Genomic DNA, 576,716 nt, shown 5'->3' with positions numbered 1-576,716 from the left:
ACTATACACCTAGAACTAACAGGAACATACTATTTTCAATCAATGATACTTCACTTAAAAAAAAAAAACTTCCCACCATGGGTCCCAGGCTCTCTCTGAAGGGGAACTGGCCAGCCCATGAGCGAGAATTCTAGGGCATCCCACGCTCCCCCTGCAGCAGCTGCTGCTCTCCCGCCCCTGGGGCCGCCCTGCGCTGCAGGCTCCAACCAGGGACCCAAGCAGCCAGTGCAGCTAAGACCTCTGGCTTCCATCCCAGCACAGCCAGCACACCTCCCAGCTCCACCAGCTTGGCCCAGACGGGTATTCAGGAAAGTCCCGGACCAGCTGCTTGTCCCCACTCCACATCTCTACCCCTCCCCCTTCCCGTGGCCCTCTGGAGCAGAAAAGACAGACTTGCCACTTCCTCCTCCTCTCTGGAGGAAACTTCTTCTAAAGCCTATTCTCTTAGCTCCTGGGGCTCCAGCCCTCCTCTGGACTGTAATCTCTATCTTATCTCTTTTAAGCTTCTAAACAACTTTCCTGAGCACTGCTTCACAGATGTGGAAATGAAGCCTCTGAGAGGCAAAAGGGCTTGCCCAAGATCCCACATTTACTCAGCGGTGAGATGTATACCGACTCTGATACACATGTACCTCCCCAGGACGGCATATGGACTCAAGGACTTCAACATCACATGTGCAACACAAGATCCTGAACTCCCTGTCCCTATTCCTCTCCGAGATGTGAGGAAGAATACTGCCACAGCCCGCAAGCCCACATCTCCCGGGCCAGCCCGTATTCCCACCCTCCTTCTACAGGGCACACACCCTAGACCTACCCGAGCCCAAATTCTCTTCCCCTCCAACCTCCATCTTCCCGCAGTCACCTTCTAACCTCCAGCCATTGGCCCATCACTGAAGACTTCGGCTCCCGACTCACCGCTTCCCTCTCCACCTCAGCTGCTGCCGTCACAGGTGACGTCAAGTCCCTAAGGATGATCTACTCAGTACCCTCTTTGTCGATGTCCAACCTCACTAAGGACCGTTTCTGCCCCAGCAACCTCTCAGTCATGCTCATGACACGAGCACGTTCTGGGCTCTGTACACAAGGATGGCACCACCTCTGAACTCTTAACACCCACGGCCCCCAACCATCCACCATGTCCTCACCCCAGATCTGTGGTTCCAGCACTCCAGAGGGAGCACATTTCTTGCAGTGATAAGGCTGTCAAGCCTCTGACCATCCCCTGCTCCCACAGGCCATCTCTTCTCCCCATCTTGCTGCCTCTTTGTCACCCAGCTTTGCTTCTTTGGTCCTCCTTATAGTCAGTCCGTTGCCCACCCTTCCTCCCTCCATTGTAGCAAAACCCAGTCCTGGTGAAATACAACCATTTCCATTCTGCATGCCTACACCCAAGTTGCTCAACATTACTAAAGAAACCCCATGCAGTGAAACTTCAAGACCACAGATCTCCAGCTTAATACTGCAGTCTGCTGCATCTTCAACTCCTCCCTGTGCAACCCTTCCCTGCTCTCCTCAGACTGCCCAGAACCCCTCAACTCTCAGCAGGGGAGGCCACCAGAAAGTTTCAGCATCTCACTTCTTCCCTCCTGTTACAGCCCTGCTCTCATCCAAGGTGGAACTTTCATTTATACCCTGAGACAAGCCACCTTTCATCTTCCCGAGGACTTTCCTTCTCTGTAACCTCCCCTCTCCTTGGTTGCTCCCTCCAGTAATCACACGGGGCCTCCCATGTCTTGTCTCCAGCAAGGGGCAGAGAGCATCTGGATAAAGGGAACACAGGCCTGAACTGTATGATTGTTTCAACGTTTCTCTAACTCCACATCTTTCAAAATAAAAAGTAGACATGAAGGAGAACAAAAAAGTATGTTAAGAAAGTTGTTGTGGGTTTTAGGTTGGATCCCCTTTGATATTTGTGAAAGACTCCAGTACAGATTTAAATTGCTGAAAAAACAAAAACAAAAACAACTTCCCTTGACCCCTTCACAGCAGAACTCCTCGCCATGTCATTCATATTCATTGTTTCCATGTCCTAACTTCCATTCCTCTGAAAATGTTCTTTGTAGGATTCTAAAGATTTCCAAGGTGCCAAGTCCAATGGACCCACAGACCCAACCACTCACAGGGTCTCTGAAATTTAAAGGGTCCAAAACAAGAGTTAAGTGGGCTCCTCTCTGTCTTTTTAATTCACTTTCTCTGCCACCATCATCTTGCTAGTTCAACCCCAAACCCAGGAAATACTGTGGATTTCTCCTTTTCCTTTAAGCCTCACATCTAAACAATCAAAAATCCCTCTGGTTCTACCTCCAAAATAATTCCTAAGTCCACCCATTGCTCACAGTCTCCACTGCTCCTCCCTTGAGGCAAGCCTCCATCCACCCGATCCCCCGTCACCTCTCTGCTGTTCATCCTTCCCACAACGTCCCCTCTCCCCAACCCAGCTCCTTAAAAACCCCTCAGTGCCCTCCCCGTTCCTAAAATGAAATCCACCTCCTCACTGTGGTGTGGCCTCAGGAGGCCGAGTAATCTAATCTGATCTCCCTCTCCCTCCCTCCCTCTCACAAACCCCAGGACCCCTGTGTCCTCCACCTGGAAGCCTTTGCTTACACTTATCCCTCAGCCTGGAGAGCTTGCTTTCTTTTCTCCACCTCTCTAGAATTAAGCAGTCCCCCAGCAAGCTAGTCTCATGCCTCTGTATCATATTTCCCTTTTGAGCCTCTTACATCAAGCTTCCTGGATTGACAGATAACAGTTCTCCCCACTAGACGGTTGTAAAACCCTCACACGAAGCTAATGTTGTGAATAGCATAAGATTTGCCATGTGTCACCACACGTAAAGTCATGGCCGGGGCAGGACAGCTGAGACAGATGCCACAGTAAGGACTGTAAAGGATGGGCTGGAAAACAGTATAGGGAAGAAGGAAGAGCTGGATTTGGATTCAGGCAGACCAGAGTTCAAAGCCCATCTGACACTTCTTAACAAGGCAGGCTTAAGCCAGCTACGTCCCTTCATCCTTGAGCAAGACCACAATCCTGTGTCGCAGTTTCATGTGATTAAAGGAGATCTCGTTTGTATACTTAGCGCCCAAGCAGCGCAAGTAATTGTCAATCCCCTCTATCCTCCCCTCAACTCTGCTATAAGCCACCCCGATGTCTTGAGGCTTCTCTGCCTTCATCTCCTGCTCTTAGCTCTGCCTGAATGACGGATGCATTTGGATCTGGAGGCCAGGTTCCCTGAGCCTCCTCCCATCCTGAGGAAATAGACTTCACTGTCCCGGCTCTGCCCCACTCACCTACCCTGATGTTGGCAACGACAGGGGACTTCAAATCTCAGACACAAGTTCAAGTCCCAGTTCTGCTGCTCACACGTCACGTGATCACAGGCTCAGGAAAATACAGCTTCACATGGTGGATTCACCCCCTCCCCAGCCATGTGCTGAGCCCTCTGGCTGACGTGTGAATGTCCTCTGTAACCTGCAGACCCCATGCTCATCACTGGCATTCAGAAGTGGAGAAGGGCGTTTTCTCCACTGTTCCTCTCTTATCTGCGAAAATTAGAGTACTTGACTGAAACTACAGACCTCGTGCTGCTGTTATGACACCTCAGTGTAGTTGATCTACATGCCGGTGAGTCTCTGCCCTTGACTGTGGGTTTCTTGTGTGTGGTGATGGAGTTTTCCCTGTCTTCCCCTGTGGAGCCCAGTCTTCAGCACAGAGAAGATGCTCAGAATAAGTTTGTTGTTGGCGTCTATGACTCACTGACCGAATGACTTCAATTCAACCAAAGCTCTCTTCCAACATCTTTGGGCACATTTCTTCATCTGCGAGATGGAGGCCACGTTACCCCACGAGCCAAATGTAGTGAAGGTGGTTTTCTTCAACCCCCTCCTTCACACTTCCCTTCTGGAATTCTCCTCTGGACAGGGGCCCCACCTCCTGCCCCAGCGCCAGTGGTTCCCATACTCCTTGTAGTGCCACTGTCAGGAGGGAAGACTCTATGATGAACTACATGCTCATCGTGTGATCTTATAAAAGTATCAAAGTCTCACTGACCATCTCATCACATACTGTCTGTGACTCAGCTAACGGCTCACCTGTCCAGGAATATCCACACTCGCAGAGAAGACGAATCACTTGGGGTTGGGGGCTGAGGGGGATTAGAACCCAAAAGATTGCTGATGGTGAAAATTCAGACACTGCAACCACAGACAAGAAGCAGGGGTCCAGGCGACCTTCAATTCCACACCCCAAAGAAGCATGGCTGAGAGCAGGCTATGACAGCTTCTATCCATCCAAACACCTACTGGGGTATAATTCAAGCTCAGTCACTTCCCAACTCTGTGACCGAGGACAGGTTAATTTATCCTCTTGAGCCTCAGTTTCCTCATCTCTAAAATGGTGACAGTAATACCTATTTAAAGCATTTGTGATGATTAAAATAATTAAACAGATATATTAAATATGATAGAATAAATAGATATAACTAAATAAACAGAATTAGAAACAGAAATTCATTCTATAATGAGTATATTATTTGCCAACATAGTAAGTACTATGTACTATAAATAAATGAAATTAATTTTAGTATCTTGTATAGCTCTGGTCAGGATATTTATTTTCTACACCCTGGAGTCTTCATCTGGAAATTAGAAACAACTCCAACCCAGCAATCCCGTGGCGACTGTAATGCAACGTCTGTAGATGTGAAACCATCAAGCGTGCCATGTGGCAAAATGTAATTTCCTTCCATGGCTTATCTATTAGACAGGAGCTGAGAAGAGCAGGAGTCTGAGATCACGTGTCCCTCCCTGCAGCACCACAAGCCTAGGCGCTGCCCAAAACTGTTTCTGGGATTCTGCCTGGGCCCCAGAGCAATTTTAAGAAATGACCCAATGTGTGCTATTCATCACACCTACTATGTGCTAGGCTCTGAGGTAACTGCTTTCTGGCTCTGGCCCAGGAAAGCAGCTCCAGAAAGTAGAAGTTTTGTGAACGACAAACCTGTCAACAGGAGCTGGGGGTGCCTCTCACGGAAACAGATCACCCCTTCTCAGGCTGCAGGCATCCTTCCAGGGAACGCAGGGCACACAGCTGCAGCTGGAGGCCGGCCGGGCCAGCGCACACTTGCCCGATTGTGTCAGAAACCAGTGGGAGAAACAATATCCTCTCTGAGATGCACGAAGCTGCTGTCAGCCTCCCTCTCCAGGTGCTGCCCATGGGGAACCTTTCCAGGGGCCTTTCAGGGACAACCAAGAGCTGTTCCTTAATGCATTCACTGCAGGGCATCGGGACCTTCCCACAGGTCTCCTTTTCAGCTTTTGCTTCAATAAATTAGCAAATGGAACTCAGGTAACGGCAATAATAGATGATGCCTTGAAAGGAACTTACATGGCCTCCTATTTAGTTCCATTTTCATTGTGTGAGGTCGCTCTCCTGCCTGTCATCCTCCCAGATGTCATCGGCAATAGGTACAATCTGGCCTCTTCGTAGATAAGAGCAGGGAATCATAGACTATTTGAACCAGAAGGAAACTTAAAATTCACCTAACCAATGGTTCTCAAACTTCAAGTTATATTAGCATCACCTTCTTCCAAACGGCATGGTGAGCAGACTGCTGTGCCCCTTGCCCTGAATATCTGCTTCCAGAGGTCTGGGGTGGGGCCCAAGAACTTACATTTCTAATAAGTTCCCAGGTGATGCTGATGCTGCCGGCCCAGAGCCCGCACCTAGGGAACCAGGACTCCAGCCCCATCAATTAACCAGGGAAGTCTTAGCCCACCAACCCAGGGCCCTTCCAGCTTGTTTTTGCTGTGTATCTACCAGTGACGCTCGTGTCTCTATACGCTACCACCAGGAACTAGTAATAGAAGTAAGGGTAGGGAATGCCTTGGATCTGTCTCCTTCATTTTCAAAAAAAAGTCCCCAGATTTCTCAGTGGAGAAAAGAGCTAGGGTGATGGGGAGGGCCTGTGGCTCAGTGGGGCTGGGCTGGGGGCAGTGGGCAGTGAAGGGGTGATGAGGGAGATCCATTCCGCCTACTCCCGTCCCCTGCAGCCTACCCGGCCGGGTCCCCAGCCTTGTGAGAGAGTCACCATCCGTACCTGTTCCTCTGCTCGTTGGTCCCTCCGTTTACCACAGTCGAGCGTGTCTCAGGCAAGTCTGCCCAAAGGCAGGTCGGAGCCGGTGATGAGTTCCTCAGTCTCGGTGCAGAGAAACGCAGCCTTGCTTTGGCGCCAGCCTTGAGTTCCAGTTCAGATCCACCTTCGTTCCCCTCACCTCGAGGGTAGTTTTGAGCACGAGGTTATAATAAACAGGTAAGAAAGCAAGCTACGCGCAAACAACCCAGCCAAAACCGGCCGGGACCAAGATGGCGGAGCAGCTGCCCTGGGGCAGGCCCTGAGTCTCACTGACCGCTGGTCTGACTACATTAGCGTCCAAAGCAACGCACCCGCCAGCAGCCAGAACCCGATAGTAAGGACTGAAAAAGGATAAACAGGGGGTGGCACCCTACTTCCCTGAAAAGCCTCACCCTTTCCCCAGCAGAGCAAGGTATAAGCTGCTCCGTCATTAGCCTCAATAAGCCTCGCGTTGTCTTCCCGCCTTAAATCCCGCGAGAAGTTGATCCGTGAACTTCAAATCCCGCGAGAAGTTGATCCGTGAACTTCGTTTCCGCTTGTGCATCTTCTGACCCTTGACTAAAGATCGCGCGTCGCAGAGCTCAGCGTCAGTTTCATCATTGGGCTGCTGGAACCCTAACCAAGAGCCCGGCCAGGGCCCCAGCAGGGTCCGTAGGATTTAATTCAGTAACATCTTAGCCTGGGAAAGTAACACTGGAGGGAGAGAACCCGAGAGCACCGTAAAACCAACTGATTGCATGTGCGTGGTGCAGCAGTTCAGCCTGGCAACTGCTAAGGGATATATAAATCTTGTCTTATGATTCTTGTCTTTCCCTGATTTAGGTTTTTATGTAGAAACTACTCTTTGTTCAATCTATGCATACTAATTCATGAAATATATATACTGGAATAATACTCAGCCATAAAAAAAAAAGGATGAAATAATGCCATTTGCAGCAACATGGCTGGACATGGAGATCATCATACTAAGCAAAGGAAGTCAGAAAAAGAAAGAAAAATACCATAAGATATCACGTATATGTGGAATCTTAAACAAATGATACAAATGAACTTATTTACAAAATAGACAAAACATACAAAATAAATTTATGGTTATCAAAGGGGAAGGGGGTGGGGTAAATTAGGAGTTTGGGATTAACAGATATATACTGCTATATATATACAGAATTGATAAGCATTAAGTTCCTACTGTATGGCACAGGAAACTATATTCAATATGTTGTAATAATGTATAACAAAAAAGAATATATATATGTATAGCTGAATCACTATGCTGGACACCAAAAACTAACAACATTGTAAATCAACTATACTTCAATTAAAAAAATAGTAATAGCTAATATTTAGAATGCACCTACTGGGTGCCAGGAACTGCTCCAAATGTTCACAGACATTAACTTACTTATTCAGTCTACACAACAACCTACAAGTATCACTCCCATTTTAAAGGTGAAGATGCTGAGACGTAAAGAAGTTAAGTGACTTGGCCAAGGACACAGTTAATTAGCCCAGGCAGCGCAGCTCCTGAGCCGTTGCTCTGAACCACTACTTACATGCCCTGGGCTACCCTCCCTGGATTCCAGTTGTCCCTTAGCATGTCACACGAAATCATAATTACTGATGTACTCGTTGGTCTGTCTCTTCAGTACCCTCTGCCACCAGTCTACAAGGTCCTCACAGCCTGTGATTTACTCACTGTGTGGTTGTTAGCTGTGCGTGAGCTTGGCACGTGCCTGGTGTCATAGGCCTTCAGCAAATGTTGGCTGGACCAGGGCACAGATGGAGAGGTTGTGGGAGAGCGAACTTGCATGTTAGTTTGAAAAGAATACAGTGCAAGAAGATCTAACATTGATTGAAAGAAATACTCTGTCAGAAAATGTATATATATGTTAATCTGAAAAAAAAAATAAAAAAACCAGTGAAGAAATAACAGTCCTATTTCACAGATGAGGAATGGAGGGGTTAAATAACATGCCTAAAGCTAGTATTCCAGTATTCCCTAGAGCAAGAAAAAAAATATGAAAGTCTCTGAAATGGGAAAAAAAGCAGATTACTAGGTATTCTTTCTAAGAGCATCCTTTCAAGATATCTTTACCTTCTGTGCTTCTCTGTGCTATTTTACTACTCTGTAAACTGAAGAAAACTGATAGTAATGCAAATAATTCTTGTCCGTGGAAATACAAATGAATTTTGGTCCTTGGAGATGCACTTGATTATTGCCCTGTGGACATTGAATTGTTTTGCATCTATTTGCAAATTCATTTCCCAATTCCTGACTATCTGTATTTGTGGGCTCTTTGAATTTTCCATTGAAGCTGTTTCTACATTTTACTCATTTCCTCATTAATTAATGAGTTAAATAGAATTCTTGGCATGTATTCATTATATATTTCCATGAGAGTCTTAATTTCACCTTTATTTTAATTTTAGCACCAATTAGGATTCAAATCCATGTTTGTTGGTTCTTTCCAATTAATTACCCACACACACACACATCACTGCTGATTCCAAGTTCTTTACCATTAAGCTCTCTGTCAAAGGCAAACTAAGCTTGCTTAAAATATAAAAGCAACAGATATTTAAATAGGTCTTTAAAAATTTGTATTTTTCAGAGTTGTCTATTAAGGACTGAATTAGAAAGGTCTGATTTGAGTAATGTGGAATCGGAGACAGTCCTGCATTCCTACTGCCGTGTGTATCCTGATTCTCTTTGTTCTGTGCCTTTTTTTTTCCTGTGCTTGTCTGCCTCCATCTCCTGGTGGATTCACATGGAGTGAGCCATGTTATTATTTTCTGCTGTTTCTCCCACACTATACTGTGGCCCAGAGCAAACCGGCATGTGGTCAGGGCAAAATAATTCAGGTGGGATTGACTCGAACTGAGCTGAACAGGACCTGAGCTCAGCCTCCTACGTCTACGTAGGAATCCTTACCTTCCCACAAAGCCAGGTCCTGGAGGACCAGAAATACTATTCTGAGAAATCTGGGGAAATCTCAGGGTATTTTCCCTATAAAGGATCAGAAGATTTTTAAGGAGGAAAAACGGCTGCTACCCTGCGCAGACCCTGGACTCATAGTCCCAGTGCCTCTACGCCCCATCCCAACACACACACACACACACACACACACACACACACACACACACTCTCTCTCTAGATGACATGGTGTGGCTTTCTTTGATGGAACACATGCTGGAGTCAGCTCTCAACTCAAGTCCTAGCTACAGCATTCAGTGCTGCTCTGAGTTTCAGCTTTATCATCTGTGCTGGTTAATTTTATGCATCAGTTTGGCTAGACAATGCCTGGTGCCCAGCTGTTTGGTCAAACTCCTGTCTAGATGTTGCTGTGGAAGCATTTTTTAGACGTGATTAACATTTAAGTCCGTAGACTTTGAGTTAAGCAGACGACACTCAGTAAGGTGCAGGGTCCTCATCCAATCGATTGAAGACCTTAAAAGACTGAGGTCCCCTGAGGAAGAAAGACTTCTGCCTCCAGACCGCCTTAGAACTTGCATCAGCTCTTTCCTGGGTCTTTGGCATGCTGGCCTGCCCTGCACATTTCGGACTTGCAGCCCTCATGTGTGTGAACCAATTTCTTTCTTTCTCTCTCTCTTTCTCACTGCCTTTCTGTCCCCAGCTAAAAGAATATTAAATGGCAGTCCAGGGGTGAACTTGCAGAACTGGGTTTTCCTGGATGTCATAGAAAAATACAAAATTTACTTTCGTAGGCCCAGCAACATCCTGCAGATAAATAAAGGGCCAAAGGAGACTCTAATGCATCAGAGTGGATACTCTACTCTCTGTTCTGTGTGACCACCTCACTTCCATAGGTGTCTGCATCTTTGGCTAAATAAATAGAAAACTTAATCCAACTGGAGAGTAGATATTTGCCTGCAATGAGGTGATGTCAAATCCATGATCCACCTGAAATTTTGCACAACTGAAAAATGAAAGATGATTTACTAAAATGTGATCTCTTTTGAGGACAACTTTACCAACCCAAGAAAGGTCAGTGAGAGTGATTAGGTTGTTGGAATAGCATTTGGATATTTTACATCACCCACAGTCTGCAGGCTATTCAGTCTGGTCAAGTACAGCCCAAAACCAACAGGGCGGCTGCTGTCCCCAGACCCTGAGATGCATTAATGAAATTAACTCCAAGGCCATATTTTCCCCTATTTTGAAAATTCACCCACATTCTGTTTCACTTTGTCCATAAGTTCAGCCATATTGTCTAATGCAGCCCTGGAGAGAGCACGGTGAGCCCAAATGTACATTGAAGAATGCTCTCACATAGGGATACTGTAAATTGTTTCCCATTTTTAAATTTCCACATAGGAATTAAAGGCCAAAGACACCGAAGTCTAAAATAATTCTCCTTTCAAATTTCTCATTCTGCTCAGTGTTAGAGAAAGCAGCTCCTGATGGAAATAGATTTCAGGCGGATTTCTTCTGAAACTGTTGTTTCTCAAGCTCTTTCCAGTGGAAAGGGTGTAATTCCTTTAGCACCTGCCAAGGGGCAGGAATCCAATGCCAAGTCTCTCACATTTCCTGCTTTTCCAAAGATTCAGGAAGAACCCCAAGATTATCTCAGTACTACACCCACCCCCACCAATGTTAGAAAACCCCAGCAGATCCCAAAGCCCTGTGAACATTTTGGTGGCAAGACCAGTTCATTGCACAGTCCAGAGCTCAGCCCGACACCAGAACAGAGTTCAGGAATTTCTGTGAGAGGAAAATGAGTGCAAATATATATGAAAAAGCTAAATACGCTTGATTTCAGCCTCGGCAGAATCCCAGTGGGTCTGGCCAGTTGTTTGATGTGTGATTTTTTTTTTCCTATAAACACAACTTCAGCAGGAAGACCTCACCTTTGAGGAGGTTTGTGGTGATGGCTGTGAACGTCTCTTCAGAAAGCAACATTTGAGACACTTCCTGAAAACCTGAGAAATTCATCCTTACTAGAGGCTCCTCTCTGCCTCTTAAAACCTCTTCATTGCTGTTTCCCCAGATGTTCCTGGCACCCCAGTGCTGAACGGAGGATCAGCTCTGTCTCAGCTCCCTCCTGTCAGCAGAGCACACCACGTTTATTTTTAGCTTTTTGTTTCCTGATCGTTCCATTTTGGTTTTTTCTCTGCATTACCCAGGAAGATGGAATATCCCTCACTAAACAACTCCATCCCCCAGGTCACAAAGGTCCTTATTTTTACAGATAAAATCCGCCTTCACGCTGCTGTGGTTGAACCCACAGTCTGGGTCTTTCAAATCTACAACCATCAGAGTTTACAAGGCGAGCACTTCAGAGCAAGCTGACCCCCACCCCTTGGGGGGATGGAGATTCAGAGACTCAGATTCAGTTGGTCTAGGGTGGGACTTAGACCTCAGTGATTTTAAAATACACCCCCCTCCAATTAATTCTAATAGACAACCAAGGTTGAGAATCTCTGATGATAAGACCTAGAAGGTTCTCTGTTCTAATACCTCTCACCAGCGTCAGCCACAGCTGTAATTCTGGTGGGGGCACAAGGAGGCCCACAGACAGGGTCTACAGAAGCTCTGCCTCCCCACAAGAATCTCCTTCTCTTTATGTAAAACTCACAAGGTTTATTCTCAGAGATTCCCAGCCAAGAGGCACCAGAAAGTATCAGTTACTCCTTCTCCATTATGCATGAAGAACCACCAGGCACATAGGAACCAAACAGCAGTTTTATTAACCTGGACGAGGCGTCAACAGCACCCTCTCTCCTGGAAGGACTGGAGAAGTGCTGGGATGGGGATCACCTGGCTCTGAGGCCTGGCGAGGCCCCACCTACCTCTCTACAGGTGTGCCTGCTTGGGGAACATGGGGGATGGGGGCCCTCGTACGTTTTCAGAGCTGTTGGTGGCAGGGTGGCTCTGAGAGTGTCTGAGACTTGTTTGCCCTGAAGTGAGGCCCATCTGGCTCAGGGTGGGGGGGGGGGTGCCTCACTGAGCAGATCAGCCCTTCCTGCCTCTGCAGGTACCCTCCCCCTCCATGGAAAGGCAGCACCTGGGCATCCGTGCAGTGGGGTGGGGAGGGGAAGGGCGAGAAGTAGCTTTGAGGGAGCAGCCAGGACCTGAGTCTGAATCTCTTCTGTGCACTTCACTGGGGACAAACAAATGTGTCCAATGGGACATGTTACCTGCTGCTCGTGCCTCCAGGTGGCCGTTTCTCAGGGCTGGACCACACAACATGTCTTGGGCTGACTCTCCACCTCCCTGGCCCATGCCCTTTGCTGGTTCTCTTCCCCTGGGCTCTTAGACTCTGTGGTGGCTCCTGCTGGCACGCATGTTCGTGTTGGACACTTGGAAGTTATCCTGGATACCCCGTGGGGGTCCCTGGTTCCCTCTCCTTCACACCATGTTACTGCCTAGATTAGGGCCTCAGCACCTCCCCGCCGCAGCCCTGGTCATCTCCTATGACTCTCATTGGCCAGGCCCATCCTCTGGTCCGTGCTCACCTGAGTGACCTCCCACCAGGCCGCCCCTCCTTCACTTGACCCTCTGGCCTGGTCACACCGTGATGTCACCACCTCTCAACTGTTTCTCAACACACTTCAAACCCCTCCTCTCATCACATCAAGCTCGTAAAGCTGCTTCCACCCCCGTGCCCCTCCCTGCTTCCCAGGTGGAAAAGGCCGGTCATCACCTGAGACTGGGTCCAGGCTCCGCCCTCAGAGGTCGCCTTCCTCTGCCCTGACGCCCAGCGCCCCCACCCCAGATAAACTTGACTTCCCTCCAGGCTCCCCTCCCAGGACACTGACCTTCCTGTCGCTGCACTTACCCGGCTCCAGCACATCATTTCAATAAACGGCCGTTTCCTACTGGCCATGAGCTCCTCAGATCCCCTAGTACCTGGCATTTTGTCGGGCATATAGAAGTGTATCTTATTCCTTCAGATGCTAACCTTATTGTCTAGTGCTAAGGTCCAGGACACCACTCAGACAAAATGATTGTCCCAGAAACGCTCACTCCAGGCATAAAGCAACTTATAAATAAATGGATTGGTGCTCTGGGAATTTGGCCACCAGTTGGAATAAAAGGAATTGTCCTTGAAGAGTTTAGCATGTGAAGAAGCCTTGCCCCTTGGAAAGTGTGGAAGCGTGGAGGGGAGGGGAGGCGAGCACTTGGTCTAATCTCTGCGGGTCATTTCTCTCTCCTTCTGTTTCTTTTCCTCGTCTCCTTTTTGTTATTCTTTTTGTTTCTTCTTTACTTTATTTTGTTGGCATCCTTTTATAATTTTCATCCTACTGTTTTATTGAAACCAAAAAATAATGTATTCTCATAGTCCTGAAAGGCAAAGATATCACTAGAAGACACAGAGCAAAATCTAGCCCCACTCGCCGCATCACTCACACACACACACACACTCGCCCCATCACTCCACACACTCACACACACACGCACACACACTTCCTGCTCCCTGGACACCAGCCTTTCCAACTCTTTCAGCTCTTTATTCTGGCACCTACTCTTCTATTTCTAAATAATATGAACATACTATAGTATTTGGATTAACCAAATTTAGGTATGACTTACTGACTTTTTGCCATTGATGCAGATTTTATCTTCGATGTACTCTCTTTTCCCCTCCCTAAACCTCCTAGTATAAATGACATGATTTTAATTTCTATAATTTTTGAGTTTTTCTGGGGCAGAGAGTGGCTCCTTTTTTATTGCTCATCATTCTTTCAATGTATCACTAACCCCTCCCCACCCCCCCAAAAAAATGCTCTGGGAGAAGAAAGCTTCTCAGCAGGGTTTTTCACATTGCCAAATCTCTCTCTCCTTTTTTCTCCTTCTTTTACACACAGAAAAAGGAAAGAGAGAACTCTGGATGAAACATTACTTCTCCTAAAGCACAGTGGTGCTTGCCTCCCTCCTCTAGGCTGCTCTGCCACCAGGCTTCCCTCCAACCCTCATCTCTCCCCTCATCTGTTCCCTCGTTCTGTGGATCAGTTAGGTAATGCTAGATGCTGTCACAAATAAGCCTCTGAATCTCAGAGGTTATCACCATGGAAACTTAGTTCTTACTCTACAAAGTCCATTTTAGTATTTAGCAGGCCACCTGCCACACAGTGACTCAGGGATCCAGGTTCCTTCCATCTTGTGGCTCTGCCCTCGAGACTTTTGCTTCCCGTGATGGAGAAGCCAGGGAATGGGAAGAAGGTACCCCTAGTTTTTAACTGCTTTGGCCTAGAGGTGAGCCGATCACTGCTGCTTACATTTCCATTGCCAAGATGCAGTGACATGACCCCACTGAGATGTGGGGCTAGGGGTTGGGAAACTTAGCCCCTGGGAGGAGGCCGTTTTTCAGCAATGACTCTCCAGGACCATGGGATTCCTTAGAGGACAGCTAGCCACCTCTGCCACACCTAAAGCTCAGGGTCTCCAAATTCCCTGTCCCTGGCCCCCTTTCACAGGAAGCCCCAAATCAATTAACATTTCCACATAGATATTATATGGCAAGAATTCATCCACTGAACTTGAGTGTCATTCCTTTGTGTTGTTATACGGCTGTCATACATCTGAGGAAAACACAGAACAGAAGGCCGTGGAGGAGTACAAGTCACTCAGTCCTGTGCCCCAAATGCTGTTTCATCAGCTCACACCAGTGTGTCCAATCAGTAGGTTTCATGGTGCCTGGAAAGTCTTCCAGTCCAGCCTGGAGACGGCATCTCTGGCAGGAGCTTCAGTTACAGATGCTCCATTCTCCCCTCACCCCACCCGCTCCAAGAAGCATTGAGTCCTTGCAGAGATTTCTGAAGCAAAAGGTCAAGCTCTGCTTGATGAGAGGAATTGGGTCTGGTTTGCATTTGTTTCTGGTCAAAACAAGAAGTGCTTACCCCCTTTTTCGAAACACATTCGCTTTTTACAAAGCAAGGGCACTGAGGCACCCGCAATGATTCAGCCCTGAGTAATTTGGGGAAGATGCTTCACATCTTTCTCATGGCCTGTCCCCTGCTCTGTCTCCGTCAGCTCAGCCAGGGCAGATGTTGGTGCTTCTCTCGTGTGGAGAGTTCTGGAGGCTGGCTCGTGCTGTGAGCACGCGGTGTGGTTGCTCTGATTTTTGCCCTCTTCACCTCCATTGCCCCAGTGGCCACCCGTAGGACTGCCGGTCTCCGTGGGTGCATGGACAGAGCCTGTTAGCACATGAAATCATGCTGGATTTGGAGACCTGAGTTCCCAGTCCACCTTTTACTCATCAGAGGACCTTCAAAAATCACAGTCTCTCTTAACATGACTCTTCTCCTCCATAAAACGGAGCAAATGCAAAAAGTGATCTGAAACAGCAGTGATAATAAAACTTAGAGTTGAGCCATGTCCAAAGCACAGACATGCCCATTACCTTAATGCCGCTGTTTGCTTCATGGCCCCATGTGGAGCCAGCAGGGAAAACGATGCGCTCACACGTCGCAGATGCAGAAACTCATGCTCAGCTAGGAGCCTGGTGGCCACGAGGAGAGACTGCCAAGCTGAATAGGGGACAATCCGCATTGTTTCAGATCCACCCTTTTAAGGGTGGAGGTGCCAGGCACTGTGATAGTTGCTTTGGGAAAGAAATATAAGAGCATATCTTTCTATGGGGCTCAGAGTTGAACCAGGATGACGCAGGGAAATGGTGAACTCCCTGTTCCAGGTCTGGCTCGGTCTTGCTTTGCAAGTTGGGATGAACTGAATGATGGGCGTGGGGCAGCATCCAGAGAGCTCTGTGTGAGCCAGCGTGGCAGACACAAAAGGGAAGGCGAGGCTGCCACCAGGCCTTGAGAGATGCTTGAGCCTTGCAGACGGGGTGAGGAGGGCAAGCTGGAAAGCTAAGGATGGTGCGAGTACTCCGCCAGCCTGAGAGTGCTCTCAGGGTGCGTCACTGGAAAGGCAGTCTGCTGGCACGCCCTTAGAGGACTTGCTTCCATAAACACATTGTCAACGAAAATAGTCATAAACAATCTAAAATAAGACTAGAAAAGAGGTTTATTTGAGCCGAACTGAGGACTATAGCCCAGAAGCCAGCTTCTCAGATGATTCTGAGATATTGCTCCAGAGAAGCATGGTCTTCAGCACAGTTTTGTATTTTGTCAGAAGTATAAACATTAAACAAGTCAGGCAAGTCAGAGATACATTCCTTCAAGGTTTCAAAAAAACAAAAACAAAAAACAGACCAACATGGAAGTACAGAGTGAGCCTGTGTGGCCCTGGCACCCGGGAAGGCAGTCATCATCAGAGGAGGACCAGCATGGGTGCCCCAGAAAGGGAGGTACTTAATCTTTACTTTTAACATGGACTTTTTTTTTTAACCTCCGGTCAATGTGCCCTTTCCTTTAAAAATTAAAACAGGTGTACAATGTATGCTTGATAGGCCACAAACAGGCTGTTTTCGTTAGTGTCAAATGCAAGGTAACTCATGTATAAGCCGGGATGACTTCCCCAGACCTCCATAGGTGAAAATTTCTTTTATCAATATGAACAGCACATCAATTACATGCAAGCAGATGCCTTATCCACAGGCATGGGTGAGATCCTCCCATGGACACGCTCAGTTCTCATGTTTGCCCTTTTTATAAGCTTTTCATTGCACATCAACAGCCCTAAACTCCGCCTTGTGTCTGAATTTAAATTTTTGTACGTTAGCTGATGATTCTATACTGTTGTTAAAGGATGCTGATTGCCAGGTGCTGCTGCTGCTACTGGGAGAGAAAGCCAGGCCACCTTTGAAGCCCAAGTCAAGGCCACTGTCCTCTCTTCGCCCCTCCCCCACCCCGCCCCAGGAGGATGTCAAGGGTGGTATCTCAGGAACCCAGGCCTGGAGCTCTCTCACCAGCCGGTTGCTGCAGGGGTGAGGAGCCGGGGGCTCAGGTGAGAAAGACGCCATCCAAGGTCCCACTCATCTCCATGTGTCAAGGTTAGACCCTCTCCCCTATCTGTTCTCCAGGTGCCCCACGAATTGGAACAGACCTTGAGGATCTGGGGGCCACTCAGCTTCAGCACCCTGGGGAAATGTATGTGGGAAGTGGGGTGCCAGGCCTGTCTCCCCAGTCCCCAGGGAAAGCCATCCCAGGGTCTCCCAAATCCATGCAAAGTTTCTTACCTGAACACCCAGCAACTCTCTCTCAAAGCAAGCAAAACCATCATCGAAATTTCAACATAGCTTTGGCTCCCTAGAAACAGAGTTGCCCCCCTGCCCCCGCCTAGAGTGTGCAGGTGTGCAGTTAGCCTCCTGGGCCGTCCTCACTGCTCACTTGACAGCACAGGTGCGGGTCTGGGAGCAGCTGCCAGCAGGACCTCTCCTCTCTGTCCTCCCACAAGAGTGGCTTTGGCTCTGGCGGGTGGGACAGCTGAGCTTCTGCCACTTTGATGGGGGTGCAGGCTCCCTCCCTCTCCCAGTGCTCAGGCACCGTGTTAAGATGTGTTAACATGTGTTCCAAAGCACCTACCTCCGTGGAGCCGGAGACAATTTTCTAGTTTAGGGGGTGAAAAGAGATATTTGAAAGTTCCAATGTAACTTCAGGCAACGTCCACAACTCCTGTCACTTTGGGGAATAAAACCCACCTGTGAGAGTCCATTTGCTCAGCTGGGCTGCATCTGTCTGAATCCTGGAGGAGGGAAGGGTGATGGGCAGGCAGAACCCAACCCCCAGGTGTGCTGATGCTTTAAGTACCAAAGGACATCACATCATGGCCAAACAAAGGTTTTGTGGCACTTCGAACAGAGAAAATTAGGACAGTGGGGCCTTGGTAGGGTAATCCCTGGCTAAACACCAAGTCCCCATCTCCAAGTCGGTGCCACACTTGTCCTGTCAGTTTATTGAGGGGATCCCCTCTTGCTGGAAGAATCTGCAGCAGCTTACTTGCAGTCAGGATGGATGGACCTGGGTAATAGGAACTTTTTCATGACTGCATATTGTAGAAGTCAGTGTTAATGAGTTAGATGGTGACCCACCATGTTCAAAACTCAAAAGAATCAAGCTGATACGTGAAACATAAGACATGAAGACCTCAGCTGTAAACTCAAATCCAGCATCATCTCACTGGGTTTAATACATCAGCATTTTCCACCACATAACATGCACGTTCATTTGAATTTCATTGGTGCTATAGCTTTATCTGCACTTAATTTTAAATGCATTTTGGTTTTATGACTGTAAAGGGCTACTGCTTTCTGCTTATGTGTATTTAAATAAAATTACATAAAAATAATTCAGTGCAACACTGCAACATTTTGTATTATTGGAATCGAAGACAAAAATGCTGCATAGCATTTGTCCACTTAACACGCCCTCTCTAATCCTAAGAAACTCACCTATTCAGGTACCATTCACTGATTTCTGTGCAAAGTCCAGATGAAAACAATTTTACTGTATCAGCCATTATCTCCATTATCATCCTTTGTGTGCTGCATGAAAGCAAGAATGTGAACTTTGGTCCAGAACTAAATCTCCTTCAATAAATCAGAGGTTAACCACCTCCCTCAATCAACAGGCACTGTTTATTTTTAGGATCTCCCTGAAATATGAATCAAGAAGACAAAAGAATAAAAGCGAAACTATCAGGCCATTCTGGAAGGAAAAATATAAAGTTCCCAAATGAACGTTACTTGAAAACATAAACCGTTGCTCCTCAGCTTGGCTCTGTCATACGTCTCGGAAAAGGATGTTTTTACAATCAGAGCAGAAATATGACTGGCGTTCCTACATTTACATTTCTTTGTTGCAAAATGAATATAACTTGTTCGGATTCCAGCAGCGGAGAAAGCAGCAGAAGTCGTGGTTACTTTCCAAAGTGAAACTTAAAACCACAATCTCCGGTGCACAAAAGGCAGAATGAGTCACCGGAAGAGGCCACTTGCTTGCAAAACTCATTAAAAGCAATGCAGGGCTGAATGGACTTCCTGCACCAGTGAAAAAATCGCTGGCATCAGGACAGCACCTTGAGTCTCCCAGAATTTGGGGGAGGAAGAGAGCCCTCAGAAATCCGGGCACGGCCCCCGGTCTGCTGGTTCACACGCACTTGGCTGCCTGGCCGGGTCGAGGCGGACTCTCCTCCCAGCCGGGACCAGCGGACACTGAGATGCCCAAGAAGGAGGCTCAGGCTGGCCGCGGGGCATCAAAGGCTCAGGACACCTTGTGACTCAGTTGAGCCGCTGTATTGGGTTTCCAGGGGCCCCCCTCCTTCAGCAGATCCGCTCTGTCGGCCTGACCAGGCCGGGTTAAAGGTAGATGTCGGCGGCTGAAATACAGAAGTGGCTCCTTGAGAACAGGATCTGGGCCTCGAGTGTATCTTCTGGAACTTGACGGAGCACCAGAATCCTGGGGAGCACTTCTGAGGACAGGCTGTGGGCCCCGCGCCCACAGTCTGACCCAGCAGGCCAGGGGAGAGCCCAGGACCTGTATTTCTGCCGAGCTCTCTGATGCTGGAACGGCAGGCCCCGAGACGCTACTGTGAGAGCCACAAACCTAAATGGTTCTTAGACTAGAAGGACAGCCACAGACTGCTCCCTCCTCTGAGCCGGTCAGTGATGTTTGGCCTTGGGCTGTGCCAACTGAAGGCACTTTGGTACCTAAATGGTCCCCTAAGTGACTCCTTTCTCTCCCCGAGAGCCAGCAACATACCTGGCCAGTCTCCAAGGCAGGCACCACAGGCCTTTGTCAAGCCAGGACAAGGTTTTTAAGTTGTGCTGCCAAACCCAAACGGATTCTGCCCCCAGGTGGCCATCTGGGGCCCAGTGACTTCCAGAGCCAAAGTCTGTCTGCTCAAATTCTGGTTTCCTGCAGTCATCCAGCCCTTCTGGGACGGGAGTGACCCTCACCAGCGCCTTCCCTTGCAGCAGGTGTTGAAAAAGAGGGTCAGAAATAGGAAGGAGACACAATTGGTGCTTTTAACCACTTTTTCTTTGTTTAGGGCAGAGACGGGATGCCTCCTACCACTCCCAGCCCCGTAGAAACAGGGCACGGGCTTTATGCAGACATGCAAAGGGAGGCGGATGAGTAAGTGATGGGTGGTCTGACAGCCCCCTGAAACATCCGGTTAGGACCACACTCCTGCTGGAGTGAAGAAATCAGATTCCAGAGTTCATTTTTCAATTTTTTAAAATGAGGCCTGTGTAACTTTCCTCCCGGCCGGTTCTCCTGTCCCAGGGCTGCACGAGGGCTGCCTGCGTTACCTTTTACGGGAAAAGTCACTCTGAGGCCCAAAGCCGGTGGTCACTGACCCATCATCAATGTTCCTTGACGTCCGAGGACAGGGTTGGTGAGTCTGCTGGGGTGTGTCAGGGTTTGAAAACCAAGAAAGCATTTTAAATATTCAGGTGATTGCGGCTGAGACGCTGGGGAAACCCAGGCTCTGAACTGGTCACCCCTGCACGTGTGAGGGCTGCCTGCACAACCAAACGGAAACAGCGTGGCCTAGTGGCTCTGCAGGGAGAAGTGGTGATGGGCGGGCAGGTGGCCGCAGTTTACACTCATTTTTATTTTACAGATAAACGCGCCTACAATTTAAATCAGGGTTGGAAGACATCTGTACCGTTCAACTTAGTGAGAGTTTAAGATACCCACGCATGCTTTCTACAGACGTATGGAGATGAGGCATTCGGCCTGGGACCCTGTGCAGCTGTCTTTTAAGCATTTAGGGACCAGTATTCTTAAATTTATTCCAAAAACACTTATGCTGATGGAGGTAAATCAATAGGGTGTCTCAGACATGTTGTCAATGCACAGAATCGACAGGAATTACGATGGTTTACAAGTTATCTGGATGAACTCGTTGAGGGTTTCGATTGATTTGTTTGAAATGAGAAATGAATATACCCCAGAAAGAGTCCAAAAAACAGGGACACTGTGTGTGAGGCAAGGGAACCTCTATTGTCTCTACTTTTACTTTATGTACGTTCTAGTGCTTGGTGATCTTTGGCTGGGGAGACTGACTAGCCATCGGTTAGACAGCAGGCCTGGGACACGCAAACCCACCCATCCAGAGCCAGGACCCCGTCTGGCCTGCACACCCCACGAGGCACTACTCCTCTGCCTTCATCAGCCCAGGGCCAGGCACCGGGCAACTGAGGGCCACGCCGAGAGCTTAGAGGCCACTGGAGTTGCTCACACTCGCCTGCGCGGCCTTCCCTGCAGGGGCCCCGGGAGAGGCTGGGCCTGGGCTCCCTCCTCACGGCTTTCTTTTGTCTCCTGACCATGCTGGTGCTCTCCCACCGTGGCCCTGCTGGCCAGATGCCTCCCATTGTAAGGACCTGTGAGCATCATAAGCTTTGATTTCCTGAGCTGCTTCTGTGTTTTCTCTTGTGGCTACAGCTGACTGACTACCTCACACAAGAACGCAGGACAGCAGCATGGATGGACCTAGTGAAGTAAGCCAGAAAGAGAAAGAAAAATACCGTATGACATCACTCGTATGTATAATCTAAAACAAAAGAAAAAAAAAGAGGACACTAATTAACTGATCTACAAAACAGAAACAGTCTCCCAGACAGAGTAAACAATCTTATGGTTATGGGGGAAAGAGGGTGGGAAGGGATAAATTTGGGAGTTTGAGATTTGCAAATGTTAGCCACTATATATAAAAGCAGATTAAAAAAAAAACAAACAAATTTCTTCTGTATAGCATAGGGAGCTATATTCAATATCTTGTAATAACCCTTAATGAAAAAGAACATGAAAATGAATATACATGTATATATACATGCATGACTGGGACACTGTGCTGCACACCAGAAATTGACACATTGTAACTGACTATACTTCAATTAAAAAAAACACACACAGGACAGAACCTACTTGTGTAAAAGACCCCGTGTTAACACCGATTTCAGGCCAAGCCCTAGGGGGCACCTCACCTACAGCGCGAGCTGAACCCTCCCTGTGCCTGAGTCGTCCCGTCAAGGTGGGACGAGCCCCGGGTGCAGCCCCCTCCTTCCCTCCCAAGGGCACACAGAGGGTCGGAGTTTCACCAAAGGCGTCAGGAAAGACTGGCTCTTTTATTCCAAATACTGAACAGTTTATAGGCTCCAGGGTTTTGTTTTTGTTTTTTGAGTAGAAAATAAAATAATACGCTTGATATCACACAGTAGGAAATCAGCAAGTTAATAACTCACCAAGAAGGATTTAAAATTCACACGCCTCATTTTCAGGGAAGTCTTTCATTGGTCTCATTTATTACAATATTTTCTAGCTTTGCATCCAGCACAACACAAAAAGTATTACAGTGATTTTTATCATTGTAATAGCATGTACAAATACAGACCAAGTGTTGTAAATAAAATATAAAGTGGCAATCCAAACCTAAAATTGAAAAGGGAATTCTCTTTGAAGGTGTAATCATTTTCTCCAGCCAAAAGACCAGGCATACATTTTTCTTGATCACACGTGATGAACATTTGATGACTTGTCACTATGGAGTGATTCATGTCCACAGGGCGACTCTGAAATGTGTGATCCGAACACAGCACTCTGGTGTGTGGCTGCAGGGTCACCGAGTGATGGCTGTTTGAACAAGATAAACCAAATTCGCGTCTGTGCTGCCCATGCACAACTCTCGTTTCCTGAAGCCACGAGGCAGGAGTGAATGTTACAGCCTCTCCAGGGGTCACACTCTGAACCTGACACAGATCCTGGAGTGCTACTTTCTGTAAGGCATGCTCTGTTTCAGAGGGTGGTGGCATGGAAGCCTAAGGGACATCAAAATTAGGGGTCCAAGGTTGCACTCCTTCACGAGAGAGGACTGTGCTGGTCGTCCTCACGGAGGGCAAACGCCATGAGGGACACGCCACCCACTCTGGCAGCCAAATTCCTCCCAGTGCAAGGGAGAAACTGCTGGCCGCTGCAGGCCTGTGAGCTCACAGCAGTGACAATTCACCCCAGGACACCCTTGTGACAGAAGGAACGAAGGTCACTAAAGAGCAAGCGTGGAGCAGTTAAGGTGGGACTACTTTAAAGTATTTTTAATGCCTCCAAAAGGGCGTCTGCACATGCATCCTCCTGCTTCTACGCAAGTCCACGGTCAGCTACACCGGATGTCTGCGTTTCTCTGCAAGGCCACACAGACCACTTGACGAAGGCGTCCACGGCCAGCAGAGCCCGCCGACCACAAAGAAGGCGACCCCTCCGGATTTTCTTTCACAGAAAGAGTAAAATTGTATTCAACTGTTCCGTTGTTTGCCTCCTATGACTCTAACCATGCGATTTAAATAGGAGAGCATTTCAGTCATTGGAGGAGAGCGCTCTTTAAAAAAATAACACTTCGAGAAGTAAAGCAAAATCTTTTACCAAAATAATTCTTCCAGTTTTCAAATCATTCTCTCCGCCAGCCAATGTAATAAACATGTAACAGAATCATCTTCTACTGGCTTAAAGCAAGTCATTTGAGTTACTACTTATCCACTTGCCCTTAATTTGAGTGGGAAAAGCTAAGTAATGCATTACTCATAAATTCCCAAAGAAAGTCAGTGTTGTGAGAATTACAGAATAAGGCTCTTTGGATGGTCTAACAGGTAGATCTTTTTAATGTATTAATGGCAGTTGTAATAGAAAGACTATAGATAAAAGGCTTATAACAGTAACCCAATCAGAATAAAGAAATAAATAATACTATCCACAGAGAATATAATTTAACTTCTTCAAACTACTTTCTTAAAACCAACCAGTTTCAGTTGAGAGCTCCCAACAGAAGCTGTCATCATCACCATTTGGCACAAGCTCTGTTCACGTCCACAGTTTCAGCACCACCTTGCTGGACAGGCTGCTGGCCGAGTGTTGGACTGACTCGAGATACTGCCTTAGTAATATTTCCTATAATCTGAACTTAAGGCATCACAAAGTTACGAGGGGGTTGGACAAAGCACAGTCTAAATAAAACGTCTGCCACAGATGCATTAAGGCATATATATTCCAGCTTTCAGCCACAGAAAAATGAGGGAAAATATGCCGGTTACATAGGTTATCTTTAACCAAAGGAAATTAAGGAACTTACCACCTAAACATTAGACTGGTCGGCAAATACTGCATGGGAACGTCCACGAGGTCAAGGCCCAGAGCGGTGAGGTCTGGAGTCCCTCCTGACACGTCAGATTCAGGTCACAGGACCCTGCCCAGCCAGCCCTCCCGTCATGCACGGCGAGGTGGCACAGGCCACCATGTGCATTTGAGCCCCGACTCCGCTGAAAGTCGTGCACACCTGGCACCCCTGAGCAGATCCCATCATCTGGGGGACCCCGGCAGCCAGCTCTGCTTAGTGTCACAGCTCACAGTGCACACCAGCCACTACCGGACTGGAGCGGGCTGGGGAGGGCGGTGCTGCAGTGGGCTTGAAGCCACGAGGTGTGGCTTCCACACCAGGAATGCACCTGACCCCTCGCCTACGAAGGCCCCCTCTGTGTGTCACTTAGAAATGCCCACCCCGGCGAGGGGGATGGGGGAGAAGGGCTCCCCATTCTTTCTGCTCTTAAGCAAATGACTGCACGTCCCAAAACCTATCCTTTAATGTGGGCACCTGGTCCTCGCAGGGCTTCGAGAGATTGCTTGGAACACTTTATGCTGAGGCCGAATGAACGTCCTGGTTTTCAAAAGGTGGTGGTGGCTCTCTCCAAAAGGTGAAATTACTGAAAGTGTCTGAGCAGGGGAAGTCGGACGAATGGCTTCTTTTCAATAACGGGAAAACGTGGTCGACCACTTCGCACAGTCTCACGTACCTGTAAGGAAAACGGACGACATCACTGCCGGTGAGGGCCCCCCGGCCACGTGGGTAGGACACCTGCATGAACCCCGAGGGGGCCTGGAAGTCACAGCTCCTCCCACCTCGGGCACTGGGAAAGATCACAGAGAAAGCACATCTTGGGAGCGTCGCACAGAGGCTGCTTCACTGTGCAATGAAAGGACGCTGGGCCCTGGGGTTACGGAGCCTTGGACTTGACCGTCACTCTGCCATTTACAAGCTGTGTGATCTTAGGCAAGTGGCTTCATCTCCATAAGCTACACTCTCTCCAACTGAAAGGGAGAAATGAAAACCGGGCCCCGGTGCTCATGTGAGAGTTAAATTACATAATATATGCGCAGCAAAATAATGCGAGGTACATACGCCATAAATTTATTCAACAATAAGTCATTAACATCACAAAGTAACTAGCCCTGGTCTTAGGACAAAAAAGCCTCAGTTGGCATGAGGGTCAAGAGATCTGAGATCTACTCCTACCCTTCTGCTGTGGGGCCTTGGGCAGGTGTCTTGCCCTCTCTGGGCCACAGGTCCTTGTAGATTATGGAGCTGGACCTGATCAGTGTTTCTCACAATGCTCCCTACCATATTCTCTCACTCTATTTTCTGTGTATTCCCAAGAGGATGTTGCGTATTTGTTTCTGTGGCCTCTAACTACAAAAACAAATATACTGTATTGAACATGTATTTTCAGACTTCTGGGCGCCTCCAGCCAGAAATTCTGACAAGTCCAGGCCTCTCTGCACATCCCCAGAGTCCTCTCTGACAGTCACTGGGTCCCTCTCCGGTTCCAATTTGCTAAGAACCAAAAAGGGCGTTCTTTCGAAATCCAAACTCCAGGAATTAGCATGTTCTGAGGCATAAAATAACTTTTAAATAAGGGTGAGTGTGTGTATTTAATAAAGGACCACCAAAGAACTTATGAGAAACATCGTGCTTACACAAAACGGGAAAAAAAATCTCTCTTAATAAGCAAGAATTGTGTCTTTCCTGGGGACTAAAACACAATTTTAAAATACCCCCCAGCTTGAAGACCTGTTTGTTTGAGTTCTGTGGCTACAGGAGGCGGCCCTACCCTGCAGGGGGAAGTTCCCTGCTCATCGATGGCGCTGGGCAGCACTGGGTCCAAACTCGCTCCATCCGTGCCTCTCTTGGACTGACCCTCCATGCACCCGGCTCCTTCAAAACCAGCAGAGCTCACACGCTGACACAAATGCCAAGCAAGCAAGCACTGACGCCCCCCAGCCGGCGTGGGCCCTGACTTCTCAGACACAGTGTCCCAGGTTCCCAAGCGCCTCCTTGGCCTGGAAAGGGCTATACCCAGTTTAATGTGTTTTCTTGCAGAAGGAGAGTCTTTCTTCCACAGGAACAACCACACCTCCCAGCCTGGGTGAAGACGACACTATTCTTCCACAATACAAAAAGTTTTCTCCCGTAAGACGTGGGCAAAGCACGCATTTTCACCTGAGAGTCTCAGTGAACGGGATCACCTCAGAAGCCTCCTGGGGAAACCTTCTTAGATGCTGGAATCCCCTTTCCACGCCCCTGAGGACAAGACTTGCCATGTGGTTGCTGCCTGGGCAAGCAGTGTTTCCGGGCAGTGTCCCATTGGCAGTATCTTTTAAATGGAAATCCTATCTCCCCAGGACTGAGGGAACATGACATGCTGGGGACTGAGGGGGAATAGGGAACTGTGATGTCAGGGTGGCCACTTAGCACCGGGGAGGGAGAAATGGCTGGGAAAGGGGAAAGGAAGGAATCCAGTCCCTGCTGTCACTCTGCCCACCAGGCGGCACCGGGATGGAGGGGGTCCTGGCTCCCTCCTCCCCTCCCCGCCCCACGTATCTGAGAACTGCTTGGGTCCTGGCATGACTATGGGGGAGGGGGGCTTGTGGGGCAGGCCCCAGGGTTCCCTCCAGCCTGGAACAGTCCTATTTAGGTTAGGTTCGACTCCAACTGGTAAAAGAACCATCTTGAAAGTGAAAATCTGCTCTAGGGGGACCCAGATCTCTCATCTACCAAAAAGACTGATCCCTGGGAAGGCCCTTGACCCGAACTCCCTTGGTCCAACTCCTCCGAGTGAAGAGGGCTGCAGCCGGCCCCCAGGGGTCTCTCAGGCCAGGGGCTATTTTCCAGGTCTGCAGGGACCGGGCCAGCAGAGCTGTGGCCTCTGAAACAGACAAGGCGGGATGACACCAATCTGCCTGGCGTCCCAGTGGACAAAGCTCCCCAACACGTGGGCTGAGGAAACACTCTCCTCTCTAAGAAGTTAGGAGCCCAATGTGAGACACAGCCAAGTCAAGGGACATCGCCCACCAGCCAGGAGGCCTCACTGCAGGCGGTCACCCAGTTCAGCCCACGGCCCCTGCAAGAATGGGCTTCGACCAAAACTACGGGAGGAATTCCTACAGTTACACAGCGATGCTTCTGGTGAGACTGTTATTACAGGTCAGCGTGTGAAGGGATATAGAGTTTCTCATCTTTAAATATAGCTTCACATGACATTTTAATTTGGCTACATTTCTAATTCGTACTCTAGGCTTTCAAACCTAATTTGGAAAATCTAAACCAGTAGTTTTCAGATTCATTCCATTCCACTCTGCAGCAGAAGCTAACCACTGGTTTAAATTTTAAACCCAGAGGGGAACGGATTTAATTCAGGTTGTACAAAAATTAGGTTTTGTACAAAACAGGACGCGTTAAAAGGTTTTCCTTTTAGGAATTAAAGATTAAACAATAGGCAACAAAGGCTTAAAAAGGTACCAAGTTAACTGTAAATCACTCCCATGCGAAGGTGATGACAGGGTAATGACACTGTGCTCACACGGAAGGGGCACCATACTCACGAGGAGATGTTGGTCTTCGCGTGTTCTTGTACGAGTTCTCCTTTGGGATTGACGGTAAATATTCTGTTCAAAGACACTCCTACTTGCTTGTACGAATACACATCCTATATTTGGTAAAGTATCAATTAGAAAATAAAAATGTTCATTGTAAATATAAATACATGATATTTCAAATTTGATACAAATACAGGCAGACCTCAGAAATACTGGGGGTTTGGTTCCAGACCACCACAGCAAAGCAAATAAAGCAATTACGTGAATGTTTTGGTTTCTTTCCCAGTGCATATAAAAGTTATATTTACACTGTACCACAGTTTATTAAGGGTGCAAAAGCATTATGTCTAAAAACACAATGTGTGTACCTTAATTAAAAAAGGCTTTATTGCTGAAAAATGCTAACCATCATCTAAACCTTCAGCGGAGTCGTAGTAACATCAAAGAGCAAAGATCCCAGATAACATAAAAAATAACGAAGAAGTCTGAAATACTGCGAGAATTACCAACATGTGACACAGCGACAGGAAGTGAGCAAATGCTGTTGGAAAAATGGTGCCAACAGACTTGCCTGGTGCAGGGTTGCCACAAACCTTCACTTTGTAGAATAATGCAGGATCTGCGAGTATAATAAAGCGAGGTCTGCGCGTGTTACACAGTTTTCATTCAACCAGAACAATACCTCCAAGCAGTGCAGAGAAAGGACTCTCTCTGGATGCGAAACTAAGTCAGTTGTCCTCTCTGGGCCTCAGTTCACTCATACCGCCAAGAACTGAGTTAAAAAAATCAACACGCCACCACATCCCCTGCAATTCTAACAGTCCTAGAGGTCACTCTCTGACCTATTTTCTTAGGTGTGAGTTTCAAAAGCAGGAGGATTTTCTTACTGGGAAGTAAGCACCTGACTGTATTCTCCAGAATGCTGAACTTCCCAGCAAATCTGGGTGGTATGCCCCAAATCTCAAAGCATTACTCTTACCATCCAAAATAATACTCTTAAACCTTGAGACACTGAATTCACCTTTGTGCTGAGGCTTGGCTCTGCGGTTCCCTTCTGGTACAGAGTCTAATCCTGTTCAGTGTTCTTGTACTAATTTAGCGAGCAATTTGGAATTTAAAGTTTCAAGCTTCAAACTGAAACCTGCAAGCCCACCTTCAAAACAAACCAGAGGCCATGAATACTGACAATCCCCCGGGCTGCAGAGGCACCGAGCGGCTGGTCCCCAGCTCCTCCTGGCAGGAGGAGGATCTGGCTCCACACGGAGTCCAGGCCAGCCTCTCGGATGATTTGTCAGAACACACAGCAACTTCAACAGCTCGCGAAAGCCCGACTACTACTTACAGCCGGTCGGTTTCCAAAAGCGGCGTAGAAGGGTTCTGTGTTTGGGAAAAACAGGTTTTTGATGTCGGTCAAACACTGGACTTTGAACTTTTCTGGCTTCTTTTCAATCACTTCTCTGTTAAAACAAACAAATACCTAAGTAATGGATCGGCACGAGAGCATACGCCGCATTAGCATCAAGCTATTTTTAACTGTCAGAGATGCAGGGAAGCGAAGGGCGCTGTCATAGCTTCAGAAGTGAAACACGGGAAAGTCGTTCAGCTGTCCCAGAAAAGCCCTCGATGGACAGTGAATTCGAATTTCCAAGTCTCCCTGCAAGGAACAAGTGATTTCTCCAGAGACCTCCAAAGGACAAAGAATTCCAGGGCATAAAAAAAAGAGGGAACCTCTTCAAACTCATTTCATGAAGTGAGCATAACCTCAAAATAAACCGAGGGAAAGGATGAGGAAAGTGTGGGCCAAACTCATTCACGAATGTTGGTGCCAGAGTTCTAAGCTAGAAACTTTACTGCCACCAAGAAATTAGCACAACATTGTAAACTAACTATACTTCAACTTCAGAAAAAGAAAAACCTTTACTGCAGTATGTCAGGGAAGACCTAAATAAATGAAGAAATATACCATATAATTGAATTGGAAGAGTCACCATTACGAGCTCTTAATTCTCTCTAGATTGAGCAATAGATTCGCTGTCATTTCCATCAAATTCCCACCAGGTTTTCGGCTGTATGTTTTTCTGGAGCATGATTCTAACAGCTGCACAGAAGAGCAAAGGCCAGAAACAGAGGCGCACACTTACGGGCCCCTGATTTATGACCATGATGACAAGTCAAAGCAGAGGGAAAGGGAACGATTTTCAGCAAATGGTGCTGGGACAACTAAATCCCCATGTAAGGACAAAAAAAAAAAAGAAAATGGACCGACCCCTACCGCACTCTCCATACAAAAGTCAATTCCTGGTGGATTACAGACGTAAATGTGAACAGCAACACCTTTAGATAAAACACAGGAGACTTTCCTCATGCCCATAGTAGGGAAGGCTTTGTCAATACACAAAAAGTACAAACTGCAGAGGGGGACGGAAGAGAGCAAGCAGGACTTCAGATGCGGGGGTGTACACCCTTCTGCTTTCCCTGGGCCGTGGGCATGCTGCGTTCACTGTCTGATTACCGGATGGTCTCAAGGGTCCCTTTCAGCTTGCGTATATTTTAGAAATATGGCACACACACACACACACACACACATATATGTATATATACGTATGTATACACCCTGCATATATTTTAGAAATATTCTTCTGTACCTACCCAAAACGTAATTAGATGATGATGGTGGTGATAATGGAGAACCAAACTGAGTGTCAGTTTGGCTGGTCCTGGCTCTGCATGGACTTCTGTGGACTCCAGAACCAGCCTTAGCACTAAAAGGGACTCTCAGTCTATACACAGACACATGAGTGACCGTGTGACTAAAAGTCTCAAACCTTCAATCTACTTGAGGGAAATCAACCCCATTCAACTTCCTGTTTCAATCTCTCTCCCTCACACACACTCTCACAAACATATGCACGCGTATACGGGAGGAGGACGTGGCACGCATACGCAGGGGGTAAGTACGGCACAGTGAGAAAGCCCCTCCCCGGCCCCCTCCACCCAGTGCTTTGAAGGTGCCAAGGGTCCTTGTTTGGCCGTAAGGCCGCCCAAGGAGCAAGTCGTGGGGCTGCTGAGAACACAGTGTGGTGCAGATTGCTCCTTGGCGATCTGGTAGAGAGAGCCTAGCATTATGGGATCTGAATTTGCAAACAGTCACTGGTCACTCAACTCAGCCTGGAGGTAATTTGACTCCAGCAAATGACTGTCATTTATCCAAGTCTCACTAGCTCAGAAAACCCCAAGGGGAAATGCAGTTACTTGCAGAAGAATTTCTTCTTTCCTGGGGACAGAGGGCAGCCTCAGCTGTTGCCTAGCTCCAGAATTTCAAAACTGCCCAGTGACCCAGAGTCACGGGAATTAGCAAAGGCTAATTCACCCACGCATCAGTGGGACACCCCCCGCATGAGCCTGGGCCACGCTTGGTAGGAATGTCCGCTGTACTGACAGACAGCTTATGAAAATGACCTGAGTCACTGCGTCACCACAATAAGGCGGCAGGTAACTAAAAAGAATCCCATGGCTCAAAGCCAATTTCTACTTTAACAGGAGAAGCTCCTGAACAATGTGATGAGATGTGTCAAGCAGATTCTCTCAACTTCTTTCAGACAGATTTCCTAGAGCCCCAGCATTTCAGAGCTGAAGAGACCCTTGGGATCATCTGATCCCACCCTTTCATCTGGCATTTGAGGTAACAGACCCAGGACGGGGGACACCCACTAGTCACGCCATCAGTTAGTTGCCAAAGGGCATCAGAGCCCGGGGCTCCCGGTCCCTCTTCAGAACCCTCTGCCATCCTGTGCGGAGAGCTTGTCCTGGCCGACTGTGCCTACCTCTTCCCCAGTCACTTTCCTTCCCATTTAAACCCAGGCAGCACAATCAGAACTGGGCCCGGTTTAAGTGTCTTGCTAGGGAAGGCCATTCGTGCTCACAGCAGACTCACCCATCGGTTCTAGAAAAGCTGCAGGACAGCTGACACAGAGGATGGCTCTGGCAAGAACACAGGGCTACAAGGGCCAGGCTGCTGGCCGTGGCCATCAGGAGGACCTCCGTGTCCCCAGAGGGAATACAAGTTGTAGGGGTTAGTTAATTGGATTTTTTTAAATAGTTTTAAATATTTAAATAATATTTAAATAAAGAAAAAAATGAAAAGGATCACCTTAAATGTATTTTCAGTGGGAGGACGTCAGAGAAACATCAACTTTTTCCTCTCCCTGGCAAAGCCTCAGTACTTAACACATGCTAATGAGTAGCTTGTCACAAAGTGTCAACACAATGCAGTGACACCATTTCATTAAAATATCTGGACTTCTGTTGAGATTGGCACCACTGTGACAGCTCTCCGGACTTGAGATACACTGTGGCATCCACAGGTATGGCCCCAATTTCCTCCCTGGAATATGCAAGTTTCAAAGTAAGATCTCTTACTATGGGAAAAAAATTTACTACTCACACAAAACAAAGTTGTGATGGAAAAGGTATCTGTAGACCTCAAGAAAAATACTCAAGAGGAATCAACTTGGCGCTTTGGGCCCATCTGGATTCTTCCCTTGTTTGCACGGTTAGCAGCAGTAAACAGCTAATCTTGTCCTTAAACTGAGACAGAATCATGCTAAAGCCTCTCACTGGCTCTTGAAGACACAACTGTATGATACTTACAACCAGCCTCTGGCAGGACTGATGGCCTGTTACCACCACAACAGATTATGTGTTGGGAGCAGCAGCGGGACACTGCCCTGGGCCTCGAGCCCCAGGGAGGCCGCTGCTCTCCTGCCCCACCCAGGAGACCAGATGCAGTGTGGCTTGGCTGCCCTGAAGGCAAGCATGACGGGGAGGGGAGGAGGGTCACCAGGAATGGGCTGGTGGTCCATTAAAATCACCAGTGTGAGCAGCCCTCGCAGAGAGGATGTGTTCGTTATAGGAGTCCCGGGCCGGGGGGAGGAGGGGTGGCTGCCAGAGTGGCTGCTCAGCCCAGCCTAGGTCCAATCAGATGGGAGGCACGCTGATGCTCGGAGTTGTGAAGACTCAGGCCAGCGAAGCAGTGAGAGGGGCAGCTCCCCTGAAAAGGAGGGCAGTGCGTGCAAAGGCCCAGAGGAGAGACCATGTCTCTGGACAAGAGACAGCTCAGCACGACTGAGTCCTAGAAACTGGAGACAGTGAGACTGGGGAGGGGGACGAGGCAGGTGGTGAAGAGCCCGAGACGCCCAGCTCACAGGCGTGGACTGTCCCGAGAGCCGGGACCAGCCAGCGGAGGGTGCTGACGGGTGTCGAGGCCAGACCAGCACCCCAGGAGGGGTTTTCTGGTGCCCGCCATGGAGCGGGGGTGTTGGCTGGGAAGATGGGCACAGGGACTAGTCCCGCCACAGTTCCGGGGAGGAGGAGGGAGGGCCTGAGCCGGCCCCGGACCAGGCCGGGGAGCGCGCGCCCACCTGTGCAGGGCGGAGAAGAGGCTGCTGGGGCTCAGGAGCAGCGGTCCCTGCGGCAGCACCGTGCCCCGCTCGTTGACCCAGTGCAGGTAGCCCCTTGTCATGTCCGCCATCCCAATGGCCCGTGCTGAGCAGTAGAGAAACTTATACCCGTTTCTGAAAAAGAGACAAAACACTCCCGGTTACGGGCATCACGCCAGGGAACCGTTCTGCACGCCGGCCTCCGATCGGCTTCACGAAGGAAGGCGTCGCTGCGCGTTCCCTCCCCGGCCAAAGCCGCATTCTATCAAGTCTCATTTTCAATTGAGAAGGAAGCCTGCAAGCATCTCTCAGTCGTCTACTAAGCACCTTCATGGCCCTCACATTGCTTAATCCTCACAGGAACCCTGTTCACAGTAGGCATTCTCCTCCTGCTTTACTGATAGGGAACCTGAGGCTGGACGCATCAAACTGGCCAACCTACCTGCACCCGTCCTGTTCGTGCTCCTGGTCCCTACCCCTGGCCAAGGGCCACCCAGCCACCGGTGCACAGGGCACCCCCGCCACCTGCCGACGCACAGACCTGGTGCCAGCACTGAGCCCAGCACCACCCCACGAACAACACATGTGCCAGCAACTGGGCGACTCCTGTCAGCACATAAACACGCCCCAACTCCTCTCCCCGCATCCCAAAAACAAGCCAAGCCAAGCCAACAACAACCACAAAATAAAAATGAAAGAACTAAACCTGCTTAAGTTTTACTTCCCCAGGTCAAACCCCACGTCTCTGTTCCCTTTGCAGCAAAATTCTTTCCGAGAGCCGTGTACCTGCGTGGACTCCACTGCTACCCCACTTCCTCCCGTCAACCCGCTCCACGCAGACTCCCGGTCCCCGCCTCACTGCCCTTGTCCCCGGTGATGCCACCAGATTCAGGCATCACTTCTGACTCCTTCCTGGTAGCATCCAACACAGGTGACCACACCTTCTTCTAGAATGCCTTCTCCCTGCTTCCAGGACCACACAGTCTCTGGGTTTGCTCCTCCTCACTACCATTTCTTCCCAGACAAGTCTCCTCGGCTCAGTCTCCATCCAGCCTCTAAATGGACCTCACTTCTATCACTAATCTTCCATGCCAGCCCCTTATTTGACTGTGTCTCATTAATCCATAAGCCCCTGAGGGCGAGAACTCTGTGTCATTCCCTGCTGTAACCCCAGAGCCAGAAACCATGCTTGGCAAGGAGGAGACATTTAATAAACCTTTGCTGAAGGAGTAAATGCAAACGGCCCACCTCCTGCCCGACCTACTGTTCCACCATGAATATGTTATGCGGCCAAAGGGCTTGTCTTGAGACTTGCCTGATATGTTCTTTAAAACCAAGAAATAGGAAAGCGTTAAGATGAAGAGATTCTAGAAATATCAGCTTGCTTGGAATACAGGGATGCATCTGAAAATCAAGTCACTTTTTAAATGAAACATCTTTGTACTTGAGTTGTCTAATTAATGCAATCTTTTTTTTAAAATCACTATTTCTGTATATTGCTCTTCACATCAAAGTCCTAAAAGCTGCCGCCTTCAGGGGTCTGAGATGCTAATTTTATTCCAGGTTTGATTTGCAAATACATTTAACAGCTTGATCATGTCCGCAGTTGTTCTCACTATGCAAGTGTTCTGCTTCAAAGGCTGTGACTAAACTTAGCTGGAAAACCAGCTCGAGGATGAACCGACAAGAGGAATGCTGCTTGGCGGCAGCAGAGGTCACCTTTCCAGAGCCTCCACCCTGGGAAAGCTGTGTGAAACACCAGTGCTCCTGCCAACCGCCCAGGTGGCAGTGTGTCGCCAAAAGCTTACTCTCGGCAGTGCCCCTCGTTGGGGAGCCCCTCGCTCAGAAGGGCGGTCAGCAGCAGGACACACGGGGCACTGCCACCGGCTGCTCCGGGCCGGGCTGGGGGGCTGGGGTGCCACGGGGCCCAGCACAGCCCCACCCTGAGGGAGCAGCGAGTGCTGTGGGGACCCAACAACGACAGGAACAGGACCCCAGACAGAGCGAGGTGGCCACAAGGGATCCCGGGGGAGGAAGGACAACCCTGCCTGAGCAGGTGCCAGTGAACAGAGTGCAACACACATCGGGCCACACTCCAGAATCTCAGCAATGGGAATGGGGCTCTGGGGCAACAATGAGCCAAAAAGAAGGAGCATTCCAGGTCCAGGCTTGGTACAAATGATCTCCCCCTTTCGTCCCAATCTCTACATCCTTCTTAAAACACTCGGCCCAGAGAGACACTGAAATAGATTGGAAAGATTACCTTTGGGTAATTTGTTCCGTCTTTTACTTACTTTTCGCAGATAAGCTTCTTATTGGAGTTTCTCAATTACTAACATTTTGGACGACCTGATAAATAACTGCTGGTTGTTGGGGTGGCGGGGGGGGGGGTCCCTACGAGGCTGCCTTGTAGGATATTCAGCATCTCTGGCCTCCCCCTACTAGGTGCCAGGGCATGCCCCAGTCAGGACAATCGAAGATGTCCCCAGACATAGCTACGTGTCCCATGGGAGCAAAATCACCATTGAAAGCCACTGACATGGGGGAAAGGGGCCTCTGTAGCCCTGTTTGCAGTCCTGGAGGATGGACACTTGCCTGCTCCTTTAAGAATGGAAAACTCAGTGCCAAACCCAAACTCAGGCTTGTTCTCAGCCCGTCTTCAATGGCGCCCTGCCATCTGGTGCCAGCACACCCTCTGCACTGGGGCCTCCCTTTCTGGGAGCCCCACACACACCCAGCCATCTCTCAGCCCTCCTCCCACTCCTGTTTCCACCTGTGATGAGCTTTCCTCTCTTAAAACTCTGCTCATCGGATAAGGCTCAGCCCAAGTGCCACCTTCTTCAATTCCTCGTCCCGCCAATCAGAATTCATTCCTCCTTCACCTGTGTCTATAAAACATGCATCTCTCTTCACACCTCCCCCAGTACCTCATCCCAGGGAGTGCTGTACGCCTCCTTCTGCATGATCACAAGATCCCTGAAGGGAGGGACTGTCAGCACCCACTCCAGCACCCAGAGCAGCCCCGGCACCCAGAGGGGCTGCAGTCGGAGTCAGCTAAATCTTCGGGGTTCTCACGGAAGCCTGGCCTGGAATAGCGTGCTCGGCTGGAGGACACGCACACTTGTGACTTCAACCACACAACCCAGCAGCAGGGCACTTCTGGGCGAGCAGTGGCCTAAGGGGGCGTCTACTCCATCCTCATCTTAGAGATAGGGAAACCCAAGCTGGGAGTGGGGGACGGGGTCTGAGGGTCTACGGTGAACACAGGTCTCCTGACTCCCTCACGCACACTGCGAGGTGCTCTCCCTCATGGGCAGACGGCAATGATGCAGTAACTCGGAAGATCTGAGGTGAGTGAAACGAACAACCGCTGTGAGCAGGAGAAGCAGAAAGCTCCTAGCGAGTCTGCTGATGATCATTTCCCATTTTCTGCATCCCGGCTTCAGGTGATACATTCCTCAGGCCACGGATGAACTAATCTACCTATGGAGACACAGGAAGCTTTCATTCCTGCTAAGTCATGGATGCACTGGGTCCCGGTTACACGATTATAAAAATATTTATCAAGCAAAGTAGAAAATTAGAGCAATTATTGCCCATCCTTAGCCCCCCAAGTCCCCACTGGCCCAGTGGGCTAGACATTTTAGGAAACAGGCTTTCTTTACTTCCCTCCTACTTACTGAATACGTGCATGTGAAGATGAGGGAGTCTCATGTATCTTCCATTTATATCTGCTATAGTTCTGTTTAATCAATAACCAAGTCAGGTTTCTAAAATCAATAACGCAGCAAGCTTTATATCCTCTCTATGAACAAGGTAATAATCAGCCTGACAGATCATTTCTCACAGGCTGACTTATTCAAACAAGTAATTACATTTGGCAAAAAAATAAATAAAACTGCCCTCATTTTTCCGTTGTCTCCAAACAAGCGGCTCTCTGCAAGGCTGGTTTTTCCATTAGGAAAATACTGCAGTGCATAAAATTCAAGGAAAGCAGCGTCTGGTTAAGCGTGATCAGTCCCCAAATCCTAAGTTAAGTGGCATCTTCTTCCTGGTACTCAGTCATGCTAAACATTTCCCTCAATGTGTCTCCGGGTAATAAGAAATATGACATCAAGAGATATGACCTTTCACCAGTTCTCAATCCCTGCGCTTTTCCAGCCGCAACTGCCTAAGACCTGGGGGAGATGGCCGGTGAGATGGGTATTCGCTCTAAACAACAGTCAGCTACAAAAGCTAAGCTGTGTCCAGCCGGGGCTGGGACCCCACGAATGGCACAAAGGCCATCAAGCCAGGCCGAGCCCTTGGGTGAAAGGCAGCCCAGAGGAGGAGGACAAGAGAGCTGCCCGGGGCTCCACTTCTGGCCTGGAAAGGCTTCGTGGGGACCACAGTGTCTGAGCCAGGCACTTCAGGCTGAAAAAACACAAGAGGCAAAAATCAGAGGGAAATGCAGGCCAAGCAGAAGCCATCATGACGTACAAAGGCGGGAAGATGGGAAAACGGAGCCAGGGGTGGGGAACAGTCAGCCTGGATTCACACAAAAAGGTCTGGGGAGAAGCAGCAGAAAATAAGGAACCAGCAGAAGGCTGACCCGAAACTGCTAGGTTTTGAGAGCCACACCGAGGAGCCTTCCACCTCCCAGAGCCCCCGGAGGCCACGGCCGAGCTGCGTTGAGAGCCAGTGCCCTGAACACCATGGGGCTACCTGGCCAGGCGCCACCGAGGACACACACCAAACTCGGTGAACGAGTAAGCGTCAAGCTCCTTCCTTGCGGTAACTCAAGTGCCCTGTAATTCCCGGATCCTCACCCGCAGATCTGAACCATTCTAAATCAATTCAGCAAATGAAGGAATGATCCCTCAACTTTACTTTTCAAGAAGATACCTTTTCTGGGGAAACTCAAGAGAGACACAAATCAAAACTAAAAAAAATAGCAGCAGCAGTAATAGTGGCTTCTTTTTTCCCCTAATGTTATAGTAAGGACAGGAATAGACGTATGTTCCAAAAACCAAAATCAATCAGGCTGTGAACCACCACTTGGTATCCTGACCCCAGGGGTTTCTTTCAACTGAAAGTAGAGACAGGTTTCAGCGTCTGGCCACTGTGGCAGCTCATCAGTGGATTAATCCTTCGAAGTGAAGAGCTGGCCGTGGGGAGGCTGTGGGGAGGCTGTGGGAAGGCTCTGCACACACCGTCCACAGGAGCAGGACCAGCAGAAGCCCTCAGGGGGCAGTTCGGGAACATTCCGAACCCTCCCACGTGCCCAGCCTCTGACCGGCAACGCTGCTTCGGGGACTCCGCCCTGCAGCTCTTCCCTAAGTGCTGTACCCTCTCCACTTACTCACAAGCTCACTGGACATAACAAACCCTTTCTGTACACGCTGACTGCACCACTGTCAGACAGAGTGAAAAACTGGAAACTACCTGCCATGTTCATCAACGGACGACCAGTTGAATACAGTGCGGTTTATCTATAGCATACAATTTTGTACCGTGGTTAAGAAAAATGAGGTAAACCTCACACGTAATGAAACAGAAAAATACTATTATTAAATAATGTGGACACGCGGCAGGGGGTGGGGAGCACATAAGTGAATTTTAAATACAGACAGAACCAGGCTGTTCACAGTACTTCTCCTGGTGGAGAACGTACTTGTAGCTTGTAACATAGCTTGGTGATGGGGCAGGAGGAAGAAGATGTGACCTTTGTATTTTTACATTTCTCTAGTTTTTCTTATTCGTTTTATTTTTTTTAAAGAAGCACCTATTACTTTTATAACTTCTTAAAGATGAAACGTAGAAAAGTAAAGTCAAACCAAGCCGGGCATCTAAGAAACCAGAAGCTTTCAATCCCGCCAGGATGTGAGGGCCTCCCGGCGCCCGCCCCCACTGGAGTGCGAGGTCCGGAGGCCAGACTGGGTCTACTTCCTCATCATCCCAAACTCCTGTCCCAGGAACAGGCACACCACAGGCGCTCAATAAATGCTGGATACATGAATGGATGAGGAGCAGGGGAGTCTACTTCACTCATCTGTCCTCAAAGTACCGGCAAGAGCTTTGACTGCCTGTCCCCCATCGCCACTGTCACCACCACCGTGGGCCAGAGGTGAGCACGTCAGGGCGGGAACCCCGTCAGCCCAAGGCACCTCCCTGCCCTAACAAACTGGTGGACAGAGAGCCGTGCAAGGAGAGGTTTCACTTACATGAGAGACTCTAGTTCACAGAAAGATGGAGAAAAGGTGTGACAGAGCACAAGCCAGTGTCAGGGAGGCCCTGGGCTCTGAACCCTGGAGACGGACCAGAGCAGAAGCAATGGGCTGGGAGCTGGGTCCACGGGGGTTTCACTGAGCTATGCCTGTTAGCAGCTGCAGGAATCTGGACTAACTATTTTAACTCTCTGAGCTTAGGAATGATAACTTGCTTTTCAGGAGTACTATGAGAACTAAGTGAGGTGACACATGCCCGACACAAGAGAGCCACCGAACTGCTCTCCCACCCTGACGTCCCAGGCATGGGCCTGTCAGCAGGGGCTCCCCGGGCCAGGTGGGCAAGCCGCACGCTGCTGGCTGGCCCACAAAACCTGCTCAGAATCTGCACCTTTTTAGCCTAAAATAAATCACTCGGCATACATGAGACTCCCTTCCTCATCCGATCATCTGACACTCGGGGGCGTGAACGGAACCTCAATCTCTCCCCAACGCACCATCCTCCTTCTCCGCTCATTTTCAAATCCCCTATCACTTCCTTTCTTGCCCTTTGCAAGCTGAATTCAAACTTGGAGTTGGTGGGATTCACCGTGCGCTCAGGACCCTCCACCCCGCCCCCCGCAGACCCTCCCTCACAGAGGGGCACGCGTTTGTAAGCCAGCCCAGCGGGAAAGGCTCCGTGTGCAGAGGGCCACGCGCCGTGGCTGCGACTCACTGGCTCACTTTGTGGTACAGCTTGGCAATGCCCTGGTGCGTCCAGTCCTTCCCGAGGGTGGGCAGAATGTGGCCAAGAGTATCTGATCTAAACAAAACCAGAAACGAGAAAGGTAAAGTGAAGATAGCATCGGAAAAGGGAAAAAAAGTCTACCCCGATTCCTCGCACTGTACATGTATCACAAAAAAATGCAGGTGAGATCTGTTGCTTGCTCTCTGGATAGAAAACCAGAAACTGAAGTCATCGCACGAGAATGCTCGTGGAGGGATGTTAAGATCTGAGAGGGCACCTTCTCTGTGATCATCCGTCAAGTCCTTGACTTGCTAAACCAAAGTGAAAGGGCCACGCAGGAACGCGTGCTCCAGAAGCACCCACTCAAGCCACAAAAGCAGGGAACAGAGCCCAGAGGGAAGCGAGCCCCGAGTCCTCACTGCAGCTGTTTAATTCAAGGAGCTACGACTCCAGGAGCAGCACCGACCGCCCCAGAAACTGAGCTGCACCGGCCCCATGACGCCCCAGAAGGAGGATCTGAAACTCCAGCTCCAGGCCGCCGAGCCAGTGGGGCCCACCTGGTGATGGTTCCATCAATGTCAGAAATGATGACCTTGTCGTCCCAGTTCCACAGGTAGATGGTGCCCTCGCAGCGGCACGTGCCTTGGTACTGCGTGGTGACGCTGAAGACCACGTCGTTGGGGCCGTTCTTCAATTTCAGGCTTTTCTGAAAAACATGAACTCTGCGTCCGAGGGGAAGGCCCAGGGGGAGGGACATTTGGCTTCCGCTCCCTAAGAAGCTGGATCTGGATTTTTCTCAGTCACTGCCCTAGGCCACCGTACAATTCTTTCTTTCCCAGTCTTGTTCCAGACGAGGACGGGTCTTTCCAGGATTTGGGCAGCATTAGCCCCAGCTCCCCTCGCGGCCCACGGGTAACACCGCTCGCCCACGTCTCACAGGGCAAGTGACAGGCTCTGAGGCCACAGGACATCACGACTTCGGACAAGGACACACTTACTCGGGCATGACTGGGTATGAAGGGCCGTGACTGGGGAGACGGATCTAAGCCAAGCGTGGAAATATGTTGCCTGAAACGACCATGATTATTATTACACTGACACAAACTGGAAGAAAGCAAGTCTCCATCATCAGTGACACTTCACATCCAGAAGCATACAGTCTAGACCCAAGGAAAGCACACCAGGCTCAGACAGCAGAACCCCTTCCTGGCGGTTCTGAGTCTCCGCACTGGGACCCTCCAGTAGAAGCCAGTCCAGGTCGCCCCCCGCGTTGCTGGCTGGGTCACCTGCCGCAGCCACGCAGGGACTGCCAGGCTGCGGGGTGCCCGGCCCATCTGTCATCTTTTCCCATCAAACACCATCACAGCTGAGCCTGGCCCCCCAGAACTCTTAGGACAACAGCAAGAGCAGAGGCCCTTGCCCACCGTCTGCTTGTGGGAAACAGTCCAGGGAAGGAAGGGCCTGAGTAAAACTGGTGGTACATCCTCACAAAAGAGGATACTGGGACCAGGATGACCCCTTACTATTGGAAACTAAGTTCCCTCACAAGTGCTTGATCTCCCCCAATTCAGGGGATGTCTTTGGCTCAACAAGCAGCCCTCTAAAGTGGAAAGAGCCCTACGAGATTCTGGTCTATTGGCCTTTTACACCTCGGGAAAAATTCGCTCCCTCAGGTTGCCTTCCTCCAACATTTGGAAACAGGAGCCTCCAGCGCTTCATCCAGGAGACGAGGGGGCGAGATGCTGAGGGGGGGCCTGGATGGGAGTTGATGGTGGGTGAAGCCACGAGGCACCAAAAGGGGGATCTGAGGCTGCGGAAGGCGGCAGAGGGTACCAGGAGCCAGAGAGCGGGAAGGCGGCCGCGCCCCCCACAAACACGGCAGGGGAAGAACGGACACTCACCAGCTGCTCGGAAGTGAGCCGCAGGGTCTTCTTGTAGCTGACGCTGGACAAGAGAGGGAGGTGGCTCGTGCTTGATGGCTTGGCAGCTGCGTGCTCTTCATCACTGGACGATGATTCATGCTTGATTCTGGAACACACGGCGATGTAATCACCAATTAGGAAATGCATCTGGGTAGCCATTAAAAATGCATTAGGCCGGAATCAATGACGGAGTCAGTGGGGTCTCTCCTGAGTGCTGTCTCTTGGGTGGTCATTTACCATATGCCCCGACACTCATCAGTGAGCTGCCTCTAAACCCCCATTCACACGCCTCCTGCATTATTCATGGGGGCGCCTCTCCTCATTCACTTCCCTGTTCACTCATGGTCGCCACTCTATTGTAACTGAGAGGCTCCCCTTCCGGACAAGCAGGGTTAAACTCCCTTCCTGCCTGGGAGGACGCTTACACTCTCCTCTTCCCCTGTCCCAGGCTGCGGGCCAAGCACGAGGACTCCAAATTTTCCCCATGTCCAAACTGACCAGCTCCCTGGACGCACGTCTCCAAGCACACAATTCCAAACTTGGGGCCCCAGGACCTACAAGCAAGTGCCAGTGAAGCCACAGAAGACTGCCATCATCCTCCAGAATCCCTAAGCTGGCTGCCAGGAGCCAGGTCTGCACCTTATTCAGCTGCACAGAATCCACAAGCCACTTCTGTGCTCGTAGGGGGCTGGGAGGTGTGGGTGGGAAGCTGGCCCACTTCCCTTCAATAGCTCATATAAAGCATCTCAGGAATTAGCTGTTCCCTGGATTCATATCCTGCTGCTGCGTAACCCCCAGCCCAGCAGCACTAGATCTGCTCCCAGGACAATTCTCTTTAAAAATGCCCAAACACCATACCAAGTGCCTCATAAACGTGTATTAGGCTAAATGGAGAAAGCTGAGCGCCCCGAAGCAGGCACGTCGCAACTCCTCGGGTGCACGTTGTCCTGCAAAGCGTCCTGCTCAGCACAGCCCTTTACCCAAGGCTGATGCACGTGGGGGGGGTCCATCTTATCTTTTTATCTCAGTGGGCTTTTACCTTGCCCTCCTACTCCCTCATCTTCCCCTTACCTCCTCTTCCCTTCCACCAGAAAATGATCAGGTATTTCCTATGTAACCTGTTGCAATCTTACCCCACGTGTTCATTCCAGAAGCAGTTCCTGCAATCCAGTACTGCCCCAAACTGGGGCAGATGAGAGGGAGGACACCGTTACCCAGCAGCCCACTTCTCTGTTCCTTCTACTGGCTCTTTCCACATCCAGAATGAGTCCCCACCCCACCCCACCCCACCCCACCGAGCGCCTCACGGGCCTTGCAAGAGGCTGCTGTGGGCTGCAGGCTGGCGGACTGGGGGCTCACCCTGCCAATGCTTCTTGGCACTATGCCAGGCGTGGGGGCTCCAGCAAACAGCCTGGCCCCTGCTCTCCTAGGGGCTTTCTGTCTAAACACAACACAGCAGGACAAGTGCGATGCCAGGATGTCCAGAGCGGCTGGACCAGGGCCCCAGGAGCTGCTCAGAACAATGTGGGCTGGAGTCACAGACGTCAAGGGGACACAGCCCTTGGTGAAGGAGTGTGGGAACATGTCCACAGAGACAGAGCACATGGGCTCAGTTGGTCCATGGGGGTGCTAAGCTCCACGTGGATGAATCAACAACACTCATGGCCAAGTTCAAGGTGGACTGGGGCTGGCACAGCAGTGAGAACCTGAGAAGCCTGGGTCTGAACCCCAGGGACTTCAGGCTGTGTTATCTTGCTCAGATCACTTTTCTTTCAGATCTGATTTCCTCATCTTAAAATGCAGAGGAGCAAACAGCATTCTAGCCACCAAGAAATTCAGGATGCTGGCATATAACACACAGAAAGAACGGGACTGGGAGACATGGGTCCCAGGAAAGGCCTCAAGACCACAGGACCCCTCTCTGGGTCTCAGTGGCCCATCTGTAAAATGACACAAAAGTGCCTTCCGGTTCCAACCCCTGCGGATCCTATGAACGGTGCTGGTACTTCTGAACCAATAACCTAGAGGTTTTCCAAAGACAGGCAGGCATGGTCCTGGAGCCAGTCAGCCTGGGTGGGAACTCAGGAGAGGAGGCTGCGGGGCCCCTCATTGAACTGGAAAATGTTTATGCTCCACGCCAATAGTTTGGAGTGAAATGACATCCAAATGTGAACCAGAGCTCTTGGTGACAACAGATTGATGTGTGCCTCTGCTGGTGGGATGCGGAAGCAAGGCAGAATAGCTGTTATTTCCATCTGCTGCTTTGAAGGAAAAAACCAAAACCCTAAATCCGTGCAGCATGCATGCCACGTTTGAGGGAGCACAGAAAGGAAAACACAGATCCAGAAACTGAGATGGGAGTGGTCCAGTTGGCTGCGGGTGGTGCCAGGCGAGGGCAAGTACACTGTCATCTGCGAACTTGGCCACCCCAGCCCCCGCCCCTCACCCCTTGCTTTGCGGCGTCTACAAGAAGCAACAGCACAAAACAAAAGGGCTCATCCCACTCAAGTGTCTGTGTTCAGGAGCTGTGAACAGCATCTAAGTTAGCACTTGTCAGTGTACATTTTTCAGTGGTATTTTAATGACTTGCATGGTGACAAGCTGTTTGCTCAATTATGAGACTTCAGGGACTGTTCTGTCAATCACAAATCTGTCAATTAGCAGAGCACTCCAACACTTTTTTTTCAGTCAACTGCATGAATCTAATTAGGAGACTTAAAGTCTAGGACACCAGCAAAAATGAGAAGATTTACATTGCTCAAAAGAACTTTATATGAAGACTTTGCACAATCTTAAATCCTTTTCACAGAAGTCAAGTCTTCATTTTTCAAGTTTAATCAAGAAGCGTAGTGTGACCAGCGCAGAGTGCTCTGTAGTCGGGAGAAGCACTGTTGTCAACGTCTGAATAGGAGCGTATCAGACAGTAAGAAGATCCGAAAAGTTTCAAATAAACTGTGCAGGGTGATGCTCCCACTAGGGAAGAGCTGCCGAGGCGTCCTGCCCCCGCCCTTGGCCCACCCCGCGGCCTCCAGGAGCCGCCACGCCGCTGCCGGAAAGGAGAATACAGACCCTGCACCAGCCACCACCATGTTCTGGCCTGCCAGAGCTTCTCTGAGCCTCTGGCCTGACTTCCCCAGGCCTCAGGCTGGCAAACTGCAGGGTGGATTTGGCAAACACCCTGCATTTTGCCATATAGTGGAGTATAATTTTAAACCATTTGAAACTGCACGGTTAGGTTGAGCACGTGTCCTCTGGGTCACCACAGAGCCACCTTCCTGACCATCCTGATACCGTCGCCACAGGCACAGCCCGGGTGGCCGTCGGGTCTTCCATCCTGGATCTCCTTTCTCATGAAGCTGCTGGGAGGATTAAATGAGCCAGCGTCAGCGGTGTGGGTGTCACGCTCATCCCCACGTCACAGATGAAGGAGGAGACGCTGAAGGGCTGATGAATTTGTCAAAGATTACAGAGAAGGCCGAAAATGTCCCGGCTCGTGCCGCCTTTTGTGTTTGGAAGTTACCGCAGAATAGAGAGGTTCTCAAAAAGAGTCCCAGGAGAGCAGGGCACATCCAGGGCAGCGAACTGCTGGTTTCAATTCCTTGGAACAGAAAGGCTGGCATCTGCTTGTGGCCTCTCCTCGGCCGCTCTGGGCACGACCATCATGCTTATTCCTTCACTCAGATACGGAGAGAAGGACTCCAAGCCTGACTCCCAAGTCCGCTGTGTACAGCCTGCTGCTCCCCACGACTACGAGTCAACACCACTTGCTGAAAACCCACTGGCTCCCATCCTGGCTGCTCTCCACCCACTCGGGACTGCACAGCCTCAGCCCGAGCTCCACCTTGAACAAACCTGCCTTCTCCCTTCCAAGCTCACTCAAAGTACATTCAAGATTCCAGGTGTACTCAAGATGATACCCAGAGAGTTGTGCTTGAAAGCCCCTCCCCAGAGACTGAGCCAGGGATGGGGAGTGAAGAATAGGAAAGAAGCACACGAGCTCTTGGGCCCTGCTCCCGTCAGTGCAGACGACAGAGGGGCCAGTGGGAAGGAGCAGGGCCAGGGCGCCACCAGGGGAACAGAAGGGGTGTCTCCCAGTAACATCCCCGCCAAGAGCTGGGCCCGCCAGGCAGAGTCCTCTTCAAAAGCAGCTTTATCAGCTCCTGCACATGCTTCCCCACAGAGGATGATAAAGAAATCAGACTGTTTTCTCCTTGACACCTCCATGGCTTTCTATTTCCAAAAATAAATTCTAGAAATAAAATAATTTAAGATATAGAGCTATGGCCAGGAATGAATCCAAGGACTCGAAATCTAAGCCCGCGCCTCCGATGAATCAACAACGTGCTTGGGGAGATCTCATTATTTCAGTGACAGCAACAACACGTGAGAAATATCCGCTCTGTGTCAGGCTCTCGGCCTCCTAGGTGCAAACAGGATTAAGGGATGCACCCTGCCTTCAATGAATACGTGAGCATTTTCTGCCTGCCAAATAAGAAATGCAATCCTGGGTTTCTTAAGCATGGAAAGGCGACGTCTCATGTAAAAGGTGTTACACTGGCTGAGATCACTGTCAGTATGTAATCTCACAATCAAATCAGTGGCGATGGCACTGCCCTCAGAGAAGTTACCTCAAATTGCACATGACTAGGTTGCCTTGAAGACAAAACACTACTAATGTGGATCAGTATTATCAAAATCCAATGTTTCCTATTCAAGCTAATACGAACCCCTATCAATACTTAGAAAAGCATCACTGTAAGACCTGGTAAGTGTTTACTGTAGAAAAAAGGCAAGTTCCTTCAGAAGGGAAACTTGTTTTCATGTCACTGTTAACGCTGTGGTTCAGCCACATCATCAGCATCATTTACCACCGCGACCGCTACGGTTACTGCCTTCTGTGCATTGAGGGCTGTCGTGTGCCGAGACCACGACGGACGCTCTAGTTACAGTATCTCACTTAAGCCTCACACTCACTGCGGAAATTCGGTATCTAAGGGAGCAATTGCGTCCATCTGATTAACGGGGACATCAATTTAAGTAAACTGCTCCAGGTCAAGGAGTAAATGACGGAGCCAGGGCTGGAACCCAGGTCTGCAGCCCAGGTCTGTCTGGGTCCAGGGCCTGGGCTATTCAGGGAAACTTATCAGCATCTGCTGGGCATGTGCCGTGACCCTGGACACAGAATGGAGCCGCACCACCCTGAGATGACCGGCACGTACCTGGTGGCCATGCCGAGCTGCGGCGGCTGCTCCCCAGTACTGTGGCTCCTTCCCGCCAAACACTGCTCTGGCTTACTCTCCTAGAGAAGAAGACGGGAAAGAATCACGGACACACCAAAGGGAAACACCTACGCAGCAGCTGGTGCTCTGTGATGGGCCCCCCAAGCCCAGGGCGAGCCCCAGGGCCTTCCCCAGCGGAACACCCCTCAGGGATGGCAGGTCCTAGTCCCTCCTTCGTTTACAAGTCTACAATTAAGCCGAGAAATATTTTTGACAGAAATAAGTCTGTTTTCCATAAGTGTCTGTGGCACTAAACCAAGCTTCATAATCACTGTAGCTTATGCAAATGCTTTATCGAGGGCTGCTTGGATACGCGAGGGCTTTCAAAATATTTTCTTATAATTGCTGATAGAAATGCCTGAAAATATTTTCACACCATATTTTGCTTGAGAAAAACATGGATGCATTCTCTTTCTCAACACTGTATAGTCTTAATAGAAGATGCTCCGTTAATGAAAAGAGCTTTGGAATTCTAAGAGCTCTGGGCCCAGTCCTGCCTCTCTGGCTTAGGAACCTGGGGCAGTGATGGAACCTTTCAGAGCCTCGCTTCCTCACCAGCAACACAAGGGTGATAAGCTCCATCTCCTAACGCTGCCATGAGGACCCCAGAGATGCTGCAGGTGAATCAGAGCCTGGCCCCAGCAGGCAAGGGGGGAGGAAGACATCCACTAGCCCCACAGATGTCACAGGAAGTCAACCAGAGGCCAGAAAGAGGTATCAAAGGACAAAGGCTTTACAATCAAATCTCATCGTCTGTGGTCATTTGGTCAGGAAGTAAGTTAATGTTTTTAACGTTAATAAAGAAAATGAGTGACAGAAACAACATAACAGGGTGACCAACTTAACACATGATGGGTACAAGCTGTTTTCAAGTATTATTTAGCTTTTTATAAGCACACAAATAACTGATGTGCTGACAGGCCCAGGAATGTTTAATCTATTGAGGTGGGTAACTTAGCCACCACTATCAACAATTCTTCATTAGAATAAAGATATGTATTAGTTCAAAAATATGTATCTATCTGAAATAATGCATTTTAGTTTGTTAAGAGGTTTTTAATAGCTCTTCCTTATTCATGCAGGCATTCATTCCCCTCAGTTCAAACTAACGAGAATCTGGATACTCTGCAGTAAACAGGTCTCTGAAATGGCCTTCTGCCTAAATTCTAGAACATTCTGCTCTCTGTAAGAGACTCAGAAAGGCCCTTTATGCTTCAAGTCTCCTAAAGTAAAGCATATGATCACTCTAACATGTTTATGCCCCTTGGAGATAATGAACAATCATTAAAACTCAGGCACACTAACAGAAAATGCCAAAGAACAATTTTATTTTGATAAAGTCCTTCCAACAGACTCTTTCCTTTTGAACTAATGAAATAAACAAACTGAACCCCTGGAACACCTTTTACTTTTATAATAATCAACTTGACTGTTGTCCTTGGGGTTTCTTCACCCTATGGTCCAAAAGTATAATTAGCATTCCCTTAAATACCTGCCAAATCCCTGCTCTGGGTGCAACACAGGCACTGGGAACACCAAAGGATCAAAGCCACACACAATCTCTGCCTCCATGAGTTTAGTGTCTGGAGGGGAAAGGGATGTTAATCAAATAATCATACTAATAAATGTATAATAATAAACACAGACAAAGTTTGTGAAGGAAAAGTTCACAGGCAGGGCTATGAGAGCAGAGAACTGCAGACCAGACTAACCTGCCAAGAAAGGGCCCATTTGAGATGCTGGTTAATTAAGTTAAGAGGGGAGGGAGGGGTCCTAAGAACACTATACAGAGAAAGTAACACATGCAAAGGTCCTGGGGTAGAATGTACTTTCACCAGTGAGGCCAATGCACAGAGGGCAGAGGGAGAATGGCAAAAGGGAGGCGGGGCTAGGATACACAAGTTCTGTAGACCATGTTAAGGACATTGGTCTTAATTGTAAGAGCCCTGGGAACCCACTAAAACATTTTAAGCAGGAAGTAATATAAATTGGACCATTATCCTAAACAGACCAATGCAACTATAGACAATGAGGAAGAGAGGGTAAGAATGGATACAAATAGGCCATTTGGAAGCAGTCCTCGGAGAGAAGATGATAGCCTAGATTTGCGGGGCTGAAGATGGAGAGAAGTGGAAAATCCGAGCAATGTTTAGGATGGTAAATTGATAGGAGAAGTGAAGAGAAAAGGAAGTGTCCAGCTATGGATGGACAGGGATGCCATTCTCTGACTATGGTCCAAAAAAGGAAGAATTCACAAGAAGATCATTGGTTTGATTTTAGAAATGACGAGTTAGAAGTGCATGAAGGGGCAGGGAGAGTATAGCTCAAGGAGTAGAATGCATGCTTAGCACACACAAGGTCCTGGTCAGTCCCCAATACCTCTTCTAAAAATAAATAAATCAGTAAACCTAATTAGCTCCTCCCACCAAACAATTTAAAAAATAAAAAAATTTAAGGAAAAAAAAAGTACGTGAAGCATCCACATGGAGATGTCTACCTAAGTGGTTACATAAAGGGATGTAAGTACAAAACAATGTCTCCTCTGGAAATAAAAAGGGAGTCATGGCGTGGCTGTGGGTGAGGTTGCCAGGGGAGAAGTAGGCAGTCGAGGCAGAAGAGGAGGCCCTGAGACAGCCCTTGAGGACCCACTTCTAGAGGGGCCGAGCTGGGGGAGGAACAGCCCCTGGGGGAGGAAGCCCAGGTGACACACTGTCCTGGAAGCCAAGCAAACAAAGTGCTTCAAGAAACAGGTGGAGAGGCCGGCAAAGACCTGGAAAAACTTACAGGCATTTATAGAAACAGAAACCAAGGTCATGTATATTTCAATACGCCGCTGAAGGGAAAAGACTAGTGAGAACCAGTCCACTGCTGTAAGTCTACCTCAGTAAGACTGTCCCCACCGGCAACAGGAAGATATTGAACTTCAAGGAAAATGTGAACATCAGGTTGACTCTCTTCTTTCTGCAGATGAAATGTTGCAGAGCACGAGTGACCTGACCACGGCCTCCAAGCTCAGAGGCAGCAGAGCCAGGAGGTGAAACCAACTCTCTGCTCACTCCCTGGGTCTTTCTGTTCCGCCTCCCCTCATCCTGGGGCGCTTTTTCCTGCTTCAAGTGTGCCTCCTGCACACTCAGGGTGACACACGAGCATGAAAACGGACCCCGCTACACAAAACTCAAATTTGCTGAGCTACGTAGAAACGCTCCTGTTTTCCAGACTTACCTCTTTGATTGTGGTGTTTCTTCCCCGCCACGAAAACCACCATCTTCCTCCCTTCCTGGGCATCTTATCCCTCATGATAGATTCCACCGTGGCCTGTTTCAAATGGATGGTAACATAAATAATGGAACCAAAAAAAGATCAACTTAGCACGTTCAAACCAAAGGACACGCACATGCAAATTAAAGTAACATTTAAAAAAAATAATCAGAGAGAACACAACATACTATTTGTGGATTAAAAATTTTTGAGAAGCAAAACCTAATGGCGTCCAAAATTACATTAAGGTAACTTAAGCATGAAGACTTAAGAAGATGTTAAAGGAATAAACAAACAACAAATAAAATACAACACAACAACAACAGAAAAAGAAAGCATTGAAAAATCATTAGTGATTAGCCAGACCAGGAGTTTTCAAATTAAAGTGGTTTATTGATTTTAAGATATTGTTATTCTCAATATGATGATTATAAAATAAAAAATGAAATGATTAATAAGGGGTCTAGGTAAACAGTTTTAAACAAAAGGTAAAATGCGCAGCATCTTTTTAGTAAATGTAAACTTCCAAATTTTGGCAAACTGAACATTAATAGATGCATTTGGTTTAAAACCTCAAGAATTAAAAAGAAAATTCACACTCTTGCCCTAAATAAACGCAAGTTGAATAGGAGACAATTAAATATTAATTAATAATTTTTTCCCAAAGAACAAAATATATATCTTGAGGCTAACTCCAGTACCAGGGTTAATGTTATCTCATTTCCCTTCCTTGGTTTACAGAACTATCTGGTAGCTGATACCTCAACTGGTAATGAAAAAAAGATTAAAGTCTTTCAACCAAACAAGCTGCAGGTAAGTGACAAGATGAAATAATTCGCATATTTAGCCTGAAGTGTGCTTCTTTTTATCATTTAAAAATCCCTGACACAAACGAAAGCCTGAATACACTAAAAAGCAAATCATGAATAGAACAATTCATAAAGATGTCAATGACCCTACTCCTCCTATTTCATCCATAAAGGAAACAAGACTCCGATTTTTAAAAAACCTAACAAGATTATTTTCAGACCCAGATGAACTGATTCTAAAGTTCATTATAAAACAAACAAAAATCGCCAAGAAGACTCACAGATCGAAGAATAATAAATAGTCATAAGCCTTACTAGATATTAAAATATATTTAAAAGCTACAGTGACTAAGAGAATGCAGTGGGGCAGGAGTAAACATATTGATGGAACAGAAGACAAAGTCCGGAAACAAATCTAAACTCACAGAGGAACGTAGTAGATGATAAAGCTGTAACTGCCTATCAGTGGGGGAAAGTGTTACGTCACGAAAGGTACTGAGATGACCAGGGAGCCCTGCCAGACCCTATCAGTTGCCTCCCTGGGTGAATTATCCCCTTTTTTTCTTGCCAGCATATCCAAAACTCTGCTCAAGACTCAGACTGCACTACGTTCTGGGAAGGCAGGCCCAATTTCAGAGGAGGACCCTGACTGGTCTGCACCACGCATAACATCCCACTCCTGAGCCAAAAACTGGCTTGGAGGTGACTGTGTGACAAAGTTGTGGCCGATGAACTGTGAGCAGTCTGCCTCTATCCCTCCTACCTGGGACATGGCTGTCTGAGGCTATGGCGTGTAGAACAGTCTCTCGTGATCATAAAGGGAAAGCCAGGAGAAGCACAGGGAAGCTCACACAGACTCATCAAGACCCAAACAGCCAACCTCTAGGATTCTTATTATGTATGATAATAAACCCCTATTATTTAAGCCATTTGCAGTCACCCTGTTTCCTGCCACCAAAGCATCCTGATTCAATAACCAGCGGGAAAAAAAAATCAGTTCGGTTCCTGATACCTCACTCATTACTCTCAAAATAAAATCTAGATAAATCAAAGGTTTAAGAATGTACTAGAAGGAAAGACGGGGCGTATTTTCACAAGCTTTAGAAATGGGGACCAGGGCCATTCTAAGTGCGATACAAGACCCAGCAGCCACTAAAGATAAGACTGACAAATTCTACATACAGAAATAATTTCTATATTAGATAAACATCATAAACAGAGTCAAAAAATGATTGACAACCTATCAAAAGATTTAGAACGCCTACCACAAAGACCAATTTCTTTAAGTCCAAGAGTCCAGATAGTTCTTTCTCTGTGAACTATATCCTTTATAATCGTATTTCCATGGCACTGGTCTCTTTCCTCACTGATGCGTAAGAGCTGAGACGTGGAACATAAACATCTGTCCTGGGCCATGGACACTGTGAAGAGCCAGGCAGGGACAGATCAGAGCCACTCTGGAGAACACGACCTCAGCCGAAAGACCCAACGCTGCAGAACGGTCAATTCCAGGCAAGGCGCGGGAACCGTCGGAGGGAGAATGCGGGCACGGGGGTGAGGACAGCGGGGGCGGAGGGTGGCCTGCAGCAGCGCAGCTGCCGCTCCCCCTGCCTCTTCCTTGCAGCCACCCACCTGCTCTCACGTGCAGCGAGTGGCTGCCCAGGACCTGCACTCACTCCTCCTCGGCCAGTCGTCCCAGGGCTTGCTTCTGGGCTGAGCGATGCCTGACGCTGGCAATGGCACCTGGCACCTGGCATCCACATGGCACCTGCCTGCACCCAAGCCTGCCGTCTGCTCCCACCCTTCTCCCCTCACTGGCCTTGGGCTCTGACGGCCACACCCATCTGCTCTGCCCGCCTGTGTCCGTGGCACGGCAGATGCTGGGATAGGAATCCTGGAGGAGGCAGGACTTGGTCCAGCACTGCCGCAACTGGGAGGTTTTGCCTTGATAAGGAGGAGGGAGAAGGACACTCAAGGCGCCAGAGAGAGACTGGAGACCCCTGATGTTCATACTCATGAACTTCCAAAAAGCACAATGTCACTAACTTTCGGGTTTCTAAAATAAAAGTTCAATTCAATCACCCAGATTCATCTAACCATGATTTTTAGTGTCCCTTTTCCTTCTCGTGTTAAAGCTCACCTTTGGCAAAGGTTTCTGGAAGGCCTGCATCGCCAGGAGCAGAGGCGCTGCTGTGGTCCAGTTGTAGTACCTAACGGGAAACAGTGAAGAGACGTCAGAAGACCAAAGCTCAGACTGACGACCTTTCTCATGTCCTGAGAAGTGCTCGTGGGAGGCTCTGGAGCTCCAGCTGGGTCAGCCCTGCAGCCAACCCCTCTGGTGGTCCCCCACATGCCTGCCCTGGCAGGAGCCCCTCCTCCATCCGAACCCCCAGCAGCCACACTGAGGGGCCAAGCAGCCATCATGGCAGCAGCAGAGACGACGCGGCAGGTGACCCTGTGGCCAGCTGAGAGCAGCCCACGCCCTGCTGTGCATTGAGCCACCAACGTGGTGGGCATTTCCTGCCATGCTTCACGCCCTCAGTTAACACGTGAACACCTGGGACTTCCTCTTAGAGAAAAAAAGTTTGCCAACAGTCTGTAAAAACACGTGCACATTGCTTGACCTCAGAGAGCAAAGCTTTCAGGAGTGGAACCTCAGTCTATTGTGTGACACTGGTGTGGAGTACCGGGCACTACATAAGCCAAGAGCCACAGGCCGAGGCAGTGACGTCACACGTTCCATCGCAAAATCTAGTGCAGGTGAACTAAAAACCCACAGGGTCTGTGGTTACGTCAACGTGCTAACTCTGTAGCAGCGCAGTATCCAGCCAATGGTGAAGAGACAATAACACATTTTAACAGAGACTTAATCATATTCATTCCTGAAGGTTAACGTCTAGGTCTGTACAGCTGAAACCCTGAAGCTGAGACGTTATCCCACGAAGGCCAAAATTACTTTCGGGAGGAACTTACTTATTTCCGATCTTCACCACGAGATTGGGGTCATCGATGAGGGCTGGGTTGTCCACAAACTGTTGATATGATACAGCTTGTTCCAGAAATGCGTCTGTGAAAGCAATCGTGGGGAAAAGGGGGAAATGTAAGGAAAATCTGGTTCAAAAAACAGGCCTGTTTTTCGTGAGCTCATATTCATAGCTATCTTCTGAGAGTTCAAGCATTCCAACTGTGCAGACAATCCTATAAAATCTAGTTGTAAAGGGGGCTTCAGTTAGTCTTGGGGGTAGAGTCTGCAGAGCTGAGGGGAGGTGGGGGCAGTCGGAGGATATGGGGGAAGCCCACCCTTAATTAGGGCACATGTTTACGCGAGGAGCAGGTGTGTGGGAACCAGGACACACATGCACCTGCAGAAGCAGATGCATGCGGGGCAGGACTCGAGGTCAGGCTACCTGGGTTTAGATCAGTCATTGGTGTGAACTTGAGCAAGTGATTCATCAGCCCAGGCTCAGTCCCCTCAGCTGTAACGTGGGGACAGAGACCACGCCCACCTCCTAGGTGGTCGTGAGGATGGAGAAGGCTGTGAATGAAAGCACAGTGACCTGCCTAACCAGGTGGGGCAGAGGGGAGGGACACCCATCAGCTGGAACAGCTGAGTGAACCGACTGAGGTCTCAGGGCCACGTCACCATGTAACTGGGATGAGACGCTGAGAAACCACTTTTATAAATAGTGTGGGCACTATGCATTAATTCATTCCCTAAGCCAGCACCCTCCAGATCCAGCTGGGGAGCGTCCCAGGACTTGCTTGGATACCCTCCCCCGCCAGCACCCACACCATTTCCCCCCACACCTGCAGCGCACTGAGCTTTCCTAATGCTTAAGTTCCCACCCGCAGACGCACCTGCAGGACCAGCTCAGGGCCAAAAGGCAGCACTGTGCCCAGAAAACACACCTGACGGTGAGTGACCCCAGTGGCCTTGCTGTCGCCTGGAGCCACCTATGACCCACAGAACCCTGAGGGCAGCCAACTGCCAGCCAGCAGCTGTGAGTCAGGGGTTGTCACTAATCACACCAGAGAAAAGCGCCCTGTGGCCTGAATGGATCACAGGAGGCCGGGCTTCCAGACATTCTGACCAGCGGCCACCAGGGGGCGCTCTATGCTCGAGGACCAGCGCCACCGCCGGAGGTACCTTTGGTGATCTCCCTGTTGTCGCTGAGGCCCCCGCACAGGGAGATGGCGATGGACGGCAGGTCCCGCAGGCCGTCCGAGGTGCTCTCCACGCCACTGTCGATGCCTGAGCTGCCCACGGACTGCGGGGACTGGTTGGCTGACCGGGCTCCGTTGTCGCTGGTGTGTTTTGTGAGCCCTGAAGGATCTCCGCTGGGAAGAGCAAAAGCAGAAACTGAGTCCTTGTCTGGGGCCTGACAGGGACATCAAGTGACCCCAGCAATCAGAGGAGCAGATGACGTCCCCCACCAGACAGACTTTCATCAAAGCTCCAAGACAAAGACAGACAAGTTAAATGTGTTACCTTAGGAGAGAAAACAATCATTTTTAGCCTGTCCATCTCCCTGTATCCTGTCTAAACACACATGAAATGGACTGAGGAGGAAGAATCCTGTCCTAAGGGCCTCAGGCCTCTGTCTTCACCCTCAAAGGAGCAGGCCCTCCCTGCAAATCTTGGGGGAACTGAAGACGGGCCCCCAACGGCCACAGGAGACTCTCCCCTAGGGAGGGACAGGGTCTTTGCCACTGACTTGGGTTGTGGGCCACTGACCACTGTGACGTGACCTCAGTGCCACGGGGAGATTGCCACGGGGAGCTGGCCTCGTGCCTACATTCCTGCTCGGAAGCCGGCCCCGGGGCTACGTCCACACACCAACGTCTACAGAGTGCACTGCTCTTATGGCTGCTCCTCACAGTGAAACGTGAGCCACTTGCTAACTTTTCTTACTCACTTTCCAATCAAACATCAGGAAAAAAATGGACTTGCAGATTAACATACAGATTGCAGAAAATGCTACAAAGAATAGAAAGAAGTTTTACTTTTTGGGAAAATACAGGGCAGCGACTTCAGGATCCATGTCTGTGAGGTCATCCAAGTAGACGCCATCAGCACCAAGGTGTCTGCTTCGTTTGTCTGAAAGAGCGAACGGGTCAAATCAGAACACCATTCTCCCAGAAAAGACCCACAGACTTCTGGGTGTCTCTAGAAAGAGCACGTGAGCACGATGTGCGGATTGGCTCAGAAGCGCCCCAACTGGAGCACAGGAGCACAGCACCACCGCCAGGTCCCAGGCTCCACCGCTCGCAGCCCTGTGGCTGTGGCCACTCACTGATTCACTGAACTTCAGCTTCCCAACCGCGGAGGCCTAAGGGGTACTAAGCATCCAATCTACTGGCACAATTACCATTATTTTTATGATTATTATTATTGGTATCAATTTGGTTTTGATGTTATTATTACTGAATAATATCACTTTCACTAAGCATTTCTCCAACAATAATGAAGCACAGCATCCCCAACGATGCATCGTCAGCCCCTGGGCGCCGTGACTGCACACTTCCTGTTTCCTTCTGCCAGAGAATCATGTATCCATTTATACAAACCTAGAACCCTGTGCAAAGCCGCACAGCTACCAGACAGGCTTAACAACATTGCTCTGGACAAGCAACCAGGTGTGCATTAAACTGCATGAACGGAGCACCACTAAGTGCCAAGGACACAGGTGAGCCAGGCCAAGAAGATTCTTGACCTCACAGAGCCCGTGTGTTCCAGTAGGTAAGTTGGCCAAAAAACAAACGACCATTTAAAATAGTGACACACGGTACACAGAAATTAAAAGAAGGTCATGCACTACAGGGAAACTGGGGGCAAAGGGAGAGTGGTGCAGGTTAGCTTAATAATCAGTGTCTTGTGGAGTCCCAGAGGGGGCTGGACCCCGCACCCCTGATCTATACTGTGAGGGCCTCATAACACGATCTCCAAGGCCTCCCTTGGGTTGGACTTTCTACAGCTGAGTTCTGATAACTCAGGTAACCAGCAAAAGGGCACAGCCCAAACAGGAGCAACGGGCTGTTCCTACTTTGAAGTACTCTGAATTCTTGAGGGAAGGAGCTAGAGTTTGCAGGGCACCACGTGTGCCTGGTGGAGTTGGCGGGGAAGGGCCAGCTTTCTCACCCTTCTTCCTCGAAGGCGAGTCCACCTTGCTGGCGGCCGGGGCGGCACTGGCAGAGAGGGGTTTGGGTTCTTCGATCGTGGGCACAGGTGGGGCTGCTGCTCCCAGGGCCTCAATGTCCTCTTCGTTCACAAACTGCATCTCTGTCTGCGGCTTGCTATGCTCTAACGGTGGCTGCGTGGGAGGTCCCCCGGCCAGTGTCGGTGACTGGTCACTAAAGGCATCTGAAGACTCACTGTGAATGGCTTGAAAGTGCATCTTATCACAGATTTTTCTGCTGTTCAGTGGGCTGCACTCTTTCATCTTGTGTGGAGATGACTAGACCAAAGGGGCAGGGAGGGAGAGAGAGGGAAGGAGAAGGTCAGAGAAAAACTGAGTTAACCAAAGGACAACTGGGCAGTTGAAGATCTGCAGACCCGGCCCCACACTTTGCAGGAGACAAAGGAGCCTCAGGAGTCAGCTGGTGATCCCCCTACCTGTCGGAAGGTCTGGAAACCGAGAATAGCAGTTCCAAAGCAAATGAACTTTCATATAAAACATCGACTGCCAAGCAGAAGTGAGTGAGAGTAGTGATGGAACGCAAACGTCCATCAGGAGAACGGGAGATGTATTCACACAACAGGGTGCTGGTGGTACTGAAAATAATAAGTGAATTACAACTACACACAACAACATGATGAATCTTGTAAAACGAATCTCTGCCGTCAGAGGCTAGATCAGGCTTATCCTTGGGGGTGGTCAGCTGGAACAGAAACTGTGAAGGGTCAGGGGGCTTCCAGGCTCTGATTAAGGCCCATTTCTTGCCTGCGTGCAAGTCACCCAGTCACAGAGTGAAAATGTATTGATCTCTGCACTTGGGGTCTGGGCACTTCTCTACACGCGTGTTCTATTTCAGTAAAGTTTACCCCCACAACGTGAGCAAGTAGAGATTTGGTGGCTGGTTCATGGAGCGGGACCTCAGCATTTCTGACTTCTACCTCTCCAAGGAGTTTCCAGTGGTGGAAAAGGTTAATCCAAGCAAAAACCAAATGCAACTTGTGGGTTAGAAAGCAGGGAGAGAGATGCATTTCTGTATCTGATTTCACAGCTTTGAGCACAAATGAAAACAACGCCACACTGGATCTGTGGTCAGAACTGTTCTGCTGGAAGAAGTGATGGGTTTGCACTTCCATGCCGTCTCTCCAGCAACAAATGACATGAGTGTGTAGAGATGGTTGGCTAGGTCAGCACTGTGGCTCGTGGGCAGAGAAATCAGCATTTTCCATGAAAGCTAAATATAACCTAGAAAGGGAATGAATCCACAACTTTAACCTCAACAGATCTACTCTCCAAAGAGCTGCCCTTTCCTACAATATTTAAAAAAAAAGTTTGATATATAATAATATGATCCAATATTCTTGTACTATGTTGAAATATGAAATAAAATTTATTTAAAGAAAAGACTGTGTTCATTTCATGTTTTTAGAAACTACCTTCAGGGCACGGCAGAATTGAGAAGGGGAAAAAACTTACCTTTGCGGCTTGTGGCAGTTCTCCCCAAAGCCAGAGCATCTCTAAGTTACTCTTCTGCGCTGTCCTGTCCACAGACTTACTGACCAATTCTGAGTCACTTTTAGGTGTTGAAGGCCGGGAAACTGAAGGACTTAAGAAAACACAAATGCATGATTAGAGTGGGAAGAGAAACTTTTAAAATGTTTTTGGCCCAGAAATCTATAGTGCAAATAGCCCAGAAAATGCACCCACCAGCCACTGCCTTACGGGTGTGGCTTCATGACTATCCCCTCTGTGGCCACCAGGGGTCGACAGAACACACACCCGGGTGGAAGGTGCTTCCAATTTGGGTAACCCTGTCCCAACCTGCTGCTAAATTACAAGTAAGTAAAGCTGAGAAGTAGTAGCATATAGAAGGGGAAACAAAGGAAGGAAGATGAAAAGGGAGAGGGGGAAAAAAAGAGTTTGTTGCTACCTCAAAACCACCCACCTCTCCCTGCCTCACCCTGACCTCAACTCTCCAGCAATCCCAATTTCCAAATCAAGTCTCTCAACACTCAGACAGCTGCAAGAGTCTTGGCCATCTCGGACATCCACCAATTATATCTTATATTGAAAATATTTCCAAATCTGCACGAGCTTTGAAACAGGGAAATTATATCACTTGCCACAAACAAACTCGCTAACGTGCGGGAACCTCCAAGCTGAGATTTTGTCAAATACTGTATCTTCCAGGAATACTTCAAAGATTCCTACTTGTTCAGGCTCTTCCTGCAACAACATTCAAGACACCTAATTCTCAGACCAGCTTTTTAAGTGGTTGTTACTTGCATCTGAATCTCTACGTTTTCTATATTTTTACTCGAGACCTCAACAAACTCTTAACTTCTGTCCAACCACAGTTAAGCGTCAGCTTATCTGCTGAATTCTCACAGGATGCTAAACATCATACAGGTGAGAAAAAAGACCCATTTCATTATCTCTCGGCTTCAGTCTCCCGCACCATTTCTCCTAGAGCAAGGTGACAGTTATAAATAAAGCGGGAAAGCAAGCCCCGCGATTTTCCTGCACTTTTCTCACAGACCCTGTGTAGTCTCTTAAGTTGTCCCTCATCCCTGTGCTTGGTCTTGTTTACCTGCTGGAGTTAGATGTCAGCCCCAAAGGAGCACAACTCTGTCAGCATGTGGAGAGCTCGTGGGTGACACATAACTTGTCTCAAACCGGTACCCTTCATGGCTAAACTGACCCTGGTTCTCCTTGGTCCAGCCACTAAGACAAACAGAACCAACGCCTCTCTCCTTCATCTCACGTGAGGCGGATGGAGCCTGGCTCCTCCCTTGGTGCCCATGGCAACCATCCATCTAAATCGTTCGTTGCAGCCCTTGGGCTCTACTTGGCCAGTGTGTGGACAGGAGGATCTGGAGACAGTGTATTGTGGGGGTGCACACACGCGCGTGCGTGCACACACGCACACACACACACACACACACCAGGGGCACACAGTCCCATGAAAGGCATACCGGGCACCTCAAGTATCTGAGCAGTAAAATGCCTGTCACCTTCCCACCTCTCTTGCTTCCTCTAGTCTTATAATTATGCTTTTCTCCAAAGGGTCAATGCTTTTCTGGCACCAAAGTGCCCACAATTACATGTTTAACGTCAGTGAAATGCGCACAGGGAGTGAGGGCCTTTATGCTGACAGCTGTGACTTGGGTCGCCGTCTCCAGCGGCATCACAGAAGAGGTCCATCATTAAGGGCTCCCTACTCTCAACCGTGTTGCGCCCAAACAGTTTTAAAGCAACATAATTTTAAATTTACATTTTGTTATAAATTCTTTGGAACAATACACTGTCTTAGACACCGCACTAAATTAAGTAAAGCCCTTTAGACTGAGCCTGCTCTGCAGCCAGGGGTCAGCAGACTTTTTCCCTTGAAGGCCAGACAGCAAGCACTCCTGGCTTTGGGGAGGTTCTGCGATCTTTGCGGCAACTACTCAACTTTGCCATCAGAGCACAAAAGCGACCATGGACATCATGGGAACAGGTCGGCTGCAACCAGAAAACTTCACAGAGACAGAGGGTGGGTCGGATTGGGCCACAGGCTGTGGTTTGCCAACCCCCACTCTAGAAGAATGCAAACTCTGGACACAGTTCTCTGTCACACCACCCAACTCCAGAAGCCCTAAGATTCTGATCCTTTGATAAAAGCTACAAGCCATATGTTTCCACAGAGGCATTCAGGCGGGCAAATTCATATTCACAAAGAGCTTCAGTGGTAAAGCGCATGCTTAGCATGCACGAGGCCCTGGGTTCGATCCCCAGTCCCACCTCTCATACCCACTACGTCACAACAATAATTGCTGGCTGCTCAAGACGGACCAGCCTCGCTCAGGATTCTGCACCCGAGTACACGTGCACAGTCTGTGCCTGCTTGTTGAGGGACTTCAGACAGACGGAAGGTGAACTAGGGAAAAGACCCCCAGTGCTGAGTGTGACTGATGAGAAGGATGATTCCAAAATTCCCCGTTACCAAATTTTAGACTTTTAAGATCAAAGGTTGTTCAAAAAAGTAAGCTTCAAGGTCAATGACTGGTATTCACAAATAATGCATGTATTAGCCATGTAATAGTTTTCAGCACTTCTGTTGGTCCCAGTTAGGCACATCAGTTACAAACTGCTCACAACTTAGTTGATCTCATTTTAAAATGGCCTTTCTTCTACACATGTACCTGTGAGTGAAGCTATGTCCTGAGATTTGATTCTTTAGTCAAAAAGAAAAACAGTTTCCCATGTAGAAATTAATCATAGCTTCACCATTAAGGTTTGCAAAGTAAGGCGGGCCGCAGGACAGCCAACACTGAGGGAAAGGAGGCTGTGGTCTGAGACCTCTACATCACACCTACAATCCAAACCGTCAGATGCAGCCTAGGCGATTCTCCAAAATTCTATCCTACAAATGCTGTGGAAATACCTGGCTCCATTATTCAAAAAGTCTATACGCTACTTAAGGAGTTATAATAACTCTTCTGCTTCAGAGACATCACAATAAATGTCTTGTAAACTTATTTGTTGAACCTCAGACACAAAATAAAGATCATATGCCCAGTTTTCAATTCATTATTCTATTTTTTAAGAGCACGTCACAAAGTTAGGAAGAATGATATGCTTAACCCTGATTTTCAGAGTCAAATTTAGTACTTAAAAAAAAAATCTAATAATTTACAAATGCTTAACAGGAAAGGAAAAGAATAACCTATACGTATTTTCTTCGTAAGTAATCCGGTTAGTTGGTAAATCAGATTGGTAAGAGTTAGATCAAAATTTTCACTTCACAGAATCTCTATGTATTTTCCGCATAAGTAATTTGGTTAATGGTAAAACGTACTTGTGAGAGTTAGATCAAAATTTTTATAATCAAAGACACCCAGGATGGGGAAGCGCCCCCTCTACCTTTCCGAAGCGTGGAAGTGGGACGACTGCGGGGGGCAGGAGCTAGACAGGCCCCCCTCGGCCACAACCGCAAGATGAGGGGGGGGCCTCCTGCAATCTACCGGGCTACTGGATACCATGTGATCCACATTGAAAGGAAGAGAAATCATAGGTCAATTACATTCAACAAAGTGTCACGCCCATTATTTGACTACTCTCCCCATAACGTGTGTAAGAAGGTGAACGCGCTCGGGTGTCTGACAACAGCAGAGGACCCCATGTTGATGTCGCTACGAAATCAACACGAATCTTTGGAACCACAAAAACAGGAAATTGTCAAGGCACCCGTTTCACTTTCTGTTTCATCCATGTGCCCATAAAAAAATTGTTTTTCTCGGGGCAGAATTTAGTGCCTCAGCAAACTACATCCTCCAAAAGACAAGGTGATTTGTGCTGACAACTGTCTCTCTAAAGAAAATACATAAGCTAAAGTCTGGAAATGGATCTATTTCTCCTAATTTGTAATTACGTTTAACAGTGGTCAGATCACCTAATCTGACATGGTCATTATTCTGGTTTCACAGAGAAAACATCAGACAGGGAAACGTATTCAGGGTTGTATTTAAATTCTCAAAACTAACACAGAGTGTATGAACAGATTTTTCTAACTGTCAGTGGTTTCTAACTATTCCACATAATTTTCTTCCTAAAGTACTGTGGTTTTCCCTCCTTAGGGCTTAACTCCACAGACCTAGGGAGAGAACGTATGAGGTTCTAGAAGGGTCTTATACCTACACAGTGTAATAGGAAGACCATGGGCTGTGTGTGGCTATTGAGAACTTGAAACATGACGAGCCCGAATTGAGATGTTCCGCACATTTCAGATACACGATTGCAAAGACTTAGGAAAACGAGAATGTGAAATATCTCAACTTTTTTTTAAAAACTGATCACGTGAAATGAAAATACTTTGGATATATCAGGTCAATGAAACGGATCATCAAAGTTAATTTCACTGATTTCTTTTTACTTTTTAAGGATGGTTACTAGAAAATTTTAAATTACATATGTAGCTAGCATTCTGTTTCTACTGGACAGGGCGGGCCTAAGGACAGACAGACCCCTACGCGGGGACTCCACAGGCCCCCAGCCCCGCTCTGGTTGACAACATTCACCGTCACGGTCCTGGCTGGAAACCAGGCAGGTGACACGTGGACTTTTCTCCGACCCCAACTTCAGCACCCACCGCTGACCCTGCTGTCTCATTAACAAGATCAGTCTGGTCAAACTGGAACCAGGGGTGGTGTTCACAGGAGACTGGCTTTGGGCAGGAAGCCTTTGCAGCACATGCCGAGCTTCGAGGGGCTCTGACACCCCCATTTTAGACCAGAAGTAAATCCAACACATTAGGAGTAAGAACAGTCCAAGGGTGTCGCTGTCACTCAGATCAGGGCTCCTCAACCTCTTTTCCGTTACTGCCACGCCCTCGAGCATTTTGAGACCTTTTTTTCCCCAAAAGTCCTCCCTCCACCATGAAATTTAAATGCCAAGGATATACTATGCACCTGTTTATGTACAGCCCTTTGGAGGCTACACTCTATTATATTTTGCTGCCCAGGAACCAATTTTTGTCCTGATGGGGGTGATACTGTCCTTGCTGGGAACAAACTATTCAGACGTGTCCCCTCCCTAGTTCTTCTGAAAACTGCTCAGAAGGGCTCACAGATTCTCACAGGTCTCACTTAAAAGTCTCTAGCATCTTCTCCACACAGAGCAGCTCTGGTTCTCCAGGTTTACACCGGAAGCCTAGGGCCACCTGAGAGTCCATTTCAGGGAAATGAGAATTCTTGAATTCAGCAGCATGGACTCAACCTGGGAAGAAGGCATCACCCCAACAGGCAGAATGACCTCCGGGGCCCCTGAAGCAGCCTCTCTGTTCCTGAGCCTTACTTTAGGGCTAAGTACCCTGAAAGGCTCCGTCACCTGTTTTCCCCTGCTGACAATTGGCATTTATGTAACTTAACAAGTGGTTTCCCCTTCGACATCACCTTGGAAAGATAAGAGCCACGTCTGAGTTCAATTCTGATATCAGACAGAAGTTTATGATCTGCACATGTTCTGTTTTCAACTCTGATCTGTACCTCCTAGTCTAAACTGCAATTTTGGGGGTCCTAGTTATTTTGATGTTTTATTTCTATTTCACTATTTTATTAAACACCCTTCCTATCACTGACTTGGAACCCTCTGGACCAGGACAGGCGAACACACAGGCACAGACACCAGCACTCACCTGGCGCTGGGTGACCACTCTCTGTCGGAATTAGGGTATGATGCTGACTGAGGGTAGGTCAGGACTGGGGAAAGGTTTTCCTTAGGAACGTCTTCTTGGAATGGAGGTATATCATTAGAAAGAGTTCTGGAGGGAAAGAAAAAAAGAAAGATCAAAGTCAAAGAATGATTAGTGATCGATTTGTAATAAGGCAAGTCTCCATTTTCTCTTCTCTCTAATGCTGGTAGACTAATGTGAGCTCCTTCTAAATAAACCACCCAGGCATATTCTAAGAGGTGAAGAGGAAAAAGTGACTCAAGAGAAATGTGTACTGTGCGGTCGTGCTTTGGCTGAACTGCACGTGTGAACTGCCTTTGGTCCAGTATTAGACACGGACACCATGGCTGCACGCCTGATATTTACGCCGCAGTGCCCGATGCGCGATACGCTTGTCTTTCACGTTTCCTCCACAAAAAGCCTGCGAGGTAGTCGGGCCCAAGACTGGACCCAGAGGCTTATAAACTCTTGCCATGCCCGGGGGAGCTGCCAACCACTGAACACACAGACAGCAGCTTATCTAGCGCAATAAATAAATGTCACGACAAACTGTATCTTATAATTACAAAATGGTTGCAAATCTATCTGGCATCGGGTACAGCATGCTTGTTACAAGATACAAGTCACTCTTTCTCATGCAGAGGCCACCTGTCTGTATTTCTGATGTTCTCTGAAGCATCTAAGTCCAGAACTAAAAGCCACGCAGGGAAGGCAGCCGTAATAAGCCGACTGACCAGCTCCTGAGCCCACGGCACTTAGGAAAAGCGACATTGTTGGTGTGCCTTTATTTTTCAGCCAGAAAAAAAAATTCAGCTCTGAATAACGAAGCAGGGGGTTACTCCAGATGTTCCTTCTCCTGAACATCTCCTGATGTTCTTTATGCTAATAGGACACAAAAGCAATTACGAAAAATTCTGCTGAATTACATAAAAAATCTGAAACATCAAATAGTTCTTTACAAATGAGTTTTGACTTTTAAAACTGGCATTTTTCACCAAAATAGCACTACGCAGACACAGAATTTCACCACACTATAAAAAGCAAAGAAAAACACAATGAGTGTCCACCAAACTTTGACCCTGATCAACACTGAAAAGGACAGGTCTGCTTGTAGAGAAATGGGTCCACCTGTAGCCCTGAGTGGACCACAGATCGGCCCCTGAGTGTCAATCAGCCCAACGCCGTGCTCCAAGTTGGCGCTAAATGAGCATGTGTGGGTCTGAAACAGTGATTCATAAAGTGTTCGTCTGCTGAGTTCCTGCTCCTTGGTTCCGCCCTGGAAAGCTGGGGTTAACACCAGGGATGTCGGGTGTTACCAATTACCTCTCAGTTGCAAGCTCCGTCACGTCTTTATGCTACTTTAGAATTGGGCCTGCAGGATTCCAAAGTTCAGTCTAAAATCATTAATGGAAGAGTAAGAAATTCTGGGGTCAAGGGGGGAACATTTCATAAGGGGAAAGGGTATAGCTCAGTGGTAGAGCATGTGTTTAGCATGCACGAGGTCCTGGGTTCAATCCCCAGTGCCTCCACTTAAAAAAGAAATAAATAAATAAACCTAATTACCTCCCCCCCAACACAAAAAAAAAAAAAAAAGAGAGAGAGAGAGAGAGTTCTCCTAAAAAACGAAGCCACGCAGCTGGAGCTCAGCCCCCCCCTCGACACACACACATTTACCTACTGCTGTCCAGCGGCTCGGCCTCCTCGTCCGAGCTCATCTCGATGGGAAACATGTCTTCGTCCTCGGACGTGTTGGCATTGTCATCCCTTTTCATGCTGTCCAGCTGGGACTTCCTCCTCCTCTTCCTCCTCTTCTTCCCTAAAGAGCCACTTGAGGTGGTCTCGCTGGGAGCCAAGACCTGGGCTGAGGTGTTGGGGTCCAGGCCTCTCATCCGATCTACAGAGTTCCTCTTCAGCTGGGACTCCATCCGCGAGGCTCCTTCCGACAGGATCGGGGAGGTGGCCAGGTGCATGGGGATCACCTCCTGAAGGGCAGAAAAGATGTTCAAAAAGGAGCCTTGTTGACTGGGACGTAAGAAGCCGGGTGGTGCCGACGGCCCCCCAGTGTTCATTCAGGGGACAGGCACACATGCTGCTGACAGTTTGAGTGGCTTGGAGAACATCTAATGTCCTACATGTATGAAGTCCTCATCTGAGAGGTGAGGCGAGGCTGGGAGGGAAGTGACAGACCGCCTCACTCAGCTGAAGAAACGCACAGAGAGTGCTGACTGACACTGGGTCAAAAGGGAAGGGGGAGACGGCTCAATCTGGTGATGAAGGACACAGGCTCCCCAGCTTCCAGCTGCCTCTCAGGGGCAGGAGGGGCATCACATGGGACAGGACGTACTAGCCTTAGAGACCCAGCTCACCACGGCGGCCTGCAGCCTCCACGGCATCCCCACCCAAAATGCTTCCCCAGCTCTTACAGCGTGAAATCTGTCTACAGCCAAGGGGCAAACAGTGGTTCGTCTGTCAAAGCCTAAAATTCATTAGAAACCAGTGAATCATCCTCTGCTTCCCCTTTCAGTAGGGAGACAAAGAGCAGCCAGGCAGGGCTCCCTGAGGGCCACGGGGTGAGGACACTGGCCCTCCTCCTATGTCACACCTTCAGGGAGCCCGAGAGGAAGCAGAGCCTGGGATGGGATGGTTTTGTCCTGAAACTGAAACGACCGGCATTCGATTTAGAGCCTGGAGCTATTTAGAGCCGTTCCTTTTCAATCAGGCTGCCTTCCCACAAAGGAACTAATTCGAGTGGATTTTATTGAGGAATCACTACATCAGATCCCTTCAAAGTGGCTTTCTCAGTGAAAGGCCAAAAAAAAGTGGTCTGTCTTGGAAGGAAAAAGAGGGATGTAAATCTTCATGACTTCGGATTTGGCAAAGAATTCTGAGATATGACAACAAAAGGACGAGCAACAAAAATAAAACAGATAAATCGGATTTCATCAAAATTAAAAACTTTGTGTTTCAAAGCACAACATCAGAAAGTGAAGACCACTCACTCCCACAGTGGAAGAAGGCACTCACAGAGCACACACCTGACGAGGGGCTTGTGTCTAGAACAGGTCATGAACTCTTACAACTCAGTGGCAGAAAGACACATAACCCAACAAAAAATGAGCAAAGCGTCTGAACAGACATTTCTCCAAAGAACACATGGAGATGGCCAAGAAGCAAATGAAACAATGCTCAGCGTCATTAGTCACCAGGGAAACGCAAATCAGTATCAGGATGAGGAACGGCTTCACACCCACCAGGACGGCTAGAGTCGCAAAGCCGGAAAGCAAGAAATGACAAGGCTCTTCACAAACTGGAACTCCCGTGCACTGCCAGTAGGAGCGTAAAACAGAGCCGCTTTGGATAACAGTCTGGCAGTTGCTCGAATGTTAAACACAGAGTTTCCATGCGACCCAGCAATTCCGCTCCCAGGGACACACCCAAAACAAACGAAAACGTAAGTCTTCACAAAAACTTGCACACAGATGTTCATAGCAATGTTGCTGACAACAGCCAAAAGGTGGAAGCAAACCTAATTATCCACCAACACATGAAAAGATAAACTATAGATGGTGCATAGGTGGTCTATAGATACAGTGGAACACTGTTGCCCTACAGTGGGATGAATGCAGTACTGGCATAAGCCGTGACTCAGATGAATCTTGTAAAGTTGTGGTCCTGAAAGAAGTCAGGCACAAAAGGCCCCAGACCATGGAATTCCATTCAGATGAAAGCTCAGAATAAGGGAAATCCAGAGAGACAGAAAGTAGATTAATGGCTGTTTCGGGCTCAGGCAGTGAAAGGTTGGGGGTTTAGGGACAGGGGAGGTGATGGCTAAAGGGTACAGAGTCTCTTTCGGAGGTGATGAAAATGTTACAGAATTGACTGTGCTAATGGATACACGCATTTGTGAAAATACCAAAAACCACAGAATCGTACACATGAAACGGATAAATCGTATGGTACGAGAATTGTATTTTAATAGAGCTGTTAAAAAATTTAATAAAAATAAAAGTGATTTAGTCATTCAGTAAACAAATACTAGAACATTCATCTGTCCGAGATTTGACACATCAGTATCGTTTGTGTGCTTTGGACCACGGTTCAGCCCAATGTGATTCAGTTCCCTGCCTCCCTGGACACTGAGCCAAAGGGAGCAGGCCAGGACTGCTGAGTCCTGTGGACACAGCACACACCCACCTTGTCTGGCTCAAATTCCCAGTACGGGGTAAGAGGCCGCTTTTCTCTGCAGCCGTCACCCACACAGCCGGGCGCCAGCATCACTGCTCCACATGTGTCTCCTAGCGGAGCAGAGCTCAGAGCCCAAAACTCAGGGGTAACCCTCACACCCCGCCTTCCTTACCTGATCATTATCAGTCTCTTGAACAAAAAACGCCTCTCCGTTATCTCCCAATTTCATGTGCAAATCCACAGGTTCCCCGTTGATTTCAATGTCAACCTGAAGGAACAAGATACTTCACCACAACAGGAAACCTCCTGGGAGATGGCTCAGTCTCCACACACTTTAATCAAATCATCCCCCGAAATATCTCACAGTTCCCAATCTCAGCTGGTCAACCTGGTCCATTGAGAAGCGGAGTCTTTTCCCCCCACCTCCACCCCCTTGAGTCCCTGCAGGCTTGTGATTGCCCCAGCGAGTCTGCGAGCACAACCCAAGTGGTGCCACGTGACTCCCGAGGCTAGGCCAGCACAAGAAGGTGGCATCTGCCTGGCTCGCTCTCTTGGAAGACACTTGCCTTGCAGCCAGCTACCATGTTGTAAGAAGGCCACACAGAGGGGCCGTGTGGAGGCGCTGTGGCCAACAGCCTCAGCTAAGAGTCCAGCTGAGAGCCACCAGCCGCGGGAGCCAGGACATCTACAGGTGATTCCAGCCCCCGAGCCCCGAGTCTCCAGCTAAAGCCCCAGATGGCAAATGGCAGAGATGAACCAGCCTACTGCACTTGGCTGGAACCCTGACCCACAGAACCCAGGAGCTTCATAAATAGTTGTTTTATGCCACTGCATTTTGGAAAAATTTACACATCATAGTAACTGGAACTTGTCAACTCAGGGACCAGCCCTTTCCGACAGAGAACTAAAACTCTGGGTCTGCGAGGAGCTCTGGACATGTAAAGCCACAGAAACACAATGATTTTCTCTAAGGGGGGAACCTGTCCTCCAGGTTACTTACCACTTTCTCCCGGGAGCGCAGGACCCCCATTTTCCCAAAGCGGACGTGGAAGGGGGAGCACTGCAGGCTCCCATTGGGCTGGCGGACCACGATGATGTCGATGCATCCGGACAGGGTGGCGGGGTTCAGCCCCTTGTAGAGCTCCTTCACAGTGACAAACACCTGGCCTGCCAGCTGCCCCACGTAATTCATGGTTTGGGCCTAGGAAACAGAGACACAAGCAAGACACGTGAACAATTAACTTGGGGGAGGCTCCAGGGCCGGCGAAGTGAACTCCTCCTCATTTCAGACACATGTATCGCACGCCCCACTTCGCACCTGGCTCGGGTCGTCTTGTTCCACTGGAACGGGCTCCACGACCCCCACCCCTTCCCAGTGCCCCCCACCTCAAACCCTGGCCACCCCAGGAGGCCTAACCTCAGTTATCACCGGCTCTTCCCATCTGGGCCCACAGTACTTGTTTATATCACCTCGGGGCACCTGCCCTGTCATCCCGTGCAGGTTTTATAGACTAAATCTTCAGACTGTTGAGAAGAGAGAGACTGTGTCCACGCCAAACAGAGGAGATACTTAACAATATTAGTTGGAAAAAATTACTATTTTTACTTGAGAAATGAAAAAAAAAAGTGACATTTATTTTGAGCAATTTCCATCCTGGTCCTTGCCTGCCTGCCTCCCTGATGCGCTCACATTTCAAGGGATATCTGTGCTCAGCTTCGGTTTGTCTGCCCAGCTGATCGACTGAAGTCTGCTCTACAAAGGGCCCAGTGCTGGGAACGCAGATGAAAGAAGACACAGCTCAAACCCCCGGCTCATGACGGACACGCACCAGTGCTGTGTCGATCCTAAGTAAACACTAAAGGAGTCACACCCAAGGAAAGGGGAGAATCGTCCCAGAGGGGCTGGCAGCTGGCAGGCTTGGAGGAGGGCCTTCCGGGAGAGGAGGGTGCACCAGGGCACCGCGGAGGGAGAGGTGTGCGCACACGCAGGGGAAGGGCCACAGCGGATGCCATGCTAGGAGATTCGGATGGCACAGTGTAGCCAAGAGAAGCCACCAGAGACTCAGGAATTACAAAAATGATGATTCGATCCAGGATTTAGAAAGAGTATTGCGGTAAAAATGTAGAGAAGACTGACAAGAAAAGAAACTGAGGCAGGAAGACCAATCGGCGGCTGCTGCTGCTGGTGAAGACAAAAAAATGACGCTGGCCCGAGAGGCGGTGTGACCAACGAAATGAGGCAGAGGGATGACTGAGAAGTTCGGGTGCTGAGCAACGGGAGCCCCAGTCAGCAGTGCCCCGGCCTTCGCCTCACACCTCTGGCTCCGACGCCCACCTCGGTGCTGACCCACACCTGCCAGACTGCCCAGCCAGCAGAGCCTGCCCCCAGTTCCACGGCCCGGCCCTGTCACCCTGACGGGACTCACACATGCTCCCGCCCTGCAGCCTGCTCCGGCCACCCTCCTAGCTCTGCATCACTGGCCACCCCACCTACCACCCTCCCACCTCCCCGGAGGCCATGGCTCTGCTCAGGGATCCCCCTTTGTCAGGGTCCTCTCTTCTCCAGCTGCACCTCCACTTTAGGGCCGAGTCCGGACCTCTATCCCCTCCTCTCTATACACTTAACACTGAGGTGGACCCGTGAGGCCACATGGTTTCAGATACCCCGAGCACAGAGGGCTCGGCTCGCACATGTGACTTCTAATCAGTGGGTCCCCAGACCTGGTCCTGTGTGAGGTCCCCAAGACCTCAGGGCCACCTACCCTGGTAACCAGGGACACGTGGGACCACAGGGACACCACCCAGCCCCGGTCCCTTACAATGACTCCAGCAACTGCCGCAGCAGGTGCTCACGCCTGGCCCTGGCGGCCCTCCGTTGACACATCTTGGACTGTGAACTTTCCTGCTCTGACGTGTCTCTATTTTGTCATGTGGTTTTCTTGTCACTCAGTGAAGCCAGATTCTCCTTGAGGCCAAGGATCAAACCTTGTCCTTTCAAGTTAAAGACAACAACAACAACAACAAAGACAAAAAAGTACCTTTTATAAGCCTCACTTCAACCCCTATTACAAAAGCAGAAGAGTTGTGAAGCAACCCCACTTCACAGATAAAAAAAAACTAAGGCTCAGAAGGGGCTGGTCAAATGCCCTGCATGCAGACAAGAACTGCTGACTTAATTCTAACTTAGAACAAGCCAGAGACCTAAAAGCAGAGAACAAAACCTACAGAGAAAAGGAGACAGCCCTCTCCGGCTCTTTGTGCAATTCTAAACGACGCCCTCGAGATGGACAGCACACTTCCTCCCTCAAATGAGGGAGCACGTGGACCTTCAGGAAGCACGTTCAGAGACGCACAGACCTGCCTCCCTGGCTGTGTGGCCTCCACCACTAACAAGGGCCCACGTCCGCAGACACAGAAAATCCCCAAAGTTCTAAGTCAGTTTAGTGGTGTAGGTTAGCTAACTTCACGCAAAAGGGGACGAGGGGACAGTTCCTGAAAATATGAAATATAGAAAGAGAATTATCTGTAACCCTGACACTTCTTCTAGGGAGTCATTTTATAAAAGGAATCATTACCTCAATGGTCAACCTAGATTTAATGCACTGGGCACACCAAGAGAGGTAACCTCCAACTCCACGGCGGGGCTCACCATAGGAGTGACGTTTTTGTATCATTTCATTCACGTACATGACCTCATGCTCGCGTGACTCTCACAGTAACCGTGTAGGTATCAGGCCTTTCAGGTGGGAAAATGTATAACGAGGCAAATGCCCAAGATCACAGGCCTGGAATCTGACCATCTGACCTCGGCTTCGCTTCTGTCGGGCCCCCTCTCCCACCCCCCACAGCTTCCTCCAACTTCATCGCCCGCACACAGGGGCTGCGCTCACTGCTGGATAACACATGACCACCTCCCCAGAGCCAAGGACCCAAACCCACGCCAGCGCCCCTGCTCTGCCAGCACCGCTCCTGAGAAGGCCTCAGGACCCGCTGGCCACTATCCTTTATTCATAAGAAAGAGAAAGCTCTTAAGTGGATGGTGTTACCATCTCTGCGTCCCAACTGCTCATCTGTAAAATGAAGACTTCGGCCGAGGTGACCTGCAAGGTCCAATTCCAGCTCCAGCCATTAGAAGATAAAGGCTTTGTTCTTGTTCTCTTCAATCCTTAGCAACGAAAGGACATCTTTAATAATTTAAACTAAATGTTGCTCCGTGCTCTTGTTCTCAAGAACAAAACATCCCTCCCCACCTCTCCCCCTTCTTCGATGATTAAATCAAGGTCATCGTGCAGGATCTGAGACTTCCAAAGCTGGCAGGATCCTGACTGACCTGTTGTCCCAACACCCTCATTTTAAAGAAATAAGCCCAGAAATGGCAAGTGACTGAGGCTGCGCTCCTCCCACGGCAGAGACGGAGCCGGACTCAGGATCCCCGATTTCCAGTCCTGGGATCTTCCCTGTGCGCGTGCCTCAGGACTGGCTGGCATAGCTTTCCCTTCACAAATAATCGGAAGTAGCTAGTGATACTCCCTCTGTTGAATAACTTGTTTGCAAATCTGAAAACACCTCCATTTGGAAGCAGAAAAGGATCTGTTCCCTAATCCTTAACAAAGGACAAGGTCAGGGCCCCGCCTGGCAACAGCTCCTAGGACCCATCAGCGCCTGCGCCCTGGGGCTGCCCAGACTGAGCACTGAGGATGTTAACGGGGAGAACACTCCCACCTCACAGCTATTTGGATGGCTACTATCTAGAAAGCAGAAAAAAAAAAACATGCATTGGTGAGCATGTAAAGAAACTGGAACCCATGTGCACTGCTGGAGGGAATGCAAAATGGTAAAGCTGAAGAACACAGGATGGCGATTCCACTAAAAAATCAAAGACAGACCGATCATAGAATCCAGCAATCCCACTTCTGGGTACAGCCAAAAGAACTGAAATCAAGGTCTCAAAGAGACAGCTGCACTCCGTGTTCATAGCAGCATTACTCCCCATAGTCAAAAGATGGAAACAACCCAAGTGTCCATTGATGGATGAGTGGATAAACAAAACGCGGCATTATACACACCACGGAATATTATTCAGCCTTAAAAAGGAAGGAAATTCTGGCATATGCCACAACATGGATGAACCTTGAGGGCACTATGTTGAGTGAAATAAGCCAGAAACAAAAGGACAAATACTGTACGATCCTACTTATGTGAGCCACCTAAAGCAGACACACTCACAGAAACAGAAGGCAGAGCAGTGCCAACCAGGAGCGGGGACAAGGGGCAGGGGGAGCTAGTGTCTAGTGGGGACAGAGCGTCCCTTCTGCAAGGTGGAGAGCTCTGGGCTGGATGGCGGAGACCATCGCCGTGTGAATACACGACCATGTGAACATACGTATATTAAGTCTACTCAACTGCACACTTAAAGATGGTTAAAAGACTACATTTTATGTCATGTGTATTTCACCACAATTTAAAAACCTTTTTACAAGGTGAGGTGGGGTGAAGGAGAACACTGCCATTAACTAAAATTCATTTTGGGAAGATGAACATTATTTGGTTAAAAAGTTGCTCTGGGAGAGGGCTTGGGCCCAGGAGGAGAGGAGAGAGGGTGAGCCCAGGTCTCCTTGGGCGGCAGCCTAGCCAGAGGGCGAAGGCCACTCTCTCCTTTACCTGCTCCTCCTCCAGGATCTCTTGGGAGTACGTGCTGGCGAATACATACAGAGGACAGAAATACACAGCTGGGCACAAGTTCCCAAGTTTCACTTTTGTCAGTCCCATGTGTAGTGCAAGGATCAGGTAAGAAGCTAATCTGATTGACGTGAAGAAACCAGGCCAGCGGGCTCCCTCCCTCCTCCCTGCCAGCCCCCCTGCCATGGTGTTCAAGAAGACACGGTGGGGTGAGGGCGGCAGGCACCAAGGGGGAAACTAAAGAAAGTGCCTTTGTGACCCAAGAGTAACCAAAGACAAGTAAAGCCGTGCACAAGGAAACAAACGTTCACACATCCAGTCTAACAGCTCTGAGACACCTGTTCTCCACTCACCCCATTCCAAATTACGTCTAGATCTACTGGTTTTAATCTCAGAATGTGGCAGGAAATACCTACTTCACCTGACAAGGCTTCATTTACCACTGAAAACAGGATTCCACAACCCGAGTTCAGAAGGTTTTCCGGGAAAGCTGAGCCAAGACTCAAAAACCCTCCAACCAAACTAGGGTTCTCTGAGCTGGGCTGTGGATTTTCAGAGCATCTCCCAGGTTAAGAAAAAGGGAAATAAATTTTTAAACGTGACATCCTCTAGCTTGACGTCCTGGAATAGTATGAATTTTCTAAGGTTATTCCGTCCCAGTGGAACGCTGTCTCTCCGGATACCCTTCCCTAACTTAGAATCCACTTCAGTGCTTGTGTTAGACGCAAACAGATAATACACCACGGAACACAAAAACCCAAAAGCGTGTTCCCACCTGGATCCTATCTACAACATTAATGATAAACAGGGTGTTCAGCTTGAAGAGCAACAATTATTAAAGCTAAATACAGGTGTTTGAATTATTTTAGGCCAAGCCCCTTGTCAACTCAGGAATCACTGTCCCACTCATTTATCAAGCAAGCAGATAAAAGGGATTTTAATTCCCTTTCTAGTTCTCTCAAGGAGATTATTATCAAAGGCATGTTATCTAGGAAAAAACAGTTTCTCCATTTAATCTCGTGGGTGTGCTCCCCGGAAATGCAATGGTGATGCTCTGGCAGACAGCGTCCAGATCCAAGCTGCTCCCCTCCAAGGGGGCCAGCAGAGCAGGGCTCAGGGCTGAGAAGCCTCACCTTAGCAGAGGTCAAAAGAGTACAAACCTGTCTCAACAAACACAACTCTCAACGTCCCCATTTTTGTTAAACCTTTCTCACCTTTACTTTTCTTTCCACCTTCTTCTCTTTGAGAACTAAACGTCCCGCAAAGAGTTCTACCATCACTCCTTAATCTGTGTTCCCACTGCTGCCTTCATGTCTTCATCTGCATGTCAGGGTACCTCGTTCATCTAAACGCCCAAATAGCTCAGTTTTGAGAACTGGACTCCTCCTGGGCCCTCCGGTTCAGGGAATGCCTCTCATCCCGGACGGCAGCTTGATGAACGGACTGTCATTTGTCAAGTGACAAGGAGAGACCTTGTCCTCCAAGCTGCCTGCCCTCATTCAGGACAGGGAGGTGCCTCCTCACCTCTGGGCACCCGGCTCCTCGCGTGGCGCCTGTCCCGTCCCAGGGACCCAGGAAATGTTGCAGCCACATGTGGCCACGATTTCTTTAACTACTTCCCAGGCTGCCTTGGATGACATTCTCCAGCGTTTGCCAGGAGCCTAATCTCAAATATCCGTCTATTAAGTAAGCTAGGTACCTCTGAACGATTTAGTTGAATTAAATCTATACGTGACTATCTTCCAAAAAGTGAAAATGCTTTATTGGTTTGGAACACGTCTGCTTTGGTTTGATGGAAACAGAGGATGTGCCATCAAAGCAGCCCGCGTCCTACTCTCACATTGAAGCAAATGCACACCCAGAGCGAAGGCACTAGGGCTCCGGGGAAGCCTACTTACTCCTGGTGACCAGACGGGAGCGGTGGGAGGTGGGAGGATGCGGAGCCGTGTTGCAGGGGGGCTCCACTTACCCAGGACACAGATGGCCTCAGGGCTGTCAGACCACACGGGCGTGCACAATCGTCTGTTCTAATGAGGAATAAGCAGGCAGGTCGTCACATAAAGAGAAACGAGGAGACGTACTAGAAGCAAATGAAAGAGAACCTCACCGTACTCAAGTGTCAGCAAAGGCAAACCCGTGGTTCATCTTTGAAAGGACATCCAGAATGAAATAGAATTTCAGGCTCTCTGAGAAAACAAATTCTACTGCCGGGTGACATTAAATTGCTGTCCGTCGGCCCAGCCCCCCCGAGACTGATGCTTGTTTTCGTGAGGCTCCCTGGGGAGCTGCGGGTGCAGCCTAGATGAGCAAGCTTCTTACCTGACACAGCCACTGGGAACTCCAGGATAATTACTGGTGGCGAGAAGTTAAAATGATGATTATGAAGAAGATTTAGATGGGTTTGGAAAACCACAAAGGGTTCCCACCAACTTTAGAGAGAAAGGAATATTCCAAAGCATCAGACCCAAGGCCCATCCCAATTTTGCTGCAAATCCTTAACTTGTCGCTAATCACTAATATCACTTTTTCCTGAATCCCAGGCAAAAGGCCACACAGCCTCCACAACACATTTACTCAACACTTCGCAATACACTAGAACTCCTCTGCACAGGTGGGCTCATGTGACGCAAATCAAGCAGCCCTGTGCAGCACTCAGAACCAGCATTACCACCCCACTTCCAACGAGGAACGGGGGCGCCAGGCTTGTGTGATGCTCAGGATAGCACGACCGGTAAGCAGCGGTGAGGACAGGAACCCGGGTTGAACCCCCAGCCTCCCGTCCTCCTTGGCATGGAGCTGCCTCCCCATCTTGCTGGCTACAACTGATATAAATGGGTGAGGCCCAGTTAAAGAAAAATCAGTGTGGCTTTAGCAAGACAGATGGCAACCATCTAGTTCTAAAAGTCGGCTAACATTCAGCACGTGTTTACAGGGTATCCAGGGCTATACAGACGATCAGAGATCATAATTAAAGTTGGAATTGCTGAGAGACAGTCCCGGGGCCAGGGTGGAAGGCACAATTTATGAGACCAAGCTTCAAAGAGAATTGACTGACTTATCATAGGGAGTGAGCTCCCCATCAGTGGGAGTATTCACAGAATCTAAACCATGATTTGACAAAGAGGTTGTAAAGGGAATTCAAGAATGCGGCTCTAAGTTGATGCTTCTATGACCTGGTCATAGCAACATCATGAAATCTAGTCTTCACCCCAAGCAAGAAACAAGGGGTTTGGAGTTGGTTTTTTTGGTTTGGGCTTTTCTGGGGGGTGGGTATAGGGGAGAAGGGTTTGTTTTGGGGATTTTTTGGTCACATCACAAAAAATCCCAGACTTGCAGACACCGAGGCGCACCCACCACCTCCAAAGTAGCTTGGTAAGTCTGGTATGATGGGACAGCGCAAAAATTCAACAATTAGAAGAAATTAAGAAAATGGGAATGGTTCCCTCCCAGGAACATAAAACTCATGAAGACAATGCCCCAAACTAAATTCACTGCAAACAGTTCAGATAACAGGCTCATAATGCGCTTCTGGAAAACAAACAGGCCAGGAAAGATAAAGGGTCCGAGTCTTAAAAAAAATAGAAACTGCACAAAATTGGAGGTGTGGACCAAAAAAAATGTTGCCTGCCATTTGAGTAAACAACCAACACAGCCCGCCATCAAGCCATCAGCCAGGCAGCTGCCGGGGGCCCTGAGCGGGATTCAGGATGGAGGAAAACAGAAGAAGGGTTGTAGACAGTCAAGATGGATCAAAGGAATGATTCCAGCGAGCCCAGACTCTCGCACCTTCCCATACACAGAAAGCACTACAGTCATTCACTTGAGACGTCCGGTTTTTCATGATTAGCAGTAACCTTTTGATGTTCGACTACACTTTTTTCAACAAAAACTTATCTATATCCTGGCTTCTCCCTCATTTCTTTGGAAAGGTCCCCCAGAGCGATCTGAGAGGCAGTCTTCCCAGGCTACAATTCTCAGTAAGGACACCGAATAAATGTAATTCTCAACTGTTAGGTTGTGTGGCTTTGTTCTTTGTGTTTTCTTTTTCCAGTGGGCAGGAGTCAGGGGCCAGGATGTGCTTGTCTTCCTCCAGCTCTGTGCCTGGGGGCAAGGAGTTCACACAGCCTCTCAGATGAGGCCTCACCAGGAGTCATCGGCCATCGGTCATCGGTCATCGCAAGCCTTATACAAGATGATGACTTTGGAATAAGACATGCCCTTGGAAGGCACAGGCCGAAAGTGAATTATTATTATCATTTCTTCCCTGGGCAAGTGACGAGAGAAGTCAGACTCAGTCACTGGCTCTGGGTGTGACATTTTCACAAGTATTCACAACCTCCCTCAGCTATATCTCCTCAGGGCCTCTCAGAATTCTGCTAAATCCAAAACCATCCCCCACAGCCCACAAGGAGCCAAAGGTCAAAACCCCCTCCTTTGTTCGGTCTGTGATCTGAAGGCATCTTCGGCACTTTGTGCTCAGAATGAGTCATCACTTCCTGGAGCGAGCTGGCCCCATGCACCGCTCCTAGCGTCACCTCTGAACTCTCAGCAGGTGCCGAAGGGCCACTTGTGGAATCGTGGCTTAAGGCACATGCAGGGAGCTTCCTGATTGGAAAACCAACCCCACATCCCCTGGGGCGAGGCCTCCAGCTCCGTGTTCCTGTAAGCAGCAGGACTACACATCCAGACAGCCAACAGCCAGTGCTCTCCGGGGCAGGCAGACACCAGCCAATCACCGATCACTGTCCCAGCCTGCCAGCCACCTGGGTTAAAGGAGTCCATCTGAGACACTTCTAAACACCCACGGAGATTCCTGGCAACACCAGGTAAAAATAATCATGGCAGCAAACCCATGAGACACAACCTTGTAAATCCACTGTCCATTTTCACATACCATTAAGGCTGGTACACTGTCCTGATGGTGATGATAAAAAAAGTGTTTAAGTTTGCTTGCGCATTTACCATAATGATGCAAAGGATGTAATTCTCTCGTTTTGCAGAGAAAGAAGCTGAGCTTTAGAGTTTATATACTTTGAGCAGGATAGGGCATAAAAGCAATATTCAAATGCAGGTTAAGTCGATATCCAATAGTGTGACAATCCTGCAGACCTCCTGTGTGACCTGACAGATTGACCTACAGAGGGGACAACACACACACACTTTAAATTAAATATGCAGGAAGGTATAATGCACAGCATTTGAAAATATATTCACTTCTCCAACGGTGAGGCCAAAATTGTCTACTGTGGTACATTCCAATAGTTTTATTTCCTTTTCCTAAGCCAGAGTCTGGTATGGAAATTGGTCCGCTTGCTCCAGAGCCAGGCCTGCGCTGGCTAGTCAGTCCAGGAGCAGCAGGCCAGCCTCACTCTGACATCTCCAGGTGGCACACGTAGGCGAGCAGAAGGTGCTCGGGGCAGGTGCACAGACTTGGCTGAGTCCTGTCACCAGCTAATAGTCGGGGGCAAGCCCGAGGGACCCTGTAGCTCCGAAAAAGGTCTCAGTATTTTTGAGTTAACATAGAAAAAGGGCACAGAGATTTTACTAGTAAAATCTAAACTGAATATCCATGGATAAAATCTCCTCTTTATCCAGATCTACCTCAAATGTCTGAAAGTGGGCTCTGAGGACTGGTGAGTGACTGGCCAATACTCACCTGCACTTCCTACACACATCTACTCCTGCAGGCCGAAGATCACACAAATGCTCACCTGTGCCTGGCGATGGGCGTGGCCCCAGCCAAGACTAATTCCTGTCCCTGAGAGGCTGAAAGTCTTATATCTTAACTGGCCCAGTGACTGAACAGCCGAATATGGACGTCCATTTATAACCTTTCTGAAAACAAAAGGATGTGCCTTGGGAGAGCGAGCATTTTGTTCACTATTCAAGCCACTGGCTTTTAGTTACTTAGGACCGTTCTTCCTCAAGGGCAGGACAAAATCTTCCTCCCTGGGGCTCTCCCCGGAGCTCCTTGAAGCCTGGGGATGTCTCATTCTTCACTTTCCCAGTGGTCACCGGCCATCTGAGGATAGCTATGTGACTGCCCCTTGGGCCGAACACTCTAGGAAGGCACTGTCGGCCCCCCAGCTGGGCCTCAGAAGGACGGGTGGGGGGACCCCCGGCTGTTCTCTGAGCACATTCCAGACTGTGTCTCCATGTCTGGGGTTCAAATCTGAGGCCTGACCAGCCCTGAGTTAAAACACAAACATCGTGCTGCTCCAGGGCTGGCGAAGATCACATTCGCCCAGGAGGTTATGAGACAAACGCTGGTTTTCACACGAAGCATTATTAAAAAAAAAAAAAAAAGACAATTTCTAAGAAATCCCAAAAACAGACTAATCAGATTTACAGTGAAAGGAAATTGGTTTATAAATAATACAACTTTCTCTTGCTATTCATATAAACAGCAAAGAGGAAGTCTTTTTTTTTTTTTTGGAGTGTTGCACATTGATATTTATCAGCTGGCAAGGGTGATAAATTACATAAAAATGACCAAAAAGGAAGTATGACTTAGGTGCAGTGTGATGCAGGGAAAAGAACGCCGGACTGAAAGTCCGGGTGCCTAGGTGTCACCCCCAGCCCTGGTGCGCTGGCCGCACATGTGGGGGCAGGTCCCTCCCTCTCGGCGGGTCTGGACCGAGTGAGCCCATCAGCTGCTCCACACATTAGTCCGATCGCCCTGAACGAACACTAGGAGAGGCTGCCTACACAAAAGAGCAAACGCGTGTGTCCATCGATACCCTCGGGCATTCGGGGTCTTTATTGGTGCACCAGTGTTCTTCAGGAGATGCTCTGGTCCAAAGTAAGAAAACTCACTAGAAAAGCTCAAGATGCTTTTTAAAAGCTTGCAGGTGAGACATACTTCCTGACAAAAGTGATGAAGCAGCAAAACCAGCAGGCCCTGGAGTCCCTGCACCCAAGCCCTTTCTGAATAAAGCAGGTCAGAGAAATCCAGAGTTCCTGCCTGGTGCAGCTCAGCTTCAGGCCCAGACGAGGGGCGAGCTAGCTCCAGGCCGTTCGGCAGGAAGAGGGTTTGGCAGGAGGTGTGGGGAGTGACGTCTGGGATTGAGGGGTATGTCACCCCACAGAAGTGAGTCAGGAAAGTGGGTGCCCAGAACAACCCCAGACACGGAGGAAAAACTAAGAGTGGGCATGGGAGGTTTTCTCCTCCTTCAAGGCCCCCCGCACGGCAGGAGACCCCACACTGAGGCTAACCTGCACGACCGCCGGCACAGAGCCTTAGTCACCCCAGTCTCCTGTGCTTCCAGAGGGGCAGCGCTGCTAACACTTTATCAAGATAAGGTAATGGAGGTCTCACGACTTCTCACCACATTGTTTCATCAGAAAAATCAGCATTTCATCCAAAATTGGCATCTCCAGGGTTCACAAATTGCCAAGAAGCAGGTTTCTTGGAACTTCTGCCAAAATGCAAAACCCCAGCCATAGCTCCCATAACCCTGCCGTTTGACTAACACCATCCACCTCCAGAATATTTAAGGTCAATCTTAGATGGTCTCAGATCAACCCAATAGAAAAATGGGCAAAAAAGAGAGAGAGTTCAAAGAGAAAGAAGTCCATTTGGTCAATGATATATGAGAAAACATTCAATCCTATTCATAATTTAAGACACACAAATCAAAGGAGGCCTATCAGTTGGTCCAAAATCAAAGCATTTTATAAAAACCCAAGGGTTGGTAAGAAAGGGGGAAAAACAAATGCTCATCACTCATTGCTGGTGGGGTCACAAACAGGGTAAGCATTGCAGAAATATCTGTCACTTTTTTGCACAGACTGGCAAACCCCAGCAATTCTGCTATAAAATCCATGTATAAAATGGTAATCACCACGTTGATTATAACAGGGAAAATTAGAAACAAATGCCTGTAGGACTTTGGTAAGTAAATTATGGGCCAGCCACACCGTATAGCTGAGTATCATGAAGGTATTAAAACAAAAAAGGGAGAGGGAAATACTGTCCACAAATGCTGACATGAAAAGGTATATATGTTGCATGAAAAAAAGTACAAAAAATATTTCAATTATGAACCCAGTTTTAAGAATTACATTTATGTATATTCTGATATGCACAAAAAAATTCTGGTTAACACACCAAACAAGGTTCACAGGCTCACCCTAGAACCAGGTCTGGGGACGGGGAGGAGGACCCTTCACTTTTCATCATAAATATTTCCACAGTATTGGTTTCTGGGTTTTGTTTTTATACGTGCAGGTATGACTCTAGCATTAATTTTTAATGACCTCAGAGAACTGGGTAAGGGATGGAAAACTCTGGCCTGCTCAGTGTCGGGGTCTCCCTGTCACGGAGACAGGAGCATGTGATGGGGGAGGGAACTCCTGCTTTGGTCAGGAAGGTCAGATGGGTGACCGCTCCTCCAGTGCTGGGATTTTGCAACACTTGGATCTTATAATCCCATGTGATGAGTGTTCTCAGGCCCCTGCCAAGGAGCACAAAAGGCACTGGCAGTAGGGGATGAAGGTGTCTCAACTGCAATGTGGCCAATGTGCTGGGCAAAAGAGACCCCAATCCCCTGGCTCTTAACTGCGTAACTCATTACTCAGAGCACAGGGTGTTGCAGCCTCTCTTTACACACCTGCCAGGGCCCGCCCTCCAGGTGTGTGACTTGGTCAAAAAGAAAGCCCTGCTTTTGTGACTCCGACTTCTGCGGGACCCCTGCCCACTCCAACCAGCAACTCACGGCGGGACTAACTAGCACCTGGATGCTCAAGCGGTGCAGCCTACAGCTCAAGGGGTAAGGATGCGGGCTCTGGAGGCGGACGGCTGGTGTTCATCCCCCAGCTCCACCACCCACTAACCCATGACCATGAGCAAGTTACTAATCTCTGGGCATCTCGTTTCGTATCTATAAAACGGGTGGCAGATACCAACAGCGCCCACCTGGTAGGATCACCGTGAGGTGGCACACGTGTAAAGCACTTCTCCAAGTGCAGAGCTGGACTGTGAATTAAGGCTGCAGCCTGCCAGTGCTTTGTATATGCCAATTATTTAAACTGCACCTTCCCAAACAGACAAGGGCAAAGAATACCATTGGTTAAAATCAACACAGTAATATCAGATGGGTATGCTTAGATTCCAGTTGGCTGGGAATACATTTCCATTTTGTCCAAAAACCTGAGCCCAAAGGCAACCCCAAGACTGGGCCGCTTTGGGGATGATGCAGGGTTCACCGGCAGGAAATTCCCTAGCCAAAGCGGCCGTGGGGGGCTTCCCTTGCTGGTGCCCAGTTATCCCATGACCCTCGCTGCTTGTCTTGTCCTTTGTAAACCAGAGGTGTGTGCCTAGTGAGACCAGTGAATGCAGAGGAAGATTTCACCAAAAAGAAAGAACACGTGTGTGCAAGGAGACACCGGGCCTTCTGAGAACAAGGCACCTGGCGTCAGCACGCTGGTCTGCGCCCCCAGAGACCCGGGCCAGCCGTGTGTCTTGAATGCAGGGCCCGTAGTCGGCCTTGTGAGCAAACAGACAGTCGATGCATAGCCCTGACTCTGCTCTAACAGCCCACAGCTTTTTTCTGGAAAGCCCAGCATTCAAGCACTAGCAAAAAGTTCTAGGTGGTTGTGAGAATCGCAAACCTGATCAGTGGGTTGAGAGATGCAGTTATGATCACCAGTGTGGAAAAGCGCCTCTCCAGATGGAGCCCCATCCACTGGCTCCCACTGGGCCTCCAGCTGGACAATGGACATGGCACAACCACCCTGGGCCAACCCCTGCCCCACGCAGGCCCCCCCAACACACCAGGCACTCTGTCCCACACACCTCTCTGCCCCCCACCCCACCGAGCTCACTCACACACACACACAACACAGCTAAAACAAGTTTCACAAAACAAGACCTAACCTAAGATTAGTATGTCCTGGTCTGGTGTTTTCTTTTCTATTCTATTTCATTAAAAAATGACTATGGACCTACTACACTGATCTTCAGACCAGTGGGTCCCAAGCTGAGCGGTAAAAAACACAGACCCATGTCCAGACCCAGGGGTCCCCGCAGGCAGAAACTCAAATCCCTCAAAATATTCCAGCTGCTCATAACCCAGTCCCTACCCCAGCCCCAGATGCTGCTCACTTCTTGTTTGTTGAATAAAAGGGGGAGGGGGGAGACATGGGAAGAGGAAGAAGTAGGGGAGCACAGGAAAGTGGGGAGGACACAGGAAGGGGGGTCACATTCTCCCTGACAGCCCCCACCACGGGCAAGAGGCTCTCCCCGCCTCGTGGCTCAGGGCCCTGGTGCAGTCCCCACTCAGGAGCCCAGCCCAAGGCGTCCCCAAAGCTGGACCTGCTGCCACGAACAAAAGCAGGCATCGGGCCCCTGCTCTGTCTCTCGACCCTCCACTCACAGCTTAGAAAGCTCATATTTCAGGAAACAGCCATCAAATAGGCACTTGGAGTCATCTATACATTAAGAACGTGTCAAATCGTTGATGGGCTTGTTGCAGCTTTGCCCAAACTCTTTTCACAAATCCCATTCAGATTTTAAGTGAGTGGGCTTAGCCCGTAATGACCTGGGCCAGGGTTCAGTGAAATGTAACAGGTGGGACTCTGCCCCCGCCTCCCCAGGGAACTCGACCGACGCTGACACTGCCATCACTCAGTACGGCCTCATGCGTTCCTCATCACCCTGACAGCCCGGGGTGCTCACGCCTCGGTCACGCTGAGGAAGTTGGATGCAAACAGGTCAGACCACCAGCCTCAGTGTCCCAACCTGATCACCGTCTTCGAGGTGTTTCTCAAAATGCTCCAAGAGCCGCCCCAGCCAACAGGCCCACAGTCTTCGCCGATCCCCAGGGGCACACTTGCTAAATCAGTCCATCTCCTTCAGGGACACTTTAGACCTCAACCCCAGTAGAGAAAGGACCCAAGAGACGCCAACTCACAGTGTGAGAGGGGGTCCCACAGGGATGACTGACAGCCCAGAGACCAGTGTTAGGTAGGACTGTCCCAACCCTTTGAATAGCCCTCCTCACTGGCACCTAATGCTCCTCCCTTAAAGTAACAATGACCACAATGAGTCACTGACACCCCCTACTCTGTCCCGGGGCACTTGTAGATCTCAGCTAACTTTGACAATAACTTGTGAGTGGGTGTGATTATCTCTTCATTTCAGAGATGAAGAAACCAACACTCAAGAGAATTTGTCTTTGGCCCAAGTTACAGTAAGTGCCAACTCAAAGCCAAGTTCTCTGCACCAGCCTGGGTTCCCAGAAGGCCATGGTGGCCTCGGGCCCTTTTTTGAAATATCTTTCCACCTCTCTGGTCCTGGGCCCTGAGTGCACCTGACTGGACAGAGGGCTGTCCCACAGGCTTCCTTCTAGCTAGGCTGGCCACCGCATCCCCTCCAGGGCAGACCTCGCCTCAGCCTTTCCGAGGTCCCCCCAGGACCAGGAGATCCATCAGTCCCTCACCTGAACCCCCAAGTTCTCTCCCGTGGAACAAGACTCAGCAGGTCTGCCCCCTGCAGCTGTTCTTTTCCAGAGAGCTAAGATTTTTGATGACTGAGACCTGGGATGGTGAATGCACTAGGGGATGGCCCCACAGCAAGCTGAGGCAAAACTGAGAAGAGCCCGGGGCCTCCAGACCCACTAAGTTCCAGTCGGGGGCTCTGTCCAGGCCTGGACCCCCAACACCACACGACCCGACACACAATCAGGCATAAAAGCTCAGAAACACACACCCATACACAAAAACACTGCATAATAAAACAGATACTGGCAAACATAAAGCACTATCAAAATACAGAACAGTAAGGCAAACTCAGATCTCCCAACATTTCTAGGGGGGAAGAAGCGTAAGTGTGCATTCATTTCTAGATCACTATACATTCCTCAGCTGCTTACTTTAATTCTTAAGACCCATATTATAGGACAGGCAATCAACAGTAAAGTTCACAACCACCACCCAGCACCCCTCCCATAAAAACGTTTTTTGTAAGTTCATCTTTCCAAAACACTCCTACTCTCCTGGGGAAACTACCAGCTTCTAAAAACGCTCCAGATCAAGACCACCAGTTGTTTCAGTCAAGCTTCCTGTTCGGTGGTCACACACTGGGTTGACATCTGCTTTCTTCAGCAACCACCCTCCACACAAATTATCAGCCAGTCAATCTAGACACACTCTAGCTCCACGGCACTCAAAGTTATTTCCAAAAAACTGCATCCTACATTTGCCGAGCCCTCTTCAAAATAAGATTATTCGCAGGGGTATCTGATGGAAGGCCTCGCACCCGTTAGGCTGTAGGAAAGGTGCACGGAGGCTGGCAGAGGGGGACCAGACTGTAATCTGAGAACCGGGATTCCAACCCGGGCTCAGCCTGCAGCCCAGCAGCTGTGTGACCTTGGGCACGTAAGTCAACCTCCCTGAGCATCAGTTTCCTCAACAACAAAGCAGAAATTCTAAACCCCGCCAAGGGAACAGTTTCGTAAAAGTCCCTAGCACTAACCTGAGGCTGCTCCCTGCCCAGGTATTACCCACCCATCCTCCCGGGGTGGAGCTGGTCCCTCCGTCCCGGGGTCCCGCGGCCGCCCCTCGAGTCCGCCAGGCCGGTCAAGGTCAGCCTTGCGGGAGAAGGCCCGAGGGATGCTCACGAGGCCGCGGGGCTCCCAGGCCTGTTTTTCCGCCTCCTTCCCCGAACCACTAGCCCCGAAAGGGCTGCGGGGACAGACGGCGGCCCCCGGGTGTCGGGTCGGCCCGCGCCCCCCGGCCAGCTCCGGCCTGGCCGCGCCCCGCCCCTCCCCTCCCCGCCGGGCCCAGCTGAGGCGGCGGCCCCTACCTCGGTGTCCGCTGGGGCTCCGCCCGGGCTCTGCGGGAGTCGACACCGGAGGCGGGCGGCGCGCAGGCTGCTGCTCACCGTGCGGCGCCGCGCGCGTGGCCGCCTTTGTATGCAAACACCCAGCCCGCCGCGCGCTCCCTGTCAGCGCGGCCCCGCCCCTGGGGGCGGGGCGAGCGGGGCGGGCCGGGGTGGCGGGGCGGCGTGAAGGGCCTCATGAGATGCAGGCAACCCGGCCGCTTTCAGGGCCCGCCCGGCCCTAGGCGGCGGAGATCTGTCGCAGGAAGTTCGACTTAGTTTTCCTGTGGGCTTGGGACCTTAGGCCATGTTTCTGATTTTCCTCTCCAAAGTCTTATATTTAATTCAACAGTTTAGATTGATATTTCCCGAACCGAGTGCAGTGGGCAGCCTGGTAAACCGACTCTTCCTGAGCTGTGGGATCTGGGCACGTCCCCGAACCTTTCCGACCCTCCCTTCCTTTCTTCAGCCACACCGAGGCCGCGGCAGCTGTGTTGGCCCTACTGAGACTTACACTTAGCTTCTCACCACGGGTCCACCTTTATCCGAAAGACCAAGCACCCCTGCGGCGTTCACTCGTTAAGCAAATACTTGTCAGGCTCTGCCCCAGCACTGGGACATGTAGCTCTGAACAAGAGAGACAGGTCCCTGCCCGCTTGGAGCTTCCGTTCTCCAGCAGGGAGACATGGAAAGGGACAGATAAATAAGGAACAAAATAATCTCTTGTGGCGAAATAATTTAGGTCAGATGATCAGAGGTGGTCACACTTGAACTGAAATCCTGGAGAGAAGAAACACTCAAGTCCTACAAAGATGTGGGAGGAGCCAGGGCTTTCTCGAGAGCAGAAACAGCAAGTGTAAAGGTCCTGAGGCAGCTCTCTGAGTGGTTAGAGCCATGGGGCAGCTGAGGACGGCAACAGGACCAAAGCTTTAGGGTCCTGCAGACCAAGGCAAGGAGTTTAAATATTCCAAGAAGAGGCTGAAACCTGGGAATCATGTGATCTAATTCACATTTTAAAGTCACTTATCGGCTATGTGGAAAATGGCCTGTAGGGGGAAGGAGTGGAAGCGAGCAGACAGGCTGCTACTGCTGGAAACCACAGCAAATGACGGTGGTTCGCGCTGATAGGAGGGTGGGAAGGGTGGTTCGGCCAAGTGGAAAGACTTCAGATATATTTTGAAGGTAAAATCCATGGGTTGGCAGATGGATGGTTCGGGTGGAGGTAGCGTAGAGTGAAAGAGGAGATCAAGGGTGAAATCTCCATTTCCAGCTTCCAGCTTGAAGAACGGAGGGACGCAGTGCTCTTTACTGAGATGCACAAGGAAGAGGGAAAATGCAGGCTTGGAAGGAAATTCAGGAGTGCAGTTCGGCTACTCTAAGTTTGAGATGCTTTCCAGCCATCCCTGAGATGTTGGAAAGGCATCTGGTGCCCTTTGGAGAAGTCTGCTAGGTCTAGATAAAAGTTTGGTGTCCTTGGCGCTTTCCCTGGTATCCCCACTCCTGCCATAACATCTAAACAAGGCCAGATTGGCAGGGAGAATTTTTTCCAACAAGCCACTAGAGAGGAACCCACTAGATCACATTTCAGTATAAGCTGAGTTGGGTTCACCAAAGCTCTTGCCCTGCTGATCCTGCCCTCTCTGGAGTCCCCCTGGGAGGGCCCCTTGCTGCAAAGTCTGAAACCAGGCAGTCACCCAGCTGTGACTCAGCCAGGAGAGCTGAGGTGATCCCCTGAGCCAATCCCTGGACCTGCTGCTTTCAGCTCAACTCGGAAGAGAAGGAACCACAGTGATGAGTAAACTTGCTCCAGCCGCTGGAGGAGGAAGGAGGGAGGAGTGATGCTAGAGCAAAGCAACATAAGCATCCTCAAGTCTAAAGACTCAGTTTCACAATCTGGAAAATGGGAGGCAAATGCTTAACACACAGTTCCACTTTGAGGATGGAAAAAGTAATCATGTAAAATACGTGGCTTTTGCTAACTTTAAAGATTTTTAAATTCTAGAACCCAATACATTGAGTGGCAATTCCCCGAAGGATGTGTTCAGCGTGTAGCCCAGCATTGGTATGGGGTGACCTGCATGCCCAGCTTCAAGACCCAGCAGGCTGCTGACTCCCTCCTAGGAGGGACACCCAGAGATTGCTGACTAAACAATTACAACTCCTCAACGGTCAGAACTTCTCTCTGCATATAAAAGCAATGAAAGAGAATGATCTAAACGGCCCTATACTAGCTGGAAACCTCCTGCCTTCTAGGCAGTGACAATAACTCTATTATCCTGGGAATTCTGAAATTTTCCAGATTGGCTACCTACACAATTGAAAGGGCTCTGCAAGTGGGAGGGGAGGCAGAAAGGGTGACCGTCCCTCTTCACGGGAGCCCCATGAGACAATACAGGTAGGTGTGCAATTGACAGGTCTCCTGAAAGCCCTGGGCGGTGACATCAGTGGTGAGCTCTGTAGATGCCCTGAGCAGAAAGGATAGCAAAGAAAAAAAAAACAATGAATTATTCCCCCAGAGGGCTGCACTTTAATCTCATTGCCTGACTTGGGCTCCTTGGAAGGGAGGGTGCAAGGCCAGCCCTGGGCTGTAGACCTCATGACTTCAGCAGGATACTCCCTGGCTCAAGGCCTCAAGAGTGAGATGGGAACCAGGGACCACCTGGCCCTGCCTCACTCCCTCAGAGGGCAGAGCACAGAGCAGCGTGGAAATCTATCAGTGATGGAGTGCGTTCCCTGGGTGCTGGTGGGTAGGCTAACCAAAGCAAGTTTCTTGGGAGAAGAGGCAGGTATGAGACATTCTGGGTTCCACAGGAGGGGAGGAGGAGGAGAAGGGAAGGTAAACCAAGGGGAGCAAATGTCTGGAACCAAAGCACAGAGGGCCCACCCCCAAATTTGGGAGAGGGTCAGATTAGGGCTGAGGCATCCAAGAGGACCAAAGAAGTCGCAAGGGGATAAAGGAGAGTGGGTGACAGTTGGTCACAGCTGCATCTTGAAGGCCACACCACCCTAATTGACCCTAACAGATACATGAATTAGACGGCATTGTGCGCCCTCCCCTGGGCCACGTGCTGGGGGCAATCCAAGATTCCTGGGGCCCGTGCGCATGGTGCAGCCATGAAGCAAGGAAAACCTCCGGGTTCAGAGCAGAGAGGGATGTACCGCAGCCCCACTGGCCGGTGGGAGTAGCTGTCATTTAACTGCCTCTGGGCCTCAGAGAACCAAGCCTCCCTCCTCTAAGGTTTACTCAGAACAACAGAGAATTTCTCCCTCCGCCACCCTGCACATCTGAGCTAACAAGACCAACAGCAGGGTGACAAGAACAGCAGAGAGAGAGAACAAATAATATGCAAAGGGACCCTCTCACAGGTCCAGCGCAAAGGGAGGATCTAAAGCTGAGAGTCACGTAGGTCTTTCTCGGGCAAACTCATCTCTACCCTAAAACACAAGGTGTTCCCACAGGAGTCTGAAGGGTTTGGGGCACTGAGGGTAACCACAGCAATAATGAACCAGAAACCTGGCCAACTTCCACCCAGGTTAACTCACACCCCAACTCAGAAGGCCTGCCAGGGGGAAAAGGGGGTCCATGTCTAGAGATAAAAACAGTTTGTCTAAGTTTCTACAGTTCTACCAAGATGTCCAGCTTTCAAGAAGAAATTTGGAGGCAAATGAAGAGGCAAGATGACATCCTTGCAGGACAGCAATCACAAGAAACAGACTGAGATGTGACCCAGATGATGGAACTCTCTGACATGCATTTTTAAAAACCTGATTAATAGGTTAAAGTCTCTCATTGCATAAGGTACACAATACGCAAAATCCAATGAGTAATTTCACTGAGAAACAGAAACTAGAAGAATCCAAAGAAAATGCTAGAAATGGAATATATAGTAATGAATATCTCCAGCAGGCGCATCCATAGACTCAACATAAAGAATAAAGAAAGAATCAGGGAAGCTGAACCAAGGTAATTAGGAACCACCTAAACTAAAACACAAAGAGGGAAAAAGAATGAGGGAGGTGAAAAAAAGAACTGCGCATCTAAGAGCTGTGGGTTAATATCAAACAGTCTAGCATTCATGTAGTGGAATCCCAGAAGAAGAGCATGAGATAGCTGGGCAGAAGAAATATTTAAAGAAATAATGACCCAGAATTTTCCAAAATTAGTGACAGACACAAAACCACAGATCCAAGAGTCTCAAAGAACACCAAGCAATCAAGCAGGGTAAATATTCACACACACACACACACACACACACACACTCTGAGGCACACGCAGGTACACAGGCATATCACATCTCAGTTACTGAAAATAAAAGCAAAGAGGAAGTCTCAAAGTCAGCCCGAGAAAAGACAAATTACACAGAGGAACAAGATAAGAATTATAGCAGACTTCTCATCAGAAACCATGCAAGAGAGCCAGTGAGTAAATATTGTGGACTTTGTGAATGATGTGGTCTCTGTTGAAACTAATTTCTCCCATCAGAGCACAAAAACAGCTATGGACGACAGGTAAACAAATGGGCATGACTTTGTCAATAAAACTTTATTTATAAAAACAGGTGTTAGACCATATGACATAGTTTATCAGTCCTGGATCTAAACCAAAATCATGGCAATGCTCTGTGTGTCAGTAGCATATATGAAAATAAAATCACAAAAGATGGGAGGGGAGATAGGAGTGTACTGTTACAAGGTCCTTCCCCTACACATTGTATTATTTTTGAATAAATTCTAATTAAAGATGTAAATTGTAAGCATTTGAGAACTCACTAAAAAAATTAAGAACTATAAATAATAAGTCAATTAGGAAATAGAATGGAATCACAAAAAAGTATTCAAGTAAAGCCATTGAAGGCAGAAAATGAGGAGAAAAAACAAAGAACATATGGCACAAATAGAAAACAGCTAGTAAGATGGTAGATTTAAATCAGCCATATCAAAAAAAAAAAAAAATCCCATGAAGTAGACCAGTTAAACCCATACGGGTTTGTTGAGTGGTTAATATGGGAAAGCAGGCTGAGACCAACACATCACGGCCACTAATGGCAGCCTAGTGAGTTGATGCTTTAAACAGAAGGCCCTGATAGATAAATAAATAAACCTAATTACAAGGGGAGACGGTATATAGCTCAATGGTAGAGTGCGTGCTTAGCATGCACAAGGTCTGGGTTCAATCCCTACTACCTCCATTAAATAAATAGATAAATAGATAAATAAACGGAAGGCCCTCGAGAACCATTAAAAGCTTATAAGCAGGGAGTGAAAACCTATGAAATCTCCACTTTATGGAAGTGAATCTGGCCATGGTGGGCGGGCCATATAGGGTGGCGGGAAGGCTGGGCAGCAGACGACAACGGAGGTAGGCAGCTGCTGCAATGATCTAACTGTCCAGTTACAGGGTCAAGCGATGACCAGGTGTTGGTTGTCATGGAGAATGGATGAAGGAACATTGCCAAATTCATCAGTTTTTGAGTCAGTGAAAGTGCAAAGCTCCAGCGGTAACGCCGCGATCCCCACCCACACTCCAGGTGGGAAGTGGGCGGCACCTCTACAGGTGTGAAGTCCTGACCCCAAGCTGTGAAATGAGAGCCCTGGGAACGTCCCCGGAATCTAAGTCCTTCTTGGATGTAGAAAAACTGGTTTTTCTTTTGTTTCCACAGTCATCCATTAAAGAAGGCTAAAAAGACCCGGGAGAGAAGAAGTGCTTCAGGACCTGTGCTCCGGCTGGGGACTCAAGTGTAGACCCCTGTCTACACAAGCTGGCTATTCTGAGACATCTCTGACCACCACCCTATCCTGACTCAGAAACATAACAAAACCAAGGGGAAAACCCACCGTCTTAAAATCCCAATGAAATTGCGCTTGCTGTGAATATTTGTGTGCTGATTACCACTCGTGCCTCAGCTCTGTGGAATATACGAAGGGAAAGAGGGACCAGGACGGGGTTGGAGAGCAAAGGCAAACGTCCACCTATTTCACAGAGGTGCCGTGGGCTCTCCTGGGGTCCTGGTTTGGGAATCAAAGTTCCTGTCCCCACTGCCTCATTCTTCTAAAGGGAATTCGACCCTGGAGATTCCTGTTAGGCGCCAAATGCAGAACTCCCTGAAAATACGCTCAGTATCACATGCCGGCACATACATCGAAATGGCACTTCCCAGGTTAATAAGATAGAATATCGGAAAAATCATTTGGATACATTAGAATTTAACAAAAATGCCCCATCCTGTATCATTCTTAACTCCACAAGAAGGCAATCAATGACCTGGAACAGACAAGGAGACTGTCTAACAGCTCAGAGCAAACCCATTAACAGAAGGTAGAATCCAGACTCAGAGTTTTGTGACAGGGCTCTGGTGTCCCCAAATGTCAGTCACCGATTCCATTCTGCAGTGAGTTCGGTGCCTGAGAAGCCAGCACAGGAGACAGTTTGACGTACTGATGCGGGCGGCCAACGGTATGCTCCACCCTCCCTCCCGCCATTCACCTTTGCCACCGGAAGAAAGGCTCGTCTTCCCCATTTGGAGAGCATATTGGCAGAACCCCATCCAACTCCCACTGACTTCACAAGGAGGTTCCTGCTCCTGGGATCACTGGTCTCCTGGATGATTTTCTTCTTTCTCCTAGTTTTCTAGACCCCAGCAGGCTGGGCCACCACTTACTGGCTGTTGTTAAGACTAGCATGGCTACCCCCAACCCCACCCTGTCTTGCCCGTCTCTCTCTTTCCTCCTGATCTTGCCCCTCAACCCACCTCCTCCCCTCCCATTTACTCTCCTTCTCCCTCATCCTTTCATCTGCGCCCTCTGCAGACTCCGCTAAAAGCTCATTGTTGGGTGGCAGGATTGTGATGACCTCACAGAGGTTATGATGTCAGCGTCTAGGTGACGCGCAGAGGAGGAGGGAGAGAGAAGAGGTGAGCTAGGGCTAAGCAAGGCTTCTGCGTGAAGCTGGCTGGAGACCAGCGCTGGACTCAGGACAGAACCTGGTCCACGCTGGGGCTGAGCAGAAGCTGGGCGCACAGCATGACCAAATCCTATTCATGACATCGGATTTTGCCTTGCTGATTTCTGAATTCACAGCAAGCTACTGAGAAGGGACATTTAATTCAGAAAGCTGCACTCCAACAAACTGAGAAAGCACTGAGGGTGGAAATGGCCTTATCCATTTGTTACAGAGCACGGAAATTTGGTGTTATATACTAAGCGTGCCATTAAGAGATTTCTGAACTAGACATGGCTGCAGAAAGAGCTTCAGTTCCAAGGAATTTAAGCTCTACAAGACCTCTATAAAATGCTTAAGTCATAGACAAAAATGATGAATAATTATAAGATATGGTTGTTGAACTATTGTCCAATTAACTAAAAATAGTTTTTAAATGGTGATAAACTGGAAAGCTATTACACAGTCAGAATGGAATCCTTTAAAATATGACAATATTGCTACACGAGCATCAGACATCTTCAGGTGTGACCCTGTGAACCCAAACTTTTAGTTGACTATCTAGGACCATCTTGTGCCCCGCTCTGCCCAGGCTGTATGCAGAATGAGAGTTGGGCTGTTTTCTCATGCTGAAGCCATTTCCTTAGGCACGACCAGAGAGCCCACCACCGAATGTCACACACCAGAGTAGGAGGGAAAACTCAGGAATCCTGGTTCACAAACCATGGGCCTTCGTGTTCTTTGGGAAAATTGAGAGTTAGAGCCAGAGGCACACAACTGCTTCCCCCTTCCCACGTCTCCTTTGGATGGTGCTTTCAAATCTTGATGGAAAAGTCCTATTTGTAAGACAAGTTCTTACAGGGAAGAGACTTCTTCTTTCGTCTTTAGCTCCCTGTAGCTTGGATAGATTTGTGGTTACTGGAGAGCCCGAAAAAGGATGTTCTCATGTTAAAAGGCTGGGCAGTCGGTTCTGGTAACTGCATGGGATTTGTACGTTGCTCTGTTGACTTGTCATTTGGCCAACACGGCACCGTTCAGTAAATCATGTGCACATCTGGCACATTCTGTCCTGTATACGAGAATGCAATTGGAAGCAGCAGTACCGAAAATACCTGCAAGTCATTTCAACCAAATGCTATGCTCTTCTGTGGTTTCTCCAGATCATGCCGACCCTTCCTTACCAAAGTTTGGAGGCTAAAAAATATTAACTTGCTTCTTAAAGTGTGATTCTCATCTTTAAAATGCATGGTATTCTACTGAGTCATGAAGCCAGCACGTTTATGGCCACGAGATTGCAGCTGACGTGCCACTCTGCCAGTCTCGGGGGAGAAGACCCCATACCCTGTGGTGCTGGGCTGCACAGATGTGCATCTGCAAGCCCGAAACAAAGGCAGTAACTTTTCCTGGTTTTCTCTGCAGGTCACACTACACTCACAAAACCACTTGCAGGGCCGGCCTTCACACGGGAGAGCCATAAGGATGGCGGTGCACCTGTCTGGAGGGAATGACCCAGTATGAAAGGCGAGGCCACACCACTCTCTAAGTATAATAACTAAAGCTGTTTAACCTGCAGAAGAAAACCCAGTGGAGGGAACGGGAGGTGGAGAGATGGTGGCCTAGTGCGAGCACAGGGTCATACGTGCCTGTAGATTCCGAAGGATCTGAAGGATGAAAATCGGTGGATGTGTGATCACCATACAAAGGGCCTAAGGAGACAGGTCAGGCCTGTGCACAGACGATCTGGGAGCTCCCAGCTGGACCCCCGTTGGAACAGGGCTGTGGAGGGGTCTGAACAGCGGCAGCAAATTGAACCCTATTCTCTTACTGCTCCTCCCAGCCCTAACTCCACGAATAACTTCTCCCCTCCCCTTCTTTCTCTCTGCCTTCCAGAGGCAACTGATGTATCTTTTGCATAACTAATTTGAGAATTCTGGGCTCAGCTTTAGGGTGTCCCACCCGAGCAACCCGCAGAGGAGTGGAGGTCTGTGTAGAGGTGGGCAGGTTGGGCTCGGAATGCTGTCACCAGATTCCCTGGTGCCTGGATTGAATTAGCTGCTCCCCCAAACCCACCCTCTGCACCCCTCCTAGTGAGGATGACCTGGTTCTAGGGAAGTTCTATGTTGGGTGAAATGGAGAAGGTGATTGAGGCTTCTGTCCCAAAAGGAGAGAAGGGACAAAGGGCACACTGTCCAAAGGGACTGTAAGAGTAAGTTGGCTCCAAAAACTAATTCTGAGTTTCAGATCTGCCCCCGATCCAGCCCTCAGGTTCCATCCTTAAGGAAACCCAAGTCCCCAGAGGGAGAGTGCCCCTCCCCGATCTCCACACTAAGTGTGACCTGGGTCTCAGACACGCTCTGTGATTTTTCCTCCCAGAACAGTGAAGTCATAGGCTCAGTAAAAAAATCCCACAGATCTTTCTGGAATCTGAGGTGTCCTGGACAGGGTGTGGTTCTGGGGCACTGGAGACCTGGGTTCTGGTCTGTGTTCTGCCACTTACAGGACCCTGCATATGCCACCTCAGTCTCCACCTGGGAAAGAGAGGAAGTGGGGATAGAGATCATCAGCTCTGACCTGTCATTTACTTGTTTGTCACGTGACTTCGTGGGTACAGTCTTGCATCGTCAACCTGCCAGCACCCCCCCAACACACATGCAGTGTGGTAACTGTTAATTCTGGGTCCACAACACCCTGGGCATCTCTAATTATTTCAAAGGATATTCACATAGTTCCAGAAGAAGGAACTAATGTGAATTCAATTTAATTTAAAAATATAGCCTCTCACCAATATTCACCTCTCCTTCCTCCCTCCCCTGGGGACATATAAGTGAAGGTTTGGGCATCTCTGATCTAATTAGAGGGAATTCTGAGCAGAGTAGGACATAGTCAAGACAAAGAATCATGTGGGAGTTTCTTGAACTTCAAATGGGAGGCAGGGAGTGGAGATAGAGCAGACAAGGATTTATCCCAGTCCCAACACAGCTCAGTTTTATTATCTTCCATCACACCCTGCTTTGTAGCTTCGAATGCACCACAGTATGATCTTGCTCAGCCGATGCTCAGCTTAGCTGCAGTGTCCTCAGGAGACCCAGGGACAGCTGGATAAGCTCGAAAGCATCAGAATCAGGGAGTGGCTCTAAGAGACACACACACCCGCTTCTCCAACGTCAAACATCTGACTGCATGTCCAGTGTCACGGGTGCTCTGGCTCCATCTGCTATTTCTCCATGTAATCTAAGCTCCAGCTGCACTGGACCATTTTGATGTGTTTATGCTTGTCCTGTTCCCTCCTACCACAGGGCCTTTGTACATGCTGTTCTCTCTACATGGAATCCTCTCCCCTCTTCACCTGGTTAACCACTACTCATTCTTCAACCTTTGTTCAAGCATCACTAACCTCCCCAACTATATCAGTTCTCCCTGTTAAGACACTTGTACTGTTCTGCAAATCCTTTATTCAAAGTATTGATAATAGTCAAAATGTTCCACTTGCATGTGCAATTGTTGTAAAATCTTTCCTCAGCCAGTGGACTCTGCAGCATAGAAAAGACTATTTCTGTTTAAGTTCACAGTTCCTGGCACTTAGGAGGTGCTTGATAAATATTTTGAAGCCTATGCTTAGGTATCATATATGGGCCATAGTGCCTGGTTGCAAACATATTCATTCTATGAAAAATAAACTAACGAGTCATGCCTGGTGTTAAAGGTACTGGTACCCTCATGCATGAAGCAGGAGAGAAGTCACAAAGAATGCACCCACTTACGCAACAAGCCATTTCTGAGTGCTGACCATGTGCCAGCACAGTGGAGGTTAACGGCAAAGCGATGCCTCTGTCCTCAAGATCTGGTAGATACAGTGTGTCCAGCAAGAGAAAACAAGGCCACACGATTCAGAACAAGATGCCCACTGGAGTGGGAGAAGGAACTGCTAAGAGGGAGGATTGGGAATACAGGCTAAGATGAGACATTGATAGATTGTTTCTACTCACAAGTGAGAAAGGGACCCTGGGATGTCTCTATAAAACCTAAGAATTCACTGCACAGGAAATGATCATTCTCTGTAAGATTCTAATTAAATACATTACTGTTGGATCCAATCGTGCTAGTGCCTCTCACTAATCCATCCTGGACAAGGGCTGCAGAGTGAGGCTATGATGATTCAGGCTAAAAAAAAATGCAGTTGGCTGGAAGAGACGCGCAGCGTGTTTCTCGATGGGAACACAGTGAATGTTATCAAACACATGCAGAATGGCCACATTAACAATGCTAGACAAGGAGGAAAATCCTGGGGCAGGACAGCAGGTGGAGCAGAACAAACACAGATGCGTTTGTTTTCCCTTTACTTCCAGATATCTAATCTCATTAGATTTCAAGGAAACTGCAGAACTTGGAAACTTAAAACAGTGAAGAGAACGGGAGGGGCATCTTCAGTGGAAAAGATATTTAATCAAATTTGGAAGGCCAGTGCAAAGGGAAGGGCTGATTAAAGAAATAACAAGGAGCAAGTTATAACCTGGAAGACCTGCAAAGGGGCTGCAGCGGAGGGAGGGGCTACCTGCCCAGGAGAACCTCAAACAGGCACCGGAACCAGAACCACACGGGTCCCCGGGGAACAATCAGCTCCCTGACTGCTTATTCTAAAATGAGCTCCAGCAGTTGGAGCTCCCAGGCAACCTTCCTGTCCCATCCACGTTAAATAAAAACAGTCAACTGCAAATCAGCAGACCTCTGAGGAAACTCTGCAATGTGAAAGAGAAAGAATAACAAACAGGGGGAAACCTGACTCCAGAAGAAATACAAATAATTAAGGGAACAGCAGAGAATTTAATCGGAAGAAATCCCCAAATTAGAATGTCAGAAGATCCGGGGAGATATTTCATTCATAAAGCAAAAACAGGAGTATGCTGTGAAAGAGAAAAAAATGGAGCACTAAAAAGCATTTTTAAAAGTAAAAATTTGATTGCCAAAAATAAAGGCAAAGTAGAATGATGAAATTAAGGAAATCTGCCAAATCATGGATCAAAAAGTTGGGCAAGAGGAGATAAAAGGGAGGAGAACTTCATGGGTTCATCCCACTCTTTTATTTGTCTTCCAGTTTCCTTTAATTTGTTGCAATATCTCATCTGCTGATATATAATAGTTTAAGTGTGTGTTGTCTACCAGGACAGCACAGACTTGTGCTCCTAGTTCTGAGCAGAAAGAATGAGACATGATCCGCTGCTGAGCACATCACTGTGAAGCCTCAGGACACAAAGGATAAATAGAAGACCCTAAAAGCTTCCAGACAGAAAACAATAATAATAACAGGTCACACAGGAAGGGACAGAGTCAGACTGGCATATAGATAACATTGGTCATCAGAAGTCAATAAAACATACATTCAAAATTCTGTGAAAAATTAGTATCAACCTCAAATTCCAATTCCAACCAGACTATCAAATGTGAAGGCAGATTAAGAATGAGAGTCAGGCAAGGGCTCTAAAACATCTTCTCTTTCCCTTTTCTGGGAGGTCACATGAAAACAAACTTCAGTTGTGCTTATTTTTAACGAGTAAACTAAGAAAAGGAGAATACAAGAATCTAGGTGACCGTGGACGTATTGAGGGCTCCCAAGATGACAGCACTGGCGGAGGACTGAGAGCAGGAAGAGGGGCCTCCCGGAGAGAAAGGTGACGGCTGGGGAAAAGGGCACCTACAAAGATTGCCCGGAGTTTGGGAGAACCACACGACATCACAGAGGTGTTAAACGCAAGGAATAAATCAAAAGAACTAGAAACTAATGAACGAGAGAAAATTCTTATGAAGACAACATGTTATCATGCTTAGGAACAAAGTCTCTGGAGCCAGAAGGTGTGGGTCTGAATCCTAACCCTGCCATTTATCAGCTGTGTGACTGTGAGAAAGTAGCTGAACCTCTCTATGCTCATTTTCTCGCCTCTCAAATGGAGATAATAATAGGACCAAATTATAGGACTGTGGTAAGGAACTGGTAAGTTAATATTTGTAATGCTCTTAGAAAAGAACCTGTCACTTGGTAAGTACCACAAAAGATTTATTAAATAAGTAAGAAAACCAAAGCACTATATGAAAATCATGGTCATCCAAATAAGGTAAACAGATCTCAGTTAAAACAAGTTAATGGCCTTAAAAATAAAGAATGTGATCGTTTCCAGGTGACAGACCAAAGTAAAAGCTTAAGGACATTATGTGTGTGTTTTGGGCGGGAAGGGCAGGGGAGTCAGGATAGGCAGGGGATGAGAAGCATATATTTTTCTTCCAAACAGGGAAAAAGAAAGGCAAACACAACATTCAGGAAATACACCTCCCCCCAAGAAGAAGTCCATCTATGAGAAAGGCAGAGTATGAAAACAGAACAAACTAAAACAGGGTGAGATTACACATAAATGGCAGAGTACAGGAAAAGAGAATGTATTTGCGCGTGCCGCTCTGTGTGAATCAGCCAGATTCTCCTCTATCAGTAAGTCCACAGGATAACGTGCAAAGGAGATACATAAATAGATGGGGTAGGAACCTGGAACTGGGCTTTAGTTGTCAGCCAGCATCTCCTGGTTGATTTTCTGGAAACTAAGCACTTGGATAAAATTTTTCAAAAATCAATTTAAATCTAGACAAAGTTAACTTCCTCACCCCACAAAATGCACTCCCCATCCAAGAAGACATTTTAAATCCTGCCCTTTTTCAAACCTAAAGGCAAGAAAGTACCAGAATGAGCAAAATATGGTTCCAAGTAACTGTGCCGGGATAACCTAGAATTCTGGGAATTGGTGTTTGTGTTAGACACATGCAATCAAAGTACGGGTTGTCCAAGACGGAGGCTTCATGTCACAAATTGTACCACAATGTTCCCTGTTTGAGCTAGACAGACGGGTTAAGCGTTTTTGGCGAACATTTCATTGCTCAACTCTCCCTGCAGAATTCAGGGTCTTTCGCCTGGAAGGAACCGCTGCGTGTGTGCGGGGACGCAGGCGGGAGGTGTGCTGGTGTGCACTTTGGGGGTTTGTGCATTCCACAGCCAGATTCTCCAAACTGAGAGCTGGACCTCCCGGGGAAGCCTTCCCTCAGACATTCCTCATGTCCATGAGGAATTCATCACCGACTTCTCTGTACCAGTGAGCCCCCATGGAATTCCATCGTGGGCCACTTCACAAAGCCTCGTCACTATGTCATTTCATGCACCTCTACATCCCCTATGGTTGGTGAGCCCTTCAAGGAAAAGATCAACCATGACACACTCATCACTGCACCCTCAGTGCCTAGCACATTTATTTACACAATAACTAGGAGACAGAGACAGTCAAGGACAGAGACAGAGATGGACAGAGACAGAGATTTTGAGTCCCACTCTCTGCCCTGTTTTACTTCCCCTTCATTTTTGATTTTCTCATCACTAAGCATTTTTGGAATTTATGAACCTATTTTCTGAGGATAACAACATGAAAATTACCAAAAGCTGGAATGGTAGACATTGTGATGAGAAACCCACCTGTATGCCCTCACCCACCTCCCTTTGCCGTACAAACTCCCTGGGTAACTTTGTCCCCTTGGAGACTTCTGTGACTCTGTTCTCCAGCTGACCCACAGTTCAGTATCTCCAGGCTGCACCTTGCCTCTCAGCTCCAGACCGAACAGAAGGTTGAAGCAGAAAGTTCCTACTTCACACCTCCTGCCCCCTGCTGCCTATCTTGTTACCAGGCTGAGCTCTGGGAAGGGCCTGCACTGGGGCTGGCAGGAGAGGCTCAGTTGATTACTTTCCTTGACTGCCTCTCTTGTATGCCATGCACCTTGGGCCAGAGGCTGGGCCAGGAAACCTGGTGGCCATGGGCTCCAGCCCCCCCCCCCCCCCCCCCCCGGTCTGGAGAACGGGACTCAGCCATGGGAAGCAGCCTCGGACCACCTCCTGATTGCGGGCCTGCATCCTGCCCACAGGTGGAGCCGCTCACTCACCGGGACTTCCTGCGCCTTCTCTCCTCCGAAGCGGACGCTCCCCTCACTCCAGCCTCAACTGCCACCAACTGCCCGCTGCTCAGATTCCTGGTCTCTGATTGGGCCCCATCCCTGCCAATCCACTCAAGAGTTGAACTTCTGCTCCTCACAGCATCCCTGGGGCCAGGCCTTCCTCAGCAGCCCTCTTCATTCACTTAACTGGAGCCTCTGGATTCACCTCGAGGAAGACCCTCTCGCTCTGGCTGGCGCTGCACTCGGCCTCCTGGGCCCTCTGCAAACCCTCTTGGTCCACACTCCGACCAGAGTCTCTCTCCCGACTCAGCTCTTTGAGAGTGAGACCAAGTGTTATTTCTAGTCTACACCCCCAAGGCTTAGGACAGGCCACAGTCAGGACAAGTCAGTGTCCGGGCTTCACCACTTCTTCCCTGGATTATTCCAGAAACCTTCACTGTGAGCCTCCCACCCCTAGTCCCCACCTCAGTTGACTCCCTCAAGTCTCCTGGCCCCAGGAAAGGCTCTCAGGTTGAAAATCTACAGGGTAGAGTGAATTGGATGGAGTTGCTGAAGCTTCAAGTATAGTCCAGGGCCAGGTAGAGGTGAGATGAACACACCGTGAGGGAAGAACTGCATGGAGTGGGACCACGGCCAGGGGTGCTCAGCAAAGTATCTCCCCAAACCGGAGAGGCTCAGAGAGCCAGATTCATTAGCAGGGTCTGGAATCCGGGATGGACGGAAGGGGCAGGGGTGGTCCGGCCCTCGGGCTGTGTGTGGTAAGTGGGATCTAGGGAGACCCCAGAAGAGCAGAGAGCAAAGCACGAAGTAGAGTTGCAGAGAAAACCTAAAGGGCCCGGCTGAGGCTTGGGGACCAGGCCTAGGGCAGTGACACTGAGGCAGGAGGACAAAAGAACCAATGGAGGAAGGAAGCAGGAGGAAGAGGTAAAACCTGCAGAAGGGCTTTGACAGGTTCAAGGGCTTTTATTAAATACCTGTGACAGTCCGTCCAAAGCAAACAAACGGCATGAACTTAATATGAACCTTTTCCTGTTGGCACTAGGGAGCCATTGAATGTTTTTTCATTGGGCAGATGACAAAATCAGATCTATGCCTAGGAGACGATGGCTGCCAGGGAGAAGAGATTAGAAACTAGCCAAAACATTCTCAGCAACATTTGGGGCTCACGAAACCTTTATAAGGGCTACAGGCCGACTCTGAAAGCTTCAGTCGGATGGCGGGGTCCTGGTTTGGGGACTGCTTGTATCCACGGCAATAAACCAATTTGGCAAAGAGTATTTTCTCTCATTTTGAAATGTCAAAGTATAATTAGGACATTCACAGCAACATCACTCACATTAATGTTTGAAGACCATACATTTCGAATCCATCCAGGGTCTCTCATCATTGGAATCTGGAAAACAAAAGCATCAGAAATTAATTAATGGAAATGTTGTGGAATGAGAAAGCACCACCTCATGAATGTGCTGAAAACCACCGAACAGTGCACTTTAACATGGTGGGTTTTGTGGTATGTGAATTATAGCTCAATCAAAAAAGGAATTTGAATAAGAAGAGTGATGTTAGTAAGGTCTTTTTTTGATCGTGTTCAAGTAGAGCCTGAGGTCTTGGTCACAAAGAACACACAGTGATGTCATAAATCTCCCCGACTCCTCCTCTCCTCCTCCGTCTCCTCCTTCCCAGAGCACGTGGAACGCGCTGGGGAAACTTCAGGAGATAAGGCAACATGGAAAAAGATAGGACTGAGGGTCAGAAGACGTGCTTTCCAGGTTCTAGTGCATCTTAGCTGGGTGACTGTACAGGGCTAGTTTTCTTATCTGTAAAATGGGCGTAACAATAACCCTGGAGCTGACAGGTGTGTTGTGAGCATTAACTGAGTCCATTCTGGCTAAAGGGCGAAGCCCAAGTGCACGCAGGTGCTATTAAGACTGTGGGTGTGAAATTATCCAAGCAAGTAGGACCCGCACAGTCTGCTTTTCCCACAGGGGCCCCAGTTAGAGCTCCCAGCCTAAGGGATGTGTTGAGTTTTCGAAAGCCTTTAATTATACCTAAGTTATATTCAAAAACATATAAAGCAGCCCAGAATCAACAAGCCCTGAGCCCCTTTCTCCTGTTTCCTTCCTCTGGTCGTGCCCTCCTTGCCCTGTCACCTACCTGCTACTCGTCTAGTGCATTTAGCTTTTCCCGACCAGACTGTTGATTGGCTGATAATTAATGGTGTGGCTTTACCTCATTATTTATTGAGTTTCTCTCAGGGGTCAAGTACTTCGCTGGGTAGTGGGAAGGCAGAGAGACGAGTGAAATATAAATCTTGTCCTTGAGTTACCCATAATCAGGTGAGGGGTGGTGGGGAGGAAGACGTGAAGGGAAGTTTTCTGTGGCCAGGGCCACCATCAGCACATGCCCAGGGTCCGGGGGGAAGCACAGGAGGGGGCCAACGGTTGGCCTGAAGGAAATAGAAGGAAGGATCCAGGCCAGCCACAGAAGGTGACACCTGAGCTGCTTCTGAAGGACGGGTGGGGCTCTTGGAGAAGAAAGGAGGAAGAAATTCCATTCCAAGCAGAGAAGAGAGTGTGTTCAAAGAAACAAAGCATCACACATATGTTTGGGGGACAGTGAGGACCGCCTGTGACTGGAGAATGGTTCCAGCTCGAGCAGGCAGTACAGAGGAGCCTGGGGTGCTCCGTGGTCAGGAGGCATGAATAGAGTGGGGTCATTAAAGAAAATTATTTTAATGCTTTCCTTAAACAAAATCTTTTGAAAAAGCCCATATGTAAATAGAAGGCGAACGCTTTGGTCACATCAGGGAAGAGGCCTGGAGATCCCGGTCTTGGCAGCAGAACCCTGGCTTCAGAGACCACGATTTGAGAAAAATCTCTGTACCCAGTGGGGAGCTACCCAGAACTAGCATGATCAGATCTGTTTTATAGAATCGCTCTGACATCTGTGGGTTGGAGGCAGAAAGGCAAATTTAAAGGCTCTTCTAGCAAACAATCGGCCAGGTGTGAACAAAGGTGATGACAATGGGGAGGGAGACGGGTGACTGTGAGTGCCACCTAGTGGGAGGGTCCCCGGGCTGGCTGAGCAACTTGGATGGGTCGAATGGGTGAAGAAGAGGGAGATTTTGAGGATGACTGGTTTCTGGTCTGGGTGACTAGGTAGATGGTGGTATCAGTAACTAACTGAGGAAAACTGAAAGGAAAAGTTGGGGGAGGACTATGAATGTATCCTGGGACCACATCCGGAATAAAAAGCATAGATTTTCCTGGAAGACAGAACCTGGGAAAGGAGGCAGATGTGAGTCAAGGGATTCTACCCAAGTCTGGATCCTGGCTGGGAAAACAGAACAAGGCGACTGGCTTCTTCATCTATAACTTGCTTAATATGGTAATCAATTCAGTCCTGGTTTCAACTGAACACGGCATCTGAAACACTTCTGGAAAGGAACCCAGTTACTACCTCCTTTTCAGCTCCTCTGGAATATTACAGCATGCTGCAAAAAATCATGCCACTTGGATACAGACGTTCTGGACCATCCAACTCAAATTCCTCATGGGGCACAAACACAGTCACAAGCCCACCAGCGCTCTCCGGGGACAATAGTTGCACTGATTTTACACTCACGAGGTAGGCTAGGAAGGCAGGCGGCAGTTTAAATTCACAATGCTTGGATTTGGTCCCAGTTAGAAACGAAGTTTCAAATCAAATACCAAATACATGTTTTACTGCCATGGGAGCAATGACTCTGATCCCCCAAGAATTTGGTTTGATTTCAGAGATTAAATATAAACACAAGAACACCAAAAATGGTGATCCCATGTATTTCAGTAGTAATTTCTCTCAAGGGTAAGAAGGAAATAATCTCATTCCACCCCACGGCTAGCTGTCTGTTGTCATTCAAAATTCTTCCACAAAATTTGAAGCCCAGCCTTTGGACCCCGGGTACCCAGCAGTTAGGAATCATGGGGGAAGCCAAAAGTGAACTTGGGTTTGAACCCTCATTCTCCCACTAAGAGCTGGGTGGCCTTTAGCGAGGACTTTAACCTTTCTAAGCCTCAATCTTCTCATCTCTAAAGAGAGGTGAACGATGAAATAGTTCCAGTGCTGATGTAAGAATCAAAAGAGATAATGCTGTGCCAAACAATAATGGACAAATTTTAGTTGCGACTCCAGGATGATGATCACGATGTGGAAGACTCGGTGTGAGGAAGAAGTGAGCATCTTCTGAACAGTTGGTCTGCTTTCGCCCTATTTATACGATGAAGTGTGCATTTGCTCAGGTCCTTCCTTAGGCAATGGGGGCCAGAGCCACACGGCTGCTCCACTCCTTGTAAATGAGCTGGTCTCTATGAAATACATGTTTGTGTTAGCCTCAATCTTGCTCTGTTTTATGCCTTTACCTCTTTTTTCCTTTTATTCCTCATTTAATTTAAACATATGTAACTACTATGGACTGAATGTTTGCATCCTCCCAAAATTCATATTTGAAGCCCTAATTTCTATGATGGTATGTGGATGTGGGGCCTTTGGGAGGTAATAAGGTCATCAGGGTGGAGCGCTCATGAAGGAATTAGTGCCCCTCTAAGAAGAGACAGGAGAGAGATGAGCTCTTCCTCTGCCACGTAAGGATGCATCAAAAAGTTGGCCATCTACAGGCCAGAGGGAAGGCTCCCACCAGAACCAGACTATGCTGGCACCTAGATCTTGGACTTCAGCCTCCAGAAGTATGAAAAATAAATTTCTGCTGTCTAAGCCACCCAGTCTGTCGTATTTTTGTTATAACAGCCTGAGCTGATCAAGACAGAAATTCTGTTACGTTTTGAACCATCTTTTGTCCTTGGATATGTACAGATATGGAAAGAGAGATGATAATAGATGATAGATAGGTAGATAGATAGGTAGATAGATAGATAGATAGGTAGATAGATAGATAGATAAAAATGGAAAAATACTTGGAGAATGAGCATGGTAAATGTGGACAGATGAATAGATAGGAGATTGATGGACACTTTCTTGTTATGCTGTGTTGATTTGCTTGCTCACTGGACTACATTGATCATTATAGGGTAGAAGACACTTGAAATAGAACCACAAAGACTGTTCCTGGTCCAGACCTCTGTCACTTAGAAGTGGAATAATACCGAACCACTGACTCACCCTCTCTAATCCTCAGTTTCCACTTCTAAAGAACATATGTGGTACTACCTACCTCAGGGCTGTTGTGGGAGTTAAATGAGAGATGTACTTAAAAGTGACCAGCAATGTTCATAGCAGCACTGTATACAGTAGCTAAGATATGGAAACAACTTAAATGTCCATCGACAGATGACTGGACAAAGAAGTTGTGGTATATTTATACAGTGGAATACTACTCAGCCATAAAAAAGAATAAAATAATGCCATTTGCAGCAACACGGATGGACCTAGAGATCATCATTCTAAGTGAAGCCAGAAAGAGAAAGAAAAATACCATATACTATCACTCATATGTGGAATCAAAAAAAAAAGAAAAAAGAGGGCATTAATGAACTCACCTACAAAACTGGAAACAGACTCACAGTTATAGTAAACCAGGGGAAAGAGGGTGGGAAGGGATAAATTTGGGAGTTTGAGATTTGCAAATGTTAGCCATTACATATAAAAATAGATTTAAAAAAACAAATTTCTTCTGTATAGCACAGGGAACTATATTCAATATCTTGTAATAATCTTTCATGAAAAAGAATATGAAAACGAATATATGTACATATATGCATGACTGGGACATTGTGCTGTACACCAGAAATTGACACATTGTAACTGATTGTACTTCAATTAAAAAAAAAAGGGACCAGCACATGATAGGTACTCAGTGAAGCTGAACTTGAATCTCCACGTAGCCTTATGATGATCAAGGTCCAGGTCATAGTCTCCTGTGTTCCTGGTGGGGCCTTGCTCACTGCTACGCCTCTGCCCCTGACTTGCTGGAGGTCACATATATAGGGCCTAAGTCCAAATTCAAATTCAGGTCTGTGTGACTCTAAAGCTCTTGCTGCAGTTTCACAGATGGAGAAATATTTGGATGACAGAATTCCCACCAACACAGAAGGACAAAGAGGGAGACCTGGGATTACCAGGCCTCGAGCCCACAATGATGGGCCAGGCTGTTCCCAGTTTACAAGTGGGACATTCTGAAGTTCCTTTGTGAACATTTTTTTTTTTTAATAGAGTAACATTTTCACACAAAAAGAGCTCTACCAAAGTGAGTTCGCTTTTCCAGGGGGAGGGAGCCACAGTGCAAGCTGACCTAGCAATGCTGAACTGTACAACCAGGGACCTGCTGCATTGCGGCCCATTTATACAGCCACAGACAGGTGACATCCATCCAAATGTCAACTGGAGATTTCAGGAAGGGCCCCTGGAATGCGGTGGAAGGAGCACTGGTCTGGGGATGAGGCAACTCAGGTTTTAGTTCTGACCGTCTTGCTGGCTTGGAGGGGGCCTTGGGCAAGATACTTGTGCTCACTGCATTTCAGTTTTTCCACCTGTCCAAGGACAAAATTGCACTAGGTGATTCCTAAGGGCTTTTTAATCTCCAGAATTCTGTAAGCCTACATGCACGTGCCCTCCTAAATCAGATTCCAACGCAAGATCCCCAGCACCCTGCCAATACTGATTTGAAATAAGGGAAGAGGATAAGGAAGGGTTTGGTCTGTTTAGGAGGAGGTGGGGAGAAGAGGAGGACCCTACAGGTGGGTCTGGGATTTGACCCAGTCAGACTCTAACCTGGGTCTCCCAGGAGTTCCTTGGAATAGTGTAGAAATGGAAAGAGAATCTGTAGTCAAGAGCGTTGGATCTAAACCCTGGTTATAATGCTTAATAATGCTTGGTCTTGGGTAGGTCACAGCATGTCTTAGAAATTCAATTTCTTCAACTACAAAGTAAGGTTAATAATACTTCCTGCATCTTCAAAGTTAGCAAGGGCAGGTTAGGTGCTTCTGATGCCCCTGTCTCTCTGACCCATTCTCTGAGCTCATGGGATTACACAAGGCCAACCCCGATAATCCAGGATAATCTCCCTATTTTAAGGTCAGTGATGAGTAATACTAATTCCACCTCCAACCTTAATTTTTCTTTCTTCATATAATTAACGTATTCACAGGTTCTGAGGATCAGGACACGGACATATTTTGGGGGGCCACTATTCGCCTGGCACAGCTTCCTAATGGGATCACCCACAATTCCTTTTGTGATGCTACAGTTCAATCTCCATGCTGTAGCCAAGGTCATCTTTTTGAAACACAATCTGGTCATGTCACTCCAATGATTAAAGCCATTCAAGTGAATATATAAAATGTATACAATTTTTTAAACCCTTCCTTAGCTTGGTGAACAAAGTTTCCACCCACCTGTCCAGTCTCATCTCCCACCTGCACCCTTTGATCTCTCTGACCCAGTCATACTGGCCTTTCACTCCCCCCACCTGTTCAATTTATTCTCTCCAGCCACAGGACCTTTGCACGTGTTACTTCTGCCCATTTCAGCTGGTTAGCTGCTACTCGTCCCCCAGACCACAGCCAAGTGTCACCTCACAGAAGCTGTCCCTGGCATCCTTGACATGTCACATCGTGTTACACCCTCTGATAGCACCCTTATCACTCCTTCACAGCACTCAGCACAGAGGGCAAAGTTACATTTGTTTGCATAACTATTCAGCTAATGACAGCTTCCTCCATCAGGGACAGGATTGTTCTCACTGCATCCCCAGGAAGACAGTCAACGCATATCTGTTGAATGGAAGAATGAACATATGATTTTCTCAATATACAGATGAGGGCACCTGGAGCTCAGAAGGTCGAGGAACTTGGTCAAGGTCACACAATGAGCAAGTGGCGGGTGGGTGGATTTGACCGAGGTTTGACTGACCTCTTAGCCACAACATCACTCCTGCATTTCAGGCCACTGGTATGGGAGGGGCATGGTATGGATGGTCTTTTTTTTGTACTTTTCTTAAGGGAAGATGAAGGCAGTGTTGGGCCCTGCAACCACTGGAGATGTGACTCCCAGGATAGAAGCGACCCCAGTCCAGAATCTGACCCAAGCCTCGTATTTCATATGCGGTCCCTGGGAAGGCAATGAAAGGAGGCACCCCTACCCAGCTCTGCCCGAGGGCACGGCCCTCCCAGCTGCCACTCCCGGCCCAGAGGCAACTCCAGGGGTGTGCTTAATAGGAAGGCTTAAGCTTCACAGGGGCTAAATAGGCTTCGAGTGCATGTGTGGGGGTGGGAGGCGGGGCCGGGTATTAGATTACAGATGCCCTCAGATTCCTTGCAGCTCCTACCACAGACAGGTGAGAGAGCCCAGGGACTGCTTGCTCAGTGCTATGCAGGACAAGAGACGTTCTTCAACACCTGAGGCCCTAAGAAACCTTCCAGTGTTCCCTCCACGGTTTGCAGTGCTCTTTATGGGGGATGCCGGCTGCAACCTAAGAGGTTTGACTTCCCTGAGATGTCAGGTCTGAGAGGCCCTGGCGGCCCTCCTGTCAACAGTCTTGGCTGAGCCCAGCCTTCCGGCCACCTCCATTAAGCCCCCAGACACGTGAGGGACGCCCTTGTGGTCTGTCCAGACCAGCCCATCCAGCTATCAGTTTCCACTGAGTCATCTCCACAATACACCAGGAAGCAATGCATCACCCAGCCAAGTCCTGCCCAAATCCTGACCCGTGAAATCCAGAGGTAAATAAGATCACGGTTGTGTGAAGGCCCTGAGTTTTGAAGCAATTTGCTTTGGAGGAATAAAGAGCCAGAACAGAGGATGTGGTTGTGGGGAGGAGTCTGGCTTGCGTTTCCCTTTGTGTTTAGGTGTAAAATTACATCTGTGTCTCTGTTCACGGTGGAGAGTGACTGTGACTATTTTCCCAAGTGTGTCTGTGCGTCTGCTCGTGTCTGCTCCGTCTGTGCTTCTGTGTGTTTGAGATGTGTGGGTTCTTTTTTTCTGTGTGTATCTGGGTGTCTATTTACAGCAAAATGAGGACATTCCTGTGTGAAATCTCATCCCAGTGCTTACGTGCCTCCTTGTCTATTTTGAGAAGAATCCACACGGACCATAGACGTCTGCACATGTGTGTGTTTATACAAGGATAAGGTCTGATTGGAAAACAAGGACATAGCCCCTAACGAGCAGGTTCTAATGAATTCACTCAATACAAGCAGGCACTGAGCACCACTGTTTGCCGGGCACTATGCCAGGATCAGAGAGGAGCAAGGCCTGGTACTATGTTCCGGGCAAGGCCAGGAGCTCAGGGATCCAGGAAGCATCAGGCCAAGACGAGAGCCCAGGGTTCTCGGGGCAGATACACCAGGCTCCCAGGGCGCCTGCAGCCCTGTAAGCCTGGGCACCCGACTCCCACAGGTGAGCATCGCAAAGCTAAGCCACCCCTCTCTCCACCCAACAAGCAGAGCCGCAGTCCCCGAGGAGTTCTCATGGGGTGGTAATCAGTCTTATGTGAAAACCAGTTGTACAGTGGGGCAGATAGATTTGGAAACATTTGATAAAACAGAGATAAAGATGTATTTTCCTGTAGAGCTGCTCAGTGCCCTTACTACCTCATTGTACGCTGTCAATTTCCAAAAGGGACTATAAAATGTAGCATTTCCCCAAATAGCATAATCTCGAAATCCCTTTTCTGCTGAGCAAATGGTGGTATTTGTGTGTCAGGTAGCTTCCATGGGGGAAATTCTGATGCAGAAATAACAGGGGTAGTCTCCAACCCTGGGTGTCAGTCATGCACACCTCCCATCTCTTCCCTCGGGGAAAGATGAGAGAGTCATTTTAGGAAATTGAGGTCTGAATGGGGAGACTAGTGGAAGGAACACGGGAGGGTTGGGAGTGGGGGAGGGCGGGCAGCAAAAAATGAATGAAAACAGATGTTTACGCCATGGTGATGAGAGACGAGACTGAACTGAGGCCAGAGGAAGGGAGGTTGGCCCCAGCCTGCTCCGCTAACATCCCCACACCCTCTCCACGCAGCCCTTATCGCACCAAGAGCCCTGGGCACACACTTACACACTAAGATTTCCTCCTTCCCTAGCCAGGTTAGCCAAGGTTTGTCTCTCTCAAGCATCCATGTTACAGAGTGTATTAACCATGTCTTTTCATTTTCTATATTTAGTGCTTTAATATCTAAAGCTTTGCTGACCCTGGAGAGACAGCCCCTCTCAGAATGGCCGAAGAGAAAATTCAGTGTCGCTTCCAAACACCTGGTCTAGTGATTCAAAAGAAAAATCAGCACGATTTCTCTATTTTCTTCAGAATAAAAACCTCTTACAAGTGGCCCAGCTGAAGTCCAGCTCTCCATGACTGGTTTCTCCTTCAGGTCCCAGGCCTGATGACTTTCAGGGCACATCTGTCACTTGTAAACCAACCACTCCAAAGCCCTTAACTCAACCACCTCCTTGATCAAGCGTTCTCTGGGCCACTGTCCACCTGTCCTCATCAGCCCTGGAGGAGGGCCCAGACAATGAGGGACAGCCCCTGTCCCCCAGAGCCTGCTGAAACCATTCACACCGGCCAGCCCTAAGCCTGCTCACCCTGCCTGTCCATCCCTCCCCTTGGAAACCACAGTAGAGACGCGTGCCCACATTTTCCCGCTTCCTTCGACCTCCTGACTGACCCTGATGCTTCCTCGTGTGGCCCTGCAAGGAGTGCCTGCCTCCTGTTTGTAGGGATCTGTGAAAACCATAGACTTCTTCCTTCACGACAGTCATTTCTGGGTCTGCATGTCTCACCATACCTGAATTAAGCAAATCTCGGTTATCCTTAAAACACTTGGCATCCTGGAGCCTCAGGACAAGAAGGTGGGACTTGGCAGAGGCAGCCATGATCACATGGAGACATCGACATCCCCAGGAAGATTATACAAAATATTTAGGGACAGTTTTAGGAAGGCCACTGACCCTACCAAACAGACACCCAGAACCCGAAAGGGCACATCAACCTTGGACACAACAATTGGTAATTCACATAGCTTTTTATAGGGTGACTAAAATATAGATTCTAGAATCTGACTGGCTTGAGCTCAAATCCCTAGACCCGTCACAAACTATCTGTGTGATCTTGATCTAGTTACTTAACTTTTCTGTGCTTCAATTTTTCATCTGTAAAATGAGGGTGAGAATATATTGTTATGATGAGGATTGAATGGGAGTGAATTTAAAGCACTTAGCACAGAAACAGGCACATATGATGCATCAAATACATGTCATATCATCATCATCATCATTATTATTATTATTATTACCTCTACATATAACCAAATGACATACTAAAGGGATGGAACAGTTACTCATGGGTGTTGAGAGCCTGTTGTGTGAACCACCTCTGCCAGGTGCTGTGGACAAGCCTGACTGCTGTTGCAGTTCAGAGCAAAGAAACCAGCGAGGACTAGATCAGACAAGTCTAGTCACACATTAACTGAGTACGTCCTACGTGCCTTGCCCTGTGTTAAGTACTGAGTTCATCACTGGGGCAATTACAAAGATGACTAAGATATGATCACTTGAGTTATTTATTCCTAGACTAGTGTGGAAAAGTAACACACATCCATGGTGAGTTAGGTGCCATCCCAGGTGCTTCCCACATTTAATTTCTATCATTCTCCTCCAAGCATTGTGGGTATTACCATCCTGGTTTCTACTGGAGAAGCTGAGTTTCAGAAAGATTGAGTAAATTTCCCAAGGCCACACAGCCGACATGCTTTTTGTACCCTAAACCACTCCGCCCTCCTTTGTCCAGCTGACTCTTACTCACCTTCCATCTCCTTTGTGATATCTGGCCCAGCTCCTGTGGGTGCAATCAATCATTTCCATGTCAGCACCTGGTTTGTATCTTAATGCTAGCACTTGTCATAGGACCTGGCCTGCCTGTCTCCCCCGGACTCGGAGCTCCCCACAAGCAGCCACCAGCTTACTCTTCTTGCTCATTAGAGCCCAGTACACGGTGTCACTCGATGACCGTTAGCTGGATGTATGAATGAAAGGAGTGATGTCCTGCAGGTGCAGTCAGTGGTACCGAGACCACATTTACGGCACTTACAGTTTCTCAGCCTGTGAGACAGTGACTCCTCAAGGGCTTTGCATTTCAAGGAGTCAAAGCTTGAGAAGGAAAGAGGCAATCAGAACCCAATACCATTGGGCGGCAATGTGGAGGCTTGGTTTCTGTGTCCTCCCTCCTTTGTCCTCTTCTCCAGGGACTCACACCCCCTTCAGTCACGGAGATGGTCAAGCCTGAGGCGAGGTCCAACCCTGGCAGGGCTTCCCTGAAGGCTTGGAAACCACGAGGCCCATTAAGTCAAACTTTGTTAATTTGCACCAAGCCCGAGGCTCATGTCAACATACAACACACTTTATTTTTTCAATTACAAATAATGACTTGGCCTCAGCAACAAAGTGCCCCCTAGAAAGGTTTTGATGTGGATATATCTTTTTAAAAGAGATACAAATAACACAGCATTTTGCATATAAACGAGGGTTCTAAAATGCCTGAGGGCCACTTTTTGAGGAGAGTGATTTAAAGGAGGCCCGAAGCGCAAAAACCTGAACTTGGCTGATGGGCCTGAGCAACGGCCTCAGACCTGTAACTGACAACCCAAAAGTGGCAGCTCGTATATTGCATTTATGCTCTTAAGTTTCAGGACAAAGCTTCTGTTCACAAAATGGGCAAAGCCTCGTGTCCGAAATATCACAGATTCCAAGCGAGAAGGCTCCTAATAAACCAGGTTTACTCTGTTTAAAAAGAAGAGCCAGCAGCAACCTCCTGAAGGGCACCGTGCAATTCAGAACCCCGGGAGAAACGAATGCAGCCCATGTTCTCACGTTTGCATGCAATTTACAAGCCCAGCTTTTAAAAAGCAGGTGCTGGCAACCACCAGCCTGTTCTCTGCATCTGTGAGTTGCGTTTTGCTTTGTTTTAGATTGGTGGTTGCCAGAGGCAGGGGGTGGAGTTGGCGAAATGGGTGAAGGGGGTCCGAAGAGACAAACTTCCAGTTGTGAAACAGGTCTTGAGGATGTAACATCCCACGTGGTGGCCATAGTTAACAATACTGTATTGTATATTTGAAAATCACTAAGAGAGTAGATCTTAAAAGTTCTCATCGCAAGAGAAAAAAAAAAGTGTAACTCTGTATGGTGATGGATGTTAACCAGACTTACTGTGGTGATCGGTTCATGATATATCTATATATAGAATCACTATGCTGAAACTATTAAATGTTACATGTCAATTACATCTGTTTTTAAAAACAGCTTTTCTATGCCATCTACCAATTCAATATTGGTCTGGACTAATCAGCTCAACTTTTAAGTTTGTGGGGAGAACAAACAGAACAAACTTTTTACCTACAGCGTCCACAGATTTAATACACTCAGCAAATTCAGTTGCTCTGAGGAAAGAGTTTATGATGGGAGGGTGGGAATGCTGGAGAGATGAGAAGGCACGTTTAAAAAAAAAAAAAGAAATCAAGCCCCAATCCATTAGCTCAAAAGGGGATGGGGGATGGGTTTCTATGTAGAAACAACAACCACAAAGATGAAGAAATTGCTGCCTCTGAAGACACTAGGTCCACGTGACACTGTTCTAGCGTTTCTCAGAAGAGGCGGGTGAGGAGGGAGTCAGTCACGGCAGCCCTGATTCTGGGGAGGACTTTCGCATCAAGAACTCAGAGAGAGCCTCCTGACCCTGTGTACGTCCAGTTCTTTCTACGAAAGCACCTGGTCTCCTGAGACAGCTGCGGTCTAGCTGGCCCCCTGCCAGGCTGGAGAGCGGGCAGCGGAAGACTCAGCACACGATGTGCCCCACTCTCCGGGCTCTCCCCGGAGCACCATGAGCTGAGCTGACCCAGATGACAGACACCCACATCCCTGTGGAACTGGGACCTGCGGGGAGGGGCACTGGAGGGAAAGGTTGTCTGCTGATATGGAGAAAATCACAACGCAGTTTGTGCTGGACACAATGGTGCTCTCCGACCACCCCTGCCACCTACAGCCTGGCCATGACTGCATGCAAAGCCGGGTACTTCCAGGTTGGGACGGCACCCACATTTGAGGGAAGCATGACAAGCAGGGCCTGCCCTCTCCTTCTCAGGGGGTTGTTCCTGATCTGGGGGTGGGGCTGGCTCCCGGCCTGGGGAGATGGGAGGAGGTAGCTGTCATTGGGGTGGGACAGAGCAGGGACCTGGGAGCCAGGTGCCCACAGCCAACAGGCTGATTAGGCGTGAGTCAGGTGTTCAGCCACAAGATGGCCAACCAAGAGCTCCTCCATTCAGCTTACCCATGACAGTGGCCTCTCCTTGTCCCCGGGCTAAGCCTTGTCACTACCAGCGACAGGTAAGAAAGGAACAAGTAGGTCGCCAAGGCTCAGCAAACCGGGGAAGGCGGGCTGAATTCCTAAGTTGTGATGCAAAGACTTTCAGGCTAAAGCAGGGAGAGGCAGGAGTCAAAACCTGGTGTGGACAAAGTGGCTGAGGGGTGCTCCTTCCTGCACCCCATCCCCCAGACCCCAGCACTGGCCACCAGCCCCCAGGAGCCGCTGCTCCAGCCTGGAAGGCAGTCAGAGCTCAGGGCTGCCACAAACACATGAGCTGGGCTAGGCTTTTGGAATGTGCCGCAGGCTGGCCTGGGGGCACACACGGGGCCTCGGTTTTGGGGGCTGCCTGTATGATGACGGCTTCACTTGAAAACAAACAGAGAACAAACCAGAACTCCACAGGTGCATCCTTCTTAGGACTTGAGCTAGGGGACTACTCAGACTGTTCTCACGGGAACGGCTCAGCTCTTGGGAACAAACACCCTTTTCTGGGCGAAAGGCTGGGGATCCAGAGACAAGGTCGGGGGTGGGGGCGCAGTTCTGAAGAGGTCCCAGGCCCACGCCACGGATGCCTGCTGATCTGGAGAGCCATGAGAAAGAGAGCACGACGTAGCAGGTGTAGAGGGAGGGCCACAGGGGAGCGACAGCTGAGCTCGGCTGTGCAAGTGGACAGGGATTCTCAAGGCTGAAAGGGGAAAAGAATCCACAGAGGACGGAAAGGGGCACAAGGGCGTCAAAGCTCAGAGCAGCAGCCCCCGGTGGCCTGCAGCCTGATGTGGGGCAGGAGGACGCACCCGCAGGCCACGCAGGGCTGGCGGAGCGGTGGACGAAGCTGGCTTTGCTCCTGCCTCTCCCTGCTTTGGCCAGAAAGCCAGCAGCCAGCCTGAGCCTGTGTACATGACTTAGGGACCCGGTCCACTTGGTCCCCAAATGCTCCACCTTAGGGTCTCTACCAGGAGCATCTTTCCTCTCAAATCAGATGACCAACTCCCTCAACTCAGTCAAGTCTTTGCTCAGATGTCATCTGACCACAGTTCTGCCCTCCCACCCCAGAATCGCTGACCCTGGTACTGATTCATTTTTTCCCATTGCATTTTTGACCTCCAACACATTAGATAATTTACATATTTATTTCACTTATCATTTATGGATGGTCCAGATGTGAACCCCGTGAGAGCAAGGCTTTATTTTTAATTTGTTTTGTTTTCTTTCGGTCAGATTTGTTCACAGATGTGTCCCAAGTTTCTAGCACAGTTCTTGGCCTCCAAGGGGCTCTCGATAAATATTCTTGAGTGATGGAATTGAATGAATTATAGCCTCATGACTGCTTTGGGCCTTGGTTTTAAGATCCTTATCTGATGGGCAGCAACACTGAACAAATAAACCGTGTGGCGTCACAGACGATGGGTCGTCATGGAGATTCACAGATGCTGAGAAAATGACTGGAGAGCAGTACACGGAGCACTTCAACTATAATCATCTTTTTTTTTTCCAAAGTAGTAGTTCACAATGCAGATGCTCACAATATTATTCTCTATAACTGTTATATGTATGAAAGTGTTCATATTTTTAAAAAATTAATAGATACGCAAAAAGTTAGCCATGACTATTATGCGGCCAGTCCTGTGCTAGGTGTTGGGCTGGGAAGTGGGTGGGGGGTGGGTGGCGCATGAAGGACCCTGGTCCTGTCCTCCAAGGCCTTGGTACGTACAGTGAGACAACACAGCAACTTCCAGCACAACACACAACAAGGACAGAACACACGAGGAAGCCAGTCCAGGATTCACGGGCAGACGAGTGATACTGACACTCAGTGGCACAGAAGTTCAGAGGCATCGAGACGGCTGTGGTCAAAGGGGTTGGGGGACCCTCACAAGGACAGGGAGCTGAGCTCAGCTCTGAGGAGCCAAAGGAAGGAGAAAGGCTTCATGGAGAACAGGAGCTGTCACCCGGTGCTCTCGCAGGAAGCTCGTGGGACAATAACGGAGCGTCTGACCCTACAAACGTCTGTGAACCTCACTATAACCTCATCCGATCATGGAGTCGCTGGTTCTGTACAACCCACAGAGTCTTTTCTGTTTCGAGGATTCTATAATTCTGTGTGCCAAAATGACAAGTTCATTCAACTCTAGGCATTGGGCGTGCAGAATTTTTAAAATAGATGTCCCTTGCCTCAAAGAATTCACAATCTAATATAAGAAGACTCTTTGATTCCCTTAACAACCTTGAGAAGGAGACACAGTAAAGAGGAGGAAACTGATGCTCAGAGAGGTACCAAGCACAAAACACAAACTCGGCCTTGGGGAGCTCCATTCCAGGGGTGGGTTCCCAGGTAAACAAGAAGCAGCATTCTTGGTGATCTCCTGCACTTTGACACGCCTGTGAGTGGGCCAGAGGGCTCCTGTTAAGAATGCAGATTTGGATCCGGCAGGCCTGGGGTGGGTCTGAGAGTCTGCACTTCTGATTAGCGCCCAGGGGATGCTTCTGCTGCTGGTCTGAGGACCAGCACAGGGCTCTAGACTCAGACCAGCTCAGACTGCTGACCAGACCATTCAGCAGTGCCTGGATCACACTTAGATCATTCTAGATTCTCTAGATCAGTGCTTCCCAAAGTGGGCTTCACATCAGAGTCACATGGGCAACTTGCTGATGCCCACAATTTGCCTCCATAGGGATGGGATCTGGAATTCCATAGTCTTTTTCTTTTCTTTTTTTTTTAACAAGTTCATCAGGGCCTCTGGTGCACAGCCTTTGCCCCACCTGACCTTCCGGAGACCCTGACAATCTGCTCTGCCTTTTCAATTTCTCTGACTCTCCAGCTCCACCTGCTGGATCCATCTTGTCTGTCACAACAACCACAAAGCTTCCTTCCATTCACAACTGGACACAAGCCCAAGAAAGCCTCTGCGGTGTGATTTGACGTGTACAAGGAAGACAGGCCCCTGATCCCAAAGAAGAGGCCCCCACCACGTTAGCTGGTCTTGATGCCTTAAATTTCTCAGGCTGCAGTATAATACCAAGATCAGAGAGCGAGGACCCTGCTTATCTCTGTTTCCTGGGGCTTAGCAAAGGGTACAGAAGACAGACCTAGTAAATGGCAGTAAAATTTAAATAAAAACTTTGAACTAAGCTTTGCCCTTCTTTTCTATTTTTATCAAAAGAAAACATCTGGAGAGGAGTGATTTAAATGAGTTTCCTCCTGCGGTTTTCCTCTGGGACACAAAGTGGGGAACACCAGAGCACCATGTGCCTCAGAGGAAAGGAGAGGTGGAAATGTGCGAGAAGGAAGGGAGGCGGGGCCTCTGCAGAGCACTGACTGCTAAGCAGTTAACAACACTATGACTCGGGATCTACATCCGCTCGCTCATCAGAACTGGAGAATTCATGAATGTTCTCTATTGCAGGCCCCACTCTAACCCATTGAATCAAAATCTCTAGTGGGAGAACCCAGGAACTTTGTGAAGCTCCCAGGTCATTCAGGTATTTGGGAAGCACTGCATCACATCACTCGACCTTCACGGCAACCCATTTTACAGATGAGGCCACTCAAGTGCAAGGGGACTCACTGGAGTCCCACAGCCAGAGCCAAAGCAAAGAGAAGGAAGTGGGACCCACCTTTCGGGTGGCATTTTCACAGGAAGTAGAAACATTCAAAATCCTGGGGTGAGTAATAGGTGATGACTTTTTGCTCTGAATCTGCCAGTGTTCATTTAGGATACAGTGAGGCAATGCTCCCGTTTAAGACATGTTGCCCTTGTTGACTTCACCCTGCACGCCTCCAAGTGAGTCATCCTTAGTGTGAGCCAGGGACGTGGACGGCCTGTAAGAAAGTGGCAGCCACCAGAATTCACAGGGAACAAGCCTGGCAAAGAAAATGCTTTTTTTTTTTTCATAGAATAGTTAGGGTGGCAGAGCAGGGGCATGTCATACACACACACACACACACACACACACAGGGTATTACAGGTCTGAACAAGGCATCTGATAAAATCTTTCAGCATGCCCTAAAAGACGTGTTGCATCACTTGGGCTGGGTAATGTAGTAAGTACAGCTGGTTCAACTAACATTCCTGAAGGACAAGAAAATCAGCTTAGACGAGGCCTCAAATCTCATGCCTCTGGCTCTGTTCTTGTTCTCTCCTTCTTAAGCATTTTATTAACATCGACTTGGGGTAGAAAGCCCGTGTGTGACTTAGGGTCAAGATGCTGTAATGCATTTGTATTTTGAATGGCCCCCTCTAATCCAAACTCAGTATATAAAAGGACAAAACAAAATGCCATAGTGAGGCTCACAAACGAGGGAAATGTTTCATGAACCAGAGATAGATCAGACTTGTAAGGCCACGGTCCAAGAGGCTCTGGTCTAGAAGCAGAGGGTGTGACCAGCACCTGTGGGCAGGTGAGGTGGGGCACAGGGGCCAGGCTCCACACTGAAGCCTGTCTTGAGAAGGGGTTTCCATTGCCGGCCAAAAGAGACTCAAAACTTTCTCCAGCCCTACTGCTTGGGGATAAGGTTAGGTGAGGGAACAATGACACAACCTTTCAAACAGAAATCACACTGAGGCGCTGTCTCACTCAAGTCTGTGTCAAAAAATCCCCAGTATCTCTACAAGAAAGGAGCCCTGTGGTTGCCCTTTTAAGGCCTCGCTCTGGACCGTGCTCCAGGGACCTGGGGAGGCAACTAGACTTGGGTGCGTCTCTTAAATCTTTCAGCCTTAATGTTGGTGAACAAAGGACTGGAGGGGGAAGGGGAATGTGTATTAGAGTAAAGAAAAAACAACAACACACGTTCATTCAAAATGATCTCCAAAGCAAAATTTCTTACACGTATGAAGACATGCAATGCTAATAAAGACGGCAAGAGAAATAAACATTTGGAATATGAATTCACTTCAATGTCATTTCACTGAACAGCCTGACAATTATTCTAAAGAAATATAATTAAGATGCTTAAAAATATAGATTAAGGAATAACTTCCACTAAAAAGAGAAATTATGAAACAGAAAGATACAAAGTTTAAACAACAGCTAGCAACTGGGGAAAAGAACCAATTAGAAGCTTTGGAAATGAAATATATAGTCACTGAAACTAAAACAAAGATAAACTCAAGAGAGTGGATAAAATCTAACAAGATGCAATAGAAGAGAGAATGAACGAAGTGGAATGTAGTACGGAAGAGTTCAACCAGCACAGCAAGTCAAAGCGATGAAGAAAGACATAGAAGAGCAGGTAGGAGACCTGGAGGATGCCTGAGAAGCTAAATTTTATGTCTAATAACTGTTCCAGAAAAGAGAATTAAGGAAATCCCAGAGAAGAAGCTTTTGAAGAGCTGTCTGAAAATTTTCCAAAATTGATGTAAATCATGAGTGGTGAGAGTAGACCCTGAGCATTAAGAAGGGCAAATAAAAATAACTCTACACACATTGTGTAAGACTAGTTTTCTTTAAGTACAAAGGGAAAACAGCCATCAGCCTAGACTGGGCTAATGTCCGAGTGATGACTGGCAGGAGTATAGAAATTACAAATAATTTTACATTGCCTTAGACAACAGTTCAGTGGGTATGTCTAGAAATTAAGGAGAACCACTAAAAGAATGGGAATTCAACCTTGAGTCATGGAATCTGCTAAAGAAAAACAGAAAATCAGATGGAAAAAAATACTTTTTCAATTGTCAATCCAATAGAAGCCAGGAAAGGAACGCAAAGCAAGTCAGATTTTCAGATGCAACAAAATCAGTACATTGGATAACAGAATTAAAGCCCCAAAGGGCTCTGTCAGGCCTAAATCCAGTGAAATGACATGCAAGACAGATATACTAAGACTCAAAAAGTCAAGTGTGGGGACTACTAGTTGGCTTAGCCGTCAGCAGTTAACGCTGAGTGCTTCGGTCTTAGAAACTAGTAAGAGATCCACGAGACCTAGAACAAGGAAGCCAGGCGCCACTGTGCCCTGTGCTGGTCAGATAAAACTTCAAGAAGGACACTAAACAACTAGAGCCTTCCCAAAGAATATAAGCAGATGTCAGCAGAACCAGAAGTCCTGCCTCACAGCAAAGAGCTGGAGGAAGGAGCTGAGCATATTTAGTCTGGAGAAGAAAAGAAGTGGTAAGGTCATGAACACTGCCTGAATACCCTGGAAGGACACACTTTAAAAATATATATATAACATATATAAGTAATACATAAAATATTATACATAATATCTATAAATATTATATATCATATGTGTATGTATTTATTATACTTAAATCTATATATTTAATATGTAAATATATTAAATACATTCATAATTAAATAATGTATATATTTAATATTTTGATAAATATACTTTTATTTATCTTTATTAAATTTATTTATTTTATTAATACAGCTGAGCCTTGAACAAGGGGTTCAAGGGGTTAGGGGCACCGACTGCCCTGCAGTCAAAAATCCACATATAACTTTGTCGCTGGCTTTGCGCATCAGTGGTCCTGCATCCACAGAGTCACCCCTCGACGACGGTGTGGTACTGGAGTATGTACTCAGTGAAAAAAATGTTCGGATTAAGCGGACCCACAGAGTTCAAACCTGTCCTGTTCAAGGGTTAAAAATATATATTTTATTAAATATACATACAAGACTAATTCCGGGTGGCACCAGCGGGTCCAGCTAGGATCAGAGCTGACATCAGAAAAAAGTGAATTTTGTTTCCCAGCCTGCAGTTGGAGCTGTTCAACCTCCCACTTTTGTTCCCGGAGCTGCTTCTCTCTCCCAGATCCTGTCAGGCGCTAGGGAACCAAAGACGCACAGGGCACAGTTTCTGTCCTCAAGAAGTTCACCATCCAGCAGGGGAACAAGGCTGCAGAACAAATCAATGCAATGAAGGAAGCGCTAGACTGATGGTACCGAGGATGGCGGGCGCCAGAGGCAGGCGGAATTCATGTGCTCTCCAAGGGCAGACAAGACAGCTCACTAGGAAAGTGGCCCAGGAATTGGGCCTTGAAGAGCAAGCTGGAGCTTGCTGGACAAAGAGGTGGGGAGGGAGCTTCGTGAATAGGGGGGCAAGGGCATGGGAGTGGGGGTGGCTTTGGGGAAAACTTGAGAGCCCAGCATGACTAGAATTGCGTTTTCGTCCCTGAGCACAGACCACCAGTGAAGCTTCTAAGAAAACAGAGATGCGTGGGGCCCAAGCCCACAGACTCTGATTCTGTATTATCTGGAAGCTGTGTAAGTGAGTCTGATGTCCAGGACTGAGAGCGTCTATAGGACGCCACGAGGCCAGCTGTGAGTGGAGACTAGATCAGATAACCAGCCAGCAAGGCCCCTTCCCAGCCAACATTCGGGAAACCCATAGAGCATTAAGTGTTCTTTCATCCAAAGACTTTCCCAAGGGCAGGACCCATGGAGAATCAGTGTCTCTTCTGCTCCCCCCACCCCCTATCCCAACATGACCCCAGGAAGAGGTGCCGAGCACCAGGGTCAGCTGGAAAATGACCATCACTCAAGTAAAATAATCCCTGCTGGAGAACCAGATCTCTAACCCCAAGCATCAGGGCCAAGCAGAGACACGCTGCTGGGTGACTGGCTCCCATGAAAGTTAGAGCTCACTCCTGTAGATGCTTCCAGAGAAAAGCACAAAGGCAGCATTGCCAGGGGAGAGAGCAGACCTTTAGAAGCAGGAGGCCTGCACTGGAATTAGGGTTTCACTGCTAGTTATGAGACCTCAGGCCAGTTAAGTAATCGCTCTAAGCTCCTCTGTGTATCAACTGAGTGGCTGCTGAATGTTCAGCATGTCAGACTTTCTGTCCTTTCTCTTTCCATCTGGTGACCTCTCACCCGATGGGCATTTCTAACTGGATAAAACCCAGGAACTTGATCCCATCTTGCTCCACCTTTAACTGCGTGGCAAAGTGTCTATCAAATGGCTATTAATAAACTCAGCTTCTGCCCAGGTCACATCAGGGGAGGACACCAATGAGTCAAGTCCCTATTTCCTTTATTTTGAACTGCTTTGAAGTTCAAATCACCCTGAATAAAAATAATCTGCTCAAGAATTTCCACCTAACTCTAATCACTGGCTAAAACGTTTGACATATTAACTTATTTTTCTTTTGCCCTCCGCCCTTGCATGAAGCAGAGAGGCGTGGGCCCTGCCCAGGTGTGCCCTATCCTGGGTCCTGGTGTGACAGCGCCCTCTAGAGGGCATTTCTGGTCCAGGACACCAGGGCTGGAATGACAACAGATCCTCTCTGGGAAGGGCTGCACTTTTACGGAGTAAACCAGGGGCAAGCAGAGCCTGATGGATGTAACAGGGCATGGAAAAAGGGTCCTCCAGCCATGGCCACACAGAAAGCCTCATCCCACCAATCCCAAGTCTGGAGACTATTAGTCTGTTTTGCTTTAAAAAGAATTCCAGACTGTGATTCCAGAGTAGTTGACCTGGACAGCCCACAGGAGGTTACCTCCTCCACGGGGCCCAAACTATGCGGCCTGGAGCCCTGGGGTGACTTAGGAGAGAGAGATGGCAGGTTGATGAGGAGGTGGTGGATGTGGGAGCTTGAGAAGGGAGGGCACCGAATTCGCCATCTTTGCATGTCGAACGTTGTCCCATTTTGACTTCACCTATAGGGAGGGGTCTGCAGATATTTTCACTGATAGCAAGGGTTCTGCATTGGAAAATGCAGGTGCTGAAAACTGCGATCAGATGCAACTCCCTGGACCACAGCTGGACCCCTCTGGATGAACAGATTTCAAAAAGGTGCCCCTTCCTCCCCACTGTCCCAGCCACCCTCAGTCCCAGAGCCCGTAGGCTTGGTGAGCAGAGCGCAGGTTGGATTTCTGTCCCCAGGTGCCCCTGAGCCAGCACTCCATGGGGACCGCCACCTACAGACCCTACCCAGCAGCCCCACCGTGCCCTCATGTTGCAAAGGCGCCTGACAAGGCTTGTCTCAAGTGTCACATCCTCCAGGAGTAACAGTGAACTTAGCCATGTAGAGTGGGCACTTCCACACCTGTGGCTGCACAGACAGAGCCTCATGTGGTCTGCAGACAGGCCTGGAGGGGAGCGGTCACCCCTCCAAAGTGACAGCAGACCTGCTCAACACCACACCATGAGCCTAGAACCCAGACATCCAGATCATGCAACCTCGCTATGGTCCTCTCCTACTGAACACAAGTCTCCTCTCCAGAGCTCCTTCCCTTCACCTGATAACAATTCTTCAAAAGTTCAGAAGCATGTCCCCTGTCCCTCACTGCTGTCCCTGCTGCAGGAGAGGTCACATTCTTCAGCCCCTCCCTACAGACTACAGACTGAAACCAGGAACGTCACGTTCCCATAATGTCCTGCTTTCCTGTCAATCCTGCCTCAGTAAAGAGGACATTAGGTATTTTTATTCCCAACTTTTGATTATGATTTGCTTAGATCCTTTAATCAATCCCAAAAGGATCTTAAGCAGCTTAGAAAAAAAAAAAAGAGCCAAGTAATTGAACTGTTCAAAAAATAGATCAAAAGCCATGAAATGGAGCAGGAATTAGGGTGAGGGGAGGAAGTGGAGAGAACTATTCCTGCCATCAGGACTCAGGATAATCCAGCAGTTGGGCACTCAGCTAAGCCCAGCCCCCGGGGCAGCCAGGGCAGAGGGCGGAGACGAGGCACAGGGCTCTGGTCCGACAGAAGGACCTACATCGATTCATCACCATAGACCACATTCCAACCACACACCCTGCGAGGAATGTATTTACGGTTCCTCACACAGGGGAGACAAGAACAGGAGATAGTGTCCGACCCCACTGGAGTCTCAGGCACAGGCTTCCTCGAGATCACTCACGTGGGATGGGTGTGACCTTACTGGTGAGCATCCGCTCAGCTCACCATGCCAGATGGCCCATCCCGTGCCTTTAAACCAGCTCACCCACAGAACACACCACAGCTTCTGTCCCACAGCCAATACACACCAACCTCAGGCATTCCAGAGTAACTCACTCGGGCCGGATTCTCTGGCACCACCCTTTCCTACCAGCCGTCCCCTTCCCCAGAGTCTTTTTCCATCCTGGTATTCTGGTCTTTGTCTCCTGTTTCCCTCTTGAGCCTAACTACAGAGCCATCTCTAAATTGCTTCTGGGGCCAACCGACATTCTGGTTCCTCCCTCCTGGAGCACATCCCACGGACACTGGGCAGTGCTGCGGACGATCAGATGGTAAGTGCCAGGAGTGGGGTCGGGGAGCCCCAGTGAAGACCAGACCAGGCCAAAGCTCGTCCTCAAGTGATAAAGACCTGGGTGTGCTCCCTTTGTCACTTTGTTCATTTACCTGTTCTTTCAACAAAGGCCAAGCACGTGCTGTGTGCCAGGGACCAGCCTTGGAATAATAACCACAATAAAAGGCAGTGTGCTCCAAGTGTACTCCAAACCCAAATGCAAAGAGAAGTTTCAAGTGATATTGGAATTTACATGCATTTCCTGCATGAGAGGTCAGCAAACTAGAGCTTTAGTCCTAACTCCTTATACACATGCCTCCAAAACACGCCTAGTGCTCTCTGGGGGGCTCAGTCTCCCCATCTGTAAAATGAGGGGTTGCACCAGATCTGGGCTTCTGAAACCCTGTATTTCAGGGACTGAAGTCGCATTTTTAGTCTAGACCTCTCTCCAGATTCCAGCCTCAACTATCCAACTCCAGAAGTTTCTCAGCCCCTTCATTGCAACCACCCTGGTGCCAACTACCTTCATCTCCCAGTAGGATTATTGCAACCAACTCCCAGCTGGTCCCCCTGCTTCTGAACTGCCCCACACGCCCCCATGACTTCCTGTCTCCCTCAGAGTCAAAGCCAATGGCTAGGATGTTCGGCCAGTCTCCACCCCTGCCTTGCTCTCTGACATGAACTCCTACTCTTCCTCTTGTCTCAGCTCCAACCACACTCTGTGTCTTGCTGTTTCTCAAACTTGCTGAGAGCCTTCAGCTTCAGGGCCTGAACCCTGCTGAGCCCCCCGTGCACTCCCTCACCTCCTTCAAGTTTTTGCTCAAACGTCCCCTTCTCAGAGAGACCTGCGCTGACCTCTCCACTTAAAACCACATCATCCTCCCATCTTGTGCTCCCTTCACCCTCCCCTGGCTTTATTTTTCTCCGTCACCCACCCTCCACCGGGCACATGTTTTACTTTTTATTTGCTTATTCTTTCCTCCTCCAGGAATGTAAATTCCAGGAGGGCAGGGTTATTTGTCCGTGTTATCTGCTGCTTCATCTCCAGTGCCCAGAAGGATACCTGCCAAATGGTAGAAGCCTAATGAATATTTACTACTAGAATGAATAAATGCATAAAAGACAGTCATCTGTTATTATTTTTGTTCTGGGGAACGTGGGTGATGACTGACATAGAGTTGTCAACTTTTTATCTTAAAAAAGAAGCAAGGAAGCAAGGAAGGAAGGAAGGAAAGTATCATCTACTATAATAATCATCTCATAATGTAAAGTGAGGGGGTAGGGTATAGGTCAGTGGTAGAGTGTATGCTTAGCATGCACCAGGTCCTGAGTTCGATCCCCAGTACTTCCATTAAAAAACAAAACAAACAAACAAACAAAACCCCCAAAACTTAATTGCCTCCCCCCAACTAAACTAATACAAAAACTAACTAAATAAATAAATAAAAATTTTTTAAAAGTGGGAAATGCATTCTCTCAGGATAAATAGCAATCTTTCCCAAGAAAAGGTCACATCAACACCTACACCACACAACGCTGTCCTGTTCTGTTTTTTCACTGTGCATCAGTGAAACCTTTGGCACCATCACCTGCTCATCCGCAACACCTCCCGGCGCTCAAGCTCTGCGTCACGAGAGTTCTTCCTTGAAAAAAAAAGACAAGACAGCCACGTGCCCCTGGCTGGCCCTTGCTCCCCAGATGCACCTGCTCATGTCCAGATCACTCTTGGTGCTGGAAAATGGTGGGGTCCCAGCTCTAGAAGCCGGCTCGGATCCAGGCCACCTCTCGGGTTAGTGAAAGCCAGCGTGACACCTCCATGTGGTTCACAAACTTTACAGTTCATGCTGAATTTTCAGTGAATTTATACTTTTTCCACAGCTCCTTTGACTACATTTTCATGCAGCTGCTAAGAGAAAAACAAAATAAGACCCTATAAACGTCGCCTCACTTACCCTGACGATAAGCTGGCAAAGGCAATATATTAGTCCCCATTGGAAAGATGAAGAACCCGAGGATCAGAGAGGCCAAGAGTAACCTCATGGAGGTAGGGGGAGTGATGGGCAGCTCAGGTGCAGTGGACACCCTACCCCCTCCTTCTTCCCTCTGCAGGGGCGAGAGGGGCGGGGCGAGAGGGGCGGGGCGAGAGGCGGAAGTGCACGCCCTTGACTCTCCAAATCGAGAGCTGGTACAGACCTCTTGTTTTCTCCTTCCTCCTTCTCAGCCCCCTTGTCCCAGCCCTTAAGTTCAGCTCCAGGCCCATGGCCAACATAACTGATTTCCTGAGCAGCCTCACTCCAAGGGCTTCGACCTCTGGACCCAGCAGTGCGCAGGCCCAGACCTCACCGTCGGAAGCATAACTAGTCCGCCCAGCTCTCTGCCGCGTAATTTGGCATTTTAAAACAGGAGGACACCAAATTGGACACGATGCATGTTACTGGGTATATGTCGTCTCACGTAGCTCTTGGCTCGCTGGCTGTCGTTTCCATTCGGGACCGTGTGCAGCCCCACAGGGCCGCGAGCAGGCGGAGCGGATACCTGCAACTGTCCGGAGCCCCACAGTCTTCAAAGGGCTTCGACTCACAGAACTCATCTGAGCCTCTGAGCACCAGGCAGAGAAACTGAGTCTCTCAGAGAAGTGACCTTGTCCAAGGTTCAGACACCTAGTCATTTGAAAGCTCTGCCGGCAGCCCTGGTTTCGAGACCCTGGGTCTACATGTCTAGGGCACCTCAGCATTTTGCTTCTCAATAGCACATATACATGTGCAAAAAAAAAAAAAAATTTTGGCAAAGAGGGGAGCCCTCATTATATACATACTTTTAATTTAAATGCATTCAGTTATGTATATTCTTGGCAAAATACAGAGAGAGAGAACAAAAAATAATAATGGAGGGATAAATTAGGAGTTTGGTATTAACAGACACACACTACTAGATATAAAATAGATAAATAAGAAGGACCTGCTGTATAGCACGGGGAACTATATTCTATTTCTTGTAATAAGCTATAATGGAAAAGAATTTGAAAAAAAAATGTGTGTATATGTACAACTGAACCGCTTTGCTGTACACCTGAAAATAACATTGTAAATCAACTACATTTCAATAAAAAATAAAATTTTAAAAATAATAATAATTTCAGCCGTACATGGCAATTTCCTTTGCCGTTTTCCAGAGAGTAATCCCAGAGAGATCTGGGGAGACCAGCTGTATATCTGCTGTTTCGTCACTGCCTCACTTCCCAGGAGGACTTTTGAGGTGAACATCTCACATCACGTGAGTACAGTGTTCAAGGAGAGAGGTCACAACCTGCCAAAAAGGCCAGTCGTGCGAGGCTTAACAGGAGGAATGGAAATCCGCTCTAAGGCTGTGGGAAACCGAACCTATGTTGGGTTTAATAAGAGCCAACACTCGTTACATGCATACTAAGTGTTTTATGGCTTTAACTCATTGAGTCCTCACAAAATCCCTTTCGCAGACAAGGAAATGAGTCTACAAAAGGTCAATCACCAGCTAGCAAGCAGGAGAGCTGGGCCTTGAGCCCCAACAGAGAATCTATTTCATGTAGTCCCTTAGTGTTACTGCTAACGTGCCAAGGAATGGAGTCTGCAGGGACCAACATCCTCAGGGAATTTGACCACACACAATTTCTGCCTCTTGCACTAACGTTAGATTCTAATCTTTGCGTGAACACATGGCTACCATACAAAGCCCTGTACCCCTTCTCTAGCCCTGACTGGAAGGGTGGGGAGATGACTAGGATCTCTAAGTGGCAGTGAGAAAAGACCTTTGGGAACCAGCTGTGGGTGAGGGGATGGCTCCATAGCCTTACAGGTGTGTGCCAGGTAGAGGGACTGTCCCATTCCAGAGCAAAAGGGGGTGCTGCAAATAATTACATCAAGACAATAGGTGTAACCCTGACCGACCCAGGCAAATGCAGCTGTGTTGGGTGCTGCGGGCGACATCAAGATGGAGACAGCCTTGCAGCCCTTGGGAGCACACAGCTCAACGGGAGAGAAGAGGCTGTAAATAAGAACTAGAACAGGCAGTGAGGGAGGGTGCTATCTAGAGTCAAAATTTAAAAGTAGTGTCCCCCACACGTGAATTTCATAAAGGGAAACAAGATCAAAACACACAGAACATGAAGCAAAGAAAATTAAGATGTTACTTAACACGAGGATGGAGGCCCCCAACCTCAAACAGTAAGTGACATTTTACAGAGATGGTGGTGTTTGAACTGGCTCTTAAAGGATGAGTAGGACTGTGATTAGCTGAGAAAGAAGGAAGAGCATCTGCCTCTGTGCAAGATGCAAAATGTATTCCAACAACAGTTTGCTGCAAGGAGTTCAATCACAAACAAATGTAATGGCGAGAAATTCAAGCAGGACCGGGTAATCACTGACCTTGCACCATTGAGCCTCTGTGTTCATCTAACTCTTTGTCCCTTGTAGAAGTCCCACTGGGAACACGGTTATGTTCCGAGGGTGTGGTGGTTTTCCTATTTGTAGTGGCAGAGTGCCGTCTCTAGGGGGAGCTCCAGGCCTCCCTCAGACTTCCCCCGAGGTTGAGGCGGGGGCTGCGGTGGGGGAGTGGTACTGGATGGTTGGATGGGCCCACGAAGCTGAGAGGAGCAAAGAACCAAAAGCTCTGCTTCCCACAGAGGGAGGGCCTGTGGCGGTTGCTTCCTAGTTTTTCTCTCTGCCTCCCCCCTCCCCCCAGGGCTGTTGGTTTCAGGCCTACCCCAGGCAGTAGCCTCTTGGGAGCCCTCCCTGGACCAGATGAGCAAACAGGCATTTCAAGTCAGCTGTGGCTCTGGGGAAAATGGACCCTTTCCTTGAGGCTGTCCTTCTATGCCCCGACTATGGTCAGGGGTACGGGCCCCAGGGCTCCCTGAAGAAAAGTATCCAGGAGGGTGTCGTCTGGCTCCTGTCCAGGCCTCTGGTCAGCAATGCCAAAGGAGTTTAGGTGGCAAACATCTGTTCTGGGCAGTTGGGGCCCACATTGAAGCCCCTGCATGAGTCTACAGGGGCTGGAGGTGGCGGGATGAGTCTGGGGTCCAGATGGTCACCTCCCTGGAGACCCAGCTAACACGACAAGCTCAGTGCCTCTGAAGAAAGAGAACAGAGCCAAGCGAAGGAAGGTGAGGCCAGCTTTTGAGAGGCCTTGAATGCTGAGCCAAAATGTCTGGACAGCTCACTCAGAATTCTCTACATCAGGGGACACAGAGGTCTATATTTGTACATTTCCTCCTTACAGTGCTAAGACCAAAGGTCCAAGTGTGAGTGATTTAATTTCTCTTCACTATGATGTTTACAGTCCAACCTGTAACAAGCTATCTTTTTTTTTTCATGTTTAGTCCTATTATTAATAATAATTACCATTTACCAAGCACCTGTAAGTATTATATTATTACGCCCCATTTTACAGATGAGAAAACTAAGGCCCCAGTTCATCAGAACTTGTAACTGGTAAAACTAGGTCTTGAGCCCAGGCCCCACGGCCCCTGCCCTGCACCCTCAGATTCACATTGGGTCCCACATATTTGGCCCGTGACTGCTGGCTCTCAATTCACAGGCTGAGTGCGTGACCAAAATGAATGTCACCGAGCACGCCCAACTAAGGAGAAATAAAATCCCAAATGGCCCGAGGAACAAATCCTGCAGACTTAGCTTTGGGGAACGCCCTGTACTCTCAAAGCCCAGCCTTCTTTTAGGTTGAACCCTTGACCTAGAAGGTTCCGCCCCCATGTGCTCTGTTTATTGAAATCCTACCCTTCTCCAAGGCCTGGCTCCAATGCCAGCTTCTCAGAGACTCCCTCCCTGGCCTTGCCAGTAGGAATTCCTCCTCATCTATGTCCTGTGAACTTGGCACCTGGCTGGGTGCAGGCTCACCCACTCATATTCTGACGTGACCTCCTGCAGGTAGGAACCAAGTCTCACTGTCTCACCCATCTCTGCACCCCATGGGGCTCTGCACACACTCAGGGCCCGGGGACCAAGCTCACAGTCTCTGGGAATGGTGGTGGCCAATGCTGCAGGGAGCTGGTGCCAACTTAACAGGTGCCTCCAAGGGCTCACGATGTGCCAGCTGCCCTTTTCCAGCCCCAGGCGTGAAAGTCCCCCACGATGGCTGAGCCACTTTTACCCTTCCCAGAAGCAGCCGGCCCAGCCCGGGCTCCCAGCCACGGCAGCTGCAGTTCCTGCCTCTTCCGTCCTGCGTGGCCAGCTCCCTTGCAGCGTCCTCTTCAGCTTTCCTGCATGGCAGTCGGTCCATCTGGTCGTCCGCCTCAATTTCCTGCCTTGTGTTCCAGTCCTGCTTTGCAGATGCCCGACTCTGGACCTGGCCCTCCTCTGTTCTTCAAGGACTAGACTCAGCCCCCGGTAGCGGAAGGAGGCCAGCTCCCTCACTGGAGCCTGATTAGGCTCCCTGAATCCCTGCCCTGCAGCCACCCTTCAGCACAGCAGATCAGATTCTTCCAGACATGGGCACAAGCCTGAGTCAAGCCCAAGCTCCTGGGCCCCTTCAGACTCTGTGCCCGGGGGTGGACACCCAGCAAGAGCCAGCGTGGCAGCGCCAGAGTCCAGTAACCCCCCTCCCCACTGCCCGTCCCCTCTCCTGCCAGGGACCCTGCCTCCCGCAGGGAGGAGAGTCACAGGCGCCATGCAGTGGGGTATCCAGGCCACAGTGGGACAGCAGAGGGGCCTTTGAGGATTTTGGAATCAAGCACACAGGGCAGTGTAGGGGTTGAAATGAAAAGGGACCAGAGGATATGAAATTCTTTCTGTGGGGCTTGATTATAATGAGCCTTCAGGGAAATAAAGCATGATCTCTGTTTACAAAGTTCCCAGGCTCCCAAGCAGTGGGATGATTGGCGTTTTTCTATCTTATTTCCACTTTGCTGTACAATCTAGATCTTCCATAATAAACATGCTTTTATAATCAGGAAAAATAATGAATAATCCAAAAATATAAGCAGGAAACAGATATTGCCAGTGATTCCTCGGATGACAGCATCAGCAGGGTGCCTGGGGTGACAGACGGGCTGGCCTGGCATCCCGTCTCCAGATCCTCCACCGGCCTCCTGAGCCACGGTGGGCAAGTCCCAACTTCAAAGCCTCAGTTTCCTCAGCTGTCACATGGGAATGACAGTGTCACCTGGGCTGTACAAGAGAGATGCCACGAGGATAAGACGGGCATCCCAGGGCCACGGAGACTCAGTCCCTGTAGCGGACGTGGGAGAGCTTTAGGAGTGCCCAGCGCTGCCTACTCAGGAGAGGAGGAGCGTTTCTCAGTCAGCTCAGGGCTGCTCTGTTTAAGACAGTCCAGGAGTGGAAACAAGACACAGCTCTCTTAATCCCCAATAAACCACAAAACCATCTGTTTAATCAGGGTGGGGGTACCGTTGATTGGCACAGCACTGCTGAGGGAGGTCCCATTCCTGCCCTCAGCCTGTAGACAGAGGCTCATTGATGAGCCTCTTCTGCATCCGTCCACTCAGGAAATACCCACCCAAAGTGCCAAGCCGCCAATGATGGCAGAGGCGGGAGCAGAATCCAGACGCCCCTTCTCTCTCCTCCACTGCATTTCAGCCTGAGCCCCACCTGCATTTCAGCCTGAGCGCCAACAAGACAAACAACAGCAAGGTCTCTTGCCCCTGCAAGGAAAGGAGCCTGAGGGCGGACGTAACTGAAGTGATAGGTGACAGGTGCCTCAGGGAACCAGCAGCCAGGAGGCTGTGTCTGCCCCGTGTGTGCCACACCCTTCACCCTCTTCCTGAAGGATGCTCCCTCTCTCTGCTTCCGGGGCACATGGTCCCTCCAGTGCCAGCCCAGCCTCTGCAGCTGAGGACCAGAGGAGGAACATCAGATGTGTCCCAGACACCATCTGGGGTGGGGTTTAACACATTATCTTCACTGCAGCCGAACCCCAGCCTTTGGAAGAAAGAGTGAGCCTTGAATTCTAGCCCAGGCTCCATCCTCGGTACCCAATTCTACTTGGAATTATCTGAACACCTTCTACTCTTGCTTTGAGGCTTGAAGTGAAAATAACTACTATTGAACAAAGCCCTGGCATCCAGGATGAGACTTAAGAAAGAAAGGACGGTGTGGCCACTGGTTCTGGAGTCCAGTGGAGGCTGCAGCACACACATCACAGTCTCTGAGACAAATGACTGTGTTGATCCAGTAACTTCAACACTCGGAGCCTCCCCTCCTCACCCGCGTGCAGACACAAAAGAGCAAGGGTCCCCAGCACTGTGCCTGGCAAGCAGGCGCCCTCAAATAACCCTGCTCCCCGTCTTGAGGATTAAAGCAATCACCGTTACTTTCCATCCATGGCAAGGAAAAAAGCCTTACTTCCTGAGTAAGTCCTAAACCCTCTTCTATAAATGCAGTCTCCATAACCGGAGCCCCCAGGGAGCAGCTGGTTCCATCGCTTATTTGGAGAAGTGTGAAGGCACAAATCCTCAAGGACCTGAGGGACCTCAGCTGGGGTGGCGGTTTGCAAGTGGCCACAGCCTGACCCTTACCCATGACCAAGGTGAGTCCGGGCGGCTCTTGTCCTGTGGGGGTTCCCAGGTGGAGCCACAGGCATGGTCCTGTTCCTCCATAGCCAGCCAAGGGATGCCGGCCGCCTCCTCCCTGGCGCTGGGAGAGCAGGGTCCTACAGCGGTTAATTTCACCCTCACCGGCGCTGGGCCGGCGACACTGAGCCTGGAGCAGGCGGCTTCTCTTTACACCCAGGAGCCCAGCCAAGTCACAAGGCTCAGGCAAAGGGCAGAGTGTTGAATCGCAAATCCTCTCCCACCCGGGACTGGCTAACAAAACAACACCTCCTGTTCCCTGAAGGATGCAGAAATTTCCCCCAGGTGCCAGTCTCTCTAAACTTTGTGAGAGGGACACCCTGGTGAGGGGGCGTGACCCCGGCTGGCTGACAGCTGGCCATTCTGGTCTCACCAGCCCAGAGGAATTTGTAAGACTCAGAGACTGACTAACTGCCCCCAAGATCACAGAGCAACAAAGGACAGAACTGGGATTCAAATCCACCGAGGGCTGTCCCCAGAGGGGATTTGAGAGATTACAGAGTATGCTGGGTGCAGGGAACCTTGCAAAAAAGGCTGTGTGGATTGTGGTCAGTTCACTTTCTATTCCACCAGTGTTCCCACGAAAGCAATGGGAATCCTTTCTCTCTGTGCCTAGGCACCCCCCGGGGAGTCAAGAGGCTGGGTTCGGTGGCCTCCCTTCCCCAGGGAGCCACACCGTCCTCTCCGCAAGCTCAGCAGCATCATCGTGATGCCTCACTGGATCTGAATGCTGTCCACACACCGGGCAGCGAGGCATTCAAGCTGCTTTCTGGTACATATTCTGCCAGCAACCCTATAAGTTTACATAAGTACAGTAGGAGCTTGAAGAACTGGTCTTGGGTCATGAAGCGGGAAATGACCAAGCAGGGCCAGGCTGGCTCCAACACGGTGCTTGAAATGTGGTTCTCATCCTACCAGGAGCTGTGGATTCATGGCGATGGGGCCAGGCTCAGAGGAGGGCAGGTTTAGAGGGCCCTGCGTCAGGCGGGGAGGGAGGGCACATAACTGGGGTGGTTTCTGGGCGAGGCTGGGGGTCACAGGGCATGCTGCAGGGGTGGATGTAGAGGTTTCGCTCTAGTTTGACAGGGACCTAGGGAGACAGCTTCCCTGAAGCTTAGCACAGAGGAACCCGTCGCCTCCTCGATGCCCAGAGCTGCTGCTGCTCCTCGTGTCCTCCGGTGATGCTAAGACCAACTGCCTCCTGATGTCCCTCAACTCTACTCCACACCCTGAGACGTGCCCTCTCTGGCCCTCCAGCTTCCTCCCCAGCCAGGCCTGGCTGGTCCACCCTCTTCACTCCTCTTCCTCCTTCCCTCTGGAGGGGGGTCCCTGACCAGGAATCCATCAGGGGCTATGGTGGGAGTGAGGTGGACAAATACACGAAAGGCACCGGGTGTGTCCCGTCTAAACAATGGGTATAATGACTTTCCTTTAGAGGCTGGGGTCAGTGGCTTCCCAGGTGCTCCATCCAGTAAGGAGCTGGGAAGTATTCAACCCCAGTCCAGTTCCCAGGTCACCACGATCCTGGCCACACTGTGCTGCTGGCCTTCCTCACCCCAGAGGGGAGTGCAAAGTGCAGGGAGGGACCAAGACGCATTGTCCCAGAGCCAGGGCCCCCAACTTCCCCACTGGAATCGGGCCCTCTCTGAATGCCCCCAGATGTTCTAAACGTAAGGGAGGAAAATAACACTTTAAGACACTTCTACTGAGCTGGGTCCCCACCACTCTTCCTATTTTTAATTCATCCTCTCAAGATATTTTAAGAAACTCATGACCAAGGAGTGATAAGATTGTGAGTAATTCTACCTGGTCGTGTTGAGCATTAGGTGGCAGTCTGATAGGTGCACAGCGCCACACGGGAGAGGCTGCCCTGCACGCAGCACACCGGCCTCCTCGCATGACCCGGAGGTGCAGTCACGTGCAGCCTCGCAGCAAACAAGTGGGGAGGGCGTGGCCCCGGGTGCTCCGAGCCCAGGCAGGTTTCACAGCCCTGCTGGCCACGCGTGTTGGAGATGGGAGATCAGGCTGACGTGTGTCCCACTGCCGCGGACAGCCCGCACTGGTTTGGCTGGTGCACCTGGGAATGGGGACGTGAGTGTTGACGGGGCTCCCGGAAGCGCCAGGTGATGACTGAACCTCACCATCTGAGTCATGCAGACCTGGGCTCTGGGTCTGACTCGGCCCCTAGAAGCTGTTCTGACTCAGGCCTTTAAGAGCCTTTGTTTCCTTATCAGGGAAATGCGGATAAAAATAGTGTCTCTGTCATAGGGCTGCTGCGGGGATACTTGAGGCCATGCACAGACAGTCCCTGTCACAATGCCTGGCATGTATCAGACCCTCAAAAGCGGTGACAACTATTCATCCTCACATAACCTTGAGGTGGGCATTAACACTCCCACTTTACACACGAGGAAACGGAGGCTCTGTTTTACTTGGGACTTCCATGGGCTGTGCTCTGCAACTTGTCCTCCACGGGAGCTCCTGAGGACTGTCACTGACCCAAAGGACCACAGCCAGGACCACGCTGGATTTCCCCAGAAACATGGCCCCTGCGTGCTCCCAGCTGGGAGAAGCCACAGGGCGCCCCTTTCCCCCTGGCTGCCAGGTCCACAGTCTGGGAGTCTCCTGTGAGCTCCCCAGGAGCACTTTGGGTTTTCCCATTTCTAAGCCTTAGCTCATGCCATGACCCCTTCCTGGAAAGCCTGTCCCCTCCTCTCTTCCTTTTCAGATTTGCCCACTATCTAGGCCCAGGTCAAACCTCCCCCCATCCATGGAGCCCTCTCTGATCTCTTGACTCCATAAGGATGTTTCCATCCTTTGACTTTTGAGAAAAAGGATGCAGGGTTGGGGATAACATTTCTGAGCTTCTTCCAGGGGTCAAGTGCTTTTCTCACACATATAACCTCTAATTCCCAAGGTTAGGTGCTATCCTTTCCCAGATGAAACAGACTCAGAGGGGCTCACCTGGCCAGGAGGAGGTGGAGCTCAGAGTCCTCACCATCCACTCCTCTTATTCGACACTGAGATGTGCCAGGACAGGTGAGCTACCTGCCAGTTTACATCTTATTTGCTCACCGACCGTAGGGACAGGGTCCAGGCCTTACTCATCTTTAGCTCCAATAGTACCTCACACAGTAAGGGACACAGCATGTGAAAAAGTCACCTCGGCTTTTTAAAAATTAATAAACTATGTTTTAGAGCAGTTTAGGCTCACAGCAAAACTGAGCTGAAAGTACAGAGTTCCCTTAGAGTCCCTGTTCCCACACATGTACAACCTCCTCACTGTCAACAGCCCACACCATGGGGTACAGTTTATAATCAGTGACCCTAAATTGATTGATCATTATCCCTCAAAGTGCATAGTTTACATGAAGGTTCACTCCTGCTGTTTTACATTCTGTGGTTTTGACAGGTGTCTAAGGACGGGCATATCCCCCAGCGAGATCACACAGAGGAGTTCCACTGCCCTGAAAGTCCTCTGTGCTCTGCCCATCACCTCTCCCTCCCTCCATGTCTTTTCATGGCTGGATAGCCCATTTTAAAAAAATTTTAAGGTTTCTACATTATTCTTTTTTTTTAATGGAGATATTGGGATTGAATCCAGGACCTTGTGCGTGTTAAGCATACGCTCTACCACTGAGCTGTACCTCCACCCCGATAGTTCATTATTTTTTAATGCTGGATAATATTCCATTATCTGGATGTACCACAGTTTGTTTATCCATTCACCTTCTGAAGGTCATCTTGGTTACTTCTAAGTTTTGCAACTATAAATAAAGCTTCTATAAACATCTCTGTGTGGGCTTTTGTGGTGATGTAAATTTTCAGCTCCTTTGGATAAATACTAAGGAGCACAATTGCTGGCTCATACGGTAGGAGTACGTTTAGTTTTGTAAGAAGCCACCAAAACGTCTCCCAAAGTGGCTGTAACATTCTGTATTTCCCACCAGCAGTGGATGAGAGTTCCTGTTGCTCCACATCCTTGTTGGCATCTGGTGTTGTCAGTGTCCCCGATTTCAGCTATTCTAATAGGTGTCTGATGGTAGCTCTTGGTCCTTTTAATTTGCATTTCTTTGATGACACATGATGTGGAGTGTCTTTTAATATGTTTACTTGCCATCTGTATATCTTCTTTGGTGAGGTGTCTGTTCAGGTCTCTGGCGCATTTTAAAATCAAGTCAGTTTTCTTATTGTTGAGCATTTAGAGTTCTGTGTAGATTTAAATAACAGCCCTTTTTCATGCACATACGCTAGGTCCATTAAGGTTGTAGCAGAAAACAGATGGGATATTCTAGCTGGGTCCTTGACGATAATAAGGGAGCTGTTTGGAAGGATATGGGGAGGGGTGAAGGAGACCAGCAGAGAGTGGTGGTGAGACCTGAGCCAGCAAGGGGGGTGCTGAAGGCCACCCTTGGGTTGTGGGGGAAGGAGAGAAAGCAGCGACCTGAGGTGTTGGCATGCAGGATATTGGCCCCCAAAAGTGTCCACGTCCAAATCCCCAGAACGTGTGACTATGTTACGTTACACAGGTTGTGGTACATCTTCTGCCTCTCTCTCTCTCTTCCTCTCTCTCTCTCACACACACACACACACATAAACACACACAATGACTCTGTTGTTCCCATGAAGGCAAACTCCATTCCTCTGAGTCAGAAACCCTCACCATGACTCAATCCTGGAGTGAGGGAAACAGGGAATTAACTGTCTTTTTTCCCCCAAGGTTCAAGTAGCAAGTAATCTTTTCAGGTCATTCATTGGCATCAGGACCAAAAGCTGATCAGGGGTTGGAAGCTGCCTTAGTCTGCTCAGGCTGCCATAACAGAACACCATAGACAGGGGCTCAAACAACAGAAATGTATTTTCTCACAGTTCTGGAGGCTGGAAGTCCCAGATTAAGGTGCCGATAGCTTTGGCTGCTGGTGTGAGCTCTCTTCCTGGCTTGTAGACATTGTCCTTCTCACTGTGTCCTCATGTGGCAGAGAGAGAAAGTGGCGGGCAGAGGGTGGGGGAGGGGAGCTCTCTGCTGTCTCCTCTTATATGGATACTAATCACCTTCATGACCTCATTTAACCCTAATTACTTCCTTACTCCAAATACAGTCACACTAGGGCTTAGCTAAGGCTTCCACATGTGAACTGGGGAGGGGGAACACAATTCAATCCACAGCAGAAGCCCTTTTATGGGATCCTACAGGCAACAGGCAAGAAAGTCAAGAACCCAGGCACACAGAGCAAGCAGAAAACCCAGATTCCTGGCCACAGAGGCCCCTCCTGCCTGGCCAGGAAGCCTTGTCAGTGCTTTACACTGCTGCCTGGACAGCCCGAGGCAGAGCACCCCACACTTCTGGCATCCCTGGACTCCGAACTGCTGCCCTTCCGTAACTGCCCACATCCTGCAGCGCCCTCCAGCACCGCACAATCAGAGATCAAGGAACTTGGCCTGGTCTGTGGCTAAACAGGAAAGCCAAGATTTTGATTCTAATGTAGACAGTGGAGGATATCAAGGATCAGAGTCTTCCAGTACAGGCGGAAGCCAATCTTAACACAGTCATGGTTTTATTCAGAGGCAAAATTACACTCTCGTGGGCATTGAAGAAGCAAGCTCTAGGCCCAGAGCGTCTGTACATGGATATGCTCTCTAGGAAGAGTCTCAGGTTGGGGGACCATGTATGAGATTTACAATCAGAGGCACGTCCATCCTTCTCCTCTGGTCCCCTGGGTGAAGATAGAATTTCCAAGCCCCCTGCTACCCACTGGGTGTGTCACTGGCATTGAATCTTGCTCACTCCCTCATTAACTGTACTCTACCCTCCTCCTCTGACTTGGCTGGAGAGGCCCATCCACAGAAGACAGAAAGGAAACTTTCCTCTTTCTGCATGACAGAGGATGCTTGCTTAGAGCTGTCCTTCAGGGGCAACAACAATGCCTCTTCACAGCTCTGACACTCCATCCTGGAAAAACAGACTCAACCCCCAAAAGTACCACAAATGAAGAACCAGAGACTGTCCCCTTTTCCTTGGAGCATCCTTACCTTGTGGGAATTAAGGATTTCACTCCCTAAAGTGACAGCCTGAAAATGTCAGCCCCAATGATTCCTATCTGCTCAGTGCTCTAACCCAAAGAGGTAAGAAAAACAGATCATAGTATTTTCAGGTGAGCAAACTAGGCTAAGAGAGACTGGTGGCTTGTCCAAAACACACAACCAGTGATCAGCAGAGCTGAGACTTGTACTCATCTCTTCTGACTTCACCCCGGGGTCTCTCCACGCTTCCAGCCTAGACCTGGGGAGCCTAAGTACTTGGGGAATTCTTCCAAGGGGAGGGAAGCAGGGACTCGCCTCTTCCCGGCCTTACTGAGCTCCATGAAATCTAGTAAAAAGTTTAAAATGTATTAATACTGCTTATTTTCTTTAAAGAACATTTGTCTAAAACTCATATGTATGGAATCCTTGTTATGGACTGAACTGTGTCCCCTCAAAACTTCCATGTTGAAGCCCTAGTCCCCAAAGCCACTGTGTGGTTGTATATTCAGATGGAAGATGAAGCATCACTGGGCCATAACAACGTTGCTGAACACAGAAAGTCAGGAGACCTGGTTCTGCCCCTAAATGCCTCAAGATCTAAGGGTGAGATAAGACAGCCTCTGCAAGGGCCTTTCAGCTCTAAAGTTGTGGTGTTAGGAAAGAGACCAATGGAAGGTTTTTAAAACATGCTAAACCCACTTCTTTTCACTTCCTCCCACTGCTCCATGAGAATGACATTCTCGAGGGACTGGGGAAGCATCCACGATGAGGCATTGATGGTGACAGAGGAGCTCCTGGAGGATATTACTGTAGCACCGAACCAGCCTTCAGCAAGAAGATAAAAGAGCCCTTTAGCAAGAAGAGTAACAGCTGCAAAATGTTGACGTGCTGGCAAATTCTTGACCAGCTGTCCCTGGGGCTGTGCACACAGACGGCAGCATAGCACAAGGGCACACGGTACACGTGGGATGCCTATTTATGCTGCAGGTAATAAGTTTCACACAGATTCACTCAATCGTCACAAAGATGCTGCAAAGTAGATAATATTTTTTAAATGCAGAAACAGATTGAGCGAGGATAAAAATAACTTGCCCAAGGTCACACAGCTAGGAAGTGGAGGCGTCTGTCTGGCTCAACTCATGTCTGCAGGGTCCCCCAAAAGAGTCCACCGTCCACTCAGCACGTGTTTCCCTGCTTGGAAATGAACTGAGAAATGTGAGCGTGGCTAACCGGCTTACACTTGCGGTCCTGCGCTGGCTCTGGGGCACCCTTCGAGGGGCGTGTCCTCCCGTTCTGGAGGTTCCCAGAGAGGAGGCGGCGCTCCTTAACAGGGCAGTTTGCCCAGTCTCCGGGCAGTGAGAAGGAGGGAGCGGCGCCGCGGGAGCCGGATGGAGACCAGCAGCCCGCGGCCCCCGGGCCCCAGCCCGGGCCCCACCCTGAGCCTGGATGCCCGCCTGGGCGTGGACACGCGCCTCTGGGCCAAGGTGCTGTTCACCGCGCTGTACTCGCTCATCTTCGCGCTGGGCACGGCGGGCAATGCGCTGTCCGTGCACGTGGTGCTGAAGGCGCGGGCCGCGCCCCCGGGGCGCCTGCGCTACCACGTGCTCAGCCTGGCCCTCTCCGCCCTGCTGCTGCTGCTGCTGGTCGGCATGCCCATGGAGCTTTACAACTTCGTGTGGTTCCACTACCCCTGGGTCTTCGGCGACCTGGGCTGCCGCGCTTACTACTTCTTGCGCGAGCTGTGCACCTACGCCACGGTGCTCAGCGTGGCCTGCCTGAGCGCCGAGCGCTGCCTGGCCGTGTGCCAGCCCCTGCGCGCCCGCAGCCTGCTGACGTTGCGCAGGACTCGCCGCCTGCTGTCGCTCGTCTGGGCCGCCTCGTTCGGCCTGGCCCTGCCCATGGCAGTCATCATGGGGCAAAAGCACGAGCTGGAGACGGCGGGCGGGGAGCCAGAGCCCGCCTCGCGCGTGTGCACCGTGCTGGTGAGCCGCACCACGCTGCAGATCTTCATCCAGGTAAGGGGGAGAGGCGACCGGACGACCTGTGTTTCCATCTCTAATACTCGCGACCAGCCAGACAGTTGGGTCTCATTGCCCCATTTTACGGAGGATTTGGGGAGAGACTTGGCTAAAGTGAAGCGTTAAGAGAAGTCCAGAAAAGAATGACATGTTGCCATTTGCAGCAACATGGATGGACCTAGAGAGTATCATCCTCAGCCAGACAGAGAAAGACAGGTATTATATGATTTCACTCATATGTGGCATCTAAAAAATAATACAAATGAATTGACATACGAAACAGAAATAGACTCACAGACATAGAAAACAAATTTATGGTTACCAAAGAAGAAAGGGAGTGGGGAGGGATAAGTTGGGAGTATGAGATTAACAGATACAAATTACTGTATTAAAATAGATGAGCAACAAGGATATACTGTATAGCATAGGGAAATATTTCAGTATCTTGTAATAACCTATAATGGAAAATAATCTGAAAAGATATGTATACACATAACTGAATTACTTTGCTGTATACCTCAAACTAATACCATACTGTAAATTAACTATATAAGAAAGAAAGAAAGAAAGAAAGAAAGAAAGAAAGAAAGAAAGAAAGAAAGAAAGAAAGAAGAAGGAAGGAAGGAAGGAAGGAAGGATGGAAGAAAAAGGAGAGAGGGAAAAGTCCAGATTTGAATTCAAAATTAACTCTGAAAGTCTGTTCTTCCTACTCTTGCAGGAGTGGTGACCAAACATGACTGGGTCTAAAATTACCTCAGGAGCTGGTAAAAATATAGATTGCTTGACCCACCCCAGGCTTCTGCTTTTTTATTATTACCAAAACAAGTCATCTTTAGCCCCCTGACAAGCTGGGAAGAACAACTAGTTTAATGGGATTTTAAGCCTGAATAAAAGAGAGGCCTGAATATTCAACATTAATGAAGGATTAAAAAAATACATATACTGACTGCAACCTTAACAAGAACATGGGAAAATGTGAAGTTAAACCCAATAAGAAAACATTCCACTTGCTTCAGAAGTTGCTTACTATGGTCCCTACAGGAAGAATGACTCAGAACTGGCTAGGTAGGATCCCCAATTTTTTAAAATCCACTTCCTATACCAGACATTTTGGCAACTTGTCAAATTCCTTACCCCAATCTGGACCTGATGATAAAGGAAACCAAACCAAAACAAAACAAAAAATACCAAAACCCATCAGCAGTAACCACACTAATGGAACTGGTCGTGCAGGGAATCAAGACAGCAGTCAGAATAAGGGAGCCCACTGACAACAGTGGGAGCTGCTCCTCTGAGCACTGCATCCGGTGGACTAACCATGACCTCAGACCTCAGCAGTCCAGCCCACCTGCCGCCTGCCCCAGCGCTGGACCAAGCACATCACAGCCACAGAGCAGCACAGGATGCTCACCCACCTCCCAGCATCCCAGCAGCCTCCATGCAGGTTCTGAGCTGCAGTGGAACTGCCCAGCAGAAGAGTCAGTGCACTGCTGCTCCTGCCCCAGGCCTGACTCCCCAGCTCCCTGCTGCACCCTGGGGTGTCCCTGGCAAAGAACCGGCAACCACAGGCCCAAAAGGCCTGGTAGTCAAGTTCCACCACTCTTCACAGACTAGGGTAGTGGTTTCCAGACCATACTTATGTTGGAGTTAGGCTTGAGAGAGAAAAAAGTGTCAGGCAATGTTTGTGTTGCAAATATGCTACTTGCAGAGTTTCCATGGGGCAGATGGACCCATGCAATAAAACACGGGAAGTGTTCGAGGGGCAAGCTTTTGATGTTATATGTAGTGAATTCCTTCAGTGTAACAGCATTATTTGACAAATGGTATAGGTAAAAAATGTTTAACCTGAGACATACAGTCTATGTTAACACAGCAAAATAACCAGACTCAAATTAAGATTATTTTGGTCCACTTTTCTTCTTGGGTCTTATCAGTGAGTTGATTCATTATCCATATTAATCAGTGCTTTTTGACCAAGGAAATTGCTCAAGGAGTTTTTGAAAGTAGAAAAAGCTGTACAGACATACTTCGTTTCATTATCCTTCACATTGTGTTCGTTACAAATTGAAGATTTGTGGCAACCCAGAGTTGAGGAAGTCTATCAGCACCATTTTTCCAACAGCATTTGTTCACTTCATGTCTGTATGTCACATTTTGGTAATTCTCAAAATATTTCAAACCCTCCTCCAGCAAAAAGATTATGACACTGAAGGCTCAGGTGATGGTTAGCATTTTTTAGCAGTATGGTGTTTTTAATTAATTTCGTAAATATGGTTTTGGTTTGTAGGGTTTTTTTTTCCATTTTAATTTCTTCTCCTCTGTTTTCTCAATTCTTTTTCTTTCTAGAATATTATTATGTAGATGGTGACCATCCGAACCTTCCCAAATTTTCTTCTCTCTTCTATTTTCATTGCTCTCTCTCTCTACTTTCTGAGAGTTTTCTCAACTTCGTCTCGTAAACCTGCGATCGCCCCTTCCTGCTGCTGAGACCCCTGGCCCTTGGGCACAGCCCAGTGACTGGAGCGTCGCCGAGCCTTGGTGCTACCACTGTAACCCTTGGAATTACCTTTTCCAGGTGAACGTGCTGGTGTCCTTCGTGCTCCCCTTGGCATTAACTGCCTTCCTAAATGGGGTCACCGTGAGCCACCTGGCAGCCCTCTGCTCCCAGGTGCCACCCCCTCCTGCCACAGGCAGTTCTGCCCCCGGTCGCCTGGAGCTAATGAGAGAGGAGAGGAAGACACTGTCCCTGGGGGGCCAGGCCAGCCTGGTGAGACACAAGCACTCCAGCCGCATCCGTGGCCTCCAGTACAGCATCCAGGTTCTCAGTTAAGTGCCCGGTAACGCCACCCTGAGAGGAAGGGCTGACTCCACGGCTGCCTCCCCCAGCCCCTGGCCACATGACCTTGGGCAAGTTACTGCCTCCCTCTAGGTCTCATTTTTCTCTATGCACTGGGGAATCACAGACTCACCAACAGGCTTCTGTCAGGTGGAGTGCTGTAATTACAGGGAAGAGCAGGAATTATGTACGTGAATCCCCCATCTGCGCCCGGGAGCAGTACACAAAGACAAGCAGGTGCCGGGCTACTTTTCAGGGAGTCTGGTCGTACAGGTGGACGTGAACAGCAGATGTAGTTAATGGCCTGCCGACCCGGAACTGCAGACTCAGACCAGCTGGGTGTCCAAATCCAGTTCTCCACTAACTCTCCACTTTTCCCTGAAACAACATTGATCTGTTTGGCTGTTTGTCTTTTAAGTATCTGGGCAAACTTGCCTTTGGTTTTAAATGGTAACTTTAACAGGCACAGGAAAGCAAAGGTCTCTCCAAGCACCTGCGGTAATCTAGGCACTCACTAAGACCTGGGAGGACTGAGTAAAAGCCCGGGTCTCTGATGTCATCAACGCCACAGTCTTGTGCGCAGGCTAGAATGTGAGAGCTCAGTGGAATGGGATGAGACAAGCAGCAAAGGCAGCACACAGAGGGCCTGGACTTGCTGCCACAGGCAACGGGCTGTCACTGACAGAGTCGGTGTCCAGGACTGACGGGGGACTTTCTCTTGAGATACAGTGCTCAGCAGTCTTTGGAGGGTGGGCTGTCCAGTGCCTCTCAAACTTCCGTGTGCATTAGGCTGATGTGGAGGGTCCACTGGGCCCCAGCCCAGAGATTCTGTGTGCCTGAGATTCTACTGTCTAACATGCTCCCAGTTGATGTGGATGCTTCTGGTCCACAGGCCACAGTGGACTGGAGGATGGGCAAGAGTAGAAGGAGGGAAGGGAAGGTTAGGGACAATGGGGCCAGCTAGGGGACTGCTGTCATAGTTCAGTGGAGGGAAGACAGGGGCCCTTGTGGGGGGGCGCAGTGGAGGTGAGGGGTAAGGATCGGAGAGGAGAGATCCTAGGGAGGAGCTTTTCAATACACTGGACCTTGAGGGTAACAGAAAAAGAAGATGACGCTCTGGCTTATGACCTGAGTGTCAGATGGATGGTTGTGCCGTCAGTCTATCAGAAAACGGGACAGAAGAGGGAGAGGCTTTATAAGGCAGAAGGACATTTAAGTTCTGCTGTCTCTGCAGTTTGACAACCAAGTGAGAATATGTAGCCCTGAGTTGGGAGTATATTCTGGTGGCCAGGAGGATATAGATGTTATAGAAGCTTCTAGAAACATGTCAGTGTACAGGTCACGATTAAAGTGGACAGGTTTGGGCTTGGGGACAGATCCAGATAAGGATGTTTCAGATAACCTCAAAGTCGCCTTCCAACCCTTAGACTCTAGGAACCAGTTCCCGGGAAATGCTGCTGTCACTTCAGACAGCTCCCTCCCTGGAGAGGGTGTAACTGAGCCCATGTTTGCTCTCTGTCCTGTCTCTCCCGACCTGTCTGCAGGGGCCATTGTGGCCGTGTATGTCGTCTGCTGGATGCCGTACCACGCCCGCAGGCTCATGTACTGCTACATCCCTGACGACAGCTGGACTGAGTGAGTGTGGGGAGGAGCCCAGCATATGGGGAGTGGCCACCGGGTGGGGCCTGGGCCTCCTCTGCTGTCCAGGGGGACCCCCAGTTGCTGGGCTCTCTGGAACTCTGGCCTCCATTCTAGCTAGTCCTGTGCAGTCTGTTACCTCAAAAGCTCCAGGCTTGGAGTGGGGAACAGCACACTATCTAGAAACCGCTCTGGCCTGGTAAGGCCATGTGCACAGTGGTCAGGGCTATGGGCTTCCTGGCTTTGGGATGGAGAGCAGCTTGCAGGCCGGGGAGCAGGGCTGCAGCCCTGTTATTACAAGGAGAGAGGGTGGATACTCAGAGCTGGGATTCCAGGAGTTAACCAAGGCCCCTTAGACAGAGACCAGACCCTGCACACGCTTTCTACGACACAACTGGACAACAGCGGAGAATCCATTATCTTCCTTTTGGAAATCCCTATGCCCTGACCATAAGCAAAAATCAGATATCTGAGAGGAGAGGGATCCCATGTAGCCCCCAAGGAAACAGTCAACAGATGCCTCCTTCTGGAGAGCTACTGGTACTCGGCCCCCAACACGTGCATAACCCTTTCCATGGCAACAGGGGGCGTGGCCTCTCAGAAAGACTTTCTCCTGTAGTAAACCCACATTTCTTCAATCCCACCTGCAGCACGAGGTTCCCGGTGTTGCAGTGGGCTGGACAAGGACCCTGTCAATCAGCAGGTGTGCCTTTCACTGTGCAGGGGACTGGGCCTGGAGCCAGGAGCAGGGACTCATAGACGCTGGGTGGGGGCCCCACCGAGGGCAGTTGGTAACAATGGGGCATTTCTTGAATTTACACTGAGCTTCCCCGTAGCAGAAAACAGGCCTGCCTCACCCCTGGCCTGGGGAGGAGAGGGGCACTCCCCAGCAGAGAGGGGAGGAGGCTCACCAGGCCTTCTGGGTTTCTCTTGCAGCAAGCTCTACGATTTCTATCACTACTTCTACATGGTGACAAACACGCTTTTCTACGTCAGCTCAGCGGTGACCCCTGTCCTGTACAATGCTGTGTCTTCCTCCTTCAGAAAGCTCTTCCTGGAAGCCCTCGGCTCCCTGTGTCCAGAGCACCACCGCATGGAGCCATTCTCCCCGGAAAGCCCAGAGCCCCGCCCCAGCTTCCGGCTCTGGGGCTCCCCCAGGAACCCCGGCCTGGATGACATCGAAGAATAAGCAGAATAACAATGACAGCCCAGGCGTCTAGCACTCAGACAAGCCATCTCACCACTAATAATTCACGCTGTGCGGTCAGGCGGGTCTACACGGACCCGCAGCCCCGCCCCTTACAGCCGTGTAACTGCAGGCGAGTCACTTACACCTGTTGGCCTCCGTCCCCTCACCTGTATGTGGAGACGGTTAATGCCCATCTCCCAGCGTTGTCTGAAGACTGAATGCCTAGCACGGTGCCTGGTGTATAATATAGACTATGTTTCACTGGCATTATTTCTGTGGTTCTTGCTGCTATCATCATCATCATCATCATCATCATCATCATCATCATCATCATCATTATTATCATTATTGCTGTTTTCTGCTCTCCTGAAAGTCCACCACCTTCTTCGGTAGTTTTATGCTCAAAGTTTGTAGGCTCAGATGCCCTTTGGAATTTCTGCTGAAGACAAAGCAACAGTGCCCAGAAGCTGGCGGCACTGTTAGGTCACATGAGCTGTAGTAAAATCCTGCAGCCTGTCCCAACGAGGGGGTGGCTGATCACAGCGACAGGAGTGTTCTGCAGGCTCTGGAAAGCCTGGGGTCACAAGCTTCCCTCTCTGGCCTGTGGCCTGTAAGTCTGCCTGACGTGAGGCAGCGGGGCAGCCCCTGGGATGACGTCAGCGCTGCCGGCTCTGAAGAGAAGGCCCGCAGCTGGCTCTGGGCAGCACCGTGTTAGAAAGAGCCACACTTCCATCCTCCCTGTCACCGCAGGCCTCAGTCCCGCTGTTTCTGCCCGGGGCCACGTGCCCCTGGGTACTGCCAGCCTTGCTCCTGAAGTCTTGTGAAGCCTGAGCCCTGAGAGAAAGGGTGATTTTTCCTACAAGCATCTAGAAGCAGTTGAGGCCACAGGTCTGTGAAGGGGCAGGAAGAGAAAAGTGGGGAGCAGAACTGAAGGACCAAGAAGAGGTTCTTTCTGATTAACCTTGTTGACATTTCCCTGAACTGTGTCCATCACCCACCTGGTCCCCAGTCCTGGAACCAACACATGCACACACACCCCATGCACACAGACACACCACACATGCCACATATCACATGCACACGTATCCCACTACACACTCACACACACACACACACACACACACACACACACACACACACACACCCTGGATGGGTGTCCTATTTGAGGTGAGAAGCCAGAACAGGCAGAGGATGACAGGAAAGGTGGCCAGGAGGAGGAAGGGCCATCTGGGTATGCAGCCTGGGGTGTGGTGCAGTGGCTTCTGTGTGACTGGGAGGTGACTGTGTCAGGCCCCCAGCCCCAGAGCCCTTGAGAAAAAGCCAGAGGCGATGACCGCATACTTCAGAGACAGCCTCCACAGAGCCCACCCACCTTGTCAGGGGGAGAAGGGCCCTGGGAAAGGAGCTGCGCAGCGCTGGTCTCAGGGACCTCCTGGGCGGCTCTGAGGCTCGGCCTTGAGATGGCCCCATGGACGGAGGAGGACGGGCTCCAGACGGGCAGGGGGATGCGGGGTGCCCCTCTCTGCCCTGAGTGGCTGGACCCTGGAGGCACTGGCAGAAGGTGGATGTGGTCTGATGGTAAAATCCCACCTCTGGAGCTCCCGAGTCCAGGCGGGGATGGCGGCATCCCCACTTCATTCTGGCAGAAGCTCACAGAGAAGGCTCACCAGGAAGCAGCAAAGAGCAAGCAGCAGCTCAAAGCACAAACTCCAGTGAGGCTTCTGAGATGGCACAGGAAGCAATTAACCACGGGGCCCAGGTGGCCTCGGGCTCGGGCCCTGCCCTGGGGTAGACCTGGGTTGGTGTCACATCATCACTTAGATGAGGCCACATTGGTCCAGTGAATCTCCCCAAGTCTGTTTTTCATCTACAGAAGGCCTTAAATCCAGTTTTAAAACATAATTCAGATCAGCAAACACGGACTTGGATTTGAGGTGACTTATAGCCCTTAATTATCCTCCTTCATAGAAATATATGTACATTTTCCTCCAGAAATGTTAATGTCTTTGATCAAGGGATGCCCCAAGCTCCTGCGTGACAGCTCAGCTGCCATCACCAACAGCACACAAGGGGCAGCTTAAACAGCAGACATTATTTTCTCCCCGCTTTGGAGGCTGGGAAGGTCAAGGTGCCGACACGGACAGATTTCATCCTGAGGCTTCTCCTGGCTCATGGGCAGCCGCCGTCTCGCTGTGTGTCCACGTGAACTTTGTGCATGTGTCGGGGGACAGCAAGCCCTCTGGTGTCTCTTCTTAGAAGGCCATTAATCCTAATGGATCAGGGCCCCATCCCTATGATCTCATGATGATGAACTTACTCAACCAGTAATTAACCTTAATTACTCCCTTAGAGGTCCCACTTCCAGATGTGGCCACACTGCGGGTTGGGAATTCAACATAGGGACTTTGAGGGGACACCAACATTAAGTCCATAACATCCAGTTAAGGTTGTGGTAAGTGGCATATGAATCACATTACTTTTCAGAAAGTCCACCTACTCTGAACCGCAAAATAAGTCTGACCCTGAGGGTTTCAGAGTCCGGGACTGTGCATCTATGGTACCCAATAATCAATTTATAACAATGAATTGAGAAGGAATGCAAAGTCCCCATCACAGCGCCAGGCGTACAGAAAATGCTCAATAAATACTAGTTGTCACTATTGTCTCTGTCACCACCTAGACCCCAAACTTGGTAAAACCCAGTAGGTTCCCCTTACAGAAGGCTCGATGAATAGCGAAGAACACCAGAGCCAAAGTTTAAAGCAAACAGGTTGAGAAAACAATTTAAGAAAACATGAGCACTTAGATAAGGAGTTACTTTACATATTAGCCAAAGATCTCATGCAAATCATTATGGAAAATACCAAGACCTCAAAGGCCAAGAAACGTACCAGAGGGAATGTGTCTGGCCTCAAGAGTTCCCAAAGAAACGACGATCAAATAGCAATGCAATATTTTATAGCTAATCATTCATTTAAAATGTCAACAAGGGCAAATGCTGCCACCAGAAATCAGGTGTGACCGAAATGCTCCTGCAGCGGAAGGAGACCAAATAGGAGAACCTGCCTGGAAAGGAAATTGGCAAGAAATTTTGGAAGCTACAGAAGTGTTCACACACTTAGAGCGTATATTTCAATTGCTGGGATTTTCCTTTAAGGCGGTTTGCAGAGGCAGGAAAGCCTCTCTGGGGGCCCACAGGTGAGGTGCCCTGTCTTCAGGGGGCCTTCACCAGCAGGCTCTAGGACCAAGCACATAAATCACTCACAACACCGGCCCCTCACGCCTAGGCTGGAAACACTGCTGTGACCTCCGTCATGAAGCAAAGAGAGGTTAAGACAGGTCTTCTTCCACGACTGGGAAACTGGGAGGCTGAAGTCCAGGCCTGGGACTCTGGACCCGGCGCTCACTGGTTTTACCACACTGCTTCCCAGGAGCCTGATGACACAAGATGATAAAAGCTAACAGGCCCAACCTTAAGAAAGTAAATCATGACTATCCACTCAAACAGATCCTACGTGTTAGGCCACCATAAATGAATAAGACGACTTCTTTAGCAACATAAACATGTTGTGGTTATGCTATTAAGTAAAAAGGACCACAGAACACAAAATTCCATCATGCACAAATTATTCAGATACAGAGAAAGAAACACTTAGAAGATGGTGAGTTGGCTCTGGAGGCAAGTGACCCAAGAAGAGGGGTGGTTTCTCCCACCTTGGTCCCTGAGTTGAGCGCAGTGGCTGGCACGCAGCAGACCCTCAGAAATGTCTGGTGGAAAAGGACGGTGAAACCTGTTCTTTTGGTTTTTCCTAATTTGTTGGTATGATGTTTTTTTAAAAACATGTAATAAAGATTTACTGACTAGATGAACAGCTGTTTGAGGGAAAAACACTCCTGATCCAGGAAAGGGCACATCAGTTATTTTCTATGGGTGGCGTAGTCTTGCTGGTGTAGTAACATCTGAGTAACAAATTTCAAAGAGAAACCGAGTTCCCCGGCTGTGGTCCCAGGCGGAAGATGTGACTAACCGTCTGCAGCCTGGGCTCAGAGGGCCTGGAGGAAGGGACTGCCTGTGCCACTTACAAGCTAGTTCCTTCCCCTGCTTGGGCCTCCTGTCCACATTTGTGAACAGACAGTATAACAACCATCTTCTGGGTTTTGAGAATTAAATGACAGCGTAAATGTGAAGAAAAAAAACATGCTTGGAAAAGTGGAGTACGTAGCACCTAAAACAGCTCAATAGGCAGTAGCTGCCATTAATATAAAGGGAAGCTCTTGGCTCCTGAATGCAGACTGTCTGTATGATTCTGTATTTTTTTAAAAAATGAGCTATATCTATTTGTGTGGCGGGTTGGTCTATTTGCTTGGGCAAGATCAAGAGACCAAACAGTGCTCCTTTCCTAAATATTAATCTTATAGCCATGACTACATCATACCAGGGTCCTAGGAAGCCATCATCAGATTTTGAAAGATGAAAGTATGCATTGCTCACCTGTATTAATTTTCTAGGGCTGTGTAACAAAGTGCCATAAAGTGGAGAGGGGTGCCTTAAAACAACAGAAATTTATTCTCTCATGGTTCTAGAAGCTACGAGTTCGAAATTGAGGTGTCAGCAGGGCTGTGCTCTCCAAAGGCCCTGGGGGAGAGCCCTTCCTTGTTTCCTGCCCCTGGTGGTTCCCAGCAATCCTTGAGCCCCCTCTGCAGTCGGTTCATCACTCCAGTCGCTGTCTCCATGGCCCCGTGGCATTCTGCCTCTCTCTGTCTTCTTCTCATAAGGACACCTGTAATACTGGATTAGGGGCCCACTCTACTCCAGTATGACCTCATCTCAACTTATTACATCAGGAACAACCCTCTTTCCAATTAAAGTCACACTCTGAAGCACTGGGGGTTAGGGCTTCAATATTCCTTTGCAGGGGACAAATTCAAAACCCCCCAAAACCCACCTCTCTTGGTAGGGTGGATAGCACCCCTAGGAAGGGTCCTTTCATACAGCAAAAGATCCTAAGAGAGAAAAATGGGTGCTCGCCAGAGTTAGAAGAAAGCCAAAAGGAAACTGGGACAGTCTATTCGGAGAATGATAAATGCAGTTACAGAATTCCTGTTTCTTCTCGAGACCTGAAGGACTTTAAAACTCTGCACTGGCCTTTCCAACTGTTTTGTTAATTAAAATGCTAATTTCTTCTGAGCTGGAAGTCTGCCTGAGCAAGTGGACTGAAAAAGAAACAGCAGCGGTGGACCCTGGGCATGCCCTTGGTTCATGGTCTTCCCTTAAAGAGCTGTCTGCAGAATCTGAAGCCAGACCTGGGAGGCTTAATGCAAACTTCTTTGCTGAAAGTGGTTTCTAGACCTTAACGCTGAGATTGCCTAGACTGTGGATGGTACATGAGGTGGTGTAGCTGGGATATGCCTGAATCCAGCACCACCTCCAATAGGCAACCAAACACGCACCCAATAAGAAAACTTTGGATCGGTGTTTTTACTGTACACAGAGGCTTAGGAGCCAACACTGCCTTCTAATGTACAGCATTTAGTGGAAGCAAATTACTCAAGATGGAAAGCAGCTGTGATGTTAGTGAAACCATCCTTAACACTTGCAGGCATGAATCTAGCTTTGTTGTCGCTTGATAGCTGTGCGATCTTAGACAAGTCACTTAGCCTCTCAGAGCCCTAGTTTCTTATTCTGTAACATGGTCCCAATGACATCTACTGCAGAGTGTTATTGTGTTGATTAAATGAAATAATGGACAATTAGTCATCTAGGAAAATGCCTGGCACATTGTAGGTACTCAAAAAAGTATGCTACTCACTGTTGCTGACTTCATAGCTAACAGAGTATCCAGGGAGCTGGGTGACTTGGCAAAGGAACCAAGGTATGAACCCACGTCTCCTGACTTCAGATTCCACGCCCTCTCTGTCACATCCTGCGATGAGAACTCTGACATCCATATCAATGCAGTTTTTGCAGCATGATTTCTCGTCCTTTATTGCAAGAGCCTTAAATTGCTGAAAGTATTCAGGAAAGAAGAATCAGTTTCTTTTCCTGGTGCACACTTACTCTTTTTATCTGGTTTGGGGGTGACTGTTACCTGGCCTTGCAGAAGACCAGGCTTCCACATTTCCCAATGCTCTGGGATAGTTTATTTTATTGTGGTAAAATTCACATAAAATTTACCACTAGTGACATTTAGCACATTCACAATGTTATGCAACCATCACTACTATCTAGTTCCAGAACACTTTCTGGAATTTTTATTACACAAGAATTCTGCCTTTCAAAGGTTACTGTAGACCAGATATATTACTGTGTCAACCCAATTCTCATTTCTCTTGGTCTTCGTTCTCTATTTCTGAGAGAGATGTACGAGTCTGTGTTTATGACCGCACAAGTTACCCATTCTGCTCACATTTCTCACAGTTCTGGCTTTATATATCATAGCAGCGTTGGCATATCTGCAAAGCTTGGGTAGAACTTGGAAATTTCACTTAAAATACTTCATTGCCTATTTAACTTTTAAATATTAAGTCCTATTCTGATTAGCTTTCCTGGCCCAATCTGAGAAGCTCAGTCTGTTGTTAGGTGACTTTAATCCATTTATAATTATTTCTTCCTTCTAGCAGCTACTCTAAATGCTTTTAACATACTTAAATGTTCCTCTTCACTCATGTTCATCACTCCTGCCCTATTAAACCTCGAATTTCAGCTCAGCTGGACTCATTTTATCAGCTCCTCCATTACCGACCACTCCCACCCCCAGTTCCCATGCTGGGATCATCTAAGATAGATGGGCATTTCATAAGCACCTACTATTTGCTGGGTATAACCATGGCTCTGGGAACAGAGCAGTGAACATGTTCTATAAAATTTCTATTTTTGTGGAGAGAAACAAACAAAAAAGACAGCTAAACAAATAAACTGTGTTCTGTGAGCAGGGGCTCAATCAGGGATTACCTCACTGAGGAGGTGGCCTTTGAGGAGTGAGGGCCCAGTGGCCAAGTGAGGGAGGGATTCAAGCAGATGGGAAGAGGGAGACACCCCAGGCAGAGAAACGACAGGCCTGAGGTGGGTGCTGGCCTGCCCGTAGCCAAGCTGGTCCAGGAGGGCCAGGCAGCTGATGTGCAGTGAGCGAGGGCGAAGTGAAGGGTTCTCAGAGATCAGGGGAGCTCCTTTGTGCTGCCTTCTTACAGACTTTTTCAGCTGTGCCTTCCAGCTGTCTGTTTCACTCTTGACCTGGTCTATTTCAGCTGCCTAGTGAGGTTTTCGTCTTAATTTCTAAGATCTGGAATTAATCATTTTTTGTTCTGGATACAATAGAATCTCACTTTTCCCCTGACTTTAGTTACACTTGTTTTATAGGATTCTGTTTGCTTTATCGACTCTTTACTGAGGTCATCACCTCTCACTGTATAACGTTTCCTGCTTATTGTTACGAGTTTTCGTTGCGTGTTTATTTGTGGACTAGGGAGCTCCTGTTTGCTATTAACTGCCTTGAGAGACTGTGGGGACAGGACCATGCCTTGGAGGGGGTGGGTGCCAATGGCTTGTCTTCACAAAGGCCTGGGCCCTGTGCCCTCCCCCTGCCTGAGGCTCCACTCTCTGCCTGAGCCCAGGTTGGTGGGGGGTGGGGAGTGGGGCAGGAACAGCTGGGAGGGACCGAACAGCCAGGCTGCTCCAACTACTTCCCCTGTTCCTCACCCTGACAAACGCCCGGGCCCCCTTCCAGCTTCTTTCGTCTCTGTGACTCTCAGGGCGTCCCCAGAATCACCCTCCTGTGCGGCAGGCTTCTCTGCATGCTTTGAGCTACTGTTTCGTCCACTTCCATTTCTGTCCGCCTCTTCTCTTTCAGGGATTCCTCCACATGTTAATATACCCTCACTTTTACAGATTTGCTCTTTTTTCCTTTTCAAAACTGTCCTTTATTTCGTGTCATGAGATTTTAAGCAGACAGCCCCCGGAGACCACTGGCCATACTCTTTCCTCACAAAACAACACAATTCATTCCCACCAAAGCAGCAATAAATGCATCATAAATTTTATTTATAAGGCTGGAACAGACAAGAATATTGGTTCGGTTTTTTGTTTCAAGTTTAAATTAACTAATAAAATGGGAAGAGCAGCCCAGAAGCTGCTATTTACAAAAGACAAATAGAACTAAAGGAGGTAAGTTTTTATTCCAAAATAGGAATAAGGACATATACAAAGTGATCACTTTATAAACATTGATCTAAATCTTTTATACTCATGAGCTTTTCTTTTTTTTTCTTAGGGAAGAAAAGATCGATATGAATTCTTTGGCATCATCTTTTAAAGTAATTTCTTCTTGGATGGTGATCCATTAGAGTGCTTGTGAGATGGATGGATAAGAGTGCATTCTGCTGATTCATTTCTGAGTATCTTTAAACTTTTCCTTTGGTCACGGGCCATTCCACAGCAGTGCGGTGCAGGGGGCAGAGGGGCCCTGGAGTCCAGATCCAGGACTCTGCTTCTGCTTCTCTCCAGCTGTGTGATCTTGGTGAGGTGCACTCTCTGCATCTCAACCGTCTCATCTTTCAAACGGGGAGAATGAGTCCACCTACACAGGCTGTTGGAAGGGTGAAGCGAGAGCTTAACTGTGAAAGCACCTGGCCCGGCCTATAGGGGGCGCTCTAATACGCTGGCTTTGAAAAACATTCTGGAAAGCAAGTGAGAGTGTGAGCGTTAGGGAGCATCCCTGCTGCCCTGTCTGTCCCCCTGCCTCTCCAGTCAGGGACCAAGCATTCATAGGAGAAGACAAGCTATTTAAGGAACTGAAAACGGAGATTCAGTAAATTAGAGTCAGAAGTCTAATTCTTTTCAACTATTGTATATATCGCTTTGGTTGTTTTCACTGTTTGTTTCAAGTAAGCCATCTGGTCCTCTTTCCTTTGTAAGGCAAGTTCTGTATCTTAAGATCAACCTCTGCAACCCTAATTTCCTTCCTGAAACCCTTTTAGTTTAATAAAAAAAAGTTTCTTTTCACTTTTGCCCTTTCTAAGAGGCAGGGTATTTACCCTGTGCTGTTTTAATAGGATCGCGTTTGCTTTGAAGGGAAACTATTTGTTTTACTTTATTAAACTTGATGCCTTTGGGCTAGCTTCTAAAAGAGCAAACTTACATATTCTTATTAAATGACCTACTTCGTTTTTTCTTGTCTCCAGCCTTCACAGTTAAAATGTTCTTTTGGAATATTGCTTTGTAGGAGGGTATAGGGAAACATACGTAGCCAAAATCTATCCATCATCCGAAATGCTGGCACCTCTACAAGGTAATCCAAGAGTGACCCTTCAGAACTAAGAGCAAAGTCAAGTGTGTCCACGGAAGCGAATGGATGAGGTGATGGTAGGCAAAGCTTTGTTCTTGAGATGGACTTTGACGGAGCCCAGGGCAATGGGGTCTGGCCCAGAACCTAGGAGTCTTGGGTTTGAGTTCCCGTTGACCATCCACTTATCCCATCACTCTTGGTAAGTCTCCATCCATCTCTGGGCCCTGTTCCCCGTACCATGAGGGGGTTGCCAACAGTCTTGGGGGCCTGTCCCGGTCCAGACACCCCATGGTTCGAATTCTTCCTTTAGCCTCAGCAGGGTGAGGTTCTGAGGGCGCCGCTCTCAGGCGTGTCTCCCTCAGATGTGTCTCCCAGTCAGAAAAAAGAGCGGCCGGTCCTCCTTCGCATTGGCAGTCTGGAATTCGTCTCGCAGCCGGAACTGCCACTCATCCTCCAGCTCCAGGCGGACAACTGTCTGGCGGAGTGAGTTCCGGTCCTGACAGATCACACACAAGGTCGCACCTGTGTGGACAACGGCAGAGGTGTGTGAAGAAAAGCGGGGAGTTAAATCCAAAGGAAAGCTACTGCCTGGATTCTATCTGCAATCACAAAATACGATGCTGCTTGACAGGGAAGGACCAGGCATCTGAGTGGTGTCTTGTTTCCTTGGGGATGCTTCATAATCTTAGCAAGAAAGTGAGATTGTGGTTTGGCAGGTCTGGTAGATGAGACTACATGGAACCAAGACATGGTGACAAAGAAGTGAGCAGAGGAGGAGGACTGGAAGGAGACAGACTTGCAGGGTCACAAACCAACACCTGCAGCTCCAGCCCTTGGTGGGAAGGGCCCCGCCCAACCCCACCTCACAGCCTAACCCTCCCTCGACAGCCTTCCGAGCCGGCCACCCGCCCAGTCCCCCGCAGCTCTGACCTCTCCCATCTGCCGGCCCCGTGAATTCTCCCTCCTCTTGAGCCCTAGAAAACAGCCACACATCGTCATGTGTGTTCACTCCTTCTGTCTCCCTCCCTACTTACATGTCCTCGCCTCCCATTAGACAAAATGTTCCCCAAGAGCAGAGAATGTGGTGAAGACCTCCTACTATTTCCCCAAACCTCATGCAGGGCTGGTGCTCCCTGAACATCTGGGAGAGAGGAAGGTTCGAATAAAGACCAACGAAGGAGAAGTGAAGACTGATTAGGGATCCCGGCTGGACTGGAAATGTAATTTTCTGAAGTCACACAGAATGAATGTCTGTCACTCTCCACCACTCTAGCATGGAAACACCTGCAGAGGGAGGAAGACTAGACTAGAGGTAACGATGCAGGCGGCACCCCCAGACAGGGAAGAAGAACTCATCCACCAAGACGAAGAGACGCCTGAGCGGCTCTGCATGCTTATGCCAGGGATCCGGACTGAAAAGCAACACAAACGCTGAAAGTACCTGCTAATATCACCTAAAAGTGGGGGACGTGTCTTGTCTCTACCCAAATAGGTGGAGGCGAAAGAGGGCTGCCCTTGGATCCCACCGCAGCCCTCTCCTGCTTCCTGGACAGTCAGCGAAGTCACGATTCCTCTCTGAGCCTCAGTTTACCCGTCAGCAAAAAGGACTAGGACCAGACGTCACCTCGGGAGGGGTGCCTGGTGACGACAGTCACTTAAATCATGGTAAGAGGAGGGGAAGTTACCTTTCAGAAAATGAAACTTTTTCAAAAAGCTAGCTCCCACAAAAGAGTCACAGAGGTACAGCAGGAGTCCACTAAACTTGAGGTCAGAGCAGCTGACATTTAAAGAGTGGGGCCTGGAGCTCACATAACACACAGAGATCTGAAAGAGAAGCAATCCAAGAGACAATGTCATTTTCCATGAAATACTCAGCAACGTCACACCACGGCTCTGCATCTAACGAGAACTAACCGCTTGGCCACACTCAGGCTTTTGGGGGCCAGAAACAATATTTAATGTTATTTCCAAATCCATATCCTGAAAATCAATTCCAAGAGACTTATCCAGATTTATCTATTCATTAATTCACTTGAGAATCAGAAATGTTTTGGCATCAGAATTGGGTTTGATGCCCAACTTCTTATATTGGGGCAAAGCACTTCAAATCTCTCAGCCTTTATCTTACCAGCTGTAAAGTGGGGCAATACTGGAGCCCAAGCATTGAGTAGTTGTAATTCTGAATCCTGGATTCCAGCATGCCTGTTTTAGGCATTTCTTGGATTTATGGACTCAACAGCGCCCCCTCTGAAAGGTACCTGAGACCCCAGGTTAAGGTAGCAGTCAACGGACAGCACGGGGTGGCCGTGATTCTTGAGGGACAGCGGGAAAAAGCGGTGGCTGTGATGCTGGAGGAATTTCTCGAGCAGGAGCTGCGCGGGGGCCGCCAGGAATGTGTGCTTGCTGTCGGGGGCGCAGATGTACTGGGCAGGCATGATGGCCATGGGGTTGTCAGACACCTGCGTGGGGAAGGGTGGGCGTCAGCCTCTCCCCGCCACCTGAGCAGAGAAGTCCTTTCCGAGGCTTCCAGGCTGCAGGGACCCTGGGGTGGGTTGCCCCGTGGCCAAGGGCTGAGCCATGGGAGAGTGAACTGAGTTGAGAACACACACTTCCACAATAAAGTCTGCCATTAAGAAAAATTCAGTTTTACTGAAGTGGGGCATGTGTAAACTGACCATGTGATCAGTAAGAATTGTAGACAATGATCACTCCCTGCAGAAAGTTGACTGTCTGGTCTAGGAAAAAACAAGAGAATCCATGGACCTTGGGGATGTTCACCCAAATCTAGGGATGCAAACCTCTGGGAATGGTCAGCCTCCCCTTGACCTCCAGACCCCATTACCTCTGCCCAGCCCCACTGCTGCTCCTCTGCACAGCCCAGCCATCTGAGCCCACAGTCTCTCACCCCATCGCCAACATACTGCCCATGCTGCAGCCAGAGAGTCTGTGGGCGTAAATGATACTAATCAAATTCTTCTCTGGACACCCTTCAGTGGGTTCCCCTTTCTCCTAGAGAAAAGTCTAGGACGTTCCCATGGCGGATAAGGTCCTGGCTACTTCTCCAGCTCATCTCTGCCGCTCTCCCCCATGGATGGGAGGGACCTTCAAGGCAGGGGTGGGCCAGCCCCATATGGGTTCTGGGAAGACACAGATCTCGGAGGGCTTGCTGCGACTTCACATCGGAACTTCCCAGGCCTGCCCAGCCAGCACCGACACTATCAGATCAAGTCTCTCCCCACTCGGAGGCTGGCTCAGGGACACATGGCTCAGGGACAGAAGGCACAGCTATCAGGCTAGCCCATCAGTGCCATTCAGACAGTATTTGGCAGGTGCTGTCCCAGGGGCCCCAAGGAGAGCATGGCACCACACCTGCCCCCAGGAGCTCTGTCCAGCGAAGAAGCCAGACAATTGAGCAGTGAGGACAGTGATGGAGGTGTGTGTGTGGGTAAGGGCGCACAGGAAGGTCAGTGGTGCGTGTGCGCTGGTGAGACACCCAAGGAACTGGTTAGAATAGGAGATCGGCAGGAAGACCCGGTGGAGTCTTTCCCTTCTCAGGGCTCCCAACTGGAAACCTTTACTAACACCACCCCATGGTCAAGCCCACCCCCTGACTCAAAGGTGACAGGTGGCCCCCTCTCCAGTTTTCACCCTGCGCACCCACCTTGGACGTGATGTGGAAGGACCTGTGCCCGCCCACTGCGATCTGCTTCTTCATCACACTGAAGCGGTTGAACCGGCAGAGCAGGAGGCCGGCGCTGTGCACCCGCAGGTTGAAGTCCACGTCGTCACACGTGAACCTGCCAGGAACCAGGGGAGAGGGGGCAGGTCAGACTGGAGGCAGCTGACACCCGCAGCCATGCCCCCGCCAGACACGTGGAGTGTGCTCTCTAAGTACTGGGGGCTGGGACGGCGAAGCAGCCTGGTTTCTGCCCCAAAGATCTTCCTCTGGGGCCCAGAAGGCACACTAACAAGGGAAGCGGGACAGGATGAGCTGCCTGTGCCAGGAGAGCAGGGCGCACCTCAGGCTTACACCACAGAAGCACCACCACTTGTGGACCACACGCTACAGGCCAGGCACCCTGAGGGGGATTTAACGGACGCCACGTCATCTGCTTGTTCAGAAGAAAACAACAAAACTCCCAGAGTAAAAATATTCGCCGCTTTTTACATCTGAGGAAAACTAGATCAGAGATGGCAAGTCACCTGCCTTAATTGCAAAGGAGGCTGCCGGCAGGTCGGTCTGGCTCCAAAACCGACGCTCCTACGTGGGCCATCCCAGGGGTGTGCCCACCGCCTGGCTCGTGGACAGCTCGACAGACACTAGTGATTAGGTTCTTCGTGAGAGGTGACAGCTTCTGCGATTAGATCCGCAGAGAGTGACACGGATAAATGACAGCGTCCTTCAGCACTAATGCTCATAAAAAGTGACGTGTTCAGAGAAGGAGCCAAGAAAGCAAGAGAAATAACACCTATTCGAATGTAAGTCACTAAATAAGGTATCACGTGAACTGATGAAGGAAGTTGAATGATCTTATGCAAATCTCCCCTCCACAAAATTATACAACAAAGATACCAAAAAAAATCCATGAGGGCTGAAAGCAGGGCCAGGCCAGTGTTACAGGCAGGAAGGCCCTGGTTTCGTTGGCCCTGCAGGGCAAAGAGGGAGCAGCCACCCGCCAGGCGTGAGGCTGCCCCTCGCAGAGGGCCCTAGGACCACAGGGCTGAGCTGATGGCAGGGGTGGGGCTGGAGCTCACCGGTTCTGGTTGTACTGCACGTTCTGGGTCAAGTCCACGTTCAGGACGATGAAGTCGTGCACGTGGCAGCGGGAGAAGGGCTCTCGCACCTCACGGCTTCCGGTCTTGCTGGACCACTTCCGCATGCCGATAAGGGCGTAGTGGGTGATGTTGGGGGAAGCCTCGATGTGCTGCATGATGTGCTTCAGGGAGACGTTTCTTTCTGACCAGGAAAATTCCCTGCTCGAAGGAGGAAGACAGACATCCCTGGGTCAGCATGCAGACAACAGCAGGCCCTCTGGACCGGGCCGGCCAGGGCGCTGCTTTCCCTGAACCCTCCGCGTTGGGTGGGCTAGTGTGGACAGACCCCATCACAACCACCAGGCACGGTGCTAAGCCCTTCAAATTCATTATCACTGGTCCTCGCAGCAATCCTATGACATAGACACATCACCCCCACTTTACAGATAAGGAAAAAGAGGCTCTGGATACCCTGCCCAGTGTCACTCAGCAGAGCTTGGATTGAACGCTGCTGTCTGTCTCCAGAGCCCACATTCTCTGCATCCTGCAAACCACCTTGCATTTCTGGGGTGAATTCCAGGTCGGGGAGTGGAGGGAAGGAGGCCGCATGTAAACCTCCCACCCACACAGACGGTGTCTGAGGTCAGTGAAGACAGTGAGGGCGACTGAAGGGAGTGACCCCAGGCTGGGAGCCAGGGCGACAAGAGTGCTGTCTGTGAGAGCCCAGGCACGTGGCTCGACTTCTCTGCATCTCAGCTTCCTTTTCCCCAACGGAGGGGCTTACACTAAACTCTCTAAGGCCCTGACCAGCTTTGACGTTCCAGGACTTGAATTGCTGCTTCTGGATGAAATTCAGGAAAAGGCAAAGGGAAAAGCTCGGTTCTCTTTCCCATGACTGCCCCCAGCCCAGCTCTCGCCCTCGGAAGGTGATGGTGAGCACGGTGAAAACACGGCAGATCACTGTCCTCCCCCCGTGTAGCTCTGTCATACAGAAACCACCTTTTTCTAGAAGAACAGTGGTTATAACGGTCATTGCTACGTTAGGTTTCCCTGACACGGAAGAGGTGCCTAACCTCAAGTTGTCTCTCCAATAAACAAGCCAAAAATCCTCAGAGGTCATCAGGGGGCCCTAAGCTGAAACACTGAGGGCAAAACCACAAAAGGGACTATTTCACCCATGATGTTCAGATGCAGGTGTGTGTACTGAGCCTTCATCCACACCGCGCTGCTCCGTCGCCCACCTCCGGGTGCACCATTCCTAGCTTAATTATTCCCCACAACAAACCTGAGCACAAGTATCAGTGCCCCTGTGAAAGATGCGGAAACTAGAACCCAAAAAAGAGTCATTTCCCAAAGATCACACAGCAAATAAAAATACAGCTTCACATTAGGAGTGAGGCTGTGGGGAGGGGGAGGGAAGAGGGACGGGAAGGTTCTGGGGGCGGGTGATGGTCTGTTTCTTCACAGGGAAGCTTGTTAAATGGATGTGTTCAGTTCATGAAAATTTCTGGGTATCATACTTTGCTTTTTGTATGTATTTTATACCAAACCTATATTGCATTATTTTCTGTATGTATTATGCTTCAATAAACTCCTAAAAATTAAAAATACAAAACAAAGCTTGGAACGTGAGCTCATCGCATGCAGGGCTCCATCCACTGCTCACGACGCCTTCTAAAGTAAGATGCCCCCTGGGGTCCTCAAAGGGTGGAGGAGAACCCCCTAGTGAGCGTGTTCACTTGTCTCACTGGTGATGTGTGTGTGTGCTGGGGGTCCTCACCTGCTCCTCTCCCCACCACAGTCGATGTCCACCACGTTCCACATCACGCAGGAGTCGTCTGAAATCACGATGAAAGGCCAGATGTCCTGCGGCTTGACCCCCAGCTCCTCCTGCCGGTTCCGCTCCAGCTCCAGGTTGTGGTAAGACAGCTCCTTGATCAGGAAATGGGCGGCGCCTGAAATGGGCAAAGGTCCCCGACTCAGGTCAGTTGGACACCGACACCTGCCCAGGACAAAGCCCCAGGTAGAGTGAGACCTGCATGAAGACCTCGGCTACAGCCCCACCAGCTCCCGGGGGCCTGGTCTGCCTCCCTCGTCCACTCACTACAGGCTGTTGCCTTTGGAGAGGAAATTCGAGGGAAGAAAATTCCACTCTCCAATTTGCACACACATTTGTCTACCTCTCCTCGCTTTTCTAACAGCTGAGAACATGAATTAGATCAACCACCAAACATCGAAGGAAAGAGAATACTCAAAGAGATCAAAATAGCTTTACAAGCCAAAGAGCTTAATGAAAAATGTTTAACTCTTTCATCTCTACATGGACAAAAAACTGTCTCTCCTCCTGCCTCTGCAAGGCTTAAACCACGAGCCACTGCAGCCGCTGATCTTCAACACACCCTGAAAGGAGTTCAGGGCGGAGATCAGGAATGAGGTGCTCTGTGCTCTGGGAAAAACTGGCGAAACAGGCCTACAGATAGGTATTTTTCAGAAGATTTTATCAGCCCAATTTCTTGCATCATCTCATATCTAGAAAAGCACTAAAATCATTCATGGAGACACCTGCTCCTCGTGACTAGCACTAACCTGACAAAATGTGCCTGACTGCACGTATCCCCTCTTCCCCAAAACCACATATATACTAGCCTCCCCTTTTACCTCTTCGGAGCAGTTCCCCAGAGGCTGTCTCCCAGGCTAGCGTCCTCATTTTGCCCCAAATAAAACTTAACTCGCAACTCTCATGCTGTGTACTTTTTTCAGTCGACATCGAGAACATTCTCTCAAGTCTCCACTCATGGAAATTTTACCGAGGAGGGCATGTTAAAAAAGGCTTACCAACTCCGGCGCTGTTGAAGATACTGGGGAGCACCAGCATGATGTGGTTGGGCCAGTACTTCTTGTAAATGGCCATCTCATACTCCTTGACCACCAGCACATGCAAGTGGCTGGCGCCATCCATCGCGTGGTACAGGTTAAAGAGCCCGTGTTCATGTCGGCCGGTGGTTGGAGTGAACGTTGGACTTTTTATGTATTCGTGACTCTGGAAAGTGTGGACACAATGAAGTCAAAGGTTTGTAAATATGGCCATGGTTATTCCCTTCCCTTTGAAATGTGACTTTGCAGCCTGTTGCATCAAGAGATGGAGTCTATTTCCACACTCCTTGAATCTGGCTTAGTCTTGGGACTTGCTTTTATGGATAAAATGCAGTAAAAGTGACAGTGTGCCCATTCTGAGCCTGGCCTCCAGAGGACAGACACATTCTGCCCTCTCTCAGGGAGAAGCCCGAGCTAGCCGGCTGGAGGAGGAGAGGCCACAGGGAGCAGGCACAGGCATCCCACTGAGGCCACCGTCGCCCAGCCGGCACCCCTGCTGATGTGGTAATGAACTTCAGGCACAAGTGAGAGCAACCCAGCCCAGGATCACCATACCCAGCAGCACCGAGCCCAGGCTGCTGGCCCAGAGAATCAGAAACTAAATACTATATGTTTGTTTGGGAATGGTTTGTCAGGTAACAAAAACTAACTGGCATATATCAGTTACCCAAAGGCTTTACCTGCTCCTTAGCACCTAACACTGTGTTCTGAGTACACGTTATTCCTTACTTAAATGGACTTACATTCCTCCATCACTTTGCCCTGGAGCCTAGCTATGTAAACATTCAGGCTATGAATCTTTTATATAAATAACCAGGTTTCCTTTCTCTCTCTCCTCAACAACAGGTTCCGCTGGCCGAGCTAGGTCTCCCATTCTCCCTGAATTCCTCAAGGCACTTGCTACAAAGCTGTGCACGCAGCTGGTGCTCATAAACAGTCCTGATAGGGACTGGCTGCCAAAGTAGCAGGTAATGGATAAAGCCTGATAAACCAAGACGACAGCCGCACCCCGGCCACGGGTAGAAGACACCTTCTAGTAAAGGCCTCACTGCCACCTTACAAATGTTTCATTGCTTGATAATAGCCTGCTGGGTCAGAAGGGCTGGGTTCAGCTCTATGCATGTCTGGTCTCTGGAGAAAGAAGAGCAGAACTTTACACCAGGTGCGCAGAGACTGGGGCTGGGAAAGGGGCCCCAAGTTGACTCTGAGATCGTCAGGCTGGAACTGTCAAACCAAGAGCCCCTAAGAATGGCTGGCTGCAGCCAGAGACGGTGGGTCATTAAGAACAATCTCAAGATGGTGTGGAGAAAAGGGAACCCTCCTACACTGTTGGTGGGAATGTAATTTGGTGTAGCCACCATGGAAAACAGTATGGAGATTCCTTAAAAAACTAAAAATAGAGTTACCATATGACACAGCAATCCCATGCCTGGGCATATATCTGAAGAAAATCCTAATTCAAAAAGACACATGCACCCCAATGTTCATAGCAGCATTACTTACAATAGCTAAGACACAGAAGCAACCTAAATGTCCATCGATAGACGAATGGCTAAAGAAGATTTGGTGTATACATACAATGGAATATTACTCAGCCATTAAAAAGAGTGAAATAATGCCATTTTCAGCAACATGGATGGATCTAGAGGTTATCATACTAGGTGAAGTAAGTCAGAGAAAGACAAGTATCATATGATATCACTTATATGAAGAATCTAAAAAAATGACACAAATCAATTTATTTATAAAACAGAAATAGACTCATAGACATAGAAAACAAACTTATGGTTACCAAAGGGTAAAGGGAAAGGAGGGATAAATTAGGAGTTTGGGATTTGCAGATACTACTATATAGTATAGATAAATAATAAGGTTCTATTGTATAGCACAGGGAGTTCTATTCAATACCTTGTAATAGCTTATAATGAAAAAGAATGTGGGGGGCAGTGTATAGCTCAGTGGTAGAGCGCATGCTTAGCAATGCACAAGGTCCTGGGTTCAATTCCCAGTACCTTCAGTAAAAAAATAATTAAAAAATAAGTGAACCTAATTACCTCCCCAAAATTTAAAAAAAAATTTTAAAAAGAGAAATATGAAAAAGAACATATATGTATAACTGAATCACACTATACACCAGAAACTAACACAACATTGTAAATCAATTATACTTTGATAAAAAAAATAACCACCACCACAAAAGAGAGAAAATTCATCCTTGAGAGATATACGTTGGCATATTTACGAATGAAATGATTCAATGTCTGAGATTCAATTCCAAATGACACAGGGAGGCAGAGGAGGCAGGACGGCCAGATGAAGCAAGACTGGCCATGAGTTACTAGTGGTGGGAGTTGGTAACCAGCCCCGAGGGAGTCATTATCCTGTTCTGCTGCCTTAGCCTGTTTCCGGTGTTCCACATGAGAGAGCATGAAAGCAAAGACAGTGGGAGGGTGAACATCCACTCGGCCCCTGTTCCGTTCAGGCACTGTGCTGGTGCCTCACATTGGCTATTCCACATAAATCGCACAACAAGCTTTTGCAGGAGTTATCACTGCCCAAAGCTTACAGAAGAGGGAACGGAGGCTCAGCGGTATCAAGTGACAAGTTCAAATAACACAACTAGTGATCGATAGAGCGAGGCTCAGACCTGGCGCCGAGAGACCTCAAAGCCCATGGGCTCCTCATGAGTTCAGTCACCGTATCAGTCTCCCCACCTGCCCCGTGTGCCCTTCGCTCATCAGGAGTTACAGTCTCTGGGTCCCCAGCTCTGCGGTCACTTGCAGCCCTTGTGATTTGAATCCAGGGACCCCAAGCCAGTACCTTGTCGGTGACGAGGGGCAGCCGCATGCTCTCCAGCTGGCCTCCAGGTTGGCTGAAGACAAAGTGGTGCTCCTTGGACTTGGGGATGATGAAGTGGAGTTGGATCTCCTCTCCTAGCATGGAGTAAGAGAAGGCAAAGGCGTGCAGGGTGGACTCATAGAGCTGAGGTGCGAGGGGGAAAGGACAGAGCTTGTCATCAGAGTCTGGCCTGACTTCCCAGAAGAACCCGGGCCCGTCGTGGCCACGACTACACCGAGGTCCCTGCCACCTTTGCCCCAAGGCATCTCATGCACCATGTCCAGGCACCCTCCTAGCCCCTTGGCATGACACTGAACAGTCCTAGCAAGCAGGGACTGTCCTCATCCCCACTCGGTGGATGTGGAAACTGACATCGGGTCTTGGGCTCACTTGGATCCCCAAGTCCAGCCTCACTTCTCATCACTTCTCTAAAGAGGCCACCTCTCACTCTGTCTCTGGGCCCACACTGCCCTCCTGTGTGACCTCCCAGCCTGGCTCTGCCCAGACCCTGCTTATGCCTTCCAAAGCCTCAGTGCAGGCGTCCCCAGACCCCTTGTCCCTCCAGGCTTGTGGCCAGTCTGTGCTGTGTCCTCCTGGGAGTCACGGAGGATGGACATGGGCCAGGATACACGGGCTGTGATGCCCTAGTGTGGCTCTACTTTGAAAGAGCAGAGATGAGTGAGAAACAGATTCTGACCCAGGGAGGGAGCAAAGAGGGATGTAACCGAGGAAGTTTCATTAAGTCTTCCTCTCAGGGGAGCCTGGACAGAAGAAGGAAAAAGAACAGAACGGGTAGAGGCACGGAAATGCCAGCAGGGAGCTAGCGTGTGCTCCTCGGTGCTCCTCAGGGGCCTGGCTTCACGTCCCCTGCAAGGGTGGCCCAGACCCCGGCCGCCCGGACACAGACCCAGCCCGCCCCACTTCTCCAGGCTCTGTTCATTCATTCACTGCTGACCGTGAAGTGACCAGGGACTAAACCCTTCAAGTCTCTCCAGCTCTTTAACTTTCAAAATCAAGAAAATGTTTTCACTTCTATCTTTCTCTGCCTTGAAAGAAAAACTTCATGTCCAAGGGAGAAAAATGTTAGGAAAGTTTATCTGCGGCAAATGGGATTTCTGCTTATTTGTAATCCTGTAAAAAACCACTCATATGTATTTTTTAACTTTGTTGATGATAAAATTGCATCGTTACAAAAAATCTGTGCTATTAAAAAGAATACTGCCCACCTTCATCTCCTGGGACCACCCACCCTTCACTCTAAGCTCCAGCAACACGCACTAGAATCACTTCTAATTCCCCAGAGGCCCCTTGTCTCCCCTCTATTGCACGTGCTGTTTCCTTCCCCTTTCGTCTGCCTTGGCCCCATGGCAAACTCTTATTGATTCTAAAAAACCGTCCTCTGCTCCCTGCCCAAAATAGTATCTTCATTTATAAAATGAGGCTAATGATACTGCCTTGTGGGGTTTTAGTGAGAATTAAGTTAGAAGACTGACAGCATGGTTCCCTAACCAGTGCACCTTGTGCGGATCACAGGTGTAGCTTGAACACAAACCCTTTCCCGGGTCCAGCCGGAGCTTGGACGGCCAGAGTCCTGGGTCAGTGGCCTTATCCATTCACCCAGGGTTCAGGGACGGCAAACATCACTTTCTATCGTGAAAAAAGGTTGGGAAGTACTAGTATATAAGAAGTGCCTGGCATGTAGTAAGTGCTCAGTAAGTGCAAATTCCTCTCCTTCGCTACATAATTTCTACACTTCAACCACATTGCTTTGCCTGGCAGCTTTACACTGCTCTGAAGTGTTGCTTAAATGCACCTCTCCACCCCTAGACTGTGAGTCTTGAGGATGGGGACAAAGTTTCTTCATCTCCGAGTCAGGGTCTGGTACATAATAAGCACTCGGTAAATGTCTGTCGTACTGAACTTAATTGAAGTTGCTAAGATGTAAAGAAAATTCCGACATCTACAGTCAGTTAACTTTGCCACTAATAAGTGTGTAATCCCAGGGCAATTACTCTTCTGTAATGTCAGCAATCATTTCAGAGATGCTAGAAGGGAATGGAGGAGACAAGTGGGACCAGGAAGGAAGGGCTTCCAGAACTTTCCATCTCCCAACTTCGGAATGAAAATGTAGGGAGAACAGGGAAACCACAGAATTAGCCGAGGCGTGGCACGTGGCAGAGAGCCATGGGGGACACTGCTGGAGCCACGGGGCCTCGGTCCTACCTGGTAGCGGGGGTGGAATCCCATGTACTGGTGGCACTGCTCGCAGTGGTGGTATGTGTTGTACGCCGCATACTTGGACAGCCTCATCCGCGCCGTCTGACGCCGCACGTACAGGTCCTCCGGCTTCCGGTACATCCCTCTGTCTGCACAAAAGAGCAGCGCTGAAGGGCAGCAGGAGGCAGGACAAATGCTCCCTCCTGTGCCTATGCAAACTGAAACGCTGTGGCAGGATTTTGGGTGACCGCCTGTCACCCGTTTGCCCCGGGGCGACTCGGGGTCAGAGTCTCAGTGGGATAAACTAAGAGGCTACGTTCACATGGTGTCTTGACTCATGGACCTACGGATGTTTCATAAACACATGTTCTAGAATTTGCTCCATAACAACATATATCGATTGCCGACGTAAAATGCAAATACTGTAAAGCATGTGAATCTCCTGCCTGTTTTCAGGTGACTTAGCAGAATTAAGATTTTAACACTCAACCTCCATTAGAGAAGGTCTAGGTGAAGAATCCTTCTATGAAAGTGATCTATTCTGGGAGCAATGAAGATAAAATTGTTGGCTTGCAGTGGAGACTGGTGAGTATTTTCCTCTCACACCGCATTCAACCTAAATTTTCTAGTCAGTACTTAGACTCACACTGGCCACTCACATCCGATGATTGCTGCCGGCGACCCTGAAACCAGCAGGGTCACAACAGTGTGAAAGTCACCAGTCCCCGAAGGAGGGAGAAAATGAGAGACAAAGACAGAGAGGGAAACAGGTGCATTTTGTTACAACAAACCAAATTCACAGAGAAACATACATGTCTTTTTTGTCTAGTGACCAAAACCTCCAGAATATTCCAAGCAGGACAAACCATCCAGACTGTCCTCACCATTATTCCTGCCCCGACTGAGCAGCAGGTCTCCCTGTCCCATGAGGGGGCAACCTCAGCTCCTCACCAGGCTCTGCCAGTTCACCCACCACCACCAGATAAGTTCATCACTAACAAAATGCAGCTCATCCTTTTAAGAGACCACTCCCATGTCCTCTGGAAGAAGGTGGAAGCCAGAGATTGGAAAATCTGACCTTCGCTCTTTATGCTCTGATGGTGAGAACAAATCAGACTGGCGTCCTCGTACTTCGGGTCGTGGATGATGTAGTCAAAAGGCAGCTTCTTGAAGAGCTCCAGGTCTGGCCAGGGGTCACCGAGCTGGAGGTAATGCCACTCTGACTCTTCTGTGAGGTCTACGGGATGGGTAAGAACACAGACAGGTGGCAAGACAGGAATGTCAACTGTGCACGAGGATGACACTGGGAGTGGAGCTAACGTGGTGTCTACAGGTTCCCAGGGGCCCTCCACTGGGCCTCAGATGCTCCCGCACACGTCCCGTTTTCAGGATTGTTCTAACTTGGCAAGAAGCTGCATTCAGATCTATCTGTCCTGCAGAGGAACAATTGTATGCTGTTTCCTACGGGGTGGGTTTGCTCTTCTGTCTACACTAACTTCAGCTCCTCCCAATGTACCTGCCCCAGTGCTCTGTGCCCTGAATACATCACACTGGTTCCCACCACCAGTGGAACTTAACGTAGTTCTCTCTCTTGCACTTATATTTAAATGCTACCCATCCAGGAAGGCCCAACTCCTATCGCTCCACCTTGAGAAGGCCTCTTCTAAGTGCTCAGGCCCGTTGGTTTCCCCTGCTGAAGGCCAGCACTCCTCATGGCCCAACCACATTTTGCCGTTTGCTGTGTATTACCTTACATTCTAATTGGTATTGTCTATGACGCTCACCAAATGTTTATTGGCTAAAAGGTAAAAAAAAAAAAAATCTAGTTGGTCTAACTCAAACTTATGTGACATTGATTTTATAGATATGATATACATATTATATATATGACATTGATATATATCACTGTATATATCTGTATCTATCCTGCTATATTGTACACATGGGCAGAGTACACACCCAAAAGAAAGATAAAAAATAAGGATAGAAGAGGGAGAGGAATGTTTCTTGTGTATTTAATAGGTGCTCTGGGCTTCATATGTGTAACATCATTTAGTCTTCACGACAGCCTATAAAACAAGAATTATGCAATTTTACCAAAGGGAAGCCCAAGGAAATAAGAGAGAATTTGAGAAAATAGTCTTTGAAGTTTAACAGACTGGGTTTAAATCCTGTCTTTATCGCTGGTAAATCCAACAAAATGAGGAGATAGAAACTCAGCAGACCTGATAACTTCCATCTAAAATACAGTTCCGCACTATGGGAGAAATCGTGGAAAACTCGGTATTTAGATGAAGAGCCAAAAAGCCTCTTTCCCTTCTCCTTCAAAGGAAAGACGAAGGGCTGGATGGGCTTCCTTGGTTAAAGTCAAAACTCAGAGTCGGGAGCATCTAAAGAAGTTGTGTGTGTGGAAGTGGCAGGACTGCCTTCCTTGTCAAGGCTGAACACACTACATGGATAGACCACATCTTCCTTATCCACTCAACTGCAGACGGACGTTTATCCATCAGTGGACGACATATGGTTGTTCCTATGTCTTGGCTATTGTGAATAATGCTGCAATGAACATGGTAAGTATGTGAGGTGATGAGAATATTCATTAGAGTGACTGTGATGATTTCACAGCGTATATCAAATCACCAAGCTGTACACCTTAAACAGGCACAATAAAACAGAAGCGCTGTTAGGTGCCAGTGCAGCTTACTGGTACACTTCCTCTGCGACACACATGGGACTCCCCACACAAATCCTCATTCCCAGAGCAATAGGTTCATGTACCAGGCCAGGTTTCTGGGCCACTGGAGGGACAATGAAAGAGAAAAATGGAGATGTTTTACAATTAGCCTAAAACAGCTGTTCACCTTAATCAGGGTAAATTTTGTTCTGTGAGTGACGAGAAAAGGCTATTCCCCGCGTATCATGTATTTCCATTCTGCCCCCGGATATGGACCCAGGTGCTCAGTGGCCTGAGTGGGAACCCCACCGATGGACAAGTCCACCTTCCAGAGTCAGCACCCAAACCTAGTTTAGTTCCAACTCTGCCCCCTCCCTGCTGGGCTCCTGGACGTGTTACTTATCAGGAAAACGGAGTAACAATACCTATCTCTTGATGTGGTGCAGAAAACTAAATGTGGTCATTTATATAAAGCATCTAGCACAGTGTTTGACATTTGGAAGGTCCTCAGTAAACAGCAGTTATTTTTAGGGCGGTAATTTTATCCCCACCAAGGCCTCCCAGGCACTGTTCTCGTATTGAGCAAAATAACTACAAGGGAAAGATAAAAGCACTCCTACAAAGGCCCTCAGGACGAGTCTAACCAGGAACCTGAGAATTCCATCTTGAAAGTAAAAGCCATAACCAGAGTCACTTGAGAAATGGACTAAAGACCATTTCGAGCCCAAGCGCCACCAGCGGATAACTCACTGATATTGATCTCTTCTTCGTCGTAAACATCCACTTCCGTCAGCCGAATGAGCATTCTGGACAGGATGCTGAGGAACTGCAGGTAGGCGCCTGTTTTCCCAATCTGTAAAGACAGTAAGTTGGAGCCAACCGTCAGCACGCCGGCGCTGGCTGGGGCGCCTGCCACGCCTCCTGTCATCCATCTTTCTTAAAGATCTCACCTGATTAAGATGAGGGCCGGAGGGGAAACAAAGACTTGTGAGGGAAAACTGTGGCCTGAAGAAGCAGGCAGATAGGCAGACTCCCATGGGCAGGAGACCCACCCACCTACAAATCACTGCAAATGCCTTTTCAGTTTTAACTGGCCCCATTTTTTAAGCTGTTAGAAACCGGACTTCATCACAAGCTGAACAAAGGTTGCTTCAAAAAACAGACTGCCCATATAAAACATAATATCTTAAAAGAGTCTTGCATAATTGCACATTGCTATTCTTAAATTAAGCAATGTACCTGCAGAAAGATAACAAAATTCACTGTGGAAGACGTAAAAAGTTGGCATCACATTTCTTTCCTCCTAAGTCCAGGAAAATAAATAAAAGAATTTTCTCTTCTGCCTTCTCTTTCTTCTTGTATTAGAGAGGCCCCTGCTCCCTCAAGCCCAGCACTTGGCAAATCCAATATACCTGGTCTTAGTTCACTGAAGTTACAACTGGTTAAATAGGTACCCCTCCCCGACGTGCTACTCTCAGAATGTGCTTTCAAATTTCTTAGCTCAGTGCCTAGATCATGGTAAGTACTCAACAAATGTTGGTGAATGGAAAAAACTAACTTTAAGAAGAAAATATGAAACACAACCAGGGGGAGCTTCAGAGAAAATATTTGCAATACATACAATTGATCAAGATTTAAAATTTATCATCTAAACAGCTCCTACAAAGCCAAAGAAAAAGTCAAATGGACCAAAGGAAAAATAAACAAGAGAAACAAACCAGAAAGTCAGCAAAGACATGCCAATGACCAATAAACATACAAAAATAGATTCACCCTCACTAATAAAACTATGATACACTCTTTTCCAGTATCAAATAGGCAAAAATTTTAAAGATTAATGACATTCAGTAATGCAAGGGTATGGAGAAACCAGGACTCCTTTTTTAAAAACTTTTAATTTTTTCCTACTTTTTAAAAAATCACTAAAAGGAATATATGCCCATTTAAAAGGTCACGGGAAATATACACAAGATCTTATGGTAGCTCATAGAGAAAAAATGTGACAATGAACATATATATGTTCACGTATAACTGAAAAATTGTGCTCTACACTGGAATTTGACACAACATTGTAAAATGATTATAAATCAATAAAAAATGTTAAAAATAAATAAATCAATAAAAGGTCAAGAAATACAGATCCAAAATAAAGCAGAGTAAAGTCGCAAACCCCAGCCCCCTCCCCACGTAACTACTTCACACCCCTCCTGTCAGGGAGTTTTTAGACTTTTTCACACACGCAGACATGCGCATGCACTGGTATTTTTTTTTTGTAATTGATGTTACACTATGTATAGTTTATTCTGCAATTTGATCTTTAACATTTGACTATCTTAGAGAAATGTCCATGCCAGCACATAAAGACCCAGCTCAAACTTTCTGTGGTTGAACTGCACGATGCTGCTTAATCCAAATGGATTCAACCAAACGTGACCCATGGAACTTAAGTTGTCTCCAGTTTGGTTTTTTTTTTTTTTTTACTGCTGTCAACAATACAAAAATTAGCGTTCTTACACATCTTTGTGGGGGCTTGTGCTCCTTGGGATAGATTCCTGGAAAGGGAATGAACGTGCTAAGTGAAAAGCAAGCATGTCCTGAATTGAGACAGTGATGATGATGGTGACAATGACAATGCCTTCTAGGGGTCGGGCCATATTCCCGGTGCCCTACAATTATTCTCCTGTTTGAGGGCTCCATTTTTGTCATCAAGGTGCTATTAGTTTCCTCATTCTCAGATGAGGACCATAAGGCACAGAGAAGGCTGGAACCGGCCCAGGGTGTTAGGTGATGTTTTAGTCCAAATCTAAGCCCCAGCCGTTCCCTCAGGGCCCACCTTCCACTCCTGCACTGTCTGGCCAAGACCTGATACCCACCTCGTGTGCCCTCCTCACGTGGTCACGACACTCGACACTCACACCTCCCAGGTTCTGCCAGGCTGATGGGTGAAACAGTCTTTTGTTGTTGGAAAAATGCAAAGAGCTGGAGGATGGAGACAGGCCTCCTGCCACCCTGTCCTGTTTCACCAAAGTCTTGCAGGGCAGAACCAGGGGTTGGGCTCCACTTGCCAGAGTAGGAGTGAACTGTACACACTGGCTGTGAGGACTGAGTGCAATAACGTGGGAAATGCAGAACTGTAGTCTGAAGGAGCAGGAGGCACTCGCAGAGAACCCCTCCACCCACGCATGACACAAAGGAGAAAACTGGGGTCAGAGGATGGAGGTCACCCCGCCGTGGGGGACAGGGAGATCTGCCCACTCATCTACTTTGCGACATCAGAGATTCCGCTGCAGAAATAGCAGACACGAATAGGGGATGCTGTCGGCCCCAAACCTGCCTCTGGGCGGGAATACAAGCCCCCAGGCAGTCCGACCGCACAGGGCGGCACCCACCTGGGGGGGCCCGCTGAGCAGCAGGCGGCGCGGGTGGAAGCCGTCCACGCGGCCCTCGGCGCGGTTGCCGTAGTCCATGTGGCTGGGCCGGGGCACCGTCCACTGCCGGTAGTACAGGGACTGCTCTGTGGACGTCATCGTCTTGCTGAGCAGCGGCCGGAACGAGCTGGCCCACACGACCGAGTGCGAGGGCAGGAGCGAGGCGGCCTTGGGCAGGCCGCTGCTGTCGGTGGCCGTGACCATGTCGTACACCAGCTTGGGCAGGAAGACTATGGGCGGCTGCCGGCAGGCCTTGGTCATGGAGCACTGGGAGGCCTGCAGGACAAGCGGCCCGGCGGCAGGCACCATGGACGAGGAGGACGAGCCCGAGGAGGAGAGCTGGGAGGAGGACGAGGGGGCCGACCTCCGGATGCTCCGTCGGCAGGTCCTGAGGCCGGGGTCCGGCGGGGGGGCCAGCCCGGGGCTGTGCCGGCTGATGACGGCGGGCGGCTCCCACCCGGCCCGGAGCCTCTGTCTCTCACCGGGGGCCCTGCCCTCCTCTGTGGGGCCGCCGGGCGGCGGGGATCGGGCCTGCTCCCCCTGCGAGGGCCCCGCTGGGGGTGCTGAGGAATCACCGCAGAGCGCAGAGCCTGGGGAGAGACGGTCCGTCAGTCAAGGCCCTGAAACCGCAGCTCCTGCTTAGGCAGCGCTGACTACCTTCACTCGACAGTTACTGGGAATTTCGTCAATGAATCCCACCTCTGGTTAAACAGAGACTCTTCTGCCCTTCTGAGAAAGCCAGGAGGTGCTTCGGGGAGAGGGCCAGCACCACTCGCCTGGGCCCACGCACGCCGCAATGGCCTCTCCTCTGCACCCCTGCCCGGTCTGTCCCGGAACCCCTCACCTCCAGCACTCAGCCTACACGCCTACTCCACTTCTGTGCAGGTGGCTTCTGGAGCTCAAACCTCCCCTCTGCACAGCACAGTGATGTTTCTGGTTCAAACTGGCAGTGAAACTCACAGGACTGAAAAGGTTTGACTAAAGCTACAGTCACTCAGCTTCCAGAAGAGTTCAAGCAGCAGGACAGCAGCCACCCAAAGGCAGGGTTTCTTTTGCCCTCTCCCCGACGTGGACCATGCTGAGGGCCATGGTGAGTGTGAGTCCCTGGACACCCAGGAGCCACACGCTGGTCCCTGTCTTTTATAGTAAGCCAGCCACGTACGTCCAGGGCCTGCATGCCAGCTCCAAGCAGCCCCGCAGACCTCATCTCCACAGGAACCACATCTATGTCTCAGCTTTGCCATTTTCCAGGAGACGAGGGAGACTGTTTCCCAGGCAGGCCTGATATCCTTTTGCTACCCTCCTGGGAGAGGCCGAGCCCCTCCCCACGGCACTCGGTTCAGCCTGCACGCTGCTCACCACACGGCTCAGGCAACCTCCCCGCTGGATCTGAGCGCCCCAGGCTTACGCAGCCCCCAGCCTGCATCTGGCTCAGGTACAGACTGCTCATGGAAGGAGGAGCTGCGGCACCTGCCTGTCCCCTCGGCTGAAGGCCTGACCCCCGATAAACTGCCTCTCCTGTGGACAAGGGACCTGAGCTGATCAGCTCAGTCAGTGGAGGAGCCGAGGACCAGGGGTAGGGAGGATGGGCATCTGGCCTGGGGAAGGGGGACAAATGGGCCCAAAGGACATCAAAGTGGCCTGAGGTTCCAACAGTAGCTCATGGGGACCCTGAGGTCTTCACCCACTCCCCTAGGTTGTGAGGCCCAGACTGGAGGACCCAGAAGACAGAGATCCACACGGACATTTCTCTCCATCCACCCTCAGACCTCAATCGGCCTGCCCTGGTTGAGTCCAAGGGGGACTCTGTCAGTCTATGAAAAAGGGACCTAGGCCTGCCCAGGCTGACTCGTGTCACCCCCCCATCCTGACTCATGTGGCTGTGGCCAAGCCTCATTTCCCTGAGCCTCCTGAAATGTGGGGATTTCCTCATCCCTCAAATGTGGAGGGGGGTCACACCCAAGGCCACAAGAAGCATTTCATCAGAGACCCCCAAAATCTCAGGACTGTCTGGGGAATCCTAAGAAAGTCACCTCACCAGAGGAGAGAGGCTGGTTGACAGCTTAGACATGCTACTCCACCTGAAGATACTACACAGACCAGCATGTCCCAGCGTCTACCAGGAAGCTGTCAGGCTGGATGGGGCGGGGGACAAAGTACCACACCTCTCTACTCTCATGTACAGGTCATCCTTCTCGGCTCACCCCGTGGCACCCTGGGTTCCCTCTACTGTGTGGGGCAGAAGGACAGATGGCTGCGGCATTTGGCTTTTCTGACTGACTCTAGCCCGTGAATCTGATCTTTCTTCGCTCACAGAGTCCAGGCTTATGTTAAGGAGGCCTCGTTCGACTCCCTCTGTGAGGGAGACCCCGCCACCTGGCCCACTGTTATCCAAGGGCTGGTGAGGAGAGGAAAGAAGAGAGGAAATCAAAGCAGCCCCCAGGCCAAACCCCCTGATGTGCCCTGACTTTTGCAAGCAATGCCCTGACCGTGGCCAGGCCCACCGCACCCTGAGCTGTAGCCCTGGGACCACTCACTGTGCCCAAGCACCCCACGTACCTCCACACCCAGCGCCTCCTTTACCTGTGAAGTCTCCTGCACCTGGAATACCTTCCCCTGCAAGGCCCAAAGGCCAGCTGCTCTCCAAAACCTGCAGGGACCTCCCCTTCCCCTAAATCTGCCCTGCCCGAGACAAAATTAATTACTTCCTCCCACACGTAACCATAACATTTCACGTGTGTGAATGTGTGCAGAAAAAAACACGGCAGCCTGCTATTGCAACATCACCTGGTGCAAAGGAACAACGAGTTCCCTGAGAGCAGATCCACATCTAACTTGTCTCTCAATGCCCTCAGTCAGATAGAGAGTAGATTCTCAATAAACACCTGCATTGGGAAGACGTGATACTGTCTCAGGTGTGCGGGTCCCGACTGCTCCCAAGACCGAGGCCTCCCTTAGGGCAGAGACTAGGAGCATTTTATCCACAGGCCCCACGCCCTCCACCATAAAGCGGTCTGGGTCCAGGGCTCAGGGAACATTTGCTACCCAGCGAAGTCTTCTGTGACCAGTTCTCTTAGCCTTCAGACTCAACAAGAACGCTCCTCTCCCCAGATTCCCCAAACCAACAGCTGCCGGCAGAGCGCAGGGGGCTCACCCTCTGACACCGCCTGGCACCAGCCCTGCAGGGCCCCAGGCCACGGCCTCCTCCCGGGACAGGAGCCACTGCTCCATCTCCTCGTGTACCCAGACCCCAGCCCAGAAACAAAGTCCAGCTCTTCAAAGATTCCTTCTTCCAGTTCTAGTTGAAAATAAAAGGTCTCTTTCCATTCTCTGAAATCTCACCCCCCCAAAAACAAAGGTCCTATTGTGGGATCTTTAGCCCTTGGAGACTCACTAGACGCCTTAGAGGAGATGGATGAGGACACCGAGTCGTGGGAGCAGGACCGTTCTCTCTTCACGGGGCTCCTCTTCTCCAAGGCAGAGCCTGTTTCAAAACACACCCACTGAAGACACCTCGTGATCACTGTCCTTACGTTCCCCCAGCACTTCCCAGTTTACAAAGTGCATTCACAGGTGTCATCTCTCATCCATTCATCCATCCATCCATCCATCCATCGTTTCCAGGCACCATCCTCAAGGGAGTGCTAAGGAGACAGGAGCAAGACGCAGGGCAGGCCAGCAAGGCACTTGAGGCTCCGTGGGGCTCCTGCCCAGGGGCCAGGCTCCCACCCAGCACAGGGAGGCAGGACCAGGGAAACTCCTGGGAGAGGTGACCTTGAGCCAAGTCCTGACAGGCTGGCAGGAGTTTCCAGGCAGAGCACGGAGCAGAGGGAACTCGAGCAGTGGGGAGAGCACCTGTGTGGCCCAGAGGTGATAGAGCAGGGCACAGCCATGAGTTGAGTGCGGCCAAGAGCTGAGGGTGCGGCGTAGGGGCCAAAAGCCAAGAGGAGCAGATGGTGAGAGAACAGAGGTGGGTGGGAGATGCTGGGAGTGTGGATTCATCCCATAGGCAACAGGGAAGTGGAGGCAGTTTCATGTCAAGGTCAAGTCATGACTGTGAAAGGTTCCTACAGCAGCAGGGCATCTGTCGGGTGGGTCTTTCCATCCCCATTTTCCAGATGCACCATCTGAGGCTGGGAAGGGTGACATGACCCATCAAAGCCACACAGCCAGAGATGGAGAGGGGAGAGGAGTCCCGGTTTTCAATCTCTCTCTCTGCTACATCACAAACGCTTTGCGTGTTTGTAGTAGCAGCTTTTAATTTTTTCTCACTATGCTGTTGACTATAGCCAAATGCCGTGCACTGCTCTGATGTTTGTGTTCTATGCAAAATATGGTGTTGGATTTTGATGTCTGCAAATGAAACCGGCCAGTTTTCATAAATCCCAATAATGGACAGGTCCCGTTAATTCGCACAGAGGAAATAAGTGATGGAGTCTTCCACTTGGCAGTAACTTCACCAGCAATTCGAACAGAGCATGAACTTGAACCCTAAGAAGTCTCAATTCTTCTTCCTATTCTTTAAGAATTCTAGAGCTAGGAAGAAACGATAGGGATTTCCATTCTCTCACATCACCAAAAATTAGGGGAAAAAAGCAGGATATGAATTCATTGAGGGATTTGCCGTTTCCCTCAAAGACGATCTAGGTCATTCTCACCCGGAGCTGCAAGCAGCAGACAGTTCCCGGGTCACACCGAGCAGGGACGGCTGTCTAGACTCGCGCGGGGACATGCGGGGTGAGGGCTCGGCCACCCTCACCTTCGGTCACCAGCTCCTCGTCCTCGTCCGTGCCGCTCAGCTTCTCCGCGTCGCTCTCCAAGGCCTCGTTCCGGGCCCCCTTCTCCAGTGGAGCCTCGTTGCTCACAAAGTAGGCGGCCAGGCCCAGCTCCTGCTCCAGGGCTGTCCTCACCAGGCAGGAGGAGTTTATCAGCCGCAGGTCACAGTACCTCAGAGACCTAGAAGGACACAGAAGAAGGTGTCTATCCAGTGCCTTCCACAGAGGAGGCACCGCTCCATGCTGGGGGACCAGCACCCTAGGACTGGTGCACACTTTGTCACCGTGAGCCCTTAGCAGCCAAGTCTGTTTGATTGTGAGTCTCTGAGGGCACCTGCTGTGTGTTTAGCCTGGTTCTGCCTGGAATCAAAAGAGCACTGACTTTCAGGTCAGATGAAAATGAGGCTTGAGCCCCAGCTGTGCCACTTCGAGCAACAGAACCCTCAGTCAGCTGGGCAATTTCTTGGAGGCTCAGATTTTTTTCATCTGAACGATGGGAATAAATATTAATGACCAGCTGAGTGCACTATTGTGAGGATTATCTGTAATAAGTGGACATTTCATTATTCAATCAACATTTAAAATGTGCCCAGGACCATGCCTCAGGCAAGGGAGGGGACAGCAACCAAGGCATCGCCATATTGTATACGACTCTGTCTGGGAAGACGCCTCAAGGAGTAACGGAATTCACAGAGGAGTGGGCACGGTGGACAGGCCAGGGCAGGGCTCGGGGTTGTGGAGGAGAAACCGCAGAGGACTTGGCGGGGGGAGAGGCAGAAGTGGGTTCTAGTCGGGCTCTGCAACTTACTGCTCCTGTGACCTCAAGGCAAATGACCTTTCATTTGCTCACCTATAAAGCAGGACAGTAATACTACGGTTGCCAGGGGGGAACGCTAGGAGAGAAGTCTAGCCCAGTGCCTGATTCAAAGAAGGAACCCAATAAATCCTCGCTCAAATTTAAGATATTTTGTTTATTTATTTTGGTTTTTCATGGGAGGAGGTAATTAGGTTTATTTACTTATTTAATTTGCAGGAACATGGATGGACCTGGAGATTGTCATTCTAAGTGAAATAAGCCAGAAAGAGAAAGAAAGATACCACATATCACTCATATGTGGAATCTAAAAAAAGAGAAAAAGAGGACACAAATGAACTCATCTATGAAACAGAAACAGACTTGCAGACACAGTAAACAATCTTATGGTTACCTGGGGGAAAGGGGATGGGAAGGGATAAACTGGGAGTTTGAGATTTACAGATACTAACTACTATCTATAAAATAGATAAACAGCAAGTTCATACTGTACAGCACAGGGAACTATATTCAAGATCTTGTAGTAACTGACGGTGAAAAAGAATATGAAAACGAGTATCTGTGTGTTCACGTATGACTGAAGCATTATGCTGTGCACCAGAAACTGACACAACGTTGTAAACTGACTACAATATACCAAAAAAAAGATAGATTAAGACATTGTCTTAGTCCTTACGGAGCCGAGGAATGGAAGAATTCCTCCAAGTGAAGCAGCAACCACCCAGCTCAAACGTCCTGGGCCACCTCTGCCCGGCCTGTGGGCACGCAGCGTGCAGCGCCCTCGTGAAGCACGGCGTGCGGCCCAGTGGAAAGCAGCCAGCAGCCCTGGAGCCCGCCCACCGGCTTCGTCTCTGTAAACCTCAGTTTCTTCATCAGCTACAGGGTGTCCACCCACAGAGCCTGGCAACAGCCCCCGCGCCCCACCCCCCACGAGCCCCAGGGGTGCCCATCTGAGAATGAGGAAGAGCTGCCCGGTCTCAGACACACTTCACGGCATCTGCTGGAAAACCGTCACCATAAAGATGCAAATCTATGATGGTGATGATGGTGGTGATGTGAATGTGCCGCCTAGAGTTGGGCAGCGGAAGCGCGGCCTGGCAACCCCCCACCCCACCCCCGCTGTGGGCCAGGCAGCCGGCTCCTCAGGACCTGCCAGCACAGCCCCACTCACCTGGGCAAGGACTCCCCGTGTGGGTCCATCCCACTGAAGATGAGGATGCAAGGCAGGCCCTCCAGCTCCAAGTACGTCTGAGGCCTCCACTCCGCATCCTCAATTTTCTGCCACATCTGCAGATAATTAAAAAGAAATAAAGCTATAGGACGCCTGCCTTCCCAGCTAGCCCAGCTCAGGGGCCCCTGATGTCCTCCTCCTGACTTAAACCCCCGCAGTGCATCCTCTGATTTTTATCAAATTTATGCTGCAAATAAGCATATCGTCACTTCACCACGGGATTCCCAGCCACACAGGACACTGCCCGACACATATCAGCTGTTCTTTGAGAGAAAGTATACACTCCCGACTATCTAATATTCAGGCTGTGTTCCCTCCACTGTGGTGCTGGGCCTTCATGGTTTCTGCTCAATTATACTCTCAACACTCTTGCCCTAACTCTTTGGCATCTTCCATCCCTTGTAGGTTTAGTGAGAAACAACCAGGGCCAGGTACTGTGCTAGTTTGGGGGCTGAGGTGTGTGGGGGTGGTCCCTGCCCTTCAGGAGGAGGAGCCAGATGACAGGCAGGGAAAACCAAACCTGCCCCATGCTGGGGCTATGAGGCAAGTAGAGGGAAGGGAGGCTTCTTGAAAGAAAAGACACTGAGTTGAATTCTGCAGGCTGATGGGCTTTGGTTAAACAAAGGACAAGAATAAATGAACCCCCAGGAAGAAATAAAAGCGTGCCACAGCCCAGAAGTTTGAACCAGCAAGACAGTGCGTTTTGGGGGAGCAGTATTTATAAGTAAATGGGGTCCAGCTGGACCGAAAGATGTAGGCAGGGATATGGCCCGAGAGGTGGCTGGAGGGGTGGCTGGGTGGGCAGAGGCCACGTTAATGAGTCTGTCACCACCCCATCCTCCTCCCCTCCCCTTGGTTGCCATGCTCCACCCTCCAGGACTCCCAGGACCCTGTCACCCCGCCTGTCCCCACCTTGAGCTGCTTTAAGAAGTGCTTCCCGACAGTGATGCCAGAGCTGGGGTTGCCCAGGATGATCTCAAAGTGCTCCTCCAGGGCCAGACGCGCCCGCACGTGGGCCAGCCGCTCGTAGGCCACGGCGGCCAGCGGCGAGCAGGGCACCCGCAGCAGGACCATGAGCCCGTGGCCGCAGGGGCACTGCTTCGGGGAGTTGATGAGGTTCTGCGTGATCTCCAGCGTCTCCACTGACGTGTAGTTCTTCATCTGTGAGAGGCCGCGCACGGCCATCATAGCGGCCGCGTAGTGCTGCACGAGAACAAAGGTCCTGATCACCGCGCTGTGCAGGCGGGGAAACCTGCAACGAACAGAGAGACCACGCCGTGACCCGGGGCTGCGACCCCCAGAGACACCCGGGGCACTCCGCGGAGAGGGAGGCCTTCCCGGGGCAAACGAGTAACCAAGACATCTGCCATCTCGGGCACAGGCGACTCTCAGATTACAAACAACGGCGCTGCCTTTTGAAGCTGGTTGTTTGGAACCTGAAATAGAAGGTTTCCTTAGAAGTCAAGTCACAATCTGCTTTGTCATTTCCAGCTAGAAAACAGAAGCAAAGGTTTGTTGTTGTTGCCGTGCTTGCCAGCACCTGGCACATAGTAGCTGCTCACTAAAGATCTGTTCAATGACTAGATGAATGAGAAAAATAAGGGGGAGGGTGTAGGTCAGTGGGAGAGTGCATACCTAGCATGCACGAGGCCCTGGGTTCAATCCCCAGTACCTCCATTAAAAAAAGAGAAATAAATTAAAAAAAAAACCTAATTACTCCCCCCCCCAAAAAAAAGAAAAAGAAAAAATAATAAATGCCTATCATCAGCTTAATTTATAGTTCCTTGAGTTAGGTAATTTGCCCCAGGTTCCCAGTCGAAATAAGAGAGCCACCAGTAATCAGAATGTAAGTGCAGCTACCACACACCCCAGATTTGCGGGGACTATCCTAAAGGCATATCATTCATTTCAAGTATTATGAGTTGTTAGAAATGTAACTAAATGTGATTCTAATTTGACAGGTGAATTACAAATCCAAATGCATCCAGTAAGACCAAGAATCTTAGTTTTCAGAAACGGTGGTTACCATACGTCTCCACACAACTCCTAGGAGCTTGCATCATTCCCTACACCTCAGCATTCCAGAGTTTGACATTCTCTTCCCACTCAGTGAAATGTAAATTTCAATCTCTGTGCAATACTTACAGTTTAATAGAGGGGAGAGAGGAGAGGGAGGATGGTGGTGATGGTGACTCTTATGGTGGACTGGTGACAGTGATGGTGATGGAGATGGAGATGATGGTGATGGTGATGATGGTGGTGATGATAGTGATGGAGATGATGGTGATGGTGATGGAGATGATGTTGATGGTGATGATGGTGGTGATGGTGATGATGGTGGTGATGGTGATGATGGTGGTGATGGTGATGATAACAGTGGTGATAGTGATGGTGGTGGAGGTGATGGTGATGGTGGTGGTGATGGAGATGGTGGTGATGATGGTGATGGCAGTACCTAACATGAGCATGTAATGTGAGAGAGCAGAGCCAGGTGCTGCACTTAATGTTTCAGATGTGTTGATTGATTTAATTCTCCCAATATCCCTAGGAGGTAGGTATTGTCCCCACAGAGGACTGAGAAACTTTCCTAGTCTCATAGCCGATAACTGACAGACCCAGGACTCAAACGCAGGGGCGTGATCTTGGAGCCTGAGTGCTCAGTGCACAGCGGTTCCTGACCCAGCACGTGTTTATTTCATGAAACTCTCATAAGAAGCCACTAGGAAAGTGGGTTTGCTCTACAGATGAAGGTACAGAAGTTCAGACAGGTTCAACGATTTGCCTAAAGGTAAAACTAAGAAAGCAGAGCGCCAGGATGTAGGGTACTGTGGTCGGTCTGGCCCCCTGCCAGCTGTGAGGCCTGGCTCGGTACGGCTGAGTGGGTCTATTGTTTTGGAGTCAAGTGACCAGGATTTGGTCTGGCTTCACTGTAAACCCCCAACATGACTTTGGGCAAGTGACCTAACCCAAGTCTCTCTTTCTCTGCCAAATGGGGATAACAGTGTCTCCTATCTCACTGAGCCGTTCTGAGGATTTCAGGCAATAAATGTAGAGTCCAGGCCCAACGCCTGCAGCTCACAAAGCACTCAACACACGTCTGCTCCCTGGGGAGAAGCGAGGGAGCCGGGCAGGGAAGCAGAGACAGGGCCAAGGCCAGTTCTCACAGCCCCACTGTAAAACCATAGAGGGTGTCTCCCCTCAGTGAGCTCTGACGGCTCAGCTGCCGTGCATGAGGTGGAGAAGTACCCTGATTAACTCCATCAGCACCACAGAGCCAAGAGGGATTTAGTTTCTCAAAGGGTGCCGTGGGGAACACTGAGCCAGGTGCTGCATGCTGTAGCCGTCTCCTGGAGATTTACAGCACAGGAGGCACACAGGAGGCCCTGAGAACCCTCATGGGAAAAGAACTTTGTTAAATGTAAGGTTTCTCAAACACAGATGACCATGGAACCCCTGTTGGCATAACAGCTAATAGTATGTAGCAGTGCACACTGGAACACAGTTTGGGAAGCTCATGTCTACTTTGATCCCTTTTCCAGCCAGTGAGGAAAATGAGGTGCCACATGGGGAGAGCCTGTTCGACACCGCCAATGAGCAGCAGAGCCACCCATTTAGTTTTGTAACAGACAGGCTACCAAACTTGGCCCGGCTCTACAACGTATATAAACTACACACATGTCAGTGCTTAACCTCCCGGAGCCTCAGTTTCCCCATCTGTAAAATGGTGTCATTGTTAACTACCTCCCGGCTCTGCTGTGACAAGGTTAAAGAGGCAAGCTGTAGAGTCGCACAGACTCCGGGTTCACACTCAGGTCTGCCACCTGCTAGACGTGTGGCCTGAGAGAAAGCCATGGTGTCCCTCTGAGCCTCAGTTTATTTGCATAATGGGAATAATAGTAATAGTAAGTGGCTCGCAGAGGCCGTGAGGACTAAATACAACAACGAAAGTAAGGCTCTTGGAACGGGGATGGGCGCAAAATAAGCACTCGGCAGATTATTCCAAAGGACACGGACATGGACACGAAGCTGACTGTGACTGCCACCATCTCTTCCTTTACGCCTTTTGATATCTTGCCTCCCATTTTCTTGCCCTCCCTCGAGTCTCAGACATGCAATCCAACATTCCAGCATATTTCTGCCCATTCTTATCTCTAAAATTTTCTGTTGTTCTGCAATAGCACAACAGAGATGTCACCGTCACAAAATGCAGGTTGAGAAAGAAACCAGGGTCCCTTTAAGGGGGGGACTGAGTCACCCAAGAAGGGAGGAAGATGGACCCCTTCCCAGAACTCCCTGGCTACACATTCCTCACCTTGTACTTGACTACTGAGCATTGTCAGTAATTTCAAGAGAGAGGTGTACCTTTTTCCCAAGGCGGTGACCATGGCCTCAAAGGAGCTGTCGTATCTGAGCAAGGGGAGGCTATGTCCTGAGAGGGTGGACTCGATGAACTCGGACAGCCCGAAGTACCTCTTATTTCATGATACAGCTCTACTCCCTAAAACAGAGAAGCGCGTGGGTCATGGACACATTGTATTTGAGGGGACTGGGAGGGTCACATGCTAGGTGCACAGGAGAGCTGGAAGGGCATCTTGATCGAAACTGGGCTGACTCTGCAGTCCCTCTGATGACATTTTATAAATGTCTTTTCCTCTGCAGACCCAGAGCACAGAGCACTCCTTGTGTAAAGGCCGGTGCCTCCCCATTAGCTGAGACTTTTCGGTTCATTTGACCCCAGTACCTTTGTCAGTTTTGTCTTTTTTTTTTTTTTTAAACACACAACTTCCTTTGTTAAAATTGCTTCTTTCCAACAATTTTAGCTGGTTTTAGGAATAGGCAAATCAACTCTCTTGCATTCAGCTGCTGTTAAATCAGCAGAAAAAAATGCCTTTATCTAACCAGTTTTACTCACACTGACAAAATTCCCCCCAAACCCACATCAGAGATTATCAAACTTCAGAGCAAAGTTGGGGGAGGCCGTTAGAATTACAAAGGCACGAGCTTCACCCTCCAGCAGCACAGTGGCTAAGTGTGAGGACCATGGAATTGGCTGGACTGATTCACTTCCCGGGCTCCAGAACATTCTAGCTGCGTGGCTTTAGGCAAGTGACTTACCCATTTCCCTCTGCCTCATTGTCCCCGTTTGTAAGTCAGAAGTCACCCCTGGCACCTGCATCTTACATGAGCTCTTGTGATAAAGCACTTAGAACAGTGCCTGCCTGGCTCACGTAAGCACCACATACAAACTGCTGTTCCCACCTCTGACTCTGGATCGAAGCCACATATCAACACCTTCAGATGTTCCTCAGACGCCTCTGAGACACTCCAAAGAAGTCCAGAACTTGCTGTCTCTTTATTGTTTGTGTAATTAGCTAGAGTCCAACCACCCAGATTTCCCAAATTACCAGAATTACTGGTGTCTTCTATTTTGATGAGAAAATGGCAGGTGAAAAGCTGAAATAAAACTTGCCAGGTTTTGTGGATGTGGGTTCAGTTTGAGGAAGGAGATTTTGAACCTTGCTGCTTAAGGATGCAGAGGTAGGAAAAACAGGAACATTTCTAGGGCTTCTAGACAAACTTAGCGTCACCCTGCATGGAGCCTGAATCCCCACAGCTCTAGAGGGCTCTACGCCCAACACCGAGAGAGCAGGTGTTTAGAATGCTGTTCGGGGAGCTTCTGTCACCAGAGAAACAAACCAACCACATTGCATTTCATGTTCTAAGACAATCAGTGCACTGCAGGAAGGTTTCTAGAGACCAAGGAGGGTTTAAATCTAACTGTGGGGAGAATCAAAGATCCAAGGAGCTGGAACCCACTGACCCCCAACCAGGCTAGTCAGTCCAAGCTTTACTGAACAGAATCTTCCCGGCACCAGGTCGCGGCTCACCGGGCCCAGCAGCCCAGGGGCACTCACGTTACTGTAGGAGGCTGGCCAGTGGATCTCGTTGTAAGGGCTGATGAGGGTGTGCTGCGTCTGCAGCGCATAAGGGAAGGAAGTCACGTGGAGGGTGACGATGTTGGGGGCCTCCTTCACCTCCCTGCAGTTGAGCAATCTGTCCACCAGCCCCACGGACGGGTCACTTTGGGAATAGAGATTATGAACGGTGCTACTGAGGGGAGGAAAAGGGGGAGAAGAAATGGTAAGTGGAATAACGAGACCTGTTCCGGAATTTTATGAGGATCAAGCAGTTGGATAAACAGACAACAAGCCCCCCAAATTGCCAACAATTGAACGGCTCTCCCCGTGACTAGGAAAATAAAATTTAAAAAAAATGACTGGACTTCAGGGACTGATCAGGGACTCCCCCGATACTCATGACTTATTAAAAGCTTGACTGGGGGAACAGTATCTATAGCAACTGACTGCAAGGTACACAGTCCATCCAGTCCGCAGACAGGGATGCTCGCCCTGGAGCTGGCAGTGAGTCGCCTTTTCTCCCCTGGCCCAATCTGACCGTGCACCTGCCTCCTTAAATTTTAAGTCCTACTGACCTTGAAATGATCCAGGGAGGACATAAAATGATAAATTCTATACTAAATGTAAAAGTATAGGACCAGGAATGGGAAGCATTTTGGACAAGGGGCCTAGGAGACAAGCGCATCTCAGCCTTTCTCTGTGGGACAATGGCCTCAGCGTTCTCTTCTGTAAATCTAGGGGAATAGAAAAAAAATCAGTACTTCACCTTTTGGGTGGCAGGAAGCCACTCTGAGAAACCTACCCCCCAAATGAATCTGCACCATATAGCTCTCTACATAATTCAGAATGATCAAACTCCCCCATGCCCATACATGGACACTTGATTGTAAACCCTTTACCTAGGTGAAGCTTAACAGCCCTGGCCAGCCCTCAGCTTCTGACCCTGAGCTAAATCAAAGCCTTCCTCTAAGATCCGACCCATGATCTTCCTTCCATCCTCATCTGTGCCAGCAGCGGTGTCTAAACACACAACCCCAGGCCGGGCTCATGGAGATGACCCATCCTGGGAAACCACCAGGAATCCTGCCAGACTCCAAGCTTGACACCTGAAATTCATCTAGATTTACGTTCATTTGAATTGAGAAGTAAAATCACCCTGGGAAGGGCACCAGCTGTGACCCATGGTGTCCAGAGCCAGTGAGGCTCCACCAGGAAGGGGTCTGGGCCGAGCAAGTCCCGTCAGGAGCCCTTCCCGGCGCCAGTGTGGCACCCACTGCTCTGCCGCTCACCCCCTCCCACCTCCACGCCAGCCCCGTGATGCTGAGCAAGATGCTCCCCTTGCATAGTTTCCATGACGGCACCTTTCAGAGGCCGCACTAGATGATGCTTTAGGTAACTTCCAGACTCAAGGTCTAAAATACCTCCACAGCATCCTCCCACAGGTGCCAAGCCCCCAACGTCATTCATCTCTTTAAGTCTTGTGCCCACAGTCCCAAGGACTATCCATACAGATTAACCCAAAGAAGGGAGAGCTCAGTCCTGACACGTGCGAAGTCAGTCTAACCTCACAAGATCCCAGTGGGCGTGGTCGTGGATGAGGACGAAGAGCGTGTGTGGGTTCTGAAAGGAGTTTTGCAGAAAGGCCTTAAATTTTGTCTGCGCCTCGGCATCGAGCTTCAGAACGTACTGCTCGGCCCTCTGCTTGGTCATGTGCTCCTCTTCCAAGCCCAGCTCCAGTAAAACCCCTGTAACACAGTGAAAATCCATCACCCACCAGCAGACACAACAAGCACCTCCCATGTGGCAGGCGTGGTGCTGGGCCCGGAGGCTACGGGGATGCAGGAGACGCAGGTGAGTCAGGGAGGCTGACCCCCATGCCAACGACTGTCGTGCAGGAGAGGGGCCTGGAGGCGGGCCTGCTCCACAGTGTGGGGTGCACAGAGCAGCCCACGCGGGCACGACAAAGCTGGCTTCAGGAAGCAGCTGATCCCAGGCACGTGTGACTGAAGCAAAGGGAAAGGTCTCCCTCCCCATCACCCTAAGCAAAATCATCTCTGGCCCGAATGCCGGACCGTAGGTTAGAGGACTCCAAAGTGAATCCCCTGAGTGAAGACACTGACTCTCTGTGTGGTTGGTGTTTAATCCCTTTAAAGGCACAGGGAAAATACATTAAGTTGAAGCCAGATTATTGGGACATAGTTCACTGACTTGAGTGGGACAGAGGGAAAATTCAAGTCAACAGTTATTAAAATCATGGACAATTCACTTCCCCTGAGCATCCGTTTTGTGAGCTATGAAAAGGGGGTGTTACTACTTGCCTCGTCTACTTTAGAAGCAAAGATGGTGTTAAAATCCAAATTTGAAAGTAAACAGACACCACATTCATCCCAAAAAGTGCATACCTGAATGCCAGACATGGAGCAGAGTCTGCTGGTAGGTCACTTCGGAGGGCGGAATACAAATCAGAAAGTCCACCTTCTCGAAAGACCCCAAGTCCAGGTTTTGGGTGCTGGAATCCGCAATTGAACACACGTGGGAGAGGAGCTTCTGGGCCACGGCCAGCTGGAAGGGCCGGATGTGGTGAGGCTCCAGATGGTAACCTGGAACCAGAGTCCCCGTAAAGGTGAGACACACCTGCACGCAGATGGCTACAGCCCTGGACCTCTGCTAGGGAATCAGACAGTGGGCCCCCATCTAGTGCACCAGGTGAAGAGGAATGGGGAAAACACCAATATTTATTGAGGACCTGCTCTGGACTACACACCGTGATGGTCATTTCACACCCCTTTCCTAATTTAAAAATAAAAAGATAAACAGCGCTCGGGGAGCAGAGAGGCAGTGACCTGTTCTACCTGGAGGGGCAAGTTTGGCTTCCCAGGGGAGCTGATGCCGAGACTGGACTTTGAAAGAGGCTGCAGCTTCTCTGGAAGAGGAGGAGACCATAACAGCTCTTCAGGAACTTAGAGTGATTAAAATATTTTAACAATGCACATATAAACTGGAAATCAACCCAGAGAAATGTGCCATCTCAGGAAAAGTGTACAGACGTACATTTCAGGGTAAAATGAGACTGCTGTCCTTAAAGACGAAAATTAAAATTGGATGTTAAGTCTACTTTGATGCTGAGGTGACGCCTTGCCCACTGGATGTACCTCTAACTTTGCTCCCTTGCAGCTCCTGGGCCCCCTGGGGGCTGCCTCACCAGCTCAGACCTCGGCTGCCAGCTCCCTGGCATCACTCACTTGTGCACACTGGTGTCCCGGCAACATCCAGGGATGCTGATTTGGTGACAGAGGCGGCAGTAAGTGAGGAAGAAATGTGGCCTTGATTTTCCTGATGAAATTTGTCCAGCAAAATGTCAATGTCGCCCTCTGCCCAAAACAGAGAGAATAACAGATGTGGGTTTTGCATCACCTCCCATGTATCAGGCACCACCCAGGGCCTGGGGGACCAGAGACAGGATGGCCCATCCTGTCGAGGAGTCCACAGCCCAGGACGGCAGATGTGCTAAAGAAAATTACATTATGATGCAGTCGGTGTGAGGACAGAAGAAAGAGCAAGAGGCCACAGGCCGGGAGGTGGGGGTCTGAGCCCATCCTGGAGAAGGAGGGGCCAGGGAAGGTTTCTGGGAGGAAATGGGGTGAGTCCTGAAGGGTGAGTAGCCAGGAGGAGAAGGGAGATAGGCACTCAAGGCATACAATGCACAGAATGAGGCACGGAGAACACACTTCGCCAATGAGAAGCTTCAAGCTATGCAGATGGGAGGTAGGAGTGGTGGTGGACAGTGCCAGAGAGGTAGAGAACCAGGCACCGGCCCTCATGCGCCCCCAAAGGACAGAAACCACACAGCTCCCACTTAGAGAAGCCACAGCTGGAGCAGGAAGCTGGTCAGCCAGAGACCCACCAGCAATGCTAACACAGAGAGTGGAAGGGCAGCCTTCACGGGCTGCACGCGTCAATCAAGGCCAGGCTCAGCGGCTCACGGGGGTCGGCCTCCAAGATGTCCTCCCTCTTTGTGTCTTTGTTTACTTCTGTCTTGTCAATTTCTGAATTTGCACCTGTCTCACTACAAGCCTACCTGGACAGAGGGTGCTGAAAAAGGCTCCCAGTGAGTCCACTTTGCCCGTAACCAGCTCGTAATTGACTTCTTTCTGGTATTCGGCTGGGGTGAGAAGGCTCTCAGAGAGAATCCGGGCTTGGTATTTTCCTGGAAAACAAACAACTTTTACTTGGCCCCTCGCTTAGAATTAGCACATGAGCTCCCCTATGGCAGGGTCTGTGTCGGCATCTCTCTCTCTCTCCACCCCCAAGCCCAGCACCAGGCCTGGCTGAGGGCAGGGGCTCGTGCTGGTGACGTGAATAAAGGCACACACCACCCTGGCCCAGTTTAACAGCTGGGATAATAAGACGGACCACCCAGTACTGGCGTTGGAACCTGACTCTCTCCCCACTTAACCAGCTGTGTAACCTAGGACAGCCCAGCTTCCTTATCCGGAACACGTGGCCAACGGTACTATCTACTTCACAGTACTGTTGTGATGATAAAACAGGACAGCGTTTATAAAACGTTCAGCCCAATGCCCGACACAGCAGGGGCTCCAGGTTTATTACCGAATATACTTCTCAAATCAATGTAAAGAATTTATGAAAAATGCAGAAGACGTTTAGGATAAAAGAAGGCTGGGCAATAACTGGGACTCTGCAGAGGAACAACGTGAATTTTTAAAATAAATTTTAAAAGACACAAATATCTCAGATTTAAAATGTGTAATAGCTGTGGTATTTTTTTTTAAATAAGAGGCCAAAGAAGTGAGTGTACTGATTAGCCAAAACTCACCTGAAATTTACAAGCTGACCCATGAAGATCCACGAGTATTATGCAAACGTGTTAAGAATGACGTTTCAAAATCTTCACTAAGAGACTTATCTAAGTTGAGAAATCTGTTTGTACCCATGACTCTTTAATTAAGAAAGTGCCAGACTTAAGAATTTTCTTGTGTTCTTTTTCTCTAACAAAATGAAGTTGGAATTAGGCCTTCGCACTGCTCTGTCAGAATGAATTCATGGGTCATTATGCAGGGTAACGTGCTCACAGAGGATGATCTGGCACATAAAAGGTGCTCGGTACATCTGACCTCTTCCAAGGAGCTGTCCTCTTCTCCATGTCACCCACCTGCCAGCCCGGGCAAGGCCTGGACGTCCTGGTCATTGATAACCATGCTGCTTTTTATAACCTCCACTTCCAGCCACCCACTCTCCAACCATCTCTGACACCTGCCTGCTTCTAGGAATTCTCCCCAGTCTTCTCAAGTCCATGGAGGCTCCTGGACATTTCCCTGTCTTCACTCCCTTCCTATCCTCCTGCCCCTTCTTGGACTGGGATTCCCAGTTCATCAATAATCACTCCTTTGCATCCATCCCAACAGCCTTGCCCCAACTCTCACTGGCCAAACCCCCCTTCTGTTCCACACCTGTCCCCAAGCTGCCAGACATGGCTGGAGAAACCCCACTGTGCTGACTCATCCTCCGCACATTCAGAACCACCACGTGCCTATCTGGGGCCAACATGTCCACCTGTGCGCTGTAGCCCATCCCCTCCCCACCTCATGGACTCTGCCTTCTAACCACTGCCTCCTCTCTCCTGCACCATCCACTTCTCCCCTCAGTGCACATTCCCAGTGTCCAACATGCTCTTGCATTTCCCACCAACAAAACCCTGATCCCATTCCCTCTCCAATTATTGTCTCATTTCTCTATTCTTCTTAAGGTAAAACTTCTCAAAATAATTGTCTGTATTCGTTACTTCACCCACTCTCTCTAGAGCCCAACTCAGTGGTGCCTTTGTCCTTCATCAACCACCACCCCACAGAGACTGCGCTGCCAGCGTCATCAAGGACCGTCCCGTTGACAGACTCTCAGTCCTCAACTTAACTTGACCGAAGAAGGAGCATCTGATCTATTCATCATCTCTTCCTTCTTGACACATCCTTCCTTCTTGACACATCCTTCCCTTGACTTCCTAAACACCATTCTCTTCCTTTCACAGGACTAGTCCTCTGACCTCTTCTTTCACTCTCCACTTACTGGATGGCCAGAGCATCCATTTCTTGGCTTTCAAGTCCCATAAATGCTGACTATGCCCTTAATCTTTAGACCCAACCTGCCCTGAACTGCAGGTTTTATATCCAATTGCCTACTTACCATGGCCACTGGCTGGCTGAAGCCTAGCTGGCCAGAGAGAACACTTGGTTCCACTGCCACTTTACTGCCACGTCTTCCCACCACATATAAACAATGGAAAAGTTTTTTTAAAAACAAAACACACACTTTTCCTGCAGTTCTTCCCATCTCAACAGATGGCAATTGTGTTATTCCAGCCATACAGGCCAGAACCATCAGCATGGTCCTTGAGCCCTCGCTTCTCCCACATTCCACGCAGGACCCATGAGCAAACCCTGGTGGCACCAACGTCAAAACACACCCAAAATCAGGCCACATCTCCCCACCTCTACAAGCTCATCCAAGACAGTGCCTCATGGTCTTGAGGACCCCTGAAGCTGCCCCCAGTGTCAGCATAATTGGCTTCCTCATTTCTCTCAGGTCCCTGCTCTAATGTCACCTTGTGAGGGAGATCCTCCTGACCCCCTGAGAAGGCAGCCCCATTAACTGCAATCTTCCGTCCCTTCACCCTCCCACCAGGGACATTCTGCACTGTCTGCATCCCCACCAGAACGCACACTCCACGAAAGCAGGGACTTCCCTCCTATATCCCTAGGCCCCAGAACCGCGGCTGCACACAATAGGGCTTCAATAAGTGTTTGTATAATTAATTAGTTAACTGGCTCATGAACCCACACAACATCGTAAGGTCATTTTTTTTTTTAAAGACTATTTGCTTTGTTTTTGCTTTGCAAGGGTTGGGGGGAAGTAATCAGGTTTATTTATTTATTTTTAGAGGAGGTACTGGGGATTGAACCCAGGGCCTCATGCATGCTAAGCATGTGCTCTACCACTTGAGCTATACCTTCCTCCCAAGGTCATTATTTTTTTATCTCCATCAGGTAGTTGAAGGAACTGAGGGCCAGTGTCATTAAGCCACTGATCACCATGTGCACGTGGAACCCAGGTTTCCGCGCGTCTATCTAGACTCCACACTTGCCCCCAGTCTCTCTAGAGAAGTGGGAATTGCTCACCTTCCATGGGAGGAGGAATGGAATTTTCACTCAGCACACTACTCAGGGCACCAGCGGCTCACACCAAGGGCTACTGAGCGCTAATTGCAGTTACTAACCAACCTGCTGCGAGCCCTGGGCCACGAAAAGGGGCAACAACCAAGGAGGGCTTCGGGGGATCGACACAGCTGCTTTTCCTCCGGCTAAGCGGCGGGGCCCAGCCTCACCGGTGACAGCGATGCAGGAGTCGATGGTGGCGTTCCGGCAGGCGCAGATGATCACCACATAGTTGGTCTTGGCCAGCTTGCCCTCGACGAGCAGCCGGAACATCTCGGACAGGCCTTCGGCCAGGGAGTAGGTGCACTCGATGATGTGCACGCTGTCGTTGCAGGAGCTGGCGGCCAGGCCGGCCAGCCAGGGCAGCTGCGCCGAGGTGACCGGGGCCACGGCGCTGGGCGCCGGCGGGAAGGGCTGCGGCGGCGCCTGCTGGTACTGCCGGATCTCCGTCAGGTGCGACTCGCGCCAGGAGCGCAGGAAGATCTGCTCCAGGTCCTCCATCAGGGGCACCTGGTCGGCCGCTGCCAACGACAAGGCGGGCGGAAGAGGCTTCAGCGCGCGCCCCACGCGGCGGCATCGTACAGACACGGTGGGGCCATTCGGCGGAAATGCGTGTAAACGAATTTTAAAATAACACCATCTAAGTTATGAATGTTAAATTGCATTACAGACTGCTGGGAAATATAGCGGTGGCTACAAAAGCAGCCCTAATCTCACCAACCTAACAGAAGCACTACTATTTTTGTGTATTTGTCTTTTCTCCCCCCACATGCAGGTTATAAATAGCTGTAGTGATCGTGAGTATACGACTTCAGGGCTTGTCTGCTTTCCTCACCATCACACCATCGTCTTGTTTCTGGGACATTTACAGTCTTCACAAACAGCACTCCTAATGGGCACGTGACCTCCCACGACACGGAGGTGCCATCACTGGCTTAGCCATGTTGATCTACTGTTGACCCTTGGATTGCTTCCACATGAGCACCTTTATAAATACTTCCGCAATATACAGCTTTATGTCTAGGACCTAACTTCCTGAGCCTAAATGTGCAAAACAGAGCCGACTAACACATATCATCAAATAGACTGTTTCCAGGCGGTCTAAACGTGTCAACTTACCATGACGTTAACGACACATGACAAACATCGTTCCACGGCACCCTTAGCTCCACCGGATGCCATTGTTTGGGTTGCTATCATTAATTTAATAGAGAAAAACAGTGCCTGTTTGATTTATTAATTTTGTACCTCTTGGATAACTAGGGAGACTGGATACTTTCAACATTCGTTTCCTACAGGTATTTTCTGGTTTATATGTCCAAATTTTTTAATTGGATGAGCTGGAGGAAGGAGCACTATGCTTTGATTTAGAAGACGTGCTCCCATCCAGCCCCACCCAGCACCAGCTGTGGAGCCTTGGGCTCTCTTAAGATACAGTTTTCTGATCGGAAAAAATGGGGGTCATAACGCCTACTCATGGGGCTGTGCCAAAATTCGATTAGATAAGCTGTTCTATCTCCTGTCTTTAAAATCTTTCCCTGGAGCCCACATCCCCTTCCAGAACCACCACCACCCAGCGAAGCTCTGGAAGAGCTGTCTGCACTTGCCACCATTCTTGTTTCCTCACCTCCATGCTCTCTCATCCACATAACCCAATACGGTCTTGTCTCCAGCTTCCTCATACATCACCATCAAGGTTGCCAATGGCTTACACATGCCCAAAGCCAACGGTCAATAACCAGTCTGCACTCAACTCTTGGCTGCTACCTCAGTTGATTGGTCCCTCTCCCTGAAATGCTTTGCTTCACCAGCTTCTGATTCAATATTTATCTGTTCCTTCAACATCTCCTGGATGAGTGCCAGCTTTCTGCTACTGGACACACACAAGTGACTGAGATCAACATTCCTGATCTCACAGAGCTTCCATCCTAAATGGGGAGGTGGACTTAAACAGATACACAGTATAATTTCCAGGAGTGTAGTGCTCTGAGTGGATGGGTAAAAGGGAAGAGGGGACAGCACCCCAGGGGTCTGGGGAGGGGGCAATGCTGTCTTACCCACGATAATGATAAGGCCTCTCTGAGAAGGAGACATGAGGTGACATGTGAAGTGAAACTCGGATGACAGGAGGGAGTGAGTCACGCAAATGTCCTGGGGCAAGATCATTTCTCAGGGAAGGAACAGCAGGCACAAGATGCCTGCATGGGACCGAGATCGGTGGGCTAGGGAGGGACTGTGGGGCTGGAGCAGAGGAAGCAGAGGGGAGCAGGAGGTGGGGCCTGTCACTTGGGCCCTGGAACGTGTGCGGGTTGAGCATTTGATGGGAAACCACTGGAGAGCTCCGAGCAGAGAAAATATATGACTGGACTCACAATTTAACAGACATGGAGAATAGTGGGGAAGAGTGGTGCCCTGGGCAAGGAAGGCAGTGATGGAGAGGGTGGGCAAGGTTGGATTCAGGATGAGGCCCAGCCTACCAGTGGAATGGATGTGGATTGTGAGTGAGAGTGAGAAAGAGAACACATACACATTTTCCCAGATTCCTGACCTGGAGGTTTCCCCCTCTCCTGGCTCCCTCTGTCTCCTCCAGGTCTCTGAATGTTGCGTGTCCCAGAGCTCAAACCTCGGTGCCCTCCTCCATCCATCACCATTCCCAGGCTCTCCTCCAGTCTCACCACTGTCCCTGAGCCCACATATCCTAAATTTGTAGCTGCAACCTCTCCCTGAGGCTCAAGACCTGCCCACCCAAATCCTTGACTCAGCCCCTGTGGCCGTCCCACCAGCAGCTCACACTTGAAATTGCTGAAATGGGGCTTTTTGCTCATCCTTCAGCTCCATAGCTTACCTGGCTGCTCAGGCCAAAAGGCAAGTCCCCTCCTTCCCTGGCCCCCTCAGACAGACAGCCCACCATGCTCACCTTCAGAATATATCCAGCATCGCTCCCCTGTGCCCCTCAGTGGCCCAAGCCACCACCTGCCTTCACTGGGACGACGGCACCACCCCTGCACCATCTGCTGCACGTGGCAGCCCACGTGGTCTAGAAATGACAGTCAGATCACATCCGCCTACAGTGCTCCAGGGGAGCTATGGACTGAATTGTGTTCCCCCCAAACTCCTATGTTGAAGGCTTAGCCCCCAGTGTGATTGTATTTGGCAACAGGGCCTTTAAAGAAGTAGCTACGGTTAAGGGAGGTCAGGAGGGTGGGGCCCTAATCCAGTAGGACTGGTGGCCCTTTAAGAAGAGGAAGAGACACCGGAGCTCCCTCTCCATCCCCCACCACACACACACACCAAGGAAAGGCCACGGGATGACATGGCTCAAAGGTGGCCGTCTGCAAGCCAGGAAGAGAGGACCCCCAGAGCCCAACCAGCCTGCCACCAGGATCTCAGACTTCAGCCTATAGAATCAGGACAGAATTCATCGCTGCTGTTTAAGCCCCTCAGTCTGAGATATGTTGTTATGGCCACCTGAGCTGACTGATACAAGTTATTTCTCAGTGGGTCTCAAATATGAACTCCTAAATGACAAGGTCCTACTGCATAGCACAGGGAACAATAGCCAGTAGTGAAAAAGAATATAAAAAGGAGTGTGTGTGTGTGTATATATGTATACATGAATGAATCACTATGCTGTCCACCAGAAACTAACCCAATATTGTAAATCAACTATACTTCAATTAAAAAAAATATATATGAACTCCTGATCTTAGCCTGAGGCCCTGTCCCCTCTCTGACGGCACCCTTGCCCTCATGCTCTCACTCTGAAGCCACTCTGGCTCCCACTGACCTGGGGCTCCTCGTTCCCTCCTGCCCCGAGGCCCTCACCTCTCTCCCCTCTTCTGCCTGCCTCAGCTCCTCACAAGGCCAGCTCCTTTTCATCACTCACCACTCAAACGCCACCTCCTCACAGAGGCCTTTCCTGAATCAGCCCCACAGACATACACCCCATCTTCATTCAGTTTACTTTCCACTTGTCCATTGTTTCTCTCTCCCTCTAGAACACAGTCTCCTTGAGGGCAGAGCCTGTGTTTTATTCCTGCTCTACCTCTGCACCTAGAATGGCAGGGAAATCATTATTGAATCCTCACTGGAGATCCTGACCTTCAGACCCTCGGGGGTGGGTGGTGGAGGGGTGACCACCACAGGACCTGGTAACAGAGGCGGCTTCACAAGGGCTCTGAGTGATGGTCAGCGAGCAAGGCTTATGCAATTATTCTGCCAGTGGTTCCCACAAAATGGGAGGAGACTCACCCAGCTGGACAAGATAGTAGACGGTGAGCAGGAGCTGCATCTCCTCTGAGATGGGCTGGATGGTGGAGGCCCCGTGTTGTTCATATGCCCTGGAGATGGACTGGGAGTTCTGGTAGCACGTGTACAGGAGAGGGCTCACGACCACGTCATTCAGGTTCCCACAGAGGTACGGGAAGTTGCCGTGACCTGGGGGGAGAAGAAGCAGTGCCCGCCTGGCAATGGCCTTGGGCACAACGTGTGGCCCCCACATGTGGGGGTGGGGTCTCTGAATTGAAGAGAACAAAAGCATGCAGGCTAGCTGCACCTGGGGTAACTCAAGTGCTCCTGCTCGGGGAAATTTAGAACTCCCAGCCCTTGCTGACTTGTGCACCTGCTCTGATACCTGACGGGGCTGTACCATTTGCTTGTTCATTTAGTCCAATCCCTTACTTTATAGCTGAGCGAGCCAGGGCCCAGACAGAACCGCCAAAGCCAAACAGCCATCGCCTGGGCTGCTCCATTGGCTCTAACCCTAGAAACTCCACGTGGGCGGTACCTTCCAGCTCTCTGCCAGGCCTGTGCTGGCCCGGCCCTGCCCAGCTCCCACTGTTGGAGTCTGCCTCCCAGCCTCCCAGGACTCTCTGGCAAGCTGAGTTAGAAAAATACATCACTGAACAGACTAGAGACTCCAAATAACGACAGAATGTGACAAAAGCTTTAGCAACCATTACAAGATTAATTCTAATGGCAATTCTCAGAGGCTGGAGAGCCCAGGCCAGGTCCAAATCACTTCTGCACCATTTATTAACTATGTTACCCTAAGCAAGCAGCTTAACTTCCCTAAGCCTCGGTCTCCACATTTGTAAAATGGGGTGACGATATCAAATCCTCATGGGGTTGCGAAGATGATCAAATGTGCAGGTGTGTGTGTGGCATCCTGTACTCAGAAGATCTCCATGTATTCACCACGCACACACTTACTGGATGCCCGCTGTGGGCTGTGTGCAGGCATCATGCTCGGCTCTGTGGGAAAATCCAGTGATGGAGACATAGTTTACGTCCTCAAGGAAATTGCTTCCCAAACCTAAGGGTGCATGAGGGTCCCCTGACAGGCTTTCCTAAAACACAGATTGCTGGGCCCCATCACAGAGCTTCTGATTCAGGAAGAGGGCCTGACTCTGACTCTGGGATGGCCCCAGGAATTCACTCCTCTAAGAAGGTCCTGGGTGACGCTGGTCTTGCTCATCCAGGTACCACAATGTGGGCAGCACTGGTCAAGAATATTATGGTTTAAAAGAAGCAACATAAAGAATCACTATTAAAGGAAGAGTATGCTATTTGTCATAAAAGAAGCAAAAAGAAGCTACTAAGGGGCCCAGATTAAAGGGAATCTCAGGCGGCTTCCTGGAGGAGGCACAGGGTTGGGTCTTACAGCACAAGTGGGGTTTGATCAGATGGTACAGGGAAAGGAGCTCGGGAAGCACAGAAGTTACAAAGAGGAGGGCGGCTTAACCAAGGTGTGGGAAGTGCAGTGACGTGAGGAGCAGAGATGGTCTCAATCTGGGATCATCAGCTGTTGGACACAGGTCTGCCGGACCCCCACCCCAACTTCCCTGAGGCGCCTGGCTAGTCTTGCTTGTTCACCAGTCATATTATACCAAGTAGGGTTGTCCCCCAGTCCTGCCTTGCTGTTTTCTGTGTTCCTTGGCCTACCACAGACATACAGCAACCATGTAAAGAAAATATGTAATGGGAGGTGAAGGGAGAGGGTACAGCTCAGTGGTAGAGCACGTGCTTAGCATGCACAAGGTCCTAGGTTCAATCCCTTGTACCTCTATTAAAAAAAAAAAGAAAGTAATTGAATGTTGACCTTCATCGTAGCTACCCAATAGGGCCCAATGGGATTCCTGGCCCTGCCTGACGTCCAGTTTAAAACCCAGATTCACACCCTGCCCATTGTTTGGTTTTTTTAGGAAAAAAGAAAGGTTTGCTCTCTCTTATTTCTTAATTAATGGTAAGATACCTCTCCTAGTTTACTTCCACCCTCTCTTCTCTATTCCCCAAAATGTGATACCAAATACGGTGTTGACTTATTTAAGAAGGACCTGATTGTATGTGCACACGTGTATGTGTTTGTGGTTGTGTGTGTGTGTGTGACCCCATGCCAGCACACAGCACCGGCGAGCACTATCATCAAACAAGTCCACCGAACCCTCACATTCCAAGGGCTCTCACTTCATTAGAACAGGATTTCCTTAGCTGAGCCACAAATCTATCTCCGCCAGCAGCCATGAGCCCACTGACACAGAACAGAGATCCAATCTGGTCTTGTTTTATGCTTCTGCGTGGTGACCATGGCCACCTTTGCACAATCAAAGTCAGATTTCATAGTCAAAAAATACCACTGGCCACAGGACAACCCGCCAGCCCAGGGTCTGGTAAATCAGCAAGGGGCTGGTGCCCTTCTCCGTGGTGCTCAGCCCTGGGCCTGTTCCCGTCGCAGGGGCCTAGTGTGGCTGGGGGAGTGACTAATTGAAAGAACAAATGAACAAGCACTTGGGCATCACAGAACTGGACCACTTCACCCGGGCTTGTCATGGAAACCGTGACAAGCTCTGCCACTCTTGGCATCTGGTCAGGGGCCATCCCAGTGACTGGTCTGCTTAGCTCTTTCGTTGCTCTAGAAAGAGTTTTTGAGTTTTTCTAGGAGGACACCCTGGGCATGGAGTCAGACTGGAACGACGTGTCAGTGTTTCTCGAGTGTTCCTTGGGCTCCCTGACCTCCACCACTTGTCACACCACTGTACTTGCCTTTAAAGATCACCGGCTTGGCCTTGCATATTTTCAGCAAGTTGTCAGGAACAGACACTGGTTCTCCGGAGGCCACGACGGGAAAGGTGACTGAGGCCGGTCCCACCAAGCCAACCTGGGGCATGCAGGTCACGCCTGCATTCTCTAGAAACACGCCAAGAGCGTTAGGAAAATACATCAGACAAAGAATCTGCCTCTGGCAGATCTGATGTCAGACCAGCCAATAGATCTGCCTCAACTGGACCCTCTCCCCATTTTCAGGGGCACCCAGCCTGGGAATCACAGATTCCTACAGTCAAAAGCAGCATTAAGGTCCCTGGGTCCAACCTTCCCCACCAAACAACCTGTTTCCTCCTCTTTAATAGCCCTGCCAAGTGACAGGTAAGCTTTTTTTTAATTCCTCTAGGATCAGGGAATTCAATACTGTGTAGGGATCCTGGGCTTTGTTAAACAAGTCTAATATATAAGAAAGAGAGTCTTTTGTTATACCCAGCCCTGTCTCTGTAGAACTTTCTCGCCAATATACACAAAAGTGTTCACACACACACAGCCAGTGGCACCACCACCACTAGTACCCAAGCCTTGGATTTGGGGCAAGGCTATTGCCACTTACCATACTTAGCTCTGTTCCCACCACCCTGGGGGTAGCCGCCGTCTGCAGCTGATGGAGATTCTGGAGACCACCCTTTGTGGCGCTTTTTGGGGGGCCCAGAGTTGGATAAGATACCTAGACAACATTCAGAGTACAGATTAGGCTGTCACTAGGGCAAGCTTCCATAAAACGTTCCCTTGATTTGGAGAACACTCATTTGTTATTTTTTTTTTTAAATCACAATTTTACAAAGGGTTTTAGCATCTAGTAAAGTATCTGGGCTTAAGGAAGTATCCTGTCATCCTCTGTAAATATTTCATTCCAAAGTTGTGCAAATGTCCGAGTTTTAGCTCCCTAAGCCTTAATTACCTCTTTCACCTTTACAGCGGGGTAATAAAATCTACTCTGGAAGGTGGTTTGATCAGGACTAAAGAGAATATACGTAAAGTGCAGAATTTGGGTCCAATAAATGGTAGCCACCGAGACCCGCATCATCACCACCGTTATCTACACATTCCAATAGATGAACAGGGGTTTCTGGAGACAAGCTGCAGCTGCATTCGAGCCATCACCACTGTTTTACCACTTGGAGGCAGTACTGATCCACCTGTGCCCCTCTCCCCACCCCAGCCTTGAAAGCTAATTTCAGATTAAAAATCTCAAGGGGACCAGAAGCTGGTACCCACTGCTTGTCATGAGTCATCCCTGCCCACTCTAGAAAGCAGCATGAGCATGACTCATGATATGTTCTTGGAGTATTCAAAATATCAAGAATTCGTTACTATACTTTTTTTTGACACAAAATCGCCCCTACATTTAGAGCTACATGTTAAACCGTGACACATTAAAGAAATTGATACAACATTGTAAACTGACTATACATCAATCAATCAATCAATCAAATAAAAAATTTTAAATTTAAAACTCTATTCCCGGATGTAGCCCCATCCCCAGGAAACCAGAACCCCAGCTGGCGGGGGGAGGGAATGCATCCTGATGACGCCCCCCTACCTCCCCTGAGCTCCCGGTGATTCTAAACCACACCAGGGCTGACTAACGAGGGGTTTAGAGCAATGTTACTCTAGATCTGGCCTGAGAGAAAGCTGGAGAGAACCAGCAGGAGCTCGTGAAAATTGTCCACTCCTATGGAATCAAATCTCCAGAGATGAGAGGACACAGCACTCACAAGCATGCGGGTTATGCCTAGGCGAGCGCAGTGTGAGAATTACTGCTTTAGAGTCTCTTAAAAGTCATCCACAATTATTGCTACCTCTTCTTTAGACTGAGTAAAATCAAGTGGATCAAAAGTTAAAAAACGAGAAGTACTTTGTTTACAAAGAGCTTTCAAACAGGTGGGCTCCTCGGACCCCCGCAACCTCTCGGGCAGCTTCTGTTATCTTTGTTCCAGTTAGAACCACATCTTCGCCTCCCCAAACATCTGTCCTCAAGAGCCGGTGGAAGAGCTCCCACAAAGACTAAGGTGTCAGCTCCTCTAAAACCCCTATTAAACTATCAAAGCGGAGAAGGCAGTGGGGTTGGGCCTTGGTATTAAGGATGGATGATTTACAGATGTTTTCTCCCTTTGGGATGTGAACACCAACAGCCTCTAAGTGGACTCTAAGCTCAAGAACTCTCCCAGAATGACGTCACCAGGAGCTGTCCCGTGGACCAGCTATTTCTGGCCATGTGTCCTGGTAGTAGGGGGGCACTATTTGGCACTTCGGGCCCCAGCCCCTTACCTCCACAGGGACAGCACTTCTGCTGAGAACCCCTGAGTGACAGCCCCCAAGCCTTTATTAAACACTCCACAGAGCTTCAGAAGCAGCTTCTTAAAATTGATTCCAGCTCTCCACAGAGCAGGTGGGAGGCATAGAATCTCTGATGCTTCAGCTGTGCCTTTAATGATCCAACCCCCCTCGGCTCGGCCAGCATCTTTTAAGCCCTCCGTGCCAGGCTCCATGGAGCACCTGGGCTCCCAGAGCGAATGACGACCACCCTGCTCTCGGGCTGACACCTGAGGATCCCAGGGAGGGAGCCCTCCTGCAGGGAGGAGGGGACACCTGAGCTAAGCTCTGAACGGCAGGTATAGCAGGTGGGTGGGGAGAGCTCTCCAAGGGCACAGATATGTGACCAGGGTGTGGATGTCACAATGTGGAGACAGGAGGGGGAGACAGAACTGTCCAATATAGCTGGGGTGTGAGTTCTTAAGCAGAAACAGTGGGGACTGAGTGAGGTTCCAAAGGCTGGTTGGGGCCAGATTCCAGGGGGCTCCAGCACCACACTAGGGAATTGAGGGGTCTATTTCCCACATCCCTCCAAGGAAGCATGTCATTCACTGCAGGAGGAGCCTCAGATTGGCTCCCAGAGCCAATGTCACTGGGCCCAGGCTGAGGGAGGCCCTCGTTCCCTGCTGACTGGGGAGAAGGCTGGTTACGCCCAGACCTCAGTGCAGGGAGGGGAGGCACCAACAACACAGCCTCCCAGCACCACCCCAGCAACCCAGCACCTAGCGGAGAAGAAACAGTCACAGGAAGAAAAGTGGGTGCCTGCCTAGGGTTCCTCACATTGTGGTGTTGGGGAGGGGAGTTACAAAGACTTGACCTCAGACCACAGAATAGACACTCTGGTTAGGACTGGCAAGTATCAGATCCATTTCAGAAAAGACGTTGTTCCTTCAACTAAGAGGGAGACGATTCCTCCACCAGGGAAGTCCTCTGCCAGGCGTGTCAGAGAATCAGGGAGGCCTGGGATCCAGCCTGGCTGCCTCTTTGGGCTGCACTTTCCTCTGTAAAGGAGGTTGGACTAGATGTCTTCGAGGGGCTCGTCCTGTGACAGTCTGGGGTCCTAATATTCCATGTAGCTGTGTGCACGCAGGACGGAGGAGAGAGGTAAGACCTGCCTATGAAATGACTCCAGGTGAGTGCAGAGGGAGAGCAGGGTCCTGGGGCTGCTCTGCCTCTGACTCTTCCTTGACCCACAGCCTCAGCTCTAGCAGGAGGCCTGCTTAACCTCTTCACCCACCTTTCTCACTCAGACCCTCGCCTCCTCATCCCTCTTCCTCACTTCCTCGCATACCATCTCTAATCAGTGCTTCCCCAGCTGTAAGTTACAGCTCAGTTGTCACCTCCTCCAGGAAGCCCTCCCTGAAAAGACCAGTTAAATAATGGTGCCCCTTAGTGAGCTGCCAGATGTGCCCTGAACTCCCATGTAGCACCTCACTGAATCTTCTCAACTGCCCTCAGAGCAGAACTCTCATCTTTAGATCCTTAGCCAAAAGACTTGCCCAAGATTCCTCAACTAATAAGAGAGTTGGATTTGGAATTCTTACCTATCTGATTCTTCACTGCATCTTGGCACACACCCAGCACCAGGGCCTGGGCACAGCCCCACAGACTCAGGAGGCACCTGGTGACCCAGCCTGACTCTCATTCCAAGCCCCCCAATTCCAGGAGGCTCAGGGGCCCCAGCACAATGGCTCCTGTGTCCCCGACCCCCTCACCGCCTTGGTCCAGAGCAAAGCAGGGCTCCCAGATGGGACGGGCGAAGCTACCTAATGCCGAGGGGCGTGGCCCGGCAGACAGGTTGTTCTTCACCAGCGGCTGATGCTTCGGGGAATCTTTGCCGTTGAAAACAGCCAGACCCATTGCTGCGGTGAGTGAGGGGTGATCAGAGGCTGGTCCTGACAGCAGAGAGAAACAAGGAGGAGACAAGGACTTCTGTGAGCCCAGCAAGCAGGAAATTACTTCTCCCCCAGTTTTCACAAATTAGCTTTTCACTGACAAGTCCCCTCGGGAACCAGAGCTCCTGACAGAGTGATTCCACCCCACTGAGAAAGCAGACACACGGTGTGCACACACAGGCACACACACTTCTGCTTGTGCTCCAGTGAGCACTCCTGGTGAAAGAACGGCCAGGGGACGGGAGCGGCCAGCAGAGTCCCCTGGATTCCAGGAGCACCCCTGCATCTGCTCTCCATCCCCCGCTCCCTTCCACCCTCTCAAGTTCATGTTCGTGTCACACAGGCTCAGGAAAGCTGCCGGGTTTGCAGTCACCAAGTCCAGGCTGCCCACAGGGCTCTCCGAGTCCAAGGAGAAGTCTGGGGGCAAGTCTGGTCTTCTAAGTCACCCACACCAGCCAGAGGGCCTGGAAGGTGCTCCAGAGCCAGGAGCAGCACAGAACGTTTCCTGTGGGTGAGGTGGCATGTGGGGGGCTGGGGCGGGGGTTAAGGATGAGGTTCTGAAGCCAGGCGACCTGGGTCTGAATCCCAGCTCTGCTGCTGACTAGCTGAGTAACTCTGCTTAACTTCTGTAACCTCCCTACACGTCAACGTTCTCACCTAGGAGATGGGGGTAACGACAGAGCCGCTGTGAGGATGACATGGGTTAACAGACGTAAAGTGTGTCGTAAGCACTAAGTGTTTGTTACTACTACCATCGTACTGAATTCTTACGATCACCCTGCAAATTAGACAGAGAAGATTTTTCTCCAATTGTTCAGGAAATGGAGATTCAAAGAGTTAAAATGAGTTGCCCCAAATCACTCAGCTACGAGTTAGCAGCACTGGAACTCACACCCAGTTTTCCAACCGCAAAAACGCTGATCTCTCCATTTGCCACAGGGTGACAGGTCCGGGCACAGTGAGGACAACAGCAGACACCACGAAGAGCAGGGGGCACGTGCTTCTGGAGGAGAGTGTGCTCCCAGCCCAGGTGCACCCTTTTCATTATGGATGTGATGAGCCCAGTGGGGCAAGGGCCCTGGTCCCCTCTACTGACCCTGAGTGGGAGGAATGACAATAACCAACCCACCACGGTCATTGAGAAGGAGGCGGCTATCTATTTGATAACAGCCACCTGCTAATCAGGTCTGTTCAGCACAGTGAACTCCAAGCACATGAACCAGAAATGCCTGCTGTCAAATCCGACTACATGTGAGACCCGAGGCAAGCATCTCTGTGCCTCAGTTTACCCGCTGGTACAATGGGGAGACTAAAACCCACTCCTGGCACGTCTAGCGCAGCTCCATCGCCTCACCTGCCTGCGCTGCTCCCAGCGGGGCGCTCGGGTTGGTCCCAGGAACAGGCTCACTGGGGAAGGGAGCCGGGGGCCCGGAGCTCTCCAGCAGAGGGAACAAAGAGCTGGAACATGCTCCAGCGGATGTCTGCCGACTTCTGAAATCTACAGGGAAGATGCACACGTGAAAACCAACTCACTGCTCCTCCCCTGCATGTGAGATGACTTCCTAGACCAGAGTCTGTCCTGCAGGAGAGCCAGGAACAGAGATGACCACAATGGTGCCAACACCATCCTAGTCTGCCTTGGTGTAGCCAGGGGAGGAGGAGGTGCGACAACCTCCAGGCTTGGTGCCAAGGGCACAGGACCTCTCTGAGGGACAGCTCTGACTGCAGGGAGCAGGATCAATAATGACCACTTGGGAAAAAGAGAAAAACATGTGATACAGATAAGACCTCCAGCTGCCGCCCTTCAAGTCCGCGGGGCGAGCAGGGCATCACTGGAAGGCAAAGGAACAGCTGACACCTTCCTCCACTGCCTAAGCCACTCTCTGTTGGGAAGATTAACTCCCATGAGGTATCGAACCTGTGAGGTGCTTGTTCACTGCAAGTGACCAAGGTCTCTTATCTGGTCCCACAAGGGGAAGAAGCACTGCCTCCCCAGCACCTAGAAAATGTCAGGCACGTACATAGCAGGAGCTCAAGAAGTATTTATTGAGCAATGCAAGAAAAGGAGGAAGGAAAAGAGTGATGGGAGGGGACAGGGGAGGAACGCCCAGAGCCAGCCCCTCCTGAAGCACCTTCCTCCTACTCACAGAAGCTGGCTGGGAGACTCCGGGTGACCAGAGTGAACTAATGCAGACAAGGGAGGGGACAACAGGCTGGCTCTCCTGGTCATCTTGCTGAGAACCCTTTTAGGACATGTCCCTTCACAGTTTGTTTGAGTGGGGGTATCTCACTGAGTGCCTGGGCCTAGAAAATCCAGCCCCTCCTCTCTGCCCTCATAGCTGACTGCAGCCACGAGGGTACAGGGAGACACAGAAGGGCTTCAGGACGGGGAGTGGGGCCTATCTGAGCTGATCTTTCTCTAAGCCAAGGTTTCTCGGCTTTGGCACCACTGACACCGGACCGCCTAATTCTCCAGCAGGGCGGGGGTCGGGGGGCTGCCTGTGCACAGCAGTGTTTAGCTGCATCCCTGGCCTCCACCCACAAGGTGTCAGTAGCTCTCTCCCATCAAGGTGATCAAAGGTGTCTCCAGAAATTACCAAATGTCCCCTGGGGGACAAAACCACCCCTGGTTGAGAACCTTGCCCCAAATACTGGCCACTAGAAGGCACAGCATGGTATGGCACTCGGAATGGTCCCATACAGTTGGGCTGATCCTATAAACTAGACGCCCGTAGTGCAAAGGCAGGCTTTAATTTCACAGGGCTGACCTCCAGCCCACAGTCCTGCACCCCAGAGTCGTGTGGACAGGCCCTGGGCCCCTCTGAAGGAGCCTCCACCCGCTAGAGCCGAACTGCTCACCTGAGCCTTTCCAGCAAATGAGAGGCCCTTTGGTCAGAGCCCCCTGTGCATTGCGGATCAGGTAATACTTCAGGTGTTTCTGCTTCTTGGGCTGCGTGGTCACCTTCAGATTGATGTGATTGGAGAACTCCGTGAAGTAACAGAAGCCTTTCTTGCCGCAGCCAACACAATTCCCAGAGAAACCTGGAGGAGGAAACAGCATGCACGTCCCCACCTCACCTCCATGCATTCATGTCCTGCACCACCAACCAGAGACATCCACAGGGCAGAGGTCATCTTATGCTGGCCCCGAGTCAAGATGGCCTTGACTCAGATAGGAGAAGGACCAAGAGGACTCGGTCGTAGAGATGGGCCCGGTAAGCTTGGAAGGCTGCACTTGCCTAGGGGCATATGTGAAAGCCTCTGTGAAGAGCAAACCTTACAGGACAAGAACCGTCCCATTCAGCTGTTTACACTGACCAATGACCTGCAAGGCTTTGCTCTACCTGTTTCCTTCAGGGCTGGCCAGTCCCGGAATCTCAAAGCAATTAGAACCTTGAGACTGGATCCTTTGGGAGACCTCTTCAGAGTCCAGAATCCCCTCCATGAGCTGCTGAGAAGCAATCAAGAGGTCTGCCAGACACGGCCAGAATGGTGGCCAGTGACATCTGTGGGCCCAGCAGCCGCAGAGGGGAGACAAGCTACCGAGGGTGGCGCCTCGCTGTCAGCGTCCTGCTGTCTGAGGCCAGGGTGGGCCTTTCTGGGAGTGGACGGAGTTCAGCCGTGAGGCTCCGGGAAGGCCATCTGTGCAGTGGTGACGCCCAGACCACCTCCTGCGAACTATTAAAGTCCAGAAAACGTGCTTGAAAGACCTTTACAAACTGTAAAGTCTATTCAAACTGGACTCAACAGAGCTGCTGGTTAACACAAGAGAAAAGTGGTGACACAGTGTGACCGCGGGGAGGTGTGGATTGTGTCTGTGTGCATAAGTTCATGTGCTCAGACTAGCACCTGGCACAGGGGAGACAGTAACCATCAGAGGGAGGAGGGAGGAAACAGGTAACCATCTGAGTGAACACTTAGGACTTCTGCACACACTTCAAAATTTTTATGTTCTAATGTTGTAATATTTCTAACATTTTCTAATTTTGTACGCTAATGTTTTTATTTACTCCTTTGTCTCCAACCTGGGAACCTTGAGATAAACAGCCCCACTGCTATCTAAGAGCGAGGCCCTGAGAAACCTCCCAAGGTCCCTGGAAGGGATTCTGACCCCGAGTGTTGAAAAGATGGATGAACGTGAAAGAGAACTGCAAGACCAGGGATGCGAAGAGCACTTCGCCAAGGCCTGCGCTGCTGTCGCCTTCCAGGAGCAGCCAGACAGGATACAGGCCTTTGTCCAGTGAGACACGTGTGCATTCAAGCCCCGCCTTGCTGGTGAAGTGACTTCGGGCAGGTTAACTGACATCTCTCAGCTCTCAACTGTAAACAGGACGACAGCGAACATCTATCGCTCACCGACCACGTGCCAGGCCTGCGCCAGCACTTCACATTGTAAACATTCTCATCTTAACCTCATGAAGCCCTACAAAGAATTCACAGTAGGTCCCCCAGTTTACAGATGAGCAAGTCAAGGCCATGAGAAAGTAACTGGCCTGCGGCTGCAGGTAGGACGTATCCCAAGTTGGGACTGAACCAGTCTGCTGCGTTCTCTCCTCACAAAGTCTGTCTTGTGGGAGCAGTGCCCAGTACGTGTCTAGCCCTCAATAGGTGCTCAGGAAATGTCACTTCCCTTCCTCTCCCTCGGACAGGCAGGGCTGGATCAGAGAGCAGAGGGTAGCCAGGGTCAGGAGACTCAAGTCCAACCCTACACAGCCCCTCACGGTGCCATGAGATACGGGGGAAGTGGCTCAGTCTCTCCGGGTTCAGGTTTCCTAACCATAAGAGGGAAGGTGAGGACTAAATGGGCTCTAAGCATCCTTCCAGAACCAGATAGATGATTCTTTTTTGAAGCATCCACAGTGGCTTCCCTTGGATGCGGTGGGCAGCCTCTGAGTTCATGGCTTATGGCTGGGGGGGGGGGCCCCAGGTTTACTGCTAGAGCCCCTCCCTTTGCAGAGGGTCCCCTCCAACCAGGACGGCTCTGGGTGCCTAAGCCTTCCTTCTTGAATCACAGTCCAAGGAGGCCTCACTGCTGCCACTGCTCCAGGTACGAAGGGTCACAAACCACTCATCCAGGCCCACCCGCCCTCTGTGCCTCCCTGCCCCTTCGTCCGATGCCCAGGGAGGCCTGGGTCCAGGCTGCTGTCCCCAGGCAAGCGGTCACCTGGACCAAGCTGGCAACCCTTCATGAAGATGCAAATTTGACAACTATTTTTGAGCACACGGATGTTTTGAGCTCTCATTTAAAGAACACTTGCTGGGATGAAACCAGGTGCCCTGAGGAAGACCAATAAAAATATAGCCACTGACTGTCTGGAGGAAAGGACAAACACAAATCCTTAACTCCACAGGAGGAGGTGGTAAGCACTGACCAGAAGGAGCAGCGGCCACACCAGCAGCTCCTCCCGTTTGAGCAGCATCCCAGAGTCTGTGAGAGGCTTCACACTCAGGCTTGCTTAAATCTCCAAACAGCAGTCCTACAGCTAAATCCTTCTCTTCTCTCATAGAAGGGGAGCCTGCAGCTCCTCTCTGCTAAGCTGGGCCAGCGTGCATGGGAAGGACAGGTAAAGGGACAGGAGATGTTCAGGAAGACAGTTCCAGGAAGTCATCCTGAGGAGGCGGGACTTACACTGGACCTTGAAGATGAGGTTGGACCTTGAGTGGTGCCTCTGTGCTCCTTTCAAGGACGGAGCTGTCACAGGCAGGCACATGCTAACCTGGCAAGCTGAACGGCCACCCTCCTGTTCCCTGAATATAAACAGGAACTTAGGAGGAAACCAGGATGTCTCTGGTTCATTGTAGCATGTTAAGTAAAACAAACAAACAAACAAACAAACAAACCCAGAAACTGCCATTACATCTATGCTGTGAATATAAGCTGCAAACATCATTTTAAAGCCCCAACTGGATGGCAAATGGAAAAGAAAATGGGCAAAATAAAATAGGATGCTCAATTTGGGGTGGTAGGATTTGGGCAATTTTTTCCTTTTTCACTTTTTTTTGGATTTCTGTCTTTCCCATCTTGATCCTGTTTGTGGAAGTAAATGTAGCCTAATAACAAATCAGGCAAAATAGGTCTATAGCCCCCAGCTTTGATATTCCGGCCAAATTCCAATTCAAGTCTAGGAATGATCTACTTGGGTCTCTGGAGGTGGGGCTTCTCCTGCTTGGGGGCTTTCCACGTGCGCGTGGGGAGAGTAACCCGGACGAGCCGGCAGGGAGTGAGAGGCACACGGGTGCAAATGCCCACGCTCGGCAGGGAAAATACAGGAGCAGCATCAGGATTCCAGACAGGATGGGAATGGGACAGGGCTGATGGGTGGGGGAGGCAGGACAAAAGACGAGGGAAGCTGATGGTACGACGGTGGGAGGTTTGAAACATAACTCTCAGGATGCCGTAATCATCTGGCCCCCTGCCTCGGCATCTCCCTTTCAATAAACATCAATCATTCAGGCGACCTCCGAGAGATCTTTCCAAACCACAGATGAAAACATGGTCACCACCTTATTGGAGTATTTACAACGGTTCTTCAACATATAAACCATAAGAGAAAAATGAGGAAGGAAGGACGTGCAAATGAAGAGAGACAATAAGTAAGAGACTTCAGAACCATCTTAACCAAATGCCTTGGGAGGATCTTGCTTGGCTCTCGATTCAAAACACCAACTATGAGCATAATTACAAAACAAAATTTGAACACATTGGAGGATTTGATATCATGAAATTATTTTTAAATTTTTTAGATATGATAACAGTATTGGATTTTCAACAAAAAGCCCTTGTCATTGAGAGATACATGCTGAACTGTTTACAGATGAAATGACATGATGTCTGGGATTTGCTTCAAAATAATTTGGAAGGTCAAGAAGAAAGAAGAGTTATAAGTGAAACAATGTTGGCCACATGTTAGTAAGTGTTAAAGATGAAAGATAGATACCCTGACACAATCCGACTCATCACTCTAAGTTTGTAGTTTGAAACTGTTATCCTGGGTACCATAGCCTTTTCCAAATGGAACCCAATGACCCCCTCTCCTTGCAGCCCCTGCTGCAGCCTGGGCCCTGCGTCAAGTCCCAGCCACAGGGAGCTCTCGCCATTCCTCCAGGGCCAAGCTCCTTCATGCGGGAGATTCCTTCTGCCTCAGATGCCCTTCAACCCCCAGGGTATGAGCACCAGGGCCAGACATCTGGGTTTAAATTTAGGACCTGCCACTTAGTAGCTGGGTGACCCTGAGCAAGTCAGTTAACCTCTCTGTGCCTGTTTCTTCATATATAAATGCTAGGTAACAACGTACCCACCTCCCTGGGTTATTTTAACTGCAATGGTTTCCAGCACGATACGTGCTCAGTAACGTAGCTGCTGTTAGGCTCATTTGCTGCTGCTGCTCCTCTCCAAGGGACAAAATTCCATTCATTTTTCAGGGTCCAACTCCATCATTGCGTCCTCTGAGACAGTCTCCCATCACTGGGAGTCAGGACATCCTTCAGGGTCTTTGCAGCACCTGAAGCCCTCGGCTGGAGCCTGCTGCACAGGGACTTAGCAGAAACTCGATTTCTGTGGTTGCGGATACAGGCCTCCAAGCTGAGTCCTGGCTGGCCTGTGTCCTCCCAAAGGCACTGAGCTCCCAGGAAGGACAAGGTCCCACTTGGCTTTGGGGCCCCAGGCTGAACTTAGAGTCCACCTTCAGTTTGGAGTTATACGTTCCGTAAGGGCTTAGTTATCCGCCTGCTGGATGAACAAAGGACTCATTCACTCCCATCTCAGAAACGAACATTCTAGCTGGACGTTTTCTTCTCCTGTGTCTTAGCTAACAGCCAATTTTGATGAATTACCGTCAGAAAACTGAAACACACACCCTAGGTTTTAATCTTTCTGCTTTCTCAGACAAAAATCCCTCCACTGATTCAAAGTCACTAAAATGACACTCCCTTCATTATAAATTATGGGGGCGTTGGGGCCTAAAGCTGCCGTTTCCTCCAAGATACTCCACAGCCTCCATTTTATAAGGTCACTAAAATGCGCAGAGCCCTGGCCCCCAGAGGGCGGCGGGGCCACCTGTGCCCTGTACAGCCATCAGGGTTAATTGCAGGAAATCTAAACAGTGTTAAGTGTGCAGGCCAAGAGCATAAAGTTATTTTAAAAGAAGAAAGCATTGGTTATTACCAGCCGGCCCTTGTTACCCACCTCTGCTGGCTTTTTGGCAAGCAATTAACAAAGACCCCACTTCCTCTATGCTCCCCGCCTGAGGGGCTGAAGCTGTTCCGGGGCTGGTGGTGAATGAACTGAAAGATCCTTGTCTCCACATTTCAAGACACAGAGCCTTCTTGATTTATTACCCTCGCAATTCCTTTACAGTCACAAAGGGGAGGAATTCGGGCAAACCCCCGGCCACCGCCAGATCAAACACTAACCCACTCACCAGGCCGTCTTCCCAGCACACCCAGCACATTTCGTCCTGAGCGGCCTTGATAAGCAAATTAAACGTGAAAGAGAATGACTCCCTGAGCTTTCCTGGTAGAGTGAATTTTCTGGATTTTTCTGGTTTTCAAATACTAGTTACAATCAGCCCATGGACCTGCCTTAAGAAAGAATTGGCCAAAACTCTTTCTCCCCCTGGTCACTGTCCCAGAGCCATATCTGCCCCTCTAGTCAGCATTCTCCTGCGTGTTTCAGAGTTTACACCATCGTGTCCCCCCGGCCCTCACGGCCGGAACCGTTTCTCTTTCTTCTCTGGGTCAGTCCCCCTCTTCCCTTCACACAGAGCCTCCGACATAAAACGTCCTCAAAAATATCCACTAAAGTGCAGGTCCCTACCCAGCTTTGGGGGCTGTATCACGCATAAAAGCGAGGTTTAAATGTTTGTACACATGGAAAGTACAGAAGAAATAAGGTGGGGGAGGGGTGGTTCAACCTAGAAGTTTTTCTCATAAACTCTCATAATCAAGCTTGCTTCTGCCATGAAGATTATTCCTGACGCTATGTCTGAAGTAGACAGGTCATTACCCACCCTTCCGCTAGCCCAGCTCTCCTGAGAAGACGACACCAGGCCAGGTGAGGGGCCACATGGAAAGCACCTGCCCACTCTGCAGATGAGGACACTATGGCCCGGGGTCAGACACAGGACGGGAGCCAGCTCTCTGGGTTCTCAGCCCAAACTTCACATCTCCCGTGATTTTGCTCCACAAATGGGGTGCACACCGAGCACAGGGCCAGGTGCAGAGTAAAAGCTCGATAACCGTCTGAACAAACGGGAGCCAGGCTTGGTAAGGCTTGGCCTAGACTCTGCGCAGAAGCTGGGGCCTCCGCGTGGGCCAGCGGTGCTTCAAAAGATCAAGGCCATGGCTTCCCGACGCTGACCTTGACCAGACGCAGGACCGGGGGTGTGATGGTTAACAGGTACAGCCTAGAGCCAGGAAGACCTGAGTTTGAATCTTGGACCTGTTTTTTTACACCTGCACCCCTGGGCAAGTTCATTAGCAGGTCCAAGCCCACCCGTAAAGGCAGGATAAGAATGATCAGAGTGAGAGGTGAGAGGTGAAGTGAAGGAGAGAACGGTGGAGGGGCCTGGGCCATCACTCAGGACTTGACTGTCCCAGAAGCAGGGACACATGCTCAGACTTACTCTCCTCCTGCTTCGCGTCTGCTGGCCTCCGAGAGTGTCGAGGACAGGGTTTGGACCCTGTTCCTGACCCAGGTGGGGACTTAGGAAAGTGATGACTACAGGTACAAAAAAATTAGTACTAACTGATGAGCTTTCTAAGGAAGGTAGTCACATTTTTAAAATAACTCTCATTTGTGTTCCATTCCACAAAAAAATGAATAAGCGGGGCTGTGTGACAGGCGGATGTAGAGCCCCAAAGGCAGCCTGTCCCCCAAGGCAACCAATGGCCCTCCTTGTCCCCACCCCTAACAGGCCCAGAACTGTAGAGAGCACAGGAAGGACTTACCGAGAAGGGCGTTGTGCCCGTTGTCATCCGGCAAGAACCTCTTGTCGACGGCACACACCAGGAGATGGTCTGGCAGGCTGGGGGACTTGGCCCCCACGAGGAGGAAGCCCGCAGGGACGTCGATGGGCTCGTTGGAGATGGAGACGAGACGCAGGTCCCTTCCTGCCTGGCAGAACCCTAGGAGGGACACACAGGGCTCAAGTGCTGCCCAGCCAGCAGCCGCCACAGGACCCGGCTCCCCTCAGGCTGAGGGGTGAGAGTGTCCGGATCTCCCCCTTACCTCTGGACGCGGTTGAGTGAGAAGTAAATTATAAATTATTTAAGATTTATTCTGAGAGGTAAAATTATCATAACCATTGCCATTCAGAACCCTTCACCACATGCTGTTTTTAGGACTACCGGTGTCGCCATAGAATATCCACTACCAGACACGCGGGGTAAAAATGGAGACAAATGATGGTGAATTAGAATGTATACAAGATAAACCATAGGAAATGGTGAGTAATCTGATGTCTTTTACACCCTGTATTTTACGTGTGCGAGGCACAGGCACGTGTCACGAGTACGGACAGAGGACCTGGTAACACCGGTGGCCTTGGAAGAGACTCATTAGCATAGGGAAGCTTTCGCTCTGGACTCTTGCACTTTTTGTATTTTAGGGCTTTTAAATGTATTTCTTATTTAAAAATTAAGTGTCCAACAAATGGACTTACTCACGCAACAAAAACAGACTCACAGGCATAGAAAACAAACTGACGGTTACCAGGTTAAAAGAGGTAGGGTGGAGGGATAAATCGGGAGTTCAAGATCTGCAGATACACACTACTATGTATAAAACAGATCAATGACAAGGACCTCCTGTGCAGCACAGGGAATCATATCCACTATCTCGTAATAGCCTATAATGAAAAAGAATATGAAAACGGAACATATATATATGTATAACTGAGTCACTATGCTGCACACCAGAAATTAGCACAACACTGTAAATTGACTATACTGCAATTGAAAAAAAATTAAGTGTCCGAAATTAAGTGTCTGGGAAAAAGGGAAGAAGAGGGAAACAGCTGAGGTTTCCTTGGATGGGTCCTTTCTGGGACCTGAAGGCCCACTCGGCCCGATCTGCTGTGCCTTCCCATCTTTAATTACCTACAGGGATGAGGACGATGGACCCTGATGATCCCAGGGCCTCCCCTGCAAAACTCTTAGGCACTTTAGGAAGAATCTCCTCCTGTCTCTCTGCTTTACCATTCACAATGCACTGGCTCTGAGTTCTCCCATCTGGCCCTGGGCCAAGGCAGGACAAGGGAACCCTGCAGGGCAGGAGGCTGTGCCCACTGCGTGCCGCGCTCGGTCGGATAAAGCCGGCAAGGCTCTCATTTGATCACCCAGGGGGGAGTGTTCCTGCCCCCGATATGAAGTCATGGAAATGGAAGCTTGGAGATAATGTAGACCCGCTTTTTCAGCAGCAAAGGACCAACAGACTTGAACAGTTACTCCTGCTCATCAGTTCTGAGATAATACATGGTGCAAGCCCCACTGAGTTGGGACGTTCTAGTTTTCAAACAGTCAATGCAGAAAAATAAACTTTGGATCTGAATCCATTTGTAACATTGAGGGTGTCCAAGGAGGGACTGGGGACTGCTGGCCTGACAGAGCCCCACGCGCGATGTAGCCAACGCTGCAGGGACCGATGGGCATGCCTGGCCACGACCTGCTGGAGGTGCGGGCCCAGGTCACACCTCCAGGGCACAAGACGGGTGAGGGGTCCCTGTGGAACACAGCCCAGCTGGCATCTCACCATCTGTGATGCAGCATCCTTCGGGCGGGGGGTGCATCTGGTAGAGAGTCGGGGGACAGTTCTGCTCCGATCCCCCTTCTCCCTCCTCTTCCTCTTCCTCATTGTCCACTCGGCTACCACCTGGCGGGGAGGGGAGCAATGAGAAAGGCGGAAGTATGCAGGCAGCAAGTCTCGGCTAGTTAGTGATTAACCAGTCCTCACAAACACACTGTGAGCCGGGCATCATCACCCTTCTTTTCCCCCAGGATGAAAGCGGAGGCTCACTCCAGCTGGACGTCTTTCCCAAGGTCACAGACTCCGGCTCCAAGCCTGGCCTTGGGACTTCAAATCCAGGTCCACTTCCCTTCCCATCCACCACCACTGCACACGTCCACACAAGCAGCAGGGTCCAGTCCTCATACAGTTGTTGACAAGAGCATCAAGTTTGTACACAATAGGCACTCCAAGAATATCTTTGTGGGAGGTACCACAGTGTCGCATGTGGCCCATTTTACAGGTAAGGAAACTGAGGTTCAGAGACACCCAGTGATTGGCCCACAGCCCTTCAACAAACTGCTAAGCAGCACAGCCGGCATGTTCCCAGTCATGTATGAATTCCGAGCTGCTGTTCTTGCCACTAACTGCATAACAGAACACAAAATACAGTGTGAACTGTCTATACACAGAAAAAGAGAGGGGTTCAACTCTACACCATGATTTTTCCCCAAGGGGAAAATGGATGGTATCCATTACTAGAAATACAAACACACCCGAATTTGTCACACTCAGAAAAAGAGCCATTCCAGAACAGGGCCAGGCCCTCCCATGTGACTTTATGACTTTCAGAAACTTTTTTTAAGTGAAATAGTATTTTAGGAGTAATGAGAAATGTGGAATCGGCCAGGAGAGCCAGGAATTGACCATGGAAATCTCACCGCTCCGTCTCAGCAGTGAAAGAGCTTGCCTTCCTCATGGGCTTCAGGCCCTCGGGAGTGGGGCCCCTGCGCCTCATCATCTCTGTGATTGAGGCACCTGGCGGTACCACACCCCGAGATGGTGCTCGGAAAAATACCGCCCAACCTGTGCGAGCACAGTTATACCTTATTCACCCAGTGCTGCTAGAGAAAGAGGGCCCCACAGCAATGAGTTTTCAAGGCTACTGAGTACAGGGGAGTCCTTCTGACTTCTTTTAACACTTTGGGTAGAAATCTTTCTCAACGTGTCTATCTTTAGATGCCAGTTAATAAACAGCATCTTCATGTAATAGGACCGCCTGGAGCATCCTTCACTGCGCTAGGCCAGGAGACAGTTGCTTCCTCCTGTTTTGTTTCTCTGTCTCCTTCTTTAGGGCTGGTCTCCTTGCTGCCATTTCTTCTACTCTCATCTTCCCGGACTCTCACACCCTCCATCCAACCAGTGGGTTAAGGGGTTTTAGGTTAATGATGAAATCCTGTGCAGCAGGAAGAGCTCAGCTCTGGGAACTTGCGTTTTAGTACTTGGGTCTGTTGTTGTCTGTGTGGCCACGGGAAAGCTACTCAACCTCTCTGTGCATCAGATCCTGCATCTTTAAAATGAGAGGGCTATATAAGGTCACTCTGAGCTGTGACAGTCTATGTCGGGAGGCATGGCCCTCAGAGTTGCACAGAATATTCCCAAGGTGATTTAATCGGTACAGGGTACTAGGAACAGAACCTTGCTGTGGCCACCATTTTAAAAGTGCTGGTGGGCCAAGACAAAGCAGACACTGAACACTTCAGGCCAGCCCAGGCCCGTGACCTTGGGAAGGTCACAGCTGGAAGTGAGCAAGAATCCCTAGTGTTGCCATCGCTCTGGGACTAGAGGACACCGAGGTGGCAGGGAGACTGTAAAAAGATTACCCAGGAAGAGCACAAAGGGGGTTGAAGCGATGAACTCCAGAGCCTCCTTCAGGCGCTTCCTTCCTGCCCTTAACTGCAGGCACGGGGTGGTTTTAGCAGAAGGTATGGAGTCACACCCAGACCCCAGGCACAGGCTCAGGTCCCCACCGGGGGCTCAAACTGTCCTTTAGCTCCTAGGGAGTGGGTGGCTTAGAAGGCTCAGAGGCTAAATCAAGATTAGTCTGTGAGCCAGGGACTGACCTTCAGGGGCTCGGAGGGGCTGGCAAAGCACAGAGAATTAGAATGAAAAGGGGAGAGAGAAAGCCCTGAGGGCTCACAGGGGAATGTCAGCACATTATTCTGTTAAACCAAAGCGAATAGGAATTCAGACTCTCAGAATGAATGAAAGAGGAGGGTCTTAAGGCTCCAGAAGTCAAAGAAAGGGCTCGAAATCCAGTTGCTAAGAAAGCAGGATTAAAGGTCAAAGGTCTGCATCAGACATTCCAGGGCCTTAGATGGAATCAGTCAGCCAGCACCAAGCATGAGACTTTTCCTCTCAGACTAAACCAGCCTGTTTACCAAGGTCTCCCGGCAGGATGAGAGCGTTCATATGGCTTTAGAAAAAAACAACTGCATTGGAAGCTGAGGCCCTTAAAACTAAACCACAGGAATTGAGAGATTCACTCCATGGACTATGAGGGAACTTGTTTTGACATTTAGAGTGAATTTTGTTTTCTTTCCATGAGAAGAATGTATGACACTTTGGGTGGGATTACAGGAATTTATCTGCATCCTGTTTAATTAATAAATACTTATCTGTAAATGCTGGGGTTGTGTTTGTTTTGTTTGGTTGACCTCCCTTTAAAACAATAACATAATACGTACAAGGTTTTTCCCCTAGAAGGAGAGGGTAAAGCCCCTAACTCCGAGAACAAAGTAATAAGGCCCCACTGAATCACCCTTGCAAATACGGGAAATGTTAACAGATCAAGGGATGTTTGGCATCCCAGCACCCTGGTCATAAAAGTCATTCCTAATGTTATCGGCTGAGGAAGGACAGCAATAAGATAAGAGACCCTGACAGAGACACAGGCAGACAAAACAAGCCCTCTGCGCCCGGCTTTACGATGCCGAAACCAGGGCTCAAGTCGAGCGCTCGGCTGATGGTGACATTCAGCAAATCAACCTCTCTCCCCTTTTCCTCCTCCACCCTCCTCCCTCCACTAGAGACACAAAATTGCAGGGGATTTCTCTATTCTGTTTGCCAGACAAATGGGAACATCATAGAGAGGGCCTGCCCTGGTTTTCATACCAACACGAGGGCTGAACAAGCCCCCTGACAGCTGGCCAGGAGACTTCCGCACTCATCACTGGAGGCACGGGCAGCGCCAGCCTCCAAGCCATCCCTGGAAAGCTCCATGTGCCCTGCCGGCGGATGAGGGCATCAGCATTGGCATCCGGAGAAGTCAGAATGTTCGGATACAGCCTCCGGTTTAGAGGCCAGGGAAGGTCGTCTATGTAGAGCTTAGACGGGAGGAAAAGCTGATTGGGAACCTCCCAGGGCTTTCTCCCCGCCTCTCCCCTAGGGAACATCCTTAAACTTCAAACCCATTTTCCATCTTCCCAAATCACAGGATTGAGTCACTCTGGCTGGTGCAGATAAAAGCCCTTCGTAGATTTTAAAGTGCCATTCAAAGGTACTAAATTACTTATTCTTATCACCACTGTTAGTTCATCATTAGCAAAAAGTCCTTCGATAGTGTACGAAGTTAAGGATGACCATTTAATACATATTTCACAGAAGTCTATCAGCTAGCCAAAAACAGTCTATAAAATATCCCCCAGTTATTTCTCAAACTCCCCCAATGTCAGAGTAATTCTTCCTATGCCAGAAAAGATTGGTACCTCCGATGTGAATACCAGAGAATTCCTGGTTTTCCTAATTTGTGCTTTTGACCACATTCTTGTTTCTCTCAGACCCAGATCCAGTTCTTTTAGATCCTTAACTGTTGCTGCTTGCAAGGCTAATTTTGTAAGGACAGTTTAAAGATAGACACAAGGAATGCCTCCCCACTAGAATAAGGAACTATCACATATCACACACGTACCTCTGTGCTTCGTTTTCCTTTAAGTGCAGCCATCCCCAGCCCACCATCCCCACACCCACCCCACACACACACATTCACATATCACAGCCACCCCGATACAGGACCTGACATGCGGTATGCTTTATTAATTAGCTAATTTTATTTTAAACCACAGCCCTCTTTCCCTTCAAAAGTTAAGTGAAGTCTGCAGGTAACTTCAAGTGAGAGACAAACTGACAAAAAGAACTTCCTTAGCAATAACTCTCATACTTTGGATTGCTACTTTTGACATGAAAATACATGACTGAAAAAAACACAAGCTAAAGATTGAAAAAACACAATCAGCTTTTTCTCTGGATAAGTAAGTAAACCCTAAAGTTGTCCCCGCACCTGAAGATATTTACTTCTGGCACATGTTAAATTCATCAGGGTTTGCTCTTGGTTTTTAAATTTCCAGAGGGCTCTTGTAACTTCTATCACAATGAAAAGCTACCTGTACGACTTTGCAAAGATATGGCCACGAATCACAAAGAGAAAAAAATACAACTGAGGGTCAAAAGCATGTTAAAATGTCTTATTCATCCATCAAGTGAGACCATCAAACGTTTTAATAAGAGTATAAGTGGGGGGAGGTTATAATTCAGTGGTAGAGCACGTGCTTAGTTAGCATGCATGAGGTCCTGGGTTCCATCCTCAGTACCTCCATTAAAATAAATAGATTAAATAAAAACCTAATTACCTCCCCCTGCCAAACAAAAACAAAAAACAAAACCAACAAGAGTATAAGTAACAACCAATTTAGAACAGTCTAACACAGCCCTCTTTCTTTCTCTGATTAATTCAGTGGATAATTTTATTCCTTGCAACTTTATGGCTGAAACTTTTTTCAGTTTTAGCCAAGAAGGAATGCATGTGCAACTTTCTAAGAGTTCTGTCCTGCTAGACTCAACAGTTTCTACACGGAGCAGAAGAGGAAAGAGTTTCCATTGCTAACATTACTGCACAGTCTTTTCGTTTAAAGGCTTCTCCTACCTTCCAGAGCAGAGAGCTGCTGCTCCGCTTCCAGGTACAACTGGGAGAAGACGGGCCTGGGCACCAGGCTGTTGGAGCGCAAGGAGGCCTCGATGGAGTTGTGCAAGACCTCTTCAAACCGCGTCGTCTTCAGCTGTCCAGCGTAAGAGTTCCCCATCTCCAGAAGAGAAGAAGGAGCCTTCTGTTTAAAACGACATTTCAGTTTCGGTTAAGAAGCGCGACCCCGAGCATGAAGCCCCCAGGTAGAAAGTAGCCCTGCTGCCAGGAGGGGAGGGCCGTGTGTCCCCAGCTCAGCCCAGAGAAGGAGCGGGCGGCTCTCAGCTGCAGCTACTGCCGGGCAATTACAGGAAGTTATATAAGTAACAGCTTTCTCTGATTCAGCACTCAGAGCGGAGTCAGCACCTCTAAGGATGCTTCACTCAAAATTGGCCCTTCATCATCCGCAGGTTACACACACACACACACACACACACACACACACACCAGCTTTTCCCTTCAAGGTGATCCTGCTTTTGAGACCCCAGACCAACGATGCTTTCTTTTCCTTGACCCGCAGAAGAAGAGCCCTGCACCACTTTATGTGTGTGACAAGGCAACGATCCGTGACAACCAGTCCCCAGACTTCAGGATACAGGACTCGGCCTCCCCTCACCTTCTCAGTAGGAAGGCTGGCAGATTTCCCAACACCGCCTTTTCTGCTAAAAGGCCAATTATGAACCTTTCCCCGTTAAAGTCTGTTTTAGTTTATTCTGTTTCCTTTGTACAAGTAATGCAGAATTACTTCTGGAAATCTGGACATTGCAGAAGAGGGTGGAAAAACAGGAGGAGAATCACTATGTCCACCACCTGAGATAACCACTGTGATTTTTTTTTTTTGGTGGTAGCTTAAGATTTAATTCACATACCATCCCATTCACCAACTTAAAGGGTACAATTCAATGATTTCTTTTAGCAAATTCACAGTGCGGTGCAACCATTGCACAGTTGATTTTAGAACATTTTCATCACCCAAAAAGGAACCTTGTACCCTTCAGCCATCAGCCCTCAAGACCCGAGTCTTCCAGCCGCTGCTAACTGACTTTATGTCCCTAGACACATAATGATGGAATCATACAGCATGTGCTCTTTTGTGATGGCTGCCTTCCGTCAGCACCACGTTTCCACGGTTCCTCTGTGCTGAGCACGTGTCAGTACTTCCCGTGATACTTTGATGTATTCTTTCCAGACTCTTCTGAACTTGGGGACAGAAGGGAGATGGGAGACTGCACCCACCTGGTTATAATCACTCTATGATACAATTTTTGATTCTGCTCTTTTCACTTGACAAAAACATTTGACCCAATCTTCTCCCAAATGCTGTCAGAACCATTTCAATGGCTGCATCACAATCTGTCGAGTGAAAATTCAGATACTTGCTGAGACAGACAGTTAAATCTCTATACTTAGTCCTTCCCAATAACTGGCATTTAAATTTATATTCCTTCCTAATGTTTTCTGTTTATTTTCTATTTCATTTAGTTTTTTGTTTTATTTCCCTCTTTCTTCATTACTGTCTCACCAGCTGTGAGACTGACTTCACATGCCAGGCACCGCCTCACACATCACTTTGATTTCAGACGCACGTAAGAAAGTCCCCTCGTCCTTGTCCTGGAGGTGGTGTGGCAATTTCAAGATGGGACCGCTGGTGCCCTAAGGAACTCTGGTTTCCCTCCTGAAGGGAATACGGGCTGGTGTCATCCCGCTGATTTTCTGCCTCTTTTGTAAGGAAGGCCCAGCCTTCCTCCTTCCAACTAGAAGTAAATGGAAACCATTAAACACTTCCTGCTTGTGGCAGTAATTCCTGACCACAGGGCCCCCTTGGTCAGCCCCGGCTTACAGCCTGGGGAAATGAGCTCTTGGGAGGATTGCTTCAGGAATTAGCCCCAACAAAAAGAAAGAGCTCCTGAAAGGGAGAGGTCAGCGGCTGGAGCCACCTAACAGCCTCAGCCTGAGTCAGAGGAGGCTCCAGGACCCGCTCGTCTGCCTTTTTTCTTGACCTGCTGCCTACTTCAGAACGCAAAAGAGGGATTCCCAGCCACATCTGGGGACCCTTGCATGAGTTTCAATCCAGGGTGGTCCATGTAAAGCTGCCGCCAATTAATAACATCACAGATGCCTCCGATTTCTATAGATCTTTGAAGAGCTTAGCGCACTCAGAAAGAAGCTTGAAGCCCAGCTCCTTTCACATGGGGCCCCTGCAGAATCATGCTTGATGACTGGATGAAAAAAAAAAATGCTTGCTCAGGGCATCCAGACCCTCCTTCCCAAGGTCCTGTTCAGCTCACCCGGCAGCTGACTGGCACCCTGAGCCCACAGGACTCCACCAGTTAAGGGAGATCAATGCCTGAGGCCAACAGAGTGATAAAGAGGAAGAAAGAAAATGAACAGCTTCTAGCTCCCGTGTGCCAGGCACACTCCCTTGCTTAACACACTTAGCAGCCACGTAGGATATCATCATGAAGATGGAGAAGTCAAGTACTGGACAGGATAAGTAACCTGAAAGAATTCTTGTTGAAAGAATTGGGAGTTGTGGGGAGGAAGGAAGGGGAGGGGAGGGAAAGAGAAAAGGGGGGAGGGAAAGAGAAAAGGAAGGAGGGCGGGAGAAACACAAAAGGGACAACGGCACAGAAGAGTGTTCACACTCAAAAAAAGGAAATATGATTTTACAACCCTAAGCAAACATCCAAGCTTTAATAAGCAAATAGTGAGAGAGAAAACTACCTCCCTCTCGATCTAATGATGCATTTGAAATCATAAGGAAATGCTGGAAACTGAGGATGGGGCAGGAGTGCTGAGAACCATGGGAAAATGTTGTGGCCCTTTTTGTTAGTTCTGCTGGACCACAAGCCGGCGTTGTGGGAACTTCCGACCTGCACATGGCAGTACTCCTTCCTGCAGACAAGACCACTCGCCCGCCAGGTGAAGAGGATTTGGGATCAGAGGGCAGAGCAGGCTGAGATCCAGGCCCGGCAGGGGCTCCTTGCCGTGTTAGGATCCCACAGCTGTCAGATGCAGATCTAAAGAATTGGAGAGAGGAGAGCCTAACTCAGGGTCAAACACAAAAGCCTGACCCTTCCGAATGCCTAGTGGAGCCAAGGCAACATGTGTGACAGGCCTCCCAGGGCTGGGCTTTGACCACGCGGGCCCGGTGCACTGCCTCTCTGCTCAACTCCCACTGCAGCTCCTCAAGTCTGCACGCTGAGGGGACTCTTTTCACTTCCTAACACCTCCTTCCCTTCTGCCTGCAATGGTCAAACCACAGCCTTCACCTTCATGCACAAGAGCCTGGTGTCGTAGATGGGAGAGAGCATGTGTGACTCACAGGGCCTTGGCATTCTCATCTGTAAAGTGGGCACTTTGAAGGCCAGACTGCTCATGATGGAAAGTAAGAGACAGAGTGTGTCAAGGTGCCTAGCATAGCACCTGGTGGTCAGTGTATGATCAATAATTTCTAGCTAAATTGGAACATTCATGTGAAAAGATAAGAATTTCAGATCATATATGACAAAAAAGTGCTATGTTCCCTAAATGTTACAACGTAAGGTAGGGGCAGGGGGTGCTGGGGGAGTTAGTGAGAACCTGGGGAGTCAAAAGAAGCTGGTACTCAAAGTGGGGTGAAAAGAAAGCACAGGATATTTTGGGCCAAAAATTGGGAATAGCATTTGAGAAAGAAATGAGAGGGTACAAAGGCATGACAGCTCCACGGATACACACGTGCTCTAGAGAAGAAAACAAGTTCATTTGATGAGTAGTGAAGATGGTGTAAAAATGAAACTGAGGGTACAAATTAGTCACTGTTTAGTAGACAACAGCCCTGAAGCTTCAGAGCTAGGGATTTGTGGTGATAAAGGTGATGTTTTAAGCAGGCCAGTCGGACAGAAATGTTTGGAATAAAATTGGGGGAAAAACTTGGAGGCAAGAGGCCAGGTGGACACTTTCAATTGGCCTGTTTCTAAGAGTGAAGCACAAAAAGTTGCTTGGAAACCAGTCGGATGGCTGGTGAGCTTCAAAGAAGATAATCAGATGTGAGTCTGTTCCCACAAATCAACCTCAAATATAGCTCCATGTCAGCTCAAATTCCAGAATTAGTACTTAACTTCCACAGGCCCATCTAACCTTACAAATGCCTATGAACTTGACCAGACAAAGACTGACCCTAGGTGAGTCTGCAGACCAAGATGGGCTATCTCAGCATGCTCGTGATGGCTGAGACACCTAGCCCAAGCCATTCTCTTCCCTTGGCGCCCATAAATCAAGCTGTTTCATTTGGAGGAGTTGTCAAGAAAGAGAAGTAATCTCTAGGTCGAGTTGAAGTTCAATGAGACTAAATGCGGGACAGAAACTTCAAGGAAGATCACGGAAAATTACCAGTGCGGACAAAAGAAGGAAAGTAGGCTTCCGGGGAAACAGGACAGATGGAGTACACACATTATCTCTGCTCCCTCCAAAACCACGCTAAGATGACAGGAATATATAGGTATAAACAAAGACATGGAGGGGAGAGAAACCAACAGCAGACAAGATATGCCAACAAAACTTAGAAGATGCAAAGCAGGAAGTGGTGATACACTTTGAAAGAGTAAGAACTAAAGCCCAGCCCTGCATATATATCCTGAAAAGACAAAAACTCTCATTCAAAAAGATACAAGCACCATAATGTTCATAGCAGCACTATTTATTGCAAAGGCTCAGAGAGGTTTGGAGACCTATCTGATGACACACAGCTAGTGCCCCATCTGAAATTGAAAGCCCATCTCCAAGAATCTCTTCCATGAAAAGTAGTGATAAGAAGTTTAAACTAACAGAATTTAAAATCTCAGACATCCTCAGTTTAAGGATTACAAACCTGTACAGCCATTACCTTCTAGTGTTTTTTCTAGTCATAACAAGACATTTCCTAGTTTTACAGAGAGCTACCAGCATTCCTCTGAACTTCCAGAGGGAAGCACTGGGAAGTCAGCCTCACAAGACTAAAGCACACACACATCCCAAACCAGATGTCCTCCTAGGCTAAACACTCTCGTCAGAACTCTGGGAGCCCATAAAACCCTGAGATTATTCATAGGAGAAGGTTCTACCTGGACTCACAGAACCGCATGACCAACCCTTATTTAAAGTCCCTACCATAGAACTTATACACACAGTACAGCATTATATCCAAAGTGAAAAAAAAAAGAATATAAAAACCTCTGTTTATATCTATTTTATCTAAGCACTATGATTTTTCAGCCTATGTTTCATAATGTAAATTATACACAGTATAGACTGCGGTCCATGTATGCAATCTGTAAATCAATAGACAGATATTTACAAATATATGAGGAGGGACCTGAGTTTGAATGGAAGACAATTTGCTTAGTTTTTATTTTGTGCCAGCAGTATTGTGGCAAAAGTATTATTACCTTCACTTTGCAGATGAAGAGACTGAGTCTGGGATTTAAAAGCATTTTGTGTCTTCACATCTTTGGTATTTTTTTAGCAATAAAAACAAAAAAAGCAAGAACATTTTAAGTAATCATCAAAATAGTCATCATTTATTAGGGCTACTTTACGTGGACAGTTTTCTTGGTTTACGTTCGTCATTTATTTCATTTGCATCCTGGCTGTAAAATGCACCTAGCACGGTTCTCATTTTATACAGTAGGAAACTGAGGCAGATGAGATTAAGTGACTTGTCCAAGGTCTCACATCTGGGACAATTTTAGAATGTCCAATAACGACCCGAAGCAAGTGAATCTTCGCTATCAATGAAGCCAGTGACTTCAGAAAAGGGAGCGTTTTTTTTTAAGTTTGTTGGGTTTTTTTAATTTTAATGGTGTTCACTTGTCCAAAACTCTCGGTTCGAAGAGGCTCGCCTTAGGTTCTTTCTTTATCAAGGAGCTTTATCAAGGGGAGGCTGCCATGGCAAGAAAATACAGGCTCAGTAAATGAAAAGCCCCATTTGAAAAGACACATTTCTAGCCAGAAAAAGCAAACCAAAAGCATTCTAAGAATGCTACCTGAAGACAGGTCTCCTGGAGGGAGGAGAGGGGGAGGCTCACTGCTGCTTCAAGCAGGCAAAACAAACAAACAGTCTGCCGGCGGGTGGGCCAGGGCCTGGACAGTGTCCGCCTCTCCGACAGCCTGACTGACCCTTCCCTAGAGATTAAAGCAGGGATTAAATCAGACTCCAGCCCTTTCAAAGAAAAATACTCTAGCTCTCGCCTCTCCTTGAAATGACCTTTTCCCTTTTGCTTTCTTTCTTTCTTTTAAGAACAGACTATCAAAAGTTTTGCCCAAGAGGCAGAAAATCCATTTCACTTACAAGGCTCACCGACACCTCCTGGGGACTCTATGTCCAGCTCCACGCTGGGCCCACAAGGATTTCCCTTTCACTTCGCCTTTTATCAGTCAAGGAACAAGGTCCCTCTGCCTAAACCCAGAGTCCCCATCTGTCAATGACAGTTATTGAGTTTCTGCAACGGCTAGAGCTCACTTCCTAAGATAACACCCTAAGGTAGCTCTGTGCACCCCCAGCTGCTGCACATGGGTCATTTTGTTCAGAAAAGTAAAGCCATCCCCTCCTACTGCTGCTCACCCGTCAGATCCAGCTCTTCCCCATTCCCCACAGGGATCTCGGTTAATTCAGGACCAACCATCATCAACATCCCATTTCCTCCGGACATCCAGAAGCACACCTTGTTGGCTGGGTCCCTCTGTGTGCGGAGACTGAGGCCAGCCATGTGCTGGGGGCAAGCTCTTCAGTCCTCAGTCATGGTGTCCAGTTAGAGCAAGACCAGCAGGACTCTCAGAGAGGGCCTTACAGTCCCTTGGAGTTATAAGGTAATAAACTTCTCAGTAAAGTTACACTTTACCAACTTTATACAATTTTTCAAACTTGAGCTTTGCAAAGTGTTCATATTCTGCCTGCGAGGTGGTAAAAAGCATGTCCTTTTTGGAATAAAACCACCAGGGGCTTAGTTTATGGCTAGCTTATTTCAAGCTGTGTGGCCTTGGGTAAGTTACCTAACCTTTCTGAACCTCCATTTCCTCTTGTAAAATGAGGATAGTATGAGCTACCTTCCAGAGTTGTGATAAGGGCTAAATGAACTAACATACAGAGAGTTGTTGGCATATAGTAGATGTTAGTAAGTTCTAGCTCCTCTCTAAAGTTGGAATTGACTGCTCACAATTCTAATTTTTAGATCTTGACTTAATTTGATTCACTGCACTCCAGGAGCAATAATGAAACTGGCTTCCTTTGGGGGTACATCAGCTGCAGTGTGCCTACCCGGGAAGATGCCATGCCCACCCTTGTCATGCCCTGTCCTCTCCAGACTGGAAGCTCTCTGACAGCAGGAACTATTCTAGTCACCCCTTTATTTCCCATGGTGCCTGGGACACTGCAGGTCCCGGACAAGGACTCCTACGGGAGGCAGAGGGAGATGGAAAGGGACAGGGAGAAGACCTGTTTAAGGTCACAGTGAGGACTGCCAAGAAACAGCCAAGAAATGGAGCTCAGTCCTGCCTGAAAGCCTCACAGGCAGCCTTGGAAGCCCCAGGTGCACCCAGTGAACACATCCGAGGCTTCCATTTTGGCCCCCAGAATGTTCCCAGGATGCTGCTGCTGTCACAGTTCGGGGAAGTGTATTAGCCAGTGCCTCCCTGCCCCGGGTGTCACCTGAACTCACCTGATTGTTTTCCATTCCAAGCAGGGTCAGAAGGGAGCCCTTCCCGCGAGCATCAAAGTACAAGATGTGCGCGTCTGTTCTTTCCTCGGAAACACATCGCTGCCCCCTGGGCCCTGTACGTGCCTGTTCACCCTTCAGTTTCAGCCAATGTCCACAGCTCCCTCTTCCACCCCCACCCCCAGGACTTTGCTCGCACCTCACTGGGCTCCAGGTTTCTCCCCCTAAAGCCACACAGAGTGTGTCTGTGTCTCCCACCTCCTCGGGGGTTTGACCTTCTGGGTGTAGCAACCAAGCTCACTCATGCCCCACGGAGCCCAGGACAGTTTCTTTGGAGAGCACATCTGACAAAGGGTCAGGCTGCCGAAGACCCTGTGCCCCCGCATCCCTCAAGCCGCCCCAGCTCAAAGAGAAGGCGCAGCTGGGTGCCTTCAAGGTCTCAGACCAAGTTCAGACGGGAGGGTGTGTCCTGAGCCACAAATCGGCAACTCCAGGCCTGTTCTCTCCCTCCTCCATGACAAACGAACTTTCCTCTTCCAGATTCATCGCTTTGCCTTAAAATTAAATGCTTAAATAGTCTAATTGGAAGAAGTGACAGAAAGATTTCACTCCCACTTGGAGCTCAGGGTGAAAGTGAAATATACCAAGTCTGTGATCTGAAGAAACTCCCAGGCAGGTCAGGAGTGCAGGTAAGCAAGGCAGTGTAACCGCTGCCTTCGCAGGGATTTAGGCAAGAGGGCAGCTCCTAAGGATACAGGGAAGGGAGTGAAAGGTCCTCTCAGGTCAGTCTCAGGGCGCCTCCGAGAAGAGCTGAGTCGAGAAGGGTGAGTACAGGTTTCCAGCTGAAAAGAAGAAACTGCATTCGGGCAGAAGGGGGGCGATGCACCCACGTGTGATGGGGGACACAGGTCCTTGCAGATACTGGAGCACCGGGGTAGGAGGGCAGCGAGGGCCAGTCTAGACTAAGCCCTGCTAGTGTGGTCAGATTTAACCCTGTAGAGCCTGGCAAGGACCTTAAGCAGCCAGGATCAGACTATAGTGAGAGATTAATTAGGCTTTCTAAGGAGAAATAAAGGAGAATATTGCAATGTACTGCTACTCAATATACTGCACAGAGACTGGCTCTATGTGGAGGCTGAAGGAGGCGGGAGGTGGGGCTTTAGAAAGAGGAGGAAGTCAGTGGTGCCACCATCCCAATGCAGAAGACAGGGGCTGCGGGGGGTCTGAGGAGCCCCTCCAGCATGCCCTTGCTTGCTGTCTGCTCCCTCACAAGGAGCCCTCCCTCATGCAGAGCCCCGCGTGGTCTGGGATCCACTTGTCTTTGTCCTCTTTCTCCTCTCAGCCTCGCCTGGAGAGCTGACTGTGGCAAAGAAGAAAGTGGCCGTGCCTGGAGTCAAAGCTGGAGTTCAAGTCCACGAGAGAGAAAACCCGTCCACGGCGCCTGCCCGGCCTCTCTTCCCCTCCCTTTGCTATCTGCCTCCATTCTGAATCACATCCAAAACACACCTGTGATCCTCAGCCTTTCCAATCTGTCCCCTTCTAGAAGACAGCTTTCCCCCAGAATCCCTGCGGACCTCAGAGCCTCCCAGAAGGTAACCAGCATAGCCCCCACCCAGAGTCTGAACAGAACACCCCAAACTCCAGCTCGGATCTGCGTTGCCACTAGTCCCCATCCCTTCCTCCTCCAACGTCCCTACAGCAAAACTGAAGAATCTTTTGGCCAACACACAAGTATGGTGACTTATTTCTGATGAGCCCAAAGTTTTGGAAACAAAGCAAAGGCCTCTGAGGACCTCCAACCTTCCAAGCTCCTTCTGTAATTCCCTGCAGCATGGTGGACCCTCCCGTAAGAGCGATGGGAATGAGGCTCTGCTGGTGGAGGAGGAGTCAGCCCTGAATATATGATATGGCCATAAACACATTCAGACTGCAGGACGCTCTCCTATAAACTCTTTGACGGTCCCCCTGGCAGGAAACAGCATTCTAATGTAGATTTCTCCGATTTTCCTTGGAGGAACTCATAAACTCCACAGGTGTTGGTGAAGGAAGAAAAGCAGAGCTGAGGGCTTGACTTTTGTCTAATCTGCTGGTCTCTCCAATAGGGACTGTCCTGCCCACAGCCACCACCCAGACATCTGTCCACAGAAGGTCAGGTGGCACTTCCTCTGAGACCATCCTTAAGCTCTCTCGAATGGAACCACGGAACAAGCAGCAATGTCCCCACCCCCGGTTGCAGGGAGAACTGAACGGGAGAGAAGCACCTTCAGAATAAAGCCAGGCAAGAATTTCAGGGAAGAAGAAACTATTCAAAAACTTCCCTCCAGAACCCATCAGGCAGGATCCAAAGTGCTGTACATCTCCTTAGTGAATCATTTATAATTAGACTCGCTGCTGCTTTTGTGTCAAACTTGTGCAAAGCTAATTATTTCCTACCCCTTTTTCCAACAGCAAAAATTAGGAAACAAACTCATTAAGTGGATTCACTCAACTTACTGCTCCCCTGGGCTTAAGTGAAAAGGCAAAAAAAAAAAAAAAAAAAAAAAGCTCAGCATTATTTTGCTTAATCCAGGCCAATGCCATCTTTATAATAAGCAAAAGAGCCAAGACCAACCTCTCCAACCCCCAAAGCAGGTGCCGCTCCTGAAGTCGAACACACCATACCTTATGAGAAGCCGGTCATTTCAGGATTTCAGGCAGCCCAGGAATCAACCGGCCAGGAGCAGGCTGAGCCCAGCGGAGGGGGAGCGCTGGCTGAGGCTCCCGCCTCCGGGGCTGTGCCTTTGATCGCACGGGGAGCCCTTAATGCCCCAGAGAACAGTGCCAACTGCTCGGTCGACCTGACACCCTGGCTCCCCAGCCCCTGCCTGGGGAGGCAGAGGCAGCCAAGCCAGCCAGGGGAAAGGTTTCAAAGGCAGTATCTGCTCCCAGGGCTACAACAACAATCAGGGAAAAAAAAAAAAAAATCCCAGCAGCAGACTTTCCAAGTTGCGCTCCATCTGCCCCAGGCTCCCACTGGGTCAGATGGCAAATGCCACAGTTTTCCGTCTCCTTCGCACTGAAGTATTTTGCTGGGTCACAGTGCTCTTTATGCAGGTACATACCAGTCTGTCAGTCTAACCACCGGCAGTTAAACCGAGCCTTTTCAAACATGCGAGTTTTGTACTTGGCACGGAACCACGTCCTCTTGCGCAGAAAACAAAGGGTCAGGGAAGAGCACGGGCTTCGCCACGGGGACTGGGCAGCCCGGTGTGTCACCGGAGGGCAGAGCGCACAGGTGGCGCTGACCCGGGGAAGCACGTGCCCCTTCAAATAAACGCCTCCGTGAATAGCAAGGAACACACCCCAGCAAGGAGCACTCCCCCGAGAGTTGCAGAGGCTCGTTCTTAACCTTCTTGTATGTAAGTCATCAAACTTGTCCAGAGCTTCCGACATATCCTGTTGCAAGTAACGCTTGGAAATCCAGGAATCCTGCTCAAATCCTGATTGAAAAAGGAAAGAAAAGAAATAATGGGAGGCCCCTTCATGTGTGCTAAGTCCCTTTCATTTTGATTTTTATCTTCTTTCCGGGGTCTTTTATTTGCCTGCCAAGATGACTTGGATAGGACCCAGGGGGGTTCCACGTCACCTACCTTTTGTGACAAAGGCCAAAGAGCTAGATCATTCTTGTTGGCGTAATAGTCCGCAAAGATTCTTCTTGTTTCAAGGCCCAGTCCCCAAAATGCACCAAGCACTACAGGGTGGGAGAGCCCTGCGTTCTGGACCTGTTCCTTCCCCTGCTGAGCCCCAGCTCCCTGGCAAGGACCAGTGGAGACCCCACGGGTCCCCACACCTTCACAGATGGGCAGGGTGGCGCCCCCTGGTGGCTCTGCTTGAGCAAGGCTCTGGGAGTCAAAGTAAAGCCTGGCACTGTGGCTTCACTCATGTGGGCTGTGGGGAGCAAATCGGGTCTGCAAAGGACCCGTGGGGACCAGAGAGGAGGTGACAGTGGGTGCAGTGCCTACTGCCTGCTGCCACTCAGAGCACATCTGGAACGGTGGGAAAGTGGACACCACAGAGATGTCCAACAGGAAAGGAAGGCTTAATCAGCCTCCAATATCCCAGGCAAGGAAGTTATGTGCAAGTTTTTAAATGATACAGATATACTTAGGACTTAACATTCAGCAAGAAAAAGATTTTAAATTGTTATAGAATTACAAATACATGCATATACATATATGTAATATAATGTATATGATATTCTATTATATAGAGAGAGGGAGAGAGAGAAAACAGCAGAGTTTTTAAGAGGATGGGCTCTGGCCCAGGCTTGGGTTTGAATCCTGATTTACTGGGTTAGACTCTGAGCAACTGACTTAACCTTTATGTGCCTCGGTTTCCCCAGTCTGATAAAGGGGATCAAGTACCTGTTTCTTAGGGTTGGTGTGTGGATTCCATGAATGAATACGTAGAGGCTGCTTAGAACAGAGGATGGTATATATATTATAAATACCCATTACAGTGGCCATGCTAATAGTAACAATTATCATGACTAAGCCTTCAATCTATAAATAAATAAATAAAATGCTTAAAAGAGATTGAAACAAAATGTCTACAGTGGTTGCCTCTGAGTAAAAGAATTCGAGATTTTTTTAAATCCTTCTTTAATCCTTTCTATAATTTGCTAATTTTCCATTGACATAAATTGTAATCATCATGAGGAGAAAATTACAACACCTTTGAACTGTGCTTTCCCATTGCTGTCTACACAGGGTTTTGATGTAAAAATAACACTGAGATGCCCAAGAAGGAGAGAGCTCACCCCAGTGTCCACGCTGATGGGTGTTTATGGTGTAAGCCTTCCTTTTGAATTTACATCTGCAAGTCTAAGCTCAGTGCCAGGATATCTCCTTGCCATAAACCTCTCTCTTCTGATCCTTATCAAGTGCTGTCCTCCCCTGGCCAAGTCCCTTCCACCTTACACATGACAAGCATGGACAGAGTCACCATGCCAGCAGCCAACACAAGCATTTGAGACTGTGGCGTGCTGGCTTTATTTTCCTGGTGACCACAAATGCTAGAAGTGATGAACTTCAAGGAGCAAAAAGTCTCTACCGGTCCAACAAAGTGTCCTGGAGACCATGGTACCCACCATCAACACATAAACAGGCCTTGGCTTCTACAAAAAGTTCCCCTGTGAATTTTTCAGATCACTTTAGACCTGCTTTACTTGTACAAACGGTGAGGGGCTGGTACTGCCTCGGCTGCCAGACGCTGACTCCTCAGACCTCCAGTGCTTTGTGCATGATGTGTGTTCTCTCTGCCTGGGAAGCCCTTACCCCTCATTCGTGACATGAACTCCTACTCATCCTTCAAAACCTAGTCAAAGCATCTCTTCTGCTGTGTGATAGACCTGACCCCCCTAAAGAGACCTAAGCACTTCTGTTTTTCTTTAGGTTTAATGAACCTCCAGAAGCCGGACCAGAGGACGGACTTATGGCTGATGCAGGTAAGGACCTAGAGGAAGCTGGTTGGCCCTACAGAAACCTAGACTCGGGCCTCTGGCATGTGTTAGGTGGAAACAGGGGACTTTTTTGAACTAATAGATACAGAGCACTTGGCCCCTTCACCTCCCACCCCAGGGCCCACGTGGAGCTCCAGGACTCAGGCGTGTGCCCCTGTCAAAACACATCAATTAAATGGAATCAACTAAGGAGAGCTAGGACCACTCACATAGACATAGCCTGGCATTTAGAGGCCTCCAGAACACCAGCTCATGCTGTCCTGAGCACCCAAATAGCAACACCTGCCAGTCCACAAGCTCCACCGACAGACACAAAGTCGACTTCCTCTTTCTTAAACACACATATCCAGTGGTCACCTGGCATCTGAAGAAGGACTGAAGCATGAAAAGAACATCCAGGAGAAAAGATACTACAGCAACCAAAGGGAAAAGCAGGGATACATGAAGAATCAAAAAAAAATAAAAACTCTAATTACTATCCTCTAAGAGATTAGAGGGTCACACTTTCATTCAGCCTGAGAGACTCAAAAATCACAGAGGTGAGCCAGTCCCTCCTTCTGATTTAGACTGAGGGACAGTCTTAGTCCACTCAGGCTGCTGTAACAAAAACACCACAGACGAGTGGCTCAAACAACCCAGATTTGTTTCCCACAGTTCTGGAGGCTAGGAATCCAAGACCAGGGCGCCAGCCGATCTGATCTGATGAGAGCCTGTTTCTTGGCTCATAGACAGGCCATCTTCTCATCGTGTCCTCGAGTGGCAGAAGGGGCGAGGGAGCTCTCTAGGGGCTCTTTTAAAAGAGCTCTAATCCCATCCTGAAGGCTCCACCTTCATGACCTGGTCACCTCCCAAAGATCCCACCTCCTAATACCATCACATCAGAGGTGAGGTTTCAACATATGAATCTGGGGAGGACACAAACATTCAGTCCCTGGCAGGGACCCTGAGCTAACCAGAGAGCTGAGTGGAAAGGCTAAGGTATGGAATTTCGAAATGTAAGAGTTTGTGTATTCTGTTATGTTGTCCCCATATACAGTCAGTTCTGCTGACATTTGTTCTTAAACCACAGATTTGTACCAACAGACTGATATATCACAGAACAACTTGAACACTTTGTGAATTTTGTGTGCCCTTAAGGAGTGCTTTCCTCTGCAAGGAACACTAAGGTGAACGCAGAAAACACGGTGCCCGGCTGACTGAGCTCCTTAGCAATACGCAGAACACACACACCGCACACATCCACTGGCCACCTCCAATCACTGCATGTGTCACGAGCCACGCCCACCCACATCTGGTGTGAGAACTTTCTACACCTCCCTCCTTTCTCTGCTTCACAGTAACTCACAAGCTGCAATGCCAACAATGCCCACTTCCACGTGCAAAACTTCATTTCATTTATCTTGCACTTCTAGGTAAAGTTCCATATTGATTGCAGCATTTATGTATTCTCATGTGCAAAACTGCATTTCTCTTTTTTAATCAGGCGTTTGTCTTTTTTTCTTTCACTGTGTCGTTGATGAAGTTTTTGAGCGCGGTGCCTCTGACCCCATTTCCCCACAAACCCTGTGGTTTTTATTGTGCAATTCTGCATGATGCAGTGATATTTAGGAACACATCTTGTTATATCAGAACTGAGCATATGATTGTATTTCTGCACGTAAACTATACTTTCAGGAGTTCCTCTGATCCTTGGGGTGCGGGGAGGAACCAGAGTATGGCATGCTGATTCTGGTTTGGAAAATTTGGTCACCATCACTGAACTGCATACCAGTCACTCCAAGCACATTCTTCCTGGCTACCCCAAAACTTTCATCTCCAGTTTGGCCTTCTCCCTGCAATGACTGAGCTGGAAACCCCCTCCTGGGATAGGGCCAGTTGTTGGGTTTTGTCACTATAAAAGAAGTCTGTAGATGATCTGGGTTTTTTCCCCTCCATCAAATACAAAATAAAATCCAAGCATAAGTGATGAAATCTCCATTCGAGGTTTTTTTTTATGGGCAAGCAGCCAAGTCTCAGGGAAGCCAGGGAGCTGAGGTCTGGGTTTCCACCCCGGCCCCTTGCCTGCTGGTTGCTGTGTGACCTTGAACAGCCCCAGAACGCTCTCTGAGCTCGTTTCCTCCCCCATAAATGGAGACAACAAGGCTGACTTCAAAGGGGTTTTGTGAGGTTTTAAATAAGATAGTGTAGTAAAGTCAGCACAGTGGCTGAAACTTAAGTGTCTTTCCATTCTTCTTTCTTCTCATTCTTTTTTTTTTTTCCTGAGGACTAGTCAGGCTGATCTCTTTGCTGGTCACAAACCTAGTCCCTCACCCATGTCTTATGTTATTTGCCTACATTGAAATCCCCTCCCCTCACTGACTGCTACTCTAATTTGGAGCTTAAAACTTGTAAACATGAATAACTGGGAGGCATAAAACCTCTTAAGTTTTGGGACTGACTCTTTTGGTTCCTACGGCCGGGTTCTCCCCTCTGCCTCTCCCTTCCACGAGCTTGGAGTTATTCATTCACTCACCCAATGTTTTCTAGGTGCCTAATGTTCATACACTGGGTACTTGAGCAACAACTCCCCAGAGCCTCAGTTTTCTCAGCAAAATCATATAAGAATACTGAGAGCAGAAGGTTGCTGGAAGGCTGAAATGACACCAGGACTGGCCATAAAGCACCTTTTACACCACCTGGCATGTAGTCAGTGCTCAGAGAGGGTGGCTTTTGTCGGAATCATCGTGATGAAAATGATGAAGCCACAGCCCCGCTCCAAGAGAGCTTAAACCCCGGTAAAAGGGAAACCTCTCCCTGCTGCCCTCATGCAGATGAGCAGATCCTACACTGGGAAGATCTGCAAACGCCTCTCCTCCCACAGACCCAAACACTCTGGAGCAAATGTTCCCCTGGACACGAAACAATGCGTCTGATTATGAGTGCATCCAACTGAAAAGGCAGCAGGCTGGCTTAGGTATGATTCATCATTGTCTGCTGCAGTAATTAGAAGTATTTTGGTTGGTTCTAGGTCAGAATGACCCAGTTACTGCACTTTTTTTTTTTTCCGCTGCTAAAGTTTGTGTTGAAACTTAAAACAAAAACTAAAGGCTTAGGGAAAGATAGCTCCTTTGTGACTTTTGCTCGGAGTCAGGACGTTATCAGCTCTGCCCTTCAGAAGCAAGCCTCCATCACGGCAGCCATTAACGCTCCATCTTTCACTTTACTAGACACAAACATAATTTTCTCAGAGGCTTCAGACAGGGGCTGCTAAAAAACCTCCCCTGCCCTTCTGGTTCCCAAGCTCCTAGCACAAAATAACAACCATGAGAGTACTTACTGATAAAGTGCTTCTGTAAGCAGCAAGAAAAAAAGAGACTTCATGACCCAGATATCGGATGGTTTCTAACCTCTCCAGCAATAAATGAACATTTCCGACTTTATTCTGGCTAATGTTGACTCATTAGCAAGATAGTTTCTACATGTTTAATATGACATATTTAAATGACAAAAAGCATGAAATAATGATAGAAAGCAGAGAAAGTACACATAAGGCTAGAAAGTTACATTATATCCTTAGCACCTGCTACAGTAGTAATGTTGGGTTTTTTTTTTTCCCCAATGCATAGAAAAAAGACTGGAAGGAAATACACTAAAATGTTAGCCTTGGATGTTTGGGGAAATGAAACTATGGAGAAATATTTTTCTTCTTCTTCCTAATTTTCTGTATTTTCTAAATTTTTTACAAATGGTCACATGTGATTTGTGTAAACAACTAGGGGTGGCGGGTGGCGCGGATTACACTCATGAAATTCCATCAAGCTTGAGTTCATTTCGAGACAATACGATATGGAAAAGATGACAGGATCTGAGTGCTGGAGTCAGCCTGACCTGACTGCCACTCCCCAGGGGGCCAGTCATCTGACCTCCACCAATGAGTGGTCCTGGCTACATCATCTCTTCAGCAGCCCATAGCCCCAGCTCAACAGCTACTTGTGTATTTCAGCTGACATGACAACACTCACAGGGTAAACTATCCCTTCAGTTTATCTCACCAAACTAAAAAACCAAAAAACAAACAAACAAAACTTCTACAGATATTACTATTTCACTTTTACTTTATAGTTTCAGTCCCTGCCCTACAATGTATTCTGGTTTCTCTATTTACTGTTATGGGATCTATTTTCACTGGTGAAGGTAAGAGAACTCTTCCATCTTCACAGATTTAATACAGATTTGGCCATTTCATTATTTTCAATAGTTTTAGAATTTCTTCCCATTATTTTCAAATGAGGAAGATCCTCTGAATCCTGGCAAATGGAAACTTTCAAAGTCATTGTACAAAACAAACACATAAACTGGGAGGAAATAAAAATAATTAGAGCCTTCTGGTTAATTTTGAAGGTAATAACCATAGCGCAATACAATTCTGTACTCTGGCGACCAAAGTCACATTTTAATCATGTTCAGAATTGTCCAAGCCAGTTGAAAAAAATTGCCAAGGGCTAATTCTTCATCCAATCTAATTACTGAATGAATAGCTTCTGATCTAAAAAAGGCTATCTGATCATTCTTTTAGAATAAATATCTACAGGTAGCAAAGAAAAAAGTGAAATTTGGCGAACACGTATCATTTTATGTAAGTATCGGTACTAAGGATTTCTCCCAGGAAATACAGACTTAGTACCTTTTAATGCTTACAGACAGAGCATTGCTTGCCAAAGGGCTTTATTAAATATTCTATGCTCATAGGTTTTACAGTTGGAGGGGACTTAAAAACTATCACCCGGTCCAACCCTCTGGCTTATAATAAGAAACTTATATGATTTTAAAAATAAGGAATAGAACACTTACTCAAACAAATAATTCTGTTAACTTTCATCTAAAGTGTTTATACCTTATAAATTCTTGCCTTTCATGGATGAATTTGAAAGAGATGTCTGCCACTCATGAACTTTGATGTAAAGGTGAACTGGGAGTAGATGTAAAGTGATGTCTCCCCAACCCTGAAGAGTCATCATTCTTCTTGCTACTAGAATAGGGACCCCTGGATTTTTGTGATCTAATTCTCAGATGCAGCTGCAAGCTCATGAATTCAAGGTCCTTTTCCTGTGTGGACAGCCAGGGACAGGAGTGTCCAACCCAGTCTCTGCCACACTGTTTCCCTGAGCAAGTGTCTTATTTGATGGGGGGCTGATTTTATAGCCTTAGAAAGACTGATTCTGAGATTTTGTGGGCTTTCTCTACTCAACAGCTGTGTTAGTGTCGATGCAGAAAGGAGATAAGCCTTCAAAAAAAAGTTAAAGGAAAGGGAAATTAAGGGATTTGGGGAATCCTTATCAGCAAAACAATCAAGGTGGCAGACTTTGTTCCACTACTGATAGAACTGGGGTTAGGTGACAGATCCTGCCTTTGTCTCCCACAACATTCATCACACCAGCAACTTCCACTGCAGGGTCTGTCTTCCCACAAGACAATGAACTCTAGGAGGGCAAAGACCGCATCTGTTTTGTTGAGCCCAGCCCATGCCTGGCTGTCTCCCTAATGGAATGAATGCCTGCTTGTAGTCTTGCTATTTAGAGAGACTGACCAGCAGAAAAGACAGTGCAGGAGACACGCCGTCCGTCCAATCCACCAGGTACCCAAGTTTATTCCTGGATCAAGTTTCACCACAAGACATTTTCAACCCTATTGACTTGGTCCCTTGTGGAGCCACGTTCCCAGAGCTGCACTGTAATGTTGTAACTTTGGCTATTTTTCAACATCATCATGGAAAATGGCCATATGGAATTGGCTTTGGCATTGGCTAACACATGAAATCCACTGTGTCACAGTATCATTTATATGAGGTCCTACAATAGAAATTAATTTAAGAATTTAATATGTGGGGGTAGGGGGCAATGGAGGGAGTCCTTTCCCCTGAAGGACTGGCATGTCTCTTCTCATAATATGCCTTCCAGCTCTTATTGCTTCCTTATTTTGTGCTGATCACCAGATAAACAGTGATAAATACATATCAAAAAATAAGCAGTGACTAATTTTAGGGACAACAAAAGCTATGCAGGAAAAATAAAAAACTAATGGTACACACCTGGTTCAGCTGGCAAACTGTTGACATGGCCATGTTCATGCAAACATTGGGCCGAGATGTCAAACACTATAAATAGCTATACTGGGAGGACAGAGGGCAGGACTGTGTGGGGAAAATGGGGCTTATGTGAAGAGGGCAAAGGCCTTATCTTCCACAATGGGAGGTTAATAAATATTACCTGAAATTAAAAAAATCAAGAAGCAGCAAAATATGTTCTTTAAAAATGTCAAGAGAATTACTAAGAGTACCAGTTAAAAGGATTGAAAAGGTTATCATTAAAAAGTCTACAAACATAAATGCTGGAGAGGGTGTGGAGAAAAAGGAACCCTCCTACACTGTTGGTGGGAATGTAAATTGGTGCAGCCACCGTGGAGGACAGTATGGAGGTTCCTTAAAAAACTAAAAACAGACATACCATATAATCCAGCAATCCCATTCCTGGGCATATATCCAGAGAAAAATATAATTCAAAAAGACATATGCACCCCAGTGTTCATAGCAGTAGCATTTACAATAGCCAAGACATGGAAACAGCCCAAATGTCCATCAACAGATGACTAGAAAGCAGCTGTGTATATATTTATACAATGGAATACTACTCAGTCATAAAAAAAAGAATAAAATAATGCCATTTGCAGCGATGTAGGTGGACCCGGAGATCATCTTTCTAGGTGAAGTAAGCCAGAAAGAGAAAGAAAAATGCCAAATGATATTACTTATAAGTGGAATCTAAAAAAAAAGACACAAATGAACTTATCTACAAAACAGAAACAGACTCACAGACATGGAGCACAAACATATGGTTACCAGTGGGTGGGTAAAGGGGGTAGGTAGGGATAAATTGGGAATTCCAAAATTGCACCTGTTGGGAGTGATGGAAATGTTAGCTCTCTGGATTGTGGTAGTGGTTTCATTGGTGTAAACATCTATCAAAATTCATCAAATTGTACATTCGGAATAAGTGTAGTTTACTGTGCAGGAACCATACCACAATAGAGATGTTAAAAAAAAGGAGATTGAAAGGTGGTGCCTCCCAAGAACAAGACAAGAGAGGAACGAGCCGGCAGCTGCAGAGAGTAAGACGGCCATTAGTATTCAACATGTACTATCTTATTCAGTCTTCACTAAATTCTTTCCTTACGAATGAGAAAGTCAAGACTCATAGACATTAACCAAGATTGTACAGCTTAAGTAAAGCTAAGATTTTAATGCAGGTTTACTGCAATCCAAAACTTATGATCTTTCCACTACATTATGTTCCCTGTCTTATTCAAGGAACTTGTGACATAAAGGAAGAAAGCTTAACGTCATGTGGTCTCATAAAATGCCATATGATGTAAAGAAAGGGGAAAAAAAAGTGGCAAAGATGAGGAAGAGTGAAGGACAACACTGAAGCCCATTCAAAAAACTAGAGTTATACTAGTAATTAATCCACAGGAACTCCGGACTTCAGTGGATCTTTTTTTCCCTAGAACAAAGTTGGCATTTATAAAAGTGAGTCTTGATAAAATCCTGCCAAGTGTCTGATCCCTCCAGGCAACACTAAGACAAGCCTTTGGAAGCACCACCCATCACATGAGAGCAGTCACAGTCCTGGAGCCCAGGGCAGGCCACACTCAGAAAGGCATTTAACCCCATGCGGTGGGACGCTTTACAACCCAGGATTGGTCAGGAGGACCTTGGAGCACAGCGAAAGAAAGGAAACTGAGAGTCAAGGCAGAAGGGGAAAAAAGCAGCAAGACGGAGTCAGAGGTGGGAAGAATCCAGAGAGTTGTGACCGGGTGCCCGGCCTCCATCTCATGCCTCATCCAGTGGGGCTGGTCTGGGCCCGGATGGCCAGTTCTGACCTCGGAGAGGTGGCTGTACCCCCAGGTGCCCCCACCTCATCACTAGAGGCAGAATTTCTGTATGAACACAGCCTCCCGTGTCTTTGCCAAACACCTAATGAAAAAGGCCCAAGTAAACTACAGAGTATGTCATTCTGGAGGGATACTGCTGGAAGGACACACAAGGGACAAGCAAGAGGATGGGACCAAGAGCCCTTTTAGAAGGTGAAATGAAACACATTTCATTTGAGGGGTCATGTCCGTGTGCGCTCAGGGAAGCACCTCGCAGACCAATAATCAGACTTGGCTGCCGGTTACACACATCTGAGCACAGCCCGACAGGGACTCACTCTTCTTCTGGAACCAGGGGCCTGCAGGGAGCTAGTCCAGAGCCAGGGTGGCCTCCTGACAGTGACATCCGAGACCGAAACTCCTCCTGCCTCGGAAGTGGCCACTGTAGTCCACAATCCAGACTGGAAGGAGGGAGAAAGAAAAAGCTAAAAGGAGGGTGGCTCCTGTACCAGGAAAACAGCCGTTTCCCCAGAAGTCCCCACCCAGGAGATTTCTGCTTATAGAATGTTGGTGGGAACATGGCCTCGTGGCCACCTAGGTGCCAGGGGAGCCTCAGGAATGGGGTTTTTACCCAGGCACTTTGCTCGCCTGAACAAAATCAGGGTCCCACTCATCAAGAATCAGGAAGGGGATGGACAGAGCTGCCTGCTGCACAGAGCCCAGCGCCGGGTCAGCCAGCAACAAGAGGGCGTGTGATGTGCGTGGGAAAGCACAGTATGAAAAGTAACGATAAGACCAAAACAGACCAAGGCCAAATCTGTCCCAGACAACGGGGTCATGCTGACCTCGGGGAGAAGAGGATGTTCAGACAGGACATGGTACTGCAAGGCAAATGCAAAAATATCAAAGTGCTAGTTTACAATCCGGCAGAGGTGGCTATTTTAAGTATTTATCATCCACCTGATAAGGCTGGCACACGAGCTGCCCCCCCAGAGGCCCTTCTACTGGGCGTGTGACACATCCTTTCCCTGCACCCTCAGGATGGAAATCCATGGGAGAGGAAACGTGAGGGCCAGGGAGACGGGGGTCTTGCCTAAGGACACACACCAGTGAGAGGCAGAGATGGGACTTGAATGCGAATCAGTCATGCTCCCAAGCCTGTGGCCTCACCACCTTTCCTCTCGACCCGTTTATCTTCGGATACTGGACAGCAGCCGGAGGAGCCAGGTGAGATTGTGACGCTGTTCTGCTCAACACAGACACCTTGGGACCAAGCCAGACAGAGCTTCAGCTCACCTCTGAGTTCAGGGTGAGTGGTTTCCGAAGGTTTTTGCCTTGGTGAAATAAAGGATACCTGCGAATAAAGGCCAGACTGGATCTGATGATCTGCATTAATCAACCCCCCCACTCCCGCCTCAACTGCAGCTCAGAGCAAACCTCATCTGGCCTGACGCCTGACCCTGGACTTCTGACTCTCAATTCAGTGTCTGACACACAAATGAGCCCCAGAGAGAAAGATCAGAGACTTCTACCTACTGAAAAGAAAGGAAAATATTGTCAGTTACCCGGACCATCCAAACTTCCCTTTAAATGAGCGTGACTTTCTCCTACGCTGAATTTTTTTTTTTTCTTGAAGTGTTCATTTCCAACTTTCAATGATTGCGAGGTCGTAAGTTCCCACCTGAATGGATTCTCCCACTCCTGGTGACCTTGGCATTAGACCCCTATATGGAAAGAGGCCCCACCTCCCCCTCAGGTGGCCCACCCCTGACAGCAGAAGATGAAAGAGAGCTATTGCCAGTAATTAAATGTGCACGAACCGTTCTGTTAAGTCCCTGGTTCCTTTTTCTCCTTTGCTCTTGAAGAAAGAGCACTAACTCGCTTTCTCTAGTAAAATGCCCACAGGGTGGGGGTGGAGGTGGACAAAAAAAAAAAAAAAAAAAAAAAGAAAGGAAACCACTCCTAGGGGAACTCTCCCGGTCTTGTGAAGTTCCCAGCACCTTGTAATCACTCCTCAGTGTTTCACTACCAGTTGTTAAATGTAACAGAAACTAGGACTACATTAGCACATTAAAACCGGAGGATCATCTGCCCATGCTTGAGTCAGACCAACGCATAAAACAGGATGAGTGTGCGGGAAGGTCCCTTTGAACAAGGACTGTGTAAGGGGAGGAAACCAACTTACACCAACTTACAACATACCAAGCACCTTAGTCTTCAATAACTGCGTGGGTAAGGTAGCTTTTTTTTTTTTATTTTTTTTAACATTTTTCATTGAGTTATAATCATTTTACAATGTTGTGTCAAATTCCAGTGAAGAGCACAATTTTTCAGTTATACATGAACATATATACATTCATTGTCACATTTTTTTCTCTGTGAGCTACTATAAGATCTTGTATATATTTCCCTGTGCTACACAGCATAATCTTGTTTATCTATTCTACATTTTGAAATACCAATCTGTCCCTTCCCACACCCCGCCCCCTTGGCAACCACAAGTTTGTATTCTATGTCTATGAGTCTGTTTCTGATTTGTATTTATGGTTTTTTTTTTTTAGAGTCCACATATGAGCTATCTCATATGGTATTTTTCTTTCTCTTTCTGGCTTACTTCACTTAGAATGACATTCTCCAGGAGCATCCATGTTGCTGCAAATGGCGTTATGTTGTCGGTTTTTATGGCTGAATAGTATTCCATTGTATAAATATACCACATCTTCTTTATCCAGTCATCTGTTGATGGACATTTAGGCTGTCTCCATATCTTGGCTATTGTAAATAGTGCTGCTATAAACATTGGGGTGCAGGTGTCATTTTGAAGTAGGGTTCCTTCTGGATATATGCCCAGGAGTGGGATTCCTGGGTCATATGGTAAGTCTATTCCTAGTCTTTTGAGGAATCGCCATATTGTTTTTTTTTTTTCCGTCATTGTCAACTTTTTTTTTTTAACAGAGAAACTGAGCATGGCCACAACAGGACCACACAGGAAATGAGAGTAGAACCAAGGGTTTGACTCCATACATCTGCTCCACCATCAGCTTTAAAAAGAAATAAAATTCACAAAACAGGAATGTCAAGGAAAGTTCATTTAAAGTAGCCTATTTTCCAAATGCCTGAAAGTTTCCAGTAAAATGCTATGATCAGTATTTTGTAAGAGTTTTCAGGGGGAGCCATGGCCTTTTGGGGACTTCCAAAAGGAGAAGCAAGTAGGAAAATGTTTGCAAACAGAACAAGGAAGGGTTGGAAAAGCCACTCATCCACTGAAGCACGTCAGTCATGACCTATGCCAGAAAAAAATCATTCATGCATAGATTTTTGTTAATCAGATAATTTCTTGGAGAAAGAGCAGACTTTTTAAAATGGATGAGCGAACAATTATCAGAGAAATGCAAATCAAAGCTACAGTGAGGTTTATTACCTCACACCAGTCAGACTGGCCATCGTTAAAAAGTCCACAAATGATAAATGCTGGAAAAGATGTAAAGAAAAGGGAACCCTCCTACACTGTTGGTGGGAATGTCGTTTGGTGCAGCTGTCATGGAAAATGGTGTGGAGATTCCTCAAAAACTAAAAATAGAGTTACCATATGATCCAGGAATCCCACTCCTAGTAACATACCTGGAGGGAACTCTAATGTGAAAAGACACCTGCACCCCAATGTTCACAGCAGCACTATTTACAACAGCCAAGACATGGAAACAGCCTAAATGTCCACTGATGGATGACTGGATAAAGAAGTTGCTATAAAAAAGAATAAAATAGTGCCATTTGCAGCAACATAGATAGACCTGGAGATTGCCATTCTGAGTGAATTAAGCCAGAAAGAGAAAGAAAAAAATACCATATATCACTCATATGTAGAATCTAAAAAAAAAAGACACAAATGAACTTATTTACAAAACAGAAACGGGCTCACAGACATGGAAAACAAACTTATGGTTACCAGGGGGTAAAGTGGGGTGGGAAGGGATAAATTGGGAGTTCGAGATAGGCAGATACTAACTACTATATATAAAATAGATAAATAATAAGTTTATACCGTATAGCACAGGGAACTATATTCAGTATCTTGTAGTCACGTATCATGAAAAAGAATATGAAAACGAATACGGGTATGTAAACGCATGACTGAAACATTATGCTGTACACCAGAAATTGACACATTGTAAACTGACTATGCTTCAATAAAAAATCAAATAAAAAGGGACAAGTGAACACGGTGCAGTTCCTTACAATGTCTTAGTAAAGAGCTCCACGCTGTTCCAAAGCACATGTTGCCTTGGTGATGCTTATGACAGCAGCCTGGGCTCCCCAAGAGGACCGAGGGACCCCTGCCGGGAGTTGGAGAGGAACCACCTGAGCAAAGTGCCACAATGGGGATGATTCTACAGGTGAGGAACTGAAACTCTGCAATGTACAGGGCCCCCAAACGGTGGATCGACACTAGAACTGGGTTTGTTTGAGCCCAGAGTCAAGCCCATTTCACAGGGAAAACTGCCACGAGGAAGTTCTGGTGAACGGCCTTAAGGTGTGTCCATTCACCAGGGCAATAAAAGCAGGAAAAATGAGGTTGAGTGACTGACGTGTGACAGACCTAGGGTCCTGGGAAAAGAGCAGAAAGCTGTGGCCACAGGAGCCCAGGAGGATGGAAGAAGGCTGTGTCCAGGGCCACAGGTGTCCACTCTGAGGGCGGGGGGTGGGTGGGGCTCACCCTGTCTGTCCACAACCCACAATGAGTGAAGGACTCCAATCACCAACTCACTCTCTATTCAGGCAAACTCTCCCAAGTATGCCGACATCACTCCTAAAATATCTGCTCCCAGCAAAATAGGCATTTGATCGTATCTTCTTGGTTTGATCAATAGAGAGTCAATTCAGAACTGCAGAACCAATGCAAAATCCAAGTTGAAGCCAGGCATCTCCTGTCAGTGAGTGGGTCATCCAGTTACCACGTTCCCAATCCATTTGGACTGCCCAGATGCATAAGATCGAGGACGTCACTTGGGGAGGTCCTCAGGTCCACCTGGGGAGGAGGGGTGAAGTCTCATAAATCTGAAGTAATTTATGTAGTTAAGGTGCCCAAGTTTATTCCAGGAATGGGCTTCTCAGCAGGATGAAGTGAACCACAGATCCAATACAAGGTGGTTTTCTGCCTTGGGAGAAATAGCACAAGCCCACCAGCCTTCCCAGAAGAAGCCGCCCACCCGCCTCTGTGCTCTTGCCCCTGTCGTCCACCCACCACCCAGGAATGCCCTTCTTCTATGTCACTGCCTGTTAAAAGTCTTCAGCACCTTTCAAGTCAAGAAGGTAACTGTTTGGGTTGAACTGTGTCTTCTAAAATCCGTATGTTGAAGTCTTAGCCCCCAGCACCTCAAAAAGTGACCTTATTTGGAAACAAGGTCATTGCAGACGTAATTAGTGAAGATGAGGTCATCCTGGAGGAGGGCAGGCCCCTAATCTAATGACTGGTGTCCTTATAAAAGGGGACACGGGGGCTGCTGTCACGAGCCACGGAGTCACCCTAAGCTCGAGGTGGGGCCTGGGACAGGTCCTCCCCTAGTGCTTCAGACAGAGCTCAGCCACCTTGACCGTGGACTTCCAGAGAGACGGCGTTTCTGTGTTTTAAGCTACTCGGTTTGCAGTACCCTGTGCCGGCAGCCCAAGGAAGCTAGTACAGTGACCGTCTCAGGCCCCTCAGGCTCCCATAACAAGATACCTAGACTGGGTGGCTCATAAACAACGAATGTACTTCTCTCAGTTCTAGACGCTGGAAGTCCACGGTCAGGGTGCCAGCAGGGCTGGGCTCTGGTGAGAGCCCTCTTTCAAGTCGCAGACGGTCGTCTCCTCACTGTCTTCACACGGCAGGAGGGACGGGGTGCTCTCTGGAGACCCCTGTGCAAGCTCCACCTCATGACCAGATCATCTCCCAAAGGCCCCTCCACAAGGCCATCGTGCTGGGGGTTAGGCTTCAACCTATGAATTTGGGGAAACACAGGAATTCAGTCCATAGCCATGGCTCAAACCTTATCTTCACCAAGAGGATCTTTCAGATTCTACTGGCCAAGCTCCTCCAAGAACAGGGTCTCCGACTCTGCCTCTGTTGTCAGACCCCCTTTGAAACAAGAGACTCTGCCTCCCCTGCAGCGGGAGGAGGAGGAACCTGCGTGGAATGATTCTAAAGGAGTCACTGGGCCAAATCTCTCTGTTGTAAGTTTGACCCCCAAGAAATGAGCAGAACGGGAAGTGGTAGGCACGTGGTTTGCTGCCGGGTGACACTGGTGGCAGAGAAGGGGACAGAGACCCATGGGCTCCCACAGCCAGGCCCCAGAGCAGCCTTCAACCCAGACGCACCTACAGCTTGGCTGTGGCCCAGCCCCAGGATAGCCGCCGACCTAAATAACACAGACCCTCATGCTCCTCACGGCAAAATCTTTTACCCACAGTCATTTAGGGGCAGGAAAGGTTCTGTTAAGTGAAACACCTGGTCTCTCACCGCATCACAGGTCTCTCCAGGGAGCACCTAGTTGTCCTGCCAGCCAACCGGCAAGTTCCTGAGAATAAAGACCACGTCTGCTTCACCAGCCCGGTTCCAAGGTGGCTCACACAGAGCTTGGCACCTAAGCATGTTCGGCCAACACCGTCTAGAACTGTCTCAGTGCACTCATGCCAGGTAGGCATCTGCTGAGCTGACATCAATGGCTTTGGAAAGGGGTGGTGGCCTTCAGGGACTGGGGTGGCCCAGGTGTCACTGTCACAGGCACAAACACCTGTCTAGGAAAGGCACGCAGCTACCCTGGGGGGGTCACCATGCACTCATGACATACCAAGGGGCCAAGATTGGCATGTTTGGGGGACAAGACCAGACGGTAAACAGTTTAATGCCAAAATGGGAGGAATAGGCCAGGTTCTACAGGAATTTAGGGACAGCCACAAGAGTCAGAGAAGTCTGAAAGGCTGAGTTCTGCATCCCAGCTCTGCCCCCAGCACCGCCTCTAACTCGTCCTTTAACGCCTTCCTCCACCGTCTTCCCGGCTCACACATCTAAGAACTCACTCCTAATGGCTAACCTCAGTCCACCCTCAAATCAAGAGCATTTCTCTTTTAAATATGATATGTGATAAAAAGATATGTGATCCATTCATTTATTCAAAAATTTGCTCGGAGTCTTCTAAGTGCCAAGCACTGTATGAGGCACTGGAGTAGGGCGGTGGGAGAATGAATAAGATGTCACCTGCCCTTGAAGAATGCTGGCTCTCGTGGAAGACACACTGTAGGGACACGTCGTGAGTAACACAGGTAGAGCACGCAGCCCAGCCGGGAGCAGGGAGGCCACACAAAGCAGCAGGACGAGCTGGCGCCTGGGTTAGGGAGGAGGGAGCCCAGCGGAGAGATGCGGGGCAGCGAGAGCAAGAGGCCGGAGCACCACAGAGAAAGAGGGCGGGCTGATGCTGCTGCAAGGCAGGGGCGGGAGGTCCAGAGGGCAGAGGGGTCCAGGACACGACCCCTGCCATCCACCCACAACCTTAATCTTCCAGGTGTAACACTGCACGCGACAGAGAACCTTCTAGGCACATCAGCAGAGAAGGAAGCTGGAAAACTAAGCAGGCCCGGATCAGGAAAGCCCTGTGTTAAGGATCGCAGACTTGACTCCACAGGTGATGTTAGGAAAGCCCTGGGCTCTGTTTTTGGAGTCCCAGGTGGAAGGGCTTCCCCGGAGCAACACTCCCAGCCTCACAGCCCTCCCCGCGCTCCTCCCTCTGCAGGAGGGGACACCTGTCCCTTCAGGCGACAGCCCCCACTGCTCTCTCCTCCACAGGTAGAAATAACCCAGGGAAAGCCTGTCCACACTGGCGACTGTCCCCTTTGCTCTCCTGGTGACGCAGCTCCCTGGACACCATGGGTGTGAAGCTTTCCCTTATATGGACCCCCACCCACCCCAAGGTCTAGTGTGGGGTGGGGCAGGCAGGGGGAATCAGCCAGGCCTTTTAGCTCACCCCTTAAACCACACAGGCCAACAGCCTTGGCAGAAATAAAGGTGGGACCCTGGTCTCTGTCTGCCTGGCCCCTCTCCCCATTACAGCTGGAAGTCAGGTAAGAAGAGGTTCTTATCGCCCCTGTGTCCCAGCGGGAAAGCACAGCAGGGCTTGAAGCCCACGAGTGATGTGACCAGACTGGGGTTTTGGAAGCACCGCGGATGCAGCGGTGGGGATGTGACCAGCCAGCACAGGCCTGTCCAAAGAGAGAAACTGAGGACCTGCCCCCAAGCAGTCACAGGGAGAGAGAGAAGAGAACATAAGCATGGAGGATCACAGAGAATCTCCAGCACCCGATGATCACCAGGTGGTGGAGGAAGGAAAGAAGCCCAAGTTCCGGAGGATGGAATCAGCACATTCAGGAGAAGCTGGGACAGGGAGACGATGATGAGTTCATGGTGGACCGGACTCGTTCGGGGTCACCAGTGGGACAGCCAAATCTGAAAACAGCCAATGTTGGTCCTGCTGTTGATGTGAAATCCACCCAGTCCTGCAAGATAGGTCCTCCCCGCTTTTCTACTTCAAACACCCAGATTTGCTGGGACCCTTTGAAAATAACAGACCACTGAGCTTTGATGAGGCTTCCTTTGGGTTGTGCTCCAAAGCCTGCCCGGCGAGCTGTCCTGCGAGGCTAAGTCAGCCTCCCTAAGCATCTCCACGTGGCTTCTCCAATCACAATTGGAGAAGGTGAACGAATTTACTCCGCCCCTCAGGAGTCTGACGTGTTTCACCAAACGCTAGTCGGATGGATGAATCAAGAACAATGTCAGAGGATACAGCCTCCACTCGCAGATAAATGTGCTGTCACCTCCTGTTCCCAGAGGAGGGACTGGTGAGTGATCACTCTGCCCAGAGAACATCTGTTCTGTCCTTTCGGGCAGCATTCCTCTGGGGGAGACACAGGAGGGGATGGCGATACGGCCACCTTGAAGCCACCAGGTCAGTGCCCCCTGCCCGCCCCTCTGCAGGCAGCTCCTGCAGTGAGCCTCACGTCTCAAAGGGCTTCCCGCAGAGGAAGGAGCCAGATGGTGCCAGAGAAAACCTCACAGGGGCTGAGATACAAGGGAAGCGGGATGGAGAGGGAGAGGTTGCCTCGTTCATATCTACATCATTCAGGATAAAGAAATAACCCATCATCTTCTTGGAAAGTCCCAGGCTTAGTGATAATAGAGTCTTCATTCAGTCATTTCTTTTCTACTTACCACATTTTCTTCTCATTATCCTTAGACTCTGAGCTCTTTGAGAGTACGGTCTGTATCTGACTGAATCTCTGTTACCTCAGTATTGATCATAATGCCAGGCCATTGTACTGCTTGGAGAACACCTAATGAAGCACTGGGTAGATAGATGAGTGGATGGATGGATGGAGGGATGAGATGATGGATGGGCAGATGGATGAATGGATAAGTGAATGGGTGGGTAGATAAGTAACTGGCTGGCTGGATAGATGGATGAATGAATGGATGGTTGGACAGATCAATAGATGGGTGGGTGGGTAGACGGTTGAGTGGGTAGATGGATGGATCCAACAAGCAGCTCTTAAGTACCTTCTCTGGGCCAAGCACAGGGCTAGGCACTGGGTATACAGACATGGATGGCATCTGCTCTCAACTTCAAAGGAACTCACAACCTAACAGGGCAAAATGCTGTATTACAAAATCAATACATGAGAAGCGCTATCACAAAGGGAAGGAACAATGGTCCCAGCATGGAAAGAGGTTGTGCAGATCGAGTGCCTCTTGGTCTCTGTATTCAGTATGTGATTTCTCAGAATTTCAGTGACACTGCTTTGGCCCAACTGAAGTCTCCAAAGAGTTCATTCCAGTTCTTTCCCTCTAGTGAGACCCCTGTAATCAACACTGTTCCCCTTTTCCTCGACAAGCCTTTCCGTGGTCCAACCCTCTCCTGGAAAAAGCAGCCAAACAGCACATACATCTGAAGACACAACACTGACATTTGATAATAGAAATATGGAGGTGGTATGTCAGCAAAGAGGTGGACACCCACCGGACGGGGGCAGGATTTAGAATCAGAATCTCCAGTTGGTGAGTTAGAAGCTCAACAATGCAGTAGATACATTGGGAAAGCAACACATTTTCTCGAATTCTCAGGTCTCCCAAATGTAAAATAGGTCATATGGTAACACCTACACCTGCTTAGAGGGTTACAGGAGAACCATAGGGAACAAGCTTAGTGCAGCAGGTGGCACCTACACATCCGGCCTGCGATGTTAACCGCTTACCCTCTGCGTCCTAGGCCTTGGAAACATCATTTATTTCCCACTGTCTGTGCTGTGTAGACCCAGGCTCCCTCCACCCACCCCCACCCTCTCAAACTTACCCAGCTGAACTCCCCGGAGTTATTTTCCACTCCTCTTGGAAAGAGTAAGAAGGAGATCCGTCTTCCTCGCTCTAGTCTCTGAGCTCCTAAGGGCAGAGACCAGGGCCTGTCCAGCTCCTGGGCTCCTGGGCCCAGTTCAGTGCCCAGCCCAGGCTATTCTTTGGAAAATATTGGCTGAGTGAAACCACAAATTATGTGGCTGCCTCTAGTCCTGCTACAGCACACGTGAGTGCAGCCGGACACGCCAGACCAGGAGGCCCAGACCACACGTCACCCTCAGTATCCAGAAAAGCCAGGCCAAGGAAAGGACTTCATAAACATTGGTTTATTTCATAAAAACTAAGTAAGTGTGAAGTATTATAAAGAAGCCACTGTTCTTATTTTTTTAAAGCAAGACTGAGAACCCTCAATGAATTAGAATGCTTGGGAAATGGGATGTTCCTGCTAATTTGGGGGTTTGGGTGAGTCTCAATAAAACTCCAAGCCAGGGCTACAGAAGCTCAGGAAAGGGAGAAAATTCTCTCAGCTAAGATCAGGGAAGGCTTCCTGGAGGAAGTGGGCCTGGAAGGGTGACTAAGAGGTCCCCTCAGAGCCCCAGTACTGGGCTAGAGACTCAGAGAGTCCAATTTGTGGCAGAGATCTTGAATGTTGCTCCTGGACAAATTAATTTCAATGGCCGACCCGCTTAAAACTCCCTTCCCTGGGAAGCCCATCTTTCAGTTCTCAGACTGCAATCCTTCAAGGATGACACAGAGGCCCTCTTTCCGCACTGGGACCGAGTTAAAAATGCCCACCACTCTGCCAGGGAGGTGAGCTAACCGATCCCCAGAATGGGCAAAAAAACCTGTGCTTCCTTGGAAAATTAAAGAGAAAAGATTTGATGAATTTGTAGAGCTTTCTGGAACCATGCCCTGCCCACTTATATGATCTCATTTATGAATAACAAGCCTATTATTCTGCAACATTTTTTTCGGCTCCAGAACAAAGAAGCTCCGACTTTATCCAGCTGTCCCTTCCCGGGCAGACGGCGTGATGAAAGACTCCACAGCCATCTTCCCGCGGTTCCCAAGTTCCTTTGCCCAAGCGGCTCCAGCAACTGAAGGAGGGTCATTTTGACCTGATTATCTTTGTGCATAAACCTTAAATCATATTCACTTAAGTAAAGCATGAAACTAGCTGAGCTGCGTTAGACGCCTCGGGGGCTGCTGGGAAGCGGCCTTTCTCTCATTCTGTTCTAGGGAGGACCCCTTGGATCCAGCCTCGGGTCATCGATCACATGGGGAAAGAGGCTCAGGGGCTGACACCTCACCCCTCCGATGGTAGATGGGGCAGACAATCCGAATCCAGGTTATCGACTCCCAGCTCACCGCGCCCTTCCAGCAAACCGAGGTGCTTTTCAACAATCCTCGGCCTTAGACGCTCAAGATTAATTTTGTTCTAAAGCCTTATGAAACAAGCAAATCTCCCGGTGCCCCAATGCCGCCAAGAAAATCCTGGCAGGAGTCGTGTCTGTTTAATGCCTTACTAAATACCCAGGGCATAGCACATAGTATTCACTCAATAAATATTTGTTGAGTGGATTCACTTTTATTTATAGGAAGAGTTGCTCCTTTGATTTTTTAAAATTATTTTCTACCTTCATAAAAATGATCATTTCTTTCTTCGAGTGCTAATTAATTGAATGATGGTTCTAAGAAATGAGTTCCTCCATGGAAGCCAGGGCTTGACAGAGTGCCTGGGGGAAAGGGTGCATGGTCTGTGGGCCTCTTAATGTGGCCAGAATGCTATTTGTCCAAGCGGCTGCAAAGCAAGGGGTGGTCAGCCACCTGAGGTAGCAAAAAAAGGTGGGGAGAACAAATAAAAACAAGACAAAAGTTTAATTCTGAGCCATAGAAATGTAGTACTTGTGTCCCCTCCCAAAAGTTTTTCAAATGAAAATAAAAGAACTTAAAGACCGCCTTGCTAGAAGTGGCAGTGGCACAGAATTGGGAACGCACTAAATGCCGCTAAATCTTTCACTTTAAAATGGCCCATTTTATGTCATATAAATTTCATCTCAATTAAAAAAAAAAAAGCCTTTGGGTTTCTGGTACTGTTTTCAAGGATAACTCCATTGCCTTGTGCCCTGGAAATTCCAGCAGCTGCAGGCTAGAAACTCCCTGGTAACAGAGAGCAAGTGAGACAGAACCAAGTTTTTTCCCTAGGAACACAAACGCCAGAGCGACGGGCGGGGAAAAGTCTCACGAAGGGAGCAGTGGCCCCGTCTGTGGACGTCCTGACTCTGGGCCAGCACTGGGCTCTGCACCTGCGGTGTCATACCTCATCTGATCCCCACAACAATCCTAAGGGATGGGACTGTTGTTATTACCCCAGCTTAGAGCTGAGAACTTGTTTTAGACCAGATGTGGGCTCACTAATTAGGAAGGGTGCCTATTCCCGAGAGACTGGGATGGGAGGGTGCAGAGGAGGCAATGGACCAGGAGGAGCACTGCAGGGGGCGGTATCAGGAGCAAAGGTGACACTGAAGAGGAGGAGGGCGGCTCGCCGTGTGAACCCTTGGCTGCCCCTCCTCCATCCAAGTTGCTTTCAGATTTCATCTGATTCCTGGTCAGAAAGGCATCCAGGTTCTCCAAGGTCTACTTCCTCCTGCCTTCTACACTCCACACTCATTCTGCCCTGCTTCGAGCTGACCCTGCCCTGAATTCACCCTTCTGTCTTGTCTCCAGGCCTTTCCTCTCCACCTGGCATGCCATCACCTGCCCTGGTCTCACTCCTTCCTGGATTCTCAGGGTTGGAGTTCCAGCTCCCCTTGTACTGGCTATCATCTTGGGGAAAATTTAACTACTGTGAGTCTCAGCTCAGATGGAGATGATGGTATAACACCAAAAAAGCTCTGACCCTGGGAAAATGTGGGATGGAAAGCAGAGAGAGTGACCTTCTGCTGCCCCTTCATCAGAGTCTCGAGCCCCAAGGCCACTGCCCAGGGAGAAGCTTTGTTCTCAAAGAGACTGCTGGGCGGAGGTGAGCCCCACACCCGGGCCTCCCCTGGCCCAGCCTACAGGAGCCTGCTGGAAGGGCTCACATTGGCCAGAGGTGGGCAATTTGAGCACCAAAAAAATAATTACTTCAGGGAATTGAGCCCACTGAATAGGTTAAAAATTCATATGTTCATAATAATGCTAAAACACACACACACACACACACACACTCTCTCTCTCTCTTTCTCTCTCTCTCTCTCTCATTGGTTGGCTTTGGAAGATGCTAGGAACCAACTTATTGTCCTGAAAACTGGTGGGTGAAGAGCTGAGCCCTCCTCCTGCCCTCCCCATATAAATCGGACTACAGCCGAGTCATTGATATTGAAAAGTCCTTTATACAAGAATTCTAGCAAGTAAATGAAGAAGGCATTCTAAGTTAGCGCATCATCATTTGGGGAATTTTTTAATGGGTAGATCAGGCTGGTAAATCCCTGAACGCACTGGCAGATCCTAACATCCCAAAGGGGGACCATCAGAGATGTGATGTGCCTCCCGGTGTGATGCAATGTAAGGTTCACATCATCACTGACACCTCTGGCCAAATATTGAACCTGAATCTGATCAAGCCTCTCTTATCAAACTACCAATTACTGACTACACAGAGACAAAGGCACATACTACATAACAGCCCAGCGATGCAATCAGCAAAATCCAGAAAGTAGAGAACTGCAAGAGGCCAATGTCCTGGTGGTTTTAACAAATAAATGGCAAGGAAAAAAAAAATAAAGGGAAAACTTATCAATCAAAAGAGCCCTAAGAGATTTATCAATAAAATACAACACATAGAACTCATTTGGATTCTGATTCCCACAAACAAATCAACTGCAAACACCTGTCAATGAAGCATCAGGGAAAATCAAACACTAACTGGATATCTGGGATGATAAGGAATTACTGTTGATTTTTATGTTGATGTGATAATGATTTCTTGAAAAGAGAATACCTTTAGAGATACACACGAAAGTATTTTTGCATAAAATGATTTATCTGTGATTTGCTTTAAGATAATACAGCAGGGAAAATAAAACTGTTGGTGGGATAAACAAAACAAAATTGTCTATGTGTTGCTGATAAAAATTTTTAAGATGGAAAATGCATACAGTTGTCCCTTGGTATTCATAGAGTATTGGTTCCAGGACCCCCATCAGATACCAAAATCTACAGATGATCAAGTCCCTTGTGTAACATGGTGTAGAATTTGCATATAACCAGCGCACATCCTCCCATAGAGTTTAAATCATCTCTAGATCACTTATAATCCTAATACAACGGAAGTGCTATGGAAGCAGTGCCAGAGCAGCAGATTCAAGTTTTGCGTTTTGGAACTTTCTGGAATTCTTTTTCCCAAATGTTTTCAATCCGCAGCTGGTTGAATCCTAGGATGTGGAACCCACAGAAATGGAGGGCAGACTATATGTGGAGGCTCATGATAATATTCTCCTTTCTTTAATGTTTGTTTAGAATTTTCTATAATAAAAGGTTGAAGAAGCAAAAAAGCAGACTTGACCCTGGAACCTCTGGACTTAAGGGAAATGGTCATTTCTGGTCAACCAATGGTAAAGGGGAAAAGTCTGGGTTCACTTTTCAGGCAGAGAGTCTTGGTGTTCAGAAGACAACCTCAAAGGACACTCTGGGTGGGTCATGGTTAGTGGAGAGTCTCTCCCAGCAAACAGTGATGTGAAATGGTGTTGATCTAGAAAAAAACAATATGGTCTTCAATGTGTTGAAGCCAAATGTCTACAGTTTATGTTGGCTTTGAAAGGTTGTTTTGTTTTATCTGGTTTTGTTTTCTTCCATTCTAAATATGGGTCTAGTCTACACCATCCTGGGAAATGACTGTTTGTTCCTGGAAGAATTGAGTGTTCTTGCTCAGGCACATAAAAGTGGGAGTGGCCATGCAAAGATGTCAGGAAGGAGGGGAAAGCAAGCCTTCCCAAAACTAGGTGAAGGAAACGGGGGAGCCCATGCTCTAAAAGCCCCTTCCGTACAGAGCCCGTGGGGGCTGCTGTTTGTTGGAAAATAAAGACTGGGGAATAGTCCAGTGCACGGAGTGGGGAGGGGTGGCTGCAGGACAAGGCTGGGGGTGGGGTTCTCCCTCCCAGAGGAAACAGAAATTCCAACTGCCAAGAATCTCTGGAGAAGGAAGACTGAGGGGTGGAAAGTGGACTAGGAGAGCAGGCCTGGGGCATGGGACTGGGGACAGTGGGGACAGCCTCGGGGAGACTGCTCATGGCCATTCTCTCTGTTTCTCTCTCTCTCTCCCACTCTTGCTGGAGGATAAGAGGGCAGGCCTCCTCCACCACTGGAGAAATGGGCTAGAAGCTTTCTAGAGCCTCTGAAAATGTATCTCATGTATGGTTTTGTGTTTCCCAGACTATAAAGCCCTCCTAGGATAATTTCTTCAAGACGTTATTGAAAAGCAATATGAACAAGTTTCTACTATACAGCTCAGGGATCTTTATTCACTATCTTGCAGTAACCTAAAATGAAAAAGAATATGAAAACGAATATATGTATGTGTCTGTATGACTGAAACATTGTGCTGTACACCAGAAATTGACACAACATTGTAAACTGACTATACTTCAATAAATAGTAATTTAAAATACAGCAAAAAAGAAAACAGAAAAAGGAAGAGAGAGAGAGAGAGAAAGAAAGAACAAAAGAGAGAGAGAAAGAAAGAAACAAAGAAGCAATACAGCCCCAATTCTGATGAATTAATGGAAAGAATTAAGGGCCAGAATCCTCACTTAGGATAACTCAGTGAAGAAGGCAGACTTTCTCCCGCCCACTCCAAGGCCAGCGTGATGACAGAGGCGACAAGTCATGAGTTTCAAGCGGGGAGAAGGACAGGCTCTACCTGGCCCTCAGAGGGGAGGAGGGACTTTGGGAAGCAGGGGTCCAGTGGCTGTAGAACTGGGAGCTCCATGCCCGGGGATGCCTGTATCAGAAACCACGACACCAATTTCGCAGAACTGCAAGTTCTGGGCAACTTCTTAAAAATAGTAAAACATGGCATGCATGTTCACTATCATATGCACGTTTCTTGATTGATGTCAAATAAAAAGCACCTGATCTAGTGCCTAGACCAGAGTAGAGACTCACTGGAGGGTCATTGTTGCTGCAATTACTATTAGTTTCTGGTTATGATGGACTCCTCGTGAGGAAATGTCAATGCTTGTTACAGCACCTACTCAGCCAAGCTGGTACATATTTTTTAATTTCTTGATTAAATGAGTTATTAATTATTGTGCAATTTTGTATCAAAATCAGCATCATTGATCCATACAAAACATGCAAAGTGACAAATACTTTGCATTTAAGACAATGGCTACTGTGGGTGACTCTCTGATCTTGAAAGTCCTGAAAATCCAAGTGGTACAGCCCCCAGCACGTTCTGCCACAGGGCACAACACTGTGTCCGCCATCCTGGAGCAGTCCACACCGATATAAAGGATGGAGAGTCAGGGGCCCTGGATTCGAACCTGCTGCATATACTCTGTGTTCTCCAGAAGTTCCTTAACCTCTTCAGACTTCCCTTACCACTCCCCAGTAAGAGGGCTGATAATGGTCTGTGTGTCCCAAGTTTTTTGTTAGGAGTAGAAATGACAATGATCAGAAAGTGCGCAGAGCTATGCCTGGCCCACATCGAGAATGAAAGCGCCTTGTTTGTATGGAAAACCCCAGAGGACCTCATCACTGTTAACACTGGCTGTAAACTGAACCAAAGATACTCAGTTAATACCGAGTAATCTTAGAGAAACTTGTGCTTGTACTGTTCCCTCCGTCGGGAATGTCCTTTCCCCTTCACAGGTCCCAGAGTGCATCTCTTTAAAGTACTAGTTCAGGTGACCTTTCCCCACGAAGCTCTCCGAGACATTTCCACCCAGAAGGGCTCTCCCTCCCCCTGCACATTATCCCTTACGGTGCTTTACCCTCTTCTCCCAACCAAGCTGCAAGCCCCAGGCCACATACCTTCCTTCCCTCCAGCACATATCACAGCATTTAAGCATAACAAATTACTAAAGAATGAAGGAGAGAGGGAGGCTATACGATCATTTCTATCTACTTTGGGGAAAGCCACCTCCAATTCCTAACTGATTACAAAGTCATCTGGTCTGACAGAAAACTAATAAATACACCGTGCAACCCACTAATGTTCTCTGTTTGCCACAGCGGGTTTCTCATCCCCTAATTAACAAAATACCACAGATCTGGGGAGGACGTGGGGAAAGGCTGCCTTCGATTGTCAATCGTGGGAAGAGAAGCTTTGATTCATGGCCCAAGGGGCTGTCATCATTGGCCTTCCCGATGAGAAAACATGGCTGGTTCCCCTCAGGCCATTAACACAGGCGCGGTCCCCAGAGAAACCATCTGCACACAGCACGGTTCCACCCTGGCTCAGCTGCATGTTAACCGCCTGCTCACACAGCGTCTCCCTCCCAAACCACAATTCTCAAGGAAATCCCAACTATATTCAGTATCTTGCAGTAACCTATAATGAAAAAGAATATGAAAACAATTATATGTATGTAGAAGTATGACTGAAACATTATGCTGCACACCAGAAATTGACACATTGTAACTGACTGTACTTCAATTTAAAAAATAAATTAAAAAAACAAAGAAAAAACATCTCTTAAGGAAATCTCAGCAACCACACTCAAGCAAAGGCTGATGCAACAAAGTATCGTGGTTAGAAACAACCTCCCCAGGCCACAGGGGATGGCACTGCTGGACGGGACCTGGGCCATCCAGTCCCAACTCCTCGCTGCCCAGGTGAGGAAGTCCCGGTCCACGGAGCTTCCCTAGGGAGCCCGAGGAAGTCGGGGACTACATCCTGCCAGTGTGATTCCCATCCCTGCCACTTTAAGGAATCAAACAGAGAGGAATATCCACAGCGCACATGTTCGTGTTCTATTTTCAGAACAGGCTTTCTTCCATTTCTATGATGTACATGGTGCGTGTTCATGTGGACAAGGAAATTTTCTATTTATTTTTAAACAGACCACAGCCATCCCGCACTTGTGGAGAAAGTAGGGCCCTCACATGTGGGCACCCACACCTCTCCTACTTGACGTTTTCAGGATCAAATTAATTTAATCTACCAAATGACCCCAAAGGCGAGGGCACAGATGTGTATCTTCTAATGTCACATCCACTAGACAGTCTTGAGAAGATGTCTGTGCCCAGAGAACAAGGCCCTGAAACTCACCTGGGAACGGGATTCAGGAAGTGATATGAACCCCTGTTCCATTCACTTCTGCTCGTGGAAGGGAATGCCAGATGGCCCTCTTTGAGGCGCTATACAGATGCCCCCTCGCTTCCCCCACCCCACTACACACACACACACACACACACACACACACACACAACCAACAGAAGAAAGGAAGAAGACAGGGAAGAAAGAGGTCCCCTCTCTTTGCCTCTCTTTGCCTGGATGGAGAATCAGAAAATCTGAATTTAGTTGCAGCATCTATGAACATCAGACCCTCTGACCCTCTGATTTGGTTCCTTGACTCATCAAAGAAGCCGGAGTCAGGAGACCTGGAGCTGAGGAAAGCAAAGGAAGAAGCAGATGTTGGTTCCTCTCCAGCTGTGTGTGTAACACATCAGACACTCGCCAGGGGCTTTGGGCCACAGGTGTGCAAACCTGGGATGTGCAGGGTAAATCCTTTCCCTCCTGCCATCAAGGAGCCAGGGCTCACCTGTGTCAATGTTGTTACGTTTAATACTACCTTTCCCCCAAATTGGAGTGTGGACAATACGCTTCGGAGAGAGGAGAAAAGAGAGATCAGGCAAACATAGGGGAGGTTTCTTAGAAAACTGAGGCTCTGCTGGACTTTCAAACGGAGAGGATGTGGACAAGCAAGAGGAGGGGTCACCCCATTAACTGTCTTCAGTGCCTCAAATTCTCGCAGTGTAACAGGTCTTGCAATAAAGAAAAGGAACATTAGAACCACCCATCATGGCTACTGTCTGAAAAAGCTCGCAACTGACTCCCAGTCCACGTGGCTCTATCTCCACTGGAGGTTCCCAGGTAGACTACCTGACAGCAAGCTCAGAAAACTCAGAAGGCTAGGGCCCCCAGCCCCCTTCAGCTCCACTGCTGTTGCATTCAAAGGCCTGGAAGAAAGCTTTGCAGAAACATCAAGTTTTCACAGGCAGCTTGGAAAGCACCAGAGTCGGCGGGCTGCCCACTGACCTGGCCACCATGCCTCACTCCCGCCCCACCCCCTCAAGCCCCTGCAGCAGCTGCCTATTGCTCTGTGGTTAAGTTCTCTCATCTTTAACAAACCCCAAAGGTTGGCTGGGCAGGCCCCCACCTGCCTGCCTGGCTGCACATCTCTGCCCTCCAGACATCCCCCTCCCCTGCAGACACTTGTCACAGGGCTGAGCCCTTCAATGTTCACACCGCCTCCTGGGTCAGGACAACCCCCACCCCTAGCCCCGCCAGCACTGCAGTTACTGCTAAGTCATCTTCAGATCAAGTTCCAGTCTAGGTCAGGTTTCTTCCCTCTCTGCAACTTTCTTCTCATCTGAAGGCATCCCTCCTTGTTCATTTAGTGCTTGTGTGACAAAAACTGTCTCCCTGCTCCCCCAGCTGAATACCCAGGCACACAGGGGCCACAGGGGTGGGTTCATCAGTCTGCCCCTGGTGCCTGACACACAGCAGATGCTCAGTAAATACCCACTGTAGCAATAAGCAGACACGGCAGCTCTGATGCCAGCTTCATTGCAGAGCAGCAAGTGAACTGTTCTGTCTCTCTGCCCCCCTGCGCCCACCCTGAAGGCTGACCAACACTAAACTTTACCATTTCCCCCAATTTAATAGTTACTGCAGCATCCGTTACCACTGCTTGCCTTCCAATGTCTGTTTGCAAGTTTGATCACTTTCGTCATGTGTTATAACGTATTGATTTGTTATCGGATTTCCTCAAGGACAAAATCAATATCCTGCTGCGGTGTCCATTATGGATCATGATCTTGATGGCTGCATGCCTTTCTCTAAACTCAATACACATAACACAGAGATTTGGAAATGTTTTTGATTGAGCATCGCAGAAATAATACTGAAGTAAAATTAACAGTTGGGTGGAAATATTGTCCTTCTGCCAAAGTATATCAAGATTGAAAGAGAATTTTAAGATAATAAAGGGCAGCAGCTGCTGCACTGACTTTCCCTGGCTTGTTGGTGAGTCTCTGATTGTTCTACCACATCAGGAATTACTGAGGATAAGAAGCAGCCTTTTTTTTTTTTTAAATTCTTCTTTTTCCACAGAAATTGGTAATGAGAATTTCCAAGGAAACCAATAAAAGAGAACATGACATCTTCCAACGACCTCACAACTACAAGGCTGCTGGGGTTGGGGAGGTCCGCTCTGACCTCGCCACGCGTGACACTTCTATCCAAGCTAGGGACGGAGACGAGGCCCCCACAACCACAACGTGGCCTCCTAATCCCCTGGAAATCTTCTCTTGTTCCAGTGAGCACTCCTCCTGCTCCTTTCCCAGCACCACCTGTGAAGCCTGACTCCCCACCCCCACCCAGCCCCCGCCTGAAGCTGGATGGCTTGTTGGCACCAACACAGCCTTGAGGCCAGATTGACTTTGGTTTGAATACAATTTGACCCCTTCTGGCTGCATGACCCTGTCTTTGGGGCTTTCTCAGTCTCTGCTCCTCAACTGTGAAATGGAGACAATAAAACTTATCTCTGTAAAAAAAAAAAACTAAAATAATAATAATAAATAAAATTTTAAAAAGTAAAATACATAAACAAGAAAAAAGAAAAAATTTAAAATAAAAATTAAAAACAAACAAAACAGAACAAAACTTCCCTCTGTGGGCTCATTACAATCTTTTTTTTTTTTCCTGGTTGGGGGGAGGTAATTAGCTTTATTTATTTATTGTTTTTAGAGGAGGTGCTGGGGATTGAACCTGGGACCTTGTGCATGCTCTGCCACTTGAGCTATACCTCCCCCTCAGTCATTTAATTATGCATTCATTCCACTTCTGTGAGCCTTCACTACATGAAGTGCTACAGATCAAACGATACGTAAAGTAGATGGAGATACAGATGAAGTATCTGATACAACGTTTGTGGCCAATAAATATTTTCATCATATTCGTCACTATTGCCTTTATTCAGGTAAACTATTAAAGGAGCAAACAGATGAACTGAGGAAGTGCCAAGCTGCACTGGTTCTGTAAACTTAAATGGAAATCTAGGCTCTAATAAGTTTTAAAAAATAATCCATTCAGCCCAAACAGAAATAAAAAGGGAACCCTAAGAGTATGATTCCTGAAAACAAAACAAAGCAAATCTGGTACAACGTAGAAGTAGGTACTTCACATGTGTCTGCGGTTGGACACATCTCAGAATTATGTTTCTCTTTTGTAAAAGTATAATATAGGATAGAATCGAAAAGCACCTTCCCTTTGTAATGAACTGGCTTGGAGTAATTCAGGAAACATGTCTGAAATACTTTGCAACCCATCATGGAAAGAATTCCATCATGGAAACAAGACAGCCTGCCCTCAGTCTTTTGCCTCTCAGCTCCCACGACCACTGTGGCAGTTTACTCAGAAGAGCTCAGGACCTAAATGAATAACTGCAGAGTCACAGGGAGCACCATTGAATCACAGGGACTGAACATGGTCATTGGTCAGGAGGCCGCAGCGCTCGGTGGGTGTCCCATGGGTGCTCAGGGGATGGGGCTCTGGTTCCTGTCTTCAAAAACTGGGTAATCCAAGTGGGAAACGCTCAGGTAAACACACAATGATATGCAGTGTGGCCAGCGCAGAGACACAGCCTGTCACAGTGTGTGACTGAGGACTCCGAGATGGGACCACAACCTTAAGCCCTGAATCTCAGCCAAGTCACCTCATAGCTCAAAATGCAGAGTGAACTGGCATCTCATGATCTATTACATTTCTTACATCACAGGCTAACATTGAACTCAAACTAGTTTGCCAGGACTCTATACTTGCTCTCTTCATTGTTTCTTAGCCAAAAGTTGGCCTAGGAAAAGGCATTGGTGGAGGGGGCCGGAAGGTATAGCCTCAGTGGTAGTTTGTGCTTAGCATGCACGAAATCTTGCGTTCAATCCCCAGGACCTCCATGAAAAATAAATAAGTAAGTAAGTAAATAAATAAACAAACAAACAAACAAACAAACCTAATCACCCCCCCCAAAATACCCCAAACAAATTCAAAAAAAAAAAAAGAAGAAAAGAAAATGATCTGTTAAAAAAATTTTTTTTAAGAAAAATACACCAGGGACCCATCTACTGTATCCCTCATCAGACTTTCTCCCACAGAGGTGCCCCTGTGGTCAGAAGTCTGAGTAGGATGCAACCCTTGCTGTAAAGATGTCCAGTACCCACTATGTGTTCATGGAAACTGAGTCAGTCTCAGCGGTTACCATTTCCAAGCAGCTGGACCATTTTAACTAACAAAGTAACAATCTGTTACTTGAATGATAGTTTACAAAGTTCCTATAAGCAAAGCAGGTAATTTTATACACAAAGTTTTCCTTGCTACAATGGGAATTGTTTTCTAATCAGAAAAGGCAAGAATTGCCACCTTAATTTTTTTAAAGCAACAATTCTACAATGTGAAGAAATTATGCAAAAATGATACACAACAGAATGCTCTGCAGATACCAAAATATGTGTTGTAGAATATTTATAGTAATGAGAAGCTTAAAAGAGCCTAGCACACTGACAGGAACATTGTGTATATTCCATATACTACAATTACATGACATATGATAGCAGTTTTTGTAAAATTTCTGTTAGAGATGTCCATGAGAAAGACAGCAGGAATGTCCCAAAACGCCAACAACAATGGTTGTTTCTAGATAGAGGAATTAGTTCTATGTTTTGTATTTTTCTGTTTTGTAAAGTTTTTGGAAACTCACACATATAACAGTTGAAATTTGAAGAAAACAGTTTTTACTCTTTTAATCAGGTTAGTAAATAAATAAATTTTCCTCAGAAGAAGACAGAGATGGATATACATGGATAATGCAACTATTACTGACCAGCTCTTGCCTGGAATTACTAGCCGGATGGAAGCCGGGCGGGCGGGGGGCGGGATCTGCGCTCCAGGGCTCCCTGTGGGGAGACCTCTTCCACAGTCGGGGCAAAGGACAGAGCCAGATGACAGGGTTTAGACATGTCTTTGATGTCCTCAGCCATCATCCCGGACAGCTGAGCAGTGGAAACAAAAGATCATTCTGGCAGTACTGGCCCCAGCCTGCCTCTGGGCTCCCACCTTTTGGTGCTGACCTCTGCACTCACACACACAGGCCCCATCTGCAGTGTGGACAGCAGTGTCAAAACCTCTCCAGATTCAGCCAACGGGGGAACAATTTCTTCTCTTTTTTTTGTTTTCCCAAACTAGCTTTGTTATCTTCATAGCCCAGCTGGTAAAAGAAATGAGCAAAAAAAAAACAAAAAAAAAAACAAAAAAAAACACCCCAAAACCACCAAACCAAACAATCTTCCTTCCCAAATTAATAATTTTGTGTTTACAGGGATTATCTCGGGGTATGGGGATTACAGATAAATCCCCTTGAACTGTGCTAGCTACTTTTTCTCCAATGAGTATGTGTGCAGAACAATGCAAAACATTTAAAAATAATCACAACAATTTTTAAAGTGAAGTATAGTCAGTCTACAATGATTAATCACAACGATTTAAAAAATGTAATCTCACACTTCCATTGCACCTAGAGTTCTGCGTGTTCTAGACACAAGTTTGGAGACAGCCAGCTCCTGGAGGTCACCCTGGGTGTTGGGGTGGGGGAAACAGCACAGGAGCCAACAGCTGAAATCACAAGAGATCAGGCCGGGCTGCAGCTGACGGAAGAGACAAAGTGGGAACCTAACCCAGCCATGCCCATGCCTACCACAAGGTCAATTCCACCCGCAGGTCAGCGTGCCCCAGGTTGACCCAGAACACCCAGCGTCACTACCCGTGCCTAAAAGAGGAAGCTGCCCAGCTGCATAGCAGTGGCAAAACTCCAGAGGAATTCTGCCTCCCACCCAGAGCGTCCGAGCCCTGCCTCTCACTCCCTCCACTGCCAAGTCCTGACCCCCAGTATCCCTAAGCTGAAGTGTCCTTACAGATCTCTTGACTGTAATCAGCTCTACAAGCATCTCAAGTTTATTGTACAAATTGTAGGCACTTATGTGGCCCAGTATATTTGACATGACAATAAAAAGCACTGATTCTTAAAATCTTAAAAGAAAGGAGGAGGGATACATTGGGAGTTCGGGATTTGTAGATACTAACTACTGTATATAAAATAGATAAACAGCAAGGTCCCGCTGTAGAGCACAGGGAACTATATTCATTATCTTATAACAACCTTCAGTAAAAATTATGAAAATGAATATATGTATATATATGCATGACTGGGACATTATGCTGTACACCAGAAATTGACACATTGTAACTGACTATGTTCCAATAAAATAAGTAAATAAATAATGAAAATAGATTGAAAGTAAAAAAAAGGGGGGGGGGGCAAAAGACAGAGACATTTTACCAAAGAGGATAAACAGAAAGCACGTAAGTGAGGAAAAGATGCTCAGCTTCATTAGCCAACAAGAAAATACAAATTAAACTGACCATAAGATATCACTACACACCCATCAGAATGTCTAAAATAAAAAATAATGACAGTACCAAATGTCGTCAAGAATGCAGAGAAACTGGATCTTTATACATTGCTGGTGGGAATGTAAAATGGTACAGCCACTTTGGAAAACTGTTTTGCAGTTTCTTAGAAAATTGAACGTGCAGGTACCATGAGACCCAGTAGTTGCGCTCTTGAATATTCATCCTATAGAAATTAACTGTTATGTGTACACAGAAACCTGTACACAAACGTCAACACTAGTTTTATCTGTAACAGCTAAAACCTGGAAACAATTCAGGTTATCTTTCAACAGGTTAATGATTACACTGTAGTACATCCATAGGTTTAGGATACAATTCACCAATAAAAAGGAATGAACTATTAATACTCACAAGAACTGAGATGAATCTCCAGGGAATTATGCTCAGGCAGAGGGTGGGGGAAGCAATCTCAGGAGATCAAACACTAAATAATTCCATTTTCATAACATCCCTGAATCAACAAAATTACAGAACTAAAGAAGAGATGAGTGATTGCCAGGGGTCAGGGACAAGTGATTGGAAGAGTGAGAGGGAAACAGCTGTGGCCCCAAGAGAGACATGGTAATGGGACAATTCTGTATCTTGACTGTATCACTGTTGCAATATCGTACTATAGTTTTTCAAGATGTTACCATTGGGAGAAACTGAATAGAGGGTACAAAAGAGCTCTGGATTATTTCTTACAACTGTATGTTGTAAGAATCTAAAATTATCTCAAAATTAAAATGTTAATTTAAAATAAATATAAATCAGCATTTTAAAAAAGATACTCTTCTTGTGAGCAACTTGCCATGACGCTGCTACCTGGGCAGGAGAGAGAGCTCTTGTCCAGACGGCTTACTTTGTTAATCAGACACTGGAGTGTGGCCACAGGGCTGGGGAAGATGCTCCCTGCCCTTGTCGCTGCATCAGAAATCTCTCTGGGAATTTTTAAGCTTCATACAATATTAATGGGGATTAGAAGGGCACGTCCAATGGCCCCATCTGAACCTACTCCTTTCACCTGTGTAATTGACCTCAGATACATATAAACCAAGGGGGTTAAAATCCCAACAAAGCACTTTTGTTCTCTTCCACGATGATCAAATCACTGAAAGAAGACCCTGTTGGTGACCCCAGCCCCAACCTGAGAGGCAGCTGCGTCCCTGTGAGCTGAGAGCAGTCAGGGGCCAGTGCTGGGTCTCAACAGAGCAAGAGCTGGAGGTTGAGAAACTGGATTCTTGAGAATAACCATGGCAGCAACTCCACCAGAAGAGAAGTGAAAGGAAAGAGAAGAACCACCCGGGACAAGGACAGGCAGAGCTCTGCAGTCAGACAGCGGGAGGCTTGAAATTCAGCTGGTTTTCCTTATCTGTAAAACGGGGCGATCATTACATCACAAGGTTGCTGCTAAAAGTAGATGAAAGGGAACACAGATTCACGGAGGTGCTCAGGGAGGCTGGGCCCTTCCTTCCCCGGCTTGTCCAAATTCCACAGCAGCGAAAATCCTGCTTATTTGGGAAAAAGACCCTTATCCTGAGAGTCAGGAGACTGATGCACACGAGGCTTAGAGCTCAGTCTCTGCGCCCAGGAGGTTTGTGTCCACACTGTTTCTGCCAATTTCTGGCATGTGGTCTTGGACAAGCTCCTTAACGTCTCTGTGCCTCAGTTCCCCCTATAAATGAGGGTGACGATAATAGCACCCACCTCATAAGGTACATCGTGAAGTGCTTGGGAAAGTGCAGGACCCCAGTTTTTTCCATGTGTCCTTTTGGGTAATATTTTGATCAGAAGAAGCAAGAAAATATCCTTAGGACCATTTTTTTAAGTTCTTGAAAAATAATTACCTGGTATGATAAAAGTATTAGGCTAAACCATACAAAATTGCCATTACACCATTTTGATCTACAAAAATATCGATTTCATATGGTTCCACCCAGTAGGTGCATCTCTGGGCCTCAGATTCTGAGGCTGTGGTGAGGCTCAGGGATGATGTAAAACGCTCACGTGAAGCAGGGGCTTCGTGAATGACAGCGACCAATTGTGCAAAACCACCAACTTCTTCCCGCTTACGATGCTCAAAGAACACAACTCACAGGCAACATCTCTAAAGAAAAAGAGGTGAGACATGCAGATGATGGTAGAGGTCCGGTTCCCCATGCACACCAGCCCCCATCACACGAGGGGACCCGAGAGGTCACAGGGTGACCCAGTGCAAACACCACAGGGACTGAGCAAGAAGTGTGGGTGGCAGTGGAAAGTGAGCACCACTGTGTTCAGGCCCGAAGACAGGCTGTGGGCGATAATACAATAACACTAATAAAGAGGAGGAGGAAGAAGTAGTTTGGCCTCTTTCTACGTACGAGGCAGTGTTTCCAGCACCTGACATGTAACACACCGAATCCTTGCCGCTGCTCTACAAGGTGTTTACTACTACTGATCCCATTTTACAGATGAAGAAACACACCTAGAGGTGATTAGGTCACTTGCCCAAGTGTAGCCAAGTTCACACTTGATCTTGGGTCCACATGACTCCAGACAACCAGCTCTTAACTACACTCCATTAGCTTATGAATACCAGCAGGGTAAGGTCGATGGGAAGTCCTACAGCCACTCAGAGCACCCCCATTTAAACAAGTGTAGGATTATCATCGTCTAAAGGCAAGTCTGAGGAAGGAAGCTGGAAGTTAGCAGCTTTGTCTGGAATGGACTCCAGATTCCTAGACCAAAGATCCCTTCCAATGGCCTCTTGCCAGGGCAGCTCTAGAATAGCTTCTAGAATGGTCCTTCTCACCCTTCAGGATGCATGAGACTCACCAGGAGAACTTTTGAAAACCCAGATTTGTTACCGAGTCCCTGTGGGGACTTTCAGGGTCAGACCCCTCCCCCATAGCTTCTGAGGTAGCTCCTCTCTGAACTACCCAGATAATAGTATCTCATGCATATTTCCTGAGTTTTTCAGATGCTAAAAACCGTTACCAAAGGGAAGAAAATTAACTACTTGATGATTGAGAGCACATGGCCCCCAGACCTTCTGGTGCCTAGGGGTTGATAGTGTTCACTGCCTTGTTACCTCAGCATCAACTAGAGAATTGTGCAGGAGCTGAACACATACCCCGGGGCCCTCCTCCCTTACCTGGCCTTTATGCTTCGCTGAAACCCTTCAGGGAGTTTGGGGTTTTCTTGGGCGTGAGCCACCCTGTCCTCCTTGCTCCACCCTGCAATAAACCTTTCTCTGCTCCAAACGCCAACCTTTTAGTTTGTTTGGCTTCACGGTGCATCAGACACATGAACTTGCATTCGGTAACAGATTCATCAAAGATTCTAATTGATAAGGTCTGGGAGAGACGCAACAGTTTACGTTTCTAACAATTTCACAAGTGATGCTAACGTAGTTAGTCCATGGACCAAACTAGAGGATCCAGAAGATACCTTATAACTCTAACCTCTCATAAGTCTGTACATCAGGGGAAATGGTTTTAGTGTTGCGGGTGCCCTCAGACCCTCATAAGTCCATCTTCTCAGCCTGGCTCTATCCAGCCCTCACTCCCACTTTGGAGTCAGATAAAAATGGGTTTCCCACCACTTGCTGCCCACGTAATCTTGGGCAAGTCCACTGGCTTTCCTGCACCTCCATTTCCTCATCTCTACAATAGGTACAATACTCACCTCACTGAGTAAGGATTAGTGAGGTGGCCCATGTAAGGTACTTGAGCTTAGGACAAATTCTAACTGCTCCTTTCTCCTCTTACCTGTTCTCAATCAGATTCATTTCCTCTATGTTCCCAAACACCCCAGCCCAAATACTACTTCTTCTAAACTGTAGCCTTTAGTAAGGGTAGCAGCAATACTTTATATGCCCATAGTTGACAAACTGCCCCTGGAAGGCAGCTCACACCCTGCGTGTCCCCCCACCACACCTGATGCAACGCAACGTGCAACGGTACAGAGTGAGCATTTAATATGGATTTCTTGATCAAGCGCACTGACTGAATTTGCTCTCAAACCAACATTTTGAGAAGAAAATTTAACCTTCACTTACAGCACACAGGTTCACTGCCAATCTTACCACTAAAATGTAAGTTCCATGAGGGCAGGAATTGCCTGCTCTGTTCACTGCTGGATCTCCAGCACTTAGACTAGAAGCTGGCACACAGTACACACTCACTAAATATTTCTGTATTAAATAAACGATGGCATTTTGTTGCTAAAATATGTGTCACCTTTACAGCCCAACATATCTGCAGATTTTTAAATTTTGGAAACAATTTTCTAACTCTGTTTTTTATCTTTGCAAGTGAAGATATCAACAGGTTTTTAATTCATTTTGTTAAAATACAAAATTTCAGGATTTACCAATTAGTTCACATCGGAGAAAACATATTTATGCGATTCCCATAAAACACTTCCTACATGGTAGATGCCCAAGGATTGTGGTGGCTATGGTAATAATTATTTTATTCAGCCAACTCTTGTGCCTGAAAGCACTGGAATGCAAAGTAGTTGTGAGTCAATGAAATACTCTCATATGAGCTCCCTGTTTCACCTTTCTCTTGTATTGCCCTCCACACTTCTCCCAGAGTCCAAGACAGTGCTAAGCACATACCAGATACTTTTACTTGGCAAATATGAATCTAACCAACCTTCCAGCTCAAACTGTCCTACACTGAAGTCAAGACCTCAGAATAGAACCCTTAATTATTCCCTAATTGTTTCTGCCAGTATTAGGCTTGGCTCTCTCCAGAGTTCTGTAAGTTCCCTAAAGAACAAAAGTTCATTCTTCCTTCAAATATTTACTGAGCACGTACTCTGGGAGCCATTGTGCTGGTGCTGGGGCAAAACAGTGAGCAAAAGAGACCTGACCCTTCCCAGGACTCCCCATGTGCTTCAGGGGAGATAACACATCAAACAAATAAATACGTAATTGTAAATGAGGTGTGTCTCATGAAGTGGTTCTCAACCTTTCCTTTTTTTTTTTTTTTTTATGAAAATTGCCTACATATACCTCGTTCAGGAAGATTTTACCTAATAATTTCTTTCCCAAATCTTTTTGAGTCAAGAACTGTAACTGTCAATCAGAGATCCTGATCAACAAAAGATCTCACAGTCACTTCACCATTGACACCGTTCTGCATGAAAGGAAGAAGCTGACTTTGGAGTGACTTACTGAGCTTGCTGATGGGTGAATGCACAATTTCCAGCAGGCTTTTGTGTCTTTCTTTCGTCTTCTTCTTCTTTTAAGCTTATAGACCTCTTGGCTACCTTCACAGATTCGTGGTTCTCAAGCTTGGCTGTTCATCAGAATCACCCAGAGGGCCTGCTAAACTGCAGACTGCTGGGCAATCCCCCCCTTCCCAGAGCTTCTGAGGAGGGCTAGGTGCAGGGCCTGAGAATCTGCATCTTGAGCAAGCTCCCTGGTGATGCCAGAGCTGCTGGTCCAGCAACTACATTTGAGAACTACCACATTAGACTAAAAGTCAGACCTCAGCTTGAATAAAGTAAGATGGAAGGAAGCTTGTGGATTACCTCGCCAAGCTCCTCAGGTGACAGACAGGTGAGCCAGAGAGCCAACCTGCTAAGGGTCAAAGGCAAACCAGTTAGAGTCGCGTCTCAGATCACTGGCATGTCTGTCACACAGCCTCCCAGCAAACCCACCTCCTTCTGCTCAGCCTCCTGGAACATGCCCTTTTCAGTAAATTTGGAGGTCAATTCATCTTCCAAAACACAGGGGTATGAAATGCTTTAATGTCTGGGATGTACTTCAGGGTAATCCATGAGGATTGAAGTGAGGGGAGGGAAAAGATAGAAGAAACAAAATTAACAGTGTTCACAATTGTTGAAACTGGACAAGATCACATGGAAGTCTGTTACATGATTTTTCTACTTCCGTACATGTTTGAAGTTTTCCACAGTAAAAAGGTAAGAGGAGTCAGTTGGATCAAGATTTGTCATTTTACATCTCCCAGAGGACTTGGGTTCCCACGTGGCCCCTGAAATATACTCCCCCCAAAATAATACTTTGAACATCTTTGACATGCTGGCCATTAAAGGGATTCAAACAAAATTAAGACACACATTGTGATCCTCAAGAAGCCCGTACTTTGGTGGGGTAAATAAACTGCAAATTATTGTGTTACAGAGACAAGTAAATGGCATAAGAGATAATTAAGAGTGAGTTAAGAGACTGAAAGGACTGAGGCAGGACTGCATCCTTTCCTACTTTATATCCTTGAAGTTAGACTTTTTCTTGCCACTTTTGTTGTTGCGGGGGAGGTAATTAGGTTTCTTTCTTTCTTTATTTTTAGAGGAGGTACCGGGGATTGAACCCAGGACCTCATGCATGCCAAGCATGTACTCTACCACTTGAGCTGTACCCTCCCTGCTCTTGCCACTTTCTAAGAGCTAAGTTTCAGAAATATGTATTACCATCAATCAGTGGTGTTTTATCAAAATGGAAAGAACATCAAAAGCACAAATAAAAGGAAAAGCCCAAGAATCTGCCAGAGAAATAGTTAAATTATAATGTATCCACATAATAGAATATAAAATTGTCATTTAAAATGACAATATCAGTGAAATGATAGGTATATTCATAATGTAACCTTTATATGAAAAAGATACAAAATGACAGATTTACATGTATATATACATATGTGTGTATGTATGTATGTGTATATGTGTGTGTGTGTATATATATGTATATGTATAATTTTGGCCAATGTTTAGAAGCATATAGAATTTGGTTTTAATGCCAGGAAAAAATACACCAAAATATTAACAGTAATTATATGTGGATCGTAGATTTCCAGTTTTCTTTCTTTCTTTTTTTTAACTCTTCTGCATGTTTTTAAATTGTATGCCATAATAAAACTTCTACAATAGTCTTCCCCATCCTGTTGGTTTTTTTAAGCGTAATTAGCTTTAAAGTACCATGATTTATCTGTATATCCAGAAACTGAACCAAAAACACAAAAGCACCCATTAAGCAGCGTATGAGCTGCGAAGATTAAGTGACTGAAATCTTTGGAAGGGATTAGAGATCCATGGACTTTTGGAATGGCCAGGCCACAGTTCCGTGAGCTGCCCTCAGCCGGGTCAGTTACCCCACAAAAGCCCTCGAGGCTTCCTAGGGGAAGCAGAACAGACCCACTGGAGCATGCTGGACAGGGAAACGTGGATTATTAAAAGCAAGCTCCCTATACCCCCTTAATGCATGGAGGGTCCATACGACAGCCTTTGTTCCAATGCCCTGGTCCCGCTCAACTTGGATGACTATTCTTGGGCAGGGGGCCTGCCCTTCTCTTTAAGTTAGAGTCTATCTACTCTTCATTCTGAATTTTTTAAAATCTTTTCCTAGCTCTACTTTGAGATTGCCTCTGAACACTCTGGAATCTCTAAACAATTCAAATGTCGAATCCACAAACTGGACACGATTTGCTTAAAATGGGGGTTCCTCGTGTCAAATAAAATGGTAGTAATAGAATGAACATCTACAATGCCATAGGAGTTTAGTCAATTGCTTACTAAACGAAAGAGTGATCAACTTCGTATTAAGGACAGAAGCCTTTAGACAGGCTCCAGATTATAAAGTCTCCAGTTAAAAATGACAAGACAAAAATACAGATATTATAGTGTAGCTTTAAACTACACACCCAGTAAAAGTTTACAGGTATTGGTGAAACTGGTTATTGTCACTAATTAACATTTCCAACCACAAGTAAGCTATTTAACCATCTGCAAAAACAAGAAAGGCCAGGAGTTTCAATTTCAACCTGAACTTACTTCTTACCCATTAAAGAATACTTGTTTGAAAAGACACTAATTCCAAAAGATACATGCACCCCAATGTTCACAGCAATATTATTTACATTTGCCAAGATATGGAAGCTACCTAAGTGTCTATCAACAGATGAACAGATAAAGAAGATGTGATACACACACACACACACACACACACACACACACACACACACACACACAATGGAGTACTACTCAGCCATAAAAAAGACCAAAATTCTGCCATTTGCAGTAACAGATGGACTTGGAGGGTATTATGCTAAGTGAAACAACTCAGACAGAGAAAGACAAATACTATATATCACTTATATGTGGCATCTAAAAAATATAACAAACTAGTGAATATAACAAAAAGCAGCAGACTCACAGATATAGAGAACAAGCTAGTGGTTACCAGTGGGGAGAAGGAAGGGGAAGGGGTAACCTAAGGGTAAGAGGAACCAAATATTATGAACAAAATAAGCTACAAGGATATTTGTACAACCCAGAAAATATAGCCAATATTTAATAACTATAAATGGAGTATAACCTTTCAAAATTGTGAGTCACTACGTTGTATACCAGTAACTTAAATGACATTGTACATCAACTATACCTTACCTGAAAAATGGGGGAAAAAATACTTGTTACAAAATGAACAGCAGAACAGCTGTGGGGGATGGAAAATGTCACAGATTATAATGCAAACTTTAAATGAACCAGATTTTAGTATGAAAAGATTTGTAGAAAAAGCTCCTCACCTGTGCTTCATTTAAACCAAATTGTTAAATTTGGTTTTTGTTTTCTAGAAACAAACTTTTCTGAGCAAACCCAAAATCAGTGCTCTGGAACAATTCTTCAAATGTGCCCAGAAAGTTAAGAATTCTAAGGCAGAGGTAGGTGTCTAGTTGGCCTTTAAAACTTCCAATAACGTTCTTCTACAAAGTGCTGCAAACCAGGCGACATTAACACAACATTTATATAAGATGAAGGTCAGAACCCTCCCAGACAGCCACTTTTCCCCTAGTCTAACATACAGTGTTAACCACAGAAATTAAAATGCTCTCACCAGAAGTACAATTTTTTTATCAAGTTAAATTTACACATGTATTGTTTAGAAGAGATACAAAAATTTTAAAAACCCTTTCAAGTCCTGAAGTCATACTTACTTCTATTATAAAAGCTTATTAAAGAAAAGCTTCAGCCTACAGATTAAGTAGTTCCTCTTTTCTGCCTGTCTTCATGACCGGGGATCAAAAGATGCTTGACAGCAAAATGGCCCAAACATCCTTCTCCATGAATGGCGATCGTCCTGGCCTGCGCCCCGGCGGCCACACACACACACACACACACACACACACACACCCCTTCTTGGACTTCAGAGAAGCAGCCTTTGTTCCCAAGACCCAAAAATGAGGTCCAGCTACTAAGCCCCCACCTCCCCTGAACCAGCCTCTCCAAGGGTCGGGGCCCCTCCAAGGCGATCCCAGGGCGGTTCTGGAAAGAAGCCCCATTTTCTCCTGGGTCTCAAGTGCTGGGGAGTTGGGGCTGCCACCTTTGGCCCCTGCTTCTCTAAACACCTAGACACAGACAGGCACGCACGCGTGCACACCCTGAAAATAGTAATTATGGCCATCGTTGTCACTTGTATTAGCTCGCACCTACGGAGCGCTCACCATGTGCCAGGCGCTCAGCGTGCGCTCCAAGTCTGTCCAACTCATTCTGACGATCCTTCTCTTCCTCTGTCTTACACACACGCACACGCACACGCACACGCACACACACACACGAGGCAGCAGCACCCAGATCCCCACGCGCCCTCGAGGCTGAACCCCACGCCGTCCTCAGCTTCCCGGCGGGTCGCGACCAAGAAAGTGCCCACGTCGGCCCGCGCGCTCCCCCGGCGGCTCTTCCCGCGGTTCCACAGCCCCACGGCGCGGCTCCCGGCCCCGCGCGCCCCGTGCCCGCCCCCGCCCCGCGGCCGGTCGGCGGCCGCTCTTACCGCGGCCCTTTGTCCTCGCACCGCCGCGGCCCGGCTCCGCTGTGCCCGCCGCCGTCGGACGGCCAGCCCAGCCTCCCGCGCGGTCACTCCCTCAGCTCGCGGGCTCGGCCGGCCGAGGGGCGCGCGCCAAAGCCCGGATCTGCGGAGCGCGGCCCGCGCCGGGCACTGACCCCTGACCCCGGCCGCCCCCGGGAGTCCGCTGCTCCGGGTCTTCGGGCCGACCGCGGAGGAGGGCCGGCGGTGGGCTCGGCTGCCCCGGGAGCCGGCTGGGTAAGGGTCGCGGGGAGGGCGGCGCCGAGGCCGGACCTGTCGGCGTCGGGCGTGGGGAGGAGGTACGAGGGCCGGAGCCGAGCCCCCGCGCCCGCCCGCCCGTCTGGGGTCGTGCCCCAATTTTACCCCAGCTGCCCTCGCCCCGGCGCCCGCGCCCCGCGCCCCGTCCCCTCGCCCTCCTCCTGCGCCCTCCGCCTGCGCCCTCCGCGCCGAGCCCGACCTCCCCACCTGAGGGGCCCGGCACCGGGCTGGCGGCGCCGCCTGCTCTCGGGAGGTGTCGCTTTCTTCTCTGATCTCCCCGAGGGGTTCCTCCCCCAGCTGTCCCCGACCGGCCTCCGGGCACACACACTGCCCACCTTCCCGCGGGGCCACACTGGGAGCCCTCGGGTCACACCCTCGGAGAACAGAGGTCATTTCTATCGCTTGGACCCAGGCGCACAAAGGCAACAAGGCAACAAGAGCCGAGCCCAGGCCTTCCAAAGGCTCCGCTCCAAGGGCCCAGGTCCACCCACCGCCGGTCGCCGGGGCTGATCCCTGCGTGGGGTCACGTCGGTGGCGCGCCCCAGGCGCAGTCCCGGGCGCCCTCAGGACCCGGCTTCCCGCGCCCTTTTCCCGCCCCCAGCGGACCGGCTCAAGCAGCGGGGGTTAGGGCGACCCAGGGAGCCTGGCTGAGGCCAGCCGAGGAGAAAGAAGACTCTGGAACGGTGGGCACCTGCGGGTGGAACCCAGTCAACTTCCCCTGGCCCCAGTATCGGTTAGAAGAGTGAGCGCGGGAAGAAACGGAAGGAAGGAATGAACCAACGAACTTAAAATAAATCTTTGCTGACCTCGCCGGCGGCTGGTGCAGAGGTAACCCGGGGAAGTGAGCACAGGGCAGGGGTAGAACTCGAAATCTTTGTTTCTTTCTTTTTTATTTTTAAGCAAAAGACGAGCCCCTGTGGTTTCAGGAGCCTGCCTGAAAAGTGCAGAACTAGTCAGGCGAGCAGCCCTGGGCCCTCACCGCCGCCCACCCCGCGACTCGCGTTGTGGCCTTGGGCCTGTCTGACAGTGTCCTTGAGGACGGGGGAGACAGTCACAGTTCACTGAGCTGGGCGGTTAAATGAGGAAATGGGGAATGAGGGTCTGGCCCTCAGCAAGTGCCAGCACACAAGGGATCCTCTGTAAAAATGTTGCCTGGATCAATCTGGGCAGATTTCCCGTACTCTGATTGGCAGAACCATCCTTTTCCTTTTCTTATTATGGGATATTTCAAACGCTCACTAAACTAGAGAGAGTATCTTCAAGAGCCCTTCCCAGTGTGCCCAAGAACCAGCCAATCCTAACCTCATGCCATACTGACTTCAAATATTCATGTAAGAAATAAACGTCACCATACAGTTAAAGGCCCTGGGCAGCCCTCCCTGATCCCAATTCTTTCCTCCCCCGCAATGCCCAGTACTCTTCTAAAACATCCCATCAGTGTTCCCATGCTGTTACTACATATGCATGTGTTCACATATAGCATGTTTACCAGTTTATAATATTCTGTTTTGTTCCATAACCCAGTAGGTTTGTTTTATGTTGTTTTGCTCAATATCATGTCTGTAAGAGCCATCTAATGGTACGTATAGCCCTAGGTGGTTTGTTTTAACTGCGAAACACTGTTCCATTGTATGGACATGGCATAGTTGTATAGACATTCTTCTGTTGATGGACATCTGAGTTGATCAGCTTTTCATGATTATAGATAAGACTGCAGTGAACACTCTTGACTGTGCTTGTGTTTCTAGGGAATATACAATTTTGCCACCACTCCAATAAAAATATGTACAGAAGAACCATGTTGAATTAACATTAACCAATATGTTGGCTCTAAGGCTTAGATTAGTTACTGCAATTACTAAACTGATAATCAACTGTACTTAATTCTTTTTCCCCTTACATTTTGGCAGGTTACATTTTATCATGCAAAAAAAATTCTGCGGAACAAGGTCAACAAACTTTTTCCTGAAGGGTTAAAAGTAAATATTTTAGGCTTTGCCAGCCAAGAGGCAAAATCCACACTACTCTGTTACATAAGTACTATATAGCCTTTTTAACTTGCAGATTCTAACTACTGTAATAAAATAGATAAACAACAAGGTCCTACTGTACAGCACAGGGACCCATATTCAATAACTTGTAATAGCCTATAATGAAAAAGAATATGAAAAGGAATATATATATATATGTAAAACTGAGTCACTATGCTGTACACCAGAAATTAACACAACAGTGTAAACCAACTCTACTTCAATAATAAAATATATACATATTTAAAAAAGCTTTTAAAATGTAAAAAGCACTTTACCTCATGGGCCATAAAAAAGACCCCTCCCCCCGAAAAACTAGAAAGCTGAGCAAATTTGGCCCATGAGCAATAGTTAGTTTGCCTACTTATTCCCCATTATATCAAAGTCATTCCAAAAATTAATTCCTTTCCTTGAAACCCAACATTAAAAGGAATTCACTTTTAATAAAGACAAAAATATAATTTAGCTCACCAGCGGAATCAAAGTGAACATGAGGTTACTGCTTGGGAAAAATTCTTAGGAAAATGTCCCATGCCTTAGGTAATTGATACGATGACTTTGGGGAAACCAAATCCTATTTTTAAAATCTATATTAGAAGTGCATAGGCTCCTGTCAATTAGGAATTAATTAGACAAAAAAAGAAATTCAATGAAAAAGTTGTGTCTTATTTTCCTGCTTCAGGAATCACCTCTTTGCTCCTCATTCATTGATTTAAATACCAGCACACAAATACAAATGATTAGCATTTCTTTCCTGAAACTGAACCTGACCCACTTCTTTTATATATCTCTCTTGAACTTGAACCAAAACTTGAAAAAGTAATTTCGAGATATTTTCTTAAAAAACAAGGGGAATCAACCTAGTTTAAAATGTTGTTGACAAAAATGGGACCAAACTGAAAAAATTGTGGTGGCCAACCGAATACTTACAAAGGAGCTGTCAATCTCTGAGCTCCTTCAGTAAGCCGGGTTCACAGAGGCCATGGGGTCAGGAAGGCAATTAGACATGGCTTCTGGGCACATTCGTTTCTTTGACCAGCATCGTCCTAAAGAATCACACACACAGCCTTCCCCTCACACACACAGCCTTCCCGTCACACACACAGCCTTCCCGTCAGACACACAGCCTTCCCCTCACACACACAGCCTTCCCCTCACACACACAGCCTTCCCGTCACACACACAGCCTTCCCCTCACACACACAGCCTTCCCGTCACACACACAGCCTTCCCCTCACACACACAGCCTTCCCGTCACACATATAGCCTTCCCCTCACACACACAGCCTTCCCGTCACACACACAGCCTTCCCCTCACACACACAGCCTTCCCCTCACACACACAGCCTTCCCGTCAGACACACAGCCTTCCCCTCACACACACAGCCTTCCCCTCACACACACAGCCTTCCCGTCACACACACAGCCTTCCCCTCACACACACAGCCTTCCCGTCACACACACAGCCTTCCCCTCACACACACAGCCTTCCCGTCACACATATAGCCTTCCCCTCACACACACAGCCTTCCCCTCACACACACAGCCTTCCCGTCACAACACAGCCTTCCCCTCACACACACAGCCTTCCCCTCACACACAGCCTTCCCCTCACACACACGCCTTCCCGTCACACACACAGCCTTCCCGTCACACATACAGCCTTCCCGTCACACATATAGCCTTCCCCTCACACACACAGCCTTCTCACACACACAGCCTTCCCCTCACACACACAGCCTTCCCGTCACACATATAGCCTTCCCCTCACACACACAGCCTTCCCCTCACACACACAGCCTTCCCCTCACACACACAGCCTTCCCTCACACACACAGCCTTCCCGTCACACATACTAGCCTTCCCCCGCCTTCCCCACACACACAGCCTTCCCCTCACACACACAGCCTTCCCCTCACACACACAGCCTTCCCGTCACACACACAGCCTTCCCCTCACACACACAGCCTTCCCGTCACACATATAGCCTTCCCCTCACACACACAGCCTTCTCACACACACAGCCTTCCCCTCACACACACAGCCTTCCCCTCACACACACAGCCTTCCCCTCACACACACAGCCTTCCCGTCACACATATAGCCTTCCCCTCACACACACAGCCTTCTCACACACACAGCCTTCCCCTCACACACACAGCCTTCTCCTCACACACACAGCTTACACACATGCGTTCTTCTCTCCTTCACGCAGATACATCTCCACACACACATCCCCCCTTGCATGCACCTGCTACACACGTATTCCTTACACACACCATGGCTTCCTTAAATGCACACGGCACACACACTTCAGACATACACAAGGCTCTTCATACATGTACGTCTCACATGTGCGTTTCTTCCCCCGACACCAGATATTTCTCTCACACATACACACCTCATCACCTTGTTACAGAAACATTTCTCCCCTTGGTATATACATTCTCCATACACTCATGTTTCTGTTTCTCGAAAATCCAACTCTTCTCCTACGTTTTTCTTTCTAACATGCACAGCTTTTCACATGACTCCGCCCAGACACAAATTCCTTCTCTCACATGTTTTCAGACTTACGTGTATTTGTTTCTCTCATCACACATGCGGATAGATACTCCCTCCCCCTCCTCTCCCGCTGGAGCTCGGGTGGCTCCCTCTTACGCTGTCACAGGCGCCCAGTCAAATGCCGCAGAGCGGAGTTGAGGCAGCCTTTGGAAGCTCCCCTTCGGGGATGGCAGGCAGCATAGACTCATATGCTGTCCGCATACCGCTTGTTTAAAGGGGGCTTCTAACTGGCTTAAGGATCCCTAAAGTTTAGTAGCTTATAATAAATATCTCTAGACTATAACCCCGTTTATGTTGTTAATGATCACTTTCCAAGGAGAAAACGTTTCTCTAGCATCATAAATGCCTAAATCCAGCTTACTTAAATTCTCCCAAATGGGAATGGGTGGGGCTATTGGTTTGCTTGGGCTCCCATGACAAAGTCCCACAGACTGGGGACCTGAAACAACAGAAATGTATTGTGTCAGTTCTGGAGGCTGGAAGCCCAGAATCAAAGGTCCCGTGGGATTGGTTCCTTCTGAGGGCTGTGAGGGAGCGATCTGTTCCAGACCTTTCTTTTTGACTTGTAGGCTGTCTTCTTCCTGTCTCTTCACGTGGTTTTCCCTCTGTGTGTGTCTGTATCCAACGCTTCCTTCCTTATAAAGACACCAGGCATGTTGGAATAGGGCCCACCTTAATGACCTAATTTTAGTTTGACTGCCTCTGCAAAGACCCTCTCTCCAAATAAGGTCACATTCAGAGGTACCAGGGGTTAGGACTTCAACGTATGAATTTGGAAGGAGACAGGGATGTAAAACACAATTCAAATCCCTAGTAGGACTTGACTTGTTTCTACAAGTGGTCCAGCACAGGGGTACTAAACTTCACCTGGATCAGTAATACATCTTCCTCTTTTGAAACCTTAAATTCAAACCCAACTGCCTTGCACTCTACTTCACCCCACCTCCATTTCACCAGGGATAATGACCACCCCAAATTCAGAGGCCCTACTCAATGCACTCCCTAAGGTGAAACTGCTCCACCTGGTGGAGAGTCAAGGCACTACACTCCAGCAAATGGTAGGCCCCACTGCTGTTATCATATTGGCTGGTACAGGTAAACAAGGCAGAGTCAGAAAGGCAAAGCAAATTTGGTGCAACTGATGTGTTTCATAGGGGTAGTGCGTGGGAAGCGAACATTTAAGTAGGACACATTTAACAATCAATAGCACATTAGCAAACAAACTAAATTGTGCATATATAGAATTCAAGTGGAATAAAATGTAAAATTCAACTTTAGTGAGACTGTCTTTAAAAATCTGGTTGCAACTGGGACACAAACTAGCCGTTTAACATTGGCCCTTCATAACCAGACAAGATTACGTTATATGAAAGTTTGAGAAGTTGCTGTGTTCCGATCATAAAACATCTGCCAATTGTGTAGCAAGTTTCAAGGACCCCCTTCCTCATATCTAATGGTATTTACAGAACAAAACTACATAAGATTGAAAAAATGCATAGTAAAGGTTTTATTTTTTCAAATGCTAATTATTTATAATGTAACTAATGATTGTGAAGGTTACTGGGGCATCGGTCCAGGTTGTGGGACTCATTGGACCACATATGGGGAGGAGGCTGGGGTGTTCAAGAAGGCTTTCTGGAGGAGGAATGTATAAAATAAGGATGAGGGAGGGACTGGAATTTCAAAATGTAGAGGAGATAAACAAGATTGTACTGTGTAGCACCGGGAAATATATACAGAATCTTGTGGCTCACAGAGAAAGAGAATGTGACAATGAATGTATGTATGTTCATGTATAACTGAAAAATTGTGCTCTACACTGGAATTTGACACAACATTGTAAAATGACTGTAACTCAATAAAAAAAATGTTTATATATGTAAAAAAAAATAAGGAGGGGCTTACTAGGGGACGCATCAAAGGGGTAATGTTCTAGCAAAGAAAATATGTGAGCAGAGCCAGCAGTGAGGGGAAGCTTTTGAGGAAGATTCATGTGACGGGACCAGAGAAAGTGATGCAGCGAATGGCCCTGATCAGGTGGTGGGGGCTCCTGTGTGCCTGGGACCCTGCCCCTCCCCTCCCTCCAGAAGTATGTTGGGGAAGACAGCCAGACAGGCAAGTGACCGGTGCACAGGGAAAAATACTAACCTCGCACATAATACAAAGTGCACTAATAGATTTTAAGTAGAGGCACGATGAGATCAGATCCAATCTTTAGAAAGATTTTTTCCTGCAAAGTGAGGTCAACAGCTACCCCCCAAAAGGCAGTTGTTTAATTTGACAGTGATAGTATAGCGTCGCTTGTAGTTGGAAGGCAGGAATGAATTAGGAAGCAGTTCAAATAGTCCAGGAACAATGACAATGAGGGCAGTCGTGGGGCAGTGGGATCAGGAGGAGGGATCACCAAAACCCTTTTGGAGGCTAGAACTGACAAGTCTTCGTGCCCACCCTCCCTCCCCTTTGTTGCTTCCTCATTGGAGTTCACCGAGGCATACAGCAATAGCTCATCATTCCCACAGCTCTTTTTTGACAGGCTTCCTTTGGGATTTGTTCTTGTGGGTGTATTTAACTGCACGCTGACTTTTTTGTTTCCTTTCTGAAGTGGGAGGCAAATACTGTTGCTAAGTGGAGAGTCTGAATCCATGTGTCCTGGACCAATGAAACTCTAGGGGGCTGGCAACTTCTTGGGAGCTCTCCGTAAAGCTTGTCAAGTTCTGAACAAAACCTCAGAACAAAGAGTTAGCCCCCCGGCTCTTTGTTCCATTTGATGTCATTTTAGAACCACTTTTAGTCCCTGGAGTGGGGAGTTTGAGACTCGATTATTGGGAAAATTGTGAAGTTCGCTTTATCATCGAGGATCGATTGTGACCCCGGGACTTGATGCCCATTATCTCCAATGCAGCAGAATTGCAGGGATGTTTATCCTCAGTTTACAAATATAGAAACTGAGGATCCTAAAAGTTAAGATACTTGCCAGTGAGGCTAATAAGGGTAGATGCAGGACTCGCTCCAGCCCAGATTTGTCTGCCCCTCTTTCCAGGGCACCTCTCTTCTTTCAGCATCCTTGCATCTCTTCCACACTCCTCTCTGCCAAGTGTGTCCCAGCGCCTCATCACCTTCCTAAAAAGGCTACTGATCTGGAAAGGAAGAGACCAGGGTTTGAGTGGCAGCTCTGCTAGAAAACCATCTTTTAAAAAATTATTATTATTACTGAATGAAATTCTTTAAATTCTATAGCACTTCACAATTTTCAACAGTTTCACACAAATAATTTCATATAATCCCATAGTAACTCTTTTTTCCCCTCTACCCCATCTTGCCCCTCCCTCTCCCCCTCTTTCCACCAGTATCACTAATTTGTTCTCTGTATCTGTGAGTCTGCTTCTTTTTTGTTTTATCCATTAGTCTGTTGTAGTTTTTAGATTCCACATATGAGTGATAATGTACAGTATTTGTCTTTCTCCATCTCACTTATTTCACTTAGCATAGTGCCCTCCAAGTCCATCTGTGTTGCTGCAAATGGCAAAAATTTGCTCTCTTTTATGGCTGAGTAGTATTATACTGTATATAAATATATATATACATATATACCCCACATCTTTATCCATTCATCTGTTGATGGACACAACTTGCTTCCACACCTTGGCAATTGTAAATAATGCTGCTATAAACATTGGGATCCTTGTATCTTTTCAAATTAGTGTTTTTATTTTTTTCAGATATATACTCAGGAGTGGAATTATTGGGTGATATGGTAGTTCTATTTTTAGCTTTTTAAGTACACAGTTACTGTGTACTGTGGTACAGTACACAGCTGCTGTACCAATTTACATTCCCACCAACGGTGTACTACGGTTCCCTTTTCCCCACATCGTCGCTGACGTTTGTTATTTGTCTTCTTTTTGATGATGGCCATTCTGACAGGTGTGAGGTGATATCTCACTGTGGTTTTGATTTGCATTTCCCTGACGACTAGAGATGTTGAGTGTCTTTTCATGTGCCTGTGGGCCATCTGCATTTCTTCTTTGGAAAAATGTCTATTCAGTTCTTCTGCCCATTTTTTAATCGTGGAAACAATCTTTTTGATCTCAGGCAAGTCATTAACCTCTCTGTTTTCTGTTTCCTCCCCCTGAGATAAGGTTTTACTAAAGCATCCCCAAGACCTCTTTCTGTGCCTGAGGTCCTATGACCCAGGCTACCACATACAAAAAACTAATGGGGAATGGTCTTGCTGCCACCGTTTCTCCACAGCCATCTTTTACACATGCCTGTTCTATTTCCAGTTTTCATTTGAGGATATGTCATTAGAGCTGCTGTGAAATAGTCATGGATTGCAGAGGTCATCTCCAGCGGAATCCAAAATCTTATTCTGTTCCCCAAGTTATTCTATTCTACTGTTCATCATCCAGCCATCCTTCCATGACTATTCTCTGAGTGCCTGGCATGTCTCCCAAATCTCCAGTTCTGCCATCTCCGCTTACTCTCAGCAGATGACCTTGGCTTCACAGAGCATGAACCCCCTCAGCTTCCTGCTAAAAATACCTTATAAGCTTACCTGCCCCTGTCCTTACACTTGCCTCCGTCACTGTGGAGGCGGAGTCCTCGTCTTGCTCCCAGTTTCCCCTCCACTGGCTCTCTGCATCGCATCCCCGTCAGCATCCTCAGAGTCCTCCCCTTTCTCCATCATAGCGTCAACCTTTCCCTTTCCACTAGCGCCTTCTCATCAACATTAAAAAATTTAAGCCTCCTCCATCTTAAAAAAAAGGGGGGGTGTGATGGAGAGGAAGTGAGCAAAGTAGGAAAGAAAGAATAAAAGAAAGAGAAAAAAGGATGGAAGGAAGGAAGGAAAGAAGGAAGGAGGGAAGGAAGGAAGGAAGGGAGGGAGGAAGGAAGGAAAGGAAAGGAGGGAGGGAAGAAAGAGAGAAAACATCTTTTCTTTGAAGCTCTAAGGCACTCATAGTCCAAATCTACCTTCTATTTCCCTTGCTACTCCCTCCCAATTACCTTTGTTGCTGATTAGTTTAAAACAAAAGCAAAACCACTTACTGCAAACAACTGTGACAGTCTCTGCCAGCCCTCTCACTGTGGCTGCCCTCTGGCTCTAACCCCTGGCCCTGCGCCACCTTACCCTTACTCCTGCCCCTTGAACAAATCTCACCTATGCCTGAACTTCAAGTACTGGCCTGGACTTCAAGCCATCTGGGGTCCAAGCCTTCCCTTAAACTTGACCAGCCCTCAAGCTCTGTCCCTTCTGCATCTGTCCTGACTCTGTCTTTTCTCTCCACTTTCACCACCACTACCGCCCAGGTCGAGCCATCATCAGCTGTCCTTTAGGTGACTGACAGCCTCCTAAGCATCCTCCTTGCCTCCCACTGGACTCATCCTGTTGCTGAAGGTCTAAGAATGTCTAAATTGGAGTAGAAGGTATATGGAGAAAGTTGTAACATCTAGCGAATGCTAGGTTATAGTGGTGACCATTGGATTTGTTCCGCATCCTCAGTCCTGAAACACTGCATTAGAAAAGCTAACTTGGCTTCGATTTACCTAGGGTATCAGCACTTGGAGATGGGGTGGGGGTCTGTTTCCTCGTCTGGAAAAGAAGGGGTTAGGCTAGACTAGTCCTTGCAGAATACACCCAAATTCTCAGAGTTTCTGATTCTGCAGGGTCTGAGGTAGGGCCAGAAAATTTGCATTCCTAACAAGCTCCCAGGTGGTGGCAATGCTGAGGTCCACACACCACACTTAGAATCTTGCCAGACTAGAGGATAGCCACACTTTAGTGTCTCTACCTGTGCCATCCAATATGGTAGCCACTAGTTACCTGGCTACTAAAATTTAAATTAAATTAAGTTAAATTAAATTTCAGTTCCTGAGACACAAAAGCCACACTTCATGCGCTCAACAGGCACATGTGGCTAATGGCTACCATATTGGGCAGCACAAAACATTTCTGCCATCACAGAAATCCCCATGGGACGTGGCCATCTCCTCACAGACTTCGGGGGAGGAAATTTTACCATAAAAGGAAGGTAGACTATCCCTTGGCAGGTAAGGCAGCATTAGTCAGGCACACACGGGCACTGGGCCTATCCTGTTTTTCCCTAGTACCATTTTGTCCCAAGGAAAAAACACAAAAACAGGACTGGAAAGGGAAATACTAGAATGTCCGTGCTGGGAACTGTGTCTGTGCACCACAGTGGGACATGGTGGACAAAGCAAAGGATTTGGTGGCTAAAGTCCTGCGTTTCGGCCACCTGAGGATGTGGTCTTGAGCAAGTCACTTAACCTCTCTGATCCTCTGTATCCTCATCTGTATTCTAGAAATATCTATCTCATAGGGAGGTGTGTGAAAAAGCACCTGTCGTTTATATTAAATTCGGTATTTTTTCCTCCTTCCCTGTGCTCCCATAGGGTGTCTTACATATTCTGACTTAGTATTTATGTGCTCTGGTTTGTGTGGGGGCCGCTGGACCATAAGGTAAGGCCTCCCTCTGACTTAGTTCACTCCTCAGCACCTCCTCTTCTGCCAGGCACAGGCTCAAAAATGTGCCAATGATCAAGTCTCAGGGTAAAGCCAAGTCACAGGTAAGTGTCTGGAGGGGTCACGGCCCTGACTCTAGACAGCTGTGCTCAGCTCTGCCTTCAGCCTTCAGTGCCCCCCCATCCCAAACCACCCCACCTGCAGTCACAGACCCCACCTCTGACTGTAGGAAATCTAGTCACCCTTCAAGAATCTACCCAGGGATCTGCATACCAAATTAATCAAGCTATGAAGTCAGATCCTGTCTCTGCCTAGCCAGGACCTTTGGTAATTTTTGTAAATCTTACTCCTCTTCATTTTGCTTATCTGTAAATTGGGCAGAAAAGGACTCATCTTTCAATTTTAATGTAAGATTTACATAAGAAAATTTGTACAAAACATTTAGCAGAATGCTAAACATACAGCAAATGCTAGATTTATGTGGGGTTTTTGGAATTAAAAATAGTCATTTCTGTTCTCCAGAGCTTGCCTTCTCGGGGACTCTGGTTGGGAAAGGTGTCATATAAACACTCTGGGAAATTCTCTTGTGCAACAAAATCCAACCTTCTGGAGACTTCCCCTAGGTTATCCTTTATTTCACGTCATTCTAAATATTTAGCAAACATTTATGGGGCACTTACTATTTGCCAGGAACTGTGCTAGATGCCAGAGATATAAAGATTAAGGAATGCTTCTGACCTCAAGAAGTTTACAGTCTAGTGGGCATCCACCTTCTTCTGGGAGCCTTCCCTGCCTCACCTCGGGCTGCCTAGAAGCCCCTGGTTCTAACTATCACAGCTCAGTTGCTGCCTTCCACTCTGTACTTACCACATGGTATCGCTTTTTTATATCAAACGTGCTATTCCCGGTTCTAAGTAGTCTTCATTCATTCATTCATTCATTCATTCCTCACAACAACCTTATGAGGCAAGTACTGGCATTGATCCCATTTAACAGACGAGGAAACTGAAGCACAGAGCGATTAACTAGCTTGCTTAAGGTCTGGTAAACTTCCAAATAGGAGGAGCCAGGATCTGAAAACACACATTCTGGCTCCCGCTTTAAATGTTCCGTTGATTTATCTGTCTTTTCCACCGGAATTTGAGGTTGAGTCCGTGCCAAATTCAAACGAATATCTCCTGTCCCCGCCATGATATCTAACACAATAGGGAATCAATAATTTATTTCTCATATGAAAAGAGGAAGGAGAAAAAGGGAAAGAAAGAAAGATGCAGAGAACTAAAAAATTTCACGACGGTTTGGTTACCAGCATTTACTAAGCATCAACACTGGGCAAGTACCTGAGATGGGCCGAGGGAGCTCAAGAGTAAATTAACATCCCTGCAGGCTCAGAATTTTCAGTTATTAGTGTCGTTAGTGTCAAGAATTCCGAGGCGACTATTGCGTTGTCCGGGCTGCCTCTTTTCTCTCGCCCCGTTCCCTGTGCCTGGAATTTTGCTCCACGTCTTCCTTTTCCTTCGCCATCCTCTCCGTGAATTCCGTCCCCGGGATTTCCGGAGCTCCGGCCTCCAGGAGCCGATCAGTACGTGGGAGCGCGCCGGCCGCCGCGGGCATGCGCACTGGGGGCGGCGCACTGCGCATGCGGGAAGATGGCGGGCCTGGCGTCCTGTGGTCCGCGGGTCACCTAGCTCGCCTCCCGCCTGCGTTCTTGCTCCCGGGGTCGCGGGGGCAGCGGCGCGTCCCTCTGCAGGCCGGCCTAGCCAGGCGGCGCCTCCGATCAGGCCAGGGACCCGGTTCGTGCTTGGCCCCCGGGACCCGGTGTGTTGGGGGCGGCGCCCGACCCGAGCGGGAGAAGGCGGGAGAGCTCGCGGGGTGCGAGGGCGAGGGGCGGCCGGCTGGGCAGCATGAGTCAGCAGCGGCCGGTGCGGAAGCTGCCCAGCGTGCTCGTGGACCCGGCGGAGGAGACGGTTCGCCGCCGGTGCCGGGACCCCATCAACGTGGAGGGGCTGCTGGTAAGCTCCGGGGACGGCGTGTGTTCCAGCGCGGGGCCGTCGGGTGGAGGTGGAGGTACCCTGCCCGCGGAGAGGCTGGACTGGCAGTCGCCTCGGTCGTGACCTCCCCGGGGCTGGGCCCGGGGCTGCTCCTCGGTCTCCCCGGCTCTCGCACTGCCCCATCACGTCCTGTGAACCAGACCGGCCACCTGCTTAAACTCTTCTCGCTTAAACTCTTCTCCCTTCAGCATCTGCTTGCAAATATGTTGTCAGCCTCCCTGGCTTTTACCACGGCTACGGAGCAGTGTAGGAGAAAATTTCTCAACTTTGCCTGAGATAATCATGCTTTTCCATTTCTCACTATCTCTGCAAGCTATCTCTCAATTGTTCTTCTCTTCAGCCTCCTCTCCCGCTCTCCTACTTCAGCCACTTAAAACTTGTCCACACCTCACATTTCCCATCCAGAGCCTCCCCGTTCAGCAAATTATCTTCCATCCTGTTTGACAGAGAAAATGGTAGAGAGTTTGGACTCCCTGCAAAAAGGTTTAATTTTGTCTGTTGTTCTGGACAGTAGATTTTCCTTAATCCTCAGGACCCTCGATGAACCATCATTTTCCATTCTCCCGCCATTATCAATTTCTCTGCTGGTTTCTTTCTGATTACTAGTAACTAAACATTTCCTGGAGTCAGTGTGCCCAGACACCAAGAAGATTCGGTGCTCAAAAATAGTTTATGAGCATTATCTCCTTTAGTTCTGCAGGGCAGTCCTAGGGGGTTATTCTTGTTTTATAATTACCAAAATAGACTTGGAGATGTTAAGTGGCTTCCCTGTATTTAGCTAGTAAGTAGAAAAGCCTGGATTTAACCTCACAGGATCTGACTCCGGATGGTAAATTCTCGACTACTTAAACCACATCCTAAATCCTTTTCCATCTTGAAAGATCCCTCCCTTAATTCCTTCCGTATGCCCTTCCATCTATGGTATCGCTCCCCCTTCACAGCCAAACTTTTTGAAAAAATTGTTTGCACTCATGGGTCTACTTGCTCTCCTGTCGTTACCACCTTGCCCTGCTGCCGGTGGGCATCTGCCCTGAGCAGAGCTCTAAAACTTCCTACCAAGGTCACCAACAACCTTGTCACTTCCAGCGGATGTTTCACTATGTATCTTCTGTAGCTTTGACATGATTGGCCACTCACTTTTGTTGGAAACTCTCACCATGGAATAGCTCCTTGGACACCTAATCTCGGCTCTCCATCTGCTCATCTGGCTTCTTTTGTTCTCCTTTGCAGACTCCTCTTCCTTTCCCTTTCCTCCCATGTTGATGTTACTCAGATCTTCTACCTTCTTCACAGTTTCTTCACGTGAGATGTCATGCACCACTGTCATGACTTCTCTTACTATTTATATTGATGGTCTTAATCTTTGAGAACATGCTAAAAGTTCTAAACTCTTACTATGGAAAAAACTACTTAATTTTGTATTTAATATTAGAAGATACATATAGCCCTTGAAGTCTTAGAAATCCTTACCCACTCTGGTAGTTTTGGTTACCATGTCATAGTAAGTCCCAAACCTATAAATCCAGCTCATAGCTTTCTGACTGTCTACTGGGACATCTCTACTTAGATTTCAAACTCATATATCCAAAATCGAATTCATTATCTTCTTGCCTAAGCAAGCAACAGCTTGCTGTCTCCTCCTGCTGTAAATGGCACCACACCCACCACATTGCCCAAGCTAGTGTCCTGGGCATCAACCTTGCCTTTTCTCTTTTTCAAACTGACCCTCTCCATCCTCTCTGTCTAGTTAAAGTTAATCACCAGTACTTGCCACTTTTAGCCACAGTCTGTGTTTTGGATTGTTGCAGTGTGTTCTTAACCAGTTTTCCTGATACTTGGCTTGCCTCCAAGTTTTTATATTTGCCACATAGTGACTAACTGTAATCGTCTTTTTAAAGTGTATTTCTTGCAATTTGAGCCTCACAATAACAGATTTTATGCTCAGAGAATAAGATAAGAATTCAAGCTCCTCAGGTGTAATTCTTTAAGTACAGCCTTTCAAGTATGGTTCCTCCATATCTTTAGGTCTGTAATACTAAAAAGACAAGTTATCTGACCCCCCCCCCACACACACACACACCCAGCACGCAGCCACAGCATACACTAGTGGGGAAGACACAGAGGATAACTGCTGTAGACAGTCCTGTTCGTAAAGAGGAAATGGGAGGCACCGAGGAGTACCTGGCCCAGAGCAGTTCTGAAATCCAGCCTGGTGAGGGTGAGAAATTTCTTAATTAGGTCTCAAGGCTTGGGAACAGTTCTCCATGCTCCCACGTCTCCCCCTGGGCTCTTGGCGCCACCATCTGAGTCTGTCTTTTTCATGAAAGATAATATCTATTCATAGGTGAGTGCTTTTTTCAGCCTGTCAGCAGAATTTGGGGTGTCCAATGGCCTCTTCTCTGTTTGAACTGTCTTTGTCCCTTTTAGTCCAAGCTGGCAGTGGTTTTGCTGATGTAATTCTCTCAAAAACTACTGTTAAGCTTGTGGTTCACTCAGTAGATGGAAGTCCCACCCATAGATTTCTTCAAGATCAACTCTTCTCTACCCTGGACTTCTGCTGGGGTGGCCGAGGGACAGTGCCTGCAGCTCCCTGTGGCCCTGTAGCTCCCCGTGGCCCTGTCGTTAGAGCGAGAGATCTGCGAGGTCCATTCTTACTCTCCTTCTGGGGCCTTTTGTGTGACTGAGTAGTTCTCCAAGGGGCCATTTTGATCCCTGAGGGCTCCAGCAAAAACTGTAGTCACACCCACACCTTCATCTTTAGGTTGTGGTGTCTGCCTTTGATTTGGTCTTTCTGAGAAGTCATTTCTTAATTTTTAGCTTCTTGAGAGGCTGAGAATTTTTAAAGCCACTAAATCCTGGCTTCCTTTTGTTCAGCAGTTCTTTCCTCAGTCTCCCTCATCTTGTATGATGAGCTGCAAGGGCCGAGCTGCAAAGGCCCTCAGTGCTGCCTGGAAATCTCCTTGGTAGGATTACCCTGTTCATTAACATCGACTTTCCTCAGAACTGCAGTTGATACTGTTGCTAAGTGCTCTGTCTTAGCATAACAAGGATCCCCCTTCTTCAAGTTTCTGTAAGTTCCCCTGTCCTTTTGAACCCTTTACTGGCAGTGTCCTTGAAGTCCAGATTTCTTCTGACAGACTTTTTCAAGACTGCTTAGTCTTTTTTTTTTTTTTTTCCATTTTTGTGTACATGTATTTTATTGAAGTGTAGTCGGTTTACAATGTGTCAGTTTCTGGTGTATAGCACAATGCTTCAGTCATGTGTGAACATACATGTATTCGTTTTCAGATTCTTTTTCATTAGAAGTTACTGCAAGATATTGAATATAATTCCTTGTGCTATACAGTTATGAACTTGTTGTTTATCAAGGCTGCTTAGTCTTGAACAGACTTTTTGGTAGTTATACTGTGGTTGTGTCAGAGACTGTCCTTGAGATAAACACTGAATTATTTAGTGGTCTGCAGTTTACACTCGAATGATTCAGAGGAAAAAAAAAAGCACGTGTGTATAGAGAAAAAGATGATAAAGCAAATGCAAAACATTAACATTTGAGGGATTTGGGTGAAGGGTATGTGGTAATTGTTGGTACGGTTTCTGCACCTTTTCTGAAGGCTGAGATTATTTCAAAATTTTTAAAAAATGGATGTCCCTGAAAAGGGTTCACACAATCAGTCTCCCATTGGGTGGACCGTCGTCGTTCCTCACCTGAAGTGGGGGCCCCTCTTCTCACCTCCTCTCTGTGCCCTCAGAGGGAGAGCCTCATCGTCTCCCTCCAGCGCCAGGTACCGGGTTCTGTTCTGGCAGGCCATGTGCAGGGGTGGCATTTCATTTACTTTTTTTTTTTTTTTTTTGATCGCTCGCTAACTTTTGTATGAGGAAGCATTTATTCTGATTTTAAACCACTTCAAAAGGGAGGTCCTGCCTAGTCCCGTTTACTCCCCGAAAATCTCACCTGTTGAATGTGACTCACCAAAGTCAGAGAAGCTGGAAAGCCTTGCCAGGATTGTCAGACTGACTCTATCCAGATGGTGAATTTAGAAAACAGGCAGTGAGGCTTCATGGTCTCTCAGTGATCCTTATTAATGTACCCAGGAGGGTGTCTTCCCCCGTCCCTGTGTCTGTAAACACTCATTGTTATTTGTCAGTTGAAGTCATCTTCGATGAGGTCCTATTTCAGTCTCTGTTCATTAGTTTAACAAATATTTACCAAGTGCCTGAATGTGCCAGGCACTGTTCCAGTTCAAGAAGGAAAACAATAATAAATAGTCTCTTGTGCTTTCATAGGATTTTTACAGTTTACAAAATCTGTCATTTAATCTTTGCAATAGCTTGGAAAATGGGCAGTAAAAAGTTATATTCCTACACTGTGTTGCAGATACGGGCTGGGATCTCCCAGAGTTTAAGAAGTCCTAGTAGTCCTGAACCCAGTCTCTAGTCAAGAACAATTCTGAATATAAATGAGATGAACGTGTCATTGCTGTAAGCACTTTGGAAATCTCCAGGATTGTAGATCTGTAGGATTCAGATGATCTTCCTTTGGCATGTCTGCCCCGAGGGGCGTGACACTGTTATGATTCCTCCAAGATAAAGGCATAGTGTTTTTATATTCAAAGGGGGAAAAAATGAATGGATGCTGTTGGAATCTGTTCTCCCACAGATCTCAGTATAGCCAATATGTAGTTTATAGCAAAGAATGTGGGGGAAAGGAAGTCATACTTTCTCATGTTACTGTGCATGACTGAGGTCTTATTATCCTTGTGCCAAGCTGAATAGCAACGGTCTAGATAAGAGACCAGAAGGAGGAGTATTGAGCAGGAAAGCTGCCCTTCTAGAGTATGTGGAGAGCAGGTAGGGAGGCAGCCTGTTGGGAAACAGCTGAGTACTGTGAGTGTAGAACTTGGCTCTGCTGCTAAGAACAGAAGCCTGTTTGCAGTAAAGCGCTGTGGGCTCTGCTCTGTTAACCCTGTCTGTGTGCGTTGTCAGGACTGCACTGACGTGATGGCAAAATTTACTTTAACATTGTAGTAATTAAAATAGTATGTTGCAGATACATAAGTAACAGATCATGGACCGAATAGAAAACTCATGAACCGACCATAATATGTGTAACATTTACGGTATTTGTTTGTGTGTTCCAAACCAATGTGATGAAGGTGGATTTTTTGTCGTTTGAGAGTCTTGAGACAGTATTTCAACTCTGTCTCATACTGTGTTAGCAGAAGGGTTGAATGTAAAAGTAGCAGTGACAGTTGGTCATACTGGTCTGATGTTTGACTTTAATAGGACTGCCCTTCAGTGGCTGACTGTTGGATACTGTATTTGCAAGTCACTGTGGTCAGCCCTGTGCAAAAGAGAGCCAGGCAGAGCCCCTGCCCCCAAGACGGGCATTCTCAACTGGGGTTTTGCACCCAGGAAGCCTATATGTTGCTTTAAATTCTAACAACTCAGTTCACTTCACAGTGGAGCTCTGTTTCAGGGGAATTGTTCCCTATCAGGTTAACTTGCTGACAGGTGCTGTCATCTTGTCATAAATGATAAACGAATCCTTGTGTCAAGGATTTGTGTCACTGAAAAGCAAGGAGCTGCTCACCTCGCCTTCAGGCTTCCCCACCTCGCCTTCAGGCTTCCCCACCCTCCAGTCTCTTTGTCACATTGCTAACACACTTAGATCTCTAACCCACGAGCCTGAGTTCGTCATTCTCTTGTTCAGAAATCTGTGGTGGTTCTGCTCTGGTTACAGCGTAAAGTTCAGACTCCTTAGCGTTCCTTTCACGGTCTTCCGCGTTGGCAAGGTGCTAGCCTGCCCTTCAGCCTCAGTATCAAGTCGGTTTCGCACTGGCTCCTCAGGTGGGTTCTCAAAAGGTCCCAGGCTATTTCTGTTTTCACATCTTTGTTTATTTCACTTGCTGCCCCAGGAGCCCTGTTTTTTTCCTTCCCACCCCCCCAGGCTCCCGCAGGTTGGGGCAAAATCTGGCTTGTCTTTCAAGGCTCAGCTAGGGATCCCCCTTCCCTGTGAACCCTTTTGATTTCCTCGCTGGGCACATCCGTGGTACTGCTGATTCTTCTCTCAGGTGCCTTACGGCGTTCACATTCCCACTTCTGCTGCGGCCAGTTTGGGACCAGTTTTTTCACTTACATAAGAACTAAACCTGCACGGGGCTTGTCTGGAGGAACATGGCATCATTATCTTTTGTTCTACGCACGAGGCTAATATGGGTTTCTGTTTACACAGCTTCATCTAAAGATTTTATTGTTTGCAAAAACAATTTCTAAATGTATTGCAGATGTTACTACCAGTTTATATAAACTTTCCCAGCCTCGAAATAACTGGTAAAATGGTGAGCGTTGATAGTGGAGCTACTACTAATTTTCTGGTTGTCTGAAGGATTTAAGAGAGATTTTTAATTAATCTAATACCAAAGTTCCTAGTTACGTAGTGTGCGTTATTTTCTATTATTAAAAATGCTGATTTTACATTAATTATCATGGGAATGCAAGGCTGCCTGTGAAAGTTTATGAGCACATTTCTTGGAACCACTTACACTTAATTAGCAAGGGGTGACCATTTGTTAGTTTAGATGTATCTTAGACTTCTGCGCTTCCCAGAGTCAGGGACAGTGTCCTGATCGTCTTTGTATTTTTATCCTCAGTACCTGATGCAATCAATAAATTAGTGTCTGTTAGTAATAAATTCTCATATTCACCCCCCCATTCCTTTCTCCCCCACCCCTGTTTCTTTAACTACTGTTTTGTACTTATGGAGGACCGTGCAGTATTAGAAATTCAAATCTGTGAACCTTGTCAGATGTGATTACAGTTAGCATAAGTATTAGAAGAAGAACTGGTTTTCTTACACCCAAATTATTATCCCAGGGTGAGAAAAAAAACCTTTATTATTATCCGGTAAAATGCTGTTTGTTTGCATTTTTTTGCCTTTTGCTGTTCATTTGCATTTTAAATTACTAATTAATTTCTGTATCTTCTTTTTTTCAGCCATCAAAAATAAGGATTAATTTAGAAGATAATGTACAATATGTGTCCATGAGAAGTAAGTTGATTCCTGAATAGGTTTTAGGTTTTGTAGTTTGAACTTCATGTGATTTTAAATGTACATGAGTTGGTAAGTAACTTAAATAAAATATTATTTGTACACTGAAATGTAAGGCTTGAAATTTCAGTGAAAACTCCTGGGGTTGTGGGCTGTTAACATGCACAAATGCCAGTTTATTCTCTGTTGCTTTGGAAGTGTCGCTTTTGGAGTGGACTGGTCTGTGTTGGCGGATGTTTCCCAGAATTCTGTGAGAGCGCGTGTTGCCGTCAGCAGGGCTGAAGGCCCTCTCAGGCAGCAAGCGTGAGGACGCTCTTCTGCCCTCCTGGTTTCCTTTGATTTTTCCTTCTACTCCTGCCGTGGATCGGTGTTCAGAGCCCGTTACAGGAAATGGAATGTTAGTTGCTCTAGTTCCTTATCTTTCTGGAAATTGTCCCGATAAATGGCCCCACCCCAATTTCCTCTTAATGTGCTCCTAATCTCAGTGGGTAGATGGTGCATAGACGCCCACTGCACATCTTAACATGAGCCTTCACTTCTCTGCCCCGCCACAGCCCCACCCATATCTGGCCCCGACGTTTGGTCAGTTTTACTCTGGAAGCGTTTCCTTCGTCTGTCTCGTACCACCCACTCGCAGTCACGTCTGATGTTTATTGAGCTTGTTCAGGGCTTGGCCTTGTGTTAGGCTCTTTGCATGGATTATCACAACCTTCAAATACAGTAGGGATTATTAGTCCTGTTTTATAGATAAGCCTTAGTTTTAGGCTCAGAGAGGTTAAGTAACTTGCTCCATCAGGATTCAGCCCCGAGCCTCCAACTTCAGCCCACAGCCTCACCCACGTGTTTGGCTCCTGCCTCGGGCAGGCTCACTCCCTCCCAGACAGAAGAGATCGCAGAGCCAGGCACCCCTCACCTCTTAATTCTGCTGCCAGTGTAGTTTCTCTAACACAGATACGCGGTGATGACATCACTCAACCTAGAAGTCTTCAGTGATGCTCTGTTACATATAGGAAAAATCCTGATTCATTTGTTTGGTTTTATTTGTTTATATTAAATTCATAACCCACTTCATATCCTTAAAAGAAACAAGGCAAGAGAGAATGGACAGACAGAAGGACGAGGCCCTTGAAGGCTGTTTCTTGCTTCACTTTGCAGCCTTCCCCCCCAGCCCTCTGCACCCTCCCCATTACTAACGCTGTACACGCTGTGGGAGCCCTGAATACACTGTGTCCTCATGGGCTGCTGTGTTGTTTCCTCTCCTCGCTCAGCCCCTCGTCCCCGTGAGTGCTCGAGAACCCCACCCTGTCCAGTCTTTCTGTGCTCTGTTCCCAGCCACGCTTGCTAGGGGGCCTTCCCTGTTTCCACTCTCGTGAGTTTTATCTTCGCATGTAACTTTGAAGTCCTCTCTCACACTCATCTCTGGGCTTTGCGTAGGGTTCCTGCTAGACTATTGAATGTGGAGTTCCTTTAGTTTGAAGACTGTTTTATTCATGTTTTTATCCCTTTAGCAACTGTCATGTTATAGGTGTTCAGTTTATATCTGTTCTTTATAAAATGACTAACACAGGAATATGCTTATCCTGAACTTTTAGGACCATGCCTTGTTAGTAATTTAGTGTAATTATAGTTGATCTTTGAACAACACGAGTTTAAACTGCAGTCCACTTATATGTGGATTTTTCAGTGGTAAAGACTGCAGTACGAAGCAGTCCAGGGCTGGTTGAGTCCGCAGATTTGGAGGAACCGCAGGTGCAGGGGCTACTGTGAATCACACACAGGGTAACTCGTGCGTTATTCAGAGCTCACTTGTAAATGTTTTTTAAATCAGAATCGCTCATTTGTAGTCTTCCAAGATTTGTTGTACAATCGTGACTGTCTTCTACTTAGAATTTTTTAAAAAATTTAATTCCTATTTAATTCCATTTAATCTTAAGTGTAGGAGTGGTCTCCACAGAGAAGATGTTTATATTCTAAAATACGTACTTTCGTTTCTTGGAGCTATCCACGAGTGGTCTTTAAACTGAACATGGTGTTGCAGGGGTTGTGGGTAAGGGTGGGTATTTCTTCTGAAGCATACTGACTGCGGTGCGCTCTGAAAGTTGAATTAAGGAGTAATCACATGCTCCACCCCAAAAGGACAACTAAATTATCTGTAGAATTATTTCCTCTGCACACTAAACCATAAGACCTTTTTATTTAGTATCAAATTGGGAGAGATGAAAAGAATGATTATATTTAGTTTTGGCAAGGGCGTGAGATGAGGCCCTCACCCACTGCGTAAAATTGATAGAATCTTCATTCTGTCAGCAGGTGTAGCAGTACACTTCAAAAGACCCTTTTACTCAACAATTCCACATTTTGGAACTTATCTAAAGGGAACAGAGATGCATACCAAAATTTAGCTACTAGGAGATTCATTAAAGTATTGTGAAAAGTAGTAAAATTGGAGACACTCTGAATTTCCTATATTGGGGTAAATTTGCAGATAATCTATGCAGTTAAATATTATGCAGCCATAAAAAGTAGAGTGGAAATACATTTGTTATTTTATAGAAATCTATCTCGTAAAAATTAGCCATGATTTTAGTCATTGTGTAGAATTTCTGTAGGTGTCTATGCTTACTGATCAAGAAGAAATAAATGGGTTTTTTTCAATGAGTTGAGAAAGAAATGCTATTTAAAATTTTACAAGTTGTCTTTGTTTTGTTTCCCAGAAGCTCTAAAAGTGAAGAGACCTCGTTTTGATGTATCACTGGTTTATTTAACTCGAAAATTTATGGATCTTGTCAGATCTGCTCCTGGGGGTATTCTTGACTTAAACAAGGTTGCAACAAAACTGGGAGTACGGAAACGAAGAGTGTATGACATCACCAATGTCTTGGATGGAATCGATCTGGTTGAAAAAAAGTCTAAGAATCATATTCGATGGATGTAAGCTGATTTCAGACTTTCCGTGTTTTTTCCCCTTCTCATGAAGTGATGATACTATGCTTAAAACAAATTAGATACTAGCAGTGTTTTGACTATTAAAACAAAGATGCGAATTTTTGTTAGAGAAGGATTCTATAAAATTGTCTTACATTGTCCCACAAGGTATGTAAATAATTTTTTTCCTGCTTAGAATAGAATATCATTGGTACCATTCATTCTAATATTATGGAAAATCATTCTAATATTATGGAAAAGTTAAATGAAATCATGATTAGTTTTAAGAGTTTCACTTTTCAAGACAAGACGGGGGAATCTGACTGCACAGGAGTTTTTTGTTTTTGTTTTTAATATTTCCTTAGTTTCAATTGATTGTTGACATTGGGAAATAGTTAAGGCTGTAAAACAGTGGTTCTTGCACAGTGTGTAACAAACACTTGGAGGCCTCCCTCCCTCCCCAGAGGCTGTTACTCAGTGCTGGCAGAGGGCAGATGTCTCACTTCTTAACAACTACCCTCTGGTTACGACATTCGGAACACAGTGCCCTGGATGTGAAAAAAGAGAAGGAGTCTTAATGTCTACAAGGCAATTGCTAAAGACAGCGTATAGTTAGGAAGGCTCTCAGAGACCTTATGGTAGAGGTGTAGACATAGATACAGGTGTGTGCGTGTGCAGGCGTGCGCGTGCGCCTGGGGGCACGCACACAGGGAAAAGGCTGTTGTACTTACAATAGGCAAGTATTTTGGATCAGTAGGAAATAGTTCAGGGTATAATAGTTCCAGAGACCTTTCAGGCAAATGAAAACTCTACCAACAAAGATTGTAAAATGACTCTAAAATTAACTTAGCTGTTAGAGGAAAGGGGTTCATAAGGGAGGTTATTTTTTCAATGGTACGGAAATGCAAATTGAATTGTAATTTGAGAATGTTTGCAAAATAACATTAAACAGCACTTCAGGGGTTAATATCAGATTATGTTCTGAATCACTAATTTGGGAACTAGCAAGCGAAAGATAAAGTAGCAGCCTTTTCCCTCTGTATTTTCTGTAAAGATTGAAGAAAACAATAACAGTTGTTACTCAGGTCATGTCATATTGGGGTAGATAGTAATAAAGAAAATATATCTTTTAAAATTGTATAATCATATTCAGATAGAACTGGATAAAAAATACACAATAGGGAAAAATAAAGACTCAATTTTAGCAGAGGAACCATGATTTGGCCAATACTCCTTGTATTTCATCTGTAAAAACTAAGGGATTAAAAGATTGTAGCTTGTCAAGTCACGCTGTAAGAAGTAGAGCTGGGGATAAAACTGGGTGTTATTGACTCTTCGCCCAGTGCTCATTCAACTTCATTCAGCTTTGCCTGCTACTGCTAATTTCCATAGGATTATAGAGTTGGTTTTGTTTTTTAAAGTCCCTATGTAAGAGAATAGAACTGGAGACAAAAACCAGAAGGAACGACGGTCATCTAGAATAATGGGAGGACAGGAGTGGAGTTCAGTTCCTGATTTCTCTCTGTCATTGTGGGAAACACCTGCTGCAAATGTTTGAAGAAGCTCCAGTGAGTGACTTAACTGGTATTGTTTTGTGATCTCCTAGATGTTATTGATGGTGATCTTTTTCTTTTAAAGAGGATCTGATCTTAGCAATTTTGGAGCCATGCCCCAACAGAAGAAGCTGCAGGAGGAGCTTTCTGACTTGTCAGCGATGGAAGATGCTCTGGATGAGTTAATTAAGGATTGTGCTCAGCAGTTGTTTGAGTTGACAGATGACAAAGAAAATGAAAGATATCCTTTAACTCTGTGCCTTTTAAAAAAATTTCTCCTTCCATGGCAGGTTTCTTTGAATAGTAGGGTCAGCTTAGGGATTTAATTAATATATTGAAGATACAAAATTAGACCTTTAGAAGTGAATGAACTGCTGTAGAAATGGTACTTAAACTGCCATCCTAATTCACAAAGCCTGGTCGAATGTCGATGCTCTTCTTAAGCTCAGAGTCCCCGGGACTGGAGTGGGAGACTTGCCTTCGGTGCTGACCTCCTCCTGGGTCTCCTAGACTGTTTGGCTGCCCTGTTCCCCTGTGGCATCTTTCTGAGGTGTCACTGATTTTGAGCTGTTCCATGCTTCACATTTACATATTATCTCCACACCAGTCATAACTCCTGTTTCCACAGTACAGTTATTAGAAGGAAAATAAATGCTATTACTACACCCAATCAAAAGGTCTGTGGAGTCAAAAAAGAATGCTGGGGAAACCCAGTAAATCACGTAATTGGTGAAATTTCAGGCAACACAATAAAATAAGAGGAAAAAAATTCAGGTAGTGAGATGGAAAGTAATTTTGGGTGAGGAAAATCCCCTGAATACACGATGGTCCAGAAAACCTGATTCTCTAAGTTGTTTCTACTTTTTACAGATTCTTTCCACCTTACATTTTAGAAGATTCTCATCAGACTCTGAATATTTTTTCCCAAAGGTTCTCATAGTAAGCTCTAGCAGTGAATAGGGAAGAGAGTGGGGAGGTTTGAATACCTTCATGCATTATATTTATGGTTCAGACTTTATTAATATTTTTCTCCAGAAAGTGTCATCATACCCACAGTAGTACAGTTTAAAGAGATTCTTTGAGTTACAAATATTGTAAGAAACTTTATAAAATTTTAAGAATTGTTGATGAAATAATGAGGATTATACACGAAATTATTTTTTTTACTACTTTCCTTAATCGTGAGTTTGTATTCCATAAAAACTGAAGCTATTCTAAAATTACACACATTCATGTGTTATGAGATAAATTATCTCCCCACTCTGCCTGGAGATCCTTGACTGATTTTTACACTAGCTTATGTGACGTATCAAGATATTCATAGCATTCAAGCCTTCCATGAACAGATTGTTATCGCAGTTAAAGCTCCAGCAGAAACCAGATTGGATGTTCCAGCTCCCAGAGAAGTAGGTAGCCCTGCATTTTTAAGATTTAAGAGGGAAGCAGGCCAGCTGCTTAGGCTGTGCTTTATTGCAGGCATAGTAACCCGATAACCTCTCTGTCCACGTTAGCTGCATGCCTGATGCTGGTTGGGGCTTGTTACACATTTTAATTTGTTTTGAGTAGCACCACAAATGGAGTAGTAGTCATGATGATTATCCTCTTAAAGATGAGGAATCTGAAGCACAGAAAGATTGATAAACTCTCACAACGACACAGTAAGTGACCGAACCAGAATTCAAACCCAGATCGTTTGACTTCTGGGTTTGTTCTTAACCATTGTATTTCAGTGCCTCTTAGCGGGATCACCAAGAATTGGCGTCAGTGTTAGAGTTCCAAAAGTAAGATCTGGTGTCAGCCAGGGCTCTAGGGAATTAACTCGCTCACCCAACTCATAAAAGACTAATGAATAAAAGAGAATGCTGAGTCACACATTTAAAATGAAAAGTGAAATGGCTGTGTCAGTGAAAATATTGTTAGCTGCCAGCTGCTCAGCACACTTTTTCCTTGCAAGAAAGTTTGTATTGAAAGATAGTTGACATCAGAAGGGTTCCTGGTAAGGATAGAGCCAGAACCAAGTAATGTGGCCGTTCTTGGAGCAAGTCAAGTTCTGACAGCCCCTCGGTGCTAGGGTGATGTCCTCCTCATTGTGAGAGGGACTTAACCTCCCTCAGAGTAGAGCAATTTCTCACCATCCGCCTTTCCTCTCATCCCCAGCAGAGCACTGTCCATGTGAGACCCCGGTTGCTGTTTGTCAGTGTACTGTAGGTAAAGGAACGGCTTTCTTTTACTCCAGTCACACTCAAATTGTGTCTTCTTAGTGATACTTCCTAGTTGTTTTATTTAGATGTGGGTATATTCCAAGTCTCCTAGGTAACATGTATATTTAATATGGGACATTTCACATAGTCACATTCATCCGTAACTTATCACTAGTCTTTCAACACATCCTCACTTTGGGGCATGGTAGTCCATTTCTGCAGTGACTGATGAGTTTTTGTTTTCCCCTCTGTACTGTGAGCTGCTTCAGGTGTAATTGCCAAATCTTGCTGAGCCTTTGATCAGGCCCAAGATGTCTCTTAGAGTCCCATTTAAAAGCCGAGGAACGTGGGCCCTCTTGGCAGCCATTCTTAGCAGTAGGGAAAGTCAGTGGGAGCGATGGACAAAGAGTCCGATTCCACAGAGATGTGGGGAGAGGTCTGGGGATCTAGTGCTGGGGTGGATGGACTGGCCTTCAGGTCAAGTGCAGCCTGTTGGGCTTTTGTAAATAAATGCATCGGGACACAGCCACATGCCTGTTTGTTTAGATATTGTCGCTGGCTGCTTTCGCTCTGTAATGGCAAATGTGTGTAGTTGTGAGAGGGATGATGTGACCTGCAAAGTCAAAAATATTTACTACCTCGCCCTGCCCAGAAGACGTTGGCCAACCCCTGACTTAATGGACCCTGCGATCCTCAGCTGCCACTTCTGAGCAGCTTACTGGTTTCCTTGCTTCAGAAGTATTGAGTTGTGCAGGGTGTACCCCTCAAACCAGACCTGGCCTGGCCATCTAGGAGCTGAGCACAGGTATTCTTCAGCCCATCTGCCTGCTACCAGGAAGCTACGGGAAGGGTGATAACACTGGAGGTCCAGAGACCCTCTGCTGTGAGGTCACAGTGAGCAGGAAGGGCATGGGGTGCCAGGTACCCAGCCCAGGCCTAACCGTCTGGGAGGGAAGGAAATAGACTTGACTTTGCAGTTGAAGCCACTCCCAGTCAAAACAACAAAGGAGTCCTCTATAACTGAATGTTCCCTAAGAATTTTGCACAGTTCTCAGTAGAAGCAACTGATTACCTGGTATCTTTTGGATTTAACATTTTAAATTACAAGAGGTATATTTTGTCATGGCTTCATCCTCTTTTTCAAGTGGATGGAAGAATAATCCTTTCATTTAGCTCAGTACCTCTCCAGTGGTCTGAAATCTTAGCACACTTATCATTTGAGTTGACAGACTGTTTTAGATTTCTTTGTCATCAGAACACTGATTTTGGAGTCTCCAGTTCAGACTTCTTAAAGGGGTCAACTCCTTGAGGAGAGACAGATGAGCTCCTGCGTGCTGAGGTGGTCCCCTTTGGGCTCTGAAGCCTCCCCTGTATGACCAAGTAGCTGGTTTAACTGTGTGTGTTGGCCAGTGGTTTCATGTGACTAAAGCTAACTGAGTGTATGATTTTCTCAAATACGTGATGGAAAGGAAACTACCTAAATTAAAATTTCCAGAAGTGTTCCTTGAAATATTTGCAGTTCTAGTAAGTGAAAAACTATAATGAATGAATTTTCTCATTCGTCTCGGTGTTTCATGCGTCGTTTGCTAGGATTCCATCACAGTGCACATAAGGAGCACCAAGGGGCCCATTGATGTTTATTTATGTGAAGTGGAGCAGGGTCACTCAAGTAATAAACGGTCAGATGGTACCTTCTCATCTAAAAGCAAACATCCAGAACACCCTAATAAAGGTAAGTGCACCAGTTTTGTGACTAGGAAAATCTAGGATTCTAATGATTTTTAAAATATATATAGTTTTATAAATGACTGTTACGGCCTTATAGATATTTTTACTCTTCCTAGCTGTCTGTGTCCTCTGATGGTCCTTCCAGGTATATGTTTGAGTTCTGGTTTACTCTTGGGAGACTGAAAACTTGAGGCTTAGGCCATTAACATAAGATTATGGTTCCTGACTCAGGTCTTCCGGTTTCCTTAAGCACTTGGGCTGTGTGTTCTGTTACCTGCCTTTCAGACCTTCACATAGGAGGGTTTCTCTCGGGTTTATTTTTCAGAAGAAAATCCTCCACAGCAAAATGAAGAATTGCTTGAAGTGAGCAACTGATGGCGTCTGAGGATTGGTGTGCTGGGTCCTAGTTGGAACATTCTGCGTGGATGAATTCTACTTCAGATGTGATTCTCAGAGCAATAAATCATCCCTGACGTTTCTCATTCTCAGTAGCAGCAGTCAGGCCAGTAGTACCTTTGAATAGTTCACTACTTAGATTACTGGATGATTATGGTTTCTGCATTTGAAAACAACTCTTTTTATAATTATTCACTGCTTTTTGTCAGTGAAATAGACATCTTGCCTCCTGAAATTACTGAATCACAAAAAATTATCACTGAAAGACAGGCAGGCTGGATGGACAGTTCTTCGTGGACTCTGCCCTTTCCTGCACGGATCATGTGTTGTTATCTTGAGAGAAATTGCCTTACACGGGTTCATGTCTGCAATGGATGGTGTACACACACTCTGGACATGATGTCTTTGTATATATTTGTATAATGTTTAGATGACTTATGAAATATGTCTGAGTGAAACTTTTCACCCTTGTACAGCCGAAATAATGTATATATGGAAAGTAGCAGACATATTCTCTAACTTCTGTGGTATCTATAACTTATTAGAATCCTCTGAATGAGGGTTAGAGGCAAGTTTTTTCCTAACTTCTACATGTAGAAGTATCATAAATATGCTACACATTTGAAGTTCATGGATTTAATTAAAGCATTTCAGTGAGGTTCCCAGTGCTAAAATTGGACTTCAAGCTCCCTACAGAGCCATCGTGTCTGAGCAGACTGGTGGCACGCTCCAAGCTTTGGGGGCAAGTGTAGAAATGCCATCACGTCATGACTTAATTCCTTGCAAGACATGAATTCAATCATGGTAAAAACTGCAAAGTATTTTAACCTTTTTTGCAAGCAGATTTTGTGATGTGTTTCTGTAAGCAGCCTTGCCCTTCAGTCAGAGGGGTTTCCTCACGACGTGCTAGTTGTCCCCTACCCTCTCTCCCGCTCTTGTCCCACATTTCTGAGTACCTAGCTCTTTCTACCTCACGGGTAAGTCATTTACCACTGTGCCTCAGTAACTCAGTAGTTTACCATTAGACTGTGAGCTCCTTGGGGGATTGTCTTAATCATTGTTAAACCCAACGCCTTGCACCATCCCTGGCACATAAAAAGTGCTCAGTAAACGTTTGAACAAATCAGTGAGTGAGTGCTTGGGTGCGTGAGTGAATTGTAAAATTAATAATAATACTTGGCTTGTCTACCATACAAGGTTCTTGTGTCATTCAGATTCATATTTTAAACTTCTCTTGCTTTCAAAGAAAGAATTGAAGCAACTTGAAATTAAGACCACGTATAAAAAGAGTTAGCATGGGAATCAAAAATCAAAATATAGAAAAATAATGCTGAGAATTTAGGATTTGCATACCCTTGAGCTCCAGTGGCTTTCGCCAGGCCTATCCCTCCGCTGAGCACCAGCCTCCTCCCTCCTCACCGTCCCTGTCGGCTGCTTCTGTGAGCCGGGGACCGCCCGTCGTGCGCCTCATCTCAGGCACACGTGGTGAACGTCAGAGCTCAGGCAGAAGCTGTGTGACCGGACGTAGGTCAGGTGCTCCCCGGGCTGCCCCAGCTCCGCACCGCAGACTTGGCAGATGTTGGTTTATCTGCAGTGGCTGAAACCTGGGGGTCGATGAGGTCGCCTGATGAGAGGGTCCAGCAGGAGAACAGGAGAGGACCGATGACAAGTATTTTAAGGGGAAATACAGGAGAAAAGGCTTTCCTGAGAAGGAAGAGTGAGAGGAGGGGAGAAACGACTAGAGAAGGTAGTGCCTTTCCACAGGTGACAGCGGCGTCTCAGAGCAGCAGTTCCTCACTTGTGAAATGTGACAAATGTTCCACTTCGCAGATTGTTCTGAGAGTAACATGAGATCATGTAAGCGACAGTCCTTTGTAAACTGTAGACGTGTTCTATAAATGAAGATGCTCTCCATCGCTCCGACTTCTGGTGTCTGGTCTCTTCTTTGCACAACTGCTAGAGGAAGCATGGCCAGAACTCACTTCCAGGCTCTTCCTCCCACTCTGTCCTGAACCCTCTGCCCATCTCTCTGTGTACGTTTTTATACTGCTTCGCAGATACTGGTTTCTTTTTTAATTGAAAGTTTGTGGCCACCCTGTGTCCAGCAAGTCCACAGGCACTAGTTTTCCAGTAGCATTTGCTCATTTCACATCTCTGTATCAGGTTTTGGTAATTCTCGCAATATTTCAAACTTTTTCATTATCGTTTTATTTGTCATAAATATAAAACTTGAATGACCGGGGGGTTGTTTCTTACTAATGAGCAAAAGAAAGTGGTTTCTTTGAGTTGGAGTCTACTCATAAAGCTGCTGAAGTGACAGCACAAGGTGGAGAAGAAGACGTAAACCCAGTTGACAAGCAGCAGCAGAGCTCGAGAGGCTTGACGTCAGCTTTGAAAAGTTCTCCTGTGGGTGAAATGCCATCAAACTGCATTGCATGCCACAGAGGAAACACCTGTGAAAGAAAGTCAATCAGTGTGGCCGACTTCACCCTTGTCTTATTTTAAGAAATAAAATCGGCTTACTGCTCCAGCCTCCAGCAACCGAGGAAAGCACAGGTTCCAGCTGAAACATCCCCAGGATCCTGGAGCCTCCGTCAGCCTGGATCCCCCGCAGACTGCGTGGAATTGCCCTGCCAACCTGCGTGCGACATGGAATGTGTCAGATCACTGGGATCTGTTTGGAGTTAGTTTGTTACTGCAGCATCACCAAGCCGACGCTAACCAGTATGTTTGGGGACAACTAGCCGTCTCTGCCACAAGTCAGTGAATGACTCGAAACAGCCTCACAGCAAACCAGTGTCAGACCTTTGGCACATTCCCAGCTGTTGTCGGTTGCTTACGATCAGCAAAATGTGTTGATCCGTCTGTTGGCTGCTAGCGTGATGGGAGTCTGACGCGAATTTGCGTAGTGGTTGCCATCTAGTGGAGAACTAACAGTTTTCAGGTTCCTCCACTTGCTTCCAGTCAAGCAGATGCTGCTGGAGAACAGCATTGGCGTCAAAGATAAATTTGCAGATCCCATTCCTGTTGGTGAAATGAATTCATGCTAGTTTTTACATACCAAAATCTAAACGGAGTAACTTGGGAAGAAAGAAGTTCTGCCAGGGAGCCAGCAGTGTATTCTAGCCCTGAGCACTTTCCTGTGCTCGTCCTGGTCTAGTCTGCAGAGAGCGTGGTGGTCTTCACACCCCTCAGAACCTCACGCTGGTCCACGGCACTGGATCTGGGGAGCAGGAAGTAGCAGATGCATTAGATGTTTTCGTAAGACGTGTGTGTCAAAGGCAGTGTGAGGCAGTTACTCACTCAGTAACAAGTACTGTGTCAGACAGGGTCCAGTAGGAAAACCATGGTGGGTGTTACATCAGAGGTGAGTTAATACAAGCTGATTTAGCAAAAAGGGGCACTGAGGTAGCAGATCTCAGTAATTCAGGAAGCAGCTACCACCGCAGGATAAAGTAGGGTTACCATAACCTGCGAGCCCAGAGGAGAGGTCCTCACGTCTCCGGAGGAGACGCCGCACCAGTGCTCTGGTGGGGAAGGAGAGTGGTTGACTGGGGTGTAACATGCTGGCGTGCAGACCGCTAACAGGTTCCAGCCACTAGTGCTGGTATTTCTCAGGGGACACCATGGCTGGTGCTGGGGCTACCGAAGGAATCTGGAAACGAGCCCTGGTGGTCCTCTGTAGCCGCAGGGATGCTGACAGGAGCTAGAAAAAGGAAGAAAGTCTCTTCTCTCCTCCTGCCCCCCATTCTACCACGGCCTGCTTCTCAGAACCCAGCCAGCAGGGGAGTGCAGGCCGTGTAGTTTGCAGAGCCCAGCCCCAGTGGGACAGCATTGAATAGGAAGGTGGGCTTGGATCTGAGAGAGGAAACACTGGCACTGCTTTCCCTCAACAACAGCCCCATGATGTGGCGGCCCCCGCTCTGCTCTTGGCTCACTGTGACATTAGATGAATCACCCTAATTTCATATCCGTAGGCTAATTGTAAAACTCCGTTGTGCAACTGACCCTTGAATAACACAGGTTTGAACTGCGCGAGTCCAGTTATATGTGGATTTTTTCCAGTAAATGCTATAGGATCACACGATCAGAGATTGGTTGAGCCTGCAGATGCGGAACCCACAGGACGGAGGGTAGGCATGAGTAGGAGGGCAGATTATAAAATTACATGTGGATTTTCGCCTGCACCTGGTGGGCGCCTCCCAGCCCCACACTGTTCAGGGGTTCACTGTGGTTCTCATTGTCTGTGATTGATTCCTGAGTCCCAGAAGACCCCAAGTCCACATTGATGGCCGAGATACGGGTTGTTTCTTAGGACTTTGTGTTCAGACGGTGTGTGATATGAAACAGTTTGAACTGCATAAATGCAAACCAGCCTCCCTGGGAGCCGTCATCTTCCTCGTCTCCCCCTCCTTCCCTGTGACTGGGACAAGGATTTGCTGTAGTGATTGATGGCTCTCCTCCCCAAGGTTACCTTACCTTCTCTTTGGTCTTTTGCCAGGACACGAGCTGTGAGGAAAGCAGGTACCTAGTTCTCCCTGTGGAGCCTGAAACTCTAGTGGGAGAAGGGAGAACCTTACAGCCTTTTTAAAACCTGGAGAGTCCTATCTACAAAGGTGGCCACTTCAACTGTTTACACTGCCCTGAAATTTGGGGCCAAGAATGCAGCACACCGGTCTTCAAAATGAACGTGTTCCGACACGGAACCCCTCCGCTCACGAATCCAGTTATGCCGCTGGGCTGGAAAGCGCTCCCCAGCACTTCTGCAGCATTTGCATAATGAAGCGTAGGTGCTGTGTAGGCGGAAAGAAGAGAAACCCATCCATCCCTATGGCAGATGGGTGACCTGAGCTCCTCTGCACATTTCTTCCAGAACTTAATGTAACTGTCCCCAAAGGCAGCCATTGTAATGGAAAATAAAGAACGTAAGTGAAATTGATGGGGGAAACACTGCTTTCAGGTTTAACCAGAATTGTATGAGGCTTGTTTTTTCCTCATACTAGCTTTTGTTGCCCGTAATCAATTTATTTCTAAGAAGAGAAATTCTATTTGAATTCCGAAGTGTAAGTTTTACTCATCTTTTTTTTCTGCTTTATTCCTTCAGGCAGGGTCGATCAGCCTCTTTTCGATAAGTCATGGTTTCTTTCCTTTTTTAAAAATTTCCCTTCCCTATTTTCTTTTTCTTTAGCAGGGGTAGGCGGGATTAGGTTGGTTGGTTGGTTGGTTTTGATGGAGGTACTGGGTATTGAACCCAGGACCCAGTAGCATGCTAAGCGCACACTTTACCACTGAGCTCTACCCTCCCCCATCACAGTTTCTTTCCACTGGAAAGTGCATGGATTTTCTAAAATCTGCCCCTGATGGCTTTCTTGATTTAAGTGGGGTTGTGTCCGTACTGGGAGCAGGGAAAACAAAAAGCAGATGACATCACTAGTGTGTTACATGGGGCTCACCTCCTTCAAGACAAATCTAAGAGTCACACTCAGTGGATGTGAGTTGTCTTCAAACCTTTCATTATTTTTAAGCTTTCGTCATAGAGGAATTAGGTTGCTTTTAACAGCCGACTGTGGCAATATGGGAAATTACAAGACATTAAGTAATAAACTGATGCCCAGTGAAGATGGACTGCAGGCAGAGGTGCACAAGAGTGAGTGTTCCTGAGTCCTCTCTGTGGACAAGCTGCTACAGGCATCTGAAAGATGGAAACAAACATGGCACGTTCCCTGCCTTTACCCACAGCACTAGGAAGACCGGCGCACAAGGATGGCCAGAGGTCCCCACGCAGGGCAAGGAGAAGAATGTTCTAGATGAAGAAATAATACGTATAAAAGCAAAGAGAGGTCAAAGGGCTGTGAGGGACTCGGTGCTGCAAACGCGGCTTTCAAAGTTCGCCTACAACCTGTGGCGAGGACGACATTTTAAACATCCAGCATGCACACAAATGTTTCCCAGACAACACTCACCACCTTGCAATACACTCTTCTGTGGATTCCATTTCATTTTTTATTTTAAACAATGGTAAAGGCCTAATCACTCACAAGCTGCAGTTTGAAAAATGTTGTCATAGAGTTTCCAAGACTCTCCAGTTCCTGTGAGATACAGGGTGGTGGTCTTTATCAGTCAGCGGTAAGGTCAGATTCGTATTTGAGAGAGATTACTGCGGAGTTAGTCACCTAGTGAGAATCGGCACCAGGGATCGTTCATTCATTCAGCAAATGTACGTTACATATCGTGTAAGTACTGGGTATGCAAAGACAGACAAGCAAGGTCCCCGCCTTCAAAAAGAGGGACGAAGGGGGCTTGAATCCTGGATCTTCCACTTAATAGCAGAAGCCTAGAAGTCCTTGAATTAACCCCTCTGATCTCAGGGCTATTACCCACTAAAGTGGTCGGTGTGAGGGGGGAAACAGGGTATCTGGCTTAAAATGAGCATTCAGGTTTTTCCCTCCTGGTTGTGGAGGGGCCTTGAAGAGACAAGTTAGTGGCAAGGAAACAAGATTATTTTTATTTTCTGCTTCAGCCATTTTAGAAAGTGTATAGGTTACATTGAAGTTACTGACTAGGAGGTTTTGCTTTTACGCGCTTTGATTAAATTTCAAAGAGTGACTTGGAATTGCTCTGGAACACAAGTGTTTGTTTAGGCCGGGTTCATGGTTTGGCTCTAGTACTTGATGGGGACTGGCTTGGGAAGGTAAAAAGGAGATGCAACTACTCTGTGTCCGAAGAAGCAATCCAGTGCATAGGCTTGTTATACGAGGACTAAATGAGTTAATATTTCTAAGTACTTACCTTTGAAGTATTTTTAATATAAAAGGCTGGCACATGGTAAGTACTGTGTAAGTATTCGATAAATTTTAAAAATCTAATAGAAATGAGGCTAATCTGAATTCTGTTTTGAGGCTGTGCCTAAATGGGTATTTATTCTTTGAGCCTTTATCGATTCATTGGAGGTGGAGGGAGGGTATAGCTCAGTGGAAGCTCAGTGGAAGCTCAGTTCAATCCCCAGTACCTCCTCTAAAAGAGTAAATAAATCTAATTACCTCCCCCCCCCCAAAATAAAAATAAAGTAACATTTTAAAAAATCCATCAGAAGGACTCCTTACATGGTGGGGGTGGGGGGCACTTTGCTGCTTTTAAAGATGCTTGTCTGACCGTGTGCTAGCAAGTGATGGGTCAAGTTATCCATACCATTTGGCCATCTGTGAACAGATCGCTGTTGCAGCGAAAGCTCCAGCCGCAGCCAAATGAGTTCCTAGAGAAAGAGATACTGATTCACGGATTTTATGTTCCATTAAGAAAGTGAGAAATGGTAACACATTTGCTGTTAATTTCCTAATGTAGCCCCAGTGCTGTCCGTCTTCGGGACTAAGTGTCAGAAGAGCTTAGCTGTCCTTACCCCTGTATCAGTTCCGTTAAGCCCATTTCGTATGGAACATTATGCCCAAGAGGTGGATAGGTTGGAGCCGGTTTTGTGGTTAACGAACACACTCTGCGGTGACTGTTCCGTCCCCGAGGGCTTGTCTTTACTCTGTACGCTGAGCCCCTCCCGTGGCTATACTTGCAGTCCTGCCAGGGAGAGGCAGCAGCCTCATGGTGTGCAGACTTCTGAGCACCCCCAGGGCTTTCTCAGTCTTGTTTACAGTGTGCACATGGCCCTCCTGGCCCGGCCAGTCTCAGGAGCAGCCGCCGAGGGGAGTGCACTGGTTCAGTTGTCTTGATCCACAAAGTCTGGGAGGACCCAGCTGGGTGCAACGTCTTCAGTGAAACGGCTTCAGAAGTCTCCAGGAAAAACTGTGCTCCTCTGGGGAAGGAGAAGCATTGAGAGCAGACCCAGACCTGTTGTCAGGAAGGTGAGCTGAATGCGGATGTTCTTACATGTAAAAGAGAGCCCGTGAGTGGAATGACAAGCGGAGGTTTGAAGGTGTCACCCTTCATCTCACTGCAAGTGACTCGTGAAAGATGGCAGAGCTGGTGGGGTGGTGGTGAGTAGCGTCCGGTCTGCCAGGCTGGACACAAAGCAACAGGGGAGGGCATGGGGGCAGGGTTCATTTCCAAGTGCCATACGGCTGCTTGGAGCTTATAACATTTTCCTCGTGATAATGGCACAGAGCGAGCCTTCTCATAAAGCTGTTTCTGTGCCTGGAATGGAGAATAAGGCAGAAAACAGGAAGGAGCCATCAAATTTCATGAAGAAAGTGATGAAAGTAAACTTCCCATTAAGAAGAGATGGTGCAACTTGGAGCTCTGTGTCATTCTCAAAAGGCAAATGCCCCTTTCTCAATAATGTAAGGGGAAATACATCAAGTTTTAAAAGTAATTCCAAGGAAATGAACACCTGACACCAAAACACATGACACTCATCGCTAGTGATCGTGTTCAGGCCTCGTTAGGCTAATAACCACTTATGAATTACACAGGAGTTACAGCAGTGTGAATTACACTGAACTGGTCTCTTCCTTTTGCATCAGAAAAGGAATCTGTTCTCGGTTGGTCTGATGTGTCTGTAAATCACATGAAGAAGAAGTTAAGTGTCATTTCAGTTCTTTGGTTTCAGTAGGCCTCTTGTTTCTTGCAAAATGATAAATTTCAGTGATAGGCACTGAATTTCTAATTCATATAGGACAAAAAACTTTGTATAAAGTAGGAGCTGACTTATTTTGGTTTGAACCTTCCTCTTCAAAACTTCACAATCCATAGGAGTTGGGGATTAACAGACACACACTATATACAAAACAGATAAACAATAAGGACCTACTGTAGAGCACAGGGAACTATATTCAGTTTTCTGTAATAACATATAATGGAAAATCTGAAAAGAAAATATATGTATGTATGTATATGTGTATGTATGTACATATATGAAACTGAATCACTTTGCTGTGCTAACATAGTAAATCAACTACACTTCAATAAAAAAATTAAAAAAAAAATTCACCATGCAATACTGTAGCCACCAGTCACATGGGGCTATTTAAATCCAGGCTGTAATTAGTTTAAAATCAAATAAAAGATAAAATTCAATTCCTGAGTCACAGCAGCCGCATTTGAAGTGCTCAGTGGTTCTGTGTGGCTGGTCGCTCACAGTCGGCAGCACAGATGGAGACCATTTCTGTCCCACAGGAAGCTCAGTAAACAGTGCTGCTATAAACTTGTGTTACAGCACCTCCCCACCCCGAAAAAGGTTAACAGACTGCAACTCAGCTTAACCAATTATATTTTTATTATTTAAAATGTTCAATCAAGAAATGTTTCATTGTCAGATTACAGTGGTTCTGATAAGTAAAGCTTTTAAAGTAGTTAAGCTGATTTATCCAGTAGCATAGTTATCAATGAGGCATTTTTGCGTAATTTTATGGTATCAGCAAATGTGGAATGTATATAAATGAAATATAAACTCAACAACTAGCTTGCTGCTTAACTAAAGCCTGATTGGTCAGCAGCTGTGAGGGGTTTTGAATATTCATGACCAGGTAATTCCGGCACAGCACCTGTGTCCGGACCGTTTTGCTAAGAGGACGTTTTTAAAAGCTCAAGTCATTTCTCCTCATACAGAGGGGGAAAATGAAATTAGAGGATGACTGTGTATTATAAGCTGGAAAGTATCCATTAAAACTTGGAGAAACTGAACGTTGCCTATTCCTGTGAGTAAAACCAACCTGCTTAATACTTTCTTTTGTCTATAATGGTATCTTTCAGCTTCTCCCAGAACATGTCACAGTCCATATAAGGACACAGAGGGGCCAGTTAGTGTTTGTGTGAGAAGAAACCAGATAAGTCACGCAGCTCAAAGGCCATGGGGCCTCTTAAATGAAAACATTTCTCTGACACTTTGACCAAAGTAAATACAAAAGGATTCAGCATGATTATTTAAAAAATACATTTTTTACCCTTATGCTGTTGCTTTATTCTAAAAGCAGTTTGGTTGTAGCAAGAAGTTTGGAAAATGCAGAGACATGGAAAGGATCATCCTTATTTCTTCCTAGTTTTATTTCTGTCCATCTCTCTTTACACATCTAGTTGAAACACACAAAATAAAAGTTCCTATCAGAAAAACAACCTTTCAGACTCACAAAGTTCAAAACAAATATTTTATCACAATTAAAATTATCACACTCTTACAAGAATATGTTTTTTTAAATTTCATTAATAATTTATATCTTTTCATGTTTATAAAAATAAATATTTTTAACAAGGCCACAAATACTTTAACTGACATCAATATCTCACCCTTCCAACATAAATTGTTACAGATGGGTCACCATTATGTGGGACAATCTATCCTAAGATGATGTAAAATTCCATGAATTAAACTTTAGCCCTGGGGGAAAAAAATGAGAAAACGTTATGGGATAGGGGTGAGAATATGGGAATAGTAACAGATTGGAAAGGGGTAGAAGAGATGCTGGAAACTTTCTGCGGTGACAGAAATGCCCTCTCTGTTGTCTCAGTGAGTAGGGGCAGTGTATACAATTGCTAAAACTCACTGAACTGCACATTTACGATCTTTGCATTTTATTTTTTGTTATTAATAACTCGATTTTTAAAAATTCCTAGCCTTACCACCGTTTATGATTTACTCCAAAGAAAATGAAATACTTGGGTCATACACTTAACAAAACACGTACAGGATCTGTGGGCTGAAAATTACAAAATGCTGATGAAAAAAATCAAAGAAGATCTAAAGTAAATAAAGCTTCAAACATTCTTCGTAAATGGCAGATTTTGCACCTGGATTCTACCCAAGCCCAAACCAGGGATAAAGGCATATGAGTCAGCCACAGACCACGTAGGAGGAGAGAAACCAATCCTGGGAGACAGGCTTGTGGTGACATTCACAAAGAGTTTGGAATCCATGCATCGAACTGCTGTCCCATTTTGTACGATATTTTTACATTCGGCTATTTCATAAACAACTTCTGGGAGACTTAGGTTAGGCAGTGTTATGAATACATTAAAATGTAGTCATGATGGAAAAGTTCAGACTTAAAGGAAGTAGTGAAATGCTACTTAGTTAAAAGCCTTTAAAAATCTGTTTCCACTTAGTATATGGTAACTTGTTCAATCATATCATCTGGTGAATGAGAAAAGATCGTGACACTGGCTGCTATTTTTAAACAAGGCAATAAATATATTGCCTAGTACTTGTCAGCTTTCGAAGTAGCAGAACATCATGTCCAGTACTTTGCAAAATTCTTTCAGATCCTCTAATAACAGCTTCAGTAGAAACGTCATCACAAGCCTACTTGGTTGTCTGTAGACAGGCTCTCATTTCGTATTTCACTTTGAGAATATATTTACAATACTTTCAAAGAATCATGCTTCTAGCTGCACTGCAGGATTTAATTTGGTACAAAAGGAGAACTGGGCTGGAGGTGAACGTTGTTTCTTGCTGGGGCAGTGAACTGGAGCCATTTCAGTGACACCTAGAGCAGTTGTGCCTTTATGAATCATTTAACATTTTATGACTGTTGTAATTATTATCTATTCATAATAATGACTACTTTTATTGAGCACTTGTCATGTGCCAGTCGCTGGAGTAAGAGATATGAATAGTTTCATCTCCCCATTATCTTGCCAGATAGATGTCATTACCCTCAGTTTAGAAGTGAGAGAGCTGAGGCTTGAGAGGGTAAGTGACATGCCTGCCCGGGGCTACGCGGCTCGTTAACACAAGAGCCAAGAGTTGGACCCAAGACTGTGTGACTCACAGCCCAGACTCCCTTTAGAGACTGGGTGACCCCCTCACTAGGCTATGTGTTTTGAAGTTCTAGAATTCCTTTGGCTCACACTATAGCCATGAAAAAATGTCTTAATTTTGGGGCAACTCTTTAGAAGTTGGGGCAAACATTAACTATCAAATTGTGACGACTGCACTATTACCTAGTTTCATTTCTTCTGCCGCTGATCAATTCTGTCTTCCCTTGAGGTGTATGTATGGGTATGAATACGTACCGTGTAACGGCACCGGGTGAGGAGCAATCTGACTAACGCAGTGGGGCTGGTTTTGGAGTTCGTGTCGTAGTTCACTATTTAATAAAGCTATTTTAATTCCAACCCCTAGAATTGTAGTTGGAATTTCGTGTTATATATCTCACTACATATATATGTGTGTATATTTATATATATTTACACATATATATGTATTCTGGGGTAACTATATTCAGAAATCTAGAATATTTTTATATTCAATTAGGGGATTTAATTTGATGTGAGATATTTTAAGCAGACTCACCTAAAATAATCTGTCACAGCAAATCTAGAAGGTCCTTAACACTTTGAAATACGGCATTTTTACTTATTAACACTTCACATTGTATTGACATTCCAACATGTTATAAAAATACGCAATACAGTTTTGTTTTTTTTTTAAAAAGAGTTAAGGAAATTGGGGCAAAGGGCAAATAAGGATTGGAAAAGTAAAATGAAACCAGGGGAGAGGTCAGTACACAGAATGCATGCTGTAAAGTGTGTGTCATTCATGGCATCTCATTTTAAAAATAACACAGCACAGCCCACTTTCCTAAAAATGTGGCTCCTTGATCAAGAATCTCCATCTTTTTTTTTTTAACAGTGGGACTTCTTGTCCTTTTTTATACTTTGTTCTTTCTGCTCTGCCTTAGGAAATATTCCACTAGATTTTTTGCCTTTTGTTTTCTTTCCTTTCTTCTTCTTCTTCTTCTTTTTTTTTTTTTTTTGTATTAGGCAAGCTTCCACAGCAGTTGAGACAATGAAAAATTACTTGAGCTTTTTTAAACAAGTGATCACAAAGAGCATTTGAGGATTCATTTGTCAGCTTAGTTGGAACCTCATATGTGGGCAAGCTCATGTTTCCAATTTGGGACTGAGAGCAAGCGATCAGCTGTGTAGAATTCTCCTGTCCGCTTGACGTCAGCACCGAGACCGCGGTATCTTTAGCAGCTCGCTGTGCAGGATGACGCCAACTGGACGAGTCGTCCCCGTGGAAAACAGCTCACTCGGCATATGCTTATGAGCTACAATTTGGCAGTGGCATCAAGACCTTTCTTCTAGAAATCGCTGTTTCCAGTACACACAGTGAACAGAACTGAAAGGATTTAATATTTCCCACTCTCCTTTTCCCGTGAAGATTATGGGGTATGGCCTATGTAAAACCACGACTTGCAGAGTGAGAACACTGATAGCATTCTTCACATCAACATTTTATTTTTATTTATTTATTTTTGGTTCTGCTTTCATGTATTTTTTTTTTTTATTGAGGTATAGTCAGTTTACAATGTGTCACTCTCTGGAGTACAGCACAATTCTTCAGTCATACATGAATATATATACATTCATTTTCATATTCTTTTTCACCGATAAGCTACTACAAGATGCTGAATATATTTCCCTGTGCTATACAGTATGAAACAGGTCATTATTTTTTTATGTGTGGGTGTTGGGGGGTAATTCAGTTTATTTATTTATTTATTCTTAGAGCGGGTACTGGGGATTGAACCCAGGACCTCGTGCACCCTAAGCATGCACGCTATCACTTGACCTATACCTTCCCCCCTACATCAACATATTAAGTAGGCGAGCTGAATATGATAAAGTGAAATGTAAACACCTCTATGCAGAACTGCAAAACGTTTTAGAAAAAATGTGAAGGGTGCTTTATTTTCACTTTGTGCCATTATAAAAGGGGAAAAAAATCAAATACATTAGGCAGAATTGTGAAGGCACAAATAAATGAATTCTCTCACTTGTCCAATCTGGTATTTGCAGCAGCTACCCCTGGAGCAGTGTACTGGTCAAATACTGCCACAGTAATGCTCACAATTTCCCTACCCCTGAAAACTCAGTGGCTTAAAATGTTAATAACAGCCTCAAGTTCACAGGTCTGTGGACTGGACAGTCTCATTTAGGGGCCCAGGCTGGAGGGATGGTGCAAGCAGAAATAAGTGATGCCTCTTAAGGCCTCTACTGGGAACTGGAGCACTGTTCCTTCTGTCCGTATCTATTGGCCAAAGCAGGTCACATGGCCAACCAAGCCCAACATCAGTGGGGCAGGAAAACACACTTCTCCCACAGAGACAGAGGGAAAGGGAGTGAATCTTTGTTGGACAATTGTGTAAAGAACCACATAATAATTTGAGCCATTTAATATAAATAATATTATAAAAATTATTCAGTATAAAAGGAGATTGGAGTAACAAAGGATTGGCTAAAAAGAAGTGAAGAAAATGCTAAGGAATACAGGAATAGCAGATAAAAGGAGCAGTCATTACACACAGGACTGAGACAGAGAGTCCGAGGCACAGACCTCACCCACTCCCCAGGGCTGAGATCCAGATCTTATTGGAGGGACAGGGTTAGCCGCGGCCCACTGGATAGCACAGAAGTCACTGTGGTGCTGTGTCTGAGGAACTTGCTGGAAATCTGCACTCTGGAATTTGCCAGAAATCACTCTCTTAGCTACAGGGGAAAGCTGTTCACAGGAGGTGCCTCCCTCAAGGCTCTCTGCTGCAAAACTGGCCAAGAGGGGCTGCCAGGGAAAACTGCTAGCCACTGTGAACTGTAGGAGCCAGACTTTGGGAAAACCACACCTGCTGCAGGAGACATGTGCGTGAGAAGCTGTTAGTGCTGCAGGAGCTGGAGAGGAGCTGCAAACTGCAGGAAACTGCCCAGCAAGCAAAACCTTTATCCCTCCTACGAGCTCTCTCTAGCGCCCTCTACTGACAAAGCTTAATATTGTGCCAGCTGGCAATATGTAAAGGGCCCATATGTGTTTTCACAGAGCAGGCAAAAAGGGTTTCAATACTCGCTCACTGTACTGAACTGCTTGTTCTGGTAGACCCATGAGTCTCAAAGTGCCCTCCTCTGCTATACCAGAACCACCCACGGAGCTTGTTACAATGCAGATTCCTGGGCTCCAAATGGAAGTGACAAACTGAATTCAGATGGAGGAAGGGAGACAGGAATCTGTATTGTAAACTTCTACCCCAGCTAGCTTTATGTACACTAAAGTTTAAGATCCAACAGCTCCTTAAGAATGAAGATATTTTTGACTCAGTGTTGTTCCCTTAGCTCAGAATCTGCCACTTACTAGGTGTTGCTTTAGACAGGTTGGTTCCTGGGTTGGTTGGCTGGCTGGTTGAGAGGACTGATTCAAACCTGACCAGCTGTAATTGGCCATAAGCCATCTCCCCAGCCATACTTTAATGGTGTTTGGTTGAAAAGCATGTCCCTTCACTATTGGTAGACCTAAAGGCAATATATCCTCACTAGAACGGCAGGCAATGTTTTCCTGAAAGTGGCTGCAACAGTAACTTCCATTCTGCATGCTCTCCTACAGTGTGACCTTGCCGCCCCTCCATCAGGAGGTGGGGCTGTGTCCCTGCCCTTGAATCTAGATAGGCTTGTGACTTGCTTGTAACCAGCAGAATGTGAGAAAGTGAGGACTGCATGACTTCTGAGGCTAATTTCAAAAGGCAATGCAGCTTCTTCCTTGTTCCCTGGGACACTCACTTTTAGATTCCTGAGGTTCCACGTAAAGAGTCTCCATGCTGTGAGGAAGTCCAGGTCACATGGAAAGGCCACACGTGGATTCTCCCATCAACAGCCCCAGCTGAAGCTCCGCCCAGCAGCCAGATCAACCACCAGGCACGTTAGTGTCCAGCCCGATCTGCTGAGCCACCTCCAGCCATTATGCCTTCCCAGACTTCATGAGGCTCCAGGGCCATCCCTCTGGAGGAAATGCCTGACCACAGAGTCTGTGAGAGTAGTTAAGTGGTTACTGTAATCTTATTTGCGGGATAATTTGTTACACAGCAATAGTAACTGCAACAAATTATAAAGCTCTTCTGGGTCAGAATTACCTAGCCATCTCATTCTGCAACTCACATGCTCTGAAGTGCAGGAACTTATAATTAAGTCTTCCCTCTAACAGTCATATTGCTGTGATCTTCCTTCCCTTCTGCCAAATATCACTGTAGAAGAAAAAGCTCAATATCTCTAAACTTGCTTCCCTGCCTTATGGTTCTATCTGAAGAGCTTCAAAAAACCGATTTCAGAAGTGTGTCACAGGTCTTGTTACTTTAGCAATGTAAGGAGAACTTAATAGAGCAACATGAAAAATGAAACCAAGGTCATTTTAAATGACATTCCGATCTAAAAAGGAAAGCACTAAATAATCATGCCATAGCTGTATCAGGAATTTGTTCAGGTAATCTTGATCGTGCCTCTGAGCTTGGAAAGTGGAATGGAATAATAAGAGGAAAGAATTAGGGCTCCATAAAGCCTGAGGACAAAAATAAGTTTATCCCTATATTGTCTGTGGTCTTTCTTTACTTATTGATTAAACTGAAGTTTAGTCAGTTAAAATGTGTCAATTTCTGGTGTACAGCATCTTGTTTCAGTCATACATCTACATACATATATTCGTTTTCATATTCTTTTGTCTTTGTGGTCTTGAAGCATTACTTAATCTGTCTGACCTTCAGTTTCTTCATCTGTAAAACAGGATTAGATAATAACCTTCTGAGATAAACAAGATTATACTGCATAGCACAGGGAAATATATACAAGATCTTATGGTAGCTCAAAGTGAAAAAAATGTGACAATGAATATGTATTTGTTAATGTATAACTGAAAAATTGTGCTCTACACTGGAATTTGACACAACATTGTAAAATGACTATAACTCAATTAAAAAAATGTTAAAAAAAAAAAAAAAAGATAATAACCTTCTGAGCCCACGGTGCTGTTTTGCTGCTCAAGTGAGTGGGTAAGAGATGAGGGCACTTTGTAAAGCTGTAGGACAAAATACAAACCACCAAGCTTTCTTTCCACTAAGGACTCCTTCAGAAAAATGAGACAAAAAATAAACCGAAATCTTATCTAGGGCAATTTAGGACAGTATGAAAAAAAAGCAAAGCAAAAAACAAAACCGAAAGTCCTCTCGACATTTTCTTTATTGAATTGCAAAGCTCCTCACAGACACAGATGTCCATACGTATCAGTCATGGTGATAAGAGGAATGGGGTCCTGACAGCAGTGCCAACTCACTGCCCTTTTCCCCAGATCTTATTGACACTGAGTGTCACACTGCTTTGCTTTGAGCAAGTTCATCCTCTGCCCTGAAAGGGTTTCCTTCCCCTAAACCCTCTCTTCCGAAACAAGCAGTAGCGATGGTTGCTTTGCAAAGACTCATTTCCAATTCTGATTCCTAAGATAAGCTGTCAGTCTCTTTTGGGTCTTATACCTCTTTTGGGTTTAATGTCGCAACTGTAGCAGCCCAGCCATGCCTGTTGCTCCCTGAACTGAAGTGCTGAAGTTCTATTTCAGACTTGCCTGTCGGAAGAGACCCTTAGAGACCAGCCAATCCCACCATTTCACAAACAAGAAAATCAAGACACAGGAGTGGAGGCGGTTCCCAACCCAGTGTCACGACATCCTGCAGAACAGAGCTCCTCTTTCCAGAAATAGTTTCCTCTGGTTATTCCTGTGTCGAGCATGTGTTCCAGACTCACATACCCTGCTGCCAGCTCGACATCTTCAGATGGATGACTAATAAGTTTCTTCCACTTAACTTGTCCAAGCAGAACTCCTGATTCAACCCACCCACCCTAACTGGTGCCTCCCCTGAGCTGCCGATCTCAGGTAATTGCCCAGTTGCCCGGGCCAAACCCAGGAGTCATAATTAAAGTCTTTCTTCCTCTCACTTCCCCACTTCCCACACCTGATTCACCAGCAAGTCCTCCGGCTCTACCCTCAAAATATATCCAGAATGCATCCATTTCCTCCCGCTGCGATGACTCCCAGCAAGCCTCTGTCACCTCTCACTTGAGCTTCTGCAGTAGCCACCCAACGGGATTCTGTGGCTCCACATGTGTTCTTCCTGAATCTTCCCTCCAAACAGCAGCCAGAGTGAAGTTTTAAAAATCTAGACCAGATGAATGGATAAAGATGTGGTATACACATATGGTATACATACAATGGAACACTTCTTTGCCATAAAAAGAGAATGAAATAATTTGCAGCAAAATGGATGGACCTAGAGATGATATACTAAATGATGATATTACTTGTATGTGGAATCTAAAAAAATGATACAAATGAACTGATTTACAAAATCGAAACAGACTCACAGACGTAGAGAACAAATTTATGGTTACCAAAGAGGGAAGGGAGGAAGGATAAATTGGGAGTCTGGGATTAGCCGATACAAACTACTGTATATAGAATAGATAAACAACAAGGTCCTACTTCATAGCACAGGGAACTACATTCACTATCTTGTAATAAACTATAAAGGAAAAGAATCTGAAAAAGATATATATATATATTCATCACTTTGCTGTACCAGAAACTAACACAACATTGTAAATCAGCCCCACTTCAATAAATGAGTAAATAAATAAATAAAAGCATAAGTCAAAGTGTACCGCTCTACAATTCCGAGGGTTCCAATGGCTTCTCATCTCAAAATGGATCCTAACTCTTTACCATATTCTATAAGATCCTACATAATGGGTCCTGCCCACTTCCCTCCTTCTTGAACCTCATCTCCTAATAGGGTCCTCTTTAACTCTCTCTCTTCTAGTTGCATGGGCATTCCTGCTGTTTCTGGGACACACCAAGCTCATTCCTGCCCCAGGACATTTGCACTTGCTGTTTATACCCCTGAAATGCTCTCCACCCACATTCTGGCACAGATTGTTGTCTCACTTTATATCCAGGTTCTGATTGAACCAACCTTGACCACACTCCAGAAAAGAGTAAACCTCAGCAGTCACTCCAGCCCTTTATCCTGATTTACTTTTCTTTATAGCGCTCTCGCCACATGAAATTATGTTATGCATTTGTTCATGTTCTTGTATATTGTGTCTTCCACCTGGATACTTAAGCTCCCTGAGGATAGGACCTTAGTCTGTCTTGGTCCTCACTTTGTCCAGGGTGCCTAAAACAAGATCTGTCACATATCAGTCACCTGTAAGAATGCTTATCACAATATTTGTTGAATAAATGAATGAATGGATCAGGAAACTAGCAGATGAAGTTTGGGACAACCCAAATCTTCTTGAGAAATAATGTATGGACTTAACACACCACAGGCATGTGTGTCATGTCTTAGCACAAAGTTCTCACCAAGGCAATTTTAGTGTGACGAATCTACAAAAGGGTCATGGTGCTTACAAAGAAAGGAGACAAGAGGATATTTTAAAAACGCATTTTTTTTGCAAGGAACTCACTACCTGGGCCCGGGAGTTCCTGTTTGGCTCTGTGTTCTCCTGTGGCATATTTATATTCTTATAGTCTCAGACCGAGGTACTTTCCCAGGATGTGTAGCTCCTGGCAGAAAGATGGGTCAATTGCAATCGGTTGAAGCGGTGTTCCATCTTTGGGACACGACTGAATCTCTCCAGAATCCATTTTCCAAGTGGGCCTCCAGGGATTCCCTGGCAGGAATGACTCAGACCTGCAGGGGGTGCTGATGGCACATGTCCATTCTGGAAAGCCTTGGAAAACTGGGGTCCAGAAATATAACCAACTATTTCTTCAAGTGGAACAATTAAAGAGGTCATCAAATTTTATAAATATGCAAGATGTTCTCTTCCTCCTGCCAGAGTCTGAGAAATTGAAAGATTCTTTAGACTCAAAGTGTCTAACTGGTCCAGTTGGGCTCATATAGCCCATGTTATGCAGGATTTTACCTGAATTCTGGGACCACTTTCTCTTCATGCATAGGTTTGGATGTCCCTTATCAGCTTGTCTGCAAAGATGGACAAGGTGATGTCTCCAAATGATGGTTAAGAATGTCCAATAAATACACTATTGAAATTCTGCCTGGAAAAGCACAAAAAACCAGTTCTCATCATCATAGAGAAACTGCTGTAGGTTTATTGAGAGAACCTCCAGAACTTTGCTTCATGCAACTGGAGAGCAAAACAATGTGACCTTACTGTCAACCATCTAAAATCATTAAACAAAATGGAAATTATTCTATTAATAGTTTATTTATGACAATACCACTAGGTCAGAATTAAGTCTCAATTCTTGCTTCTGATTTCACAATGGCAACCTCACTTTCATTAAGCTAGTCCTTTCTGTGGATGGTAAAGCCTCTGCTTATTCTCAGACCACAATCCTTCAGGGCAACCCTTGAAAGTGGAAACGAGTCACATTCCCCTTCCGCCCTACCTCCCAACAAGGATCGTTGTACTCAGAAAGAAAAGTGGACACAGTTCATCTTGGTCTGGAGTTCCGTGTCAGGTTTGGGAAATGGTGTCCTCTCTTCTCCACGGGCAAGAGCTGGAGGAGATTTCTGCTCCAGAGTCATGGGTTATACCATCCTCCAAAGACAAGTCATTGAGTTTTCACTGTGTAGCCTCACCACTTCCTTCACGATTTTGTGGATTCCCAGACTACTCATTTGAGGTCTTAAAACCAAAACTACAGTCCATAAAAAAATGAATTTTTAAAGATCGTTTATCCCTCATCTCCCTCTCCATAGACATCACTGTATCTGACATGTCCTCAGATCCTAGCAAGCTGTGGCTGCAAACTAAGGACACATGTAAATTGTAATGACTGTGTCCCCATCTGCCCAAATTACAGAAAATCCAAGCTCCTTCCCTTGATTCCCCTCTTCAAGTTCCATATTTACCTAATATTTTCTTACACGATTAAGAATTATGAAAGATGTGTCCTACAGCTAACATCAAAAATGAAACGACAGCCCTCGGAGTGAGTATCTCCAGGGCCAGGTTGTGACTAGGGGTCTGATGGTCATCGCCCACCCACATGCAGGTTTAGTTCGTCGCAGAATGTGTGCAGTCATCCCATCTTCCCCACAGCTGAGCTCTTTGAATCGGTGCCACCACGCACTGCTGAGTCTTGACTTAAATGTGGATCTCTAACTCTCATCTAAATTTGTCTGCATCACGTTACACTGTACTGCAGCATTGAGACAAAATTTATTTATATGCCAAAGACTGCCTCTCATGTAGCAGTACATTAAAATGCAAACCAAATCACCAAATCTCTCAGAACATATCTTAGATTTTTCGAAGTTAAGCAAGGTTAATGTAGTCAGTTGTTAACGAAAAAGTCATTCCCCCCCCAAACTCCAGAACAACCATGAATCAAAAGCTCCTGGCTGATTTCCAAGAAAATTGGTTTAATTCCAGTAATAGGTGATTCAATTAAGCAGCGGGGGGCGGGGGTCAGAGACAATGAAACTAGGCATTTAGTTTCAAACAGGAAATGCCAATATATAATCTCAATATGCTGGTCAGTTCTGAAGGAGCTCATGAGACCAAGGTTACAAGTTCAGGTTATGAAGGTCACAGTCATCTGGGTGCTTGCACACCTGCCAACAGCAGAAGGGAATTCACAAGACTTTTCAGAGTCGGGATATGCTTAAATCAAATTTTTAACTGTACACTAAAAAAGAAAGTTACATTAATCAACGGTACAGGTAAAGTATGCTGCTTACTATCCATTAATTTTCCCCAAACTGTGGACATTAGCATATAGGCTCTGGGTTTTGATCACTGTAGTGGGTTGGATAGTGTCTCCTTTCAAAATTCATGCCATCCGAACCCTCAGAATGTGATTTCACTTGAAAAAAAAAGTCTTTGCAGATGTAACTATTTAAGTACCTCAAGATGAAATTATCCTGAATGTAGGGCGGGTCCCTAAATCCAATGACTGGTGTCTTTAGTCCTTAGAGGGAGAGGACACAGAGATGGAGGGAAGACAGCCACGGGAAGACAGAGCAGGGTTTAGAGTGATGGGACCACCAGAGGTCGGAAGGGGCTCGGAAGAACCCTTCCCTAGTGTCTTCTGAGGGAGTGTGACATTGTTGATTTGATTTAGGACTTCTAGCCTCCAGACTGTAAGAGTTAAATTTTTATTGTTTTAAGCCACCCAGTTTGTGGTGATTTGTTGTGACAGCACAAGGAAACTAACACAGTCACTCTCTGCTTTTTCGCTGGAACATTCTGGCTTTGTTGTACATTTGCTATATAGTTTGACCCATGATCATCTCAACAGCAAGTGCTAATGCACTTAATGAACTCCTGGTACCTGAGAGATTTGAGGAAGCATGGGACAGCCTCCCATGACACCCCCACAAACAGTGCCTACAAAATTAAGACCAAATTTCTTAGCGTATCCTTCACTACTTGCCATGATCTGACCCAGCCCAGTCTTTGCAGGGTCAGCTTACTAGCATATGGCTCATTCCATATCCAGCTGCATGCAACTGTTCAGCCACCAGGAACGTCCTTGCCTTTCCCATATCATTGGTCTGAATCCTACTCATCCTTAAGTTTTTGGTTATTGGCCACCGCCTCCAGGAAGTACACCCTATTTCATCCCGAATTGGTAAGGATGATTTTGGTTGGAAGTTTAAAAAAACTGCAAGTCAAATTAGTTAGCAATAAGGGAATTTACTGTCTCATGTGAGTGATACATTATGAATAAAAATGATGTTAGGTAAGGAATATTTTGGTGATTAAGGGACTAGTTTGTTTCTGTCTCTTATTCACCGTCTGCCGTCAACACCATCTGGAGGCTGACTCACCTCACAGGTAAGAAATAGCTTTCAGCAGCTCCTGGGGCTTCTTCCTTCACATCCAACAATGAAAAGTGGGCCCTCTTTGCAGCATTTCCAGCCAAAGGCTTGATCTTCATTCCGATTGGTCCAGCTTAGAGCACTTGGTCACCCCAAGCCAATCATGGTGCCCGGGAAGATGGGGTGCACTGATTGGTCAAGCCAAGTCATGTGTTCGACATCTGCAGCTGGGCGGGAGCATCTACTTCCCTGAAACCACGTGTCTCCCTAAAGGGAGCAGGAGGAATGACCGCGGGTGCTGGGAGTCAATCAAATGCCCATTACTTTCAGTTCACTCCCTCTTTTGTATGCCTAATACATTAGTCAGCAGTTCTATTAAGGCACTGATCGTCCTTTTCATGTGTTTTATTCCACTACCTATAACCCATCCCCTCACCCCCTGCCCAGCAAAAAAACAAAAAACAAAAAACAAAAAACAAAAAACTAAAAACAAAAAACAAAAAACCCCAACTTGGGACCAAAGACTGGCCTCCTCATATTTAGGTCTCAAGTAAGCCGTTCACGTGGTTGGTGCCTAATAAAGTTTTGTTGAAGTGAATTGCATTTCTAAAAAGGAAATTTTTAAAAGTTGTTTTCATACTTTCAAATTCCCAAAGGATCTTGTTACGTTGCTTCCTGCACATTGATTAATCCTTTCTCCAGTAAGGAAGTCTAATCGCAGCCTTTTAAAGGCTCTCACGTGCGGTAACCTGATACAGTTAGAACATTTTAGTCATTTAAAAACTAAGTCGGATGTCCATTGCATTTTTTGTGTGTGAATGTGTGGACAGTTATAAATAGACATGGAAAAACACTAAGGCTGTGTGAACTCAGTTGGCTGGGGCCCTGGATTTGGACCCCCAGATATAGCTTGCTGACAATTCACCACAGGCATTTTCTTCACACAGTTCATCATTTCAGACATTCTGAGCAACCATCCTGAGTATCTGTTCAACAGTACATTTTTTCCACTTGGTGTTTTGGCCAAATGTGTGGCTTTTTCTTAAAAAAAAAAAAAAGAGATGAGACTCTCAGGCACAGATAAATATATACCCTGGCACTTGGCTCTAATGCAACTCTCTATAGGCAATTCTGTCTCATCAATGGCATTGGTTTAAATCTGGAAGCTTCTGGAAGGCCTCAGTCTCACACTCCTGCTCCCACAGCTTCTCCTGAGAAGTCCCAGGAAGTGGGCCACAGACACCGTTTTCCATTAAATAGAGCCAGACAGAAAATGGACATGAGGAAGATGAGCTCTGGGGAGCCTCCCCTTTTGAGCTGTCTGGTGGCTGACACAGAATGTCACCATGCGCCCTGCAGCAACCCCCACCGCCTTTTCCCAGCGTTGCCACATTGTTGAGCCACCTGTATTTCTCTCCCTTCCTCTCTCCCTCTGCAAAGCCCACCCAGCTTTCCGTGGCCAGCCTCACTGCCGGGGTTGACATGTCTGACTACAGTTAATTCAGGGCATTTCCCATGTCCAAAAGGTCCGCTGGATGGCAGAGTTTGAGATCAGAACAGACTTTCCCATGGGTACCATGTAACTAACGAGGATTTAGGTTCCTAGGGTGGACCACAGAAGCCCGTGGAACCCTCATGTGCTAGTGGTATCAGGGGTGAGACTTTGGGGCCAGCTTTTGAAAGGAAACAGACCACTGATTCACTACTGTTCTTTTGGAAGCTCCAGGGGTATTGACTTCTGATTTCAAACAACGTGGGGCAGAGATCTCTTGATCACATGGAGGCCACTGATTAACCTTTCTAGGAGTTTTATAGTTTTGTGTTTTACAGTTAGGTCTATGATCCATTTTAAGTTAATATTTGCAAAGGGTGGAAGGTCTGTGTGCAGTCTTTTTTTTTAATTTTCTGCATGTGGATGTGGGGGATGGGTGATTAAGTTAATTTATTTATTTACATTTATTTATTTAATTTTATTTTTTAAATGGAGATACTGGGGATTGAAATCAGGACCTTGTGCATTTGCTAAGCACATGCTCTACCACTGAGCTCGACCCTCCCCCCACTAACCTTTCTAATCGTGGTGTCTCTCCCTTGTCAGGCGGGCCTGGTGGGGAGAATGGGCTGGGAGGAAGAGGCAGTGGAAGCACTTGATGGATTAACAGGCTGGAAGGAGGCGCAGGAGAGGCCCTCAGGGACATGCTCCTGTATTGAGATGGGCACAGAAAACTAATACTGTCCCCTGGAGGGCCACTGTCCTCACTCTCGACTTGGGGGCAGTTCCAGCCTTCCTGGTCATGCACATTTCCCTAGCAGTTTTCCTTCTGCTTGGAGCTTGGAGCAGCCTGAGTGCCACACTGGCTCTCACTGATCAGACACAACCCACCCTCTGCTACCCTGGGAGGGACGCTGGTGCTCATGTAACCAACCGGGGCCCTGGGCTCCGCTCTCAGCAAACAGCCCAGAGGCTGCCAGGGTGGGGTGGGGTCTGCTCCAGAGGGGGCTCCTTGGGGCTGCAGCACAGCTTTGAGTCCACTGCGGTCGTCTGTCAAAATGTGGTGGCAGCAGCTCTGAAAATTGTGTATCTCTGGTCACAGAGTTTCATCTTTCAGCAGCACAGAACTTTGCAACAAAGGACAACAGCTTTGCCAGAGACTGAAGGCTCAGTCACTGCTCCCGTGCCGGAGAGGAGAGAGAGGGATGGGAGGCAATCTCTGGGCAGGAACAATTTTATTACTATTATTGCCTTTAATAATTCTATTAATAGAGTTACTATTGTACTTTTTTTTCCCCTTGAGTGTTTTCACCTATATTGACTCATTTATTCCCACAATATCCCTCTGAAGGAGGAAAGCCTGGGGTATTATATTCTCATTTAACAGATGAGAAAACTGAGGCTCAGAAAGGACTGCTGACTCCCCAGGATCACACAGGAATTCAGAGGTGATTCTTAAACTGAAAGTGACAGTCAGAGCACCCCTCTCATCCAGGCTTCCGGCAGGAAACAGATGGCATCCTTCAAAGAGGTGATTCATGGGAGCGTAATAAAGGGACTATCAACAAAGGTGTAAGCAGGGTCGGGGAGAACAGGATGGGAAAGGCAAGCATCCCAGGACCAGCAGAGCAGGAAAGCCCCTGCCACCCATTGGCCTAGAGGGGCAGAGAGAGGGAGCGGTTACTGGAACTCAGTGAGAGCTGTCCCCGCAGCGGAGGGCCAGGACGCAGGAGCACTGCCAGACCCAAGAAATGAGCACCCCGTCACTCTGGCCTCCCACCCCCTCCCATTTCCCGTAGGTGCCTCCCATTGGCCAAACCCAGCTGGAAGCCAGCGGGCAACATGGCCCGTGGATGCAGTCGGTAAGGTCAGCTTCCCGCAGCTGAGAGGCAGGGAGAAGTGAGCAGAGCAGATCTGGGGGGAAAAGGAAAACACCCAGCTACGACCTGCTGGGAGCTTATTACGTGGCAGAAACTTTGTTAAGGGACTTGTGTGATGGTCTCATGCAGTCCTTGTTGTAATCCTGTGTGGGGGATATGAAACCTCGATTGCCAATTCACGTGGGTAGACACTGAAACTTTGTTTTTCTATACTTTAATTTTAAATAGAGCCTCCATTCTGATAGATGCAGATATTTGATCTCAGTCAGTTCATAGTTTCTTCAGCCAGTTATGAACCTGGCTCCATCAACTCCTAACACATTTTCCCCAGAGGCTCCATGTACATCTATGTGACTTCCAGAGCACCCACTCAACTTGCTTTATCCACGCCTCACACGGGCACCTTTCAAGGCATCCTTGTTCCCATCTGGTCTCTTGTAATTAGCTCAAATTCACAAGTGTCTGCCCCACTATGAGATGTCTCTAGGTCCTACTCTCTTTCAGCCCTCTAGGGAGCTCAGAAACATTTGGCTGTTGCCCATAACAGCCAGTGGTGGTGGTGGTGGTGGCAGTGATGGTGTCACTAGGGACTCTCAGTCCTGCCAGCATGCAGTCTTCTCTGTTTCACCTCTCTCATTTGGGGCAGTTCTCTGAGACTTGCCACCTCAGGGATCCACTTTGGAAGCAAGGCTAAAGTCCTCTTTGGAGCCAAATCCCCAAATGGATCTGGGGTTCCTTTTATGTGCATCCCCCTAAGGACTTGGCCCAGGATACTTTTCTCGGGGGTCACATGGAAATTTCCATCTAACCTTCTTGTTTCTCTTTCTTCTCTCCTCCCTTCTGCCTCCTCCCCACATCCTCTGCCACTGACTCCAGCTCGTGGAATCTTTAAGCAATTTGATGTGTTGGGAAAATGGCTCTGAGTAATCAGGTATGTGTCTATTTCCAAATCTACTATTCATGCATAAACTTGATCCCCTAAATCTTTCAAGGATTAGGGTTTTGAAGCTCAAAAGATGAGATTTTATAACTCAAAGCTCTTTCTCTTAAAAAAAATTATTTTTTTTTTATCTCTGCCATAGAGGTACTTAAAAACTCACGAACCAAAAATTGGCATCTTGGTTGCCTGCCTTTGCCTGTGACATCCCTTCCCAAGGATAGGAAGCCTCAGCTGCCATCTGAAAGAGACAGACCTCAAGTTACAGGAACCTCCCAGAATGAGAATGATAATAGTTAGTGCAGAGATGATTTACCACGACACTGGTGTGAAATTCAGGGCCCCCTCACTTGCAAGAGTCCTTTCCAAGATCTTGCAAGGGAGTCAAGCAATAGATTCATAAGCTTGTATTAAATATGCAAATTTTAGGATATCTGAACCACAATCAGTTAAGACCACTGTCTCCTTCCACTTGGATCTCCTTTCCACTACAATTCTCCTCACTTTGGGTGGTGCTGAGTGGTGTGGCTGTCCGGGGGCCTTAGGCAAGGGGAAATTGAGCTGGGTCTATGCAGTAACATCCTAGACCAGGGCAAGAGTGGAGTACACCCTACACTTAAGAGTGCCCCACTCCTGTCCCCCCCTGACATTCCTACCCCAAAGGCAAGGAGTCTACATGGTCAAGAAGACACGTGCACCAGAGCTTCCTCCACTTCTAGACCACACTCCAGGTGAGGCAGAAGTTGCCTCTCAGATGTCCCTTGGAGAAGAGTATGTTGGTCAGCTGCAAGGAGGGCAGTTAGCTGAGATCCTCCAGCCATGGTACCTTGAGGATCTGCCATGGGGTTTGAGCCGAGACCACACTCCTCCCAGGCACCTTCAGCTAACGAGGCAGCTAGCCATTTCTGCCCAATGGGGGACTCTTCCAATGGGCCATCTTCACATCCCTGCTGCCTGCTGGGCTTGGACAGGACTTCGTCAGATTGTCATTCTAGTCTGCGTCTCTGCATGCCTGTTCTGCTTCTTCTCTCTTTCCTTTCATGGGTTTCAGATTTGTATTATGGTATGAAGTGTCTTCCTGCACATTCCTGCTTCTTCTGCTGATCATTTTAACAGGCATCACCCCCAGTAAGCCTCCAGCACGCCTAACTCTGACTCAGCTCTGTGTACAGAACGACCCGAACTGACTGCGTTGATCCCCGCTGTGCTCTGAGAAAGCAGGCGATAAGAGATGGTCTGGGGACTTAATCAGTTGCCCTGAGGGCTCCGTCCCAGGTGGTATATGGGGCACAGAGGGACCCTGGAAGAAGGTGGCAACCAACAGCTATGAGTTTCACTGATAACTGGGGAGAACGCTCTATGGCAAGAAGACACAAGCAGTGCAATGATTCAGGCCTTCGAAAGGGGCCGAGGGGTGCAGGCAGAGGGGAGCAGAATGACTTGCATAAAGACAGTGGAACTGACTGGTGTCTCTGGATTGTACTGTCCTGCTAGAGGAGAGAATGGAAAATTGAGCACAGCTGACAAGCAATAGAAATCTAAATACGAAGGCCAAAAGGACACTTAGGGAGCTCCAGAAAGGCCCTTGTCTGTGATGGGAGAGGAGGAAAAGCCAAAGCTGAAACTCAGGACTAAGTGGTCTGAGTCGCCTGAGCTTCGCAGATGATTGACTACGCAGACAAAGCAGGTTTGTTATGCCGAAGTCAGGTCCCTGGTTGGAAACAACATGAGCGAAGTCATCTGGGTGGATGCTTTTGATAATTTCGGTTCCCAAGGCCCCTCTGACCCCTCAAAGCTGGCAAGGGTGGCCCACTTCTCCTATTAAGACCTCGTACTTTCTCGACCCTCCAAGACTACAGGGCCCCATTGGGGACCTGCCTCCACTTCCTTTCTGGTTGTCAAGCCTACAACTATGACTAAGTTGCTGCATAACCTTCGGGGCATCCTGGGCCTGATGAGGAGGGAAGAGGATGCCTGCCTCCCACCCCCAGCCAAAGATGCTGTGAGAATTAGTTGACACATACCAATGAGAGCTGGAGGAGAACAGATAGCTGGAAGTTGAGGTGCCTGATCAAAGGAGCTGGGACATAAGACTGGATAAAGGACAGATGACTGACTAGGAATCAGGATTTAATACATGGAAAGAACCCATGGGAACGATGTAACTCACTGGTAGCCTAGAGAAAGCCTGGACCAAGCTGGGCAAAGCTGAAGTGGCTGAACAACCACAGCAGACGGTAGAGAAAGTGATTAAAAGGTGTAGGGAAGTGGGATGCCAGAATGGACATATTCTGTGAGGCCAAAAAACCTGCCAGAGAATTATGTTCTATGGGAAGGCTCAGAGGACACCTCATTCACCAAGGCCATCTGGCATGTGATAGTGAGAGGAGGGCAGCCAGACTGAGCAAATAAAAATGTAGGACATCCAGTGAAATTTGAATTTCAGATACACAGTGAATACTTTCTTAGTATAAGTACGTCCCAAATATTGTACATAATATGGCAACCCCACTGCTATAAAATTTTCCCTGGTAGTGACTTGGAAGAATGTTCCAGCTGTGGGAAAATCCAAACAGTGCAGTGATTCAGGCTTTTGAAAAGTAGTAGCGGATGTGGGTAGTGGGGTGCAGAATAATGTGTACAAGCACAATGTGTGCAGGAGTACATTTTAAGTATGAGTATATCCCATGTAATGTTTGGGATATACTTATACTTGAAAATTATTTATTGTTTCTCTGAAATTCAAATTTTTGCTTGCTTCATGAGGGGGAGGTAATTAGGTTTATTTATTTATTTATATTTGGAGGAGGTACTGAGGATTGAGCCCAGGACCTCGTGCATGTTGAGCGTGCGCTCTATCACTTGAGTTATATCCTCCCCCCTGAAATTCCAATTTAACAGGACATCCTGTATTTATCTGGCAACCTAAGTATCACTAAGAGATTCGGTGATCATACTTCTCAGTAGGCCAGGGCTGATGGTAGGGGAGGCTGTCCCAGGGCTAAGAATGGCAGACAACGGACTCGGCTTGCAGAGAGTGGTGGACACAGCTAATAGCACACAGCTTCGGCTTGGAGGGCCTTGGGCGTCCCTGCAGCTGCCAAGGGCAGGGACACGGGTGTGGCTGGGATAGCCGCATGGGAACCGGGCCAAACAGCTTTAGCAGGAGGACAAAACAGGGGCAGTGAGAGACTCTGTGTCCCAGACCAGGCCTCTAGGACCTCAGTTAACTGCCGGTGCGGCTTAACCCTGACGTCACAGCAGAGATGGGGAGGAGGCTGGCGAGAGAGGCGCATCTGTGCTTCCTGGTTTCCTGAACAGTCCAGCCCCGCACAGAGAGGTCCTTGCTGTGTGGAGCCGGGCCCACCTTGGGATCAGGATGGCCACTAAAGGCACCTGATTTATCACTCACCTTTGGCTATGGGCCCCTGGACACTCCTGTGGCTAATCAGGGCTGTTAATAATTATAAAAGCATTGCCTCTTATAGCAGAAAGAACCTAAATACCACGGAATACAGGGATTCTCAGGTCCACCCTCATGGCCTGGAGTGTTATGAGGACAATAGAATGACTTTTCCCAAAAGCTAAATGTATCCTGTATAAGCACTGTCCTTTTGGCTTAGACTGGATTCTTTTTTATCTTTTGCTTTATTGGTGGTGAAAGTCTCCTTTACAAAATGATGGTGACAGTGATAATATTTGCTAGCATTTCTTGAGTATTGCCATTGTGCTGGGCATTGTGCTAAAAGCCCTGTGCAGTTTGTCTCAATCACCACAAGGACCTGAGGAGACAGATGGTATTATGAATCCAGTTTTACTTCCTAAGAACCTGAGACGTGGAGATCAAGTCAGCACACGTCCTGCAGGAGGATGTCGTGGAGTCAGGACCTGAGCTGGGTGGTCTGACTTCACTGCCCACACTTTGCCATCGCACCATCCTTCCTCTGGAGATAAAACACAGTTTTTAAAATTTTTATGTCCTTATCTTGCAAAATAAAAGCCTGGCAACCTAGGTTGGATCCTCATGTTTTTAAAAGAACTTGTTCTGGTCTGGAAATCAGGACGTCTTGAGAGCCACTGAGCTAGCCCATCCACTTCATTTGACAGGTACCAGGGAGAGGTAGCTGAGTAACCCAAAGTTACCCAACAGGTTGGAAGCAAAGTTAGACAAAGAGAAGACCTGGCCAGATAGATTTTCAGTGTTAGTGAGACATGAAAATTTGGGAATTTCCTTTGATCTGGACAATGGATGACAAAAGGAAAGGCAGCCTCTAGAAATAAATTCAGAAAACAATTCTTCTAACCTATGTTTCCCCAGGGACATCCTGGCTTTGACTTTGTATTTCTGCGCAACTCCAGGCATGCCTCCACACTCCTCAACAGAGTGGGAATTTCCAGTCCTGGGCTTCTACTGGATGCTGCCTCGCAGGCAACAAAGGAGTATCTGGAGACAAGCTCTCCCCTCTCCCTCTGTGGGGACCTCCTCCCACTCCAGGAGCTGTTTTCCAGGTTGGCTGTCTCCATGGTGAAGGTGAGAGAAAGAGAGAGCTTAGATGGTTTCCATGGCAACAGCAAGGGTGAGCTTGTTTCCTTGGTGATGATGGGGAAGGTAAAGCAGTTGGGCTCAAAGTATCTGTCCCCTCCCCTGCTCCCACCCTGCATGGATCACACCCCCGGCTTCCTGATTAGGGCCTTGCAGGGCAATAATGACAATGTGACAAGTGATAGACTACCCAGGCCAAGCTCTGGGTCCAGATAGACTTGGTTTGGGCACATTAGTTCATCCTTTGAGCTCTTAGTGGCCAAGTCTGTAAAATGGGGCTATTAATAGGATAGAGATCTTAGGGTTGCGAGGAAAGTAAACGGAAGTGCCAGTAAATTCTAGCCATTATTGTTCCGTGGTAACTGTGATTGTCACACACTAATAACTATTATTACTACAATGCACAGGGAGGCAGATCAGATTTAATAAGGCCATTTTAAAGATGAGGATGCTGGAGCTCAGGGACGGGGAGTGACTCTGCCTGAGTCCCAGCATTGTTAAGAATCAGTACTAGAGCAAAAAGCCAGCTATTTGGGCTCGAAATTCAGTGCCATTTCCACTTCCCCCACCCTATCTGGCCCAGGAGACACACCGACCACTGGTCAGGGCTTCCCTCCTTCGCTGCCTCAATCAGAGACCCTGAAAGCACAGTACCCAAGCCCTCCTCCTTCCCCGTGTCACTCCTGGTTTGCACCATAAGCCTGGACCAAGTCAACACAAGCATCTGGATGATGGTCAAGGAAATTAATCAGCACAAAACAGGAAGAGGGAATTAATTTAGTGAAGTCTTCCCGTCCCATAAATTACTGGGAATCAGTCTAGACTAAAGTCTGGGCTGCTGATGCCTGACAGACTGCTTCAGTGTTTCTTTGAATGGTTTTGGCATCACGTAGCCTCTAATGGCATTCCTGAATCATACAATTTATGAATTATTAAGGTTCTACTTGTGTAATCTGTGAGTTATATAGAAGGTGATACACGGTTCTGGGAAGACGACTGGCTTTGGAACTAACCAGATTTGGAATCAAATCCTAAATTTTGTTACTTACTACCAATGTGGTGATTTTGGATAAAGTAATTAACTTCCTGGAGCATCAATTTTCTGATGTTTAAAATGGGCATATAATAATATCTCCTGACAAATGTGTTCTGAAGTTTAGAGATTATATATAAAACACCTGGTATATAACAGTCATTCAATAACCGGTAGCCTTTCTTTTCGAACACAGAGTCTCATCATATTTCAGTTTGTTGTCTTCTGGCCTCTCTTGTTAATCCTCCATTAGGCTGTGTGCTCCATGAAGGCAAGACAGGGTTCTGCACTGAGATGAGCTCAGGAACGGTTTCCTTGGTTGCCTCATATGCAGTGCAGGGGAGGAGCAGCGCTTAATGATTTTAACCTGCAGTCTAACCGTCATTATCCAGATCAGACAGCAAAGCGAGCTGCTTAGCTAAAACTGGTTACAGCGTGATCTTCAAGGCTGGCTGGGAGCACCCATTTTTGGGGCTGTCGATCACATCCACAGGGTTGGGTCCGGGCAGCAGGTTTGCCCTTCATGATTCTCCCCGGTATCCATGCCTAATTGCAACAATTAGTTGCATCAGTTATAATAGAAGTTAGTATCTGATCAAAACTCACCAATAAAATTATATCTCCCAGGAATTCTGGATTGGGTCCAAGAAAGAGTTCAGTTAGTATCTTGATGTGGCTAAACTTCTCATATACAAAGCCTAGAGTGAACAGTTGGCAATTTGCCACTGTGAGGCACTTAATCCAGAGTGTGCACGTGTTGATACACGTGCAGAAACATGTGTGCACATGCACGTATGCCCACACACACATGCATGCACACTGATGTGCACATTCAGAGACAGAGGTCCCAGATCATGCATCTGAGCCCTTTTGGGGTCTTGGCAGCATTTCTGACCTTAGGTTTGGTGAAACACTTTAAAATAAACTTCCCCTTCTTGCTTCTGTTGTTGTTAAATTAGGTCATTATTTCTGTTACTTTCAACCAAAGAATTGTAAGTAATGTCCCCCTTTTCAGCAGGGGGGCACTGTAGGGTGGGCAGGGCATATACGGTGATACCCTGAAGGAATCCTCTGAACCCATGTTTATGAAGTACCTACATCTGCAGCCTGGGTCCTCATAGAGTGTAACCAGCAGGTCAAACATAGAAGCAGTATCTTACTGTGTGAAAGGCATTAACCCACAGAGGCGTAGGAGCTCAAAATTCAGCTGAACTAAGAAATAAATTTTTTTTCCTTTCCTTAGAAATAAAATTTTAACAAGTAGAACTGTCACCAAAATTGGGTAGGCAGCACTGAGGAAAGCAAAAGAAAAAGAATGCTGGTCTAGGAGTCAGAAAACCTGGATTTGAACCCAGGCTCCGCTGGCCGTGTGAGCTTGCTAAAGTCTCTGAGCCTCTCTGAGCTAAATCTGAAAACAACAATCATAACACCTGCTTTACAGAGCTGATGCAAGATTAAAAAGCTAACACATGTGGCTGGCACCACCCATGACAAATAGCCAGAGTGCAGACATGTTTAGTTGGCTGGCTTTCTCTCTAATAACCACTCAGGCACCATGAATATTGTAAAAATTATTGTTCAAACCAGAAGGGCTATAAACTGTTTTTTATGGCCTAATGAAGGCCAGATGCCAGGCAGGGAACCAGAGAATCAACATTCAGTTCTGAACCCTTTGGAACACACCAGTTGCTCAGCGTCTGATGATTTCCATTACCCATGGTCTAAGGATACAGAAGATTTATATACATTACTTGGGGCTCTGGTTCAAATCTGGCCAAACTCTTTCGGGACTTAGTCATTCTGACACTGGCCAGACAGCATCCTCGTGAAATCAGGCAAGCAGCTACTACAAGCAATTCCAAAACACACACACACACGTACAACACCCCCCACCCCCGCCAACACACACATACACAGACAGTCTTATAATAGACTGATTTTCACAGATAACCATCTGTAAAACCAGCAGAGGCTCAGATTATTAAAAAAAAAAAAACCGTCTTGAGGATGAGACAGAACCATCCATGACCAAGATAATTAGGAGAATTGAAATCATCTTTGCCACCCAAGTTTGCAGAGTGGGAGGCAGCAGAACATTTTTATTCCTGATGATCTAAAATGCTACGTTATAAGCAGAATAGTTGGAACATCCCAAGCCTAACAGCCTTATTTTTCCACCAATTTTTTTTAATACGTTAACATTTACATAACATAAAATTTGCCATCTTCTTCACCATGTTAAAGTTACAGATCCATGGTCTTAAATATACTCACCACCATCCATCTCTTTTCATCTTGTAAAACTAAAACTCTATACCCATTAAACAATGCCTCTCCATTCTCCCCTTCCCTTCAACCCCTGGCAACCCCCATTTAACAGCCTTATTTTAGAGCTGAGGAAACTAAAGTCTAGAGACGTTCACCAAATTGTCAAAGACACACAGGCCATCTGTGGCTGGTCGAGGACTCAACCCAGAGCCTGGGAGTCCTGGTGCATATCACGGCTCTGTACTTTCCTGTAATCGTAGGGCTGGAGGTAGAGGGTGTGACTGGCAGTGCTCTCCAGCAATGCCAGTCCTGAACACACCCACATGTCCTAACTACCACCCTGTGTTATTTCTGGCTTTGCAGACGAGAGATGGGGATGGAGGGTCAAAAGTGAAAAGCAGATGGAGGCTCTCAGTTTCTTAGGGCTGCCGTGACCAAGTACCACATGCTGGGGGCACTTGAACAACAGAAATGTATGGTCTCACAGTTCTGGAGGCTGGAAGCCCGAAATCACAGTGTTAGCAGGGCTGGTTCCTCTTCAGAGCTGTGAGGGAGCATCTGTTCCAGGTCTCTCTTGTTGTCTTGTAGATGGCCACCTTCCTTTCCATATGGCATCCTCCTGTGTGTATCTGTGTCCAAATTTCCCCCTTTTATAAGGACACCAGTCATATTGAATTAGGGGCCTCCCTATCCCAGTATGAACTCATCTTAATTAATTACATCTGCAATGACCCTACTTCCAAATTAGTTCACATTCTGAGGTACTAGAGAGTTAGGACTTCAACATATGAACTGGGGCCAGGGCGGAGGTCACAGAAGTCAGCCCGTAGCAGAGGCCCTTTCCTTCATGAATTGGTCCAGAGAGACCCACGGACCCCCAAGCTGATGAACTCAGACATAGACTCGTGTTTATTTGGCAAATTGACACATGGATCAACAAGAAAAGGATGGTCTAGTCAATAACTAACCCAAATAAACTCACTCCTAGGCATGCGCACCAATCTAGTTAGCAAATGTGACGCAGAGTTTTATATGAGAATATTCATTGCAGTATTGCTTATAATGCCAAAAAAAGTCTAGCCACAGGAGAATGAGCATGTGCCTGGTTGTGATGGGCTGCTTTGTGCCCTCTAAAGTTCATCTGTTTAAGTCTTAACCCCCAGCACCTCAGAATGTGACGGTATTTGGAGATAAAGACTTCAAAGAGGTAATTAATTTAAAATGAGATCTTGACAGTGGCCCGGGTCCAGTGTGGCTGGCGTCCTTATAAGAAGAGGAGATTGGAACATAGACAAGAACAGAGGGAAGACAGATCTCGACCTGACTGATGTCCTTATAAGAAGGGGGAATTTGGACACAGAGACACCAGGGATGCGCATGCTCAAAGGAAAGAGGACGCAGGGAGGAGATGGCGTCTACAAGCCAAGAAGAGAGGCCTCAGAACTCAGCCCTGCTGACGTCCTGATCTCGGACTTCTAGCCTCCAGAACCACGAGAGAATACGTTTCTGCTGTTTAAGATGGCCAGCCTGTGGTCCTTTGTTGTGGCAGCCCCAGCAAACTAACAGGGGTCAAAAACACGACTGGGAGTAATAAATACCAAGTTCAAGTCAGCAGTTACCGCTGTGAGGAAGGAAGTGGACGTGAGAGGCAGGAGGACCCAGAAGGCTAGGACTATCTTTGCAATGCTTTCTTTTTTAAGCCGTGTGGTAGACACCTGGATATTTGTTACATTATTCTCTGTATTTTTTTATTCATGCTCACAAGAATAGGTGAGTGTGACTGCTGGCTGAGGAATCCCTCATCTCTGGACAACCTGGCACGCAGGGGCTCTAACTAGAACTCGCTGTGTGACCCTGGGCTACTTACTTCTCCTCTCTGGTCTCAGTTTTTCTACCTGTAAAATTAGAAGAATGAACTAATTCAATGTTTTCCGAAGTATATGCCTTATGACACCAATTCTGTGAGATTTTAAACATATATTCTACATCAAAAAAGGGTTACTTGGGGAAGTGTCATAGCTCAGTGGTAGAGTGCCTGCTTAGCATGCACGAGGTCCTGGATTCAATCCCCAGTACTTACACTAAAAACAAACAAAAACAAAAAAACAAAAAAGGGTTACCTGATCATATAATTTTAAGAAGGATTACCAAAGATATAATCACATTGTTTTACTGCAAAAATCTCAAAAGCTTTTAATCATGAATAAGCAACAGAGCCGATGGTATGCACGCAACAGAGTATTCTTTTCAAAGAGTAGCGATCCACTGCTTTTCTGTTCTCTCACATGAGAGTTGATGTCCCCAGTGATTCTGAAGGAACATCAGTAATTTTCTGCATGGGTTACTTTGTGTAAACCCGTATTTAAAAAGTTTAAATGATGGAAAGACAAATCCAGTGGCCTTCTTGTGTGTAATAGACCTTACTGAGTGTGACATGGGGCCTCCTAAGATGCAAAATACTTTCCTAAAAAAATGTTGGTTACCGTGATTAGGAAAATCTATTATTTTATTTTTAAAATGTGAAGTTAAACATGAATTGAACAAAAACTAAACCATATCAGATTAACTGTGAGTTAAAATAAACTGTACTTTTTAAAAAAGTCCACTAAGGTTTTCTTTAAAAATTTTTACTGTGATAAATATACACAGGGAAAAAGGCACAAAATAAACATATAGCTTAGTCAATATCCATCACCCAGATCAAGACGTGGAACCTGGACAGAACCTCACTGCTTCCTTCCTCCTCCCCAAAGGTCAACACTTAACCTGATTCTATCATTCATTACTTAATTGCTTGAAGTTTAGTTGCTCCTGTTTTTAAAAACCTTTTTATAAGTAGAATCTAAAGTATATGTTCTTTTGTGTCCACTTCCTTTTGCTGCCCATTATGCTTGTGAGAATTCACACATTGTGCATTAGCTGTAGCTCTCTCATTTTCCTTGTTGCATTGTATTCCACTGTACAAATACAATAATTATTTTTATGTTCTGCTGTTGATGGGATTTGGGGTTGCTTCCAGTCTGGGTTATGGATAATGCTGCTATGAATATTCTGCATAGACCTCTGATGAGCATGCATTTCTGGTGGACGCATGTTCAGGAGTAAAATTGCTGATTGTAGGGTGTGACTGTCTTCAATTGTAGTTGATAAAGCCAAACTTTTTTTCCCAGATTGTTTTTATTCCTACTCACCAAGGGTGGATGAAACCTCCTGTTGCTCTATACCTTGTCAGCACTTGGAATTATCAGATTTTAAATTTTTAGTCATCCTGGTAAGTGTGATTTTAATTTGCATATCTCTAATAACGTATGAAGTTGATCACCTTTTCATACGTTTAATGACCAGTTGCATATTCCATTTTGAAGGGTCTGTTCCAGTCTCTTGCCCATGTTTCCAATGGTTTATTTGTCTTTTTCTTATTGGCTTGTGGGAGTTCTTTATATACGTCAGATCCTCTGGTGTATTAGTTTCCTATTGCTGCTGTGACAAACTTCCACAAACTAATCTAGTGGCTTAAAACAATGCAAATTAAAGAAAAATTCTCTGGAGGCAAGAAATTCAAAGTCAGTCTTACTGAGCTAAAATCAAGATGTTGGCAAGTCTGTGTTCTTTTGAAAGTTCTGAGGGGAGAATCTGTTCCCTTGTCTTTTCCAGCTTCTCCAAATCACCTTCATTCCTTGGCTTGTGGCCCCTTCCTCATACCACTCTAATGTCTTGCTTCTGTCATTACATCTTCCACTACTGTCCCCCACTCTGACATTCCTGCCTCCTTATAAGAATGCTTGTGAATTGGGAACCCTATATTGGACTACTAGGGTGGACCTTTAATGCTTCGGGCTCACCTCAACAGTCCAGGACAGTCTTCCCAATTCAAGATCCTAAACTTAATCACAGCTGCAAAGCACTTTTTTCCATGGAAGGTAACATAACCACAGGTTTGGGGGATTAGGACATGGGTATCTTTGGGATTGTTCTGTGGACCACACCTGGTAAACAAGGCAAACAAAAAATAAGATTTAAAAAAAACCAAGATACCACTTTTTGCCTTTCAAGCTTGCGATTTCTAAAAACAATAGTGGTACCCAGTGGGAAGTAGAAATTGCTAGGCTCTGGCACTATGGTGTACTCCCATATACTCAATGAACACAATCTCCTTGGATGGCAATTTCGCAGCATGTATAAGAATCTTAAAAAGGCTTATTCCTTTCAACCCACTGATTTCGCATCTAGGACCTCAGAATAGTCATGCACCGGTAAAGTACACAGCCATTAAAATCCGACACTTGAAATATAGTTAATGGCTGACACTTGTACAAGGTACACCGTGATACGTTAAGTGCTTTTACCTACGTGTGCTTTTCAGAACACAAGTTCTATATAATGCCTTCAAGAAAATGTTCCAGAGTTAACTATTGCACCCATATCTTTGTTTTGGAAATGTATGATAATGTTAGAACATGAAAGCTCCAACAAGCCCTGCCAGAAGGAGAAAATAACTGTTTAACTCAGCATTTCCCAAGCTTATTTGACTACACTTCTCTTACTTCCTGGAATACTTATTCCTGCAAAACTGGTATTCTAAGTAATGTATTTAAAGAAAGCTTGTTAAATAAAAAAGCTTAAGAGAAACAAAAAAGACAGAGGATGACCCAAGGGGTCAGATATATACACATGGGGGTGTAACTCACGTAGGTAGGTGACTAGAGGAACGTATAGCAAGGTCTAACTAAGGTTACTGGCATCTTTTTTAAAATTTTTTTCCATGCTTTTCTGCATTTCAAAATTTTCTACAATGAACACAGTACTATTTTTATAATCATAAAAACACATATACATATAAAAGTACATACATGTAGTGTGTGTGTGTGTGTGTGTGTGTGTGTGTGTTTACTTAAAATAAAATTCAGCCATCCACAGTCCACAAATGGAGACACTGGGTCCTTGCAGGAAAGTCACACCAAGGACTCTGCTCTGGTTCTGAGATGTAGGTGAGGCAACATTTTCATCAGGTCCTTCCTGTCCTTGTCCTAAGAGTACAGGGCCATCAAAGGCAGAAATGCCTTCCTTGAGTTACGATGTTCCAGGTGACCTCTGCCCTTTTGGAAATGCCCTACAAGCATCATCTGTTTGAACAGCATCCGTAGGTCTTGTGTAATATTGTGGTGGAAGCCACCGGCCATTCAATAACCCCATGTCTCATTTACAGGGACGCTCAGAGGAAGTTTAGGCAGGAGCTTCATTCCAGGGGAATGTCGGGCTCTTGCAAATCAATTTCCATGCATTCTTCTGTCAGAAAAAGAAAACTGTGTAACTCAATATGTTCCTTCATTTTAGCTGCCAGGAAATTTAGTCCCAAGCTTGGGACCCCTTTATAGTAATCAACTTTTAGGACTGCTGGCTCTAGGGCTGCTGATGTCAGAGCCAGGAGATCCCTTAGAGACCACGTGGTCCCACGCATACATATGGGGAAATCAAGGCTCCCTGCATGTCACTGGGCTTCTCTCGGGTGACCAGTCACCCTGCTTCACTGGTAGAGTTTATTCCTAAGTGTGTCACTTTGCATCATTGATGTTGGAAAGCTCCTTTGAACTGGGGTGGAAGCACAGAGCTAGCACATATTAGAGCTGAACAAAACAGGAGCACAAAGGCGGTCTTCCAACCACACAAGCTGTGGCGGAGACTTCGCGAGAAGATAAACACTTCCACTAAGTGCATCGGGCCCAGTGGGCTTTTTGGACACGTTTGGAGAGGTGAGCCATGGTTTAGTGAGGGACTTGGGTGTGGGAGGGAGGGCTACGGCCTCACTCATTGAGCCTCTGCATCTCTGTGGATTTAGCCCAGGGAGACAGTTTGAGGGAGAAGCAAGGTATATACCAGCAAGTTTGGTTCCTAGGATGTAAATTTTGTGTCTCCCCTGACAACTTGAAAATTTATCTGATCCTCTAAGCTTTGCCTCCCAAATGCTAGTCTTGGAGTTAGGGTCAGGGCATAAAAATGGTGTTTTTGGTCTGAAGCACCATAAGAAGAATACAGATGATGCAGTGAGTTCTTCAAGAAATTAAACTCATTCACTTTTTTGGTTTTAAAAATACCTTTTATTTTATGAAATGATGACACTGGAAATTGTTTTACTGCTCTTTCGAGGCAAAATAAGATGTTGTCAACCCTATGTCAGACATACCCCCCGTCCAGTTTTTTAAAATAAGTTTTCGTCGTATGTGAAATTCACAAGCCTGATGGCCCCTGACCAGGACCCCCCAGGCCAGCGGGTGAAGAGCAGCAGGTGAACCACAGGCCAGAGCTTCGCCCCAAGGCCCTTGTTGAGCTGCCATTTCCCACTTTACCTCACGCCCTTCCCACAAAACAGCCTGTGTAGTAACTCTCACTACATTGGATTACTGGCCGCTCCTTCCCCACCGCTAGCTTTGGGGCCTCTTAATGCTTTTGAGATGGAGATCTTCCTGCAGCAGAAGATCACTCTTTCCTCTACTTTCGAGGTCCAGCTTCATGAGAGCCCTTGGCACAGTCAAATGAGCTACAAACGTTTGCAAACTGGCTGTGAGCGCAGTAACCCCACACCCTCTGGGGAGCTTGACAGCCAGGCTTTCCTTACATGAAGTCTTTCCAGAAGCTTCTGGTGGATGTCAGCCTCTCTCCCTCCAGCCCATGGCATTTTGTACTCACAAATGTGTTAGGGTCTCATGCGTCCTGTGAAGATCTGTGCACTTGAGGGCAGCGACCACGTTTCACTTGTCTTCACATCCTCTGTGGCCTGGCACAGCCTTGTGGGCAGAGTTTACACCCATTTCATGTCTACGGGACAAAAGAATGAGCAAAGGAGTGAGTGACTCAGTGAGCCCCGCTCTGGAAGCAGGCACAGGGCAGGAGGCGGGGTGGCTGACCTACGTCTCTGACCCCGCTGCCCAGCGCTCAGCCAGGATGCAGGGGAGCAGGCACCTGTGGGGGAAAGGGGGAGGCCAACGGGACAGGTGAGAACCCCATCCTGCCCCGGTGAGAAAGGAGGCAAGTAATAATGGATTGTCATTTAATAATGGTCAAGTCTCAATAGAATAAAGTTAGAAACCTGGGGCTCAGAGGGTTGAAATAACTTGCCCAGGGTGCTATGGTTAATGAGTGGCTTCATGGAGGGGCTACAGACTGAATGTGTGTGTCCCCCAAATCTCACATGTTGAAAACCCAACTCCCAGGGTGATGGGATTTGGAGGTAGGGTGGTCTTTGGAGGGTGATTAGGTCATGAGCCCTTAGGAATGGGGTTGGTGCCCTTATAAAAGAGACCCCAGAGAGCACTGTCACCCTTCTGCCACATAAGGGCACAGCGAGAAGACAGCCTTCTAAGGAAGTGGCTCTTTCCACACACCGATTGTGCCAGCGCCTTGATCTTGGGCTCCTCAGCTTCCGGAACCGTAACAAACAAGTGTTTGCTGCTCAAGCCCCTCGGCCCTGTGACGTTTTTGTTACAGCAGCCCAAGTGAACTAAGTCACAGAGGCTCAGTCTGGCTCTAAAACCTGTTCTCACTCCCCTTTTAAGGAAGAGGAGCCAGCCTGGGGCCACAGGCCCACCCCGGACTCTCCTTCCCCTGCACCGAGGAGAAAGTTCCAGCGTCACCACCTGCTGCTACAACAAGCAAGGTTATTTCAGACACCGCAAGGCTTGAAAAAGCAAAGGGAGGAAGAGAAGCTTAGTTTAGCCTGGGTCTATTTTTGTGAACAGGAGAGTGACAGCCATAGAAGTATGACAGAGAGTTCAGAGAGTCTTGGAAAGGGAAATATTTGTGCTTTATCGTTCGACCCAGAAACTCCGGCCGAGTGCTAATCTCAGATGGATTCTGCCTGCTTCGTAGGCAAACTAATAATAAAAGTGATGGGGGTGGGGAGCATTTCCACACATGACACATCAAACACCCCACCCCTGAGCTGACGCCCAGGCCTGCACAAGCCTCTTCCGGGTGGCTTCGTACACTGAGCGCGGTGGGATGGGGCATCAGCGTTTGTAGCCCAGCAGCAGAGGAGGGGAACGTACAGTTCTCCAGGGAAGCTGGTGGCCGGGAGCCTCATAATCAGAGAGTGAGTGTGGCTTCCAACAGGTCCTGGTTCCATACCAGACTAAATTTTCTCATTTCCTTAAATGTCCTTTTTCTAATAAACTTGGGCAACAATTGTGCATTCAATAAATGTTACTGAGCATCTACCAGGGGAGTCTGGGGGCAGACGTCAACCTGGGTGGGGGCAGCCAGAGGACTTGTTGCTGTCCTTCTCTCACACTGGTTTTGGCTAAGACATTCTAGATTAGCTATTGAACAGGAACCCTCCTTGTCTCCGAATATCAGGAAGAAGGGGCCCTGTCCCCTGCCGAAGGTTCCCGGGTCACACTTGGAATGGGCCCCGCCTTTGGCAGCGCTCTGCAGACCACCTGGCCAGGCTGGCTCTGCCAGGTCAGAGCCTGCCTGCTGTTCGCTGTACAAGCCAGCCCGCTCAGGACCCACCCCACACTGACCTTTGGTCTTTGTCTCTGCAGATAGCAGCTGGCAGATTTTTCCACTAAAAAAAAATTTTTTTTTAAATTCTAACAGGTCATTGTGTTACATAAATTTAAGCCTTCACAGAACATCCTGTTACAGGAAAATAGAAGGATCTTTCAGGGAACCAAAGGGTCTCAAGAGTGACTGGAACCAGGAACAGGGGAGCTGTCGGAACGGTCTCCCAGGTGCTGGGGTCACCACAGGACAGTTCCATCGTGGGCTCTGTGGTCAAGCTCCCTCGGCTTGTCTTGGCACACGGCCAGCATGGCTGCCCCAGGCCTGGCGTGGCCGGTCTCCCACTCAAGGGCCCATCAAAAGCAGAGCAGCATTTCCCAGTCAAGAGTCAAAACCTGGAAAGAGAAGCTCCGACTGGCCCTGCTTGGGTCCTTGTCCGTCTCTAGTCCAATTAACCAAAGCTTGTGTGAGGGCAGGGGTCACACTGCATGAACGGGGTTAGTTCTCAAAGCAAAGGGGGTTGGCACTGAGGATGACACGCTAAAGCTTGTCCAGAACAGTCTGTTACTTTAGACAAAACGGACATGTTGGAGTTATGGCTGCTCTGTTTTAAAATATGCTTCGTAACACCCTCCTCTCTGAGTTTTTGTGAGAAAATGGGTTGCACACTCAAGGACTTGGTCAAGTCTAAGGGGCTGGGTGGAGGCTGGTGACATTCTCCTTAGGGAAGTTGCCACGAGCAGCCTGGCACTGACTCCACAGAGCCAGCTATGAGCATCTCAGGGCCCTGCGTGTGGGGGCACGGAGCAGGGAGCCCGCAGCTTGGTCCATGCGCCCCCATGCTGGCAGGCAGCACCTGCCCCGCCCCAGCCAAGTGCAGGCGGTGCCATCTCCGCATCCACTCCCTCGGAGAGGCGCCAGGCAGCGCCCAGGTCGTCTTCAGTGCTCAGCAATGAGATGTGCTCCGCGGAAGCCCAGAACAGTATAAATAGGCCTCTTTATTTCCCTGCCTTCACGCTAAGAAAAAAGAACAGCAGCCCTGGGGAAGAAGGACATTCCAGAAATGCCACAGAGAGACCTCTGTGAGCGCTGTGCTGTGTCTGCTACAGGAAGCACTTCATGAGAGAGACAGGCCCTGCAGGAGGAGATGGGGCCACCAGCCAGCCCGGAAGAGGAGACTGACTTCCCAGCTCACAGGGGGAGCCCTGACAGCAAGAGGCCCAGCCCTCGGGGCCCAGGCCAGTTTGCTTCCCCCCATGTCATGCTTTCTCTCCTTGAAGCCGGGGGACTGTTGCCCTAGTCTGTCATTCTGAATCGACCCCCCAGATCTCTGATGGCCCAAAGATCTGGGGGTGGAGGGGGGAGAAGTGGGAGGGGAATGGCTGGTAATAGTTTTAAACAAAACCATTTTCAAACAAAGACTCCATCCAAGTACATCAAGAATAAAGTCCTGCTTCTAACTGGAGACTTATTTACTCAATGGGGAAAATAGAACCTTTTCGGTTCTACAGCTCCTGATGTGTGCACTGGGGACACCAAGCTGTAAAAAGGAAAAGAAAGGTTTCTCCTTCAGGGCCCCACCCTCGGCTGGGCGACTGGCAAGCCCTCCGGATGGACTGGCATCTCCATGTGATGATCTCTTTTGCTTTGAGAAAATAAAGGTGAAACCTCTGCAGATAAATTTTTTTCCCTATACGGACAAACAAAATACACACACACGCATACACACAGCCCCACCATCTACTGTCTTACTGAGTTACATTTTTCCAACTTGTTTCTCAATACTCAGCTCCTGATTTGTGCCTGCTGACATAATTTGGGTACAAGGTTCAGGTTGGGAACAGCTGTTCCCACACCGTTTCTTTTCAGTCACAGAAAACAGGGTCTCAAGTTTGGGTTTATTGTGAAGACTTTGAAGAAGGGAACATACAGCTCGTGTGGGCCTGTGTTGCCTATTTCGGGATCGGGACTTCTGAGTCATGGACTAAATTAGACACAGGTGTTCTCAGCAGCCCGGACGGCTGAGTGACGTGCGGAGAGCCCCGTCCCACGGGCTCTGCTCTTTGAGGGTCCTAGGGCAGAGGAGGACTCAGGACAGTCAGGACGGGAAGAAAAGCACTCAGGCACTCTTAACATTAGGCCCCCAAAGTGGCCTCTGGGTAAGGACTAAGTTGTGGTTACTCCTTGGTAAGGTCTGGTTTCAAATCCTGGTCACAGTGGCTTCTACTCTCAGATATATAAGGCGGCTCGCTCACTTATTTCAATTCTGTAGCCTATCAGGTGGTACTAATTCATAAATTACAAGGTCATTCTAGAAATCAAGTGCAGTGACTAGTAACTGCCCCACACATAGTAGATGCTTAACACATAGCACATACCATTACTGGTTTCATTCCTGAACTGCCCTTTGTTAGTTCTGTCTTCCACTCCCAGACCCTCAAGCTAAGCTGTTGGAGGGCAAGGACTGAATTATTCATCTTTGTAATCCCTGAAGGACAGGAAGGGATGCAGGTGGTCATCAGCAAACCCTCCTGGGTTAACCTATCAGCAGCTGGGAACCCCCACCGCCATCCTAACCCTATCTTGACATACTGATGGAACGGACATACCACGGAGCGTGCTTCTAAACGCCCCTTCACGCATCATGGTGTTGATTAGCAGGGTGAGAAACAGACAGGAAGCAAGCGGTAGAAACCTGGAAATACACAGCTTACTTTGGTCGAAGCGTCAAGTGCATTAAGGGGAGGACAGAAGTCCTGTGGACAGAAGACTTTCCAGGGAGGGGTCAGAGGTGAGAGCTGCCCAGGCTCTGGTTCTGATTCAGCAGGCAGACCCCCGGTGCAAGGGCCAGGGAGGGCTGCGGAGTTCTGCAAATGTGGCTGAGGGTGTGGACGTTTGGGTGACTGTCATTTATTCATCAAGTGCTATGAGGACCCGCTACATGCCAAGCACTGGGCAAGGGGCTGCAGATGCAGTGGAGAAGGAGACATAGTCCGGTGGGCATTTAGACAAAGCAGAGCTGATTACAAAATTCTGGGGCACGAGGAGTCAGTACTCAGAGGTGAGGGAAAGGTGCTGGGGAGGGGTCAGCCCAGCTGGGATCAGAAGGTCAAGTTGGAGTAGGACTGGCCGGAGGAGGAAGAGCATTCCAAACAGAGAACAGCACTTGAAAGGCCACAGGACGCTTGGCTTGAAAGTCGGACAGGGAGCTTACAGAAGCCATTAGAGGGACTGGTGCTGGGATCCACCCACCGGATCCAGTGGTGGGGACCCTGAGACAGTCTCCTGGGTGAGAGGCTGGACATTTTAGGGAGCATCCTTCCTGGGGGTTACAGATGCTCCGCATCCAGCCAGGAATGGAGGAGGTGAGTGAGAAATGCCCTGAGGCTGAGAGCAGGGAAACCTGAAGGGACAGCTTCATCCACGACCGGGAGTGCTTGGAAATCCCCTCACTCCTCTGTGACGTCTCTCCGCCATCCCAAGCCTTAAAACCCCACCGTCTAAGAGGTCGCTGCCTCCATGGGGCTCAGCACAGGACAACATGCAACAGGTGTCTGCGCTTGCGAAAGTGGAAGGGAGCAGAGTACAAGCACGCACCGCTCCACCTCGTCCTCCCCCTGGGCAGACAACACAGGGTACCATGGAGGAGAGAGAACGGGACTGGCCGCAGGAGTCCCAGGTCTGGGCCACTAGCTATCTGCGTGACCCTCAGCAAGTCACTTTCCCTCCCGAGTCTGTTTCATCTGCAGAATAGCGTGGTTTTGTATCTGCCTGTTGGGCTCATGAAGTTACACGTGATGGTCAGCTACTATATGATAATGCATATGTATCTTGAAACTGTAAAGGTCAGACTGGCTCTATTTAAGGACCTCCAGATGTCTGCTGTCTCAGGTTCAGGACTGTGGTTACTGTCATCAGCATGGCCTAATGGGAAAGAGCCGGCACTTTTCTTCCCAGAGAGCAGCAGAGCATGTTCCCTCTGCCCGCTGAGGAAGCTGACTTCAGACATCAACGAGCATCGCCAGGAAGTCATGGTCGTTTCGTGGTCGTGGGTCCCCGAAGGGTCCTGCTCCCAGCTCTTCCCTGCTTATGCAGGAAGCCAGAGAGGCCACATCAGGCCTCGACACAAGGGTGGGGTTCCCTGGGGTCAAAGTCAGAGAGAAACTCGGAACCCTGGAATGCTCGGGCTGGGAGGGACCTTTGGACAGATCCAGTAAACAGTTGTTCAGTGCCTTCAATATGCACCAGGCACCGGGCCAGGTGACTTATAGACATTAAATAGCCTCCATGACAACCTGGGCTGACGCATCATTGTTATCTCGGTTTTGTGAGTTCACATGGGTGACAGGGCTAGCCCAAGGGCACGTGCCGCCCATCTGGATCCGGATCCTCTCATTGCTTGGGTTTCTTCTCAGCTCTTCAGAGATACCTTCCATGTTCCTTCTCTCCCATGGCACCTGGATATGTTACATAACGCCTTTGCAATCGCATACATCTTTGTGTGTTGCCTTTTTTAACGTCTATGTTTCCAGCTGGACTGTACACACAGGAACCAGAACTCTATTTTGTTCACTACTGTTGTTCTAGTGCTTTGGAAGCATTCAAGAAAACATCTGTTATATCAGAATAAATAAAGGTATTAAAAACTTAAACATCCACTGGGTCCACAATCACCCCTGCCCATCTCATAGTTTACACAGTCCCCAAAGCCTTGCAGGCGCTCAAAGAATTCATCATGACTGTGGAGTAGCCACTTAAACTTGCTCCTTACCTGTTGAGTATATGCAGATCGTGGCTGCTTCTACCCTGGCAGAGAATCATGGTTTGTCTAGACAAACATCCAACTTGAATAGACTCAGCCAGAGCTCAGCTCAGATCATGCTGTCATTAACATCATTCATGTGCATTCATGTTAACTGCACCATTTCCTTGCTGGAAAGGCCCTCTTCCCTCTTCTCTTCCAACCCCAATCCTGGGAAATTACTGGAAATTACCAGCAAAGCTTTTACACTAACGTGGACACATAGTAGGTGCTTTTTAACTGCTGGCTCCCTTCCTTTCTCCACCTGGCAAGGGTGGGCCCTGGCCCTAGTCCTTGCCACCCCAGCCCCCAGGTGTGTCCCATCCTCTGAACTCTCACACCGCTAGCTCATCCCTCTGTATTTGGCTGGTAACTCAGCAAACTCAGAACTGAAGACATTTCTTTGCTCAGCACATGGGTCTTTCAGTCCAGACTGTGAGCATCTTGAAGGAAGGGACTCAGCCTCATGCTTCACAGTCTCACCCTTCTTGTTCCCAAACAGCATTGATTTCAGGCCTGGCCTTGCACACAGCAGGTGCTCTGTAAATAAGGACCAGGTCTTAGAGCCTTCTAAAGACCAAGGTGTAATGGGTGTAGAACAAGCTAGGAAAGCATTTAAGTGTGAATCAGTTTTCCCTCCTTCCAGTTCTGAATTGGGTTCTGCGACCCCATCGCTGTAACGCACCCAGTCCCCCTTCCAAGGGGACAGCCGGGCCTGAGAGGAGACACACAGAGCTTTAGGACTGGAGCTGGATCACAGTGGGAAAGTGGATAGCATGTAAACAAAAGCTGAGTTAGTGTGTGACAAGGGGTCGAAGCAGAAGGGCAGAATCCTGTCCAAAGGGTTATCCTGAAGCCAAAACTGTTTTCAAAAGCCAGAAAGTCAGGGGGAGGGCATAGCTCAAGTGGTAGAGCAAATGCTTAGCATGCGTGATGTCTTGGGTTCAATCCCCACTACTTCCTCTAAGAATAAATAAATACTAAATAAACCTAATTACCTCCTCCACCAATAAATAAATAAATTAAATAAATACACTTAGAAAAAAAGCCAGAAAATCAGAATCAGTCACTCACTGAAATTAGCCAAGCTAGGGGATGAGAGGGCGGTGGGAGCAGGGAGATGGCAGAGACAGACCATGAGCCTGAAGCTCGTTTTTGTGGTTGTGGACTTGGGACACGGAGGCTCAGACCAGTTTGATGGCTTCGAGTCCCAGGGATGCCCACACAGGCCTCCCCAGCTTCCCTTGGCTCCCTGGTGTCCAGACAGAAAAAGAACAAAGCCGTAGACAGACCGAGGGACCCATTTCCTGTTTCGTTAAAGCTGTGAGAGTGCCTTTTCCCTCCCGGGATCTCTCTCACATTCTGGGCTCAGGCTGTGTCCAGGGCCCAGCCCCTGGCTTCAGGCCAACCTGCAAGATTCCATTTCAGTCTGGAGTTTGAAATTTGTCACGCGTTGACGTTTTGGTCAAATGGCTTAGGAGCGCGCATGTCCGGAATCCGGCAAGTCTGCATTTTGCACAACCGCCCTCTTTTCACAAGGTGCTGTCTCAATTGCCGTGGAGAGCGGCAGAATATAGCAAGAACCTCCAAAGTGGATGTTGCCTAGTTTTCCCCTGCGAGCTTCTGCCGGGGGAGGGCAGGGGTGAGGCTGCAGACACAGGAATTTATTCATTAATCTCATTGACAGGCTACAAATTGGTTCCTTATCCACAACAGGCAAAAAGCTTTAATGAGCCCTCTTTTTGTTTTTCAAATCAGATATACAAATAAGCTGATGACAATTACAAAAAATACAAAACAAGAATCTCCAGTTATGGGAGCAAAGCCCTTGGCTTCTGAGTTTCTGCCTCACTGAGGAAATGGATTTGAAATGGCAACGAGGAAATGAGGAGGTCAACTTTCATGTCTATTTTAGTTTTCCAGTGAGGTCCCATTTCCTTTTGCCTTTGTGTAAACAAAGAGAAGCCAGTTGTTAGTTTGCTTATTACAGATAACCCATGTAAACTAAACGTAGTTTATCTAAATGGGGATCTAATAAAGGACTAAACTTTTCCAAAATAAAACTTCTCAAGAAGCTAATAATGAGAATAATAGCAGGTATCACTTTATTGAGCAATTACTATGTAACAGGTCCTTAGCGTACATTAGGAATATTGTTGACTGGCTACGCTATATCTTTTTCACCAGAAATCCTATTCCTCAAAGTCGATTGCAAAGTAATAAAATCATTTTTGCAACAGAGCAGGGTGTGTGTGTGTGTGTGTGTGTGTGTGTGTGTGTGTGTTTGTGTATGTATGTGTTGCAGCTGAAACAATGTGAATACTAATAAACATGGGAACAGATGAACAAAGTGTGTTATTTCCAAAGCATGAAAAATTATGCAGCTATTAAAATCAGAACTTCACCAGATGCCTAGGATGGATTTCAGAACGTATTGTTGAGTGAGAAAAGTAGGGTGCATAACATTGTGTGTAATGCGATCTCTCTTTACAAATGACCAAAACACCTTTTATGTGGTTGTGTATATTTGCCTAAGCATATATATCTATATGCTTTAGTTACTGTATTACCACGGAGAAAATTATGGAAGGTGCTTTCTGGGTTGTCACCATGATTATGTGTGATGTGCTGTTGGCCTGGGTTTGGCAAAGAGCTGTGTATGATTTGAGTAGAGCAGACTGGAGGCGGAGGGAGGAGTCAAAACAAATGAAAACGAAGAAAAGAGCTCCAGGAAAATCCACTGTATATATAATATAATCGTGTCTATATATTCATGTAAAATTGTCTACATAAGTTATAAGTAATGAAAATACTAGAAAAATAGAAATAGTACTGAATTTTTGTCAACAATCTTCTGAAATATTGCTTTTCACATTTTATAGATGAGGAAACTGATGATCTGATTTGCCAAGGGCTATCTGATAGGCCAAGGCTCTCTGATTCCAAAGCCTAAATTCTTTTCCCGAAAATAGGATGTAGTCACCATGAAAAAGAAATTCAAATATGATACTAAAGTAAAACGAAGATGGTAAAAATCACTAAAATCCAGAGATACTGCTGTTAGAATTTGAGGAAACAGCCCTCCAGAAACTTCTGTGAGCATATATACCCTTTTAACATAGCCCACAAAATATGCCGACGTCAGCCTCTGTTAAGGTTATAGGGGAATCACCGCATCCCTGAAAGAAATGCATGTTTCCACTGTCACTCATTCTAAAAGTGGATAACCCTGGGCAGGAAATAAGGCTGGTCTTAGGGCTCACGGAGGAGGTGACAGGTGCAGGACCCGCCTTGGGAGGCTCAAAGTGGTCCCTGTGGTGGGAGTGAGCTGCCCTGACTGGCAGGCAGCCAGCCCACCAAAACGTGCATGGGGAATGAGTGAGGTGTATGGTGACCTCCATCCTCCAGAAGATCTGTTCCCCCTGGACAGCAGTCAGAGAAATTAGGAATGACCCTTTGGACAGGAGGAGGATGGTGTCCCCGCCCTATGGTCAGATAGGAATGCTGTTTCTGGGCAAAACACGTAGCTGACCTCAGAGCTGCTCCTGACACAGCCCCACCAGTCCTTGGTCACACCTTCTGATAAACCGTCTCCTGCTTATGTGCATAGAAGGGGCAGATCCACAAGGGCTGTCACAACTGTTGCCTCGTTGCTGCAGGAGGCCTCTTCTGAAAGAGACGTGGGCTGGAGGGTCCTCCCTTTTCTCCTGAGGAGACACTGAGGTGCAACAGCCACCATGGAGGCCACCACAGACGCAGCAAGCGGGGTCCAGAAGATGTACACGTGGCTGCAGAAGGGACCCTGTTATTCCCTCTGGCTGCCCAGGCGGTCACTGTTCTGGAAAGACACTGACCCTCTGCTTTAGTGACTGCAGAGAGGCCATCCTGGAGGCAGTGGGCAGAGGCTGGTTGTTCACAGAGGGAGGCAGCCTCAAAGGACACAGCCAAGTTCATGTTCTCTGGGAGGTGGCAGCAAGGATGTCCTGTGAGGACTGATTCACAGACAGGGACATGTCTGGAGAAATATTTGGGTCACTTATATGTGGAATCTAAAAGAAGCTGAACTCGTAGAATCAGAGAGTAGAATGGTGGTTACCAGGGGCTGGGGGAGGGGAGGCAGAATTGGGGAGATGTTGGTCAAAGGTAGAAACTTGGACTTAAGAGGATGAATAAATTCTGGGGATCCAACGCACAGCATGGTGATTATTAACTACACTGCATTATGTACTTGAAAGTTACTAGCAGACTAGATCTTAAATGTTCTTATCACAAAAAAGAAGTGATAATTATGTGATGTGATGGAGGTGCTAGTTAACTCTAGGGTGGGAATCATATTACATTAATTAGTATATCAACTCAAGATGTTGTACCTTAAAACCTACACAGTATTATACGTCAATTTTATCTCAACTGAAAAGAAGAAATATTTGGGGAAGAGAATCACAAAGATAGACTCTTTCGTCTAATCTGGGTGGGTGGGGGCTCCTGGCCATTAAGATTTGAATATTCAGAATTGGCAACGTTTTTGTATCCCAAGCTGGTGAAGTGGAAAATGTCAGTTACGTGGAAAATGTCAATTACATGGAAAATGTCAATTACATGGAAAATATCAATTACATTGCTGTACATATACATATCCAAAATACAGATCTTACCATGTCACTCACCTGCTTAAAATCCACCAGTGGTCTCCCTTGAGACGAAGCCCAAACTCTGCAGCACAGAGCCCAGGCCACATCCCTCCTGTGGACTCTACCGCAGGCACACCGACGTCTTCCAGGTCCTTCCTCGAGTCTCCAGGCCTTCACGCATGCTTCTGCTTCTGCTTGGAACACTTCCCATTCCAGTCACCTAGATAGTTTCTATTCACCCTTTGACGTTCAGCTTAAACTGTCACCTCCCCTCGGAAGTCTTCCTTTGGCCATCCCTCCTCCCAGGTTAGATTCAGTCCTCCTGTTCAGCACTCCTGTGATCACTGCATTTATTCACCCTTTATGGACGTGTTTTGCTTAGATAAGGATTCAGTCCTATTTGTTACTGCAGCCAAGTGTTTCATATACTATGGTTAGCATTTAATATCTGTTGAATGTTTGAATGATGAAAGTAAATAGTTTTACACAAAGGGATCATGTTCTGTAATCTCCCTGTTGGTATTCAACAATGCTGTAAGGCTGTCCTGCGCATGGAAGCCCTTTACAATCCAGCCTTCGTCAGCTTTATCTTGTCTGCTTTCTAGTCCCTGAATATACTTTCCTTTTCCCCTGCAGTCTTTAGCACACAATAAGTGCTTATTAAATCGCCCAAGTGAAACATTCTTGAATCTTTCCACATTCTTTCCTTTCTTAATGACATGCCTTTCTCCAGCCTCTGCCTAGCTACCTCCCACTGGTCCTCTGAGGTCCCACCACCGAAATACATCTCTGTATGAAGCTGTCTCTGTCTCTTCCAGAGTAAGTCAGGCCTCGCTCTGTGGTCCCTGCACCTTGCTCCTGTCTCCTCGGGCTCTGAGTGTGGACAACAATGTTGTGTTTATGAAGCTGGTTCTCCAGCACAGCTCGGATCATTGATGGGGCTGGCACTGTGTCTTCTTCCGTTTCTTGTCTCCAGCATCTGATTCTCAGCCACATAACTGATGTTCAGCAAGTATCTGTTGAAGGAATGAATGAACAAGTGAATGAATGAAGAAAGTTTACACTTTCACACTTAGAAACTGCTAGGTTAGGCGGCAAGATTGATTGGAAGCCATCCCAATTCACTGCTGCAGACCGACAGTCCCTGTCAGTTGTGATCAGAGTCAGTGAAAGCATCCCAGCGTGCGGGAATTGGGTAGAATCCTTTTTTGTACATGATGAAAATGAGGCTGCTGATGTGAAGGTCACACAACAAATTACATAATAGTGAAGTTGGCCAAGATATTGAGATTGATACCCATGCATTTCAAGGGTTGTTAGTCAGCAGGATCTGATGTCACCTCTATTTCTGGTGACATATGGTGCACTTTTTACTTCTTGACAAAATAATGATGATTTCTTAAAATTGTATAGCACTTTGGAGCTTACAAAACCCTGCACACAAAAAAAACTCTGAGTGAGGTATTTGTGGTTAAGTAACTTGCCAAGATCATCCAGTTCTTAAACGATGGATTCAGGGCTCGCACTTGAGTTTTTTGGCTCTACGTCCAGGGCACTTTCCAGGATACAATCTCTGCCTCCAGCATCACAGCAAACGGTGGTTAAATATTGATTCTAGAGTCATATGTGGGAACCACCAGTGTTTCTAATCAATATCATCACTTCCTACTTCTAAGAATTTTCTGAAGGAGACATGGACCGGACTTGTCAAACCTTTACACAAGAAAGCCGATAAAATCTAAGGTAGGCTACCGGAGGAGCCAGAACGCGGCTTGTGTGTCGTGTTTGTTTCAAGCGTGTCAGTGAATCTGCAAGCGGAATTCTTGGTGTTTTAGGGCACTCAAAGTTATAAATGTGAACAAAACAAGCAACCCCCCGAAGCATAATGTCTGCACAGAGTATGACCTTAATAAATATTTGCCAGTGAATTAATGTGCCTGTGTTTAGAAACTCTCATATAGTTTTTCAGCATTTAGCCAATATTTCCATAGAATGACTTTTAAAAATTTAAATGTGTTTTCCAAATAGCTAAATCTATTTGTTTATACTATCATTCAGTGAAGAATGAACATGTAGCAGGTGCCGGACACGTGGTTCCCCCACAACACAGCAGGGGACAAAACAAACCCCCACCCTCATGGAGTCTGCATTCTTTTGAGGTAAGAGAAAAGGCTCATAACCAAACACTAAGTTATGTCTTATGTTAGGTGATAACTGCTGTGAAGGAAACTCTGGCAAGAAAAGGAGCTAAGGGTGAGAGGGGCTGCAGTTTAAATCAAGGATCAGGAAAGTGACATTTGAACAAAGCCTTGAGAACAAGAGGAATAAACTGGGGATTATCTTGGGGGAAAATCTTAACCTTTTGAACAAACATGTAGAGTTAAAAAAAAATTTTTTTTCCCCTAATAGCTTATATACACTTCACTGCCTTCTAAGAGAGGCAAATGTTGGTCGTCTAATGTTTTTTTGATAACACGGGCACTTTGGTGACTATCGTGTAGTAATGTCCACAGAGGCTGGGACTGCTGATGTTCTGAGGACTATTTGCCCCTCCGCCCAGTGGCCCCAAATCTGTTTCTCTTTTGCTCTGATTCCATGTCACCCAGTCAGCTATTACATCCTGCTGACTCAGGCAGTGTCTCTCTCACCACCCCCAAGCTTTCATCTGCTGTTCCTATATGTTGTTGGCTTGTTCGGGTTGGTTCTAGAGGAAAAAGCCTAACATTTAACGCCAGGGCTTTATGACACCTGCTCTGTCTGTTCTGATAAGAACGGCCTTGCCTGTTTCCTTGTTCTCAATTTCCTTTCTGACTGTCTGAATGCCAAATCATTAAGCCTCCTAATTTGGGAAATATTGCTAATTAAGTCCTCATTTTCTTTCTTTTTAGAGCTCAGAACCATTTTCTTTCTGATTTCAACAGATTATCTTAATATGAGGGAAGCTGATGCCTAAATTCCACCCATGTGGCCAGGACAGACTCAGAGAAAGCTGTATCTAGTAGAGGGGGGATTTCAGGAAGTCATCTAAGGGGAGGGGACCCAGCATGGAGGCACTGTCTCTATTTCTTGTTTTGTTTTATTTTTTTTAATGAGGGGGAGGTAATTTGGTTTATTTATTTATATTTGGAGGAGGTACTGGGTATTTAACTCAGGGCCTTGTACACGCCAACCATGAGCTCTACCGCTTGAGCTACACTATCCCTCCTCTATTTTTTTCCTTAACCAGTATTCCTCTTGGACACAACCCAATACTGGCACAGAGGGGTGCCAATAAATGATTGCTCTTCTACATAACTGTCAAGAAAAGTACTTTAACAGAAGCTCATGAAAAGCACTGTGAGAACACAGGGTAATGAGTAACAAATTCTTAGTATGGAATTTGGGGAAGGTTCACAGAAGAGGTGGTGTTTGAAGAAAGCTTTGAAAGATGAAAAGGCTTTGCATAAGTAAATAAGGGGGGAAAGTTTTCCAGATTGAAGGGACAGCACGTGCAAAGGCCTGGAGGCGGGCAATGCATAGTTTATGGATCAAAATATGAGAGAATAATTAGTATGATTTAACTTTTCAAGTGCTTTTGAACTGAAATCTAGGACCCTTTAGGTTAAGGATCCTGGTTGAGATCCTTACAATTCTTTCCTTTCTTTAAGTTTATATTTTTGCAACATTCACATACAAGAATGGTCAACTATCAATTAATAATTCAATGGCATTGGACTTTAGGGTGGAAAGAGGCATCATGGGGCTGAAGTTACCTGGGACCAGACTGGGTGTGATGTGCCTGAACGGATCTCTTTCCTTGGGGACTTCTTGGTGTGCTGGGACCCTGCAGGAGGAAGTGAGACACAGCAGGCTGTGTTCTCCAGACTCAAGTGCTACAGCCTGGGTTTCCAAGGAGCATCTTGCAGGACCAGGATGGGTGCCTCTTGGGGACATGCTGCTGCAGCTCAATTAAAGGGTGTCGCCAATGTTTATGGGCTGGAGAATTTCATCAGCCACTGAGGAGCATTTTGCAAGTGAGTCCTGTGGGGGTGGACAGTGGTCAGGGGGCAATCCTGGGGAGCATCACCGGAGGTGACAGTCCCTCCCCAGCACTGGCAGTGAGGCTGGCTCATGTTTAGATGACCCATTCAGAGAGGCCCAGCCTGACTGCAAGCTCACACTGACTCCTCTTTATCTCTGGCCAAAGCCACACAAGGTCCTGGGCACCTGCCTTAGTCCCGCATCTCCTGTGCCCTGAGGGGCCACACAGCAGTTGGCGATCAGATAGGCTGAAACCAAAGCAGTGCCAGTTCCCTTGTGCCCTCCCAGGAACGCTGCTCTCAATAGAGGGGAAGGAGAGCTGGGAGCCAGGGCAGGAGAAGCTTCTAGAGCCCATCTTTGGGTCTACTTGACCTACAGGGAGACCGATGACCCGAGAATGAAGGGAACGTGCCTGAAGTTCCACAGCTAGATGCGTTTTCAACTAACTCCATGTATCTTACAGTAGTTTTGGATTCTTCTTCTTGTTAATTTTTATAATTTTTTCCAAATGTTTTGAGTTAATGTCTAGGACCCTTTAAGATAATATTCTTGCTCAAGGGCCATTACTTTTTTTTCTGGACTGATATTTTTGCAATCATTTTTGAAAATCACTTTCTTCTGATTATTGTGCTTTTGACTTTTCTGCAAACTAACAGATTTGAAAATGCAAGTAGGATAATGACAGGAACAAGTCTTTTGCCAAGGTTTGAACAGGGCCAGAAATAATCCCTTACCAAATGGTTTCCTAGCCCAGTACATTTTTTCTCAAAGAAAGGAATCAGGGAAAGGCAGCTCTCATCAGGAGATGAAGACAGGGACCCTGATGGCAATTCACAAGGGCTGAGCAGAGGAAACTAGAATCGTAGTTCCCCTCTGGCTTCCGGGGCCTTGAGGAAGTCAGACTCCTTCCTTTTAGAGTGTTAGTTCCTCCCTCTGACGCCCAAGGCTCCTGAAGATCCCATGAGCAACATCTGTTCGGGCCAGATGTTTATTCTCGGTCACCAGAATTGACAGACATCTCTCCCCTTAATCCCTCCAGTCTCTGCTCCCCGGAATGGCCTTCTGCTGGTCTCATTCTCACTCTATTTCAAGTCCCTGCCTCTGCCCTGAGCACTTCCCAAACTTCTCCAATTCTAACTACTGCGCGTTTCTCTGGAATGCTTAGGCTGTCCAAACTAGATGGCCCATAGAGGCTGTTAACTCAACTTTTTCGTTTTTAGAAGAGGAAATAGAGGCACAGCATGGGAAAAGAATTGGCCTGTGATCACACAGCTAACAAATGGAAAAACTGAGACTCCGTTCTTCTGATTCTTGACTCATGCCCATTTTATGATATCAAGAGAGTTAATGCTATCTATTATGTTTGTTCATGTAACAAGAATTATAATCAATATTTTCATACCTAATACATTAACATTATTTCTCATAGGTATTCATCCATCCGTTCAACCGTCTATCTGTCCATCTGTCTTTCATTTATTCAAGCAGCCAGTATTTACTGAGGGCTCGTGTTTGAGCATGGAGCTAGATACTAAATATTGTTATTATTTCCATTTTGAAATGGAAGAACCTGGCACTCTAAGCTCCCCTTGCCCATATCTTGTTCTAATTTACTGAATGAATTGGGTCTCAACAGGAAACAGAATTGATTCAGGTGGTTTCTAGGAAGGAATTCTTTCCAGAGGTGTAGACAGGATGAAAGGAAGGCAAGGTATGTTGAGGCTCCCAGGCATCAGCAACAGTGAGAATTCAGGGCCACAGGGGTGAGGGGAGGATCCAGGGTTCCTGGATCCCTGTGAAAAGGGAATGTAGTGAGTGTTGGAGCTGCAGGAGTCAGGTGCAGAGCTGCTGCTGGAGGACAACCCAGGAGGGGAAGAAACCCTGTTTTCCCTCCCAATCTCTTTCCAGGGATGCCCTTTGGCCAAGCCCAGCCAGAAGACAGGCAAGGTGGGGAGCTCAGGGGAAGTGATCCATAGAAGTCAGCCCCTGGGACATAGAGCAGGGTGGACAATGAATTTGAAACAAGTAGAAGTGTCCAGGCTAATGCCTAGCTGGAATGTGGGTGAGCTGGAATGTCAACTCTGACTTCAGGCTCCAAATCCTGTGCTGTCTTCTGTACCATATGCTTGGTTTGCATTTATGGCCTTATGTTTATTCACTCATTCAGTCAACCCTTTGTCCAGGTAATAAACAAGCTGAGCACTAACCCTTCGACAAGCCCTGTGTACGTGTCTCATTTCCCTCCCCAAATCATGAGGTCAATGACCTTGCCTTACTCATCTCCAAGTTCCACAGTCCTAGTCTGTGATGCATAATAGGCATTCCAGGCATTTTGTTGATAAATCAAGAGCTCCCCTAAGGACCACTATGAATTGCGTTAAAGGATACGGCCCCTGAGTAAGCCTCAGAGGCCCCCTTCTCATTCTCTGAGGCACTGGGAGGGAGCGTTGATGCACCCAGCCCTAAGTCACCTTCACATCATCCTGGAACGAGAGTGTGGCTTATATTTGAGGGCTGATGCTTCTGATGCTCTGGGAATTCAACACCACTTCTGACAACAGAAAGCTATGATGCCCGTGTCTCGCTCCCAGAGCATCTCCGCTCTGCTGAACTCCTCCCAGCTCTCAGCTCTCAGTCCTCCGCTCTGGCTGTGAAACTCAGCACTGCTTCTTTGAGGGCTGTGGTGGAGCAGTTGAAAGCAGAGCTTGCCCCTTCCTTCAGACTTGTGGCTAACGCCTCTTCATTGGGATGACCGGGTGACATATGTCAAAGTTTGAACAGCTCTCTCTTACAGGTCCTGCTGGGCTACGGTGAGCAATGAACGTGTGTAAACAGCCCAGCCCTGTTTAAACACCGTCAGTGAGAATGTCAACAAGAGATGGAAAGATCTGAAAACTGTGGTCATTGGTATTCAGCTTCTGGTAGTTGCCACAATAAATTTTTTTCTTTCTTTTTTTTCCTGGAAAAGTGCAAAAGAATCACAAATGACTATACTATCACTTGCTTTGGTTTTGTTTGTTTGTTTTGTTTTGTTTTTTGTAAACTCATCTATGTTTATGTACCTTAAAATAAATTTACAGTATTTAGATGCAATAGTCAATCTTTGTCACTTCCTTGGGGAAGCCTAGCAAAACCACCTAGAGGTCACCCTTTCTCTCCTCTTCCACACCCAGAACACAAGCTGGGAATATGGCAGGATATAAGAAGATAGACTTCAGATGTGGGCTGAGATCATATTTATATATCCCCCTCCCCTATTGTTTTAACACCAGAATCCACTCTGCAGAGTAGCTTGCACAGATGAGGAAGTGGAGTTCAGCAAGGTTAAGTGACTTGCCCAAGGTCACATAGCCCACAGACAATGGTGCTGAACCCTGAACCCAGGTCTCATGTGTCCAAATTCTGCTTCTCCCAACAGGCTCCACTGCTTCAGATAAGGGAGAAAAATGGGCCCCCTCTTCAGTGGTGATCCGAACAAGGATCTATCCAACTAGGTGCTTTTAGCTTCACCTGCTTCCAAGAGTTACTACCAAAAGTACTTAGAAAAATGGCCCCAAAGAATGCTGCAAACATCAAGTGTGTGGTCAGGTAGAATAAAACTCTTGAAACCCGAGAGGACTCAATGTCAGGGTTCTGCGAGAACAAGGGCTTGCCCTCCACCAGTTGTGGGCCTGTAACTCTCCTGGGTGGTGTCATTCTTAATAAACCACAGGGCAGGAGGTACAACTGTGGGCCTGTCTGTTATGAAATGCCTTTATTGGTTAAATAAAAAAAGGCTTTCCTCCTTGACCTCAGCCTGGGCCACCCTCTTCTCCTCAGCCCAGTTTCCCCAGCTCTTTTTCATTCTATTAGATTTCATCAGAATTGTTACTTTCTCGTGAACTTTCCCAGATCATCATCTGGACTAACTTCCTGTTAGAATTCTCTTCACATCTTAACAGTTTTTCCTCTGTACCACTTACTACACTTGCAATTACTTACTCATTTTTATGGTTACTTGTGTCCTATCTGTCCCTTCCATTAGATCGTAAGCCTAATAAGGGCCCACAGGGATTATTTCTCCACTGTTCACTACTGTGTGACCAGCACAGAAATACCTTCTTTGAATGAGTCAATCAACTGATGAAAGAAATGATTCCTGGCATCCCGTCAGCTTCTGACAGGTGAGGAGGAATCAGCCCTTCTAGACAACCTGTTAAGGATGCTGGATGCTGCGTGAGACTTCTCCTGCTTGTTCCTCACCAGGGAGAAGCTGAAGCTCAAGGAGGTAAGTTAATTTGTCTGAGGTCACACAGCTAGAAAGGGACAGAGCTTGGCCTGGAATGAGGTTTCTGTGACTCTGGAATGAAGTTACTGCAAGTCCCCATCACTCAGTGCCTGTCCAAAATGTGGCCTTGACAAATCTATGCTCCTGGCCACACAGTTCTGACTCCTGGGGGACCCACCTCCTCTGTGTTCACTTCGTGAAGGCCTCAACTTCATTCAGAGGCCAAAGCAGCAAATGGAATGTTATAAAGGCAACTTAGCTATCAAAGTGCCACTCTAAAGGCCAGGGAGTTTAAAGTGGTTCCTTATTTCACAATCAAGCTGGCTTTTATGAATGCTAAGTGTTACCCCTGTATTCTAATGACTGCCTGCTTTAACTACAGATTTTTTCTTTGTGAGCTTTGTACAGTTTTAATTACTCAGGCTCATAAACTACTTAATTACAAATGGTGGCCCGTAGATGACGAAACATCTCCCAAACTGGCCTCTTTCCACTTTGCTTGATCATACTGCTGCTGACTTCCTGGTCCCACCCCCATCACGCCCATAATTGTTGAGAAGTCCCCTAATGCCCACCACAAAGGATGACGGAATCTGAGGATGGTGCCCTCTGCCAGTATCTTCAATCACACTGAGTCCTGGAGGACAGCAGTGGCTTATGTGACATCACTCAGCACGTTAGTTCAGACCCAACTTACCTCCACTCTCTTTCTAACCACTCATGCCTCTACTCTTCAGTCCTTACTTATTTTTTCTTTTATTTACCTCATTCTTTATCACTTGTGGTATTGTTTTGCTTGGACAAATGTTCTCTCTTTCCATTTACAAACCCAACCAAATCCCGAGGACCCAGGTCCCATACCACCTCCATTTCCTAACCCCGTTGCTAGACGCTATCTCTTGCTCCAAGATCCTTTGAGTTCTCTTAGCATCTTATCTGTGAATTTCTCTGGGTACTAACCTTTCCTGAATTACAATTATTTGTATTTCTTCATGGATACATTCATTCAGTCATTTGGTCATTAAACACTAAGTACCTGTTAAAACAATCACCAACTCTTGATGGCAAACTCTATATAGGCAGAATTTATACTCAGCTCCTTTTTGTATCTGCCAAGAACCAGCACAACATTCACATTAAATGTAGAAGGAAAGCAGGACATAGGAAACTTGGAGTAGGAGGAGAGTGACTTCCAGGGTGTGCAGTGATGGAAGGACTGGGAGGCAGAGGATATGGGAGGTGGCATGGCAGCAGCAAAGCTCAGAGGTGGGGATGGCACGGTCTGTTCTGTGAACAATACATCCTATATGGTTTTTGGTTGGCTGGACCAAAGTATTTGGAGCGTGGAACAGTATGAAAGTACTCTTCACATACTGGTTGGGAAACGGTGGGAAATTGCCAATTTATTCTGGACACATAACAGACCCATTTTGGGGGGTGTTAAAAGCACTGAAAGAGAAAGATACTGCTCTTTTCATATATGTAAAACAAGCACTTGCTAAATATTTTGTTAAAAGCTACAGAGGATCCAGAGCTTAGGAAAAGTCAAGCCTTTCATTCAAGGACAGAAGGTCTTCGTGGAACGATGATTAGAAGCTTGGTGGGTGGAGAGGGGAAGGAAGAATGACATTCCATCTAGGTGGAAACTGGCTTAACCAAAGAGAGAAGAGAAGAGTCAGTGTGTTCAGTTTGAGAAAAAGTAGAGGAGCTGTGGAAGAGAAATCTGGAAAGGGAGGCTGTGAACACCTTGTAGAAAAGCCCTGGATTCTAGACTGAGGATTTCATGCAAAATCACAGAGGATCCAATGAAGGTTTTTGAGCAGGGAAATCATATAGAGCATCCTGGGGCCATTTAAATCTCAATAATGCGGAAAATAAGATCGCCAGATGTAACATCAAAGTCTCCTGCCAAACTGGCAGGACCAGAATCGAAGCTGAGCTTTCCAGGATCCCAGAGATTTCTTGGAATCACTCTTCTCAAACGTATACATTTATGTATTTTTGGAGTGACTTACCACTTACTTTCAAGTACACTTTTGAGCTGGGATTAGCTCTTTCACCTCCGAAAAATTTTCAGTTTCCTGGTGAACAATTAGTCTTGGATGCATCCAGTATCTTTCGTCTGGTGATCTTAAGGAGACTTAATGACAACCAAGCTTCATTATTTCTGTTTTGTATATGAGGAAACTGACTCACAGAGGGGTAGAGCAATTTTCTCATTCACACTGGGAGTTATGATCAGAACTATGAATGAAACTTAGGCTGAAACTCTATTTCACAAACCATTAACGCCTGCATCCATTATAGTAGCGGACTTTACAAACATAATGACGCCTTTGTATTGAGAGTTCATCCCTTTATTTTGTTATTAAATCTTGGCTTATGTGGGGCGGAAGTATCTTGCTACAATGCCAGCTTGAGTTGGTCTGAGATGTGAAACAAGATGGGAAAAGTTATGCGTTTTGGTAATGCCTAGAAGATTGAGAGTTCATTGTTTTCACCTATCTACCCATTCATTAATTCATTTATTCATTCTATTATCATATATCTGAGTCCTTATTACATCATCTGGAAAATAGGCATAGTAATATAACCATTAGCAAAAGACTGTTTTGAGAAGTAAGTTAATTTCTCTGAAGCACATTGCCTAGCACATAGTAAGCCCTTATACATAATAATAATTACTATCATTAAACAAGTAATTGCAAGTGCCACATGGAAAGACAAAAAAATGGTCCTTTTACAGTCCTATTTTTGGGTGGAGAGGGTGAGGTTGCATCGGAAGGGTGGTTTAATTCTTGGGGAAGAGGTCGATCCCACAAATTAAAAACTAGAACAGAATAGATGGGGCTCAGGTAGACCAAAGAGAGAGCCCTGTTCTCTCAGTTTGGATTGTGAAGTGTCAGGAGAGCTAGGAAGGTGTTGCTGGGTGGCGGATGTTCAATTCTAAGTGTTAAACCAACCACTTAGAAATGGGCGAGGAATGAAGAGACAGAGAAAAGAAACAGACGGAGTGCACATGAAATGGGAGTGGAACTTCTAAGTCCCAAAGATCAAGCTAGGAATATGGTAGAAACAAAGCCTTATATACTGACAGGCCGGTCTGTTTAAATGCCCTAGAGCCTCCGTGTTTATTTCTCCATTATTCTTCCTTAATACTGAACAAAGTTTTTGTGCCACCTGTCCCACCTGTGCTCAGGACACATCAGAGACAGGTTTTAAAAAGGAAGCAGCCAACCTGGGACAGGGTTAGAGAGCAGCAAAAATCCCTCCGAGAAGAGTGAGCACAGGGAGAGCCTCTTTCAATGGGTCATTGGAGAGGTAGTGAGTTTGCTATTATGAGGAAACTGCCATTTCCTTAGAGCCTACTGCAATTTCAGTCCTCTGTGTGCCCTAAAAATTGGATTTAAAATCTTTCCCAGTGGTGGAAGAGAGGGTACGGCTCAAGTGGTAGAGAGCATGCTTAGCATGCATGAGGTCCTGGGATCAATCCCCAGTACTTCCTCTAAAAACAAAGAAATAAACCTAATTACCTGTCCCCAATCCCCCCAGAAAAAAACAGACGAAAAAATTTTTTTAAGTCTTCAAAAAAAAACTTTCCCAATCTAGACACAAAACCCAGAATCTGTAGGGAAAATATTGGTAGATTTGACTTCATAAAAGGTAAAACTTTTGTGTGTGGCAAAGATACCAAAACCAATACTGAATATTAAGCAAAGACTGGAAGAAAAGAATTGCAAATCATAACACCTGTTTTAATGTTGTATTATAACAAGGAGGAGTATCGGTAATGAATAAAAGCTGCTAAAAATCAGTAAGAAAAAGGCAAATCCAATGGACAAAAGACATAAACAGGTAATTTCAGAAGAAATAGAAACACAAAATGCTCATCTTCAGTAGTAATTTAGAGAATGCAAATTAAAATATGATGCCATTTTGTTTGCCAGTCAAATTGGAAAAAATTAAAAATATTTATAATATTTAGTATCAGCAAAGGTAAAGGGAATTTGGCAGTTTCTTCTATTGATGATGAGACTGAAAACTGGTATAGTCTTTTTTTTTTTTTTTCTGCTTTATGAGGGGGAGGTAATTAGGCTTATCTATTTACTTATTTTTAGAGGAGGTACTGGGGGTTGAACCCAGGACCTCAGGCATGCACTCTACCACTTGAGCTATACCCTCCTCCCTAAATTGGTACAGTCTTTTTAAGGGACAGTTTGGCAGTATCGATCACTATTTAAAGTATGCCTACTCTTTGATACAATAATTTCACTTTTAGGAATCTATACTATTTAAATATGTCCACATGAAGGCAAAAACAGAAGGATGTCAATGGTAACAATGTTTGTGACAGTGAGAAAATACTAATAACGTCCAACATTTACTGGGGCCAGCACTCTTCTAAGCTCTTTATAACAAACATGAGGAAAGAGCTAGTGTGTGGTAGTGGCAGGATTTTAGCCCAATCCGTTTCTAGAGTCCGTTCTTAACCACTATGCTCTCTAACAGAGAGTAAATGAAAGTATGATACACCCACACTAGGGGGTATAGCACAACAGTTAAAAAGAATGAGGTAGATTTCTGTGTACAGACATGGAGATGTTTCTGAGACATATTATTAAAGCGGTAAAAATCAGTTGCAAAACCCTGTGACACTGTATAATTCATGTATGTGGGAAAAAGATACATACGTGTATGTGTATGAGAATGGACAAGGGCCTTGAATGGTAACAGAATGCGTGTGTAGGGAGATTTGGGAGAGTAATTTTTCAAGGTTATGTTTTATACATTTCTGGCTTGTTTGAACTTTTATAAGATTATATTTGTGCTCTACTTTGGAAAAATAAGAATTATTGTACTGACCAAAAAGAAATAAAAAAGGTTTAATTCCTATCAAGAGATTAGTCTTTTTTTCTTCCACATAGACAATGGTATAGTCTTGGATAAAAATCTTCTACACTGTGGCTTATTCTAGTCTATGTGAATAACCATACATACAAGGTGCCCACTATCTGTATCTAGTTGAGTATTATTATTATTATTATTATTATTATTATTATTATTATTATTATTATTTTAAGTAAAGCTTCCATGTCTGGTATTTGGGAACTTGGCTTCCTGTTAGTCCACCAAGCTCCATAAAAATATACAACCAGTCATTGAAAAATTAATTTGGAAACAGAGGACCACATGGTGTCCCTTTTGCTTTGCATATTATATTGTCATCAGGGAAAAGGATTGGTAATAACAGATTCTCTCATTATTTTGCTCCAGTGCAGAAGCAGGTGGAGTGTTGAGCTCATTCTGTCCTCTTGGTGTGGTCTGTGGAGGTATGAATGAGTCACTCAACATTCAGACTTACAAGACTGACCTTTGATCAGGAGTCAGTGTTATTATCCAAGAGGAAAAAGCTGTATTGGTCCTCCAGGACCTCTTCTTGCCTAGTCCCAGTGAAGGTGGCTTTAACAAAAAAACAAAAGATGAGGTTCCTGGAAAACTGACTGAATTAAAATGCTAGTTCTGTGAGGTTAGGCCTTTAAAACTAGGCTGCCCTTCTATGGGCTTATCTCTGATATGCCAGCAGGAAAGTTTCTTAAGATTTTTACTACTTAATGCATATCAGATTGTAGCTTTTTGGAATGGACCATCTATTTTTCCTATTTTTCAAATTTTAATGTTTTCAAGCATCTTTAAGGAGAAAACAAATCTCATATACTTAAAAACAACTATATTCTCCTCCTGTCCTTACAGCTGCTCATTTTACATAGTTTTAGATTCTGTGTACAAAGTATTTTTTTACTTAACCTTATTTCCAATACATCTTTTCATGTACTTGCCAAAATTTGACATGCTTGACATGAATCCTGCATACCTGCCAGGATTCCTTCTGTTAATGTGACAGGGCTTGTTTGGATTATTCCCCAATTGTTGGACAATTGGGTCCATTCCCAGGTTTTGGTCATTATGAACATTCTGAATAGCCCTGCTATAAACATCTTTATGCAAGTCCTTCCCCCGCTCCCTTCCCCCTTTGGATCATTTCCTTAGAAATGTATTTCCTTAAATGGGTTTACTGGGTCATAGGGGCTCAATGAACAGTTTTACAGCTCTTTGCACATATTTTTCAGATTGCGCCCTGCGTGGATCCGACCAATGGCTTGGCGAGAGGCAGGAATGCGGACGAGTAGACCCTGTAACAGCCCCTCTTCTGCCCCCCAAAAGGCAAAGACCTTGAGAAGGCCTGCGGAGAGAGAGCACTTTTTCTATCGCCTTCCTGTTCTCTTCATGGTTGGTGCTGTAACCCAGCTAGGAAATTGTTAGGGATGAGCAGAAAGGTTTCCGGGAGTCCAGGACTTCTGCCTCGGAGGCAGAACCAGCTCTTCCAGGCCCTCTTGCCCCAGGACTAGGATTCCAACCTCCTGTCCTATTCCAGCATTTCCGACTCCCACGGCACACCCTTCCAGTCTATCCACTAAAATCTTCGAGGCCCAGGCAGGCCCTTTGCAAGCGCAGAGTTCTGCAGCCAAGGGCAGCGACTGGCGGTCGCTATTATTTCGGCGCGGGTGATGCAAAGCCCGCATAGCTGCGCGCTGAGTCAGCGGGGGCCGGACGGAGGACGGGGGGCGGGGGGCGCGAACCGACCCATCCCCCCCAAGCTCCCCCCTCCCGCCCCAGCCAGCCGGGCGCGGCCGCGTCCGGATGGGGCGGTGGGGGTGGACCTCCGAGTCGGCGGGGTCGTCAGCCCCGGCAGGGTCAGGCGGGAGCGGAGCCGCCGGGCGACTGGAGCCCCAGGCGCGCCCTCCCCTCCCCGAGCTGGATGGTGCTCGCGGGTCAAGTGAGGAGGTGACCGCGCGCCCGACCATTTACCCTCTGAGAACTCAAAAAGAGGGAGGAGGGAGCGGGGAAAGAAGGAGGCTCAAAAAGGAGAAATGCGAAGCTGAGCAGACAGGAGGAAGCAAAAAATAAAAAGGAGGAAAGGGGCGAGGGGAGGCGGAGGCCCACTGGCGGGGGCGGTGGCGCGCGCGGGGCGGGGCGAGCAGGGGCGCGCACGGGGCGGGGCGAGCGGGGGCGCGCCGGCGGCTGCGGGCCGAGGGGCTTGTGGGTAGCGGCTGCGCGCGGCCGGAGACGGGCGCCGCGCGGGAGTGTGTGAGGGGTTCGGGCTTGTCGGACTGAGGCGGCGGTCGGTGATCATGGGAGCGAGCTGGCGGCGGCTGTAGTTGTCCGCGCCTGGGCTTCAGCTTCCCGAAGCCCCAGAGGAGGGGGCAGCCCGGGCCCGGCGGTGGCGGCGCCACTTCCCCGCTCCCACCCTCGGAGTCCTGAGGGAGCCCGCGGCGGACGAGCGGACCGGGCGGCGCGAATCTGACTGAGGGGCGGGGACGCCGTCTGCTTCTCGCCGCTCCAGGCCAGCCTCTCAGACAGCCCGAGGCCCTGGACCGGCGCTGAGACCCGAAGCCGGAGCTCGAGGCGGGCGGTGGGCCCGGGCGGAGTCCCGGCCGGAGCCGGCGGTTCGGGGGCGGCGCTAGGCCCCGAGGCGGCCGTGCCGGAGCGCGGGGAGCTAGAGTGCGGGCCCGGCGGCAACGGCATGAGCCGGCCCCCGCCGACGGGGAAAATGCCCGGCGCCCCCGCGGCAGTGTCGGGGGACGGCTCGGGCACGAGCCGCCAGAGGAAGCTGGAGGCGCTGATCCGAGACCCTCGCTCACCCATCAACGTGGAGAGCTTGCTGGTAGGTGGCCGGGCCCGGGAGCCGTCCTTGCAAACCGCTCACACCGCAGATCCCGCGTCTGCCCACCCATCCGTAGGGGGAGGCCTCGCCCCACCCCGCCCAGCTTCCGGCAGCCGGGCCCGGGTCGGAGACCAAACATTTCTGCGACTAAGTTCCAGGAGTAGAGACCCACCTTTGAGTCTTCCCTTCTCCCTCCTGGAGCTGGTGTTATCCCCAGCTGCCCTTTCTTGGAGCGCGGGGAGGAAGCACCCCTCTTCTCCTTCCCTCCTGCCGTCTCGGTTTGGGGAGTAGGGATCTGCTGTCTTTCATACACCAGGCTAGCCCACTTGAAAGAGTGTCATGCTGCGTCTGGACGTGGGTCCAAGCAAGAGAGAAACTTGATGCAGTCCCTCTGGGGAGTACTCACCTGGGTACCTGACAAAGAATTGCCCTCCCTCTCTCCGTTTAGTCTGAAATGTTGGAACATGGCTAAGGCGTTCCTGTTTTCAATCGTCTTTGAACATTAATAGTTGCAATTTAGTGCGTTTTAATTTCTGAAAATTTAATTTCCGAGGTTATTGCGTCAGAGCTAAAGAATCAGTCTGAATTGTAGAGTGGAATCAGCCTCTTCTTTTCATTGTATCTTTTTCCTGAAATGGCCTTTGAAATCCAGATTAATAGCCATGTAAAGTCTGCTAGTTGGTTTTGATTAAGAAAGGAACATGATTTACAAATTAGAAATGCATTGTAGTGTGCTTGTTTATTTCTTATTTTTGTTAGCATAGACTTGTATTTCACAGGCACTTTGATTAGTATGCAGTAGAGATGCATTTATGGGAAAAGGGGGTGTGGGTTTTTACCCTGGGCAGGAGGAGAAAGAGAAAAAGAAGCCCTGGATATAAAGTTAATTCTGGAACGATTAGAATTCGGTAGTTGATTCTTGGATCCACCCCACCAAAACTCCTGTTCAGTTTGCTCCCTTCTGGGAGAAACCTAGTGACCGACTTGACTACATGATGAGAAAGACTGTGTCTCCTCTCTTTCCAGTGAACTGACTGACTTTTCTTCAGGAGCCGTTGGTTATCCTTTGAGGTTTCTGGAATCATTTGCAGAGTGACTCAGTGCTGTTTGGCCAAAGTACAGGAACTGACTGAAGAGTGTCTTTCTGTATGATGCACAGAATGTAGTGATGTACTGTAGATGTGTCTGACATCTTCCTACACTGATTTTCACATTAGTGTGTTGTTTGTATGTTTTCACGGGAGCATGACACCCAGGACAGTGTTTAGAAGTCTTCAATTGGGGGTAGGATGGGTTGCATGAAGGGCATAGCTTTTCCTAGGCCAGAGCAGAGACTCTGGGCTTCACTCCCAGCATTTTCACTTTGGTATTTTGCTAGCAAAACTTTGACCTAAGGCCAGAAAGTTCAGTTAAAAATAGTACAGCAAATCTCAAGTATTTATCAGGTTTATATTGAATCTCAGATAGAAATTTTTTACACTTCACTTTCATCTCTTGTGTCTTTACTGATGTTAATCATAATTATTAGAGTTATTATGAGCTTGAGCCTAAGCTATTTATGCATGGTAATGATCATGCATTCTTTCTTGTTGAAGTATTTTCTAAATTATTAAAATGAAGATTTTTGAAAAGGAAGCATTACACATGCTCAGTCTGGTCCATTCATTTATTGAGTGCCTAATACAGCCAAGACAGTTTACACTTTCATCAAGGTGACATATTACTGATATGAAAATTGACATCAGATGCTGCTGACTGAAGATTTTGCTTTTGCTGTTTTTTGCTGATTAACTATTACAATTCTGAGTTGCAGTAAATCTTATCGGGCCAAAAGTTGCCCTTTACTCTTTGAGATTGCTGGTGCTTCTGTTGCAAATTGACAAGCTGAAATTTTTTTTAAACCATGTTATAGTAAGTTAACGTTAAATCATGCCTATTTCATTGTATGAAGTAGTAGAATGAATTAATTTTTTAAATTGTGGTAACATAAACATAAAGTTTACCATTTAAAATTGTATACTGCCTAAGATGACAAAAGTAAGAAGATTAAGTATACCAGAAGTTGCTGTATAATAGTTACTGTAGGCTAGACCTAGAAGTTAAAAAGTATTTGTAGGAAAAAAATGTTATGTGAGATAACATGTAAAGTACTTAACTCGGTTCTTGGTACATGGTAGTGCTCATTAAATTTAGCTTGCTTCTGTGTGCATTTAGCATATTTTTAGGTAATTGCTTTAAATTTCCTTTGAAAAGGAAAATGGTTTTATTGGCAACTATTTCTTGCTATGAAATTTTGAATGAATAGCATTATCTTTTGATTTGCCATCAGAAAAGTGCTGGCAGTCATCAGGCATAGATAGAGCTGGATTCCAAGACTGTCAGTATAGAGACTAAATTGTCTTTTTTGTCTGCAGAGGCTCATTGCTTTATGTGGGGCCTTAAAATTAATCTGAAGAGAATATATCCTTTTAGTGGTTGGAGATTGTGAGTTGTCTAGTATTATTTAAAAACAGAGTTTTGCTTCTATAATATCTTTTTTTTTTTTTTTTTTTTTTTTTGGGGAAAGGGTCTTCAGTAGTATGCTTTTGCAGTGTTTAAAACATTTGGGTAAATACCCCTGTTTTGTTGTCAAGACTTAGCTTCTCGTACTCCTTACCCAACTCTTACGGTAAGGAGAATTGTCCTTTAGTGTTAAGTTGGAGAAATGTTTTTCTAAAGGTCTATGCTTTTGCATTTTGATTTGTTTTATTTTTTGAAAGAGTAAATGGTTGTAATAACCTGAGGGGCTCAGGCTTGGATAAACCTTTCTATTGTAAGACTGATATCAATTGGGGAAAGGTGATTAAAAATTTAAGATTTTCAGTGACTTAGAATATAAATGCATTATTTGATTGATTTAATTATGCCTGTAAACTATATGAAAATATTTCTTATCATAGTACTTAGACTTTCAGTTTGGTGCTGGTTATTTGCCTAATTAAAATAAAATTGTATGTGCATTTTTTCCCCACTATGTAACGGGCATGAATATTATAAAGATACAGAAGTGAAGCAGAATAAAAATTGAGTTAAAGAAGTTTTATATGTGTTTTTCTTTTGTGAAATAAAGGTTGAGTATTTGTAGCATAAATGGGATTACATTACTTTAAAACTTCCATTTTGATGGTCAGAATATCTTTAAAGAAAATTAATTAGCTAGAGAGGTTAAAAAAAGTAATGAATGGAACTTACTATTTAGGTGAAGTTAACCCCTTTGAAAGTACAGGTCCACAGTCCCTCAACCATAGTTCTGATACATACAGTTCTGAAAACCGAGTTTTGGGTAAAACTTACTTGATGTAACATCTGACCTGATCTGATGTTACAATATTATAGTCAGTTTATCTCTTTTGGTGTAAGTAATAATAGCTTTCCCTGGAAAAATATGTGTTTGATTTCAGGGTGCTACCCTAGACTCCCAAGAGGGTTTTTGGGACTACACTGTATATAGCATTGTACTTTATTTCTATTCTAAAATCCAAAACAGTTCTGAATTTGGAAACATCTTGCCCCAAGGTAAGGCCAACATAGACTAAGTAAAGAAATGTAGATTTATGTACACCTTAAATACTTGTAAAGAAATAGTGGATAATTATCTTGAAGCCTGAGTTGTCGTTTTGGTTGTGTGCTGATCTGGTAGATCTTTTCCCAGTTTGAATTATGAAATATTTGAAATATACTAAGAGAGTATAGCATGTGAATATGAATTATGGAGCATAAGAAAACAAACATTCATGAAATCACTGCTCAGGTTAATGAATAGATCACTAGCTTGTTCAAGTTACCTGTTCTGCTGCTGCTGCTGAATTCTTTATCACTGCATCCTCTCCCATCTGCTACCTGGAACATTTTGTTTTTTAAATCATTTCCTTGCTTTATTTCATAAATTACCACATTTGTATGTATCCCTAAACAATGTTGTTTTAGTTTTGTATTTTTTAACTCTAGAAGGTTAACATTTCTATATATTCTTTTGTGACATGTTTTTTCACTCAAAGTTATGTTTCTAAGATTCACCCACATTGTGCTTTATTAATATTTGCTGCTACTGTAAACTACAATATATTGCTCCAGTCTACTTGATGGATATTTAGATTCTTTTTCTTTTTTTTTTTTTGCTGTCTTGGGAAGTGTTGTGATCATTCTTGGAGCCCATGTGAAGTTTCTGGAGGCTGGGATGTATATCTAGGAGTGGAACTGATGGGCTTTAAGAAATGCTGTGTTCAGCTTAACAGAGTACTAAATAAAGTTTAAAATTTTCCACACCCCATTCTCTTGGAGTCAGTTATGCTTTAAAAAAAATTTTTTTTTATGCTAAAGATTACTTTTGCCTCTTCTAGAATTTCATATAAATGGAATCTTATGTAGCATAAATTCTTTTGTATCTGGGTTCTTTAGTTCAGCATAAGTTTTGAGATTGATCCATGTTATTGTGTGTGTATCAGCAGTTTGTTCCCTTTTTTAACTGCTAAGTTGTATTCCATTATATGTATAAACCACAATTTGTGAGCCATCTTTTGTTAATGGATGCCTGAGCTGTTTTCAGTTTTTGGCTATTAAGTATTATATACTTTGGCTCTTAATAAAGCTTTCTGTGAACAATCTTATAATAAGTCTTTGTGAGGACATGTTTTCATTTCTCTTCAGTAAATACCTAGTAGTGGAATTATTAGATCATAGGGTAGGTATATGCTTAGTTTTTAAAAAACTGTCAGATCTTTTCACAAAGTGGTCATTTTACATTCCCACAGCAGTGTATGAGAGTTCCAGTTCCTCCCCAACACCGAGTCTTTTAAATTTTAGCTGTTCTGTGGGTGAGTAGTGGTATCTCGTGATTTTAGTTTGCATCTCCCTGATGACTAATGATGTACTTTTTTGTGCACTTCACTGGCAATTTATATATCTTCTTTTATGAAGCATCTGTTCAGATTTCTTTCCCGTTTGAAAAGTGCATTGTTTTTGAGTTGTATAAAAAAACTTGTCTAAAAAATTAAAATGTAAAAAGTGAAATTACACTGTATATGTGCTTTATCATTTTTTTTTACACTTAATGAATAATAGAAGCTTTTATTTAGTCAAATTTATTAGTCTTCTCACTGTAGAGTGATTTCTGGCTTAGATGTCATGCTTAGGACATTTTCCATTATCAAGATTATGACATAGACCTGAATTTTCTTTTAGTACTCTAATGGTTTTATTTTTAATGTTATTTTTATTCCATTTGGAATTCTGATGGAAAGTACGAAGTAGGGGTACAAAGTATGAAGTAGGAGATTTGTCTAAGTGTTAAAATTATTGGAGTATTTGGGAGCCTCTGTTTATATCTTCATATTGTCATGTAACTTCCTATTTGGAGAGTGGTGCTTAGGCGAAAAGAGAGGGTAATGATTATGGATTTGCTCTTCATTTGGGCTTCTTGAATTTCTTCATGGAAATTATAACTCAGATCTATACTTAAAATCCTGTTCTGTGCTTATGCCTCCACCCCCAATTTATATATGTGTATATATAGACACACACACACACACACACACACACACACACACACACACACATATATGAGCTGCTAGTGATAAGGGTTACTGGTGAAGAGAATGTCGATGACTCAGAGCGACTTACTATATAGCTTTTGAGGAAAAAAACACAAAATAACATTTTCCATTGGTAGGCAACTTTTTATATAAAGCTTAATATTTAAACTGATGGGAAATCATGGGTGGCATTTGGGACTCTACCAAACTGTCTTTTCTCACTTTATCCTTGATTGGAGTCATTTTCCTTTCCTCTTATCTGTTATCTGTACTTTTTTATTTTCCTTTAAAGTATGACTAAATTATAGAGATATATTTGTAAATTCTGCAGCTGAGTGTCCCAAATGACCCTCACTTACCTTTTTTGGAAAACATTTGGATCAGTATAGTTAGCATTTCTCTGTGTGTTGTATATATGAGAGAGACAAAGACGGACAGAAAGGAAGTATTGAGGTTCATTTTGGTTGATCATTTGGTAATCTTTTTGGGAAAATTTCTAAGTCCAAGAATGATTATATGGTTTGTTGCTTCACTTTGGTAAGGTATGAGTTGTTTAGGTATCTGATATCTCAAGTGCTTTATAATTTTTTCTTTTTTTGGTTATAGTTAACTGATCACTTAATACTTGTTGTCTAATTTCCTTTATTCTCTAAAAGAGTTTCAGACTCTTTTAGTTATAAAGCATCTGATAGAAATTTTCTTTATTTTCAAGAGATTACAGACTTGGAATTAATTTCTAACACATCATAATTGGGATTGTTTTTTATGCCATGAAAATGAATAGCAGGGCCTCCTAATACTTTATTTAAGGTAGAAACAGAGCAGAGAAGGATTGGCATTATCTTAATCACCTGGATGATTGTGATGAGGAATTCTTAAGATACTAAGTGTTGTCTTGTGTACTTCTTGGTCTTTTAGTTTATTTAGTAGACAGAATACAAGCTCTTTTAGGACTTGGGTCTTTTTTTGTCTTTCTCTTATGTCCTGTAAATGTTTGCTGAATGAATTAACAATTCTTTTTTAAGTAACAGGAGTGATAACCTGTATAACTATATCCCTGCTTGAAGAGATACTAATATATTCCCTATGTAAACATTTTGATATGTGTTCTTGTCACTTATTTCTTGTCTGTCTATAGGAAGGAAGATAAATAAACATCTGTATAAGCAGAGGATGGGTTTGGGTGGTAAAATTAATTGGAAGTCAAGCAGGAAAAGTGAATTGTGGTTTGAATATTTATGGATTGTGCTGAATCAGTTTGTCTTGGAAAAGATTTAAGCTAGTTTTATTTAGTGTTTTAGGTGAAGTAAAAATACCTCTTGTGGGCTGAACAGCCTTTATCATTTATAATGTGTCTTCTGTTCCACATACCCCCTAACTTTTCCTCTCGTTAAACATATCCAGTTCCTTCTTATGTACCTAGGTGATGCCTGTGTTGAAACAGTGCTACATGAGTAAGATCAGGTGAAATGTTTGCAGGGTTAAATTCCTTAAAATGGCACATTGACTGTTCTTCATAGTAAGGCAATATTTGTTAACAAAATTAAAAACAGAGCCAAAGGGCGTGAAGACTTTGATCAGGAATCAGGGGTGTTTCTTATTACAAGTCACTATGAATGACTGTTTTGAAAACTTTTCAGATGTTGTGAAGCATTCTGATTACTAGCCCTAGCGCCAGCCCCAGCCAACCACTCATTCTGTTTTGGTTTTATAATTTTTTCTTTTTTGAAAATTCCATACAAATAGAATCATATACGGTCGTTTGTTCTGTCTTCTTACCCTTAGCATAATGTTTTTGAGGTTCATCTGTATTGTAGCATATATCAATATCTTGTTCTTTTTAATTGCTGAATAATATTCCATTGTATAGATGTACCACATTTTGTTTATGAATTCATTGTAATGTTTTTATTTCTCTTGGCTAGATTTCAAGGAGTGGGATTGCTGGGTCATATGGTAAGCTTATGCTTAACTTTTAAGAAGTGAACAAAGTCTTTTCCAAAGAGGCTGTACCATTTTACATTCCAGCCAGTAGTGTATGAGGGTTCAATTGTCCCCCCATCCTCAGAGAACACTCGATATGGCCTGTCTTTGTGATTATAGCTATTGTAGTGCGTTTTACTAATGACAGATGATGCTGAGCACTATTTCATGTGCTTGTTAATTTTGCTTGTTCTTTCGATTTTTACTAATGTACCATGAGTGTGATCTAGTAAAAGTAGTTTCATTTTGTATGCCAATAACAATGTTTAAAAATAGAATACAGATAAATACAGATCACAGCCCCGTTGTAAGTGGAATTATCCTACTGACTAGCATCTCCACCTGAAAGCCCTGTTTATTACTAGGCTTTTTAAATTTTAAACCTTGTTATGGTACCTTTTTCTTCCACGTAACGACTGAGCATTGGTGAGCTGTATATTCCCTGTAATGGCAGTGGAGTCACTACTAGTTGGATTATTTCTAAGCTCTAGATAAAGTTGAAGTACTTCTGATTTAAACAACGGCCTTTAAACGTTTCTCCATTCTGCCTGTGCTCATCTTTCTTTTTTTGATTATTTTGAGCATGCTAAGTAAGCTTATAAACTTATTTCTCTCTTCTTGACCCGTCGTTTATCTTTATACTTCTCTGCTCTAATGGATTAGGAAACAAGTCTTAGTATTAATTTAGTAACTTGGTTCCTATGAGGGTAGATCAGTAACTTCTGGTGTTTAAAACACTATGTATTACACTTGGCTTTTGGTTTATACTTTTGAGTACCCATCTGAATTTAGCATATAGATACAAATGTTGCCTCTTCTTGTTCACAGGTGCCATTAGATATTGTCTTGTGGGAATTACATTGTGTGCAAAGTTCTGGAACTTAACCAAAATACAGTGTTCTTTTCAGATGCTGCCTTATTTGTACTTTCTGTATCAGGATATGACCCTCTGTTTTGCCTTGTATTTCAGTATGATTCCTTTAGAAATCATGCTAAAAGTATGTTTATTAAAACTGAAGTTTTTCCTTTAGCTTTAGTTTAGATGATTGTATTTTTTTGAGTTTTTATTAAAGATAACCACATGTGACTGTTTTGAGCAGTGAAGGAAAAATTTAGGAAATAATTCTTTTACTGTTTAAGACGTTTTACTAAATTAAAGATGAATTTAAAAAATTTGGAGTTGTAGTGGTACCTATTTTTCTAAAAGGAAAGTACACTAGCACAGTTGTCATGAACTTTGAGGCCTGCAAGATGTAGTGAATTGTGTTTTTTTACATTGAAACTGCAAAAATATTTTAAGTATTGAATGTCTAAACATTAGTACGATTTTTCAAAATGCTTCATCTTTTTGGGATAACTTATTGAGTTACAGTTTTTGGCACTTCAGCCTTTTTTATACATCGAATAACTATGACTATATTTTATTGTGTTACATAGTGGATAAAAATCAGATTGAAGTTGAATGTTAAAAATGGTGTGTTATGGTTGACTAGTTTGCCTTTGATGAAGGAATCAAGATTTAAAATTTTCTTCTTTGTGGACCATTAGATTTCATCAAGTGCTGTTAACAGGTCACATAACCAGCGTCCATGGGAATTAGTAAAGAATAGAGAAAAAGATACCAAAATTATGATTTTCTTTTGGGGAAATAAGAGTACCAAGTCAGAAATTGGGGAAAGAGATAATGCAAAATGTAATGTTAATATTAATAACAATATTCTAACTATTCTAAATTTAGAAAAATTTGTTTGGAGTTAACAGAATATTTGGAGTTTCTTTTTTTTCCCTTCCTTTCCCCTTAACGGAGGCACTGGAGAGTGAACCCAGGACCTGTGCACGCCAAACATGTGCTCTACTACTGAGATATACTCCCCACCCCCTTGGAGTTGTTTTTAAATATCTAATACATGAAGTCTGAACTTTTGTATTGGCTTCTCCACAATTATATTTCCCAAAATATAATGACTGAAATTAATGTGCAAGTGAAATGATGAATTTTTTCCCTGGATTTTAGATACATGATATGATCCCATACAGGTTGCATTCAACATGAAACAATTTTTGTGTGTGTGTTATGTTCTTTGAAAAAGGTAACCTTAAACTTTAATATAGTAAATGCACTGAAAAAATTTCTCTACTGGATTAAAATAAAAAGGAAAATAATATATATATCTGGAAATTTAAAAACTTAATACCGATATAACTTATGTTTTGCCTCTCAGAGGTCATTTGAGTTAAGATTTATCTAATCTGTATCTGCTGAAGTCAATAGTTAAGGCAGTGGTTTCCAAACCTTGCTATACATAGGGCTCAACTGGAGATTTTTAGAAATATCGATGGCTGGATTCCACTCTCAGACATTCTAATATAATTGGTTTGGGGTGTGACCTGGGAAATCAGGAGTTTTAGACATTCTGCAGCTGATTCTCAAGTGCAGGAAGGTGTGGGAACCAGAGCTGAGAGGTGCAATATTGTAATTCAAGATTGGCAGAGGGACCGTTGAGTCCAAAATGTATCTGAGAAAAGGATAATTTTTTTCCCTTCCTTTATTTTTGTGGTTTGCAGGGGCTCAGATGAAGCCAGCAAGTTAGATTATCTGATGGAAGCCAGAATCACATCTGGGGTGCTTGGTGGAAATGGTGTCAGATCTTCTGATTCAGATGGTCTGTAGTGGAGCCATAAATTTGCATTTAAATAAGCACCTCAGGTCAATCTGCAGGTTGAAGTTTGAGAAACACTGTAGGTGTTGTTTCTTACACTGACTAACTGGAAAAACCAAAAATAAATAATTGAGATCTTTGGCAACCAGAATTGTATATGTGGAAAAGTCTGGCATATGGAGAGATGCCAGATTTTCTGAAATAGCAAGAGTCATCACATTTTATATCTTTTTTTAACGCTCCATAGGAATTAGACCAAGGCTGTTCTTTTTCTTATTTTAGAAGAAAATTTAGTTTGCTGAGCTTTTCTGATGAGAGAATCAGACAAGATACACCAAATAGAAATGAAAAAAAAATTGTGATACAGGATACATAATATAAAATTGCAGTGTAGAAGTTTTTTATTGCATCTTACCCTTCTGTGGGAAATATAGTCTACAGAGACTTACTGTCCTAGAAATATATAATTTTGATATTTCACATTTAACAATTTACAATGGGAGAATAGTGAGTTTTTCAGTTACTGACAGTTGGTTTAATTCAGGAAGAAACATTTCATTAGAAATATATGGCTCTTCAGAGAATAGCAGCTAAAGCAGGTTGGTGTTTGTGATTTTATCTGTGTTATAAATAAATAAATAAAGACATTAAAGAATTATTTTGTGGTCTCTTTACAAGCAAGCAAAAAATATTGTAAGATATTTAAAATCCTGTTATTAAACTATTTTGAGATTTTACTTTCAAAGCAGCCTTCAAGTTATTGGCTACATTGATAGTCATCTTATTAACATGTTACTGTCTAGATTTTTAAAAAATACGCATTCTTTGCAATTATTTCTCTTCACATCCTTTTTGATTAGAGAAAACCAGATGATTCGTGGACAGTGGATAAGATGTCCATATTTTTCATTCACTAAAATTTGTATATCAGATCTCCCGCTCTTTGGCCATTTTAATTTTGGTGGTTAAGGAATGTGTGCATATTTAAGAAATTTGAAAATTAAAATTTGCTTTTATTGATTCTTGTGATAATACAGCTTTTAGAGGAATAGCGATTGTGATTTTTTGTTTTTTTTTGTGATTAGAATCCCTATTCCATAAAGCCTCAGTATTGCACAAGATGCTCCAGTGTTTGTAAATATTTGACAAAATGCAATTTAATTTGAGGCTTCATGATTCCTTATGCTATATCCATGCTAAAAAGAATTCTAAGGCATTATTTCTGACTAGCTTAAGTGGAATGTATAATTCATTATTGCAAAATTTAAAATTAGAGTATGAATGTGTTTTGCTAATGTTATATTCAGGCTAGTGAAAAATTTAGTCGCAAAAGCAAGATATTACATTATAAAAGAATGAGAAAACTCAGCTAAAGGATTTTGCTGGTAGTTCTGAAAAACAATTTCTGCTGCATGCATATTTTTGTATAAAAGAGAAGCTGTAAAATTACAACTTTTGATGGCATTACTGAAAACAGATTTGTTTTCCACATTTAAGACATTTCCATAATAGGAGAACAAGGGATGATACAAATAAAACTAAATTTAGAACTAATAAAAGGAAACTCCAGTACAAAATTGGCTTATGAAATTTCCTTCAGAGGGAAGTCATAAAGTAAAACACTGAATAAACTTTTAAGAAGTTAATTAACTGATTTTTTTGGTGGGCGGAGCTGTAGATAGAGGGCCGGTTATAAGTTTTAGCATAAGGAACTTTTGTCTTTCAAGGTGATATGGAGAATGTAAGTTCCTGGCATAGTGTTTTACTGTGTTTTTTTTCCTTACTTACTATAAACAGAATTTTACAGTTTGGTTCAAGTTACAACAAATCTGTGAAATAAAAGTTTTTAAAAACCTGAATGATGGCCTGCTTATTTCAAATCATTTTCTAGAGTTAAATTCTATTAAAATAAGCCCATAAAAGGGATCCTGTTTAACCTGTATTAGAAGTCTGTATATATGCATGATTGTTTTAAGTTGCTGATCTCTTCATTTCAAATGCATTTTAGATACCCTGCATTTGTACCCTTCTCCCTCATGATTACTTTTCTTGTTTCTAGTTGTGGCCCTTTCTTTTTTTACCTAGAGAAATTCCTTTAACATTTGTTGTAAAGCTGGTTTGGTGGTGCTGAATTTTCTAGCCTTTGTTTATCTAACCTATATTAATATATGAAAATACAAATGAATTTTTTTCTTAGGATTTTTTTTTTGTCTAAAGTAATTAAGATGGAAAAAATGAAATGGCTTGATTATTTTCAAGAGAAGCAGAGAAGTGTAATGGAAAGATTATTGGATTTAGAGTCAGAAGCCTGGTATTAATTAATTAGATGTTTTATTAATTATCTTCTTGATCTTGAGTGATAATTTACAAGACTGTATCTGTCTACCTCAAGGGGATTTGAAGATTAAATTCAGTGAGAAACTACCTATATGTGCTAGTGTTCTGTAAACTATACAGAACTTTAGCTTTTTTATAAGCAGTTGAAGAACTAACGGTAAAACAGCCTATGTTGTGTATGTCTCTGTCTTCCAAAAGAAATTTGCATACAGGATCAGTCTCCTGATGTTAGCCTGTTTTTTTCCCAAAAAGGTAGCACATTACTTTGCACATACTTGGTTCTCTAAAATATTGAATCAATGAATGAAAACTAGTTGGCATTTTTATTTTATTTTATTTTTTTGGGCATTTTTATTTTTTAATTTACTGAGGTTAATTAGTTGCATTGGGTTAATATTTGCTTATATTCAGTTTTTGGATTATTTTATTGCACTGCAAATAAACTTTTCCCCAGCTGATATTTATTTTTTCGGTAGGTAGGATATTGAACTACCAAAACAGTCTAGGGTTCTTATGTAATGTAAAATTTCAGAAATCCTGACATAACTATGAGGAAAAGTCATGACAGAACTTTTAAATCTGCATTATACACTTGCAAAAATATTAATTAGGCTTTGTATAAGGTTTAAAGGAGCATTTGGGTTGCACCAACAGTTTTTATCTATGTCTTGAATTTAGCAACTTTTAGCTTACATTTACTAGCAAGGGTAAGTTTAGGAACAACTATGAAGAATAGTTTGGAAAATGCAAACTTCAGATGTTATGCTGTATTACCTCTGATACAGATTCTGGTCTTTTGGCACATCAGGGTGATTATAATTTTATCATGTAGAGAAATATATACATGTAGCATAATAGTATATGATGTGGTCATTCTGCATTGATGGCCACTATAATCAGTAACTGATTTTCTTGGGTCATGTAATTTCAAAGCTGATTTTGGGGTTTAGGATCTGGTAACTTGCATAAGTCCACCGTTTAACAACCTCATGAAATTAGAATTTGTGTTTCTACAGGCTAGGACAACGGGTTGGTATTCAGGCATAATTTAAAATAAGTATGAGGAGAGTCCTGATGGTAGCCGCTGTTATGGTGATACATGATACACTTTCCTTGTTGTGGCATTTATGAATTAGAAAATAAATTGTCTATTTTTATTTAATTTTTAAACATTTATTGGTTTTTCACTGAAAAACTTCAGTCAAGAGACTTTAGCATAGACTGTTTTCTATCTTGTGTTTCATCTCTATGCTTAGGTGCCTATATCTCTGTCTTCCTAATAGCAGGACAGAGTCTTGGTGGGGTTTATGGCTCACAGATGATTGGCTTTGGGGGACAGAGCCTTATCTTCAGAGATGTGAAAAGGAAGAGAATGAGCAGGACCAGTCATTCTTTCACTGATAAGTGAATACAGCATGTTCTTTTATACTCTTAACTTTTGCCTCTACCTGGAATGCTCCCTCTCCTTCTCTGCTTTGTCAACCTGCAAAACAAAAAACAAACTTCATTTTTTAAATTATAAAGGTAATGTCTATCTAAAAATTAAAAATTACAGAAGGAAATGTAAGTTCTCTTAGCGCTCTCTTTGATCCTACTCTTCTGAGATAACTACTTTATAACACATTAGTATATCACTTTCCCTTTTTCTGTGTATATAACAGTGTATTGGTGTATCATTTTCCTTTTTTTCCTGGCACATTAAAAAAACCATAAATACTTGTTTTTTTTTTTTTTTAAACCAAAACACAACTATACCATATCTGTATTTGCTTTTTCCATTTGTGTTGGAGGTGGTTCAGTCAGAATCTGTAGTGCACCCTGTTCCTTCGTAGATTAACATAATCACTTGCATCTTCAAATTCTTTATTGAATGTTACTTTTATATTTGTTTAATTAACATCTATCTTTCTCTGGAGGGAAAGCCCTCTTTTCTGGAACTTGCACATTCTTTTACTTTACGTATCTTAATGTAGGAATAGGTGGGAGGAGGTTTCCTTTGTTGCACTGCAGTGCCTGTAAGACCTTGGTAAAATTCCTATTGTTGAATCTTGTGTAGTTGTCTCATATACCTTCTCTTGATCATTGAAGACAGGCTTCTGGCTTATAGTCTTTCTTTCCCTGCAAGGCTGTACCACTCTTTCAGGTGAATTCGGTATTTATGGGAACAGAGTACTTGGGACGCTGGCTTCACAGAGTTTCCTTATCTCTAGTGGTCTGTGTCTTCACTTAATTCATTTACTTAATCCCATGAAGCTCTTCTGGACCTCACCATTACTGAAATCACCTTCACCTTTGAGTCATTAATTTAAACATCCTGTTCCCGACACTAAGCCTTTATCCTTTTACTAAACCCATTTATTGATATTCTTGAGATCTGCAGTTCCTTGACACCTCTGTCCACCAAATGCTTCCTTTATAAGCAGGCAATAATCCATTGTCCATCACTTCAAAACTCTTGCCAGAATTTTTGATTTCCTTGTTCTGTTGAATTTCTATCATATACAACTGGCAAAACCTAGTTTCTGGGTTATTTTGTCTCTGTGGCCTACACAGAGGTGTTTATTGAGCACTGATGGAGAAAAATCAAACTGCCCCAGTTAGTGGTACTGCAAATTCATGGCCTCCCGTCTCTGCAGGAGCTGTCAGGGCTACAGAACAGTTCTCTTATTCTCCATAGAGGCTATTTTAAACCTTTTTTCTTTTTTTCTTTAAACTTAAGAAACAAAGTATTCTCCACAGATGGTCTTCCTACTTCATGAGAAAATAGAAGCCATCAAAAGGAGATCCCTTAAATTTCCTGTTACTTGACTCACCAGTTTATCTCCTCTGTACCATTTGTTCTTCCTTTTCCTTCTGTTTCAGTGCATGAGATGTCCAGCATCTGTCTCAGCCTGATTCTCCAGTTGTGCTTTGGATCTCATTCTCTCCTTACTGCTGATTAGCCTTCTTTGTTTTTCAATCTTTCTCTTAATTCTGATTCTTTTTCATCTTGCTAAACTTGTTCAAATACCTTACCTAAAACAAAGCAAGTCACCAAATTACTCCTAGAAGGAAATCTCAATTCTGCCATTTGCCACCTTCCCTTCCTGTCAAAACAGCCCCAAACTTCTTTTCTGTTCACACAATACACTATAATTTATCCTCTCCCATCACTTAGCTAACACTGCTCGCTTCAAGGTCATGCTGACTTTCTTGCTGCTAAAACTATCATTTTATTCAATGTTGAGAAGTACTTAACATTTCTCACATTGCTGTCTTCTCTTGGCTTCTGTGACAGTACTCAGAGCATTTCTAGTTATTTCTTCCCAGACTCCTTTGCTGCCTCTTCTTCCTCTCTAAATGGGAACCCCTTCCCTCTTTTTAATGCATTCTTTGCCTTCTTCTTAAGTTTGTATCTGATTCCAGGACTTACTTTATCACTTGTATATTGATGATTTCCATTTTTCCCTATGAAAACTTGCCTCTGAGCTTCAGGCTTATGCATCCAGCCACCTACTAGGCATCTCCACTTGGATATGCCATAGTCACTTCAAGATCAACGTATCTGCAGCTGTGTTCTTTTTTCCCCCTTTGCTCTCATATCTTCGTATCTTGTGATCTTAGACTCAGTGTTGTTTCCACTGTCCTAGCTTGGATCAAGCCAGACATCTAGGATTCTGCATTCTTGATCTCACATTTAGTCAGTCACCAGATCCTGTCAGTGTTACCTCCTAAAAATGATTCACTTCTGCCCCATCCTGCTGCTACTTTCCTACTTCAACTGACTATTTTTTTCTAGATTGTTACAATATTCTCTCCCCTGATGTTCTTTCCTCTAGTGTTTCCAGCCTTCTTTTTTTACTCTCCAGCCAAACTGATTATAAGATGCAAATCTAATCATGCTATTCCCAAACTTAAAGTACTTAAATGACTAATTTCCCATTCATTCAGGGTAAACTTCAAAATGCTAATTATTTCTCACAGGGCTGTTAATGATGTGACTTCTGCTAACCCCTCCATCCCTATCTCTTGTCACTCCTTCCCTTATTCTCAAATTCTGCCCATATTAAATAGCTTCGTTTGAAACTGCTTTCTTCCTATCTCCAAGGTTTATTTAATGTGCAGATCCCTTTGCTTAGAATAAAAATGTTAACTCCTCAAATATCACTGATATGCAGTATGTGGAAATACTTCTGCCTCATTGTGCTTCGTTTGGTTTGAACTCAGATTCTGAAAGGAGAAGACAAATTTGTATTTACAGTGATATTTTTTAGAAAGTGACCTAGTTATGTATTTAATTATAATGGACAGTCTATAATGGTTTATAGAACTCAGAAGAGTAATTCCTTAGAGAAGTGTTCCAGGTGAACTCATGCTTCTTGTGAGCATTTCTGTTGGGAGAAGTGTGTATTAAATGTGGCTAATGGAAAATGATAGTATAAATGCTGGACATAAAAATTCCTTTAAACTATAGAAAATAGATAAATGTGTTCTTAATAATAAGTACTTGAAACTTAGCATATTGAGTGAAGCTTTTAAAAATCATGTAGCATTAAAGTTATTGTCAATAATAATGATAATGATAATCATAGTAATAATAATTTTAGCAAGACACGTAGTTCTTAACTGTGTGCCAGGCACTGTATTGAAGTGCTTCAGTAATTTGTTAGAGTTCTGTTTCATTTTTCCAGTAGCTTCAAAATGACATATTCTTTAAAAACGTCTGTAGAAATACTTATAAATTCAAATATGGTTAAATATTTCTAAAATTATAATTCCTCTAGGTAGAACTGTTAGTTGCCCACTTTTTGCAAATATAATGAAAAACAATGAAATCTGTTATCTATATTAAAGTCATTAAAGTGAAAAATTCTGAGTGGCATGTTATCTATTAGTATAATCTCACAAATTCTTTCAGTAAAAGTTTTACTTACTCTGTAGCTAAAAGATTTAGTAGTTTTTAGATTTAATATCTTACTGAGCACTTTTGTATGATGTCTCATTTGATATAACAATCTGTGAAATATGTAGGGCAGATGTTATTCATATTATCCTGAATGAGGAGGAAACTGAGGTTTGGAGAGGTTTAACTAATTTGTTCAAAGAAATGCAGCTAATAAATGTCAGAACTGGAAAAGAATCTATGTCTTTAGAGTTCTAAGATAGTGTCCTTAAGTAAAACTTCAAGCTCTGCATAAGGAGTTGGTAGCTTCTACTTTTAAATAAGCTGGATGGATATCTTAGAAAAATAATATTAAATGTTTTAACATTAAAAGGATTTCAAATTTCAGAATATTTTTAAAATCAGTGGTTGTTAACTTTTTTACCCCAAGTCCCCTTAGGTTCAGGTTGATCGTTTCCAAAAGAGAGTAGTGAGTTTTGTTTGTTTTCTTTTGTTTTGTTTTAATGTCTGTAAGTGGAGAGAGCATTTAACTCTGTATGATCTACGCTTACTAGAGGCTGCAGTGTGATAAACAGTTCAAGAATAGTAAATTATTTGATGATCGCTTTTTATTTATAAGTGTTTTAAGGATTTTTGTGGAATACTTGAAATGGATATGTGTGGAATTCTGCAGATCAAATAATTCTTAAGATCATGAAGCTGCGACCTAAATTCTGAACTTTGATCTATCTAGTTTTCTCTTGTTGGCATTGACCTTTTTTTCATTGCTGGTGCTGAGTAGCACTATCTCCCACATTTTTGCAAAGGATTACTATAAGGAGAACTTCTGTTACTCTTTCTCTGGTTTGCTGTCAGACAGGAGAGTAGCTAAATGGTATATTTAAATTGAGATATCCTTAAATCATCTTGCTGATTTGGCTGGGGTACAAACAAAAATGGTAATGATGTCTTTTAAAATAAAGGAGGTGATGGAAGCTTCTATCTTTTATTTAGTTTGAATAGCAAAATTATGAAGAGGCTGAGGTTATAACGATTAAGAAATTACAACCTGCTAGTATTAGTGTGGATAGGTATTTTTCACTGACCGTTTGACTAAGTGAGGGAGGAAATGGAATGCGTAACTCAGGAAAGGGGAAAGGAGCTCTTCACAACTGTGCTATACTATAATGATAAAATTAACAATTTAAAAGATTTTTTTTTAATTTTTAAAATATTTTTTGGCCATTATTTTTATTGCTCATTCTATGTAATGGTTTTTTTACATGTATGTAACTTTTCATTTTGAAATAACTCTTGACATAGAAAAAAGTTGCCAAAATACTACACTGAATTTCACATACCCTTTACATAGCTTCCCCAAATATTAATTTTCTACCACATATAAGATAATATTTGAGACATAGTCTGGATACTTCTTAAGAAGTTATAGTTTATTTGGGAAGGTAAAGCTATTGTCAACAGAAAGTTAAATGATGAATTGAAGAGGAGTAAATGTAATAATATGAAATAGTTCCTTACTTGCTATTTGAGTAGCCAACGGTGAACACCATGAATTAAGAAAAGGTAGCAGTGTCCGGACTTTGGAAATAGTAGAAAAGCATTATGAAGGAGGAAGGATTGATTTGCAGGTTGAAAGATGATAATGGCAGCAAACATTTACATATATATTATCTCTGGCAGTTTTATATATATTGACTCATTTGGTCCTCCCTGCAGCTCTGTGAAATACATACTGTTATTTTCTAGATCTTACTGATAAGGAAACTGAAGGGAGGAGGTGTGAAATAACTTCTCCAAGGTCAAACTGCTTATAAGGAGGGAAGCTGGGATTCTGCAGTATGGTTCCACATTAAGCGCTTTATCCAGGCCACAAGCTTCCATTCTAATAAGTTTTGATTAAAGTCTTTTCTTCTAAGATAAAATGTGATTTTAGTAAGGAAAATTTAAAAAGCCAAAATAGCAGCTTTTTTTTTAAGTTAAAATACACGTTTTAGCCTTTTTTGAGTGGATTTTTTTTAACCTATGTCATTTTCCTTATATTGTGTTAAGACATTTGCATAAAACCGTCATTGAGAACAAATGTGTAACTATTTTGCATATGAATAGAATCGGTACTGTGTAATTATTTAGAAAATTAAAATTTTTTGAAGATAAGGTTATTGAAAATTATTGAAAAACAGTGACATTGGATTAAAACAAATCAAAGAACCTGGTCATACCCTTGTGTATGTATGTGCATGTAAAATTTTATAGGGCCACCAAAAAGAGTGCCCCTTTATAAGGATGACTAAAAAATATTGGTGATATGTATTATAGAGGTATTGTATAACAGCCAACATATAGTGAAATACTTAACATTGGAATTGTTCCATTGTATATGGAATTTTAAAAGTATTATCCTGTATCATCAAAACACATAGACTACTTTAACCAGGAACTCTTCCCCCTATATTTATTATGAACATTTCTTTTGATAATGCTTCCTTCATAAAAGTAATAGCTATTTATCAAAAGCAACATAACATAGTATTTAAGGACTCAGGCTCTGGAGTCTTATTTGGGTTTATTTCTTTTCTTTATTGTATCATCTTATGTGTTACTTAATCTTTGAACTTACCAGTTTCCTCTCAGTAAAATGGGGGATAACTAATAATACTTCTTTTATAAAGTTGTTAAGTTTAAATGAAGTAACCAGAAGCACTTAGTGACAGATATGTTGTAAGCCTTCAACAAATTCCATGTTAGTTTGTTTATTAATTTATTATTGTGGTAAAAAACACATAACATCCAATTTACCATCTTAACCATTTCTGAGTATGCAGTTCAGTAGTGTTAAGCACATTTGTGTTGATTTGCAACCAAGATCCAGAAATGTTTTCCGTCTTGCAAAACTGAAACTCTGTACCCATTAAAAAACAACTCCCCATTTCCTCCTCCCCCTAGCCACTGGCAGCCACCCTTCTACTTTCTGTCTCTATGAATTTGAGTACTCTAGGTACCTTATATAAGTAGAGCTGTACTTTCTATGCTTGGTTTATTTTACTTAGCATAATGCCCTCAAAGTTCATTAATGCTGTAACATATGCTAGAATTTGTATCTTTTTTCGAAGCTGAATAATATTCCATTGTATGGATATACCACGTTTTGTTTATCTATTTATTTGTAGATGTACACTTGTGTTACTCTTGTGAATAATGCTGCTATGAGCAGGAGTGTACAGATATCTCTTGGAGACCTTGCTTTCAGTTCTTTTCAGTATATACCCAGAAGTAGAATTGCTGGATCATGTAGTGATTCTATTTTCAATTTTTTGAGAAACCACTGTACTGTTTTCCATAGTGGCTGCACCACTTTACACTCCCACCAATAGTGAACAAGGGTTCCAGTTTCTCCATATCCTTGCCAACACTTGCTGTTTTGTGGTGTTTTTTTTTTTTTTTTTTTTTTTTTTTATGATAGTAGCCATCCTAATGAATGTAAAGTTCTTCTCTAATTTTCTGCTTGTAGGCTTAAATTGTTCTCTAGTTTTTCTCTGGAAGCTTAAGTTATTGAATTTAGCTATTTTCTTTACCTAAATTTGCATTTATTGGTATAAATTTCTCTTTAAATGCTGCTTTTGCTGCCATCCATTAATTTTGATAAATTGTATTTTCATTTTTATTTGGCGACCTCTTTATTTTTGAAAGATATTTTTATTGTATATAGTATTCTAAGTTGTTAGATTTTTGTTTTCTGGGGGTTTTTCGGTTTTTGTTTTTGGTACTTTAGAAATGTGCTGCTCTCTTTTGACTTACATTATTCCTCTGTTCATAATGTGTTGGATTTTTTTTTTTTCCTTCTGAAAAGAGTTTTAGTCCATTTGATTATGATATGCTTTGTTGTAGTTTTCTTTGTTTCTTGTTTTTGTCTTTGGCTGAGCTTGATATGTACAGTTTTTGGTTTTCATCAAATGTGGAGACCTTTATTTTATCACGTATTTTTTTCATTCCTCTCCCTTTTCACTCTGGTGATTCCGATTATGTGTATAGTAAGGTTGCTTCGTGTTGACACACAATTTACTGATAGTCTCTCTCTTTTTTTGTTTTTTCCTTTCTGTGTTCCATTTTGGATAATTTCTATTGCAATGTCCTCAGGTTCTCTTGTCTTCTGCAATTTTGAGGCTCCTGTTAGTTCTGTTTAAAGTACTTTTCATCTCATGCACAGTATTTTTTAATCTCTAGATTTTTGATTTGTGCCCTTTTTATGTATTACATGTCTCTACTTAATATTTTCAGTGTCTCCTGAACCTTTTTTTTTCTGCTTATTGTGGTAATATATATATAACATGAAGTGTACCATTCTAACCATTTTCAAGTGTACAATTCAGTGTCACTAAATACATTCATAGAATTGTGCAACTATCACCACAATCTGTTTCCAAAACATCTCTGTCACCTGAAACAGAAACCTTTAACCATTAGGCAATAGTAGCTCCCCATCCCTTCTTACCACCAGCCCCTGGTAACCTCTATTATATTATCTGTCTCCATGGATCTACCCATTCTAGATACCTCATGTAAGTGGACTCATATAGTATTTGGTTTTTTTTGTATGTATGGCTTATTTCACTTATAATGTTTTCAGGGTTCATTCACGGTGTAGTGTCTATCAGTACTTCATTTCTTTTTTATATTCTGTAGCTTTTTTAATATAATGAATACAACTATCATAACTATTTAATTCTCTTGTTTGTTACTTATATCATCTGTGTCATTTCCCAATCAATTTTAATTTTTTTTGAGTTTTATTGATATAATTGACATATATCACTGTATAAGTTTAAGGTGTACAGCATAATGGTTTGACCTACATATACTGTGAAATGACTGGAGTAAGTTTAGTTAAGCAGTCGACTTTTTTCTACTTATTATGTTTTGAATTTTCCTGCTACTTGGTTTCATGGTAACGTTTCATTTGTTTGTCAGACATTACTGATTTTACCTTTTTGAGTGCTATATATTCCTGTGTTATTATAAACGGTCTTCAACTTGTTCTAGGATGTTTTTGTATTTCTTGAAAACAGTTTGATTCTTTTGTGTCTTGCTTTGTTGTGCAGGTAAAGAACAGTGGTTAGTCTAGGGCTAATTTTTCCATGCTACTGAGTAACCTATGCTAAGCCCCATGAATTACAGGGTTTTACACTCTGGCTAGTAAGGTAGTAGTATGGTGGGACCTGTTTTTACCCTCTGTCATCTCTCTTGTCTCTGGTACTCTGCCCTTTAGGCTGCCTTGGTCTCCCTGGGTTCTGGCTCTCATTTCAATCCATGGTGACTGCTAGACTCAGCCTCTGTTCTCTTTCCAGGATTGCGCGCCTGGAAACGACCTCTAGGTGGTAAACTCCAACCATCTTAGGGCTCAGTTTATTTCTTCCCTCTCAGGGATCATTGTCCTTCATTTTTATCCAGTCTTGAAAATTGTTGTTTCACTGTTTTTTCTGGTTGTTAAGTTGTTTAAGTTGGGAGGTGGGGCAAGTGGTTAAATCCATTCCCTCTTATTCCATCTTGAAGGTAATAGGTATTTTAACTTTATCCCTTAAATGTTAAATAAAAACCCATTATCATACTAGAGTAAGACCTCTATGAAATAATTTTATTGTATGCCATAATTTATGTAAAGTGTTTATCACAGCACTGGCTTGTAGCAGAACTGTTTCTATTGTTATCTTTATAATCTCATCAAAGGGTCTAATGTTGGTGTTTTTCTTAAATTTAAATGTTAATTGGAATTAATTACAACTGCACCATGATACAATGTTATTGAAGGAACTTGGTAGTGGTAAAGAACATAAAAAAGTAGATCAGTTATGGCAGAGATTCCTACTGGCTCAAATATCTACTTCTGTAGTGGTAGAACACCCAAGATTTAGTTGGTTTGAAGTGAATGGAATAAAGACTGTATATGTAAATACACCTTATATACACATATATGTATATTTTAACATATATATGTGTTTAAAAAGATGTATTTTTAGTGGTTGTTGTGTGTGTGATTTGGCCACATGAGTAAGTTAAGGCTTAGAGAATGTGGACATAAGTTTTGTAAGTAGAACTGAGGAAGAATCCTTATAGGGAGCTTATGTATCCTTTTCTTGTCATTTATTTAATGGTTCACGTTGGTGCTTGCTATCCCACACCACGATGTGTCACAGCCGATCAAGGGTGATGGTATCAAAGCTGAGAAACCAGGGTCCCTGATGATCATTGAAACTACTATATTGACCCTTAACTGTTTTGAGACAGACATAAAGACACTGAGGGGCATTTTCTATCTCTTGCAACTGAACCTTGTTCACACTGGTAAGATACTTAAAAATTACCAGTATTTCTTTAATATTGCCAAGGAAATAAGGTGTTTAGAAATGTGTAGCAAAGGGCAACTTGTTTTTTTAATAGCTTTAAAAATTAATACTTATTCTTTATTAACATTCCTTTTATGTATGTGTCTTGTGTTTTACGGACATCATTCATTTCCTTCGTGTCTTTTTCACAACAATCCTGCAGTGTTGTATTATTATCTTTGTTTACTGATGCTGTTGAGGTTTAGAGAAGTTACGTAACTTGGTAGTAGTGGTAGAGTTCATATTTCCGTTTCAGGGCTAACTCAAAAAAAAAATCTCACTTTTTTTTAGTAAGCCATGTCTTTTCTAACACCTTTGTTGTAAATCTTTATTTTTGAGACAATTTCTGGTTGGTAAATTAATTTCTGTTCTTCGGGGATGCCCCCTGCACAAGTGACTAATTGTTTTAGGCCACTATTTCTTTCGTTTATTAGTGAAGAATGAGAAGTTACTTTTCCTGAATCTGCAAAGTTGAAGACTCCTATAAACCCTAGACTAGTGGTAATTTAACATTAAGGTCTATATCATAGATGATGATGATTCTGAAGGTCTCAACCTAGCCTTTGCCTTAAGTCATTTAACTGTGCTAATGTTCTTTGTCAGTTAAAGGGTTAGTTTTGGGCATGGTTGGCTTTAAATTATTGTACTTAAGATCTGATGAATACACCTTGACTCTTGTAGTTTATTCTTAGTCTGTTAAATTTGTTGAGAAATTTTGATACTTTTTTTTGTTTTCATTCTCTTACTTTGTTTTAGCCTCATCTTATGTTCGGTAGTGACATAATAGTAATCACAGGACAAACACATCACATCCTAGGATCTTAAGCATTACTTAAAACACATGATCATGTAGAACATTTACTTAAAGAAATTTAATTTTTGTAATCTGTTATGAAAAATATTTTTAAAACCTGAGTGTTCTAGAATCTGGCTTACTTGTTATCTCTTAAGTGAAATGACAGCTGATTGCATACCTGAAGGAGAAATTCACTAGTGGAAGAGACATATTCCAGAACTATTGAGAATAAGTCCTTGTTTGTATAACCTTTTAGTTTGTTGAATCTTTCCTTTTTTGGAGTACAGGAAATTAAATACTATGGAAGAATTTGCCATTCCTAGCTGATCACACATTCATTATGCTGTAGAAGTTCCTAATGCTACTTTTATTATTTTATAAACCTGGCATGATTTTTCTTTTTAGTAGTGGACAAAGTATAGATGTAAATTTAACAAGAAAAATTGTTTAAAATGAATAATGTTATATATATAAATGTAAACTCTGGATTTTTTGGGGCCTATCCATTGCCTCCTTTCACCAACCTCTGATACTGGATATATGTAGGGGTTTTTTCCCCCACCCCTTTGTTTTACTTTTACAGTACTTAACCTATTTTTCCAGCTTTTCAAGTTTGAGGCCTGTCAGTTGAGGGTGGTTGTATTGAGTAGTTCTTTTTAACTGCCTTAGAATTGTACCCATATATGCCTCTGCCCAGTATGGTTAGCCACCAGCCACGTGGCTAAGTTAATTAAATTAATTAAAATAGTTCAGTTCCTCAGTTGCATCAGTCTTATATCAAGTGCTCAGTGGTTCCATGAGGCTAGGGACTACCATATTGGACAGCACAGAAGTAGAACATCTATTGAGTATCTGAAATGCCAATAATCAGATTGCGACCTGAACAAGGTACCTAGTATGATTCTTCTTATTTATTATTTTAGGTATGTATCATTTAATAATGTAATTATTGGTTTTAAATTTTGGCACAGGTTGTTTAGAAAAATGAGGTGTTTCATCTCTACATATATGCCTCCTTAACACTTTCATGTATATTTTATATACAAATGTATATTTTGAGGAAATTTTCAGAAGTTATTATATAGTGTTGCCTAGTTAACAGACAGATAAGACTTCGTTTTTTGTTAAATGGCTTGCCAGAAAAAAACTATGGATATCTTTTTAGATGTTTATTACATTCCTGATTATAAGAATAATATGTGGTTTTTATAGAAAACTGGAAAATATAAAGAATAAAACATAAAAACTTTTAACTACTTAGAGGTAATTACTCTTACTGTGTTTTGGGTTTTTTTCCCTTTGCTGTTTTTCTAATTTGCTAATTCAGTCTTAATTTTCAAAAAAATAAACTATTGGGAATGTAGCTCAGATATAGTTTATCCTTAGCATGGTAGTATAAGGATTTCCCTATGGTGGTGTTAGTTTTTTCTTAAACTTCGAAGCAAATATACCACAATATTGAATATAATTTGGATATAGTGTTCTGTGTAATGGTGCTTTTTGTTTTGTAACACTGATTACAGGGGTATGTCTATAACTTGAATATAATCCTTTTAACAAATTTTCACCTTTTATGGTAATTATTTGCTTTAAGTTTTTGATTTCTACTAGTGTATAAGCCACTTGAGTTTAAGGACTATGCCTCGATTATCTTAGATCTTTTTTGCAATAAGACAAGATTTAAGTAAAGTTATTTTGCTTACATTTACATCCCCAATGTATAGCACTTGGCCTGGCCTATGGATGAAAATATACATGAAATTTAATGAAAGAATAATTCAGTTTTTTGGATGTATTCCTTGCCTTTAAGGACTATAGTCTCATTTGTAATATACATTTTTTCCCCCTTTTTCTGAAGCTCTTTTCTTGGGAAGAAGTTTTGGGATATGCCATTTAAGGAGATGAATATGTTTTCAAGGACATCCATATTTAAGCATCATATTTGCCGTGCTTTATCACATGCCACAATATGGTTTAGCTATTTGCAGAACGTCTTTAGTGGCAAACACAAAATGGTGAATCATAGGTGTTGGGATACTGGCCAAATATAGTTATAATATGGCTTTTGTAACTCTTAAAAGTTACAACTTTTTAATACACAGCACCATGAAAAGCAGAATTAATGATATGTATAGTTAATATTTTGTTTTCTAAACTTACTAGATTTGATGGTTTGTAAAATGTGGAAAATATGAAACCTTATTTTATTCATGAAATGTAGTGTGTTATATGTTGTAAATTATTTTGGTGCCAGCAAATGTAGTCCTAAACTATTCAAATGATATTTTAAATGTACTTAACAGTACTATGTTTCAATGAATAATAGTAACTAAAAAGCCAGTATATGTATACAAAGTCTGAATCAGTTCGTTTATAGAACATGTAGACAAAGCAGATAGGTCAATCAAAACTGTTAAAAAGGAGAGCAGCAAATTGAAACACATTGTAGTGAATCACGTTTTTAATTAGCTATGTTGGACTATGAGGAGAGCATTATTGTTTCTCTGAAATGCAAATTATTGACTGAATAATTTTTCTTATTCATTTTAAAATGTTTTATTCATTGAACAATATACCTTTTTCATATTTCTGTAGTTACATTTAAATCTACTTCATTCTTCTTAATAGCTATGTAGTATTCCATTGGATATATATTATAAATTACCCATTACTCCCACTAAAGGACTTTTAAATCATTTTAATAACTTATATCTAGGCATCAAAGGATATTCTTTCAAATGCATATTTATATATTTATACAGGTTCTAGGAAAAGGGTGGAATTTATTTTTTGTTATTTCTGACATTTCAATTAGTGTTACATATTTTTATAGTAAGAACAAAATATGTTTATAATTATAATGAAAAACTTTCCTTAAAAAGTTGGTTAAATATTTGAAGGAAAAAATGAGGTAATTTTCTCATTTTAAAACATGCATCAAAATAAATTCCAAATAGTTGGGGGTGGGGATAAAGATAAAATGAAAAACCATAAACAAAATGAAGCTATGTGAAATGTCTGTCTGATCCAGACATAATTGATATGAAAGCAGTCATAAAGAATTTTAGTTCTTATTTGCTGAAAGTGAACAAAACTAAAAGAGAAAGAAAGTTAAAAGATAACAAACTTGGAAAACCATATGCCCCAAAAGACAGATAATGCAATAATATTCTTAATTTAAAACCTTGTGTAAATTTACCATACAACCTCAGATATCAATAGAAATATATTTTAAAGGTTTTAGACAATTCACTGAAGGGCATAGTTGTGTCTAATCTGTCTATTGAAATCTAAATTTCACCTATTTTAAGTTGTAGAAGTTTCATTTGGTCATTTGATAAAATTTCAGGTTCTCTGCTGAAATTCTCCATCTTATCTTGAATGTATTTATAGTGGTGATTTTGAATTTTGTGTTATATTTCTGGGTCTGTTGTGAGTCTGCTTTTTTTTTTAATTTCTCTAGTTTTATGATAGTTTTATCTTCTGGTATGATTCCTAATGCTTGACTGACTGTTGGACATTGTATATGAAATCTGCTTAAATTAATTAGGTAATGTTATCTTTGAAATTTTCAGAGATGATTTATATGTTTTTTTCTGTTAAAGGATTGAGGCAGATCACTTTAATCTGTTTAGGGATTGAACTGATTTGAGGCAGATTTTCAGTCTTTTGAGGGTTAGCCTATTTCTGTTTTTTTCTTATTTATTCCTAGGGTGTAGCCCTTTCATGCTTGGGCTTTCCTTCTTTGTGAGTCTACAACTCTGAATTTCTGTGTTCCCAACCCCATGAGAGTGCTGGAAGCTCTCTTCAGCTTCTCAACTTCTGAGCTGCAGCTTTGTAGTAAAATTTAGGCACACTTCCTTGTACCTTCTTCCCTTCTCTCCAGTTTTAGTCTCAGTCTTTAGGATTGGCTTGTAACATTAAGCCTATGATTGGTAGAGGTAGAAATCTCCCTGTTACACTGTCCATAAATTATGTATTTCTTTTTTCAGAGTCTCAGTTCAGTGTACCGATACGGAATTTTAGAGGTCTGATATATCACAATTATTCTTATGCTGAATTCATTGCCAGTTGAGAGTTGGAGGAGTAAGTTAGATAGAGATCTAAATGAATTTTTGGTAAAATCTAGGATACAGGCTCAGAAATGGAACAAGATAGGCTCATTGTTCTGAGTAGAGTTGGACTCTTCCAAAAGATAGCTCTCTCTCACAGAGGTGGAATCTTCCTTACTGGAGTATCACAAAAATGTGAGTAGGTGAAAATTAGTGTATATCAGTTATATGGATCAAAATTCTAGAAAATTAAGTAATTTAGTGTAACTTAAAATAATTGTCAAGCAGTCAATCACTGTTTGTTATATACAACTGATGATTATTCCTTCAATAGAACTTACGTTTTTATAAGTTTTGGCCCTAAAGGATGGATTCATAGTAAGTTGTAATGTTGAATATGCTAAGATATAAAACATTGTTTTGTATTCTCAAGAATAATTACAGAATGGAATGTTTTGTGATAATTATGTTTGCAATATTATGGCCTTTATATAATCTGGTTATTTGCCTTTTAAATTGAGACTTTATCTAAGAGGCAGTGACTTGTGTGCCCTCAGAATTCTCTCAGTGTTGCATATATTTTGTTGGCAATTATGAAGTCTGAACCATATGACTAAGCACGGTAAGTACAGGAATTTCCTTCCCATTTACAGTTTGCTTGACTTTTGATACCAACTCCAACTTTAACCTTAAAAAAATTTTTTTTCTTATTGTAAGAAAGACTTTACAGTAATGGTCAAACTCATGTTTAGAATTTCCTGAAGGGTACAGTCAATAGTCATACCAGGTAACACAAATATAGTTAAGCTACTTCCCTTAAAAAAATTCACCACATTTTGGGATCAGAATACCATAACATGGACTAAAATGGAAGGAGAAATAAAATATGCTAATACTTGTTACAGGGAAATTTACCAGGAAAAGAAAGTATCTTTAGCCATTTTAGTTTGACTTTTATTTTACATTGTTAGTTCAGAGCATTCATAAAATCCCTCAAAGAAAAAATGTTGACATGGCTTTTATATTAAATGATTGGTTTCACACTTAGGAATATTAAACTACATATTTGTGTTTTATTTTTTTTAATTTTTTGTTATTATTTTTTGGCAGCTGATGAATAGAGGGACTGAAATAAGGTTTCTGGGTAAATAACCCTAATTTGTATGCTATTTCTGTTGAAAATTAGAATTGGATTTAATACATTTGGATTTCATTCACTGTTAGGTTGTACGATGGATGGGGGTCATGTATGTAGCTCAATTAATGATTATCAAACCATGTTTATTAATACATATGTACACATGCACATGAATATAGTTCTTGTGTGTGTATGTGTTTCATTTTTAGAAGTATTGGATTAGGATCAGGTATGTTTGTTATTTAGAAATTTCTTTAAGATATTATTATCTGTCATTATGGTAATGATTATTCAAGAAAGCAAGGTCAAATGTATTACCTGGTGGCACAGGAAGAAACCATTTATAAAATAAGATGCTACCAACTTAACCACTTTATACATAGAAACCATAAGATCATTCTGCAGATTTTTGAATTTCACTTTTTTCCTAAGTACAAATGATTCAGTATGTTTTATAATACTGTAAACTAATTGAGATCATTGTGGTTAGCTTAATTATGGTCTTGGTAGTTTTTCAAGGAAATGTAGTAATAAATATCAGAGGCCTCTAGGAATGTCTCTTGGTTTACACCATTGACTTAATTTAAATATGAGTTTGCTGTCATTTTTCCCCAGAGAAAATTTGATTTCTCTGTATATCTATTTTTCAGTCAAGTCTGGTACAGTTAATTCGTGTCTGTCGGCATTTGTATTGTTTATACTGTACGTTCTGCATGCTGTTGGTAGATATTTTCTTACTGTTTTAGCTGGCTGCCATAGTACCACTTTGCTTTCTGATGGAAATAGGTTTACTCACTAAGCTCCTTAGAGCAGGGACATTATCTCATTCATTTATGCTACAAACATACTTGTTGAAATGATATCCCAGAACTATCAAATTAACAGTGGAATTCTTTTTACCTATTTTAGTATTCCCTTGCTGTGATTGAGAAACTGAACTTATTTTGTAATTGTATCTTAAGTTGTTTGTGTTCCAAGGACTTGTGTACGTTCGGTCACTTAATAAATATTTATTTAGCAAATACCACATGTCAAGCCTTGGTTTAGGCCTGATTTAGGCCTGAATTAGGCCTTGGGAATGTAACAGTGAACAAAATAGATAAAAATTCCTTGCCATCAGTTTACATTTTAATAGGGAGCCAGATAATAATAAGTAATTAAGTTAATTGTAGGTAAGATATTGATTTATGGTAAGGAGGAAAAAGTAAAACAAGGAGGAAGATATGAATAAGTAGAGTATTGACAGTTTAGATAGTAAGATCTCCCTGAAAAGATGACTTTTAAGTAAAGACTTGGTATAAGTAGGAGAGCTAGCCGTGCACAGACATGGATGGGCGCATTCCAGATAGAAGGAAATAGCAAATCTAAAGGCCATGAGTCAGGAACATGCCTAGGTGTGATTTTTTTTTTTTAAGTTACTATTTGGAAACAATTTAAAACTATAGAAAAGTTCAGAAAATGTCTGCGTACATATTGCTTAGTGACCTCATTCTGGTTTTGTTAATTGCCCACATAATGTTCCTGAGACGAAAAGGATCTAAACCAGGATCATGCATTGCATCTAGCTTTCATGTTTCTTTAATCTCCTTCAATTTGGAACAGCTCCTCGGTCTTTCTTGATTTTCATGCTGTTCACATATTGAAGATTACAAGGCACTCATTTTGTGGAATATCCCTCAATTTGGTTTCTCTAATGTTTCCTGATGACTGGACCCAAGATATGTATTTTTGGCTGCAGTTTCACAGGAGTGATGTTGTTTTCTTCTTAATGAATCCTTTTTGGTGGCATATAGTTTATCCCATTAGGTAGTGTTAACTTTGATCACTTGATTAAAGATGATGTCTGTCAAGTTTCTAGTTACCTCCTCCGCTTTGTAATTAGTTAGTATTTCATGGGGAGGTATTTTGAGACTATGTAAAATCATGTTTCTATTCCCACTTTAATCCACTAGTTTTAGCATTCATTGATGTTTTTCACCTGAATTAATTTTTACCATGGTGGTTGCCAAACGGTGATATACTAATTCAAGTATTCCTTTTATATTCTTTAGTTGGCATTTTACTGTAGGAAAGATAATTAATTAATTAATATCAATTTATTTATATCAGGAATTCGTATTTCATTCAGTGGGTTATACCCCATTAGTATTGTTTATCATTGAACTCAAATTCTCCCAGATTTACCACTGGGAGCTCTTTCAAGCTGGCTTGTATGTTTTATTTGACATGTTCCCATCAATCTCTAAGTACTGATTTACTTTTTGAAAAAAAACTTTTTATCTTGAAATAATTATAAATACACAGGAAGTTGCAAAAATAATACAGAATGGTCCAGTGTACCCTTCACCCAATTTCCTCCAGTGTTGATACCTTTCATAGCTATAGAACATAATCAAAATTTGGATATTGGCATTGTTACAGTGCATATGTATAGTTCTGTGTAATTTTATCACCTGTGCACCTCCTTGCTTTTGGCACAAGGTGCTACAAGCTCATCTGTAAATGGGTAAGACACAGTTTTGGAAATTGTTACTTGAAATATTTATTAGACACTCAGATTAGCTGCATATCAAATAGGCAAGTGGAGATAATGCGTGTGGAATTTAGGATTTTAGGCATCTTGAATAGAGATAATGAATTTGAAAGCCATTAGTACTTAAAGATAGCCTACAAGATGAAATCTCCTATGGAGTGAGTGGATTTAAAAGAGAAGAGGCCTAAGTCAAGTTTAGCTCTGGGGGTGCAAGTAAGTACTGAGTAGAGAGAGAGTTGGATTTAACCAATGATGTAGTTTTTCCATGATAGTATGCTTAAGTGAGAGGAGCATGAGGGTAAGCACAGGACAGTGATTATGATGGTTGACTAGAATTTAAATTAAATAAAGAGTAAACATAGGGGTGGGGAGGATGAAGGACAGTAGAAAATGATAGGATCTGGATTCACGGTCCTTGTTGAGTCAAAAGATTGTTGGAGTTGAAATATTAGAGTGAGCTGGAAAGATAGGTGGTAGTCAATGAGCAGGATATTTAAAATTGAGATTATGAAGGTGTTATAATTATTGGTAACAATAAGTTTAAGGAAACCACAGGAATGACTATTAAGGGTTTAGGAGGATATCTGAGAGTATAATGACATCCCAAGAACTATGACAGGATTAGTACTTGAGAGCGTGACTGTGAGCAAGAAAAGAAAATCTTAAGAGACTGAGGGTTAGTGATGGTTGGAGGTGGAGGGCAGGTCATTAGAAGGGGTGGTAGATGGCTGATGGTGTGTTTCAAAGCTCAGGGTTTGCGGGAAGGAAGGATGAAGAGTGGTCTAAGAGTGACTATAGGAGCAAAGAAACACCTATCCCACCTTCAGTTTCCACCATTTGAGAGGGTTGTAATGTAAGATATAGTATCATCAAGGGAAAAAATAAGGTTTTAGCTAGAGCAACAAGGTGAAAGGGATGGTCATAAAAGTTCAAGATAATGCTTGAATTGCGTATCTATGTAAATAATACTAGCATAAATACCTGCTTTCTTACTTTAGTAAGTGTAACTTACTTCTATTTTAGATGATTGTATCACCAGTCTTTTTGTTGGTATCTGATTTAATATTTGAGAACAGACTCTGTGTAAGGTATTATGGCAGAAACATTAGAAAAATCAAATTAAATTAGAAGAATTCTGCACTTAAGGGATTTATAGCTAATAGATGTGATACATTTTGTACAGAAATAACTAGTATAAGTAGAATGTGACATTTTCCTTGAAGAACATGTAGTATGTCAAAGTTCAGAAGATGGGAAATTTTTATCCTGGAGTGTCAAGGAAGGTTTCATGGAAATAAGTTGCATTTGAGCTGGTCTTGAAGCAGAGATAATATTTGGTGAGTAGAGATAATCATGAAGAACATTTTCTTAGTTTAGCACTTAGTCACGGTACGTGGTTACACCTCGACAAATGATGAGTAAGTGTTGAATGTTCTGTGATATGAAAGACTGATGTGAGCGAAGTTATGAAGGTAGAAGAATCAGTGTGAAAGGTTAAAGTTTTGTTGGTCTAGACAGTTCTATCAGCTAGATATAATGTGAGCCAAGTATAAATTCTTAATTTTTCTAGTAGTTGTATTTTTAAAAACAGAAAGCTGAAATTAATTTTAATAATATATTTAATTTAATATAACCAAAATGTTATTTTAACATATAGTCAATATTAAAAATTATTAATGAGATAGTTTACATTCTTATTTTGGCACTAAATCTTTGAAATGTAGTGTGTATTTGCATTTACAGCGTATCTAATTTTTGGCTAGCACATTTCAAGTGCTCAATGGCCCCATATAGCCAGTGGTTTCTATATGGGGCAGTACAAATCAAGAGCAAATATGAATGAAGAGTAGTAGAATAGTGGGAAATAAGATTGGAGAAGGTTGATAGGGCCTTCTACAAAGAATTTTGATTGCTGGTTAAGGATTTTAAACTTTATTCTCTAAGCATTTGTGGGCTGTTGAATAATTTTAAGGAAAACAGATTTAAATGTCAAGAAGATTGACTAGTCAGTAGTAGACTGGAGATGGGCTGGAGCAGAGAGTGATTAAAAGCAGGCTAACTAGTTAGTAGGTAAGAAATAATGAGAATCTGAGCAAAACATGATAGGGAATGGAATGGAAAAGGGAGCTGCTGCAAGACTTTAGAGGAAGTATCTGCAGTACAGAGGGGATGACTTGATATAAAGAACAATGAGAAGGATTTCTGAATCTGACTTACGTAAGATGGCACTGCTTATTAGATATAGACTAGGTAAGATTTGAATGAGAAAATATGAATTGTTTTGGAAATGTTGATATTAAGATGCTGGCTAAATATTTATTTACACTAGTTTACTTGGATTATAAAAAATAAAAAATGTTTACCTTTAAGGATAATAAAAAAAATCCCTTAGTTTAAGGAATTTGTGATCTCCAAACTTCTAATCTTGTATTTCATCAATAATAGAGTTTTGAAATATCTTGAAATAGATGTGTCATTACTTATAATTTGTGTACATGTGCCACTATATTAAAATATTATGTACATTATATAATACACATAAAATAGGAGTTCAAAAGTATAAACTAAATCTATAAACTATTTTTTGAGATAATTTTATAATGATAGAAAAATTTTCTCACTAAATATGCTGAATTGCTTTCCAAAAATTTTGGCTTAATGTTGTCACAGTGAATTGAAGATCAGGTTCGAAGTTCAGTGTATTTTGCTACTGGGCTTTAAGGTCTATTACAGAATTTTTTTCTTTTTTTTTTTTTTTTAAATTTCACAAAGATGTATGGATACAAGTGGAAGAAGCACAATAAATGTATCAGTAGCTGCAGTTATTAAATCACAGTGCTCATTTTCCCATTCTGCCCACCAGTTATACACCTTTTTTGTGTGGTTACTGAGATTCAGTTAGTTTTCCTTGATGGCCAAATCAGAAATAATTGTATTTTTATGTTTTAACACATGAGTTTAAAACCCACTGAACATCTTTAACTGGGTCAGAAAATTATGTTTTCAAGTTTTTAAAACATGGATATGAACGTTAAAAAGCAATTTTAATAGGCAAAGCATGTTGTTATCTGTTAAAATTCACATATGGATGGAAACATCCCCTTTTAAAATAATTTTTCCACAGCAGGAATTTCTTCCAAAAAGAAAACTTTTCTTCACTTTTCTCATTAATTGTTAAAATATTACTTTTACTTAATTAAAAAAAAATTCTATTAATTTTCTCCCCAAATATCTGCCAGTGTATTGTTAATAAGTACTTGTTATCATAGGCAAGCTCAACAAATTTGGAGCATTTACCTTTTTATAGAAGAAAAATAGTAATTCATCTGTAAGTTCGATGACTTTTAAAAGTTCATTGTGACAAGATAGCTAGAAAACTTTCATGTGAAATTAATTTTTTTATGGACATTCTTCATCTCATTACAAAGAACAGAAAATTCTGTTATACTTTTAACAATCCTATTTTTATAAATTTTAACAGTGTAGATGACATAGCACTTCATCCTCTTAAGGATTAAATTTCTTCATTGTAAAAGCTATTCTGTGAATGATGCAGTGAATGAATTTCATATATAGTACTATATGTAGTGTAGTTCCAGAGGCAGTTTTGTATTTCAGTTAAATATCAGCTCTATCAGTGGTTACTGTTACAAAGGTTTTCCTTAAAATATAGTTTTCATTAAGGAAGTAAATTACTGTTGAGAATACAGTATATTTTCTTCAGTTATTTCTTCACTGTTGCAGTATCCATCCATATTTTAACTAATCAGGTTAGAAAAAGTGTGTACTTTTCTTCCAATTGTACAGTAAACCTTTCTTATGGTACAATTTATCTTGTTACTTATTACTTCAACTTTTCAATTATATTTTCTATGTGCCTTCTAAAGATACTCGAGAAAATACACTTTAGTTTTTTTAAATCATATTTTTTGTATATTTCAGCCATTTGAAAAATCCAGTGTTTCCCAGTGGTATCTGAATTCAAAACAAAACAAAACAAAAAATCTGTTTTTGATGTTAAAGAAACTAACAAAATAAAAAAACTGAAACAGGGAAGAGGCTTTCAAACATTTGTCATTAAATTAATGAAAATTGGTAAAGTGCTGGGTAGAACACAGGCATTAAATATTATGCAAATAATTATAGATACATGTTTTCATAAGCAGACTTCAAAACTTATAATTCAAATTCTAACCAGAACACTAACAAAAACAGTAATTCAAATAAAAATATCAACCTGGTTAAATCTCTATTGGCATTTGTACCCAGCATCATAGACTTTTGAATGTCTGCAACCTTAAACCCTGAGGCTTGAGCTTTTTTCTTCGAGATTTAGGCCCATGAAGGCCTTCACCTTTTTTTTAAACAAAGGAGAAATACCTTCTTAGCTTTTTCATCTGCACTTGTAACCTTACTAGATAGCTTCATGTCATGAACAGTGTAGGGGTGTTTGAAGCTACTATTTGTACTTTAGTAAGGCATTTCTGCATGATAAGGCATTTCTGCATAATTTTTGGCTTTTTTCTTAATGTCATCCTGTGTTGCTAAGGCTTTCTCTTTAATTTGAGAAAGCTTGCCCATCATTTAAAAACATTAACAAGTTGGAAAAAATAATATATTTTACTTAGTATTTGAATTATTCCCTTATTTTCCAATTGCATATGAGATAATTTGTGTTATAGAAAGTCAGGTTATAGCAGAATATATTACACATCATTAATGATTATGGATATAATATCATGTTTCAGAAGGCTTCAGGTAATTTTTAGTTGGGGGGTAATGTGATTAGCTTGTCATTGTTTTCAGTCTCATAATTTGGGCAATAAGAACTTATATAAGGAGTAGGTGAAACGTTAACAATGCTGTTTTCTTTGTATTGCTTGCATTTTGGTATTGTCTTAAATCCATGGTTATATATATTACATTCACTTTAAAAATAGCTTTATTGAAGTATAATTGACATACAATAAATTGTACATGATTAAATTGTATAATTTGGTAAACTTTGGCATATGTCTGTACTCCAAAAAGGAATGCTTTTGATCTGCTTGGTAGTCTTTCTGTTAGTAAATTTTTAAAAATCTTTACGTGTAAGCTGTAGTATGTCACAATTCAGTGAAAGCTAATAGCAGTGAGTTGTTGCTGAAAATATGTTAAACTAAAAATTTTTTTAAGTTAAATGTGCATTATTATAATATTTTCTTCTTGTACCTCAGTGGATTATTTTATGCATTACCATTGAGTACATTTACTCAACTTGGGAGATTTTTGAGGTCTGCTGGCTATTTGGTGGATACTTGGAAGTAGGATACTGGATCCCAGGGTAGAAGCAGATGAGAGTTATCAGTCATAGGAGATGACTCTCAGAATAAAGTTCAGATATGTGTTTGTTTTGTTACCTTCTCTCTTTGAATGTGGAAGAAATGATGGCCGTTTGTGAGTTCCAGTTCAGGGTGATTTTATTATGTTCAGTGTTTTTAAGTAATTTTCTTTTAAACCACTGATACTAATGTGTCTCTAAATTGATTGACAAGAAGTTCTTATTCTTACTTGAAGTACTGTTATTGCCAGAAATTGAGCAATAAACTGAAGAGTTATTATGAAATGGTAGTTGGTAATCAGCCTTTAGAAACTAGATTTGCCAAAACTATTAGTTTTCAAATTGTTTTAGCAACCTTTTCTCTGCCAAATAATTTATAGATTACCAAAATGTAAAACAGACTGAAATATAGTGCAACAGATTCCCTTACCAACACTTGCTCACTTTTATTTGTAGGGGGTGCACATACAGTGGACAAAAGGGAGATGGGGCAGATATTTGATTTAAAAGGTTTTAAATGTTTTCTAATTTTAAAAAGTGTTACTAAAAATTCCCTCAGATGTGTAGAAGAAATATTGCTTCCTAGGTAAGGATGAGGTACACCTTGCTTCTGTAGTTCTGTTGAGAAGAATATTTTGTTTTTTCATTAAAAGTAGGTGGGCCATTGAGTCTGTACAGTTACATATACAGTTAGAAGAAGAAAAGAGCACGTGCTTTAAAAAAACAACCAACAACTTTTTCTTTTTGCTGAAATGTTCTTCGCTGTTCCTAGTGGTAGTTGTATGAGTAGCAGAAGGAGCTGCTTCTGGTTACAGCTTCTGCTTTTGCTATGTACCTAAATGGCTCTGTCCAAAAACACTTCTGCATTTCCTACATTTCTTTTCCAGTGGGGATTTTTATGAGAATTAAATGAGAAAGTGATTCTGTTCTCTCTCGCACAAAGTAGGTGCTTAGTAAATGTTGATCTCATAATGTGATTTGTGGGTATTCATGTTTGCCCTTTGATTTTCCTGAACAAGTTCATTGTTTAGATTTGATTACTGTTTGACTAGAAAACTGAGGATATTATGTCTGTAAGTATGATGATGTGTTCTTGGAATATTTTCAGTGATTGTTTTTATGTGGGATATGAAATGAAAGGTTTAAATCTCCATAGTTTTAAAAAATATCAATAAGAACTATACTGACATATAATAGTGACATATCTAAAAATAGGGAAGGATAGGTTTGTGTTTGAAATTCCTTTAATTCCATCTCAGATTCACCTAGCAGTGCAGTTGTGCACATCTCCTTAAAAATTGCTGAATTGGTTTTATTAGAAACATACTTTACTTGGAAGATGGGATACAGAGTATAAGGTTGTATAATTCCACATTACTCATTCCCTCCCAGCACTTCAAACACAAATAAGGATTTAAGGATTTAAGAGTGTTTGGAAGATAAGTCTCTATAATAGAAAACCTTCTTCAAAATATAGCAAGCTTAAGGAGGAGTTTTTGACTAATTTTTATCTCATACTTCCTCTCTGATTAAGTAGACAGTATATTAGATAAAGTATATGAAAATGCCTGAGCACAGTGATGTCATACAGATTTTAAAATGTTTTACTCTTTATTTGATGGAGTAGTGAAATACTGTATATTCCTTGAGGAGGAAAACTGTTTTTAAAGGACAAAATATAATCGTTAGTTTATAAACCAAAGTCCAATAATACAAATATAATTGAACTTAATTTTATTCATTTGTTTCTGAACCATATACTACATTATGAAGAGTACTTTGATACGTATCTTCCCATTGACTTAATATTTTTAGAAGAAAAAATTTAGAACCTTAAAATGCTAGAAATACTAATAATTACTTGAGCTAGCATTGGGCCCAATCCAGACCCTTCTATTAGCTGTGTAATTCTGGAAAATTTTTTAAGTTCTCCAAGCTTAATTTCTTCAATAGAAAAATGATAATAACATCTGCTTGGAAAATCTAGTGAATTAAGTGACATGATGTTACATTAAATGTTTGGCATAGTGTCTGGTACCCATGCACTCTAGATAGCAGCTGCTTTATTACTATCATTTTACCAGCATTATCACCATTAGTACTGTTCCTAACTTTACACTTAATTCTTTGACTAGTTATCCTTCTAAAACTTTGATCAAATCAACAATGTGATTCCTTTCCCATTGTTTTAACATTAAAATGCACTATAGTTAATATTGTCTAATTGTAGAGATTTCAGTCTCTTGGGCCAGGATGGGGTCTAGGGTGAGGCCAGTGAGGCACTTGCTTTGGGCACAAAACTTAAGGGGGGTGCCCGGTGGGGGTGCCAAAAATCACCATAATTAAGATAAATAATATTTTATCACAGTACTTTAAAAATTGCAGAAATCCATGATGAACAAAATATGAAAATGAAAAATTTAGGTAAAGGCAAGATCTGGAAGATTTACTGTGCTGAACCATATTGGTGTGTGAGGCAAAAAGGGAAAACAAGTAATGTTGATCCTGTCTTGTCCTTCCTGAGCCATTTTGGAGCCTGAGGCAAAAGGAAAAATCACAACACCACTCCTGTGGTCCAGAGGAAGGGACTTCACCCTGCTCCACACCTTGCCTTACTGTTTAAATAGTCGATTTTATAAGAGAGAACAGCTCACCAGAATGATTTTATAGACTGTTACCTCCGTTTTACAAAAAGTGCACAAGAAATCAGGAGCCTATTCAAATGCACAGAGACTTTAGAAAGGCTTAAGATCAGTGGAAACTGTATTCTTCTTAAGGAGGTTCCCCTTCCTCACAATTCAGAGTTCAGGTTTTAAGCAAGTTTTTGTTATAATATTCCTTTAAGTGTTCTAAATATGAATGTTACTCGATTAGATATCTATTACTTCATTAATGTACCACCTATATTGTTTTGTGGCAGTAGGGAGCTTTAAGAGTGGATTTTACAATAGCTATAAATAGTTAAAGATTTATATAAGCAAACAAGAAAACTGTTCTTGTGTTTCAAGTTAGCGACTCAAGATTATAATGAAGTTGATCTATATGACACAAAATATGTGCAAGAACTTTCACCCAATACTCTTTAAATTTCTTATTTTCCTAGGTAACCTTTTTTCTTTTGAATGTTTGTTTCTGTTAGGTGACAGTAAATTTAGTTTGTTTTTTAATTTGGCTGTCAGAGTTTTTAGACTAATTTTTCAAAGCTATATTGTAAAATAAGCATTAAGTATTTTATTCAACTGTTGTTGATAAATGATAGCAGATTAATTAATATAACAGACTTTCTAGGTGAAATAGTGTACTATAAAAAACAATATAGAGTATACTTAAAATTCTGCAGTTTCTCTATGTGCATTTTAGGATGGCTTTAAACTTTTACTTTGTTTGCTAATGATGGATTTGTTTGGATCCACTATTTTTAGTTTTGTATTTGTATTTGGAGTTGTAATAACATAAGGAGGAAATGTATTACAAATTCATTTGAATAACACTTCCTGTTCACTTATCTGTACAGCAGATACACAGAAATATGTTTCCTATTTTGTTGTCTTAACTTTAAAACCTGGATATTCTTCAGGATTCTGTTGGAGGAGTAACTTTATTAACTTTAAGTTGAGTAATAAAGTATAAATAGAAGATTCTGATTCTGTCACTTATAAACTGTGTTGGCTGGGGCAAGTTTTTTAACCTTTCTGAACTTCAGTTTCTGTGCCTACTAAATGTGAGTATAATAATAGTACCTAGTTTATACATTGTTATGAGGATTAAAATGTTGACTGCATATATCATATATAATGCTTTGCACAGCACATGGCACAAAGTAGTCAAGCAAAGTTCCTATAATGACTAATAAATACCATATTGACCTGTATAATTTAGTTACAATTTTTGGTAGATAGACTTTGAAGTATAAGGTATCACATAATTTATGGTCAGGTTGAATGCTAGGTATTATTTAGGGTCTGTGAATGTGGACTCACAGTGACATTTTAAAGGAAGCTTTTATTTTTTTAGAAGTGCAGTAATTATAGAAAAACAAATACTAAGAAAGTGGTGAACAGTGATTTGGAAATCACAAATTTATAATCTAAATAGCTTTTATAAAAGTCACAGATGACCTCTCTGTTGCTAAAGCCTCTGTCTTGATTTACTTATCAGTCATAATGACTTTGTGGATCACTCTCTCCCTGGCTTCCAAGATACTATAGCAGTCTTGATTTTCTTCCTTCTTTACTGTGTGCTTCTTAGTCTCCAGTTCACCACAGTCTCGCAATAGTGGTGTCTTCCAAGACTCCTTGGTCCTTTTTTATTTGTTTGCACTTATTCCTTTAGTCATGTTACCCAGTTTCATGGCTTTAAATACCACCCGTATGCTGACAACTCATGACTTTATGAAATTTTCAGCTGGAGGATAATTTGTGCCACATTTAACAATTGAAATTCCCAAAAAGATGTCTCCATCATTTTGCTTATCACTTTAGACATTATATACATGTTTTTTCCACCATAATAATTGTAATGGGAAAAATTGGGTGTTGTCTTGTACCTATTTATTTAGAGAGACAGAAGGATAAATCACTCTCTCTGCCTTCCTCTGATGCTAACTTTTTATATACAGAAAGCCCATGTCAATTCCAGTATTGGAGCTGATTCATGTACTTTCAGCCAGTACTATTAGAGATGCAGGAGATCTGGTAACTGGCCAAGCTCTGGGGGCTTAGTTTAAGATTTTTGAAAGCTGTGTCTGACCTATCTTGTTAGGCAGTTTCGTATAAAACTTGGGCAATATAATTTTTTTTCCAGTGTTTTTTTTTTGTTTGTTTGTTTTTTTTTTTGGGTAGCTGGAATTTTCACTCCAGCTGTTTTCCCAGTAATCAGTCTGGTTTTGGTTCATTAGCACATTTAGGTCTTTCTAATTCGCAGTCATTGGTCTTACTGCTTTCTGCCCTAAATCCAGTAGATCTTTGTGAGCTTAGCTGCTACTCATTGCTTGGTGCTTTTCTTTCTTGTTCTTGAATATTTTATGGTGGTGATGGTTTTTTTTTTTCCCCTTTCAGTGGGTCTATGACTTTTAAATGTTCCCCTGTCATTTCTGTGCATTTGGAAGTGTCTTATACCTATTTATTCAGAAATAGGGACAAAAGTGTTAATTTTCTTCATTGCTATAAAGTTTTGGTTGTAGACTTTTCTTTAATGTAAGTTTATTCTTTTAAAAATTTCTTTATCTCAGTTTTAGTATCACTTTCTAAAAAAAGAATCGCAGTTGGAATCACAGACACTGAAAAAAATCTCAACTGTGTAAGGTTTATATGAAACTACTTAATGAGGATATTCATAGACAGAGGCTTTCAGTCAAGTCTTGAGCTAACCTAGCAACTGAATCTCAGCATCAATTTCAAATATTGAAAATACTGATATCTTTTAAAAATTCAGAATTTGTTTCTTACTACACAGAATAAATTTCAAATGTAAAAATTTATAAACTTAGAACCTCAAGTATAAATGTAATTATATAAATATAGATTACCTCTGTATTATCTTCTAATGTAAATTATTAGTGAATTAAAGTATTAGCATTATTCAAAAACAAATACTACAAAAAAGCTTAATGCATAAATGAAATAGTATTTGATCTTTAAAGAATGGCTTAAAAAAAGCAAAATGGTATTGTTGAGTTGAGCAGCTGCTCAGATATTCCAGCTGCTAAAAATGCTCTCTGACTTGTACACTGGTGGGGGATAAACTATTTCCAGATTTTTTCCTGTTTATTTAATCTTTACATAACCACCTCTCTGATAACTTTTAGGGAGACTGTGGGGTAAGCAAGAATCCTTTTACTGATATCAAGATGTAGTTTTGTTTCAAAGAAAGATTTCTTTTATCTTTGTTATGTGTAGACTGGAGATTTATCATTTCAGTATCAAGTATTCATATTCCACTTTTTTGAGAAAGTCTCTGAACTAGAAGAGAGTATTTATTCTTGTTAATAGAGGCTTCTGCCATGTCAATTTAAATTTTTTCTTCTTGTGGAGGTTAATGGAGGTACTACAGAAGAGGGCTTTCCAAATGAATGCACCTTTTTTGATTTGAAATTTTAATACAGAGTGTAAATCTGGATATATTTAAAAATATAAGTGATTCAAATTTTGCATTTTAAATTTATTAAAATACCAAAATTGTACCAGTAAGGATATATTGGTATTTTGGTACTTAAAAATAGCCTAGCATGCTCAAATGCTAGTGTGAAAAGCAGTTTAGCTGTCCTAGAGAGGGGTCTTGTGGGTTGGGGTAAGGTTGCAGGGAGTTATCAAAATGTGAATTTAACAATGTCAACAGTTGTATATTGCTTTTTTAATGTATTTTTTTCTTTCAGTTGAGGAAAATCAATATTGTTTTAATGTGTCTGCATTAATGTTATCAGTGGAATATACATAATTTTGTGATTAAATATATTTACAATTTACTGGACATTTGAAGAGTGAAAAGACATCTGACTAGCAAAAATAATAGTGGATGCATATTTTAAAATGACATTTTTCTATTGGCTAAAAGTACAATGGAAAACATGAAAGGATTAATCCTAATATTTCTGGCAGAACATTTATTCAATGAGAACAGCATGATGAAATGTAAAGACTTTTTATCTTGAGTGCTTGAAAATTATAACAACTTTTCCCCCCTTCTTTTTATGTTTTGTTATACAGGATGGATTAAATTCCTTGGTCCTTGATTTGGATTTTCCTGCTTTGAGGAAAAACAAGAATATAGATAATTTCTTAAATAGATGTAAGTATATGTAAACTTAATATTTGGCCACATAACTACTTTTGATAAGAGATTTATGTTTAATGTCATTACAGTCCACAAACTTGTAACTTATTAAACTTAAGTATTTTTTTAGTTTGCCATTTTATTTATTTGAATACTTAATATTCTTTATTTTCAAAGCAAACCTGCAGAACCAATTAAATTATGTAAAATAGATAAAGTTCAAGATTTTGTATTAATTAAGACTATTTGGCAATTTCAGGATAGGTCATTTATGGCAGTCCCAGGAGAAGTTTTAAATTAATATTAACAACTCTACAACTTCACTTTACATTACCCAGGAGATTTAAAAGCTTTATATTTGGATAAATGTGGACATTTCAGTCTAGTCAGTGAAAGATAATGTGATAAGAATATTGCCGTAAATGTAGTAACTCTTAATATTTGCCAATATTGATGTTGCAGTGAAGTTGCAAATGAAGTTGAAATTCTAAGAATAAGAAATTCTCAAAATAATATATACTTTATGTGAACACAGTAAATTCTTTAATTTGGCCAGAGACGGGGCTATTTTCCTAATTAAAAATCTTATCTGTAGTTACCAAATCTACTATATGCGATTACTATTTTTCAAAGAAGTAGGTTACCAAAATTCATTATGAAGATTAGGCTTGCGAGTAATTTCATAGCCGGTTTCTGCCAGATTTAGAGTGCACTCCAAAATTGCTTGGGTCATCACTGTTTCAGCTGTCATCTCACTTGTTAAGCAACAGAGTCAGAAAGAGAATAGCTTGACTACTACTTTTTGTTTGCAGGTTGTGTTTGTTTATGTGTATTAACCATAGAGTTTTCATTCTTTGATGTAAAGTTAATGTGTATCTTAGATTTTTAAACAGCAAACTTTTTTTTAAAACACCTTTATTGTGGTATGGTTACTTACAGTAAACTACACATATTTCAAATGTACAATTTGATGAATTTTATTAGATGTACATACCAATGAAACCACTACCACAATCAAGATAGCTAACATTTCCATCACTCCCCGGGAGGTACAGTTTTCAAATTCCCACTTTATCCCTTCCCACCCCCTTTCCCCTGGTAACCGTAAGTTTCTTCTCTATGCCTTTGATTCTGTTTCTTTTTTGTAGATAAGTTCATTTGTGTCCTTTTTTTTTAAGATTGCACTTAAACAACAACCTTTAAAAACTGACAGATTTAGCTGAAAACTAAGCCCAGTTTCTTGAAATAAGAATTTCAAGTGATCAAAATATTATTTATAAAAATGGTGATTAATACTACAAATGGCAATCTTTTTACTGTAGATGAGAAAATTGTGAAAAAGATCAGAGGTCTACAGATGAAGGCAGAAGACTATGATGTTGTAAAAGTTATTGGAAGAGGTGCTTTTGGTGAAGTCCAGTTGGTAAGAAAGAATTTTTGTTCTTAATTTTTGTTCTTTTTATTTTTCTTTTGATGACATGGTTTTGTGAAACATTGTCAGTGACCCTTGAGTAGATCTAATTTCTGTGCCCAACCATGCCAGAAGACTAGCTTTATGAGCTTGGTCAGATCGTTCCATCTGAGAGCCTCAGTGTCTTCATCTGTAAAAGAAGGCAGTGGTGTTCTAAACACCTGGTCTTCTCCAGCTCTGAAACACTGAGGTTTAGAATAAGGCCAGCTTGGCTTCAAACATGGTCTGCCTACATCTACTTTGTTTTTATTTAGTATATTCAGATTAATAAATCTCTGCTTAATTAATGGGGATTTATTTAGATATATGAGAAACCCAAAAAAGACATTTTAGCAACTGAAAGTAAATATAAAATTTACCTTTGTAGGCTGAAATGATAGCACTAGAAATATTTTGCAAATATTTCAAATATTTTATTGATATTATTATATGAAGAACTATAATATTCCTATGTTCGTCACCTGAATATGAAACCCCTTTTTTTGTCCTTCTGGTTATACTACGGAGTCAAATTATGTAGTGTTCTCTGAGTGTTAATCATTATTATTGCCTGTTTGATATAGAGATTCTTATTACATGTGTTTGAAACAGGTACATTGTTTCTTCATACTTATGATTTGGTGTAATTGTGGAAGAGAGACTAGAATTTGAAGTTGTATTTTTGGAAGGAAAGATGACAGACCTTGACTTGTCATGTTTTTATGGCAGGGTAGTTATTGTTCTGTGTTAGGTTAACTTGATCATTAAAATTCAATATTAAAGAAGGGAAAAGAAAACAGAAACAGGAAGCTTTTATTTTTGTTGTTAATTTTCCATCCCATATTTCATTTTGGCTGTAAAGCATGAAGAAACAAAGTCATATGTTTTTAAAAATGAAAAATATTTAACATTCCATTAATCTGATGACCTGACCAGGGAGATTGTATATGTCTGTTTTGGGTTTAGTTCTTGGTTCTGTTACCTTAGGCAGGGACTCTTAAAAAGAAGCATGAGACTGAAAAGGAAAAGTCCAAATGCTTCTTTCATAACCTTTTAAAGTTGATTTGTTATTTGGTAGATAAATTTGTTAGGCAGATATGTAGGGAATGTTCCATGTTTGGCACATCTTTATGATTATGTTTTTTTAGTCATTTGAAGAAAGTTTTACAATAGCAGGTGCAAATGTGTCTTTACTTTTGAAAGTTAAAAATACATCACAGACGACCTACCAATCAATTTCTACAAAGAAAAGTCTCATTGTAAAAGTAACTTTGGTATGTCACAGCAGCTATACCATAGTATAGGATCTAAAGTTGGACTACTTACAGTTGAATTCTGGCTCTTTCATTACTAGCTGTGACTTCAGACAAGGTGCTTCATCTCTCTGTGCCTCAGTTTCTTCTCTGTACAAAGTGAAGATTACAAGTGACAATAGCATTTATACCTCATAGGGTTACTGGAAGAATTAAATGTGACAATATATAGAAAGCATTTGGAACAGTTCATGGAATAGAGTAAATGACCAGTAAATGTTAGCAATTAATTGTCAGACATAAAATGTTTCATTTATTCATCCGTCAGTGAAATATTTTAATCAGGATTTGTTATGTTCCAGGGGCTGTGCTAGCCTCTAAAGGGACAAGAGCGTAGCCTCTATCTTGCTGAAAGTGGTAGTTTTTGTGGAGGAGATGAAGAATTTTATTTTAAATAAGTAAAATATTTTCAGATTACGATAAATGCTGTGAAGGAAAAGATCTGGATGCTGTGAGAGAATAATGGAGGGAATGTGCCTGCTTCAGACTGAGGAGTTAGAAAAGATCTTGCTGTGAGAAAGTGACATTTGAGTTGAGGTGAAGTACTTGGCCACATGAAGAAGTGGGATTGGGATGGGAGTCAAAACACAGAAGGAATACATATGAAAATGTCGTGAATCAGGGAAGTGACAAGTCATTTAATTTATTTGTAGATTTTCCAATCAGGAAAGACGTTTCTTGAGGATTGAAGTTCTGTAATTCTAGGAGGACAAAATATGTTCAGCCTGTTGTCTTTTATCTTTCTCTCCTATTTGCAGAGGAGATGTATATTTGTGTTTTTATGTCATGAAAGGTCTGCAACAATGGATGATTCTATCTAATATTACTATTGTTTTTGGATTCTACTCTTTTGGGATATTTTGTCAGGTCTCATTTTTATGGACATAATATGATTCAGTATAATATGATTATGATCATGTACTCTAGACTAGGCTTTTCAGCTACCTAACTTCTTTGTGACTCAGTGTCCTCATTGTAAAATGAAGATAATAATAGTTCATTATTCATAGGTGGCTATAAGTGTGAAATGAGCTAATATATGGGAAATACCTAGAAGAGCACCTGACACGTAGTGCAAAAGTAGTAAACTGTAGGCCAGAATTAGAGCTTGGAAAAGCAGTTAAGCTTCTTTTAGACTCATATTTTCATATTGGCTTAAAGAAACATGTTTTTATATTTAAGGTAATAATGTTCAACTTTTAATAGACATTTTTGCATAAAGTACACAGGTACTGTGGAAAAAGAATCAACGTCAACTACTTTTCCTTCCATTCTATGGTATATAGATTTCCTGTCATCAAAGCTTTAATTTCTTTATCTTGGAGTGGCACTAATAATAGAATTACTTTATAAGATTTTTTTGAGGACTATATTAGATTATACATATGTGCTACTTATCATGGACCTGGCATATTGTAGGTATCACGTAATATTAGCTGTTGTCACTGTTGTCAGTTTCTGTGGATTTATGACATTAAATGAGTTTTAATTTTGAGTAAATAATCAGAAGTCTTGTTCTAATTTTCATATGTATTTATGTATGTAAATTCATTAGGGCTGCCATAACAAAATATCACAGACTGTGTGCTTAAACAACAGAAATTAATTTTTCTAAATTTCTGGAGGCTAGAAGTTCAAGAGCAAGATGTGAGCAGGTTTGGTTTCTTCCGAGGCCTCTCCTTGGCTTACAGATGCTGCCATCTCACTGTGTCCTCACATGATCTTCCCTCTGTGCATGCACGTCCCTGGTGGATTAGGGCACCCTAACAGCCCCTTTTAACTTAACCATGTCTTTAAAGTCCCTGTCTCCAAATAGAGTCACATTCTGAGGTACTGGAGGTTAAGGCTTCAAAATGTTAATTGAGGGTGAGGGGGACACACGATTCACCTCATAACGGTATGTATGTACGTTGGGATGAATTTTTCAGTGAGTTAACCTTTTTGGCTATAGTATGCATGCTTGCATATTAGCTGTAGAAAATACAAGTAAACAAATATAATGTAAATAAAAATTACCCAGAATTCCATCAGCTGAGATAAAACTGTTAACTCTTTTTGACCCTTAATATATTGTCTTTTTTTTTTTCATATACATAGAGTCAATTAGATGATGTTTTTGTACTCATCCACTTTTAAATTAGAAATGAGGAATACAGCATTCTTTCCTCTAACAAATAGAAGCACTGGAAGAGAAGCACTATTTTTGTCCTTTAGGTAATCAGAGACTAGTGATGTAGGGGACACACATGTTCAGCTTCATAATAGAGTAAACTGAGTTCCATTTGTTTATAGTAGAGGTAACTAACATTTTCACTGAGTGTATTCTGTGTGCTAAGTATTTATATTCATTGTTTCATTTTATCTTTGCAGTAGTTTTATGAGATTCTTAAGTAGATGAAGTCTTTGAAATTTAGAGGGATTAAGTAAATTGGCCTCATAGTTCACAAATAGATAGCTAGGACTTTTGCCTAGGTTTGTTGACATCTAAATTCATATTAAATTCAGTACTCTCTGTCTAGTGTGATAATGAATAGCTACTATATTTGATTGTTTTTCCATCCATATTGAATAAAGGAGAAGGAGCCAGAGAACAAAGGGGAAAGTACAGAGATGCTGAGGGAGATTATAATAGACTCATTTAGAAAGAGCTATCCTCAGAGGGAAGGTCAAAGGAAACCAGCTTTCCTAAGGTAACAACACTTTATTGTAGTACTTTGTAATACTGGTACTAACGTATTTTAAAGGTGTGAGGTAGACGTGTGGCATCAATACAACTGTTGCCTCTTAATGTTTGTTCTGTAGATCAAGTCGAAGACTACAAGCTGGTGATTCTTGATTCTTGTGTTATGAGTCAAGTCAGCTAAGTGTTCTACCACGGTAATTTAAATGAAATTCAGGCCTTATTAACTAGAGCAACTAACCAAAGTACTCTTTATTTATTAAAAGTTCTATAGATTCATATAGAGATAGCTATAATTTTGTTGAATTTGTTGAATTGGATAATTCAGCATTGTGCCAACCACTAGGCAGCCCCACAAATCAAAGTTTGTGTTCTATTCCTAAAGGAGCTTATGAGGCAGACATCTACACAACTAAGTATAATATTAGATTATTGCAAGCGCTTGGGAAGCACAGAGAGGGAAGCAATTTTGCATTTAAAAATTACCAAAAGTAAAGTCAATAAGGATTTTTCTCCTGTTCAGAAAATCATCTTACGCATGTTTTTTTTTTTGAATGAATGACCCTTTCCTTCTAGATTTGTTTTTGTTTAGTTAATTCATATATAAAAGGTTAAACATAAATATTTAACTGTTTTCTACCAGCTAACAAATATCTTTTAGTTCCTGTTCATAGCTGTTCTTTATATAAGAATTCTTAAAACTCTTGTCTTGATCTGAGTCAAGCATAAATAATATTAAGTATAAATTAATTGATTGGCTTAATGTTATATGATTGCTTTTTCTAATGAAGTTAGGGAACATTCAAAATCTAATTTGTTCTTAGAATAGATGAATGTTTGAAGAATGGGATAAATACAGAAGAGAGTACTTTAGCTATCTTTTAAAAATAACAGTTTAAACTTTTTTAAAAAAAATATTTAACAGTATTGGTGGAATGAGCATTTGCTTTGACATAATTTGCTAAGTAAAAATCTACTGTGGAGGGGATTTCTAGTTTTAAAATTAGTATCCTTTATCCCCTAAACCTCCACTGTTTCCATATTGCTTTCTCATGCATTTATTTTCAGCATTCTAGAAATGGTATAACACCATGCAAATCAAAGGAATTGTTATTCCAATTTAGTAATTTAATATATAAGTTGGATATAATCTGTGACTCTCATCGTAACTTATTTGGCCCTTTGCATATAGGATTCTTTTCATGTGAGGTTGTAGTATATCATATCAAAATAATTTAAATTTCAAAATATTTTAAAATGAGAAGTGATATAACCTATCGGTATAATAACTTTTGTAATTATAATTTGACCAGGCAGTTTTCATTCTGAGTTGTATTTTCTTCATATTCATATTGGTGTTTTATTTATTTGTTGTATCAAGTACTGAGAAAGGATGTTAGAATTACAAGCTAGAAACACAGGCTTGCCTTCTTCTTTCTTTATTTCTGTCAGTTTTTGCTCATGAATTTTCAAGGTGCAATTTTAAGATGCAAATATATTTAGAATTTTTATGCCTGCCTGATGAATTATACTCCTTTTATCTGAATTACCCTCTTTTTCTCTTTACCTTGAAGTCTACTTTGTCTATTCTTTTAATTTTTTTATTAAAGTATAGTCAGTTTATAATATTGTGTTAATTTCTGGTGTATGGCATAGTTTCAGTTATATGTGTGTGTGTATATATATATATATATATATATATATATATATATTCATTTTCATATTCTTTTTCATTATAGGTTATTACAGGATATTGAATATAGTTCCCTGTGCTAAACAATAGGATCTTGTTGTTCATCTATTTTATATATAGTAGTTAGTATCTGCAAATCCTGAACTCCCAGTTTATCCCTCCACCCTCAACCCCCTTTCCCCATTGGTAACCATAAGTTTGTTTTCTATGTCTGTGAGTCTGTTTCTGTTTTGTAATAAGTTCATTTGTGTCATTTTCTTAAGATTCCACATAAGAGTGATATCATATGGTATTTTTCTTTCTCTTTCTGGCTTACTTCACTTAGTATGACAATCTCCATGTCCATCCATGTTGCTGCAAAAGGCATTATTTCATTCTTTCTTTATGGCTGAGTAATACTCCATTGTATATGTATATTGCAACTTCTTTATCCAGTCATTGGTTGATGGACATTTAGGTTGCTTCCATGTGTTGGCTATTGTGAATAGTGTTACTATGAACATTGAGGTGCATGTATCTTTTCAAATTAGAGTTTTCTCTGGATATATGCCCAGGAGTGGAGTTGCTGGATTATTTGATGCATCTGTTTTTAGTTTTTAAAGAGATACTCCATACTTTTCCATAATGGCTGCACCAGACTACTTTCCCACTAGTAGTGTAGGAGGGTCCCCTTTTCTTCACACCCTCTCTAGCATTTATTGTTTGTAGACTTTTAATGATGGCCACTCTGACTGGTGTAAGCTGATATCTCATTGTGCTTTTGATTTGTGTTTCTCTGATAATTAGAGATAGTGAGCATTTTTCATGTGCCTATTGGCCATTTGTATGTCCTCACTGGAGAAACGCTTGTTTAGGTTTTCTTCCCATTTTGGGATTAGGTTGTTAGTTTTTTGTTATTGCGTTGTATGAGCTATTTGAATATTCTGGAAATTAAGCCTTTGTCAACAAAGTCGCATCATTTGCAAATACGTTCTCCTGTTCCATAGGTTGTCTGTTTTGTTTATAGTTTCCTTTGCTGGGCAGAAGCTTGTAAGTTTAATTAGGTTCTACTTTGTCTATTATTAATATTACTCTGTTAACTTTTTTATCCTTGCTCTTTGTCTGGTATGTCTTTTTCTGTCTTTTAATTTTTTACAATATTTGGTCTTATATTTAAAAATTATGAGGTTAGGTTTTGCTTTTTAATTCTTATAATCTCTGCCTATGAATTGCATGTTAAGTTCATTTATATTTACACATATTTTAGACTGTTTAAAATTGTCTTATTGGTCATTAAGTCTCTGTTCATTTTCGTTTATTCATTTTTCTCTTTACTCTTCAGATTGATTGTGTTCAGGTTTGCCTTCTATCTCCATTCTCTGATAAGCCATTCTAAAGATTTTTCCATTTTAGTTATTTTTTCAGTTGTAGAGTTTCCAATTAGTTCTTTTTTTTTATAGTTTCCATTTCTCTGCTGATATTTCCTTCTTTCCATTTCTTTTTTTTTTCTTTAACATACTCTCTTTTAGGTTTTTGCTCATATTTATAAAAGATCTTTTAAAGTATTTGTTAGCGAAATCCAACATTGTTTGTGGTTGTTTTCTGTTGACTGCTTTTTTCTTGATGATGAGTCACATTTTCCTTTCTACCTATCAAGTAATTTTTAAATTATATACTGGTCTTTGTGGATATATGATAGAAATTCTGGATGTTATTATTTTCCTTTGACAAGTGTTGCTTTTCATTCTAGCTGTCCAGTTACTTGCTGATCACCCTTAACTTGTGGAGCCTTAGTTTTATACTTTGTAAATGAAAATGTGTTTAAACACCAAATTGTTTCCCAAGTCCTTTTAACTGTCAGAACTGCACCTCCAAATTCTGTTCCCCTTTTGATCTTTTAGGGTTTGGTATTCGTAGGCTTCGTTACGTAGTGCTAGAGTAGGCCTTGTTTTAGAACATGGTTCTTTCTCCTAAGATGTCACACCGGGATACTCAGGAAATTATCAAGGTTTCTCCACTCTTTTCTTGATTGGAAATTGAATATCCCTGAAATGATATTTAATATCTAGTATCTCTGTTTTATTATCAACCTCATAGCAGTTGCTCTTTGGTATACCTTTGGTATTTTCCCCTTTGCTGGTCTGGCCCTTAGCCAAGGACTCATATGGACTTTTAGGAGCCTCCCTTTGCATAGCTCCTTACTTTTCTGTTTCCTGTCCAGCATAATCCAGCCGCCTCCTCAACTCATCAGGACCACTGTGCTTAGCTTAGATGATCGCTTGTTGTATACTATTTGGGATATTGCCTTCAGAATGTCTGGGCAATTATGAGATTGACTTGATGAGTTTCTCTTCTTTCAGGGATTATGGTTTTTTGCTACCTATTTTACAAAACTTGAAAATAATTGCTTCATATATTTTGCCATTTTGACGATTGTTTACAGTGAGAGGGCTAACTGGTACCAGTTATTCTGTCATAGCCAGAAGTGCATGATTCTGAGTGGTAAATATTTGTATTACTTATTTTCATGTTAGGACTTGACTTTATTTTCTGTTACTGATGTTTTCAAGCCTATTCAACAAATAAAATTTCTTGCCTGGGTTTTGTTAGCGGGAAGAAAACTTTCTCTATGAAAGAAGTACCTTCCCTAGGGAAGACAAAAACATTCCTTTGGTTTACCTTATTTTCATCAGTATAAATATTGATTCTAAATATGAACAGTCATTGGTGAAAATGACTAGAAATATTACTTGTTAAATTTTTCTTAAAACTGAAAATTCATAGTGCGGCCAGTTATCAAATAAAACTTTTTTCTCAGACATTAATTCATTTATCAAATATTTAGTGAGTGTTTTAATGACCAGTGCTGGCATTTTACCTGGCACTGAGGGTATAATCGAGAATAAAACAGGCCTGGGAAATCTTTGCCATTGTTGAGCTTACATTCTAATATGGCAGACAGACAATACAAGGAAGCAAAAATTACAAGTTATGGTATCTTCTAGGAAGAAAACAAATTGAGTTCTAGGGTAGAGAACAATGAGACTCCTTCTACCACATTTGCAGTTACTTCCCTTCACTGAAAGCTTGAACCCCTCAGAGTCATCTGTGAGGACTGAAATCAACTTTTTCCAAACTCCTGTTAATGTTAATAAATCGACCTCTTCCCATGGATCATGTATGTTCTTCATGGTATCTAGAATGGTGAATCCTTTCCAGAAGATTTTTAGTTGACTTTTTCCAGATCCATCAGAGGAATTACTATCTATGGAGCTATAGCCTTACAAAATGTATTTCTTATTATTTAAGACTTGAAAGTCGAAATGACTCTTTGATCCATGGGCTGCAGAATGAATGTTGTGTTAGCAGGCATGAAACAACATTGATATCATCATACATCTCCATCAGAGCTCTTGGGTGACCAGATGCATTGTCAATGAGCAGTAATTAGAAAGGAATCTTTTTTTTTTTTTTTTCTGAGCATAGGTCTCAACAGTGGGCTTAAAATATTTAGTAAACCATGTTGTCAACAGATGTGCTGTTATCTAGGCTTTGTTGTTCCATTTATAGAGCACAGATGGAAGGTTTAGCATAATTCTTAAGGGCCCTAGGATTTTTGGAATGGTAAAGGAGCACTGACTTCAACTTAAAATCACCAACTGTGTTAGCCCCTAACATGAGAGTCAGCCTGTACTTTGAAGCTTTGAAACCAGGTTATTGACTTCTCCTTTCTAACTATGAAAGTCCTAGATGGCATCTTCTTCCAATATAAGGCTATTTCATCTACACTGAAGATCTGTTATTCAGTGTAAGCGCCTACATCAGCACTTGCTGCTTCACCTGCTCTTTCATGTTATGGAGAAAGTTCATGAGGGACCAGCTTTTTCTCCCAGCTTCAGACTCCTGCAGCTTCCTCACCTTTCTCAGCCTTCATAGAATTGAAGAGAGTTAGAGCCTTGCTCTGGATTAGCCTGTGGCTTGTGGGAACTTAGTGACTGTTTTGACCTATTCAGACCACTAAAACTTTCTCCATATTAGCAGTAAGGTGGTTTTACTTTCTTATCATTTGTATGTTCACTGGAGTAGCACTTAATTTCCTCCGAAAACTTTTCTTTGAATTCACAACTTGGCTGTTTGACTCAAGAGCCCTCACTTTTGGCCTTTCTTGGCTTTTATCATGCCTTTCTCACTAAGCTTAATCATTTCTAGCTTTTGCTTTAAAATGAGAGATGTGCAACTCTTCCTTTCACCTGAACACTTACAGGCCATTGTAGGGTTATTAATTGGCCTAATTTTGATATTGTTGTGTCTCAGGGAATAGAGAGGCCCGAAGTGGGGGAGACAGGGGACAGCTGGTCAGTGGAATAGCTGGAACACACACAGCATTTATTGATTGAGTTTGCTGTCTTATATGGGCATGGTTTGTGGTGCTTGAAAACAATTACTGATTATAGATCACTGTAGCATAAATACTAATACTAATACTAATAAATAAAGTGTGAAATATGCAAGAATTACCAAAATGTGACAATAGACATGAAATAAGCAAATGCTGCTGGAAAAATGGCACCAATAGACTTGCTTGACAAAGTGTCGCCACAAACCTTCAATTTGTAAAAATGTCGTTTCTGCAAATTGCAATAAATCTAAGCACAATAAAACAAGTTATGCCTGTAAAAAATGTTTTTTTACAGGGTAGTTTAGTGGTGGTAGTTGGAAATGGCTGGATTCTGAAACTGTCAGTAGGACTGATGTGATTTGCTGATTAGTTTTATGAGCTGTATGAAAAAAAGAGGAGCCAGAGGTTTTTAGCCAGAGCAGTTGGAAGAATGAAGATGCCATTTACTGAAATAGAGACGATTACAGGAGGAATAAATTTAGGGGGAAGATCTAGAGTTTAGTTTTGGACATCCTATTAGATACCTAATTATAAATGTTGTTATTTATTACCAGTAGATATTAACGATTATAATCATTCATTAGATATTTATTGGCTCTATGGTAGAGTTTGCTATTCTATATTCTAGGATTAAATGATGGTCAAAAACAGACACTGTCCTTGCCCTTACAGAATTAACAATCTAACGAAGAACATTAAGAATTGATCAAATAATCATATTATTGGTAGTTTTTCCCCTTAAAAAAACCCTTTTAAATAGATTACCTAAAAAGAAATAAGGATGACTTAACAAAATCACAAATATCCCTTGATACGTAAATTTATTAGGTTCTTATGTTCAGATTGTGAGGGATACAAGTACATACCTTACAGTTTTCTCACTTAATGACATTCTTAAAATTGGCTAGCTTAATTACATGAGGGAATGAAGCTTCATGAATTTAATTTTATTTAGATGAAATGAGGTAGCTGTGTATTGAATCTAGCATTTAAAGGTGTTGTTTCTTTCATGAAATGTTTAGGCTATTGGGAATGTTCTCTGTTTCTTTCATTAAAAATGTTTTTACTTTTTCTTAGTTAGCTAAGGATCATTTTTGTTTTGTAACTAAAGTCTTTAAGAATAGCATTATAGTATAATCTGTTCATCTTTTTCTCATAAAATTAAAGTATTAATTTTTCTGTTTTAAAAAATCAACAGGTTCGTCATAAGGCATCACAGAAAGTTTATGCTATGAAGCTTCTTAGTAAATTTGAAATGATAAAAAGATCAGATTCTGCTTTTTTCTGGGAAGAAAGAGATATTATGGCCTTTGCCAACAGTCCCTGGGTGGTTCAGGTAAGCATACTAATAACTATTATAATTTTATTTCCCTTCTTTGTAAGTGCTTATTACTGATTTTACATGCTAGAAATCCTGTCTCATTCACAAAATGACAATGCAGTTATTTTTAGTAAGATCTGATTTATTACACTTAATGTTCCAAAATATGATGTCATAAAAATTGGTGTATAGTAGCAAGAATTACTAGAAGCTTTCTCTTTTTTAATTCTTTTATAAAGAATTAGATTACCAGTATGCCATTGTTTCCTGCTTACTCTTGTGATTTATATAATAGGAGCAATAATAAGCCTATCTTGAAAAGGGGAAAAAAAACTTTAAAACTACATTAAAAATTTTGAAAATTATCCTGTAGTCCTTTATATATTATTACCTATGATGTAATAGGACAGTATTGAGATTCCTAATTCAAATAATTAAACAAACAGACAAATAAACAATCTCTTATTTGACTGTGAAGTTAGGAATTTATGGTTCTGTTTTGCCTCCATTTCAATTCTATTCCTCACTAGCTTTGCATCTCAAAAGTTTTTTTTGTACTGTTAGCTAATTCTGCAAACATTTTTGATCAAGTGTCATGAGTAAGACTGGATATATACCAAAGCATGTTCAGAACGCTTCAGTGATCCAGGAGTTTGTTACCATGTTTGAAGAAGATGATTTGTAGGTAAAAGATGTACCACATTGATGACTATGTTGCTTTTTTTATGTTGAGCATTAACCATCCTCCTCCTCCTTACCTTATTTTTTAAATGTAGCCAGTGAGTAGAAATTCTGATATGTGCAGCTAACGTTAAAATTTTTGTAGCAAATTATGTATCATGGTAATTTACCTGATTAAGAAATGATGGTAATTAATTAAATTATTAGTCCATTTTTAGCTTTAAATTGCTTTTGTAGTAACAGATTAATTGCCAATTCTAGTTTATCATTTTGTAGATTGGTGTTTTTAATCTTTAATTCTGCAGAGTGGACCTTTATAAAATGTTTATTTAGATAGAGTTAATGGGTTTATGGAAGCAAATCAACAGTGACACATTGTACACTTGAAAAAGTAACAGACTATAATCCGGGTTTTCATTTGTTTATCTCTGGTAAAGAAAATTCGATTCACCACTGTATTTATATGTATGAAATGTGTAACTTTTGGGGAAAACTTGTCAAAATAACTGACCTATTTCTATTTATTTATTTTATTATTCAGTGATTTTTGGCATATTTATAGAATTGTGCTGTCATCACTACTTCCTAATTATAGAACATTTTTATCACAAAAAGAGCCCCTGAACCAATTAGCAGTTATTCCCTAATCTTTCCTGCCCAGCGGCAACCACTAATCTGCTTTCTGTATCTGTGAATTTCCCTATTCTGGACGTTTCATTAAAATGAGATTGTACAATACGTGGTCTTTTGTGACATCTTCTTTTAGTTAGCATAATGTTTTCAACATTACTTTGTGTTATAGTATGTATCAATACTTCATTCCTTATTATGGCTGAATAATCTATTGTATGGACATACTACATTTAATGTATTTATCACTTAATGGACACTTGGGTTGTTTCTGCTTTTTGACTGTTGTAAATAATGTTGCTGTCAATTTTCTTTCATATGGATTTTGGCACATATGTTCACACATTTCTGCTAGGGATCTCTCTTGTAGTGACATTAATAGGTCACAGGAGATGCCTATAATCAATTTTAGAAGATTATTTTGAACAGTATTTCAAATCTCAGTTCTTATTTTTTTATTTTTTTATTGAGTTATAGTCAGTTTACAATGCTGTATCAATTTCTGGTGTACAGCACAATCAGTCCTTATTTTTTAATGGCTGTTTAATATTTAATTGTATGACAGCCCCTGTAATTTGTTACTATACTGTTGTTGAAAATAATTATTTCACTTTTCTTATATAAATTATGGTGTAGTATAAATCTTTGACCCATCTGTATTTTTAGATATATAGTCTTAGTGTGATTTGAATTCAATAGATGAATATTGGCACATTTTAAAAACTTCTTTAACTGATGGCAGGTTTGCTTTTATAAGCCGTCTATATATCAAGTTTGCTGTGTGTACTTTGCCTGTTTATAGTGTCCTTTTATGATAAACACTTCCCTGCTTTCTGTATAGTTTCATACATCCATTAAGTGTATTCTTAAATACTTTTAGTTTACTTTTAGCTTTTATAATATTTGAATTTAGATAATTTCTTTTAAGCCTCTCAATCTAGAGTCTCCATCTTCTGTTTTGTTTTTTTTTTCCTTTTGTCCCATTAGTTTATTTAAGAAATCTGTTTTTTTGGTTGATTTCATCCAGTAGTGTAGTTTTAACATGTTCTGCTCTCATTTATATTTTTCTAAGTTGGTGATTGAATATAGAGGCTCTGTCAAAATTGGACGTGATGATGGAGGGATGGCAGGACAACTTCATGGATAATGTTTTGTTCTATTAGGAGGCTCATGTCTGGCTGTTATTCTGTTATTTTACTAGCTATTTGTGCTCAATGTCTAAATCATTCATTTTTTAAGGATTGCAAAGTGGTGACATTCCAGTTCAATTATTTCTTCTTGATTATAGTGACTGGAATACTTCTATAAGGAGAAATATTCCCCCATTTACTAATTGGTTGTCCAGAGTAGTACAGGTCGCAGAGGAAGGACAGCTTTATTCGTTCCTTGTATTTACGAGTTTTCAAAATAAGGGATTAGTTACCTTTTATCCTCCAAAGGTGACCAGTTTGGGAGAAGTATCAGTTTGAACTCATGGACTTAAAACCTATTTGATGTGTTTCAGCCCTCTGAACATCTTACTGATGCTCAAATTGTGACACCTTTGGAAAGTGATCATGTTTAGGTTGGCTCTGAGTCCTTTTGATGTAGTCTTTGATAGCTAGCTTGCTCTCTGATACATGACAGTGTTCCAGACCTGTCTTGTACATTTTCTGTCCTTCACATGGAGTTAACTGACTTGTAGGTCCATCTTTTGTGCATCTGTGAATATTTCTTTAGAATAGATTCCTAGTACTGAAATTGTTGGGTCATATGGTATGCACATTGGACATTTTGAATGATAGTGCCAAATTGCTTTGTAAAAAAGGTTTTTACAAGTTCATGTTATGCTAATTGTCAAATAGATGTCTTAGTTTCAGCAAATACTGCAATTTTAAAATAAAAATTTTAAATTTTTATTAGTTGCATCCTTGAGAAATAAAATGTTATTGTGTTACATTTTTTATTATGGAGTTCATAATATTTTGCATGCTTATTAATAATTTGTATTCCTTGTCCATTGCTTATTCCATTTTCTAATACATTGTTTTGCTTTTATAAAAATTGGCTTGTTAGAATGCTAGTACATCCTGGATATTAATCCTTTGTTATATATGTTAGAAGTATATTCTCTTGGACTATTACTTGTCTGTCGTTTATTGAATTTTTAAATTTGGGTGTAGTCAAATCTATAGATTTTGTATTTTAATTTTCGTTGGGGGACATCTTCCCTATACCTAAGATTATTTAAGAAAATGATTATATTTTAACTTTTTTATATTTTTATTTTGGGAGTGGAGTTTTATTTCTAAATCACTAGGATTTTTTTTTTAATGAAGTAGGATTTGTTTTTCGCAAATGGGTAGCCAGTTTCCCCAATACCATTTGTAGAAAAACCCATTTTTTCCCCATGAAGTAAATGAAGAGTACTGCATATCATAGACTAAATTACCATATACACATGAATTTCTCTTTTCACTGTGTCCCGTTACTTTGATTTGTTATTGGTTTCTGCACTAAAATCATTGTTTAAATTTCTGTAGTTTTTCATTTATTTTGGTATCTGGTTGGACAAGTCTCCTCTCATTGGTCTCCTTTTATTTTTTTTGTGGCAACTCTTAAAATTTTTCTTTATGTGATTGGAATTAGCCTTTCATTCTTTTAAAAAATACAGTTAAAATTTTGAGTTGCATTGCTTTAATTGGTAGGGTTGTTTTGATTATTTCGGAATCTTAGGTCTTTCCATAACAGTGTTGTATAAAGCCTGTTCTTCAGAAAAAGCCACATTAATTTTTCTTCCAAAATAGGATGAGAAGAAACTTAGGCATAACAGTTTTTAAAATATGTAGATATTGCAAAATATAAAAAAATAGCATAGGCTTAGTCTTTCAGTATAACATTGAATAGTAGAAGGTTTTTGTTATTTTGCTTATCTTTTTCATTATTGTGTTAAACTTCATTGGGTGGAGCTCTAATATTTAACTGTTAAATGTGATGTTTGCTGAAGCTTTCTGGTTAAGACAGTAAAGAATTTTCCCTGCCCATCTATTCTTAGCTTACCAAATACTTTTTTAATCAGGAATGATCTTAAAGTATTGGGAATGTTTCCTTCAGCATCTTTTAAGGTGGTTTTCTTGTTTAATCTGTTACTATAGTACACTAAAAAAATAAATTGCAAGGTATTGTAAAATCTAAAGTAAATGATATTTCTGTGAAATTTTCAATAGAATACCAAATTTGATTTCCTTATATTTTAATTAATTATCCATCTATTTGCATAAATGACATTTGACTGACTATCTATCTCTCTAGTGGAGGTACTGAGGATTAAACCCAGGACCTCATGCATACTAAGCATGTGCTCTACCACTGAGCTTTCCGCTCCCCCAAACTTAATTTTTTTTAACATGGACTCTTCTGGTTGGTTTTCATCTCATGATGAGACCACCCTAACATACGTGGTTGAAAAGCACACCACCTTTTTTCTGAGCTTTGGTACATTTTATATAAAATAGAAACTATTCGTTCCATGAGGCTTCATTGAACTTGCTTGCAAATCTTTCAAGAAAAATTTCAATATATTTAATGATATACTTTTTAGTTTTTAAAATTTATCATGATAAATCTCACAGTAGAAAGAATGTTGGAATTCCCATGTATTGTTCACTCAGCTTCTACAGTTACCAACCATAACCAATCTTCTTTCAAGCACACCAGAAATTGGCAGACCTTTTTTGTAAAGAGTTAGATAGTAAATATTTTAGGCTTTTTGGTCCAAGAGGTGAAATCAAAGATATTATGTAGGTACTTATATAACAAATTCCTACAAAAATTTTATTGATGAAATTCAAAATATGATAATACAGTTTTGTTTTTTTTTTTAATACAGGTCTATTAGGGAGAAGAATGAACTTATTTTCTGGGACAGTAACATTTTGCTTAATTGAGGTTCACAATTAGTGTTTCCTATCAAAATTGATTGCCAATATTCTGTTAATATTGATGTGTAATAAGATTTTACATATTTATTTATCTTATCAGAAAATATCTTTTCACCCATCTAAGTACTGCCAAATACTATATCCAGCAGCAGATGATTTATTTTTTATCAATAGACTTTATTTTTAAAAACAGTTTAAAAAATTTACAGAAGAATTGAGCAGAGAGCAGGGAGCTCCCATATACCTGCTGTACAGTGTCCCATATTACTAACGTCTCACTTTAGTGAGGTACATCTGTTACAAGGATTGAAGCAATAGTGATACATTATTATTAACTAAAGTCCATGATTTATTCAGATTTTTTAGTTTTTACCTAATGTTCTTTTTCTGTTCCAGGATCCCATCAAAGATAGTATGTTACATTTAGTTACCATTGCTTCTTAGGCTCCTCTATGACAGTTTCTCAGACTTTCCTTTTTTTGATGACCTTTACAGCTTTGAGGATTACTTGCCAGTTATAGGATATGTAATCCTCTGCTATTGGAGTATGTCTGATGTTTTTCTCATTATTTAGACTAGGGTTATAGGTTTTTGAGAGAAAGACTACAGAGGTAAAGTGCCATTTTCATCACATCATATCAAGGGTATATACTAATATATCATTTGGGACTATTGATGTTGACCTTGAGTGTATAATTTTGATTGAGCATATTTATCAGTTGGAAGGTGTTTGAAGAATTCTGGTAAATTCTTCTCTTGATATTTGCCTTTTTAGCACTGTCATTACATTGCTGGTTATTCAGTTCCAATTGAAGGTTAGGTAGAAGCTTCTCAGTTGCAAAGTTTAAATTGATTTTTTTTATGGATATTTCCTTTGCACTTACATTTTTGTCCAAAAAATGCTGCTGGAACTGTGGGACTGTGGTTTGAGATCAGAAAATATATGCACTGCAAATCTGTGTAGGAATGGAGATCTCACTTATTTTGATTTTGATAGTGTGGGAACAAAAGTATATAAAGTAGCTTGATGTTAGTCATCATAAAGATGATTGTGTCATAGAGTAAGTTTTGCATTTAATGCTATTTTCCCTTGTCATTTTAGGTTGTTTAAGAAACATTATGATGTCTGCAGCTAAAGCTGATTTCCAGAGCTATTCAGTGTTCTGTCATAGTGGTTGAGGGTGGTTCTTCTTGATCAGACAAATTTCAGTCTCAGCTCTGAACTCAAGTAGTTGCAGTAAAACTTTACCACTGCTAAGCTATTGAACTACTATGTAGTAGAGTTAGTCAAGATATTCCACTTCTTTTTCTGACAGAAGTTCACAGAACTGATGGTGATGGTGAAGTCCACAAGAGCAGATAACACCATCAGTACTATTTATTTATTAACACATTAAATTCAGGTATATTTTCCATAGTGTACCTATTGATCAATATTCAGAGACTAACCATAGACTTTAAACATCATACATTTTCACAAGCTTTGGAAATTTGTCCAACTAAACCTTTTTCTGTTCCACATATATTTTTACTACAATCTGCTGTAAACACACTTTAGCAGATTCTACTTCAGATTGCACTGAATTAATGTTTGCTTAACTTCTTTTGAAATATTTTTGTCTGTAGTTGATCTATGTGAACTGTTTGTAGAGGCTAATTCTTTATTCATCATCAAATTTGGCACTGACTCCTCCCACAACCTAACTACTGCATAATATTAATAACATCTGCTGACTCAAGAGTCAAGGAAAACCACTTGAAATCGTTTGCCTTGCTTTAAAATTGACTGTTAAAAATATTGCTTCCAAATTTTCTGTAGACACACTTTTTCAGCTGATGCAAACCAAACAATTTAATTACTCACCATTGGTAAATGGCTTTTCTTGCTTGCCTAACAAATAAGCCATCTGGAAACTTTCTTTGGTTTCAGTCTTATACACATTTAGTAAATTTTAATATTTTACCACACTTAATTTTAATGTTTTAATTTTGAAGTACTAAAACATTTTTTTCTCCTATCCAATCTTTTCTATCTCCTTCTCTTCCTTCTGAGAGATAACTGCTATCCTAAAATTAATGTGCCCTTCTTGTGCTTAAATCTCTCCTTCCTTCCTCCCCAACTAGATTGTCTACCAATCTTTTAATTTTTCATGTGATTGTTGACTGATTCAAGTTTTCATTTATTTCTTGAGTCAGTTATACTTTCTGTGACTGTATCTGTCTTCTCTTTCACTTTTCTGTTAGAGTATTTGTAAACATTTTGGTCTTAACATGTCTTCTGTTTTATTTACAAAATATACCTTTTTTTAACTTTCTTTTTGTTTTGTGTTATAAAAAATTCCCAACTCCTGTTTCCTTTGGTTTTATTTTGTTCTTTTCCAGTTTCTTTATCTGTCTTTTATTGTCAGTCCTTATTTTCCAATACACATATCTCTATTTGAATATTGGATAATGAGAGGATAAGGAGAGATACCTGTAAATGCATTTGAATTTATAAATTTTCCTTTGAGTTTTGCTTTAATGTTCTTAAATGGTTTTATTTGTGGCCTACACAGAAAAGTATATAAACAAGCTGCAGAATGATTTATTGCAAAGCAAACACCTGTGTATTCACAACTCAGGTCAAAAAACAAACACTGCTAGTATGTACTCTGTCAGTTTCCTTGTGCCCTTTCCCAATCACTACCTCCATGTGTTCCCCCAAAGTAACCATTCTTTTGACTTTATTAGTAATTATTTCCTTGCTTTTCTTTCTTGTTTACCACCTAAACAAGCACTCAGAAACAATAGTTTTCCTGTTTGTTGAACTTTATATAAGTGAAATAATTGAATATCTCTTCTTTTGTATCTGGCTTTTTTGTTCAGCCTTATGTTGGCATGATTCAGGTTGCTACAGTTTATTAATTTTATTGCTGTATTTTGTTCTATTGTATGTACATACCACAATTTATGTTTTCAAATTTTTGTTTGTTATAACTAATGTTGTAAATATTCTTGTACTTATTTCTGTTGGGTATATTCCTAGAAGTGGCATTTTTGGATACTTATAATCAGTATTAGGAGGTGGTTTTCCCCCCGTTTTCCCGTGTGGTAATAGAGTTTAGTTTATAAGTTCCATTTGTCTCACAGCCTTACCAACCCTTGGTATTGTCAGTTTTTAAATTTTTGGTAATTTTTGCGTATGCGAAGTAGTGCCTCACAGTGGTTTAAATTTACCTTTCTCTAATGAGATTTAATACCTTTTCATATTTGAATATCCTCTTTTGTGAAATGCCTGTTTAAGTCTCTTGTTCATTTTCCCATTAGGCTGTCAGTTGAAAAACATGATTTGTAGGAATTGTTTTTATTTTGAATATGAACCTTGACTGGCTATATGTGTTATAAATATCTTCTAAACTGTGACTTTCCCCTTTTTGTTTTCACATTTGAAACAATCACAAACTTACAGGAAATTTGGAGATAAAGTACAAAGGACTGTCTCTGAACCATTTGAGAGTGAGTTGTTGAACTGATGCCTTATAACCCTCCCAATATTAAGTGTGTATTTCCTATAAGCATTCTCCTTCATAGCCACAACATTCTTCAAAATGAGGAAGTAAACATTGATACATTGCTGATTAATCCTCATGTCCCATCCAGGCTTCATTGGTTATCCCAGTAATGTCTTTTATATCAGGAGGATCCAGTTTCAAGTCATATTGCATTTGTTATATCTATTTTCTTTCCATTTTGGGCATTTTCTCAATCTTCCCTTGACTTTCATGACCATGACACTTTTGAAGCTTATAGGCCAGTTATTTTGTAGAATATCCCCCAGTTGAGATTGTCATGTTTCCTTATGATTAGATTCAATTTATATATCTTTATTAGTAACACAGAAAAGTGATGCTGGATTTTCACTGAATTCTCTCAGGTAGCTCAGTTAACTATACTGGGTCTCATTACAGATCATATTCACATTGATCACATGTTAAAGGTGGGAAATTCTTCTTCTACCCTGCTGTGATTTTGTGAGGAGGTAACTTTGAAACTATGTAAATATCCCATTCTTCATCAGATGTTATAGTTATGTTTATCTGTATAAACTAATGATTTCCTGTTTTATTCAAACAATATAATCTATTATTATCATTATTTATTTGGATACTCAAAATGCCCTGATTTAGCCATTGAGACCTTGTTCAGATTTGCTTCTTTGTCCTTTTGGCTTGCTGTGATTATGCTTTGAGCATTCTAGCACACCAGCGTGTTCTGAGTTTACTTTTTACTTGTTCTGCCCTCTCCATGGAATCCAGCCTTTCTGTAAGGGGCACTGGTTCCTTTTGGTTGAACACAATATTTAGCAGCCAAGAGCTTGTTGTTAAGGGTGTTCATGGCTGTTGGGATGTCATTGCTCCCAGGTATTCTCAGTGGATTGAGCCTCTGTATAGACACACACAGACATTTATAGCTGTATTTTTTCCTATGTCTAATACATATTGAAAACCACAAGTTTGCACTGATACTTCACCGTCTAATTCCATAGGGTTCACTCTAGTTTTATTTCTGTCTGTATTTGTCACTTTTTCCTCCCAACTGTGGGAAACTAGGCTTCTAGTATCTTTAATATATTTAAATAATTGATCAGCCCACTTGGGTGCAGCTTGCATAACCAATCTTTATCTTTGCTGCCCCTGTCTCCTCCCTCTATGACCCACCCTCCTTTCTGTGCTTGGGCTCTGATTCTCCATCCTTGGATGTCTCTCCCCTCCTTGTCCCTTTTGGGCTCTGATATCCCATGCCAGACTTCCCCTCTGCCTGGATGTCCTTATCACCTTTCCTGGGCCTTGAACTCCATGACAGCCGTTCTCAGGCATGAGTATTCTTCTTTACTCTTTTAAACTCCAATACCCTGGGTGAGACTTGTCTCTTGACTCCTTTAATAATGTGTTTTGATGAATAGAAATTCATAATTCTAATGTAGTACATTTTTATCAAACTTTTATGATTAATGCCTTTTTGTGTTCATCTAAGAAATTTTTTCCTAACTTGATCTTGATGAAGATATTCCATTGTTATCTTTTTGACTTTTTATTTTTTGCCTATGATGAACACAGAATTGACTTTTTTAAAATGGAGTCTTACTTAAGGATTTTGTTTTGTTTCCATGTGAATATCCAGATGTTCCAACATTACATATTGAAAAAAACTTTCCTTTCCCCACCGGTATAATTTGCTTCTTTTTGTTGTAATACCGTTTTCCATGTGTGCATGGGTCTGTTTGGAGGTTTTCTATTCTGTTTAGTTGTTTTGTCTCCTGTTGCCACTAGAACCACAGTGTTTTAATTAGCTCTGCTCTGTTTAACTTGCTTAATAGTGATTGAGCTACTTACAGCTATGGGCTTATAGATTTTATCAAGTTTGGGAAAATTTTGGCCATTATTTTCGCAAATATTTTTTCTGTCTCACTTCCTATCCCTTTACCCCCCAACCGCTTTCTCAGACTCAAGTTACACATATGTAATTTACTTGATGTTGTCCCAGAGGTAACTGGTATTCTATTTGTTTTTTCCCCCAGTCTGTTTTTGCTTTTGTTTTTCAGGTGTGCCTCATTTTGTATAGTTTTTATGCTATGTCTTTAAGTTCACTGACCTTTTTTTCTATACTGTTCTGTCTAACTTTAATCCCATCCTATCTGGCTTCCTTCTACAAAATTGTTTTGAGATTTATCCATGATGCATTCCTTCTTATTGCTGAATAGTATTCCATTGTATGGATATATGACAGTTTATCTGTTCATCTGTTCATGGACATTTGGTTTGTTTTCAATTTTTGTCTGTTACAACTAAAGCTGCATTATTAAATTATTTGCCATCAATTTGTATAATTCAGTGATTTTTTTAAAGGAAACTTACAGAGTTGTGGAACCATCACTAAAATCTGATTTTTGAAACATTTTCATCATCCTGAAATGATCACTTACACCCACTTACAGTCATTTCCCATTCCCCTGCCAGCCCAGGCAACCACTGCTGTGCTTTCTGTCTCTATTGATTTGCCTTTTCTGGACATTTCAGGTAAATGGAATCATAAGTATGTTGACTTTTGGATCTGATCTCCTTCCCTTAGCATATTGTTTTTAAACTTTATGCACATTGTACATGTTTAGTACTTCATTTCTTTTTAGTGCTGAAGAGCATAGCATATTATATGGTGTGATTTAAACAGGAATATATTTGGTCTTTGCCCCCAGTTCTTAGCACAGAGCTTCAAAAGCTCTAGAATTTCCTGAGTAATAAGGTTGTCTTTGTTACGCTAATAAGGCAACTCCTGGCAGCCTTTTGATAACTGTGGGAGGGGGACTGATCACCAGAAAGAATGAACACATGATTAGAGGATTGGGGCTTTCATGCTTCCAACCTTCAGGGACTGGAAGGGGACTGGAAATTGAATTTAATCATATGGCCAATGATTTAATTAATCATGCCTATGTAATGAGACCCTAATAAAAACTGGAGGTTGACACTGAGTGGAGCTTCTTGGTTGGTGAACACTTGATGTACTGGGAGGGTCATGCACCTTGATTCCACAAGAAGGTGCAGAAGCTCTCTTTCCTCCCAGACCTCACCCTGTCTGTATCCTTTACAATAAAACTGTGATCATATGTGTAGTGCTTTCCTGAGTTCTATGGATCATCCTAGTGAATTATTGAGACCAAGTGGGTCATGGGAACTCCTAAATTTGTAGTTAGTTAATCAGAAATGCTGGTGGCATGGGGACTCCCAAAGTGCCAAAGTGAGGGCAGTCTTGGGGGATCTGATGCTAACTCTAGGTGCTTAACATTAGAATTATATTGTAGTATCCCCAGTTGGGGTGGAAACAGAGAATATGGATATACCTCATTTTGTTTGCCCACTTACCTACCAATTGGTGGACATTTGAATTGTTTACACTGGGGCTGCTATAAATAATGAATAATGTTGCTATGAACACTTGCACACAAGTCTTTTGTGGGCATACTTCATTTCTCTTGGGTAGATACCTGGGAGTGGAATCCTTAGTTATTTGTTAAATTTATGTTTAACTTTTTAAGAAATTGCCAAATGTTTCCCAAAGTATCTGTGCCATTTTACGTTCTCATCAGTGTATATGAGGTTCTAGTTTCTCCACATTCTTGCCGACACTTGATAGTTTCTGTCCTTTTTATTATAGCCATTCTGGTGGGTATCAAATAGTGTCTCATTGTGGTTTTAATTTGCATTTTCTTAATGTCTAGTGATAGTGAGGGTCTTTTCATGTTCTTATTGACCACTCATATATCTTGTTTGGTGAAATGTCTGTTCAGATTTTTGCCCTTTAAAAAAATGTTATTCATCTTATTGAGTTGTAGGGGTCCTTTATATAGTCTAGATACTTTATCACATATACCGCTTGTTAATATTTCTTCCCAATCTGTGATTTGTCTTTTAATTTTTTAATAGTCTCTTTTAAAGCCAGAAAATTTTTATTCTGATGAAATTTTTTGTGTCAGTTTAATTTTTGAGTATGCTGTGAAGTAAAGGTATAAAAATGTTCATTTTTTTGCCTGTGAATATCCAGTTGTTCAAGCACCATTGGTTGAAAAGATTTTTCTTTCTCCCAGTAAATTGCTCTGGCACCATTGTTTTCAGAAAAAAATCTATTGGCTGTAAATATAAGGGTTATTTCTCGGCTTCAATTCTGTTCCATTGATCTGTATGTCTATCCCTATAGTATACCAATACTGCCTTGGTAACAGCTGTTTTGTAGTGGGTTTTGAAATTGGGAAATATCCTGCTTTGTTCCATTTCAAGATTGTTTTGGCTTTTTTGGATTCTTTGCATTTCCATGTAAATTTTTGGATTAGTTTGTTGATTTCTGGGAAAAACTTGCTAGGATTTAGTTTGCATTGATTCTACTGATCAATTGGAGAATTGCAGTCTTTGTAACAATTGTCTTTCTGTCTAGGAACATGGGTGTCTCCATTTATAAATACTTTTTCTTTTATCATTTATTGTTGGTAGCATTACACACACACACACACACACACACACACACACACACTTTCTCAATTTGGTAACCAGCTTTATATTACATTTTCATCCCTTCTTTGCGTGTCACTACTTTCCATTTTAAAATTATTCTGATTTTGGCTTGCCTCTCCAAGTATTTAATTTTGTGTCAGTAATTGTATTTAATAAGTTTTTCTAGATTCTTTGCCTCTTTTTCAGTGTCTCACATAATCCTCTTACTTGATTTGTTTATTTTTGTCTTAACTGTATACTTAAACAATTCTTACAGAAGTGGTTTGTTACAAGATTTCTAAGAATTTGCATGATGTAATACATATTTATTTTAGCCATATTACTAGTTTTTTAGACTGCTATATTCTAGGATCAAAATTATTTTCCCTCAAAACTTTGAAGATATAACTCTGCTGTTTTGTTGTGTTGGTTGAGAAGTTTGTTGACAATGTGATTTATTTTATGTTTTTGTACATAAAATAGCTTTTGTCTTTGGAAACTTTAGGATTTTTCTGTTGGATTTCTGAGAGTTTAGAACTGACTGTCTTAGTTTCCCTCTGTTTCATTTGAGATCCTTTCAATCTTAGATTTTTTTTTTTACTTCATTCATTTGTAGAATTTTTAATTTACTATTTCTTTCATTTTTTTTTTCCTTCTGCTTTATGTTTTCTTCCAGACTGCTTTCGATAGATGTTGGAGCTTTGCTAATTTTGCTGTTTTTCATCTCTGAATCCTCTAATATGTTCAAGGAAAGTTAGTTTGCTCAATTTTCTAGCTCAGTGATTGTTTGTCTCTTATCAGTCGTATTTAATTACAAAGCTTCAGATTTTTTCCGTATCAGCCTGTTGTTTAATTGATGTGACTTGTTACTGTTTTGAGGGTATTGATTCATATATGTAAACCTGTTCTTGCTTTGTCCTATTTAAGCATTTCCTTGGCTGTTAATTTTCTGTTTCTTGAATTGCTTTGCCTCTATTTCATGGTACTGATTTTTCTGAAATGTTGATTCTTGGTTTTCTATCTCTTTCTTGTTTGTTTGTGGAAATCTTTTCTGTTGGCATTGTTTCCTTTTAGGAGGGGTGGGTCATGTTGTTGGGTGAAATGTACAGATACCTTTCCTTCTGAATTTGTGGTTTCTCTGGTCTCTCAGGCGTCAGTAGCAACCTAGCTTGCTGTCTTATTTCTCTGGTCCCAATGGCATTGCTTTAGTCTGGGTGCAGGTAACACTGCCACTTACTGCTTATTATAAGCAGGATGGTGGGGAAGGGAAGAGAGAAGGCCCCGTTCCTGACCTATTGATGCTGGTATCTTAGTTGCCTCCTCAGTTCTCTTCTGTGAGAGTTGTGTGCAATAATTTGTTATGTTTTCAGAAAGTTGGGCTTTTTTTTTTTATTATGGACTCTTTTGTCATTCTTGTACCTTTTATGTTCCTCATTCAATTTCTCTTTTAAAATATTTCTACTTAAGTAGATTCCTATATTCTCCAAGAGGGGAAATGATTCATTTTATGTATATTTTGTTACTAAGCATGAAGAAGATACCCTGTATAAAAGTTTTGCCTGATAACTGGTTTTCCACTAACGATGTCCAAATCTAAAAATCAAAGATTTCATAAAGTTCAACTCTGTTTTGGTTAGACAATAATTTGTCTTTTTCAATAGTAACAATTTTTGGGTTTTGCTCTATTTATGATTTTGACTTTCTTTCTTCTTTTTAAATTTTTTTCTTCTTGTTTTGTTTTCCAGCTCTTTTGTGCCTTTCAGGATGATAAATATCTGTACATGGTAATGGAGTACATGCCTGGTGGAGACCTTGTAAACCTTATGAGTAACTATGATGTACCTGAAAAGTGGGCCAAATTTTATACTGCTGAAGTGGTTCTTGCTTTGGATGCCATACACTCCATGGGTTTAATTCACAGAGATGTGAAGCCTGACAATATGCTCTTGGATAAACACGGACATCTAAAATTAGCAGATTTTGGCACATGTATGAAGATGGATGAAGTAAGTAACAAGCAAGTAAAAAAGAATGCTAGTGTTTTGAGGGACAAAAATAAAAGGAACACTTCCAATCTGGACTTTATAGTTTTAAACAAAGATAAATTTAGTTTTGCTAACTGTAATGACTCAAACAAGTAGTAAAATATCCAAATTAAAACATTTCCTTTAGTAATCATTCATCTACTGTAGACTGCTTTATTTGTAGATTTGTTAAATCCAAGAGAAATAAGAAAGAACTCAGATAACTTAAATAGTTATCTTCCTCATCTTGACAAGCATTTGCTACCAATCAAAACTAGTTTATGATTATAATGATCTAGGTGAAGAAGTAGGACACGAAATATAAATTAAGGTCCATGGGTATTTCCATTACCATTATCATTTCTGTATTTTTCCTTTGAAAAGAGAGATAAGGTATAAATTTCCCAACTCCTACCAACCCCATCTGCATCAGCCATATAGAATAAATTTGAAGGCATTATCTGTTGTGGTGTTTTTACCTGTTGAACAATTCATGCTATGATTAATAGATTCAGTAGCATTAACCTCTTAGCTAATTATGATGTTGATTTTGTTACAAAATTTTTATCTCTTGTCTTTTCCTCTGTACGTGTACTTAATTCCTGGCAGTAATTCCTGATGGAGATGGCTCATGTTTTATTTCCTATGTATTCTTATTAGTTATCCTGTTAAGATGTTTATTTTGAATTAAACTGATTTTCTTTTCTCTGTACTTCTTAATTTATGCCATCTGTATGATGCTCACTTTCATTGATTGTCCTGCCATCATCAGCGATCTGTATGCTTACAAGCTCAGCTCAGATTTTTACCTCATATGGAAAGTTCTCCCTGATAATCTAACTTGACCAATCACTCTTCTGTCACAGTGTCTGCAATGGCCTTAGTTATCTAGAATTTGTGCTGTACTTACAAGCCGCTTTCATCTGTCTGGGTTTGTGTGTCCCGTCCGCCCAGCTAAAACTTAGCGTCCTTTTGGTTCTTTGGCCTTTTTCACAGGGTGTTATTATGTCTGTTCTTCATACATTAATCAATGTTTAGTAGTTGGAGTATCTGTACTCAAAGCTCCCTCTTGTGGTATTTATCATAATATGAAGTGATTAATTTGAAGATAAATATGAAATTATCTTTAATAAGTATGAAATATGAGGTAATTTTCTAATACAATGCTAAACTTTTTTATCTCTGTTGTACATAATCAATGATGTTTATATGCTCACTTCCATGAGTGTATTCTAATTTTAATCAAACCAGAAACCTTTAGGAGGGTGCAGAGAAATCATACCACTTGTTTTTAAGGTGAGTAAAAGTGATTTATGGAAAGAAAGGTGTAGAGTGTGAGAGCAGAAGAGTAGGTTAGAATATGGGATTTACAGAATAGTTCTACAAGCACATAAGCGAATACTAAATTAAGCTATTTAAATATCTGAAATTGTCTCTTAATAAGGCAAAATAAAATGTAGCATACATAATTTTGTTTACTATTTTTAATTCAAGTACACATGGTTGAGTTAATTATGCTCTTTGGCTCATAGCTTATTGTCATTAGTAGTTTACACAAAGGCCCCAATTTTTTCAAAATTATATTTTCTCCCTTTCAGTTTCTGTCTTAATCTCTGTCCCTAATACACAGCTACTGTAATGTGGTTACTGTAAGCTCTTGCAGACTGTTAGTATAGTTTACATATGTATAAATAATATAGTGGATGGTTGTCACTTTGTTTACCTTTTTGACTCAACGCTGTTTTATAGCTCTTCCTGATATATGTAAAAGTAGCTTACTGCTGTTTAGTGTTCTATAGTATCTATTAATTTTATTTATTATTTTTCCTTGTCTTGGATCCCTAAGTCACACTCATCTCTCTGTTACCAGCAAGTACCATGCTGAACATCTTCATACGTGTCTCGTGTCTATTCTTTTTTTTCCTCTCATGCCTATTCTGACAAGGGTTTCCTCTGAATATAAACCCTAGAAGTGAAAATGTTGATTTAACTTTTGCTAATAGTGCATGAGAGATCCTGTCTCCCCCTGTCCTCACTCACCCTTCCTTTTATTCACTCTCTAAATCTTACCAGTTTCATTGGTGTAAGTTAGTAGCTTTTAAACTTTGTAGTCATCCTGATAGTTGATGTTAAACCTTTCTCCATATGCTTGTTGGTCTTTTTTGTGAACTTACCTGTGTTGTGTATCTTTTGACCTTTTTAAAATTGGCTTCTTGTTGATGTGCAGGGATTCCTTATATAATCTGGGTGGTGATTCCACAGATAATCACTGATAATCATCTTCCAGTCTGCTACCCATCAGTGTCTTTGAACAGAAATCCTTAATTTTGATAGTAAAATATGTATTTTAAATACGGAACTTTAAAAATGTTTTACCTCAAACCTCCATTCTTCAAGTAATATTAATAATGAGAGCAGTTACATAATGTTGAAGAACAGGGGAGTTTTTTTTTATTAAAACTGTAGTATGTAATTTATAATTTTGTTATGTTGTTAATGTGAATAGTGTTATTGCAAGTTTCAGGTTCATCACTTTGTTTGCCTTTGTTTGATAATTATGGCCTCAATGCCATTAGAAACGTTCATAGTTTCATTCTTACTCATCTTTGTATCTGTAGAAGGGATTGGCAAACTGGAGCACAGGGCCAAATCTGGCCTGTGGCTTGGTATTATATGCTTCCTGTGCTAAAAATCTTTTTTCCATTTTTAAAAGACTGTTTAAAAAAAAAGAAAATATGCAGCAGACACCCTATGTGTCCCACAAAACCTAAAATATTTACTGCCTAGCTCTTTACAGAAAAAAATTTGCTAACCCTTTATCTATAATAAAGACAAAAATGCTTCGATTATTTTTTAGCTCTTCTGGCTTCCTATAAAACATTATGTCATGGATAAAAGCAAAAATGAAATGTAGCTATAAAACTATAACCTATAAGGACTGAAATGGTTACTATCACAAATAAGAGTAGTGTTTCATTAAGTTCTATCATGGATAGATTGTAGATTACACAGTTTTCTGGATACTGTTATTTTTTCTCTCCCTGAAAAAAATATCTGGATGTGAGTGAAAGTCACAGTATATTTACATGTAGATTACCTCAGTGACAGCCTTTAAATTACTTGCATTAATTACGCAAGTTGACTTCCCACTTTGCCAACCATTATGCATTTCATAGCAACCTTTACCACCTTTTAAGGGATGTTTTATGTTAGTATTTTAAATTACTGAAAATAGTATACGATTTTATCCATTAATATTCTGGTGTATACCATTTGATTAAATAGTGGCTGTAAATTTTTAAAAGCTAGTAGGTAAAATGTTACTGTTCTTAACCTTTCTACAAGTGACATCAGTTTTTAAAATATAGGTGTTTCTGCTGATGTCTCTGAAAAACCCTATTTTCTGCAAAATAATACATTTAAAAGAGCATGTTTATGGGAGCAGTAGAGACAGATCATTCAAAAGCTATGCAGCTTTGTAACCAGAGCTCTGATGAAAATAATAATTGGTACCCAGGGAATTGTTGGAATAACAGGCAGTTTTGTGCCTGTTGGTACCACAAAATGCCAGTGGAAATGGGTTTCTAAGCCAGTTGGGCTGTCTTTTTAGATAGAACACAAAAAGCAGAACCTTCCACTAGCCAGGAATCTTACAAAGCAAGGAGGGAATGTGCCTCTCTGAGAAAGGGCCCCCTGGTACAGGTGCTCATTTTTAGTTGTTAAAATGGGTTGAACAGGCTCCTGCCTGTATAGCAGTCAAGCTGAAGCTTTCAGTGCTTCTGATAATTAAGAATTCCATTTACAGTTTTTCTTTTCCACCCTCACAAGAGGCATTTTGAATAGTTTCTTAGATCAACTCCAAGATTTATGATTGACCAATTTTGTGTTTTCAGTATATCTTTTGATATATGATATTTTATCAGTTATTAAACACTGGCTATACTTAGCAAGCACACATTATCTGATCCATTTAAGATAAAGTACTTTTGAGGAAGCTTTTGAAAATGCATACCCGTTTATGTTGCTTTCCAGATTAAAACCCTTCAGTAGATTTCTGTCACCTACTGAATAAAGTTCAAACTCCTTAGCTAGTCTTATGAAGTTTCTTATGACCCCTACCTACTTCTCAACCTCATTCTATCATTTGACCATTTGTTCAGAGGTCTTAAGTTACATATGGTTCTTTTTATATCATGGTATTTCATGATTCCTAGCCTTCATATATGCTGTCAAATATAGTCTGATTAGCAAATTCCTACTCACACTCTGAAACTCAGCCTGAAGTTTGCTTATCTTGTGAAATCTTTTTAGGTTGGCTCCTATCCTTTTGACATGTATCTTTTTTGGAGCCTGCCTGCTTGCCTGCCTGCCTTCCATTCTGCCTTCCTCCCCTTCCTCCCTGCCTGCCTGCCTTCCATTCTGCCTTCCTCCCTTCCCTCCTTTCTCTCTCTTTGTCACCATGAGTTGTTGAACACTTACATTTTCTCTCTCCCAGCCTGGAATCAAGCACTTCTGCAAGAAGCTCTAATTCCTTTTATTCAAGAGTGGTATTTAAAAAAATCAATATTTGCTCCCATTTACCATCACATTAAAAAGAATAAAATATCTAGGAATAAACCTACCTAGGGAAGTAAAAGACTTGTACTCCAAAAACTGTAAGACATTGATGAAAGAAATCGAAAGCAACACAAACAGATGGAAAGATATACCATGTTTTCAGATTGGAAGAATCAATGTTGTTAAAATGGCCATACTACCCAAGGCAATCTACAGATTCAGTATAATCCCTATCAAATTACCAGTGGCATTTTTTCACAGAATTGGAACAAAAAAATTTAAAATTTTAAAGACCCTGAATAGCCAAAGCAATCTTGAGAAAAAACAGCTGGAAGAATCAGGCTCCCTGACTTCAGACTATACCACAAAGCTATAGTAATCAAAACAGTATGGCACTGGCACAATAACAGACACATAGATCAATGGAACAGGATAGAAAGTCCAGAAGTAAACCCACACACTTATGGTCAATTAATGTATGACAAAGCAGGCAAGAATATACAGTGGAGGAAAAGACAGTCTCTTCAATAAGTGGTGCTGGAAAAACTGGACAGCTACATGTAAAAGAATGAAATTAGAACATTCTCTAACACCATATACAAAAATAAACTCAAAATGGATTAAAGACCTAAAAGTAAAGACCAAATACTATAAAACTCCTAGAGGAGAACATAGAACACTCTGACATAAATTGCAGCAGTGTTTTTTTGGATCTGTCACCTGGAGTAATGGAAATAAAAACAAAAATAAACAAATAGGATCTAATTAAATTTAAAAGCTTTTGCACAGCAAAGGGAACCATAAGTAAAACAAAAAGACAATCTAAGGAATAGGATAAAATATTTGCAAACAATGCAACCAACAAAGGATTAATTTCTAAAATATACAAGTGGTTCACACAGCTCAATAGCAAAAAAAAAGCAACCCAATCAAAAAATGGGTAGAAGATCTAAATAGGCACTTCTGCAAAGAAGACACACAGACAACAGGCACATGAAAAAAATGCTCAACATCACTAATTATTCAAGAAACGCAAATCAGAGCTACAAGGTACCACCTCACGCTGATCAGAATGGCCATCATTAAAAAGTCTACAAATAATAAGTACTGGAGAAGTTATGGTGAAAAAGAACCCTCCCACACTGTTGGTGGGAATGCAAATTGGTGTAGCCATTATGGAGAACAGTATGGATATTCCTTAAAAAACTAAAAACAGACTTACTGTATGATCCTGCCATGTGATTCCTGGGTGTATATCTGGCGAAAACTCTTAATTCAAAAAGATACATGCAGCCCAGTATTCTTAGCATCACTTTTTACAATAGCCAAAACATAGAAGCAACTTAAATGTCCATTGACAGATGACTGGGTATAGAACATGTGAGATACACACACACACACACACACACACACCCCACACAGGAATACTATTCAGCCATAAAAAGGAATGAAATAATGTCATTGGCAGCATGGATGATTCTAGAGATTATCATACTAAGTGAAGTCAGTCAGTCAGAGAAAGACAAATATCATATGATATCACTTATATGTGGAATCTAAAAAATGCTACAAACAAACTTACTTACAAAACAGAAACTTCTCAGACATAGAAAACAAACTTGTGGTTCCCAGCAGGGGAAGGGGGAGGGAGGGATAAATTGGGAGTTTGGGATTGGCAGATATAAACTACTGTGTACAGAATAGTTAAACAAGGTCCTACTGTATTCGGTGAAATATAGGGAACTATATTCAATGGCTTGTAGTAACTTGTAATGAAAAAGAATGTGTGTGTATAAAAATATAACTGAATCACCACACCATATACCAGAAACTAATACAGCATTGTAAATCTACTATACTTCAATAAAAATAAATAAATAAATGTCAGTCAATACTTGGGTACCAGATACACCCATTGCTCCTAGAATGTTATTACTTCTAGGCACTATCAGTGGACATATGTATATTGTATACACTATATTTACTAACCCACATACACACACATGTTCATATTTAATTCTGTACTTATCTGTTTGTATATAAACTATATTAAAAATTAAAGAGTTCATATTGATACTTCAGATTGTAGTCCTGCACCACAGGGTTCATTTTAGTCTTCCTCCTTTCTTTTTTGCACTTTTCCTTTTTTGGACAATGAGAAACCTGTTGTTATCTACACTTGTTCAACCCTAGTATACACATAAAATTTGTTTCAAATTGCCAGTCTCTTACCCCTGTGACAGACAATTTACTAACTAGGATGCATTATGTGCAGATATTTTTGTGTTTAGCAGTATAGCATTCATTTAAAGTAACTGTTTTCCAGAGTTACCTAGGTCAGTTCTTTTCTTCCCTACCCTCTTTGGTGTGATTGTGTTGTTTAATTTATGAAACAGGTTCATTTCTTACCATTGGTATTCCATTTAGAGTTACCCCATATCCAGTTGATTTTAATTGTTTAATTTTTGGATATGTGAAGCATTTCTCTGGTTTAAGGGTCAGAACTAAACAAATTGCATTCTTAGAGACGGATCACTGCCTCCTTGTCCTACTTCTCTTTTCCTATATTGGCTTCTTTCTACCCCTTTTCCACTCACCCTCTGTAGATAAATCAATCTTTTTAGTTTCTGGTTTAGCCTTCCTGTATTTCTTTAGAATAGGATGAGAAATTTATCATAAATGTAGATTATATATTCATCAAATTTGAGAATTTCCCAATGAGACAGTGTTTAAATATCCTTTCCAAACATTTACTTAAAAAAGTTTTAACCGTCAATATGCTTGCCAGAAATTGTGGTTAGAATATTAATTTTTTAAAAGCAGAGTACCAGTGACATAGTTTACCTAGTGAAAATTTCTCAGTCCTACCAAAATACTTACTCTGTAAGTGATTGGTTATTCAGACTGATCTCCATCTTACCTTTGCCGTTTTCATCATTGTGAAACTTTACGTTTAGTCATTTGGACTTCACTGCATTTCTTGAACTTGGTTTATATAAGATAATTTTTGTTCCTTTGTTTTTGCCCTTTTTTCTAAGTTTCCATACCAACTTTCTTTCCTTTGAAGCCTAACTTGTCTATCCTTTACAGCCTAACTTTATACCAATTCTTTTTTGTGTCTTACCCTTTTCTCGTCTTCCTCTGAACCTTTGAATGCTAAATAATTTTTCTTTCAGTGGCATTGTTGAGTGTGTGTGTCTGTGTGTGTGTCCAGTTACGTTTTGGCTCTTAAGTCTCGCAAGATCCATTTTTTTGAAGTCTAATTTCTGTGGATACGTGTGAAATGAGATTTTGTTTACCCTGTAAGTCTCTATGTAAAATTTTCCTCCAGTAGAAGTCTAAAATATAGGATAGTTCATGATAAAAATTAACTGTATACCCTGCCTTTTGTAGTCAGGCACTGTCTTCTTCATTTTTTATCCTAAGTAGTAACCCATATAAACCATTACCCTCATAATTTGCTCAATTATTTGCAAAATGTTAATTTTATTAATTAATGTTCAGTCTAAAAATGACCTCTACTTGCTGTATACTTGGAAAAATAAAATCATTGAGTTATTCCTGTTGATTTGAGGAATATAAAGGTTGCTTTTGAAGTGAATTTCCCATATTTAACATATTTTATTACACTTAAAAGTATTTACACAAATCATGTTTATAAATACATTAAACTTCCTTTTACCAAGGTGGTCATAATACTTAGTGTTTTGGTAGTTTGTATAGATTCCTTAGAAGGAATGTAGGTGACACATTCTTTACTGGGCAGGTAAAGGAAATGAAGGGCATTTAGACTAATATGTAAAATCTTTGCAAGTTTGAACAGAGCTGGAGATGAACAAGTGTTACTCAGCACTGTACTGCTGTATCCTATAGTGGTTTAATCTTGCAAAATATACAGATAATGCAAATATATATAATACACATGCTACAAAATACACACATAGTTCATATCTACAATGGTTCTTACCCTTGTCAAAAAGACATCAGATAGGGATTATCTTATTATTCACTGAAACTAAACATAGAAAGGGGTGTTTTTATCATTTTGCCAAATATCTTGATGCTGCAGCTCTGTATTCTAAATATACAACCTGGAGGTGTGGCTCTCAAACTATTAAGATCTTGATTTAAACATTTGATCTGTTTCCTCCAGTTTTTTCTTGGTCTAAGAAGAACCATTTTCTTTTATCCATCCTCTAGAGGCCTTAATCTTAATTACTGCAGTTTCTTCGGAAATATCAAAGCTTCCTTTCTCTAATGATTCTTTTCTTTTCCCCAGATTAGGTGCCTTAAGACCACATTTTGTACTTCCCTTGTAACTTACAGTGTAAGAAAAAGAAACAAAAAAACGTAGATTTACATGGAATTCCCATGGAGTTGACCACCTTTGATGAAGCCTCCTGTATCTCAGAGTTCGAAAATTATCCCTGATCTCCCATAATCCAGACATTTGTATGCATTTTATAATGTATTTATCCCCTGTCCTCCCAAAGCCATGTCAACAATGAAGGTCTGTTGGTAGCAATGTATAGTCAGTGTATCTGTAGGAATAAATGAATTAGTTTTGCTTATGCGTATATGTGTTTACACACATTTTATATACATCTTTTTTTCTTTTTGTACTTTACCCAGACAGGCATGGTGCATTGTGATACAGCAGTTGGAACACCTGATTATATATCACCTGAAGTTCTGAAATCACAAGGGGGTGATGGTTACTATGGGAGAGAATGTGATTGGTGGTCTGTGGGTGTTTTCCTTTTTGAGATGCTGGTGGGTAAGTAAATATTTTAACTTGTTCTCTTTTCAAAACCCATCTTATAATACTGTATTTCTAAGTCAAGAATTTGAGACTGTAAGGATAATGATTAATTGCCTCTGTCCTAGGGAAGAAGTGGAATTTCTAGAAACTTTGAATTAATGGTTTTTGGTATGACTGATTATTGTAAAATTAAAACCAAGCTTCATCCTGCCACAGTGATTGTGCAGAATTTGAAAGGACTTAAAATTATACTGCTGGAAAGTAGTCCTCCAATAGACGTTTTTGTATTAACAAAATATTAGAACAAGAAGCAAGTTTACAGCTACAGTGGGCCTTCCTTCTAAGATTTTCTTAATCAGTAGTATTTATTGTAAATATTTGAAATTATAAGGCTGTTAGTACTTGTTTCAATAATAATAGAGAACTGAAAGTACTTTGTTTATGTAATTATGTAATTTTTGTAAGCTGTATTTCTTATATTTATTACTTATATATATATTCAGTGATTCCAGTAAAACAAATCATAAATATAATTATTGACCATTTGACTATCAAGATTAATGTATTTTATAATGTTTCGATCTCAGAAAACTCAGAGGCAAGTTTAATAATTTCTTTCACTTTGACCAAATCAAAATTTGAAAGGCTCATGTATTTCAAAACTTTTATTATATCATAGATTTCATTTTTTAAATTCCTAAGTACTAGAGTCACAGAAATATCTTCTGACCAAGGTAGCCAGTGACTGAATTACCTGGCTTAGGGATGAGGCGAGATGTAGCTAAGTCTTCTTTTCTGAAGCAAATGTGTTAAGGCTAATATCATTATATGAAATGACTTTAGAATTGAAAATGTAATTTTAGAAGTTGGGGAATTTATTCTCTAGGAGATGACTCTAAAAGAAATTGGTAATGTAAATCTATAAAATCTGTATAATAACTGAGTATGCTTGTTGCTTTAAAAAATCAGAAGAAATTTAAGTAACAATTAGTCATGGAACTTTTTGTGACATAAAGTGCCTTCTCTTGATGACCATCTGTGTATGTGTAGCATTTATGTTGCTGTGCCTAGTCTCATGTCATGCTGTGACCTACTTTGTTTTCGACCTTTGTCTTTGTTGTGGGTCTCTTCAAACACACCACATATTCTCAGCTAGCTGTCTCTTCTCCGCACCCCTGGGTCCTAGCTGATGGTGCATGAGATATGTCTTACAATCTTTTGAAAGTAGAATATATTCCTTCATTTGCCTAGAGTCTCCTAGGGATTTAAAAAATACTGTACTTTGGAGGAAGTCCCATGACTCATTTGAAGAGACCAATTAAACCTCCTACTACTGTTTTTAACTTAGAGCTGAATTTAATGAGTTTGAATGGCACTGATTTGCAGTATTCTTTGCCTGCTCTGGTGCTTGCTCAGGTTGGTTGGCACTGGACTTCATTTAAAGGAATCCACTGCAGTTAAAATCTTGAATTCAAAGCTCTCCTCTACCACCCTTTGCAAACAATAACTACCGAGTACCGCTTTTTGGCTGATTTAGGAAAGTCTGGTTTGTATTAAGGGGACTTGTAGTTAAGGCATTCTGGCAAGGCCTTTAACCCTTGTGGCTTTAGATGAATACTGGCCAAAATGATGCCTTGAACTTTTTCTGTCTTTACACTTGCCTCTTTATCACAGTCATTAGTTAGCAGGAACACTGTATTGGAAGACTTTCTGCCATTTTCAACTCTAGGTGTGTCAATTTAGGCAAATTACACATCATCTATCTGGGCCTAGCTACCTCATGTAAAGTGACAGGGCTGATCTAACTCTTAGAGCTGCACTGTCTAGTCTGTCACGATGAAAATGGTTTATCTCTACACTGTTCAGTATAGTAGGCACCTGCCACATCAAGCGCTTGAAATGTGGCTGGTATGACTAGGGAACTAAATTTTTCATTTTATTTAATTTTAATTAATTTTAACTTTAAATTGCCACATGTGGCTAGTGACTACTGTATTATACAACACAACTCTGGAGAGTAATCTCAAAAGGCTGATTCAGCTGAAGCATTAGAAGACTCACTGATCTGACCCCACCTAGTAATCTTTTAAATTATTCAGTAAATTGGTTTTTTTTCCTATTATACATTAAAAAATCCAACAAATTCTAACTAGAGCTAGTATTGATTTTATTTTGCTCTTAAAGTTCAGTGGTTAATCGGTATGGTTAAAATTTAAATATATTCTTGATGTGTGGCTGAGATTCCCCATAGACCTTTTGTTCTTCCATGAATGTGAAAATTTTAAATTTAACATATTAAATATTAGGTAAAAAATTTTAGTTTGTATTCTATATTACATTCTGTGTCTTCTTTCTTGGAATTTTAGGAGACACTCCATTTTACGCAGATTCACTTGTAGGGACGTACAGCAAAATCATGGATCATAAAAACTCACTATGTTTCCCTGAAGATGCAGAAATTTCTAAACATGCGAAGAATCTCATCTGTGCCTTCTTAACAGATAGGTAATATGCATTTGATTTCTTTGTAGAAAATCCTTTAACTTTTGGATTTATAGAAATGAAAGCATACCTAACTCTTATTTACATACGAAATCAATCTTTCTCTTTATCCAAATTGCATTTAATTCTGGCTTATCCTTTTCCTACTTCTGAGCCTGGTGTTGGGTTACCCCTGTCATTTTGTATGTGCAGCTCAATGGTAATCTAACTCTAATCTTAACCCTCATGTCCAAAAAGAGAAAAATAGAACTTTGTAAAATAAATGCATTTGAGAGAAATAAAACTGTTTTTTTCATATTTTAGCCTCTAAGGTGATTAAGCTATATTGCTCTTGATTGTATAACTTTTGAGAGAAGAACATTTTGTGTAGATAAATACTCAAAAACTAATAATCTTAAAAAATACCTGTGGTTGACTTGGGAGTGCCTCCTTCCCAGTCCTTTTAATTTGGATTTGAATGTGAGCAGCTCTGTCCTGGAAAGTCTATATTTCTCAAAACAAAACAGATGAACATTGTTGTGAAAACCTACCTCAAAAAGAGAAGCTAGAAAGCTTTTCAGAGTTTCTTCCTTGCCCTCTCTAGTCAGTTCTTTCCTGGTTTCCCATTTCATATTTGTGATAGGAGCCAAAGGACCAGGACATACCAGTGGATGCTTGCACCTCAGTCTAGACTTAACTCACTAGCTTTATGATTTTAGGAAAATTATTTTAACTTTGAGGGGAATAATTTTACTCATTCTTCAAATGATGAGATCAGATTAGATGATAGCTAAAGGCATTTCTAGCTCTAAGGTGCTATGACTCCTCCGCACACCTTGTTGTTTGTTAGCCAGTTGCTGTTACAAGCAGTCCTGCAGTGACTGTCCTCATACATTTATATTTGCATACTTTCTGTAGGATAAAAATCTTAAAGGTGGATTTCTGGGATGCACATTTTAAAATCTACCTACTTGAGTTGCAGATTTGACCCCCGTTATTAATAATTGTGTCCCTAATTGTCATCAAACTAAGTGTTACGAATTTTTCCTTTTTCCACACAAAGCAAGGAAAATTACTTATATTTTTCTTCATGAGAGAGCTTAATCATTTTTATATGTTTATCAATGATTTGTAAAAGAAAACTTTAAGATTATTAATTACCTGATTAATAAACAATTTATGCTGATAAACTCAAATTCTGTATAATGTTTTATTTGAGGACTGGACGATGGGCTTGATGGGGGATGACCATAATTTGTGTTGAAACGTAAAATATATAACAGTTTGATATAGTGTACGTTAATAAACAGAATTTAGTGGCATTAGTGTGGCTAGGAGCACTTCCCTCTAAAGTTCATAGGTTTTCATGTTTATATTAAACATAACTCCAGGGGCATATTAAGAAAACAGATAGTTTTTATTTCCATACAGTTTTCATTGAAAACTCGAAAGGTCAGAGAATAAAATTATTAGTAACATTTTTCTTATGTTGACAATGATAATTTTAATATAAGTGTAATGTATATTTATATTTAATAATTTATATTTAATATAAGTATAGAGATATCCAGAGCAAATATGGATAGCTTCAAACATAATATATGAGTTCTTTTTAAGAAGGGGAGAGAATTTTTTAAATAACATTTTATTAGAGAGATTTTGAAAAACTCTTCTGTGTCAAAAGTTACACCTCCATCCATTTTACATCCTGAAGTTGGTCTTGTGGTTTTGGCACACACTGGTGATTTTTTTTAATTAAAAGTCTCATATGTACTTTTGACACAAAGTATAGATGGAAACATGTTTTCTTTTCCGTAGCATTTACTATCATATACTATAAAATTGAGATTGCTTATTTTTGAGAAACATTTAAGCTGAAGCTTTTAATCTCAAACTCATTTGTGATCCTTATTTCATTTCGATTCTTGTTGAGATGAGTTGTATTTATAATATCTTACTCTTTATAATACAATTTTTAACTGCGTTGTTTAGGGAGGTACGACTTGGGAGAAATGGGGTAGAAGAAATCAAGCAACATCCTTTCTTTAAGAATGATCAGTGGAATTGGGATAACATAAGAGAGAGTAAGTCAATAAATTTAAATATTTTAAATATTTCCATTCCAGCGCATTTTAAATCTCAAAAATTGATCCCTCTTTTGAATTAACAAATATGTCTGGAACACTTAATGCTAATTTTTAAATTGAGAGGTTTCATTTCAGTTTGTTCTGAAGCAATATTTATAACTAAATTAATATTACCTCAGTATCTTAACAAACTAGTATGTATTTATTTCCTGCTGCTTCTATAATAAATATTATAGGTTTCTTAATTTGTCAAGCTAAGTTTTATGGCCCTTAATAATTTTCAGATTGGGGAAAATATAATTCTTTAATTCAAATATTTGAATTAATGAATCAGTAATTATTTATGGAAACCGTACTTTGGTGAATACTAGGATAAACATAGTAATTCATTTTAAATTTATGTGTACTTGATACTAATTCATCTTAAGAGTAAGAAGTATTTCTGCTTAAAGAATGTAGAAAACTGAAGGCTAAAGAATGTTTACCAAGTTATTACTGCTTGTAATTTTAATACCTAGAATAATATATGCTTTCCTTATTTAATTGATTTACCTATGTTTAAAACTGATCTAATATAATCATAAAACACCTACAAAATTTTAAATCTTTGAAATGATAAAATAGTCTATTACTAAAATTTTTTATAGTAAATCATAGTATTGTTAATTAATCACATATCTCTATATGTTAATATTAATATATTAATAATACAAAATGAGTAATACAAAACAAGATGAGGGTGGTTTATATTTTTTCATCATATATATTATTATTAAATAATTTGGTTTTTTTTCCTTTTAATAGCGGCAGCTCCTGTGGTACCTGAACTCAGCAGTGACATAGACAGCAGCAATTTTGATGATATTGAAGATGACAAAGGAGATGTGGAAACCTTTCCAATTCCTAAAGCTTTTGTGGGGAATCAGCTGCCTTTTATAGGATTTACCTATTATAGAGAAAATTTGTATGTGATTTGTTTTGTTACACTTTTATTGTTTTTTAGCATCTAGCTATAAAGAATTATCTTAACTTTGAGACTCTGAATTATGGAAGATAAAGTGTTAATTTGTTTTAAACTGAATTTTTTCAATGACTATTATGATATTCATTTACAAATGAATGTAAGGCAGTGTTCTGTATTCTTTGGGGGATATAGATTAAGACCAAATACCTGCTTTTGAAGGAGCTTGTCAACTAATGAAGGATATAAGGGAATTACATAGTCATAATGAAGGGTAGAATGTGATACTTGCCTTAAGAAAGGTACCAAAAAGATCTGAGATGGTTCAGACAAAAAATAAAAGTCACATCTCTTTGGGATGAGGGTAGGGGGAAGTCAGGTAAGACTTCAGGGAAGAGGTGGTATTTTAGTCTAAAGATAAGAAAAGGTTTTGAGTGGCCAAGACATAGGGAGGTTAGGTAAGTGTGTTGGGGAAATTAACAGTGGGAGCAAAAGCTTGTCATGTAAGCATAGGTTGGGAGCAGAGTAGTCTAGTCCAGCAGGGCTCAAATACAGGGTGTGTATCACTGTTGTATGACCACTTGGAGGACTCAGACTGTGGTTTTCTTGCCTGTAATCCCTCCATCTAGTGCAGAGCTTGGCACAGGATCAGTCCATAAATATTGGTCAGTGAGTATTGGGTATAAGATTAGAAATAGATAGGAATTGGAATTTAGGGAAAGACAGGGCAAGAATAGTAAACAGTTGATTGTTATATGCTGTGGGAAGAGACTTTTGACTTTGACAGGCAGTGAGGAGCCACTGAAAACTGTTAAATAGTTGGGTGAAGCACTAAAGACATTTGAGAAACATATTTATGAAATTTTTGATACTAACATGTATGTAATGGTTGAGGAGATCAACCATTACAGTTTGCCCAGGACTGAGGGGTTTCCTAGGATGTAGTGTGGGACTTTAATGCTAAAATCGAGAAAATCCCAGGCAAACAAGGATGAGTTGTTCATCTGCTAAAGACAGTATTCTGAAAACTATTGTAATACTAACTAAAATGAGAATATCAGTGCCAGGAGAAACCCAAGCATGTTTTATAAGCAGCGAGTAAGGACCCAGTTAAGAGAAACTGACAGTTAAATAGAAGTGATGATTTATGTATTATGACCTGGAGATCAAGAGATGTTATCTTTGAAAAGGAGGAGAGACATCCCTTTCTAGAAAATTTCTAGAAAAGAAGAATAAAATACTTACTCAAAATGAGAGGAAGTGGGGAAGTGATTCCAGCCTCAACAATGTTAAGACTAGAACATCTGAAAGAATGAGAGGGAAATATAGCTTCATTTAATAATATATATTGAAGTGAAAAGAAAAAGTCTTCGTGGTTGGAATTTAATTCTGAGAATAACTCAGTATTAGAAAATGAATTAAAATGACATGCAAAAGAATTTATTTCCTGCCTTTCCTTCTAGGTTATTAAGTGACTCTCCTCCCTCTTGTAGAGAAAATGATTCAATACAGTCAAGGAAGAATGAAGTATGTATAAAATTTTACTACTCTGTTTTAATCACATGTTCAAGTATTTTAGTAGTATCTATGCATTTTAGAAGTTCACTGATGCTACTTTTAGATAGCATTTTTTGTTGCAGTCCAGTTCAGCATAACATTGAAATGATTCATATTTGACAAGAATCATTGTGTGAGATCCAAGGGCTAGTAAAAAGATAATTAATTATACGTGGGTTTAGGCTTAGTTTTAGTAGCAAAAGTGATGGAATAGGTTTACAGGCAGCTGTATTTTCTATTAGTTAGGAAATACTTTAAGTATTATAAAAGAATATAGATAATTAGCTGTAAGAATACAGAAATAGTGGAGAGATTTAAATTTTGAATATTTATCAATCAATTCATATGAAGGATAGTTTTATCAAACTCTTACAATTTTTTAAAAAAAGTTTTATGTACTGTTATTTTGTGACATCTATAATTTGTAACTGCATACAGAGCTAAATCATACACACATATATACACATAAATGAGGATGCTAAACATATTTCTCTTCAAAACTTATAAAAACTAAAAAGAATTGGTAAGATAATTTTGGTATGATTTGTGTTTTAGGCATTTTACAGAGCATAACAAGCATTTTTATTTTTGTTTTGTTTTGTTTTAAATAGGAAAGTCAAGAGGTATGTTGAAGTCAAATATGTTGAAAAACAGAAACACTCACCGCTCTGGCGCTGTTTTGATATAATCATGTTCTACCTAGCTTTGGAGTACTTCATCTACCCAAGAGAGAATTTCCCAACCTTTTTTCTACCAAGTATTCCTTTCATAATTGCTCTTATGTCTCTGTTGTTTAAAATATGTATTATGTAATTTTCTTCTTTTTATTTATTAAGGATATATAACTAGCAGCAAGAACTTTTGATTAGCTTGTGATAACTGTTGTGATCAAATTATACTAATGCAGTAGCAGCCAAAAGCTGTTAAACTTGACTAGTTTACTGGCCTATATTTTCTTACTAGGGAAATAAACAATTTTGCTTAAGATACATGAAATATTTAAGAAATCATGGAGAACCTAATAAAGCATAGTGGAAAGAACATTGGCCTTGGAATCTAACAGACTTGGGTCTATTTTGGGCACTGCCACTTACTAGCTGTTAACCTTTTTCGGATTTCTTTATTCAATAGGCATAACACTACCCATCTTTTTAGTTTTTGTTAAAACTAATGGGACAATATTTGTAAAGTGCCTCCTGCTATTATACTTAAAACACAAAAGGAACTCAAAAATTTTATTCTTTATAAAGGCAATAATGCTCCAAAAATGGATTATTTACTATTTTCTGTACTTTACTACTACTAAAGTTAGTTTAAAGATTAACGTATCAGGCTGATAAGAAGAGTTAAGTATGGCAAGATGACTTGTAATTAATTAGCTCTCATTTATCCAAAAGAGTTATTGATGACAACTTTTTGCCATGTTGTGCCTGGCACAGTGTAGGAAGATATAAAGAAGAGCTTATATTCTTTTTCTTTTCTTTTCTTTCCTTTTTTTCTTTTTTTGAGATAAAATTAGTGTGTAACATTATATAAGTTTCAGGTGTACAGCATTATGATTCTGCATCTGTGTCCTTTGCAATGTGATCATCACCAAAAGTCTAGTAATCATCCATCACCATACGTTAGACCCCCTTCACTCATTTTGTTCACCCCCAACCCCCTTTCCCTCTGGTAACAACCAGTCTGTTCTCTGTCTTTGAGTTTTTTTCTGTTTTTTTCTTTCCTTTTTAAAAATTTGTTTCCACATAGATGATACCATACAGTTTTTGTCTTTCACCTTCTGACTTCTTTCACTTAATGTAATACCCACAAAGTTCATCCATGTTGCAGATGGCAAGATTTCATTCTTTCATATGGCTAACTAGTATTCCAGTGTTTACATGTACCACACTGTCTTTATCCATTCATCCATCGATGGATACTTAGGTTGTTTCCATCATATCTTTGCTATTGTAAATAATGCTGCTGTGGACATTAGGGACATATATCTTTTCGAATTAGTGTTTTCATATTCTTCAGATAAATTCCCAGAAGTGGAATAGCTGGATTGTATGGTATTTCTGTCCTTATTTTTTTGAAGAATCTACATATATTTTCTGTAGTGGCTGTACCAATTTATGTTCTCATCATCAGGGCACAGGGTTCCCTTTTCTCCACATGCTCCCCACCTTTTGTTATTTCTTGTCTTTTTGATGATAGCCATTCTAACAGGTGTGAGGTAATTAATATTTTATTGTGTATTTCATTTCATTTGCATTTCCCTAATAATTAGTTATTTTGGGCATCTTTTCATGTCTGATGGCTATCTGTATGTCTTCTCTGGAAAATGGGAAGATCTTACATTCTTATTTTTTAATAAATTTTTACTGAAGTATAGTCAGTTTACAATGTTATATCAATTTCTGGTGTACAGTATAATACTTCAGTCATATAGGAACATACATATATTTGTCTTCATATTTTTAACCATAAGTTACAAGATATTGAATATAGTTCCCTGTGCTATACGGTATAAACTTGTTTATCTATTTTATATATAGTAGTTAGTATCTGCAAATCTCAAACTCCCAATTTATCCCTTCCCACCCCATTTTAAGAATATATTAATATATTTTTAGCATGTTCAAATATTCCAAATACTTGTTTCAAATATAGACCTTTTATCTATTACCTTATAAGCACAAATGTTGACAGTGTTTTTAAATAAATAATCTAAAAAAGAACAATGAAGGATATCAGAGGATATCCTTTATTCATAATGAATAAGAAACTTGACATCATAGAAGAATTCTGCAATTAAAGCATCTCGTTTTCATGTTTACATAGTGTGTTTATACATACACTTGTACTAAGATAGTCAGAAAGAAGAGATGGAGGATTTTTTTCCCTCTGTCAATAAAAATCACATTAAGAAGGTGCAACTACTATACCTTATTAAGTTGAAAGAAAAGAGAAGATTCTCATTGTTTTAAGCCTCTCATCTTTTAAATGTGATCAAACTTTATAATTACAGTTTCTTACTTTCTGACAGATTCAGAAAAAACTGTACACATTAGAAGAACACCTTAGCACTGAGATACAAGCCAAAGAGGAACTAGAGCAGAAGTGCAAGTATGTTGTGTAGATAATTAAATGTTATATTTTAAAATATAAGTTTAAACATTTTACTAAAAAAGGAGAGCTACAAAGTAATTATATAATTATTTTACAATTTATGGTAAAGTCTTTATTGTAAGTTAGAGAGTTATTTACTGTTTCCTTTGAAACTTTTTAGATCTGTTAATACTCGTCTAGAGAAAGTAGCAAAGGAGCTAGAAGAAGAGGTAAAGTTGCTCTACACTTTTATTAACATTTTTGTTCATAAAAAGCTTTGATGCCTAACTTATCTGCAGAGTTCTCTTGGTACCATATTAATACATGTCTTGATATATAGTAAAATCTGCCTTGTATCATTGGTGGACAGAGCTCAGATTAGAGGGTAACCTTAATAATAGCCTACTTTTGTTGTGTTTTTACAAATGAGTTAATTTAGCATACATAGATATTTCAAGTTAAAAAATTGTATTCATGTTAATGATATGGCTTAAAATAGAAATTGACGGTTGTTTCTTTTTTTATTTAGACTCATAGTTTGTATTAAGTAAAGATGGTTCAGTGGTGATGGAATGTTATGGAAATTTTGACTTTTAATAGTAAACAGAACACTTATGGTCTTGCTTATTTAAGAATAGTATACTATTTTAAAAACATAGAAAATGTAGTTTTGACAAAATAGCAGTTAATAGCTTTTTTAAAGGTCTTTTTATAATCTATTTGCTGTAACTGGAATATTTTTGTTTCTATTTGATTTTTATACATATTTTCCTTTGACAATAACCTCAAGCATTATTTCAGATTAACTTACGGAAAAATGTGGAATCAGCATTAAGACAATTAGAAAGAGAAAAGGCGCTTCTTCAGCACAAAAATGCAGAATACCAGCGGAAAGCTGATCATGAAGCAGACAAGAAACGAAATTTGGAAAATGATGGTTTGTGGTGTAGATTATTAAATACTTACTAAGTGTTTGTGTATGTGTGTGTGTTGAAGCTTGCCACTAAAATGCTTTTTATCATAGTTAACAGTTTAAAAGATCAACTTGAAGATTTGAAAAAAAGAAATCAGAACTCTCAGATATCTACTGAGAAAGTGAATCAACTCCAGAGACAAGTAGGTTGATCCCAATGTATAATAAGTATATTGAATTTTATTTATGACTGTCTGTTAACATTTATTTTAATTCGCAGTATTCTAAAAGGGAAATCATTAGGAAAGTATTTTTAAGTTTTTGTCTATTTTAAATAGTTTGTAATGGGATAATAAATTGTAGTATTTTCATCATATATACCTGTATTTGTTGTTGTTTTGTTTGATTTTGAATGGAATAACAGCTGGATGAAACCAATGCTTTGCTGCGAACAGAATCGGATACTGCAGCCCGGTTAAGAAAAACCCAGGCAGAATGTTCAAAACAGATTCAGCAGCTGGAATCTAACAATAGAGATCTACAAGATAAAAACTGCCTGCTGGAGACTGCCAAGTTAAAACTTGAAAAGGAATTTATTAATCTCCAGTCAGTTCTCGAATCTGAAAGGAGGGACCGAACCCATGGATCAGAGATTATTAATGATTTACAAGGTATTAAAGAAGAGCTTGCACTTGAATTCATCTTAATGATTTGTGTTTTTAGATGATGGATAATGTGCTGAATATACTACTGAATATACTACTCTGTTATGTAAAGTTAGGATTTAGAAAGAAATACATTGATAACAAAATTTTATGAATGAAAGATTTACCTTCAAATAGTATGAAGTATTTTTAGTAATATACCACTTCTGAAAGTGGTAGATTTGATTCCAGTTGGATTAACTAAAGCACCCTACTAACAATCATAAAAGTTCTGCTTAAAAATAACACTGTTAAAATATATGAATTCTTAATTTTTTATTCTTAATATGTACACTATATGAGTTTACTGTTTTTAAAAATGTTACAATTTTAGGTAGAATATCTGGCCTAGAAGAAGATTTAAAGAATGGCAAAATCTTATTAGCAAAAGTAGAGGTGGAGAAGAGACAACTACAGGAGAGATTTACTGATTTGGAAAAGGTAAAACATGTTAAGTTTTGTATTTGTGTAAGAAAATGACTAGAGTTTCGGGTTGAAAAACTCATTCTAAAATAAGGGAAATTAGTAACTAAAATATTTCTGAATACTCATGGACTTTTTAATATTTACACTTGGTTATGTAGACTAGGGATATATATTTTAAGGTTTACTATAACACTGTACAAGCAGCCCTTAGTATGTTAGATACTTCGGAAGGGAAGGATTCTCCTGGAGTATATATAACGAAGATGCTTCTCTCTAGGCATCCAAAGGAAACGCGGATTTTTGACTTACACCATTTCTTTAAAATAGCATAAAGTTATCATGGCTTTTCATTCAGAAGTTTAAAAAAAATACTGTAAGCCAGGAATAATTTCTAGGCTCTATGCAGTTAATATTTTATTTTCATGCATTTTTTTATTTGTTCATTTAAGTATTTAGTGTATCATATGTATTAGAAATATGAGGATGCGGTCCTTGCCCTTAACAATCTCACAGTCTAATGAGTAATTTGTAAAGTAATGTAAAGCACACAGATAATTCTAGTACAATGTGGTGAGTAGAATGATGGAGGTATGGGCAGGGTATATTGGGTGCACAGAATGAGTCCCTAATCTGACAGGGCAGGATTGGTTGCCAGGATAAAGGCACATTCTGAGTTGGGGAGTACAGTGTGAACATAAGAGGATAGAAAATTAAAAAGTCATAGTAGGTTTATTTAAGTACAAACTGTTCAATATTTCTGGCGTATTAGCACAGGGGTCAACAAATTTTAATCTTTTAAGGGAAAAGCAGTAAATATTTTAGGCTTTGCAGGCCATATGGTCTCTGCTCCAAGTATGTGAAAAAATGGGCATGGCTATGATCTAATGAAATTTTATAAAACTAGACATCAGGCTGAAACTGCCCTGAGGACCACAGTATGTTCCTCTTGTTGAGTGTGAGGAATTCACTGGCCAGAGTGAGGTTTCAGAGGTAGGCATGAACTAGATCATGCAAGATAATTGAATACTCTGTTAAAAAACTTAGTTGCTCTAAGTAATAGACTAGCCACTGAACGGTTTTAAATTACATGATTTTTATTAGAGGTACTTTTAAGATAGATCACTGTGTGCCATGTGGACAGCAGGTTTGAGGAGGACAAAATGAAGTAGTTAGACTAGTCAGAGGCTTTTTCAGTAAATCAGATAATGGAGACTTAACTGTAACTAGTACAGTAGTTCAAAGGGTGGAAAATAGGGATGAATCTGAGAAATATTTGGCAGCATTTAGTGATTCGTTAGATGTATTGTGTGAATAGTACTCAAGGGTGAGTTCCAGGTTCCTAGTTTGTGATGAAACCTATATTCGTGCCATTAATTAATAACGAATAAAGGAGAAATAGCTCTTTTATTAGAGCTATTTAAAATATATTTAGAGCTGTATAAAATATATTGATAAATATATTTTAGTCCCAAGTTTGAGGTACCGAGGTACCTGGGAGACAGCCAAGTTAGCATGTCTGCAAAGCAGTAAGCTCTGGTAGTAGCAGCAGCTAGGAATAGAAGTAGCTCAAACCAAGCGAATGGAAGAGCCCATCTGGAAAGAGACTGCTTAGAACAGCAGTTTTTCAGGGCAGAGCAGATTACTCTGTTGGTGGATAGTGTAGTTTGAAAAAAATCATTTTCATTATTGAAAAACAAAAGAAATACCTGTATTTATAATATAATCGACAGAAAACAAAGAATTAGAAAATCTTTGGGGGTATGCAGAAAATAGACTGACTTCTGTTAAAGATTCTCAACTTGAAACAAGTCCCCTTTGTGGAAAATAAGGGTGAATAGTGGAGGATCCTAAGGGTTTTGCTGTTTTTTTGTTTTTTGGGGGGTTGTTTTTGCTTTTTGTTTTTTGTTTTAAGACAGAACAAAGAGAAATTAGGTATGTTTTAAAAGTTTGAGAAATAATGATACAGGAAGAGGAGAAGCATATGGCTAAGGAACACTACCTCCAGAGAACACTAGCCTTTAAAGGGCAGCTGGGAGAAAACTTCACACTAGACAAAATGGATGAGAGCAGGATGGGGAGAGCCAAGTGGGTTCAGGGTGTGTCGAGGAAGTAGTTTTAAGTATAGCAGTGAGTTCAGAAGAGATAAAGACTGAAAAATGTCTGTTGAATTTGATACTTAGATATCATTGGTCACTTTATTTAGATCAAGCAATCTCAACAAGGATCTCACAACAGAGTGGAGGTGTGGGAGATGGGTACAGTGGGGAGCGAACAGGTAGAGTACGTAGATTACTTTTACAAGAAGTTTGAATGAAGAGTGGAGGGAACATACTGAACATTATCAGTAAGCTTGTAAAAAAACCTTTGTAAGTTTTGAAATTTTGAGCCAGTCTTTTCTGTTGATAGCTACCATTTAAAATCTTTAATAGGAGAAGAACAACATGGAAATAGATATGACATACCAACTCAAAGTTATACAGCAGAGCTTAGAACAGGAAGAAGCGGAACATAAGGCTACAAAAGCACGGCTGGCAGATAAAAATAAGATTTATGAATCCATTGAAGAGGCTAAGTCAGAAGCCATGAAAGGTATGCATTTTCATAAGTGGGTTCTCAGCAGCATTTTTATTAAGAATTAATTCTGTATTCAACTCTGATTTTGAAAAATGTTTTTAAAAACTGTTAGGGAAGCTTTTGTTTATTTATTTATTTGTTTGTTTGTTTGTTTATTTAATTTATTTTTTTCCCCCCGTGAGGCAATAACCATTGATGCTCACATTTGGTTGATTATTTTTTAAAATTAGTTCATTTGTTTATAGGATATTCTCTGAACTGATGAAGATAAACCAATTCAACATAGTAATAGCTATTATTTTTTCAAATTCCTTTTTACAACACTAACATAAGATGTAGATGACTTTCATATTTTGCATGACTACACAAAACTTAAATTTTATAGGCAGTATTCAAGTCTGATATAACACCTTTGGTCTTTCCATTGTGTATTATTGCCTCCTTTGATTAAGAATGTGACTTACCAGTGAATTACTAGTTATTTGACCATGTCTAGTTACTTAACCTTTTTGTACCTTGAGTCTTGTAAAGGGACAATTACTGTATTAGGTTGTTGTGTAAACCAAATGCAATGATACATGAAAAGTGCTTAGAAATTTGGGCTATTTTTAGTAGTGTGTGAAGAATGGTTTCATTTTTTCACACTTTTGAAGACACTTCATTAAAAACTGAAAATTCATAGGTTTAATTTTTACCTAGTATAACTATATAATAAATGATAATTAGATGCTGAGTGTTAGGTATGAAGGAAAACGTAATTGAATTTGAATAGATTTTCTAATCAGTGTATCAAAAGGTAATCCTTTAACTGTGGTAACTTACAGTTCATATGAAATCACTTGACATTAGACATAAACTTTGCTTTTCACTTTGAAATTGAAAAAAGCTTTTAAAACCCTTTTCTGATTAATAAAACAAATTAAAATTTGTTGCAAATAATTTAGAAAATATAGGAAAGTGTAAAAGAGTAAGTAAAACTAATCACAGTCCTGCTAATCAGGGTATTTTGTGTGTTTTCTCAATTTTCTATACTGTTTTGCTTTTTTTCTTTTAAAAAATATTGTGAACATTTTGTTAGGTAATTGAAAATTTTCCTTAAGTAGTGAGCACTTATGAAGTGCTTGCCATATGCCAGGCAGCATTTAAGTACCACACCTGTGTTAACTCAAAATCTTTGCAAAATCCCTATGGGTGTATGTACTACTATCACCATTCTAGAGATAAGGAAACTGAGCCTCAGAGCAGTTAATTAAGTTCCTAGTCAAATAATTAGGAAGTGTCAGAGCCAGGGTTTGATTCCAGAGTCCTGGTTTTTTGCCAACTCCCTAAAGCATCATTTTCATCCTCTGCATAGTAATATGCTAACATGGAAAGAGGGCATAGGATCTACCTGGAATGTTTTTAGGTAAGAAGAGTAAAACTGAGAGGCACAGAGTAGCAGAAAAATAAAAGAAATATGTATGTAATAAGGTGTCTTTTAGAACCATATATAAAGGCAAAATTACTTTACTTTCATTAGAATGGATGTAATATTGCAGAATGTGGTAGATTTTTATACCCTGCAAATGAAACACCTAATTTTCAAACATGAAATTGTTGACATCTCAAGTACATTAATTAATTACGAATAGTGCTAAAAATATTAAATTTGAAATTCTAAAAATTGTTTTTAAGGTAGCATCATTTACTACAATTTTTATTAGCAATGTGTCATGTATTTGCTATACTTCTTTTGTTTGCAAAACCATAATTATGTCCATTTTTCTGTCAATAGAAATGGAGAAAAAGCTCTTGGAGGAAAGAACTTTAAAACAGAAAGTGGAGAACTTGTTGCTGGAGGCTGAGAAAAGATGTTCTATATTAGACTGTGACCTCAAACAGTCACAGCAGAAAATAAATGAACTCCTCAAACAAAAAGATGTGCTAAATGAGGATGTAAGTGTGAAGTTTACTAATAAATAATAATAAACTATTTAATGAATTATAGTAAACTAGGTTTATTTATAAAGGCTCAATGATGGTTTTATAATTAAGTTTTCTTGTATAGTAATATTCTATAATGTTTTAATTTTACTGAATCTGGATTATATACCAAATTAATCATAATTAAAAATTTTTAAATACCGTATTTTATTTTAAAAATATATCATGGAAAATCCCAAAAATATTTTACTGTGAAAAGAATTAACTGCATAAGGGCAAAAATCTGTTTTATATCATCACATTTACTGCCAGCTTCATGATAAGAAAAATAAAAAAAATTTACTTACGTACCAAGTACACACTTTATTTTTTAGGTTAGAAACTTGACATTAAAAATAGAGCAGGAAACTCAGAAGCGCTGCCTTACACAAAATGACTTGAAGATGCAAACACAGCAAGTTAACACACTAAAAATGTCAGAAAAGCAGTTAAAACAAGAAAATAATCATCTCATGGAAATGAAAATGAGTTTGGAAAAACAGAATGCTGAACTTCGAAAGTAAGTTAATTGCTTCAGACAAAGAATTCTAATGTGCATAACTATCCACATGTAAATTATGTTAACTTTAATTTATCTGGGGATTTTCTTCTTATCATTTTATTTTCTTGACCACGTTTTCTCTTTCTATACAAGTAATGTGTTGAGTGGCCCTGTTGTCCTTCAAAAAGATTTTATTTGCTTCCCCAACAATTGTTTTCCTATTGCCACCTATTACGATTTAAGCGATAGAGTGTTGATGTTAGAGCAGAAGAAAACGTCCCGGATTTGCACTCTGTGTTCTTAAGATTCCGCCTCAGGACTGTCCTTCAAGCATATGTGCTTTTTGTTTATTCTTTCATTTCTGATACTTGGAAATGTTTGACTATTAAGCAAACACCATATAAATTGTTAAACTATTTTTTCAGGATATGCTCTAGTGCTCCATTTAACTGACTTAGAAAGTAGAAAACCCTACCACCTTTCCTTGCAGTTTCTTCTGTGTCTGTATTATTTCATTGTAACCATGTGCACATTACATGGTTACTTTCTGAAAAATAGTTTTCTTAAATACCTAAAAAATATTAAGTTTTTAAAGTTTCATATAATGAATGATGGCTCTTCAAGAAGATGATACTAAAATTACACTGGGGTTTGCTGCAAGTGTACTTAGCTGGTGATGATGAGACAATTTTAAAACTTATCTTTCATGTGTCATTATCACCTTTCTTTCACATTTTTGGCTCTGAGAAATAAGAATTATCATTCCTTAATAGTATACTCATCAATAATAAAATACAGAATTAACACAGATAAGTGACATTGAGTGATAATTTCCTTTTTATCCAGAAGTTGAAGGGCCAATGAGTAAACAAAACAATCAAATTATATTAAGTGAAAATAAGGTTAAAAGTCCTAGGTAATATAGAAACTGAAGATGATGTGATTAAATCATTTAATCTCTCTGAGTCTTTCTTGCTGTATACATTTTTTGAATATCCAAATAGTAGTAAAATATTTTCTCACTGTGAAATACTCTCACTGCAAAAATAAAGAGAAAAGACTATGAACTTTCCTTTATGAATGCAGATATATCTAGTCCCTCCAAAGGTACCATATCTTAATTTATTTATCCTCCCTCACCTTCTTCTGTGCCTATCATACATCTATATGACATATATAGGGTTGAGTTTTTAATAGATTTTATTTTGGTTTTTAGTTGTGTATGTTACATTGTTCTCCAACTTGCTTTTTTCTCCCTTAGCTTTGACTTGGAATAACTATAATATTTGTTTAAATAAGCCTAGACTTTATTTCAGCCCAACCTCTTAAATGAGTTGTTAGGCTCATTTTTTGTTTTATTTTTTCTTTTTTCTTTATTAAAGATGAAAATATGTTTAAAAAGTATACAAATGATGAGTGTAGAGCTCAGTGAAGTTTTACAAAGTATTCAAGTCTGAGCAGTTACTATTCGTATTTATGTATAAAAACCTACACTCCTTACCTCCCCACAGGCTCCCTCCTGGTCATTTCCTCTCTCATTCTAAGGTAACCCATTTTCAGGTGCTCTTCTAATTCTCTTACTCGGTTGGCATAAATGGCTGATCACAATGAATGTCTGAGAATACATAATTTAGTGTTATTGGTTTAATATAGCACTATTTGGTCTCAGAACATCTTTATACTCTTAAAAATTATCAAGGGCTCCAAAGAATTTTTGTGTATGTGAGTTATATCTAATGATATTTTTTGTGTTAGAAATTAAAACTGAGAAAATTTTAAAACACAAGCTCATATGAGCACACATTTCATTAGCTGTTGGAGTGATGACAGCATCATATGTCATGCAGCCCCATGAGACATCCATATACACTGAGAGAACTAAAGTTTTTTCAAAAAGCAATGATTCTTAGTATTATAAAGAAAATTTAACTTCATGGATTCTGAAAAAGGGTCTCAGGTACTTTCAGGGGTTTCCTAGACCCCATTTCAAGAGTTACTGGCTTAATAGGTGTATAACTTATTTAAAGCCCTTTGATTCTATGTCCTCCCTACAGAGAACGCCAAGATGCAGATGGGCAAATGAAAGAGCTCCAAGACCAGCTTGAAGCAGAGCAGTATTTCTCAGTAAGTTCCAGACACATCACTTTGAAAATTGTTTTATTTGTACAATTTAAAAAATTTTGTTGCTTCAGAAAGAGGAGGCTGATTCTTGTCTTTAGAATATATTCTTATAGCAAACCCCATACAGAATTTTGGATGGAATGTTTTGTAAAACACACATAAAAAGAACATCTGGACAAAAGACTGTGGATAGTTTAATAGAAATCCATTATCATTGCTAGAAAAATAGTTCTAAGCACATACTCATACCTTATGAAGTTTATTAAAAGCATTGATTTTTGAAGGGAGAATATATTTTCATAATGAAAGAAATAAAATTGTCATTTTAATACTTGTACTTTTTGAGTTTTAAAATACAAAGTTGTAACTGCCGCTTCTGTTTTACTGATTTTAAGCCAACAAAATTTTCTTGTCTAAATTAGTAATATTTTTCTGTGCCTCTTCATTCATCCTACCAGCCTGTCATTTAATGAGAAATCTCACTGTGATATCCTATTGAAAATCATGGCCCTAACTTGTTAGCTGAACTTCTATTAGTTAATTGATTGATTATCAAAAATAGAAAAGCTCATTAAACTATTAATTTGTTAATGGGCTCAACATTACTTATATTATAAACATATTTGTATGTGCTCAGTTGGGCTTTTTGTCTGGATAGGTTTTGAAAACAGAAGTAATAGTTATGATGATGATGATGATGGTTATGATGATACTTGTTTCTATTATATTTTGCTCTGTAGACCCTCTATAAAACACAGGTTAGGGAACTTAAAGAAGAATGTGAAGAAAAGACCAAACTTTGTAAAGAATTACAGCAGAAGAAACAGGAATTACAGGATGAAAGGTAAGAACAAAACCCTTGTCTCTTTTGTTCACAGCCATGTTCCCTACTCCTCAAACAGCGCCTGCTGTACTGCAAATAAAAATTTGTTGATGAGGTACACTAGGAAAAACATTGACTCTGTAATGAAAATTGAACATTTAAATTTTATATTAACTCTGAAATATAGGGATTCCTTGGCTGCTCAGCTGGAGATCACCTTGACCAAAGCAGATTCTGAACAACTGGCTCGCTCAATTGCTGAAGAGCAGTATTCTGATTTGGAAAAAGAGAAGATCATGAAAGAGCTGGAGATCAAGGAGATGATGGCTAGACACAAACAGGAGCTCACTGAAAAAGATGCTACAATTGCATCTGTAAGTACAATTCTTGGTTCTTTTTTGTTGTAATTAAATTACTATATCATAAATCTTCCTTAGAAGTAGCAGGAAAGTAACATGGATCTAAGTGAAAAGCTTGTCTGTGCAGGGTACCAGGTGTTTGACTGAGTTAATAACCTCAGTGTTGTTTGGCAGCGAGAGGCTCAGAAAAGAACTTATAATGGCTTCATCTGTTGGTAAATTCATAGTTAAAGGACTATAGTGAGAGGAAAATATCAAAAGTAGAAAACAATTTAAATCATTTTTTTCTTGTTAAATCAGCCTTAGTTTGAAAGAATCTTGAAACTACATGAAGATAGTCATATGTAGGTTGAAAAAAAACTGCAACAAAAATTTCAAAGAGAAGTAAAATATCACGTAGTTGAGTTTGCCTTGTCAGTTAATCCAGATCTATTGAAATGCTACAGTAATTAAAAAGTTTGGTATTAGAACAGGGATATTTAGTCCTGTTCAGTGGAAATGAGTAGGGAGTCCAGAAGTAGATTTGTGCACATACAGGAACCTGGTGTATGATGGAAGTGGCAATATACAAATCAGTGGGAAAGGATACAAATTTTGGAATAATTGTATCTTTATGAGGTAAGGAATGAAATTAGATTCTCAGTATCTTTTACCACATACAAAAGTGAATTCTAGCTATCTTAAGAACCTAATATGAAAAATAAAAACTTTATTAGAATGGAATCCAAAATTTACTCATAACAGATGATAACAAGTAAATTACAGGGCAAGGTATTTGTAATATACTTATTAAACAAGGGATTAGTACCCAGAATGTATGTGGAATCCTGCAATTCAACAAGAAAAAAAGTTAAACAATCCAAAAGAAAATTGGCCAAAAGAGAAAACCTGAAAATATGAGCAGATGCTTAACTTCACTGCTCTTAAGAAAAGGTTGGATAAAATAACTTTGAAATATTATTTCATATCCATCACATTGGCAAAAATTCAGTATCTGACCACTTTCAAATGTTTGAAGGATGTCTAGAAAATGACATTTTCTACTGTCAGGAGTGTAAATATAGTATGGCATAGTATAGTAATAGTATGGCAATTTTCAGTAAATTTTAAATATTCATATAATCCAAAGAAAGTCCACATTAAGATAAATGTGCTAGAGAAATTCAGGCACATTATTCCTAGCAGCATAAATGTTTGTAATAGCAAAAATTCAAATGTTATATTAATAGATGAATGAATGGATAAATGAAATGTAATAGAAGATAAAACTGTCAATTAAAATGAGTCAGTTGGGTCTTTATATATATCAGCAGTTTACTTCTTAATATAATGTTGAGTGAAAGCAACTACAGAAAGATGAATACAATATGATGCTGTTTATGAGAAGTTTAAAATCACATAAAACTGCATTGTATTGTTTCATGCGTGTTTAATAAAAGTACACAGTCATGGATGGGAAGGATGAACACATAATTCACAATAAAATTTCCTTCAGGAAGGACAAAGAGGAATAGAATTTGGAGAGAATACCAGGGAATGTCAACTTTCTTAGTAAAATTTTATTTTCTGTGTGAAATGTTCTGAAAGAAAATTACAGTTTTAAAATTTGTTTATTCTGCATGATGGAACGCAGAGCTTTGTTATAGTATTTGCCTTTTTTAGTTTATTAAATGTTTTTCTCATTTAAAATACTGCTAAGGATTTGTGAGAGAAGGGCAGTGTTTTTGGCTTTCTGGGGTGCATATGAAGTAAGCCTGTTAGGTTAGCAAAATTTTCATCAAGGGTGAAGTTTGGGAAGGTAGCACAAAGGCGAGAAGTATAAAGGTAGATGTACTTAGGAAAACAGGATTCTTAACGTTCTAGGATATTTTCATTTTGAATAATTGCTTTATAACCTAAAAATCTGTAAATTAGGATATGATTATTTTTCCACTTTCATTTCCTAGCTTGAAGAAACTAATAGGACACTAACTAGTGATGTTGCCAATCTTGCAAATGAGAAAGAAGAGTTAAATAACAAATTGAAAGATGCCCAAGAGCGTATGTATTAACAAAGAATGAAGTTTATTTTCAATGTACTAGTGCTTGTCAGTTGCTGAACTCAGTATAATTTTTATATTTTTCTGTGTTTCAGAACTGTCAAGGTTGAAGGATGAAGAAATAAGTGCAGCAGCTATTAAAGCACAATTTGAGAAGCAGCTGTTAACAGAGAGAACACTCAAAACTCAAGTGTGTATAATATAAGCTCTGAATATGATTTTGAACTTTTTTTCGGTTTACCTCTTTTACATTTGTAGTGTTACAGGTTGGCTGTAGCAGTCACGGATTGCATCAGTATTTGTCAGTATTAATCAGATAGAATTATCTGAGCTTTACTGGGTGGGGAGAAGCTAAATTTGATTAACACTGTTGAGTTCAGTGTTTATTGAAGTTCTTAATTTTTTCATATGGAATCACATTCTTTCCTCATTTTTTATTATAATGTGGTAAGTTTTTCTGCTTTTAAGAGACTAGAGAATGACCATTTGCTGAGGGCCTGAAAAAGGATCACTCTGAAAAGGCACCTGTGATTACTGACCATCTCTCTTTCAGCCCTCATGACTTTATACACAGAGTGAATACTTGTGGGTCCAAGATGCTCTGCTTTGTGGTTGGACATGTTGCATTTTATTAAGGTGATGCCAGTGTAAAGCTCTCTTCTTCTAGGATAAAAGATCTACCTAGTAAAAGTCTCTTGTAACTACACATGCATAGTGGTAGCAAGTGACATTAGAGTGAACCTGTAAATGTTTTAAATTACAGTTCTCAGAAAAACTGAGAACTAAAAGCTAAGAGTATTGGTTGGAAAAGAATAATGAGTAGTGAAGAAGGTGTATTTTTTAACATAGAAAATGTTTCTTTGTGGCACTGTGTGTAGGGAAGGAGGTTTTATAACTTGCTGTTGGTGAGTTATCAAGAAACCATCAACATAATTAATTTTATTTATTTACGTACTTATTTTTATGTCTTTAAGGCTGTGAATAAGTTGGCTGAGATCATGAATCGGAAAGAACCTGTCAAACGTGGTAGTGACACAGATGTGCGGAGAAAAGAGAAGGAGAATAGAAAGCTACATATGGAGCTTAAATCTGAACGTGAGAAGCTGACGCAGCAGATGATCAAGTATCAGAAAGAACTGAATGAAATGCAGGCTGTAAGAATACTTTTTGGACTCTAGGTTAAAGACTTCTTTTTAAAGAAGTAGAATCATTTTCATGTCTCTATGTATTTTATTGATTATGAAAGTTTCTATTAATAATTATAGTAACCTTTCCTTATCCAAGGGAGATATGTTCCAGGACCCCGAGTGGATGCCTGAAACCACGGATAATACTGAACCCTATACTTACTACGTTTTTCCTGTGCCGAGGGGTGGGTAGCATATACAATGTGGAAAAGCTGGACAAAGGGATGATTAACATTCTAGACAGGGTCAGAACTGGGCAACGTGAGCTTTCATCACACTACTCAGAATGACGTGCAATTTAAAAGTTATGAATTATTTATTTCTAGAATTTTCCATTTAATATTTTCAGACTACGGTTGACCTCGGATAACTGAAACTGTGGAAAGTGAAACCTTGGATAAGGGAGGGACTACCGTATTACTGAACTAAGAAACAAAATTGAGATGTATGGCATCCAGTTAATTTAACATAATTCAATTTGTTGTAGCAAATAGCTGAAGAGAGCCAGATTCGAATTGAACTGCAGATGACCCTGGACAGTAAAGACAGTGACATTGAGCAGCTGCGGTCCCAGCTCCAAGCCTTGCATATTGGTCTGGATAGTTCCAGTATAGGCAGTGGACCAGGGGATGCTGAAGCAGATGATGGGTTCCCAGGTACAGATTTATTTTCAGCCCTTATGTTGACGTTTATTAAAGGTCTTTTGTCTAAAATATAAATCAGTTGATTGTTTTAAGCCCTGTGACTGACTTTGCTCTTGAGGAAAAATGTTTGTCATTTCTTTAAGGGAAACCTACTCCTTAGAGTAGAGATTCAAATGACAAGTTTAAACTTACTTTATTTATTGATTTTTTCATGAAAGTTTTCATAAAAATGCAAAAATAACTTCTACATATTTAGTTATTTAAATTAGCTCTGTATATTATAGGCATCTCTCTTTTTAAGCTTTCATTTATTTTTTCTTAACTTCTTTCTGCATTCTTACTTCCTTTTATGTTGGGTGTTCAGTTCATATCACTCAGTCACACACTATGGAATCCATGTCATTCACCTACCAACGTTCCTCTACTTCTCTCAATATTGCCACTAAGCCTTCCAGTTCTCATATGCTTCTTGACTCTGATTCTGACTCAGAAGAAGAATCTGTGCATTATTTACCTATTTCATCGGAACCTAATGGTACAGGTGATAGTCTGAAAATCTTTCCACCTCTGGGGTTTTTTTCCCACTACCCTTAATTTCAGTCCTTTGGAAAAATTTTTGTAATATTAACTAATATTCACTAACTCTAACAAGTTGCTCAGATAACAAGTCCCAGTTAAAAAGAAACTGCTGCATGAACAAAGAATTTGATTTTTAAGGTATTTTGTTTCACATGGCACTGCTATTGCAATTGATTTATTTTGTCAACTTACAAGAAAAATGGAGCGGTACTTTATATCATTTAAGAATGTATGATTTCACTGCTTGTCTCGCCCATTTTTAACCAAGAAGAAATTCTTTCTAAAGTTTCATGTAAAGAGTGACAGAAAAAGCACGTAGACTGTTTTAGAGGATGTGTTTAGGTTCTCACTGAGTGCTTACCTAGTCAACATTGTGCTAAGCTTAAAAAAAAAGTACTTGATCCTTGTCCTGAAAGGACTTATAGTTTAAATGAAAAAAACCAGATGGAAGACCCATAAAATTATTAGGTTTAACACAAAGTTACTGTGAGTACGAAAAAAAGTTTAAGGTATATGCTACAGGAAATTGGTGTATAAGCAGTTGAATGTAAAGTAAAATTTAGTCTATTGGTTGAATTCAAAGTAACTATTTATTTACACTGTTGTCACATTTCCCAGTTATAGATCAGTATAAATCCCAGGTATAAATCATAAGTGATTGTATTTAAGTTGTTTTAGAGCTTAGCAATAAAATTACTTCACTCATACCCATATTGTTAGAGGTCATCTGATTAGTCCCTTAAACTGGTTTAGGACCGTGTCCAGACAGTTTTGAGTATGAGTCTGTTTTTAATGACAGCATTTCTGTTCATAGAGTCTGGAAGGTTACTGATGTGAGAGTATAGGCCCTGGAGTCAGAGACCTGTCCCTGTGTGAGCTTTCTGTGGGGTTGCTGTGAAGATTAAAGAAAGCTCATGTAAAGCATCTAGCTCTGTTCAGACACATAGCGTATGTTAAATAAGTGATAACTACTTTTTTTATTAGAATAACTTCTAAAATGCTATTTCACTTAATTACTTCATAAAAATATACTGATCAAATACCACTAGAACAAATTCTAAGGATTGAGTTTCCTCTGTTGAACTAGAATTTTATGGCTTCTAATATTTTGGAATTTAGGAATCTTTTGGTTATATTGCTGCTTATTAGCCAGATTTGATCTGCAATTTATACAATTTTATTTTGTTTTATTATAGCCATTCTAAAAGTATATTTTCTCTGAACACATAAGTACTCACTTGCAATGTTTCCTCTTCAAAGAAGATGTGCACTGTATCTGTAGTTAGACCTTCTTCCAAAGGGAAAAATAAAGGATTCTAACACAGGTGTGCAAATGAGAATAGAGAGCTGCTTCTCTTCTTTGCAACTTTTCTGCAGAATTTTGCAAATGCATGAATTTAATCAATGGGGCATTTGACTTTGTAAACTACAGAATATGTATTTCCAATGTGATATAACTTGGATTTTGTTTGCATTGCATAACTTGCTTGATTCTGCATTATTACTATATTTTAGATAATGTGTACAATGATAAATTCTGAAGGGCATATTTGTTTTGTGACTTTAATATTAAATTTTTATTAAATTCCTCTTTTTTAAGGAACCTTACTATATTTATCCTCATATCTTGTGCTTATTCATAGAATCAAGACTAGAAGGTTGGCTTTCATTGCCTGTGCGAAACAACACTAAGAAATTTGGATGGGTTAAAAAGGTAATTGGTACTTCTGAAAATGGTTTTGCTTTTGGCTTAACTACAGCCATATCACTTTTGTAATTATAAGATAGATATATATGTATAACTAGAACTTTTAAGCACGTAAAACTTGTTTGTACTTTCTGATTTGGCATGACATAATTTTATGTATCTTTGTAAAAAAAAACAAACTTTCATCATTAACATGTTATTAATAATAAAGCAGGTTTTGTTGTTAGGAAAATAGAAGCCTGTTGATCTGGGTGCCTTTGCTGTTTCAGTGGGAAAACAACTTTGGCTCTAATGGAAAGACCCACTTACTTCTTTTCCTGTTACTATGATTAGTGGTATTATGATGTTTACTTTTTGGATAAGGGTCTTTAGGTTGCCGTAACAAAATGCCACAGACTGAGTAACTTATGAACAACAGAAATTTATTTCTCACAGTTCTGGAGGCTAAAAGTCCAAGATCATGGTGCCAGCTTGTTGGGGTTCTGGTGAAGGCCTTCCAGGTTGCAGACTTCTTGCTCTGTCCTCATGGTGGAAAGAGGGGGGATTTCTCTGGAACCTCTTATTCAAGCTATAGCAACAAGGCTCTATGCCATTGGATCCTGAAGCTAAATCAGTCCAAAAAATGCTTGAATTTTATTTCTTCCCCAGTTTGCTTATTTAAAATATATATGGGAGTGGAGAGTATAGCTCAGTGGTAGAATGCATGCTTAGCATACACAAGGTCCTGGTTCAATCCCCAGCACCTCCAAAAAAAGTAAAATACATACAAACAAAATTTACTGTTATTTTGAGGAAGAGTTTTTTACAAATACATTAAGATAACTTTTTAGGTATTTAAGTATTTTAAATGATTTTTATTGCTAATATAGACTTTATTTTCAAAGGAAATAAGATATATATTAACTTTAATCATTGCTTAATTCCTTTCCTCCCTCTTTTTAACAGTATGTGATTGTAAGTAGTAAGAAGATCCTTTTCTATGACAGTGAACAAGATAAAGAACAATCTAATCCTTACATGGTTTTAGATATAGAGTAAGTATTTTTATTAGAATATTTAGGAACTTCATCTTTTAAAGTGTAAGGTAGCACTGTGACCTTTTTGTCAAATTAGTGTAATTTATTAGTCATATGGTATATGGATATACTCACGTAGTATGCTCCCATACTGTACATACAGTATCTCCTATACGATCATTACATTTTCTTACATTTGCTTAATACAGATGAAAGTCTGGGATATAGAGTTGGCTAAAATATCTTTATTTCATGGGTCTTCACTGTGTTGGTTTCTGAAACTAATTAGAAAATTTCTGACTTACTGGAAATTCCTCAAAATCTCAAGAAGTGATTAAATTTATAGAGCAAGATATTCTCTGACTTTCTAACAAGGGCCAAAGTAGTCAATTTTAATTTCTGACGTAAGTATAGGGTAACTAATATAATTTGATCCTTTGTAATATTTTATTCCTTTCTTAAAAATCTTTTATAGCAAATTATTTCATGTACGACCAGTTACACAGACAGATGTATATAGAGCAGATGCTAAAGAAATTCCAAGGATATTCCAGGTAAACACAGTTTGTCTTGCGATTGGTTTGCTTTGTTGTTTTTTTCACCTTTATATAGTCTCAGCATGACATGACATAACAAATTTCTTTATTCTTGGGCCTTTTTAAGATTATCTTTCAATTTTAGTCCCATGTAAAATGGTTCGTTCTTTTGCGACTTTCCTGTTTGAATGCATCTTAATTCTTCTCCACGTTTTACTTGTTAAATTAAAGTCTGTAGTGTGTTTATATCATATTTCTAGCCTTTGCTATCCTTTTGCTCAAGATTGGTTATAACGTTTTTTAAGCATGAACTTTGGTTTTATGCTTAACTCTCTAGAAAGTTAAAAAAGTTGCTTTGTAAAGTTAAATATTGCACCCAGTATCCCTTTTACTTCCAATTTTAAAGTGAAGCCAAATTCTTCCCATTATTACTTCCATTTTAAAATCAGTCAAACCAACAATTAGTTATTGGATTCCTTCTGCGTAAAAGCCATTGTGTTTGGTGTACTGTGGGGAAGTTGGCTGCTTATTTTCTGGATGCTTATACTGTTTATTTGGAGTGAATTAAACATCCTTTCCTCTTTTCTTTCTTCCTCAATTCTCCAAATACAAATCTTTTCAATTAAAGCTGTATTTGCAGTTATCTCCCAGTTCTGTTTTGAGAATCATAAAATACCCATTCATAAAATTGCTGTATCTCTTCAGTTTTATTTTGAACACTCCTGCCCAGAAAAACTTTTTGACCCTCGTCAAGTACAGATTTACCTTATGCTGGCCTATTGTGATAAAATTGCTAAAACAGAGGAAGATAGCATGGAGAAAATAAGGAAGCTCTGTTTGAACAGGATCAGTTCTTTTGAAATGTGAACCAAAGTGACTAATGACTTTTCTCATATGTGCTCTTGATTAGGACCTACTAACATTTTGAATGCCAGATGCATTTTCTTCTCATTGAATAGCTTAGGCTAATTCCTTTTTTTTTTTTAAGATACATTATTGGTTTAATTATTTGCCAGAATTTCCCCATATCTATTATTTACTTCTGTGTTAAAATGTTAGGCACTGTGTGATTAATTTTGGTTTAGTTCATTTTTTTTTTAAATTGAGTTATAGTCAGTTTACAATGTTGTGCCAGTTTTTGGTGTACAGCATAGTTTTTCGGTCATAAATGAATGTACATATATTCGTTTTCATATTCTTTTTCACCATGAGCTACTACAAGATCTTGACTATATTTTCATGTGCTATACAGTATAAACTTGTTCATCTATTCTATATATACCTGTCAGTATCTATAAATCTCGAACTCCCAGTCTGTCCTTACCCGCGTCCCCCCACCACTAGGCTAATTTCATTTATACTATAAGAATTATTACATACAAAATAACTTATGTTTGAAAATCGTTGATTGTTCTTTTTGGTGTTTCTAGATTTTGTATGCCAATGAAGGAGAAAGTAAGAAGGAACAAGAATTTCCAGTGGAGCCAGTGGGAGAAAAGTCAAATTACATTTGCCACAAAGGACATGAATTTATTCCCACTCTCTATCATTTCCCAACCAACTGTGAGGCATGTATGAAGCCATTATGGCATATGTTTAAACCTCCTCCTGCTTTAGAGTGCCGTCGCTGCCATATTAAATGTCATAAAGATCACATGGATAAAAAGGAGGAAATTATAGCACCTTGCAAAGGTAAATAGTAAATTACCTGCTCCATCAATATGATTTATGTTCAGATCATTTTAAACATACTAATTTTTTTCAAATATTTCTTTATAGTGTATTATGATATTTCATCGGCAAAGAACCTATTGTTACTAGCAAATTCTACAGAAGAGCAGCAAAAGTGGGTTAGTCGGCTAGTGAAAAAAATACCTAAAAAGCCTCCAGCTCCAGACCCTTTTGCACGGTCCTCTCCTAGAACTTCAATGAAGATACAACAAAACCAGTCTATTAGACGGCCAAGTCGACAGCTTGCCCCGAACAAACCAAGGTAATAAATGCAAACGTTAAAAATTAAAGTGTTTTTAAAAATATTTTGCTACTTATGCTCAAATTACAAACTTTCCTAGCTACAGTTGTCCTTTGCTTGGTATTTTCATGATCTCTGGAATACCAGATGTTTGAAACTATTTCAGTGTTCATGTCTCGTTCATTGATACAGATGGATGTAATAGAAATTTTTTTTTTAAAGTAGTTTAATTTATTTATTTTAGGGTTTTTTTGTGTGGGGGGGGAGGGAGGTAATTATGTTTATTTATTTATTTACTTTTTTAAGAGGAGGTATGGGGGATTGAACCCAGGACCTTGTTCATGTTAAGCATGCGCTCTACCCTTTTGAGCTATGACCTCCTCCCTAATAGAAATTTACTTACTCAATCACACACATATATAAAAATCAACCAAAAATATATAAAGGGCTCATTTTGTCATGTTTATATATATAATTACAATATTTTAGGATTTTATAAGCACATTGACTTAATTGATTATAGTAGATAGGATGCACACACAGGCCTTTAAGTGTCAGGTACACGCATTGTTTTCCAATATTGCAAGCCTCTTAAACCTCTTATGTTAGATGACTTGAGGTCAGGACTGAAATCTTAAGTCTTAATTCAAATCTGTAAGTTTAAAATAATACCTTGTCTAGGATTTAAAGAGCAATGTAGATAAGCTTTAAAAATTCAAATGTTAATTAATGGGTATCATGGGCATTTCTTGCAATTGAAGTGGTGTTGGAAATATGGAGTAAGTTTAGAGATGATTATTATTGCACAAAAACATTTTGGTGGAGCCATTTTCAAATAACTACATTATAATAATTTTTTATTCAGAATAACCATTTCATGGCTTACTAGCTAATGCAGTATTTATAAATACATATTGGTATTCATTGAAATGAGCGTGAAGATTTGGTTAGCTAAAGAGTAAAGTATACACTTAGATCCAGGATCTAATTTCAGGTGTCCTTTTTGTTCCCTAACATAGGATGTTCAGTATATGAGTAACAATGTGCATTGGCTGTATTACCAGAAATCTTTGCATTCTAACCACATCTTATATGAAACTTTTCTTGAAACTAATATCTCAAGGAAATAATCTAAAATGACAAAGGTAGAATTAGTGTTTCAACAGTGAAAATGTTTTGAGTTTTCGTGTGAGGTATGATAAAATTAAATACTATAGAATTAGCGATTATATGAGAGTAATTCAACTGAAGAAACTCAAAGAATTCAGAGATGCCAAAGGTCCTTCCATGTACCTTATGCAAGACATCTAAAAGTTAAATTTTATATTATTAATATTGTAGAACAATTAATGCAAAACTGCCAAGCTCACTTACAGATAATTTTCTTGCCCCCCCCCCCCCCCCAATTCAGCATTATGGTCTATTTGAAAGCACATTTATTTTTGATTTTTGTTACTTTTTTTTTTTTTTTTTAGTTCTGGGCCTGCCCTTCGAATCATTCTTCATTGATTTTTTTAATACATTTTGCATAGCAACAGTAAGTAATAGGGATTTTTTTCCACAACTATGCATGAAGATAAAACTAATATCAAAACTGACTGTAAAATGTATAGGGAATTGGTTTGAAATTTTTTAACCTAATATGCTTTTTGAAGTTTTAAATGTAAAGATAGGCACATTTGAAATATGATTTGGTATTTTATTATGCCTCTGTAACATTACTTCCATGGCTTTTAACATCTGTGCCTCCATTGCTTCATTAACTCATAAAATTGTATCTGTGTCTGTCCTCATATGAATAACCCTACAGTTTGCATTCCATTTTGGTTGTCACATTTTAAGAGTAGCATACACAAATTAGAGGTTATTTAGAAGAGAATTATGGAGGAAGTAGTGGGTCATTTGAACATTTGAAGATGTTTACACATGTGGCAAGTGAAGGAACTAGATATTTTGGTCTTCTGAGGAAATGATTTGAAAGGACAGGCGATCATCAGTAACAATGAAGATTTAAAGGATTTTTCCTCGGAAGAACTAAGCAGGAGAGGCACATTTTAAACTCAGCAGGAAAAAATTATCAAGCAATCAGATTTCCAAAACTGGAAGAATTGGCTTGCTCTGGAACAGTGATTGCCCTGTGTCCACAGGTTTACACCTGACTCAGGTGACTGCTTGGCAGAATGGTTGAGGGGCAGTGCTCCTCAGTGTGTCAGTGTGTGTGCAATCTAAAGTGGAGGAGCTTGGTTCTAGAGGAGGCTCGAGCATTGGACTGTGGGTGACCTTTATTATCCTACTCATTTATAACATACTTCTGTAGACAAATGGGTAGAGCTTTAAAGAATTGTCCAAGAAAACCTAGAAACAGAATTTCTGGTGTGTATCACCAGTAATTTAATATCTGGCTCTTCATTTGTGTTTATTTAGTTTTAGTCTTAGCACTAGTTTATCTAGCTTTAGTTGAATTAGTTCACATAGTGTCTTTCTTAGAACAAATGCTTGGGTTTATTAGGCATCATCAAATATATGTATTTCTATACACACTAAAACATAGTACCCATAAATAGTCACCTAATCTTTCTTTTTTTTTATTTTTTAATTTTGCCTTAGTGTCTTTCTTTGTTAACAACTGCATCATTACATTTTTTCCTTTAGCTTCTGTGACATTCTTGGTTTTGATTCTCCTCTTAACTCTGCTTCCCTTTTTCTGTAATGAAGTGTTTTAAAGGAATAATTAAGTAAGTGTTAGCTATTATTATATAAAAGCATTTTTGAGGGCATATTATAAAATGCCAGGCACTCCTCTGAGCGCTTTAACTGTACTAACTTATTTATCCTCATAACCACCCAGTGGTTTAGCTATTCATGTCTCTATTTAGCAGATGAGGAAATTAAGGCACAGGAACATTGTGTGCCAAGGTCACATAGCTAGTAAGAAGCACAGCTGTGAGTTCAGACCCAGGTAGCATAATCCAGGTCCTGCATTCTCAGCTGTAATACTCCCCTGCCTCACAGTGATTCAAGTAGATGTTAATGAATTGACAGTCTATAAAATGTAATACGTAGAAATGGTATTCCAGAGGAATGTTTTCTTGGTAATTTTGAATAAAATACTCTGCTAGAAAGTAAGAAATTTGTGAGTAAAATGCTGACTTTTGATGACAGTTTGGAGAGATCCTAATTTGTTCCAATTAAAGACCCAAAATACTGGTCCCTGCTGAGGGCATTTCTTTTTAATTATTCTCCTTTAAAAGATCTTTTTTTTAACGTAATATTTAAGCCATGTAGAAAAATATAAAGCAGAAATGCAACAAATACTCATTTATCCAGTTTTAAAAAACAAAGTGTTGTCAACACAGTTAACTTAAGGATAGGAGAAGCTATTATTTTATCATTATCTCATCTTTATTCTTTTCCAGTTCTAAATATTAGAAAGTAAATAATAATGTTATATACAAGTTAAAGTGTCAAAAATAAATCCATAAATGAAGTAGAATAGGTGAATATGTATCTGACCTTGGATTGGAGAAGAATTTCCTAAGAATAAAAGCAAAGAAAGAAAATAAAGTCAAAGATTAACTAACCAAAAATTAAAGCCTTGTAAATTTTAAAAACAGCACATATTTTACCATATATATGAGGAAGATGGGTTAGTATCTTTGTGCATATAGTTCTTATATAAATCATTAATAAAAAGATTGACTCTTCCCAGCATAAAAATTAGTGTGGAACATGCAAGCATTACCATAAATACGAAAAAATGATCAACCTGATTATGAAGCAAAGAAATTAAAATTAAATTAAAACTATATTGTAAAACCATTTTTATCTGCCAAACTGGTAAGGATTACGAAACTTAGTATTGGTGAGATGTAAAGAAACGGGTGTGCTCATGTGCTGCTGGTAACTCAAAAGTTAAATGCTCCCCTTCTGATGCAGTCTTTGGCGATAAGTTTCAGCAGCCTGAAGGGTATACCCATTGATCAATTAATGAAGGAGACAGACAATCAAGCAGATAATTACAGTACTGTTTAACAATGTTATGGGGGAACAAAGGAAAGCATGGAGAATTCTGCTATTAAAGCATCAAGAAAGTTCTCCAAAAAATGGAGGATCAGTAATTTCCTAGGCAAAGAAATAAGGGAAAAGACAATTTTAGGCAAGATGTTATGTACCAAGGCCCTGGTTGTCAGAATTACTTATGTGTTTGTAATGTTGTATTGGGTTAGGGTGGGGAGAGGGTATTGACATGAAGTGGTAGAAGGTGACACTGGAGAGAAAGCTCTGAGCCAGAATGAAAAGGAGCGTGTTCACTGTGCTATAGGAGTTTTGATTTTGTTCTAACAGAAGTCTTTCAACAAGAGATTGGTTTGTTATACTTAATGAGATCCTGAACTGAAGTACTGACAGTGAAAATGGGGAGAAGGAACCAAGTTGAAGAAAGATTTCTCAAATTGAAATGACAAGAATTAGACGACTGGAAGGGATGAGGGAGAGGTTTTAGGGAAGTCTGGCGTGCATTACACTCACAGTCCAGTGATAAGATTTTTAAAATTTGAAGATTGTGATGTGGGCACACACACATGCTTCGAAGGTTTTGGAAGGATATGCAGATTCTTCATAAAGTGTGCTAAAACTGGGGCTTGGACACCCAGGAAGGCCTGCTGATCTCAGTCTCCCAAGTAGTAGAGTTGACACCATAGCTAAAAGGTACTTTCTATGTAAGCCTAAGAAAGTGAGTGTGTACTAGGCTGATGTGTGTTAAGTGGATAAATAATTATATCCGAATTTGTATGTTTAGTCAAATATTCTGTATTTAGCACAGTTTGAAATAGAGTAATTTGAGTTGTTTTTCTTTTACTTTTAAATTAAGGTAATCATCCATCAACCTATTCTTTCAGTGATTCTCAAAGCCAAGCAGCTACATCAGAATTCATCTCAGGTTTTTTATTTTAAAATACAAATACCTTCCCGCCTGCCGCCCCCTGTTTAAGTATATCAGACTCTTTTGGGGTGAGGCCTGGGAGTGTGCGTTATGTATAGCATTGGATACATCATATACACTACATTTTAGGAACCCCTGACACAGTGATCACAGATGAGATTTGGGAACCAGGTAAGTTCCTTGGCACAAATGTATTCATGAACATCACAGTTATAAATAATTTTAAAAATTACTCCTGTTTTTAATGGGAACTTATAAGAGTGGAAGTAATTGAAAACAGTCATTCTAGAGTGGACCACCAGGAGTCCACAGAGACCATTCCCTGGACCAGGGAAAGGCTGATGTCACCAAGAATCACCCAGGGAGGTGGTCAGACAGAAAGATCCGCCGCCCCATCCTCAGGAATGCTGATTCAATAAGTCCAGAATGAAACTGGAGGATCAATTTTTAACAGGCATTCCAGGGGATCTCTATGAGTAGCTAAATCTGGAAGCCACTAGACAGGGATCCCCAAGGTACAAATAAAAGAATTCCAAACAGTATCAAAGGCACCAGTTGAGACCAAAATGTAATAATTTGCAGTGAGACATATCTGTGATGTCTTGTTATTTCTTCACAACAATGGAAGAGAGAGAAAGTAGAATTATAAGGGTTAATGATCTACACAGTAACTGGGAATGATAGTGGCATTGAGTTGCTGACCAAATCTCACCTTCTGATTCCATGGTTTAAAAACAATGATTAAAACTAAAACACACAACACATAAAAAAATTACTCCTATTTTTTAAAATGAAAATGACTGTATTACTAGAGGATTGGATTTGAAAGGAAAGACCATATATACTCTGCTCTAAGTCCAATTTATTTGGCCAAGATCAGTTGCTAATGCTGCTTATCTACCTGTGGTTTTTCCCTTGTCTGTGGTTTTTCATGGAAGGCGGAACTTTTGGTGGCCCACTGAGCAGGTAGAGTCCTGCTGGAATTGAGAAAGCTATGTTCTTAGTATGACTCTCCTTTCAGACTGGGATTTATAGTTATGTTCTGGGAAGATACGAGCTGACAGTCTGGACACTTTTGTGAAGGGAATGTTGAACTTTTATAGTTCTTAAATCAAACTGGGCATCAGGATGGTTATTACATCTTCACTGGGACCCAGTGGGAAGAAGATTGTGTCTTATCCCTAAATATTATCTCTGTCCTCTGTTCTCTGGTATTCTGGAAAGTGTACCTGGCCAACATGATTATATGTATTCGTGTATAAAGAGAAAGATTTCCCTGTGTGAATCCATCTTGATTTTAATTATGCTGTTATCAATGAAGGGAAAGTTAAAATGCTTACTTACAGCACATTTGAAGTGTAATGTCTAGATCATAGCATATCAAACTGCTGTTTTGCAAGGGTATTAGTGTATAAATTTGCAAACCTCCTATTTCAGATTGCTTGATTTGGCATTTAAAGACTGGGATTGGTCATTTGATGATATTGATGGTGGTGATGATGATGGCGATGTTTTTGATTTCTGAAGAAGTAAATGGGGTAAATCAAAAAATGAAAAATGAGTTGTTTTAGTATTTCCAAGTAGTGCATGTGGTTTGCACTTTGGGTTTTCATACCTTTGACCAGTTTGAGATTTTATTAAGTTGTATTTGAGAGTATATATTTGAAAAGTGGTTTTCAAAAAAGTTTCTAACTAAAATTTCCATGTTAAGTATAAAAGTAAAATGCTATGTTCAGATTCTTTATTGGCTATATATTTTCAATACAGTTGGGATTATAATTTTTTATCTTAGGAATGAAACATATAAAAATAACAAAAGGAGCTAATTCTGGTACTTTCTGTTCATTCCAAAGAAGCCATATTCAGAGAAGTAAAATTTACAGTGTTTTCAAGTTCCTACAGCTGTGTTAGTTTGTGAACATAGCATGGGGTTCCTTTCTCCCTCCTTCCCTCCCTCCCCCCCCCTCCTCTTTCCTTCTTTCTAACTTGTAATAATTGAAACCATAAAAACTTTGTAAGTCTAATAAGTGCTGTGAAATAGCTGTTTCTGATTTGGCTTTTTTTTGTGATGTGAATGAAATGTTTACTTTTTGAAAATTTAATGTTACTCTTGCTGGAGGATGCTAACAGTATGCTGTGAAAGCTCTTGTGCTTTTAGAAAATGTAAATAGGTTAATAGTGGCTAAAGGAGATTTGAATGAAAATTGAACCTCATGAGTTAAACCTTTTACATGGAATGGATTTAAAAGAAGTAATGTCTATCTTAACTTAAGTAACACGTTGCAAAATATATACTTAAATCATGTCATAATAGAATCTGTTTACAACCAGGATTTAGAGTATTTACATATATTTACTACAACAGTGTGTTTGTTCCCATTTCATATATTTAAAAAATGTGGCATAGTGTCAGACAGACAGTCAAGTAGAACCCGGCCCATAAGTCCACTCTTCTTTCAGCTGCATGGAGTAACTGGCAGTTAAAGCCCAAGTCAGACTTACATTCACATGAGTTAGTCAGTGACATATTATCTAACCCTAATAGCCAGTTAACTGTATAAAACTTGTGTGTCGTGTTTGTGACCAATATGAGAAAATATGAGCAAAAATATAATTGCATGTACCTAAAACTAAGAAAAGTAATGCAGTAATATATCTCATGCATGATTTAGGTGTTAAAAGTATAGTAGTTGGAAGACTATATAGTTTAATGACGTAAATGGAATGCCTTTTCAAAGAACTGATAACAATCTCTTAAATTATTTCACTATAACAACTACCTTTATTTTCCTTTTCTTTCTAGCTAACTGCCTTCTGTGAATGCAGTCATTATTCAAGGTGATCATATTCTTCCAGTTGAAACAAGACTGAAATATGATGGCCCCAAAGTTATTAAAAAGCTATATTTTCCTGAGAGACTGATACACATACACACACATACATATATATATATATATGTGTGTGTGTGTGTGTGTATATATTCCCTGTATTCCTGCAATATAAATTATAAATCTTGGATAGATTTGTTGGGCTCCTTTGGAGCAGCAAGTTGAACCAACAGTGATTGGTTAGTAGAATAAGAATATCATGTGCAACTCTTCCCAACTTGCTCCATGAAGCTCTCTTGGCAGTCACTCACACTACACGGACTGAGAAGAGTTAAAGTTGAAGAAATCATCCTTGCAGCTTCAACAGAGAGATTTCACCAGCACACCTGCCAGAAGAATCTGGGAATGGATTCCACTACACTGATAGAGACTGCATCTTCAAGAAGTGACCATTATACTGTGTGTGTGTGCGCACGTGTGTGATATGTATATCCTCTCACACACAAGCACACACGCACACATATGTATAGTACTGTAATACTGCAAGAGGGTTTTTTTTTTAACTTCCCACTTTATTTTTTTATAAACATTAATCAGATATCATTACTTACTGCAGTTGCAACTATGCACTTGTATAAAGCCATACTGTTGGAGTTTGTATCACTCATTTGTGTGTACCTGATGGAAGCTGCATGTTCATATTTAAGCAATTACTGTAACAAGAAGTTTGAAGTTAATTATATCAGTTTCCTAATGCGTCATAATAGGCAACTCTACCCATTTTGAATGCCTTAATTTAATTTTTTTCAAAATCTCAACCCTTTTCTGTATTTAAAAAAAGAACAAGTGTTTACCAGCTCTTAGGATGCAAATTTGCTTTGCAGAAGAAAAATAGTGCACTATTTTTACACGTAATAGTTATCAATGTCAGCCTATTTTGATTGTATAACAATTTTTTTTAAGTATTGGTGATAGAAACAGTAATAGATAGTATTGGAACTAATATATCTTTTATGTATATCTATTATTCATCCAGCCTTTTTTACAGACCTCAGTATTAGTGTGTGACTATGAAACATTTTCTTTGCTTTTAATTTACTGGCTACCCTAGGTGTGTTTTTATTTCTGATAAAGACATTTGTGACTATTTTTACATTTTCACATTCAAGATTCAAAAAATTATCTCGAATTTAAAAAAATGAAGACATACTGTAGATATATTTTAAATATTTAAATGTGATCCATTAAACACACAGCTGTGTATGGCAATATTTCAGTACTGGGTTAAGAAAACTGGTGACTGGGAAGAAGTGGCCTTAGAGGCACTTAACTTGATTTTTATTTTTTTAAATGCTGTTAAAGTTACAGTTTATGCAGGACTATTCCTGCTATATTTCTCATTCCAGAAAAGTATATGTTTTATACTGCTACAGTATGCATCGGTGATAAGAATTAAGTAAAAAATGATGTAGTGTTTTATCAGTCTCTCTTTATACACATTCACCTACAGAGTTTGGTGTGATAATGAAATATATCTTCTAATATTTCAATGAAGGAAGTGGACATTTTTCATTGATTCCTTCTGGGGTCAGTGCAGAAGTGTTTTAAGAGTTGGATCCCCAATTACAGATACTGTTGTGGAAATTGAAGAGTGGCCTTTGGCTACAGATGTACTGAAACTGAATCTTGTTACTACATTTTCCAGTCTGCACTCTTTCATGCTGTCTGTGCTGAAACTAGATATGCATGCCATTTCTCTCGCAGGTATGTTCTGGTTTTGGGGGCACAGCTATTTTTTTTTTAAGTGAAATTAAAAAGTGAAAAATATATAAAATTTATATAGAATAAATATTTCCATTCATTAGACTTGTTAAAAGGAGACTGAATTAATATTTTATATAAAGATTTTGTTACACTATGGGAGGTTCTATCATATTATTCTGAATTGGAGAGTATATATATATATATATATTTTAATAAACTTTATTAAGGTGAAATAATTTGAAGTTTACACATGAGTAATTGAAACATTTGAGTAAACATGGCAAAAGTTTAAATTCTGAATGCTGTATATATTAGGGAATATGGAGAATCATGGTGTGATGCAACTATACAGGGAAAATTAATGTGAAGTTTTTTTATGGAAAAAAATTACTCTAAGGGGCAAAAAAAAAATCTCTCCATGGAGATTCTTCACATTATATGGTTTGAAATAAGGATTTATAAGGTTGTTTGTCCAACTAATGGAAATGCGCTTAATAAAAAATTCTGACCTTGGGTAAGAATTTGCTTTATACTCTGTTGCTGGTTTCATATACGTACACGAGTGCATGCACCATCCAAATGCTCTCTTCCCACCGCTCACTAAAGATGATGTTGACTTGGTTGAAAAACCTGATTTTGTGCCAGCTTCTCTTTTTCTTGAGGCTCCAAAGCTTCCAAGATAAATGTAAGACCAAAAGTTGCTAATGTCCTCACACCTGATTTCTCCTAGAGCCATAAATACCTCCTTTTGAGAACTAAGTAGTGATACTGGGATTTTCTCAGTTGGATTTTTTACTTTTGTGGGAATAATGAGAGTAGAGGGAAAACCGGTGCCAGGATTACTGTTAAGAATTAATGTACAGTGCATTTTTGAAAAGTATTAATTAAAGAAATTCTATCTAGAAGCAAGATTTTTTAAAAAAATCTATCTGAAAGTTTAAAATGCTCTCACTAAAGGATAAGTATACCAATAAATCTAAAGTAAAGGTTATTGTTTTTAAAACTAACCAATGCTAGAGTTACACCATTCTGTTGCTGACGGGTCTCCTTTATACCAGTTTATCTGTAGATCCTCAAGAAGAAACTCTAGGTTGCCAAATGACAATTTCAGAAGTTATGCTGCTGCTGTTAATCTATTCTTCCAGGATTCGGGTGGTAAATGGAGAAACTTAGACACTATATTACCTTATTGAAACATGCTTTAAATAACATGTTTCTAAAATCTGACGTGGGCAAGTCACTTCGGAGTTTCTCAGCCTGTGTCGTCACTGCTACTGACTCAGCTCTCCTCCCGTGGAGTAAGACTTCAGTTTCCCTGTGTTGTGAAGATACCATAGTTGGTTTGTAAAGCACTTTGAAGATAAGCACTGTATGACAGTGCTGAATATTATGCTTGGGGGGCCTCTCCGTGATTCCCTTCCCCATAATAATGAATTTTGTTTGGAACTGTAATAACTTATGAACTGCATGGTTTAGATAATCATAAATATTTGATCAGCTGTCCCCTTGAACGAAAATCGTACCCCCCTGGTTTTTTAAAAATTTTGTTGCATCTTTGTAGTAATGTAATTGTATTTTATGCCTGCTTTTTATATTAAAAATAAATAAAAGAAATTGAGACAAGCATTTTCATACTTTTGCTGTTAAATAGTCCTGGAGTGCTGCAGCCTTCTAAAATTTACTTCCAAAATTTGCCTTCCCTAAGATGGGTATCGCAAATAAGTCTTAACTAAGGGTACAGACTTGTAGAATCTTCAGCCCTATCATTTAGTCCATGGAGAAACAGGAAATCGAATTTCAGCTAGGAGTCTGTCTCTGATTTAATGTCGGTATTTAAGGGCCATGCAAACCTGAGAATCTCATTTGAGTGTCGAGGATAAGGAAGAGGGGCAGGGTGCCTATTTTGTTAGGAATATTATGCTGACGTGGTTTTCTGGAAAGCATTTCTTTGGTAATGTGGGTTCTTTTCTAGTATACTTACTGGCTGGCTGATCTGGGACAGGTTATTCAATCTGAGCGTCAATGTTTACATCTGTAAAATGGAGAATTGTTTACTTTATAGGATTGTTGGGGGATTAAATATGATAATATGTATAGAGTATCTGGAGTAGCTCAAATGTTCCCTCTCAAAGGGGAAAAATGGAGAACTTTTCATCTAAGATAGTATATTCTTAAAGGAGCTGCTTAAAGCAGTAATAAAGTATATCTAAATAAAATATTTCTTGGACTAAAAATTACACAACTTGTATTTATACTAATGGTCAGATTATAATTGCATATGAGAAAGGATTCACTTGGATTTTTTTAAATGACTAATTTTTAAAACTACAGAATGAACGATTTTTAGATACTATGTTTATACTGGTCCCAAGCAGAAGTTCTAAAAGGATTAACTGGTTTATATTTTTTAAAACTACCGTTTACATAACTTAAAACTAATTCCATTAAAACAGTTGAGTTTTAAGAGACTCAGCAGAGTTCAAAATATGAAAGTTTATTTTACATAAGAAACAAACATTTTATAATAAACATTATTTACTGCATTTAATAATGCCATTCAATTATTAGGGGAAAGAGAGGTTTTAAATGTTAGGGTTTATAAGTCTTTACAGGAAAATACAGTGTACAATAATCTTAACATTATGCTTAGAGTATGATACTTTGAGAATAAAATCCATGAGAACTTGGCAGAACCCAGCAATATCCTTTACTGCACATATTTTCAATAGACAAAACTTGGTAGAGGTCAGCTATATTTTGTACCAGATTCCAGTAACGTAATTGTATAGGTGTGGCCCTTTTAAAAATGGCAGCATCGTGCTGGAATCAAAGTATATTAGGATTGCCTCATCAATAGACTGTAAGTACCTTTTGTTAGGAATTACGTAAAGGCACAGTATGACGTTAAAGGACTCCTTTGGTGTATGAAGGCAAGCCAGTAACATTTTCACTTGCCTTGGTATGCTTGCTAGAGCCTAAGGGGGTATGATACAGTATTATGATACAGTAAGGCCTTCCTGTTATATCTGTATTACAATTAAACATTAGTACCAGAAAGTGAACCCTGGTAATTTATTACAATTCCACTCTGGGCAAAATCCCACTCCATTCGTGTTCATTTGTGTTGTGGAGAGAATTGATTTCTTAAAAGATTCTGAAAGCTGAAAAGGAGATGTAGTTAGCTCTTTGGAGAAACTTAATCATGACTGAGAATGAGAGTCATAGCAATCTCCTCAAAATGGGCTTCTTGGAAGACTTCCACCAATCACCAGCCTTCTCCAAACTGCAGATGTCTGAGCCCCACCTTAACCTAATGAAATGGGGAAGGGGAGGGGAACTGACACTTTCAAACAAGTGTTTTAAGTGGGCTCTTTCAAGTCTAAAATACCTTTGGCATGCATGATTGGCTAAATTTATAAAAGACCTTGATTTAGCAATGAGCTTTTTTTCCTTTGGTTCAGTTATTTGAAATCCACTTCGTGTAGGAATAATGTATCCATCATTCAGCCTTGACAGCGGTCTTCCGGTAGCGAAGTACTGTAGCTGTTACCCACATATTTAAAGCCAGCATGATCAAAAAACGTAGAAGAACTGAGATCAGTCAAAAACAAAGAGAAAGTGTGTGTTAAGAAATACTGTTGTCACAAACAAAATCAGCTCCTGCTCTAAGTAGAAGCCAAAACAAAGCTTCCCTCCACAAATGAAACAACTATGGACCATGTGAACTGTTGAGAAACTGTTCAATGTATCTTTGTAGTTATAAAACACTTTTAAGATAGCTAAACTGGTTTTTAACGGTTATTCCCAGATACACTGATCACTTTCAGGAACCTCTGTCACCTTAGATACAAAACAAATCAATTAGAACAGTCTCGACTTTCCAATTTTTAACACACAGATTTGTTGTGTTGTTTAATTATGGTTGACTCTTCTTTCTAAACAGAGAATTCTTCAAGTCCTGTGGGGAAGACTCTGGCCTCTTTTCCCTTTCCTACTTGACCTAAGTTCATGCTTTGACCAGAACACTAATCAAAATGCTTTCTGTTCTCTCAGAGCAGACAGAAAGCATTTGAGCCAAAGATAAAACGTCCGGGAAGGGACTAGCAAATGCTTTGTGCTGTTCTGTAGCAATATTTCTCAAATAACAATTAACGTATTTGAAGGGTCTACACATGAGGGACATAGTTCTAGTCTTCATAGAATAGGTGACACCATCTATTTGAATCACTTTTCCAAAATGTATATGCCTGATTTAGGAGTTGAAAACCCAGCCTAAGGAATTAGAAAACTCTTTTTAGGTTAGCCCAAGTATATTTTATTTTCTCCTCTGTCACAGTATCCCTTTAAAAGTAACAGAACAAGGACATGGAGTCAAATGATTATGCCACGCCCCTGCATGCAAAAGCCTTCCTGCTGCCTGTGCGCAATTCTGAGGCTCTGGACAATTTGGCCGCTACCACTTCCTTCCCCCTCGTTAGACTCACCCCCACACTCTCACTCCAGCCCGACTGGTACTCTCTCCAAGGCTGAGCCCACGCAGCCTTCACACATGCTGCTCCTTGTAGCAGTCTCTCCCCTCTTGCAGGTCTCACTCTTATTCCAATTAATCTTCCCAGCTCCCTCCAAACAGGTCACGTTCCCCTGTTAGGTGCTCATCCTGTCCTGTTCTTTCAAAATACATTTCCCAATGTTTTTCAGTAGTTAATCGTGTGATTATGTCAGTGTTCATTTCCACTGCTGGAGTGGAAGCTTTATGAAGAAAGGAATCTACTATCTTGTGCATATTCTATCCCAGGCACCGCAAATCGATGCTTAATACTATAAATGGTGACTGATAAAGACCAGTAAGATATTGTTGCTGGCCTCCAGTGGGGCCAAGTGGATCTGTTAAGCCCTAAGACGAGTTACAAATGAAGGAGGCACAAATGGCATAGAATTCGAAAAGGAAGTGGGCAGAAAAATATTTTGCTTACTTGTAAGATCATTGGTGGTCATTAAAGTTGTTATTATTCTGGCTGTAAAAGAAAATTTTCAGCAATCAGTATCAACTTGCATCTCAGACATTTTGGTATTTAGCTAATATCTATTTTAAATCCCAGAATATATGCTAACTGTTTTTAAAAGGTTCGGGTAGAAGAGGATCCTGGATGGAGAAACTGGTCCTTTAAAATATAGAAAAAACTTGAAGAAGTGTAACTCAAATATCTAAATTAATAAAGCTAATCAACATGATAGCTCTACTTTTTTTAATGTTCCTACCTAAATATAGCATATGCATTTAAGATAGTTCCTGCAAGAATCCAAATGAACAGAGGAAATTCTAAACTTGAGGCTAAACATTGTGGCTCCAGAAAAACTCCACTGCTGCAAACTATGTTTATTCTCAAAAGCCAATGTATGATTCTCATCTCTTTAGTCTGTTACATCATAAACATTCGTATTTTTTAAACAAGTTAGTGGCTTCAATATAATCATGCTTTTCAAACAAGAGAGGACTTAATATTACGCCAGATTTTTGGAGAAAAGTGTGCTTTCACTTTTTTTTTTAGCAACTGGAATACAGATCTTGCATAAAACGCAGAGTGGTATGCATTAAATCAGCCTTGTGAATGTGGATATACTAGGAAGTTCTATCTGAATAGCTATTTGCAACAGATTAAAGCTCAAGGGACTACGACACTTAGACACCAAGTTAATGCACTCCTGGGTAGACACCCCACGCTGGCAAAGGGCACCCCCCCATTAGAGCCACGGTCTTACTCGCAGAGGTGTACGAAGCTAGGCCCCACGTCAGCGCGCTCACGGCCCCCGAGTCCCTGGCCTTCCACAGGTATTGGAGCTGAGCAAACTTACTGGCCGCACTGATGAAAGTACATAAATTCTGTTTGCAGATAAAACAGGGGAAAGTTAGGAGTCCCTTAGTTTCAAAAGCAAAAGAGCACCAGATACTGAAAGCGCTTTTGAAGCTCAATTTTCATGTCAAGTAATAAGCAACTAGTACAAGGGCAAAAATCAAGTTTAGTGATGGAGACTGGTGCCACAGTGGGGCGTTTATGGACACCCTACCAATGCCACTGCTCAGTGTGCAACTTAACTGGCGGGCTGCAGCTGGTTTGAAGCTGAGAGAAAAAAGAACCCGCACGGCCACAAAGGCTTATCTGTCCCCACCTGCCAATAACAAAGGGACATACAGATATTATTGTGTTTTTAGAACCTGGAGAGAAACTACGCTGCTGTGAACTGACAGACTCATAAACTCAAAGGAGCGAGCTGAGCTATCCTAATGGGCCCACCGGTGAGGCTGGGGGCCTCTGCTCCCCCAGGGGTAAGGGACCTCCACGTTGCCGCTGCACCACACAGCACCCTCCACCCTGAGCAGGGCCCAGGCTGCCATTTGCCAGTCTCTCCATCAGCTGAAACACCCCCTTCAGCTGCCAGGTTGAATGGAGCCCGAAGGGAGACAAGGTGGAAGCGGGAGACTGGCTAGCAAGAGCTGCAGTCATCCAGGTCTGCAAAGGGCGGTGGAAACAGAGCAGGTGAGGGGTGTTCTGATTCCGGGTATATTTTGAAGGTAAAGCTGATAGGATTTGCTGAGGGATTAGCTATGGGATGTGAGGAAAAGAGAAATCAAGGGTGATTCCAAGCTCCAATGTTTCTGGTCTTCGTAAGTGGAAGAATGGAGCCGCCATTAAGGGACTTGAAGCTGCAGGAGGCACAGACCTGCGGGAGGGGCGCAGGCCGGAGACCAGAAGCTCGGTGCTGCCAGGTGACCTCAGAGAGTCCTGCACCTGAGCTTGGGGGAGCTGGCCCAGAGTGTGCTGGGGCCTGGGGCCTCTCACTGAAGAAGCGGGGAGATGAGGCGGAACAGCAGAGACACCAGGGAGGAGCAGGCAGAAGGAGCACCAGGACGGAGATGCCCTAGAAGCCACGTGAACAAAGTGGTTCAGGGAGAAATCGATCTACAGAGTCCAATGCTACAGGGATGAGGGATGAGAAGGCCGCTGGCTTCAGCATGAAGTGGCTGGTGTCCCTGACCATCTCCCGTCTGCCCAGAAGGACAGCTCCATGGAGGGGGCACCAGGTCCCCTGCACCTGGGTCAGTGCTGGCAGGTGGCTGGCACCGATAAGCCCTTGTTGAGTGACTAAATCCTTAACAGCAATGCAGCCTGGCAAATGCAATGATGTAAGTGAACGCGGGAGTTGGGGAGGAGAGATAACGGGAAGAATGGCAGAGAAGGTGACAGCAGGGCATGCTCCCTGGCAGATGATGGGTGAGGGCCCGGGTTACACTGGGAGCTGATGGCTCAGAGGGCTGAGCCCAAGCGGGGGGACCTGTAAGGAAAGAGGCTCCTGTGCAATTTGGGTGACCTGAATGGACAGAGGAGGGGAAGAGTGAGAGGCAAGGTGGGGACACAGGACTGACACGTGCAGGTGAGGGGGCGGGAGGTCTGCATCTGTGGACTTAAGAAGGACGCTGTTCACTCGCATCGGGGGGAAGGACCACGTGATGGTAGATCAGTGACAGACAGCCCAACAGCGCCTGCTACACACTCTACCAGATGTGCCTTCCAGGAGAAAACACCATCTTTACAATCATGAAGCAGCTTCCTTTGGGGAGAAAAACAAGGCCTGGACAGTCTTATTATACACGTTCAAGTGCAGATTACCAGGTTTTCCCACAGCACAGAGTCTCGCAGAGAACAGGCCTGGAAAGGAGAAGCATGCTTAGGCTGCTGTGCACATAACTACTTTAATCATACCGTTCTGTGAATAACGCTGTGAATGTGAATTATCCATTGATCTGATGGTGAAAGCACAGTTTAGGACTTCCGTGGAAACCACGTGTTGGTCCAAGTTGGGACTTGCTTTAGAAAGCAGTAGAACTGTAACTTCTATAACTTGGGTTTTTCACGAATTCAAACAGCATCCCTCCCCTGCAGGATCCTAGGGTTTTCTGCCCCGTGTGAGCTCTGAAACCTGATCTCTTTCTCCTCCAAAACCCTCAAGCCACCACCTTGTCGCGAGGCCCCAGAGTAGGTGCCCGGAACAGTGTTGTGGACAGCGGCGGCTCAGGGCCGAGTGTGCAGCCCGTGCCTGAAGTGTGAACCAGTGGAGCATCAACGTGTGGTCAGGACACAGCATCCACTGAGAATGGAACAGAAGAAACGAAAACCCTAAGCCTTGGACCTTTGGACCTGATCCCTGACGAGCCTATACTATGATATTCCCGAATGTTCTTAGGGGTGAAGGCTCACTGCAGCCGTGTGACAGCCTAACCCTCCAACAACAGGACCTGCACCCACATGACCACAGTAGCAGCTCCGAAAAGCTTAGAGATGACCTATTTGTAGGGCAGCCAGATGAAGCAAATAAAAATACAGAACACTCCAGTTAAATCTGAACTTCAGATCAACAACAAATCATTTTTTGGCATAAGTATGTCCCGTGCAATATTTGAAATGTAATTCTACTAAAAAATGATTCATTGTTAAGCTGGTCACCCTACTTCTCTGCTCTCTGCAGGTCACAAGGTTGAGAGTCAAGTCTGCTTTCCAAGATAGGGTCACAGACAAGATGTTGAGGGGAGAAAATGGGGCGAAATTCCCAGGTTTGGGTCTGGCGGGCAGTGATCACTGATTATTTCTGCTCCTTCTTTTCCCACTGGGTGGAGAAGTTTACATCAGTTGCCTTGGAGAGAAGATCTGTGGTCGAATGTTTCCTGACCCACCCACGACCAGAATCCTAGTCTCACAGCATGGAATTTCTGGCCCTTAACCAAGGAAGGAAACAAGTATAGGGCTTACCCTTTTCCAATGAAGGAAAAAAAAATATCTGGAGGCCAAAGTTAGAAAAATAATGAGTATGTGGCCCATATGTAATTATTAACCTGATAATAACTCCAAATGCTTTAATTTATGCTCAGTTCTTCATTCTACTCGACCTCCCTCCCCAATCTGGTTCTCTAGGGCCCCCCAAAGAGGAAGTTAAAAAAAAAAATCTCCTGTACATTTAAATGAGAATATGGTCTTTTAATATTTGGTTAGCACTGTGCTTTCAGCCCATTATTCTTTGGTACAGAGGGAAAATGAGCAGGCGGAATCTTCGATCTCTAAAGTTCTTCACAGAGCAGGTGACATGGAAAGAAGAGACAAGACAGACGGCTGTGCACACCCTCGCTTGTCCAGGAGCGCTTTACTCACCATGGCCAGATCTAAGATCCACTTCTGCAGGGTGAGGATGAACCAAGCAGACACACAGCTTACCAAGTGCTAAGGAAGGAAACTGTGGCTCGGCCGGCAGCTCCACCCCCGCCCCCAGCCCCGAGCTCACGGAAACAAACCGGGACCACAGACATTACCACATAAGCCCAGTGTGGAACTGGAAGTGGCTCTGCTAGGACTTGTCAGACATGGAAAAGGCAAAAATGGTTCAAGTGAACACCTGCTAGGAGTCCAGAAGCACAGAAGCAGATTATGGAAGAAAATGACAAAGAATCCTCTGTTCATGGACCCATCCCAGGGTTGGGATCATTCCATATGACTTTAACTGCCCGCTTAATTCTGGACCATGCAGACCTCTCTCCAGGGTAATGTCCCAAGTTAGGCACTTAGGTTCAAGTTAAAAAGCAGGCATGTTCTGCAAAACTGGTGTCATGTGGAACTGCTTACTGATTTTCCCCTTTCCCACCAACTCCAGTGTCAAAATAACACAGCTGGGGTGAGCAACGCTGGGAATCGGGGGAGTGATATCTGATTTTCACAAGCTCAGTGAGCCCAGCTAGAGAAGCAGAAGCCACACAGGGAGGTAGTGGCCAGGCCAGTGAGGGGACGGCCAGGAGCCTGTGCTGTGACCTTGGGCAAGTCATTCTCCTTCTCTTGTCCTCGATTTGCTTATGTGCAAAATGGATTTATTTCTTGCCCTGTCTACCTTCTCACTGCTTTGTGGCACATCGTAGGGACCCAACAAGTTGCTATGATTATAATTAATAACATTACTTAAATGAAGGGATTGAAATCGACAATGCCTTGTGCTCCAAGTCAGCAGAATTGAATATTAGCAACCTGGTCGAGACCAGAAAGGCAGCCTGGATCTAGGTGGATGAGATCTTCTTTTTCCAACTGTCTCTAATCCAAATTTTAAACTAATGTTGCTCAATTTTGTACCATCGCACTTCATTCCAAGTGTACATGTTGGACAACTGGACCAGCCGGAGCAGCTCTGGAGAGCCGAGAGACGACCTATTTGCAGGGCGGCCAGAACGGGCAAATAAAAACACAGGACACCCAGCTGAATCTGAATTTCAGATCAACAACAAATAATATTTTAGCCTAAGTATGTCCTATATAATATCTGGAACATATTATTACTTTAAAAAATGCATCAGTAATGGGCCGCCCTGCTCACTCGCTCTCCGTAAGCACAACAGGCAGGAGGTAACAGACATCTTGCTGATCCTACAGGGCTGGCATCAGCACCTGCCTCATCGTTTGCTCAAAGATAAGCTGTTGCGTTTTACTTAAAAAGTAAATCACACAATGCTTTTCATCTTAAAGTACTCTGTTTTCAAAAACCCTTAACCAGCTGGGGCTGACCTTGAAGGGTTGAGGGCCAGTACAGCTGTGTGACCCCTCTTTCTGTAGAGGGAAACTGAGTCAGGGGCTTACAACCTGATCAAACAGCAGAGGGTCACGACTCAGCCACAGCCAGGCTTCTAGCACAGGAGCCACCAAGCCCCTCCCTGCCACTTCCTCAGTTTGTCTTGTGCTCCTGGTACTTTAGTTCCGGAAACAACACTAACAGGCAGGCATCATTATCCCACTTCACAGGCAGGGCACCTGCAGCTTAGAGGGCTGGGCTCGTGGCACTGTGCCCCAGGCCACCCAGGGGTGGGGACACGGGGAGTGTCCCACCAATCCATGCCACCCTCTCATGGTGCTCAGGGCAGACAGGGCCCAGGCGGCACCTCCCCTCCCTTTTTCCTCCACCCTGAAGACGTATAAATAAACAGCTCAGATCATCTCACAGATCTGGCAGAATGAACTGCCTGCCATTCAAAAGGCTTTCTTAGCCTTATAAGGAGAGTGAAGTTTAGCAGGAGAATAATGGAGTTTCTACAAAGAGAGTTAAAATGAAATCCTGGCCCTCGTTCGTGGAAGACGCTGTGTGAGTGTGAAAGGGACATGTCTGTGTGTGACCAGGCCCCACTGAGACCCTCCTAATGTCTTGACTTTCACTTTGAACCAGCCTTCGGGAGCCCAGACCCGCCCGCTAACAGGCAGTAAGCAGCCAGCGGTCCAGGTGTGTTAGCGGCATGGTGTTAAAGGCCAGACCCACTCATTACTATGCAGGGACATTTTCAGGGCAGGAAGAAGTATCTCCCTTCCGCTCAAGAATACAGTTGGACAGTGTCGCTTTTAGCAGGGATGCTTCTGCAAGTCAGCACGCTCAGGTACTAAGTTTGCATCCCACCTGGTGCGTCAGGGACTCGTGGGGTGGCCTGGTCTCCGAGGCGAGGGCCCCGGGCAGGGACTGTTCTAGGGCATCGCTGGGCTGTGGAGGCATATTCACTCACATGGAATACTGCACTGGAGATTTCTTGTTCTTTCCTTTAACCAAAGAACATATAGCCGGTAAAGGACTCCGTGTAGTAAGTAACACATCCTATTAGCAAAGAACACCTCCAGTCCCACCTCTGACTCTCAGATACTGAAAGGAGAGACAGCACGAATCTCTCTTTTTTTCAAAATAGAAGTACTGGGGGATTGAACCTAGGGCCTCATGCATGCTAAGCATTAGCTCTACCACTGAGCTCTACCCCACCCTTCAGATGCCGAAAGGATACAGGGCGATGTAGGGTGCTGCCCGTTTCACATCCCCGTTGAAATGGAAGACACACAGCAGGAGGATGAGATCTGAAAGGAAGGGCTTCAAGTGAGGGGAAGGAGGGGCCCCAAAGGCCGTGGGTGGGCATGGGGTGGGGCAGGAGGGGTTACCTTGTGTGATGAGAATGGGGTACTCCAGGTAGGTCAGCAGCGGGTACTCATAGTACCACTGGTACCGGAGGAACACCAGGAACCTGGGGAGAGAGGGGCACAGCTGAGCTCGGACTGACCCAACACAAAGCAGGGAGGCCAGGCCACCACCACAGGTTCGTTTGCAAAACCTTAGAACTGGCAGTTGGAGTCTGCAAGTGTCAGGGAGGGAGACGGAGAACAAGAAGGATGACGTAATAATTTAATCACCTCCATGAGTTTTGGAGCATCCAGGACTGGCTGGGCACCGGTGTCTGTCAAGTCCCTTAGGATGCCACTTACAGATGACTTTAACGGAGGGCAAACCACCCACCAGGACTAGAAGAGACTAAACCCAGGTCTCCCTGTCTCTAAAGCTGGGTTCTTTTGAGGCCCTGGGCAGCCCCCTTAGAAGGTCGCACCCAAGAAGCTGCACAGGCCAAGGACGTCTGAGGGGGCAAGAGCCATCCCTGGATGGGAGTCCTAGCAGGGCTTGTAAGGGGCTGAGCCTCTCAGGCACAGGAGTGCTGGGAGACCATGTTTAGAAGAGGAACGACATCCCTAGCTGATTCTAGTGGCTTTCAAGAATGCTGCCCAGCCTGGTGGTGGGGAAAAGATATGAGGACTCTTCAGTTCCTTTAAGAAAATTCAAGCTCTGGAGAGGCTGGGGCTTGGAAGAGGGGAGGGATATAGACCCCAGAATCCAGCTCTTCTCAGAAGAGCTTCCTGCCTTCCCAGCTCACACCCTGGCCAGTCAGCTTCCTCAGAATCCAAATCTCCACGGTGTCCCTTCAGAGTCTCTGTCCCACCACCCAAGATGTGAGGATCCCTCGGGCCCCTGGCTCCCCCAGAGTGAGTCAGAAGCTCCACAGACCTTCTGGACTCAGTGACTCACATCTCCTTAGCCAGGAAGGGTTAAGCCTGGTATGTACCACACCCTCACAGAGGGCGGAGGGAAGAGGATGTCTCTCTGTGTGACCCCAGCCAGTGCTTCCCCCTCCCCCTGCTGGCCTCAGCCACCTGCCCAGCAGGTGGGGCAGAGGGTTCACAATCCCTGGCACCTACCTAACCTCTGGGGCCTCGGCTTCCCCACCTGTGAAATGGGAACAACAGTGCACCTATCTCATGCACTGCACCTGCACACGCGGACATTACCTAACATCATGTCTTCAGCCTCTTTCTTTGGCCTCACTGCTTCTAGTCCAGCCACCAGGCTTGTGCTCACAAGCCCCCCTGCCTGGAGGGCCCTCTTCTCCACGTGGCTACCTCTTCTCCCTAAGGACGCCCAAAGAGGCTCTGTTCTGTGGGTGCACCTCAGGGCCTCCCTCCACCCCACTTCCCGCCCCCAAATAGCCAAAGGTTGGTCCCTCAGATGGGCGTGTCCCGGGCAGGACACCGCAGGGCCCAGGGTGGCTCCGCACACCTCTTGGCCCCAAGGTCTCCTCGTTCTCTCTTGCTCTCCCCTGGCTTCTTTCTGGCGCTGAAAACCTGGGTCCATCAACCTTGCTGCCCCTCCGAGGAATTCTTCTCCCGAGGACTAGCCCTCAGAGCCCGGGCTGGCGAGGAGCAGCGGGGAGGACCCGGCCATGCAGGGTGAGAGGCTAGCCTATTGGGTTTTATGTCTTTCCGACTAAGTTTTAACTCTGCTTTTCTCGTTCAGGTCTTTAAATACTGAGTCAGCGCACCTACTTCGGATTTGGATGGATAAACTCGCTGTGGGAGCAGTCTTGGCTCTCACCTTTCAGGGGCCAGCTCAAGTTCAAGTCCTCCTCTCCCCTAAAAAGCTCTCCGTTCGCTGACACCGGCCCCCCACAAATGTGTAACTTTTAAAAGCCAGAGGGTCCTTAAAATTCATAGTCCAACCCCTCATTTTACAGGTGAAGAAACCAAAACCCGAGAAAAGGGGCGGTGATGGAGCGTGGGTTTAGGGAGGAAGCAGCTGAGAAAGCCTCACGAGCAAACGGCCTTGCTCAAAGCTGGATGGCTGGTTTTGCCACTAACGGGCGGAGAGACAGTTTCGCCGAGTGTCGGTTTCCCCATCTGTAAAATGGGCGTGCGCAGTCATTCATTTCCCACCCCCCTCGCCCCCGCAAGGCTTGGGGAGCAGCAACTACTGACGGGAAGTGTGCGGCCGGGGCAAGCGCTACTCCCCGCGACTTGGCGCTTTCGGCTCCGCTTCCCCCGCCTCTACTTTATCAGAGCCCAGGCTCCCTCCCCCGGGCTCTCGTCGGCTCCAGGCCGCCCCGGGCCTTACCCTCCCAGCTCCAGAAGTAGACTCGGGAGGCTGATGCCCCGCGCGCTGCGCGCGCCCAGCACGGCGGAGATCTGCGGCAGCTTGAGCGCCGCGCACAAGCCCAGCGTGCTCCAGTTGCAGAAGCCCAGCAGCAGCTCCATGGCGCCGGCGGGGCCCGGGGCTCCGCGGATCCGGCCGCAGCGGGAAGGCGAGTGGCTCAGCACTCAGCCGCCGGGCTCACCCAGTGCTTCCGCCTTCCCCGGCCCCGGCCCCGGCCCCGGACCCCGCCCGGCCCACGCCGCGGGCGGCCCAGTCGGGGTTCCCTCCTCCGCCCCCGGCCCCGCCCAGGGCCCCCTCTCCTGCCTCGTGTCAACCCCGCCCCCGCCTAGCCCCGACCCCTCCCCAGGTCGGTCCCGCCCCCGGACTCTCTCCGCCCCTCCTGGCTTGCTCGGCCCCTCCCCGGGCCTCTCCGTCTGGCTCCGCCCCTCTTGGGTCCGCCCGGTCGGGGCCGGCTCCCGGTCTCTCCCGCTCCTGTCTCCCGGTCTCTGCCCCTGCTGTCTCCCCGTCCCCCACCTCACAGCGACCCCTCCCCAGGGGAGCTCGCCCCGGGTCCGAACCGTGCCCGGGAGGCAGGTCAGCCCTACCCTTTGCGTGCTACACCCGCTGCTGATTCACTTTTCCGTGTTAAGCCGACTCGTTCAGTTCTGAGCCTCCGGGAGACGTCCCAGACTTTCCCGCTTTCCCACAGGTTGGGCTGGCAGAGACTGAACCGGGGAGGACAAACGGGTACCCCTCGCCAGGGGCATGAACCCTTTTGTTGCGATTTTCACCCCTGAAAAGTATTTCTCTTTGTTTTTCTCACTAAGCATTTCAGTGATAAGCTTAAAACGACCCAACTTGGTTCATGTGCCGCCTGGTTTTACACGCGGGGAAACAGTTCTTGCCCGGTCTGCCCTTTCCTCCTGCTGGGAGTGGAGGCGCTTCCTCCCCAACCCTGGGGAGCTTCCTTCCTGGGGTCTTGGTCCTTAGCCCTGAAGACCGCCCCCCCCAACTCCCCCCAAGCCTTGCACTTAAGCATTTCAGAATAAAATGTTTTCTGAAGAAGGTAAGAATAGATTTCAATTGACAAAAGAAGGTGACTTAGACTGTGGGGGTAGGGAGCATTTTCCAAGCTCTCAAAATGGTATAGGTACTCAGTCCAGGTTACGGAACAGAGAAGTTACAACAATGCAATGTCAGGATCCACAGTAAAGAAAAAAATGTTGAAGCCTTCCAGTTCTACCAGGGTCAGGCCTTTAGCCACTGTAGCCGCCCACCCCCATGTACCCTGAGGGGAATTCAGGGTGGAGACCAGGGCGTGGTCTGTGCTTTGGTTAGACTGGCCTTTAGCTAGTTAAGATGCTTATGGAAGGAAAAATGTCAAATCACCACAGATTCTTGCATTTATAGAAAAGCCCGAAAATCATTAACTTAAGATGTCTGTTTTTTGTAATTAGCTGTAAACTTTTGATACTTGACTACATGTTTTTCCCAGCAAAATAGTTCATATATATCCCGGCTCCTTGTGAGTTTGGGGACACAATTCAGTCCATAATAAACATAGATATATACTCATACATGCTCTGTATACACCCACGTACATTACATATTATATGTATGTATGTATGTATATACCTGTGTGAATGTGTGTATATATACACAAGTGCTGAACCCGAATCCTCCTTTTAACACAACCCCAGACATGCCTGCCCACTAGACAGGGAAGCGCTGGCTGGAGCACTGGGGAGGGTGACTGCACTCTCTGTGGGATCCATCATAAGTATTGATTAGTTGGTCAAACTTCTGCTACATGTATAATGGACCCAGCGAGTATGGAATGCCACTCCCTGACATGGAGTTAAAGTGCAGCTAATCTTCAAAGACAGCCGAGTGGCTAAGTGCAGGAGGGGCTTCCTTCCAGTTGGCTGTGCTGAAGACTCTGTTGCTTCATCTTGGAAAATTTGAGTGGCCTGGAGAGCAGCCCTCCCCCCACCAATCCCACCACAGCCCTTGGGAACTAAAGACAACATCACTGTTGGTCAAATCACACAGATTTGCGTCCTGGGGAGCTCACTCCCTGTGGCAAATTCAAAATGAGTCCTGTGAGCCTCTCAGACAGGGTCCTGGGAGACAACAGAATGTTCTGGATCTTAGACATGTCCAGAAGCTCTCTGCCAAGAAAAGTGTGGCAGTGAGGGTTTGACTACAGACCACAGAAGCTTCCTCTTTAGTTGGCTACTTACTGTTTCGAGGTGATAAGCAGTGTGCCGAGCCACTGGAAGGGTGAGGAGCAGATATGAGGAACAGTTCCCTGAACCTCCCTGCCTCGGGAGGGGAGTGGCTGCCACCACCTCCACCATCGTCCCGTGACCAGGAGGCTGGGGACTGACCCACACAGCACTCGGGCCCCTGTCTTGGAAGGACATGCCACTGCATCTCTGTGCTTCTGGAAGGGTCCTGGGTTGTGCCTTCTGCCTTCCCAGCCTCCCAGGGACGCTTCTGCTTGGCAGGAACCCTCTCTTATGAGAGGCCTGACTGCCAGGGCATCACCCTAGCCTCATGGCTGGCCAACTGTCACAGCCAGTGGCTTCACAGAGCCATGCCCTCAGCACGTGGCTCAGTGACCACAGGCCAGTGCCACTGGAACCTGGGGTGCTTTGGACAGAAGACATGATTTCTGTTTATTCCTTACTGGACATTGGGAGTGGCAAGAATTGTGGAAGGCAAATCTAATCTAAACTGTTGTCGTCTGATGTGTTTGAGTATCAAAGATGGAGGTCAAGGCCAGGCGCCCTGCAGCGTCAGTGGCACTTTTGTCAGAAGTCTCTGCCGCCTCAGCCCCTTTCAGGGCTCTGTCACTTAGGCCAGACTGCAGGGCTCCCAGTGCTCTGGAGGCAGCCGAAAAGGAGATGTGGGCGCTGGGGAGGGCTCAGGACACAGGGCAGGGGGAGTAGAGGGTGTCTGGGCCACAGGGCTAAGGGCTGGCACTGAGGACCAAGGTGCAGGAACTCTGGCCAAGACAGCCAAAGAGCCACTGACCATCACATCACTACGGCTGTCTGTGATCATCTCAGGGCCAAGAGCATCCTGCCCTCCATATCTTCTCTTCTCACCTCTTGTAAATTGCTCTGCTGCTCTGAACACCAGGAACCAGCTGTTCTTGGCCATGGACCTGAAATTCCTTAGTTCTGCGCTCTCTCCTGTGAGCCACTGGGGGCAGGGAAGGGAAGAGAGCAGGAGTGTGCTGGGCACCTGGCAGGGAGGAGAAGCTGCCTCTGGAAGACAGGGAGGCAGCATGAACCTCCTGTTCATCCTGGGTTTTGGATTGAGTCTCAGGTATGTCGAGGTGTCATTTCAGGTTTTCCCTGCAAAGGGAATCTAGATGGTTAACTAAGTGTCCCCCGTGGTTTCAGTAACCTCAGCTCATTCTCAGATGCCATGCTTTTGGTACAAGCTGTTACTGCTTTGGCACCTGCCGTAGGAATCACGCTGGCCTCCACCCTAATTAGATTGCTCGCCAGTGGACAGTTCCTTAACATTGGAAGAATAAAACAGGGAAGCAAATAGCTTTCTTCCAAGCATCAAAGGCTTATCAATAGCAGCAGTGACAACTATAGAAGCGTCTAGAATCTGAGTGTCTGCTGTGTGCCAGATGTGGACTTTCATTATTTCGTTCCATTTACCTGCTGAAGCTAGGAGGGTATTCCCATTTTGAGGTGGTCCAGGTTGGGAGTTCCTGGTCCTGCAACATGGCCGTGGACCCCCCCTTCACCCTCCCCATCTTAGACTCTGTTTATCCTGGGCCCCCAGGACCAGGTGTGAGAGAACTGCTTGAGCCTAGGGCCTGGCCCTTCTGGGAGTGATGGCTGCCCACAGGACAGACGGAACTCTCCTCTGGTGTGGAGCAATTGCTAATGGGTCCAAGGTTACCCGACCCCCAGCTTCACATGGACCTGTGAGCAAGAAGTGAGCTGGTGTGTCCCACTGCATGACTGTACCAATGTTGCAGGTAAGTGTGTTATAGCTCAGTGTTACAGTTCGGTGTTACAGCTCCGTGTTTCAGCTCAGTTGTAACAGCAACCTGGATCCAAACGAGAGACCAAGCAGCACTTGGTTGGAGAGTTGGAGAACTCAGGTTTATTACGCCAGCTGGCCTAGGAGAGTAACACTCCAAGCTCTGGACCCTGTAGCTTTACATAGGCTTTTATAGGCTGCCAGTTTACAATTTGCAACATTATATGGAAATAAGGTATAACAAAAGTTGACTAATTAGAAACAAGCTTTGTAGAAATGGACCAATCAGGAGGGAGAGAAATAACCAATCAGGAGTGAGAGAAATAACCAATCAGGAGTGAGTGCCATGCAAATGAAGTATTATAAATGGGCCAATCAGGGGTTAGCTCGGGAAACCAATAGAATTTTAGGGGTAAGTTCCATTTTCCTATAAGTAAGCCCTTTCAGCGGCAAAGAGTGAAATAGAGCCTCTCGGCCAGGGAGCCGGATGGTGCTGGCAGGAGAGTAGTGGTCCTGCCTGGGGTTTCCCACCTCACCAACAATACACTCTGTAAAAGGGCCCCCAAAGCTGTGTGATTCACTGGCTCAACTCAGGTCCCCTGCAGGCAGACTCGCCCTGCTCTGCTCCAGCCTCGCCCTGACCCTCACACAGATAACGAAAGAGATGAGAGACTGACCCGAGAGTCGGCCCTCTCAGCAGCCCCTGTGACTAATTTAATCCTTGCAACAACCTTGCAAAATCGGTACCATTATATCCCTATATGCGGCAGGCAGAAAACTGACCCCCTCCTCAAAGAAGTACGCGGGCAGGTAGGTCCCTGAGTCCTCTCCATCTCAGGTGTGAAAATGAGCCCACAGAGGCCTCTGACGTGAGGTGTGGAGCGAGGAGATCATGACCCCGGGCTGATCTGCGGGGTGCTGTCTGGGACGCTGGTGCCAGGTCTGCGACGGTGTCCCCACTCCCCCCACACCCCCCAGGGCGGCCCACCTGGCCCCCCTCCTAGACAGGTTGCAGCTCCTCTTCCAGCTTCTTTTTCCGGACTCCTTCCACGAAGAAGAAGTCCATGCCGACGAGGGCTTTCCCCAGGGGCGTGTCCACCCTGCTACCCACAACCTGGCTCGTAGAATTGGGGACCGTGTCAGAGAAGAGAGGCACGTACTCTGGCAACTGCACGGGCTCCTTCTTGTTGCCCTGAGGAGAGGGGACAGTTGGGTCACACACGGCAGGAAAACAGGAGAGGCCAGACGCTGGCTGGGGCCCTGAGTGTGGAACCCAGGACTCAGCTGTCCAGTCAGAGATGCCCACTTCATCCTCCTCACCCCCGGGCTCCCGACACAGATGCATCCCGGCCTCCCTCCACTGTGATGCTTGACCAGCAGAGACCGAGGGAGGGACCACATCTTAACCCTCTCTCCGTCCCCCTGACCTAAGACGCTGCCTCGCCCCTGGTGGGAGCAACACAAGGGTGGTTTTGGTTTGGGGTGAATTTTCACCTGAAGTCTAGCATACACGCACAAAAGTACACAAACCACAACTGTAGGACTCAACCAACTCCCCACACAGTGAGTGCCCGACCAGGCGCACCTGGATCAGGAAACAGAACAGGATCAGCCCCAGACACCTCCTTTTAACCCTCAGTCACTCTCTCCACCCTCAAGGCGGCCTGGTCTGACCTCCTAACGCCGGGGGTCGGCTTGCCTGGCTTTGAACTTTTCCTTAACGATCGATCGTGTGTCTTCCTTCAGGCTCCTTGAAGACCATGTTGTGAGTTTCACCCATGTTCCGAGTTTCACCCATTTTCCTGTGTGTTCCTGTTGTGGTTGTGGTTCATTCCATCTCTGTGCTATACGGTATCCTGTGTGTGACTTGGTCAATATTCCACAAGTCATTTACCTCTTCTGCCACAGAGGGGATTAGGGTTAGTTTCCAGTTTTGGGGTCTTAGGAGGGGTGCTGCCCCGAACATGCTTTCTGGCGACTTCTACAAGTGATGGATGGGTGAGTGAGTGAATGTGTAAATTACGACTAATCTGAGGAGCTCCCCCAACCCCTGCCCTTGTTTATGGTTAACTTTGTGCTTCCCCGTGTCGTGTCAAATAGAAGTGACAGGACCAGTTTAAAGAAATAGGATCCCAGCTCTCTGGGAAAGTCTGTGCCAAGGTGGCCCCACTGTCTGAGGGTGATGCAGATTTCAGGGGTCAGGTTGCTCATAAACAGCCCTGGGCAGGGAGAGACTGCAGGCTGGAAGCCTGAACAAGGAGCTCAGTGTAGGATTTCGGGTCCCATGAACTAAACTATTACAGGGCAGACAGCAACCTCGCAAGGCCAACAATGCAGACATCAGACCTCCCCTAAACTCCGCAAGGGCCACGTCAGCGAGGCCACTGCCTTGGTTGACTTGCTACATTGCTTAGTTTGTAGTTTGGTTCCCTGATCATGGTTTTTACAGCCAGATTCATTCTCCCATTTGCTCATTCCTCCAACATGAACTGAGTGCTAAATAGTTATTGGGTGCTGGGGAGAGGGGTGCAGTGATGAAGCCTTCTTTGGCCTTTCTCTGTCCTCGCTGGTTGCACCATTACACGATGTGCCCAAGGAATGGGTTAGAAGTGCTGGTGAGGGAAGGACAGATTGATCCGGTCACCCTTGCTCAGGAAGGAGAGATTTCAGACGGAGGCACTTGGGTGGGGTCTTGGAGGATGAATACGAAGCCATCCATCAGGCTGACAAAGTGGGGAGGTCAGTGCAGGCAGGGGACGCGCACGCGCAGAGCAAGGAGGGCCAGAGGGGGGCAGGGTTGGATCAGGGTAAATCATCCTGAAAAATGTATGTTTACCGAGGGACTTTTAGCCTGGGGGAGATGTGGTCAGCTTTGCGGTTTAGGAAAATTACTCTGGTACCAATGTGGAGAATGGCTTGGAGGTGGCGATATTAGCTGCAGAAGATTAATTTACAAAGTGTGTCTCCCACACCCCTCCTGTGTGTGGGGCAAACCTCACATCACTATGTTGCCGGCATCCTCATGCTGGGGAAAACATTTCAGCAACAGATGCTTATCATTTCCAGTTGGTTCCTCTTAATAAAATCTAGAAACATTGGGAAAAATCCATTTATAAGTGCTGTTCCTAAGTATCTTTTCCCACCAGACCCTGAGTTTCTTGAAACGAGGTTGTACTTTATCCATCTCTGTGTCCTCCAGCATCTAGCTCACAGTAAATCCTCAATAAATGGTACATGAATGAATAAACATCGCAAGCGCGAGAGTGTCGGACAGGAAGTGGTTTGTCTTACCATGGGGTCATAGTCTTTCAGGAAACTCCAGTTCTGAGCCCTGGAAAGGAAAACATGTTGGCGGCATGAGCCCTCTGTGACATTTTTACAATGGTTTTCCCTGGGTCAAGGGAATAAGTTGCTGCTGGAGCATTGAGTAGGTCATAGAGGAACTAAAATAACTAAGTGAAACAAACGCCAAGTGTCAACGAGGGTTTATGGTGTTTCCTGTACAATGAACACACGTTTCAAAAGAGTGGAAACTCTGATGCCCCAAGTGGAGCAGGTGCATCGGAAAGCTGTGATACCTTCTCACCCCCTGCCTCTGCAACATCAGAAAGCCGCTGAGGGGTCTGCCTGTATTTTGTGAAGGAAAACCAGTTTTCACTTCCCCAAAGCTTGGTGAGCGTCCAGTGAGGGTGGCAGAGGAAGGTGGGAGGGGTGGGGAACCTGACGATGAGGAAGACGGCCTTACCTGCGCTGATAGTTTAATTTTCAATCTATTTTTTAAAAGTCAAACAATTCTCTAAAACTTATAATAAAAGTCTCTGCCCTCGTCTTTACAGCCTCTGAACCCCACGGCCTACAGTCTCTTTCTTGGCTGTTTCTTCAAGTCTTTTCCCTCCAGATTCTGAAATAATGAATCTACACTGCCGTTTCTTGAGGTGCTGAAAAAGTAAAGTAACCTACTGGCTTTCTGCTATGGGAGATTCTGTTTTTTGTTTTTTAATGGAGGTACTGGGGATTGAACCCAGGACCTCGTGCCTGCTGAGCACGTGCTCCACCACTGAGCTGTATTCTCCCCACTATTATGAGAGGTTCTGAGTTAGCATTCTTGTGCCTTTCTTCTCCATTTCTTCCAGAATAATTGTATGCTAGATTTTGCTTCACTTGATGTGTACTGTGTCTGTCCTTCTCATGTGTCAGTACTGTTCATGGATAAACCAATCATACTCCTTACAGCACAATGTGATCCCAGTTCCTCTCTTGTGCAGCTTAGGATTTTTTCTAAAGTTAACAATGACATTTTCTGCCAATCATCTTATATTTCCTTGTACTAATCACGGATTCCAAACCCTCCAACACCTCTGTAAGCCCTCTCAAGATTACTTTCCACACAATCAAACGTATCAGGTTATGAACAATTTCTTTTAAAGGTTTTCTCAGAGGCTGTCCCCTCAGGACCCTGGGTCCTCGTGCTCCCGGACCACTGCGCTCCCGCCTCCCCTCCCCATCGCCCTGGGATGCCCCCTTTCTAGACCCCATGCCTTCCTTGCTTGTTCCCCCGTGGTTGTGGAGCAACCCCTCCCGTATCTGTGCATTCATGCGTTTCTAGGGTTCTAGAAAATTCTCAGACATTTCTGTTTCAAATATTTCATGTCCCCCATTCTCTCTTCAGGGAGCTCAGTTTCAAGGGAGCTGGGGTTCCAGCTCTTCTTTTGTGGTTTCCTTCTTACTGTTTTTCTTCCTTTTAAAAAAAAAATTAGGATAGTCTATGATCTTTAAACATTTTTTTTTTCAAATGGAAGTGGTGGGGATTGAACTTGGGACCTCATGTATGCTAACCACGCACTCTGCCTCTGAGCTATACCCTCCCCCTACATCTTATTGTTTTTCTGAGACATTTCTTTTTCTTTTTCTTTTTTTAAAGGAAACTTCCTTTATTCTATTTGTAGTTGGAAAAATGAAATGCGCTGGACGGCCCTCTGTTTGTAAACGTTCCCCGCATCTCAGCTCATACTGGAACACACACACAGGAACACACATATGAACACACACACAGGAGCACACACGTGCGCACACACACCCCCTCTCCAATCCATCAGCAATTCTGGTCATTCTCCCACCGAGGCATGCCTTGGATTCCTCCAGGGATCTCCAGCTCCACTTCCTACCCCCCCCCCCCCCCCCCGAGCTCAGGTCACCACGGACTCACTCACCCTGCTGTTGCCAGTTCTCAAATGTCACTTTGCTTGTCACCCCCGCCCCCATTTCAATTCATTCTAATCACAGCGGCCAGACTGGTCATTTAAACAGAAACCAGGTCACGTCCAGCTCTTGCTTAAGACTCTCCATGGAGCCTTGTTACATTTGAACCAAATGATCCAGACGTTGCTAAGCATGTGGTGGGTCCTACTTCTCTTCTTGAGGCTCCTGTCCCCTCACTGGCCTCAGCCACACCACGTTCTTTTTGTTCGGTCTTTTCCTCAGACACCGAACTCTTCCCCGGCTGCTTCTCTTACTTCTGATCTCAGCGTGGATGTCACCTCCTCAGAGAGGCCTTGGTGTGCTCCTGGAAGAACGGTGCCCATTCTGCCCTGCTGTCTTCCTCGTCACACCAGCCACACTTTTTTCCTTCTTGCTTCTCTGCCTGCTTTTTGGCTGCCTTGTCCTGAGAGTGAAGGCTCCGCGGGGGCAGGCCCAGGCCTGTCTTGCCTCCTCCAGCCTGACACGCTGGCTCTCCTAGCAACTTCTGGGCTGAGAGACGCTCAAAGGGATGCCCTCGGCTGGATCAGGGGGCCGGCATCCCTCCCCACACCACTGCCCGGCTTCCTAGCTGCCCTCCTCCTGCAGTTTATCCAACTGGAGGGATTATTGCAAAGTGCGGATGGGCTCCCAGGATGCACGACGAGGTGGGGGCTGCACCGGCCCCTGCTCTTGGCTCTACAGGCTGGAGTCCACCCCGAGGCTGGGCGCCCTCCCCTGGCCCGGCTCGTGCTATTGGCCCTGGGCCCAAGCACTTTTCCCTCAATGCCCTTTCCATGGCTGACTCCCTCTCACCCGCAGGTTCCTTTTTTTCCAGGGGCTTCCCAGACCCTGAGTGAGGCTGGGGGGCAGGGCAGGGCACTCACCAGCACCTCTGGCTCCTCCTCTCGGCCTCCAGGAGCTCCCTCCACAGCTGGTCCTGCTGCACACCTTCAGCTCCCAGGGCCCGGCGGGCCTGGTGGCCACCAGCAAGGGCCCTGCCCGCCACAGGGAGACTCCGGGCAGTGGAGGAGACTAAAGCTGGTGGCTTGGTTGAGGGCAGTCGGTACCCAGCTGATGTGGTTCTCTGGAGCCCAGGGGCGGGGCAGCATCCCCCCATGGGTGCAAGTATGTGTGTGTGTATGAGAGAGAGACAGAGACAGAGACAGAGGCTCCTCTCTGAGCTCAGACCTCTCCCAGGACACCCCCCTCCCTCCTAACCTTAGGAGAGCCTGTGTAGGGTCCTCCTCACTGCTTCCCTGGACCCCGAGCTCAGAGTGGCCGATGGGACCTTGGGGCTGGAGAGAGCAAGCTGTGTTTTGAGCTTCTGTCTGTGTTGACTGTTGTCCTGGGAACGGGCAGCTGCCCAGTGTGCCAGGGAAGAGGCGGGCCCTGTGTGTGTGTTGGAGGGATGTCTGAGTCCCAGGGTGGGGTGGAGAGAGCTGCTCCTGGTCTGTGGGTGCCCAGCTCAGCTGCCCCTCAGCTCTGCCTCCTGCCCCCCACTGGAGACCTCAGTACAGCATGGGGGAGGGAGGAAGGACCAAAGCCCTGACTTCTGGGGCAGTAAGCAAAGACGTGGACTCCTGCTTGAGTGTAGATCCTCAGAAGGAAACAAGGAGAGCCCCAGGGTGGGGATTAACGCTCTGAAGCTTCAGCCCTGTTTCTGCTCTGACCCACCCAGCCCTGCTTGCTCTGTGGCCCCAGGCCTCTCCTGCTCAGCTGCTCTCCTCCAACACCACCCCACAACCCAGGCTTCTGCCCCCGGACATCCTACGCTTCTGGACTGTGTCCGCTTCTTTTTCCCACTGTGTGTGTTGACAGATTCACAGTACCTTCCCTGAACCACGGGCAGACCCAGCTGGCCGTGTGCTCCCTTCTCTGCACGGCTGGAAGCAAACATATGGGCGGACGGCTGCATGCACACAAAGCCATGCAGCAGTGCAGAGGGGCGCACGAGATGTCCCAGGTGCGGCCACAGCTTAGGCAATGCGCCAGGGATGGCACTGTGCGCCTGCCCTGGGCACCTCTTCCGGATTCTGCTTTCATAAAGGAGGAACCAAGGAGCTGAGTCTTTATAGGTGAAAAGGATTTGCCAGGTGCAAGAACTGGGATGAGAGCAAAAGCTTGGATACAAGAGAGAACAGTGGTGTTTGGGCGCCAGCATCAGGGCTGGAGGGGAGGGGCCCAGGCCACAGCTGTTTAGAGCTGCGTGGGGGCAGAAGGGGCTGTTTAGTGGTGCACGGTGGGGACACTGCTGCCTTTAAGCCCACAGGGCAAAGATAATCAGGAAAGGTCCAGCAGCTGAGATGACATCACCTTGGGCCACGGTGAGAGCTGTCAGGCCACAAAGAACTGCTGGCACTTGAATGAGGAAGGGGCTGAGTGAGTGTGACCTTCTGGGACAACATCACTTGTTGTTGTTGGGGCTGGGACTCTGTCTCTCCTCCTCCCTCTGTTCTTCTTCCAGAGCTAAGATGAGAAGGGCTGGCATTTGGTGACTTTGAAATTTTCTCCAAAAAGAGGAACTGGGAGCCCTTTGGCCCAGAAACTGGCTTCCCTGGTGATTTTTCCCTCTTAGTGTTTGTGGCCTCAATGTAGCCAGGACAGGTCCCTGCTGTGCTCCAGGAGCGGTGGCTCTGATCTCCTCGAAACTCTGGAAGGGGTCCCATGAGTGTCTTCGGAGAGGGCAATGCTTGCTGTGTGGAAATCCACTCATAAGGCTGACTGCAGGCTGTGGCACAGAGTAGCTTGGAACAGCCTGGAACAGCCATGCAGTTTGCTCAGATACCTCAGCCTTGGTCCCCTGGCCAGAGATAAGGAACAGGACCAAAAAAGCCATCAGAGGCATCCAGGATGATCAGGTGCCTGCTATATGTAGAGGCTGAATGTTTCCATGGGGGATGGTTTTTAAAAATTAAAATTAAAAATTTATTTAGAAACTATTTCAGACTGATAGATGGTAGAGGGAAGGACAGATACGAGACAAAATAAATACAATAAGACATTAATTGTAGAATCTAAGGGATGGGTATGTGGGTGCCCATTGTGCCATTCTTTTAACTTTTCTATTTTTGGAAATGTAGCGCAAACAGTTTAGGTGCAGTGAGCTGTTCTTTTCAGGGACTGGAGGAAACCCTCCTGAAATCCAGGCTCCCAGGCACCAGTGAAGGGCCAGCCTTATGTGCCAGACGTTTGAGGACAGCAGTCTCGAGCCTGCTTTGTTAACTCTTCTCCACTTGTGCCACGTGGGCTAACACTTAACTACTCCCCATTTTCCCCAGGGGCGTCCCTGATCATTTCCAGCAATTAAGCACTCTACATTTTCAATACCAGTCTGAGCTCTGGGAGATGATTTAAATATCCCCTGATAGATAATTACAGTAAAATAGCATTTTTGTAGCACTTCAGGACTGAGAGTGTGCTTACCTGCATTTCTTCCCAAAGCATCAAGACAGCCTTGGGAGGGGGTGCTGATGGTATCTGGATTTGGGTGCAGAGCCTGGGGGCTCAGGAAAACCATCCCCCTCGCTGGTTACACAGGCAGGAAATGTGGAGCCAGGACCAGATCCCCTGCTGACTGCCATTCCTGGTCTCTTCTTAAATTGTTTGCAGAAGAAAAGTGTCTGTCATAAACAGCTTTGCTGTGGCTATGCACAGTATAAACTCAGTGGTTGGTATTCTGAAGGCTCTGGGTTCCTGGGATTTGAGGGTATTTTAAGCATTGGAAAAAATATTCTGGGGGCATCGATTTTTCTTTATTCTCTAACTTCCCACTAATGGGCTGAGTGCATTTTAGGAGAAAGTTGTTACTGGGGATGATTGCAATACTCATCTCGGGCAGCAGGGGGCAGCCTGTAGCTTTGCATCCTCCTTCCCGCCTAGAATCACCAATTACCTCTCCTACCATCATCCCAGGGCACCGGAAAGAAGTCAAGCAACTTTAAGGTTTGAGATACTGTGAAAATGAGTGTAATGTCCAAAGAAGGAACCCAGCAGTGGGCCTGAGGGAAAGACGTGCTGGACAAAGGGCCCTCAGTTAACAGTGGCCTCGGGTTGGGGTGATGCTTTATTTACAACAGGTAGGGCCCAGGCACCGACCAGTGGGAAAGGACTGGAGGCCTCCCGCTGCGCAGGTGTGCAGAGGTGAGAGGTGGGGGCAGCAGCTATTTTCCAGCCAGTAGGGCGTGATGTCAACGTTTTAACAACTGCGCCAGTACTTGCGGGCTGAATATCCCCCCGGAGGGGGTCTGTGGTGCCTGACTTGAATGGTGTTAAGACCCCTTCCAGCCCCCAAACTATGGTTTCTGTGGCTCAGAGGATTGTTTTTTTCCCCCAAGACAGGGACACTATGACATTGGATCAGGCTGCCTTCCCTTTTCCCTTTTGAGCCCCCGTCTGTGTCCTCATGACTTTCCTACCAGACTGACCGCGCAGGTCTGTGCCCCTAGGAGCCCGATCTGTCAGACCTCCCCCTGCTCCAGGCTGGGCCCCAGGCCCCCTGCTGGTTGTGGTCCCCCTGGCGGTCCCTGACCCGGGCTGTGCTGGGGCTGGGGTGGCTGGGCAGGTTGGGGACCATGGAGGAGGAGCCCCTGGCCAGGTAGAGAGCCGGGGATTTGTACCAGGCAGACCCCGTCCTAGCGCGGGCCTCCCCCTCTGCGTGACCTTGGCTGAGCTCTGTGTGACCTCCGTCTTCCTCCCCTGGAGTCACTGCGCTGTGACTTCATCCTGTAGTCTGATTTGTCTTCACCCCAACTGACAGATGAAGACACAGAGGCCCAGGGAGCTTGCCTCTCCAAGTGGGAAAACTGTGCAGCTTGGGATCAGTCCCACATCGAGTCCTCCCAGGGCTCCTGTTCTGCGACCTCTTCTTCCTCCCTCTCCGAGTGGGACTCTTCTTTTCCAAACAAGGGAGTCAGGGGAGCCTCTTTAAAGAAAACTGCTTGGCTGATTTTTTTAGGAGGAAGTCATATCTGAAGCAAATGCTGAGGGATACAAGAGTTAGCTTTTGGGCGGCAAAACCAAATGGGTGGGAAAATATTTTGTTTATTGATGCAACTTTCACAATATCCTGCTTATTATTTTGCCAATATTAGCCTTGTTTTGATTACCGCAAAGGCCAACAGCTGCCTCAGACACGTTGGTTCTACAAGCTGGTGGGGAGTCTGTAAATCAGAAGGGACCCCTGGGGAGCAGCACAAACTCAGCCCGGTCCTGGAAAGCCCTGTAAGACTCTGCAGATGCTCCTGGAAGGAAGTGCTTGCTCCAGGTTATCAACTCTAATGGTGCCTTTGAACTATGGGTGATGAGTGCCTCCCGGGAGTGAAGATCTGTTTGCACTTGCATCTTGTAAATTCTCCTGGGAACAAGAGCACTAGAATGGGATGCCTCCTGCATTTTGCATTAGGGCTGAAATCTGCTTAGTGACTTTACATGCAGGAAGGTGGTAAAATATGATGATTAAGAGCAAGCACTTAGGGGTCAGACCTGAAAGCCAGTGCGGGCTCCTGCCCTCAGTAGCGCTCAGAATGCTGAGAACAGCTTTGCTAGTGAAGGCCCTTGTTTGCAGATGGCATCAGACAAGCTTCCTTAATGGGGTGGACTCCGTCTGAATCTCCTTTCTGCTACTTTATAGCTCTCCTCTCTAAGTCTCTGTCCCACCCTCTCGGAAGGTGGCAATAATAGCGGTCACCCCAGAGGGTCGTGACAACATGAAACATCCCACATTGTGTGTCAAGCTCTTAGCGAACTGCCTGGCAGCTCTTAAGAATGATGCTGGCTAATATTGTCATGATTGTGTTGCAGCCCACAATGCAGAATGACCCCAGGAGCATTCCTGTGCCCCCACTGCTGGGGTCACGTGGCTTCCTGCGGCCGGGAGCGCACTCCCACCCAGCAACCCAAGGCCATCTTGGAAAGGAGCCTCGTGATTGGTCTCATGCTGGGCGATGCTGGAGAGCGAGTTGGTCATTTTGCAGCTGCAGCATGGTTTCCCAACTTTTTTGTTCTGTTGGCTTCATCCATGTCCTGTTGGAAATCTCATGTGCCCATTAGCGGGGCTAATTTTCACTTTCCCAGTGATTATACAGATCTTAGCTATCAAAGTCTTGGATCTCACTGAGGTCAACACATGATCATTCTTCCCAATAAATAGAAACTGGAACAAAACTTAGCAGCAGCCTTATGACAGCACCTGGGTTCTACCTGGACTCCAGCGCCACCAACCTGGCCCCACCTTACATCTCCACGTTTTTTGTACCCTGGGACTCTCTCTTCTGTGGTTGGCTCTTACTTGATCTCAGTGCCAAAACCGTCCCTTTCATGACCTGCTAATAACGCGCTCCTGCCCAGCTCACTGCCAGTCTGTCTCATTACTACTTTCTTCTTAGTGTCGTTAGCTCATATTATTTTGTTCATTGTTTCCCTCATCTGAGACAAAACACCACAGATGCATTTCCACCTCGAATGGTGCCTGGCCGGTAGTGGTGCTCAATAAACAGTTGTGGAGGGAAGGAAGGAGGAAAGAATGTCCCCACACATGGTCCATAGGATTGTAAGGGATGGGAGGAAGAGCTTGACATCTTGGGTCCAGCATCTGTCTCAAGCCAGTGGTCCCTTCTGCAGCCTCCTTGCTTCTGTTGGACCACATCCACTGCAGAGAGCTCTCCATTATGACATGTCCTGTTACAAATGCTTTTCTGAGAGAGGCACTGAGCTTCTCTCACTGGCCTCCATTCTGCCCCCTAGAACTGCTGAGAACAAGACCCATGATGGCCTCTAAGTAACTGTGGATGCTCTCAGACCTCCAGTGAGCCAGCTTTTCTCCAAGACAGGCCCTCCAGTCTCTTTAAACATTCCTCCCATAACATGGTTTCTAAGTGAATCAACTTCATCTCTGTCAGGGACCCTGAAAAATTTGCAGGGTGTCCTTCAGAGGTACTGGGAACCCCCTGATATTATCTGTAACGTTCTCTGTAGGTGTGCAGTTTGGGGGTGGGAAGGCGAGCTGTAGGTTTCATCAGCTTCTCAAAGATCTTCCACCTCGGAGTCACACAGACGTTTCCAGAAGCCCTATTGGATCTAGATGGGCCTTCAGGCCAGGCCGCTCTCCACAGGAAGCAGGTGGATCTGTTTCTCCTCACTGATGACCACTCAGTCTAGGTAGCACTTCCCGTTTTAATGACTCGCTTTCACATTCAGCATTTCCCGGAGTCCTCATAATGCAGTTTCTCCTGTGTGATTAATTCTCCTTCTGTGAATGAGAAAACAGGGCTCCCAAAGCATAGGTTTTAAACTATTTTGAGTCTGTGTGGTTAGATATATCAGCCTTAAGACTGCGATACCTAGCTACCACTTTTCATCATTATGTAGTAAGTTTGTACACAGTTGTAGAAAGCACATGTCTTTTTTCTTCTATTAATATAACTATATTCATTTTCTTTTGATAAATATTTTCCTGCTATTTTTTCCCAGACATTTATTTTAAATGTGAGTCCTTATGTTTGGGTGTCTCTTATAAATAGTGTAAGGTTTGTCCCAAATAAAAAATCCAGCTTGAGAACTTCTGTCTTTTAACTAGCAAGTTTAATTCATTTATATTTATTATAATTACTGATACTTGGATTTTTTTCCATGATCTTATTTTGTACTTTCTGTTTACTCTGCTTTTTGAAATTTCCATTTCCTCTCTTGTTAGGAAATAAACTCTATTTCTCTTCCTAAGCTCTTTGATAATTGCCTATTGTTTTAGGGGTTGTCTTTAAAATTCTAGCACACATACTTAAGTTCCAAAGCTCTGTAATTTTTCTATCCTTCTCCCAAACATCTGTTAGGCCTGCTGAAATGCTGTGCTGGCTGGCCTGTGGGTATAGGCCTTTGGAGATACCACATCTGGCTCACAGATCCCAGCAGCACCATCATACACCTGTAGGTATGTGGGCAGCTTGGGCTGGGAAGTGTGGTTTGGTGACATCAGCCTCCCTTGTTGTCACACTCAGGCCACCAGCTGCCATCTGTCATTATTCATCTCTAGACGCTGCTGCTGCTGTTTTTGTTTTTAAAAAGAACTGTGGGAAGATGTGGACAATTTTTCTTGCTGAAATAAAGATGATTTAGTTCCATGTCATCCCCTGGGCTGTCACCCTAATGACCTGATTAAAATGGAATGAGATGGGTTCCCAGTGACTGCGCACCGACTCCCAGCAATTAGGTCTTTTCTTTTCACTAATCATATAAAAACTACACCATGCTGGAATTTTGCTCAAAACTGGTCAGTCTTGCCAGCAATTTGTTCCTAGATTTCACTTTTCCTCCGTTCTTGAAAACTGGCATTTTCCCGTCTTGTCTACGGACCTCTTTCTTCCTCTCTTGATTTCTTACGTGTTCTTGCATTTGATTTGTAATGAGGATCTTCCACTTTCCTGGAAGATCTATGAATTGTCTAGTTCAAACACTGTAAAATTAGTTAACATGACCAGAAACATTCTTTACCATCTCTCTCTTATCTGGAGTGATGACGCTGCACCGTCTATGATGTGAGAAGTCTGGTAACAAAGAGTGTAAGATCAGAGTTGCAGTCACATCAGTAGACCGGGACAAGGACTGAGCTATTGAAAAAACCAGCCCGCCCTCCCCCCTGCAGTGAGGAATGAGTAAGATTCAGGTTAAACCTCAGGACCAGGAAAGGGAAGGGGGTGGGTGCTGAGAATTATTTAACCCCTTCCTTCCCAAGCCCTGCCAGACCCGTTCACAAATCCCACAGCCACCAGAAGCATCAGTGCTGACTAGGACTGTGAAGAGCTGCCTCCAATTGGTTTTGTAACCTGTGGAATTTAATTATTTGTTCATATATGGACTCATCAATCTTTTAAAAAATATATATATATTTTATTTCTCGGTATATACAGAGTAACTGCCCCTTATGGTATAGTTTTCTCATCTGTAAACTGAGGTGAAGGGGTGGGCTAAATGGTATCTCAGGAATGCTCTAACCCCTGAATTACAACTGACTCCAGCTACAGCGGCGACGTGGAAGAACTAAGGCCGGACAGAAAGGGGGCCCAGGTCAGAGGGAGGTGTGGCTTCTGTCCTCCGGGAAGACAGGGCGGACCCCAGTGCTGATTTCCCCGCTGCCATCCTGGCGTTGGGCTCACGTGCACTTTTCTTTCAAACTGGGAAGGTGATTTTACGACGGGAGAGGACAGGGAGCTTGGCTGCTGTGTGCGGATCAGCGCCGCCGCCCTGGATTTTCTCTACTCGCTCCTTCCGCGCTTGTTCCTTCGCCTTCCGTGGAGCCCAGAAAAATCATTGCAAATGTGCAGCAAGATTCTGGCAAAGCAGGGAAATTCCGTAACAAAAATATTTCCTTTAATATTTTAGTTGGGAATGCAGGCAGCTGTTAGAGGCTCTGAGGCTGAATTCCAGAAGTAAGGCAGAGTGACTGACAATCTGTGCACAGTTTGACGTGGAGTTTCCCTTTACTGCCCGCAGATGGGAGTTGACTCCCGGGTGGGTGGCCTTGGTGGGGAGCATGGGCCTGGCCTCTAGCAGAGGCCCAACAAATCTCTCTCTGGGGAAGGAATAAATAAATAACTGAAAATAGCTAAAAGTCACCCAGGCCAAGGATTATACCCCAGGAGGTCACTGAAGCAGGAGGAAGTTCCCACATCTGCTCACAGACGGAATCAGGTATGGTTCTGGAATGTTCTGGGCAGGAGCATCATCTTTGGAGCAAGCTTGTCCTGTCACCCTGTGGCTGTGAGGGGGACCCTCCTTTGGCTGCACGCGGTGTGTTGGGGGCCCGTCTCCCCAGGCAGGGTGGGTCCCCCAGGAAGCTCGCCCTGAGACAGAGTTCAGGCAGTTTGGTGGGGGCAGTGCTCCGGGATCACAGTCTGTGGGAGGAGGGAGGGCAGCCCAGCTGGTTGGAGGGAGAAGCTGAGCAGCGACGCCTGACAGTGGGGGTCTCAGCTACGCCCAGGGACGCTCTGGGGCCAGAACAGCCCTTCACAGTTGTCCCAAGTTGGAGCAAGGGGCCAGGCCTTTATAACCCCATCAGGACCATCTCGGGATGCAGGCTGCGCCCAAAGAGGGACATGTTAGGGGTTCAGCTGTGTCTCTCCAAAAAGATGTATTGAATTCCTCAGGCCCCTGCACCTGTGAATATGAGAGAATCTGCTGCTACAAAACAAAACAAAACAAAAACAAGGCTCACAGGGATATTATCACTGTGGGGCAGAGTGAGCAAGTAAGACATGCTGTCAGAAAGGAAATTCAAAGTCGGACTGAATGCTTTTCATTAATTAATTCATTCACACACTTTCTTCACTTTACAAATATCCATTAAGCACCTGCTATTTGCTAGACTGGGGGCCAGGATAGGCGTCATGAGCCCTCAGCCAGGTGCTAAATGGCTTTTCTGGGGTCACCAGCTGGTCAGGGCAGGGCAAGGACCAGAACTGGGGGCTCCTGCCCTCCTGTGCTTCCCTGGACAAACCTGCCTTCTTTTCCTGTGGGATCTAGACTAGCAGCTTCGTTCCCTGCCTGCCTGCCAGGGTCCTGGCCACAGGCACTAGCTGTAATGTGATGGCATAATTACAGAAATGGATAACACCCCGAGTTTCCTTAACCACCCTGATCTAATCATATACAACCCCAGAACACATTGTAATAATTTGTCACCCATTTTCCAAGGTAGAATGCACGAACTCTTAATTATAAGCCCCGGGCTAGAGATGAGTAAATAAAAGTGCATGCCAGTCTGAATGCTATAATTAGAACTACCATTTGGCTAAAGAAAAGTAGAGACATTTTAATTCCAGGCCTCTGCTTGAATGTGGAGTTGCTGCTAGGAAACAGCCCTTGTGTGTTAACACATTAAGTTCTGAGCAGGCGGTGGCCCTGTGAGAAGGCAGCTTTCTGTAAGTGGGGCTGGGATGTACCCTACATGCAGCTGGATATTTCAATTCTGTGTTTATTTCCCAAAGCCAAGTTAACGTGATGATTAGTATTTTTCCAACTTTTTTGACAGCTACTTTGAATGATAATTTTGCCTAAAATGCCTCACACTATTTGTGTAACAGGTTGGCATTGTTCATTGTCAATAACAGATCGGGTGGTAATGGGATGGACATACATGATCTATTAATTCATTTACTATTTTTTCTCAAGTATCCTGCTTCATGCCAAGCACTGTTCTAGGCAGTGATTAACCCAATGACTTGCTTTCACGGAGCTTACTTTTTAGTGAATGGAGACAGATAAGATAAACAATAAACAAGTATGTAGCTAAGTGCATAATACACAGGAAACGTCCGATGGTGGTAAGTTCTCCAAACAAATAGTCAGGATCAGGGGATAAAGAGCGATGAAGGTGGGTGATGTCTTAGGTAAGGTGACTGGGGTCCATCCTGATGATCTGACATTGCAGCAGAGACCTGAATGAGATGAGGGAGTGATGGAGAAAGAGCATTCAAATAGAGGGAACAGTAAGTGCAAAGGCCCTGAGGCAGCTGGGGCAGGCGTCTGCCTGGAGTGTCCAAAGATCAGCAAGAAGTCCAGTGTGCCTGGAAAAGAGTGAGCCAGGGGAGGTGGTCAGGAAATAAGATCAGAGAGGGAGCCTGGGCCAGATCAGATAGCCGGAGGGCTGCAGTGCACATGTGGATTTTACTCTGAGGAAGATGGGAGCCACTGCAGGATTTTGAGCCAAGGAGTGACGTGATTCAACTTTGGTTTTAAAACAATCATTCTGCCTTTTGTCTGAAGAGTAGATGATGGGGGCAGGGTAGGGGACCGAGTGTGTAAGGAGACAGCCGCCGGGGAGGCTGTATGCCTCTTTCGACGAGCACCTCTCGTTGGGTGATTAGCGCGGAGGCTAATGAGCAGGACTGGAGCCAGTCATGGCTGTGTGGTCCTGGACAAGTTGCCAAACCTCTTTGTGCCCCATTTACTCACCTGTAAAATGGGGACAGTACCATTACCTTCCTCAGTGTTTCTCAGAGTATGGCCCTCAAGCCAGCAACATCCTCCTCACCCAGGAGCTTACTGGAAGTACAAATTCTCAAACCCCACTGCAGATCTGCTCTTTAGGAAACCCTGGGAATGGGATTGCCAAATAAATTACAGGACATCCAGGTGAACTTGACTTTCAGATAGACCGTGAATACCATCCATGCAGTTATGGGTCATCCTCATCCATGTCTGGGCGGTGCCAGCAATCAGCATTTTAAGAGATCCTTCAGGTGATTCTGAAGGGTGCTGACATCTGAGGACACTGTTGTCCCTCACCTTGGTTCTGGAGGTTTCTGGAAGCTTAGCACAGTGCCTGGCACTGGGTCAGCACTCCGTAGCTGTCACTATGACCCACGAGCACTGGCTGACGCCAGGGACTTTGGAGCCTTGAGATGGAGTGACTTGGCTGCGAGCACATGGTGGGTGCAGCCTCTTTCCCACGAGGAATCTTCCGGGGCGCGGAAGCTTTGGAGATGTTCAAAGTGCCCTCGTCAGGGTGCCTGAAATCGTTCCCCTCTCTCCATCTGTCAGGTTGATGTTGAGGACCGGAAGGGGGTGCACACCCTCCCCCTGGACTCAGGGATTTGGAATTGTGGGGGTTCTCCTTATTTTGCTGTGACAATTGCGCCAACGCAGTAACCAAAAGGTACACAGTCTAGAAGCCAGCTTGCTAATGACAACGCTGGTGAGAACAGGTTTCTGTGTCTGGATTGTTTTGGTCAGCTCTGCCCAGCTCTTGAACTGAGTGGGTGTGTGGGCCTGAAAGAATTACCCTCATAAAAGTTAAGTGGGTCAGACAATAGGGGTGACGTTTGTTCCAGCAGACAGTGTGAAAACACCCTTCCTGGTCTCTTTGGAAATAACAGACACATGCATCCTGATCACGTTCTGAGAGAAGATGGCAGCAGCGTCTCCGACTGCAGTGCGCAACTGAGAAGCTCCGGCCAGATAGGTTTTAAAAGAAAGATTTCAATTATGAAGGAGAATCACCTGTTAGTCGAATTGAATTTTCTTTTCTCCCAGCTCCTCAGTGGCTAAGTGCACCGTTAGAGCCAGCAAGCGCTCCTGTTTTTCCGCGGACTTGCAGCCCTCGGGAGATGTGGAATTCCAGCCGTCTGCGCAAAGGCTTCCTTCCTTTCTTCCTTCCTTCCTCCTTCCCTCCCTCCCTCCTTTCCTCCTTTCTCTTTCTTTCACCATCAGTTGTTGAAGACTTGTATTTTCTCTGTCCCAGCCCAAGTCTTGGTGGGGCTTGAGAACCTGCATTTCTAACAAGCTCCAGGTGATGCCGATGCTCCTGGTCTGAAACTACACTTTGGGATGGGGAGATGTCCGGCCACCAGCATCTCCAGCGCACGGCCAGCTTTGGTACAGGGGTGAGCTCTGGAGGGCAGGGCCTGTCTGAAATGTTGTATGCCTGGTGTGATGGCTATCGAGTGAATGAATGACGCTTGGTGTCTGGGGCTCAGTATGCAATGAACAATTGTTCATTGCTTTAAATGATTAAATGAAGAGGAATTGGGTGACCCTTAAACTCTATAATAAAAAGTGAGTTTTATCCGACAGGAAGATCACAGTCGACTCTGATTTATATATAACACAATCTCCTCCACCATAGGCATCCCTTTAAGTAATCAGCTCTTCTAAACACATTCCAAGCAAGATCCATTGGTCAATTTTTTCAGAGTTTTTGGGAATCCACTTTTTCTCACGGTGTGAGTGCGGCTCCGTGGGCTCAGGACCATCTCCTAGCATTTCCCTGGCAAACCTGCCGAGTTTGCAGCTGGAGCAGGCGGCTTGGGCCCCTCCCATGTTCGGATGCTTTCTCCCAGGGACACAAACGTGAGGGACTTGCTGGGGTTTGAACAGCACACCCTCGTTCTTCTCTCCCTTGGCTCCACTCCCCCGGGACAGCTCTTCCCAGCCTGTGTGAGCCGGCAGGGGGCTGAGGGAGGTAGCTTTTTCTTTTTTCAAAATTAAGCTGTAACATACACACCATGAGATTCACTTGTTTTAAGTACACGATTCGGTGGTTTTAAGTATATTCATAGCATTGGGCAGCTGTCACTACCATCTAATTTCAGGACATTTTCATCAACCCAAAAAGTCATTCCCCATTCTTCCCAGCCCCCAGCAATCCCTAATCTTTGTCTTTATGAATTGCCTAGTTTGAACATTTCTTACAAATGAATCACACAACATGAGGCCTTTTGTTTCTGGCTTCTTTCTCTTAGCATAATGTTTTCAAGGCTCACGCATGCTGCAGCCTGGGGTGGTACTTCATTCCTTTTTATGGATGTGAATTTCCCGTTATATGGGTACACAGTCATATTCGTAGCAGCATTATTCACAACAGCTAAAACACTGATGCAATCCAAGCATCCACTGACAGAGGAATGGGTGAACAAAATGTGGTCTATACATACAATGGAGTATTATTCAGCCTTAAAAAGGAAGGAAATTCTGACATAGACTACACTTGGATGAACCTTGAGGCCATTATACTAAGTGAAATAAGTCAGTCCTGAAAGGACAAACCATAAATGATTTCACTTATATGAGGTACTTAGAGTAGTCAAAATCATAGAGACCGAAAGTAGAAGGGTGGTTGTCTCTGCCAGGGGAGCCGGGAAGCCAGGGGGGCCAGGGGATGGAGAGTTACTGTTTAATGGGGACAGAGTTTCAGTTTTACAAGATGGAAAGTCGAGATGGATGATGGTGATGGTTGCACAACATTATGAATGTATTCAAGACCACAGAACTGTACAATTAAAAATGATTAAGATGGTAAATTTTGTGTTATATGTATTTTACCACAATTTTTTAAAATTGAAAAAAAAAAAAAAAAAAAGAGTTGAGGGGAAGTTGGCAGAGTTCCCAGACCCAGAAGTCAAGCAAGGGAAAGCCACGGTATTGTTGAACTTGTTGGAATTTGTGGTATTACTTATTTCAGCCAAACCATAGACAATGGATGTTTTAAGGAAGAAAGACAGGGAGGCATGGTGAAATCTTGTCTTCTAGGTAATTTCTGTTATGCAAATAGAAATGTGTCTGCAGAGCTTATCTGTTACAAGTGTAATTTTGCCATCTTTTTCTAAGGGAGAGGTTCAGACTGTAGTTATATTGGGTGGAGTGTGCTTTGAAATTCATTATTATTAAACCTTTGAAATTCTATCTTGCTGCCCTCAAAAGCCAGTATTCTGTTGGCTCTGGCATGCCCGGTGTTTTTGTACCAGGGATTCTGTGCTGTCTGAAAGCAGCTGTCTCTTTCCTGTATGTCCAGCTCCAAAGAAAGTGGTGGTAGATTGGACTCATTTCCGTGGTAATTGTGGAAGAGATGCTCTGGGAACGTGGGATTTATTATAGCGCTGCCTCACACACCTATAGATCTGAAAAACCATTACCAAAAAAAAAAATGCAAGCTTCTGCTCCCCTTAACTACGCAGCCGAGAGGCTCTTCTGTACCTGGACAGTTAAAAAAAAATACTGATAGGGAAATGGCGAGCGAGGTGCCAGATGTGTTACTAAGGTGAGTTATAATGATCCAGAGACGAGCGGGAGAGGTAATAAAGGAGAAATAAAACAAGCGTGGCAGATCCATCAGCCTAATAGCTAATGTCTGTCCACTCAGCCCATTTCGGGGCCCATTGTGAAATACATACATTTCTATGGAGGAACGAGGCAGGGGCAAAAAAAAAAGAAAGAAACAAAGAGGAACCTTCGGGCTTTGCCAACAGCAAAATGCCTCTCTGTTCACCCTGCATTTTTAGAGTTGCCCTGATAGAGATGATTCAGTTTGATATTTGCACCTTTTTTCTTAAACACTGAGCGTTTTTTCTTACAAAAGTTCTGGATTTTAAGCAGGCTAAATGAAACTGATGTTAACATTTTGCAACTTCATTAGCAAATTTTGAAAAGGGTCTTGAGGAAATGAATTGAAATTGATAAATTTAGTTGATAAGTTTAAACAATATGTTTTAGTTGGTAAAGTAGTTGATAAATTTAGACAATGTTTTTTTGCCCAGGCATGATGCAATAGATCTTAGATATCTTGGGGGAATTTTTAGGGATTAAAAGAAAATCTGACTTAGACGTGAGCATAAGCACTTAGCAAACATGATTCAAAAGCCCATGGATCAGGGTTATAGGCTGAATGTTTGATTCGTATGTTGATCTCTGAAGCCCCAGTGTGATGGTTTTGGGAGGCAGGGCCTTTGGGAGGTGATTAGGTCATGAAAGTGGATCCCTCACGAATGGGATTAGTGCCCTTATAGAAGGGGCTCTAGAGAGCTCCCTTGCTGCTTCCGCCTTATGACGATGCAGTAAAAAGAGGGCTGTCTGTGAAACAGGAAGTGGACTCTCACTAGGCCCTGAATCTGCTGGCATCCTGATCTCAGACTTCAGCCTCCAAAACTGTTAGAAATAAATGTCTGTTGTTTGTAATCCACCTGATGTGTGGTACTTCTGGTTATTGCAGCCCTAATGGACTAAGACAGTTAATGCAAAAGTCAGGACAGTGCAGAAAGAAACCCGAGACGCAGACAGCAAATCCGAGCTGAAGGGGGTTTGTGTGTGCAGGTAGGGAAAGCTGCTGCTTGTCACAGCTATTACTACCTGTTAAAATCATTTTTGGGTCAGGTGGAAAGGTGATGGAGCCAAACCCACTGGTGCTTTTCCTATCCACAGATCATGATGTCTTGAGAATCCCAGGGAACCGCTGGTGACTTATGCATAAGCAATGCCATGAACACTGTCATTTTATCTTGGGTGTTAACATGTTCTTCTGCAAAACTTAGGTCTGTCTTTTGAAAGATGGACAGAGTCAGAGAAGCCCAGAGAAGACAATGGGAAATATTACAGTGACGTCAGTGGCTGGTGGCATTGGAGGACCCCAGTCTCCCAATTCCACACACTTGTATTTAAGTGCTCCCACTCACCAGCAGTACAACTTGGACAATTACTTTACAGATTTTCTGTTTCCTTATCAATTAAAGTAAAAATAAAGTGTGCATTTCTTATTATTGCTGTAAGGCTTAAATGAGATGAGAAATGTGAATTAACTAGCGCCGTGCTTGGTAGATGCTTGGTAAATATTCATCCTCCGTCTTGCTTCGCAAGTAATCCTAGTGCTTTAACAGCAGCTGCAAAAATTGGCTGAAAACTGACATTGAAAGGCCATTTACGTCATCTTTGTTCATGGAGATAAAATAGTGATGGAGATGATAACCTCCTCCATTTTTCAGACATGCTTTGCACAATTTGTTGGGAAAAATTCACCTAAATCTGGAGTGTGCTGAAGACAGCCTGCTTCTGAGGTGTTGAAATGCACGAAGCACCACCAGTGGCAGAAGTGCAGAGAAAGTGTGGCTTTCCCAGGGGTTTGATTTCCCTCCCGCCCGCATTAGAACAATGGACCTGATAGCGCCCTTTCTTGTCCCTGAGTTCACTTTACTGGAAAACCACTGACCTCAAGGTTCATATCGTGGGTGTGGGTTTAATCTTCCTCATAGGACCAACATCCAAGTTGTATGAAGTCTACTGTGCTTTCTCATCACAGAGCTGGGGTGACCCTGCGCCCCTGCCTGTAATTCCAGACTTGTGTGCAGCGGCGAGGGCCGGGCGTGGCTCTTCTCCCCTCCCCGAGGCGCGTCCCCAGCTACAACTGTCAGCAGCAGCACAGTTTCAATGACTGCATGCTTGGAGTTCAGCATCCAAGAACCTCTTCAGGTAAGTTTCCAGAACTTACTGTCTTAATGGAAACTGCAAGTTTGTGTCTCAGTGCAAATGGAGAAGAGGAGGCTGCAGGGCCAGGCCAAGGGAGGGGCCAGGAGAGCAGGTCCCAGGTTTCCAGGAGGTTGAGCCTGACTCCTCACTTAGAAAAACCCTGGTCCTTGTCTGGCCCTGTCTGCCGGCGGGGTCCCTGGGGGCAGGGTGGTGGGTCAGCCAAGCCTCTGGCTGCTGGGTGGAGCTGTGTTGCTGGAGGGAGTGGCGGCTGACAGGGATGTGAATTTTGGAATCCAGGAGGGTGCGAAGCTCAGAGAACAGGTGTTGAGTGTGGAGGGTGGAGGCCTCTGGGCCAGGAAGTTGATGGATGTAGCAGCAACTCGTACTTACCCACCTTGAAAACTCTCGCCCTTTCTTTCTTAACACCTGAAGGCTTATTTTAAGGGGTGAAGTGGACGGGGCAGCACTGTGTCCAGCTGAGGAAGGGTGCTTCCTGGGCTCGTTTGTAGCTGGCGTGGCCCTGTAACTGAGCTAGGGCAGTGTCTAGGTGGTATGTAGGTGAGAGTTTTTGGGGTGGGACTTCAGGTAAATTGCAGACACCATTTGTTATCCATTTCCATCTTTTCTCACCCACAATGCAGACCAGATGCTTGAATCGCAGCTGCCGCCTTGCCTGGGACTCCTTGAGGATAGTTGGGGGGTGATAAGCACAGAGGAGGGAGGCGCGTAGGTGAGGGGCACTCACTGTACAGCCTCGGGCTGCCCGCCACTGGACTTTTTATGAGAGAAAAAGCAAATATTTTGCTTGAGCCGCTGTTATTTGGGTTTTTCTGAGAGTGGAGAGAACCAGTGATCTGAGAACTCTATCTCTTGGGTTCTCAAATCCCAGGGGGCCAAGTGGGAAGGTGGGAGGGTAGCCGGCTCTGACACCAGAGTTGGGATGTTAGCACACCCTGTGTGGCAAGTATGGGCGGGGCCTCGGTAAGGATGGAGTAGAAGTGGACATTGCTTCCAGTGTGGGGCAGCTGCTTTCCAAGCAGCCAGGACGTCTGTTCGTCTTTCCAAACTGATACATGATTTTGCGAAGACAACCCTCCCTTGGCCACGTGGCTCTCTGAGCCAGTTACTCTGCTGCCACCTCCTTACAGCAGTGGGTTAGGAATGGGCTCAACATGAACTTCCTCCAGTGAGAGTGGGAGAGGCTGTCTCCCACGTGCCCCCGTGGAAGTCTTCCTCATCCAAAGAAACGTACAGAAAGATGTGCTTTTCTTGCCCTGTCCCACTGGACATGATGACACCTCCCTGAGGTCCCAGAACTGCATCAGCCACCTTGTCGCCTGGAAGGGAGCCAAGCCAATGTCGTGAGCTGCACAGAGCAGAGCAGGAAGACCAGGAGAACCTGGCTTCATGGACCCCAGAGCTTCCCGGCTTTGTACAGATTATTTTATTGGGTAATAAATCTCTCTTCCTGATGAAGGCAGTGGAGTCAGGATTTTCTATTACTTATAGTCAAAAACTCCCTGATGGTTGGTTTTTTTCAATTGAAGTATAGTTGATTTACAATATTATATTAGTTTCAGGTGTATAAACAGTGATTCAATATTTTTATAGATTAGACTCCATGTAAAGTTATTACAAAACAGTGGCTATATTTTGCTGTGCTGTGTAATATATCCTTGTTGATTGTCTATTTTATACATAGTAGTTTATATCTCTCAATCCCCTACCTCTATATTGCCCCTCCCCCTTCCCTCTCCCCACTGGTAACCACTAGTTTGTTCTCAATATCTGTGGGTCTGATTCTATTTTGCTGTATACATTCATTTGTTTTATTTTTTAGATTCCATGTATAACTAATAACATAGAGTATTTGTCCTCCTCTGTCTGACTTACTTCACTGAGCATAATACTTTCTAGGTCGAGACACATCGTTGCAAATGGCAGAATTTCGTTCTTTTTTATGGCTGAGTAATATTCCATTATATATATTTACCACATCTTCTTTATCATCTGTTGATGGGCACTTAGGTTCCTTCTATCCTTGGCTATTGTAAATAATGCTGCTATGAACCCTGAGGTGCCCCTCCCTATGTGTGTTTTGAATGAGGGTTATGATAATGGCTGTCATAGGCAGGTAGATGAAACTACAGCAAAGATTTTCTTTAATTCATTTATTAATGAGGAAACCAGTAAGATATTACAACAGTTCAGAGGAAAATTCAAAGAGACAAACACATACAAAGCAAATGCTAAAAAAGAATTGATAGATACAAACTAGCCTTTTTCCAGCAAAGGGAGGAAGGAAATCCATTGTTTTTCTACCCAGAGTTAATTTACATGTCTCTGGACAAGAATCATTTGCATTGCTAGTGTTAACTACAATTCACAAAACTGTAAAACAGCTCAAATAAAATGAAAGGTGTAAACCCCACAAAATGAGAAAATCCAAGATGACACAGTGCTTACCTTTCCCTTGAAGACACCCACTAATCATTTTGGTCTATTTCAAAGTTTTTCACATATGAGTCATATCTGTCAAATCTAAAAGACGTATTACCCTTGTTCCCCAACCCTTTTTCTTAGTCTGAATGCCGTGATGATTTGGGTTACTTCTCAGGCTGTTTTATGATTTGTCTTTTTATGGCTCCTTGCCTCCAAGAAAGCAGGACTACCATCAGTTCCTCTTTTAAGCTCGGTGGCCCTGCAGGGTCTGAGTTTTACAAGCAAGGGCTGTAAATAAGTCGTGATGGACAGTCTTCCTTTGCTCCTTGATGGAGATGTTTTTGGATTACAGATGGATTTCTACTTGGCTTCTGTATTCTGTCCTGGATTCATTTTTGGTAATGGATCAATCATTTCCGTTTTAATATTTTCAAGTAATTACCCAGGCCAGTGATTTCCAAATTCTTGCTTGATACAATACTGAATCATAGATTTAGTTTGGCAAGAACTTTCAACCTTATGTCCACACTGCCTCTAATAAAAGCTATGAATTACATCTATGTTTAAAGTGGCTTAAAATCGGTTTTGCAGTCTTAGCCTCTTTGCAGACATTCCTCATGGTACTGGAGGCCCCTTCACAGACCCTCCAGGCGAAGGGCCGGCTCTGCTAAGGGAGGCAGCTGTGCAGAGTAAAGGGAAAAGTAAAGAACTGGGTTCAAGCCTCACCTGTGTGCCTTTGGACAGGTGCTTGGACAAAGGAGGTGCTAGGATGGTGTTGTGCAGGAGTTTTCCTGTTCTGCTGTCCAGGTGCTCATAGAACTGACTGCAGGTTCTCCTCTCTCTGTATAAGGAGCCCACAGAGCAGAGGTTCCCTGACAGAACTTACTACTTGCTGACTGCACTCTCCTCAGGAGATGCTCTGCTCTGGGTGAGGATTGCCATGTGTCTGCAAACAGGAGGCAGGGAAACAATTCTGTTTTCTGAAAGGTGGCTCTGTGTCTTTATGATAAAGGACTGACCATGTGTCTGCAAACAGGAGGCAGGGAAACAATTCTGTTTTCTGAAAGGTGGCTCTGTGTCTTTATGATAAAGGACTGACAATTTGATGTCAGTATCACCTGGTATGTGTACTTGTGGTTGGAGGTGACGGCTGATGCATCACAGACACTCGGTTTCATCTGATTTCGAGGAAGAAGTGAGGGGTGAGGTGGCCCTGCTGCCCCCGTGCTGGAGCTCTGCTCGCATACTTTGGTTTGTTGGCTGTTTTCAGTATGTATTGCCTAATGAAATGAGAAATCACATCAGATGCAACTGTCTTGTCAACAAGGAAGCAAAGTAATTAAGCGTTAAAATTTTATTGCTTGAATCCCCCAGTCTACATTTGCTTCGTGCAAATTGAGCATCTATAAAAGATCCCAGAGCCATCTTAGTAAATGACCTGTCACACCCTGCAGGAAGGGAACTCTGCGGTCACCAAGATTTTCTGGACCTCTAATGTCAAAAGTGACAAATGAGCCATGCTTTCTTCCTTAATGATAATCAGCCATCACCCTCTGGTGGCAAAGGACCTGGCTGGGACTGCTCATTTGCTTGATCTGCTGAAGAAGATGACTCGTCAGGGTGGCTGTAAGCAACTGTGGTGCAGGGGCATCTGGAGGCCAAGTTTGGGAAATGGCAAAACCCAGGGTCTGCTCCAGGTCTCCTCCAGACCCTGCCCTGGCCCAGGTGTCTGCACCCCACTGTGTGACAGGCCTGTCTTGACCTTCCTTCCCCAGCACCCCTCCTCCATCTCCTCACATCTGATGTCAAGACCAAGCCCATTCCTGGCCCATTAGGTCAGTTTTTGTTTTTGTTTTTTAATTGTGGTAAAATACACGTAACATGATATTTATCAATGTAACCATTTGTCAAGTCCATAATTCACGGGCATTGAATATAGTCACAATGTTGTGCCAACCATCATTACCTCTCCCCAAAACATAATCACCCCAACATCAACTCTGTGCCCAGTAAACAGTAGCTCTCCCTTCCTTCCCCTCCCTCCCAGCCTCTGACAGCCACGCTTTTGCTCTCTGTCTCTGATTTGACTACTTTGTGTAACTCCTATACATGGAATTGTACCAGATTTGTCTTTTTGTGACCGACTTATTTCACTTAGTGTAATGTCCTCAAGGTTCATCCCTGTTGTTCTGTGGGGGAGTGGCCCTTGTGGCATCTTCCAGTACAGCCGGGCATGCCAGCTCCCATAGGCAGGGCAGCATCTCTGCAAGCCCAGAGGGCCCAAAAGGGGGTGCTGCGGAGGCATCCTGAGGGGAGCTGTCCTTGTTTAGGGTTCCAGCATCTCCGCATTAGAGCCCCGACCTTCATGTAGCAGACCTGGCTTGGTGACTGTTCAAACGTCCCTGGGGCCCAGAAGCTGTGCAGCCTGTCCTGCATCTGTGTGACCTACCAGGGAGGCCACTGTGCTCACACTGGCATGACTGCTGTTAGCTCCCCTCACGGGGTCATTGCCCCAAGTCACCGCTGGTGAACCTAACCCTGTCCCTCCTTCAACCCGGTGGACATCCTCTTCATCCTCTGAGCGGTGGATGAGCCAGTCCCAAATCCTTGTCTGACTTGGACCATCCTTGGTACCACGTATGTTAGTTTGGGAACTACAAGGAGAAGCCACCAGCTAAAGATTGAAGACTGAAGGAGTTTATCAGGGGAAATTCCTATGAGAGAGAGTGGGGTGGAGTGTGGAGGTGGGGTGAGTGCGCAGGAAGCTCAGAGGGGAGCAGGGAGGGGCTGGTGAAGCGGCTTCCAGCGCCATGTTGTTCTAAGGGAAGTTGGGGAGCCCACTGGGGAGTCTTCAAGACACAGTCACCTGTCAGAGGAGACCCATCCCCCAGGCACAGCCCTGCCTGCATGTCCCTGCCGTGCTCAGTCTCACTGGGAGAGGCAGGGGGAACCGTGGCTCCAGTGCAGACAAATTGGTGGATTTGAGGGCACATCAATTCTGCAGATAAATTTGAGAACCTGGATGAAATTAGCATCTGTCTATGAAAAATACAAATCACTGAAAATAACTTCAGCAAAGCCAGAAAATCTAAAATAGATCTATTAACATGGAATGAAAAGAAAAAATGCCAGAGAGCTGCCCACCACACTCAATAGCAAATAATACAAGATCCAGATGGTTTCATAGGACAATGCTACCAGAACTTTAAAAAACGACAAAACTCAAATGCTGTTTAAACTGCTCCAAAACGTAGGAAAATAAAAATCTACATTGAGAATGGTTGCTATGACTTGTTTTTAATTTAGTTTTTTATTGAAGTGTAGTTGATTTACAACGTTAGTTTAAGTGATACGACTCTTAATCTAAGAATCTTAGGGCTCTATTCATCTGTAGTTTCACCCTCCCCTCCCTCTTTGTTATTGTTGAAAAAAAGCAGGGAGTTTGTCCTGTCCAATTTCCCAAGGTATGGACTTTGCTGATTACACCTCCATGGTGCCATTTGACACGTTCCTCTGTCCATTGTACTTCTTGTAAACTGGTAGTTAGCTCTAAAGACTTACTCCAAATCAGACTTGATCTGGGGGGAAAGCCTACTGCAAAGGTGAGTTATGCATTTCCATCTGGAGGCACAGAGTATCTGGTTGTCTCTTTTTATGATGTTAACAGCCTTCAATGGTTATTGCCTAGATCTATTAATTCATTAGAGGTTGCTAAATGGTAATATTCTAATTCTACCATTTCATCTTCAGCCGGCATCCACCAATAAAAAGAAAATTTCCCCTCATCAAATGTTTTGCTATCCCTAGATACAGTTCACATGGGAAAATTGGGATAAATGCTTGCTTCTTTCTCTTAATTTGCCAGTTTTCCAACTAAAGTTGGCTTCTAAGTATTTCCTAGTATTCAGTAAAGATTTTTTTGCTTTGTTTTTTGGATCATTATGATCTTACTCATTTAAGCATATTTAACGTGTTTCGATCCTTTGCAATGATTAATCTCCTTGATGCTGAAATTATTTAATCTTTGGCCATGGGCTTCTCTTCCAGTTTACCCCATAAATTCACTTGCCATGACTCTCATAACCTCTGATAACCTCCTTGTCTTCTGGGATGACCAGATCTTCCAGAACCTCCTTCACACTTCCTCCCCCAGACCTGGAACTTGGTTTCTCCAAGGAGGCCTGGCTCCTTTCAGTAAGAATTGGTGTTTATGGCCACAGCTGGGTGCTAGGGGGCCTTACTACTTCCAGATCAGTCACTGTTTTCAGGTTTGTTCGGTGGCCGGCACCAGCAAGCTCCAGACCTGCCCAGTTTTCGTTGAGCTTGCTGATTTCACACTACACTTCCTTCTCCAACTCCAAAAATCCCCATCTCACTGATTCCAACCTAATCGCTTATTTTCTTTATCCCACAAAGCATGCACGATAGTTTCAGAATAATGCTACTAAAACTATGACCAAAAATATGAATAGCAAAATACAGCCTAAGCCTTTTTTGGGGGGGGAGGGGGCAGTTTTTTTGTTCTGAGGGTACATCCCACTAGGTAGGTAAAATCAAATCACAGGGCTTTAAAGTCACTTGGAATAGTGTCCTTATGGGGAAAGGCCACACCCCTGAGATGTCTTAAGATTCATTTGTTTCATTTCTGCTTTTGATTTTAAGGGATGGTTTTTTAAAATTTAATGTTGTTTTAAAATATATAAAGGATTCATGTCAAATCTATAAAACAGGTATATTCAAGGAAGTCTAACTTCTAAACCTATTCTCTCTACACTATTTCTTCTCTCCAATAAATAATGATTTTAACATTTTATTGTTTACCCTTTCATTTAAAAATATAAACACAAAAACGCACATTTCCCCTCTTTCTTGGATAAATGGAAGCATAAATGTTTTTCTCCACATTGCTTCTTATTAAGTTAACAACATATTCTGGAGGTCACCCTTAAGTAGTATATAGAGATTTTCCTGTTTTGTTTTACAGCTTTACAGTATTTGCCATATTGTGATTTATACTATGAAATACATATTTGCTCTGTCTCCTCTCTGACACAAAGCTCCTAAAGCTATTATAATTTCTGGTGATGAGAGTCATAAAGGTATCTTTTGTTACGTTAATGAGGTGATTTTGAGGAAAGCACCCAAGGATGTTCCCTGGAGGAGCCAACCATGAGACTTGAGGGTTGGAACTCTCTGTCCCACCCCCCTGACCTCTGGGGGAGGGGACTGGGGCTGGAGGTTCAATCAATTGCCAACAGCTAATGATTTAACCAATCCTGCCTGTGTAATGAAGCCTCCTAAAAACCCCAAAGAGTGGTTTGGAGAACTTCTGGGCTGGTGAATACCTGCAGGGGTGAGAGAACGGTGCATCTAGAGAGGGGGTGGAAGCTCCACACCCTTTCCCGTATCCTGCCATGTGCATCTCTTCCATCTGACTGTTCCTGAGTTAAATCCTTTTATAATAAATGGGTGATTCTAGGTAAAATGCTTCTCTGAGTTCTATGAGCTGGTCTAGCAAATTAATCGAAACTGATATGGGCATTGTTGGAAACTTCGATCTATAGCTAGTTAGTCAGAAGGACAGGTGACCAACCTGAACTTGTGACTGGCATCTGAAGTGAGGAGGGGGTGGTCTTGTAGGACTGCCATTAACCTGGAGGGGTCTGATGCTAACTCCGAGTAGGTAATGCTGGATTTGAGTTGAATTGTAGGACACAAAGCTGGTATCAGAATTGCCATCAATGCTGTGTAACTGCCTCCTCCCCTGCAACACACACACACACACACACACACACACTAGGATTGGGTAGAGAATTCTTAGTACTCCATTGTATATTTGCCATAATTTAACAACCAATTCCATATTTATCAACATCTGAATTGTTTCCAGATTTTGCTATGGCAGGTAGCTTTGCCAGGGTTAGAGTCTGCACCCAATTCCAGTATGTCGGGGGCCTCCCACGCCACCAAGCAATTCTCCGACACCAGCTGGGGTCCTACAGTTCAACTCAATTCTGGCACTACCTACGTGGAGACTGCATCCCATCCCACAGGTTAGGGGCTCGGTCCCAGAGACTGCTCCCCCACAGCACACACAGGCTTCAAAAGCCAGGTGCAAGTCCAGGTTATCACCTGTGCTTCTATGGCCATAGAATGGAGGTTCCAACGACCCGCTCCTAGGGCTGGAGTAATTTGCTAGACCAGTTCACGGAACTCAGAGAAACATTTCACTTACCAGATTACCAGTTTATTATGAAAGGACATGACTCAGGAGCAGCCAGATGGAAGAGAAGCACAGGACAAGGCACGAGGAAAGGGCACAGGGCTCCCACGCCCCCTCCAGGCACGCATTCTCCCCGCATCTCCCTGTGTTCACCACCCCGGAAGCTCTCTGACACCAATCCTTAGGGATTTTTAAGGAGGCCTCATTGAAAAGGCAGGATAGATTAAATCATTGGCCACTGGTGACTGATTCAACCTTCACCCCTTTTCCCTCCCCGGGGGTGGGGGTGGGAGGAGGTGTAGGACTGAAAGTTCAGACCTTCAAATCACAGGTTGGTTCTCTTGGCAACCAGCCCCCATCCTTAGGTGTTTTCCAAAAGTGGCCTCATTAACATAACAAAAGACGCCTTTGTTGCTCTCAGTCACCTACGAAATTCCAAGGGTGTTAGGAGCTCTGCCAGAACTGATGGAGACCAAATACATAGTTCTTATTATAAATCACGGAATAACACACAGGGTCCATCTTAGCCTTTGTGCCAATTACACTGTCCTCAGGACAGCCCCTGGCATTCGACTGAGCAAGGCTCGCATAAGGGCCTGGCCATTTCTGCCCAAAACAGGGCAACTCTAACTCCAGGTCTGAGGGTCTTCCCTGTCCCATCCTGCCTCCTCTGCTTTCAGCTTTTTGCTCTTGACTCCGACTTGGTATCTGCTTCCTAGCGAACCCAAATTGTAACGGACCTCTATTGTTAAGTTTACCCTTGAGTATATTTTCTTTCCTTTTTTTGCTACAGGAATGGAGTACACTTTAAAGTGGCTTTTGTTTTCACATATGGAAGTTACTGATTTTTCTGTATTCATTTTATAACCTGTTACTTTCTCTAAATTCTTATTGTTTGTCATTTTTTTTTCCACTGGTGTTTTGAGGTTTTCACAAAAAAAGAAAGGAAATGATATAATTGTATCATTTGCAGACAGAAATTTTCCTCTTTCTAATTCTTAAGCCTCTTCTTGCATTGTCTTGCCTAATTGCATTGGCTGACACTCCAACACAATGCTAAATAGTAATGGTAGTAGAAGACATCCTTGTCTTGTTCTTGACTTTAGTGAAAATCTTCTATGTTTTCCATTTAATGCAATGTTGGATTTTGCATATATATTTTCCCCATATATATGTATATATGAAATCATGTTAACAAAATATTCTTGAATTCCTATTTTATTGACTATTTAACATGAATAAGTTTTGGATTTTGCCAACTGCCTCTTCTATTTTGTTTCTTAGCACTATTAATATGATGGATTGTATTAATGAACTTCCTAATATTGTATCAATCCTTGCATTTCTGGGCTAAACTGCATTTGATCGTAATATATCATCCTTAATAAGCTGTTGGATTCTGGCTGCTAATATTCTAGTTAAGGTTTTACATTGACGTTCATAAGTAAGGTGTGTCTGTAGGTTTTTTTTGGTTTTTGGGGGGGATGAGGAATAAATGCATCAGGTGTGTGGCTCAATATTATGCTCGTTTTATATCATTTGGAACAATCCCTTCCTTTCCTATATTCTGCAATAACACAAGTAACATTGGGATTATCTATGCATAAGAGGTTTGGTGGAGTTTGCCAGTGAAGCCATCTGAGCCCGGTTGGTTTGGTGGGTGGCAGTGGTCCTGTGGAGTCCCTTGAACTTCTTTATTTTCTCAGAATTGGCTCCACTCCCATCAATCTTGGTAAATTGTAATTTTTGTACAGTATTATCCATTTTATACAAGTCTTCAAATATATTTGCATAGAATTTCGCAAAGTAGTCTCACCTTTCGAATCCGTTTTGACGTTCATTTCCCACTGGTCATTTATGATTTTTTGCTTTTGTGTTTTCTTTCCTGATTAGGTTATCTAAATTAGGTTACCTAAACAACAAAAAATTTAAAATTATTTCTACTGTTTTCTTTCTTTACCCCTTGAAATCATGTTTTATCATTATTGAGTTTTCTCTTCTAGTTTCTTCTCTTTTCCAGCCTTTTGAATTTATATTTAATTCATTGCTTTTATTTTCTCCATTTTTATTATTATAAGAATTTAATATATATATATTTTTCTGACAATTGCTTTTGCAATATCCTTTTGATTCTGATATGTCATGTTTTTATTCCATTATTTTCAAGATATCATGTAAACTCATTCTGTAGTTCCCATTTGTCCTAAGGATTGTTCAATAGTATGTATTTTAATTCCAGGTAGAAGAGCTTTTGCATTTATTTTATATTAAAGTTACTACTCTTGTTGCATTATGATCAGAGGATATTGTTTGTGCAATTTCCATTCTTAGAGATTCACTAAGATTTTCTTTGTGACCTAAGATAGTTAATATACACAAATGTGCTATCACACTAATTTTTTTTTGGTGGGGGGGGCAGGGAAAGGTAATTAGGTTTGTTTATTTATTTTTAGACTTGGTAGTGGGGATTGAACCCAGGACCTTGTACATGCTAAGCATGCGCTCTACCACTTGAGCTATACCCTCCCCACCACAATATTACTTAACATTGATAGATGATGCCAGTTAGATGAGAAAGAATAATGAGGCATACGGATTGGAAAGGAAGAGGTCAAACTACCTTGTTGTTAGATGTTATCACTGTTTAGCTGAAAAACCAAAAAGAACCAACAACAAAAAAGTCTACATAAGCCATATCCTTCAAATATAAATATATATATAATTAGAAACATAGTGTAGGACTAATTACATGGTTTGTAAACATTTTTGTATAAAAAATTCGTATCTGCCTAGATATGTTTAGCCATGCAAAGATTCTCTCTGCAGGGACATCCAAGAAGGGAAGCCACCTGTGGTCTCTTGGGGGAGAATTGAGAGACCCAAGGATTACATTGGTTTAGAGCTAAAATCTAGTCATGGTAGATGTTCCCTTTGCTCCAGAGAAATATTAGGGTATCTAGGAAATATCATTAGAAATATCCGAGTATCTAGGAAGAAAATGGGCCCGAGAAAAATGTTAAAGAAGAATAGAAAGACAAGTGCCCTGTGCTTGGATTGCAGACCAAGGGGACTCTCAGGGCTTGAGGAGAGACTGTGGGCTTTTGACCAGGAGAAAGTGATCAGGAGACAAGACGGAAGTTGGGTGAGTCCTGCGTTCTCTCTGCTGAAAAGAAGAGGCAACTGGGGATGGATGACAGCCATCCCTAAAAGCGGATTTCATTTCTCCAGTTTTCTTGAACAGACGGTGTTTGTGCACTAGTTTTCCTGAAAGAACAGCGGAAAACAAGCCCATGCCTTTATGACTGCAGAATTAATGGCAAAAAACATTATTTGGGGATCACCCGAAGGGCAGAGCTTTTGTTTGGGAACTTTTTTTTTTAAGAGAGAAAATTCATGTATTTGCTCTTGAAGCTTTAAAAGCCCTTTTATGCTCTTGCTTTAAACAGTGTTGCTAATGGAATGAGAGTGTTTTTCTTCCAATAGTGTTCTATTATTGCTTCAGAAACCCACGTGTTCAGAAAAGCCACAGTTTCCCTTTGCCAGCCCTGATTCCATCATTGATGGAGCCACCTGAGTTTCTAAGCGCCATTGCCAATTTCTCTTGAATGCGGAAAATGCAGAGCCACTTGGAATTATCCTGACAAATAGACGTCTTTGAAGAGAAAGCTCAGCCACACGCCTTCTTGTGAACAGGTTGAAAGCTGAAGTAATTCCTCGAACTCGCCATTTGCCAGTGCTCGCTTGGACGGCTGCTGGGCTTGGAGCCAGAAGTCTTTTATCAAGCCCTGGATTCACCATTAACTTGCTCTGTGAATTTGAGTGAATCACCTGACCCTCTCATCTCAGTTTGCATCTGTTGGAGAGGAGAAGGTGCATCTTGTCCTGCAGGACCGCTGGGAAGGTTAAAAACAAAAACCACATGTACAATCAAATAGCGCAGGGCTTGGCAGGTGATGAGAGTTCCATGTGCATTTCTGGGCTGGGGCAATGGCCCCACAAAGTTCCGTGGAACCACCTGGGAAACCCAAAACAAACCCAAAACAAGGACACACCAGACCCTGACGAACAGAGATCCCTGAGCCTGCCCGAGACTGATCTTCATGGTTCTGTGCAATCTCTCCACACACTGGCATTTGGGATCCACTGGTCCAGAGTGTTTATAGTTACACAAATGAGACCACCAGGCAGGTCTCTAACTGCCCACACTCTCTGATGTCAGCATTCAGAGCAGAGCTGTTTCTATCACACCATCAGAGAGAGCAACACGAGAAAATCTTCCTTAGAACTGATTGTGGCAGAATAGATTTCCTCAAAAATGAACACAAATCTCAAAGACTGAAACATCAGAATTACCAGGAAGTAAAATTCAAACAGGAACAATTTACACTGAACAACAATCTGGTTGGAACTCACACTTTGTTTTTGCAATACTTTGTCAACACCCTAAAAAGTTCTTGAGAAAAAGCTGCTGAGGGGGTTTGGTGCCCCCGTGCCCCAGAAAGCTACCTGGCTGCCCTGAAGGTCTGCACAAGGTAATGGTTACCTTGGCCAGTCCCCCGAAGCCTGGAGGGGGACCCACACGAACTCCACTCCCAGAGTCCTCAGGGGTGGATTGTCCCCTAACGTTTTCAGGGCCAGGCCAGAGCAGGAGTGGAGGCCCACTGTCCATCCGCCCAGTACAGTCTGTTAAATAAAACCTCCTTCCTCGGTATGTGCGCCCAGAAGGCAAGGTTTGCTTTTTGTCTTCTTGGGCAATTCGTGCAGGTGTCGTGAGGAAAAGTGGCTGCACCGTGGCCGTCCCTCCCATGTCTGCCCCTCCCGTCTCTCCTTGTGGCCTGAGAGATGGAGCCTGAGAGAGAGATGCCTCTGTCCCCACAGCCCCACAGGAGGCCGCCCCCACCTTCCCCTCTGGCCTAGAGGTGGGCACACCAACGAGCACCCTCTTTCGGAAGATGGGCTTGCAGCAGATTTGGGCTCATTTGGGTGGGAATTCCAGGAGCCTGGGCATCTGGATCTTGGTCTAGGAGTGACAGGGACATGGGCTCCAGGTGGTCACAGCTCAGACTCGACCCATAGGGAAGGTCAGAGCTGCACCTGGAAAGCGTGGGGGGCTCATGGCAGCATCCACAGGCAACACTCACCTGACTTCAGGTGCAATGAGGGGTGATGCAGGGCACAGAGGAATCGCCGAGGGTCCCCACACAGAGGATGGCAGTGTGTGTTTGTGGGGCGGTGGGAATAAGGGACGTGTTCTTGGTGGAGAAGAAGCAGGATTTGAAAGAGGGCTTCAAAGATGAGTCAGAATCATCCAGGCAAAAAAGGGAGTGTTGATGGAGAGGGTATTTTAGACAGAGGGAAAGCCTCCTGCGAAGGAACGGAGGTGTGAAACATACAACGTTCAGGGAAACCACATCTGACTCTTGTGGACAAGATGTGTGCTGGGTGGGTGAGTGTGTAGGGGAGGCGAGTGATCACCCAGGTCCCTGCGGACATCACCACAAAGCGGATGGGGAACCAGTAAATCAAAGACAACATTTAGAAATAGGAGAAGAGGTCAGAGCATCCTTGGGTGACTGTATTTTCACACACACATACCAAGTGCTCATATAAAGTGGGCAGTTGTCACTGTATCTGCAAATTCAGTGAAGTAACATCTTATGCCCAAGCACGGATACTAGAACCACCTGAAGCTTTAAAGTTTAGATACCACGTTAATTTTTATTTGTTAGTGTTTTTCAAAGCCACAGAATGACAAAGAAACAGTTTCTGTGAGAATTTTGTTTTTAAGAGCTGCGTTTATTAGCTGCTTTTATAGCACTGGGAGCTTTCACAGGCTTCACAAGCCACGATATTGTTCCAAATAAATAAATCCAAGTCCTGCCCCAGGATATTAAGAACAAATAGCACAGAAATCTTTCTTGTTCTCATTTTCATTCATATTATCCGACAGGCTTTTAAGAGTGCTTATTGGTGGTATCAATCTGAACAGTGGAGGCCCCTGGAGGAGAGGAAAATGTGAATTGTGAATATGATTTTTCTACCACACAAAATGAAATGGAATTTAAATCCATTATAATAGACTCCACAGGGCACACCTATTGTCTTGATGCTGCAGAATTCCTCTGTAATGACTGTGCTGTTGGCATTCAAACTCCTTGCTTAGAGTGACTAAAAATGAAATGAAACAGAAGGCACAAAGAGGTACTTGGAACCCAGTAGGGGAAAGCAGGCAGCTTTCAAAATGCAGCTCTCCTACATCTTGGCTGATTTTGTCCAGGTGTCCACTCTGCCCTGTGGGACTCAGGGAGAGTCATTCTCCTTTTCCATGATTGGTTTAGGTGTAGGTATGAGAAACAACTCTTCTTTTAGCCCTTGTTAGGTTTGGAAGTGATAGCTAGACAGCTGCAGCCATCTTGCAACCATGAGGAGAGCTAGCCTAAAGACAGGTCAGTCTGCTGAGTGTGACAAAGGGGAAAGCGCAAAGAACTAGGGTCTTTGAAGATGTTATTAAGTCACTGAATTAACCAATCCTGGACCCATTTTGCCTTGGACAGCTTTATTGGGTAAGATAATACATTTTTCTTTCTGCAATTGACAGCATCTTCACCAACAGAGAAGGAAATTTCCTTTTCTAATCTCCCCACATCTCTCTTCTTCTGGGATCTTTATGTGAGGGTAGTAAATTCATAAGATTAGCTTGAAAGTTCTGGAGGGTTCTTTGGAGACTGGTGAAGGTCTTTGCCTTAGAGAGGATAAGGGGAAACTTGTAAGTAAAAACACACAAAAAAAGTGAGAGAGGACAGTTCAGATATCTTATAATCTTACCTGATACAATGTTTATGTACAGACACATATTCTTCATACCAGGAGCTCATGTGGTGATACAGAAACACCACTGGACTGCGAGTCCAAAGGCTAAATTCCAGATTCTGCTTTTCACTAGCTCTGTGAGTGAGCTTGTGAAGGGCGTTTTGCCTTCTCTGGGCCTCAGCCTTCTGTTTTTAGAAAGAGAGATATTCACATAATCTCTGGGGTCCCTTCTGGCTCTCACAGTCAGTGATTTTAGAACCTCTTTAAATGAATGAATAAGTTGTTGAAGAGAGTTTGCTGTAATCCGGTCAATCACCAGGACATGAATGGGCTTGTCTCATGCAGGACCTCTTTGCCCCGGGACTTCTGAGGGTAAAGGGTGTTCGCCCCGTCTACGGATGTGTGTCTGAGGACTTGAAGATTCTGTCATGGTCCCAGGCAGAGATCCTGACCTGAAATATCAGGGATGTGTATGTTTTAGATGCAGATTTCTTTGCTCCTTCATCTGCATTTTGACCTTAAAAAACAAAAGTGCCTGCACAAATGTCGGCCCTTTGTTTGTTGGAGGGATGGTGGGTGTCCCAGCTTTGGGGACGAGACTGTGTATTCTCTGCCCGAGGAGACGCATGCCTGTTGGCTTTGTTATCCCTGGGTAGACTGTTCTGGAAACTGAGGAGGAGGTAGACAGGTATTCCACAGGATTAGTCACAGGAGAAATGTCTCTGTCACAAGGTTTCTTCCTGTAATTGTTCACAGGAATCTTCCCGGTTCGAAAAGGAGGAGTGAATGAGACATAAATTTTATTTGACTGAATGAAAGCCATTGGAGCTTCCTGGGTAAGGCGGTTATTGATGACTTGTTTTAGATTTGTGGGGGAAGGGAGGATGTATTTTGAATAAATTGTAATCATCAACAGACTTCCTGGCCAAATGCTTACACTGGAGACACCATTTCTTTTTCCCTCGTTTAGCCTAGACCAAGTGGCTGCACATTTCTTTGTGTGGCTCTTTCTTCCTTTCCAATTATGAAGGATGGAGACCTATTTTGCAGATGAGGCAGTGAAGGTGGAAGGACAATACATGACTTGTCTAGAGTCTCACACATACTAAGTGGTACAGCTGGGCCAGCTTCTAAACCTTAGACCTCTTTCTACTGCCTCCTTCGAATGCTTTTCATCTGAAACGGGAGTGAGATGAGACGGTGAGGGTGGCAGGAGGGATGGGGATGGATAAACCTAGAAAGGTGGCTCGGTCCAGATTGCAGAAGACTGGCGCTTCGAGTGAAGGTGTTGAGAGCATGTTTTAGGTGGCTGGACCCCACCCTTGCAGGAAAACAACAGCATCGAAATTTGTACACAGTTCAGAGCAGGAGACAGTGTTCATATGGGGACAAAGGTGTTTGCGACTCATCCAGCAAGGCTTAGAGCCTCTTAAACGTGCTTTTGGTTGTGAAAGTGTTTCCACCGAGTCAATTTTAACATTATCTTCTCCTTCTCAGAGTTTGCATCCTGTCTGGATGGTTTTTTTTTTTTTTTTTTTTGGTATATAATTCATATTTATCCATTCATTTGGCAAACTGATTTTCTGCTATATTCATGATGCCTTGGTAAGCCCTCTAGGACTGAGCCCCGCAGTTAATCTGAATCACAACCGGACTTCTTCCCAGATACCTCCTCCTCCTCTTCCACCCTGGAAAGGTCCGCTTTTGGTTTGCAAGAGTCCATTTTAAATATTAATAATAAAAGTTGGAGTGAATGACATATGTTTATGCACTTTATATAAATTATCTTTCTAAATGTATTTTGCTTAATTGTTTCCCTTAACTTCATTCTTACAACAACCCTGTGAGGTTCTCTTCTTCCCATTCACAGATGAGGATACCAAAGCTGGAAAAAACTAACTCGTTTGCACAAAGACTGATCTGGATTCCAGATCCAGATCCAGATCGAGATCCAGATCCAGAATCCAGATCAGAACTGCTTTCCTCCAAGTCTCTGCTCTTAACCGCCACACTGTACAGGCAGACCTTGTTTTGTTGCGCTTTGCTTTACTGTGCTTCAAAGATACTGTGTTTCTTACAAATGGAAGGTCTGTGGCAACCCGTGAGCCCGGCAAGTCTATGGTGCCATTTTTCCAACAGCATTTGCTCACTTCCTGTCTCTGTGTCACGTTTTGGTAATTTTTGCCATATTGCAAACCCTCTGCCAGCAAAAAGATTACGATTTGCTGAAGGCTCAGATGATGGTTAGCATTTTTTAGTGCTGGTTTTTTAATTACTGTTTATACATTGTTATTTTAGACAAAGTTAATCAGCACTGAGTAGACTACAGTATAGTGTGAACATAGCTTTTATATGAACTGGGAAACCAAAAAAATTACGTGACTCTCCTTATTGTGGTATTCGCTGTATTGCAGTGGTCTGAAACCGAACCCATAACATCTCTGAGGTGTGCCTGTCCCTGAGGTGTGCCTGTCCCGTCTCCCACAGTGACTGTGTTGCAGAAAAGCATGTGACAGCTCAGTGTTATAGTTCAGTGTCACAGCTTGGTGTTACAGCACAGTTGTGACAGCAACCTGGATCCAGGCTAGAGACCACTCGGAGAGTTAGAGAAGTCTGGTTTATTACACCACCGGGCCCAGAGGAGTTAACACTCCAAGCTCTAGACCCCTCCGGTCGGTTTACAGAGGCTTTTATAGGCTGCCAGTTTACACTTTGCAACATTGTATGCAAATAAGGTATAACAAAAGTTGACTAATTAGGAATAAGCTTTGTAGAAATGGATCAATCAGGAGGAAGAGAAATGGACAGTCAGGAGTAGGGAAATGGACCAATCAGGAGTGAGCTCCATGCAAATAAAGCACTGCAAATGGACCAATCAGGAGTTAGCTCAGGGAACCAATAGAATTTTAGGGGTAAGTTCCACTTTCTTAGAAGTAAGCCGTTTCAGAGGCAAAAAGTGAGATAAAGCCGCTGGGCCAGGGAACCAGAGGGTGCTAGCAGGAGAGTAGTGGCTCTGCCTGGGGGTCCTGCGGGTGTTTTTTTTATGGGGCTTCCCACCTCAATTGTCCTCGAAGAGCAGAATATCAGCTGCTATCAGCAGTGTGCACCTCAGGATGAACTAGTTCATTCACATTAGCAATGCACATCTCTTAAGCAGTTTGCACTTTGCAAAGCACCTTGATGTGTGCTGGGTGCTTGTAACAACCCTACAAAGTCAGTGTTATCTCCTCCCATCTACAGATGAGGAAATTGGAGGTATTTGCTCCCTGACATCTGGCTAGGGAGTGGTGGGGTGGTGGTTTGAACTCAGGCTTTCTAGCTGTTGCCTGTGGGTTTTTCACCACCACAAGCAGAGTCTCCTTAACGCCAAATGAGAGCAGGGCACTAGGGGGACAAGGACGGGGACACACACATGCACACCCTCAGGGCTCCAGGGCCTGGTACTGCCTGTTCTTGTCCTTTCTCAGATATTTCAGTGTGAAAAGGGAAGATTCTGAGATGTTATGGCCCTTAAGTGTTACAGACAGTAAAAGTCAGTAATAATCTGAGAAGTTTAGGTATGCTGGATTTTTAATCTTATTTAATCAAATTCATCTTGTTTTCAGATAACCTGATAAAAATGCTTTGTTATTTCATCTAAATCTCAAACACATACTGAGAAACCTCAAATTCACATGTTAAGAACCAATCCTGCTTCTCCAGGTCACTAAGCAAACATTACAAAATCCATTTACCCAAGATTCTACTGCAGTATCTCTAGACAGCCCCCACGAGTCTGCCCATTAGGTGGGAAAAAAATACCTTTTGGCACTTCAAAGGCTTTCTGCCAAAGAACACCTCTCACCAAGCAGAAGCAATCTGATCCCCCAGCTGGAATGATACAAGTGGAATTAAATATTTTTAAATGATGTCTTGATAGTTGTTGAAATTCCTGGGCCTCTGCTGTGACTTGACAGCTTGGTAATTGCTAATTTGCTTTTATGCTAATTTAACTCAATCCTGTTTGATGGTTTTCCTGGTAAACTCGTAAGGCTTGTTGATTGAGTTGGGGCAGCCCTCCCAGCCTGACTCAGGCGTGCACAGGTGCAGGGCATGGAGGGCAGGGGCTGCGCCTAACCCAGTGTGCCCCCCACCACCCTGCAGCCCCTGCACCTGACACAGGAAGATGCTTAGGACTATGCGTCTCATGGGCAAGCTGTAAAAGGGAGCATGATTTTCCAAAGGGGAAGTTAGTGATTCCCCAGCCCCGCAAACGTTCATTTACAGGCACCACGGGCAGCCGATTTAGCAGAAAGAGCATAAGTTTTAGAGTAAGATGTGGCTGGATTCAAATCATTTCTCTGCCATTCACTAGCTGAGTGACTTTGGGAAAGTCACTTAAACTCCCTGGATGTGTTTCCTCATCTACAAAATGCAAATCATGTATCTACCTTAGGATGTTGTGTGTATTTAAAGAATTAATATATGCAAATACCAGCAGTGTATTGTCTTAGTCAGCAGGAGCAGCCATAACAAAATACCTCAGACTGGGTGACTTACACAACAGACATCTATTCCTCAAGGTTCTGGAGGCTGGAAGTCCAAGATCAAGGTGCTGTGGGTTCCATTTTTGGTGAGCACGCTCTACCTGGCTTGCAGATGGTGACCTTTGCCCAGTGTCTTCCAGGACCTTTCTTTGGTGCATGCACAGAGACAGAGAGAGAAAGAGGGAGATATCTCTCTCCCTCCCACTTATAAAGCCACCAATCCTAGTGGATTAGGACCCTATCCTTAAGACCTCATTTCACCTTAATTACCTACTAAAAGCCCAATCTCCAAATCCAATCACTTGGGAGTAAGGGCTTCAACACACAAATGTAGGTGGGGACAGCATCTTATAGTTTTCAGAGTACAGGTCCTTTGCCTCCTTAGGTAGGTTTATTCCTAGGTATTTTATTCTTTTTGATGTGATGGTAAATGGGATTGTTTCCTTAATTTCTTTTTCTGCTATTTTTTTGTTAATGTATAGAAATCCAACTGATTTATCTATATTAATTTTGTATTCTGCAACTTTACTGAATTCACTGATGAGCTCTAGCATTTTCTGGTAGCAAGCTGAGTTCTTTCAGCACATCTAGGGAGGTTGCAAACATGCCCGAAGTTAAGCCATCCTGTGATGTGGGCAGCAGGAAGGTGGAACTTCCTGGAACACATCAGATTTTGGAGCTGGATGGTTTTGGAGCTAGGATACAGGATGGCTGGATCCCAGGTCAGGGCTGAGAACAAGGCTGAGTACAGAAAGGTCGACAGGCTGGAAGGAGAGATGACCAAACTCAAACCTCAAACAATGAAACTTCAATGAGTGTCCTGTAGGATCGTGGGCCAGAGAACTGGAAACTGGGATCCTCTCCACAGATCCAGGCTCTTGGGACCTGACAGTAAATCAGCTCAGGTGGGAAAGTTGTGCTGTCTGCCCTCGCTCATGTGTTCTGTCGGGTGTGGGCTGAGACAGGTGATGTTGCAGGAGGCAGTGGATCTAAGTCCTGAAGGGGGAGCCCTGCAGACAGCCGAGGTTCTAGATCTCCAGGGAAGCTCCGATTTCCTCTCTGAGGAGCTCCCCTCTCTCTGACAAAGGGATAAAGAGCCTAAACTCTTGCCAGCCCGTCATTATATAAAACGGACGGAGGTGCCTATATGCTTCCATGGTGGGAGGACGGCTGGGTTTTGTTGCACGACTTGGTAAATTTGGATAATTTAATTTGATTTGCTCATCACACGATAATGAGAGATGTGTAGAGTTCATTATGCATAAATTTGGTTGGTTTAAGCCCTAATAACATTCTAGTGTAATTTTTAAAGTTTCTCATTATATCCCTAAGCCATTCCCTTTATTATATAAGTCTGGTAGGCGCACATTTGATATTTGAAAGACTTTTTCTTGGCCTGAAAAACAGCTTCCAATATTGGAAGGGGGTGGGATCTGCCTGGCATTGTTCATGCTTGGACTATAGCATAGCTTCTGGAAAGATCTGCCAATTATTTCTCAGCAGGGCTGGTTGGAGCTTGTGCAGACTGCACTGTGGGACTGAGATAAGAAAAAACCCAATTTTCCTGTAATTAAAAATATTCCCTACTTGATTTTCAGATGAGGAAGGAAAAAAAAGGGGCCTTAATCCAATATATTCACAGGTACATTCTTAAAATCTGACTCTAAGGTTAATATGAATCTATTTGTTCAGCCATTCAACACATATTCATTTTCAGAAAGCCATCCGTGTATTTTGCAAAACAGCTGTTGGGTGCCATACCCTGTGCTTGGTCCTGGGAAGAAAGAACATGGCGCCTGCCTCCACAGGCTGATAGCCCCGTGGGGCATGTGCTGAACAGGGGAGAGAAGACAGGAAAGAGGGGTGGAACGTGAAACCAGGGAGACCCATAATTCTATCTCTCATGGGCTCCTTGGATGACTTACTAGACATTCACAATATGTTGGGCTCTGGTTCTAAATGGTAAACTTAGCATATATATGTATTTTCCTCTCCTGCCTTCAAAATCCCTGCTGGAATGATATTAAAAAAGTGTAAAGTTAATAATAAAACAAAGAGTGAGATGGGGGATGACTATCAGAAGGCAAGAGGTTTTTATGGGCTTCAAGAAAATGGGGAGCAGACAAGACCAGGCCGGCGGTCAGGCGGCTTGGAGAGGGCGGCTGTCGAAATAGTCCAGGAAAGGGAAGCAGTGGAAAGAGCTGCTTTCTTTGCTTCCAAACCTGGGCAGGGGTGGGGTCTGATGGGAGCACACACAGACTGTGTGCCAGCTGTAGTGTTGTCCCCAGGCTAAAGAAAAGAAACACTTGGTAAGAAGCTGAACGATCAGTCAGGGAAGGCCTGGAGCTTGTAGCATGAGTTCTGCACAGCAGAGAAAAAACATCCTAACCTTGGTAGGAGGGTGGGCACTACCACATCTGCCCGTTTCTCACCCGTGAACCTTAAAAGAAAGCCTGCCATACATATGACCCAGAGCTGGTGTATCTAGTGCCCAGGTGCCCAAGAAAAATAGCTGCGTGGAAGAGGAAGCAGTTCATGATGGTGATTTGTATTATTCAACCAAGTCTTTTGTTTATAAATATAAGTAAACAACTAAATATCACCGCACATTTAGAAAAACAAACAGCATAAGAGAAGCGCACCAACAGGAGTAAATCCTAAAGGAAACAGAGATGAAAAAGAATAGCTTCAAGGAAAGAAAATTGGCATCTCAGTGTGAATTAATAAGATACTATTTCCATAAAATAAGAACCAGAGGCCATGAAAAAGAACAGAAAAGAGGTGGCTGAACTTCTGGGGAAGCCAGGCCAAGGCCATTCTCCCCATTTTCCTCCAGGAGAAAACTCCAGAAAAAGGTGTGGATTATATTAGGACCCACCAACAGACTGTACGCTGGGATAGTCCAGCCTCAGCAACACGAGGGTTGAAATCTAGCAACAGACATTTCGGGGTTTTTCTTATTGAGGTAAAATTGACATACTATAAACTACACCCATCGAAGTGTACAGTTCTGTAGTTTTTAGCATATTTACAAAAATGAGCAACTTTGTAAGGGGTATTGACCACTTCTAGACATTCTGTGCCTCTGTATGTTGGCCCGTTCTATATATTTCATATACAATATGTCACCTTTGTGTCCGGCTTCTTTCACTCAGCAGGATGTTTCTAAGGTTCACACATGTTGTAACGTGACAATACTTCATAACCTTTAACGGCCGAATAACATACAATTTTATGAGCACAGGCATACCTTGGAGATCTTGCAGGTTGGGTTCTAGACCCCCACAATAAAGCAAGTATCATAATAAAACTAGTCACACAAATTTTCTGGTTTCCCAGTGCATATAAAAGTTATGTTTACACTATGCTGTAGTCTGTGCATTAGCATTATATCTTAAAAAATACATCTCTTAATGAAAACATATTTTATTGCTAAAAATGTTAACCATCATCTGAGCTTTCAGTGAATCATAGTAGTAACATCAAAGATCACTGAACACAGATCACTGTAACATATAAGATAATAATGAAAAAGTTTGGAATATTGCAAGGATTACCTTAATGTGACACAGAGACATGAAGTGAGCAAATGCTGTTGGAAAAATGGTGCTGACAGACTTGCTCAATGCAGGGTTACCTCAAATCTTCAATTAAAAAAAAACCAATCTATGAAGTGCAACAAATAGAAATGAAATAAAACGAAGTCTGCCCGTATAATACATTTTGTTTATCCACTTATTAGTGGATGAAATTTGGTTTCCACTTTTTGACTAGTATGAATAAAGCTGCTACGAATATTCCTGTACAAGTTTTCATGTGGCTTTGTGTTTTCAGTTTTCTTGAGTACATACCCCCAGGCAACATTTGACAGGACACTGAAACATCTGAATTCCCGATTAGAATCACATTTTGAGCAACAGCTTTTATTTCTTCGTCAGGGAAGTGGTTCTATTAGGCTCCTCCAGTTTTTGCACATCTTACATGACTATTGTACTTTGATATATTTGTTTTCTAGGCTGAAATTCAATTCTATCAGCCAATGAAACCTGAGGTTTAAAGGGTTTTGATTATAAGATACATCTTAACTTTTAAAAACCTTCATTTCTTCTGCCCCTAAAGAAATTCTATTAATGTAATTCAGCACATTAACAAAGTAAAGAAGAAAAATACGGTGATCTCAATAGGTTTATTAAAAGCATTTGATACAATTTAACATCCACTTAACAAATTTTTTGAAAAGGAAAGAAAACTCAGCACATGAAAATTAGAAGAAAACTTCTTTAACCTAATAAAGGATATCTAAAAATAAAAATAAAAAAATTACAGTTACCATCTAACTTAATGGTGAAGCATTAAAGTAATTCCTGGTAAAACCCAGGAAAAAAAAAAAGCACAATGATATCCACCTCCACAATATAATTTCATGTGGTACAAGAAGTTCTAGCCAGAGGAGTAAGGGCAGGAAGTGGAAGTTTTAAGGACCGGAAAAGAAGATACCAAACTGTCATTTTTTTGCAGATGATATGACAGCTTTGTGGAAAATCCAAGAGATTAGACAGACTATTAGAACTAATAAGAATGTTCAATAAGATACTAGACTATTTTTTAAATTAAAAAATTATATTTCCTCAGGCCATGCATCAAACAGTGATAAAATGTCATTTAAAACAGAATACCATTTACCATAGCTATTAAAAAAACAAACAAAAATAAACCCGGCCACCTGGAAATAAATCTAACAAAGATATGCATGATTTTTGTGGAGAAAATGATAAAATTTACTGAGTGACATTTTGGAAAACCCAGAGATACGTCATGTTCATGGATAGAAAGACTCACTATCATAAAGATGTGAATTCTCCCAAAACTAAGCCATGGATTTAATGTAACTTTAATTTGAAAACTCCAATAGGATTTTAAAACTAAACTCAATAAGATTATTCTAAAATCGATATGGAAGAATAATGGACTAAGAACAGTCAAGAACTCTGGAGGACTGAAAAATTGTGCTGAACACTGAAATTTGACACAACATTGTAAAATGATTATAAATCAATAAAAAATATTAAAAAAAAATAAATAAATTTAAGAAAAAAAAAAAAGAACTCTGGAGGAAAACCAGATGGAGGTGGGGGGGGGGGAGCATGCCCTCTGGATCTCCAAGGATATCACACAGCAAGGGCTACTAAGGCAGTTTTGTGTTGACTCAGAGATGGACAAGCAGGGCTCAGGGAACACAATGGAGAGGCTCCCCAAAGTCTTGCCTGTGTGTGAGGACATGGTATTAACAGAGCTGTCAGTGAAGGTCAGTGAAGGTCAGTGAAGGGAGTGGAGTTGGGGTAATTGCTTCTCCATACAGCAAGCAATGAAATCAGACATTTACCTCATCCCCTTTACAAAAATCAGTTTTGAATGGATTAAAGACTTCAGTATTAAAGTCAAAACTTGGAGAGGAAGACCTGGGAGAACACTTTTACGGTCCAGGGTATAGAGAGATTCCTTAAATCCCAGTGGAGAAGACTGATATATTTGGTGGGATTGAAAGAATGTCGTTCATCTAAACACTGTAAAGAAATTAAAAAGATAAATCACAAATCATCAGAAGATATTTTTAACACATAACTGACAAAAGATCTGGAATATATAGGTAATTCTAATAAGACAAAACCAAGCTACCTAATACCAAAAAAAACCCAAAAAAAAACAAAACTACAAAAGACAAGTATTTTTCACAAGAGGAAGCACCGATAGCCAGTTAAGATATGGAAAGAAGCTCAACCAACATATTAGTAAATAGAGGAACGTAAACGCAAACTAGGGTGGCCTATCACCTAATACCCTGCCCCACTGACAAAAAAATAAAGTCTGATAAGATAAAGTGTTAGCAAAAATGTGGAACAACTCTTTTTGCTGCTGGTACAAGCTAAAAATGGTAAGATCACTTGGGGGAAAATGTGACTCTTTTTAATAAAGCTGAAGATACATAAACCCAAAGATCCAGCAATTCCACTTTGTCTGTTCCCAGAGAAGAAAACAAAAAACCAACCAACCAACCAACAAAAACCTTCCACATGAGCACCAGGAAACACACAAGAATCTCCACTGTGACACGGATTTGGAAAAAAAAAATCACTGGAGAAAATGCAGATGTCCACGACAAGAGTGAATAAATAAATTGTGGCATTTTTATACAATATTGAATGTCACATGCAGTGAAAATGAACACACCGTTTGCTGCAGGCACCAACATGGATAAATCTGACCCAGTTGGGGGCAGGATATGTCATTCACAGGAGAATACACAAAGCATGATATTTTTATACAACTCAAAACCATGCAAATCTCAAAAAGCACAGAAACATGCATGTAGTGAAACAGTAAAGAACAGAGAAGGCCGGCAGAGAAGACAGGAGGCGGGTGTCTGGAGGAGGGAGACAGGGGCGTGGGATCAGAAGTGAGGGCACACGAGGCATCAAGGCTGCTGATGAATGAATCAGTTCTTGGCTGGGCCATCTTCTTCACTTTGTTGTTCATTTAGATTCTGTATCCTATGCTCGTTAACACTATTCCACAAGAGACCCACATCCACATACATCTTTGTGAGAATCTGAACATCACGGAAAAAGGAGAGCTCTTTAAATTGTTCTGAGAGAAAAACACACAAATGTTTATACCACAAAAGAACAAGAATTAAGACTGGGCTCAGATTTCCCCAGAGAAGCCCTGGATGCTGGAAGACACTGGAGCAACACCTACCATGTAACTGTTAGGCTGAACGACAGTGATTGACAGGAAGTCATCACAGAGTCGTGCATCCTCCTCTTAAATTCATTCTGCAGGGCTGGGTGTTTTGTTACTTGATTGAATGAAGTGCAAAGCCTGTGGGTTTTTTCTGGCTCTTTTTTCAAGGCTAAAAGTTCTCCGACTAGTAATTGGTTTGTCTTGTTTCTCCTCTTCCAGCTCAGGTCTGCAGGGCCACCCGGGTAGGAGAAGGGCAGACCCTTCCTCTCTTCTTGCCTGAGGTTTCTCACCTGCCAGGGCCTGAGCAGGAGGAGAGGGGAAGATCCTAGAAGTAAAGAAGAGTCTTACCTGGCTCGATAGGTCTTAATTAGTTTGGTTTGGGCAAGTGTTTAAAGGGATGTGTCTCGCTGGTGCTCATTGTTGTGAGCTCTGCCGAGACACTCCCCCATCCCCGCTGCTGGGGTCTCTTACCTGAAATTCTCTTTCGGAGGCTGAACACACCCTTATCCCGCTGGTCTCTCCACCTCCCTCAGACCCAGCCATCTGTCCACCCTTCCAGGTCACTCCACGGACCAGTGATAATCTCACACCTGCCCTTTGGGGCATGGCCCCCAAGTCATCCAACAGATACACCCTTTGGCTCCCCCAACCTCTGAGAACAGAGCTGCCCCGGGTAAATTCTCCTTGGCTCCGTGTCACAGCAACTGGCCCTGTTGATCTTTTGAGTTTCCAAGTGGGGATCACTATGTCCCCCCAGATTGCAGAAGACAAGTTCTTTGAGTTTAGTCTCTCTCTTTTCTTTGGGCGGAGGGAGGACTCTAAACACACCAGGAACTCTAAACATCCCCTCACTTCTTCAACCGCTGATTCTTTATACTCTCCCTGTGCGGGCATATGGGTGAGGGGTTTAAAGCTCACAGAACCCTGTTTTTCTATCTCCCTTTTGAAGTCTTGTATGGTGACCCTGGTGAGCAGAAATAATGCGGCTGCCAGCCCCACTCCCCTCAAAGGTGCCCGTGACCTGTGACTGTGTCACCTTCTGTGGCAAAAGGGGCTTTGCAGATGAGATTAAGAATTTCTAGATGGGGAGATTATACTTGATTATCTGGGTGAGTCCAATATAATCGCATGAGTCCTCATAAGGGAAAAGGGAGGCTGGAGGGTCAGCCAGAGAGGAGGATGTGAGTGAAGCAGAGGTCAGAACGCTGCCACTGCCGATTTGAAGAAAGAAGGGGCCACGAGCCAGGGATTGCAGGCAGCCTCTAGCAACTGGCAGAGGCAAGGAAACAGCTTCTCCCTGGAGCCTCCAGAAGGAGCACAGCCCTCGGTGTTAGCCCAGTAAGACCGATCTTGGACTTTTGACCCCAGAACTTTAAGGTAATAAATCTGGCTTGTTTTAAGTTGCTAGTTTGTGGTGAGTTATGACAGCAGCAATAGGAAACGCATACAGCGGTCTTGCCCTTCCCTTTGGAATGTGGTGTCTCTTTTCTTTGGGTCTCAGTCAAAACTTCCGTTTCAAAAAATTCTGAAGTCAGAATTCTCTATCCAGCCAAACTATCCTGAAGCTTATGGGAAAATGAAGACATTTTCTTACATGGAAGGAGCGGGAACAGTTTTTCTCCTGTACATTAAAAGAAACACAGACACGTACAGACACACAGCTGCATAAGGATGAATTTGAGCAAAATTAAAAGAGATCTATTACATAAACAATAAGGACCTACTGTACAGCACACGGGACTATATTCAATTTCTTATAATCAGCTGTAATGGAAAAGTATCTGGAAAAAAATGTATAACTGAACTTTGCTGTACACCTGAAATTTACATTGTAAATCAACCACACTTCAATTAAAAAATAAATTTTTTAGAAAAATAAATCTGTTAAAGAAAAAGCATGAGCTCCAGGAAACCGGACCTAATTCAGGTGTACGAGGGAAATAAATGTCGGGAGCACAGCTTTCCAGTTAGCCTGGGAAACAGGAAAGGAAAGACGAGATTAAGGAAGAATGACTTAGAATAAAGTAGTTTCTGGTCAGCAAGTTCTCTGATAAAGAACCAGGAAGATCCTAGTGACATGACAAAGAAATACAGGTATTTTTCTCTCAACAATAAAAAAGAATTAGAAACCCAAGAAAAATGAAAAGCTGCACAAGAAAGTTGTGGCAGATACTGGAGCCGCGTGATCTGTGGGTACAGAAGACCCTCCTCCTCCAGCACGAAAAATTATACACAAGAATCGTCATGTACAGACATCAATCCTGCCACCTCCACTTGACGCATTCCAGGCTGTACATGACAGTCAACATTCTTTAACTCTTGGGATGTATTAAAAGGGAAAATATGACCCACTTTTTGTTGCCATCTCGGGAATCTCCTGCCAGAATGTGACACGAGAGGAAGCAGCAGGCAGCGCTGGGCAGGGGCGAGTTAGCTGACGATACAGAGTTGTATCTGCACTTGTACCTGACAGCGTAGACTCCCTGGCACCAAGATGTGGGCTTGAGTCCAGCTGACTTCAGGAATCCACAGGGGAACGAGCCCATTGCGGCTGGCAGCTGTGGAATATTAATCATTTAAAGTATCAGATTCGACCCATGTTATCAGCTTCCTTGATTCCTTTCAGAAGACAGTGATGGCCACACAGACATGAGACAACATGAACTTGATGTGCAGGATGGGGAGGACCCAAGGATGCAGGCTTCCCAGAGGTACCACCATCTCATGGGGGCGGGGGGAAGCTTCAAATAACACGAAATTATGTTTCCTTCTCTGTGGACCAAATCACCCTTCTTTACAGAAAATAATATTTGAATAATTATAATATTACCAACTCCATTGACTTTAATTTTTAAAATTAACCTAGAGGCAATTAAGTTGTTGATGCAGGAGTTAATTATAGATACAGAACAAAATATTAATGTTATAAGACCTGGTAAATTCAAAGTAATGATGAATCTGACAAAACAGGAGCCTGGGGAGATAGAGAGGTGAGGGTGGTGTAGAAAAAATATTTCCTTTATCTTACATAATAGAAAATGAAGAAATACTGTATATAGTTGTTAAAACAAGAGATAGAGATTTCAGAGTTAAATATACTAAATTAACCCAACGAAAACTACTGTTATAACTAAGAAAATTCTGGACGATGAGAGAGGTAGGAGAGAGTGTGAGCTACAGATTTCATCTAGAGAGTGGGGAGTCAAACCGCAAAACAGAAATACTTGTATATTAGCATGCGAACCAAGACGAGGTGGTGGGAAGAGACAAGGGACATTTAATTTTTTTTTAAATATCAATCTTGGTTGTTTAGTTTTTTTAACCAAGTGCGAATATTTTTTTTTCTCTCACTCTGTCTCTCTCTCCCTTCCTAACTCTTTCTCTCACAGATCCAAGCACTCTGTGGATGATAAAAAATAAAAAGCAGCTGTTCTCTTTCAAAACTTGGCCTCTTGAAACGCGAGGACGTGTGAATAGAACCTCTCTGGCTAGCACAGCAGTGCAGAGGCGATAAAGCTGAGACCCTTCAGGTGGGCGCGTGGTCCGGCAGGAGGCACGGATGCTTCCGACGTGTGTTGGGCAGACGGCTGGCTCCTCTCTGTCTCTGTGGGTCTGTGTGTCTGCCTTACCCCGTCTGAGTGCTGAGGGCAGCACCCAGCTTGGGGTCACTCACAGCTCACCTGGCGTGTGAGCTCTTTTCTGCCACCCCTCATAGCCTGCTCTGGAAACTTCTCTGACTCTGAGGTCAGCTCATCGGTCAGAGAGGGTGTGGAATCGTAGTTAACCATTTGCAAAGTTTGGGGGGAAGATGCCTTCTGATTCATACTGGTTGTTCGTTTCGCTCCTTTGTTACTCGGCACAGCCTGCAGTGTTTACAAAGCGTGTTTCTAATTCTACATCCCAGAAACCCAGAAGTCGTCCCTGGGAGGGCCCAGGGTGACCGGAGGCCCTGAGCGGGGTCAGGGGAGGGAGAAGGGCCAGCTCGGGAGGTCTTCTCAGCGACCTGATGCCAGGCTGGGGAGTCTGATTTCTACTTGAGAGCAACCATAGCGTCCCAGGGGAGCCGAGCCTGGCAGGACCCAATGGAGGCGGGAAGACCAGCTTGCCACCTGCCCCAGTGGCACAGGCAGGAGGCGATGAGGCCCCCAGAGGGAGAGCTGTGGTGGGGCCGGGGAAGGAAGCAAGCTTCCCTTGGATCTGGGAGGATGGACTTTGCCTCCTCCAGGACCCCCACGGCTGCCTTATGAATGATGCCTTTACAACCATGTTTCTAGGGTTGGGTGTAAACGCGGGCTCACGTCTGGCCATGCACACCTTTGTCCTGAGAATAGTGACCAAGGTGCAGCGTGGACGGCAGGACATGCCAGGTGCGAGCATTTGACCCCCCAAAGCTGGAGTGCAGCCCCCACCCGGCTCTGGGCTCTGTGCTCTGACCTCTTGGATGAGGCCCTATGCCATCACTGGGGATTTTCAAAAGTTCATTTCAAAGTTGCTGGTGGTTTTGAGTCACCTTTTCTTCTTTTTTTTTCCAATAACGACTCAAGTGAAAATTAGGCTGTTGTGTGGGTGGCTGTTAAGGGTGCCTCATTTCCACTTCGGAGAGCTACCCACACAGCAGATTTTAGTAGCACTTGAAGTGGGACCTGATTTTGCCTCTCAGCTGCTATATTAAAAGAAAAAGCCCTTAAGCTGATTAGAAAGATACCAATTTAAATGTGTGGGTCCCATTTCCATGACGGGAAAAAATGGCTTCATTGATTCTGAGACCTTATGTCCCTTACAGGGGCGCGTGGCCAGGGTACCTTCTGACACTCTCTGGCAGAGAATGGTGCAAGGCTGGGGGTCAGAGGGGGCGGCTGTGGAAGGAGCACTGGACGGAGAGTCAGGGGCCCGGGGGTAATGCTGAGCATTCAGGGTGGGCCAGAGAGACTGCAGAGAGGTCCCAGCCCTCTGTCCGTCTGTCCCCACCCCTTTCCATCCCAGAGAGGTGGGCTGGGGAAGGCAGGTGGGGGTCAGTGGTGGAGGAACCCCACGGAACCTGCCTCCCAGGTCTTCTCTGCAGGAGATCCTATGGCCAGCTTGGGCGGGGATGAGGCTTAGGCGAGACACCAAGTTTAAAATGGGCAGGATTTAGTCCTTTTGGTGGACTTTTCCAATCACTGAGAGTGGCTGAAAAGTTATGAGATTCGGTCAGGCTGTAATGAGGGGAGCTGCCCGCTACTGGGAAAGGAGGATCTGACCCAGTACGGTTGGTGTGAGATTATGGAGGAAAGTAGAACCGGTCCGCGCTGATTCCCTTCTCCACACGTGGTACACGCTGCTCATCAGAACACAGAGACACTCGCCCCAGCTCAGGTCCTAGGGGCCTTGTGAGCTGGAGATTATTGGCCCTATTATCACACAGGTGAGCACTGAGGTCCAGAGAGGACAGGACCTCGACCAGAGCTGCACAGCATGAGAGGAACCAAGCAAAGATGAGCCGCAGAGCTGTCAGACTCCGAAGCCCACCCCATGGGAGTGACACTGAGCATCTATTATGTGCCTTTTGCTTTTCCTGGGTTCTCTTCCAACTGGGAGGCCAGCCTGGTATTATTTTACCTGGAAGAACACTGAGTCTCAGACAGGTAGGTGAACACCCTAAGAGCACCGTGCTGGCAAGTGTGAGGCTGGAGTTTGTGCCCCAGTTAGTCGAACTCCACATCCAGTTCTTGCCCCCACAGTCCCAGCTGCGCCATCCAGAGCCCTGCAGGACTCCTTAGCATTGCCCAGCTTGGAAGTCTCGGTCTAATCCCAACAGAGCCTGATTGCTTTGACCTTCAGGCTTAGCTAAACTGCAGTCCTCTGAACGAGTTTTTCTCTGATTTTGGAAATTGCTCTCAACCCCAGAACTTTGCGATTTGGTTGGAAACCACAGGATGCCGTGATTGTAGAGAGACAGCCTGGACCCAATCAGATAGCCGCCGGCCCTCCGGTGCCCATAAGCAAGCTCTCTCTGCAGGACCTTCCTGCCTGCCTGCCTTCTGAAGATGGATTGGGGGCAGCATGGTTAAAAAGAAGAAATGTTCAGTCCTGAGAATGCCACTTGAAAGTCTGTTAAAAATAAATGCTGAGGCTCTTTGCTTTTATAAGTGCCCTCATTTGAAATGTCTGTCACTTTGGGGTGTGGGGCCTCAGAGATCCTGCCTCATCTGGGATGAGGGAGGTGGATGTTTTCCTGGATGGAGCAGAGGGCACTCATGGATACTTGCTTGTATGGGCTTGAATTACAAGTCTTTTGGCATAAAATTTTGCTTTTAGAAACAGGAAGCATGCCAGCCAATGCATAATATTTACTTCAAAGTACTAAATTCCCAGAATTAGCCTTCGGTTGTACCTTGGTTGAGGTCTGGAGATTCTTCGAATCATTCTGGGTCCTCTGAGGTTCTACCTTCAATTCCTGACTTCACTTTTCCTTGCTTTTAATTTTGAGCAAAGTATCTGTGAAGCCACAGAAATTGTCCCATATCTGAAGTCAGAAGTGCTGCGTCTGTGTCCCAGCTCCTTTGTTGATTGACTATGTGACCGTGGGCAAGCCTGTTCGTTTTTTGAAGGTTTGTCCTTTCCCTCTGTAGGGATTCAGGGCAGTCTGGCAGAGCTGTGGGAAGGCGTGAAGTCTCGATTGACAAATTCAGAGTACTTGGAGCCCATTAAACACTTGTTCATTCATATGATCTGATTTCCTTTGAATTTTCTTTTGACGCTTGTTTTGCTTGTTCTATTCTGAGTCTTTGTTATCTGTTGGGTATGTTTTTGGGTGTTGATTATTTTTTCTGAGTCTTAATTGGAAAAAACCCTTTCCATCCTTCCCCCTCTACCCTCTGCCTTCGTGCAAGCTTGCCTTTCATCTGCTGCTCCCGTTTATTTCCCACTCGTCTTCCCAAGCAATGCTTACTTCTCCTCGCAGCCTTGGTAATGTGCGTGGTTTCTATTATTTCTCCATAACTAGCATTTATCATTAGCCTCCATCTCACAGGTGCATCTGAGATGTTTTCTCATTTTGGTACAACCGTGTTGTTCTTCCTCCTACTTCCTTTCATCCAGAATATACTGAAATGTTCCAAGGAAGGAACTGACATTGACTAGTTAGGAAAAGGTGGGCTGGAAGTTGCTTTCTTGCCAAAGGTCTCAGTAATTTCTATTTCCTCTCTTCCCTCTTGGTATCTGACTTAGGGTGGGTGGCGGTGGTGAGGAGGGGAACCGGTGAAAGAACCGAAATGATTTAACTTGTCACCGCAAAATGTGGAAGCCTGTGGGGGGGGGGGGGAATCAGGGAGACACAGGCTTTGAAATCAGAGAAGCCTCATTGTGACCCCTTACCTGGGTGCTTTGGCTTTTTTTCCTTTTTTAAAGATTATTAAATTTCCTTCCAGATCCAAAGACATGTTTAGATATTTAAGGCACTCAATGGATGTGTGAGATGTGAGAGAGGGCACCATCTTCATTTTTGCTAAGTGGACAGCCCGTTGGAGCAATACTGTCTGTTGACTAGTCTGTCTTTTTCCTACGGATCTGAAGGAATCACCTTTATCACATGCTAAATAGATAACATGCAGGTCTGTTTCTAGATTTGCTATTCTCTTCCCTGAAGTTTTCCATCCACGTGCCAGTGTCACACGTTCTAATGACCACTGGAAATCTTGAGTTTCTGAGCCAAAATATCCATGGATACTCGTAATTCACTTTTTTACAAGAATAAAAGGATAGTTGCAGAATCCGTTGTTCTTACAAGCCATCTGGTTTTCCCCAATACTCGTAAAAAATAATGTAAAACAGGCATTTAGATTTCTATTTGATTATTTTAGAAATCACTTCGAGTATCCAAGTTAATAAGACAGTCAGTAAATCTCTGAAGTGAAGTAGAATTCCAAGTGACTGGTTTATGAGATGCTTTTCCCTGGAGACTTAGTTTCAGGTCTGGGAAAACAAACCACACTTAGGCACGTGTCCTCTCGTTTTTCAGTCCTGGCGCTGGCAGGTAGTTTATGCCCACCCTACGTTGTACTGTGCAGAGTT

The 576,716-nt window shown here is 44.4% G+C and overlaps 7 protein-coding genes, 3 long non-coding RNA genes and 1 pseudogene across 28 annotated transcripts; 5 read left to right on the top strand and 6 right to left on the bottom strand.

The window, feature by feature from the left end:
• Positions 1-22,112: 22,112 nt before the first annotated feature.
• Positions 22,113-135,673, bottom strand: LPIN1 (lipin 1). Of its 8 annotated transcripts, none has more exons than XM_032497045.1 (23): positions 135,357-135,666; positions 103,654-103,710; positions 69,908-70,108; positions 69,080-69,175; positions 66,397-66,704; positions 64,687-64,812; positions 62,418-62,522; positions 58,989-59,118; positions 57,479-57,794; positions 56,344-56,437; positions 55,487-55,677; positions 54,313-54,406; positions 53,480-53,549; positions 50,495-50,587; positions 47,213-47,292; positions 41,973-42,099; positions 40,629-40,777; positions 40,060-40,146; positions 33,121-33,273; positions 29,043-29,157; positions 27,707-27,810; positions 26,325-26,405; positions 22,113-24,840 (listed from the first exon to the last, which is right to left on the bottom strand). In XM_032497045.1, exons 1-23 carry the CDS (start codon positions 135,435-135,437, stop codon positions 24,681-24,683), a joined length of 3,018 nt encoding a protein of 1,005 aa, XP_032352936.1. In that variant the 5' UTR covers positions 135,438-135,666; the 3' UTR covers positions 22,113-24,680. The 8 variants fall into 8 exon arrangements, with proteins under 8 accessions (XP_032352936.1, XP_032352935.1, XP_032352940.1 ...); XM_032497044.1 differs by having other exon boundaries at positions 62,418-62,525; positions 135,357-135,665; XM_032497049.1 differs by lacking the exon at positions 33,121-33,273 and having other exon boundaries at positions 62,418-62,525; positions 135,357-135,673.
• Positions 135,674-141,795: 6,122 nt separating this feature from the next.
• NTSR2 (neurotensin receptor 2) lies at positions 141,796-149,836 on the top strand. Of its 2 annotated transcripts, none has more exons than XM_032497043.1 (4): positions 141,796-143,446; positions 146,025-146,267; positions 147,830-147,920; positions 148,860-149,047. In XM_032497043.1, exons 1-4 carry the CDS (start codon positions 142,820-142,822, stop codon positions 148,895-148,897), a joined length of 999 nt encoding a protein of 332 aa, XP_032352934.1. In that variant the 5' UTR covers positions 141,796-142,819; the 3' UTR covers positions 148,898-149,047. The 2 variants fall into 2 exon arrangements, with proteins under 2 accessions (XP_032352934.1, XP_006191944.2); XM_006191882.3 differs by having other exon boundaries at positions 141,804-143,446; positions 146,025-146,274; positions 148,860-149,836.
• On the top strand, positions 144,340-145,063 carry LOC116668853 (annotated as a pseudogene).
• A 7,293-nt stretch (positions 149,837-157,129) lies between the features above and the next one.
• Positions 157,130-281,597, bottom strand: GREB1 (growth regulating estrogen receptor binding 1). The gene is given in 34 exon segments (XM_032497042.1): positions 157,130-158,915; positions 160,079-160,217; positions 160,652-160,852; positions 162,055-162,190; positions 163,149-163,367; positions 164,929-165,103; positions 165,984-166,188; positions 168,843-169,004; positions 171,084-171,226; positions 172,156-172,314; positions 174,502-174,604; positions 177,141-177,769; positions 180,574-180,663; positions 181,939-182,135; positions 183,940-184,055; positions 184,912-185,251; positions 188,362-188,479; positions 188,482-188,497; positions 189,915-190,110; positions 191,482-191,662; positions 192,320-192,517; positions 193,160-193,288; positions 193,996-194,124; positions 197,317-197,667; positions 201,398-201,583; positions 204,188-204,331; positions 204,801-204,914; positions 208,330-208,458; positions 209,813-209,956; positions 211,318-211,500; positions 218,407-218,583; positions 220,208-220,327; positions 225,162-225,342; positions 281,136-281,597. Coding segments are annotated over 33 exon segments (5,850 nt in total). The 5' UTR covers positions 225,319-225,342; positions 281,136-281,597; the 3' UTR covers positions 157,130-158,751.
• Positions 281,598-289,057: 7,460 nt separating this feature from the next.
• LOC116668889 lies at positions 289,058-295,894 on the bottom strand. Its single transcript, XR_004326120.1, has 3 exons — positions 295,710-295,894; positions 293,843-294,989; positions 289,058-289,158 (listed from the first exon to the last, which is right to left on the bottom strand). It is a non-coding gene; the product is annotated as an uncharacterized LOC116668889 (long non-coding RNA).
• E2F6 (E2F transcription factor 6) lies at positions 294,375-312,327 on the top strand. Its single transcript, XM_006191866.3, has 7 exons — positions 294,375-294,514; positions 301,547-301,601; positions 304,316-304,532; positions 306,165-306,320; positions 307,371-307,485; positions 309,871-310,012; positions 310,334-312,327. Exons 1-7 carry the CDS (start codon positions 294,407-294,409, stop codon positions 310,381-310,383), a joined length of 843 nt encoding a protein of 280 aa, XP_006191928.2. The 5' UTR covers positions 294,375-294,406; the 3' UTR covers positions 310,384-312,327.
• A 38,944-nt stretch (positions 312,328-351,271) lies between these two features.
• LOC116668888 lies at positions 351,272-379,326 on the bottom strand. Its single transcript, XR_004326119.1, has 3 exons — positions 379,209-379,326; positions 363,063-364,042; positions 351,272-351,911 (listed from the first exon to the last, which is right to left on the bottom strand). It is a non-coding gene; the product is annotated as an uncharacterized LOC116668888 (long non-coding RNA).
• ROCK2 (Rho associated coiled-coil containing protein kinase 2) lies at positions 378,397-502,292 on the top strand. Of its 9 annotated transcripts, XR_004326118.1 has the most exons (37): positions 378,398-379,036; positions 423,389-423,470; positions 424,778-424,878; positions 436,168-436,305; positions 451,288-451,548; positions 460,756-460,900; positions 463,252-463,390; positions 465,359-465,450; positions 466,258-466,417; positions 467,878-467,941; positions 468,583-468,594; positions 471,006-471,085; positions 471,249-471,297; positions 471,869-472,004; positions 472,092-472,183; positions 472,405-472,651; positions 473,019-473,125; positions 475,314-475,385; positions 475,540-475,699; positions 477,459-477,619; positions 477,982-478,166; positions 480,203-480,272; positions 481,010-481,113; positions 481,280-481,466; positions 483,398-483,491; positions 483,586-483,680; positions 484,465-484,644; positions 485,165-485,333; positions 485,686-485,862; positions 487,544-487,614; positions 488,554-488,642; positions 489,100-489,178; positions 490,591-490,852; positions 490,940-491,153; positions 492,608-492,669; positions 497,512-497,612; positions 498,878-502,292. XR_004326118.1 is itself a non-coding variant. In XM_032497032.1 (36 exons), exons 1-35 carry the CDS (start codon positions 378,896-378,898, stop codon positions 497,597-497,599), a joined length of 4,497 nt encoding a protein of 1,498 aa, XP_032352923.1. In that variant the 5' UTR covers positions 378,398-378,895; the 3' UTR covers positions 497,600-497,612; positions 498,878-502,292. The 9 variants fall into 9 exon arrangements, 8 of the variants coding, with proteins under 8 accessions (XP_032352929.1, XP_032352923.1, XP_032352922.1 ...); XM_032497032.1 differs by lacking the exon at positions 492,608-492,669 and having other exon boundaries at positions 485,686-485,856; XM_032497031.1 differs by lacking the exon at positions 492,608-492,669.
• An 847-nt stretch (positions 502,293-503,139) lies between these two features.
• Positions 503,140-515,251, bottom strand: SLC66A3 (solute carrier family 66 member 3). Of its 2 annotated transcripts, XM_032497039.1 has the most exons (7): positions 514,932-515,251; positions 512,660-512,742; positions 512,509-512,578; positions 509,867-509,924; positions 506,427-506,547; positions 505,640-505,681; positions 503,140-504,257 (listed from the first exon to the last, which is right to left on the bottom strand). In XM_032497039.1, exons 1-7 carry the CDS (start codon positions 515,069-515,071, stop codon positions 504,166-504,168), a joined length of 606 nt encoding a protein of 201 aa, XP_032352930.1. In that variant the 5' UTR covers positions 515,072-515,251; the 3' UTR covers positions 503,140-504,165. The 2 variants fall into 2 exon arrangements, with proteins under 2 accessions (XP_032352930.1, XP_032352931.1); XM_032497040.1 differs by lacking the exon at positions 506,427-506,547 and having other exon boundaries at positions 504,162-504,257.
• A 3,943-nt stretch (positions 515,252-519,194) lies between these two features.
• Positions 519,195-525,528, bottom strand: C15H2orf50 (chromosome 15 C2orf50 homolog). 2 transcript variants are annotated; one of them, XM_006191879.3, is made up of 3 exons: positions 525,086-525,528; positions 522,255-522,294; positions 519,854-520,155 (listed from the first exon to the last, which is right to left on the bottom strand). In XM_006191879.3, the coding sequence occupies exons 1-3, from the start codon at positions 525,316-525,318 to the stop codon at positions 519,964-519,966; spliced, it is 465 nt and encodes a 154-aa protein (XP_006191941.1). In that variant the 5' UTR covers positions 525,319-525,528; the 3' UTR covers positions 519,854-519,963. The 2 variants fall into 2 exon arrangements, with proteins under 2 accessions (XP_014420820.1, XP_006191941.1); XM_014565334.2 differs by lacking the exon at positions 522,255-522,294 and having other exon boundaries at positions 519,195-520,155.
• Positions 525,529-550,052: 24,524 nt separating this feature from the next.
• Positions 550,053-569,984, top strand: LOC116668841. Its single transcript, XR_004326035.1, has 3 exons — positions 550,053-550,063; positions 557,965-557,973; positions 569,894-569,984. It is a non-coding gene; the product is annotated as an uncharacterized LOC116668841 (long non-coding RNA).
• The last annotated feature ends 6,732 nt before the right edge of the window (positions 569,985-576,716 follow it).

This window comes from Camelus ferus, chromosome 15 (genome assembly GCF_009834535.1).
Source record: "Camelus ferus isolate YT-003-E chromosome 15, BCGSAC_Cfer_1.0, whole genome shotgun sequence".
NCBI classification, from domain to species: Eukaryota; Metazoa; Chordata; class Mammalia; order Artiodactyla; family Camelidae; genus Camelus; species Camelus ferus.
This window is presented reverse-complemented; position numbering and strand designations above follow the sequence as displayed.

Coding starts and splice junctions, on each gene's coding strand:
- LPIN1 (XM_032497044.1), bottom strand. CDS start 135,437: ATGGAGGAACAGGACCATGCCTGTGGCTCCACCTGGGAACCCCCACAG. Junction 64,813..66,396: donor GAGCCGCTGGACAGCAGTAG/GTAAATGTGTGT, acceptor CTTTCCCTCCAG/AACTCTTTCTAATGATATAC. Junction 40,778..41,972: donor GGCTCACTTCCGAGCAGCTG/GTGAGTGTCCGT, acceptor CATGTTTTTCAG/AAAAGCCTGAAATTGAAGAA.
- NTSR2 (XM_006191882.3), top strand. CDS start 142,820: ATGGAGACCAGCAGCCCGCGGCCCCCGGGCCCCAGCCCGGGCCCCACC. Junction 143,447..146,024: donor CGCTGCAGATCTTCATCCAG/GTAAGGGGGAGA, acceptor TACCTTTTCCAG/GTGAACGTGCTGGTGTCCTT. Junction 147,921..148,859: donor CCTGACGACAGCTGGACTGA/GTGAGTGTGGGG, acceptor TTTCTCTTGCAG/CAAGCTCTACGATTTCTATC.
- E2F6 (XM_006191866.3), top strand. CDS start 294,407: ATGAGTCAGCAGCGGCCGGTGCGGAAGCTGCCCAGCGTGCTCGTGGAC. Junction 294,515..301,546: donor TCAACGTGGAGGGGCTGCTG/GTAAGCTCCGGG, acceptor TCTTTTTTTCAG/CCATCAAAAATAAGGATTAA. Junction 304,533..306,164: donor AAGAATCATATTCGATGGAT/GTAAGCTGATTT, acceptor TTTCTTTTAAAG/AGGATCTGATCTTAGCAATT.
- ROCK2 (XM_032497031.1), top strand. CDS start 378,896: ATGAGCCGGCCCCCGCCGACGGGGAAAATGCCCGGCGCCCCCGCGGCA. Junction 465,451..466,257: donor TTGGGATAACATAAGAGAGA/GTAAGTCAATAA, acceptor TCCTTTTAATAG/CGGCAGCTCCTGTGGTACCT. Junction 487,615..488,553: donor AATTTGGATGGGTTAAAAAG/GTAATTGGTACT, acceptor TCTTTTTAACAG/TATGTGATTGTAAGTAGTAA.
- SLC66A3 (XM_032497039.1), bottom strand. CDS start 515,071: ATGGAGCTGCTGCTGGGCTTCTGCAACTGGAGCACGCTGGGCTTGTGC. Junction 512,743..514,931: donor CTACTTCTGGAGCTGGGAGG/GTAAGGCCCGGG, acceptor CTCTCTCCCCAG/GTTCCTGGTGTTCCTCCGGT. Junction 504,258..505,639: donor GACCACCAATGATCTTACAA/GTAAGCAAAATA, acceptor GACTGATCTCAG/TTCTTCTACGTTTTTTGATC.
- C15H2orf50 (XM_014565334.2), bottom strand. CDS start 525,318: ATGGGGGGATGCTGCCCCGCCCCTGGGCTCCAGAGAACCACATCAGCT. Junction 520,156..525,085: donor AGGAGGAGCCAGAGGTGCTG/GTGAGTGCCCTG, acceptor CCCTCTCCTCAG/GGCAACAAGAAGGAGCCCGT.